Source organism: Sesamum indicum, linkage group LG5 (assembly GCF_026168435.1).
Source record: "Sesamum indicum cultivar Baizhima isolate 11 linkage group LG5, ASM2616843v1, whole genome shotgun sequence".
Classification (NCBI taxonomy): Eukaryota; Viridiplantae; Streptophyta; class Magnoliopsida; order Lamiales; family Pedaliaceae; genus Sesamum; species Sesamum indicum.
In genome coordinates this window covers 18395397-18916150 of record NC_142661.1, presented here as the reverse complement: position 1 = coordinate 18916150, position 520754 = coordinate 18395397, and the positions used below count along the sequence as shown (strand labels likewise).

At 34.2% G+C, this 520754-nt stretch overlaps 76 protein-coding genes, 1 long non-coding RNA gene, 2 other non-coding genes and 5 pseudogenes across 127 annotated transcripts; 39 read left to right on the top strand and 45 right to left on the bottom strand.

Annotated features, from left to right (window-relative positions):
* Window positions 1-4480: 4480 nt before the first annotated feature.
* Window positions 4481-6339, bottom strand: LOC105161816 (cytochrome P450 94C1). The gene has a single exon (XM_011079629.3). It carries the CDS (start codon window positions 6193-6195, stop codon window positions 4663-4665), a length of 1533 nt encoding a protein of 510 aa, XP_011077931.2. The 5' UTR covers window positions 6196-6339; the 3' UTR covers window positions 4481-4662.
* Window positions 6340-9119: 2780 nt separating this feature from the next.
* On the bottom strand, window positions 9120-13227 carry LOC148788210 (uncharacterized). 5 transcript variants are annotated; one of them, XM_088880427.1, is made up of 4 exons: window positions 12796-13227; window positions 10481-10622; window positions 10241-10368; window positions 9120-9637 (listed from the first exon to the last, which is right to left on the bottom strand). In XM_088880427.1, the coding sequence occupies exons 1-4, from the start codon at window positions 12870-12872 to the stop codon at window positions 9589-9591; spliced, it is 396 nt and encodes a 131-aa protein (XP_088736553.1). In that variant the 5' UTR covers window positions 12873-13227; the 3' UTR covers window positions 9120-9588. The 5 variants fall into 5 exon arrangements, 3 of the variants coding, with proteins under 3 accessions (XP_088736553.1, XP_088736555.1, XP_088736554.1); XM_088880429.1 differs by lacking the exon at window positions 12796-13227 and adding an exon at window positions 11617-12048 and having other exon boundaries at window positions 9125-9637; XM_088880428.1 differs by having other exon boundaries at window positions 9135-9637; window positions 10241-10365; window positions 12796-13200.
* A 3533-nt stretch (window positions 13228-16760) lies between these two features.
* Window positions 16761-19672, bottom strand: LOC105161768 (uridine nucleosidase 1). The gene is made up of 9 exons (XM_011079577.3): window positions 19407-19672; window positions 18739-18854; window positions 18567-18626; window positions 18247-18429; window positions 18053-18157; window positions 17707-17803; window positions 17434-17541; window positions 17214-17349; window positions 16761-17135 (listed from the first exon to the last, which is right to left on the bottom strand). The coding sequence occupies exons 1-9, from the start codon at window positions 19474-19476 to the stop codon at window positions 17027-17029; spliced, it is 984 nt and encodes a 327-aa protein (XP_011077879.1). The 5' UTR covers window positions 19477-19672; the 3' UTR covers window positions 16761-17026.
* Window positions 19673-20485: 813 nt separating this feature from the next.
* On the bottom strand, window positions 20486-23898 carry LOC105161767 (purple acid phosphatase 22). The gene is made up of 5 exons (XM_011079576.3): window positions 23727-23898; window positions 22727-23018; window positions 21904-22472; window positions 21608-21696; window positions 20486-20847 (listed from the first exon to the last, which is right to left on the bottom strand). Exons 1-5 carry the CDS (start codon window positions 23856-23858, stop codon window positions 20628-20630), a joined length of 1302 nt encoding a protein of 433 aa, XP_011077878.1. The 5' UTR covers window positions 23859-23898; the 3' UTR covers window positions 20486-20627.
* An 8855-nt stretch (window positions 23899-32753) lies between these two features.
* On the bottom strand, window positions 32754-34586 carry LOC105161766 (CEN-like protein 2). Its single transcript, XM_011079575.3, has 4 exons — window positions 34306-34586; window positions 34077-34138; window positions 33708-33748; window positions 32754-33419 (listed from the first exon to the last, which is right to left on the bottom strand). Exons 1-4 carry the CDS (start codon window positions 34495-34497, stop codon window positions 33196-33198), a joined length of 519 nt encoding a protein of 172 aa, XP_011077877.1. The 5' UTR covers window positions 34498-34586; the 3' UTR covers window positions 32754-33195.
* Window positions 34587-39379: 4793 nt separating this feature from the next.
* LOC105161765 (uncharacterized) lies at window positions 39380-42082 on the top strand. The gene is made up of 5 exons (XM_011079574.3): window positions 39380-39788; window positions 40155-40420; window positions 40514-40725; window positions 40895-41162; window positions 41534-42082. The coding sequence occupies exons 1-5, from the start codon at window positions 39698-39700 to the stop codon at window positions 41819-41821; spliced, it is 1125 nt and encodes a 374-aa protein (XP_011077876.1). The 5' UTR covers window positions 39380-39697; the 3' UTR covers window positions 41822-42082.
* A 1369-nt stretch (window positions 42083-43451) lies between these two features.
* On the top strand, window positions 43452-47469 carry LOC148788209 (protein ABSCISIC ACID-INSENSITIVE 5-like; annotated as a pseudogene). Its single transcript, XR_016065622.1, has 5 exons — window positions 43452-43695; window positions 45416-46477; window positions 46608-46679; window positions 46801-46830; window positions 46986-47469. The product of XR_016065622.1 is annotated as a protein ABSCISIC ACID-INSENSITIVE 5-like (transcript).
* Window positions 47470-47804: 335 nt separating this feature from the next.
* On the bottom strand, window positions 47805-51463 carry LOC105161764 (F-box/LRR-repeat protein At1g67190). 4 transcript variants are annotated; one of them, XR_002287123.2, is made up of 4 exons: window positions 51151-51463; window positions 49281-51029; window positions 48185-48280; window positions 47805-48100 (listed from the first exon to the last, which is right to left on the bottom strand). XR_002287123.2 is itself a non-coding variant. In XM_011079572.3 (3 exons), exon 2 carries the CDS (start codon window positions 50583-50585, stop codon window positions 49326-49328), a length of 1260 nt encoding a protein of 419 aa, XP_011077874.1. In that variant the 5' UTR covers window positions 50586-51029; window positions 51151-51463; the 3' UTR covers window positions 47805-48100; window positions 49281-49325. The 4 variants fall into 4 exon arrangements, 3 of the variants coding, with proteins under 3 accessions (XP_011077874.1, XP_088736982.1, XP_011077872.1); XM_011079572.3 differs by lacking the exon at window positions 48185-48280; XM_088880856.1 differs by lacking the exons at window positions 47805-48100; window positions 48185-48280 and adding an exon at window positions 48290-48739.
* A 968-nt stretch (window positions 51464-52431) lies between these two features.
* On the top strand, window positions 52432-58197 carry LOC105161814 (cell division protein FtsZ homolog 2-1, chloroplastic-like). Its single transcript, XM_088880855.1, has 8 exons — window positions 52432-52861; window positions 53164-53900; window positions 54187-54486; window positions 55088-55178; window positions 55455-55579; window positions 56275-56367; window positions 57644-57709; window positions 57788-58197. Exons 2-8 carry the CDS (start codon window positions 53271-53273, stop codon window positions 57917-57919), a joined length of 1437 nt encoding a protein of 478 aa, XP_088736981.1. The 5' UTR covers window positions 52432-52861; window positions 53164-53270; the 3' UTR covers window positions 57920-58197.
* Window positions 58198-60471: 2274 nt separating this feature from the next.
* EMB1345 (Transducin/WD40 repeat-like superfamily protein) lies at window positions 60472-64977 on the bottom strand. Of its 2 annotated transcripts, XM_011079568.3 has the most exons (10): window positions 64602-64975; window positions 64208-64354; window positions 63850-64068; window positions 63681-63745; window positions 62955-63020; window positions 62719-62790; window positions 61879-61941; window positions 61651-61720; window positions 60982-61065; window positions 60472-60695 (listed from the first exon to the last, which is right to left on the bottom strand). In XM_011079568.3, exons 1-10 carry the CDS (start codon window positions 64794-64796, stop codon window positions 60600-60602), a joined length of 1077 nt encoding a protein of 358 aa, XP_011077870.1. In that variant the 5' UTR covers window positions 64797-64975; the 3' UTR covers window positions 60472-60599. The 2 variants fall into 2 exon arrangements, with proteins under 2 accessions (XP_011077870.1, XP_020549749.1); XM_020694090.2 differs by lacking the exon at window positions 60472-60695 and having other exon boundaries at window positions 60981-61426; window positions 64602-64977.
* Window positions 64978-65615: 638 nt separating this feature from the next.
* On the bottom strand, window positions 65616-69403 carry LOC105161762 (iron-sulfur assembly protein IscA-like 2, mitochondrial). Of its 9 annotated transcripts, none has more exons than XR_016065624.1 (5): window positions 69155-69403; window positions 68604-68728; window positions 68368-68476; window positions 66053-66301; window positions 65616-65904 (listed from the first exon to the last, which is right to left on the bottom strand). XR_016065624.1 is itself a non-coding variant. In XM_088880858.1 (4 exons), the coding sequence occupies exons 1-4, from the start codon at window positions 69329-69331 to the stop codon at window positions 65773-65775; spliced, it is 543 nt and encodes a 180-aa protein (XP_088736984.1). In that variant the 5' UTR covers window positions 69332-69400; the 3' UTR covers window positions 65616-65772. The 9 variants fall into 9 exon arrangements, 5 of the variants coding, with proteins under 5 accessions (XP_088736984.1, XP_088736983.1, XP_088736985.1 ...); XR_016065623.1 differs by having other exon boundaries at window positions 66056-66301; XR_016065626.1 differs by having other exon boundaries at window positions 66053-66171; window positions 69155-69401.
* A 145-nt stretch (window positions 69404-69548) lies between these two features.
* Window positions 69549-72827, top strand: LOC105161761 (uncharacterized). Of its 2 annotated transcripts, XM_020693797.2 has the most exons (6): window positions 69549-70108; window positions 70222-70449; window positions 70611-70746; window positions 70821-71498; window positions 72067-72265; window positions 72444-72827. In XM_020693797.2, the coding sequence occupies exons 3-6, from the start codon at window positions 70612-70614 to the stop codon at window positions 72458-72460; spliced, it is 1029 nt and encodes a 342-aa protein (XP_020549456.1). In that variant the 5' UTR covers window positions 69549-70108; window positions 70222-70449; window position 70611; the 3' UTR covers window positions 72461-72827. The 2 variants fall into 2 exon arrangements, with proteins under 2 accessions (XP_020549456.1, XP_011077866.1); XM_011079564.3 differs by lacking the exon at window positions 70222-70449 and having other exon boundaries at window positions 69550-70108.
* Window positions 72828-72965: 138 nt separating this feature from the next.
* Window positions 72966-80786, bottom strand: LOC105161760 (uncharacterized protein At5g03900, chloroplastic). 2 transcript variants are annotated; one of them, XM_011079563.3, is made up of 13 exons: window positions 80228-80785; window positions 79964-80071; window positions 79797-79897; window positions 79608-79688; window positions 79209-79281; window positions 79056-79121; window positions 78014-78100; window positions 75532-75597; window positions 74752-74894; window positions 74587-74673; window positions 74441-74504; window positions 73735-73878; window positions 72966-73309 (listed from the first exon to the last, which is right to left on the bottom strand). In XM_011079563.3, the coding sequence occupies exons 1-13, from the start codon at window positions 80633-80635 to the stop codon at window positions 73166-73168; spliced, it is 1572 nt and encodes a 523-aa protein (XP_011077865.1). In that variant the 5' UTR covers window positions 80636-80785; the 3' UTR covers window positions 72966-73165. The 2 variants fall into 2 exon arrangements, with proteins under 2 accessions (XP_011077865.1, XP_020549454.1); XM_020693795.2 differs by lacking the exons at window positions 72966-73309; window positions 73735-73878 and adding an exon at window positions 73905-73969 and having other exon boundaries at window positions 80228-80786.
* Window positions 80787-82133: 1347 nt separating this feature from the next.
* LOC105161759 (SOUL heme-binding family protein) lies at window positions 82134-91851 on the top strand. The gene is made up of 8 exons (XM_011079561.3): window positions 82134-82407; window positions 82520-82609; window positions 82713-82783; window positions 83009-83110; window positions 83230-83334; window positions 85807-85942; window positions 91375-91484; window positions 91571-91851. Exons 1-8 carry the CDS (start codon window positions 82188-82190, stop codon window positions 91643-91645), a joined length of 909 nt encoding a protein of 302 aa, XP_011077863.1. The 5' UTR covers window positions 82134-82187; the 3' UTR covers window positions 91646-91851.
* LOC105161812 (uncharacterized) lies at window positions 91844-92679 on the bottom strand. The gene has a single exon (XM_011079626.2). The coding sequence runs from the start codon at window positions 92634-92636 to the stop codon at window positions 92289-92291; it is 348 nt and encodes a 115-aa protein (XP_011077928.1). The 5' UTR covers window positions 92637-92679; the 3' UTR covers window positions 91844-92288.
* A 2426-nt stretch (window positions 92680-95105) lies between these two features.
* On the bottom strand, window positions 95106-98152 carry LOC105161758 (myb-related protein 2). The gene is made up of 7 exons (XM_011079560.3): window positions 97752-98152; window positions 97456-97670; window positions 97299-97375; window positions 96806-96863; window positions 96643-96712; window positions 96483-96552; window positions 95106-96062 (listed from the first exon to the last, which is right to left on the bottom strand). The coding sequence occupies exons 2-7, from the start codon at window positions 97664-97666 to the stop codon at window positions 95307-95309; spliced, it is 1242 nt and encodes a 413-aa protein (XP_011077862.1). The 5' UTR covers window positions 97667-97670; window positions 97752-98152; the 3' UTR covers window positions 95106-95306.
* LOC148788208 (uncharacterized) lies at window positions 98125-101077 on the top strand. Its single transcript, XR_016065419.1, has 2 exons — window positions 98125-98917; window positions 100652-101077. It is a non-coding gene; the product is annotated as an uncharacterized LOC148788208 (long non-coding RNA).
* A 6892-nt stretch (window positions 101078-107969) lies between these two features.
* Window positions 107970-110773, top strand: LOC105161757 (alpha carbonic anhydrase 1, chloroplastic). Of its 2 annotated transcripts, none has more exons than XM_011079559.3 (6): window positions 107970-108245; window positions 108620-108837; window positions 109336-109442; window positions 109552-109654; window positions 109840-110019; window positions 110120-110773. In XM_011079559.3, exons 1-6 carry the CDS (start codon window positions 108164-108166, stop codon window positions 110276-110278), a joined length of 849 nt encoding a protein of 282 aa, XP_011077861.1. In that variant the 5' UTR covers window positions 107970-108163; the 3' UTR covers window positions 110279-110773. The 2 variants fall into 2 exon arrangements, with proteins under 2 accessions (XP_011077861.1, XP_020549369.1); XM_020693710.2 differs by having other exon boundaries at window positions 107970-108490.
* Window positions 110774-114858: 4085 nt separating this feature from the next.
* On the bottom strand, window positions 114859-116113 carry LOC105161756 (uncharacterized). Its single transcript, XM_011079558.3, has one exon. The coding sequence runs from the start codon at window positions 115971-115973 to the stop codon at window positions 115089-115091; it is 885 nt and encodes a 294-aa protein (XP_011077860.1). The 5' UTR covers window positions 115974-116113; the 3' UTR covers window positions 114859-115088.
* Window positions 116114-117559: 1446 nt separating this feature from the next.
* On the top strand, window positions 117560-121984 carry LOC105161811 (uncharacterized). 2 transcript variants are annotated; one of them, XM_011079625.3, is made up of 5 exons: window positions 117560-117863; window positions 119420-119508; window positions 120064-120171; window positions 120366-120564; window positions 121740-121984. In XM_011079625.3, the coding sequence occupies exons 1-5, from the start codon at window positions 117686-117688 to the stop codon at window positions 121853-121855; spliced, it is 690 nt and encodes a 229-aa protein (XP_011077927.1). In that variant the 5' UTR covers window positions 117560-117685; the 3' UTR covers window positions 121856-121984. The 2 variants fall into 2 exon arrangements, with proteins under 2 accessions (XP_011077927.1, XP_088736997.1); XM_088880871.1 differs by lacking the exon at window positions 121740-121984 and having other exon boundaries at window positions 117561-117863; window positions 120366-120808.
* Window positions 121985-127202: 5218 nt separating this feature from the next.
* On the top strand, window positions 127203-129860 carry LOC105161755 (F-box/kelch-repeat protein At1g57790). Its single transcript, XM_011079557.3, has 2 exons — window positions 127203-127358; window positions 128574-129860. The coding sequence occupies exons 1-2, from the start codon at window positions 127327-127329 to the stop codon at window positions 129661-129663; spliced, it is 1122 nt and encodes a 373-aa protein (XP_011077859.1). The 5' UTR covers window positions 127203-127326; the 3' UTR covers window positions 129664-129860.
* An 870-nt stretch (window positions 129861-130730) lies between these two features.
* LOC105161754 (heterogeneous nuclear ribonucleoprotein Q) lies at window positions 130731-138997 on the bottom strand. Of its 5 annotated transcripts, none has more exons than XM_020693879.2 (9): window positions 138822-138997; window positions 135138-136190; window positions 134940-135056; window positions 134658-134798; window positions 134361-134531; window positions 133356-133563; window positions 133072-133247; window positions 131589-131671; window positions 130731-131280 (listed from the first exon to the last, which is right to left on the bottom strand). In XM_020693879.2, the coding sequence occupies exons 2-9, from the start codon at window positions 135570-135572 to the stop codon at window positions 131148-131150; spliced, it is 1464 nt and encodes a 487-aa protein (XP_020549538.1). In that variant the 5' UTR covers window positions 135573-136190; window positions 138822-138997; the 3' UTR covers window positions 130731-131147. The 5 variants fall into 5 exon arrangements, with proteins under 5 accessions (XP_020549538.1, XP_020549539.1, XP_011077858.1 ...); XM_020693880.2 differs by having other exon boundaries at window positions 135138-135902; XM_011079556.3 differs by having other exon boundaries at window positions 135138-135597.
* Window positions 138998-140857: 1860 nt separating this feature from the next.
* CPSRP54 (chloroplast signal recognition particle 54 kDa subunit) lies at window positions 140858-146209 on the bottom strand. 2 transcript variants are annotated; one of them, XR_847796.3, is made up of 16 exons: window positions 146005-146209; window positions 145779-145914; window positions 145418-145485; window positions 145238-145339; window positions 144943-145095; window positions 144744-144821; window positions 143952-144077; window positions 143761-143863; window positions 143527-143627; window positions 142944-143081; window positions 142717-142860; window positions 142288-142363; window positions 141906-141991; window positions 141669-141794; window positions 141109-141379; window positions 140858-141008 (listed from the first exon to the last, which is right to left on the bottom strand). XR_847796.3 is itself a non-coding variant. In XM_011079553.3 (15 exons), exons 1-15 carry the CDS (start codon window positions 146149-146151, stop codon window positions 141275-141277), a joined length of 1689 nt encoding a protein of 562 aa, XP_011077855.1. In that variant the 5' UTR covers window positions 146152-146209; the 3' UTR covers window positions 140858-141274. The 2 variants fall into 2 exon arrangements, 1 of the variants encoding a protein (XP_011077855.1); XM_011079553.3 differs by having other exon boundaries at window positions 140858-141379.
* Window positions 146210-146813: 604 nt separating this feature from the next.
* LOC105161752 (rho GTPase-activating protein 4) lies at window positions 146814-149711 on the bottom strand. Its single transcript, XM_011079552.3, has 5 exons — window positions 148912-149711; window positions 148456-148576; window positions 148230-148349; window positions 147845-148075; window positions 146814-147770 (listed from the first exon to the last, which is right to left on the bottom strand). The coding sequence occupies exons 1-5, from the start codon at window positions 149328-149330 to the stop codon at window positions 147183-147185; spliced, it is 1479 nt and encodes a 492-aa protein (XP_011077854.1). The 5' UTR covers window positions 149331-149711; the 3' UTR covers window positions 146814-147182.
* A 2289-nt stretch (window positions 149712-152000) lies between these two features.
* On the bottom strand, window positions 152001-153892 carry LOC105161751 (putative small nuclear ribonucleoprotein G). The gene is made up of 4 exons (XM_011079551.3): window positions 153770-153892; window positions 153615-153637; window positions 152371-152492; window positions 152001-152272 (listed from the first exon to the last, which is right to left on the bottom strand). Exons 1-4 carry the CDS (start codon window positions 153802-153804, stop codon window positions 152210-152212), a joined length of 243 nt encoding a protein of 80 aa, XP_011077853.1. The 5' UTR covers window positions 153805-153892; the 3' UTR covers window positions 152001-152209.
* Window positions 153893-156375: 2483 nt separating this feature from the next.
* LOC105161750 (auxin-induced protein 15A) lies at window positions 156376-157136 on the top strand. Its single transcript, XM_011079550.3, has one exon. It carries the CDS (start codon window positions 156465-156467, stop codon window positions 156846-156848), a length of 384 nt encoding a protein of 127 aa, XP_011077852.1. The 5' UTR covers window positions 156376-156464; the 3' UTR covers window positions 156849-157136.
* A 282-nt stretch (window positions 157137-157418) lies between these two features.
* LOC105161749 (GATA zinc finger protein) lies at window positions 157419-161388 on the bottom strand. The gene is made up of 3 exons (XM_011079549.3): window positions 160453-161388; window positions 159411-159579; window positions 157419-158058 (listed from the first exon to the last, which is right to left on the bottom strand). Exons 1-3 carry the CDS (start codon window positions 161383-161385, stop codon window positions 157610-157612), a joined length of 1551 nt encoding a protein of 516 aa, XP_011077851.2. The 5' UTR covers window positions 161386-161388; the 3' UTR covers window positions 157419-157609.
* A 4613-nt stretch (window positions 161389-166001) lies between these two features.
* Window positions 166002-169739, top strand: LOC105161810 (caffeoylshikimate esterase). The gene is made up of 8 exons (XM_020694011.2): window positions 166002-166234; window positions 166327-166359; window positions 166464-166590; window positions 166693-166839; window positions 167395-167525; window positions 168506-168643; window positions 168761-168859; window positions 169325-169739. Exons 1-8 carry the CDS (start codon window positions 166232-166234, stop codon window positions 169622-169624), a joined length of 978 nt encoding a protein of 325 aa, XP_020549670.1. The 5' UTR covers window positions 166002-166231; the 3' UTR covers window positions 169625-169739.
* A 1104-nt stretch (window positions 169740-170843) lies between these two features.
* On the bottom strand, window positions 170844-174310 carry LOC105161748 (uncharacterized). Its single transcript, XM_011079548.3, has 3 exons — window positions 173424-174310; window positions 171977-172151; window positions 170844-171420 (listed from the first exon to the last, which is right to left on the bottom strand). The coding sequence occupies exons 1-3, from the start codon at window positions 174219-174221 to the stop codon at window positions 170969-170971; spliced, it is 1425 nt and encodes a 474-aa protein (XP_011077850.1). The 5' UTR covers window positions 174222-174310; the 3' UTR covers window positions 170844-170968.
* A 4813-nt stretch (window positions 174311-179123) lies between these two features.
* LOC105161746 (kinesin-like protein KIN-5C) lies at window positions 179124-186714 on the top strand. The gene is made up of 23 exons (XM_020693718.2): window positions 179124-179358; window positions 179438-179567; window positions 179985-180143; window positions 180233-180582; window positions 180674-180812; window positions 181003-181100; window positions 181193-181349; window positions 181925-181994; window positions 182106-182182; window positions 182437-182490; window positions 182579-182659; window positions 182736-182847; window positions 182920-183006; window positions 183093-183268; window positions 183459-183620; window positions 183710-183817; window positions 183934-184086; window positions 184170-184253; window positions 184334-184539; window positions 184756-184857; window positions 185055-185164; window positions 185801-185952; window positions 186208-186714. Exons 1-23 carry the CDS (start codon window positions 179300-179302, stop codon window positions 186403-186405), a joined length of 3024 nt encoding a protein of 1007 aa, XP_020549377.1. The 5' UTR covers window positions 179124-179299; the 3' UTR covers window positions 186406-186714.
* Window positions 186715-187045: 331 nt separating this feature from the next.
* LOC105161747 (pentatricopeptide repeat-containing protein At2g01510, mitochondrial pseudogene) lies at window positions 187046-189199 on the top strand (annotated as a pseudogene).
* Window positions 189200-189291: 92 nt separating this feature from the next.
* On the bottom strand, window positions 189292-192688 carry LOC105161745 (beta-fructofuranosidase, insoluble isoenzyme 1). Its single transcript, XM_011079544.3, has 6 exons — window positions 191732-192688; window positions 190717-191570; window positions 190460-190618; window positions 190118-190362; window positions 189937-190033; window positions 189292-189856 (listed from the first exon to the last, which is right to left on the bottom strand). Exons 2-6 carry the CDS (start codon window positions 191563-191565, stop codon window positions 189671-189673), a joined length of 1536 nt encoding a protein of 511 aa, XP_011077846.2. The 5' UTR covers window positions 191566-191570; window positions 191732-192688; the 3' UTR covers window positions 189292-189670.
* Window positions 192689-204816: 12128 nt separating this feature from the next.
* Window positions 204817-206735, top strand: LOC105161744 (1-aminocyclopropane-1-carboxylate oxidase homolog 4). The gene is made up of 3 exons (XM_020693928.2): window positions 204817-205377; window positions 205451-205865; window positions 206302-206735. Exons 1-3 carry the CDS (start codon window positions 204965-204967, stop codon window positions 206554-206556), a joined length of 1083 nt encoding a protein of 360 aa, XP_020549587.1. The 5' UTR covers window positions 204817-204964; the 3' UTR covers window positions 206557-206735.
* A 914-nt stretch (window positions 206736-207649) lies between these two features.
* On the bottom strand, window positions 207650-210024 carry LOC105161743 (small ribosomal subunit protein uS11x). Its single transcript, XM_011079542.3, has 6 exons — window positions 209865-210024; window positions 208844-208963; window positions 208681-208726; window positions 208301-208386; window positions 208095-208224; window positions 207650-207939 (listed from the first exon to the last, which is right to left on the bottom strand). Exons 1-6 carry the CDS (start codon window positions 209865-209867, stop codon window positions 207872-207874), a joined length of 453 nt encoding a protein of 150 aa, XP_011077844.1. The 5' UTR covers window positions 209868-210024; the 3' UTR covers window positions 207650-207871.
* Window positions 210025-210247: 223 nt separating this feature from the next.
* Window positions 210248-210327, bottom strand: TRNAL-UAG (transfer RNA leucine (anticodon UAG)). The gene has a single exon. It is a non-coding gene; the product is annotated as a tRNA-Leu (tRNA).
* A 994-nt stretch (window positions 210328-211321) lies between these two features.
* Window positions 211322-213797, bottom strand: LOC105161741 (chaperone protein dnaJ-like protein). Its single transcript, XM_011079540.3, has 8 exons — window positions 213372-213797; window positions 213070-213187; window positions 212871-212987; window positions 212618-212704; window positions 212450-212526; window positions 212218-212345; window positions 211936-212069; window positions 211322-211583 (listed from the first exon to the last, which is right to left on the bottom strand). The coding sequence occupies exons 1-8, from the start codon at window positions 213602-213604 to the stop codon at window positions 211506-211508; spliced, it is 972 nt and encodes a 323-aa protein (XP_011077842.1). The 5' UTR covers window positions 213605-213797; the 3' UTR covers window positions 211322-211505.
* A 578-nt stretch (window positions 213798-214375) lies between these two features.
* SNX1 (sorting nexin 1) lies at window positions 214376-219419 on the bottom strand. Of its 2 annotated transcripts, none has more exons than XM_011079541.3 (11): window positions 219238-219419; window positions 218971-219123; window positions 218154-218289; window positions 217501-217634; window positions 216872-216946; window positions 216268-216427; window positions 215953-216086; window positions 215790-215858; window positions 215455-215534; window positions 214936-214996; window positions 214376-214854 (listed from the first exon to the last, which is right to left on the bottom strand). In XM_011079541.3, the coding sequence occupies exons 1-11, from the start codon at window positions 219247-219249 to the stop codon at window positions 214648-214650; spliced, it is 1221 nt and encodes a 406-aa protein (XP_011077843.1). In that variant the 5' UTR covers window positions 219250-219419; the 3' UTR covers window positions 214376-214647. The 2 variants fall into 2 exon arrangements, with proteins under 2 accessions (XP_011077843.1, XP_088736750.1); XM_088880624.1 differs by having other exon boundaries at window positions 219280-219419.
* Window positions 219420-221227: 1808 nt separating this feature from the next.
* Window positions 221228-222665, top strand: LOC105161740 (protein S40-7). Its single transcript, XM_011079538.3, has one exon. It carries the CDS (start codon window positions 221678-221680, stop codon window positions 222341-222343), a length of 666 nt encoding a protein of 221 aa, XP_011077840.1. The 5' UTR covers window positions 221228-221677; the 3' UTR covers window positions 222344-222665.
* Window positions 222666-230723: 8058 nt separating this feature from the next.
* LOC105161809 (NAC domain-containing protein 90-like) lies at window positions 230724-233785 on the top strand. Its single transcript, XM_011079623.2, has 3 exons — window positions 230724-230925; window positions 231221-231522; window positions 233346-233785. Exons 1-3 carry the CDS (start codon window positions 230772-230774, stop codon window positions 233667-233669), a joined length of 780 nt encoding a protein of 259 aa, XP_011077925.1. The 5' UTR covers window positions 230724-230771; the 3' UTR covers window positions 233670-233785.
* A 1007-nt stretch (window positions 233786-234792) lies between these two features.
* On the top strand, window positions 234793-239354 carry LOC105161739 (fission ELM1-like protein (DUF1022)). 2 transcript variants are annotated; one of them, XM_020693658.2, is made up of 11 exons: window positions 234793-235065; window positions 235262-235409; window positions 235528-235570; window positions 236150-236246; window positions 236749-236898; window positions 237016-237142; window positions 237471-237583; window positions 237656-237719; window positions 238173-238266; window positions 238360-238468; window positions 238952-239354. In XM_020693658.2, the coding sequence occupies exons 1-11, from the start codon at window positions 234955-234957 to the stop codon at window positions 239054-239056; spliced, it is 1161 nt and encodes a 386-aa protein (XP_020549317.1). In that variant the 5' UTR covers window positions 234793-234954; the 3' UTR covers window positions 239057-239354. The 2 variants fall into 2 exon arrangements, with proteins under 2 accessions (XP_020549317.1, XP_011077839.1); XM_011079537.3 differs by having other exon boundaries at window positions 234794-235065; window positions 235513-235570.
* A 1524-nt stretch (window positions 239355-240878) lies between these two features.
* Window positions 240879-242120, top strand: LOC105161738 (casparian strip membrane protein 1). The gene is made up of 3 exons (XM_011079536.3): window positions 240879-241257; window positions 241346-241469; window positions 241686-242120. Exons 1-3 carry the CDS (start codon window positions 240980-240982, stop codon window positions 241899-241901), a joined length of 618 nt encoding a protein of 205 aa, XP_011077838.1. The 5' UTR covers window positions 240879-240979; the 3' UTR covers window positions 241902-242120.
* Window positions 242121-243458: 1338 nt separating this feature from the next.
* On the bottom strand, window positions 243459-244794 carry LOC105161737 (putative F-box protein At2g36090). The gene has a single exon (XM_011079535.3). The coding sequence runs from the start codon at window positions 244571-244573 to the stop codon at window positions 243596-243598; it is 978 nt and encodes a 325-aa protein (XP_011077837.1). The 5' UTR covers window positions 244574-244794; the 3' UTR covers window positions 243459-243595.
* A 1932-nt stretch (window positions 244795-246726) lies between these two features.
* LOC105161736 (Intron maturase, type II family protein) lies at window positions 246727-250355 on the bottom strand. Of its 4 annotated transcripts, none has more exons than XM_088880258.1 (3): window positions 250266-250355; window positions 249370-249555; window positions 246727-249170 (listed from the first exon to the last, which is right to left on the bottom strand). In XM_088880258.1, the coding sequence occupies exons 2-3, from the start codon at window positions 249446-249448 to the stop codon at window positions 246736-246738; spliced, it is 2514 nt and encodes an 837-aa protein (XP_088736384.1). In that variant the 5' UTR covers window positions 249449-249555; window positions 250266-250355; the 3' UTR covers window positions 246727-246735. The 4 variants fall into 4 exon arrangements, with proteins under 4 accessions (XP_088736384.1, XP_088736387.1, XP_088736385.1 ...); XM_088880261.1 differs by lacking the exon at window positions 250266-250355 and adding an exon at window positions 249962-250158; XM_088880259.1 differs by lacking the exon at window positions 250266-250355 and adding an exon at window positions 249667-249955.
* A 1318-nt stretch (window positions 250356-251673) lies between these two features.
* On the bottom strand, window positions 251674-254576 carry TBL9 (TRICHOME BIREFRINGENCE-LIKE 9). 2 transcript variants are annotated; one of them, XM_011079533.3, is made up of 4 exons: window positions 254162-254576; window positions 252711-253100; window positions 252450-252608; window positions 251674-252365 (listed from the first exon to the last, which is right to left on the bottom strand). In XM_011079533.3, exons 1-4 carry the CDS (start codon window positions 254512-254514, stop codon window positions 252026-252028), a joined length of 1242 nt encoding a protein of 413 aa, XP_011077835.1. In that variant the 5' UTR covers window positions 254515-254576; the 3' UTR covers window positions 251674-252025. The 2 variants fall into 2 exon arrangements, with proteins under 2 accessions (XP_011077835.1, XP_088736545.1); XM_088880419.1 differs by having other exon boundaries at window positions 252450-253100.
* Window positions 254577-255390: 814 nt separating this feature from the next.
* On the top strand, window positions 255391-257825 carry EMB2735 (embryo defective 2735). 5 transcript variants are annotated; one of them, XM_011079532.3, is made up of 5 exons: window positions 255391-255627; window positions 255997-256162; window positions 256415-256577; window positions 256708-256922; window positions 257504-257825. In XM_011079532.3, exons 2-4 carry the CDS (start codon window positions 256025-256027, stop codon window positions 256899-256901), a joined length of 495 nt encoding a protein of 164 aa, XP_011077834.1. In that variant the 5' UTR covers window positions 255391-255627; window positions 255997-256024; the 3' UTR covers window positions 256902-256922; window positions 257504-257825. The 5 variants fall into 5 exon arrangements, with proteins under 5 accessions (XP_011077834.1, XP_011077832.1, XP_011077830.1 ...); XM_011079530.3 differs by having other exon boundaries at window positions 257153-257825; XM_011079528.3 differs by having other exon boundaries at window positions 257144-257825.
* Window positions 257826-258067: 242 nt separating this feature from the next.
* Window positions 258068-261311, bottom strand: LOC105161732 (B3 domain-containing protein At2g36080). Of its 2 annotated transcripts, XM_011079525.3 has the most exons (3): window positions 260459-261310; window positions 259825-260012; window positions 258068-258339 (listed from the first exon to the last, which is right to left on the bottom strand). In XM_011079525.3, the coding sequence occupies exons 1-3, from the start codon at window positions 261198-261200 to the stop codon at window positions 258298-258300; spliced, it is 972 nt and encodes a 323-aa protein (XP_011077827.1). In that variant the 5' UTR covers window positions 261201-261310; the 3' UTR covers window positions 258068-258297. The 2 variants fall into 2 exon arrangements, with proteins under 2 accessions (XP_011077827.1, XP_011077828.1); XM_011079526.3 differs by lacking the exon at window positions 259825-260012 and having other exon boundaries at window positions 260459-261311.
* An 8741-nt stretch (window positions 261312-270052) lies between these two features.
* Window positions 270053-273580, bottom strand: LOC105161731 (uncharacterized). Its single transcript, XM_011079524.3, has 4 exons — window positions 273137-273580; window positions 272425-273013; window positions 271854-271973; window positions 270053-271649 (listed from the first exon to the last, which is right to left on the bottom strand). The coding sequence occupies exons 2-4, from the start codon at window positions 272935-272937 to the stop codon at window positions 270279-270281; spliced, it is 2004 nt and encodes a 667-aa protein (XP_011077826.1). The 5' UTR covers window positions 272938-273013; window positions 273137-273580; the 3' UTR covers window positions 270053-270278.
* Window positions 273581-276038: 2458 nt separating this feature from the next.
* Window positions 276039-279893, bottom strand: LOC105161730 (UPF0496 protein At3g19330). The gene is made up of 3 exons (XM_011079523.3): window positions 279304-279893; window positions 277558-277759; window positions 276039-277271 (listed from the first exon to the last, which is right to left on the bottom strand). Exons 2-3 carry the CDS (start codon window positions 277625-277627, stop codon window positions 276208-276210), a joined length of 1134 nt encoding a protein of 377 aa, XP_011077825.1. The 5' UTR covers window positions 277628-277759; window positions 279304-279893; the 3' UTR covers window positions 276039-276207.
* Window positions 279894-280682: 789 nt separating this feature from the next.
* On the top strand, window positions 280683-281367 carry LOC105161729 (small ribosomal subunit protein eS17). The gene has a single exon (XM_011079522.3). It carries the CDS (start codon window positions 280786-280788, stop codon window positions 281209-281211), a length of 426 nt encoding a protein of 141 aa, XP_011077824.1. The 5' UTR covers window positions 280683-280785; the 3' UTR covers window positions 281212-281367.
* An 829-nt stretch (window positions 281368-282196) lies between these two features.
* LOC105161728 (TLD-domain containing nucleolar protein) lies at window positions 282197-286880 on the bottom strand. The gene is made up of 8 exons (XM_011079521.3): window positions 286691-286880; window positions 286511-286613; window positions 286311-286415; window positions 285537-285622; window positions 285229-285449; window positions 283989-284169; window positions 283374-283554; window positions 282197-282843 (listed from the first exon to the last, which is right to left on the bottom strand). The coding sequence occupies exons 1-8, from the start codon at window positions 286741-286743 to the stop codon at window positions 282538-282540; spliced, it is 1236 nt and encodes a 411-aa protein (XP_011077823.1). The 5' UTR covers window positions 286744-286880; the 3' UTR covers window positions 282197-282537.
* Window positions 286881-288096: 1216 nt separating this feature from the next.
* On the bottom strand, window positions 288097-292252 carry MGT4 (magnesium transporter 4). 3 transcript variants are annotated; one of them, XM_088880267.1, is made up of 6 exons: window positions 291550-292248; window positions 290140-290376; window positions 289901-290029; window positions 289132-289289; window positions 288769-289012; window positions 288097-288576 (listed from the first exon to the last, which is right to left on the bottom strand). In XM_088880267.1, exons 1-6 carry the CDS (start codon window positions 291997-291999, stop codon window positions 288289-288291), a joined length of 1506 nt encoding a protein of 501 aa, XP_088736393.1. In that variant the 5' UTR covers window positions 292000-292248; the 3' UTR covers window positions 288097-288288. The 3 variants fall into 3 exon arrangements, with proteins under 3 accessions (XP_088736393.1, XP_088736394.1, XP_088736395.1); XM_088880268.1 differs by lacking the exon at window positions 289901-290029 and having other exon boundaries at window positions 291550-292252; XM_088880269.1 differs by lacking the exons at window positions 289901-290029; window positions 290140-290376 and having other exon boundaries at window positions 291550-292250.
* A 14043-nt stretch (window positions 292253-306295) lies between these two features.
* On the top strand, window positions 306296-306924 carry LOC148788207 (protein GL2-INTERACTING REPRESSOR 1 pseudogene; annotated as a pseudogene).
* Window positions 306925-309289: 2365 nt separating this feature from the next.
* LOC148788206 (uncharacterized) lies at window positions 309290-313908 on the bottom strand (annotated as a pseudogene).
* A 2874-nt stretch (window positions 313909-316782) lies between these two features.
* LOC105161726 (putative CCR4-associated factor 1 homolog 9) lies at window positions 316783-317976 on the bottom strand. Its single transcript, XM_011079517.3, has one exon. The coding sequence runs from the start codon at window positions 317855-317857 to the stop codon at window positions 316913-316915; it is 945 nt and encodes a 314-aa protein (XP_011077819.1). The 5' UTR covers window positions 317858-317976; the 3' UTR covers window positions 316783-316912.
* A 1371-nt stretch (window positions 317977-319347) lies between these two features.
* Window positions 319348-322154, bottom strand: LOC105161725 (ubiquitin-conjugating enzyme E2 variant 1D). The gene is made up of 4 exons (XM_011079516.3): window positions 321983-322154; window positions 320982-321121; window positions 320415-320540; window positions 319348-319703 (listed from the first exon to the last, which is right to left on the bottom strand). Exons 1-4 carry the CDS (start codon window positions 322014-322016, stop codon window positions 319563-319565), a joined length of 441 nt encoding a protein of 146 aa, XP_011077818.1. The 5' UTR covers window positions 322017-322154; the 3' UTR covers window positions 319348-319562.
* A 6020-nt stretch (window positions 322155-328174) lies between these two features.
* LOC105161724 (transcription repressor OFP13) lies at window positions 328175-329364 on the top strand. The gene has a single exon (XM_011079515.3). It carries the CDS (start codon window positions 328319-328321, stop codon window positions 329153-329155), a length of 837 nt encoding a protein of 278 aa, XP_011077817.1. The 5' UTR covers window positions 328175-328318; the 3' UTR covers window positions 329156-329364.
* Window positions 329365-340012: 10648 nt separating this feature from the next.
* On the bottom strand, window positions 340013-340794 carry LOC105161806 (transcription repressor OFP6 pseudogene; annotated as a pseudogene).
* Window positions 340795-342245: 1451 nt separating this feature from the next.
* Window positions 342246-346517, bottom strand: LOC105161722 (alpha/beta-Hydrolases superfamily protein). Of its 2 annotated transcripts, none has more exons than XM_088880206.1 (13): window positions 346288-346517; window positions 346104-346208; window positions 345942-346015; window positions 345774-345845; window positions 345624-345652; window positions 345384-345434; window positions 344734-344784; window positions 343989-344048; window positions 343814-343896; window positions 343271-343418; window positions 343095-343145; window positions 342713-342817; window positions 342246-342615 (listed from the first exon to the last, which is right to left on the bottom strand). In XM_088880206.1, exons 1-13 carry the CDS (start codon window positions 346446-346448, stop codon window positions 342454-342456), a joined length of 1152 nt encoding a protein of 383 aa, XP_088736332.1. In that variant the 5' UTR covers window positions 346449-346517; the 3' UTR covers window positions 342246-342453. The 2 variants fall into 2 exon arrangements, with proteins under 2 accessions (XP_088736332.1, XP_011077816.1); XM_011079514.3 differs by having other exon boundaries at window positions 346341-346507.
* A 3063-nt stretch (window positions 346518-349580) lies between these two features.
* Window positions 349581-353537, top strand: LOC105161805 (HVA22-like protein j). 2 transcript variants are annotated; one of them, XM_088880345.1, is made up of 7 exons: window positions 349581-349607; window positions 349749-349813; window positions 349912-350010; window positions 350531-350587; window positions 350698-350761; window positions 350881-351102; window positions 353037-353537. In XM_088880345.1, the coding sequence occupies exons 2-7, from the start codon at window positions 349782-349784 to the stop codon at window positions 353352-353354; spliced, it is 792 nt and encodes a 263-aa protein (XP_088736471.1). In that variant the 5' UTR covers window positions 349581-349607; window positions 349749-349781; the 3' UTR covers window positions 353355-353537. The 2 variants fall into 2 exon arrangements, with proteins under 2 accessions (XP_088736471.1, XP_088736472.1); XM_088880346.1 differs by lacking the exon at window positions 353037-353537 and adding an exon at window positions 352465-352724 and having other exon boundaries at window positions 349582-349607.
* On the bottom strand, window positions 352854-354155 carry LOC105161721 (uncharacterized). The gene has a single exon (XM_011079512.3). It carries the CDS (start codon window positions 354153-354155, stop codon window positions 353592-353594), a length of 564 nt encoding a protein of 187 aa, XP_011077814.1. The 3' UTR covers window positions 352854-353591.
* A 7230-nt stretch (window positions 354156-361385) lies between these two features.
* On the top strand, window positions 361386-366589 carry LOC105161720 (pentatricopeptide repeat-containing protein At5g14080-like). The gene is made up of 4 exons (XM_088880434.1): window positions 361386-361544; window positions 362331-362557; window positions 364565-366228; window positions 366318-366589. The coding sequence occupies exons 3-4, from the start codon at window positions 364572-364574 to the stop codon at window positions 366587-366589; spliced, it is 1929 nt and encodes a 642-aa protein (XP_088736560.1). The 5' UTR covers window positions 361386-361544; window positions 362331-362557; window positions 364565-364571.
* Window positions 366590-367143: 554 nt separating this feature from the next.
* LOC105161719 (polyubiquitin 3) lies at window positions 367144-370295 on the top strand. Its single transcript, XM_011079511.3, has 3 exons — window positions 367144-367285; window positions 367400-367508; window positions 369152-370295. Exons 2-3 carry the CDS (start codon window positions 367473-367475, stop codon window positions 370118-370120), a joined length of 1005 nt encoding a protein of 334 aa, XP_011077813.1. The 5' UTR covers window positions 367144-367285; window positions 367400-367472; the 3' UTR covers window positions 370121-370295.
* An 8717-nt stretch (window positions 370296-379012) lies between these two features.
* On the top strand, window positions 379013-383756 carry LOC105161718 (nuclear transcription factor Y subunit A-2-like). 2 transcript variants are annotated; one of them, XM_011079509.3, is made up of 6 exons: window positions 379013-379140; window positions 379453-379777; window positions 381946-382061; window positions 382432-382500; window positions 382601-382741; window positions 382822-383756. In XM_011079509.3, the coding sequence occupies exons 2-6, from the start codon at window positions 379492-379494 to the stop codon at window positions 383194-383196; spliced, it is 987 nt and encodes a 328-aa protein (XP_011077811.2). In that variant the 5' UTR covers window positions 379013-379140; window positions 379453-379491; the 3' UTR covers window positions 383197-383756. The 2 variants fall into 2 exon arrangements, with proteins under 2 accessions (XP_011077811.2, XP_011077810.2); XM_011079508.3 differs by having other exon boundaries at window positions 381934-382061.
* Window positions 383757-384094: 338 nt separating this feature from the next.
* LOC105161717 (RNA helicase family protein) lies at window positions 384095-392171 on the top strand. 2 transcript variants are annotated; one of them, XM_011079507.3, is made up of 16 exons: window positions 384095-384418; window positions 384916-385061; window positions 385733-385832; window positions 385936-386151; window positions 386230-386325; window positions 386941-387216; window positions 387448-387651; window positions 387746-387901; window positions 389004-389096; window positions 389180-389394; window positions 389863-390022; window positions 390155-390428; window positions 390517-390709; window positions 390836-391022; window positions 391183-391551; window positions 391776-392171. In XM_011079507.3, exons 1-16 carry the CDS (start codon window positions 384107-384109, stop codon window positions 391908-391910), a joined length of 3132 nt encoding a protein of 1043 aa, XP_011077809.1. In that variant the 5' UTR covers window positions 384095-384106; the 3' UTR covers window positions 391911-392171. The 2 variants fall into 2 exon arrangements, with proteins under 2 accessions (XP_011077809.1, XP_020549589.1); XM_020693930.2 differs by lacking the exon at window positions 384095-384418 and having other exon boundaries at window positions 384921-385061; window positions 385729-385832.
* Window positions 392172-395831: 3660 nt separating this feature from the next.
* On the bottom strand, window positions 395832-397440 carry LOC105161716 (E3 ubiquitin-protein ligase PUB23). The gene has a single exon (XM_011079505.3). It carries the CDS (start codon window positions 397273-397275, stop codon window positions 396043-396045), a length of 1233 nt encoding a protein of 410 aa, XP_011077807.1. The 5' UTR covers window positions 397276-397440; the 3' UTR covers window positions 395832-396042.
* Window positions 397441-404197: 6757 nt separating this feature from the next.
* Window positions 404198-405684, bottom strand: LOC105161803 (E3 ubiquitin-protein ligase PUB24). Its single transcript, XM_011079617.3, has one exon. The coding sequence runs from the start codon at window positions 405545-405547 to the stop codon at window positions 404330-404332; it is 1218 nt and encodes a 405-aa protein (XP_011077919.1). The 5' UTR covers window positions 405548-405684; the 3' UTR covers window positions 404198-404329.
* Window positions 405685-411552: 5868 nt separating this feature from the next.
* On the top strand, window positions 411553-414376 carry LOC105161715 (aluminum-activated malate transporter 8). The gene is made up of 6 exons (XM_011079504.3): window positions 411553-411973; window positions 412052-412192; window positions 412354-412626; window positions 412893-413026; window positions 413099-413242; window positions 413513-414376. The coding sequence occupies exons 1-6, from the start codon at window positions 411682-411684 to the stop codon at window positions 414029-414031; spliced, it is 1503 nt and encodes a 500-aa protein (XP_011077806.1). The 5' UTR covers window positions 411553-411681; the 3' UTR covers window positions 414032-414376.
* An 11477-nt stretch (window positions 414377-425853) lies between these two features.
* Window positions 425854-429152, top strand: LOC105161714 (receptor protein kinase TMK1). 2 transcript variants are annotated; one of them, XM_088880847.1, is made up of 3 exons: window positions 425855-426081; window positions 426152-428434; window positions 428546-429152. In XM_088880847.1, the coding sequence occupies exons 2-3, from the start codon at window positions 426355-426357 to the stop codon at window positions 429052-429054; spliced, it is 2589 nt and encodes an 862-aa protein (XP_088736973.1). In that variant the 5' UTR covers window positions 425855-426081; window positions 426152-426354; the 3' UTR covers window positions 429055-429152. The 2 variants fall into 2 exon arrangements, with proteins under 2 accessions (XP_011077805.1, XP_088736973.1); XM_011079503.3 differs by having other exon boundaries at window positions 425854-428434.
* Window positions 429153-431628: 2476 nt separating this feature from the next.
* LOC148788205 (uncharacterized) lies at window positions 431629-432982 on the top strand. Its single transcript, XM_088880403.1, has one exon. The coding sequence runs from the start codon at window positions 431800-431802 to the stop codon at window positions 432640-432642; it is 843 nt and encodes a 280-aa protein (XP_088736529.1). The 5' UTR covers window positions 431629-431799; the 3' UTR covers window positions 432643-432982.
* A 1958-nt stretch (window positions 432983-434940) lies between these two features.
* Window positions 434941-442789, top strand: LOC105161712 (exocyst complex component EXO70A1). The gene is made up of 12 exons (XM_011079501.3): window positions 434941-435437; window positions 435585-435680; window positions 436108-436313; window positions 437776-438015; window positions 438972-439110; window positions 439197-439409; window positions 440278-440483; window positions 440730-440927; window positions 441009-441108; window positions 441995-442221; window positions 442336-442485; window positions 442572-442789. The coding sequence occupies exons 1-11, from the start codon at window positions 435276-435278 to the stop codon at window positions 442451-442453; spliced, it is 1905 nt and encodes a 634-aa protein (XP_011077803.1). The 5' UTR covers window positions 434941-435275; the 3' UTR covers window positions 442454-442485; window positions 442572-442789.
* A 10006-nt stretch (window positions 442790-452795) lies between these two features.
* On the top strand, window positions 452796-453805 carry LOC105161711 (NDR1/HIN1-like protein 1). The gene has a single exon (XM_011079500.3). The coding sequence runs from the start codon at window positions 452871-452873 to the stop codon at window positions 453498-453500; it is 630 nt and encodes a 209-aa protein (XP_011077802.1). The 5' UTR covers window positions 452796-452870; the 3' UTR covers window positions 453501-453805.
* Window positions 453806-458264: 4459 nt separating this feature from the next.
* Window positions 458265-461369, bottom strand: SETH1 (phosphatidylinositolglycan synthase family protein). Of its 2 annotated transcripts, XM_011079499.3 has the most exons (3): window positions 461207-461369; window positions 459953-460168; window positions 458265-459433 (listed from the first exon to the last, which is right to left on the bottom strand). In XM_011079499.3, exon 3 carries the CDS (start codon window positions 459406-459408, stop codon window positions 458503-458505), a length of 906 nt encoding a protein of 301 aa, XP_011077801.1. In that variant the 5' UTR covers window positions 459409-459433; window positions 459953-460168; window positions 461207-461369; the 3' UTR covers window positions 458265-458502. The 2 variants fall into 2 exon arrangements, with proteins under 2 accessions (XP_011077801.1, XP_011077800.1); XM_011079498.3 differs by lacking the exon at window positions 461207-461369 and having other exon boundaries at window positions 459953-460789.
* A 1683-nt stretch (window positions 461370-463052) lies between these two features.
* On the bottom strand, window positions 463053-464071 carry LOC105161709 (uncharacterized). The gene has a single exon (XM_011079497.3). It carries the CDS (start codon window positions 463891-463893, stop codon window positions 463204-463206), a length of 690 nt encoding a protein of 229 aa, XP_011077799.1. The 5' UTR covers window positions 463894-464071; the 3' UTR covers window positions 463053-463203.
* Window positions 464072-470782: 6711 nt separating this feature from the next.
* LOC105161708 (protein SMAX1-LIKE 3) lies at window positions 470783-473975 on the bottom strand. The gene is made up of 3 exons (XM_011079496.3): window positions 472367-473975; window positions 472084-472261; window positions 470783-471916 (listed from the first exon to the last, which is right to left on the bottom strand). Exons 1-3 carry the CDS (start codon window positions 473560-473562, stop codon window positions 470852-470854), a joined length of 2439 nt encoding a protein of 812 aa, XP_011077798.1. The 5' UTR covers window positions 473563-473975; the 3' UTR covers window positions 470783-470851.
* Window positions 473976-478763: 4788 nt separating this feature from the next.
* LOC105161801 (putative aspartyl protease At4g16563) lies at window positions 478764-480402 on the bottom strand. Its single transcript, XM_011079615.3, has one exon. The coding sequence runs from the start codon at window positions 480196-480198 to the stop codon at window positions 478816-478818; it is 1383 nt and encodes a 460-aa protein (XP_011077917.2). The 5' UTR covers window positions 480199-480402; the 3' UTR covers window positions 478764-478815.
* A 1187-nt stretch (window positions 480403-481589) lies between these two features.
* Window positions 481590-485105, bottom strand: LOC105161707 (2-Cys peroxiredoxin BAS1, chloroplastic). The gene is made up of 7 exons (XM_011079494.3): window positions 484818-485105; window positions 483949-484023; window positions 483325-483406; window positions 483143-483222; window positions 482670-482795; window positions 482051-482164; window positions 481590-481915 (listed from the first exon to the last, which is right to left on the bottom strand). The coding sequence occupies exons 1-7, from the start codon at window positions 485016-485018 to the stop codon at window positions 481799-481801; spliced, it is 795 nt and encodes a 264-aa protein (XP_011077796.2). The 5' UTR covers window positions 485019-485105; the 3' UTR covers window positions 481590-481798.
* Window positions 485106-485962: 857 nt separating this feature from the next.
* On the top strand, window positions 485963-488832 carry EMB3114 (Mitochondrial transcription termination factor family protein). 2 transcript variants are annotated; one of them, XM_011079492.3, is made up of 2 exons: window positions 485963-487013; window positions 488457-488832. In XM_011079492.3, the coding sequence occupies exons 1-2, from the start codon at window positions 486081-486083 to the stop codon at window positions 488568-488570; spliced, it is 1047 nt and encodes a 348-aa protein (XP_011077794.1). In that variant the 5' UTR covers window positions 485963-486080; the 3' UTR covers window positions 488571-488832. The 2 variants fall into 2 exon arrangements, with proteins under 2 accessions (XP_011077794.1, XP_011077795.1); XM_011079493.3 differs by lacking the exon at window positions 488457-488832 and adding an exon at window positions 487520-488189 and having other exon boundaries at window positions 485966-487013.
* A 2607-nt stretch (window positions 488833-491439) lies between these two features.
* Window positions 491440-495987, top strand: LOC105161705 (transcription factor E2FA). 3 transcript variants are annotated; one of them, XM_020693677.2, is made up of 14 exons: window positions 491440-491900; window positions 492572-492755; window positions 492932-492982; window positions 493071-493156; window positions 493232-493320; window positions 493444-493498; window positions 493692-493744; window positions 493830-493880; window positions 493974-494022; window positions 494174-494239; window positions 494315-494391; window positions 494499-494721; window positions 495190-495256; window positions 495610-495987. In XM_020693677.2, coding segments are annotated over exons 1-14 (1293 nt in total). In that variant the 5' UTR covers window positions 491440-491660; the 3' UTR covers window positions 495612-495987. The 3 variants fall into 3 exon arrangements, with proteins under 3 accessions (XP_020549336.1, XP_011077793.1, XP_020549335.1); XM_011079491.3 differs by having other exon boundaries at window positions 491441-491891; window positions 495340-495987; XM_020693676.2 differs by having other exon boundaries at window positions 491441-491900; window positions 495340-495987.
* A 249-nt stretch (window positions 495988-496236) lies between these two features.
* TRNAN-GUU (transfer RNA asparagine (anticodon GUU)) lies at window positions 496237-496310 on the top strand. Its single transcript has one exon. It is a non-coding gene; the product is annotated as a tRNA-Asn (tRNA).
* A 185-nt stretch (window positions 496311-496495) lies between these two features.
* On the top strand, window positions 496496-498500 carry LOC105161704 (uncharacterized). Its single transcript, XM_011079490.3, has 3 exons — window positions 496496-496953; window positions 497814-497921; window positions 498007-498500. The coding sequence occupies exons 1-3, from the start codon at window positions 496642-496644 to the stop codon at window positions 498316-498318; spliced, it is 732 nt and encodes a 243-aa protein (XP_011077792.1). The 5' UTR covers window positions 496496-496641; the 3' UTR covers window positions 498319-498500.
* Window positions 498501-498584: 84 nt separating this feature from the next.
* PGSIP4 (plant glycogenin-like starch initiation protein 4) lies at window positions 498585-500438 on the bottom strand. The gene is made up of 2 exons (XM_011079614.3): window positions 499748-500438; window positions 498585-499606 (listed from the first exon to the last, which is right to left on the bottom strand). Exons 1-2 carry the CDS (start codon window positions 500436-500438, stop codon window positions 498687-498689), a joined length of 1611 nt encoding a protein of 536 aa, XP_011077916.2. The 3' UTR covers window positions 498585-498686.
* Window positions 500439-503982: 3544 nt separating this feature from the next.
* Window positions 503983-508507, top strand: LOC105161703 (myosin-binding protein (Protein of unknown function, DUF593)). The gene is made up of 4 exons (XM_011079489.3): window positions 503983-504343; window positions 504458-506130; window positions 507472-507518; window positions 508037-508507. The coding sequence occupies exons 2-4, from the start codon at window positions 504715-504717 to the stop codon at window positions 508143-508145; spliced, it is 1572 nt and encodes a 523-aa protein (XP_011077791.1). The 5' UTR covers window positions 503983-504343; window positions 504458-504714; the 3' UTR covers window positions 508146-508507.
* A 1390-nt stretch (window positions 508508-509897) lies between these two features.
* On the top strand, window positions 509898-512623 carry LOC105161702 (transferring glycosyl group transferase). The gene is made up of 2 exons (XM_011079487.3): window positions 509898-511372; window positions 512173-512623. Exons 1-2 carry the CDS (start codon window positions 510051-510053, stop codon window positions 512411-512413), a joined length of 1563 nt encoding a protein of 520 aa, XP_011077789.1. The 5' UTR covers window positions 509898-510050; the 3' UTR covers window positions 512414-512623.
* Window positions 512624-513928: 1305 nt separating this feature from the next.
* On the top strand, window positions 513929-519735 carry LOC105161701 (calcium-dependent protein kinase 20). Its single transcript, XM_088880444.1, has 7 exons — window positions 513929-515605; window positions 516978-517121; window positions 517205-517357; window positions 518081-518196; window positions 518756-518923; window positions 519084-519308; window positions 519421-519735. Exons 1-7 carry the CDS (start codon window positions 514699-514701, stop codon window positions 519499-519501), a joined length of 1794 nt encoding a protein of 597 aa, XP_088736570.1. The 5' UTR covers window positions 513929-514698; the 3' UTR covers window positions 519502-519735.
* Window positions 519736-520754: the final 1019 nt, after the last annotated feature.

Below are 520754 nucleotides of genomic sequence, written 5' to 3'. Positions count from 1 at the left end.
TTGTATGCCGAAAAATGTAATAGTATCTGCATGGAGGACACTACTGTAGGAAAATATTATGTATATAGAATTCTATACCCAACAATGTAATAATATCTGCGTTTTATTAATAATTATTATGGACGTATATAGAATATGTCAAAACAGAAAAAATTAGAAGTTTTTACTGACACTTTTGATATATATACTTAATGTTTACTATATGTTAAGATTGCGTATAATGTTAAACGATTATCTTATTTAAATGTTTAAAAATGACCTCTTATTTGATTTAATTCTGATACCATGTTCAACGATTTTATTATTTATAAAATTTAAACTGTTTGAGAGGACAAATATTTAATATTATATATTTTGATAGAGTCCAAACATTAATCATATGGTTATAAATTTAAGTAATAACCCATCATAAGTTTTTTAAAAAATAAAGTAAAAGAAAAATTGGAAATATTTTCATAATATAGCTCTAAAATAACAAAAAAAAAAAAAACAGATAAGTTTGTCAAAGAATAATTTATAATTCTAATTATCTTGAACAATAAAATATCTTAAGTAGGGGTGGCAAACAGGTTGGGTTAATTGGATGAGCAGATCGGATATGGATGAAATGTGTCGATTTTTTGGATTTTTATGGCGGATTTGGATAACTTGAAACCATCTATTTTTAATCGAGTTGGGTTCGAATTTTTAGAATCCAACCCGAAAAACCCAATAGGGTACTCGATCAGAAAAAGGGCAACATTCCGAAGGTTTATTTCATAAAACTAGATGTTTGAGTTTGTGCATTTTGCTACTATAAAAATTGAGTTTATTGTTGCTAACTTGCTATTTATGAAATTATATATTTAAAATGAGTTTATAAATTATAGGTGTTGGGGTATTGGTTATGTTTTTAGTTGGGTTCATGGACTTTTATGGTTTTTTGCAAGTGTACTTTATTTTGTAAATAAAGTTTCATTGCTTCATAATAAAAAAAATTTAATTTGCAGAAATTACCCGACCCCGACAGTCGTGTACCCTTCCTACTCGGGTTTGGGATCACACTACCCGGCCCGATTAACTCGAACCCGATTAGTCCGACCCGACACTCACCCCTGGATGCTTAAATTATTTGTTTTTCCTTTTTCCTTTCTTTGTTTTGCATTTATTTTCCTTTCTTCTCTCGAATTTCCTTCCATGCATGAGAAAGGGGAAGCGAATAGAGAAGAGGAAGTGAAAGTAGAAGCTGGGGAGAGAAAGACTAATGCTCTTTTATTTTCTTTTACTTTTCAAGGTACAGGAAATGGAAAAAAAATACTATTAATTAAATATTGTGAAGCATTGCTTTTTTTTTAAAAAAATAATAATTATGTACGAATAAGGATTTAATAACATGAGATTTGTGGATTATTGGATGAGTTAGTCAACAAAATATACACGACATGAGTACGTGTACTGCACCAATTAACACAGTAATTAAAATATGATGCATTAATTTAACACATGCACAAATCACTCTCTTTCTCCCTAATTATATTCTCTTATTTTTAAATTTTTTTTAGGAATATTCTCAAGAAATTAAAGAACTTGTCTTCTAGAATAAAATTTTTACTTTCTCAAACTGCGTATTCTCTCTATTAATATTATAATCATATTATATTATATTTTTTCTTCCACTACCTACTTTTGATACTAAAATTATAAAAAAAAACATATCATTTTTAGAATAAAACATTCTAATTGAGATAAGACAGATTAAAGTGTGTTTTTTTTTCTTAAAAAAAGAATAGAATAATTAAAAATATTATCCATTACATCCGAATAAATATAACAATTGTTTTGAATGAGAACATGCATCTGAAAAAAAAAAAGAATAAAAAAGAAAATTACCTAAATAAATCAAAATTATTCCGTCCATCACCATGGAAATGCAAAAAATATAAATAAAAAATAAAATAAAAATAAGTGGGTAAGAATAATATCACTGAATTGATCGATCAGCATTGTAAATGACTCAAATCGAGGTCGACGTATTTCAAGATTGTTTGAATTGTTATCAAGTTTGAAAAATTATATTTGAATTTATTTTGATATGAATATGATCACGAATGAATATTAAGTGGATCAAACGTGAATTGAGCTCGTGTAATTAATACTTTCAAATACATTTTTATTATGTTTGCACTACATTAATTGAGTTTAAAAGCTTGTCGAACGGAAAATTTTATTCATATTTAGTTTGTTAAATTTAATAAATCAAATTCAAATAATTTTTGTCAATTAATTTTAATCGAATATCAAATAATTTAATTTATTTCTTAAGGCACACTGAATATTTAGATCAAGATTGGGGACATACTACAGCCCGATTCCAAGTTCCAAGATGCATATATTGCTAAAATCGGAAAACATTCACATTGCAAAAGACTGGAAAGAAAAAAAAATAATTATACTCTTCTTTATTGAGATTTGATATAATTATACGTGTATTACATATGGTTTAAAAAATTACATGTAGCAATCTTAAACTTTGCTTTTGTCTAACAAATAAATCCATCTATTAATTAAAATTTACCGAATTTACTAATATTAACAAAAAACTCAGAATTTTTTTTTTGTATTATTTATTACTAATTTATTACAGGTCTAATAAATACTTTTATAATCAAATTACCCTCGCACGTCTTCACAATTTAACACATGTGAGGAGATATATCGTCAACTTTATAAGAGTAGTCTAGTTCAAAAAAAAAATTGTTTGACCTGCAATAAGTCAGTAATCAGTCCATTGATGGTAAAGATCGAGTTCATTCTATTTTTTTTGTTAATATCAGCAAATTCAATGAATTTTGATTAACAAAATGATTTATTTGTTAGTTAGAAGTAAACTTTAAGGGTGCTAAATGTGATTTTTTAAATCACAAAAAATCTATGTATAATTACAACAAACTTTAAAGAGAAAAGTGTATTATCCCAAGAAAAAGATAAAAAGATAAGAATTACCTCGTAAAACACGATTTTAGTTATATGCAGTTGAAGATGGTTACGTACAAACATTGTGAATCACATGTTCATAATTAAAGGTCGACACGCGTGCTTGCCCAAAAGACTTCGTGAGTTACAGTACACGTACACTTAGTATCATCGTGGACAGTGATGACATAATTTATTATATTTTTAAATAATTTGATAATTTATTATATTACATAATTAAATTATGAAAATATTTATGGAGAATTACACTCTCCTACGCCCGAAGTTTAATGTAATTATATATGAACGTTCTGTAGTTTAAATATATATAGTCCTCTGAAATTTATTTTCGTTTAACAAATAAATTCGTTCGTTAATTAATATATATCGAATTTGTTGATATTAAAACAAAAATCAACTAAAAAATCCCATTTACATATTAATGCATGTGAGAATATATATTTTCGTCATTATAAAGATAGTTTAATTAAAAAAAATTATTAACCCTGCAATAAATCAATCGAGTGTAAATATTAATTTTCATTCAATTTTTTTTTATTTATATCAAAAAATTCAATAAATTTCAACTAACGCAGGAACCCCATTTGGTAGGTGAATCTCAGAAAATTATATGTAATTTTTTAAACCTCATAGGGTCTAAATGTAATTACACTAAATTAAGGAAAGTGTAATTATCCCATTAATTTAAGGTTAATTAGCGTGGCTTAAAGTCGAGTCGTAGAATATCTAATTACAAAATTAATGTTTGTGCTGATTGTTTAAACGTTCAATTCCTTTTCCTTTTAATTATTAAAAAAGAATTCAATTACACACATTAGAAAAAGGAAAGATGCAAAAAGAAAATAAATAAATAAATAAAATCAAAAGGGCTAATTGCGGCCTTGCCTTTGCAGCTACATACGGCGCCCACTATAGATATTGTCCTGTTGTGTGTTTATGATAAGTTAGAATAACTTTATGTGCAGATTTTTTAATACAAATATAGCTTTTATTTTTGTACTGAAAATAAGTTGTATTTTTGTTTTAAAAAAAATTAAGCTGTAGTGAGAATGAAAAATATCAAATAGTGAAAAAGTAAAATATCAAAGCTGGGGTATTCAAAAAAATTAATGAGTTGTTAATTTATTTATAATATATTAACAAATATTGATCGTTAAATTAATTATAAATGTATGATTACTAACCATAATTTTTATTTATCTTTCATGAACTTATTTTAAAATAAAATCAGACATCTCATGAACTCTGAAAACATGTTACAATTAATATGTTTTAATAACGTTAGCCAAACACATTCTAAAATATGGTCAATACATAATCAATAACTTTAAATTAATCATTTAATGGATTCTAAAATTTAAAGTACAGTGGGTTTTCGATGCCAATTTGGTGGTACAGATTCGGACGCACGCCTGTGGCGACTATCTCTTAACCAAATCAAACCAAGTACAAACATACATAATATGAACTAAACTTTCAACCAATCACATAGTCTAGGAGCTGTCTATGTAATAACATTAATTTCCATTATAATTGTCAAAGTCATTCATAGTTCAACATCCATCATATTATGGTGTTCTATCTATATCTGCACATACAATATGCAGCCCAACAGGACCTCCACGTCCGTAAAAAGAACATACATATAGATATGCCAGGATTAGATAGCCCCGCCCGTATAATATATAATCATTTTTCCTGTTCTGCCAATTGATACGATGATGCAATTACTTGTCGAGGATGAATCCGGGCCCGTAAGCCGTCGCGATAGGTTGCGGTCAGCCCGGGTGAGAAGCGAGGAGTGGGCTGGGGATGGGCTAATTCGAGACGATATCGTCTCAACAGTGTGATTGCTACACTTTTCAGCTCCACTAGCGCCATCTCTTTCCCCAAACAGACCCTAATCCCAGCCTGGAATACCGGGTATTTGAAAGGCTTTTCGGGCCAGAAAACGCCATCTCTCAGCCATCTTTCGGGCCTGAACTCGGAGCAATCTGGTCCCCAAATCTCTTCCATTCTTCCCATTGCGTAGGGGTGATAAGTAACTCTAGTGCCCCTCTTCACAAAACTCCCGTCGGGCAAAACATCGTCCTCCGAGCAAAATTTTGAATCGAACTGGATCGGTGGATACAGTCTCATGCTCTCGTAGACTGATGCATGCAAGTAGTGGAGCTCCCGCATTTGTTCATGGCTGGTGAGCGTCTCGTCGGGCCCGATCACCATGTTGGCCTCGTGTAATATGGCGGCCTCCACTTCCGGGTGGCGCGACACCAGCCAGAAAAAAGTTGTCAGGGCGGAAGCCACCGTGTCACGGCCCGCCAGGAGGAAGCTTATGACTATGTCTCTGAGATACTTATCGTCACTGATACTGCTCATGAATCTCGACAGAAGGTCTTTCTGATCGGAAAACCCGAACTTTCGCCGTTGCCTGATGACCTCATGAGCTAACACGTTGATAATCTTGATGGCCCGCCGGATTTTTCTCTCGCTGCCGATGTTCAACAGTCTTTTGATCTTCCAAACGAGTGGGGAAGCCGTCATGGCTCTCTCAGCCGAAAGCTTCGACGCTAAATCGAATGAGACTGCAAATTCAGATAGGGGCAGCGACAGTTCCAAACACTTGGGGTCCAGCCCGAATGAAAATCTACAAATACAGTCGAAGGAAAATCGTCGAAAAACATCTTGTAAATCCAGAACTTCTTCCCCCCCGGAAACCGATTCCATCAGGGGTATTAACCTGCGATCGATTTCTTGATGGACGACTTCAAATGCAAAAGCCCCGATTGAGACCCGACCCAGTTCAAGACTAGCCATTTTCCGCTGAAATCTCCAGGAATCACCATCAACGTTGAATATTCCCCGGCCCAAGAAATCACCCAAGATTGCGGAAAAGGGCTTCCCTTTCGGGAAATTATCGAACCTGGTTTTCAGCATGTACTCAACGTTGTCGGGATTGGCTGTGATGGTGTTGTTAAGAACGTGGATATGGATGGTCCGAGTGGGGGAATTTCGAAGAAGGTGAGCGTACCAATCACAAAGATTAGGGAACTGGACAGCCCACCGGGATTCAATGTATGATTGGCAGATGTCGCAGGTACACCAAACCCTCAATCTCAACAAGTGGAGAACGTGCAAGACGCTGATGATGATTAGAGGCAAAAACAGGACGATAATCCAGGAGTCATGAAAAGACTGATGAAGCCAAGAAGATGCAGACTCCATGGACAAAAATTATGAAATAATTAAGATAAGAAAGAAATCAAAAAAATCAAAGGATATAAGAACAAGGAAACGAAGACCACTGGGACTATATATATATATATATGTAATAACAATACATATAATCAAAAGGAAAAGAAAAGGAATCTAGTCTTTATCAACTATTGTTTTTGTTTTTTCAGTTAATTGAAAAGAGTACATATGTTCACATGAGGATATAGACCTATGTACATTTATATATATCCATGTTGTAGGAGATTTTTTATCCAAAATAAGTTTGGTCAAATCAAATAAATTACAAATATAATATATTTGTTGTAAAGCAATTTGATGACAAGTATATTGTATTTACCATATAATAATTTATTCAAAATCGACTAATTTAATTTAAGTCAAATTTTCTCCTATGTTGTACGTATATAATTTATTAATTAATAAATAATAATCTAACTACTCACGAATTTAAATTTCACTGACAACATAGATCCCCGATTTCCAACAACGTATTAAATATAAAAGAAAATAGTGATAAGGGTGGATTTAGGGTGACAGCGTTAGACCAACATAAAAGTTAGTGAGAGAGAGTATATACATGTAAATATGAAGTAATTAAGTGATAGAAAATGAAAGAAGAAAAAAAGCATGAATAAGGCGTGGGATGAGAGAGAGGATTAATTAGAGACAACAGAGGAGAGAGACGTCATTCTTATTACCTTAATGAACTGAAGTTTTTTGTACAGATTCAGACACGTGCGATTATGCTTTCCCATTATATATACCAACCGCTGTGTAGAATATCGGACAAACTCGCCCACACACTGTACCTACAGGTGGTTGGACACGTTATCATGCTCCCACGACTTGCTAATTAATTACTATAGTCTGTGAATAATTGATTTTAATTATTTGAGGTACGGTCACTGATTAATGTTGTTACCTATGTTTAATTTGTCCCTTCCTAAGTACGTATGACCAGGAATTGTACACTCATCTATATATATGCATATATATATTTATATGAAAGTCGATACGAATCTGATTAAAGTATTCATTTGAATATAATAAGATCGTACGAATATTATGTATTTAGTATTCACTTTTACATACATATACACGTTAATCAATCGTGTAATTTTTGTGTTTTTTTATATATACTGAAAAAGGAAAAATAACAACTTTTTTATTTTTTCATTATACATATATTATCATGCGGCTTTTTTCGTTAAATATATAATAAAAAAAAGGGTCATGAAATCAAATGTTGTTATTTTTAAAATTAAAAAATGAGAATTCATAACCAATTAATCAAGAGTGTAAAGATCCTAAATTACGAGATAATAAATGCCAATTTTTCAAAAAATGAATACCAATCTCAAATTGAGGATACAATTAATTTCTTTACACACATAATATAACATGAGATAATGAATTTTGGAACAATTGATTTTAGAAAAAAATAATTATGGCGTTTAAATTTATAATTTCAATAAAATAATTATACAACTCTAAAGTACAGTTAAATTTTAAAATTAACCTCATATCAAGTGAATTAATTTAACGAATATAGTGATAATTAAATAAAAAATAATTTCAGGAGGGATTTTCTTGGAAAAATTTAATTCCAAAAGCAATTTTTGGTAAAGGGGATCAAACAATATAAAAATTGGGATTACACTTAAAATACATATTTAGTGTATACATACATATATAGATATGTATATATAGTTCTTCCTTAAGGTTGAAGAAAAATAATATTTGTAAATGATGAAGCCACGTATTGATGATGAATGAACACTTTAATTAATTATTCACTTTATTAAATAAAATTTATTTTTGGTAAATTTATTTAAACATCTATACTATCCTAAAAGAAAATCTATTGATCGTACCGATTTTTTATTTATCTATTTTTATCTTTTTATTTATTGTATTCTTAAAAAATTACCCATAATAGTAATTTTATTTTATAATTATATATTTTTTCTCCACCTTACTACTTTATTTTCTCAAATTTTTAAATATTAAAAAATTACGTACAACAATAATTAATATATATATATATAATGAATGACCTGCAAAAGGGATGTTGCAGGTAAGTCTATATTGATTGCATGGGTGGGGAGGTGGGTGAATAGTTGGACGTTGCTGATAAACTCGCCACGTTGCCTGCTTGTTGTTATCCACACACGTCGCTCTTCTTACACTATTAAATAATATTAATTTATATATATAGTAATTTTTATTTCTTTTATTTATTTGACTATTTTATTGTATTGAAAAATATAGATGCAGTAAATTATGCTTTTTAAGGGGAAAAAAATTAATTGTGCTAGTTTTAGTTTCTCCTTACATTAATTACAATTTTTTTTTGAAATCAATAAAAAAAACATAACGAAATTTCATATTTATCCATGATTGATTTATTGTAAGTTAAATAAATTTTTTCTAGTCAAACTACTCTTATTTCGACACATGCTAATGCATGTGAGAAGTAAATTTATTTGATTTGTAAAAGCCAGTAATAAGTTAATAGATGATAAATATAAATTTTTATTAATTTTTTTTTCATTGATATAAGAAAATTCTATAAAATTTGACTAATCTTTTTTTAGGTATATAGAGCTTGACTAATGAATCAAGTGGTCGGATTTCCTTATCCAAATCATTTCCATGTTTTTATTTCCTTTTTCCGGAAAATTTAAATGTTAGCCAAACAATTATTATATCAAATGGGATTCGGGTTCAGTCAGACTACAAAATAATTTATACCTTCTTACGTACATTATTTTGTAAAAATGTGTAACAGTAGTTTGATTAGAAAAGATTTATCTTATAAAATCAGTAATAGGTCAATTAATTTATCAAATGAATATAAATATTAACTAAATATAATTTTTAAAACTATATAAAATCTACGTATAATTTCATAAAATCTTAACGATGGGCAAACGTTGTCCTACATACGATGGGCACTCGTGAGACATGGTTGGCCGGCCACCCCCAAATCAATCAAAACATATATAAAGCAACCACCTCTTTTTCCATCATCCTTTGACTCTCAAACGTTTTTGACAACACGTTATGTTGTGCTCTTTGATTCTTCTCCTCCCGTTTTTTTCTTAGTTTCAAGTTACTATGATGTCTGCACTTCTCGATGCTACACTCGATGTTTTGTATAAATGCGTCTAACAATCATTCATATATTTGGTATTCGCATCATAATATGTCGTACCTGAATTGCATTTTGGTGTCAACGTGTAAAAACGTATCGTTTGGTAAAGTACATAAAACATATTCATAGACAAGAATCATCGTACTTTGATCTCTTTCACCTAGTGTTCAAGCAAGGCTGAGTTACTGTTAATCATAGTGAGAATCGAATGTAAGACTTCTTGATTAAGCAGTACTCGACCATTTGTGCTGTTTTCCTGTTTCGACTTGCGGGCTGGAATCACGATGGAGATAAAGCAGATAATTAAGCAACGCACCAAATGAAAAGTCGATCCACTAACCAATGTGGGATGATGGAAATAGTGATTAATAGCGGGTCGAGTGGACTAATTACAATCATTAACATAGGATTAGTTCCACTAATCATCCTTAATCACAGAAAAGTTGGTACAAGATTGACTCCAAGGATTGAAGGAGGGCCATACATCAACAGGTTCATGTGAAGTGTCTCTAAAAGTAATCTTTAATCCAATAAGCTGGATTAATCAACTCAATCGATCACACATTTCATAACTGACCATCAGATAACTTATATAAAGCAGATGATGTCACATCCAAATATTAAACAACGCTACGGTGAGCAGAGGGGTGAGGAGGAGGTGTAAAGGAAGTCACAGGAAGAAGCACAAAAATGACAAAATTAATAGTTGTTCATGAATCATATGTCAAACTTTCTTTGTCAGATTTTGATCATGCAAGCATGAAATAATATAACTTTATCCTTGTGTGAAGAGAATTCGAATAAAATATGCTGGTTCCATCAGTCTGATGATGGAACAATTTAAAAACATGAACAACTGGCTATGGGGACCGATACCTTTCACAACGAGAAGCTGCTGATGATGCAGGAAACGAAAGTGAATACAGAAGGTGGGACATGAGAATAGCTCGGCAAAGCACGTGGTGAATCTTTGTGGAGCCCGTCCCTACAGCGGCCATGTCCTGCTGAAACATATAACATGTTACATTTACATATTCTGGTCAAGTTCAATGATGCCAAATAATTATGGTCCAGAGCCAAGTTAAAAAAAGAAAGTTTTCTATTTCGGTATCGTGCCTGAAGGGTTGCTAGCAACACGGCCATATGCTTGAGGACAAAGAAGATAAGCTGCAAGCCTGTTGAGCTAATTTTTGCAGCTTTTGATGGAAAGAAGTAGCCAGCATCTTCTGCAGATATGATATCCACTCGTATCCAATTCCTGTAAACCAACAAATAACAGCTATTCTTCAAGCTACTATAATAAATATATCCACATCAACGGACACGAGGTCCTGAATGTGTAATTTTATAAGATATTCAAGAATGGACTACTATCATTGATGCTCATTGCATAGTAATATATATATATATATATATAAGTTCTTTTCTAATGGATTAGTGGAGGTTGTTGACGGCAGCTGCAACTTGACAGATTCTAGTAACTTGCCTGTGTAAGAAAGAAAAACTTCCACTTCATTTTAATGGTTTGAGTAAATTTCATGTTTTCTTCAATCTAAAGGAGAGGCCATTAATAGAAGCTTCTACTGATCATGTCCCAAGGAACGGGGCACGACGTATTCTCTAACACTCGCGTTAACATGCACGTGATGGAATTTTGTATTTCCAATCCGCAATCAGCTTCATTAGTTCGTATAGAACAAACTTTTGCCCTCCAAACAGACTGTCCCCCACTAAATGCTTGTTTTCTACTATTAATCATCAGCACAACACCACATAAAAGCATAGTGTTTGACTGGATGCCAAGTGATTTGATTCTCTCTGACTCTTAGAGGAACCTAATTCAGATAGTGCCTACCCCCTTTCGTGGTTGGTGTCTAATCAACTTGTTACAAGCATACCACCTTCATTCTAAAACGTCTAATTATAAGTCTCATTCCAACAAAAGGTGTTTTACATGTGAATCATTTCCCTAGTGCTTCCGTTCTTCCTTAGTATAATTCCATCCATCTTGAATAGAAGCATAAAATCAAAGTGCCCATAGTAGCAGGGAAAGTATTTCACCAAAAACGTACAGATAAAAGCACATCAACATTTATTGAGACCAGACTATCAACGGAAATGAATTAACTAAAAACTGCGGTAAACAGCATTGCAGAAGTAAAGGAAAAAGTTTAAAATGAATGAAACGAGTAAATATAGATAACTTGCAGCAGTTAAAGCCTCTTTGTTACATATGCTAAAAGTCTATAAACCTCATTTGGCAACCAGATCTTGCTCAGAACATATATTTTGCCATTGATTGGTGAACTCAAGGTTTGCTCTGAAGTTGGTCATGATGTACAAACTATAACCAATCAATGCTTTAAGGAAAAAAAATAAGCAACTTTTGCCCATGCAAGATTATCGACAATCAATCATTTTAACTGTTCTTTGCATGTGGAAGTTGTCTAGTTTTGTTCATATCCTATACTTCTTTTTTCCTTCATGCATATATGATCCTGAGCTATAAATGTTACATCAGGAAGACAACGACAGACACGTGGACGATGAGAAGTGAACATTATCACGGCAGGTTTGGATTTTCATCAATCTTGAGTTTTTAGTGGGCCTTCATTTAAATGTTTGGAGAATTATGGCTTCCTAATGTCTTAGTACATAGTAGCATCATGGAGTTGTACATAAGAATGAGAAGACAGAAAAGAATAAAATTCAGCAGCTCTTACTTGTCATCACATCCTCATTGCTTAAAGGTTATCTGAACAGCACTCAGTCCCAATTTTTCATGAACTATTTGATGTATCACCAAACACATTGAAAGCATAAGAAGACTTTTCCCTCTTTCTAACCTTTTTATATTTTGGCCAAAATAGATGTCCTGTTCTTGTGAATCCAGACAGATCCTTAATCTACTCAAAAGCATTCCTCAACATGAAAATCTTGAAGTAAAAAGAAACAAATTAGCTCCATATGAACTTCCTCAAACACAGGAACAGTGATCAGTGTGGATGAAATTCCCACCAAAAGAATCTGGAAAAACTTAAAACACTATCATTTGACCCCTATTTGAATTGAAAAGCTAATCAAATTGCTCTTACTATGGTCAGTGATAGTAAAACAAACACACAACAACCCACTCCAACAAAAGCTTCATCCACTTCAATTGTTAACCAACACTTTTCGAGTCAGATTAAGGGACCAGATCTGTGAGACTACCTGCACATGGACAAAAGTAGAATACAAACAGAAAATGTCTCATCTTTTTCTTGGAACTCTCACACCCACAAATCAAGATTTTGAACAGCACTTCATTATCCAAATTTATACAGGATTATTAACGTGCGGAAATGCTAAGAGTAAGAGATATGCATAGACTGAAGAGACAAAGGTTCATGTCAGCACTAAATTGTCCAAACGAAAAGGCAAAATCATACACAAACAAATGCCCATGGCTGGAGCTTTCGATTGCAAAAGTAGAACCTTCGTGCCAGCATACAACTAAAACTTCCATGCCTAGAGCTTTATCGATTGTAAATGGACAAGAATTAAGAAAAATACAAGAACTGGTAGTTATTCGGGCACCCAAAATTTGATCGGACAAGCCTGAGTTCTTGATTCATCTGACCAGTGTTCTGGGTCCAAGAATCTATACGAAAGATGAACCTGGTCTTGGCAAATCTTAGACACAGACAACCAGGCCCGAATAGATGTGAGTAAAGATCCAAGATTCTATTTAAAATGTAGAATTCAGGCCCGAACTGATGTTTGATCAGAGCCCAAATTAAAGCATTTGCAGCTATTACATGGAGCACGTGAGGGATAAGACGTGCAAAGAGACGATCTTACGTATTAGTTCTGGAACAGCAAATCTTGTTCCAAATTGATCTGCCACCTAAACAGAAATTTGAGCAGTGGGTGTATACACCCTCAAAATTTTTTAATCAATTTTAATTTAATTTAATTTAACTAATTATAAAATAAATATAATATAATTATCATATGATTATTATTTTTTGAACTGTACACCAATCACATCGTAAGTATATTGTATTGATCATATAATTTGTTCAAATTTATCAAACACATCTACCTTAGATTTTTTTTTTTCTATCTATGTTAGAATTTTTCATACAACTCTTTTGTGTTTCCCGAGTTTTTAATACTTTCAGCAATTTTTTCTTTTTTTTGATTGAATTTATTATATAAATCAGTAGATCAAGAATAACAAATCAATACACCAATAATTTTTAGCAATACCAACAATTTATAATTAATAAATAAATCCAAGATTTTACATTCTTGCTGCATTACAGCTTGCAAAGGACATCATCATGCTGGATTATGAATTATTGAATTAAGAGGGTGTTTGGCTAAATTTATAAGCTCTTCAAAATATTTTATAAAATATTTGATATTTGATAAGCTCTAATAAAATATTTGGCTATATTTTTTTTACAAGATCTTTTAAGTTATATAAAATTAACATGCAAGAAGACAAAAATATCCCCATACACTCTCTCTCTCTCTCTCTCTCAACAGACATGCTCTCGCTCTCTCTCTCACAGACACACACTCTCTCTTTCTCTTTGTAGGATTCTTTTTTTTTTATTATTTAATTTTTCTAACATTCGGAAAGAGCAAATTTTTCTAACATAGTTAAATAAAAATAAGATTGGTATTGATATTGTATTTGTTAAAAAATATAAATTCAAAACATTATAACTTACACGACTAGAAATAATCATTGTCTTAACAAAAAAAAGTATCAATTATATATTTATATTAATATTGTATTAGCACGAGATGTAGATATATATGTTATTCTTATTCAAAACTTTAGATAATAATTCATCAGTTTTTATTGTAAAAAAAAATTATTTATTCAATTTTTATTTGGAATTAAGTTAATATGTACAATTTATAAAAGTGTTTTAAATTTTTTTAAAGCAAAACATATTAAAAAGTAATAACTTATTTAATTCTAATAGTATCATGCCCATTTTAATTATTTTACCAATTAAAGACCTTATTATGCTAAATACCCTAACATCTTATAAGATATAGGAGCTAATCTCATCTAACTTATATATGAAAAACAATTCATCTAAAATAGTAATATCAATATTAAATTTAAATTTTTATCACATTTCAAGAAAAAATATAATTTTAGACGTGTAACTATATATAAGGTGGCAATTTTCATGTTCTTTGAATTTGACATTGTTTTTATTTAAAATAAATTATATAATACAAATAATATATTTAATTAATTTTTTATTTATTATATTTTTAAATAAAGTTGAATATATGTAAAAAATTTTAAATATCAAGATTTGATACAATAATTTTTATTAACTAATATAATATATATAAGCATATTATAAAAAAAAAAAAAAAAAAGATAATCGGGGAGGGTTCAAGATGGGCCTACGTTAAAACCCAAACCCCGCCCCGATATACATTGTTTTTGGGGTCCAGACCCGTCTATGAAGGACGTAAACCCGGGGCAAATGGGGCGGGGCCCCAACTTACCCAGGCCTGTTGCCGTTACCCTAATTGAATCCCCAATCACCATTGGCAAAAAGCTCTTAACACTGAGAACAAAAGGGGGGTTAACTTCAAGAGGATGATGAATATGTGGATTTTCCTCAACACGTAAGGATCCCGACACCTGCTTTCGATGATAGCTATCAATGCCCCCCCTTGTCGAACAACGTAAATCTCCTCGCACGGCCACTCCGAGACTACGCTGTCCCCGCCGCCGCTCAACAGGCAGCCGCAGTAGCAGCCTAAGATCAGCATCGACGCCAACAAAAACGCGGAAGCCCACCACGAAATCTTTTGTGCTCTCGACGATCTCTCTGGTCTATCCATCACTTGCATGTACGTTTCCGGTTTCTTTGAGATTGTACGTTTTCTAGCTGTCTGTATTTCTAGGGTTTGGGAGTACGTAGTGGTAGTAGAAGGCAAAGGAAGAGACGCATATATACATAGGGTTGCTGACAAAGGAGTATATATATAGTACGTAGTAGGATTTTGAGTATGACATGATGTCTTTTTGTACATAAGTACATACGTATTACGTACGTACTAAACTACTCGCTAGTAATTAAACGTTGATGCATGGTTGTTTGAACTAATTAGAATTCTATTGAATATTAATTGCATTGAGTTACATATAGTCTGATCAATTATATGTCAAGTATAATACACTTGTGATGTGATTGTTTTAATTTGGTTAAATTCAATTTAGGAAAATTTTGATCCATACTAAATTTGGTCGGACCTGAACCAATTATATGAAAACACTTGTCGTATGATTAGTGTACAGTTCATGAAAAGTGATCAATCACATGCCAAGTATATCTCACCTGCTCTATGATTAGATTAGTTGACCGAGCTTGATTTGGTTTGAGCTACATGTGTACTATAATACACTTAGCATATGATTAATTTGATTGGATCAAATCTGATTTCAGTTAAAAAAAATTCCTTGTGCTAGATAGTACTTTCCTCTTTTCAATTTATTCCTTAGTCAAAATTTAATCAGTAATTTCAAAATTATTAATCATTCCCATATCCAATCACTGCAAAAAATTAATTATTTCGTAGTATATGTTAAGAATATTAGTAAATTAACATTATTTGACATATATAATCAAAAAGAAAAAAGAAAAAAAATCAATTATAATCAAAATCGAATAGAGGCTTTTCGATTTGGTTTATGATTTTGAGAGAATCGAACTTTCGATTCGATTCAGTCAATTGAACTGAACGTCCCTACCGTCAACTGTTAAAACTTATTGGTGAAATTTATGAATGACAATAAGTTGGGATTGGATCCAGAACTTGACTCGGACCATCCTGTTTGGGGTGGATTTTGAAATCAAAATTAGGTTTGGGTTTTTAGTCTTTTGAACTCGCCTCTGCCCAAAATCGATTCTTTTAATTTTGTAATATATTTCTTATATATTTATATATAAGAAACATATGTCTATATGTATATATATTTGATTTATACTTACATATAATACATAAAATTAATTTTTTAAATACTTACATGAATACTTTATAAGTATTTTAAAGTATATATAAGTAACAATTTTTTATTTTTTTTAGATTCTAAAACAGGCCCATATATATTTATAAAAAAGATTAACATTTCCATAATATTATTATCTCATATTTATAAAATTAAGAGAGTATTATTTTAATACTTTAATATTAAATTATGTCTACCAAATGCGTCGGGTCCCGAAAAATTTGTTGACAGGTCGGGTTTTGAATTTTGACAAATCCACTACAAAGTCGGGTTTTGAATTTTGACAAATTCACTGCAAACCCGACACGCTGCCATTACTATAAATATTATAAATATTAAAAATTTCAACTTTTTTTTACTTCAAACGCTCAACTTTTACTGCAAGAACTACAATTTTCTCAATAATTTTTTGCCACGAGACAAGAAGTTCGTGCAAATACGTCCTGGACACTAATAGTTGTTTCAAGAGAAACTGCGTATGTGAAGAGAACAATATTGCTGTTCTATAGGCAAAAACATTAACTGAAACTTAATCCGCAACAATGTTAGCAGTACGAGGAAGACTTAAATGGCTGATACCAAGGCATCAAAGCATTTCATTTCACCTATGAACATCGAAACAATCAGGGCTTCATTAAATTTTCCTTAACAAAACAAAGGACTTGTTCCACGTTAACAGTCCATGCGACTGAGACAGGAGAATGGTCTGACCATGGGTTGCTTGAGTTCCATCTGCATCCATTCGTTACATCACAGTTAGATCACTGTTGTCATAGAAACATTCAAGAATTGAGAATATTAATGACGTACGTCTTCAATCCTTGGTCCATTAGCGTATGCCCTACACAAATGCCCTGCGTCTCCACCCTCACGACTCCCTTCTTGAACGTAAAGAGGTCCGGCCTAACTAACAACGCAAAACTCACAGGGTCGTGAAGGAAGATTCCTGAATTATGTAGCAATGGAGAATAAACTACGATGACCATGAAGCAAAATTTGGTAATTTTGTTTAACTAACTATGAAGATTACCGTAGACGCCATCAGATTTGACATGCCAGTCGCGGTAAAATTTGCACATTTCACATATAAGTTGTGCGTGCTTTCCTTCTGACCTCCTTAGCTCGTCTAGGTGTGTGTCTGAAAACAAGATATTTAAATAAATACTGTTTCGACATGTGACAGTGCTAATGAAAATTTTTGTCCAAGATGCATTATGTGATTGGTTCGATCCAGCTAGATCTAATCTAAATAACAATTTTTGCAGTTCCTGACAGAACATTATGAAATTTGGAAGTGACTAACCTGTCAGTTGTACTTGCGTTGTGATATTTATGCCGACAACATCAATGTTTGCCCCAGAAGTGAATACGATGTCTGCAGCTTCTGGGTCACCGTATATCTGCCAGTCACATGAATTTGAAGTAAACAACATTGTCTAAAGAAATTCTGAACTAGGAAATCGTCTTAATTAAGGTAGAGTTCTGAATTGAGCTCTATTGGCAAGAACACAGAGAGAATGAAAATAACCACATGTATGAATAAAGTGAACAGTGGAGATCAATCGCAACATTGTGTCAAACAAGAGTTGGCTCTATATGTGACTTTTGCAGTGAAATTTAATGAGCAATGTTCAGACAATGCTACCAACATTTGCTTCAGCTGCCGGAGTAACGTTTCCTAGTGCAAAAAAAGCTCCACCTAGTATCACCACTCTCTTCACCTTGCTCGCAAAGGATGAGTCTCTCTTTACAGCCTAAATCAAGAAACGAAGATCTCGAACAATTACAACCTAGACGACTAAAATTCAAAAGCTGCAATGTAAGAAATAGAGACATGACTTACTAGAGCCAGATTTGTTAGCGGACCCAATGCAAGAATAGAAACTTCACCAGGATACTCAGAAACCTCATCAACCAAAAATTCAGAAGCAGATTTATTGGATTTCTTGGATTTGGGAGGGGGGACAAAGATGTTCCCCAGTCCATCGGAACCATGAACAAAGTCGCAAACACGTGGTTTTCCTCCCTGTATCGAAGTTTAAAGTATGCTCATCAGGTAACAGGGAGCAGAAGCTAGCTAAACTCAGATATAAAGGCTGGTTAGCCATTCTCCTATACTAATCATCCACTCTGTTCCAGCATGGAAATTAACACTCTTGTTACCTTTAGTGGTTCAGAACTGCCCTCGGCCACAGGAACATCCGGACGTCCAGCAATCTCGCACTATCCTTTTTCATTAAAAATGAAATCGATCATGCATATGTCTAAAAACAAGAACCTGAAAAACACACACACTCTCATAACACAATGGGATTAATTTGAGGAAAATGCACACCAGAAACAATGCATTGCGTGTCGCGTCCTCTGTGATAACGTTACCAAAAATTGTTGTCAATCCTAATATCTCTACGTCCGGTGACCGGAACGCCATTAGTATTGCCATGCTATCATCTGCATATTTCAAACAGACCGTCGTATATTTCAGAAACATTGAAAATGGCAAGCTGTGGAGCTGGCGTGGTCATATCCAACAACTGGTAAGAAATTATGCAAGTCTCAATTCCAGTTGCATTCTAGTCCTGAATCTTTCCAAGTTCTTAAGTTTCTTTTCCATATAATTCCTTCATTCATCTGAATTTCTCACTTATCAACTCAGGACAAAGGAAGAAAAGGGTCAATAGATCCCATGAACGAAAAGGAAAATAGTCAAATATCATCAATGTTATCAGAATGTAATATTCTAGCAGTTCCTTCTACCATGTTTTGGTCTAATACCCAATAAAAACAGAATCCAAGAAAAGCCAAAACTTGAAAAAGAAGACACATTTACTCAACAATCTCAAATACAGACAATTTCTAGTGTTTTCAGGTGAAATTTGTAATTCATTTCAAATAAACACAGATCAATTGAGAAGTTATCAACCAAACAGGACAACGTCAACTAAAACAAACCACAATCACAAAGCGAAAAAACGGCACAGGCATGAGGGTATATGTTCTCACCAATGCCGGGATCGGTATCAATGATGATTTTTTCAGGTTTCTTGGCAAAAGAGTTGTCGGGAACCTCCATTTCTTCTTGATATTACAGAAGAAGAACAGACACGTTAAAGGGTCCCAAATAGGGAATGATCGTGTGGCTGTGTATGTATTTAAACACACACAACACACACGGAGGCGGAGGAAAAAGGTGTGTACTTTTTTGTCAGTGAAACAAAAAGGTGGCAGTTGTATTGTCAAACTCTGAGTCTTATGATGATGATGATGACATCCTCTTTACTTTGATAATAACCTAAAATATAGGATGTAAAAGATATGTATGTTGCAATAAAGTCGCCGCTCCTGACGCCCCAAAACCTTCCTACTCCCAAGCAACACCAATCATATTCATCTCAAAAAATTTAATGGATTAGGTGATATATACTCATCTTTTTTTTTTTATCTAGTTAACTAAAAATTCTTAGTTAAATCATATCTGGTCAAATTAAATTAATTATAGAGCAAATATGAATATTTGTGATTGATCATTTTTTCTAATTATGCATTAATTGCATTGAGAATGTATTATACTTATCATATAATTGATTCGTGTCCGCCCAAATTCAATTTAAATTAAAAAAATTTCTAATTAATTAGGATTTAATGTAATGAAAAATTCTTGCCTAGAGCAAATTTAGTCAAACCAAACCAATCACAAAGCAAGTGTATTAAACTTGCTATATAATTGATAACTTTTTTTGAATTATACAGCAATCACACGATAAGTGTATTGTACTTACATATGATTGGTTCGGGCTTTGATCAAACTGGATCTAAGCTATAATTTTCGATAATGTAATTTCTCCCCTATAAAATTGAGATAACTTTTAAAATTTTACAAGGGGGTAAAATGTATTTAACCCAATTAATTAACATGATTGAATACTTAACTGCGAAAATGATGATAATAAAACTTTTTATAATTTAATGATTAGTAATGGCGTGGCAGATAAATTCTTTGAACTATTTAACCGCACGCAAACTTACAATACCAGTAATAATATTTTTCGCCAAAAATTAAAAAAAAAAAGGTGTGAAAAATGTATTAAAACAACCTCCATTTTATTCCACAATCTCACATGCAAAGCAGCAACTTTTGTTTATCTTTTTTATGTATATCTATATATATATGATCATATGTTTATTCTAAAACATATATATATAATTATAAGTACATTTACTATACTACAGCTCGTCCTTGGGAAATTTTGATTGCGAAAGAGTTTGGTTGCAGGCGGCGGAGGAGCTCAAGCTTCGCAACCACGTGCCGTCAGCCACTGGTGAGTCCGTCTCGTTGTTCCGGTGCCATGACCAATACGCGTGGCTGCTGTTCACAACCCTGAGACGTGCATGTCCGAAGCTTGGTTCTTGATAGAGTGAGATTGAAGGACTAGGTTTCTTGAAGCTTAATCATTAACATCAATGAATCATGATTAGTAAGTTATACTCCCATCTACATACATGCACACAACAACTTGTACTACTTTTCTACGTACGTACTGTTGACAAAATTATGTAACATTAGTAATTTTGTTCATCAATTGCGTTTACGTACGCTTAGATGACTAATACATCTCGCCATATTTCTTTATAATTGGATTAAACATATTCTTTGTTTCATAACTTAAGTTATTTGGCATTTTCGTCGTTTAATTTTTTAGGGTAGAATTTTAATCATTCATCTTTTTAATTTTCGCATTCAATTATTTTGTTTGTCGGAATTCACCTCCACAGGATAGAAGGGTGAATTCCAGTGTAAAAATAATTGAAATTGCTGAAAATGAAAGACACAAGATCAAAATATTAGCCTAAAAAGTTAAAAAGAAAAAAATTATTGGCAGAAATAGATCAATGTATAGTAACAAAAATCCTAATTTTAAAATTTCACGTGAGAAACATATGCTTTTTTTCCAGTGAGAATGATGAACTCGAAAAAAAATGACTAAAATTATGAAAATTAATAAATAAATACGATGGTTTTTCTTTAGGGTTTAAAAATACAAGACCAAAATACTATCTGAAAAGTTAAAGGACAAAAACATCAAATGACTTAAATTACGGAATCAAAAATACATCTTAACCTATCTTTACCAGTTTGATCTATCTGAATATCACAAATATACATAAATAAACTCATAAGTTAGACGTACAAATACATTACTTACCTGGTAGCCAGCCCTTCTCTATTCCCTCCATCGCCAATGGTGACATGAATAGGACCACACTCATCTGCCTTCCCATCATAAATCCTAGTCTGCAATTATGCACAATATTCATTAATTACATTTCCTTGAAAATGCAATGAGATTATCGAAAATTTAAATAACGATTGAATTTTTAAAAAAATTGTTAAACTTAATTAGCAATATATGAAAATCGACATACACAACAGTAGCTAGCTGGGGTTATAAGAATATGCCTTGGAGATATTATAATTAAATTAAATATGAATTTTGCTCACAAATCGTTCGTATGCATGAACATGCCCTGCAAAGACCACATCGACACGAGCATCATACAACATCCGTTCCATGGACTTCCTCATTTTTTCACCTTCACCTCTATGAGCACGATTAGAATTGTACCAAGGTGTATGGACCAATGCAAATATCCAAGGTGTCTTGACCCTATCAACCTTAATCAAATCAGATTGGAGCCACTTGTACTGATCTGAGTCGACATCATAGTCAGTGTAAGATCCAAGCATGATTATGTGGGTCCCAACCACGTCAAACGAATAGTATAGATTTGTTGTGGACCCACTTTCTTGGTACGGCATTCGCCATCTGGCATTGTAGGCCCTGAAACCCTGAGGATAAATTATAGGGAAAGCTTCTTTATCGTGGTTCCCTTGGGTGACCATCCATGGCCGGGTGCTAGCGTAGGGCTCAACCAAGCGGCCGAAGGAGTCCCACAGTGGCTGTAGAAAATCAGCATAGGACAAATCACCTGGTAGTAGAAAAACATCATAGTCCCTAGCACCAATGTGTGCTAAGGTTGATTCTGTCCATTCTGTTTGCCCTAGGTCTCCTGCATTTATATAGAACTTTTAGACAATAGGATCCAAAGACGATGATTTGACATGTGTTAGAGTCAAATTAAATAAGAGGTATTCAATTTAAATTTCACTGTCGCGCATTTATAAAAAAAAAAAAAAAAAAAAAGTTTTGCTTGTTGGGCTTCACAAAAAAAGTACTACTTGACTGTGAAGGCGCATTAGATATAAATATAATTCTTTTTTTAATAGTTTAGACTTTTATATGAGATGATGATTCAATACTTACCAGCAACAGCAAATTCAAGGGGAAAAGCCGATGGCGGCGTCCGGAAGCTGAACTCCGGACCGTAGCCACCACATCTGTAGTAATATATCGTGCTAGGCTCCAATGGTCCAATTTTGACATGGTGAATTTCTCCTGATGTATAGAGGAAGTAACGGTAGGAAGTGCTTCCCCCAACAGCCGATTCATTGTATGCTCCGGCCGTCTTCCCATAATCGACTACCGACTCAACTTTTCTGTCCTTGGTAATCCATGAAATCCTCATATGTTCTTCTCCTGCCAATGAAATGTGCACCTACCAATTCCAAAAAAATAAATTGCCAAAATAAGTTTCATATTGTTAACTAAATACATTAAATATTATGATTATCCTATTCAATAGATAAAGTTTCTAGACAACAGGTCATGCATGACTTATATAAATAAAGAGGAAAGCAATTTTAAATTAATATTGTCCCTTTTTAATAGTTTCAACATTCAAATGATATGACCATTGTTTGTAGGGAAAAAACATCATTTCACTTCTGTAATTTAGGGGAGTGATATTTTTTATACGGCATGAATTGATTTCCATAATTTAATCTTATAATTTTAAAATTTTGAAAATTTTAGTCTTTTTTGCTAGAAAGTTACACGTGACTTGCATATGACCCAAAAAATTATAATTTTTAATCCTCATGTAATTTAAGGAGTGACATTTTGGTCCTATATGAATTAATTTATAGACTAAAATTGTGAATAGCTGGGGTGTGCAAGTCACATGTAAATTTTTAGCCAAAAAGGACTAAAATTGCCAAAATTTTAAAGTTAGAAGACTAAATTAAAAAAATAATTCGTGCAAGACCAAAAATACTGCTCTTAATAAGTACGTGCAAACTAAAATTTATTTTTTCCTTGTTTGTATGCGTGTTCTGAACTCGAATCCAAATCAAGTACATTAATTTCGAACATAGGATCCGATTGAACTACTAGAGATTAAAGTACATATGTAAAACGCCGGCACCTGTTGAGGATCAGAATCCGATCGGTGATGCTGCCACGAGACGGACGGCCGCAGACCCGGACGCGTATATTCCGTTGAACCCTTTGTAATGATGAAGAGGAAGAAGAGAAGATTTTGCAAAAACATTTTCATATTCAATAGATATTAATTAGAACTGTTTATGATTATAAGGGTTATGAGAGGCTACGTACAGGCTAGCTAGCTACTGTTCTATTTATACAGATTGGAAAGGAAACGTGAAAAATATTAGCAGGATTGCAATGGCGTGAAGAAACTAAGTTGGGACAATTTCTGGATATGCTTAATTACTACAACATGCGGTGATGACCAGATATAGATCATGCAGTGTTACTTACGTGCAGCATTACTGTCTTCATGCAACAGCTTCTCACTTTTCTGAGATTGGATACAACGTACCATAAAAAAATAATGTTTGTTTGTAAATTGTTAGGCCGAGGTATTGTTTTTGGATCAAGATTTTTGTTCTGACCCGATTCGATCAAATATGAATCAATTATATGATAAGTGCAATATACTTGTCATGTGATTGGTGTACTGTTTCGGCTAAACCAGGTGTACAATATAATAGAGCAGCTAGAGATAATTAAGTAGGTTATTTATTTTGGAGTATCCGAATAAATCTTCAATTAAAATTTAAAAATAAGAGGCGTCGACGTCTAGGCCAATTCTATTTGTATAGGTATTTAATATGGTACGATTTTCTGTTACCTGGAAATTTCATGACGGGAGGGGGGTGCCAGAAAACTGATGAGTACATGCCACTCTCTTTCCAAATTATGTACATTTGATATTGATAATAGTATATATTGATGGTTAATAATTAAAAAATTTATCATGTAATTATAAATAATTCTAAAAATAAAAAATTGAAATGGGAGACTAATGGTGTTTGTATGGGTTTATAAGTTCTAAAATAGGTGTAAAGAATTATTTGTTTTTTTTTTTAAAAAAAGAAAGAGTTGTAAGATTCAAAAAATAATATGTTACGACCTTATAAGCTCTTTTAGAAATAATAATAATAATAACAGTACAACAACAACAATAATAATATAATGTGCTTTTAATTTATTTTTAAAATCTTAACAAGTTTAATTATTTTAAATATTAAGTAAGAAAATGTTACAATTTTAGTCTTGTTAGCTAGGGGTGTGATAATTATGGTCCTATTCAAATCAAACTTCGTAATTTGATTCTAAAATTTTAAAATTATAATAATTTAGTCTTTTTCGACCCGATTTGGCTAAAAAGTTTCACATTATTAGTCATGTCAGCACCTAAATTGGGATTTTCGGTGAATTTGATAACGTGAAAGTCTAACTTGTAATTTTTAGGCAAAATTTCAATATGTAGTCCTATGCAATTTTTGAAAGGCAATTTTAGTCCTATCACTAATAAGGGTAAAATTGTCCGAAAATCTATTAGAGGACTAAAAGTAAGCAATTTCGTAAGTTAGTAGATCTAAACAAAAATGGACATAGTTATCAGACTAAAATTAAAATTAGGCATACTTAGCGGACTAAAATAATACTTCTCCCCATGCTTTTATTTTGTCCTTTTATGATGATCTCTTAAACTGACTTAAGTATCAGAGAGTTTTTAATGAGTACTACCCAACAAGTCTAATAATCTCTTTCTTTCTCAAGTATCCAAACACCCGACTTGGACAACTCTTGGGACACCTCAACACCTTACTCCCCCCAGAACCCAAAGACTTTGATTTCACATAGGTATCGAGGGAGTCCCAAAAGCAACATTGATCGATTCTTGGTCGACATTTTGCTTATGGTAGAGATAAGGAAGGGTATCTGATCATCTTCGAGCCCCTAACTTTCATTCTTGATTAATGAGAACATCCTTGGCAAATGTTATTGCAGTTGTTCATCTTTCATAAAATCAAAGAATTTAACCTGTGACTATGAAATACGAATGCCCCCGACTATACTTGTTAATCATTACTGCTATCCTAAATGCCAATGTAATAGGACTGAAATCTTATAATATTGTCCCATACTAATATATATCGAGGGTAAGTTTGCTTAGAGCACTCTAATTTCTTCACAGTTACAACGTCGGAGGCCCGACTCTAATAGTTAAGATTAGGAGTGAATTGCTAGTAGAAGGGACGAAACAACCAATAAACAACAGAGGCAGACAGGCCGACTTAACCCGAAATCCAACTACGAGCTTTCCAACTAAATATACATCATTGGAGTTGGATTACTGCAGCTGGTGGCACCAGACTTGCTAGCCTCCAGTGGACCCTCTTGCTTTTACCTGGGTTGGGTTCTGCCTCAATTGACCCGTCCCGACGACCTTGAATCAAGACCATGGATCATTTTGTACTTAAGAGCCCAATATCAAATTATGTGGATCTATACTTGTACTAACATCTTTCCCTATAAATACCCCACAACTATTTTAGATCATGGTATATCATTTATTACTTTTACAGTAGTTTATAAATTTTTCTTCTAATATCTCAAATGTACTTAAATATTAGAAAAATTTTAATACGTACTAGCCAACAAGCCTTATAATCCACTTCTATATCATATTTCCAGACACTGAACTTGGACAATTCTCGAAACACCTCAGCATCCGACCCGGGTCAACATTAAAGTTGATGTCGCGACAATTTGCCCTAGCAATTAGCTAGCTGTGACATCAACCTAATTGGACCAAACATTCTATTAAAGTTTGTCTGGACCGGACGGGTTCGGGTTTGAGGTGGAGCCGGATCGGATTCAGAGCACGCACTCCAGAATCCAAAAGGTATATAGATCTTAAAAGTGGGCCGACAAATTAGAAAAATGAACAACTTAATCAACTTTCCTGAGATTAAGATTGGGCTGTGCCCCACAAATACATACTGCAAATCTAATTAAGGCAATTATAATGTTGGACCAAAGTTCGACATTACAAACAAAAAGTTGATAATACCTTGAAAACAAAAACGTCGGAATCTTAGAAAAGATTACATTAATTCCTATTTAGTTTTCATAAACTAAAATAAATATTCATACCTCCCATAAAATTCAAACTCATGATCATAAATTTGTTTATAAAATCTCAACCTCCACTAAATTAGATTTTTAATATTTTGAAAATTATTTAATTAATTTGGTTCAAATCAACGCAATCAAATCAAAGTCGGATCAAATCCCAAATCCAATAAAACATTAATAAACACACCACATTTTTAATTTTGATAAATTCGCCTCAAATCCGACTGGTTATAACTTATAACCATTATTCATTAAAAAATCAAAATAGAAAAAGAGAGTACTGCAAATTAAACTACACAGTACATATTGAAAGGTCACGTGCAGGGTTGGATGCACATGACTACCAAATATAATTGTGAATTTCCGTAATTGACCCTAGCGGGGACCTATGTGTGATAATGTGAAATGATTAGGAATTACATGGGAAAGTAGGGGGGAGGGTTCGGCGTGGGACTGGTTAAAAAGGTAAATTGACATTAAATACTTCACATGTATTTGTACCCCAAAATATGAGAAGTCCTCACATGTAACAATAATGCCCAATGAGATTTCTGGTTTCAATTATGGGCAATCATAATTATTACTCAACTACCTTATATTAAAATCAAAATATATGAATTATTTATGTATATACATAAATCCTTGCAACTTGTAAGTGATAAATTAATAAATGTTGTTTTTTAAATAATTTGACAATATTGATTTTATATAAAATGTTCGGGCAAGACTAGTATATTGACATAAAAGAGCATGTGGTCGTAACTCTTCAGCCTTCTGGATGACAGGCACGTGCTTACCGTGTGATCTTTTTGTCAAAATATTGACAGAATTTGATGGAAGAACTAAAAGTTATACTTTTTTTTATAACTTATAAAACCATTAATAAGAATCCCATTAAAAAGTATTATTTTAGTCTGCTAAGTATGCCTAATTTTAATTTTAGTTCAAAAACTATGTTCATTTTTGTTTAGATCCAGTAACTTACGAAATTGCTTATTTTTAGTCCTCTGGCATATTTTTGGACAATTTTACCCCTATGCAACGTTTGAAAGGCAGTTTTAGTCTATATGCACTCATAGGGATAAAATTATCAGCAATTTCGTAAGTTACTGGATCTAAATAAAAATGGACATAGTTATCGGACTAAAATTAAAATTAGACATATTTAGCGGGCTAAAATAATACTTTTTCCTAAAAAGTATACTGGTAGAAAGATACAGGACGACAAATATAATTTCGTATTTATAACTAGACAACAACTACTGTTAAGTAGATGAATAATTATATATTATTAAAGTAAAACAATAATATAATCACGTATCGATGAAATTTGAATCAGTACCTTTATAGTAATGAAGCCTCAATTTCGCGGGCAGTGGTTAGCACATTAAACTTGAGAAGAGATAATAGTAGTGTAGAAGTAAAAAGCAAGGGCAAGCACATAGAATCATGAAAGAAGCAACTTTTGGTTAAGGGGTAGCTAAAAATGGCAGCGAGAAGCAAAGAAAGAGAGGTCATTATTATTATTATTAATTATGAAAAAAGAAGAATCTCATCAACTTACCCAATAATTACAACTACTTTGCTTTTTCATTTTTCCATAGATTTCATTGGCCCCACCTCACTTTTTCATGTCGTGAAAATTGTTCCAATAAATTAATTAATTAAATTTCAGATTTCATTCTTATTTTCTCAAAAATTAATTGATTCCATACATTATAAATATTAAAATCGCCCCTCTTAATATTTAGAATAATTACATATACTTTTTTGTTATTTGAAAAATTATAAATACTCTCCTGATGTAACGTCCCCCTAACGACGAGCCCCCTCCGTTAGCTTTTATTAGATTTCCACCTAATTTTTTTGGTTAATTGATTAAAATACCCTTTTGAATTGTGAATTATAATTTAATATCTGTTTTTAAATATTTTTATGGACTAGTATTCCCTATATATTATTCCATTTTATCCACCCTTAAATTTTTTTTTTAAATTATCTCAAATATATTTTTCTGAAAAAAAGTTCAGCACATAATGTCAATTTCATCGTCTGCGGCCTACATAATTATTTTTTATTTGAAGGAGATATTTTTAATTTTTTAAACAGTGAGAAGATATTTGTAATTATATCAAATATCAAGGAAGGTAGCTGTAATTTACCCTATATAAATTGTAATTAATTTAGGGCAATTCCTGTGTGAATATTCTTTCTTTTCCACATACCATTACTTTTAATTTATAAAATTAAAACTATTTGTTTATGTTTTATATGATAATCTTTTAAAAGATTATTTTGAGTTATTTGTTTGGATTTGTTCAGTCAAATAACATGATTAAAAAATAAAATTAAACTACGAGATTCGAGAGAAGAAATGAGATACAACTCTATAAGAAAAGAAATATAAAATAAATAAAAAAAATAGTTCGAGAAAGATCAACTCTGCATTTTTTATTAGATAGGCATTTATTTAATTAGGGTTCGAAATCACTATAACTCCGAAAATAGTCCAGTTTAGATACATGTTTGGAATTTGAGAAAATAAGGCAAATATTAGAGTAGTGATGAGTTCTCCAGTTAAGATTCTTCAATACTCAAATTAGTTCGAAAATTGAGAGGAAATCTAAGAATATTTTTTCAATAGAATGATGTACCTTGGCTCCCAAATGGCTATAAAGTATTTATAGAATCGAATATCGGTACTTATATAGATTCACGTACGTGTTAAAATTTCACTATTTGTGTGTTGAATGATCAGCGATAAAGAATACATGTCGTTAGATTAAATAAAAAAAAATCTGACTTAGATAAAACGCACATATCTTTGATCTCATTTGAGCATTTGAAGCACGTGGAAACGAGGTCCACAGGGGCACCCAAGCCCAACCGTAGTTGACGAATTCACAGCCGAATTATTGAAGAAAAAGAACAAGTAGCTAGCTGTGAAGTTATCATGTTTCACCTTAAAATCCACTCATAACACAACAGCAGCTTCGCCAACTCACCCCATTCCTTACCATTATTTCAAACTTACCTTTTAATAATATCCCAAAACAAATATTATTCTTACCTTATCGTACTAGCCAAAAATTATTATTATAACGTAAAATGTATCATAATATCATCATGGGGCACCTCGCCACATATTTTGAAGGCTCAATCGTTGTTTTGATGCAATTTATATTAATATAAAAAAAAATTATCTATATTTATAAACGATGGTCAGCGATTTCTTTTAAATTATACAGTGATCATACGGCATGCAAATATATTATAGTTATACATTACTTATTCTTAAGTAGTAAAATATATATTGAAATTAGTTAACTATTCAATATATTTAATTAATATCATTGTAGCATTCATACCAAAAAAAAATGCTGATGATGTCAAAAAAGAAAATATTTAGAAGGCAGAACTGAAGAGCCAAACAAAACCATCATTGGGAATCATCGGACAGCCCCAGCCCCTCTACCATAATTTTCTTGTCAAAAAGGCCAAAATACCCCTCTACCCAATTTCCGGGGGAAGGCGAAATACCGAGAATGCCCCTCCCCTGCCCTTCAAGAGCCATCCATCACTCACATGATGCTATCATGGTAGTCATCATCATCATAGTAAACTGGAAGACGAACATGAAAATCTTTCTTTGTCTGTAGAACCTCAAGCCGCCTTCTATTCATTCACGTGAATGATTACCACCAATTGAGTTTTATTATTACAGTTTAACTATATAGATATATGTATATATAGATTGATTAAGTTGTGTTTCGTTATGCAAGTTATTGTTTATTTTGACTTTATAAAAATATTTTATGTGTTTGTCTTGAAAAGGAATGCCGTTAAGAAAAAAAGACTTTGCTGGAACATTTAATTAGATACTCCAACTTTACGATTGCAATCAATATGAGATACTTGTTTACATCATATATATATATATATATATTATGTAATTATTATTATATAATAAAACATTCAATCTATGATTATTGTAGCTTATATAGAGAAGAGGATCAGAATTCTTGTCATACATTATGACATCAATGCGTGTCAATTACAATTTAATTTAATTATATATTCTTATCAAAATGTAATAAAATGCGGACGTTTCATTCTCTTGTTCTTGTGCATGCTAAGCGCACACACACACACTCTCTCTCTCTCTCTCTCTCTCTCATTCTTTTGCTTTATATATGTTCACCTGCTCTAGCAATTTGTCACTCGCTTCTCCAGACAAACTAGCCTCCACTTCTTTTACTCCAAACTTCTGCTCCATTACACTCTTGCTTATTTTTCTCCTGTAAAAAGGTATTTTGTTTTTTTTTTTTAATTTCTTTAGCTTTGCATACTATTCATATAAAATTGATCCGTATTATATTCTTACACCCTTTATTTTAATGTAATAAGTTTAATTAATGATCATGTCTTCTTCACATTAAAATTAGAGAGAAATTGGAAATTAATAATGGAAAAGGTGAACTCAAAGCTGGAGATGGAGAACATCCACATCATGCAAGAGAACGAGAGGCTGAGGAAGACGGCGGAGCTTCTTGACCAAGAGAATCGGGCCCTTCTCACTCAGCTCAAGCAGAGGCTCGCCGTCGCCGGAAATTCCACCTCCAAATCCAAACCCTCCAAGTCCACCACCAAGAAATGAGAACCGGCATTTTATGGAGCCCCGACCCATCTGCCCACCATTAGGAGTGTCTCCACATATATATATATATAGAGAGAGAGAGAGAGAGAGAATTCTGTGTGCGTGTGTGTGTGTTTTGTTCTTTTTGCCTTCCGTGGTGTGAGTTACGTAGAACAATAGGTGCATTTTCTTCAACTTGAAAATGTTAATCATTTTAATTTCATTTTGAAAGGATCATGAAAATTTACTTTGTTTGATCTATTTATTTGTCATTCTTTCTTTAGTAATCGTAAGTAGGAATGACAACCAGAACAGATATAGTCTAAATTATCGAGTTTGTGTATGAAAATTAAGTTTTAGTTTTATAGACTCGTTCATAGCCACTATGAATAATATTTAAATAAAATTGTATTGTTAATAATAACAACTTATTAGATATTTATAAATATTACTTTGAAAACAATTGAATTTTGCAAGTTAAAATAGTGGGTTTCAAAGTCAAGTGGGATAGGGAGCGGGTTTGGGGCCCAAATAATGGCAGGACAAGGCAGGTCGGATCTGGAACCGGGTTTTTTGATCCTACATTTTTCTTTTTTTATGAGAAGGTTTTGATCAAATTAATTAAATGGAACGAGTGTGGAGTTGGGCAAAATCTGGCCGGGCCGTCTTGTTACCATTTCTAAACTGTGAGGGAGTGGAAGAGGATATATGTGCCCAAAAACAAAGGAATGGGAGTCAAAAAGCCCAACCAAACATGACCGGTTAAACCGGGTTTTCAGAGTAGAGTAGTGAATGGGAAGCAGTAGTACAATCAGCTTCGTCCAACTCTTTACCCAGCCCAATCACATTTTTTACTTGGAGCGCGTAACATGTTATTCTTGTTAGCAATAATTATACTTATAAAAAGTTTAAATAATTTGTATAAATTGAATATAAATTAAGAATATGAATATTTTTTATCTCTATATATGCACTTACTTACGCAGACATTGAAAATATGAATCCAAAATCTTCAAGAAGAGATCTTGAAATTCAAATCGTTGGACTATCCCTCACGGGACCCCTTTTCAATTTTAATTTATAACTATTTTGTCCATTGTATATATATTTAAGAGTAAGACAATCATATAATAAATATATCACACTTATTCTGATAAGCCTCATTTGTAAGAAATTTCCCACACACATGTATTTATAAATGGAGAAATCAAGCAATGAGATGTGATGAAAGTCTTTAGAGTACATGATAGTTCATTTGACAGTAGGTGTGGAGGAAGGTTATATATATATATATATATATATATATATATCAAACAAGAAACTAAAGCATCAAAGGGCCACTCTCTAAATTTAGTGGAAACCAGCTGACACAAATTCATATGTATTACACTTTCTTCAAATTTCTTTCTTCATCATCATCATTATATATGATCTCATGAGAATTAAGGCTGCAGGACACCGGCTACGTACCCGGCCCTTAATCCATCAATTTATTACAATTTTCGTGGAGGGCTATGATATAATATAATATAATTAGGTAAAATGCAATTTAACCCCACGTAACATTGTAAATGAGTAATTACCTTCTATGAAAAAGTAATGGTAATTTATCTCCCTATGTTTTTTAAAATGAAGCAATTTACATTCTGTCTAGAGAGGTAAATTGCTTTATTTTAAAAAGCACAGAAGGGTATATTGCTACATTTTAAAAAAATATAGGGAGGTAAATTACTCATTTTTTTTATAAGAGGGTAATTTACACATTTGCAATATTAGAGAAGACTAAATTGCATTTTCCCTAATATAATTAGCGCCTCCTGGCCGCGGTCTCACGCTGTGCATTGAAGAAGACGGCCGCGACAGGGAGGCCCAACCCATTCTCCGCCGCGAAGCGCCGAGTGTTGAAGTAGTCCCTGGAAGCTGCAGGGAGGTTGACCACAGTTTGTCTGCCTCTCTGCTGGAAGAGAAGGAACACAAACCTGTGAATTCCTATGTTAGGCCGTGGTTTCTCGTAGCTCACCACCTCTTTTCCTGTAAGGAAGCAAGAAATTAACAGTGGTACACACTATATACATAGTAATTATAATATATTTTTTATATAATTGGTCACTTTTTTTAAATTGTATATATTAACTATACAGTATATGTATTGCACTCGCTTTATAATTGGTTTAATTTGTATGAAATCAAATTTAGATTAACATGTGAGATGTATATATATGTCCATATATATATATAAACCCTAATTAATTGGCTAGTGTTCATATGTAATCTCTTCCGACATTAATTTTATAAGTATGTGATGATCATAATTATTACCAAATGTGGTATCTGTTGTCCCTGGAATGTCTGTCACCAACCTGCAACATACCATTCGTACGTCAAGCACAATACATATACTATTATTAGCCAGATCTTATATATATCATACGTACGTACGTATATTGACATGTTTTACATGTTTATTGATATATATATATATATATATATGTAAAAGGAAATATGCATTACATGCATATATAAATCAGTAATACGTAGTGAGAAAAATAAAATAAAATACTAATACAATTTCTTTTTTTTTAAAGAAAAATCTTAAAACAAATTATTAAGACAATGGATTTTATCTATTACTAGTAATTAATTTCCATTAATAACTGTAATTATATATTAGAGCATAAATATATATACCAGTGGAGATGTTCCCTGAGATATGGATCACTCGGCCCAGGAACGTCAGGGTCAGTCATCACCTGCAGCAGTACAATTACTTACAATCGCATTAATTAATAATTAATTAGGAAGTCCATTTCAATTTCAATAATTAATTAATTAAGGAGAATTAATGATAGAAATATATATATATATATATGTATATGTGTGTGTGTATGTATGTATATGTATATGCATAGGTACGTACCAAGGTGTAAGAAGTTCTGAGATCACCTCCTTGAATGTGAACCCTGGGAGTGGAAGCAACAGCAGAAGGATAGAACTCATATCCATTAATGCAAACTTGCTTATTTCCATAAACAACACACATTTTCACAGTTGGAGTGAAGAAGTCGACAACATCGTCTATCACTCTCCCCACTATCAGCGCCTCTGACATCGATCCTGCCTCTATTCTTAATATATGTAATATTGTCCGAACACAAGCGCGATGATGATCCAGTAATAAGACACAAGCCCCCACCCATATATATATGTTTATATTCTTGGTATTTAATCAACTCACTATCAAAAAGTACCTCACACACATAATATATATATATATATATGCTTATAGAATTCAATAATACAAAGATTGGACATATCTATATATAGGGTGAATAGCAATTTATCCCCTTTTGATATTGAAAATGAACATATTATCCCTCTATAGAAAAAAATATAGCAATTTGTCCCCCTATACTTTTTAAAATAAAGCAATTTACCTCCTTATACAGGGAGGTAAATTGATTCATTTAAAAAAACGTAGAGAGGTAAATTGTTGTATTTTAAAAAATACAGGGAGGTAAATCGCTATTTATTTTTTCATAAGGGAGTAATTTACTCATTCGCGATATTACAAGGGGGTTGCTTGCATTTTTCAATATATATATCGATTGAGAGACCGTGTGTGTAAGGGGAAAACTAAACTTGCCCCCCACTCTGTAGTATTTATTAAGAAAAATATGATTTTTTGTTACGATTAAATATTATACTTAAAAGAAGAAAATCATAGCAAATATAAATTAATCATGATTTCACAACGGTCATTAGCCGTTGTTTCTGTAGGTGTAGGCAAAATCATGGTAAATAATATTTTGGCTTTAGCTAAAAACCATCATGAATATTGATTAATCGTGGTAAGAATTTAAATTTTTTTTTATATTATTTAACGTTGCTTAATAGTATTGATTTATCAATATTCTAATTAAGCCGTAGATTTTTATAATATAATGAAAACACAATTTTTTTGTAGTGACCCCTCTTCTCGAATTCAAGGTCATAATTGTGTCGTATGGGTAATTATCTCACACATACAAATTTATTATAATTTAATTGATGTAAGTGAAAAATTAAAACTGACTCCCATTATGAATTACCCCTCTCCTTGAATTCGAGATCAAAAGTTTGAGTCCCATTAAATATATGAGTATATTATAATTTAATTTATTATTTATATTTATATTTATATATTAATTGAATTAATATATTATTCAATTTATTGAAATATTGATACAATCTAGTGGTTATCATTTAAAAATAAAAAGATGGGAATTTCATTTTCAAAAGAACTATTGTAGTCTCCCCATTTTCTAAGTTATCCAAGTGAGTAGCCAATCACCATAAGGGCCCCAAGGAATTAGTTCTTGATTGACAAATTGCCACCTACAAAACTCAACAGTGTTGTACATGTCAAATTAAAAAAGACATATATATATATATATATATAATAGACAAAATCATAGTCAAATTGAAATTTATTACAAAACCATATATGTGGACCCAAACTCCACAATCTTGTCATAATGAGTGGAAGAGGAAAGCATTTCCATGCATGTTTTTCTGCTAAGACATATTTCCATTATTGGTGAGAAGAATCCATCTTTTTGCATTCAGGGTAATTAAGAATAATTAAGAAGAGAAATCAATTCAAAGACATGAATTTATAATGGTGCTGGGATTTGTTTGTTTTGGGTTGTCAATCAATTGAGGGTTGAGATTCTAGTACTTACCTATAAAGAACTAAACTCCACCACACACGTAGGACATGCACAGAAAATTGGCTGACAACTCATCTCAATCACAAATGCTCTTGCACATTAGTCATGGGATCAGACACTAATTAGCTTCTCCCACGTTTCACCCTTATGTTATTCTTTTGTTTCGATGATGATAATCACTTTTTTACATATTGGGTGCATTTTGCAAAGGGAGCTCTCTCTCTCTCTCTCTATATATATATATATATATATATATTCTTGATCACTTTATTTACATTATCTAGTACATGCATAATTATATTGTTTGATTTCGTGGGTTTTTTACGGGATTTTATTTTAGATACCACAAATTAATTTTTTTATGATTTTAATTCCGTTGTTTTTTAACTCATCTCATTACATTACGTAACTCAAAAATATTTGCAATTTTAGTTCAAGCATTAATTTTATTGAATTTCTAATAAAAACAGGACATGCATGGCATGATTGAGTTCCATTGAATCTTGAGGGGGATATTTAAAAGAATAACTGAATTAGGGTTTAGGAGTAACATTGCAAAACTTGTTAGAGTTACGAGATATAATATAGTGAGTAAAAAAATAATGAGAATGAAATTGTAAAAAAATTAATTTTATGGAACGTAAAATGCAATATTTTTGCTTTTGGGGACATGCGTGCAATTCCTTGTCTTCTATGATTTAATAGTAATAATGTGAAGTATTGAATTCCCTGGCTAGTTATTAATCGTGGGTTATGGTATCAATGGGAATTACTATAAAGCTGTAATAATAGTTAATTTGTAATACATAAATAAATATTATGGATGAACTATTTTAAGTGGGATTATATATTCCTTTTCTGTTTTTTTCCACACTTTATTCTCTTGACTTTGTCACTAGTTTGAGCATGGGAAGTTCAAAGTCTCTCTACTATTCCAACATTAACTCTCTTCGTGTTGTACGTAGGTCGTCCATTTTGTTACCAGATCCTAAGTTTATAAGATCGAATCAAATTTTCAACTTCTTGGCGAAGTTATTAGACATCTACATTATGTACAAGAATCAGTATTATATATATATATATATAGATATATATAGATATATATGTACTGTTCTTCTAAAAAACAACAGTGTATCTTTATAGGTATTAGTGATAGGTCTTGTAATTAATCTACTCTGAGACAAAGGGTGTTCTCCCTCTGAACAGTATGAAGGCTATAAAAAAGACTAATCTGATAGAGGATCTTCAAGGGTCGTTTTGGCGCTCGACTTTTGGGCTCGGGTTATGGAGGACGAGCTTGGGACCTACACAAAGACGAGGTGCCGAATTTAACTCGGTGTGAGCACTTTGATACTCAAGTTAGGTCGTGAAGATGAGAAGATCGTATATCAATGAGAATAGTAAATGTTGGTTAATTAACAGTTACTTTGACCTTCATAAATGCTCGAATATTTATACTTATAATCACTTGTACAGATGACATCCGTCCTTCCAGGAGATGTTGACGCGTGTCTTTCATCCAATGTCTCTTGCTGACTTACGTACTTGATGGGCCTTGATAGGCTTTTTCCCTTTGCTGGCCCATATTACCCCTTGGGTATTTTGGGCCCGTTTTATTTTATCCATACCAAAATTGTTAAGATCAAGTTGGGATATTTTCGACGATGGCCTCCGACGTTCAAATCAATTATTAGAGTGAATTATCAAAAGAGAATGGAATAGTATGAGTAGTAAAAGTTGTACATCTCGAGAGGGGGAAGAGGCCAATATTCACAGTTGTCGGTCTAATTGCATGATTTCACATGCGTCCTTGATCTATAAGATGATTTACGGGTTACAATAATCCATACATCCTAGTGATAATAGCGACATATAAGGTCTTTATTGTTGAAACAGTGATTTTGTACCAAAGCTTAAGTATTAATTTAGATTACACTAATATAAAGATCTCTAGAGACCTTTATAAAGAGCCTCCAAAAGATCTCTTACAGGAACCTTAATAAGATGTGCTCCTGTAAAAGTTCTCCGAAGGCCATGTAAAATCCCTACCCCTATCCACGATTGCATATTAATTGGGCCATCAGAAGCTAATAGTTGTTATTGGGCCTTGCGATTGGCCCATTTGTTATAAGATTCAGCTTATTGGGCTCCGTTAAACTTTGGACTCTCAATTTTGTGGAACTTATACATAAAGGCGAATAAATTTAGAAAAATACGCACCCTTTTATTTTAAATTGATATTTTAACATATATTTTACTTCTCGAATTTATAAAATATTTATTTTTACATACATTTAATGTATATTGAATTTCTCTATTGATGTTCCTTTTTCTTTTAAGTGATAATTTTTGTATATGATTGCATTATCATCTTGATAAATTGAGATATATATATATATATATCAATTCAATTAATATATCAATATAATTAAAAATATAAATAAATTATAATATGTGAGACAAATACCAATATGCAATTTGATTCAATTAGAACAGTAATTTTTATTCAAATGCAAAATTTACACAAATATCTCATAGAAAATATTACACCAACACTTTTTAGGAGGTGTAGTTGTAATTTTATAAATTCAGGAGGTGTTTGCGTAATTTACCCAAACTTTATGAAGCGTCAATATAATTTAATAAAATTATTGAATTAATTGAATTCAATGCATATTTAATTCAATTAGAACTCGTTGAGACTTGAATTATTGGTAAAATTAAGTGAAAATAAAATAATATTTTAAACTTAATAAACAATTGAAATAAACATAGGATAATTACACTCTCTCTCCTAAAATTTAGTATAATTTCACATAAATTTTCTATAGTTTAAAAAATTGCATTTGACCCCTCAAGTTTGCTTTCGTATTCTGTCCGTAAGTAAAAATTTATCGGAATCACTGATACTAACAAAACAATCGGGTAAAAATTTATATTTATATCAATTGATTTATTATAGATCAAATAAATTTTTATATTTATATCAATTAATTTATTATAGATCAAATAAATTTTTTTATAACTAAATTATCCCTATACATTTTTCATACATTAATACATGTAAGGAAGTATATTTTCGTTGTTATAAAGTTAGTTTAGTAAAAAAAAATTATTTGATCTGTTAATTGATGATAAATATCAATTTTTATCAGATCGGAGCAAATCTAAATTATCAAAAAGTATTATATATGATTTTTTAAATTATGAGAAATTTACTTATAATTAAGGAGTAAGTGTAATTATCCCATAAATATAAGTAATAACATATATTGTTGTCGAGCTATACGATGAATTAACGCACTCATTCCTACAGCTCGTGGCTCCGCTGTAGAGCAACATTGTCCTATGATTAATCCCTAAGCTCCGTGCAAGTTGAGTATGCTTTGATGGGACACGACCATCTCTTTTACCAGAAAAACCTGTTTTGTTCAACCTCCAATTGTTTGACTGACTGAGAAGCACTCTAATTCCAGATCTCTTTATCCCTCTAATTCAAACACGCCGCCAACCCGTTCATCTGAACTCCTCTTTGAATTTTGAGTTCAGAGACAGTAGTTGAATTCTGGGAACACTGAAGCAGTGTCGTCTGAACCAACAATGGCGGCTGGAACAAGCAGGAAAATATCAGCAGCCTCTGCGCGGGCTCATACCCGGAAACCGAAGTCGAAGGCTCCTTCAAAGTTTGTAGGTGGGTGTTTGATTACTGTTCCCGTTCTCATGCTACTATCTACTTCTTGATTGAATCCCGAGCCTGGTGTTGTAGTTGTTCCTAAGGTGTTTGTTGAATTGTCGACAGCAGAACATATGTGGGCTTTGATGATGTTAAGAATTAAGCTGCATAATGATCCAAAGTTGTGATCTTGACTTGTAAAATTGGGGATTGGAAATTTTGGAAAGTGTTTACGACTGGTTTTATTGGAAGGTAATTGGAATTTAGCTGGTTATTCTGGGCTTCGTATTGAAGAAAGCCTCCATCAAGAATGACTGAAACCTAGCCCCTTATTTTCGGTTCCAGTTTTTCTGATTTCACTCTATTTGAACTTAAATATTTCAGGGATTTTCAAGAAACTTCTGTTGATCTGCTTTGTGGGGTTTCTTGCTTGGGCGTATCAGGCAACACGGTCTCCTCCCCCGAAAAGATGTGGCTCCACAGATGGGCCTCCAATTACAGCACCCAGAGTACAGCTCAAGGATGGGAGATACTTGGCTTACAAAGAATATGGTGTCCCAAAGGATAAAGCAAAGCACAAAATCGTGTTTGTCCATGGGTTCGGTTGTTGCAGGCACGACATTACTTCTCTAACCGCATCTCTGTCCCCGGTAATAGTTACTTCATTATGTTGCTTGTTTGATTTCTATGGATCAACTAGTTAGCAGTGTGTGGACTGATGTTTTGTCCAAACTCATTCACAGGATATTGTTGAAAGTAAAGGAATCTACATTGTTTCATTTGACAGACCTGGTTATGGAGAGAGTGATCCTGACCCAACCCCATCATTTCAAAACATAGCTTTTGATATTGAGGAGCTCGCTGATCAGTTAGAATTAGGATCCAAATTTTATGTCATCGGCTTTTCCATGGGTGGGCAGATTGTTTGGAGCTGCCTCAAGTACATCCCTCACAGGTACATTTCTTCTGATTGCTCTGCATTTTTTGTCCTTGTGTAGATAGCTATACCAATTTGTATCTTGATATATCTTTGTACCACAACTGCTTGTAACTATCTTCGTTTGTTAGCATAAGCCACAGTTTTCATCCCTCAACGGTGTAATGTTCAATATTTTGATGAACAGGTTGGCAGGAGCAGCTTTGTTAGCACCAGTGGTGAACTATTGGTGGCCTGGTTTACCTTCAAACTTGTCAACAGAAGCGTTTAAGCAGCAACTTCCACAGGACCAATGGGCCCTTAGTGTTGCTCATCATGTGCCATGGCTTAACTACTGGTGGAACACCCAAAAGCTATTTCCTGGTTTAAGTCTTCTCTCCGGCAACCCCCGAGTTCTTTCTCAACGAGACGCAGAATTTAGATCGAAAGTTCTTTCTTTACGAGAGGGGCATCTGGTAATCATCATGCCATGCATCTTGAATACACAATATGTTAATAGGAAAACCCGCACACTAATTTATTCTTTTGCTTCAAAGTTTCAATATCACAAGCAAACTTACTAAATTCCTTACATCCGAAGCTGGTTTCATGCACACAATATCCCCATTTCTGTAGTAAATTAATTTTGGAAATTTTCAAGCATGCTTTTATAAATACCTGCATTCGTGTTGCATTGTGGTTTGATGGTAGCCATACGCATTATGCTTGTGTCCTCTGTATACATGAAGTTCTAAATGCTTGTGGGGGTTTATAGAGTTAGAGCTCTGCTCTATATATTCAGTACCCGGGACGTCTCATTAAAAATTTAAAATTCTTGCATGACCAGGCACAGGTAACACAACAAGGTTTTCATGCAATTTACCGCGATCTTGCAATTGGCTTTGGGACATGGGAATTCGACCCCACTGATCTGAAAAATCCATTTCCAGAAAGTGAACGTCCCAACATTCATTTATGGCAGGGGGATGACGACCGGCTTGTCCCTGTTGAACTTCAGCGTTACATTGTCCGTCAGTTTTCTTGGATTCATTATCACGAGTTACCCAGTGCCGGTCATTACTTTCCATATTATGATGAAGTACCAGACTCAATCATACAAGCACTTTTACCTTGAAAGAAAAGACCTTTTGTTCGTCATTTGTATCATCATACCAGGTTCGTGTATTTCTCTGTGTCGAGATAGAGTCTCACATAGTGTTTCTATCTTATTCTGGCAACAGTTTGGTGTTAGGACATGCTATATATTTTCATTTGATTGCAACAGTTATGTATTGTGATTTCTATTTGCCGGGAGGGCGACCTGTACACGCCATTTATACTGGTGAATATTTCGTTGTCTTTCCATATTTAATGATTGATGCCTGAACTTCAAGAATTCAAAGTAGATTTTAATCTAAATTTGGGTCTTGGCTGAATTCAAGTCGACGAATTCAGTACATTTGTCCTGCAATTAATAGTACAATTGAAAAAGAGTGACCAATTACATTACAAGTATAATAATACTAATTGATCTGGAATGATCAACTTTAGTTCGGATAATAAGAATTTTCGTTTTGAGTCTGTACAAATCTTGCACCAGAAAATATGATCCAAATCCATTGAATGGGTTTTGTTGCTTTGGGGAACATTTATTTGTTCTGCACAGAACATAAGTATGTATGTCTAAAGGAGATATATTAGAAAACTTAATTCTAGAAGAATTATGATGCGACAGAAATGAAATTATAAGTAGAAAAGTTGTAAGGAGTTCGTAAGCTTATTACCTAGTTTAGGTCTATAGTGAAATAGCATTGTCGGATTTAGCACTAATCAAGATTCTATCAAAAAATATTTAGTGGGTATTCGAGTGAGTTTATTAAAATTTTAAAATATTTAAAAGTTCATAGAATGTTATAGGGGTTAACTGTTCTTTTTTCAAAAATAAGTTTATAAAATTTAAAAGGAATAATTACACTTTTACCCCAGAGATTTGGTGTAATTGTACATAAATTCTTTATAATTTGACAAATTACATTTAGTACTTTTAATATTTGATTCTTTTTAATCAATAACCTATCTATTTTATCAAAATTCATTGAATTTGTTGACATTAATAAAAAATTTGATTTAAAAATTTATATTTACTCTCGATTAACTTATTCACTTATTCCGGGTTAGATAATTTTTTTCCTGATCAAATTATTCTAACACATTTTTATTCGTTAATGCATGTGAGGGGGTATATTTTCATCGCTATAAAGTAGTTTAGTCAGAAAAAATCATTTGACTTCAATAAATTAATTGAATATTAATATTAATTTTTTAATTAATATAAATATATTCAATAAATTTTAATTAATAAAAAAAAATATTTATTATAGGAAAAGAATCGAAGAATGGTTAGGGGATGGGGGGAAAATAGCATATTGATTTTATAGCCGTTTCTCACTGTCACTCTCACAATTCCAAATAAAAACGAAACATTTTTAACGCTTCTCTGATAAAGGAGAGAAATGACAAGCCAACAATTTCAGCCGTGTCTCCACCCTCACTCGGATCATCCAGCCGAAATCCGCACGTGAGTTTGGTCAGGGCAAGAAGACACGTGTAGAAGCAGGGATAGACGAGCAGTGGGGGAGGAATTGGAGTGAGGACACGTGTGGAGGACGTGTCCAGCAGCAGATCAGACTCAGAGTGCTTCGGCCTGGACCTGGATCCAGTATGGGCCGCAGTTCAAAGTGTTCCCCCTTCCCATTTTGGTGCGCTTCCTACTTTACGCACCTCCTCTTGCCCCCGCCCACAAAACATTATCTCTCCATTTCTTTAACCCACCCCACAAGAAAACCACCCTTTTCCAAATTGCAAGCACTCTCTCTCTCTCTCTCTCTCTCTCTACATTTACATACATACATATATATATATATGCAGGGTTGTGATGGAGGGTTCATGATGAGTTAGCTTTCACTACTCAGGACCCTGCTGGTAATTACCAAGCTTCAAGGACGTCGGGTAATCTTTATAGCATTCTGCTTTCAGTTTTTAATGAATATATACCTACCAAGCAGGGCTGCAGTCTCGGGTTGTACCTTGAGCTTCCATGTCAGCTTGCCTACAATTAGTCACATGAAGAAGTTAGATATGATCCCTGCAGATCAGCTGTTTTTCATTACTCAGTTATTTGTTGCATTGATTTTTTCTGCTTCTCGTCGGTAATGCGTACGTGTTAGACGATAGCTTATTGATTTAGCCATTCTTGATATATATATATATGTATATGCTTATTTAATTAGTAGTCTAGTGTTCTAATTACATTTGGAACAATTAACGTTATTCACAGAGTTATTAATGTCATAAGCTGATATAAAGAATTTTGCGAATAGTGACAGGATTAATCTACTCGATGGCTAGCTGTTCAAACGGAGGTTTTAATATGGATCGACTGTGAAAACACCAATTACAAGCTTCAATACAAGAAAAAATCAGGATTTTTACCTCACCTACTAGGGTTTGAATGAGCACTTGACCATGTATATGCTACACAATCTTCTTATATATATATATATATATATGTATATTAGCAATACACAACTCACCCAATGCGTCTGCCAAAATATTTAAAACTTATAAATAATTAATATTCTTATTGATAAAATGATTATCAATCATGGGATTGTGAGTTGAGGAGGTTTGGGAGGTATTTTAGTAAATTCATTAAAAAATATTGAAATTACTATTATGGTCAAATTTTGTTGGAGGGAGAAATGAGTTAAAGGGTTTGTTACGACAATAAAGTTTTTCTTTTTAACTAGACGTCGTGGCACGTCGTCCCTACGTGCATATAATAAATAATATTTAATGTTTTAAAATATATTATGAATAAGAATATATATATATAAGCACCAATTCTATCACATTTAGAAAAAATAAAAGAAAGAAAAAAAAGCGACAAAAAAAGAAAATAAACTTAGGAGTATTATCGGTATAATAATAAAATTGGTGCCGCGGTATCATAATCGCCATTTGTAAGAGAAAAAAGTCTTCTCTTATATATTAATATAGATAATAATAAAATTGGTGCCGCGATTTTATAAATGCCATTTGTGAGATAAAGAGACTTTCTCTTATATATTAGTATAGATAGTATTACAGATAGTATTACAGATAGATACACTGATGAAGGTATTGCTAATTACAATTACTATATACGGGATCTTTGGTAACCAACACCAAGAAGTATAACATTTAAAAATAAATAGTCATTGACTAGCTATGCTACGTTGTCGGTAGATGTGGTTTAAGTTGTGGGTGTGGCTAAAATGTTTATCATGGCTAACAGTCATGACAAATATTTTTGTCAAATTTTTTGCTTTGGTGTTATTTAGTCATAGTTAATAATAGTCATTTATCACAACCCTTAATCCATAGCCGTTAAAATGTAGTCAGTAGTGAATTTTCTTCTAATACAATTAATTGAAAAGTGTTAGTATATGCTTAATGCAGTTGAAGATGAGACGAGGAACTTCCCGGATGAGGGTTCTTCATAGGGTTTTTTTCCCCTAGGAATTTTGGTGGAGTTTGTTTCCTTTTTAGAAGTAGCCGGAAGGGGTCCTTTGGAAGGAAATTAGTAGATTGAATATGGTGTTTGTTTCCTTGATTCTGTAAGTTCCGGTAACATAGTAGTGTGATTTAGCATCCTAGATCAGTTTCTGTGATCCGAAACATTTTGTAGGTTTTCACTGGAAAAGCCAAGATGGTAGCTACAGATTCTGATATCGTATCTCAAGGAGACGCTGAGCCGCCGGTGCAGTCAAGCCAGCAACACACCAAGAACCTGATACTTCAATCACTAGGCAGACAGTCGTCAATATACTCACTCACCCTCGATGAATTCCAACACACACTATGTGAGAGTGGCAAGAATTTTGGCTCCATGAACATGGATGAATTCCTCAACAGCATATGGACCGCCGAAGAAAATCAAGCCCATGCTACGAGTGCTACAGCCACCAGCAACAACGCTAACGCTGTGCACTTTCCTGTGCAAGAAACTAATACTAAAACAGATAAGGGAATAGCCAAGCAGCCTAGCTTACCAAGGCAAGGTTCTCTCAGCATTCCAGAGCCTCTGTGTAGGAAAACTGTGGATGAAGTATGGTCTGAGATCCACAAGAAGCAGCAGCATAATAATGACACTCAGGGCCAAATTCAGAATCCTAACAATACTCAGAGACAACCGACATTTGGAGAAATGACACTGGAAGATTTCTTGATTCGGGCTGGGGTTGTAAGGGAGCAGAATTTTGCTCCAGCACCACCTCAGCAGCCACAGTTTGGGATGTTCCAAAACAGCAGCCATCCGGTGATGGGGCCTAGTTTTGTTGCAAGACCAGTAATGGCGATAGGTGGTGGTGTTAATAACGTTACAGCTCAGCCAATGCCTCAGAGTGCTGTAGGAGAGGCACTGGGTTACACAGGAGGAATGAAACGGGCCAGTGGGTACTCGCAGCCCACACCGACAGTCAATTATGGAGGGAGATTGGGGAATGGCAATGGAGGAGGATTTGGGCAGGTACAAGGTTTGGGAATGGGGTCACCGGTTAGCCCAGTGTCCTCAGATGGCCTTGGGACAAATCATGTTGACAGCGGAAATCAGTATGGATTAGATATGGGTGGAGCTAGGGGAGGACGAAAGCGGATCATAGATGGTCCGGTGTAGAAGGTGGTGGAGAGGCGGCAAAGAAGAATGATCAAGAACAGAGAGTCGGCTGCAAGATCTAGGGCGAGGAAGCAGGTAATCTACCCATGAATTCACTTTTTGTGCTGATAATCTATAGATAGCAAAAATTGATGGATGCCTGGAGAACATACGAACTTTGTGCTGCCATGTTTCTTCAGTTTGATGTTTTCTTATTGTTGGGCAGGCCTACACAGTTGAACTAGAAGCAGAATTGAACCAACTGAAAGAAGAGAACGCACACCTAAAACATGCTCTGGTAACCTAACAGACAGTGTACATGATTTCAGTCAGCAATTAGAGCCCACAACTTATTTTATCACGATTAAATGGTTAACTAGTATTACTAACACACTTGTGCCATCTTGACTCCATAACAGGCTGAGCTAGAGAGGAAAAGGAAACAGCAGGTAAATCATTGACTCGGCATTCGTTTACCGTTTTAGTGCATGCTTTCAGGAGAGAGATGTATCCTACTTATCATCTATGTTAATCCATATTTGCACCCAACCTATGTACAATCTTCCAATAACTAGTTATGTGCTTCGGCAAACTTTGGTCACAGTACTATGAGGAAGCAAGAGCAAAGGCACAGATGCAATCCAAGGCCCAGAAAGCCAATGAGACAGTACAAGCAATGAGGAGAACTTTGAGCTGTCTTTACTGAAGCAAACTGCAACCAGTGGACTAATGCCGATTTGACAAGACCTTGGGTAGAATGCCTTTTTAACTGTCATTTCTGGGAAGACAGGAAAGAGAAGCCAAAAGAATATTGGGTGGGTGAGGTGGATTGAAACTCTGCATTTCTTTTTTTCTGATAAGAGAGTTGGGGATAGGCTTGAGGCTTATAGATTTGCTTTTTGAGTTATATAGTCGTAGTAGTGGTTGCCCTTTGCATAATCTTTGCACTCTTTCCTGTACTGCTAGAGGTAAATGATAAGCCTGTGAATTTGATAACGACAACAAGGAACCTTGTTTCCTTCTTTTTTTTTCCTTTTTTCCCCTGGTGTGTAAATTCTTTAGGGAAATAAATTGCATTATTTTCTATACATCAGGCTCGATCAAGAAGTCAATAGCTTTTTAGCCTGTATTTGTGGATAGTGGCAGTATTGTTTGTGTCACTGGTTTTCTAGAGGACCATTGTTTGTGTCACTGGTTTTCTAGAGGACCAAAGTCTATCAACTGGACCAACACCACCAAACATGGTGAGATTTGCACCCAGGAATAATGGTGGGGTTTGAGGCTTATGCTGCAGGCGCGGCAGCCGCAGCTGCCACTGCAACAAGTCCAAGTGTGTCTATAGTTTCTTATCATGGCCCTCGACAAGCAACATATACAGTGGACGAGATGGAAGAACTTAGATGAGTTCTCTTAGTTCATGACATGTAAAAACTTTGCAGCTTTCTTGTCATAGTAATGAGGTAACCATTCAAAGTTCGCGACATGTGACAAACATTTGTTAGAAGCATAAGAAATGCGAGACGATTTCAAAGAAGAATTGCAGATTACAAATGTAGGAAGAGTACATGGACTGCAAAAGGCTAAGTAGATACTATATCAAAAAACCTTCATGGAACAGATTACTTGGCCAGTATAAGAGGCGTTTCTGTGGCCCACGGCAAGTTGTACCATCTCTGGAAAATACACCTCAACTCGCAGTAAAATAGGTGACTTCTCCTCCTGAAAGGTCAAATTACACTCTTGAGTCTCAAAAGGTACCTCTTATTCATTACAATTAAGTGAACAGAGTAGCAGAGGGCTCACCAAAAACGGCATGTGATCCTTTGTATCATGTACCCCTTTTCAAGATTTCATTCGGTAAGGCTAAAATATGCATGGTTGCTTGTCAGATAGATAAGTCTACAAGAAGAATATAATCAATGTGGGGAGGCACGTTAAGAACCAGTTCCTCAAGGAGAATTCTGAATTTTTAGATGGCTTCTAAGTTCTAATTGGCTGCAGAGCTAAGGAAAATCGTTCGACCTGGGTGATTGGGTAGCTCAGACTCATTAACCTACAACAGCGACTCCCTTGGATGTATATGGAGAAAAGAAAGAAACCATCACTTTCAAGATTATGTCCTTAAAATCGATGACAAGAACGTGGAAGTTAGTAAGTTGCTGACCCCAAATTCATACTGCTGGTAGACTTGGAGGTTCTCATCATGCTGAAACACTCTCACCTTATTAGAATAAAAGGGCGTACCATTTATCACGCATAAACTTTTAGATATTCAGCTGTAGAGACGGAATGTTGCCTCATTATCACTCTTTGAATTATGGCATGGAAAAGAGTCAATAGGACTGACATGCAGATCTTCTGCCAAGTTAACATGATGAGTCCACCAGTTAAAAATCTCATTCAATTTTAATTTAGGTGTTCTTTTCAAGGAAAACAGAAGATAAAGGCATATCTTTTGGATTTGTATAAGTGGTGAGAAGGGAAGTAATGATCTACAAGTTTCATTACTTATAACAGTAACATCATCAATCCCTTGACCCCTTAGCAATTATTCATTTTCCATACCTTCCTCTGACCATATACAAATATCAATGTTATCTAATAAATAGAATCCAGTCAAATTTTGGAGAAGCTGAGAAGGAAGCAAGAGAAAGATGGATAGGAAGAAAAGAAGGAAACACACTATATCGTAAGAAATAGTCTCCATGAGGGAACCAAAAACAATGTACTTCACATTTTAAGAATTATCAAGAAACAATAAATATATCATAGCATGGAACCAAACATAGGCAGCAATCTTGTAGAAATAAAAATATCATTCCACATGCCTTCAAGTCCAAAAATTATCTGGCAAAAGACCAAAAGAGGAGATGAAGAATCTCAATTGAAGCTCATGTACCTGCTTCTGCAGTTTAGGGATGACAAATTCCAATGTCTACAATATCTATTCATATTTAAATTGAACTTCTACGTCCAGGTACTTCCTCATAAGTCTTACGATAGATGATGTGAAGTTGGCCAACGTGTGGCATTCTTCATGGGTTTTGGTTTCTGAAACAACACCATGGATGACCAGATTCCTGAGATGAGGGCACCTTTCAAGAAGTGCTGAGACCCACGTCGAGAATAGGTCACTAATTACTGTCCACCCGAGCTCCAGAACAATGACATTCTCCAAAACAAAAGAACCTTGTAAGCCATCATGTAGTGCTGTCTCTCTTAGATCATAACTCAATGCTAGATGGCTTAATAAAGGAAAGCATGAAGAAATAGTCTCTACATCGATAACCTCATCCTCATCGTCAAAAACAACACCCCAAAGCCTAAGCTTTCTCAACTTCGATGATCGTGATATCATATGGTAGAACTTTATCCACATGATTGTAAAATTACTAACATCAACAATCTCAAGATTTTCAGCATTCTCGCCAATATCAAGATGGATGACACTAACATCATCAATCTTCAGGAATCTTAACATGCCCTTACCAATCAGCTCAAAAACCTCGAGTGTACAATCTTTCAAATGCAGTTTTTCTAGACTATCAGCTTCCAGTATGAACTTATCCAAGCTGATAGCTTCCACATAAATATGCTTTAATGAGTTAGTAGTCAACTCCATCACCGCCTGTGGATCTGACATGACAACATCTAGGCTGACTAGGGTCAATACCTCAATTTTTGGGCAGGCAGTAAGCAGAAGGCTCAGATCCAAGGCTGATATACTGACATAACTCAGGGACAGAGATCTTAGGCAGGGAAACCTCTGATAACTAGGTTCAACCCCCGTAATAGTATTGTGAGCCAATGTCAACGCTTCAAGCTTATGTCTACCACATTTTTCGAGAATGTTAATGTTAGGTGTCGTCCTCACATTATAGTGAAGCTGGCGCAAGGTTTCTCTAGTGTACATGAGCCAGGCAATGACTGGAGCGGCTGAGAATTCATCTACATCATCCATAATTATGGAAAGGCACTGCAGTCCTTTGGTTTGGAATATTGTTTGTGTAATAAGTATCTCCAGTCTACTTGTGGAAAACTCATGATACAAGGGCCAATCGTTAGAATTAAACGTAAGAGTGTGGAGATGATTCCTCCAAGCCTCTTGCCATTTCCTGCAAGTTGCAGATGCAATCACCACATTTCGGGCAGCCCCAAGCCGTGACAGAATGTTCCCGACAACCTCAACTGGAAGATACTCCATTCAAAGTCAACAAAACAACTATAGAGTATAAGAGCAACAGAAATGCTAAAGTCCACCAAAACTCAATCAGATCATGGCTCTTTTAAAGTTGTAGAGTCTAAGCCACATCCAATACTGATCGTTCAGATAATTTTTACCTTCTTATTTATTCTCACCATCCACTTCAACTCTCAACGGTAACGAATGCCAGAAAGCAAAAGGCTGATTGTTACAATTCCGACTAGTATCTTCAGAAAATTCAGTTTACTTAATCAACACTCAGAATACACCGAAAAAACAAGCCCAGTATCCGAATATTCAGCAAAACATTCACTTTATCCATCAACCAAATCAATACTATATCCAATCCAATGCTTCATCAGAATACCAATCCTCCCTCATCTATTGAGTATTTCCGGAAGCCATAAGCTATTATCAACTTCACCAGTTTCTGCAAATCTATTCCTGCAACCAAGTATTCGAGAAAATACGTAAAAAAGTCACATTCCACCGTCTACATACACTCAATGAATCCAAGACAGTTAAAAGATCAGAGAAAACAAGAATCGAAAACACGGGCATTTACCTTAACAATCAGAAGCTAATAAACGCAACGCGATCAATCAAGAAAGATCAAATAACAGGCGCAAATCGTACATATCTATAATTAGGGAGAGAGTACAAGAACATGAAAAAAGCAATGATTTCCGGTGAAAATAATAGGAGAGGAGAAAAGGGTCGAAAGGCTGGAATCTGATTTGCTGGAAAAAGAAAGGTTGGAGAAAGGTGGGAGCTGCGAAATGGTCAAGCTGCTGTGAGTACGTCTGTGAGGAATACACACACAGTGAAGGTGTTTGATGGTACGTGCGGAGACCCACGTAAATACGTGTATCCCGATGATTGTATCATTGGGACGTACTCCTCTAGCCAATAACTGGCGTCTCTCGTCCTCTTAATTGCTCAACCCCCCCTAATTTAATGAATTTGCAAAGTTTTCCTTTAATTTAAAAGAATAACTAAAACGACCCCTTATGTTATTAAAAATTTTAAACTCAGTCCTTTTCCCTTCAAATCTTTTACCTTTTGATTTCCCATATTACCCTCACTTGATCAACCTTTGGATATCTAAATTTAAAAATTATTTTTTGAGAAAGTAAAATATTATACAACTCACTTTATATAAAAAATTATGCTAAAGTATCTAAATCTACAAAATTATACTTATTGCAAAAAATTACTTGAATATATATTGAGAGTTTAATGTAATTTACTCTTATGTGATATTGCAAATGAGAAAATTATTTCATATAAAAAAAGATTAGCATAATATTTATATTAATTACTTCTTTTTCTTTATGCATTTTTTTTTTACATAATTTTTGTATAACTTTATTATTAATATTATTTTGTATATAATTTATTAATTAATAAATATTTTATTTTAAATAATATTATAAAATTTGTACACACATAGAGTGTGCAACATAATACTAATATATATAAAAAGCCTAGTTGAGTTGTATTTCTATAAATTAATTGAATTGGATGTGTATGTGTATGTAGCGAAGTCCAACAATTCTACAATAATCAAAACAGGAATTTACACTGCGATAATTAAATTAATATTTGATACTAATGACAATAAAGCGGGTGTAGTCCGATCCCAAGATCCGTCCCAAAAATAGATGTGAAGGTAATAAAAAAATTAATAAATTAAAATCAACATATCAAAATAACTGAGACACCAATTTAATTATATATAGTATAGATGGACAGATAGAAACAAAATTGAAAATAAAAGGAAACAATTTTCCCCATAAGAAAGAAAGCAGCAAATATGGAGAGAAAAATCAAAATCCAACCAATGAACCAAAACCGGGGATGATAACGTTCCATTACATCAAAGCCCAGAGGGCAGAGAGGCCCACTCCACTCCACTCCTTCTAAACAACAAAGGCTAATAAATTGGAGAGTGTGAGTGAAATGCTGGAGTCGACAGATACATACAATGCTGAAAAGATAGTTTGTTGAAGGAGACTCTTGTGAACCCTGCACATTTTATTTTCTCTCTTTTTCCAATTAATGTTCGACGCATCAGGCCATTCCGTGTACCCTGCATTTCCAACAATGATATTGACACACACTCTATGCTGTTAGTTTCTGCCTCATTCCGCTGATTTCTTGGTAATATATGAAGGCTTGTGTTCGTCTACTAGTGTAGCAGTTGAAGGACAAAAATCCCACGAACGCTTTTCGTGTTTTTGGATGGTAGAATCATTCTTCCTGCAGGGATTCAGGTGAATTGCAAGCACTTTGGGATTCGGTTTCATGTTTGTTGTTTGATACATTTGAGTGCTCTTACTGTTTCATGGTAGCTACTTGGTGGTAGTTGTTGCTCTTTTGCTTGTAGCTGTTACGTGCATTGATTTATGCTGTTGTGCTGAATTACACTTTTATCTGGCTTTCAATTTACTGCCTCTGAGGTTTTCTATTTTGCTAATTTTTTATACTTAGGATTAGTGTATCTTCACAAGCTTTGAAGTGGGTACATTCTTATTTCAGACGGTTCTCCTTAGTTTGCTGATTTATTTATTGACAGGTATTGAGAAAGAAAAAAGGGTAAATTGGGATATAGTCAGTAAGATTTCTGTCAAACCAGGGTGCTCTGGTCAGATAAAAGCAACTTGGGACTTGGATATTTCATAAATGGCTACATGCACATCACAATATTTCACGCCTCTGGATATTCGAAGCCCGTTAGGGGTATTGACTGTTCATGGGGCAAGAGTTTCTCCCTTGAAAATGGTTGAAGAAAGGAATGGGTTCCCAGCAGCTGGGAAAAAAGGTGGTTCAAGTTTCCCACAGTTCAAATGTTCAGCAAACTCACACAGTGTTAATCAATTTCAAAGCAAGGACCCTTTTCTGAACCTACACCCTGAGATCGCATTGCTTGGAGGTGAGACAAACTCTACAATGATCAATCCGAGACAGGATAGTTCCAGTGGAAGTGTTACTGAGAGCCCGCGAGACTCATCCACTCTGAACAATTATAATGAGGCCAAGATCAAGGTTATTGGAGTTGGAGGTGGTGGCTCAAATGCTGTCAACCGTATGATAGAGAGTGCAATGAAGGGGGTTGAGTTCTGGATTGTTAACACCGATATCCAAGCCATGAAGATGTCTCCGGTCTTCCCTAAGCATCGACTGCAGATTGGCCAAGAGCTGACTAGAGGACTTGGAGCTGGTGGGAACCCAGATGTTGGGATGAATGCTGCTAAAGAAAGCAAAGAGGCTATAGAGGGTGCAGTTTATGGAGCAGACATGGTCTTTGTGACAGTAAGTTTTCTGGTGACCTGTGGTCATAAATCAAGAAAACCAAGCATGGGAATAGAACTTCGTTTGAGCTGGATCTCAGACATTTTCTTGCCCAAAGGCTTATGCTGTTGACTTGTTTGGAAATGAACAATCATTTCTCAAGAGGGTCAAGTTTCTCGTCAGAATGTGTAAAAGGAAACAGTGATATCTACCTTTCTGGACATCTACCTAGCAAGTATTATAATCTCTGTGCATCATAAATTGCTCTTTCTGCTTGTCTCAGTCATTTATTTTGGAAAACTTGCAGGCTGGAATGGGCGGGGGAACAGGCACTGGAGGAGCTCCTATAATAGCTGCGGTTGCAAAGTCTATGGGTATCTTGACTGTTGGCATAGTTACTACTCCATTCTCTTTTGAGGGACAGCGAAGAACTGTTCAAGCCCTAGAAGGAATTGCTGCTCTAAGAGAAAATGTTGACACCCTAATTGTTATTCCTAATGAAAAACTCTTGAAGGCAGTATCCTCATCTACACCAGTAACAGAAGCATTTAATCTTGCTGATGATATTCTTAGACAAGGAGTTCGTGGTATCTCTGATATAATCACGGTATGGTGGATCTAGTGCACGCCTAACAAAGTTGATTTTGTATGTGTGTGCTTATATGTTTTGTTTGTTAAGTCTTTGTAGTTTGTTTTAGTTTGGCATTTATCTGCACTCACTAGCCCAAAGCAAGATCTTGGTATTGCTCCAAAAGGCGTTATCTTTTATTGTTAATGACCACTATGCTTTACCAAGGATTGAATTATGTGCGAGTTTTATCTTTGTATCTTCTGGTTTATATCTGAAAGTTATCCATTCAACCAAAATAGGAACACTATGCTGATAATAAATTCATCTTTGTGGGAAATGTGAACTTGCTTTATCTAAAATTAAGGAGTGATGAAGTGTAATTGATGTTATGTTTATCATTAACCTGCTTGAATGTGAAGACTCAGTAGCCACATACCTGAATGACAATATAAGTTTATAGACATAAATATGCTAAAGTGAGAACCTTTGTGGTTTATGTACCTGAATGACCATATGGACCCTTGCAGTGAACTTTCTAGTTAAATTTATTGTGTATTTTTCTGTATAACAGTTTATTGATTGCCTTTTCTATTTTAAGCAAGCGATAGAAGTGGTAATCCATTTGCCTTTCTTGCAGATCCCGGGACTAGTAAATGTAGATTTTGCTGATGTGAGAGCTATTATGGCTAATGCAGGTTCTTCATTAATGGGAATTGGAACTGCAACAGGTATCGTCAAGAAGCCATTAACTTCACTTGCTTGCTGGTATTGTTGCTTGTTTGATGTTTTTGCTGCTTGCTGGATGAACTCTGAATTTTTGTGTCTCGATGCAAGTTGCTTGTACTCTTCCCTTCTTCTGCTCCTCTTTCTTTCCCCCTCTTTTTGGTATTATTTCCTAAAAGCACATATGGTGTTGTTACTTGGGTCTCTTGAAGCTATCTCACCATTCATCCCTATTCTTTTTTAACACTTCAAACATTGATTTTTAGCTTGCTGAAATGCAGGAAAAACCAGGGCTACAGATGCCGCCTTAAATGCCATCCAGTCTCCCTTACTGGATATTGGTATAGAGAGAGCTACTGGAATAGTCTGGAACATAACTGGTGGCAGTGATCTAACATTGTTTGAGGTGGGTTAATGCTCTCTCTCCCTACCGTTTCTTCTTTGCACCTCGCACTTCTTTTCCTGATACTTATGTCTTGCATATATTTAGCTTCTTGCCTGTGTCCTCTTTCCATTCACATCATTCTGACGCAAAATATGATATTGAGTAATGACAAGAGAATCTCCTGCATGTAAAATGAGTAATAGGAAACTCACCATTTCAGCCATACCCTGTCTCTGTCTGTACAGTGAAATTGCTATTAGGAAACACCATGCTAGCATGAGTAAGTTCACGGTAATGCCTTATGCGGGTGAAGTAGAATTGATTGTCACATATTTTTCATGCTCATGTCTGGGTGCAGTTAAACCTCTGTATTTCCACATGCTTGGCTATAGGGCCTATGTAATCCTTTCCTTTGGCCTTAATGATATCATGGAGTTTGAGAGAAAAGCCTATTACTCCTATTTTTAGATGGTGCATTTCAGGGTATTAACTGGGTAGAGTCTAACCATTGAAACATAAAAAGAAAGCATAGTTTTTAGCCTACTCACTTGGCTAGGTTTGAGTTATAGGAAAGATGTCTTTACAGATGGTATAGGTATATACTCAATGATGCTTCACGATAGAAATTGGTACATATCTATTTCATATTCATCTGTACATGATTTATCCGTTCATGATTATGGACTTTATATGTGTTTTGAAATGTGAAATGGCAGGTAAATGCTGCAGCAGAAGTCATATATGATCTAGTGGATCCAAGTGCCAACCTAATTTTTGGTGCTGTGGTGGATCCATCAATAAGTGGTCAAGTAAGTTCATCTATTCAAGACTACTATAATCTAGAAACTTAGGACTATTTTTGTCAGCTGCCTTCACCATCCATCCATTTGTCTTGAGTAATGCTGCAAAAGCGTCCTAATCAGAGAAAGAATAACTGGACTTGGCTGCATTATGATTTCCCCAAAAGCTTGACATGATTTCACGGGCAAAGACTTGAGCTTGTCAAAAGCATTCACAGATCACTTAAGTCATTTTTCAGTTAGTAGCATCTTCTCCTGTGAATATTACATTATCGGGTTAATTACAAAAACCAGTCCTGAGGTTTGCTCTATCCACCATCCTTGACATTTGCCTCCACTTACATATTACCAGAGTCTAGTGCAAATTTGATAATTTAAATTACGTATCATAAATTGAAATAAATGTTTGGATGTTAATTTAGTTTCATACTAAAAACTAGGAAACATATGTGGAATCAATTGTATAAATAAAATCGAAAATAGTTTTATAATATAGTTAAATTATTTTTTAATTCAAAGTGTTCTCTCTGATTTAGAAAATTTAGAGAAAACCAAAGAAGGGGAAGAAAAAAAAATCTTCTCCTTCCGCACTGCATGCACAACCCACTTACCACCTTTGCCCAGGCCCCAGCCTGGTGCCGGCACCCCAACAAGCCCAATCCATCCTGCATGGCCAACCCCCATCAACTACAATCTAGGCTACTTGGCATCACCCGGCTCCATAGCCCACTCTCCCCCTACATTATTACCTCCTCCTTGGTCCCAACTCCTGAGACCCTAAACCCATAGACACCCAGTGTTACCAACTCCCACATCCCATTCCAATTGCCATGCACTCTACATTCCATTCGAGTCTCCCCCTACCCTGGAAAGTTGTATTTCCTTTTTCTTTCTTATTAAGGGGAAAAATCATCTCTTGTTTAATCTTCAGATCTTTTTCTTAATTTTTTGTTTCAACTTACTTAAAAGGTATAAATGACATTTCCTAGTTCCAGTTGTGTTTCTCCATCATACATTGGTTATAAGTCATCAATGTGCTTTGAAACTTGAAGGGGTAGTTTTATGTAATTAAGGCGAACCTCAAGGGCGTTTTTATTATTAACCTATATTTCTTTTGCTTGGCCTGTGGAGCTGGAGGGACGTGGGGTTATTAGTGAGCTATGAAGGCATAGAATGGAGAAACAGAGCAGAAGTTGTTTCTGATAGATCAGAACTATGCAAAAGTTGTTGGCTCTGACATTTACATGCAATAAAATTTGATCAATTCTGTCTGCTAATAATTCAGGTTAGCATAACTTTGATCGCCACTGGTTTTAAACGTCAAGGAGAGAGTGATGGGAGAACCCTCCAGGTATACATCCATCTCTCCACCACATATACCTTACTAAAATCTTTATTAAGCATTTGTTGGCCTGTGAAAACGATGCAGGCAAACCAGCTGCCACAGGGAGATTCAAACATTGGTCTCAATAGGCGACCCGCATCTTTTCTAGAAGGTGGTTCTGTGGAAATCCCCGAGTTCTTGAGGAAGAAAGGACGCTCTCGCTATCCAAGAGTTTAATTCCCTTGTTAGATTCTGCATCACATCTAGTAGTCTTCAACTTGATCTCACCTTCGGAGTGTGTCTGTACAGGATTTTGGGCTGTTACATCCAATATGAAAACTTAGCTTTGAGAAGGATGGAGCTTTACCACATTCTTTTGTTCTGAATAAAACATAATCTGGATGTATGAATGATGAGTTAGACACTTGAAAAAACATTGCATATAGAGCGCAACAGTTGATATAACTTGGAGATCCTGTGGTAATAAATCTGAGGAGCTTAGAGCTTATTTTGCACCACAGTTTCAATTTTCTCTGAATATTTTTCCGGGTATCTACAAAGTTAAACAAATTTTAATATAGGGTGAATTACAGCAGATCCTCTTGAACTTTGTTATAAATATAAATATTTTTTTGTTGTTTGAAAAATTATAAATATCTCCTAAAATTAACAATCGTTGAACGAATACATCATACAATGAGCTATCATAATAGAATTTTTGTTAATCGATTGTTAATATCATGAGGTATTTGTAATTTTTCAAAATAGAATTTTTATTAATTGATTATTAATACGAGAAGGTATTTGTAATTTTTTAAATATTAAAAATAGTTATAATTATGGCAACTTTCAAGATAACATGTCGTAATTTTACCTTTAAACTATTATTGGGCCAGTATGCAAAAAGAAGTGGAATAAGGGACCTTAGACTTAGAGGTGGTGTAATAGGGCAATGGTGGGTACAGACATTAAAGTTTGGGAGGCTTTAGCACAAACGAAATATCTGTGTCAACATCCTTTCAATTCCAAACAAGTTCCCATCTCCCATTAAATGATTTGATGCCTATATGAAATCAAAATCTCCATCCCCATAGGCCCAAACATCATCAGAATCACACAAACTTCTGAAATCAACATCAACCTCACACATCCACACCAAAAATCCTTTCTGTTTGAAACATATCATCATCATCATCATTTCTCTCTCTCATGAAACTTCTCTCTCTCTCTCTCTCATGAAACCACATAAATTTGAATCCTAAAATCTGAAAAAAGAAGACACGTACACTTGTCGCTTACCATACAAAGCAAGAACACTTTCTGTTGACGTGTAAACAAACACTCCCATTCATTTCATTTTCCTTCTTTTCTTCCCACACAATAAAATAAAGAACCTTTCTCTCTATTCCTTCTAATCTTCTTCCCCTCCTTCACTATACTCACCAGAATCATCTTAGCATCTCTCCGGATTCAACTACTGAACCACACTATATATATTTACTCATGCAAAAAGGTAAAGAACCGACCAGTACCATGCCACCTCCCAAAGACTCCGACCCATTGCTGCAGCTTCCATCCGAACCCACCAAAGCTGCAGACCATCAACCCGGATCCGAGAACCCATTATTAGTTCCACCGGAGAAGACAAAGGGATCATTGGAGGAGAGTAAGTCCGAGAAGGAGGGATCAGCTCTGCAGGAACCACAAGAGCTCATAAACCCCACGCCATCTGCTCATACAAGTAGTAGTACTACCACTGCACCAAGCGAGGTGGTGGCAACAGTAGAGGAGATTAACAGCAGCGGGAGGGAGAGGCTGAAGAGGCACCGGGTGGAGGTGGCGGGTCGGGTCTGGATACCGGAGATGTGGGGGCAGGAGGAGTTGCTGAAAGACTGGATCGATTGCACGGCGTTTGATGCCACGCTGATGAACAGCAGTATCATGTCGGCGAGAGCGTCGTTGGTGGAGGAAGGAAGGAGATCCAACTCCACCACTACACTCACACTAGAAAATAGTTGTTGATGATGATGATGAGTTAGAGTAATTTTCATTTTGAATATGAGACAGTAATTACTGCATCATGTCTTCTTCTTCCTTCCCTACATTTTTATTACAGCAAACAAATCATTACCAGATTTATTTAGTTGCATGAAAGTTAGACAGTTGAATGACATTTTCTTGGCTGCGCCGCCGTGTTAGAATATAGTTTTGGTCTTAAACTGTTATTATATAATCAAGACGATTATTTGGTAGGTATATATATGATATGAATCAAATGATGGAGCAAGAATTTGAAGCTAAAAACCGAGGAAAATTGAAAAGGTCAACTTTTATTTTCTTTTTCTTGTGGATATATAATTGGTTTGCCTTATCTTTAAGATTTCGAGTGGTTTTCATTAAGCGACAAGGTTTCTTCTTTCGAGTGGTTTTGGTGTTATGGGAACACCAATAAATTATAATCTGTCATCGTACTTATTTTAGCCTGTATTTTAGTTTGCGAGAGACGTGTTAAGGAATTCTTATATATTACATTAATTCCACTTCAAGCTGAGATCATAGAACCAAATGGAGTTTAATACAATTTATCCTCATATAATATTACAAATGAGTAAATTATTTCCCTATAAAAAAAATAACAATTTACCCCTATACTGCTTAATTTAAAAAATACATGAGAATAAATTACTAATTCTTTTTCATACGAGTAATTTGTATATTTGCAATATTAAGGGGCTTAATTCCCAACCAAAATGTAATGCGCAAATAGCTTAGAATATAGAAAAGTGGCATTGAGAAATTTCTGTCCCTCCGATTTTAACTAATAAATATCAAAGGTGAGTATAGATTACAAAAGATGAAACGTCTAATACAGGGGAAATAATTCACAACACGGGTGTTTGGATGATCAAACATGGAACTATAATTGGAGTTTCTTGTGTGCAGATGAGGCAGCAAATTCCCATATCTTGACTGTTCCATCATCACTTGCAGATGCAAGACGCCTGTTTACTTCCTGTCAGGTTACAGCCAAGGAAATAGAATGTGAGATTCTTTGTGGAAAGTCTGCGGAAACAAGTAATTTTGCACAAATTGTACAGTACATCGATTGCTTTGATGGTGATTTCTCTTGATTTAGCCAAGAAGAGGATTTGGAAAATGAGCATCGTGTTAATCGGATCAAGGAAGCATTTCTGTGAAAGAAATGGTTTATGCCATTCCATTATGAAGTTACTAATTCTATAACGCAGTAGAATTTTCTACTCTGTATATAGATATGTTCATATTATCAAAATATTTACCATTGAACTCCACTGGACAGCATTTACATCCATCTCGTGAGCCTTCTCTTTCTTCAGAAGCAATTTGTATGAAGGTCCATCAACCTGCGTGCAACATACAAGATAAAAAAATATAAGGAAAAAATCTAAAAGACAAATGAACTCAAGGACCATACATAACATAATCACACAGCACAAACACACTCTCAAATAGCATAAAAACTTTATCAAAAGAAATGCTGAACGCATGGTAAAACGACTAGATCAGAGTGCACTGAGGTTGGTTTATCTCAGATGCATGTCCTCATATACCCAAGATGGATGGCAAAACGACTCTTCAAACCAGTTTACCCCCACTAGGACTGCAAGCATTTGGAAACTGAATTACTTTCCTTTTTCTTGATTTGGACTCCGATTAATAGTAATTTTCTCGCTTGATGTACACCCTCTTCTGCACTTTATAGATCTGGAAGTTCATTTATCAGAAAGAAATGACTATTGCTCAGCAACGGCCTTTTTCAGCACTCAACTATATAGATCCATTGATCAGGACGAAGGAACAAGATTGTCATTATATATGGAGACAAGAATGATAAATAAAAAATTCATGCTTTCAGCATAAGTTTGGAGAATGCTAAAAGCAAGCACAGACAAGGAATGTGTGATATAAGTCCAATTGTTAATCTGTACCAAGTGATCTTCACTTTCAACAAATAAACGTATAGCATCATCAGCTGCACCACTGGCAATTATTCCATCCCTATAACATTCACAACATAAAAAGAAGAGCATGAGAAATCCAATAAATTAGACAAAATGGACAAGATAGTGCTGTTCAGATTAAAATCATCATGCTTGCTAATACATCAAAAAATGAAAACAAGGATGTGAAGAGATAGACAGAGAAATGTTTCCTACCTTGACCAATGGACGGAAAAAATAGTCCGGTCATGATAACCAGAGAGAGTAGACAGATGTTTCCTGGCAAAAGGCAAAAGGAAATGCAATCAACTCATAAAGCTTGTGATGTACATGCAAATATCACCATTGGTAAACCTTGTAGGTTCAAAAGTATAACTTACCATCCCATAATAATCTTAAACAATGTCAATTGTCAAAACAAGTATGTGACAGACTGAATGATGAGCATGAATGCCACATAATTAAGCAAGTGCATAAATGTTCTATGATATCAAAATATGTTTCACAAGTAAGCATTTTCCTAAAAATTAATATAGCTCGTTTGTTGAAAAATTTCAGACTTTTGCGTGGGTGGAATTTCTTATTTTATTTTTCTTTATTCTTTATTTAATGTTATTACTTTTTTGGGTGGCTTGTGTATGTTTGGAAAATGTTTAGGAGGAAGGGTGAGAATGAAGTGGGTGATGAGTATGCTCCCACATGTGCACGAACCCAACTTCTCACATCCTATGAGAGCGAATAATATCTTGTTTCTACTGAAACACCACAGAAAAAATTGGTTACTGAACATTGATTAATTAACATCCAATTCTAATTTTCTGTTGAAAGTTTCTAAACCCACGGTTCCTGGAAGTGCCCGTCACCGAAGCCATGTGTTCCTCAAATATGAGTAAATTAACCCATGCGACAATGGAAATCTAGTGTAAGTTAAGTTTAACCTTCTGGTTATTCATATCAAAGAATCAAAAAGGCAAAAGGAGAAAAGGAAAAGAAAAAGAAATTCTGGAGCTGTGTCGAGAAAAAAGGATCAAAGACACATAGAGACATGTCGCTCACCATGGTGCATTTCCATCTCCTGACTGCATCCTCATAATGTCAGAACCCCATATCTTAATAGTAAGGTCATCACTGCAAAATCAATTGACTGCATTAGTCATTGGCTCATTTAATCTTATTTGTTCTTATGACAACATAAATTCTTCTTGATGCTTCTTAAAGTATGCAAATTAAAATCTCGGCACTAACTTTAAAGTTAAATATGTAACATATAATAACGGGATATTCATGCATACCTGCAGGAAACCATCTTGTCTCCAGTGGCATTAAAAGATAAGGCCCAGACTGTAGATGTATGTCCACTTAAAAAGAAAATAAAAGAAAAGAAAGGTTATAGCAAGATCTTAGAAGCACCGTGAAAAATCTCATTTAATATAGTTGATACACAAGCATACAATTAAGTCAATCCAAAAACTTTAATCCTAGTAATGCACATACTCATGAAAATAACAAATGTAGGAGAGCTTGAAATGATATCTCTAATGGATTGTGACAAAATGACACGATGTAAACATTAATAACAAAGGTTCGCAAAATATTGAAGTTATTTACCTTTACAGGGTGATCATTGGACAACCTCCATCTTAAATGCTTCCTGAGAACTGGCTAACTTTAATGTGTTGATTTTAGGTCATGATTCCAGTTCTTAAATAAGAGGTGACAGAGTGCAATGCAACATATAGTTGGGATTCTAAAAGCAAATGTAGATACAAGTAATTTTTCAATTAACCAGGATGCACGACTAAACATTTCTGTATCAAATGATGCACCATGTAGTAATAGGATAACTTATTAGGGGTTAAGTTAAAGTAGACATGAGCGCTCCTTACAAATATGTCTGATCAAATTATGTAATAAGAAGTGCAGAAATGTGAGTATAAATAAATCAAAGTTTGGCAATCGTTGCTAGAATGAGTATTAAATGTATATATTCTAAATCAGAAAGCGGGAGTATAAGCTACCTGTTAGATTCATTTAAGGTTTGAACACAATGCCAATCATCATTGTCCCCATCCTCTGCCCAGATCTACAGCAGTTGATTTTTTGGATTAAAAATAATCTACACTAGAATTAGCAGATACTTTAATGTCGAACAAGTTGATTATATTATTTTCCTTACTTAATAAGTACCTTGATAGTATTGTCATAGCTACATGAGAACAGAATATCCATTGTTGGATGCCACTGCACCATTTTGACATCCTGCGTATGTCCTTGCAACACTGAAACACAGTCAAACTCATTATGCGGCAATACTTCCCATATCCAAACTGATTTATCTCGTCCGCAAGTTGCAAGCAATGAGCCAGATGCGTTCCAGGAGACACTTTTAACTTCATTCTCGTGACCCTAGACGTAATTTTAAATTGTCTTAGCACATTACTCATAAACACTAGAAGCTAAGGAATCAGTGTCAAATCTTTGGATCACCCAACAATACACAAACACAGAAAGTGACATCCTATTTGATAAAATCAAATCAAAATACCTCTAGGGTGGAAATACAAGCAAAATCACCCCCAATATCTTCCCAGATAGCAGTGGTGGCATCAAAACTTGCTGTTGCCAATAATTTCCCAGACGGTGACCAAGCGCAAGATCTAACAGTCCTATTATGCGTCTCCTCCAAGACTGCCTGCATAATAGCGTAATAGGCACAAGAATGTATTCAAATACACCCTCATTTTTTCTCGGCATGAAAAAGAACTCCTAAGTCTCAAGATCCTCTAAAACCTTCACGACCGCAATATTACGAACCAAAGTTTACAATTATGCCGATCACAGCTCTATATATGGTACATAATGAAACTTCTCAATCTCAAAAGAGCTTCCAATGAGAGAAGCAACAAAAGAAAATTTTATGACAACAAAAAAGGTGAAACCTTGCACTGGAAAGAGCCAGTAAGTGGACTCTGTTCCCACACGCGGACGGTTTTATCTCCGCTGCAGGAAGCGAGCACGGCAGGGACACCGTCGGCTCCGGTGGCCGGCTTCCAGGCGAGGCCCCAAACCCTATCGGCGTGGCCTTCAAGTCTCTGAAGTTCTCTCAGCTCGAATATCTCATCCGCAAAATTCATCGTCCCAATAATAAAAATCGAATTTTTATAAACAAGTTAGGGTTTTAAGCTGTGAGGTTTTACCGGTGGTCATACACGCTCTGCCCTGCCGCGATCCGATTGATGGGGAAGAAGAAAGAGTGTGGTGGACTCGTGCCAGAATATGACATACAGCTCCGCAGCCGGGATGAGTAGAATCTTTAGTGTGAGAAATTGCATGACCGAGTCCCTCTAATATGCATATTTATAAATCTCAACCCCATGACTTATCAATTATTATTATTTATATTGATTGCACAACTTTCATTTTAAGGCTATCATTCTAAGCAAATTTTCTTAAATAGAAACTTGCTTCGTTTCCTTGGCTCAATTCATATAAATATTTAGAGGCTGTTTGACAGAGTTTATTTGAAATATTTCATACATGTTGTAAAATATTTTTAGAATTTATAAGACTATAAATCTTATTTTAAAAATAATTTATCAAATATTTGTATAAAATAAAATTATTGAGTTTATAAGTATTAGTAATGACATAATTAAAAAATTTGAAATAATTTGTTAATATCTTAAAAATAAGTTAGCAATTCCATTTTTTTAAGAGCTGATATAAGCTCTTAAAATCTAATTGTAAAAGTTTATAAGCTCTTATTCTACTAGATACTTTGTAGCAATTTATAAATACTTAAATATCTTATAAAATGTTTTACAAAGCTTATAAGCTCACTCAAACACGGTTTTACCCTTAAGTCAAAGTAGGGAATTCTCGTTGTCGGGAAAGAATACAGGGTTACGGCTATAGGTTAACGTGACCAATTGCATAATTAACGTAACCAGATAGGCAGTAACTTGATCTTTTGATCCCTTAAGAAGTACTACATTCAAGTTTTGCACTTAATAGAAAAAATCACCTTCCTTAGTAGATGTACGGTATTTATACATGAGTAAATATGGGAAGGCGGGTGCGCACAGTGTTTATACATGAAAAGTACAGTGTTCAATACAGGACCAATTGATTCAATACAAAATGGTTGTCTGATATTTGACATTGCTCATATTCTTGTATTATGAGTACCAGCAAGGCATCAGCTCCACCACTCTTTAAGGTTGATGGGAGTTTTATCAGTTCCTGTTGTTCATACAAAATGCAAGAATCAATTTCTCTGTCCCACTAGGATTCAAGAATCTTCATATAAGAATGGATTTTGTGATTATATTCTAACTGAATATGCAACATAAATCAGCATCAGAATAAATCTCAATTAGGTAGAAGAAACCACTGTGTTAGTGCTGCATCTTGCTTCTGCCAATTTGTGTCAAAACGGGCTCATTACTATTTCACCATGAAGGAACTTTTACAGCTGCAGCCGCCCACTGCACTTGGATTTGTGGAGACCTTCATGGAGAAAACTTCCTTGAGGGTACACAGTATGCGAGGTCCTCGATGCAAAATTGACCAGTGCAAGCAGCAAAATAAATATTTCATGAAATTCAACTTCTTCCCCGGCAAAATTAGAAAATCGCGGCTGACAACCATAACGTCATTGAATAATACGAAGGAAATAGCTAAGAATAAAATAACGTGAGTTTTAAGGGTGCAAATGAACAGGAACTTGAGTGTATTAAGAAAGCTGCAAGGAGGACAGACTTGACACGATTGTAAGCTAGACATGCTGATTCACCAGATAGATAGGAACAACGACAGGTGCTTTGCGGCAAACTATTGAAATAGAATAACAAATAAAGAGGTAAAGGACAAAAATATCAAAATACAACCATCAGAACAGTAGAGAGCATTAAATGCGCGGCAAAGCCACAGGTCACATAACCGCCTTCATAGATAAATAATGCAAACAATGCACTGGATTTCTCATAAAATTATCAATAACAGAATTCTACTGGTTTGTCGCAAGAACTTTAAAATTTATTATATTCATATCAACATGTGAAGAACAAGTATTTGTAAGGCTAAATACAAGGGAATAAAGAAGGAACTTCTGATAGATATCTCAAATCAATCAAGATGCAGAAGATTGACTTAAGAGGTCCTATATGGCTTCAGAATATTCAACACAGTGTTGTACGTAACATTACCTATCTTGACACTAGAGCCATCGGGAAAGCGGCAGGCAAATAGTGTAACTTTGACAGTCAAAATCATGAGTTGGACAAGTGTGAGCTGAGGGAAGGACGTCAATGGGAGGGGGAGGTAACAGCTGGAATATATCAACAACAGAATGACTAACAACAGTAGTTCATTCACAACGAAATCACTAGTTGGTTAAGTTCGACTTAAGATGCGATAATTTTCTAGATCAGATTCATTTAAAGTAATATGAAAGCTAGAAATGGCATGCTTGCAGCCAATTACCTTTGCTGGTACAATCGTAAGCCAGCCGGAAACCGACTAATCTACTTTAGCATTTATTTGCGGTGGACTGAGATAAAGATTCTTCTCTGTCAACGGCTTAGAGTACTCGATGACTGCATACGTAAGAACGTTTTAGCTAACAACTTTCTATTTTTTTTCTCTGTTAATGGATTGTGCATTGAATTGCATACAGCATACGTATGAAATTAACACCTCCCCTGCGGTGCCATCAATAAGAATCGAACAACCACAGCCCCACTACTTTTTATTCCAAGGTTTGGCACTCTGTTGACATTTCTTTTTTGCTGAGTATTTCTAGAACTGGAAAGCATTGGAGAAAACTATATTAGTTGGTATATAACAATATTCCAACGTGCAAATATTTCTCCAAAGTGGTAGTTCAATTTTAACTTCATTTGAGCTTTCGTCACTTTAAAAGAAATAGAACCAGATTCATTGGTTGCATCAAGAACATTAAAACTGACTAATCCAGTCAGATTCTAGTTATAATGGCTGGAATGCTTACTAATCAAATGCAACAGAAAAGTAATGCCACTCCTACCACTTAGACAGTTATTTCCTGGCTGACACATTTTAAGTGCGAAATATGGGCAACACTTATCAAGATAGACCAAGTCAAAATGGAAGATTGATATCATAATCTCACAGTGACCCTATTTTTCGTTGCTTGTGGAATTGATTAAAGATAGATCAAGGAAACTTAAGGAGCCCAAAAATTTCCCCTATTGGCTATTGCAAAAACTTTCTTTTAGTCACATGGTTTCAATTTGAGACCTAAATACATAGGTTTATGTCCTGAATGTACCCTGAACTCTGAAGGATATCTTAACATAGTTAATTACTAGCAGAACTTTTGCTTGTACCTGTAGACTTAAACTTCTTCAGATATCTGAAGTAGCACTACAAGCAGGTTGGAGAGTCGGAACCTACTGCTAAACAAACTCAAAGGAATTAAACTAAGCAAGAAGACTGCACCAACAGCTGCAGGATCAAAATAACAAGTTGGCATAAAATATGTGATGTGAGCAAAAGCTAACAAAAAGAAATGTCAGTAGTGCTAGTTTAGGATCAGCATAGTAAATCAACAGAATTTGTTCAATCTGCAGACGAAATAACTGATTTCACAGGCCGTGCATAACTGTAGCAGACAATTCAAAACTATAACAGAAGTAGAACAAATAACCGTCATAGCAAAAAGACCTGAAAGGCAGAACGAATCAGCTCCTCTACATAATCAACAGTTGCACCTTTCACGAAGTCAAAGGAAATATTATCAACCACCAGTCTAACTCCATCTTGCTCAAAAATCCTGCAGAAAAGAAAACAGATGAATTTTCTTTGAGGACAACATCACAAATGAATTAATTTTACCGGCATGCATTTCTTGCAGAGCAACATCAAACCAGGAAAATCCCAAAATTTTGAAATTCAATAACCTGTCATCATCATTGGTTTTATCGTCAAGTAAAAAGTTATATTGGAATCCAGAGCAACCACCAGCTTCTATGCTCAAGCGCAGCAATTTCTCAGTACCCTCGTCAGCTTGCAACTCTTTCATTCTCTGTACAACATTAGTGAACCATTGAGTACTCGTTCGGCATAATCACATCCCTTTACTTGTCTGAGAATATATGTAAGAACTATTAATTATGCTGATAAATTATGTCATAATATTAAATATTATGATACTAAATATATTGAATATGTTCTATTTCTGTTCGAAATACAAGAAGTATTAGCATCAAAGCTTTTTCTAAATCTCTGAGTACTCAATTATCTTCTTGAGTCCCCAAGTAAACGACGTAAGAAACTGAATTTCTTATTACTACAATGCGACTGTGCCTATCTCCTCCACCATCTACCATCCAAACCCCAGAAAAGATGTATCCAATAAATAACCAAAAGAAGTAACATAACAAAATTATTGTTCAAAAAGCCCAAATAAAACTGACAAAAGAAAAAAAAAAGGAGGAACAGAGAGAATTACTCTAACGCAGTTTTCAGTCAGATGCACGGCGTCGGTCCGCGAAGACGGAGATTCCAGTGAAGACAGCTGAGACACAGGGAGAGCGGAGGACGAGCTAAGAAGCCTAGAATTCTGGCGAAGCCGAGCTGAAAAGTATGGAGCGAGCCGGCGAATCAGCGAACTGGACGACGTCGTCATGCCTCTCCCCTCCTCCAAAACATGCTATTCAGTATTCACCGATCGGAGTCAGACACAATCAAAATGTAAATAATCATCAGATATAATAAATTATTAATTAATATTAAAAACAATTATGAATGAATTAAATATTATTAATGGACATCTTTAAGTTTTATGATATAAATAAAGTTTAAATGTGTGACATCCATACCATTATGATGTTACATTTGAGCTCATAGACTAATTAATTTAGTATCTGAAACGTGAAAATTTTAATATATTTTAACTTTTTAGCATTATGTTTCAGCCGGGATCGTTAAATCTTCGATTCTACCTCTCACTGTGATTCATCCGCTAGTTTAAATAAAAAAATTGGCATTTTCCTAATTAAAATTGTTGGAAAGAGAAATTCCCTCTTTTGGGCTAAGTAAAAACCCTACAGGACCTATTTTCTGCAATTCTTTCTACAAATAGCAATTCATAAATACAGAAAACATTGATTGAATTCTGCAGATTCTAATCGGTGCTTAGCTTGTTTACACTCACGAATCAGTTTGGAATCAATTATTTTTTTTGCCTGCCTCTCCGTTTCTCGCTTCCCATTTCAGTACGAGCAAGTTTGATAATCCAATCCTCCATTTTCTTGCTGATTTCTGGTCAAGATATTTGCGCGTGTGAATTTATTGAAGATAATTTTTTTTCGGGTGGGAGAACGAAAACTGGGTTCAGCATGCGTGGATGGGAATCGGACCCACTGTTCGCCGCTGCCGAAGTCGTTCAAGACTCTGCCGACCGGTCTCTCTCTCTCTCTCTCTCTCTCTCTCTCTCTCTCTATATATATATATATATATATATATTTGCAAATGATTTAAGTTGTTGGATTATGTTTTTGATTTTGCATTGAATAGTGTACACTGTACCGGGGGACAAAATGAGGATTCAAGTTGAATTGGTGGATATCATGATACAAGAGAACAGAAGTAATGTTGGAAGGAGAATAAAAGTTGATGTTTAGAGAAGTGTGGGGAAGACTGGCTCTTCTCTTGTTTCGTTTTTGGGGATATGTAGCTCTTTGTTGCAGATGTGGCACTGCTAGTTTTAAATCTGTCATTATAAGTCTTACTTGGGCTATTAAGGCAAGTGCTTAAAGCTGCTGCATGGTTGGGTTTGGTCTTATGTTGCATAAGGATAGGAATCTGTGTGGCATTTACGGCTCAAGTTTCTCCCAAGGCTATATCTATTACTTTTATCCTCATAGTAATTAGAAAGTTCACTCAATTTTAATGGCTTTATTCAGGATGGAGTCAATATTTCGCCTTCTATTGCATGAACAAAGTCTTGTTCAAGGGCATCATACAGATGGAAAACTCCTGAGCTCCATTGAACATCATAGGCGTGCTCTTGCCACCACTCTAGAAACAGCAAAATGGCAGGTACTGCTAGTGATAAGTAAAAGTAACCATATTTGTTCCATTTTTCACTTATGTCTGTTACGATCTGCCTGCAGCTTGAAGACTTTGAGAGAGAGGTAACTGTGTCAGCCGTAACTGACAAGTCCTGGGTGAAGCAAAATATGGTTGAAAGGCACATGCAATTTATTGCTGCTATTAGACAACAAATAATCCTTGTGGAACAAAGCATGAATACATCAGTGAGAAGCTCAGTGCGGAATATGAACTTGAATGAACAAGATAGAGATGGATTGGCATTGTTTCTTTCAGGTGGAAAGCCTGTTAAACACATTGCCGACCAGGAATCAGAGGATAACAATACTTTGAGAAGGTTTCTTGATCCTGCGGTGTCATCAAGTTCTAAGGAAGATATTGATGAGAAGAAAGCTGGTGAAACTATGAGTTTAAATGCGAACGAGATTGTATATTCAGACCATAATATGGAGTTGAAGGAGAACTTTCCAACAAAACTGGATTTGGGACCTTCAACTTCTGGTCACGATGCTAACTATGGCAGATGCGAAGAAGAAGGGACTTGGGATTTGGAATCTAATGAGGCAAAAGGTAGAAGTTACTTGCAGAAGAATAAGCTGGGAGGTTACTGGCGGAGAATGAACATTTCTAGGTCCTTGGGAAATTTCTTTGCCATGCATAAGAGTAGGGCTAGCAGAAGCTTCACGAAGAGGTTAAAAGATGGGGAGGAACAGAGCATCAATGTTCACCCTGGCATGCAGGTAACTTTCACCAATTACTTTCTTGCGTCAATAGTTATAGGGCTTCCCCTCATATTTGTGTCTCTTCTGCTATTTTATGAATTAAACCAATCATATAGCTTGAGATTGTGTGCATTTATAACGCGAGACAAGGTATTCTCAACTTAGTTGCATTTTTTCATTTAATATGAAACTAACATCATTCTATCAGTGTGGTTGCATATGCATGATCGAAGCAGCTGTAGCCACTTCAAATTTTTTCTTCCTGTTTGAACTCTTTACCTTATCCTTAAAGATTCTGTCAGAAGGTTAGTTTATTTGTTGAACTGTGGAGATAATCATGCAAAGAGAAAGTTTGCTTTCTATGTTTCAGGCAATAGTCATATTTCCATTGAATGGACTTGAATTTTACACTATCTTTGTGTATGTCTCTTCATTTTCTTTTCGTTGTTGTTGGTGGTTTTGCTGCTACTTCTTGCTGTGGTTTATTCTCTTTCCCTCAATGGCTTTCCATCTCGATATACTCCTTAAATATTTTACTTTCACTTTTATGTTTTATGGTTTATTCTTCTTTCTTTTTTTGGGACAGAGATATCTCGCTCAACTTAGGTCAGCTTTTGGGAGCAGCAATTTTCATTTGTCATGTTCACAATCTGCTCAAACTGCACAATCAAGTTGCTGGATTCAGGATCATAGAGAAAAATGTCAAAGATCTTTGCATTGTATCCAAGCCAAATATCATCCTGCACTAATTATATTGGCGATGCTCTTGATACTATTAACTTTAAGTAAGTATCTTAGTATATTTATTTCAGTTTAGCGTTTTCTTCTTCTTGTAATTCATGCCAATATATCAGAACAAACCAATATGTTGGTGCGACGTTTTCAAACTGGTTCCTTTGGTTTTCCTTATCCTTTCTCTTACTAGTGGTCAGAATTTCACCGTAGCCAATTTTATTTTGGCAGGTATGGTGCTGTCATAAGTTGCTCGAGAAGTTATGAGTGGCACTGTGTGGCAGGATGGTGAAAATTCATTGTGGATGCATTCTCAGGGTGGTTTTACCATTTGGGGTGGTTTTATTGTTCATTGCACTGCTTGTCAACGATGTTCTCTTGTTGAAAATGGGTTCCTATTGATACATGTACTTGCTGATAAGTTCCTATTGATACATGTACTTGTTGAAAATAGCTTTACCATTTGGGGTGGTTTTATTGTTCATTGCACTGCTTGTCAACAATGTTCTCTTTTCTGTACTTTGTTCTCAGTCCTGCAAAGCAATTTATGCAGGAAAGAACATATATATGTTTCAAACTGAAATTGATTTAGCACAACAACAATCGGTGGACCAAGTTATGGGTGATTATGCGATCTTCAATGTTTAAAGGTGTGCCAACACTGATTATTTTCATGGCTATGCAACTTCAAAGCAATAAGAACATTGTAAAATAGTTTGCCTCTGTTTTATATTTCACTAGGCTATGTCGAAATTTAAAGATTAGTATGCCTTGGTGTGATATTCAATTTTCAATGATAAACTGTCAATTATACAAGTTAGTCATGCTCGTTGCTCTTTGAATCTATGAAACAATAGTATGTACAAAAATGAAAAAAGGGAGAAAGTCCTGCCTGGCCTTAAATAAAACATATATAACTGGATTTGACAATGCACTGAACCTATGTGTTTTATCTAGTCAGACTTTTCAATCTCTTTGAATCTTCGATCCCACTCTCGGCTCTCATAGTCTTGCTCATACAAGTCCCTGTCAGTACTATAGACAATTCTGTCCTGGCTGATGAATGTTTTCTGAGCCATGTCCCGAGCACTCAAAAGCTGAAAGTATAAGAAACAGACATAACAAATCCGTGCATCGCATGTTCACATGTCAGTACAGAAACATTCCGGAATCAATGTCCTTATTTGATAACTGGCTCATTTTACTTATTCTTACACATGAACAAAGTTAAATTGAACACCTTAGGCAATCAAAAATCTGAAAGGCAAGGATCAATACTTTTGAGTATTTGATGCTCTGTAATTCAATGGAAGAAAAATCTAATGCACAAAATTATCATTTGAATACTGAGCTTCAAGTGTTCTATGGCAAGTTCAGCTGAGTGTACAGAAAAAATGTACTGATCTACAGAATCTGACTATCTTCAGAGGTGAGTTAGGTTGTTTATCAGTTTGGTCAGTACTAAACCAAATCAATGAGTATCTTGAATTATGATAGTGTTATGTATCATCAATGTGCTTACCTTCCGCCTTAGAGATAGATTGGGTGATACAAGAGCCTTGGCGCGCTGTTCCCTAGCTCGATTCCGTTTAACAATTTGGGCATTTTTATTTTGAACGAAAAACCATCGAATCAATGGAATTGCAAAGAACGAGCCAGCATAGATCTGCAAGGTCAGTATAGGAACTTAGAGGAGTAATACAACATGAAGCTTAAACATCAAACCAATGAATGGCAAAGGGGAAGCCAGCATAGATCTGCAAGGTGAATATAGGAACTCAAGACAAGTGAAACAATATGGAAATAGCTCAGCCACAACAAGGCAGACTATCCAATAACAAGTCATGTACATCAAACAATTAAGGAATATTTTCAAAAACAAACAGAGAGAAGGCACAAATAACAGAGGAGAAACAGCTTCCACAAAACATGATGATTTTGAAAAGATAATTTCAAGCAACTAAATATTGGAAAACTCCTATTTTTAAGGCCCAAATAACATTCACATCACTGCTTCTAGTTACTAGACTAATGAAATGTTATTCCAACCATTCCATAAAGAAAGAGGTGATACTTACAATTAGTGGTGGAACATCTATATCCATACATTCTTAACCAGAATTTTCTTTAAGTATGCTGGATCAAGTGAGCTAAGATCGTATGCTAGGGAATTTGTATAAAGCGAAAATGGGGATGAAAACATGATATCAAGTCGGAGTATTAAATACCTGAAGTAAGGGGAAAATGCTGGATACAAATGAAACAAACCCGCTCGGGCTAACTGTCATATTCCTTCAAAATTAAATATACTTGTCAGTAAAATAATGAGAATTTTAAAAAGTAAAAATAAAGCACAAAGCAAGTGGTAACATACTTCAACATGGTACCAAGAATAATAACCCCAAATAGGTTAAGTCCACCGAGACCTATCGCCATTGCCCTCTCTGAAGTACTTGTTTTGCTGCAGAAACAAGATCTAGTAAATTAAGCTGAAATGCATGATGCTAATAAAATTAAAGTATTAACGACAAAGGATTACCTAAACTGCCATTTCTTTTCCTTGAAAAAATTTTCAACACCACCAACCCAATCAGCCCAACTCTTTCCAACGTACTCCTTCCGCCCACTCCTCTGTGGAGCAGCAGTGCGTTGTAATGATGGAAACCGATATAAAATATTTCCCTGCAAGTACATCCATTTCATCAAAGAAAAGCGGAATACTAATTTAAGACAGACTAAGTACTCTGTATAACATGCACCAATTACATATTAAATTGATAAGTAGTGCTAAATAGCATATGAATTGTTTAATAGGGTGGTTAGGCAGGCATATAGAAACCACCAGTTAAGGTAAAGATGACGGAAAAATGGGAGGTATTTCTAATACTAGGCTTCTCGGTTACTCGACAAATTTGTGTTCAACCACTAGGGAACCTTCTAAAGGAGCATGCATAACCAACATCGTCCACTATTTATGAATAAGAAATTCATGAATTTTGATAATACCCATATAAGTCAATAGATCAGTCTGTTACTAAAGAGAACATCATGATAATCTTTTTATATACTACAAAGATTACTTTGGCCTTTTTGGCAACTTCCTTAGTTACCATCCAACTCAAATATATCTAGAACTCCAAAATAAGAAACCAACAGTGGTTCCACATGATTAGAAGTGTTCATACTTGGTTAGTATTTATGGAGAGAGCCAATACTAGCTCTTTTGAGGAAAAATTCAGACCTTCTACAACTTTTGTGCAGATGAAGGCAAAGGCATTTCATAATATGCATTTCCAGAAAAGGTAATTAAAAAACAAACCTCTTCATCAACCTCAGGCTGCCCATCAAATCGTAGCAGCACTGGGAGTATGTAGGAATCATCATCCTGAAGCAATGCAAATAACAATAAATTACCAAAAGGTGAGGATCTCGACAAGAGTAAATATAAACATAAGTATTCATAAACACAAATAGAATAGTCAAAAGTTTCTAAACAAGTAACAGATCAAATATTATTAACAGACAGTTAATCTACCAGGAATGAATAGTAAATTTTCTGAATACGTGCAAAATCAAAACGGTATTACCATCTTTGTTACATCTCTTACAACCAGGAAAACTAGAAAGCAAGAAAGTTTATCATCTATACTATTATAAAGCAAAGGAGTCTTAGAGATACAAAACGGTGGTTCTCATACCACTTACACCAAAAATATTATTTCACCAAAAGACCCCTAAACTAATCCAAACTTACCCACTCTCTTTCAACCACTAAGTTCCAACTCTCAACCAAATACCCTCTCTTCCTCCTAACTCTTCAATCCACGTTGCTGCAGTCTCTGTCCTCGCCTCACTCTTTAATCCATGTTTCTTCAAACTCTCTCTTCAACAATCCACAGCTCTTGAAACTCTCAACCGACTCTCTTCCTCCTAACTCTCAATGTCACTCAAACTCACCTTCTTAAGTCAATTCTCCAGTCTCTACTGCGCACTATGAAGTGTTCGGGAAAATTCTCCACCGAAATTGTTACTCCTGGAATGCACATAAGACGTAGGAACTTATACTTAAACTTTCACATGATTGATGGCATGTGTATGTATTAATTTCTTCAAGCTGAAGTTGAGAAGTTTGTTGCACTAGCTTTTTATTTATAGTTAATCTGTTGGTGGTAAAGGATATTGGCTAAGGGAGCCTATTGCGAGGCAAAGCATTACAAGTTGCAGATTTTATTTTTATTTTTCAGTATTGTGCAAGAACACTTGATCCATTGGTTCATCCTTGACTCATTTTTGCCTTCTCTAAGTTTTTTTTATTTTTTATTTTTGGTAAAACGTGTTGATGTGTTCTTCCATCATATAGAGCTAATGAGTGATGCCGAATGCAGAATGACACAGAAAGTTGTGGTTTGGGTGTTTGACTTTACGGCTTCCTCAAGAACCATAAGGTGATAGTTAAGGGAAAAAGGGCTGATCCCATCAAAGTGTAGGAGAGGTTGAGGAAGAAAACTGGGAAGCAAGTGGAATTGATTTCTCCTAAGCGGCTAAGCCTATCAAAGAAGAGGTTAAGAAGGAAAAGAAACCTGAGGTACAATTATATATACCTTTTAACTGCTATAAATATGTACCTGTACTGAACTATACCTTAAACTAGAGATATTGATCCAATTCCTACAACATGTGTTTTATATATACCTTTTAACTGCTATGAATATGTACCTGTACTGAACTATACCTTAAACTAGAGATATTGATCCAATTCCTACAACATGTGTTTTACTTTATTATAGATATTTCACTAATTATTTTGATGGATTTCATGTTTGAATTGTCTTTCCATAAATATATCATCTCTTTCATATATACATACGACCCTCAGTGATTAATGTAATTTCATCTACATATATGTTGGATATATATGCACCTCTATTTGCATGATAATTGTCTCCCTGAAACAATTTGCAATAAGTGAGAAAATGCTCAGTTGCACAAATGATGAGGTATATTTGTGTGTGTGTGTGTGTATATATGTATTAATATGTGTTGTAGGCAAAGGGTAAAGGTGAAAAGGTGAGGTGATAAAAATATTCTGATGGGAATGATCCTATTAGAAACTAACATTAATGTTACATACATACATACATTGATTCAAAAAATGATCTACTTAGAAGAACTCTTTTTTCAGGATTTTGTTAATATTATAGCTAATATAGTTTTCTGGTTCAATCGTGGCATATTCTTAATGTTAGAACTAACCTAATGTATGGATTACAAACATATATAGTTGATTCAAATGATGAATTTTTATTATAAGAATATTATATAGTTGAACTTCAAATGTGATTGTTGTTTATAGAGAGAGTCAGGCAAAGCAAAGGGCACTGAGTGAATGTGATCCAATGTTTTTGTTGTTTTTGCTATCTGCCAGCATTTGGGTGTCATAAAGTCAAACTTTATCTTGCATATGAAATTGTTAGCCAATGATAAAGTTTGTATAAAGAAAACAATTGTATACTTTAACAATTCAATCATATATATATATATATTTTTTATTATTTGCTAATCACCAGCAACATGTCTTTTTATTTGGAAAGAATATTTGAAAAATATGGACAATGATATCGTCTTTCTATTTTTCTTATAAATTGAAAAACAGTGGATAGTTCTTCCGTTGCATTCAATTCAATTTTATGCACGAGGACCGCATGCAACCGTTGCTAGTGATTCTAAGATGAAAAGGCCCAAATGAGATAAATGAAGTCTCAGAAATGCCAAAATAAGAAATAAAGTTTGATAATACCTACCATGCTTTCAGTAGTCTCCAGATCCAGATATGGAGCAAGTTCTTCAGCAGTAACAACACCACCATTCGAAGCAATGTATTGTCCAATCTGCAGATATATTTGGTGAGAAAGATGTTATCACAAAAGACTGGTTGTTGATCAGTATAAGATTTGTAAAAATCAAGCCAACTTCATGCATATGATTGAAGAAGATAATCTGACTTAGAAGAAACAACCTCACAAAACCATCAAAAATGGTTGAAGATTAAGTATGAAGACCAGCCATATTTCCAATCTCAGAGTTGCACATTTTTCTTTCTTCTTTTTCTATTTTGGTATCAAACAAGAAGGAAAGATATTGAAGATAGTCAAATGCTAGCTTGAATCTGTTGGCCAAATCAGCAGCCTCAAATCTCCATAGAATTACATCAAGATGAGCTCAATAACCTAATAACATTTCTCACATCTACAGGTTCAATTACTCCTTACTCTGTCCTCCATACTATCTGGATGACTTAAGCATCACATATGTAACTAAGTACTTTATGACGTTTAACTTTCAAACTCCCAATTTGTTAGTTGATCTTTGCTAGATGCCCTAATGTTTTCTAAAACCTAATTGAGGTTTTGGCTATAGCTATCAAAAACCAACCAAATTAACCAACAGCCAAAAGGCACTCTGTATAGCTGGGTGTGGGTGCAAGTGGGTAAACCCATTATGCCTATTACATAATGTGGTCTGGATGGGTATAGCTCCCAACTCAAGATCTTCCCATAAATAAATTATTAACACTATGTCGATAACATGTTATCCCCTATTACCAACAATGCCCTCCCCAAATTACCACAGGAAACACATATGAGAAATCCCTTCCACAGCCACCACACAAAACTAGATTGCTCCCCAGTAAGGAAAAACTGGGACAGACATTTCAGAATCAGGAGCAAAGTTTAGAATAGTTGGGCAGAAACTGTTTCTAGGATGTAGAATGACAATAATATAATACAATAAAATGATAAAGCATTAAGAAACGGACCACTGGAATCAGTGATCAGTTATTACCAACTTCCACCTCTCTTCTTCAATACCTTGATTGGGATCACCATCTCCAAATACAAAGGAGAAAACCTGAAAAGTAGGAAATACCAAGGATTTATAAACCTAGGAAGCAACTGGAACTATATAAAATGCTTGTAGAAAAAAAATTTTCCTTACCGATTCAATGAAATTCATCCCACGATCACCTTCTCTTAATTGACGCCTCCTGTAATAATATGGATCCCAGTACCTGGATATATTGATTAGATAAGTCATCAAATACAGCTCCTCCCAGATTTCTCTACATCAAACAAAAGTAACAAGAATATGATAACATGTATAATTTATATCTACTTAACTTAAAAGTCGAGAAACTTCAATTTTGAAATTCTAACTAGGATATGTAAAGCTCTTTATTATTAGCCTTTGACAAGAAGACAAGAACATACATGTCAAGCTAGCACCTTACAAAAAGGTCCAACATTAAAACCCAGCTTCTTAGGAGTCCACAAGAATTTTCATGTTCACATTCTCTTTATTCTATATGTAGATAAAGATCGTGAGTTAGAATATTACCAGAATAAATCAGTTGGACTCAAGTAAAATGTGAAACCAGTATCATAAGATCTTCCTCTTCTTCCACGATTGTCCTCCTCCCTGTGCCAAAACATGAATAGGAAAACAATTATAATCAAGAAAAGCTACAAACACTACATTACTGATAATTAATTCCAGTGATGGATATGCAAAGATTAAGACTTGTACCGACTACTTGAGATTATAGCAATTATTGTGGTATATACAAGAACAATGGATGCGATCAGTGCGGTGCCAAAAGAAACCCTCACTAAATACTCCGCTGCCATCTGCCACAAAAATCATTCCAGTCAAAATGCAAGAAGCTTGAATCAATCCATAAAAAATCTCAATACCTTTCCCTTCTCCAACAAGGGTTCAACTTTTAGCCTAAAAGACTTGGCCGCCAGCTTTGAGCGATAATCCTTGGGAAGAACATACAAAACATCCCCTTCATCTGAAACCTATTTGGAATGAGCACAACAACCATCATTTGAAAACATGTAAATTACTTCGTTAACATTTTACCCATCCTTCATCAGGAATCAGAAACTACCCTACACTTAAACTTCATAACACTAAGACAAACGTAAGAAAACAAAGAACCATAAAAAAGCGACCTCTAGGAAGCCATTGGTGTCTGCAGCAAGAGCCTGAAGAGCCTTCTGAGCTTCATTCAACTTGAGCCCCGCCTTGCTCGCCACATCACCAATGGTGACTCTCCTTCCGCATGCATCAATGGCGTCCATAGCTCGATTCCGTACATCAGACGACAACTTATCGCTCTCCACGCTACCTCCGGGCCTTACTGCCGACGCTGCAGCAACATCAACTCCACCGCTGCTAGCCCTAATCAACGAAACAGAGGTTCTTCCGCACCGAAAATTCGAAGCTCGTGGAAGAATCAGGGATGGCAGCGGCGGCGCGAGACAGCGGAATTGGGAGGGTTTAAGTGGTCTACGCGAGAGGGTTAAGGAGCAGGACTTGGGGTTGACATTGAAGAAGCAGGCGGAGATTGAGGATGCCATTTACTGAATCAATTTCTATGTTTTCTGAGCGATTATTATTTGTTTCTGGGTAAGATTTTGGCCATGGATTCAAGATATTTCTTCAGACTGTTGTTCAAGACGACGCCATTTTTCATCTCGGTCAGTGAATGAACCAACGGATGAACGAAGAAGGAAGTAAAAACATAAAAGCGGGAGGGCGACGCGTGCGAATTCACCATTTTACCCTCCCATCCAATTTTACTATCTAAACTTTTTTTTTTTTTTTTTTTGGCAAAATTTGCATTTTTTCGTTTATAATCTTTTTAGTCAAAACATTGCATACAGTGTACATATAATATTTAATGATAATATAATAATATTTTTCAAGAAAAATTTTTATTTTTTCGTAGAAATATTTTATTTAATACATATGAGGGTACAAATTTGCGAATTTCACTAAAGTTTGGGCAACTAAATTTACATGGCAAAAATGATTTCTTTTTTTTTTCTTTAACTTTTAAAATAATTGTGGTTTTTTTGTATATGCAGTGGATTTTTTAAAATTATAATTCTTGTGACCATTATCACGAACTGTTATATATTTTTACATATTTAAAAATAAGATATCAGTTTTCAGGATTATTTTCATAAATGTTATTTCTAATTAAAAATGTTATTATAATTATCTTGTAAATACTATACTTGGTGCTAAGTACATCAAATAATTATATAGTTGTCATATATCCCATTTAAAAAAAAATTATATATACGTGGGCATCTTTCATACGTTCAAACCTCGTTCACAATACATACCTGTTTGATAAGTTAAACTATCAAGTCCAATCACATGTTTATTTCGCAATAGAATAGCCCGTTGTAATCATATTCATGTTCATGTTTTCAATTACGACTAGTAAAACAAGAAAATACCGATACTAAATTATCCCATCGCTAATTTGATTCAAAATTTTATTAGTCACTCGTTTATTTCATTTTTTACAATGATGATATGAATATATCCACACTATTATAAGAAAAAAGAGGTGTTACAGACGCAACATGGCGGTTTTGCGTCGTTGCACCAAGTTTATGTGATTCAAAAAATGCACTTCAACTAATATGATAATTAACTTATTCAACTTACCAATTTAAATATTAATTGATAAGTTCTTTTTATTTTTAAAAAAATATACTGTTGGTTTATATATTTTATTATTATTTATAATATATTTTAAAATATAAAATATTATTTATTTTATATAAAAAAGAACAATGTGCCACTACCACATGTATATATATATAAATTTCAAAATTTTCAATTAACGGTTAGAAACTCATTTTACAATTTAGATATTTTAGATGGCAGGGGGCCCAAGATTTTATTCAATCATTTATTCTTTTCCACTCATTTCCTCTGAAAACTGAAAGTTCAAATAAAGAAGAAGGACGTAAATACAATTTGAAAAAAGTTTTGGGTATGCAAAATAAATAGTATAAATTCATAATTACTCCAACGGCTATATGGGTGGACAGAAAGCCATAAAGCTCCTTCTCGCATTCTCTTATTTCTTCCCCGACAAAGATCAAGAAAATGCTTCTCACCAGCCCTTCAATGTCCAGTACTCAAATTCCGGCCCATCAACGCAAGAAGTCACTATCACACTCGCCAATCATCTTCCCTGTAAAATCCATGGCAACAACTGATAACATGAGAAGAAGTGGAAGAAGAACGGCGCCCATGTCAGCTGTTGAATCTCGGGTCTCTCTCGTTCTCGCTCTCGCTGCTCAAGCGTCATCTCTATCTCAGCGCTGTAAGGAATGATTACCTATTGCTTGCTTTCCGTTTGTTACTCTGTATTTCAAGGGCCCTTTTGAAGTTTCTTGATTTTCGGTTTGTTTTTCTTGGTTTCTTGACTTTTGTAGTTTTGATGGAACTGGCGAATGAGACCGCAAAATACGTGTTCCCGAGTAGGAGGTTCGAGAGCCGGAGTTTGGAGGAAGCGTTGATGTCGGGTAGTGTTGAATTACGTTTGGGCTTTTTGTTGGATTTATTTCTTATGGAGAGATTTATTGGTTATTTATGTATCTTGGTTTTGGTTTTCATTGTCAACTGAAGTTCCGGATCTTGAGACGGTGGAATTCAAGGTTCTAAGTCGGTATGACCAGTACGAGATAAGAGAAGTCGAGGTATTCTTTCCTCTGTAATTTAATGCATTAGAATTCATCAGTTAATGGCTTGTTTGCTACATCTTGTGTTTGGATATTGAGTTTTTGGGTCAAGCATATATAGATTCTTGAAAGTGAAGAAGATAAAAAGACCTAAATAGGATATTTAATATATTGTACACATGGTTTTGTTCTAATGAGTCCTTATCTAAGTGTTTGCATTTTGTTTCACATGGACAAAACCAGTCTTACTTTATTGCCGAGACAACGATGCCTGGGAAGTATGGATTTGATTTTGCTGGTGCATCTCAATCTTTCAATGTGTTGGCTGAGTACTTGTTCGGTAAGGTAGTTGGAAAAATTTAGAGATTAAAGAGAAAGTTTCACGTCAAAAGCTTTTTAGTAGCTTAATACTAATTGCATATTGTTGTAATTTTGTGCTCTGTTCTTCGTCTTATTGGATTCAGAATACAAGAGAGAAGCAAATGGAGATGACTACACCAGTTTTTACTCGTAGAATAAAGTCTGATGGGGAGAAAATGGATATGACAACCCCAGTGATCACTAGAAGGGTAACTTTTCATCGTCTTATTTTCGTTCACCTGTGGACGGTTTATCTGTTTACAAAATAGCTTTATAAGGTTTAAGGTATCACATAAAACAATTAATTGGATTTACAAAATAGCTTTATAAGGTTTAAGGTTTAAGGTTCCAAATAATTACTATAAGGTGATAGTCAGTTAGAAACCCAACTTCTTGAGATACCCATTTCAATTTGCTCGGTCTTTGTTCTTAAATTGACATTTCATTGGCGCTTGTTTAATTTGTTCCTGTTAGATTCCCATTGCCATCCTTCCAATGTGTTACCCTCTTCGAGATCCTTTTTAGCTTTAAACTTAAGGTGGACATGACTATTGCTTGAAAAGTGTATACTGCAAACTGGGGTAAAATTTATTTTAGCACCTAATATTTAATTTTAATTTCAAAATAGTCCCTATCTTTTCAACTCATTTCAAATTAATATCTTCAGTAGGTGATTTTTCATATAACCCTTATAAAATATTTTCTTTTTTACAAAGAAAATTTTAGTCCCCAATTTTCATTTTCAATTTGCAATTTGGTCCCTTGCACATAAGTTGATCAATAACATATCAATATAATTATTGTGATTTAATGAACTTGCTGGCACTTCTACTCCAAATCCTGCAAGTTAGGACTCCAAACATCATAACAACCTCTGCTCATTAGCTTGTTTATCTAAAAGGTACAATTGATGGATTGGGACATATCTGCTTATTAACCTATTTCACATCATAACCAAATCAAAAACTTATACTTTGTGGTGTTTTCAAGACATAGGCAAATGAATCCGGGAAGTCATTGAACATCTTAATGATTGAAGCCAACAGACATGAATAAGTTAAAGTGCACCCTTGGCGAAGTCATTTACCACAGTTCGAGGGGTAAAATTTATTTTGGTCCCCAACATTTGAGTTCAATTTCAAAATAGTCCTTGTCTTTCAGTTTATTTCAAATTAGTCCTTTTGATAGGTGATTATAAAACTTTTATTTTTACAAAAGAACAATATTTTCCCTCCACTTTTATTTTCAATTGCAATTTGGTTCCTTGCATATAAAATTTAAAAAATATAACCGTTTTTAATTGGAAAAATATACAATTTGGACGATTATTTAAATAATTGTATATTTTTCCAATTAAAAACGGTTATATTTTTTAAATTTTATATGCAAGGAACCAAATTGCAATTGAAAATAAAAGTGGAGGGAAAATATTGTGTTTTTGTGAAAATAAAAGTTTTATAATCACCTATCAAAAGGACTAATTTGAAATAAACTGAAAGACAAGGACTATTTTGAAATTGAACTTAAATGTTGGGGACCAAAATAAATTTTACCCCTCGAACTGTGGTAAATGACTTCGCCAAGGGTGCACTTTAACTTATTCATGTCTGTTGGCTTCAATCATTAAGATGTTCAATGACTTCCCGGATTCATTTGCCTATGTCTTGAAAACACCACAAAGTATAAGTTTTTGATTTGGTTATGATGTGAAATAGGTTAATAAGCACAGATATGTCCTAATCCATCAATTGCACCTTTTAGATAAACAAGCTAATGAGCAGAGGTTGTTATGATGTTTGGAGTCCTAAACTTGCAGGATTTGGAGTAGAAGTGCCAGCAATTTATAGGTGCCTATGTATTCCTAAAGTCATTACTGCTCAGAAATACAGGCTGGTTTGCGATTGTTTTCTATCAAACCCTAACCTGCCCCTCAAAGAGAGAGATGGGGCATATTTTTTTTCTTTTGAATTGCTCTCTGGAAGAAATTTAATGCTGACTGATTACTTGAGAAGCTGGAGGAAGGATGTCTGTAAACTTATGACCATACACAGTAAAGATTAAATTACTTGTTCTTAAAGTGGAAATCTGATACGAGTTATAGTTTTTGTTTCTTAATCTCATAAGGTTTTCTTTTGTGATGCCAAGAGGAGTTAGGAGAGTCTATGAACTTTTAGGCCCGGCTGGAGTATCACTTCTTGCTGCCTGTGTGAACTTTTTATGGGAGAGGGACGTAATAGCCGTTGAGGGGACTGGGTAATCAATTATGTTTCTCAAGATAAGATTTGAAACTTACATCTTTTTCAGAGTTTGTTAGAACTCCATTTTCTTTAGATCGTGATTTGTTAATTTTGGAGGTTTACACTAGATATTTATATTGCAAGAATGAACCGACTTTTCTCGAAATGGCAATTAGACATTTTACACAGAGTATCACCCTCAGGTAATTTGGAGAATCACTTAGTGAAGCTGGAGAAGTGTGGTGAGTATTGGAGACTTGAGGTGAAAGAAGTTGATTCAAGTTATCAATATCAAGTTAATGGTTCTTTTACCTTGTTTTCAATTACACCACGTTATTCTTATGAAATGAAAATTCCAATTGCATTAATTTGTTTAATAACGTCATGCTCCTGCATAAAGGCAAGTATGCCAATTTTTTGTGACTAGAACAAAAGTTCATTTAGGTGGAAGATCAAGATAAGTGGAAGATGTCCTTTGTCATGCCCTCGAAGTATGGTGCCAACTTGCCATTGCCAAAGGATTCATCTATAACTATCAAAGAGGTGCCAAAAAGGATCATTGCTGTAATTGCATTTTCAGGTTTGTCTAAACTTTATTCTCTCAGTTCCACACACAATGGAAGTATGGAAGACTTGTAATTGAGCATGTTGGGTATGATTGATCTCTCTTTCGAAAATATCAATTATGCACAAATCCTCCTAATCAATCTTCTAACACTCCCCTCGAGGTGGAGGATATATATCAACTATGCTCACCTTGCTACATAAAAACTGAAACTGCTTCACCCCCCCCCCCCCAAAGCTTTGGTGAACACATCTACTATTGGAAAGTAGTCAGGAATATAATGAGATATCCTGTATAAAGACTAGGGAGAGGTATGGAGGAGAGAGGACTGGGATATTTGTTCTGATGGAGTAAATGGAGTACAACCATAATAGTGTAATCAACTTTTGCACTAGACCGAGCAACAATGACTTCCTTTTTGCTTCGCCAAGTAACTAAATTTCCCCCCAACATCGGTGCAATATCCAAATGTAGATGTTTTATTATTTCTAGATCCAGCATAATCAGCATATGAGCAAGCTTTTATCTTTAGATGACCATGTTTCTTGAACATATGTGAGTATCGTGAGTGCATGATAGTTTATGGTCTATCCATAAATTGACTTACTTGGCCAACGAAAAATGAGATGTCATGTCTTATAACAACCCAACCAATCATCTGTATTTTGCCTTGTCTCTTAAATACATACCATTATCGTCCCAAAGTTCAGAGTTGAACTTCATAGGAGTATCAACAGGTTTGGTGCCAAGTAAGTTGGTTCTTGGAGTAAGTCAAGGGCATATTTTCTTTGGGATAGAGAGATATCATTTTTTATATGAGCGATCTCAATCTCGAACAAATATTTAGAGGACGTCCCATGTAGTTAGTAACAAAGTGTTGTTGCAGATATGCCTTCTTCTTCTCTATTCCCTCAATATCACTTCTAGAAGTCAGAAGCTCATCAACATAGACAACAACAACAACCATACTGGATGGACCCCATTTCACAACTACAGAGTGGTCTGCCTGAAATATGTGAAATCAAAATTCATTATATCACCTTACTGAACTTTTCAGACCAAGTTCGATGACTCTACTTGAGGCTATAAATTGCATTTTCAGTTTACACCACCATATGCTAACTCACTCCAAAGCAACGTAACTAGGAGGTTGCTTTGGTCTCACTTAAATCACCATAAAGGAAAGCGTTCTTGACATCCATACGATGCATAGGCCATCTTGATTGATGCCAAGGAGAATAGGAGTCAAATGGAATTGAGACGAGCAACACGAGAAAATGTCTCAAAATAGTCAACGTCGTAGGTCTGAGTCAAACCCTTGGTAAACAAACAGGTCTTTATATCAATAGCATTAGCATGATACTTAAGAGTGAATACTAATTGGCAAGACACTGCATCTGCTTCAGCAGGAGCAGACACAAGTTTCCAAATGTCGCTAGAAATAAGAGCAGAAATAAATGCAGACATTTCCTCATCCATTATGGAAAGGTATAGAATAAGTGCAGACATTTCCTCGTCTATTGCTGACTTCCACTCAAGGTATAGCACCGTTTCATTGTAAGACCTGGGGACAAAAGTATTGGATAGCGAAACTGCAAATGTACGAAAGGACTCAGATGTTCATAAGAGGTGGAGTTAGCCAAAGGAATTGCAGTACATGATCATATACTTTGCTAAGAGCAATGGAAAAGTCATTATCGGACTCTGTAGGCAAAGGTAAAGGACGAGTTGCATGAAGAAATGTTGGATGAACAGAATTATCAAGTGTGATGGATAATACTTGGTGATGACGATATATACTTGAGGAGGGCGGCATGAATGTTTGGAAGTAGGACCCAGATGAGTCACAGAGTCATATGGAGTAGAAACGAAAAAGTTAACATCAGCTGAAGTGATATGGAGTAGAATAAATAAAGGTAAAATCAGCACAAGTAAGCGACAGGAGTGCAATAACGATGCCCTTTGTACGTACACTTGAAGAGGCTGAGAGGAATGTTTGGAAACAGGGTCCAAATGAGACACATTGGACACAAGAGGCACGTGGAGGAGAAAAAAACTTAAAAAAGTTTGTCCTTGGAGTAATATGGAGTAGAATAGATAAAGGAAACATCAGTTGAACTGAACGACATGATTGCAACAATGATACGCATTCTACATACATGCATAACCTAGAATGATACACTTGACATACCTTGGGGATAATTTACCTATACTAGGAGTGACATCATGTGCAAAACACACATCCCAAAACCCAGGGAGCAGCATGAAAAAGAGGTAGACTAGAGTATAGACAAGAGTAATGGATATCTCCATGTGGAAAACTAGATGTGATATGATTTATTAGAAAACATGTAGTAAATGAGACACATTGGACACAAGAGGCACGTGGAGGAGAAAAAAACTTAAAAAAGTTTGTCCTTGGAGTAATATGGAGTAGAATAGATAAAGGAAACATCAGTTGAACTGAACGACATGATCGCAACAATGATACGCATTCTACATACATGCATAACCTAGAATGATACACTTGACATACCTCGGGGATAATTTACCTATACCAGGAGTGACATCATGTGCAAAACACACATCCCAAAACCCAGGGAGCAGCATGAAAAAGAGGTAGACTAGAGTATAGACAAGAGTAATGGATATCTCCATGTGGAAAACTAGATGTGATATGATTTATTAGAAAACATGTGGTAAAGGGCAACAACCCCCAGAAAACCCTAGAGACACTCATGTGAGACATGAGTGTGCGCATTCTACCGCACCACTATTAGTATGAAGAACACGAATATTGGAGGAAAGTTGAGTTTTTATTTCATTATAGAAAGAGGTGATTACATTAGGAACCTATTTGTAAATAAAGCCAAGTCATCCTAGAGTAATCATCAATAAGTAACATATCTAAATAAAACCACTAACATACTTGATGCGACTAGGACCTTAGAGTATGGACAAGGATCAAAAGGAGAAGAACTACGACTATCGACTCGACTCTAGACGGGTGTGAAATATGATGATGTTTTCCTAACGCGCAAGACTCACATTCTAACTCAAGACTCAAATGGTAAAATTTTCTTTAACTTAGCTAAGGAAGGGTCTCCAAGTGGGGATATAGACGCGGAGAGAACATGAGCACTGGTAGGTGTATTCGTAGCATCCAGAGACCACTCAGCTCATGTCAGCCACCAATCGTCATCTAAGGAAATAAAGTTATCAAACAATTACGAGACTTGGTAAGTTGACGATCGACATTAGACTGAAGGGAACGAGGATCAAAGAGAACATTAATTTTCTAGAACGGACACTTAATTTTCACTAGAAAGGGCATTCGACCACTTAGAAACATGGTTAGTTTTACTGTACTGTTAACAATAGCGAGAACCACAGGAGTTATCCAAAGCACGACCTCGTCCTCCCTTAGATGGGTGACCACGTGACGAACCATGACCTCGAATAAGCTAAAGCCGAGATCTCGGATGTAGGCGGGGATTTTGTGTAACCAATGGCAACATGAAGAACAAGAGATAAGGCATTAGATAAAGTAGGAACCGTATCACTTGCCAACAAAGAGTCTCTAGTGGAATGGAGAGAGATATCAAGGTTAGATAGAAATTTGGGCACCAGAAAATTCTTCACATTGAGAATGCCTAGTCTTAGCATCACAGCTTAGAAATAATAGTATCTCATGAGCTGCTTCTTTCACTGAAGCAAAATAATAGTGATAGTGCGTCCCTTCTGTTTCAAAGAAACAAGTTTCTCGTTTAACTCGAACATGCGAGAAACGTTTTTCCTCACGGGAGTACATATCACGTAGAGCATCCCAAATTTCCTTTGCAGAACTAAAAAACATTACATTAACACTAACAGTAATCATACTGTTACCTCATGATACAATTTCATCTAAAGTTGCCGGAGGGGATGGGAGGATATGTGTTAATTTATTATGAGATGCCAGGAAAAGTTTAAATGCTTGGAACCACGTATTACGACCATTTAATTTCTCAGTTGTACCAAGAGATCCAATTTTATTAGAGGACGCCATAGATAGACAATATAAGACAAAAGTAGCAGGATTGTGAGGGTTGGGCGCGGTAGTGGTGTAGCGGAGAGATGAAGAGGTCTGGACATGCGTAATCGGGCAACGGCGTGAAGGGGCAGAAGTTGGTGGACAGAGATGGGGATGGTGACGCGAGTTGGGGCTGCGTGGGTAAGGCATCGAGTTTGAGTTAGGGTTTCTCAGGCTCTTTGCTCTTTTTAGTAAATAAATAAATATGTGGTACATATTTATATTTTGTAAACCTGCTTGATACCCTGTTGAATAGGACGAAAAGAAAGGCTTGATTATCATTGAAGAAATAGTCCCGAATATAATGTTAGGACAAGAGTAGAATTACAAACATGGTATGGAAATATTGATCTATATACCAAAGTTATCAACTACAAATAAGCAAATATATATAATCTCCTACTCTATCTTCTGACAAAGCATTCTTTTACTTTGCAAGAATGATACCCAAACTTGCATTTATAGCAAATTTGTGTGAAGAATAAGAAATACGTGGTACATTTTCCACTCCTCGTGCCCCTTTCTTGTAAAACTCACAGCTTACTGAATCAAATGATAATACAATTTCAGGATAATGCCCAACACACCGATTAATTAGGTCGTTTTAATATGTTTTTTGGTAAACATTCTTATTCAATTTACATCAATAAAAGACAATTGTCCATAACATCCTTACATACGATGATGCATGGTCACGCATATGTGGTGATCATGAATTATGTGTCTATGGTTTTTTACTTTAAATATTTAAATTCAAGGACATTGAGATATGACATCAATGATACTGTAGAAACTTGTCCTTACGATGCATCCTCCTAGGGAGAATCCCTTGTTTATAGACAATGGTGTTGTGTCACTAATGTATGTACGGAGTGCTTGTTAAGAACAAGTACACCGAACAAATTCATAAGAATTCTCTATTGGAGTAACAATGTTGAATTGATAACGTTTGTTACCATAGTGCAAGACTAATCATTTTACCGCACTACTACTTGAGTTAGCCCCGTATTGACCTTACTAACTTAAGCATTCAGGGTTGCAACCGGGACTTTCCCGGTGTTCTTAGGTATTCAAGGACTATCTTGACGATTTGAGACAAAATTCGGGGGCATAATAAATGTGAAGTTTTTGGACATAACGTTGACATCAAATCATTATGAATGAGTGTTTCGATTAAAATATTTTGATATTTTGCTTCATTACCAAGCCCTATATGAGCCCAACAACAAGCCATCTAAAGGCATGATTTGCCTAATGAAATCTTCTTACTTTAGTGGCAAAAATAAGGATGGATCAGTATTCTAGGTCGTCTTGATTTAGAAAAAAATGGTACATACACGTTTTCTTTGACGATGTACTTTCCAATTTGAGCCAGGATTTGTGACTGATGAAGACGTTGAACGCCGTGAATCATCACTCATGGACTTGCTGAAGAACAACCCAGAGTTTCGCGTAAAAGAGGGTGCCTCTGTGGAAGTTGCACAGGTATATACATCTCTGAGTTACAAAGGATATTTGTGGTAAATCGTCCTTTATGATCTTCTAATTGTCTTTTACTTTTTATGGTGCAGTACAACCCACCCTTTGCACTTCCGTTTAATCGTCGTAACGAAATTGCTCTAGAAGTTGAAAGGAAGCAAACATAGCTTTTGGCCAAGGCTCGAATACACACACACACACACAACATATATATAATCCTATGCTCATTCTTGAGTAAATGCAAAGCTACAAAAACACTGTTGATAGGTTTCTTCTCTACTATATAAAGTGAGTTTCCCTTGTAAAACTATCATACAGTGTCAAGGAGTAAACAAATACTATATTCATATGGGAAATTGCTGCTCTTGTTCAATTTTGTTTTATGCTTCCAAGAAAAAGGAAAAACAATATGTTCTCTACATGACTAATACACTGAAGACTTGCCAAGTTATCAGGTATGATCTCTGCTCACACAATTACATATCTTTTCTTTCCTGTTCTTTTTGCATGAATCATCTCCAGTTTCTGTACCTACAGAAACAGATGAAGTTTAACCAGTGATTCATGTGCTTCTATTTATTGTATCTCAATGGCTTCCTGAATTTTTCTGTCCAAGTGCCAGCAGCCGTCGTGAGATGTAAACCATTAGATCAGATTATTATAAAGTGAAACGTTGATATTATCATGTACGATCTAATAGTTTACACCTAAATTGGATTGCTGGCAGCTAGTTTCCTGCAAGCTAGATATGTTGTATATAAAGATCGTCGTCTCCTTTGCTCTTTGTTTTTGCCGATAGCAAGCTGAAAACTAAGCTGCTTCAGGGATACTTTCCAGGACAGGTGACCATCCTTTTGAAATCATTACAGCATCTCTATCATAACTTTTGATGATTTCTTCTTTCTGCACCTTAGAGATCATATCATCAACTGAAACTCCTCCTATCCTCAGCATTTCTTGCAGCTCTTGCTTGCTGATCACGAGCTTAATCCTCACAACTCCAGCCAGTCGATGATGTTCATCTTCAGATACTTCATGGTGAGAGAATTTTGACAACACTTGATCAACTTCGATTGGGGATTTCTTGTATTGTATGATTTTCCCATCTGCTTTCATCACCCTAACAACATTTTCTTGAAGAACTAGACAGTTCCCCATGAGGAATGATAGTGAAAAAAATTTGGCAACTAACTTTAATGTGCTTTTTGTTGAGGTTGTTGGGAGTGCATTTGTGTCTAGTATTTATATGGGCAGAGGCATGAGGATGCCCTCATTCTTTGTGAATATTACAACTTAACCTTACTGCACTTTTGGGGTCAACTTATCTAATTTTGGTCAAATCTCTTCTAATTTTGGTCAAATGCACCGTAACATACTTTCACAATTATATCTCCTCTGGTCCCTAATCTAATTGTTTGGGACCATAACAAGACGTGTCACTTCGATTATAGAATTGTAGACTTAGAAACGTGATTCTTACTTGCAAATAATAGAGTATGTATGGAGCTCCTATTTATTTACTATTAGTGGTTGTCACATACTGTCTCTGCGTGCATATAATAAATAATATTTTATATTTTAAATTATATTACGAATGAGAATAAATATAAACCAGTACACTATATTTTTAAAAAGAAAAAAGAAAGAAAAAAAGAAAATCAATTTAGGGGTATAATTGATATAATAATAAAATTGATACTGCAGTGTCATAACCGTCATTCGTGAGAGAAAAAAATCTTTTTCTTTTTAATATAGTATAGATAAATGGTAGGTGTAGGTGGAACAAACGCCAACGTAATTTCTTACTGGGGGAATAAGAATAGGTTATGAGTTAATATGGAGTAGGACCACTTAAATCGCTACTTAGTGGTTGACGACTGTGCACCGTATTCTATTCTTGGAAAATGGCTTATTGACTTATTAACATACATAACAAGCTGGGTGGATCATGAATGGAAGGAAATTCACATAATAATGGGTTGATGGCAAATGAAAATGGTAGCTACGAGAAAACACGAGCTTAGCTTTTTGACCAAAAGCGTCAATAGGAGGAGGAAATAAGTGCATGAATGGTGCAGATGAAGTTGGAGATGGAGGAACGTTGGTGGACAAAATTATCATCTTGTGAAAGTCGCTACACAAAATGGCGCACTTATGCAAATGGAGGCTCATGTTATAGCATCACCACCAATTTTTACCACCTACTTCAATCTATACACATTTATTGAGATCAGAATTAAATGTAACACACGTTTTTAGAGATAATAATACGCAAAATGACTCTTTCAAGGAGGGACGGAATGGTTTGAAAAATTATATTTGAGTCGCATCCCATGAGGTTTACTTTTGTTTAAGAGATAAAGTCTCTCCACTAATCAAAATTCATTAAATTTATTGCTTTTAGCAAAAAAATAAAAAAAATTATGTTTATCCTTGGTTGACTTATTACTGACTTATTGCAGGTCAAATAAATCTTTTTATAATCAAATCACCCTCATACGTTTTCATAATGCATGTGAGGATGTATATCTTCACCATTATAAGGGTAGTTTAGTTCGAAAAAAATTGTTTGACCTGCAATAAGTCAATCAAGGGTAAATATAAATTTTTATTTAATATTTTTTTATTAACATCAGCATATTCAGTAAATTTTGATCAATTAGATATTTATTTATTAAACGAAAATAAAAATCAAATGTGTTAGATATAGTTTCTCAAATCATAGAGAATTTATGTGTAATTACACCAGGTTTAAGGAGAAGGGAGTGCAATTATCCCAAGTTATTAATATTTTAATGAATTTTAAGATTGTTTGAGTTGGATCTTATAATATTTGAGGGAAATGCATGTGGGCCCATATAAGGAAAATGAGTAAATCAAAACGGGCCTATCTCTTGGGCTTCCTTTTGTCCTTGTTAGTGATTTGGGTCATTCTATGGCAAGTTAGGCCAGATCCACTAAGAAAAAAATTAAATGACAAAATTAATGTACGCTTGTGATTCCAATACACCATATATAGTGATTTGTTTAATTTATAATTAATAGAATATGATTTTTTGAATTTGAATTGCATGCTGGTCCATCAGCTTGATCGATTGTGTGTTTAGAATTTCTACATGGTTCCTTACTCTTCGTTTCCCGTGATTGTACGTTTTCAAGTTTAAGCGAGGAATCAAATTTAATGAATCATCGGTCATTTATCCACATACCGTTGTTGCTCTGATGGATTTGGGAATCAAGACTGTCGGTTTGTTTGTCCAGCTGAGAGTGTTTTTCGTTTACAGTTTGAATTATGAAGATGCAAAAGACCTTCTGATGGATTCGAGTAGTTATTTGGATGCATTTAAACAAAATCATGATGCAGAGCCGTCGAAAAGATGTGTAATTAATTATGCGTGGTTTGATCTTGTGTATGTATACAGTGACAATTTTTTGTATAAGTTCGTGTTTATTAAAGAAATGGTCTTATGGAAGAAGGATTTCTCCCTACACTCCCATACTCAGTTATAGTAAATGATCATGTTCTACTGATTACATTGTGCGTGTTCTTTAGTTTTCATCGACAAGTTTGTAGACTGTCAAGAAACATGACATGCTTGTCTCTGGGGTCATTAGTTAAATGCTAGGTTGAAAAATTGTGTATGTATAAATGTCATAATGTTACAGTGCTCCAGAAGATATGGAGGTTGTGTTATTTGAATGATTATCCCCCAATTTACAAAATCGAGGCACCAGGTTTTTATGACAAAATCCAAACCTCTTCTTGATTTTTTTTTTTGGGTTTCATTAAAATCTGGAGCAGTAGCTCATACAGAACTTGGCTGACTCTCAGCTCCAGCAAAATCCATTTAAATCTAGTTGCTTGCAATGTGAAGCAACATTGTTCTGATCATCTGTGTTGAGGTCCAGTTTTGTTGATAGTAGAGGCAGTTTCAACTCTGGTGGTATCTTCTGCTTCTCTGGGTTGCTAATATTATTGCTGTCGGTGCTCTGGTTAAAAAAATTGACTGCTGCTTCTGCTCCTTTAAATCCTTTCTCTGGATAGTTGCGATTACCATTCCATTCACTGCTCTGAAGTCCAATGCTCATTGATAAGCTGTTGAAGTTGGATTCTGTCAAAAATGCATTTTCCACACTGTCATTTGCCGTTGAAAGAAAATTTTCCCCCTCTTTCAGGTCATCAGGCCATCTGAGTTCTGATTTCCCTAGACTGGTCTCATTATAGTTAACCCTTGGCTCTGTAGGTGCTTTAAAATTTATAGGTTTTACACCGATTGGATTATACTGATCTTGGTCCCTCATTGAACCATCACATGAGGTTAAGCAGCTGTCCGTCGATAAATCTGTTGGCTGAGATGTTTGTGTTTTCTGCAGGCACAAATCTGACAGTTCTTTGATTCCTGAAAATGCAGAATTCAGGCATTGGGTCGATACTTTGGAAACCAAATCTGATAACTGAACCTTGGCAGCCTCCAGACCCATTGTTCCCAAGTTCTGTCTTCCAAGGGTTTCCTGTGCCTTCTCTAGTACAGCTTGCAAATATTTACCTTGGGCCTCTATCTGCAACTGCAAATGACGCTGTACCTATGAAAATAGAGTAGTCCGTTATTGGAATAGCATCAGCATAAAACTCCAGGAGTATTTTGAGTGCTTTGTGACCATTTGCTTATACAAATTTTTATATCTTTGGAAACATGAAGATAAACTTATCATCATAAAATTAATAGAGAAGACATTTGACTCCAGAATTGGATGCGGTTTTGATGCATCTCTTATAAAATATGAGATTGTTGTGATAATTGTGGTATTACAAGTTCTAATAATGTTCAATGACTTTTTTTTTCCTTTTTCTTTTTTCTATTAACACATATTTTGTTCAGTGGGTGCCGAGTTAGGCTAGAAGTCATACTTGATTTTGTTTGATAAAGTAATAATGTAAATCCGCATGTATTGGAAATAGGAGCAGAATTTACTATGCACAAGGAAATTTTCTTTGTTGTTTACCTCCAGTTGTTCGTGTAATCTTCGTTGCACTTCAATTTGCATTTGTATTGCTTCGCCTAAATGCATATTTCTGATATAAGATACCACAATTAAAACAACATCAGCTGAAGAGACATAAGAAATAACAAATATATTTAAGCTAAGGTTCTGCAGTTCTTACTTTGTTTGGGATGCAATAGTTGGGTTGCTCATGTGAGTTCCATTCATCTCAGGTACTCTATCTGCTGTGGCTGCAAATTAATTCTCTAACCCGGTGAGCAAAATATATAATCCTACATCTAAGATATAATATGTAAAACTAGGCACCTGGATATCATACTTACATAGTTTATTGCTCCCACTATTAGCTTGTCCATGGAGGTTTTTACTGAGTCTATATTTCTGCAAGCAAAATCAAGAAAATCTGAGGCCACCGTTTTACATGTATGTTTACATACAAAACACATATTTAAATAAAATGAAGAATGTTAATATACATAAACACAAATTCGGGCATGCTGCGAGCAAAAAGAGGCCACCGTTTTTACTTCTATGTTTATGCACAAGGCACACATGTAACCAAGTGATGTATGTGAATATACATATACACAAATACATGCATGTGTTGAGGAAATGTAGGATTTTTCTAGTCCATTAGGACTACTATGTTCCTTTGATGATTATCCTACATATTTTCTGGGATTTGAAGCAGCAAAAAGGCATGCCATCGTTAAATAATATTAAGTTTTTAGTGGTGGTAGAAAAATATATGACCAAATTGATAGGCCTATTCATTCAGTAGAACTCTAAGATCACATTTTTGTAAATTAGATTTACCTGAAGGTGGCTCTTTAAGTGGTATAAGGTTAATCCTTGAATTCCCATAAGTTTCAAGACTGATTTCGGAGTAGCTTCTGAAACACAAGGAATAGATATTGTTAGTCGAGTGCTGCAATTTGGTATTTATGATTTCAAAAATATTATATATGCTTACTTTCTGCTCCACCCAATTGGTTTACTGCTTCGACAAACCGTTCATGTAGGTCCGGAGTCCATTTCAGTCTTGGCTTAGCATCAGTGGAGAGCACGAGTCCTGAATCTCCAGTGCCGTTTGCACCTTGAAGGAACAAGTGCCTTTCGGATGGAATGGACATCCTTGCGGAACTGTGAATGTTCTTTCCTTGGTGGCTTTGGTGATGATACATTTTGCTGTTTTCATTATAATAATTTGCAACTATTAGCTCTGTGTTAAGAGTAAAAGAAAGATCAGTAACCGAAAAATAATTATACCTGAAACGGATCTAATTTGCCTCTTCAAATCTGCTTCCTCCTTCAATGCAAGTTATGATTCTGTTATATTCTGTATAGTATAATTTTGCAATCTGGTAGAAGACAGCTACCGACTACTTCTCTTCTGTGTTGCTTCTTGTTTTCACCAGTTTCACATGCTAGAGTTTTGTTTGATGATGCCTTATAAGCATATGAGGGGTAAAAGAGAGAGAGAGAGAGAAACACAGGTGAGAGTAGGATACAAGTGAGGCATAGAATCTTGAACAGGGCCAAAAGAATATCAGATCCAATTCAATCTTCATAGTGACTTGAAAAGATATCATGTCCTTCCATTTTCATGCATCTGTGGGTCCTCTCTTGCAGCTTCACTTTTCACTCCCCAGCAGCAGCACTACCATTTTAAATTCCTCATTATGAATTATTATAAAACCTAATACCTTACGATGGATACAAGAATAGTTCCACCTCAGTCTTTATTTTCACTGCACTCATATTTGTAATCTGCAAAGTTTAGGAACCTTATTCCCAGAATGAATGGTGGATTTTTTCCCCTTCTTAAGTGAATTGGAGGAATCCACTATGTATGATGTCTTGAACATTTAAAGCCAATTTTTTCACAAGGAAGATTCTGTTGACTGAAGCATCTAGTTAGAATTGGATACATGAAAATGAAAAAATAAAAAGAAAGAAAAAAGCAAACTGGCAACTTGATGCTTCCTTTGATATTCTCTCAATGCCAGGCTTGGATAACATATGCAACTTTTCTCTTTTTTCCCTGTTTCTCTGATGGGTGTAATGATTAGGCAAAGCTTCGGATGTTGTTTAGACCGTGTTTCATGGTTTACTTGATATGAGAATGATTTTTAGCAACCTGGGATACATAGATTTCAAATTTTCAACACATTATTCTGTTTTTCCTAAGTTTGCCCCAAACAATGTTAATTCTGTGAACTGCTTCCTTTGTCTTTTTATCTTTAATCTCTCTCTCGCTCTCTGTGCAATTTGATCCTTTTCGGTACAGGTTGGAGATTCTTTCTGGTAATGATGGAATTTATTCATGAAATGAAGACACCTGCTATGGGACTGCTTGTTTCAAAGCATCGCACATTACTTGTAGTACGTGACGACACGCTCCTGTTTCCTTTTCTTGTGTACAGTCAATGCATGTAAGCATCTTTCTTGCTAAATGTCGTTAACTTTTATAAATGTCTTAATAAAATATGTGGCTTATTCTCATATCCAATCTCATACATGGAGTCATTGAGGGAAATGCTTCTCATTGGCATAGTTTGAAGGCCAGGAATGGTATAACGAATACATTCCTTTTTGTCTCCTTCGGTAAGTTTGGTACTTATTCAGCCCAGACAGAATTAATAAAGAGAGATGTGAGGTCCCAATTAGATCTTTTAAATTCTTGAAATGGCATAAAGAAGAATGGTCCCAATTTAATGGGACCCTTCAAAAAGAAAATAAAGGCATTGTACTTACTTCCATACTTGCACTGGACGGAAACCTGACAAGTCATATCCAGAAGATGATCACTTGCTTTGCCCTTGACCTGAGACTTAACTGCATTAACAGATACTTGGACATGAATCATCAAATGGCTATTGTTGTATGATTGTCATTATGATCATTTTGGCTTTAGTGTATTTCCTTTAAAATGGCTATAAGTTAGATATGTTAAAATAGGGAGGATTCGCATTCAAATCACATATGAATTATAGTGACATTCAAGACTAGCAATCACTAATCTTGATAAATTTAGAAAGAAATGATCAGATCTCCATGCAACTGATGATTGGATTCTGATATGGAGGAATTATTCTTTAGGAGTGAAAGAGGGGATTACCAACCGGTAAACTCAGCCTTTGTGGTACTGTGTTTATGACATAGAGCTGTAAACTCAGCCTTTGTGGTACTGTGTTTATGTCTTATAACATAGAGCTGTAAAATGTAGTTAGAAATTCTCAGACATACCAAGGTTGATTATCAATCGAATAATATGGTGCGAAGTAAGTGATATTCTTCTCCCTTGAACATTGTCTGTGCATCAGTTCCAATCAAGCTTTCCAGGAAAGGTCCTTAGATTCTCATATGTTAGGATATTTTATGAAGTTTGGAGGAATCTTGGAAACCTTTATGCAAAGTGGTAAAGCAGAATTCCTCAACAGTTTTCTGGCAGGTGGGTAGGAGTGAATTGAAGATGGGGAATTATCTGGTGCTCTTCAAGCTTCATGGCCCCAGATAAAACTCTCTAGGACTTAAATTACATTATCTACAAGTATAGCATCCAATACAAGTTTTTTATGTTAACTTTGGTGCAATATGATATTATAGTCTTATACATTAACTGTGTGGTGGGGAGTAGACAAAGATAGCGAAACTAAGCAAAGTGATGATATCAAAGTTCTGGGACAAAATTATTTTAAGTGAAGGTAGAAATAGTAGATGTTTTACGTGTTATTGGACAACCTTATATAGAAAGATTGGTTTCATTTCTTGCAGGACCACAAATTATCTTCCCAGTAATGGTACGTTTAAAAGTACTTAGTGTTGCCTTTCTTTGATGTTGCCATAAAGCCATTACTTCTATTCTCTGTTCAATTGTACGGTATGCGAGCCACTCCACTTTAACCATTGCATTCAAATGTATCATGCATGTATAATATTCCCCACTTGAGATTGTGCTGTTATTCTTTCCTGTACTTCAACTTTTCTTCTTTTGGACCCTTGTGCTTGATTGCGTAATTTCACTTAATCAGAACCTTACGACATTTTAATCATTAGCAGAAACTGATGTAGAGCTCTGATTGGCTGCTACCTGTTGACTATACGTGATTCCATTGGCTGAAGAAACGATAAAAATGACCACGGAATGCTATTCTATTCGATTGCAGGAAAAGAGTGAGATTCTGAGGAATGGAATTTGGGAATCTTAACTCAAGCTAAAGGCGATGGGCCGGATTCTCAAGTCAAGAACATTGCTGATTCTTTCCTACTCAACGCCACGAAAAATGGGTTCCCTCTTTGCCCTTCCATTCTTCATTTATCCTCTTGCTTAACAAAGTATTAAGATGCCTCTCACTTATGAGCATTTATCCTTCATTAGTACTGTCCTTTTTGCCAAAACATCTGTTATTCCTTGCTTATCTTCTTTTCTTTTTATTTATTTATATTATTTTTGTGCTAACATCCAGTTAGCTAGCCTAGTCAAATGCCAAGCTACTGTCCCAACAGTTTGAGTACGTAGGCGCAGGTGCAATGAATTCTAAAAGAGAGAATATGTTATTACAATCATTCATATAGGTGAATCCTTATCATGTTGTGCCTTGTTGTTCTCAGTTTCCTCCTATCCGTTGATGATATCAGTGGGATATTAGCACATAGACCATCAACTCTTGCATTGCATGCCTACATGCACGTCGATATTACCTGTAGATGATACAAGGATACTAGGTTACTAGGTCAGCAATGAATACCCACTATTCTGAGCACTTGATAGATTTCACAGAAAATTCTTGGTCCTTCTAGAATTCCCAAGACTGATTGGTTGTGGGTTATTTCTCACTATACATTATAATATTAATTTAACACAAAAATGTATATATTTCAATTTTCGACACTCCTGATCTGTTTACACATATCATACATCTACCAGAAACGTTAATATTATTAAACAAATTATTCATGTTTGTGGACTGTCAGGGGTGGTTGCTGAATTATGCAAGACATGAGTGCTTTATATAAATAAATAATAAATTACGGAGTGTGAATGTAATTATCTCTAAATATAATAATATATAACTAAAAAATGTACGAGAGTGACTAATATTTTAATTTAAGCCATATAATTATATAATTTGAATAGAATTGGTAATTATGTATGTGAAGTACTCATAAAAAATTAAAATATTTAATGAGTGTTATGAAAAGTTAAAAGGCAAGTAAGTTAAGTTATTATTTTCAATAAGTACTTAAAACAATATTTTGATTTTCAAAGCTACATAAAAAAGATAAAATTTTGAAATCTACTTTTATTAAAATAAACATTGCAGATTAATCCTTACTTTTTATATTACACTTTTCTAACAGAATACAATATCAAATATAAATTATTAAGTTGAAAACTATATAAAACACATATTATAGCTTATATAGAAAATAATGAAGTTCAAATAACCCACTTTTTTTAGTTTTCCAAAAAAAAAAATTAATACACTTTATATTATTAAGGATGACTATTTTTTATTTCAGTTTAATCTCTTACTTCAGTTTGAAATTTATGCATTTAAAAACAATTCTAATTATATACTTATTGATCTTTTTATAAGATAGAAATTAGCAAATACCTTTTGTAGATTTTATATATATGAGGTTAGGGTAATTCTAGTCTTTAACTAAAAATTTAATAAAATCTTTGGTAAAAAAATTGACAAAATTGCAATTTTGGTTCCATTATATATGGTCATTCTTACTTTTGATCCTTCGTTTTAAGGGAACGATACTTCTAGTCTCAAAATCCTAATATTTTGACACTATTGGTCCTATGCAGTTAAATGCTAACAAAAATCATTAGTAAATAGTCGTTGAATTGATCAATAAATGTTCAAATTTTATTTTATCCCTCTATATTTTTCAAAATAAGGCTAAAAATCTCAATGTGTTTTAAAAATAGATTAAAAACCCTTGAATTGAAAAGTCTCTTTTTCGTACTTAATTGACTAAAATAACCTTTCTTAATCTTATAAAATCAAACTCCTTTAATTTTTTTGGTCCTTTTTTAATTATTCTCCTTCCTAAAAAATAAATAATTTTTTTCTTCAATATATTTGTTTAAATAATAAAATATCAAAAAAGTAGATCAAATTTTTAATTTTTTATAATTTATATTTAAAAATTAATATAATAAAGTTTATATTTCAATTTAAATACCTATCTAAATGTACATATTAATCAATTATAATAATTATATTATTTAATTTAAATATATTATATAAATTATTATGAACAATATCTAAAATTAATTATCACTATAAATATAATGATAATTAAAAAAATAAATTATCTTAATTGCTATATTATTTATTTAGATGTATAATTATAAATTAAAAATAAATAAATCAACCTCCTCTGTGCTCACCCCATAGCCTACCCCTTGGAAATTCTTCATAGGGGATGGGGCGATTGTGGTGGAGAGTTTGCAAGGGTGGGTGTGGGGGTTCACGGTAAAAAAAGGACTCAATAGTAATGAAAAAAATTAAAATTAGTGGCAAGTTGATTAACAAGTAAAATTTTCATTGTTAGTCTACATTATTTAATATAAAAACTTTACTTGATAATAAATTTAGCAACGAATTGTTTAAAATACATATATTAAATAATATAATCAATAACGAAAGTTTTACTTGCTAATTAGCTCGACGTTGGTTTTCGCATCATTTTTTCATAGCTATTGAGCTATTTTCTTATAATGGTTGGGTTGGGGATAGGGGGTTAAAGGATTTTTGCCAAAATACGAAGGGTTTATATCCTATTTTTACAATACGGGGTTTTTAATCTTTTTTTTTTTTATGAAAAATATAGGGGTAAAATAAAATTTGGACACTAATTATTCCAATCAACGACTAATGACTAACAGTTTTCGTTAACATTTAATAGCATAGGATCAATAGTGTCAAAATTTTAGAGCTTTGATATTAGAAGTGTCAACCATAAAATGGGGACTAAAAATTAGAATGGCCCTATCTATAAGGACCAAAAGTGCAATTTTGCCTAAAAAATTATAAAAGAAGACGTCTTTGCCAAAACTTAAAACCTCAGGGAAGGTGCATAGCTTGTTTTTTTTTGGAAATTCTAACTCAAATCGGAATTGGTTGGATCTAAAATCAATTATATAGCAAATACAATAAACTTGCAGTGTATTTAATATATAGTTTAAAGAAAATAATCAATCACATAACAATTGTATCACACTTATTATGTGATTGATTTAATTCAATCATATCTGATTTAGATAAAAAGTTTCCGATAATCTTAATTTGAGAAAAAATGTTGACGATACGAGACTATGGCTAATATAAAGAGAAGCGAGTAGACTGCCTTTCTGCAAATCATTCAAAGGGAAATTGAAGCATTTGTTGTATGCTAATGGCAATGCAAATTGAGGTTATTATGTTGGACTTGAAAAGAGCATATACTCACTTCTAAGTAGGCTACTTGAATGCAAATCATTGTTCTTCATTTCTTCATCTGCCATAATAATCTTATTCTATCATACAACTCTCATTTTCTTATAGTTGAATAATCTTTTTTAGTTAAGAAAAAGATGAATATATAAACGGATTAATCTAATATTTGTCAACGAAAACGGCATTAGTGCCATATATGATAGTAAATTAGTAACCCTAAAGCACCTATTCCTAGTGTGGGCATTGGGATACGGGTACTCGATCTGACCTAAACCTAATTCGATTCCATTTAAATTGGTTGAATAATTCGGGTTAGTTTGATGGATTTGGTTAATCTCAAAATCAGATTATGCCATATTGGATTGGGTTCGGGTGTAGAGACCAAAACCCGATAGAGTAGCCGCTTAAGACAAGAAAATATGTATTTACGGCTTAGCCTTTTTTCTTTTATTTTTCTCCTCAAGTTATAAATAATTCATTTGTTATATTGTTCTTGTTAATACGAAGAAAATAACGTTATTATCGCGGATTTTATTTTTTCATACTATTGAAAGTAAAGGAATAATACTCCTTACTGTAAGATTATATATCAAATTAAAAAATTAAGATATAATACTAATTTTTTTAGATTAGATTGACTTCAAATCAAATTTAAAATAAATATACAACGAAATATAATTTACTTATTATACAATAAATATATAATTTTAAAAAATAACAAAAAGTTCCACTCATGCAAAGTTACTTGAATCCAATGGGTACCCGATTAATTGGGTAACCCGAACTTGAAGAACCCGATCTGACGCCTACCCATAGCCTGAACCCAAATGACATGCAGACTTGAACTTAGTGGAAATCTTTCAAAGAGTTGTGTGCTTGTTATTTTAATTCTGATCCAGGTTGGTGTTGGGCCATTAAGATTTTATTGGGCCTTACATATAAGTTTCATATAAGGCTCAATAATATCTCACCGTCATTATATTTATAATAATTTCTATCTTTATGATAAAAATAAATTATAGATAAAGTTATAAAATAAACAGTGAGTAAAATTTGAGCGTGTATAAAAAAATAAAAATTAAAAAAATGAAATTGGAGTATTTAAAAAAATAATTTAATATTTATAGTTTTAACAATAAACTGCAACAGATGATAAAAAATAACTTATAATTTTTATTTTAAATCAACTTATAATCTAAACAGTTGCAAATATTTCCTTTATATTTTACAAGGAATTTATTTGAGAAGAATAAAAAATTAGATATATCAATATCTATCCAATACTATCATAAAAGATAATTCATATTAATTTTTAAATATTCAAATTTATCCTTTATTTTGTTTATTCTCTTTAAATAAATTTGGTTGGAATAATAATTTTAATATAGTACTCCATATTTATCTCTCAACTTATTTATCTGTATTTACTGAATTCTATAGTTTTTTATATCTCACAAGAAATTTTTTTATATGCTTATGAGAACTGCCTGTGACGATAATTAGTTCAATATAAAGAAAATAAAATGTTTAAAAAAATAAAAAAAAAAAAAAAGCTGTATTTCCCTTTTTATTTTTGGCGGCAGTTTAACTCGTTTTACAAAATTATATCCATCAAACCGCCGTTCCGGCCCCTCACCACCCCCGCCGCGTCCAGTTTCTTCGCCGAGATCCCACTGCCCAATTTCAAGTATCCGCAGCTCAACCCCAGTTTGCCTTCGTGCCCGATAAGGTTCTGGATATGTTGGGGCCCTCTCTTGCCGTGTTCTTTCACCTCATCACCACCACTGTCATTGTCCATTCTCGGTATTTTTTGTTATTTGGTTAATTGTTGTCATTGATGAAAGTTTAATTTGTAAACCATTTCTTTTACTTTTATGTGGCTCATTGCTTATATACATAGATATGGGCACATTTTTTTAATTTATCTATGTGAATTGACCATGTATAAACACGGAGGAGTACATATATCTTGGGGATGGTTGAATCCATGTTTGATTTAAGCAGGAAGAAAAGATGAACTAATGCAAGAAATGGGTAATGGTTTGATAAACATTTATGTTGCTAAGAAGAGGAGATAAAGTCATATGAAGGTATAAGAAAAGATTGAGGAACAATAATTTCCAAATGGTATCTGAAGTACTTCTTAGCTGCATTAATCTTTATGAAGTGCTATTTTATATGCATGTTCAATATAACCTGAATTATAGAAATTGAGATGAAGAGGGAGTGTAACAAATCCACTTGTAGGGATTCAATGGAAGTTCTGATCCAAGTGTTTTGGGTATGATTGCTGACAATGATAGGTACTCCTATTCTCTCTGTCCATCACGAAAAGGGATATGATATTCTGCAAATTCTTGTATTTATTTGTATATCTAAGGGGTCGTTCTTACTATCACATAGACAAACCTGCTTTAACTAATGTATGAGTGAAAATTTGAGGCTTTGAAGTGTATCCTTTGTTAGGAGTTGGGGTTGCCACCTAGTCCAAAGTGTATCCATTATCAGGAGCTGGAGTTGTCACCTAGTCCAAAGTGTATCCATTATCAGGAGTGGAAACTCACCTAGTTCGAAGCAGCTCCATTGAACTTTGATGTCTCCCTTCGTTTTCTCCAATTCTTAACACGCAACTAAGTATGATAGCATATTAGTCATACCATTCTGTGCTTTCTATTAAGCCAACCTTAGCTTACTATATTATGACACCTGCAATCCAGGTGAAAGACCTGTTGGCGAGCAGAAACATGCAGATGATATCATGATGATACTTGCCGTGGCAAGGATTATACCATGATGAGACTCTCAATGGTAGTGATGTGAGGCATGCCAAATGCTGTATCGTTATCTTTTAGCAAGTGGCCTGGCCGGTTAGAAAATGAGATTACCTTGAGTCCCACTATCATTCTTGTGGTACTGGAACTCTGAAGTCGATTTTCATATTCTAGTTTCTGTGGTCACTGCCAGTTTCCCTGTCTTCTTATGATAAAGTGGCTCACCTTTGAACTCTAACCATTTTAGGTGGAAAGTGGGGTGAGATGAGATTGGTGGTGTTGTCAAGTTTCAAAGTCCCACTAACTCATATTTTACAAGAAAAATGATATCTCTTTTGAGCATGTTGATGGTGGAAGGAATCTGGTTCCAGCTAGTTTAGGCTCACTTCACATTTTATGGTAATCCCTGAGCTGTGGGGTACTATAGACACTGCCTGTAGCCATTGACCTAAGGTGTAAGAGGTGTTACCAGGGGAAGGTTATTCACACAATCATGCTTACTCTCTACAGTGGGACTTTGTGGCGTCCATATTTGCAGCATTATTTAACGCCCCCCCCCCCCCCCCCCCCTCAAAAGCAATGGCTTGGTATGAGATCATGACCATGACAGAGCAATAAGCAGTTCTGTACTCTTCCTCAAGTTCAGGCAACTCAATTGGGAATTGTTAACTGGAATTAATTTAATGTGCTTACAGCATGTGTTTATGGTGAAATCTCGACAACATCTTGATTTTGACTGGCAATAATTCAAAATCTTGGAACTACTCTTCAGGCGTCCTACCTGTTTGCAGGTGACGTTTTGTCCTGATCAGCATTTCTACGCATTAGATTATCTACGGAATAAGCTCACGGGCCTCTCTTTGTTAATCTCACTTGGCTGTATGTATCAAACAACTGCCATGCAAATCAAGAACAAATTAATAAACCAAAGGGCTCATTTATTCTTTTCTTGAGGTTATTATATTCATTCTTGGATACTCTCACCCGTGCTTTGTCCTCCAAAAGAACTATCCAGAAAAAAGAAAAATACTACTAATTAAATTAAGTCCTCACATCCCAAACAAAGAAGAGAGATTACGAAAAAAAAAAAAGAAGAAGAAGAAGAAGGGCCTATTTATAACTATTTAGTGATATATAGTATTTCTCTTAATTTAAACTGAAAATTTTTGTGAATTATTATAAAAAGAAAATTTGAGAAAAGGGGGAAAGAGAATAAGAAGGTGACCTTAAGTGTGTGTATAAAGACACACATATAAAGTTGGAAAACGTGTCCTAAAAGTTGTGAAAACATGGATTGTTGGGTGTAGCAGTCATGAGAACCCATCTCCAGTACTCATCAGCATCATCAACCTGCCATATATAGATCATCACTCTGCTTCCGAGCTCACCAAAACCACTCGTTTCAGCTCTCCAAATTCTCGCCAAAATCCTTCTCACTTTCTGTATTCAAATGCTATACCAGCCCGCCATGCCTGCTCCAAAAATAGCTCTCTTCATCGCTGCAACCACACTCCTGTTTCTCAACTCACACCGTACGTTGGCATGCATGCTTACTCTGCCTTCTCTGGAGTGGGTGTTTGGGGGGTGTCATGAGATGTGTCCTTGAGTTTTGAGTTTCTAGATTTGGAATTATGTGTAGCAGCTAAACATTTAGAGTTGTTTCATTATTTCTGTATCTTTATTTGTCATCATCCTCCAAGAACAGTGAACTTTGAAAAGAATTTAAACTGTCATTTTCAAGAAACACGCACACAAACACACACAATTGTGTGTTCAGGTAATGCATTGCTTGAATTGTTTGTATCCAAGTGATCTTATGGCAGTCCACGGAGGAACTAAGAAAGAATGTCATTAGATTATTTCTGATGTTTTTCTTTTGTTTTTTTTAAATGTTTGATTTCTACAGAGGTTGATGAACCAATTCAATTCACATACTCTGGAGCAACAGGGCCTGACAAATGGGGAAATCTGAGCCCAAACTTCTCCATGTGCGGAAAGGGAAAGTCGCAATCACCAATCAATATTTTGACAGGCAAAGTCGTTCTTAACAAGAAACTGAAGCCCTTGTTCAGATCATATGATCCTGCAAATGTTACTCTTGTCAACAACAAGTTCAACGTTGGGGTTAGTTTCTTTCACTACTCTGTAACTAAGATCTTTTAATTGCAGTTAGGACCCTTGCGTCAGTGCAAATTAATTATGTGATCCGAATTATTCTTGAGTATAATTGTTATTGCCACTTTCTACCTCTCTTGAAGGGACCTTAAACAATAGCTCTTAGATATCTGAATGCGTTGGGACGGTCAGAAATTAGTGATCCATTTGATTCAGTCACATCAAAATTGGATGTACGAGTGGGATTGATCTACCTGTTTTGGATGTTTTGTTGGGAAATGGGCCTTGTTGGAAATTCTGGTTGAGCAGATCCAAATACAAAACATGTCGTCCCTCGCCCGTTTTGGCATGTTTCCTACTTGGATGAGTACTTGTGTAGTTGTAATTATTGTGGTGCTGGACTACACATCATTTACATACCATTGTCTTGAGTATTTCAGTAAAGGAATTGCAGAAAGTTTAATTAGTCGCAAGTCCGCGAATGCTGAGAGATGAATGTCCATGCAGGTACGTTATCCTGATCATTCAGGCGGCCTGATCATAGATGACAAGATGTACACCTTGAAGCAAATGCACTGGCATGCTCCTTCCGAGCACAGAATCAATGGATTCCGGTATGCATAATTGTCTCTTTTGTACATGCAAATGTACTTATGTACTCTCTGGCCCTTCATATCAATACCAAGAACTAACCTTTGTGCTGAATGTATGCGGCCAACACAGATATGCTGCAGAGCTCCATCTGGTGCACATTGCTGATGATGGCAATGTTTCGGTAGTTGCCATTCTGTTCAAATATGGCCACCCCGATCCGCTTCTTGCCAAGGTGAACTTCATACTAAAAGGGGTGTTCTAATATCTTATTTTTGGATTTTATAAGTTATTTTTCTAACAAAATTACCGACGACTTTACAATATCTTATAAATCATCAATCATCTTAAATAACACAAAATGAGAAAGAAAAGACCTGGAGAAAAAGAGAAGTAACTCTTGAAACCTCCACGTTGCAGATACAGAAGAAGCTGAATGAACTTGCATATGAGGTGAAGCATCATGACAACAGCCCGATAAGCCTGGGGCCGTTCCACCCCACAGAAGTGAGGAAAAGAGTCCACAAGTATTACAGATATGTTGGCTCTTTTACTACACCTCCTTGCACACAAAATGTCATCTGGAACATTCTTGTCAAGGTACAATCATTCCAACATGTTTCGGAAGGAAATTATATGCAGCTGGTTGAATTTAAGACAACTTAGGATCCAAACATGTACTGTTTATGTTTGTGTCCAGGTGAGGTCAATATCCAGGGAACAAGTAGAGGCCCTCAGGGCTCCCCTGGACTTGAGATGCAAGATCAACGCCAGGCCTTGTCAGCCAATGAATGGACGGCATGTGGAGCTGTACGATGCGGACGCTGTTGTTCGTGGTGATCAGTACCCCAACAATTAGTACACATTCTCAAAATTGTTCAAAACTCTTCTATTGATTTTTGTTTCTAAAGAAGAAATAAAAGGCTTAAGGCAACTGGATGGTTCTTCCGATTGAATTTTCTGTTGCAAACCGTATTTCATCTCTTACTTCATGCTTTTTGGAAGGAGCCATCAAATAAAGTTGAATAAAAATGGCATCATATTGTTTCTTTAGGGAAAGATTTTATATTGAGTGGAGTAGGGAGATGAAATATAGTTTGCAATAGAAAATCCAATCTGGTGGCTCATTGTCAGTCCCATACCATGTTTTATAGGGGGTAGGGGTTGTTTGTATCCCAGAATCGGCCACTGCGGACAACCTTATATGGTATCATGCTCCAGAGTCAAACATGATGGCTAGGCTTCTGCGGTCCCTCCCATGCTACTTAGTTGGGACGACAATTGGGGCAGGTAAAGTGGCTTCGGGTCTGTCTAATAATTGGATTCAAATTCGATGATGGATTTTAATTCTCTACGAGCATGCATGGCATACTCACGTGTACAATTAATTTAAAATTTTAATAAAACTACTATTATTTTAAAAATAATTAATTAGATTAATAAAATATTAAAGTATAAAAAATGAAAAAATAATAAAAAAAAATGAGAGAAGAAAAAGAGATGTATAAGTTGAGAAAAGAGAAAATAGAAAGTAAAAAAGAGAGAAAAATGAAAAGTTGAAGGCGCTTTTCAATTATATATATTATAAATACTGAGGGTTCTTTTTTTTTTTGGGGGGGGGGGGGGGCGATTTTAAATTTCTCCAAAATCCATTTCAGATAATATTTATAAATATTTTTAATTTATTCAACCACTTCTAATTTTTTTATATATGTATTTTATAAAAGGGTAATTACATTGACACTTCTTGAAATTAGGTCAAAATACACAAACACTCTCTGTCTTTTATAAAATTACAGCTGTACCTCCTGAAACTATAGTTATAATAACAATTACATTTCTTATTCAAAAGCAAAGCTTACATAATTACTCCCGAAGAAATATTACACTAACCTCTTCCAGAATAAAAAATAAAAAAATATTACACTAATATCCCTTAGCAATGTAACTGTAATTACGCAAAATAGAGATAGTGTGTGTATAATTTGCCTAACCTCGAAAAGTGTTAATATAATTTCCCTTCTATAAATAAATGATGGTGTTGCCATAGTAATAATTTAATGGATATTTGTAAATAATAAAATAAATTTTATATCAATAGATTAGGGTATTGTGGGTTAGACCCATGGAATTAGAAAGCGAGATAGATTTCGAGATAGAAAGAGTCTTGAATTTTGTTAAAAAAAATAGCAGAATAGGTCACCGATCTGATAAAATCCATTTTAAACAACGCAATTGTCATTCCTATTCTTAGTACGTCTCCGTTGGAAGATATTATTGTCTTGAAACATTTTAAGGATGATCGTATTTTTCACATTAATAACTTTTTAATTAAGAAAGATAGCAAGTAGATGCAACTTTGCAGACACTCTTCGAGCAGCCATACAATTTGTGTCTTAAAGAGGACACTTTTCTATGTTCTGCCCTAAGTAGATGGTGTGCTGCGTCAACGTACTTGCTCAAACACTACATTAATTAAGGGTTGAAATTACACACACAATACCCTGAAAAGGTTAACCCTTTTTTTTTTTTTTTAGGTTTTTTTTTTTCCAGGTGTCCCCAAATCAAAACTAATCTTTAATCACAGTTTGTGATTGCCAATAAAAAATAAAATAAAATAGTGTTTAGACAATGGTCAAATTAATAGAATTTTGCAGTAAATGGTGACCTCTCACGATGATAGTGGTGAGTGGTTAGATTCTCCTAAAAAAGACGATTGTATGTATAGTTAGTTTGCTTCATGACTTCTTTTCAGTCAAAAGTTATGGTCATTTTTAAATTTTCATTGCTAAATCACACACATCAAGCACCCGTCCTTTGGATTTTTATTGAACGTCCAAACGCTTGCAAAATGCATTCGCCCTTATTTCACTTCATGACACTATTCCATTCTCATAATTATCTAGGTAAATTACATTGACGCTCCATGAAATTAGGTCTAACTACACAAAATATCCTATCAATTTGCAAAATTACACATACGCTCTTTAAAATTATAATTGTAATCACATATATACCCTATAAGGGGCAAACTTTGACAAATACACCCCTTTATAAAATGTATTTATAATTTTATTAAGAGTAAGGAGTAATTGTGTAATTAAAACCAACTAGATCCAGTGTCAATGTTGATTTTAGACCCTCAATAATATCTAAAATATAGCCCTTCTCCTCTTATTTAAATTCTCATTACATCTCTATCTCATGAAAAGACTTGTACAGATAGGTTTTGGCTTATTACCTACCCGGATTCCTTGGTAAAAATTGCAAAGTTAACCCAAAGTTTAGTGTAATTTCAAATTTGACCCCATATTTTATGATATTTTAAATTCAACCTCATATTTTATTAAAAAATAAAAAAAGAGGCTAAAACGTCGCAAAAACAACCCTAACTGTAACAGATATTAAAACTAACAACAGAGAACCAAAGTGAAAAAAGCCACGTGCACGTGGATCAAAAAAATTATCACTTGTTAGTTTAAATGTCCTTAGTGGGACGGTTTCTTTTTTTTATTATTATTTATAATTTTTAACATAATACGAAGTTAAATTTTAAATTTCATAAAATGTAAGATCAAATTTGAAATGATCATAAACTGTGGTACTAATTTTACAATTTCGTTGAATCCCAGGAGTCTAAATACCAAAAGAGGAGAGTTGGAATTATGAAAAAAGGGGTCAAAGTTTGTGAACATTTAGTAGTAAATTGAGGCATCATTTTCAGAAAAGAAGTAATGGTGAAGCCAACTCCTAAGTCAACAAAATGCCCCCAATTTCCATGAATGAATGATTAATCAAATATGTTCCACACTTAAAGTTCAAGACGTGGAAGCAACCCATTTCACTGCACAAATCACAACTCGCTGCCTTCTTCATCCTACTACTAATACCATTTTAATTACGGTAAAATTATATAGTTAGTCCTTAAAATTATATTTAATTACACATACCTTCTATCCTTTATAAAATTATCAGTACATCTCTTAAGAAGGTGTATTAGTACAATGTACCCAAAGAGTGTCTGTGGAAAGTTGTACTTATAACTACAACTCGAAGGATGTATTTGTAATTTCAAAAAAATTAGAAAGCGTTTATATAATTAGACCTTACATCGGAGGGTGCATATGTAATTTACCCTTTAAATTAATCACAACACTTCTCTTTATAGTTGAAAATTAATTTAGGATGAATAATTAAGAGTAGCTTTAATTTAAAATTATTCAGTAATTAATTACTATTGAAATGAATGAACAATTGTAGTTGTATGGAACATAGCTCTAATTAAATCGTATATAGAGTTTAGAAATATCTTAAAATTCGAGTATTAATTAAGAGGTGCACCAGAACTCATAGTCTATTAATTAATTTTTTTTATTTTTTTTATATTTTGCATTTTAAGTTTAATTAATTTTCTTTAATTGAAAAAAATACAGTTTAATTATAATAAAGTAAAATATAATTAGTAAGGTAAGTAGTTCACTACTACACGAAAAAAAGTAAAAAAAAAAAAAAACTTTCACGTAAAAGTTAATATTATTTCATATTAAAACTAAGTTAATAACTATTTAACTTTTTCGATAAAAATGAGTAATTGTATATCTTTTTTCAAATATATTTTTTTCGTCTTATAAAAGTATATATGAGTTGTTGGAAATATTATATTTGTTGTGTATATATTATATTAATTTATTACTTCACTTTGGATTTGGGTTCTTCATTTATTAAATACTTTTCTATTCTTGATTAAAAATCTTTTTTTAGTTTGAAAATAATTTGATAAAGATTTCATATACAAAAATACTGAAATATATTAAGAATTATATAATTATTCATGATATGAGGGGTAATTTTGTCCAATTAATTATTTAAAGAAAGTAAATGTTACATCTATTAGCTTAGCGGGGGCTAAATGCAACTGCAAGAATAATTGTAGACGACTAAGTATATTTATGATAAACTATATCCTAAATTACATGGCGTAGCTAATATTATACAGTCGTATTAGTATACGATACAACATCATTAGTAGAAAGTTTTTGCAACTTCGCTCGGATTTTCAAATTTATATAATTATTAGTTTTATAAACATATATAAATTAATTTATTTGATTTTTTATTGGAAAAATATATAAAATTCAATGTAGATTGACACCCTTAAGGTTAGACCAAATCTACACCCTTTGAAATTTTAATTGTAACTATACCCTATTAAAAAATAAGATTTACACAAAACCACTAAAAAATATTAGACTATCACGATCAAAGGACGTAGCTATAATTTTGCATAAAATATGAAGTATTCGTATAATTTAGCTTAACATTTGGGTGATAATGTAATTTATCCTAAAATTTAGGCATTTTGGTGATAAAATCAACGCGAAAAAGAAGAGTGTGTTTTCCACTTACGTACATGAGAACGTATAAGCAGCGAATTTGCAATTTCACCCCCCAAAAAAAGAGTATATTCACATTATCGCATACATAAATCCACAATTATATACTAGCACACACACAAGGGTAAAAATGGAAAATCGAAGAAGCAACTGCGAGAACAAGCCGTATTTTTTCTACTTTGGGGACCAATATTAAAAAGGGATATTCAATAAGCCACGTCACTCGGCAACCCCCGCCCGCCAACCACTATGTGAGACTTTCACGCGCCTCCACTATCAGCTCCAACTCACGGGGCCCACCGACCCCGAAATTGCCTGACTGAACTCGTCACCGGTCCTCCGCCCCGAAGCGAACCTCTTCACCCCTCCCAGACTAGGAGGATCAGCCACCGTGTCACCACCAGCTGGAATTCCTCTCGCTTTTGGGCTCACGCTTTCCCGTTGCGGTTCAACCACCACCGGCTCCTCCTCCAGCACCTCCACCGTCTTCCTACTCCCCGACCGGACCGGCTTCCTGTGACCTTTCTTTGACCTGAACATGTTTATTACCTTAGAATAGAAACCGCTCCTCTGCTTCTCACCACCACTTCTCAGTTTCTCAGTTGGTTTTTCTTTCCTTTTCACCGAATTCGACCTGCGCCGGCCACGCTTCGACCGGACTCTCCCCATGCACGAAACCTTCGGAGATCCCGGTTCCGCCACCGGAACGGTCGACTTCCCCGCTGATCCGGACCGCTTAGGAAACAGCCTTATATTGGCGGATTTACAGGTCCTCCGCTTGGAATCCACGAAGGTGGCTTTCTGGGTCTTGGGCAGTCCGATGATGGACGCCTTAGACTTCACTGAAAACCGCTGAGAATTGGAGTTAGAACTAGGGTTTATGCTCTGGCTCAAGTTTGTGGAGTTGGAGTTGCCTTTGGTGGAATCTTTCCGCTCATAAAACGCGTTGCGGTCAAACCAATCGTACTCCGCGTCCTTCGACAGCCAGAAAGACTCCGGGGGTAAGTCCGGCTCCACGACGGCATAATCTCCGGGTATGACATCATTTTGCGGAGCGTCGTCATCAGCGCCGCCGTCTGCAAGCGTTTCGCAGGCGATCTTGCGGTCGTTGCCTCCGCCCGCACAGGCTGATACTAGGGTCTCAAGATCGACTTGAGGCATTAAAGAAGAAAACAAAAGAGAATAAATCGCAAGTCTTCTAGAGAGAGAAATGCAAGTAAGAGAGAGAAGAAGAAGAAGACCACGAGGTTATGGTGGAAACTGGTTGAATATAAACATGTAAAGTCTGCGGGATGACAGGGAAAAAAATAAATACATATATATATACATAACTTGTTATTATTAGTTAAATTATATATAATAAAAAGTTGGGCAATTTGTATTGAATAATATTGGTAGATTTTGGCAGGAATTTCAAGTGTTGACCGATTATTATATATAAAATATCATAATTACACACAACTTTTTCTAGAAAGCTGAGAGGGAAAGAAGGTTCAAATTTTCATGTCAAAAGAATACAAAAGGCAAAAAGTTAATGAAACGATAAGAATGTCTTGATTTACTTTCTTGAATATGCAATTACAATATAATTATACAATTTTTGTTTGTTCCTTTGAGGTTGTATGATTGGTCATAAATAAGGTTGTTCCACAAAATTCTCAAATTAATCACATCTCTCCAATAAATATTAGTTATTATTTTTGCAAAAACTATCCTATCATTAAATTTTTTACAAAATCCAACTACTTAACTATTTGTCACACAGTTAAATTTCAATTTTAATTGGAGAGTTTTAAAATATTAGTCACATATCTTTCAAAATAAACAAACTAATATTCAAAATAGTCATGCACAAAAAGCATAACACTATTAAGCTTTGTGTAGAAAGCCATGACCAAGTGGTAGACTCCAACAAAATTGGAGTAAACCCAGGCTACTAAGCTTGCTTGTCTCTATAAAAAAGCTTTCATCACACAATAAATATAACACACATCAAATTCAGATAAAAAACAAATTCAAGAATCTTCTGCCACGACTAAACTCTGCAATCGTAAATTTTACATTTTCATTGGCATCAAATCTCAAGGCCGTGATAACTAATATTATTTTCAAGGTGGCTTGTAATTTTTTTTCCAAAAATTTGAAAGAAATTGCACATCCAATTAAAGAATAAGAGTCAGCCATTGTATCGATATTCAAAGCAAGAATTGAGTAATTATTACAATTCAGATATTGTAATACTTTTTTATTTAAATTTATAAATTTTATTTTGTTAATATTTTTTTAATCCCGTAACTTATTATTGTATACTCGAAAGTTGTGAGAATGACACTTATATTATCGGATATTTTATGTACTTGGACACGTTGTATCACTACACATGATATTTTAATTAATAAAAATATTAAATTTATTATTATATAATAATTAAAATATCTAATACATTATTATAAACATTCTTACATTAATAATTATCGATTTTAAAAAATATTCGGAAAAAGGAAAAATACTCCAAGTAACAACTTTACAATATTTTTTTTTTAAATTCAAAAAAAACATTGAAAGCTGTTAGGTTTGCCAAATTTCTCTTGTAGTTTTAATTCTGGGATTTGTTTTATATATTAATTAATAATTAAGCCGATCCCTTTGCCAAAAGCGTCTTTAGTATAGAGTCGCTGTTTCAACTGAAGACGTCTTCCCTAATGAAAAGCGTTTTCTTTTGTAAGAATAACGATGAATCTACGGAAACACAACCTTATATTTTCTAAGACAGGGGACAGCAGTAGGGTTTTGCAGACTCCAGCAGAGAGATTGTGTTTAATAATTCAGGAAAAGATCAAACCACGCGAGATTTACAGAGACGTGGCAGCGTGATGAACGGCGGTCTCACGGCGGAGGCGGCGGCCCAGCTGCAAGAGGGAATTAATTTGGTGCTTTCTCGGTGGGCTGCCCTCCGGATGGCCGTCGAGAACGAGTGGGGAGGCCGTGACTCGCTGCAGAAATCCCAGCAGCTCGGCAACCATCTGTTTCATCTTCTCACCCAATCCAAAGGTATCTTCCCTTCTTTTCAATAGTACTTCTTTATAAATGCATATTTCTGGCTGTGTTCTTATAGATGTAATTTTATCGGACACCTCCTTGGTACGAGGCTTGTGTGCCTTGTTGCACGGCATGTTTTTCTTTGTGGTTGATTTAACCCTAATTAATTAAATTTTTTTTGGGAAGAATATTAGAACAATTGCAGTGGAACGTAATAAAAGATAATTAAGGAGAAGGTTATGATTGTCATTCAAGACTGTAGAAGCTTTAATAAGAAAGTTAATCCATCAAATTCCCAAAGCGTTTCTGTTATAGGTGGCCACAATTGCCCATGCAAAGAGATCCATGGCCAGAAGTAATATAACTTCACTCGCCATATTAGAGGGTATGCATACCTCTTCATTATTTTGTGGAAGAGAAGAAGTGCATATGATACAGACTGTAGGATGATTACAGGTTATTGTGCTATAAGCCAACTCAAAAGTTCCTTGTAAATTAATTTTGGTACATCAACTTGGTGTCATTTCCAAGAAACTAGGCCTGAGCATTAAAGATGCAGACCCGACCTAGAGCCAGTAAATTTAACCATTGATTCCATGGTCGAGGATGGGAACTTTCGGGGAAGGACATACCACCAATCAGTATCAATACTCTGGATCTTCATCTAGTGACGCAAACTCCTCACAAGAAGGTAAAGCTTCCAGGGGCTGTACTCATAAGTATCTTGTATCTGCGATATTTAAGAGTAGCGGGGCTGTGATGTAGTTATAAGTAATTCCTATTATGTTAGGAATTAAACTAGAATCAATGCTGTTCAATGTAACAAAGACAATCAAGGAGAACATGATATACAACCGAGACAGAAGCAACTTAATTAATGGAGGCAATCCGTCAACTTTCCAAGCGCCTTTAGAACGTGTGCGGTAATTTCTCACTCAAGGATAACCATAGGCAAGAAGGCGCAGTATCTATTCCTGCCATATCACAGAAGCAGCTCTCTATATCCTCTTTCATTCTCCACTTGAGGGGACTTTGGCAGAAGAGAAGAAGGACATTGGAAGATGTCGTCAAGGGTGCTTGCGAGTTGTTGTGCTATAGGCTAACTCAAAAATTCCTTGTGGATTATATTATTACTTTAGTGGTATTAAGAGTTTTGCTTAAATTCTTTTTGCTTTGCTTGGATGAGGAAGTTTGCAAACTTACTTGTGTTTGTTCCTTGTAATTGCTGAAATGGTTATTTTCCTTTTTTTTATTTTCTTAACCTTGTTTTGGGTTATCTGTTTAGCTTCTTTATTACCAGTGAATTGTGATGTAGAAGAAGTTGATGTTTGTGTATTATGTCCTTGCTTTCAGTATCCATTTTCTTGTGGGGAAACACCCTTTTGTTTTCCAGTTAGGAATTTCGAAACTTTATCTCACTATTCAAAAAAGAGAGTATGTTATGAATGTGTGTGTGCCAACAAAAGGGGACGCCAATGAGGAAGGATGATTTTAGAATATACAAAGTAAAGCTGGGTCTACTCATGTAAGAAGTGAATGTGATGTAATTTATTGCTTTTGGTGCTCAGAGCAAGTATACATTGATGATTTAGAGGACATGCTTGATGAATTCATGCTTTCTCTCAATACTGAGATAGGAGATGGCAGCATTGAGGAGGTATGTCTTCTTGATATTTTTAACTTAAATTTTAGCTATCAGCATATGCTCATGTGTATCCTTACTACCAACATGAGATACCTTTATGAAATTGTTCAGATAACTTTTAGAATATAAGGGTCACGAATGTCTACTAGGTTCAACAATGTCCCACCTATAAGTCGATCCAATTGTCTCCATCGTTTTCTGGCAACCTATAGTACTGATTGTCGTTGGACATTTTTCAGAATTTTCTGCTGATAAGTATAACTTTCAGAAAATAATGTTTACCCCGTTTAATCTGGAAAGCTCTTGCTCTGGTGAATATCATGTCAGACTGGCTCTATATGATTTTCTTTAGTTTGCAATAGACATTGTTTTGTATCTTGTGGGACTACAGTCCAGTGCTTGCAATGTGGTCAGAGAAGATCATACACACTTTATTTGTTAGTCGGCTGAGAAACTAGTAAAATCTGAACCTAATTCGTTATCATAACTAGAAGTTTTCTATCTATTTTAATCTTTCTAACTTTTGAAGATACTTATTTGCTCTAGTCTTTTCCTAATGTTATTCAGATAGCAGAGAAAATGATGGTAATGCATGAAGAATGTTTAGAAGGTAATTTTGACACGATAAAGAGGTTGAAGGAAACAAATACTCCGAATGTCTCTTACATCAGACAGGTAATTATCACCATATTGTGCCTGAACTCAGTGTTATGTGCATAGCCAGTTCTGCATTACTTGTTTTGCCAGTGCCATTTATTTGGTTTTACTGAGTTTTAACAAAAGCTATTTACTTGGCGACAATCATATAATGTATGCTGGTATTTACTGGTACTGATACTTTTCTCTGTTACCATTTCTATTGCTTTCAGCCTGGCAGCAATGATGAGGAAGATAGTGAAGACGATGCTGGTGATGATGCATTAAAAGAAGAGTCAGAAATGGAAGTCGATGCTCTAGACAATGAACCAAGTCTCAATCAAAGGGAGCGGATGGCAGACGAACCAAGTGAGAAAGAAGCACCTGATGTTGTAGATGGATGGACTGTAGTATCCAACAGGCGTAATAGAGGTAGAAAGAATTAAGTATATTAACATAAGATATTCTGATTTTTCTTTATTTTCTTGTTGGGCTCCCCCCCACCTTTTCTCCTGGTGGTGTGGACTTCAGAATTATTGTGATTTAATTTATTATGGCAGTCTTTTACTAGTGTTGAAAAAGACATAATCAGATGGCTTGTAATCTGTCGGAGATTTCAGGAATTCTTGACTAGATTGAGTGGCTATAAAAAACTACTGAAGATTGCGGAAGGAAACAGATGTTCATTTTTAAGTTCTTAAAATTTTTGAGAGATTTTATATTGAATTAAACTAATTTGACATATTGTCATAATGATCCTGGAAAGTTTGACTTGTTTATAGTTTATATTCAATTTTTATTCAGTTTTGTTCTATTTTAGTCATTTGTCAATTTTTGAAACTTTTAAGGAAAAATTATCAAGATTACATAATATTTTCAGTTAGTTAGTCAACATCAGGAAATAAGGTTATTACTGTTAGGCCTCTTATAAAAATAGTTGCCATCTCTAACTGCTATGTTACATAATAGTATTTTGTGATAGGGTTAAAGCTGTCTCTGTTGAAATTTGGTATAATTACAATTATTTCATTGTTTTTTGGAAAATTATAAATACCATCCTAATTTTGAAAATAATTGTGAAGTCCCTGGATAACAAAGGTGGAATTACTACTTTACCCTTAATTATTAATCTTTCTTTTTTAATAAAAAATATGTTTAAAAACTAAGGGTGATAAAGTCACTTTTGCCCCTCTATGTTGTGTTAGATTATTTCCCTCCTCTCACGCCTGTTCTCCTCACCCATTTGCAAAAACCCTAATTACTAAACACACTTTCTCCATATGAAGCCGATGATGGATCTTGGAGACACTCCTTTTTCTTCACTAACATGCAAAAACCTTTGCAAATCCAATCTTCTTAATCTCGACACTCCAAAAAATGATTTAAACAGTCCAACTTAAAATTTTCCTATGTTCAAATCTCAATCGATGGAATAAGAAGAAACAAGGATCCATGTGGGCATAGTAAAGAGTAGCTTCTCATTCATGGAGGGCACAACTAAGAGTGTAAACAAGTTGAGTTCGACTTTTTTTTATGAGCTCGAGCTTGAGCTCGATTTGCAGTTGAGATCGACCAGTTGGTAATGTTTTTTTATGTAATGTTTGTAGGAGCAACATTGAAGGATATGAGTCTCCTCACAAAGAGAGATTGGAGCAAAAACAATAAAGAAGCTAAGGAGTCAACTCCTTTGAAGCCTGCAAAAAGAAATATGTGTGACTACTGATGAATTAGAGTTTTGAAACTGATTGTGTATGTACAAAAATCAATGTGCTTATGATTGTGTAATATTTTTTATGGAATGAATCAACATCATCATTTTGTCTATGGTATAAATTACTCTTATTTTGTGATATCTATTTTGTTATTTTACTTATGCACATTCAATAGGATTTTATATATTTTCAACAACCTTTAATTTCAAATTAAATTCTAAAAATATTCCAATTTCATCCCATAGTACATCAACATAACAATTACACACTATCTGACAATGAATATACTTACATTTAGGTCCAGAGGGCAAATTAGTTCATAAAAATATTGTGTTTTTTTTAAAATATGTAAAATTATAATTAATAATCTAAAAGGGCATTTCTGTCAGTTCACCATAAAAATTGGATAGAAACGGGGGTGGGCTTGTTGTTAGACCGTCGTTAAATTCAAGGGAGTAGTTATAATTTCTCAAACAATGAAGGGGTAATCGTAATTAAGTCAAACCTCAGGAGGAATAGATGTAATTTACCCTTTGTATTTACCTACTTTTAACCACTATTAAAATTATATTTATATCTCGACGAGTTTCAACATATTACCAAGAGAATTATTTGTTGTAACTTTTAATTACATGAAAGAAATCCATAGATGAGTTTGAGAAGAAGAGAAAAAGTTACTTGTCCCACATAGGTAGATGATGAGAAAAGTGAAGGAGTTGATAAGTATATAAGGAATTGTGGGGGATGAGGGTAATACATTCATAGTTCTCTATTCCACATAGGAAGTTTATTGTTATAATAAATTTTTTATATTAAGTTTAAGCCCAAATTTAAGTTTGAATTGTTATGGAGACTAGGGGGGTGCCTTACATGTGTGCCATTGGCCCTGGCTTTAAGCATTGAGCATTTGGATGAATGTTTTAGTCTCAAGATATAATTTTTTGCAATAAAAATGTTTGAATTTAATCGGACATTAAAGAAAAATTCAGCCTGAATCAGGAGGTTTACGGCAGTTACCACTGAAGACTTCATGGCTGTCTTCAATGGTTGTTTATTGCTGCTGTGAGTGAAGTGCCTATAAACTTAAAAATAGAAGATGGGCAACAAGGTCATTTAGCCTTTAATACAAGTGTATTTTATCAAGTAAATTTCTTACTAATAGTTAATCTTAAAATATACACCAAAGAAAACCATTTATAAATAATTCTGAATTTTTTAATTATTCATTTAATTTAGGTAGTTCTATAACTCATTTAATCAAAAACTAGAATTAAACAAAGCCTAAAAATTGCAAATTTCAGTATAGTTAATAAATATATTGAAAATTCATATTAAATTATGAGACATATCACTTAGTAATTTAGCTAAAAGTACTCAGAAAATCCATTTAATCTTTGAACCAAACGAACAACTCAAATTTTCTAATATTTTATACTAATCAACGAGCCCAAACTCAGTAAAGGACCCAAGTAAAAGACAACCCACGTGGATGTCTCATGGCAATCCACATGGGACCAACTACCTCCACCACCTCACTCAAAAGCCAAGGAGCGGATAAACATCAGTTGCCAAAAGCCCTAAACACCTGACAACAAAGGAGGCAAGACGAGATCTATCCTTAGTTATATTGTAATAGCCCAAGCGACCAATGCGGAGTCCTACCCGAGGAGGGATGCCTCCTTCCAATTGAATCCCCGAAAATTTGAGATCTTAACACTTGAAAGTCGAAGAGTGGCTAAATTACAACTATCAAAGTTTGAAACTCGTGGTAGTGGAAAAGATAAATTGAATCTCATTATTATCCCAACCACAATCACCTGTTCGAGGACTCCTGCAGGAGGGCACTCTCCCTCAACTGAATCCCAAAAAACAGGAGATTTTATCTTATTTGTATGGACCTACATCCACCTATAAATATCAAACTCTAGAGTTCGAATTATCAGCTTAAATTTTGCACTCAACCACACTCATTTGTACTCTATTAGTTTTTATTGCTTCATTTGAATAATTTCTTGGTGTCGATCTAGTCATTGGATTCAAGTATTTTTGCTCGCATCAAATTCTTTTTAATTGATTTTCATAATTTTTTCTAACTTTATTATATATATATATTTAATTTTCTACAAGTTCTTTGAAACATAATGTAAATTGCAACATTTATTTGGACAACATTTTAATACACAAACTCTTCAACTATTCAGAAGATGATTTTTTTTTTTCTAAGTTAAGAATTCCTTCTTTTCTACGCGTAATAACTACAGAATTTTTGAAGTCTGAAAAATAAAATTGATATTTATCATTTATTTTATAAAATTTCTGAATTACTGTGTCCAGTCAATATATTATTTGACAATTTTGTACAATACAGAGTATTATTTTTGGATAAAATAAATGTTGGGTAGATAAATAAGTAATAAAATTGTGGATGAGAGATTCGATTATATCATCCAATATTTTATTTATTGTGTTGGTTAATTTTTTAATAAAAAAAAAAGCATGTTTACTTATATGGATAAAAAAGTGGCAACATTTTATATGAATTAGTAAAAAATTGTATGAATATGCAAACTAATGAAAACACAAACCTTTCTTAACAATTAGAAGAAAAATCAGTAAATTATAGATTAGGGTAGTATGGTCATTATAGATTGATAAGTGAGGTTACTTTTGTAAATATGTATCTTTTACATATACAAATTTGCAATTTATCGAACTTCAATGGGCTTATAGTCCCACCAATTGGATGGGATTATAATCATAGATATATCGAATTTGAGTTGGGCTTCATATCAAAACCAATCTATAAAAATAAACGAGCCCAATATTCATTCAAAATTGAAATGTTAGAATGAAATATAATTTCAATATGAGGACTATAATAAGGTCATATGCTAAACATTTTTCCCTAAATTAATTGTATATAGTTTGGGTGAGTAAATCTTGATTCATCTTTCTCTTAAATAATTTCGTGATCGCTTGTAATATTATTAATATTTTTGCTATACTTGTAAGATATTGTATAAAGAAAATAAAGTAAATTGAAATAGTCGATATTCTATCCATCCACGTCATTTTTTCTCTTTATGAAGTGACTTCTAGGGTTTTTACCTCTCATTGTCGTTGGGCGCCGCTCCTATCCACGTGACTTTTCTCTTTATGAAGATGTGACTTCTAGGGTTTTTTCACCTCTCATTGTCGCTGGCGGCGCTCCCTCCTCTATAAAAAGGCGAAAACTTTCATTATATCTTCACCCCGAAAAAACACACAGTCGACCCACTAATTCTCATCTTGAAGTCACTGCTCTCACCACCTTCGTCCACCGCCAGGGTTCATTTTCTCCAATATCTGGGGTATGTATTCCGATATAGAAGAGATTTTCATCTTGTTTTCTATATCACTATCACTATTTTTCTCTTTAACTATCCCTAGATCTCGTGACTTGGTCACCAGATTTGTACACTCTACCACTGGAACTCACCCCTATCATCCCAGATCTTGCCTTAATATTTCTAACCAAGCCACCGAAAGACTTGTCTCCCTTATGCCGAGATCTAACTTCTCTCCATCCTTCAAATACAAAAGATTCTGTATCGTTTCCTCCCTTACTGCCATTAGTTTCTCTTTTACTATCCCTAGATCCCGTGACACGATCACTAGATCTGTACACCTTACTATTAGAACTCCCCCTACCATCCCCAATCTTGTCTTAATATTGCTAACCAAGCCACAAAAAGACTTATCTCCCTTGTGTCACAATCTAATTTCTCTCCGTCCTTCAAATACAATAGATCTCTATCATTTTATCCCTCATTGTCATTATTCCTAGATCTTGTGAAATTTTCAGCTAGATCTGTGTACTTCACCAGTAACTCAATCCGTTACCTGGATCTCGACTAGATGTTGCTAATCAAGTCACAGAAGCATTCATTTTCCTTAAGATGTATCTCCTCCACGTTCTTAAGTTACAAAAATTTTACTCATCGTGTATCACTTTTACTTGTTTTATCTTTATCATAATCAAATCTTCTTAGACTTTCGATATGTTTTATTACTCTCTTGCTAATTTTTCCTAGTGTTGCAGGGTCTAACGTAAACATTGCCAACGAAGCCACATAAAGACCTATCTCGCTTGGGCCATGATCTACTTTCTGCGTTCTCTCTATATAAGAGTGTGTTTGGCTAAGCTTATAAACTCTCGAGTATCATATAAAATCTAGCGTATCATTTTAAAAAAAATAAACTCAATCTATCTTTTGTATAAGATCTTTTAAACTCTTTAATTTTAACATTCAAGAGACGAAAACTCTTTAGTATTTCACTTTTATCCTTCACATAATTGACGTTTTTCCCCAAAACAGAAATATTTATTTATATGATTCTAAATTTTAACAGTTCAATGGTTTTTCTTTTTTGGTCATTACTATGATATTATAAGTTTTAATATTTTATTTTATCCAAACACTTTAAAAACTTATTTTCAAAATAAAACTCAATATTTTTAAATCTTTAAAACATCTCATAAGATATAAGAGCTTATAAAATAAAAATAAGCTTAGCCAAACATCCTCTAAGTCACCGTTATCACTTAGCACCCACTTCCTACTCTTTTATTGGACTTTCCATCAGGTCGAAGGATCAACTCAATAAAGAACCACAATTGGCTTCGTCGAAAAACTTGGTAACATTTAAATTTATTTTTGGACTTATGAAATTAATTTTTATCTTTAAATTTACATGATGCCTTATACTCTTAGTGAATTTCTATAGGTTTTGAAGTCTTATTTTTTTAGATGCTTATTTCAACTTTGAATCTTATATGATGTTTGTCCAAATTAGCATGAATTAGAGCATCATGGGAATGTTTGTGTTGCAAATTCAAAGTGTTATAATCTCTTGAATTTTCAAGGTGAAATAGCTTTTTAAAAAATATATATAAATAATCAATACTTATTTTACAATAAGATTCATATTAAGAAATTTCTGCAATCTGTAATTCTTTTGATTTTTTTAATTTATTTTTTTTGTAATCTGGTTTATTACATTTGATGTTAGATAGATTTGTATCGACAGGATAAGGATGAACGTAGCGGTGACATCTAGAATATTCTATTATATCTTTTGGATAAGCTCGAATTAAATATTTTTTGTATTACTGAAATAAGAAATTTAATTATAATAAATAGGGAATCAAGCAAAAAAGGGAAAAAATTAATTACTACGTGGCGGCCAGCTATTGGTGGGCTGTCCATTACGAAAGAGTGTAACCGATACAGAGAAAAGGACACACCCCAAAAAACCACACGTGTTACAAAAACAGGGTTTTTGGAACGCTCTGACGCCCCACCCCATTATTATAACTACGCTCGTATCTCTCTATTTTTTCACATACACACTCAGAGACATACACAAACACAAACACTAACACTAACACACACAAAATTGAAGAGAATTCTCTCAAAATCCCGTCTAGGTTCTTGTAGTTATGGCTGGAAGGAGAAGAACGAAACAGAGAAAGTAAGGTCTTTTTTTTGGGTTTTTTTTGAACCAATTGAATGCGGGAATTGATATCTGCATGTTGTTTTGATGATTGATTTGTTCTATGTGACTGAATTTAACCCTTTTGCAGGTTTTAAAGTTTGTGTGATTTTGAATGCAATCAGAATTGAGTGTTTGAAGAGAATGGGATTGGATGAATCTATGATTCTACTTGTTATGGAATTTGAGTGATTTGCCAATCTCTTCTTGATTTACACTAATTTGAAGTTGGCAAATAGGGTTCATAATTGTTTCTCTGCACATTAAAAAGTTGTTTAATTACTCTTTTCGGTGTTAAACGTAGATTCATGTTTCAATGCATTTAACTCTAGTCATAGGGGTTGTGTATAAAGCCCATAAGAGTTTTAAATCTTTTCAAGGTAAATTCGAAACCATGCATCATTTTTGCGAAAATTCTGGTTTCCAGATCTATTTTGGTGATTAGATGCATTGAACTCTAGCCATAGGGGTTGTGTATAAAGCCCATGGGAATTGCATTTTTTTCAAGAGTGACTTCAAAACCATGCATCATTTGTAACATTTTGGTTTCCAAATGTATTTCATTGATTTATCACCGGCATTGAATCAAGTCGGACTTTGATTTGAATATACAAGGAACACGAATTGGATAGGCCACGGATCTGCCTGATAGAGATGCGATGAAGTGTCTACTGCAAGCTATGACACTGTTTGTGTTATAGATAATAGAAGGCCTTCTCCTGTTTATCTTATTAGGCATGATTCTGTGCTTTCATGATTCTGTTTTTCTGCGGCCTCTTTAGTTCATAAAGGAAAAGGGTACCATGCTATGCATCAGAGTTTCTTGTTTAATATAAAACTCGAACGCATGGTGTTGGCTTGAAACTCCTAGCTTTCCAACTGACCAATGACACATAAATACCTGTCTGCTATTACATCAAATATGTGAAAGTTGGCTTTGTAAGAGTAAAGGTGACAGTTTTGAGGGAATCATTCATCTAGATTTTTTCATGACATATCCCTACTTTTGCATTCGTGCGTGATTAATGCAGGCTGTCATATACAGCACATTGCTTCTAGTTTTTCTTTGAGACAGTGATTTGATTAGTATCAATATGAATGGATTAGATCTTTCTTTTTTTCGGTTCTCAATAAGCATAGAACCAGAGATTGATTTTGGTCCATGAACCTGAATGTATATTTTCATGCTTGTAGGTTGGTTGATACAATCAAGGAAGATCAAAGAGTTTCAAGTGGGCCGGATAAGCAAAATTCAGCAGCGGCTGATCTCCCAAAGGAGCTTTTGGAGCTGATTCTTTCTCCATTAGACTTGAGAGATAACATCCGTGCTTCTGCTGTCTGCAAATCCTGGCAAGCTGTTGCAACCTCTGTCCGAAAGTCTGACAGGTGTCCCTGGCTTATGATTTGCCCAAAAGAGGGCAACTTGTATGATTTCTATGACCCTACTCAACGCAAAACATATTCCCTGGATTTGCCAGAGTTAAAGGGCTCTAGGATCTGTTATGCCAAGGATGGTTGGTTGCTGTTATCCAAGCCTAGAACTCGGCGCGTCTTCTTCTTTTCCCCTTATACTGTGGAGTTGATCAAACTTCCTAAGCTACAGTTGGCTCACCAAATAGTTGCCTGTTCAGCTGCGCCAACATCTGATAACTGTATCCTTTTTACAGTTAAGCATGTTAACCCCATGCTTGTTGCAGTTAGCACTTGTCGGCCTGGAGATGATGCATGGACCACCATCCATTTTGAAAACCAGCTTCCCTTTGTCAGCAGCATCTGGACTAAGATAGTCTTCTCCAGGGGTCGTTTCTACTGTTTGAGTCTTACTGGTTGGCTTGGGATTTATAACACAACTAACGGTATTTGGGCGGTTCTCTCTGTGCCTCCACCTAAATGCACAGAGTACATTTCTGCTGAGAACTGGTGGAAAGGCAAATTCATGGCAGAGTATAATGGGGATATTTTTGTTGTGTACACTTGTGCTGCTGTGAACCCCATCATATACAAGTTGGACGAGATGAAACAAGTTTGGGTGGAGATGGGATCTTTAGAAGGAATGACATTCTTTGCGAACTTTTTGTCTTCCCATGTTCGGGCTGATCTTCTTGGGAAGATGAGAAACAATGTTTATTTCTCTAAGGTTCTATATTATGGGAAGCGCTGTGTCACATATTCTGTCGACCATGACAGATATTATCCTCGAAAGCAGCCTTATGATTGGGGACAGCAAGATCCTTTCCAGAGCATTTGGATTGACCCACCTGAAGACGTTTCAACTATTCTCTAAAGATGGCAGCTAGAGTGGTGAAAATATATAGTTAATGCTATCTTATGAACTGACTTGTAGGCAAACGACAGACATAGGACAAATGGTATACTACATTGAGTATAGCAATAGCGAATTACGGTGTATTTCTTTTGTCTTGCTATTGTTTCTGGATTAACATATATTCGCATGATATCATGCAAAAATTTTATCCTCCAGTCTGTCTCTCTCTTTTAATTGCTTTTAGACAGGAAAGAAAAATTACGTATGTTATCAAGAAAAATGATTGTTATGTTGGAGACTGGAGACACTTGCTGATATATGTCATGTTAGAGGTTAAACTTGATGTAGTAGATATGCTGTAACTCTATAAGCACAACGCTCGATCGTGTTTCCGTGTTATTCGTTGTAGCATTGTGATGTGTAACTTTAAATAGCGGCTGCGGAAGCAGGTGTAAATCCTTCAGCTATATTATTGAAGTGTTGGTGTGATGGTCGATTGAATTTCGATTCATACGATAGGATAGGAGGTGAATTTGCTTTATTCTTCTAATCATAGAAGTTCCTTTTATTTTCGTTTCTCATTATTTTTATGGAAAAACAGTAGAGTACATGTCAAATACCAGTCATTTGGTTTGACTTGTGCATTTATCTGTATTGGAGAACTTAGAATTTTGCGAATTGCTGTCCTTTGCCAACATGGCTTTCACCCCCTCCGCCTACTTTTCGCGTGGAAAAATGTGGTATGCAGAATTCCACTCACTCTGATTGAAGATGATTTGCGACGAAAGGGTCCCTCCTAACTTCCACCGACTATCTTTCTTTCTTATTTTCATTCGCGTGCGTGCGTGTGTGTGTGTGAGAGAGAGCGAGAGAGCATTAAGTTAAGGGGTCCCGGATGCAAAAAAGCCGTCGTTCATTAGCCAAATGCAAATGAAGGCAACAGGAATACCGATTCTTAACGGATTAAATATTATTGGGACCGTACATCCAAGTATTATTGGGATGTGAGTTCTTTAATTTTTAATCCAAGACATAGTATTTCATCCAGAGTGTGTTTGTTGTTTATGGCAGTTATAAAACACTGATAACAGTAATAATTTGATTATGAATGGGAAAATACAACGGAATCGCAGACTTTAAGGACAATTGACATAGGAACACACGCAGATGTCCAGAAAAAAGCTTTCAACTGACTACAATCTTGAAAGTTACTACATCCCTAGATCCATTTTCTATATTTGCAACATATCAAAGTTTTCAGCCCCGTGCCAATACAAACAACTGTTTGGGGCAAGGTGCATGGAATAATCTTCCGGGCGCTAAAGTCACTAGAGCAGTAGATTCCTGGCCTCTCCACTTGGATACTGGAAGCTGATAGTCACCACCTTGGGGAGAAGTCGGGCGACCAGCAACATTCCTCTTTAAAAGAAGGAAAAAGAAACATGGAGAAGAAAGAAAAAGAACAGCAGACGTTGCTGAGGTTGCTTGCAATTAATATCTAACTAATAAGGATGATAGCGAGCACGTCCACGTCCACTATCACTACCACGTCTTCCCCCGCTTGAACTTCCTCCCCCACCGCTGCGGCCACCTCTTTGCTGTGGTGGGGTGTGGGGCTGCACTCCAGGCTGTTGCCTAGACAGGAGACAAACCAAATACAGTTGAACAACAAAATGAAAAAGAGTGATCGGTCGACAACCATATGAGAGAACTCATCCCCAGTCATACAGCAGTTCTAGAATTTTGGCAGGAATCTATTCTAAAAAAGGCCTAGCTTTGCCGTCAAGATCAATTCAACGAAGTACAACAGCTAAAATTCTGTATATTCTCCATTTGGCTTTACCTTCTGATTTGTACATTCTTACTTAGATTCTTGCTTAGTGTACAGATCTTAAAATTCATCATCTCCACCAAAAGGCAATTGCTAAAAGAATTTCACTTACAGTACGTATCCAATCCTCCCATCAGGCAGAAGCATTGGCACCATAGCCATGCCAGGGGCAGCTCCTCTTCCATAGATTAGGGGCTGCAAAAGCGAATGTGAAGTCAGCAGATAAATATGACAAAGAGCATAATTGAATGCAGACAACACACATGTTATTTTTTACTATTTGGAATCAAATTCTGGATCTAACATCCAAATGGAATAACACCAGTGGACAGAAGTAGTCATCAGGTCGTCTTTGATATGTAAAACGAAATAGACATAACAAAATTCAAAATCATAACCCAATTATTTGGTGTTCATATCTAATTCCACATAACCAATTCAATTTACCTCACCCAAACTTGAAAGACGGTAAATCTGGCATCTAGAACAAGACCGTCGAACAGGGGTATCTAATTCCGTGCAACCAAGCCAGTGAGTGCATTGATTATGTTGCAACAGAAACCATATTTACTTACAAAGTAATACCATACTTTCCAGTCTGCCATCCTCTTCCAGACTTAAACCTGTCTGCCTTCTCACAATGTGTATAAACCACTCCACCCCCTTCCCCTCCAAACCCTACCTCTTGCCAAAATCTACAAAATGGGAACAAGCTCACATATGGGCACAACATCAATATTTTAGCCTCAAGTTAAAGTTAGTGCTAAGATGCTGCATGTAACTTTTTCGATGTTCCATCAGTAACAGAAGACATGTCCCAGGTTCTTGTAGCAGTATAGCAATAGTACCTAGTTTTACCTAAGATGACTGTCATGAGGGCTATATGTATACATGGCTGCTGGAGTGGTTCGTGGATGGTGAAGGCAGTTGGAACGGACCTTTAAAAAGGAAAAGGTCATGTGGTTATGGATGCCATCCAATTATATGCAGTTGCTTATGGTTCCAGGAAAAAGAAAGATAAAACACGAAAAATAGCTGTTACTACTGTCATCTTGGCAAAATACAAAATATAACCAATTTTTGGACATTCTTTTAAAAGTGACATAATTTCCTGAAATATGCCTCTATCAACCAATTGCAAACAAAATATTCCCTGTGTTAACTTCGATGAGTCAAACTCGCTGGATTGATGTTTTTTTGTGTCACCATATTATCTTAAACATGGAGTAGGTTACAAAAGTAGCCTACAAAATTTGGCATTTAACTACCCTCTAAAATTTGTTCTGAAACTATTGTATCGTGAAGATAGCAATGGATGATCAATTCTGCAGATCGGAAAGGCTTTCCGAAACAGGAGTACCATAGACCCAAGTATAAAGGGGACAAGCAAGTTAATGTAATGATGTAGCTGTGGCCTCTGCAAATTCCAAAAGTAAAACATTGATAAAAGGCCAAAAGAGTCAAAGGGTTTAAGGATGTCAGGACATATGACACAGACCAAAGAAGCATGACGTGAATACAAATGATTGAGGAAGTTCCAGAGTCTCAGGACGTGAGAAAATAGAGAGCAGGAAAAGAAACATAAGACGTCTTACTTGAGCAAAGTTTGCACCCGAATATCCTGCACCTAGAGCACCATAAGGGGCTCCAACCAAGCCGTATCCCATGCGAGGGGGGTAAGTTGGAAATATTGCCGCCTTATGTGAATTTGACCCCCCTGTCGTTTTCTGATCTGTCTGTGGTTTTGCAAGTGAACATTCTACTACTTGTCCTGTGAAAAACAACCCAACACAAGAATAAGAATGAAGTTGAATTGTATCCATTGGAGTTCCTGATCAAGGATGACAATACTGGAAAATATTAGGGAATTCAGTGTCACCATCAATCTCATATTTCTCTGTGTTCTTAAGAGCTTTCATGGCACTTGATCTTTCAGCAAAGTGAACAAAACCATATCTGCTCTTTTCTTGTCCAGGTTTTGCTGGAGGAAGAACAACTTTTGTAATCTTCCCATGCCGTTCGAACAATTCCTTAAGCTGATCCTGAGTAATATCTTTTGGCAAGTTTTTCACATAGACTGCTTTGACCTATCCAACAGGAAGCCAATCAGTCTCTAGTAAACACAGGGCAATTTGCCACAAACACTAAAGCATCACGAAATCTTGAAAACTGAAGTAGAAGCAATGGAAAGTCTTTGTCAAACAAATTAGTGAAAAGAGACATGTTCACTCCAGAACCAATCACAAAGGACTCATACATAGCAGATATTGGATGATGAAGTAGCATAATTGCTAGTAGCCTAATTAGATTGCTTAGTACAGTAAATCCAATTAATAGATCTCATAAAGGATTCAAATAAAACTGAATATTTAGAACTAAGCCTCCTATTTCTCAATAACTTTATTTCAACCTCAAATTAAGGAATCACTCAACTTTATGATATCATGCCCTACATAGAAAAAGAAAGCAACACCGGATTAATAGGACCGCACAATTGCCAACTAAAGTTGAGTGACCACTAGAAGTCTAAGGAAAAAAGGGTAAAGAACAATCAACTTGCCCGAATTTGAATAGTGCCTTCCTCATGCTGCAGCAATCAAGTTAAGGTTTTCTTTGCCCACCTTTTTCAATAATCAATTGAAAAGTTTACATTGGAAAAAATTGACACTGGAATTTAACAATAACAATCAGAATTGGATTTTGGTATTGGAACACCTTTTCCAGAAAGATGGAGCGAGACTAACATTTCAGAGTATGATCTACATGTCAGGACTAACTGAAAATCATATTCACCACACACATAGCAATCAGATCACGGCGCCATTACTTGATTATTAACAGGGTGAAGCAAAATTACAATGAAGAAACAGCAAATAATAAAGACCTGAGAAGAAGAAGATTCAGCACTTTTTGGATCAGCCCAGCTCACAGTTGGAGCATTATCATCAAGCTTGAATTTTGGGTTAGACATCTTTTGTCTTGAATACTCAGCACAAGCATGATTATAATACTCAATGAATGCGAATCCACGATTCCGACTTGAGTTTTGTGGGTCCTATGTAGAAAAGATTCACATATTACCGAAACATTTTGGTGAACAAGAAAAGCAGGACCAACTGTGTCGCAAACTAGAAAGCTAGAAAGATAACAAAAGACCTTGTCAAAGTAGAGAAGTATGAACCTTTAAAAGTTCCACCGCGACAACCCCAGGCCCTACTTTATTCACAACTTTCTTCATATCCTCCTCTCCCCAGTTTCTGGGCACATTACCTATGAACAGCTTATGTTTTGCTTGAGACGTAGAACACTTCAGCCTTTTCCCCTGAGAGAGTTCCACAGATACAAATTATTAGATTTAATAAGATGTCACATAGGATAAATTCCTTAGGGAACAAACTGTGTACAAGTATTTCCTAATTTTGTTAAATGTGTCTTTGCGTGCAAAAAAGCCTGTACTCTGTACCTTCAGTTCAGTATTATTAAGCTCCTTAATAGCCTTAGATGCCAATTCCTTGGTCCTAAAGGTTACAAAAGCATATCCCTTGTTTTCATTTGAATCTTTTCCCTTCATTATCCTGACCTGTTGATAAAATGCATTTCCACGTAAGTTATAGAATCATAACAAACTCCCTCTGCTGTATGAAAATGGAACTTACTTTACCTCTGTAACTTCCCCTATTGATTCACAAAAGTGCTTCAGGTCATCTTCAGAAGTATCTTGAGAGATCCCACCAAGGTACACCTCTGAACCATGTGGAGGAAGTGCAAGAAGCTCAGAATGCTTTTTTTCCAAGTCTCCTTCACCTTCACCATTTTCCATGTCGTCATCACCATCAGTCTCCTTTTGAGCATCATGTCCATGACCATCTTCCTCCTCTTCCTCTTCTTCCACCTCCTCAACATCTTCCTCTTCTTCCACCTCCTCAACATCTTCCTCTTCTTCCACTTCTTCCTCTACTTCTTCATACTCAACTTCTTCCTCCAAGGTCTCGTCCATGTCGTTGTCGGCACCAAGTTCAACCTGCTCTTCAGTCTCAACAGGATTCTCAGGCTCAGTTGATTTAGTAGCTGCAGAACTGGTCGTTGTCCTTGGCATCTTATATCTCTAACAAGACAAGCTTCTATTGCACCTATGAGAAAAGCGCAGAAGCCGGAAGCATTTGCAAAAGAAAGAAGAAAAATGTGGATAGGCGGTAACAAAAAGGAAGGCCATAAGGAGCTCCAGAGTAAGAATCTTGATTGAATTGGTTCCATGAGGTATGGCTCCAAGGAGTTTTCAAAGTGAACAATTCTAAAACAGGGGGTGACAAAATGTAGTACAAACAGAAACAGGCAGAGAGAATGCTGAATTGCAATCAAGAGGAGCATGATGCTCAACAGGCGCTAAATCAATGAAGCAGTGAATATCTTGAAATATAGACAACGACTGATGCCAGAAAAAAGAAAAAGGCCAAACATTCAGTCTATATTACTTTCCAGAATAAAAGCACTCACACTAAAAAATGGAGTGGAAGGAGCAAATAATAAGAAATGAGAAACAGAAAGCAAGGATATGAAAATCACAATAGGTAATCTTTCTCGAATAGGACACAATAGAGTATTGTGTCACTAAGAGAGTGTCCCCAATAAATCAAATGCTACACGTTCCATAATTAGATGATTGCTTAAAAAGATTAGTTCCACTTCTTGAATACATGCCCAGTCTCTAAATTTCCTGCAGCAGTTAATGCACAGGAAATATGAATGAACTGATTGATGAGCAACCTTAAATGCATTTAACAAAACCATTGCTCATATCAGAACAATTCAGAACTTTTTTACAGTTTTATAAAGTTGAAATGCAAAACCATGCATAGCACAACCAGTGGCTCCAGACTTACAATTAGGAATTATAATATTAGTTAAGAATCATTCCAATGGGAAAAAAGAAAATACATGAAACTTATAGAATAAATAAAAATCAATGTTAGTCCACTTGCCATTGATCAAGTGCTTTCTGTCTCTTCTAATTTCTCTCTTCTAAGTGTTCAAACCATGCTGTCCTACTTCATCCTTTCCATGACTCTCTTACTGTTTCCAACTTTCCATTCAAATCTTCAGAAACTGTAGCACCAGTTTTTGCACCCAAAAACAGCTTGACATTCACCCATTATTTACGTTTTGACCTTTTATTTTGTTTCTTTTATGAGACAAAACATCTTAAATGGACGAACCAAAAGAAATCCAGGATGTGAATGAAAGAATCCAGGCAAAGATGTGAGGACGAGGACCAAGGGATGCATTAAGGGAAAAACAGTGCGTGCCATGGGACTTTCCATTCTCTATCTTTTGTAAATTCTAATTCAACAGTTTCTTGGTTGGAGATGGACTAACCCCAGGAGAGAGTCTCAGTAGCACTGTATTCCACCAATTTAAAAACCATATCCAGTGTGAAGGATTTCAATCTTACATGAAAATCAAATCTTGAATACAATTTTCAATACACTGTAGAAGCCCAAAATTTAGCAGCCTCCCTTTCTCCCAATAGGTTGAAGAGGAACTATCCTCCCAGAAATTGCCTTCTTGCATCAAGAATCACAATACATGAATAAGAAAATAAGCTTAAAAAGCCTAAAACATCTGTCAATTCAGACATTCAATTCAAATTAGGGCAAGGTGGGCCATACTTCATCTCAACTAGAACTTGACTTAGCAACCTTTGACAATAGGCATGAAGAGAATTTAGAAGAGTACCCTAGATAACCTATGCTGAATAAGTCCACATAAAAGAAGGCATCTCAATAATAAGCTTCTTTTACTATTATCCACTCCCAGTGCTTTGTTCTTACTCATCATATTTGAAGTTCTTTAACAGTGCCTATCATTCAATCCATTAGAAGCAATACTAAAGGAGGCGATGCCAATTGCAACAGAGATTGGATAGAAAGTTCAGAAAGCAAAACAAGTCGCTGAGGTTGATATAACTAGCACTGATGACTCGATCCTTTTATTCTACCAGAAGCTTCCACTTCACATATATGTTCTTTTCACTTCTATCTATGTCGATCACCAATAAGATATCTTGAAATATCCAAAACAAGGTGAAGACAAAATAGCATATGAGATATGACAATATATATACATATCATATGTAATATTATATTAGTTATTCTAAAGCGCACTATAAATTAGATGACAACAGAACAAAGGCACATTAAATTGGCTGGCGCGCATATTTTTATTTCAGATGTCAAGTTTGGGCTGGGGAAGCACAAGAGGTGAGATGGGGAAGAGGATGGTGGTATTGTAGGAGAAGTAATTGACAATTAAAAGAGGTTCTTAGTACAAAATTGTTGCATTGGGCTATGAAGGCACAGGATCACCATGTCACGTAGGCCAGAAGCAGCAATTGGCTCAATACCATAGATCATGTAAGATAACTGTGAGCATCCCATTAAAATTGTTGTATCCTGAATAGTATAGTCAACTTAACAAACTTCAAAATGACTATACCGTCTCTTAAACAAAACAAATAAAAACAGCAAAAGAAAAAAGTCAATCTGCCACATCTAGTACAGAACTCACCTCTAGTCTGTTTTAATAGGCTCAGTATATCAATAAGCAGAAAAATTGTACTAAATTATCATTCTACTTGTGTGCTGGATTTGGAAGCTCTTTTGTCAAACTCAAATAGTGGTTCTATTGTGATATCTTCAGCCCATCACTCAAGAAATCTAAGATTGCATTAGGTTAAATTTTCAGTGTCCCTGATTATGCACCAAACTTTCCTTTCACCATTACAACCTCAAGTCTTGATAAGTTGGAGTAAGATCATTCAGATGTAAGATAACTACTTAGATTCACCTACACTAGGCTTTCAAAGTGTAAATCAAAGGTTGCCTAACTAGTTTCATTCATGCAACCATGACATCAAGCCACGCAATCATCCAGCACTTAAATCCCAAACTAAGCTCACATTGCTACATGTTATCTTCTCAGAGAAACATATAAACTAATTTACGCTCAGGAAGCTTTCGCTAGGCTACCAAACCTACATTCTTCAACACCACAAAAGCACACGCATAAACTCCACATACAATTTGCCCACAGAAGAAACCTCTAAAGTAAGTTTATTCACACAAATTACGCGCCATAAGATTCAAAAAATGTGCATCTGATAAGAACTTAACTAAACCCTAATTTGCTAAAAACAGAACCCACACATATTCAAACAGAAGCGGGGTTTTGAACAAAATTAAATAGAAAAAATTTAATTCAAAGTTCCATCGAACATAAAAGACCAACTTTACCGGAAAAACGTAGAACAGGAAACGGGAAAGCTAAATACGTGCAATTATTCACATACCAACAAAATATATCTCCCTCTTTTTCAAGCTGTTGGTTTCCTGGAACGAACCAAGTCGTACACTCGCTTCTTGTTGTAATTTGGAAACCCTAGTCGACTGGCTCGATTGAAATTTGGAGTAATTTTCTCGGATGTGGCTATGACAGATTTGTCCCGACCCCGACGCCCTTGCCGAGGGTATCATTGGCAAATTAGTGATTCCTTATTGTTCTTTATTTTAATTTCATGTGACTTATTTATTAATTTGAATTATTGATATTGATGCTCATAAATTACACTTCATCCAAGTAAAGGTCCAATTTAATCAGAAGCCCATTAGGAGCCCCTACATGCACGAAGCACGATGAAGAATATCTTCCAGACCATTACTAATTTGTATAACTAGGAAAGATTATGTACTGACTGAAGTTTGCTGGCCCGCAAAGAAACAAACCCCTTAAGCCAATCCACTTGTCACGTATATTGTCCCCACACATGGTAGAAAGTGGTTCGTCCAAGTGGAAATGGTGATTATGTAGTCGCCACCTAAGTATGCAGATACAAATATATTATCCTCACATACTAACCATCCCAAGGAGTTCAAAAATTTATCCTCAAGAGATTTATCCCGTTAAGATGCCCCAACCAGCAAAACTCCTTGAAAATTACAACCAACTATATCCACATTTGAGAGGGCATATCTACTAATCATCAATCCGAGTTCTAAGGTGGCAAGTCTCGTCATTCTATGGAGAACTAAGGCTAAAGCTAGCCTTCTACCATTGCTATGGGCAACGCTTTTTTGCATGAGCATACATATGAGCTCAATTCAAACATTTTCTATTAGCAAAAATTATCTTTCATCTTTTAAACAATCATTATTATCATTTTTTTCTTTCTAGAATTATTTATTGATATGGTCGTCGAAATACTAATTTTATTTATAAGTCCCTTTTTAAGCTTCCAAGAAATTTGGCCCAAATACTTAGTTCATTATTTTGCTCAAATTAAATGTATTATATGTTTTAAATTTGAATATGTTAAATGATTTATTAACTCGAAAAAAAATTTGCCTAGTATGAGGCCATATGACGAAATATATTTTGAAAATATGACTTTAAATGTTTCAAATATTTTAAATTGATAATATATTATATTTTAATTTAAAAAATAAGTTTTTCGAAGTATATGAATATAATAAAATGATGGCGTTTCTAAACTAATAATGATGATCTCATAATTAATTCGAATGTTAAAATTTTAAGAATAAGTTATGAACCACTTATTTATTAAAAGAATTTATGAGACATAATATTTTATTTTTCTAATTTTATAAGTTATTTTTCTAAAAGGTTTATCAAACTAAAAAACAATGTTTAAATTATACTATATAATTTTCTGTAGTATTTCTAATAATATCGTCATTCATTTATCAATCTTATGATCATTAGTTTTACGTATCGCCAACAAACTCATATACGATTATAAATTATTTCAATATGTTACTATTATAAGTAGTGGAAGGACGTTTGACAAAATGGGATTGACATGAGAATTCTTGTTCACATCTAGATTCAACTCTTTCTGATGGGAAGAGCTTGCCATGTTTTCTTGATCAGTAGAGGATATTCCTGAGTTTGTGGGTTTTGGTTTCTAACTCTTGTGTTGTTCTTTTTTGGGTTTATGCTGTTTTGCAGGAGAGTAGAACAAATAAAGTAGCGAGTTATATATGGAATGGTTCAACTAACACATGTCAGTATATCCTAGAAATGCTTCTATTAGTAGGGTCTCCCAACTGCTTTCTCTTCTCCAGGATGTTAAGGTAACTATGGATGACTGCATGTCCACATCATCCCTAATTCTTGCCTTGTCTATAAGGTTGCCACAGACATCATCGGATTGTTGGATCACTAACAATTTAGTTAAACATAAATAAGATCCTATCATCAATCTTTATATTTTAGAAAACAGAATGAGGATAATTTACTCTTCGTTTACATAGATATATTCGTATTAAAACATTGTAGTTAGGAATGACAAGCAAAGGCAAGAATGAGTGACGACAACGGTGAACTATATAATATGCTCAATGCTGTCACTTAATTTTCTGGGGAAAGTACAGAAACCTTAGTCATAAACCTGTCTTGGAAATAATGTTCCTTCTCCTCAGAGACCCAAGTTGATATTTAACTCTGAGCCGAGCCAGGTCTGAATAAGTAACAGAAAATTAGCTTTACAGGGACTGAGAGACAGCACAATGGTTATTCCACCTACAAACATACACTGCATTCTTCTTAAAATGTATTACCTCCAACAGCGGCTATCAACAGCACTTTCTCTTAACGATGAAGGGAAGATATGCAAGAATTCTAGCTGTAAAATTTCTGACAATGTGCTGTGAAATTAGTGTTCGCCCGAGAAATGGTAATCAACTGTGTGGATGGATAGTTGAGATTTTGAAACAAACAGTTTGCTTAATTTTTTGCCCCAAAACCACGAGGATTGGGCCGTGCGGATGAGTCTGCAAACTGCCTCCTTGATTCTGATCTTCTCTTTCTCCTTGCTGTACCAGGGGGAGCCTGGATATTAAAAGGGAATATCCATTTGTTATTTGAGTTATTCCAAAACCCAACTATATTGGTCTAATTCCAAATATAAGCTTCTGAAATTCAGAAATTGTCTCTCTCATAAAATGCAAAGATAGAACAGATGAAAATAATAAATGGATCAGCACAGAAGAAAAAAATAGTTGAGCTGCATTTCACAGGGAAGATGGTGAACGACGAATTGACAATTGGAAGGGAGATGAAATGCATTCAGGATTTCACACAACACAATAATTTAAGAAAATAATACAAGCAAGAGCACCTTCTGTTCTGCCTTCAGGGCCTCCTCAAGATTGCTCATTGTAGGAAGTGATCCACCTTCCATTACACCCATCAAGTTCTTCATGCGTACGCGCATTTGGAAAAGTTGAGCTACAAGTTGACTCACCTGAAAAAGTACACCATTGTGTCACTGAGTTATTCAGTTAATAAAGAACGTAGGGGAAAAAGACATTATTTCTGGCTATCAACTGCATAGTCAGGCTCCCTCTATGTTTACCTGTTGCTCTGTTTTCCCGGAATCTTGAGCAATTCTTTTCCTCCTCGCAGGTGATTCTGCCAAAAGTTCTGGCTTTTCCCTTTCCTCTGCAGACAGATGAGTAGATTAGATGTGTCGTCCACCATAAAATGAGCTATATTCATGTGTGAAATAAGAGAAAATTGTAGGACATTTAGATCTCAAAATCATTTGTGAACCATACTGGCACTTTTCATGAGAAAAAACCTAGATGAATCAGCCACAAGTTTATAATATTTTCATGGACATTTTGCAAATTCCAGTAAGGCAATTGAACAAGCAAAAAGGTAAACAAGATCAGGTAAGAAAATAAAGTTCCAGGTAAAGTGTCTTGCAAAATTTACTAGTTCTCAAGTGAAATTACCTGGAGTCATTGCTTCAATCATAGACTCCATTACTTTCAAGTTCTTTTCTGCCTCTCGAATTTGTGCAGGAGTAACCTGTTTGCACACCATCAATTTGGAGATCCATTATGATTCTGAAATCCACCTACACACTTATATTACCTTTCAACATATTTAAACATGTTTTCCGTGTTGGGACTATCTCAATGAAGTTTGAAAGTAGCCTCTCCAGAATAGCCATTTCAAAAACAACCCACGTGTTGGGGTAAGATAGGAGGTCACAGAAGCTTGTCTAAGAGAGTTACAGCCAAATTACTCTAAAGTACTAAGAAACTATGCTTTTCCCCTTTTGTTAAATGCAGCATACAGTTAAAGCTGAAAAGACAATTTCCGGCCCAGAAAAATTCTATTGCTCAAGAAAAATAATCATAACCACATGTTTACTATACCTTCCCCATGCCTGGTATCATTCCAATTACACGAGACATCGAGCCCATCCGTGCCACTGCACGAGTTTGCTTCAAGAAGTCATTGAAATCAAATTTTGCACTCATGATTTTTTTCTGCAAGTCTTCAGCATCCTCTTGGCGCATCTACTCAATTCATCAAAAGTCACATCAAATAATTGCTCCCCAATTAATAAATTAAATTCAACAGCTTGCAATTTTACACTCACAACTTCTTGGGCTTTCTCAACAAACGACAAAACATCACCCATTCCTAAGATACGCCCTGCCATGCGATCGGGATAGAACGGTTCAAGGTCTTCCATGCGCTCCCCTCTTCCTACAAGCTTGATTGGCTTCCCCGACACCTGCGTCAAGTCCAATCGCTATTTTAAAATTTAATCCGATCAAATTTCTCCAATTTCTTCTTTTATTTACTCATCATACTGCAGTATTTCATTACCTTAGGTGCAAATTTATATAACAGTTGATGGAAGTCATGTACACATTAGCATGACTTCGGAAGTGATGAAATTTCACTTATAATATTCGCATTTACATTTTTCTGATTCCTTTGGTAGTATAATTCATGGGATGCAACTGTAAGATATCTTATTCTACTAAATCAGAATCAATCTTTTTCATTTCTTCTAAGTTCATCAAATATGCACTGGGTTTTCTTATATTCAATACAAAGAAAAAGATGCATCTCTCAGAAAATTTACTTGGTCTTGCTTTTCATATATCTTTTCCTTCCAGCAGAATGAGAATACAATATAATGAAAGAAATTCGAGGAGATACAGATGTCTGACCTCTTTTACACTCAAGGCTGCACCACCTCTAGAATCCCCATCTAGCTTTGTTAAAATGGCACCAGTAATACCAATCTCAACATTGAATGTTGTCACCAAGGCTAGAATATCAAAAAGATTATTATGAGTAAAGACGAAAAGATATGGAGGATAATAAATGCCAACATGGTCACAGAACATTCCTTGTTTTTTAACCACGCCTGAATCATGTTAAAGACTATTTGAAGTGTATACCAGCAGCTTCTTGGCCAGTCATTGCATCCACAACAAGCAAAACTTCAGTGGGATTTAATACTCTTTTGACCTCTTTCAGTTCATCCATCATTGCTTTATCTATCTGACAAGAAGAAAGATTTATTATAGCTTAGTTCAATAAAGACACTTTTGGTGACCATGTCTAAAGTCTCATGGTTATGTAATCTCACCTGAAGTCTTCCAGCAGTATCCATTATGACCACATCGACATTCTTTTGTCTCGCCTCCTGCAGACCTTGCCTTGCTATTTCTGCAGGTTTAATTGCAGTTCCTGCTGCATAAACAGGCACCCCCACCTGCTTAAAGCTTACAAGTGAGTAATGATGAAACCAAGAACATGGCGATATTAGGGGGACAAAACAATCAATGTAAAACCAAAATGTATTTGAAGATAGCTTGCAGTATGTGACAGTACATTTGCATATTAACACCAACATTAAGTACCAACTCTGTCCATTTAAGAGATTCACTTACAACAAAACAATCATAATTTTCTTCTCCAACCATCACAATAGCAAATAGACTTTTACAGATGTGCAGGCATTCCATGAAACATGCTTGTGTCATTAAGAGTAGACACACACACACGCAAAAAAAAAAAAAAAAAAAAGGATAAGCTTGTAGTCCTACGCTAATTGGCAAACATCTAGATTTCTCTGGTTTTAACATTTTTGGTATGAGAAAATCACAAGGTTGTAGAATACATACTCCTGCCTGTTACCTGTGAATTTATAGACATCATTTTAGTTATTTGAAGAATGTCCTTTAAGAAAAATAAAGAACACTCAAATGAGATGTTTGGTTCTGTTAAACTAGACAGTGAGTAAGAATCTGACTCTCAAGATCCATAAAGCATCCACACTATCCAACCAGCAAAATTTATGATAAAAATCTGCAACAGACTCTTAACATTTATGTCTTCAGCTGTCTCACTGAACAAGAAGCAATTGGTAGAGAACTACCTGGTTGCCTAAAATAACCAACTGGTCAATTGCAGCAGGTCTATAAACATCCCCAGCAATTAGCATGCAACTCTTCCCCTGTTAATTATGTCATTTTAGCTTGAGTAAGATCAGGTCAAAGATGATAAAGGTAAAATACCAAAGAATTTTCAAGGGGGGAGAGGTATGGGTACAGAGATACAGAATGAAGAATGAGCACCAGTTTTTTAAGATATAAAGCTAGTTTTGCGCTGACAGTTGTCTTTCCAACACCTTGCAACCCAGCCAACAAAATTACAGTTGGTTTAGATTTTGCGAAAACCAGCTCAGAAACTTCTCCTCCCATTAGTTTTACTAGCTCATCATGCACAATCTGCATAGGTAAAAAGTAAGGTAATAATGATTCCAGATAAAAGTTCTTATGCTAAGGCTTGCAAAGGCAGATATTAAAAAGATAAGTGTCATACTTGTGAAGCCTTATCATTGGGTAGGGCTCAGCCAAATTTTAAGCATACCTTAACTAATTGCTGATCTGGTTTCACTCCTCGGATCAAACCAGTACCAACCGCCTGATCACTTACGGCCTGAACAAATCTTCTAACAACAGGAAGGCTAACCTGCCAATAGAAAGTGAAACATGAGTGAGATACATTTTAGAAGCTGGAATAAGTTCTTTAGAGCAGAGTGGCACTTACATCAGCTTCTAAAAGAGCTCTCCTAATGTCTCTCATTGGTTCCACAATGTTTTCTTTGGTCAAAACCTCTGAATTGCAAATAACGCACAGAAAGAGTTAGAAACTATAACAAATAGAATGCACATCCATCGATTAACTTTCTCCATATGTAAGATGGATTCAGTTCCTCACACAACTTACATTGTACATCAACCCGATGATCATAAAATCATCACAAAGCTTACAGTCAAACGATGATCAAATGTCCAAGTTTAAAATTACAACTTAACAACTGATTAAGACTCAAACCCACAACTAGATTCAGGTGCAAATATAAGGAGCAAATTGAAAAAAAAAACTCGGGAAAAAAGAAAAAATCAACCTTCTCCCTTGAGCTTGCTCCAAGCGGCTTCGAGCCCACCAGTCAGCTGCCCAAACATTTCTGCTCTCACGACGCCTCGCATTTCCCTTCTGTGGTTCACACTGACCTTGGAATTTATTGCTCCCCATACCTCTCTCTGCATCAAAGCAAAAAAAAAAAAACGAAAATCAAACAAACTAATCATTAATTTCAAATAGCAAAATTAATATAGCGGCGGAGCACTCACGGTGAATGAGTTCCCGGAAGAAAAGGAGAGTGAGTGAGCGGAGTAGGCCCGGGAAGAGAATCTGGAAACGGCAAGTGGCAGTTTGGGAATTGGAAGCGACGAAGAAGGGAGGCAATGGCGGGAAGCAACGGTCGCAGAGGCCTCCATGAGAGAGAGGAAGAGAGAGTTGAGCGTTTGCCTTTTCGCAGATATTTTATCCGCTTTGTAATCTGTTGGGTCTATCTTACTTACATTAAATGTTCTGGTGCGTCGCGGCCTACTGTACTATCCTACTCCCGTTTCCATGTATAAAATAGAAATCTTGTATAATTATATATTAGTGTTTATTTATGTAATGTAAATATGTAATATAGTTAGGGAGATATTTTCAAATCCCAAAACATGAATTTTTAAAAAAATTATTTATCTTAAAATGTTTAAATTTTAGACAACATGAGTTTGTAAGCTCCGAAATAATATTCTATAATTTTTTTAAGAAATAATATTATACAATTATTTGTTTTTAATTAAATCATTTTTTAAAAAAAAACATTCTTAAAGTAAATTTAGCATCTTATACATTTTAATATGTGATGTATAAATTTAATTATAATACCTTTTGAATAATTTTCAAGGAACATACGGATAGGTTATAAATTATTTAAAACATCTTATAAGATGTTAAGTAATTATGAAATGTTGTATAGTTTAAAAAAAATTAAAAAGATCATAACTTATATTTAAAATTTCAAAAAGCTGCTTAATTTTGATTATGTTAGTTACAAATTGTCATCACTAATTTGTAAGCAACAAAACTTTTATTCGAATACTTCACGGAATAGTATAAAATCTTTACTTAAATAGAATAAATGACGTAATTGTTATACACACGAGTATATAGTAAATAGAATAAAATACAAGAAAAGATTTGAAGTAGAAGATTCAGCCCGTTAGATACGAGTTGTTCACACATATATCAGAATTTATGTAGCATGAAAGCTGTCAGCTGAAACTAGTGAAAGAGGCCCAGCGTGGGAGTGGGCTAACAACTTTGTGATCAAACTCCAATCCAAGAATTCAAAATCATGCGCAATATCGAAATAAAACTTACATGCAAATGGTCACACAGTTTAGTTAGAAAGGGTGAAAAAGAGAAAAAAGATCTCCTGTCCTAAGCCAAATGAATGGTTCCATGAATCTCATCTCCAGACCTCCACCCGCTCTGCATATGAATTTTCACGGCTAATAACGTTCGGTTCCTTTGTTTTCTCTGCACTCTTGCTAACACGAACAACAGGACTTGGAGCACGTTTTCTTGATCCATTCTTGGCATCGTTTGCATTACTAGTCTGGCTGGTTTTGGCCCTCAGGAGTCTTGGTTGAGTTCTCCCAACACTGTTAGCTGTGTTTCCACCATCAACTCTGTCCTTTGTTGTGCCAAGAGAATTTGGAACATCAGCAGGTAGGATGTTTTCGATTGAACTTAGAAAACGATGAGGTTCGTTTACAGTTCTTGATTCGGCCTGTGGAGTAGAAACGCCGGTCTGGTTCAACAGTGGCTCATTGGCTATGGTAGCTTCTTTGTCCTCATATGCTTCATCAGCCTCAAGGCTTATCGGTTTAGAAATGCTATGAGCACCGTCCTCATCTGAAGGCTCTGATTGCAGCAGTGTTGGACCGGCCTCTACTAAACAATCCTCTCTTTCTCTCAAGGTTTTGACTATGAGAGTCTTGAGGAAGTTCATTACTTGGACGGCATACATCAGCGCTGTCAGAGGATCCGACATCTGCAGTAAGCAATTGTTAACTCTCGGAAGAGGCCATTGTGACTAACCCTAATAAATGCTGTATGCATGCTCACCTGAGTCATATTTGGTGCAAAAACCATGGCGATGTTACGTGCATTCATTTTGTTCAAATGTTCCAACTGAGCAACATCTGCCATGAGATTAACCGCCCAATTCAACAGTGCAGCTTCCGTTGGCGGAAGGAGCCCCATGAGCTGAGCGCATTCGTCTTCTGATTGCGCCTCCATCACCTGCTCTGGCGGGAGAGAATCCAACACCCCGTTGGGCAGTTCTCTAAACCAAGCCTGCAAACAACCGGCGCTACTTTAGATTAATCCAGTACCGATACACATACAAATCAGAACAACAATGAAGTTGGAGAAAGATGATTCACTTCATTGTGAAAGATCGAAAACGACACTTTAGCTCTAAATAAAAGGTCAGGTTGCAGAGGAGTACCTTAATTAGGCCTGCTAAACAATGAACATCAATGTTGTCTGGAATCACTCCATTGTTTAGCTGTTCCCGGACATACTCCTCCTGCCCATTCTCTGGATTAATTCTGAAGATTCCTTCAGACTGCAAATTGGAAGAACAAAAATCAAAAGAACACTTTAAATATCTTCTTAATGTATGCCAATAAATGGACAAAAACTGAAGAAGAAAGAATGCAAACTCAAGTTACCTGCAGCCCACCTTGGGAATACAAGCGCTTTTGCATCATGAGTAGGATAGTTGGAACACAATTACCTCTGGGATCAAAGGAAAGCTGCATGGAATCTGTTGAAACTCCAAAAACTCTTGTACTACACAAATGAAATCTTGAAGTCAATAGGATGGAATGAAGTTAGGACATACATATAATTTGCCGGATACTGTAAGAACATGAACTAAGAAGTTAAGGTAAAAGATAGTAATCAGCATGCCAAAATACATAGAAAAAACAGAGCAATTTGTATGCAATAACATTAACTTCAAGAATGGCTATTAGTATTACCATATCAGTCCACTCCAAAACATACAAAACAAAGAGGCAAAAACATGGAATTTATCAAATCCCACAACAAGAAAGACATGAAATTTATTACAGAATATCCATTTACAGACAACCCTCATCCAAAATTTTTTCCAAGAAAAATACCTAGCACTAGGAGGCCTCCTGGGAACTTCAGGTTCAAACTCAACAGGGAGTCCAAGAAACCCATCAAACCTATCAAAGGTGACATGAGCAACATGCCTCACATCAGTAGGCAACCCAATCTCCATTAGCTTTTCTTCAAACCCACAATTCTCACCACTTGTACTCCGACAACCCACCAAAGATTTCCTCAAAACAGTCACCAAAACAGCCAAAACAGACACCTCCTCCCCTCCTTCTGCTCCCACATCTCCAAACCCTACTTCTTGTATACTTGTACAATTTCTGGTGTACAAAGCTACAGGAATATTACTGTCAATGAGGGGCTCATTATTGAGAAAAGTTTGTTGGGGCAACCCATCATTGCTTGTAGGTGTTCCATAGTTATTGCAGCTTGAAGATGAAGGCAGTATAACTGTCATTTTCTTTTTTTGCAATTCTTGTTTTTTGGGTATATGTATATGGAGGGGATTGTTTGTGATGATGGGTTGTTAGATTTGTGGGTTCTTGGAGAGAGTGAAGATAGGAATGTGAGTGGTTATTGTTTGAGTGGAGTTGGATTCAAGCAAAGGTTTTTGTGGGAGTTGAGAGATGGACATCATCGTTCATATCTTTTTGCTGCTTTCGTTTGCTTTATGCACACTTTGCTCATTGACTCGTTGTATTACTACAACGTTCACATTTTCTCTTAGAAAGTTGGAGTTTCTTTTGCCTAGCTGTAGGAGAGTACATGTTCTTGGGAGCTTTAAGAATGTAATACTGAGTTGTGTGTGTGTCTGTGAGAGAGAGAAAGAGAGAGTCTGAGTGAAAGAGTTTATGCTAGCAAATCCTAATTTACATCAACGTTTGAATAATTATCAAGAATATCTATAAGCTATCTATATCATTCACTACTTTCTTTCGAAAAATTACAAGTCCATTTCTCATAAATGTTATTATTATTTACATGAATCACTTTTTTTTCTTGAGAAATTACATATACACCCCAAAAAACGTCACCTACATTATACAATTATTCTTAGTTTTTTTACTTTCACGAGTGATTTTATAATTTATGCAAAAAACCATGAATATTTGTGTAAATATATAATAAATGATAGAGTGTAAATGTAATTAATTCAAATTAATATGTGGCAAATTGAGCCAAAACAGGGTTGGCAACTTTAAATGCAGTTGTTTAATAGTCTTCACTGAAATTGCTAAGAATTGATTAATTCAGACATTTATGGAGGCTTTGAGACATCTGATTAATGTTGTTCATGAGAAACTTCACACCCTGACATGAAATAATTACAGCCCACCTTTCACGGTGGAGACAAGAATCAGAGCGTGAAATTATGTCTTAAGAGAGAGAGAGTAGTGTACTAAGACAGTAGTGGCCAGCATAATTGCCCTTATTTGCGGGCAGGTGAAAAATATCATTATCATTACAAGTACACCTTCCTCTTTGTCAAAAGAAACAATCACAGAATTCACTATCAACAAGTCTTAGAAGAATATATGTAAGGAAGTGATGGTGCAAGAAAGCAACATCACATATAATAATTAATATTCTTTGAGAAGCGATCAAACATCTTAAAATGTTCAATTTCTTCGATTTTTCAACTCCCTCTCTCTAATGGAGGTAAAGGGGTATTTATGACACTAAACTCATAACCAAGTCATTTTTACATCAATCTCTCAAAATTAATCACTTTTTTTAACATATTTTTCTATAACAATCAAATTATAAATTATAATAAACTCATGTGGACAAATAGTATAACTTGAACTCGAACTCATGAGTTTATATTTATAAAGACCTCAACTTTAACACATAAGCCAAGACCTGATTGATTGAATTGAGCCATTCAATATCCTACCATATCTTTAACTCGCATTACTCCTAATCCCCATAGAAAACAAGACTCAAATTTTTTTTTGTAGAATGTCTCACATTCGAATCTTAAATGTATAGGTATGTTGGGTGCTTGAGTGTTATAAATAGATAAATTTAATAAATAAATTTTTTTAAAAAAAAAACCCTTGTGTTACTCCTTGGTCAGAGAAACAATTATTTGAGATCCATTTTCATTGAGGAAAAAAAAACCAATAATAATTCGAATTGTTTGGAAATATAATATTTCCAAGAATTCTTGTTAACACCACGACGATGAGCATGGAACACAGTCATGTTCCCAATACAACAGGCAATAAATCCTATTGCTAGATTTTCCACAAAATTTGATATGCCATTAATAGAATCTGAGGACCACCACACATAAATATATATATATATATATATGTGTGTGTGCAATGATGCTCCTTTTTCCAGATAATGAATTACATAAAAAGGTGGTGGTGGTGGTGGTGGTGGTGTTAGAACATAGAACGAAATGAAAGAACAAGAAAAGGGCACTACGGACAGCTCGAAGCAGAGCGGAAAAAGCAAAAGTGAGCTTCATTTTACAATAAGTGGCCGTTGAGAGTGAGCCACTGTTTCAAATTTGAACTCAAAATGCCGCCGCCCGCTACTTATCTCAATTTCAGGAATGCGGTCTCTTGTTTTCTTGTAACACTCAGAAATATAAAGAGATAACATACTCCCATAAGCAATATAAATACCTAAGAGGCTTAAGTTCAAAACCATCGTAACCGCGGATTTTTTAAACTTCAATTTTGACTGTAAGGTTCTGGAGCATCCCAGATGCTCCAATACCAACTCGTAAAAGATTGAAAAATCCAGATTTACTCTTAACTGAGTTAAATTAAATTGCAATGGCTCATTTCACTTTCAGGTTCAGACAATTGCATTATGCATTCATAAGTAAAATGACGAAAGTTAAGAACAGTTTAATAAGCAGAAATTAGTTGTCACAAATGTTGAACCTGCACATTGTCGCACAGTCAGATACTAATTTTATTTCAGTTTGATTGAGGCCCACAAATTGTAGATACCAATTTTGTTTGATTGATAGAGTTAACACACCATTAGTTCCGCATAGGCGTGCACATTTAGATCCTAAAAGGGGATTTTAGGAGGCTAAACCCGAAGTCACAACAGACGGTCTGCGGATGCCTCATGAAAAAAGTGACAATGATTTGAAATGATATCTCCAAGGCCTGAAAGCAGCTTAAGACCTTAATATCAATTTATCAAATGATTCTGTTGGATACAATTGATCTGAAAAACAAGCTTATCAGTCCAGAAAGATGAATGATAACAGGCAGGTTAAAAACGGTTAAGACTACTGTATGACTTTCAACATCAAGATAATCTACCACTACAAATTAGATCGGATCGATACAGAAACATATACAATCATTGTGCTCTACTAACTGGCTCAAGAGCTTCAACAGTAACCACACTGTTTCCCCTGATGACCTGCAATAGAAAAATAATGACAATCATAAGGTTGTGGCTCGATTGTTAATGCAAACCCCTAAATTTAATGCACAAAAATGGAAACTGAAAAGACTCACCACCATGCCTATATCGGTTTTCTCATTTCCATTCACTTCAACAGTGTTATCCACCACCAGGTTCATAAACTGATCAAAGCCACGAAGCGTTCCAACCACCGTACGGTTGGCATTAAGCTTTACTGAAAATACATCACCACAAATTTTAAAATATGTAGATGTAGATGTCTACATGTGGAGAAGAGAATACATTATGAACCAAAAAAGGCAACAATACTCAACACCATACACAGGCCACATGAGTTTCTGATGTACATATAGGAAAAACAAGGTTGCACTTTATACCAAGCAAACTACAAACGTCAATAATGATATAAACCAATTCCATTTAACAGTTTCTGGTGTGATGCTATTTTACTATACTTACAGGCCTGTGCAACATAACATGTGATGCCACCACTTATAGAGTACATCTCAAAAGTCCAATTTAAAATTCTCAATCATGTAGAAAACTGAATTCTTATTGAAGAACATGGATGGGGAGAACCCAGAGAACTTGTGGGTTCAATAGCTCCATAAATAAGATAAAAGTAAAACACCATGTTTCTATGACCCAAATAGCTCAACATAGTTAGACAGCCCCATCAACTATCAAGGAATATTAACAACCAGACCCATTCAAATATTGGCTGACATCTGAAAAATCCTCAAATACAAAGATTACATTCCTATAACTTAAGCCCTGATGAACTTAAGAATTAAATGTACTGACAGCTTTTTGAAAATGCTAGTTGGTCTAACCTCTGCTTGTGGAACTAAATCATATTGAAGATAAGAACCAAAACCTCTGCTCAAAGAATAAACAAAAGACATTCACTACTTTCAAAACAACATTGGCATTTTTATAAATGCATAAGCCAAAGTCCAAACAACTACCAGCTGACAATAGGCCATAATGATAATCCGAACTAACTTCTCCAAATCTTGATACGTAACCAACTCGATCATGACCTCTATATAAGCACATTACATATGTAAACCGATATGGGGAATAGCAAATCTGCAAAAGCCAGAGCGAGCTATTTTTCATTCACTTCAATTAGAGAACCCAAAGCTCCCCCATCAATAAAGTACAGAGGAAACACTAACTTATTCATATAATTAGACACGCGGTGCAATTTTACGAAATCGAAACGACTGAAACATATTTAGAACCAGAACAACTAGAAATCTCAGCTTCACTTCGTTTACTCATCACACTTTTTTCCAAAAAAGATATAAAAGGAATAACCAAAGAAACTCACTCTGTAGCTTTTTGTCCATGTACCTGCATTAGATAGAGAAGAAAACCAAAATGGAAAAAACTTATTCTCAAGCAATAATAATATATAAAAATATATATATAAATATATATATGAAGGTACACGCAAACGTAAGGATACGAAGAACAGACACTTACTTCTTGAGATCCGGAGGCTGTCCTGATCTGCTCATTGCGAAGACCTCGGCAAAGAGAAAATAGAGTTGTGTTCTGGGTTTATCGCTCTTCAAAACCCTAGGTGAAAACCCACCGAAAATTTGAAAAATTGGAGTTCGACATTTTAAAATTTAAATATAACGATAATGGGCCTTGGGCCTCCAGCCTTTTTCCCAGAAAGCCATTGTTTGGGCTCTCTGTTTGCCAGCGGAACCGAATGCTAAGCAATTCGATAGATGAAATTGGGCCCATTAAATGTGTCTGGGCCTCTATATTTTGGTCCATTAACAAGTCTAATAATTTTTTCAATTAATTACATTTAGACCCCTATAAAAATACGAATTTATACCTAATCTCCTTTTTTAAGACTAAAATTACACTTACACTCCTTTAAACAATTAATTATTTACACCTAATCTCCTTTTTTAAGAATTCGAAAGAAAAATGCTGACGATATATTTTATATTTTACTGATGCTAAACACATATAACACCTGTGTTAAAATATATCATAACGAATGTTTAGTTGAATTAATCTCTTATTAATATTTTAGACATGTTCTCAAGTATCAGAGCGTACACACACATCATAAACGTCATAAATTTTTGGAGTGGCATAATAATAAACCGTACAGTTTTGACTTCTTTTGTGCCCGGCCGGCCAGGAAGCGGCAAGCACGTATGATGCCACGTCTATCAATAGTTCAACACACTAATATAATTCTAATTAACAAAATAAATCCTAAAGTTACTCTAATTAAATAAATTTGTTACACCTTTTAATCAATTAATTAAAAAGGTCACCCAAACTTAGGTGCGAAAGAAAAATAAAATAATAGTTTGAATGTTTTTTTTTTTTTTTTTTTATAAGTCAGGCGGAATGTGCGGAAGCTTCCACTACCAAAATTAAGGTGGTCTTTTCCGTGAATCAAGTACATTAAATGACTGTGACGGGACCAGTACCATAAATCAATTCGTCGGTACCTTTCAATTAAGAAAACATTTGTAGCATTAATCAATTTCTATCCTTATTTAATAATAATAATAATAATCTATATTATATAAAGAAAAAAAAAAGTTCCTCACCCTCATAAATGGTTCAATGACACCGCCACATCAATTTTATGTAAAGTCGAAAATGCTCTTCAATTAATAATATAACTAACTTATTCAATTTTTAACATCTTATATTAACTGATAAATTAATTTCTTTTTTTATTTTTTTTAGATATAACATATTAATTTATATATTTTACTCTTATATAATATATTTTAAATATTAAAAATATTATTTATTATATGCACATAGAAACAACGTGTTACACGTGCTAGTAGAATAAAGAAAGAACATTAGAGAAATGGCAAGAAAATTTTCTAACACAGCATATGAAACTCTAGCATTGACCTAGACACAAAAGGTTTGGCTCCAACCCACTTATTACACGCCTATGTCTTGTCGTATTGTGAATGGAATTTTTGTTCATGTCAACCATTCCACTCCAATTTTCAAACCAATCATTTTTCTTGCCATTTGCAATTCCTCTACCAAAGAAGTTGCCGTCTTTGTTTACTTTTTTGTGAGAGGATAAATACATTTACAATCCACTCGATTCACATAAATTACTTATATAATTACAAACATCACTCCTGAAAATAAACAATATAAAAATAATTTATATAATAATATTGATTTTACTGACTATTTGATGAAAATATGTGTAATTATTCATCAGACAGAAAAATTTATATAAACAGATTATAGATTATAAAATATAAATATACTTATTCTTTTTTTTCTATATGCGACATTTGTGGTAGTTTATGCTCACATGGTCCTTTCATGGGTCACCACTCTTAAGGCAAGTTTGGATGCTATTTTAATCACCCAAAAAAAGTTTTTAATAATGGGATGATCTCATTGTTTCGTGCTCTCATTGTTTCGTGGTTAACACTATTTTCAGGCGTCCACCAAACACAACTTAGGTAGTCCATCCTAGGTGGGTGTTGGGGATTCCCTTGTTTTTTGGAAGTTAAAGAATCATAGCCTGTTTGGTTGATGAGGAGGTTGAATCATCTTAGATTATGGTTTTTGTTCAATTATGGAACAGTTGTAACTAACCATTAGTTTCTTTTTTATCTGAGATTCTCATCTATAGAAGGACAAGATAACAAAACTGAAAATTTTATGTCATTTTTCTAAAGGGTTAAAGTTGGGGCTGTTAGTTGTTACTAAATTTAACCGAATTAAATTAATTACAGAACAAATGTAAAATAATTTTCATATGATTTATTACGTCTTTAAAATTATATATCAATTATACGTCAAATGTATTGCACTTTTCATATAATTGATTAAAATTTAACGAAACCCGATTCGAGTTGGAAGATTTTCAAATTTTATTGGTCAGATCATGGCTTGTCTTAACTAATGACAAGTCAAAGTAAATGAAAACAATCGCTCGTGACAAAATGATCAACCACAAATATTCTGAATATCTAAATTAAGTCTACCTTAAAAGTCAAATGCAACATTTACACACACACGCCCCTACCCCCACCCCCATCCCACCCACCAAGCACACTACAAAAGCAAACATCAACCACCCTTTCCCTCTAGGCAACAGTCAAGAAACCACTCTCTAATCCTTCTTGATTTCAACCACTCTCCACTCCACAAAATGCTAGGCAAAAGACTTGGTTCAATGAAGAAACTAGCCAAGAAAGTTAAGGTCATCGGCAATGCCGACCGCGATCCATCACATTATGAGTGCTTGCTAAGGGATAACGACGGAGGAGCCAGCTCCCCCACCACCACCACGCCGACCGGAACTTTTGTCGTGTACGTGGGAGACGATAGGCAGAGGTTTGTCGTGCCGACCGGCTACTTGTCTCACCCTCTGTTCAAGATACTATTAGAGAAGGCTTATAATGAGTTTGGATTTAACCAAAGGAATGGTCTGGTGGTGCCATGCAGTGTGGCTGCGTTCCAAGAAGTGGTAAGTGCTGTAGAATGCTGCAATGGGAAATTTGATTTTGGGGACTTGGTAGAGGAGTTTATTTAGACAACTTCAGTATGGAAGAGAGTTGATTCTCTTACAAGAGGTGTTTAGGTTGTAACAGGGCGTTTGTAATATACTGTTTAGTACAGTCCAGAATCATATATGTAAGTCTAGAATCCTTCTTCAGATAGGCGTATGTAGAGGGACGAACCAAGTTTTGTAATAGTTTTTGTCACTTTGTCCATTTTCCAGTTATCTTTACCAGCAGCCGCCCACTCTTGGCCGGGCTGCAAACTGTGGTTGAGGGCGGAGCAAAATATTTCTTCAGCAGATTTCTGCTGAAGGACTAAATCTATGTCTTGAAGCATAAAATAGTTAGAACGTCACACCAAGCATAACCCCCATCAACCTCAATGGAACAGGGCAATCTGTTCTCTCTATTGCAAGTAAAACATCACTTGTAAGAAAAACAAATGTTGCAATGATCAATTCTCAGGCAAGCAAGAACCATGATTATCCTTGTTTTTCTCTTTCTTAGATGTGTTTAGGTGCAAAAATAATTGAAGATTTCATAATCGACATCAGTTAATCGTAGCCTTCGTATCTAGCCGGAACTGGACAAAGCGAGCAACATTAACCGAAGGGCCGTAGCCGTTATATTTACCAGACAAAGTTGGTAGAAATATGAGTCAGGAAAACAACAGTCTGGGGTGATGCATACATGGCCTAATGAAAGATCTAACTAACGATCAAATTTTCAAGCCATAAATAACATCCGATTGCAACTTAGCTACACTTGCTGCTCCATAGTAATATCAGCCCCGTCAAGTTGTTCCATCCAAAAGAATCCTTTTCAGTTCATCTATAAGTTCCTGCATCTGCTCCCTCGAATGCAAGGGGAAGGGAAACACACATGCTGAATCCATTTTCCCGTCTCTTATTGTGTCAAATATTGCTATGGATGGGCCTACACCATGAACTGAGGCACACCCAACGAAGTCCTCCAATCCAATAACCTGATGAAGTTTGTTGGAATCATCAATCACACAGTCCTCGAAGATGGATACAAGCGAAGTTCTGAGTGATCCTGACGGTGTCAAACCGGGGTTCTCTATTGCCTTGCACATCAAAAAGTTGATATCAGCCATGTCGGAGAAATGCTTCTTGTTGTTCTTGGCATTTGTAAAGGATGTATGCACTCGTTTAGCCAACTCCCACAAGTCTTCCCCTCCTTTAATGTCATGAGTGTTGAGAATGGCGGAGTGATAAAAGCCTGCAGTGTTTTGACTGTTATGGTGAAACACCTTCCAGAGCATATCTAGGGAAGAAAACCAAACAAGAAATAACAATGGCAAAAGCGGGGAGTGGGGGAGATTTAAAAGGAACTAGATCACCGACCTTTCTAGACTTATGATTTCTTTTTCCCTCAATAGAACCATAGTTTTATTATTAAGTAGCAATTTATTGCATGCATCAGCAAAACCAGTTGATGTCAACTAAATTCCATTCTTTTGAGCTTGATATTTCTGGTGGATCAGACATCTCACATGGCCAGACAATCTAGTTTTTACAGTGTGAATTTAACTGTAGACATTCTAGATGACAGCAAAATCACTAAAGCTGTCAGCATGCCAGCTTGGATTCACAAATTTTCAGCAAAAACCAACTAGGAGCTAACTGTTTGACTTTGCCTTATTGACTACTTTGCCAAGGGAAAACTAGCATGTAACAAAGTAGTTGCTCTAGCACCAAGTGTAAGTTTTCACGGCAGCTCATGCTATAAGTTTGCTAACAGGTCTAATTGTTTCTACCAACTGAGAACAGTGAGGTAACAATGAGGGAGGAGGGAATAGGAACAAGCTCGCAATAGCCATAATGAGATTTCGGTTTTCCCCACCTCTCTTTATTTATCGGCATGCTTTTTGTTTTAAGGATCATACTATTTTGCTACCTGATGCTCTGTTATTTATGTTTCTTCAATCATTTTTGTCTTTTAAGGTTCTTATTAAGACAAACTTGCACTGCACTTGTTATAGCATTTTCCCTTCTTAAGGAAAAACATTGTTGTCATGTAGACTTCCACTAGACGTAAATCTAACTGATCAAAAAAACATTTTAATCCTCATGTGACTAAACAACAATAGGTATGATAGATACCGTCATTAGTACTATATGCCCCTACTTTTAATTCTTAAAATTAATATTCTGTTCAAACAATTCTCAAGGAAAGCTTCATTCTTTTGTGCATGAGTAAGTAATATAACTTTATAATAATTGTTGACTTAAAAAATTTACGTACCAAAACTACTTATATCATTTTAATCTTTCAGCACCAAATACTGCATTCTTTGTTCTCCATTCTTAGAGCATATTTTATATAGATATATTACATAAGCCGAAACACACAGAATCCTGTTCAATACTACCGGCAAAACTAAAGGCTAAGCAACTAAACTTAAACCCAAATTCAAGAACTCAGCAGCTGTATGATTTTGTTTGATTTTAGGGTGGACTTGAACCCAATTCTTAGCTTCTCCCTCTCGTCATATGATGACAAATTGACAATATTTCCCCCCAACGCTCACCATTGTTCTCACTTTTGACAGGAAATCCAACAGAACTTACCAACATGGTTGCTGCTGAGCACTGGATCAAGAATAGGACGGCAATCCATGAGTGTCACAACCGCATACTTTTCCCAATAATCATCAGGAATCCCTTTTGAGGAATGAGAAGCAATTAAAGCAGCTGCTGCCAGAAGCGCACACAATTTAATCTCTTGACGCTCGCAACTCTGCCAATGTAACACCAAAACTAAGTCAACTATGTAGGAAAAGTCCTCATGCAAGTTAGCACAGCATCTAATATGAGTCGTGTTTATACGCTCAAAACGATTTCATTTCTTTATTACTTAAGATCATAATGACCAGATGACCCAAGTGAGATTTTTAACTTTTTTATTTTAGTTAATGCCTTTGAGTTTGGAGGGAAAAATACATTACAACTAGATAACAGGATGGTATTTTAGAATATATAGCAAGTCTAAAAAAGAAACAGCATCCTCAGCTGAATAGTTTATGCACAAAAAAGGACCACCTAATCTATAGGAAAAAGATTCGGACATCTGTTTAACACTGGTTCCCTGTCATGATCACTTCTATACATCTATTTATATGGACTTTAACTCTTTGATATGCAACATAAACATGATTCTGATCACATTGTTCGAGGACTTTCTGTTGAGCCTTTGGACTAAAGGTCAGAGAAAACTTCTTCTGCTCCATGTGAAAAATATCACACTGACTCTTGATTACATCAAGACCAAATACTAGAAAAGGAACATATGATCATCCTTAATGCTCGGTTTGGATTGACGAATTTAGAGCTAAGGATTTTGAATACAACCAAACAGAACTAATCAAGCAGAAAGAAACGTACAAGAAGATAGATCGTCTGCCCTTTTAACACCTTGCTCTGCTTACAGCTTCAGTGTCAAAAAAAAAAAAAGGCGCTCAAGCTAAGACATATCAAATCCACTCAACCTTTTCATCTACTTTAATAAAGACAATCAATTAGACTTGCCATTGACTAGGACGTTGCAATGGAAAAAATGAAACAGAATTAACATTCTTGTAACAGAAACCAAGAAAAGCTAACGTTAACTTACAGATAGAATCCGACAGGTGTCTTCTGTATTCATTTGCAACCTAATAAACCGTGACATTCTGGGCGACTCTGTGTCCTTGAAACTTAAATTTGCCAACCTCAAAGAATTCAAAGAGTAGCCTAGCATGTCCACCCCACGAGCCCAGAAGGGCTTATTCCCCTGCCCACTAGGAATGTATTCCTCAATTCCCAAACTGACCTCCATTTCTTTTCCTTGTTCCGTTTCTACCCCCTCCCCTTCCCCCTCCCCCACCAACCCCATCAATTCCCTCAGCAACGCCAAAGCGGCTGCCCTATCGCATGCGGACGTGTGCAGTCTAAGAGCCAGAACCCACTTACTCTTCTCCAAAGTGTACAAGCTTGCAAAGAAAACATCAGTATCTGATGAAGGGTCAGGATTCTGCCACGAGTTCGTGTTCAGTTCGTGTTCGAGAATGAGGTGAAAGGGGGAAACGGAGTTGCTCTCCTCGGGGAACTGGGCTTCCAAAATCTGGGACGTTGACGGGAGATCGAAGGGCTGCACTCGGATGTGGGGAGTCGGGGGCGTGACATAGGAGAAAGTGTTGGAAACGGAATCAAAACGAAGTTTGGAGTTGATGATGGGGTGGGAAATCTGGAGTTTGCGGAGGGCATTTTGGAGAAACGGGATGTCGAGGGGCTTGCAGAGGAGGAGAGCGAGAACAGTTATGCCGGTGCCGCCGGGAACAGCCTTGCACCAGCTGAGCTCGGTAGTGCCCGCCGGCCGGATTTTGGGCTCAGCGTCGTGAACTGAGCGTGGAGAAAGGGACATTGTTGCGTGAAGTGATGTGAGGGCGACGGTGCTTACTTGACTTGTCCGTGAACACTTTGATAGTTGGAAGCTACGATAAGATACGGAGTGATGATGTATGAAAAAGACAACAGCATATTTGAGCAGGACCCTATACCATACCATACCCTACCCATTGCTTTTCTTCTCACATACACGTACCTTCATTGTATTTAACGACACCGACAAAAATTCGAATTTTGCCCAAATGTTTAGACGGATTTCATTTTCAAGAAATCAAGATTAACAATATTTTAATTTAATCGACTTTTGCCCAATGTTTAGAGGGATTTCATTTTCAAGAAAATAAGATTAATATTTTAATTCGATTAAATTAAATAGTAAATGTTTTTAATCGTAGAAATAACAATTATAATTGTTGAAAATATATATATTTTTAAGTTGAGATGCTGATATCTCGCTCTCTTTTATGAGATTGAAAGTACACTGCAGTAAACTATTTTCATTGGTCCAGTAGTATTACTCTCGACTTGAGGAGAAAATCACCCGATAACATCGTATCTCTAATTCACTTTAAATAAATTGTAGAGTCCAAAACTCCATAAAAAAAGAATAATTTTCTACAACTAATATAACTCTATTTTATATGATAATTACAAGTAGTATACATCTCGTGTGTGTGTAAACAAAAAGAACGATCCTCCTTTTATAAATGTAAAAATTATCCACTATTTTAATATGAATTATAGGACAATAATAAAAGATAGTAGGGATAAATAGCAAGTATGGTATAATAGTGGGAGATGATATTTAAAATATATATATATATACATATTACAAATATTATGGTCATAAACATCCATCAACAATACTAACCTCAACATCACTGAAAAAAAATGAAGAGACATATGTTATAATTTAAATATTAAAATACAATTATTGTAATATTTTCTACAAAGTACAAGAATACTAACACATAATCAATTACACGCTATGAGTTATACGGATGGTATTTTTATTTCAAATCCTATCTCATCAATGATGTCATTTATTTTATATTTAAATAGAATAAAAAATATAATAGAATTCAAAAATAAAAAATTCAATATGGTGAAATGTGAATTATTATTATTATTATATGATGAATTATTATAATCTAAAGAGAAAAAAGAAAAGGCTGGTCCAAATAAAAACATTACAAGACTGAAAAATCAAGCCGGATTTACGTTTTTCCATTATGGGTTTAGCGCTTTTGATGTAAATTGCATTGGGCCCTCCAGCAAGATCCTTTGATTTGAAGAACAGGCTATTTTAAGCCCAGTAGTAATTTTATCAGGCCATTGATTTTTGGATTGGGCTTTGAACGCGAGCTAAGGTAGTGTTTACAATAATTTAAATTAAGGATAATTACACTTTCATTCCTTGAAATTTAGTGTAATTATACATAATTTTTTTGTGATTTAAAAAATTATATTTAGCATCCCTTGGTTTTTCTTCAATCTTACAAATAAGTCCATTCGTTAGTTAAAATTCATTGAATTTGTTGATGTTAACAAAAAAAATGAATGAAAATTGATATTTACCTCGATTGACTTATTACTAACTTATTGCAAGTTAAACATTTCTTTTTCGAACTAAACTACTCTTATAACGGTGAAAATACACCCTCTCGAATGCATTATCGCGTGAAGACATATGAGGGTAATTTGATCATAAAAATACTTGCTTACTATAAGTCAATTTGGATACATATAGATTTTTTTTTAATTTTTTTTTTGTTAATATCAATGAATTCAGTGGATTTCAACTAACAGAAAAAATTTATTTGTTAGAAAAAGTAAAACTCAAGGGTACTAGATGTAATTTCTCAAACCACATGGAGTTTACACAGAATTACACCAAACCTTAGATGATGGGAGTGTAATTAGAAAAAATTGCATAAAACCCCTAGTATTTTTAAAAATCAACAAAAAATCCTCCTCTAATTTGAAAAAATAGGAAAAACACCCCATGTGTTTTAATAAATTCAGGTCAATTGCCCATCTCCATTAAATATGACTAACGATGTTAGGTTTTTAATAAATTATTTGTATGACCTTATATATTATATATTATTTTTTTTTTTAATGAACATTGGATCCTTGTTGATTAGATAAAAGCCGTCAAACCTAATCAATAAAACTTTACTGTCTGATTTTAAATTTATAAAAAAAAAATAAGGGGTTTAAATTTATTAATTTTACATATAGATATTATAAAATAATAAAAATATTATTTTAAAAATAAATGAAATGAAATTAACACCCCCAACCCGCCTCTCCTCAAACCCCCTCCCCTGTTGCCCTCCCCAACACCCATCATCCTTCCCTCGCCCCCCACCTCCACCCCGACTAGTCGCGTTCCAAAGAAGGGGGCGTCGAAATGCCATCGAATCTGGGCTACTTGTGATCGCTCAGATTTGCGTTGGGCGACTGCGAGTTGCCCAGAAGCCATCAGCCACGCCCAAAACACTACAGGTGACAGTGGTGCCGTCGTAGCAATATTTTTTAGATTTTTTAATTTTGAATTTAAATAATGACTAAAATTTGATATTAATGAAGTTCAAAATAATTTATTTAAATATTTTTAAAAAATTTAAAATAATAAAAAAGTATCAAATTTTCATTTTCAATACTTATAACATTAATTTAAATATAATTATAATTTATTTATTCATATAATTTAAATTAATTAATAGTGTATAATTTTTTTAATTAACTAATATTCATATTTGTTAAGATATAGTAAAAAACGCCCAACACTATTATATAGCCATAATAAGGATATTTTAGTCATAAAAGCCTAAAAAAATCTTGCATGGATGCAAAAATACTTCTCGAACCGCACCACTCGCGCATGAAGTGCAACCTTCATCACTATCTAGTTTTTTGCAAATTCTTGCCTCCGCATAAAATTTAATCTCATCATAAAAACTAAAACTATCGTAGGTACACACTTCTAGTATGTGAAGAATCAACGTCACTTGTAAAAGTCAAACTTTTTGGTCATTTTCATGTGTTGAAAATGCTGGACATTTAATATTGATCAAATTATACATCTCCATTTCTTGCAATTTATATATAGTTAATTTATACATTAGAAAATAAAATGATAACAAATATGGATGATTTTGTACGACGAATTTGTTATGTTATTTTCGATGTGACTAATTAGTTCTAAGACAAATGCATGACAACATATTTTTCCTCGATGCTTCGCTGATGAAAATACAAGAAAAAAAGGGTAATAATAACAAAATTTTAATTCCCCAGTTCTTCAGAAATATCTCAACAAATCTGAGAAAATCGTGTTATCAATGATGGAATTAAGATTGTTTTATTAGGAAAGGGCAAGTTACAGTTACATGCATGAGATCAGCAAAGGCAGTTGGTCAAGTTGAGGCACTCGCCACTCCCATAATTAGACCTTCGATTACGTAAATTACAGCTAACACGATTTTGACATCCCAATTAATAATTGTATGAACATCACCGCACCATGGAAGGCATATGTCGCTATCATTTTAGTCAAAACTCAAGCTATTACATATCAAACATAATTGGAGATTGGTCAATCCACTTGAGCCTACACTAATTTTAGTTGATTTTTTTTTTATGGAATTTGATATTAATATCAAGTTGAAAATGAGATTGTTATTATAGATCGTTCTTTCGATTGCGTCGAACTCAGATCATGGACTTAATTCTACGTTCAAAACACACAATTAAGAGTATTATAATACATTAATAATAATTTTCTTATGCGTAAGTCAGTATGGATTGTTCTGTGATGACAAAAAGAGATTCGGAGGGTGTTTTTGGGGATTAGAGTTTATTATAAGATGCTAGTAATATTAATTTTATAATTAATATGATCAAAATTTAAAAAATAATTGTTAACATCTTAAAAAATAATTAAATTTGGAACTTTGCAAAACATATAAAATATCGTAAAAAGTTTATGAGCTCACCCCAACACCCTCTAAGTCCAAAGTTGGTACGTGACCAAGTGGTCTTTTTAATTATGGTAGTTCAATCGGACATGCCAAATTAAATAACGTGGAACATTGAGTTCTATCAATCTGAGGTAAATCATCAAGTTGGGAGAAGTAACGAGGTCAGGTCACTCAAAACAGTAAAAACACACAAATACCCAAAGTATTTTAGTAATTTATAAGATATTCTTGGACCTTTTGATCTTTCAATGAATATAAGAGTGGACCCAATATGATACATTACAAGATTTCCAAAATGATCCCAAAATTGAGAAAAGTCAACATATTCAGTCTCACATCCAAGTTTTCGTAAAAAAATAAGTAGCAAGCACACATGTAATATGCGTATCCATCAATTGTGTGAGAGCGGCCAAGCTAACAAGCACGTGTATTGCTCGTGTCTTTGCCGTCTATTTTTTGACGTAAACTTGGATATGAGACTAAATGTATTCAGCTTTTTTCAATTTTAGGACCCTTTTAAAAATTACGTAAAGTAGAAAACTAAACGTGTTGAGTTTTCTCAATTTCAAAACCATTTAAAAAACCCATTAACAAATGAATAAAAATATTAATTTTTTTTTCTATGAGACTAAACAATATAATTTTGTCATTGTAAAAGAATTATAGTTCCATATATTAACAAATGAGAGTGGCCAAGCAAATTGTCCGTGACAATCAAAATTTCATGGCTCTCAATTCCTATAAATAGGCATCCACACACGACACATTTGATAAAATACAACTCCAATTTCTCATCTTCACACACTCCACTCCCCACCTACATTTCTCCTCATATAACAATATACTCTCCACCCTAAAACCTCTCCTTTCTTAGCTCCAACATTCTTTGCACTTTTGCACACACAAACAGTCTTTAAACCTTCCCACATCTTATAAGCTCTGAAAAAACTGTCAATTCTTCCTCCTGTGTGTCTTTAACATTCTCGATTGTTTTCCAACAACATTCATCAAATTCTTATGGTAAATGTACATACGTTCTGTATAATGTAATTTTAATGAACGGGCCAGATGTCCCTTTTTTCGTGTGTAATGAACCCTTATTTCTCTTGCAGGAGCATCCTATCAACGATGTGAAATATGAAGAGGTAAATTAACCCGTGATTTTTTTTCTTGAAATATGTATGCTTTTCTTTTTAATTATTTTTATTTTATTTAATGTGAATCTGAATATTATTCATTAATTTGACAGGAATTTATAGTAAATTCCCGAGGAGTGGAGCTTTTCACATGCAGATGGTCACCTGCAAACAGTGAACCACAGGCTTTGATCTTTTTGTGCCATGGATATGCCATGGAGTGCAGCATCTCCATGAGAGGTCAGCCGTTGATTGCAAACACACATCTTAATTATGTATAAACCTTCAAAAAATTGGAGGGTGGCGATTTGATCTGTATAATTAATTACTTGATTTGATCAGACTGTGCGTCCCGACTAGTTAAGGCCGGGTACGAGGTTCATGGCATCGACTGCGAAGGCCATGGCAAGTCATCTGGGCTACTGGGACTCATCCCCAACTTTGATCATCTCGTCGACGACCTCTCCGAACACTTCACCAATATTTCTGGTAAATATATATATATATATATATATATATATATATTCTCAAATTTTTCATAATCATGATAGATGTTGCTTTTAGTTTCATAAAACTTATAATCACATATTTTTAGTTCAAAAAAATCATATGCGTTCTGATTTTGAGACTAAAAAGGTGTTTAATCCCAAAATCACATCTTGTGGGGTTAAAAATATGTGATTTTAAGTTTTATGGGATTAAAAGCATAACCTATTATAGTTATGGTACCAAAATAAATTTTACCATTGTTTTATGGGACTAAAAAAATATTTTGTTCAATATTCTGGCATCGCACCTTTTTTAATATAATATATATTAAAAAATAATTACACGATCGAATACCTGTTTTTTATACGAGAAGCTGGAAATAACATAGCAACTCAAATATTTAAATCATATGGTAATTATTATAAAATTTGAGTCTTGACTAATAAATATGTGGTCCGGACAAAAATCAAGGGGAAGTTGAACTAAATTACCTTAGGATTAGGACACATTGGATTTGACTTGGTGAGTTTAATTCTTGAATTTGAATGAATGCAGAGAGGAGAGAGAACAGGACGAAGACGAGATATGTTCTAGGAGAGTCGATGGGAGGGGCCCTGGTCCTACGTTTGCACCTCAAGAAGCCACATTACTGGGACGGCGCCGTCCTCATCGCTCCTATGTGTAAGGTGAGTGTGTCAAAATTATGTCATTTATTTTATTTAACAATTTTTTTTTATATATTTAGCGTATATATATTAAATTGAATAAAATATGTAATATGAATATATGATTTGGAGTAAAAAATTAAATCAGTGGTTTTTCAGGATAAATATATTTTACCAATTTTTACCAGTAAAATTAAAATGTAGGAGAAAATTCGAGTTTAATACCATCAAATTTGAAATAATTATTAGACAAATTGATTGTTATCTCATGCAACTATTCACATGCATTTTAATATAGTTATAATAGTACGAATATTTAATATAAATTTTGTAAGTCCAACATACTTGGAAAAAAATAAAAATACTGACAATTTTTTAATATATACAATCAATTTTGGAGTAGTTTATTAAAATTATAAAAATAAGTTAGAGAGTACTTACATTTCCGAAACTTTATCTTGTTTCATTTCAATCTTGCAAGTATTTTATTTTTTAAAATTAAATTTGTAAAATACTTTATAATATTTTGTAAGTTTACAAATATTTTAAAAAGTTTATAAAGTCAATCCACACCCTCAAAATCGAATTCGGCTAGTGAATTTTCCCAAAATCAATTATCTTATATATGAACAATAGTATACATTTTTTTACTAGACTGACAATAAAAACATATTCGATGTGTGTGCATACAGAATAAAAATTATAAATAAAATATATTTTTACAAATTAAATATATATCATCATAAAAAATTCGAGTTTTGTAGTACTTACCTATAAATTTTCGCTCAAAATATATTAAACATACAGATCTCTGGGAGTAATTAAAGATTTGGATGAAATGAAAGAGAGAAAAAATTGCATTTTATGTCCTACAAGTTATTTTTTTTGTGATTTTTGTGCAATTATTGTTGAATTGATCGTCATATTGGTACACATAATTTAAAAAAATTATAATTTTAAGTTCTAATTTCATTAAATTTTCTTGTTCAAAAAACATGAAGATTGCTGAGGAGTTGAAACCAAACCCGTTGCTTGTAAAAGCCTTGACTTCTTTGGCTAGCATCGTTCCGACATGGAAACTTACCCCAAGTCCAGACATAGTCGATCTTGCCTTTAGAGACCCTAAAGTGAGAGACGAGGTATAAATTATATTTCTCTTATATGTATATATATTTCTCTATTTTTATTTAAAAAATCAAGGATTCATGTGTATTTTTGGTTTAGTCTTATGTGGACAAAATGAAAAATGGTGACAGGTTAGGTCAAATCCATACACATACAAAGGCCGACCTCGTCTTCAAACTAGCTATCAACTGTATGAAGCCAGTGTGCATTTGGAGCAAAGACTCCAAGAGGTATACCTTTTTCCTCTTACCTAATTAGTTATTCGTAGTTTGTTGTTTTTATTACATTCGGATAAAATTATATTTTTTGTTTGATAATATAGTTTGTCAATATTTTTTTGTCCTATAACTTGTTCTATTTAAACATTTAGTGCTTTTTATGATGAATTTAATTTTGAATATTTTATATTTTGTCATTTTATGATAAACTTAATTCTGTATTGATAATTTTAACTACCTATGCTGGAGAATATATTATTTTTTATTCAGCCAACACTGAACTAAATTTGAGGTAAAATGATCAAATGTGTGATGTTCAAAACTAAATTTGTCACAAAAATACAAAAGGTGTACATAGAGTAAGTTACAGAATAAAAAATACTAACGAATTATAATTACATCACATCGACGTGTTAAGGATATTCAATAATACTTTGGAATGCTCAAATTAATTGTGCAAATCACAACGATTTGCAGGTCTCTTTGCCGTTCATAATTCTCCATGGGGAAGATGACAAGGTGACGGATCCATCCGTCAGCAAAGTCTTGTACGAATCGGCTTGTGCTGCGGACAAGACCTTCAAGTTGTACCCAGGAATGTGGCATTCTCTGTCATATGGCGAGTTGCCGGAAAACCTAGACACGGTATTCTCCGACCTCCTCGACTGGTTGAAAGAAAGAGTTCATGCCCGCAATGCTACATTGGAAGAGCAACGAAAGATTGCCAACGATCACAATGCATCCGATTCCAAGTCGGTTAATGTAAAAGAAACTTAAATGTTTATTTTTCTTTCGTTGATGATCATACATGTGTTATCAAAGTGATGATATTTGTTTTGATTAGGCCCATCATTATATATATACCTAGTTCGATTTAATATTCTAATTTTTATTAGTCGTCATAATTTTTCTTTAAATGAATGTAATTATATTTTTTATCCCATTAGATATGATCACTAATATGTCGGTGTTGGGCGGCAGGGGAGGGGTTCTGGTGGTGCGAGTGGATTTATATAATTTAATTTTTTAATCTAAATTGTAAAAACTAAAAAAAATTGATTGATCTACTTTTCTAGTTTTTCATATTTAAAATAAATACCTTTCAAGAAAATAATTACTTATTTTTTCAGAAGGTGATTTAAAAAAAAATCAATCAACACCCATTGATTGATCCTACCCATTAATTTTATTTTTTTTTCAAAATACCGGGGCTTTTAGTCTTTCTGAAAAAATATAGGGAAGAAAAATTAAATTTGAGCATTTATTGAGCAAGTCAACACCCATTGACTAACGGCAATGACCATTTCACATTACATTTAACCGTGTAGGATTAATAATATCAAAATTTCATAATTTTGTGACTATAATTACAGCTTATTTCGTAAAGTGGGGTACCAAAAGTGTGAATAATCCTATTTAGGCAAAAGTGCGTTTCTGCCTCTCAAATGTTTATTTAGGAAAAATTATACTTTTGATCCCATGAAATTGACGGTTCAATATTTTTAGTTATATGCTTTACGGAATTTTCAATATAAATAATAGACGGCAAGGACACATGCAATGCGTGTGTTCGTTAGTATGGCTGCTCGCACAGTTGATGGACACACACATTGCATGTGTTCTTACCATTTTTTTTATGAAAACTTGAACAAATGACTAAATATATTGATTTTTTTTTAATTTTAGGATCATTTTGAATATATTGTAAAGCACATAACTAAACGTATCGAGTTTTTTCAATTTTAGGTCAATTTAAAAGTTTCATAAAGCAAAAGACTAAAAGTGTTTACCCCCTATATTATGGAGCTAAAAATGTAAACTTGTCGATTATTATCTAAGTTAGTAATAAACAGCTTATGTCGATGTGAGGAACCCTGTAAAATATTTATGGTCTCGAAAATGTCCTGACTCATATTGGTGATCGAAATCCTATATGTAAAAACTTTATTTGTACAGGAAAGAAAAAAGACAAATAAATGATTAGATTCTATTGAAATGTAATCAACCTGCATATATATTATAAATAAAATATGAAGTAATTAAATGACATTCTCGGATTGGAATTAAACGCTAAAGTCTTGATAATACAAATCCGTAATAATAAATATTCATGAATATATATCAGACAACTACCGCATCAATCAGAATCCTCTTAACATTGTCGATCAGCTCATTCATCTGTTCCCTGGAGTGCAATGGCGACGGATAGACACACGCGCAGTCCAGCTTCCCGTCGCGAACCGTGTCGAAAATAGCGACGGAAGGGCCGACGCCGTGGACAGAAGCGCACCCCACGTAGTCCTCCACCCCTATCTTCTGCTGGATGCGATTGGAGTCGTCGAGCACCGGGTCCTCAAACACCGTCAGGAGCGACGTCCTGAGCGACGACGATGGCGTCAGGCTGGGATTCTCGATGGCTTTGGACATGAGGAAGTTTAGGTCAGCCATGTCCGAAAATTGTTTGTTCATCTTCTTGTAATGTGCGAAGTCCATGTAGCAATTCTTGGCTAAGTCCCACAAGGTTTCAGTTCCTTTTACGGTGTGGATGTTGAGGATTGCAGAGTGGTAGAATCCTGAAATGTTCACAAAAGCCCAGATTTTGATTCATCCAACGTATACAAATAGAGGGAGTAAAAGTAATTACACTGATTATATAATACAGAAATATTGTATTTTTTTACGTGGATAAAATAGGCTTTTTATTTGTATTTTTTTCTACTGCCATTAGATTTTAACAGCAATCCTATATGTACTACACATAGCCATTAAGTTGCGGGAAAAAAACGAGAAAATTGCATGTATCACAATTGCAAAGTATCCTCTATTGTGGTATCAATATTGCAAGGTACCCCAAATTGTAGTACCAAAATTTTGCCCGATTTTATTGCATGAGTTAACCGCCATGCATAGTGCCCATGGCCTTACTGTTTGAAATTTAACATAAGTATCAAACATGAAAAAATAACCTATTCTTTTGTACCATTTCAGATTATTTCAAAAAAATCGTACCAATATTGTAAATTATTCTAAATTATAGTGTCAAAAATATAATTTTCTCTTATATATAATTCCTGAATTTTCAGACAAGTTTCTTTTCTTTTTTCCTTAATTTGTTCCTTTTTGTCTTACCATAGTGATGATTGGAAAGAGGTGGTTGAAGCATAGAGCGGCAATCAGTGAGAGTGACGACTCCATATTTCTTCTTGAGCTTATTATCAGAAGGGGAGAATTTAGATGAATGTGCAGCAAGTAGTGCAGCAGCTGCCAGGGCTCCGCACAGTTTAATCCCTCTAGATTCACATCCCTGCAATTAATCAATCACTTAATTTGTATAATAAACCTCGTATACTAATCAATCATGACAAATATTTTAATCATATAGCAAAAATCATTATTAATACTACTATATATAGTTAGTAACTATTTACTATGACTTTTTTATTTTTAGTTATAATTAAATGTTATATTTCTTGCAGTGACACAAATACAGTCTGCATTTTCCTAAGTTTTTTTTTTCATTCCAAATTAAGCAACCCCAATATTTCATTACAAAACAGTGTTCTTTATTGTATTCTATTTAATATTTATTACACATATACCAAATGTATAAAAATACGTATATCATCTAAATATTTTGTAATATATCATGTAGATATATATATATATATATATATAGATATATGTATAGATATTAAATAAAACAGCCTGAAAATTGATCACTGTACCAACCCATTGACCCATGTGCCAACCATAGTACTAACATTTATTGCAATCAATCAGAACTTTATTATAAATAAGATGCTATATATAGTCAGAATTATCACTGACACCTATTTGCGGAATAAAGAACTTTTCGAAGCTACACTCGACATTATGTGTACTGTGTGCAACAATAAATCAATGATCTAGTACCCATTGATGGGCACGTATGCACCCAAGATTTACTGCGCGAAGTGGAACATCGATCAAACCGACAGCGAAAGATCATTAATTGCTTGTTTCTTTATGTTTTCATTTTCAGTTTTGAAATAACAATTAAAGTGAAAATGTTTTTCTATATGTATTTTCATTTCAAATTATATTGATTTTTCATTGAAAAAATCTAAATCCGACTTGATCCGGTCAAATTAAATCACTCATATAGCAGGTACAGTATATTTATCATATAATTGGTGTACAATTCGAGAAAAATGATCAATCATATAACAAATACCATATACATATTCTGTAATTACTTTGATTTGGCTAAATTTGATTCGAACAAGAATTTTTCGATGAGATTACAGTACAGTCTAAAATGAATTATTAAAATATGAAACATGTTTTATGCTAAAATTGAATGTGAAAACATAAGAAACGGGATATATTAATAAAGTTCATGATGCATGCATATGAATTGACATTTATTGACCTACATGTACTATGTACAGGATTATAATGCGACAAGAGAAGAATTCTTGATGCTCATTTATGAAAAATTCAGAGGTTTTAGCAGCAGTAGTTGTGAACAAGTAAATGCAAACAGTAGCAAGTTCAACAAACCATTACTTGAACGTAGAGGCAAATATACACTTACAGCAAGAATCTGGGACGTATGATGTTTGTTCATTTGTAGTCTAACAACCTCAGAAAACCTGGGCGATTTCGAATTCTTGAACTTCAAATTCGTCAGCCTGAATGAGTTCACCGAGTAGCCCAACATGTCCATCCCATGAGCCCAGATTGTCTTCTTGGCAATCCCACTCGGGACCATACTCTCAATCCCCATCTCTCCCTCCCCTTCATTTTTAATTCCCTTTGATGCCCTGCCGCCCTCCGTCTCCTCCACCAGCTCCATGAGTTCCCTGAGCAACGACACCGCCGTGGTCCGATCGCATATCGACGTGTGGAACCGTAAAACGACCACAGATTTTGTGTCAGACACGGCGTACAGGCTTGCAAACATGACATTGATCCCGTTGCATGGGAAGGTATTGGGATCCGACCAGCTCTGGCTGTTGAGCTCGTGTTCCAAGATCACGTGGGCCGGAGAAATGTCGGAGTTGTGGTTGGCGGAGAGGACGTGGAGGAGATGCAAAGTTGATTTGGCGTCGTGGAATTTGAGGTGGACTTGTGGGGTGGTGGATGTGTGAAACGACAGGGTTTTGTTGGTCGGGTTGTTGCAAAGTTTGGAGCGGAGGAGAGGGTGAGAATTTTGGAGCTTTTGGAGGATTTTGTGCAGGGTTGAGGCTTGTGATGGTGGTCTAGCCATTTGAAGCGCTAGCACGGTGATGCCGGTGCCGGAGGACACGGCCCGGCACCAGTTCTGCTCGGTGTTGCCTAGGGCTCGAGCTTTGGGCACTAGTGGTTCCGAGTTACGGTTAGCGCCGGTCATTTTTTCGTCGTGCTACCGGTGGTGATGTAATTGTGTAGTTTGTGTACGTATGTGATACCATGCGTGTGTTTGCCCCACTTGGGGTGATGCATATATATAGTAGGGAAATTCTAATTTGAAGGGTTTTGTCATATTTAAATCAATTATAACAATAAATATAATATATTTATGGTGTATAGTTTAAAAAATTATGTGATCAATCACAGGACCAGTGTTACACTTGCTCTATAATTGGTTTTGTTACACTAAATTTAATTGGATGGAATATATTTAATACACTTTTTCATTTCAATACTATACCCATTTGTGTTGTATGTGACTTAATATTTAAATTATTTTAACTTAATTACATGTACCAGAATTAGGTATGATTTCATTAATTGCAGAGTCACAAGCTCGGTAGGTTAAACTTTTTATTGCTTCTTTAATTAAGGGAATTTAATCCCCCCAAAAATATTTTTCCCCCTAAAAAATGTTGGAGACATTACTATGTTTAGATTCATATTTTCATATTTCCCGATACAAGATAAAATACACCCAATATTTGTTTCTGTATTTTTACATCTCTATGTGTGTATTTTTTAATTTTTATATAATATATATATTTATATTTATATATGTAATATAAACGAGATATGATTTTACAATAAACATTGATTTTTATCTTCAAAAAATACAATATTAAATATTTATATATATACATATTTATATATAAAAGAGATATGATTTGATAATGAACAATGATTTTTGTCCTCAAATCGCAACATCAAACCAACGTCACTTATTTTAAAATATTTTAGATTACCCCAAAATACAAATTCAAACATATCATTTATCTTCAACAGATACTTACTTATCTTTATTTTTTTTTCTCTATTTTTAAAACACAAAACAAAACACTTAAAATACAAATTCAAACATAAAATACGTATCTTCCTTGGGAATTGCATATCCTCCAACAGACCAACACTATAAATTATAAATTGAAATGTTATAAGTTGCCACCTCTGTCCCATTTTTGGATGTTTGAAATTGATTAAAATAAGCGATTAATATTAATATTTAGTATTAAAAATTATACTTTTTGTTTACATATTTTGTTTTTGTATTGGTTAAATAAGACGGTGTTTGGGTCAGCTTATAATCTCTTTAAAATAGTTTATAAAATATTTGTGAGTTTATAAGATATTATAAATTATTTTGATAATTTTTTTAGAAAAATAGTTTATAAGTTCTAAAAGTAAGATGTCCGACGTTACAAACTCTGTTTTTTTTTCAAAAAAAAAAAAAAATAGCAAGGAGTTGTTAATTTATAATTTCTAAGATCTTGACAAATTCTTTCAAAATAATTATAAATTTATCATTACTAACATCTTAATCATAAGTTTTATAATCTTATCTTATCCAAATACTTATAAACTTATATATTTTTAAAGTAAGATATAATATCTTATAAGTTCTAAACACATATTAATTATCTGAAGTTAGCCCTGATTACACAACCCCCCCCCCTCCCCTCCGCGTCCTTTATAAAATTACAAGTGCACTCCTTGAGCTACGTCTAAAAACCACGATAAATGACTACTATTAATTACGGTTAAATAAAATCGACGCAGAGCTTTTCGATCATGAAAAAAATATTTGCAATGGCTAAGAGCCATGATTAAAATATTTGTCATGACTTCTAACTATAAGAAACATTTTAGACACCTCGCTAAAACTACAATCAACAACATTTGTACGACCGTTGTTAATAACTATTTGATACTATTATTTGTTGTTAACTATAATAATAATCCGTAGTTAAATATTATAATTATTCTAGTGATTCGAAGAATTTTTCGATAAATTTCATCCTTGAAATTATAATTACAGTTACAATCTCAATGACCGTACTTATATTAATGTTACAAATAATATAAAATACTTATATAATTAGATCTAACATCCCACAATACCAATATAATCCAAACATCAGAATTCATGAATATAATTGTAGGTGAAAGTCCATACTCCATAGTAACATTGAATGACATTTATTGCTTGCCATTGCTGTCTGATAACACTGCATAGTTCCTTTTATTTCTCCCAAAAATCAACTTTATCTTATGTATATATATTAAATGTGGAATAGTAATATGAATATCTCTACATTACTCAGTCGGTGATTTCTTTTTTATATTTAACATTATCGCATCATTATTTTAATTACAGATAAAATAATGTTTAAAATTATTACTTCAAAAAATAAAAAACATTCTTAAAATATAAAAACCATATTTTATGTCCTTTCCCCTCCTTTTTTAAGGAATTATGACTTTATGGTATGATGCTTTAATTTTGTTATAGGAGATAGTCATGGGCATGTGCACATTGAAATTGAATGTCTTCTCACCCATCTCTTTGTCTCTTCATTTGCTTCTCTATTAGTTTGAAAAATTACATTTAAATCCTTGAAGTTTGTTACTATTTAACAAATAAATTTTAATTTTTTTTTACTGAATTTGTTTATATTAGCAAAAATTAAATGAAAATATATATTTAGCTCGATTGACTTATTGGTGACATATTGCAGGCCAAATAAATTTTTTTTTAACGAAATCAACCTTATACATATTTACACGATAATACATGTGAGAATGTGTATCTTATATGGATATTTTGGTAAAAAGAAAATTAAATTATAATGAGTTAATTAGGATTAAATATAAATTTTTATTAATTTTTTTGCTTGTATCAACGAGCTCGATGAATTTTGAATAATAAACAAATCTATTTGTGAGACAAAACTAAACATAAAAAAGTAGTGAATTTAATTTCCAAACAATAAAAGATGTAATTGCACCAAATATAATGAAAGGGCAATGCCTTATCCCTGATATTAAATAACAATCCAATGACATTTATGTTACTAAAGAACATCGGATTGTGGGCCCCGTGTCAAATTAAAATACACAGATGTCCATTCTTATAGTTAGGACCATTCCTTTATTTTCTTCACTTTTGGTAGGTTTATTTTTCAGGTTCTTTACGTACGTTGTAGTAAATACCAACGATGAATTCTAGTATTAAATTAAATGGGTATTTTACAGCTACTTTTTATGAAATTTATTATAATTATAAATATTTTATTATTATTTAAAAAATTATAAATATTTTTTTGAATGGAACGTCCATCTAACAATGAATCCTTCTCGTTAGCTTCCGTTATATTTTCATTTTTCCGAACTAATATTCCCTTTGGAATATTTATTTTAACCATTCTAAAAACTTTTAAATTTTGTTTTTAAAAAAATCAGTAAGAGTAAAATAATAATATCTATTTTTCTGTTTATGGACTATATTATTATTTGCCATTTGATGAAAATATTTATTATTTTTTAAATAATAAAAAAATATTTATAATTATGTCAAATCTTGTAACTGTAATGTATCCTAGAGTGAATACATAATAAATGCTAACAAGGGCGGTGGAATATAACGTAAATGTAGATATTATATAAAAATAGAAATGCATTTGTTGCACGCAATTCTGACGGTTCACATTCTATTCATCATGAAAAATAAGTAAAAAAATTTTAGTAAAAAATAAAATAGCAAATTATCGTATGTGTTCTAAAACATGAAGTAAATTACCTCCAATTTAAACCATTGATAGGAGGGTAATTTACTTAATTTTTTTGAAATACAGAGCGTAATTTGCTAAATCTATTTTTTTTTTAATAGAGGAATATTTGCCCATTTTACATAGGGTGAATTGCATTTAACCCAATGAATATGTGTATGTATGGAGAAACGAACGAGAACTGGTATATAGTGTCATAGCAGTTGAATAAAATGTAGCTTCGCCGTAAATTTCATAAATATCATCAATGATATACATAAGTAATTATAAAAGTGGCGAAAATAGGTGAAAATTCCCTCTTTGGTATAAAATCATACACGACCATGTAATTCAAATTGGCGTATTTTTCTCAAATTTTGGCGGTATGAATTAACTAAAATACCCCCCCCCCCATGTAGCTGTGATTTTGAGTTGGGGAGTAAACAAGAAAATTATTCTCGACAGTTGACACGATTAACGCTTTTCATATCTATTTTCGCTTAGAAAGGTAAGGCATATATATTAACACTTTAAGATATTTATAGTAGAGTCAGCAATATTAGGGTGTGGTAAGGCATATATAATTTATAGTGTATTTTAGGTATAAAAATACTTTTATACCCCCATAAATAAATCTGTCAATTATATAATGGGAAAGCTAGAACAAGCTCTGCTGAGATTTAATAAAACTACAATACTTAATCATTATTTAAAAAATTATCAACATCTCCCAAATTTTAACAACTGTACAACGATTAGCTTTAGTTAGTCTTCTATTCATTTTTATCAGGGAACTGAACAAAATATTTTTATGGACTATAAACTTATACTTTCTTATTTTAAAAATTTCATGATTTTTTTTTCATGGGCTATGGGGATATATATATTTATAATTTTTAAATTTTTTCATCCAACTCGTCCTATTATTTTTTATTTTCTTTAGAAAAAATAAATGAGGGAAAAATTATCAAATTCAATAATTCAATGATTATATAATTTTATTAAATATTAAAAATATTAGTAAATATTTAAATAATAAAAAATATTTAAAATTATGTCAAATTTTAGAAAAATTCATTTTAGTTTACCTTTACCTTTGTAGAATTGTATAGGAAATATAGATTGAGCATTGGGTTTGGGTTCCGTACAAAAAAAGTATATACCAAAGTAGCCCAAAATAATCAGGGCCCATGAAGCCCAAATCCACAATCTATTAAAAATGCAAGGCCCGTGAAATTCAAACACTCCGTAAGCGTGAGGGTATATTTGTGAATTCGGGAATTATAAATTCCGACACAGCAAGAGAGAGAGAGAGAGGGAGCGGCTCCTCAAAATTTCAAATTATCAGAAGATTCAGAGCACACTATCCCGCTCTCCTTTAACACTTCTCAATTCTCACACACTCCACACACTGAGAGGAGAGAGAACTTTTACACTCATTCAATTTCACTCGTACATACACGGCCAACCGGAGATGTCGAGTCGTCACGAGAAAGAGAAGGGCGTCAATGTCCAGGTTCTCCTTCGTTGCAGGTAAATTGGTGTCCGTTTGGAACTAGGGGTTTTTAAGTTTCTTTCCTGTTTTGATTGATTAATGATGGACATTTTGCAGACCGTTTAGCGAGGATGAGTTGCGGAACAATGCGCCGCAGGTTGTGTCGTGCAATGAATACCAGAGGGAGGTCTCGGTCTCCCAGAGTATTGCCGGAAAGTACATTGATAGGGTTTTTACTTTTGACAAGGTTAGTTGTCTTTGTTGTACGTTTTCTTTATCTTCGGTTCAGTTTTTGGGGATGTCCATCCGATCGGCGTGGTACACTGTTGCTTGTCTGTATGACTATCTCTTTATAATTTGAAGTTTTCAGATTGAATATTTTAGTAGGTGCATTTTCTGTAAGTTTTAGGAGTTTCGAAATGATGTTATATGGCAACAGAATCACCGATATGCTTTTCGCAGCCAGCCAGCTTAAGCAACTATTTGTTTATTGAGTTTTGGAGCTGTGATGCTGTGCGAGGTTATTACGAGTATTATTGAAGAAATTTGCCGCTTCAGGGTTCTGAATTATACTGTGGAATTGGCATTTATCTGGTTTATACTTTATGAGATGCACTTTTTCATATTTTGTAAAACAATTTGATAATCTTATTATCACATTTAGGTGTTTGGACCTAATGCTCAACAGAAGGATCTTTATGAACAAGCAGTAGTTCCAATAGTAAATGAGGTTTTGGAAGGTTTCAACTGTACAATCTTTGCCTATGGACAAACTGGCACAGGAAAAACTTACACAATGGAGGGTGAATGTAAGCGTTCAAAGGTACTGTACAATGACATGGTTTACGTGCATCATTGATTTTTATTGCATACCTAAGTTGATAAGGCGTGTAATTTTGCTTTATCATGAAGAGTGGCCCAACTGGAGAGTTGCCCCCAGAAGCTGGAGTGATACCCAGAGCAGTAAAGCAAATATTTGATACATTAGAGGGTCAAAATGCAGAATACAGTGTGAAAGTCACTTTCTTGGAGTTGTACAATGAAGAAATCACCGACTTGTTAGCCCCTGAAGAATTATCTAAAGTTGCTCTGGAGGACAAGCAGAAAAAACAATTACCACTCATGGAAGATGGGAAAGGTGGTGTTCTTGTCAGGGGACTAGAAGAGGAAATTGTAACAAGTGCCAGCGAGATTTTCACTTTACTTGAAAGGGGGTCTGCTAAACGCCGAACTGCCGAAACCTTATTAAACAAACAATCAAGGTGCCGATTATGATCTGCCTTAAAATGTGGGGTATATCACTTTTCTATTTTGTGGATGTAAACCTTAATGTTATTTTGTTTTTGAATGTAGTCGATCGCATTCTCTATTTTCCATAACAATACATATAAAGGAAGCAACTCCTGAAGGTGAAGAATTGATAAAATGCGGCAAGTTGAATTTGGTTGATTTGGCTGGTTCAGAGAACATCTCTCGTTCTGGTGCTAGGGAGGTAAAAAAAATCTTGCTTCATTGCTGAAGTACTTGACATGACAGGTTATGAAGTAATAGATTTTTTCTACGACTTTCCTGTTAAAAAGTCTGTTAAATTTGTTGACTCCTTCCGTATTCATGACATTGCAAGGGTACTTGGTCTTTATTTTTCTCTTTTTATTCCTGAATGTATTTTTCAATATTTGCAGGGGAGGGCCAGAGAAGCTGGAGAAATAAACAAAAGTTTGCTTACATTAGGCCGAGTAATAAATGCTCTAGTGGAGCATCTTGGACATATTCCTTATAGGTCTAATCTTCTGCAATCATATATTCTTTTTCTCCTTTTGAAGTGCTCTTAGATTGTAAACTTTTGACCCTATATATCATCTCTTTTAACAGGGACAGCAAGCTCACACGTTTGCTCCGTGATTCACTGGGGGGAAGAACAAAAACCTGTATTATTGCTACAGTATCACCAGCTGTTCACTGTCTTGAGGAGACCCTCAGCACATTGGATTATGCCCACAGGGCCAAGAATATAAAGAATAAACCTGAGGTTTGTTTACATTACCTTTAATCTAAATCATTTCCTCCCTTTTCCATGGGCATATTAGGTTCTTGTGTCTTTAAGTGAGTTCTTTCCTTGTAAACTTATTCTTAGTACCTCGTCTTGTGTCTGTTCTGATAAAACCCATCATTATTGTTTACACTGGTGACTGATATATGATGAATTATTTATATATCTATAGCTTGCCTTCAAACATGATCTTTCATTTAGGATGTGATATTTTGCTAAGCATAAGTTTTTAGTTATCACGAAAACATATATTGCAATGTTAGTCAGATGATTAGTGATATATATAATGAACTCATGCCTACTGATATCCTATAATTATTTTGCTTGAGTTTATGGGATATAATACCAGTGATCTAACTTGGAGCTGTTTCTACCGTTGAAAATCCCAATGCTTTTCTGAACATAATATCAAGCATGTGCATGCTGTTGATCCATCTGTTTCTCTGATGGCCAGAAGTTGTTCTGATGGTGCTATGTTAATCTAACTATGGAAGGACTGCCACATAAGTGTCTTCACATGGTGAAATCTTTATATATCTACTTTTAACTTGTAGGTCAATCAGAAGATGATGAAATCAACTCTTATTAAGGATCTCTACGGTGAAATAGAACGGCTTAAAGCAGGTAATTTTATCAACATTATAAGATGCCTATGTAGGCATATTTATGGTTCTTTTGAAATTTATGCTTTCAGAATTTCTGTTTAATCCATCTCTTCTCTGTGTCTCTCCATAGAGGTATATGCTGCACGCGAGAAGAATGGGGTCTATATCCCTAAGGAACGATATTATCAGGAGGAGAGTGAGAGAAAGGTCCAGAATCTTGGATGCTTTAATATTTTATTTCAATAAAACTCCTTTTTTATCATGTCTTTCTACTCTTTTGATTTTTTGAATCTACTTCTTGTTAAGACTTAGAGCTTTAGCCTATTACTAAGTTGTATAATGGTGTTTTTGTCTTTGTTCTTTGCATTGAAATATCTGATGGCACATTTTGAGGCGCTACAGAATTTGTATGAAATATAGTCCTAGTGTTTTATAATAGATTTTTTTTTTTGCTATTTTAGGCAATGGCCGATCAGATTGAACAAATGGGAATGACAATTGAAAACTATCAGAAGGTTTGTACTTATGATGCTTTTTTTGCTTAGTATCAGGCGTAGATATGAGATCAGAGAGTTTCTTAATTTATTTGATTATGGCACACAGCAAATAGAGGAACTTCAAGCAAAATACAATGATCAGGTTCAAATATGCTCTGATTTGAGCAACAAACTTGATGTGACCCAAGTAAGTTGTATTCACAGCTTGAAGCCAAGTACTTAATTTATCTCCCACTCCGAGTCTTATGTGCAGTTGTTTGCAGAAAAACTTAAACCTAACTAGAAAAATGTTGGCTAACACTGAGGATGACTTAAAACGATGCCAATATTCCCTCAAGGAGCGGGATTTTATCATATCTGAACAGAAAAGAGCAGGTATTTGATGAAAATTATTAGATGGAATTTCTTTATGCGGTGTCTAAACAAAGTTTCCAAATAATCAAACAGAAAATGCTCTGGCTCTTCAAGCATGTGTTTTGCGGGCTGATTTGGAGAAGTCACAAAAGGATAATGCTTCACTATTTCTTAAAATCGGTAATCATTTTCACTTGTCTGGGGGGTTTAAAAGCTTCATAAATATGGCCAGTCAAAACTCAGGGCTTGTAGTTATATTTTTGCAGACAGGGAGGACAAATTAAACGCTGGTAACAGGTCAATTGTGAACACTTTTCAAGCTGATCTTTCTCAGCAGCTTGGTACTCTTTGTGACTCGCTGGCCTCATCTGTGTCTCGACAAAGTGAACACCTCCAGTCTGTTGAGAATCTCTGTAATGCTTTTCTCCAAGTGCATGATAAGGTTTTCACCTGCCATTCATCTGGTTGCCACTTATTCATCTTCCATTATAATTTCTTATTGGACTAATTTTGTGCTTGAGTTGAAAGGATATTCTCCAAGTATCTTAGTCATGTGAATATATTGCCACCCATCTCCAATGCCTCTTGCCAATTGTCTTATTCTTTCTTGTTTCTCTAAATTCTGCTTGCAGGCTTCTGTAGAATTAAAGAAAAAAGTAAGTTCTTCAAGGGCTTTGTATATTTCTCATTTTGAGGCTGTACAAAATGTTGTCCGCTTGCATAAAGCTGGTGCTAATGCTGCATTGGAGGATCTGTCAGCTTTGGCTTACTCCCATTCTAAATCTATCGAGGATGTAAGAGGACTTTTCATTTCTTCCTGCATATCTTTCTAGTATTTGCTTTGCTTGGTAGAGAGTCTCACCCTATTCTAAAACCTGTGCAGTTCTTATCTGCAGAGACTATTGAGACGAAATCAGTTTTTGATGATCTTCAGGAAACTCTATCAAGTCATCAAGGGGAAATGGCTCACTTTGCAAGAGAACTTCGGCAGGTTTGCACATTACTCTGGTTCTTCCCTTTGGGACTCTTTATAAGATTGTTTTCTTCTAACCTAAGCAAGTCCTGCTTTATATCTCCTTTGAGATAATTAACTAGATTGTTTTGCAGAGATTTAGTGCTAGTAAAGAGAACCTGATGAGCACCTCAGAATCCATTCATGGATTTCTTGATAAGCTTTTTGAAGAATCAAAAAAACTTGAATGCCATGCAAATCAAGTTGATGAAATACACAGCATCGCTGAATTTCGGAAGGCTTATGAGGTTTCTGTACATATGAATTTAATTGTCTATAGCAAAGTGTGATTCTTTACCTTTAGCTTACATATCGAGTCTATTGTCTGCAGGAACAATCGAGATCAGAAGCAGAGAAGCTTATTGCTGACATGACTTCTCTTGTCTTTGATTGCATGCATCGTCAGAGAGAGATGGTTCTGATTTCTGCTGCTTAACAATTGTTGTTTGTTTCCTGTTTCTCGGTTTCTCCAATTATCTGACTTTCACCTGACAGGTGCATGCAAGGCTGGGTGATCTTAAGGATACAGCGGTTCGAAATAAGATGTTTCTGGATGGACATGTTTCAATGATGGATGGCATTACAATGGATTTGAAAAGAAAATGGCAGGATTGCTTTTTGCAGTCAGAGAGTAATTTTAAGGATAATGCCGACTTCTCTGCAGCTAAGCATTGTCGTATGGAGTTACTGTTGCAGAAGTGGTAAGAATGATCTATTTCTTATATTATTATTCTTGTCCATTTCTTTATCTCTGGTACTTGTACATTTCATTTTCTGTCATTCTTGTCTCTCTTTTCCCATCAACCCTTGTAACAATTATTTGTGCACACATTAATTGTGTTCTCATAGATTGGGCTTTGAGTTTTTATTCTCTCTTGCCTATATTTGTTCTTGACTCTTGATTATTTCTTCTTCAGTGGAAACAGTGCTGATACAGCTCTAAAGAGATGGGAAAGAATGCAAGAATCTATGAATGATATGGGAAATCAACATGCCTCGTCAATTGCTTCACATGTTAGGTTCGTTAATTTACGCTGTAGGCTTTGTCCAATTGTGTTGTGCATGTGGATACAGAAGAGGAGATGAGTAGAAGCATTTAATGTCATGTCATGTAATCTCTCTCCTTTTTATGCATAAACAAACCTCTGATGCCATTAGCTCAGATGGAAGTTTTTTGCAAGATATGATATTTACTTTTTCAATACTTCTTTTTCAGGAGTATGTATCATATTAATGAACAACACAATGCTGAAATTGAAGCGGCGAGAATTATGGTTGAGGATGATATCAAAAAGAGTACCGAAGATATCATTCGGCAGTTTGATGGTTAGTTTTCCTTGACATGCTTTTGATGACTTGAAGTTGTGATCAAGTATGCTCACAATCTTTCATATACTAAAGCTATCAAGTCAAATTAAAGTATAGAATAGCATGCAATTTGATGCAGACTATGCCATACTAGACTATTTTGAATATTTTGATCTGTTTATTTGTTTTCCTGGTATTGGACGGAAACTTGTCTGACATTAAGAATAAAGAACAGAAGAAACTTTTTATTAGTCATCATTTTCCTTGTTTTCATATTGTAACAAAACTTTCTTCATTGCCAGTCAAACATTTTGAAGTGTCATGTTGTAGTTCTTCTATTGTGGTCAGAGATTGATGCCCATAATTTTAGCAGAAATTCCTGTAAATTTGAAGCCTTGGGAAGTAAATTAGACAAATATATGCTCTATTGTGTGGGCTTAACTAAAAGACTGAGCTGAGGATCAAATATTCATTTTCTTACTTTCGAAGGAGTAAATAGTTTTATTGTTAATTGCCATTTCTTCCATTTGATTGTTAAATGTCATGGTTTATGATACGATACTTCCTAACTTACACTGCGTAGTGCATAGGTACTTGAGAATGGTTTGAACGGGAGGCCTATTCTGACTTAATGTTATATTTATTACACTCCAGGCTTGTCAGAACAAGAGAAAGTGTCAGTTTCTGGAATTTTGACAACCTCCAGAACCCATTCAGAAGCACTTGAGAATCTTCGCAGAGATCATTCCCAGCAGTCAGCTTGTATTGAGCAGCATGCTATCGATACTTTCAGGGAAAAATACGTGGTATGTTCTCTCTACTTTTTGGTGCTCATAATTTTGTTTTCCTCTTGCACTGTCCACTCTTCTAGTTTTGCTGCAAACAATGTTAATATTTGCCTTCAACGACTCAGCAAGAACATAAATGATTATGTAGGAAATTCTCATTCTATTCAGTATTTTTGAATCTAAACAGCTGCTGTTTGAGAGTGATATAAATATGATAAAAGCGAGATTTATCCCATTCTACCATGCATCTTAACCTTTTTTTCTTAATGTTAGGATTATGAGCCCACTGGTACAACACCAATCAGATGCGAGGCAGATATTCCCAGCAAGACCACCATCGAGTCACTTCGAGCAATGCCTATGGAGACCCTTCAAGAAGAATTTCGTGAAAACCATTCATATGAATCATTTCAAGTGAAGGAACCAAAGCAACCCCTTGCCCCTCGTGCTCCGTTCTCACAGATCAACTAGTAGCTGAGGTCTTGCAATTTTTCATGATCCCATTCTAAATTCTTTGTAATTTGTACTTCTCATGTATACATGGTATCATCATCAATCTCAAAAAAAAAAAAAAAAAAAGAAAAAGAAACGCAGAAATTTGAAAAGTTGGTGTAGAGAGCTGTAGTTTCAAGTATTAAATGCAGGATGGTTGTAGGGTCATCAACTCAACATAAATCCCTTCTCAGGATTTACTGGTGTTGTAAGCTTCTGATTCACGACCTGTTTCTATTTAAGATTGGAAAACAGGAAATATTGAATACTTTACCTTCTGTTTCGCAATTGTTACGTATAACGCTTTTCCTTGAGGGTAGGTAGGCGGATCAAGTTCAAGGCAATGCTAGGGTAAGAATGTTCACCGATTTTGAAAAATGTTAAACTTTTTCATTGAATTGGTTGTGATTATATCATAAATTTTAATTATTAACGATCAACAGATAAATATGTATAACATTAAGTATTAAATATAACTTTAGTTACATGAAAGAAAAGTTTTTGTTTGATAGTATCAAATTATTATGTGATTGATTATTATTTCTGAAAAAATAATGGTTACAACTGAACCGGATTTGATTGAAGTATTTCAATGTGAAATGTAAATACTAAATCCTATTTGTTTCTTGAACCTTGCAAGGGGTTATGACTTATGAGGTCTAAGTGAAGTGAGGGTATGTGTGTTATCTGGCAACTTATAATATAATGCTAAAATTCACACGACAAAATCTTGACCCCTCAAACCATGGACTTCGATTTCTCTCAAGGCTTCAATCCACAGACCACAACCAAATTCTTCAGCAGCCATTCTCGTCTCCGGATTCAGATTCCCACATCAAAGAAACAGAAATTTCTCAGTTTTCGGAAACCCTGGACCTGAAATTCTCTCGCAAGTGCAAAAATCTAGCTCAAGTGCATCAAGTGCATGCTCAGGTGATTGTCAATGGCCTGATTCGAGACCTCTCTTTTGCTAATAATATCCTCTACGGGTATACACTACATAGGGCTTTACAAAGTGCCTCTACATTGTTCTGTGGGATTTCCGAGAAGAATGCAGTTTCTTGGAGTGTTATGATTGGTGGGTATGCTAAAGCTGATGATTATGTCAATTGCTACAGTACTTTTAGAGAGTATATGAGATCGGGGGATCGGCTCGATAACTATACCTTGCCTGTTGTTATACGGGTTTGTAGGAATACCAGAGACTTGCAACTGGGTCGATTGTTGCACTGTGTAGTGCATAAGTTTGGTTTTGGTTCGTATCTTTTTGTGGCTGCAGTGCTTGTGGACATGTATGCGAAATGTAAGGCTATTGGGGATGCGGCACGGCTGTTTGATGAAATGCCGAAGAGGGACCTTGTTAGTTGGACTGTGATGATAGGGGCGTGTACTGAGTGCGGGAATCCGGAAAAGGCTCTGGATTTGTTTGATCGTATGAGACAGGAGGGAGTTATGCCGGATAAAGTTGCAATGGTGAACGTTGTGAATGCCTCTGCTAAGTTAGGGGTGATGCATAAGGCAAAGATCGTGGACAATTACATACAGAAGATGAGATTTTCCTTGGATGTGGTCCTGGGGACTGCTTTGGTTGATATGCATGCAAAATGTGGCAGCATTGAGTTGGCAAGGGAGATATTTGGTAGGATAAGAGAAAAGAACGTTATATCATGGAGTACGATGATTGCAGCCCATGGATACCATGGGGAAGGCCAGAAAGCTCTCGATTTGTTTCACCTAATGTTGAAGAATGGGATTTTACCTAATAATATCACGTTCATCTCACTCTTGTATGCTTGTAGTCACTCAGGGCTTGTTGAGGAGGGTCTTAACATTTTCTCATTAATGCAAGAGGAGTATGGAGTGAGGCCGGATGTGAAGCATTTTACTTGTGTTGTTGACCTATTTGGTCGTGCTGGGAAACTGGATCAGGCCGTGACATTAATTGAGGATATGGATATCGAGAAAGATGCAGGACTGTGGGGGGCACTTCTTGGGGCATGTAGGATTCATGGGCATGTAGAACTTGCAGAAAAGGTTGCAGAGTCCCTCCTTGAATTACAACCTCAAAATGCAGGTCATTATGTATTACTTTCCAATATATATGCAAAAGCTGGTAGATGGAAAGAAGTAGCAAAGATTAGGGAACTAATGACCCATCAAAGAATAAAGAAAATTCCAGGTTGGACGTGGACTGAAGTAGATAATAAGATTCATAAATTCAGTGTTGGAGATCATACGCATCCACTCTCAGAGGAGATATACGAGGAGCTAAAGTGTTTGAGTGAGAAACTGGAGCTGGCTGGTTATGTCCCAGATACAAATTTTGTGCTACATGACATTGACGAGGAACTGAAATTAGGTCTCTTGCATACCCACAGTGAGAAATTGGCTATTGTATTCGGACTAATCAGCACCCCAGAGGGTACCCCAATTAGAATTACGAAAAATCTTAGGGTTTGTGGTGACTGTCACACGTTTACCAAATTCGTGTCTTTAGTCACGAATAGGTTGGTAGTTGTTCGTGATGCAAACCGATTTCACCATTTCAAGGAAGGAGCATGTTCTTGCAGAGATTACTGGTAGATGCTTTATTATTGTTTGTAAGCAAAAACCATTCTTTTCAATCCTCATCTCTTCATACTTACTTTTTCTGTTATGCAACTCTTGTTTAGAATGCAAAGCATCAAATGTTGTTGAGATTAGTTCCCAGGATTCCCTTGAAATGCTCATATTGAACATTGTACTGTCTTTTCTGGAAATACTATTTATAGTATGACACGTCCCTTAAATCGCTTATGTTCTTCAAAACTGTGCAAGCATTGAATCAAGAGTAGAAAAGCAAACGATTAAAAACCAAGACCAAGATTCTCAATTGTTTTAATCCTTTATTTTAGATATTTGTGGTACACAAAGGAAAACCTAAGGACTAAGTATTGTCTTCAGTCTTCCAGCATAGCAACTTCTCTTGGTTCAATAGATGTTCTTCTCTTCCTAAGCATCTGCGCACTTCCAATGTGCAAGTCCATCGGATACGTAGTAACTCTCCGGGTCCTCAATGCATTATTCCAACGGGCATTTGCCGTTCCAATATCATGATGAATCGTAAGAATTTTGAAATGTAAATTTGGTCTCAACTTATTCTCAAATCTCTATAATAGTTTCACAGAAGAAAAACGAAGAAAAGCATAAAAAGAAGAAACTAAAACCAAACTAATTAATCCGATTTTCTGTCTGAATCATGTCATCAATTGTTCATCTGCAGAGGCCTATTCATGCTCCAGGCATTCAAACTGTCAATTTTGACAGTTTGAGTGCCATTGTTGAATGCATATAAATGTGCATTGTCATATATTGCAAGAGTGGGATAAACCCTTGATGAAATGCAAGTCTTCCCTCGTGCCCCAAAGCTCTCCACGACAGAGTTGTCAATCTGCGAAAAATAACTAAGAGTTATACCTATTTCTGAGTCCGAATAGGGTATGTAAATAAAAGACAGTCTCAATACTGTACCAGACTCCTGAGTGAAAGCTTCTTCTCAGTCAAGTCTACATCTACAAATCCTGCAAATGAGGGTCTGTATGCACCTGCCCCATCTCTTAAGGTTGACCTGTCAATTACAAAGGTTTTTAATCAGATACAAGCTGTTACAAATCTAATTGTTCTGATTAAAAGTCTGAAAACAGGAACATACCTTGATGCATCAGAGCACATAAGAACAAGATACTTGTCATGATCCTTGAAAACTCTAAAGAAGACGGGGGTGTATTCTTCCAGGTTTTTTGAAGCCAACGTCAAGAGCCCAAACGGTCCTAATCCACCTTGAACAGTTGAACCCTTGTGGCCACAAAGCTTCTGAGCATCATGTCTATCCCAGCTTGGATCAAATGGCTCAGCTTTGTCCAAGCTATCGAACAAGAAAGTTACATCTACATCAGCCTGCCATGCATAAGCAACCATGCCATATTAGTGCGCAGGTTCAGCTGCATAGGATCAAAGCCGATGAAACTGCATCATCTGTGGTGAAAAAGAGTACCTGAGCAGCTGTTATTCCTTTGATTTCAATCCTTTCTCCCTTCACAAGCTTCTTGTTTTTCAGTTCCACCTTCTTCCCTCTTAGAGTTTCTACTTCTTCAACAGGCCATTGCACCAACTGTTTGCCACTACTATCAAGCCAAATTGTACGTGGGATAAGCTGAAAAAACGAAAAACAGAAGGAAAAATCCAAGATTAGCATGATTATATACGCAGGAAAGAACTCAAGGTGAATTGCTTTCTGTGAACAGTTAATACCTGGATTCCGGCCCAACCCTTCTTAATATCATCGGCAGTAGAAGAAGACTCGTTCGCCCAACCCCACAAGATCCTCCTGTTCTTGCTCGGGTCGAAGAACGATTTTGAGGCGTAAAAGTTTCCGTAGTCGTATCTCAAGCCATTCCAGCCATCAATCATGTTCTTGTCAGGAATGTACTTATCATTCTTGTATGTACCTAAGGTGTAATACTCATATCTGGTGACATCAAGGCTGACCTTTAAGACATGCTTAACATTTGGATCCATAACAGAAGTTTCCAGTCCATTTTTACCAGAAACAGACACTGGGAAGAAATCAGGACACTCCCAATTCCCAGTCCTAGCAGTGGAATGCAGTGGATGTTTGGCCTTAACCCAGTGGATGAAATCCTTACTCCTATACAAATATGCAATCCCTCTGTGCCTCCTCCGACCACCCATTGATAACCTCCAATGCCTGTCCCGGCCCAACCAGGCTGTTGTTGGGTCACGGAATGCAGTCTTGTTGATGGACTTGTCCGCAACTATCAATGGATTGTTATCGGGCTTGATCCACTCACGGAGATATGGGTCCGATAAGTTGGCTGGGACGGCGTAGTTCTGGACTTGGGTATTTTTTTCATCGACTATCCCGGTGTAGAGAATAACGGGCTTGTTTCCAGGGAGGATTGTGGCTGAACCAGACCAACAACCATACTTGTCAAATGGCTTTGATGGGTAAATTGCATTGGGTAATGTTTTCCAGTTTATGAGGTCCTTGGACACTGAATGAGCCCAAACAATGTTGCCCCAAACAGCACCTTTGGGGTTGTACTGATAGAAGAGGTGGTAGATCCCATTATAGTACATTGGTCCTGTAATAAAGAAGACTAGTGTTAGAGAAACATAGGGGGAAATAGTGTATGTATTTGTTTTTTTAAAAAAAATTAAATTTCCTTATCATAATAGACTCAGATCATAGAGTGTCGGTATAATTATACCGAAAATAGAGAGAATAGGGAGACAGACTACTCACCATTTGGATCTGATGTTTGTGCATTAAATCATCCACCGAACCACATGACATAGAAACACATGAAGTCGTGAGTTGCATAATGTAATAAAATATAATCGGTAAATGGATAAGATTTTCAAAGTCAACAATATACGTAGCAAATTTGTAGCGTACGCATTCTGTAATAAATACAGTGGGAATGAGCTAGTCATAAACTGAGGATGCCGCGTTCATTAGATTAAGACGCCCGCAATCAGACGTAACAGTCATCCAGCTCACCACCTCAACCTATGAACTAGATATTTTTCTCAAGACTGAAAAGTCATTGGTGGAATATGAACTCTACTCCAATATTTATAAAAATTGAGGATTGGAATCCGACCCTCAATTTTTGTCTTCTGTTGTGACATTTAACTTTTCTGTTCGATGTTTTGTAATGTTCTATAGGTATTTTGATAAGAATATGCTTCGACAGTATATCTAGAAACATGCTGACAAAAGAAAATCATACATTTAGAAGAAATTCGAGAGTGGAGCTTTCAACCCAAATTTGCTTTGATTTTTCTTCATTTATATTGGAAAAAAGATGTCAAAGTTTGGTGCATACAAGAATTTTGAAACGACCGACGAACTCAATTGTCCTAATAAAATGGTGTTTGGATTGTCATCAAAACGTACCATTTGTTCTAGTGTTCTTTCCCTATGGGGTGAAGGACAGAAAAGCTGTGCACATTATGTTATAGGACGAATGCAGTCAGAACATGCATGCAAGAACTATACAGTTCCATTGTATGCTCCTAAAATTCAACATAATGTTTGGATTCGTTTTGTGAGTGTTTTGTTGTATTTTATGGAGATAGAGAGAGAAAAACAAAAGTAAATAAGTGTATGTTAGAAATAGTATATATGTTCGGATTTATTTTTGGAGATAATTTAAAATAAGTATTATATGTTTAATGTTGTATTTTGGAAGACAAAAATTACTATTCATTGTCAAATCATGTGTTTTTTATATATATTTATGTATATGTGTATATATATATATATATATATGTATTTATGCTAAAACAGTTAAAAACACCTAAATAAGGTATTTTTGAATGATGACAAACATTGAGTATGTTTTGACTTGTTTCGAAAATAATTTAAAAATGAAAACAAATATAATGCAAGTGTCGGTAATAGTCGAAAACTCTCGGTTGAATACATTTTCACTTTATTCACTCAATATATGAACAATTATATACATATATATATATATATATTCCTTAAGTTCAAATAGTAAATAATTATTCATATACACGTATAAACTGAGTATAACGTCTACAAGACCTTCAAAATACCAATATAATAACTACTTCTTAACAGTGTAATTAAGGGATTAATGCTTAAATGAGTTTGTTAAATTTAAAGAGATGAGATTATAAATGAAAACAATACTATCATACAGAATGGACTAATTCAATACTTTACATTAATACATCAAAATCTAAAACTTAGTACGCTGACCCTGAAAAATTATAGCCTCCATTTTATTGATTTTATTTGTTCGTTTTTCCATTATGTGACAATCAAAAACATCCTTATTAATGTTTACCTATATATTTCTTTAGGTGACATACAATTCAGTGTGCATCGATTTATTTTTATTTATTTTACGCTAATATATACAAAATTGAATATATTAAATTTCAAAAGTATATACACATGTATAATGTATAAAAAAATAAAAAAAATCCAAATAAAGCCATTGTGTCTGTTCACCAGCATAACACAAACCCCAGAGTTGATGATTTTCTAGGCTATAAACATATATATTAGTTTTTTCTGCCCAAGGCAAGATCTGATCCCTGGTCAAATACATACGTAAATACGTATACATATACACATGTATATGTGTGTGTGTGTGAGTGAGTTGAAGGCAGGCTACATCAAGTCAGTAGTGGTCAAACCCCGGAACAGCGCATATTGGCCCCATCCCCATTATTATACCAAGAACCTCCAAAAACCAAAATTGTCTTTACAAGAAAATTTGACTTCACCTCATATGAAAACCACACCAATTCCCAGAAAACATATATTACATCAAAAACAACTCATGTCTGAACAAAACTCATCATTATCATTCACACGCATATGTAATCTACAGATTATATCACATCATCACAATATAAATTTCACCGTCATCATCTAACATGATATATATATATATATATGACTTGTATCGTATCATTTGGTATTTTCAATCCAAATTATAAGAAAAAAGTTGAAAGGAACGAGGTTTAATTACCGTTGATCCAGTTCCTGGGAGGTTGGAAATGGTATCCAGTTCTGTGGAGTTGGTTGACATTAACAGGTGGGCGCGACGACTGTAAATGCATGTAAAGGTTGTGGGAGGCTTCGACGCCATTAATGATGAAGGTTGTTAGTGCTGAGGAAGAAAGGAAAACCCAAAGAATTAGAGTTGTAAGGGAATTCATCTTTGAGGTGAGAGTTGCTGCAATGAGGAAGAAAAGGTGGTTATTTTATAGGGGAGAAGAGTGATGGGGGGTTTTGGGGTTGTAGGAATTGGGGAGGATTTGACGACAAAGTCAATGGGATGACAAGTAGACTATTGGATAGTGATTGGATGAACTGGGCGTGTGCGCCACAAAATTCTAATTCAAATCGAGTTTGTCTAATTAATTATATAATAAGTATAATATACTTATTTTATGATTAGTGTATTAAAATGACTAATCACATTACGAGTATATCATATTTGTTCTATGATTAGTTTAATTCAATCAAATTTAATTTGGATTAGCATTTTTAACATGTGCGGTTATTTTCTGCGCGTTATTTAATAATTTTTTTTTTGTATTTGTCTGTTAGAAATATTAAGGGAAAGTCAGCTTTTTTTGTCTTATATGTTAGGATTGTTTTCAATTTACTCTCAATTGTTACGACTTTATCATACATTGCATCCTACAAGTTATTTTATTTTTTTCAATTTTAGTCTCACGTGCATTTTTCATTCAATAATTTACGATGCCATTATCATTTTTCATTAATTATTAAACGAAAAATGCACGTAAAAACTAACATGGAGAAAATTTTTAATTTATAGGATGTAATGTTAAAAATCACGACAAATTAGATTAAAATTGAAAAATACCTTAACATATGAGATAAAAAATACAGCATTTCAAATATTAATAATAAGAGTTGTTAATAAAGAAAAATAAATCATATGCATGTAACGTGGTGTGTTAAGATTTTTAAACCTTATTCTCCAACATAGATGAGAGAAAAAAAAATTATTTGCATGTGAGGGATCTCATTAAAAATATTTATTTATTTATAATAATTTAGATTTGTAGTTTTTTCAATCTTTTCAGGTTAAACTTTAGTATGGAGGGGGAAAAATGAAGAAGATGATGTTGTTCTCATGAGCCAATTTAATATTTCTACCCCATATAATTTTTATATACGTCATCTATATATATAGATATTAATTAAAGTAAAAAGTATAATAAAATTTGAAATATAAATTTTAATTTAAAATGAATGAAATCATAAATTGAAAAGGACTTGTACTCGACCTCGCACTTCTTCGCTAATACTTTTGAGTGGAAATTAGAAAGAAATAAGTTATTTATTTTTCTTGTTTTATTTAAATATTGTAGTAAAAAATAATTTTATTACATGTTATATATCAATCCACAATCGTAATATTTTATGTGCATAACATGTGTACGTAAAATGCAATATTAATTTACATTTTGTAATGAGCATTGTTATGGTTAAATCAAAACTTCTCAATTATTTTTGAAATATCTGCACATATCTACCTTTTTTTTATATTGTTCATTGTCAATGCTATATCAATACATTCAAATTGAAATATAAATTTAATACATCAATATATTCAAAATAAATAAATAATTAAGCCAGTACAATTAAACGTAGACTACTGCCCGACTTATGGGACTCGAACTCGCAACATCTCTGCATACTTGAGAAGCCAAAATTAAAGAGGGGGAGAAATCACTAATTGTTAACGCAAGAAATACACCAATTGGATCTAATTTAATTGGTGAAATTGAGGTTTCATGACTATAAGTTAATGAGTTCGAAGCCTATTTAAAAGAAAAGAAAAAGAAGGCAATAAATGCATGACTATTTTTTTCATCGGTGAAGGAAATAGACGATGCCTTTTTAATTGAATAGAAAATCACAGACACATCTCAGGAAGAAAAAAAAAAAAAGAAGAAGCAATTTTAATAGAAGTTGGTGGGAGAAGTTTATAGCTTTTGGTTTAACGGGGTGTTTGTAATAATTTTTATTTTTTCTGTGGGAATAAGTTATAGAGAAAGTCGTAAATTAAGCAACAGTTAAAATTGGAGCGTTTGAAAAGAAAAGTGGAATAAAGGGAGTTGTTTATAACTTTTTAGTTTAGATCAATTTAATTTAAACAATTCAAAATTAAAAATCTCTTAAAAATATTCTTTTCATGATAAACAATTATGTTAAATAGTTACAAATACCCCCTAAATTAATTTAATTTGAACAATTTAAAAGCATAAGTTATGAAAAAAAAACTATTTTCAACTTAATTTCAAGAAAATAAATTATTGAAAGAGATGAATAAAATAAATCATGTACTAAAGAATTGATCAAAATTAGAGTATAGAAGAGTAATTTATGTGACATTAATCAATCTTTGATCAGAGCAAAATTAACAATCAAAATTGGAGTCAATTAAGGAGTGTAAATATAGAATGTCCATAATGTCCTTCAAACATGTGGACACAATTGGAAAAGATCCAAGGTAGGGAGGGACTCGTATGCAATTAATGAGGGAAAATCTAAAAATATCCACCTCATGACATTTTTTGTTTTTGTTTTTGAAAAAAAGGGATAATTACATTGGCACTGAGGTTTGGTGTAATTACAAATAATTTTTTTATAATTTAAAAAATTACATAATATCTCGATGTTTGTTTCTACCCAACAAATAAATGTGTTTGTTAGTCAAAATTAACGGAATTTGTTCATATTAATAAAAAAATTGGACAAAAATTCAGATTTATCTTCAATTGACTTATTCCAAATCAAATAAATTTTATATATCCAAATTACCCTTATACGTACATTTTACATGCTAATGCATGTGTGGACATTTTCACCCATATAAGCATAGTTTGTTTAGAAAATATTTATTCGGCTTATAAAAAGCCTGCAAGTCAATCGGAGGTAAATATGAATTTTCATTAAACTTTTTTGTTGATGCCATCAAATTCTAGTAATTTTACTAGCAGATGGATTTATTTGATGGATAGAAACAAACTTCAAAGGTACTAAGTATAATTTTTCAAATTACAAAGAGTTTATGTGTAATTACATCAATCTTAAAATTGGACGAATTGAAAGAAAAATCTTTCTTTTTGGGTAGTGAAAAGTAGTAAAGATAAATGATGTCTCAACTAGTGGTTAAGACTGATATTTTGATGAATAAATTCGAGATCATGTGTTCGAGTTCCATAAAACGTATGTTAAGACAAAGTGTGATGGCATGATGAGATTCGGGAATAATTTCGACGGATTAATGAAGGAAACAGGGGAGTGAAAGACTTACTCCTAACTTGTACTAAAATTATGAGTAGTACAAGCCAATAATTTAGGTATATATATGCCATTACTTCTCCTATTTCTCATCACTTGCCCTAAAATATGTAAAACTCTTCCTACCTTAGATTCTTACATAAATACTGTCTACCTTCCACACATATATTCCTCCTCAGAGTTACTCCCAAACGCACCACAATTCCTTTTTCTCTTTCCTTTTAATTCTTTCTTGTCTTGTGAGAGAGCACCCCACCCGCTCCTCTTTCGACGTCATCATGAGATTTTTTTTGGGCGTAATATTCAGTTTCTGTCGTAATCACTACTTAATTTGTGAGCGTGAGTATGTAATATACTGTTGTTGTAAACAATGTTCCTTTTGAATCGTTACTGCTATTTGAGTATAATTTTTAACTGAAGTTTGTCAGATTAATATTTTAACTATGAGTACTTCCATTTATTTTCTTACAAGTTTAGGTGGTAATTGAAATGATTAGTGGCGTCCGGAAGAAATGACGTATTATTTTTGTTATGGTATTTTTTTCGCGCATTAGAATTTTGACTGGACTCGGAATTTATTGTACGTATCGTATGTGAAAATATTGAAAATGATGAGGATATATCGATTGTATAATATAGTTACAATGTCAAAATTGGGAATGGTGATAATAATTATTTATAACTTATATATTTTAATCTTTGTTTTAAATATATTGTAAATATTATTGTATTCATATACAGTAAAGTATGATTTCTTTTTGTTTAATCAGGTCGGATCCAAACCCAATAAATATAAAAAGTATTTTATTGGAATCAAATTTCAACAGTCAATATTTCAAGTGGACTATCTTCCGTAATTGTATGTTTGGTCAGAAAAAGGAAAAAAAGTATATATTGTCTATGTAATTAATAAAAGCATCAAAATTTGAAAAAAATAAAAAAATAAAAAAATTGAACCCCCCATCCCATGGGTGCAATTAAATAAGCTCCGTGTCCCAAAAATACTCATTCTTCACCCAATTAAATCTAATTCACTGCCCTTTACTGCTTTGATTAAAATATTATATTATCAAGTTGAATTAAAAAGTGAATTCCGACATTATTATTTGGTTTTTAATATTACCACGTGAACAGAATTTTGCAGTTTAGGTCTCCATATCCATCATGAGATAGACCCATAACTTATCACCTTCGTCTAATTTTCACATTATACATATTCATACCAACATGTGTAGTTTTTGCATGTTCTATATTATACCAATATATATATATATACAGAGAAAGAGAGGTAGTTTTTGCTCCATCTATATAAATTAGAGCATGCTAATAAGAAAAATTCTAATTTAAATCAAATTTAATTAGATCCAAATTAATTATATGATAAGTGTAACACATTTTGTGATTGGTGTATGATTCAGAAAGAGTGACCAATTATATGATAAGTGTATTACATTTGCTTTATGCTAATCTGATTTGAAAAAGAATTTTCCACTAATAAGATCATTGGTCGCTTATAATGTACATATAAATCATCGGTCATGACAACTTTCGTATTGAAAAAAATAATCTAATACTGGATACAAATAGACTCGTTGTTGTCAATTGAGTTAGTATGATATAAAATGATTATTACTTAGAAAATTCTGGATATCGCTAGTCTGGACTCTTGGAAAAACAAAGGTCAGGAATTTTCAGAAAATACTCAAAATATTTGACTTGGGGAGGGGGGAGATTTTCTCAAGATTTTCTTGCATCATCAGAAAAATCAACTTTGGTGTTCAAAAGGGACAGTGATGTATCTTCGTCTCCTACGTCTCTCTCTCTCTCGCGCGCGCGCACACACATAATATGTTGACTAAAGAATATGTGATATAAGATAAGACATCCGATGCAATATGCACTGAGTAACATCTCATGAAACGTGCGTTGAAAATGAATAAAAATTTTTGAAAGTTAGATACATAATTTAGGGTGAAATTACACTTTTTATCTAATAGAATAGAGAATTCAACACTTTTAGTCCTTTACTTTATCGGACTAAATGTGTTAAGTTTTTCATTTTTTGGATCATTTTAAGAATTCTGTAAAGCAGGCGATTAAATATGTCAAGTTTTTTTAATTTTGGGACAATTTGAAAATTTGGTAAAACAGGGGACTAAGTGTTGAACCCCCTACTTAGGTTTGCTTTTTTTTTTTTTTTTAACATGTAAACTAGGTTTTGTTTTGTATACATTACGAGTCGAAATTTGAAAATTTATCAGCACATAAGTAATTTAATTTAAAGAAATAAATGATACTAATGTGCATTGTATTCTACATTATTCGAGCTTTATTCTACATGTATATATGTAATAATAAAAATTTTATGTTGAATTTTTATAGATTCAAATAAATAAATAAACAATAATAATTATATATTAAATACGACATGAAAACTTTGTACATATGAATTATCCTCCCTGCATATACGACATTTCTTCAAGGTCCACTATACATGGATTAGATAAGATCTCAAATATTCATTGACTTGCTTGCAATTGGGTGTTTGCCTCATGACATTATTTTCAATAAAGATTTTAAAATTAATAATTTAATTTATTTGAAGTATCCATTTTTGGAATTTATAAAATATCAAACTTTTTTTAAAAATAAGCTCTTTGAAATTTGAAAATTTTATGTATATATAACAATGATAATTCTATAATTAAATTAAAGAAAATTTGTGAACAAAATTGAAAATAAGAACTCTTCACTTTCTTAAATGAGTTTATAAAATCATAACATTTAATTTGAAATTCACAAGTCAATTATGATAAATATTTTATAATATATTTTAAAAAGCTAAAAATACCATTACTCCTACTTGAAGGAGATACACACATATATATATGTACGTATGTGTATATATATTTTTTATTGTAATTACATTCGTCTTTTTTGAAATTTGATTTGTTAATACATAAACTTCTTGTGATGTGGAAAATTATATTAAATACTCTACGTTTATTTTTATCTAATAAATAAATTAATTTGTTAGTAAAATTCACGAAAATTATTGGTATTAGCTAAAATGTTTAACGAAAATCCATATTTTTCGCAAATTGATTTATTATAGATTTTTTACAAGTCAAACAAATCTTTTCAAACCAAACTACCTTTATACATCTTGATATCCTAATGCATGTGAGGAGGTACATTTTCGTCATTAGTTATAAAGGCAATTGGGTCATAAAAGATTTACTTCACCTGCAATAAATCTTTACTAAGTCAATTAAAAAACATGAATTTTTATTCAACTCTTTTGTAGGTATCAACAAATTTCATAAATTTTACTAACAGATGGATCTATTTGTTGGATGGACAAATGTTAGAAATATTACATGTAATTTTTTAAATCACAAAAAAAATTAATTATATACAGAATCTCAAAAGAGGACAATGTAAATATTTCTTCTTTTTAATAGTATACAAAAAATGTCAAAAAGTGCAATCAAGACTATGCAATTATTGGAGCCTCTAACTTGCACTAAAATTTTGTAAAAATGTTTATGGCACGAAAATTTAGGTATGCCATTAATTTTCTCATAAAAAAAATAACAGAATTTAGGTGTTACAAGTTGGAGGGAAGGGTGCAGTATCCGTGCCCAAAAATTATGAAAATGCCTACCTTATATTCCGGCATATATTCCTTTGCATAAAAACAGCATTAATTTCGGGTAGACATCATCATATATATCTTATATCCATACAAAACTCATCACTCTCATTGCAAACAAACATGACCCAAAATTTGATAGAGGATTGTAATAACTCTCGATTGACAATAAATATAAATAATTAATAATTATACTTATTGTTTGAATTTATTAAGTTCAGTGAATTTTGAAAAACGATTGTATATATATGACTTTATATTAATTGAATTTGAGATTCATCAAAATATTATTAAAAATAACTCAAAATGAGAATTGAAAATTTTCAAATTATTTGAAACATAAAATTATCTAATTAATAAGTATAATTGATTTATTAGCATAAATTTAAAATCTTTAAATTTAATTTTTTTAGCCTGACGTTTTAAGAGTACTTCTAGTTGATTTAATTTATGTTTGGTAATAATCGAAAATTATATGTGAAGAAGCAAAGAACTAAAACATTATTTTTTTAATGGAATTAAAAATTTCTATATACACTGAGTGTAAAAATATTAAATAAAAGAAATTAAATCACATTAATAGTGTACAACAATATTTTGTACCAAGAACCAAAACGACACTATGTTCCATTTGTGACGGATAATTCATCGCTAAAGCCGTCGCAAATCCGTTCCATCATGGAGAGTAATTGTGGTTTTGATGTTTTCATCACAAATATTTTTAGTGAATATTTTTACATTTAATGCACACAAAAGAAAAATATAAAATGAGAGGTACGAAGGGAAGTTCTAATTTAAATTGAATTTGGTTGGATTTAAATTAGTTATATGACAAGTGTAATTTACTTATAATATAATTAATGTATATTTCAAAATTAAAAAAAAAAACCCAATTATTTTTATCATGTAATTGATTTAACTCATATGTCAAGATCGCATAAGAATATTCCATGGTGTGAAATGATGTTGCATATGGCGTATTTTGGGGTCCAAAAATGGAAAGTGCTGTTTAGTTGACGAATATGGGAAAAGCGTTATGACAATTTTAAGAAATTCAATAGCATGTTATGTGTGCAATTAAAGTCATCGCCATGTCTCATCCAACTCCATAAAATAGGAGGGAGGGACATCTTTGTCCACTGCCTTTTACTAATTTTGTTTTTATATTAAATTGTCATAGAAAGTGAAATTTAACACACTATTTTATTTTTTCCTGACAACATGCAAATTTGCACCACTAATTTGTTTAGCTAAACTTAGCAAAGTTTTATTTACCTAATTTAGCAAAAAATTAAAAATGTTTGATTGGCAAATTTAATTTCAATGACCAATACCCTATACTTTTTTATCAGGGATAATTGCATTGCCGCCTCCTAAGATTTTGTATAATTATCCTAAGATTTAACAAATAATGACATGTCGACTAAAACAATAAAAGTCAAGTAAAATGTAAAAATTCTGAGTACGGAAAAAGCAGCAGACGTGCACAGGGAAACATGCTGAAAAGAAATATTACCAGAAAATCAGCTTTGTCGATCACAAGTGAAACTTTTAAGGTGGAATTTTGTGTAAGAACGTTTCCCACAGCCCACTTTCTTAGAACTACTTATGTTTTGTGGAAAATTTGATTTCTATGTCGACGTAAACTGATTTTCCTTTCTTAAAGTTACAACAACTGTAACTGGCAACTGTTTGTGGGAATTTTTCAACATCACATGTTTTTGTATCACATTAATGTCTGTACGATGAGTCGTGTTTCGTACTATATTTATAGATATATGAACAAAGTCTCATTTTGATACAAGGTTGGAGATTCTAAGGTTTTCTTTTATTTTACAATTGATTTTAGGTTTTTTTTTTTTAATGGGCAAATTATATAGATACCCATTGAACTTAGATCAAATCATCTAAAAAAATTATCAATATGAATTTGTCATGTATTTCGCAAGAAAAATGAAAAATAATCCATATATTCGGCGAGAACCATCACCACCATTTCCGTGTAGGACCACGGCCGAAAAAATGGGGCAATCTGTATGGGTTTGGAGCATGAGTTGACAATTCTTCAATTCCGGGGGGGGGGGGGGGGGGGGTTGGGCTTTTTTGCTATTAATACTCCATTTACATATTTTATAAAAATACACTAAATTATCGGGTGAGAACTAGAAAATTTTCAGTCTTTGTAAGGATTTGTACATTAAATATTGAGTATGATGTATATAAAAATAAATTGGTCGAAAAAAAGAAAGAAACCATAATATTCTAGGAGGCTCAGGAGAACCTGTTAGGCCGCCCTGGTGGGTGTCTCCCAAAACAGATTGGTAAAGAGAGGAGGCTCACGACATCCCCCTACTCGGATTATGATCAAAGCCCAACAAAACATTCAACCTAAAAAGACCCACGTGGCAGCCCACACTCCACCGTGACATTCAGTTGGCGTAAGTGTTTGCAACCACATTAGCCCTAGAAAGAAAGGACTTTCTGACGGCTAGGACTCCTTGTAGATGAGGGAGGTCCCACCAAAGCCCTGAACTCCTTAGCTGCTAGAATTTCCTAGCACTTAGAAGTTCTCGCTTATGAAAGGTTCCCCAACTCGAAGATAAACATTCACTAACAAATATTAATAGAAGATAAGAATAAATTATCTTTTAGTCCTCCACTACGTGGGACTAAATGTATTAAATCCATAATTTAAACATCAGATCTTGAAGTTTAATCGAGTTTGTCCAAAAGTCCTGCAGTAGCGAGTGAATTCCATGTGATGTTTTATATGAAATAATAGTACACACATTTTAGACATGAATTTTTTCTTTTTATGGTCATTGAATTAACCAAAAGGTAAGTAATTTTTATCAAAACCTTAAAAATACATGTAATAAGGTTTGAATGGATTATTAACCGTAGCATTCAATACCATTGAATTTAAAGAAAATCTATAATTTGTAGTAAATAAAGAAAGTGCAACATGCCAAATCCACCTACCAATACCTCTAAATTCATTTAATTTAATTCTCTGAATCCAAGAAAACGCTTTGTTTGCTTTCATATTCATCCAAAATTCCAAGGAAATTAAATTCAAAAGTCCCAAAATGAGTCTGAGTGTCTGCTTGGTTTTATAATTGAATAAGTCAAATCTATGCTTTGTATGATCCAAGATATTTTTTTTCTTACCATCTAACCTTTTTCTAACTTCTAATCTTGTCCCATATAATTACTCGTTGTACCCACTGAATAATTCTTTAGTTCCATTACTAACATTGAGAATGATATTAGTTTTAAAATTTAGCTACAATCTATATTTGCATAATCAATTATGAAATCGTAAATTCAAAAATTTCAATCATTCTTTTTAAAATCAATTATATAACTCACTCTTACCTCCTCACTAAAGCAAATGAAGCCCAACTAAAGCCTATTTTCATTCATGGGTCAGCCCATCACTGACATGGCCCAATATTACTGGGTTGGGTCAACATGAGCAACAAAGAATGGCTACAACGTGAGATTTTGTCTCATATATAATTATTAGTGTAAGGAAATTTTATTTTGGTTTCCAGGTAAGCAATTTTTGTCTGATATGGAATAAGTTTGTGAATAATAACATAATACTAATCTCCAACTACGTAAAGGAGATAAAATATAATAAATGTTGACTGAAAATTTTTGATAGAAATCAAATTAATTATAGAGCAATTTTAGTGTTTATTATGTGATTGATTACTTTTCGTAAATTATATCCCAATCACATTATAAATTTATTGTTAAACTTGATTAGGTTTTAGAATTTTTCTAAATACTTATGTTGTTTTTATCCATTAATGCCTTCCAAAATAGGACAAAAAATAAGAGATACTTTGATTGTTTTCATCTAACGTTGCCGGCCATAAACTGCGACAGCCATCGATCGAACTAACCTCGACAACAAGAAAACCAAACAGGAAACTGAAAACAAGAACTCAACATTTTTGTCCCAAAAGTTCAAAAACCAAAAAATGGCTGCTGTTTACGATCGGATGAAAGAAGTCAAAGAATTCGATGAATCTAAGATTGGCGTCAAAGGTTTATCCGACTCCGGCATCTCAACCATACCTCGTATTTTCATCCACCCGCCGGACAAAATATCCGACGTCGCGTCATCCCCGGACTGCGTCGGAATCCCTGTGATTGACCTCTCCCACGTGCAGTCGCCGGATAAACGGGCCGCGACAGTCGAACAAATCCGGGAGGCGGCGAGCAGTTGGGGCTTCTTCCAAGTGATAAACCACGGCATTCCCTTGACCGTTCTCGACGAAATAACTGCAGCGATAAAGGGGTTCCATGAACAGCCGCAGGAGCTCAAGGCGGCGCACTACGTCCGGGACGAGCACGGCGGCGTTACTTTCTCCAGCAACCACGACTTGTTGAGGTTACAGCAATCTAGTTATTCCATTTATGCTGAATTCTGAATTAGATTTAATTTTTGGAGCTCCGTAATTTAGGTCCCAGGCAGCAACCTGGCACGATTACGTCTCCGTGTGGCTGGCGCCGGCGGCTGTGGCGCCACCAGCGGATAGGATTCCAGCCATGTACCGCCGCGAAATTGCAGCATGGGACAAGCATGCAGTGGAGCTTGGGGAGATAGTGGCGGGGCTGCTGTCGGAAGGGTTGGGATTGGATCCGAAGAGGCTGAAGGAATTGTCTTTGTTCGAAACCCGGATATTTGGAGGGATGTTCTACCCATATTGTCCGCAACCCGACTTGACGGTGGGCCTTTCGGATCATACAGACCCGGGTGTGCTGACCATTTTGTTGCCAAATCAAGTATGGGGTTTGCAAGTGATGCATGGGGGAAAATGGGTGGACGTGAAGCCTCTCCCTGGTGGATTGATCTTCAACATTGGAGACTTTCTTGAGGTACCCCATTCCTCATATTACAAAAATGTCCATTAAATTTGAAACGCCATGATGTCGTTGCCTTTATATTTTACATTACACATATATATATATATATATATTTCCTTGTAATACCATATTGATAGAGGTCATACTCTCAATGGTTGTTCTCGAGTTATAGGTGATAAATCAATATTACACATGAGTAGAAGTCTTGGAGTCGCTCCCAACCAGAATACCCAGACAGTCAAGTTAGAAGTATAAGTCAATAGATCATAAATATATAATAGGAGAATTAAGATGTAATCTTAGATCATATATTTTCTTACTCATAAGGCGATATTTGTAGGTTTTGGCCATGTGTAGCCCAACGGGTGTTCTCAGATTGTGTCGTGTGTTTGTTCTGTGCACGACTACTTTTCCATTGTATGTGACAATTTGTGTTTGAACTTTACAGATTGTGTCCAATGGGGAGTACAGAAGTGTGCAGCACCGGGTGCTGGCAAACTCGCATAAAGAACCACGGGTCTCAATAGTGCATTGGTTTGATGTCGGCAATTGGGGTGATTCTGATGAACACGGGCCGTTGCCTGAATTGATCTCACAAGAGAAACCTGCTAGGTACCGGAGATTCACAAAGAAAGAGTATGTTGAGAACTTTTACAGTAAAGGACTTGACAGCAAATCTCTGGTGGAAAAGCTCAAATTGTGAATACCAGACGAAGTAGCTGTCAAGAAGCATTTTTATCTTTGCCCTTTGATTTTTCTGGTAAAAATATTCCGCAGGCCCCAGACTTCACTTGGACCGGAAAATTTCTCTGTACTGTTGGGTTTCTAGAGTTACCTTTGAAACAATAAAATCTTTCTTACTGTTTGAGAAAGAAACAACAATCTAAACTCGTTTAATTTTAAGAAGTGATGAGATTCAAGCGACAACAACTTCAATCCAATGTGAAATTCACCCAGGCGACGTCTTTTCTTTGGTAATAAAATGATAACAAATTCACCAACATAAAGAGGGTTGAACAGATAAGCCAGGAAGGTAGCAGTTCAAGAAATCAAACATGCATTCTATTCAATCTTTCCTTCCCCAATTTGAATGGAGTGTGGCGTTTGATGACCTTGAAATGAAGATAATTTTCCAATGCAGCCAACAATGAAATTTATCCTTAGTCCGGTCAATGCGAGACCCAGATACCCAATCCCTGAATCCAGATGGTCCAAGAATCATCTTCACCATCAGAAGTGAATCAGTTTAGGAAATGACTTTCTGAAAGTTCAAAGTTTACGAAGTTGACAGTCATTTGGTTGCCTCAGTTTCGGCTTGAGTGCCTGGTGTCCATCCTGTTGATCCTCCTGCAGGCACCACCACACCTTCTTTCCTCAGAAAATTTACCTTCACAGAAGCCAGCGTTAGTGTTGATTTTAGTCCATTAGGGATGCGGTTTTTTCCCTCACAAAGCATGAGTTTAACCTCGTAAAACATTGTGAATTTGTGCTCATGACCATGGGCACCGCCCATGAAAATTAAGTGCAACAAAATGAATCCAGCTGAAAATGTTAGAAGTATGGCGTATAATAGTTATCTCCCTCTGCATTCCACGGAAGTATTGGCACAATCAGGATGGCAACAATGGATTACATGTAAGAACATCAGTTAAATAAAATAATTGGATATTTCAGAGTTTGAAGTAAAAGTTTTGGCTTTATGGAGAACCACTTGTAATTAGAACGTCCGGATTTAAGGCATCCCACTCCCAATGAACGAGTCAAGTCTTGCATGGGGCTGTTTATACACAACAATGTAACAAAAAGCAAACATTTCAGATTCATATAAAAGACTCGGCACTATTACTTGATCTTGTTTCAGCAAAATCACTATCTCATAATTGGTCGATGTCCCACATAATCAAACACCAACATAATTCTTGTTTAAACTAGTTCGATGCTAAATAGGAAGAGTAAAATATGTTAACTTGGAAAAATGTCCCAACAGCAACTCCAAATATGCAGACCACGACAATGAATTACAGCCTCCTTCCCCTTCTACCACCCTTTCTCCTGGTGCTGTCAGTTGGAATCGGGGTCACATCCTCTGAAAGGGAACAAAATATCAGCAGAATACAAATAATTTACAAAAGAGTTCGTCTTACATAAACAAACCCTGAACTCAAATAAACATTGTAACATATTATTAGGTCTGAAACTCTTGCATTAGAAGATTCAAAGAAATCAAAAAAATGCTCATACCAATACGACCAATCTTCATGCCAGAACGGGCGAGGGCTCTAAGTGCAGACTGCGCACCAGGTCCAGGAGTCTTGGTCTTGTTGCCCCCAGTAGCACGGAGCTTAATGTGAAGAGCATTGATGCCAAGTTCCTGCAATTTCCGTGTGTCAGTTAATCACAAGGACTGCTACAAACCAACATTGTGTTTAGATGGAAGATTACAAAACCTTGCATCTTTGAGAAACATCTTGTGCTGCAAGCATGGCTGCATATGGAGAGGATTCATCCCTGTCAGCCTTCACCTTCATACCACCTACATCCCAAAGCAAAATGCATTCAGATTCACAATTCAGAAACAAAAACACGCCAGAAGTGATAAATATCACAGGAATCAACTAACTCATCATTACATAGGAATCTTTGAAAATATAGCATACATCCAGTAGAAGCAAAGGCCCCCATATAGAATCTAAAACAAAAGAAATTTGCATGCCGGCATTACCATCGACTTTGACTAAAACTAAAATACATGCATTTTCCCGAGCATGATGAATACAACAATCAAAAAGCTTTCATATAAAATGAAATTCGAACCAGCTAACAATACCTGTAATACGAACCATGGTTTCCCTTCCAGATAAATCAGTCACATGCTGCAGAAAAAAAAGTCAATGCAATTAACAAATTGCAAAAATCATATCCTAATATTACGCTTTCTCCTTACTATATTTACAAAGATAATAGAGAGTTTTAACACTTTCTATACTCACAATGAAGGTATCATTGAAAGAGGCAAAGATGTGGGCAACACCGAAAACTAATTCTCCATCCCTAGTGGCAGGCCCAAGAGTGACATTCTCTTCCTTGGGCTCCCTGGTCCTTCTCTTAGACTATTAAAGTCAAGAAGAAGATTATTAGTACAAAAAACCCAATGAAATGGCAAAAATAATCAATATGATAGAACTAGTATCATTGAGATTATGATCCATTTGTACTCAGTAAAGAAGAATGCTAGTGCAGATTTGATTACAATTTTTTCTTCTTTAAAGGAAAAGAAGCTAACCTCTTTTGCCCGGGTGAGCTAGTAAGAGTTAAATACAGTGCAAGCTAAAGAATCCGGGTGAGCTAGTAAGACTTAAATACAGTGCAGCTAAAGAAAGGACGGGTAAAAGAAGATGGAACAATATCAAACGTTTTGTTGGAATTAAGCATAAAGAACAGCTAATCTCCAAACTGAACAATTCAGATAAAACCACACAATGCCAACCAAGAACAAATTGCCAAAAATTCATCTAATGAAATAAGATTATAAATTTCCCATCATGCTTTTTCCCAAAATATAGCCGTCACAGCAAGTTACCCAACAGAAACAACCATAGCCTACACTTCAATCCAACGAAGGAGCATTTAGAATTTATATGAATCTACATAAGAAAATTCATTTGACACCGACGTGAGCACATAGAAATTCAATTAGCATTACCAGCATCACATAAAAAAACAGAAAGATCAAAAGAAAGCTTAAACTCTCAACAGAGTCTAAACAAGCAAAATTAGCAAGACGAATCTCGAAATAAATACATAGAGCAAGGAAATTCAATTAAGCCGTATTAGCAGCATCACATTAAGGGGAAAAAAAGGATCAAAACAAAACTTAAACGCTGTACAATGTCCAAACAAGCAAGATTAGCAGAATGAATCCCGAACTAAATAAACAAGAATCACCCTTTCACATATATCTATGTACGGGAAATACAATCGAACACATGTGTCTTATGTTCAGAGAAATACCATGGCTCCGACGACTGAGAGAAAGTGGCTTTAGCTGCTTCTCAACTCTTGAAAACCCTAATGGCGCAGGGTGTGGTGATATGTAAGGCTCGGCCTTTATAGTTAGGGTTTTTGAACCGGTGGATATTGTATATTACCGTAAATGCCCATGCCTTTTGTGTTTGTTTCTGATAACTCCTACAATTGATAGATAAAACGCTGCGGAAATAAACTTTCGATATTCTCACTTTTCCCCCATGTACTTTTTTGATTTTACGAATTAGGTCCTCCAGAAGGTTTCAGGATTTACGTATTTGGCAACGGAAGTAAAAAGAAGTAAAAATGAAAAAGAGAGAGAGAAGAAATATTCAAAAATAAAAAAGATAAAAAATTTATAATAAATTTGACAGCTGTGGGATTTGAACCCACGCCCTTTCGGACCAGAGCCTAAATCTGGCGCCTTAGACCACTCGGCCAAGCTGTCGTCGTTTGCTGTTCTACTCGCAAAGTAAATTCTCATTCCGGTTTTTTTCTTTTACTTTTTTAAAAGATAGATTTGGTCCTCTAAATTTCATACTTTTGATATATTAACCTTGTAACTATACAGTCATCAATTTTAGTCATGTATGTATTTCGATAAAACACATTAAATCCAATATATTTTTCGAATGTGACACTTTTAATTTTATTTTTGGTTGGAGACAAAAAGAAGTCAAAAAAAAAATTAAGTAAACCTCAAGCTCATGTTGATGAGAAAACTGAAAACTTCGATTTGTTTTATCTTGTATTGAAAAATGCCCAAACATGAAACACAAGTAGTGATATATCCTCAAAATCCAAACCAAAGTTTTCAGTTTTCTCTCCCACTTTCAAACCCTAATTTGTCACAAAAATCTCCCATAATTCTCCTCTTGATAATTGGCAATTTTTCAACGTGTTTTGAGAATTCTTCAAATTGTTTATTTGAAGAAATTATGGAATTTTTAGTAGGATTAAATATTTTTTATGCAATTTCATTTGGAGAATTAGCGGCTTTGTTTGATTTTGTTGGGAAACATCAAGTAAATAACACATGCAAACACATGTCTCCCCCAAAAAACTCACTCACAACGTTAAAGAATTAAAAGTGTCACATTTGAAAATCATATAGGACTAAATATTTTTTATTGAAATATATAGAACCAAATTTGATTATTATATAATTACAGAAATAAATATATCAAAGGTATAAAATTTATAAGACCAAATGTGTTTTTAAAAAAGATAAAAGAACCAAAAGTGTAACAGTCCTATACTTGCACGATGAAGAATGAAAGTTTGCCTAAAAGTCCTAACATCAAAGCATAGGCACGACAAAAATTCATTTGTGATCCATACACAACATCAAGATGCTCTCCGACCATCAAAAGCTCTCTTTCTACTCATACAGACTGATGGGTCACAGCTCTATTACCACCATATCAGAAACTCAAAAATCATTCAAGAAACCGCATCAGCGTTGCTTTTATTGCACAATGTAAATCACTGTTCCACTTCATATTATTACATCTCCATGTTTCTGTATGCTCTTCTTGGGATACACTTCTTTGGTTGGTAAACATAGTTAAGAGTAAGGTATCAGCAGACAGCTTTCAAGACCAGCACTAGGAGGCGCTTTGCTTTCTAGTCAAATGGTTCTATTCGAGGGTCGTGCTCACTTGCCATCATCATCCCGGTGCAGAGGCATGTCGGGCACATTACCTGACATACATACAAAGAAAATGGAGTTATCATCAATGTGTTGAACGCCCATTTCTCACAAAGTTTAAACTATTGAGGAAAATTATTTATTATTTAATATTTAATATCTCACAAGCAGGCCATAAGAATTATGTGAAGCCTTAGTAGGTGAAATCTTTTTTCATAAATGGGTGGATGTGTTAGGACTTAGGAGAATCATTTGATATTTAATATTTCTGGCGTATTCTGATTTGAGAATTTAGTGTATTTTCTACTCTGACGGTTGAATCACACCAAAAGATAAGGGAACGGCTACTAATTAAACTAGCAATTTTAGCACTGTGATATATTGCCTGACTACTAAACTACATACCTTTCCCGCCCCTGAGCAATTTAGACACCTTTTGGTAGTGGGGGCACGCAATGGGCGGTCAGTTGCACTTGTTATTATAGGTTCAGTGGACAAACACAAACCACTTGCAGAACACCGGGCACATGCCAAGTATCCTGTCCACATACCATAACAAAAGATTAATCATATGCCGTTGGTCAAGAACAGGCCTTAGTCATTAAACTAAAATGAAAAGATGATGCCAAGTTTGTCTAAGTTCAAAATGCAGAACATAATCATATATAATCTAAGCTAAACACCTACCAGTTCCGTGGCAGTACTTGCATCTTTTCTTCTCTTGTTGCTCAACATTGTTAATCTCTAGCAGCATCAGTGCTGAAATAACCCCCACCGCCCCGCCTGCAAACGAGGCCACAATAGGATCCACCTGACTGAAATAAATTTTAAGCAGATGCTTCATAATCCCATTGCATATCCAGCATAAGTTTTGACCCACAAACGAATCTTAAACCTATAATCTGAGGTTTCTACATACCTTAACTGCATAGGCAAATGCATGTTGCGTATGAAATCTGCATATGAGGTACCACCTAAACCCAATTTGAGCTCAAGCTGCCAAGTGAAACAATTCAACGGTAAGTTCACCCATCTGAATCTTACATGAAAATCAAGGTCCCACAACTTCTAAAGATCATAAGCTTACAATTGGCGCAACCAGGCCTCCAAAGACAATAATGCCGGATATAAATGAAAAGCTTGTTAAATAGAGCTGCTTCAGTGTCTTCGGTGTCTGTTTCAATAGCATGTATAATTACTTTAGCAAGACTATCAAGAACACGGACAACTCACCTAAAATTTCATGACAAAAAACTAATTAAAGCATAGAATTACTCACATATGCAAATGTTGTAATTATACTATCATGTAGATGAGTAGGAGAGGGATTCAGAAGTTACCACATGAGGAAGAAAGGGAATTGAGGAGGGGATATCCGGCATCTCATCTTCAACTTCACAACTCTCATCCGCAACTTTCATGCTCTTGATACGTTGTTGCACTCTTAGCCTCCTCACCTACAGTGAAGGTAAAAGGATAAAATTATAATGAGAACAGCTTTAGGAAAAAGGAAAGGAAAGAAAAAGTGAAGAATCCCACTTCTTCCATGAGCAGAAAGATCTTATTGCGTCTGCTTCTGATGTTGTCTTGGATTTCCTGGAGCTGCATCTGAACAAAATCCTGAACAGTCTCTGGCCCTTCTATAATACAGAAATTGCTGCAAACAAGTAAATTGAATAGAACCCATAAGCCAGCAAGAGCTAATAAAGATTTCCAACCTTAATTCTTTCCCAATTAACACATTGAATTCGCCTTCCACGGGAATTAGGGGCGGGAGTCAAGAATCAAACAGAGAAACTGGAATTGACAAATTAAGATTAAGAAGAGATTCAAGGAAAAACCTGGAGGTGCTGTCCCCCGAAGGAGTAGCGGAATTAGCGGAGGCATCATTTGGAGAAGAGGAATGGGGGATGAGCTTGGTTTTGGAGTATGAAGTGTTTGTGAAGAAGCAGAGGCGGTTTGGGTTTGGGTTAGGGCGAGTGGTGGTGGGGAAGAAGATGATGGGGTTATGGGGCTTCCAAGAGTTGAGTGATGATGGCAGAGGAGAAAAAAGAGTCAGAGAGAAACAACCCATCTCTCTCTCTCTATCTTCAACTCTGCTCCCTTCCGATCTCTTTCTTGTTCTCTCTGAGAGTCTGACTCTCTCTCGGGGGGTGTGTAGGGGTGGGGGGTGGGGGTGTTTACTTGATGCTTTGTCTGTAAACGGTGAAATGAAGAAGATCCTCTCTGCTAATTCTAAACCATTCTGTCTCCGTCTTTTTCTGCTTCCTGAAAAGGAAAACTTAAGAAGTTTATTGAAAATTATTGCAAGTATTTCAAGAAAAAAGCGAGTAGTCATGTACAAGAAAATAATCACCCACTCAATTTTCCCCCTCTCTCTCTCTCTATATATATATATATTTTGGTCCGGTGCAAGGACAAAAAATTTAAGAAAATTTACCCTTTTAATCATACACGATAAAAAATATTACATTTTTTACCCCACAGTTTATTCATAAGATAAAAAATTATTGCATTTTTTTATCCTATAGTATATAAAAAATGATGATACATTTGATTTTATAAGATAAACATTTACCCCAAAATGCTACAATTTATTAACTTATAAGACCAAATGTACTAAATCCATAACTTATGAGAGCAAAAATGCAAATTCCCCAAGTTTTTACCGTGTAATTCAGATCATTTGTTTTTTTTTTTTAATACAAGGGGGATGGGATGGGGGAATTTGGATTTGAACCCAAAACCTTCTTACTTTAAGAAAAAATGGTGCCAACTCATCCAAATGTTGACGACAATTTAGACAATCTTACTTCTACCAGTTTCACGAATCAAGAGATCTATGTTGAGCCAGTGAAGCGTGCGACAAATTCTAACACCTACAAAATCAGAATTATTACAGAGCAAGGAAAACAAGCTTTTAACAGTTAAGAGGAAAAGTGATCTGCCAATTACATATAGAAGTTACAAGGAAAAAGTGAAATAAGCTTCACTTTGCTTTGGCTCTGTACAGAGTATACAACCTCAGAAATCGGACAATCAAAGGGAAGAACTAGGCCTCAGCACTCTATCACCTTTCTGTACTAGAAAGTATCTCACTTGTGGTCCTGGATTCTGTTAGGAAGAGCAACTTTCGAGCTTGGGAAGAAGGCTTTGCCAGGCTTCACTTATACCTTTTGCCAGCTCTGCCTGACCCTTTGCGAATTCATGAAAAGCGACACCCAGGTCTAATGTTTTTTGCTCTTGAAATCGAATGATCTCTTCATTCATTAGCTTAACAATTCTTTCGAATTTTCTTGTTGCCTCTGCACCATCAGCTTTCAGCTGCAAGACGAAACTAAGTGTCAACATAAACGATGAGGATTCAAGAAAGTAACAAGAAAAATGCATGGGAATGCCAGCTACCTCCTCATATTCACGCTCAGCTTCTGCCAACTTTTCTGACCGCATCAATCGTAGCTTGTTCCTGCAAATAAATATGCACAGATGTCAAAAACAATCAATTATTATGACTAGAAGATCGTTAGCACCAGAAGAAGGGAAGAACAAGAGTCATTTCTTGGGTACTTTACCCAAAAATGCTTCTGACCTAGTGAAGTTTGGGAGTATCAATTTGTTTCATGTTATATCAGATGACATAAAATAAAGTTTATGGCGAACATTTGATTAGTAATTGTCATGTATCAGCAGAAGCTACGAAAACATATACGTGTTGGAAATGCTGCAGACTCAGAGCAAAACAAGAACATGTGTGCTTCAGGACACATACTCGGACCAAATAAAGTAATATTAGACCAAGGGTGTTTTATAAATGTCACAGCAAGCACTGTCCTATTTATTAAGCAAAAGTCTTGTTAGCTTGTTATTGTAATCAATGGGTCATAAATAAAAGTAAGGAGTAAGCCACAAATTCCGAGAGCATACATATCTATTTCCTTGAACTTGATTGTTTCGGCCAGTTCACAATGGTGCCTGAAAGCATTTGCTCTCTCTGCTATTGTAGCCTGTCACAAAAATAAGACAAACTGCCATCAATTTCCTTGCCAAAGTAATAATAACAGTAATACCTGAAGCACAAATGCACATGAAATCATTAAGTAATTGTTGTTAACTCTTTTTTCTTTATTCCACCAAATATTCTTTTTTGTAAGGGAATTTGGTTATTAGTACTTAAGAACATCATGCGTTGCAGCTTCTCTCATATGTTAAAGCCATCCAAATACAGATAAAATTTTGCAAACCAAGAGGCATGAAGTCACCTTAATAGATTGCACCGCTCGAACATAATCTTTTAATGGTTCTTCAAAATTCATCAAGAGGTGCTGAGCCTGATACAAGTACAGCAAAGTTCACAATCATGGAGATTACCAATTCTGAAAATAGTCAAGACAGAAAGAAGAAACTAGCATAGTTAAATCATACTTCTCTCTGCAGCTTAATGGACAAAATCTCTGATTTTGCTCCAAGCTCAGAAAATGCCTTTCCAAGAGCATTTCCTTCGCAGTCACCCAGAAGCTTGACTGCCTTGCCAAATTCTGATAAGGATAGTCCCAACTCTGAAAAAGACAAGCTTACCATCATATGGACTTAAACTTAAAAAAAAAAACAATTTATATATATATATATATATATAGAGAGAGAGAGAGAGAGGCAAGAAGGAAGGATGAGGTGGAATAGATATGAAATACTAGCAATTAAGAAATCATGCGTGGTAGCACGAATTCTTCCTGGATATACCTCTGTGTCTCTTTACAAGACGGTAAGCATGCTTCTGGGCTTCAGCTAGGTGATCTTCAAGCTGAAAAATGTAATTCTTCAGTTTCTCATATTCCGGATTTGATTCGTCAACTGGTTTTTCCTTTCCAAGAACAACATCACTCACTTTGGACTGTACATCCTGTCAAATTAACAATTAATGATGCCAACAGAAGCAGAAAATAAAATCTATATCTTCAACCGATTAACTGAGCCAACAAAACCAATATAGCAAGCCACAAGGATTATCTATTTTACAATCAAATAAATGGTCTCCAGATGGTTGTATATCACTTGAGAAAAGCAGATTTTACTCAGCATCTTTCAATGTATCGCTTTATGCTTATAGGGAAAGCAATTGTAGTATTATGAATAAAAAGATATTCTCCGTGGGGTTTTAATTAGCATATAACCAAAACACCTAAGGAGTTGCAGTTCAAAGAAGCTAAGTTCCTCCTTCAATCAGCAAGAACAAGTAGAAACTCCATGTATTGGCGGAAATTAGCAACCAAACAATCACGAAAGCAGCTTTCCTACTATTGCTCAAACTATGATGTTGCTTACTTCTTATGGATTAATGAGATACCTTGAAAATTTGCATCAAATCAGCTGGCTTCTTCTTGAAAATACCAATTTCCATGGACCTTGCTCTTTCCATAGTCTGCAGATCAAGCAACAATATTATATATCAGTTTTAAGTATGCAATTTTGAAGCAAAACATTCATTTGTCAAAAATGTGATGCATCATCAACAACAGGATCTTGCCAGCCAGTAAAGGAAAGTAATCCAACTGAATTTGCCTAGAGTTTTTCAGCAAAAGACGCTATTCCCCTTCTTATTGTTTCAGACTTTTAAAGACTATAGCAACTAAGTATGAGAGATAACCATAAATGGGATGGTTAATGAATTAAAAAATGGCCAACAGCAGGGATCTACTTAACCAGACCTGAAGTACTCTTGCATGATCAGATCAGATCAGATGTAAATTGGAAATTCCAACTGTGTCCTAGTTGCTATCCTGACACAGGCATTGCTGTACCAAGAATGTGGCATGAAACCATAAAGTCCTGTGATCCAAATCCCGACCCACCATAAAAAATGCATATGTGCACTCTCCACATGATTACATCTTTGAAAGAGTATGGTACTGTTCTCCTCCAGGAAATAACTACAGAAATTCCATATCCAAATTTGATATATTGCTATTCAATTACCTGTTCATCAACCTGCAAAAAGGTTCTTAAGTCATCACTCTGTCGAAGTTCATGATGTGAAGCAATCCGGTTGACAAAAACATCCAATGCTTGACGCCTCATCTCAATGAATTCAGCACTAAACCTGAACTTCTCTGTATTGCATACATGAATATCAGACAAATAAAGTGTTAAAAATGCCTGGAGAACGTATAACTATACACACAACATTATCTTCCCTGCACCAGTTCATGTTATGATGAGCTGGTGTAATTGCACAAGTTGACAAACAGATAAATTAGCGAGCATAGTCATTAACAGCAATATATCTCCAAGTCCAATTTGTGAAGGTTATTGTTCATCTCAATGTTTTATATATGTTATGATGGAGGTACCTAAATTAAAATGACATACAGACTATCCTGGTGCAAAGGAGAAGTCATAAATACATACTGCATCAAGTGTCAACAAATAAAATTTCAATATCATTTGTTTTACCAGGAAAGAGTAAAAAGAAACAATATTCAAAGGTAATGTACATGAAAAACAAAGTTCATGAGTAGGTCTAATCATACATCATTAATTTTACAATGGAGAAAGATGATATCTCAGTGGAAACAGCAAAGCTCTAAAACTTATGATGATAAATGAAAGAAAAGTGGTCAGCTAATTACCTACAGTGCTCTTCTCCGGAAGAGGTGGTATGAAGACACCCTTGTACTTTTCGAAAAGGCGATCTCTTAACCAAACAAAATCACTATACCGTCGGATAACAATTTTCTCAGGGCCGTCATACTCAGGCAAATTTGACTGCAAATCAAACTCCAATTTGGTTATCTAGGACAAGGATCAAACTTGGAACTGGGTATATCAAAGAAGTTGGTGTGATGTAGAAATTAGAAAACAAATACAGATATGAATTTAGGAGCAAAGATGCATAGTTTCATCATAACAATTAGCACTGATGGAACTTGAATGAAACTCTGATGGAACTTGAATGAAACTCTGATGGAACTTGAATGAACTTATGTTCATAGAGATCGTCACTGAGAAGGATGTTAAAACATAAACACTTAACAAAATGTATTCTCTGAAAGGTAAACTGGTTTAACTGTTACATTAACTGCCTACGATCATATGAAACTAGAAAATCCAAACGAAGGCTATAGTAACCTCTTCAACCTAGCTTTGCATGGTCACGGAAGCTGAAATTGTTATTGCTATCCAAAGACAGTTAAAACAAAAGAAACCCCTACTTCAGGCATTATATCTTGAATAATTGTTTGGAAGCACCCATGGATCATAATTACCCCAATACCTTTTTAACATAACCAAAAACAAATCTCAATTAAATTGATATCTCAGCTAAATGAGTCATGCGCAATTAAAGTCACGCCCTAATCCATTATCTACAGGAAATTATCGATTAGCCATGTAAACATGCACTCGCCTGCACACAGATTTGCACATGCACAAAGCAATAAATGCCACCTTGGTTATAACTTTGTAGGAGATATAAGCCTGAACTCCATTGCCCATCTTAGCCGGATCGGATACCGATACTGTCAAATACGGAGCCTGCGACGACGGAGATCTAGGGCTTTGCGCCATCGGACTTGATCCACTTCTCTGCTGGGCGTTCACCTTAATTCCAATTATAAATAAAAACAAATAAAATATTCAGTTAATTCCAATCCAAAACCACAATCCCCACGATTGAAATTGGAGAATTGAGAGGCAATGCAAGTATGAGAGTACCGTAGTGATCATGGTCGTTTTGCAGAGAAAGGCGAGACTCACTCTAAAATACGCCCGTGATATGCAGCTTACTGTTCCGGCGACGAGAAAGAGAGCTGGTTGCTGGGTCTGTCTGCTAACGTACGTCGGGGTGCACGTTAAGGGGGGTAGACTTGATATTTGCCCGATGGGCCATGGGCCACGGATTGTATATTCTAGTGGTTTAACCACCCTTTATCAAATCGGGTTTGTTTTGACCCATGCCTCAATCGGATTGGGTCGGGTCGTAGTGACGTTTGTTTGCTCCAGTTGGGCCCTACCTTGTTTTATTACTACAAATTTAAAATTTTAGTTTATACTTTTAATAAAACCAACTTTGTACAGTAAAACCTCTATAAATTAATAACCTCGAAACCATAAAATTTCATTAATTTAGAGAAATATTAATTTATCAATAAATTAATATTTTATTAATAAAAAATGAACTTTTTAAATTCAGAATTCATATATGTTTCATTGATTATATTCATACATCAATCAATTTTTTGTAACTAATTAAATATATTCATGTATAATATCAATTCATTGTATACAATTAACTATTATATTCATGGAGGCATGTATCAATTCATTGGAATTACTTAAATATACATGTTTATATTAATTCGTTGCACTTTAATAACTATTATAGTCAATTAAATGTATTCATGCATGATGAATGAAACATATACTATATAAATCTCAATATGATACTAAAATAATTCAGAACACTCAGCCTCATGTCTTCTCATCTAAAAGGCATCGCAAAATCAAACATGAATGATCAAATGCGTAAAGTATTACAAACTTCATATTTTAACAAATTACCATAATATTTATAATTGTAATATTTATGAATTATTATTTTAGAGTTTTAATGGGACCCAATATTTATAAAGGACTTTTTCGAAAAATTATTATCTTATTATCTTATCGAATTTGATTATTTTTTACGAAGGCCAAGTCGGGACCGAAAGATTTTATTATTTTAGAGAGTTTATTAATTTGTAAAGTATTAATTTATAGAGGTTTTACTGTAGTTTTAATATTTCAGTAACTAAATTATATGCCTATAAAATTTTATTTAAAAAGCATTCTTTAACTAAAAAAATACTAAATTTTCATATTCAGAAATCCATGGTAACATTATTTTTAAAAACATGTTTAAATTTTTAAAAGAATTACAAAATGGTCTAACGGATCTTATAGATGAAATCCCTCAAGAGTAGAGTATATTAAGATTTTGAGATAGATTTGAGTGCATAAAAATCATAAGACGCCAAATCCCCAATTCCGAGAAATCCAATCTAAATCATGCATTTGATATTATATCCTCAAACTTCTTTATATTCAATTGCAAATATATACTAAACTTGACACCAATACCCAATTCTAAGAGCATATGATTAAAAAATATTAGCGGACAAATGCATAAAAAGAATTGGAATCTATGTATGAAATTTACATAATTGCTCAGTAATAAATTACAAAGCATTTAAGTATTAGTCTAGACAGTTTGTACCAATAAATTTAGAGACTAGTTATAAATAAATTATAACACGTAAAAGTTGATTTAACTTTAAATGATTTAGAAGTAATTTTGGAATAAGGAGATACCATTTTTAGCGACTTACACTAATTAATTAATTACAACTATATAGATTTCAATTATACAGATTTAAAATTCCAGAAACTAATATATATTACATAATTTTGAGGCACAATTACTTATAAGAAGAAATTCAAATTATAAAAAATAATTTAATGAAAGAATGTGGGAAACCAATGAGGATAAGGATGCCAGTATTTTTATGCCTCGTGGACCCTCCACAAATAAAGCAACGAAAAAAATAAAGCAGAAAGGAAAAGAAAAGATGATGACAACAGTGTGGAGCCCACTTCCGGACTTTTTTCTGACTTCCTCAATTTTCTCCCCCTCCCACATCACACACACCCACACTCTCTCTCTCTCTCTCCCCACTTCCCCTTCAGGCTTCAACTCCCCTACTCGCCGCAACCCCCTCCCAATTTATCTTCTGCTTCGCGCTCACTGAACCACCATCAATCTCTCGTGATTTTTGTTCCTATGATTGTGGGCTCCCCATGGTTTATGATTTCATATGTACGCTTTTGCTGAAGCGCAGAGAATCATGTCTCTCTTTCTCTTTCTCTTTCTCCTTCTCTCTCCACTTCCCCTTCAACTCCCCCTGCTGGCCACAACCCCCCGTTTATCTTCTGCTTCGCGCTCACTGAACTTCCATCAATCTTCGTGATTTTCAGGTTCCTATTATTGTGGGGCCCCATGGGGTTTATGATTTCATATGTACCCTTTTTCTGAAGTGCAGACAATCATCTCTCTCTCTCTCATCTGTCTGTGCCTCCCAGATTATCATTCGACACTCTTGCCTCTCTTGTGCGGAGAATGGACCAAAATGGTGTCATCAGCTATCGCCACCGGCGTTCGCCTTCCTCCGACAGATTTATTGGCGTCTTCTCTCCTCCTTCCTCCACCACGACCATCTCTTCATCTCCGTCCGTCGTCGCTGGGGACGAGCTCAACGAGGACGACGTCTTCTACACCAACGACTTCTCCGAGCCGCGGCGCGAGCCACCCTCAACCATCAACCACCGATCCCGTCACTCCTTCCGCCAACCGGAGAAGTTCGGCATCCTTGCCGCCTTACCAGAGGACAAGCGGAATACCGACGTCATCATCCAGAAACCTGCTCTCCATTACTCACCGACAAGTTCCTTCTCCCGCGATATCCCCTCGATTCCCAAGCCTCATCCCCCGGTGGAGATTACGTACTCGCAGTCGATGCCGATCCGGCGGTTCCAACAATCGGCGCCGGTGAACGTCCCGATGATGCCGAGGAAACCAAGAAACGTGGAGATCGCTGACTTGGACGTAGGCGACGACATGGACGAGGAGGAAGTGCTGCCGCCGCATGAGATTGTGGCCCGTGGGTCATTGAGAAATGAGAAGAGTTCATTTTCGGTGCTGGAAGGCGTGGGGAGAACACTCAAGGGGAGAGATCTACGGCAGGTGCGCAATGCTGTGTGGCGCCAGACAGGTTTTCTCGACTAGTATTATTAGCAAAATTGACATAATTTGTTATTTATCGTATTCTGCTTTCAGATTTGCGATGTCCGAAATCGATAATTGTTGAAGCCCTCCGTCTTGAAATCTATCCATTCTCAGTAGAATAGAAAAACAAGAACAACATATTATGAAGTAGAGTAAGTTAATTTATTCAATTGTAGTCAACAGAGGCTTCGGCTTTTGTTCTAGAGAGAAAAGATGACCATGGAAGAAGTCTCGGCCCAACCTTCCATGTCTTCGTATTTTGGTGTGTTAGCTATACAACTATGGAATTATCTTAATTGGTGATGTTACCAAGTTCCATTCATTTACAATGGCATGTTAGGTGAGATGTTTTTTGCTAATATTAAACATGAATAGTTGGAAATTGAAAATCACAATTTCACTATAGAGGTGATGATGAGATCAATTTATCCAAAAATTGATTTGTGTTGAAATATCAAATAAATGTTAGTTCCTTTGCAACATATCATCCACTAAGACGTTGGGCAATATGTAACATCAAGTAAAGATGACAGTATGATGCAATTCTTCCATTATCCTTTTTAAGAATAGTAATTGAAAACTAACAATGTCAAAATGACAAAAATGTTTTCTTATCAAAATACAAAAGAAACAAGACTTTTGAATTTTGCAAGATGTAGAATAATTTCAAGGATAACTGTGTGGTTTTCGATCAAATATGCTTCTGATACCAAAGAGCTTCCCTCCATGTTTCTTCAACAGTTAATTTTTACACTATCACATCACCTTCGTAGGATCACATTTCACATGATGTTTAATTTTCATAACATGATGTGTGCAACTTGTTTTAAGAATTACTCCGTGATTATCGAAATGCTTGAATAATAAAAGATGTATGTAAGTATAAAGATTGGTGTAGAGAATGAGCGCCGAGTGACAACTGACAAGTCAGAATATCAATAAGCAATAATTGTGTAGTTCACACGGGAATAATACCCCTCGCACGATATTATGATTCCATCATTCATGCAATTGGACTTTGTGGAGTAGAAAAGGAAATGATCGCTAAGCTAGGAAACACAACGACTCAAAATAATCATAGCCCCCAAAAAAAATCCCAATCAAAATAAGAAGTAGAGAAAAGAGAAAGGGCAAGTCAGAATATCAATAAGCATTTTTAATAAGCCTCACGGAGATTATTCACCTCTCGCTAATCCACTTTTTTCATCATTCTTGCCAACTGGGAGACAAATAATTTTTCCAAAAAGTTGTTTTAAAAAACTAAAGGAATTGTCCCCCATCTACAAGCAAAGAGACATTCAGAATCCACTTTCTGGATCAATAATAAAGATCCGAATTCCGAATCAACCAACAGTAGAAAAATTTACTGCAGCAACCGGAAATTGCAGGAAAAATTAGAGATCCAAAACATAAGAATGAATTGCCTCTTGGTAGACCGAAGACGGGGGTAAGATGGAATTCTCAGAAGGAAAACCCTAAAAAGAACACCATAACAACACACACAATCACACCAATATACATACAAAACATACGTACATAAGTGACCGTGCGCGTATACATTTACTATAGCGCGGCTATGACTCAAAACGCTTCCATTGACGACGGCGGAAGGCGATCTTAAGGGCCGCGCCGACAGGGGGGGGGGGAAACTGAAACATCCGAACACTTACAAATTGTATAACGATTCCCCAAAGAACAACAATCGAAAATCGAGTGTTTGCGAAGATAATGATATAGAAATGAGATGCTCAGCTGCAGGAGAAAAACCCTAGAAAATGAAGTAGCAGAGAAGAAGACCCCTAGGATGGGATGGGAAGAGGAGTGAGTTTTATATAGGGAATGTTTTAGGTCACTCATCTTGGGCCAGAAGTGTTGGTATTTGGGTTGTTCATAATAATGGGTTAGGCCCAAACATGAAGGTTTCTACCCAAAAATGGCCGAGTTGTTGGACTTGGACACTCAAACCAACTCCTCCTTTTAATTCCATACTAAAAAAAAATCTCATTCAATCAAACTCCTCTTTTCTCATTGAGATGAGATGATATAAAATCACAAGCAATTATAATTATTTGAAATACGTGTGAGTACTGTAATTAAGTAAAGTTTTAGGGATGTATATGCAACTTTTTTAAATTAATTAACTTAAACCCTATTTGAGAATGCAGAATTACACTTTACCCCCAAAGTTTCTGAATCACTTATACCCTTCTCAAAATTCTCCGTTTATATATGATCCCTCCTTGTTAGTGTTTGAACGAAAAATGCTGATATCAGCAAAAAAAATATAAAATTTCAGTTTTGTTCCTCGTTTAATACTCAATTATATATTTTTGTACACTTAAAGGGATAAATATTTAACATTATTATATTTTCTTTACTAATAAATACAAAATTATTGTATAAAAATATTAAATGAAGGAAAAAAAAGAATTAAAAACTTGTGTAATTTTTTCATTAACGTTAATACTTTTCGCCCAATCTAACGACAGAGGATTATGTGTAAACGGTAAATTCATAGGGGTCGAAGTATAATTATTTTTTTTCTTTTTTCCTTATTTAGGATAAGGAGATACAAACACAATTTACACACATATATATAGAAACATGGCCCATGGCCTACTCTGCTCCGGATTTATGTCTTTTTGTCTCGAGAGCCCATCAATCGACTTCTTGACCTCGCCACTCGGTACTTGACTTCATCAGTTCCACCCCCTTTCCACCACATTTCGTCTTCCCAATCAAACTACCACAACCAAAAATTAAAATTAGTCCAAATTTAATTGGTAAAGTTGAGATCTCATGATTTTAAAATTATATGTTCGAACTCTATAAACGTGAGAGATGTAACTCTACTTTAATAGAGATCTTACCCATTCTATAATCAAAATAATTGAATTCGATATGGGTCTTACCTAAAAGATAATGCTCAAATGGAGGGTTCACATCTACAATCCCACAAACACACTAATCCTGATACTGAATTTGTGGATTTGAATATGATTTTTTTTTAAAAAAAAGGTAAAAACGATGAACTATTATTTTTTTATTAATTAATTGCAATTATCAAATAACATGTCCAATGATCAATAACTACTGTTGAATAAAAAAACACGTACTATTAAAGTAGAACAACATCACACATGTTAGTGGAGTTCGAACCCATGATCCTAAAATTATGGGGACTCAACTTCCCAATTGAACTTGATCTCATCACAAATTTGAAGATGAATTAGGCACCCGAGTATCCATTAACAATATTCTAAAGATTATACCTAAATTTTACTAATCTTGTATTTGTAATAATGATGGGAATTTCACGACCAACTGAGATCCATTTTCTGGACCTGAGAGGTCTTTGCAATTCTCTAATTATGAACAGTATTTTCTTCTATGGTTGACTACTTGACTTCCTCCTAATTTCGTTTGACAAATTCAAGTTTGACGTCAATGTTTTTGGTCAATTTTATTTATTCATATAAAATTCACGAGCAATTGATGTATTTAATTATCTAGAAAGTGGTGACAGTATAATAAAATTTTATTTTTTAAATTACAGATATTTTATTTTAAAAGATAAATGAATAAAATAACTACCATGAAAAAAAACTTATACTTACATCCATTAAATTCAAAACTCACAATTTTTAAATTATGAATCTATATTAACATTTTGAGGCAAGAAATTACCACCATATGTATCTATATATAACATTCATCATAATCAAAATATGCTAAATTCTTTTCATTCGGGTAAATTACATTAATACCCCTAAGATTTTTCAAAATTAATACATCAACATTAAATGTCTTTTCCAAATTACAATTATAGTTTTTTAAGTTGTAGTTGTAATTATAAGTATATATTTTATTCAGTAGAAAAGTTTACACAAAGACCTCTTAATGCACATTACAGTAAGACCCCCTAAAGGGATGATGCGTAATTTTACAAAAGGTAGGAGATGGTTGTGTATTTGGATCTAACTTGTAGAGGTGTCAATATAATTTACTTGTTTTAGTATGATACGGCATAATTATAAGGGAAAATCATATTTTTGCTCTGTTAGTACACATGCACTTTATAGATTGTAGCGTATCCCTTGGCCTGTCGAGGAAAACACTACTTGATTCATGATTGTTGTACTATATCTTTTTTTATTTATGAAAATTACATTTACCGAGAAAATCATATTTTTGGTCCCATATGCTAGGGTCTTTTTGAAGATAGTCCGTTTATTATAATTTTCTCACATTACATTCTACAAGTTGAAATTTTTTTTAGTGTTAGTCATTACATCCATTTTTTGTCTAACAACTAACTAAAAAATGAAGGAAAAATGTTAATCTCTTGATTAATTATAGGACGAAAATACACATGAGGAATGAAATAAATTTTTTTAACTTATGGGATGATATGAAAAGATGATGATAAATTAGATTAAATTAAAAAAAAGGCCTAATATATCGGACCAAGATTGCGATTTTCCCTAATCATAATTATGACATTATATTATGTCAATTCAAAGTAGTGGGTAGTAGGGAAAAATGAATAAGGTTTAATCATGTGTTCCAAAATTAAATCGTAGATAACACAATTTACTTTAGTTAAAGAATATCGATGTGGGAGTAATCTTCTGAAAGTCATATCCGCACCCCAAACTCTATTTTAGCCATCAATTTGGCCCCGATCCGATCCAAAATCGACTTGTATAGACTAACGATGACTAATCAATCATCTCTTGATTTGTAGTTCACGTGAAATTCTACAATTAAAAAAAATTATAAAATATTTGCCCCTCCATGTTCTAGGTACTACTTTTGCTAGTCTAATATTTCTTACAACTTTAAGCATTTGTTCTTTATGAACTATCTGACTTAGATATAAGATGGCTATATACAGGGCTTTTTCGATATGATTTTCCACCTTGTAGAACTCATAGGAATTTAGATGTACTCTATCCATTTGAAAAATTATAAATACTCTTGAAAGTAATAGGCGTCTAACAAATACTTCCGAATAATAAGCTGTCATGAGGGAATATTTCGCGTGAAAATAAAATTAAATTATGTTTGAATTAGTTAATAATATTATATTTTATATTGGATTGTGGTGTCAAATTAATATATTTCTAATAAGAATACATATAAACAAATATATTTTCATTTTCATCACTATTTCAGAAACTAAAAACTGAAAAATAAAAAATAAAAAAAATTAAAGAAACTCGATGCATGTATTTTCATAGTGCAATTTCATTATTTTCTGAGAAAATTACGTAACTATGATATACCAAATTTGTGGGAGTATGTGCTACATGAAATAAATACATTTTTGGAGCCAAAAATATATGAAGGAAGAATATAATTAAGATTTTATAACTAAGAGGGGGGGCATTGCAATATGATCAAACTAAAGAGGTCTATGTGTAATTTATTCAAAGTTTTTGGATTTGATCTAACTATTGTGTCCTACTATAAACAGTAGCAATCACAGTAACTACCCTCCACCATGAATTGATAAAGGAAATTGCTGCCTACTTACTATGTGAAGCTTCCTCTCTTCTTACTCACTCACCTTCCATGATTTTAGCCTTTATTCTTGTAAGTTCCTGGAAACATTTCATTCAGAACCTAACATTATTGGAATCACCACATTGTCTATACAAAATTAAAAACAAATATTTAACACTAAAAACTGAAAATTAGAAATGAAAACATAAATAATTACCTTGTTAATCAAATCTTTTAGTAAATTTCGTAGCAACAAATGAGGGAACCCAGTTTAGTATATACCCTTATCCGATTTTTGTAAAACAACCCTCTTTTAGAAAACCAAAAAGATGAACCACAACCTAAAACGCTAATTTTTCAACTATATATATATATGGGTAAATTATAATTATCTCTTCTGAAATTTGATATAATTATAAATATTTTATCGTTATTTGAGAATTATAAACTGCTCAAAATGCATTTTTGGATTATGCATTACAATTTTATATACTTTTTTAGAATTTTACAAAATAAATTTATGAACTAATATTCTCAATGGAACATTTTATTTATTTATTTTTCTTAATTAAGGAGGATTAGTGCTGGTTCCCCAACTACTCTTCACGCGAGTTGAACCCATGATCAAAGTCATAGGTGCAAGGTACTCTTGCCAACAAATCACCTTGTCTTGTCTATTCTCAATGGATTATTACTTCACCAATTTTCAATTTTTCGTTTTCTTAAAAATAAATTAACAAGAGTAAAGTAGTAATTTTTACTTCATCTGTTTAAGAACTACATAATTATTTTCATTTGAAGGAGTACTTGAAATTTTCTAAACAACGAAAGAATATGTATAATTACGTTAAATATAGGGAGAGTGAAGCATTTCTGATTTACCTTATATATGTATATATATTATATATCACGATGTGGCATTATAGGCACAAAAGGTTACCAAGTAGTTATTATTTTTTCGCAGAATAGAAAACAAACAACCATGTTGAACTAGTTATTATTATCAACATTATTGTATGTACCCTTATTTGTAACGAATTTTGATTTTCGCATGTACATAGATAGATTTGTTTGCTCTGAACAAAGATGATCAGAACAAACAAATAGAAAGAAAAGGACCGCAGGGAATTGCATGTCCCAAAATTTGGTCTGCAACCAAAAAGATATAAGATTAATTAATTTGTATATGTAATTTTCGTTTATTCTTCATGGTCCTGAAAACATGACTACCACGATTCGTGCTATTATATTTTCATATAATATTTAATTGTCACGGTATGCAGTCTATGCAAGCATATAAAAAAGAATTTTGGTATGAAATGAAGAGAAAAAATAAATTTATGAAAAAAAGTCATCGTGAGTGTGCGGTGATGAGAAAAAAAGAACCTCCCGAGAAGAAATAAACGTAGGGTGAGATTGGAGATAAAAAAAAGTGAGAGAGAAACGTTTGATTAGTAGATTGATCGAGAGGAGAAAAAATTTGTAATTGTGAGATTATGAAAAATATTGACATTACTACTATCATCAATCTTTATTTTCTTTTTTATTTTTAATGAAGGGAATAAATGAATTAAAAGGTAAATTTGAGTATTGTTTTTGAAATTAAGCTTAATTCAAAAGATGGGAGAAGAGAGGAAAAAAGGGAACAATTAATCTTGAAATTTGAAGGGAAAAATGCAATTTCAGTCATATAACCTATGAGGGATGGTATATTTGATCAAACACTAATTGATTTAGTTCTATAACTTTAAATTTTGGTAATTTTAATTAATTGGTCATAAAGTTGCATGTGATTTGCACACGACACAACTAAATTATAAAATAATCCTGTAAATCAATTTTTAAAAGACCAGAAAAGCCTATCTCCTAAGTTACAGGACTAAAATTGTCTAGTCTCATTAAGTTATAGGACTAAAATTATATTTTAATTGGGCCATATGCAGGTCAGATGCTATTTTCAGGCCAAATTGACTAGAAAATAACTACAATTAATTACCAAAATTACAAGGTTACAAGACTATGCGCAAATCAATTTATACAGAATAGAAAATGCAACCCAAATTACATGATTAAAATTACAATTTTTTCAAATTTGGTATTGAGGAGCATATTTATCCATCTATATATCTACACTATACATTAAGTTTTTCTTTTTTAAATTTTCATACATTTTTGTTGTCATAATTTTTTTATAAATTTAATATTAACTTAATACTTTGTATATTTTATATTAAATAATAAATATTTTATTTTAAATAATAATATGAAATTTGCACAAACATAGCACGTACCTTTTTTAAGGTAATTATTTGTAAATTTCGTCTGTTTTTGTCATTGGCAAATGCTGATGGAAAGTATGCATGTAATTTCTTAAAGTCGAGAAAGCACATTTGTAATATAATCAAACTTCACTGCCCTCGTATGTAAATAATTAGCTTTAAAAATTAAACCAAATAAAGAAACAAGGGTGGAAAGAATACGAGAGGATTCCCTAGAGTGGTAGGCAAATTGGTAGTCCAAAGGTCATTCAACTTTTAACTTTTAACCTATTTTTTGTGGCAGTCATTTTTAAATAAATCACTTTCATCTTTACGATTCTCAATTTCATTTGATCTCGATAGGAACATGATGACAAAGTTGTCCCTTGAACACATATGGAGTTCAATAAAAACACAGGACAACTGTATTATTTGAATAAGACTTGAGAGAATACGCACCCAACGCACATCTATTATTTTCTTGATAAGTGCGTGGAAATTTCCATATATCTCACACAGTCACACACGTCGCACTCATTCCCCTCCAATCTCTTTCCCCATAAATACATGTAAAAATATGGGCTGCAAGAACATGTGCTTGTACCTCCAAAGATATTCACTTGTGTTAAATTAGTTCATCACAGTTCTTGTCTAGTTATAACATGGATGCTCCGTTACCAGGTTTCAGGTTCTACCCTACGGAGCAAGAATTGCTGTCTTTCTATCTGCATCATAAGATCAAAGGCACGAGCGCGGACATAGATAGTGTTATACCCGTCGTCCACATTTACGATTACAATCCATGGGATCTTCCACGTACGTAATGAGTTCAATATCAACCCTTTTTCTTGATTTTCAAGATCTGTACATATATACAACAACCAGATTAGATTTTCTGTTGCAAATTCCTATTGTTTCTCGTAATATGGCACTTTACAACGTCATGTGTATAAAATTTACGTTAGAATTAGGGTCTTTGATTATCTCCTATGATTATGGTCTCTATGTTGCGCCCTATATATATATATATATGTAATAACGTATGATCACATGATGTCAAGAATGTGTGTATACTAGTACCATGTTTTTACAATAAGACGGAAACCTGCAGAATTTGCAGGAGAGCTTTGTCCGGAGGACAGCGAGCAGTGGTTCTTCTTCATTCCGAGGCAAGAAAGGGAAGCCCGGGGAGGACGGCCGAACCGCCTCACGCCGGAAGGGTACTGGAAAGCAACTGGCTCTCCTGGTGAAGTCTACTCGTCGCAAAACCACAGAATTGGGCAGAAGAAAACCATGGTTTTCTACGAAGGACGAGCTAATCACCGGGGGAGAAAGACCGACTGGAAAATGAACGAGTACAAGATCTTTGTCACTGATCATGGAGCTTCCTCCTCGTCTGGTGAAAAATTGCAGGTCTGAATCTGATTCCAGTTTGTTCTTACATGAGTGTGTGTGTATATATATATATATATGTATATAATGTAGTTTATGAGTTGCATGTAATTTCTTGGGGCTGGCTATGCTTCTAAGCTTATCAAACTATGTTATAAGACGTTTGAGAGCTAACGAGCTTTTAAAATTATTTGTAAATTTTTTTTAAAAAGCTTATAAGATCTTCAAATAAGATATTTTGAATTTTACAAATTTTCTTTATAAAAAAGTTAACTTAGCACTGAATTTTTTCTTTAAAACATCTTATAATATTCTCTTTAATCTTAATATTTAATAAACAAAAACACACTCATATTTTTGTTAGTGTTTCACTTTTACCCACATATAATTGATTTTTTTCTCTCAAAGCAAAATTATATATATAATTTCAAATTCTAATAATTTGATGGCCTTCGGCATAATTACAGTATAAAAAATTTATTATCTTATAAGCTCTAGCATCTTTATATAAACAGTTTAAGAGTTTAATTTTAAAATAAAATTAAACATCCTTAAGTTATTAAAATATCTTATAAAATGTTTCAAAGAAATTACTTAAACACCCTCTAAATCTGTGAATGAAGCAATATTTGGCTTAGTTTATCCGATTTGGATGTTCTAGTGTTGAAAAGTAAATCAAATTAATTGTTATAAGATTCACTATTTTAAGGGTTTATTTGAGCTCAAATTGTTAAATATATCATCCTTTTGATACTGAAAACTAAATCAAACTGCTCAATACTCTTCAGATATGTGGTTAGAATTTATTTGAGGCTGGGTTGAAACTAACCTTATTTACTTGATACCATCACAAGTTTGAGGGTTTAGAGATTATAATTGCTCAATTTGTTAGATATAATAATATATTATGTTGGAGGTGAAAAAAATTCAAGTTAGACAAAACTCGTCATAAGATGGAGTAGAAGAGTTAAAGGGTTAAAAGTACTTTTGGTTCTGTAATTTAAATTATTTAATATTTTTTACTTTTAACTTTCTAGGGTAGCATGTTGGTCATGCATATTTTTAATTTTTGTAATTTCAGTCCTTTTTTCTCTCAAGAGTCCACCCTTTTTGCTGGTGGAGTTGAACTTCAGCAAAAAGAAAGAAAAAATGACTAAAAAATTACGAAAATAAAAAAGATATAGGACTATAAAATGCTAATTTAGAAAATTAAAGAGTGAAAATGCCAAATGACCTAAATTATGAGACACAAAATATTAAAATTAAAAAATAAATCAATATTAGTCATACACATCATAAGATCGAAAATTAATAGTTTATTTGAGCTTAGTTTATCAAATAAAATTACACACTATGATTGAACTTATATTCGATTTTGTAAGATTTGATGTTTGGTTTGACTCGACTTGATTATTGGAAAAAGACAAATCAGAAATGTGAAAGAATATCAAGTTGCTCTTAGTCTTTAGGTCAATAAAATCTTTTTCTGAGATACGTATAAATCAGATAAAACTCAGACGTCACTACTCAACGTCAGTTGTGTGTTCAACTTGACTTGATTTATCTATTCTATATGCATGCATGTCAAAAAATGTCCTAAAACCCTAAACCCTAATCAATGATTGCATAAAAGAAACTTAATAAGCCAAGATTTACATGAAGATTAGCTATGCCTATATATCTATATCTATACTATATACAAAGTAAGAGCACCTTTTTGTCAATTTTTTTTACAAATAAGGATATTTATTGTAATTTATTATCTTAATAAATATTTTAGGTACTTTTAAAAATTATGTACATAGAGTATACACACTTACTAGTATATATTGTGTTTGGTGCAGGTGAATGAAGAATACCGTTTGTGCCGAATTTACAAGAGATCAAGGTCTTTGAGGGCATTTGACCGGCGGCCGCTACGCGAGGAGGCCGCAACAGGCCACCAACAGGCGCCAGTGCACCGACAGGAGCCGGTGTCCGAGTTGGTGGCAGGTGATCATCAGGCAGCGGTGGACCACCAGCAGCATCATCACACTGCTCAGGCTGCCGTTATCAATGATTCATCCTCAGGGGACCATAACACCAATCATGAAAACAATTGGGATATGGCAACTGAGAACGAACCCTTGTGGGCTTGGGAAGAATTAAACTGGTTTTATCTACAATGATTTAGCATAATATATCCTATGTATATATATATATATATATGTATTAATGATTGGAATTTAATTAATTAGAAATAAGTAATATTTAGTTAATTAATAAGACTGCTCCTAATTACGTGCTGATCATTGGCTAGTTGTTTTGAGTAGAATTCAACTGGTTTAATTTGTACCCATATATTATCAAGTTTTAATTTCAAGATATAATTGTTAGATTTATTAGTTTTCAACTTTTGTTGGATTTAGAGTATGTGGAATTATATTACAACGGGGTGTTGGCAGAAAATTCTAATTCGGGACGAATTCAGTCGAATTTGAATTAATTATATGACAAGTGCAATATACTTATCATGTAATTTGAGCGTACAATTTAAAAAAAAGTGAGCAAATTTATTATGCGAAAGGAATTTAATCACATCAAAATCTTCCCATTGCAACTGGTATAGAACTTTTTCTGGAAAAAAAAAAAAGGGGTATAGAACTTGTTATATGATTGTAATTTCTTGTAAGTTATACATTAATTAGTCATTTATATTATACATTCTTATAAGGAAATTTGGTTTTGGTTAATTAAGGAATTATAGATTTATAAATTTAAATTCATTTTTACGACCATTCCAAATGTTAAAGATTATTAGTCCAAGTACAACTAAATTACTAATTAGACTTTTATTGAAAGTTGAGCTCTATGATTTATGGTGTTTGGATTAATTTATAATTTTTTTTAAACTCTTAAATATATTTAAGAATTTATAAGATATTACGGAATACTTGACAATTTTTTGTAATAAATGAAATATTAAATGCTTATAAACTAGATTAAAAAAAAGAAATTTCTAATTTATTTTTAATTGTATAAAATTTTAATAAGTTAATTCAAATACGAGGATATAGCTATTTTATCTAATATTTCGAATAAAAAAAATTCTAATATTATAAGATCGAATTGATTTTATTTAATGTAATATCTCAAAAGATAATTGAAGACGAAATTTTATAAAATTTAGAGAATTTTAATATCAAATGCATCGAAGAGACCAAGTTAATGGGCTAGGTCCGGAAATTGAAATGGAGTCACTGCTCCTTGCCCGGACCCGGACTCGGTCCGCACCCGGTACCCTAAACAGTCCAATCACGGGTCAAACTTCAATCCCCAGAGACCGAAGGAAAGCTCTGCGGTTGCATTTCAATTTCTCGGTGTAAACCAGCAGAACCCTAAACCCTAGTCCAGTAACGTAGAAATGTTACCTCTTTTCTTAAGTTTAATCAGCGGTATTCATGGGTGAGCTCAATGCAAACGGTCAGGAGAGCAATTGTGATCGGCAACGGCTTCGCCGGTGCAGAAAATCAGTGTATTGGCTTGGTTCGGGCTCTGGGGCTCTGCCACAAATTCACTTTATATGTAAGCAGATTTCTTTCGGATATAATTAAGTCTGAATTAAAATGGCGGAAGATATTATGTATTTGATTGAATGCTGGTCAGTGGTCAGTCGTCACGACTATATTTCTTGGCGGTGAAATCAGAGTGAATACACACTTTATTACTGTTTCTGCTTATAGTTCACTGTGATATCTGCTAATTTTTATTATGTTTGCAGCGTGTTAGTCGGCCGAGAGGGGGAATCAATGACAGACTTCATTGGTTGCCGGTTTCTGTTCATAAAAAATTAGATCATGCTGTTAAGTGGATTCGCGAAAGGCGATGCCTAGGGAAGAAGTTGGTGCCTCTTCCAGCTGAAGGAAAAGGTGTTATAGGCAGTTGATGTGTTATCTTCAGTTTGCATTTATGTCCTGAAAATGGGATCATTGAATTTTTTCCGGATGAATATTTATCTTTTCCTCATCTTAGATGTTTTGGAGGCAGATGCAAGGCATATTGCGAAAGTCGCACGGGACACATTTGAAAGGTACCTGTTACTTTTTCTCTTTTCTTGGCTGAGCATTCGTTTAAAGAACATTTTTGTTCTTTTTAACCTAATACTGAGGACAATCGGTTAAAAAGACTTAAATCACTGCAAAATCCTTGCAGGTGCGATATGGGCAACTTTGCAGTGCATTTAGGATTGCCTGTTTTTTAATTGTTCTGTGAACATGTTACTTCAAATGAGCACATCCCAAGCATTCTCTTCTTGGCAGAAACTTTTCTATTGAGATATTTGATTTAGTACATAACATTGTGGTTGAAAATTGACATCATATGACTATCATGTCTAGTATGGTCAGATGGTCCTAATGTTAGATTTGGATGCTGGAAGTAGAAAATATCTAGATGAGCACCAGATGCAAAATTTCTTTGGATCCAACATGACCATTCCTTTTTTACTCTTGGACATTATGAACTGAAATTGATTTAAATTGGTAGATTGAGGGAGGTACAGTTCTATGTGATTATCAGCTTATGATTACTGTGAGTATGGGAATACATATGTGGGTGGATCTAGATGACTTTCTATCCTTTCTGAGCTTTACTTTTGAAACTGTTCTAGGGATGGCCCGATCTTGGTGGTTGCCTCAGGTCGTGATACTATTGCTGTTGCAAGTTCCATTAAGCAGTTAGTTCCAGAAAATGTTTTTCTTGTTCAGGTAGATGAGGTGCTAAGTATTAAATCCATCAAATAAATCTAAGTGCCCATTTGCTTTAATTTGCCTTGTTATATAGTTATGTACAGGATGAGAAAAGAATAAGTGGTCGGATGTATGGAATTCTAATTATTTGCATAGAATATTCAAACATATGTTCGTGGCTATTATTGACTTCCTTTTATTTTGGATTTTTGGGTATGAAATCACTCCTTTTGCTTTTTCAACAATGTGTAAATCTTTTAGATTCTGCTGATGGTTTGATCTCCGTTCATATAACCATTTAGCTAACTCTCTAGCAGAATGATGGTTCTTCTAGTTATGAAGTTTAATGCAAACTAAACATGATTCTTAACCTACGATGATAAAGTGTAACATTTTCATGCAATGTGCAGTTTGAGTAATACTTGTGGGTTTTAATATACATAGATTTGATACAAAATCATTTAAATAGGCATGCAGGTTTGCCCTTCAGGCTTTGATATCTTATTCTATTTTCTTTCAGATACAACATCCGCGCTCGCGTCTACACAGATTTGATCTGGTGATAACACCTCGCCATGATTATTACCCCTTAACGCCCGAGGCACAAAAACAAATCCCTTTGTTCCTGAGAAGGTGGGTAACACCTCGAAAGCCTCCTGATAAACATGTGGTATGTTCTTCCTTAGTTGATAGCTGCAGAAACTATTTGTTTGAAATAATTCTAGTTGTCTGCCATTTTGAATTTTATGTAGATTATTGGCTTTGCTGAGCTAGATGTTGCTTTTAGGTCCTTACAGTCGGCGCCCTTCACCAGGCTAATTCTGTTGCTTTAAGAAATGCCGCTTCTGCTTGGCGTGATCAGATGGCAATTTTGCCTAAACCGTTACTTGTCGTTTCCGTTGGTGGGCCTACAAGTAGGTTATGGACTGGACTAATTCTTATATCTTTTTATGCTAAAAACTATTGTTGGCGGCTGATCTAAAATAGTTTCGCTTGGTTCTATCTGGTTATTGATAGTAAACCTGTGCTTCATCATCGCTCTGTTTTTTATTTCAGTGTTTGGATGTTACATACGATCTTCCTAAAACTTTCTTTTATTCTGTCTAATCTAATAATTCACAATGTTTCTTTTTCAAATTGTGAAGGTTCATGCTCCGCATGTAGCCTCTTATTAGGTTCATGAATATGAGCTACCTTTTGAAAGTTCTTTGTTTTCCTTTTCCCCACTTCCTCTCTTTTTAGGGCATTGCAGATATGGTAGAGATCTAGCAACAGAGCTGACAGCCTTATTGAGGAGTGTTCTCCCAACTTGTGGCAGCCTCAGAATATCATTTTCTCGTCGAACCCCCAAGATTGTCCGTACACTTTTCAGAGTTTTATATAATTATCAATCTAAGGCTTAATGCTCATTCGTGCTGGGTGAACAGGTGTCTGAAGTCCTTGTGACTGAACTCTCAAATCATCCCAAAGTCTACATTTGGAATGGTGAAGGTACTGAGTTGGTTCAGTTTATCTCTCTTTAATCATCACTTACAAAAGTAATGTTAAGGTTCTGTTAGATTCCAATTATGTTGTCATCTCTCATTCATATTTCCCCAAAGTTGGCTAAAGGAGACAAGAGGATACACAGTAATTTATTCCCTTGTCCCTCTCATTTCGGCAATTTTCTTTCTAGTTTGTTCTTTATTTCGCTTTCCTTTTTTTCCTTTCTGATTTTATTGTTCCAAATTTATTTCACTGGACAAGCGTGGACTTATGTTTGAAAGAGCTAATGCTTGAATGGTGACTGGAAAACTTTTCTCCATTGCCTTTTCCTCGAAGATTATCCTGGGGGTCAAGTTAAATTTTAAGATATGCTTATCCTTACAACTCATTGTAACATTATTCCTTTCTGTTTTTCCATTGGAGAAGTCAACTGACATGCACCTTTATCACACTGTTCAGGTCCAAATCCACACATGGGACATCTAGCTTTTGCAGATGCTTTTGTTATCACAGCTGATTCAGTAAGTATGTTGAGTGAGGCTTGCAGCACAGGGTATGTGACAGTATATCTATTAATAATAAAACTGTGGCTTTATTTTCTTGAAAAATTTGGTTTTCTTTCTGTGTCTGAATCTTTGAAGTGCAGGAAGCCTGTGTATGTGATTGGCGCTGAGCGGTGTACATGGAAGTTTGCATATTTTCTCAAATCCCTCCAGACTAGAGGTGCAATTCGACCATTCACTGGTGAAGAAAATGTGAGCAATTGCCACCTCATTGTACTTTTGTCAGTTGTTATCGATGTACAAATTTTAGGGTAAATTTACATTGACACCTAATGAAGTTAGGTCCAATTATGCAAACACTCTTGCTCTTTGCAAAATTACAAGTTTACCCCAAAATTAGATCTAATTACAACAGACACGCTACCTTGGGGGGTGTTGATGCAAGTTTTTGCCCATGAGGGGAAGTCTATTTAAATTACAATTACAACCTCACAGGGTGCTGGCAATTTTGCAAAGGTCAAGAGGTATTTATAAAATCAGACCTAACCTCCTCAGGGGTGTTTGTGTAATTTACCCAAATTTAGAAGAGAAGGTTTTTCTTCTCGGGACTAGCGGCTTGCTTGTTCAAGATGTCTGATGTATAAAGAGTAATGTAACAATAAATATATATCATCATCTTTAGTTGCATATTATGTCAAGGATAAACGATGCTCATCTTGTATCTTTATTCCCCAGATTTCTGAAAATTGGCACTATTCCCCACTATGTGATACTGAGAAGGCTGCCGATGAAGTAATCAAGGCACTTGATGACCGCGGGTGGAGATTGCAGCCACAATGAGCTTTCCAGATAATGGCATGGTAACGTTTGCTGTCATTATACCAGCATCATACTGAGTTGGTGAAAGCAAATATCTAATCAAGAAACTCAAGAGGTGTAAACTGGTATTAAGGGCTAATAACCACAGCTAGGTGTAATCACCAGATCAAATGAGATGAAGCTGACAAGTTACTTTTCGCTGCACATGGATTTCTTGAGAAACTTCAGTTCATTTTTGCATGTTCTTGATTGTTTAGGTTCTTTTGTATCGGATTGTCTCATTTATATGAGGTTCAATGAGTTTCGGGTGCAGTTAACATTTTTCCTTCTTATACCCTTAATATTATATTACAGTTTTTAAATTCACTCTGCAAATTAAAGACTGCACTAGCAGACATTCCTTACAAAATGTTAGGTTGTTGACATAAGTTTATTGGTTGGCAAGCAAACTCCACGTCTCATGCTCTCGCCCAATGGGCACACATCATTCAAATTGGAATGGTTTATTGAGTCTGATTGTATTTTGAATGCTCTGAATTTGTACAAATTGAGCCTCTGTAATTTGTATAATTTCTTCTTGTATGCAAGTATCAAATTATAAACAAACCAAAAAAAAAAAAAAGAGAGAAAAGAAAAAAATTATGTACGCTATATGTGCGATGAATCACATACAAAATGTACATGCTGCGATGTATATAATATAAAAGCTGAAAGCAGATATTATCATAATCTGCTGTAGTGGATTAGAGAAGGTGTTTGTTATTAGTTGAGTCATGATGCCAATAATCAGTTAGTTTATGGTCTCCACCATTTATTCCTTACATTTGCTATATAATTTTAAAATAAGCCTCTTTGACTTGTGATCAAATTTTCCCATGCCAACTTAGAAAAGGCCTTTCCGCAGATGGTTTGACAATTAATTCCCAAATAATTCAAAATTGTTTATATAAATTATTAATTTTTAAAATGTTAAATAAATATATTAATTATTCTAAACCAACGAATACATGCAGAAAAATCAAGCAAATAAAATAGACATGCGTTCACATAAGACTTTGATTAAATTAAGTTTACAGTCGAGCAAAACCCCATTGGCTAAAAATATTGCAAATCTTAATTTATCAATAGTTGTACAAGTAATTTTAAGGTTAAAGTACAACGATCCTCCCTAAAATTTGTCATAATTACAAATACTTTCTCGTTATTTGAAAAATTACAAATAATCCTTATGATGTTTGATGAAATTATGTAATTCTTGGATGGAGGTATGAAATTGTCAACTTTTCCTTTATTGTTTGTGTGTTTTTTTTTTTTTTAAAATTAAAACTTACAAAGAAATCGAACAGGATGGATGAAAAAACTTTAAAAATTATAAAAAATTATCTATTTAGTTCATAAAGAAAATAATTTCTTAAAAAATAAATAAAATTAGAAATTTTAATTTATAAGGACATTTTGGTTAGTTCATCATAAAAAATAGATAAAAACAAAATGGAATAAACTAATTATTAGACAGTCGTTAAAATTAGAGGTACTGGTAAATTTTTAAATAACGAGAAAGTACTTATAATTATGACAAATGTGGGAAGAGACGATTGTAATCTACCCTAATTGTAATGAGCATCATTTTAGTCCATCATTAATCTAATGTCCACCCATCTGCCCCAACAAAGCATTCCAACTTAAAATGCAAAAAGTGATCAAATTATAGTCCAACCCTAACAAAAAAGGTACCAACAACTCTTCTTGCTCCATTATCTTTACACTACATCATCCCAATTTTAATTTCATCAATCCTTGTTAGCAAGCGCAAAGCATCAGTATATATAGGAGCTAATTCCCTCCCTTCCCAAACACACCACAACCTTAATTCAACCTCTCTTAATTAGCTATCAAGAAAAAGCACCTAAAGCACAAAGCGCGAGCTATTTCTCACCAACTCCAATGGAGAAAAGCGAAGCAACCACCATTGAAGTTGCTGAAACCAGCAGAGAAAGGAAAGGGAAAGCACCCCTTCTGGCAGCTCCGGTGCCCGCTGATCACCATGCAAAGGCGGCTGGTAACAAAAGGGGTGTCGCGATTTTCGACCTCATCCTCCGTATAAGTGCTGCTGCGGCGGCTTTAGGCGCCACCATCGCCATGGGAACTGCCGAGCAAACACTTCCCTTTTTTACTCAGTTCTTCCAGTTCCAAGCTAGTTATGATGATCTCCCCACTTTCTCGTGAGTCCTCTCATGCACTTGTAAATCTTTGTACATTATTTCCAGAATCAATGGCCACGTGCGTTTTCCTTACATTCTTGTTGCTCAGGTTCTTTGTCATAGCCATGGCAATAGTTACTGCGTACCTTGTTCTCTCCGTGCCCTTCTCCATTGTCTGTATTGTTCGACCTGTCGCTGCTGCGCCAAGGCTTCTTCTCATTCTCTGCGACACGGTAAGCTTTCATATGACCGACATATTCATAAGCACAGACCGTTACTAACTTAACCGTCAGGGTGGGTTCGTTTTGAAACCTCGTGACTACCCCAACGATGTTAGTCATGTCGTTGAATTCTGACAACCTCATCAGTACATTAAGTGGTTCTCTTTTGTTTCTTGTTACAATCTTATATTAATGATGCTCTATTGATATTGTTTAATCTGAGTGCAGCTGGCAGTTACATTGGCGACTTCGGCGGGGGGAGCTGCAGCGGCGATAGTGTACCTAGCCCACAACGGGAACTCGGACGCGAACTGGCTGGCGATATGCCAACAGTTCACTGATTTCTGCCAGAGGGTGAGCGGAGCGGTGGTGGGGTCGTTCATCACGGTGGCGCTGCTCATTTTCCTGGTGGTGCTCTCCGCTATAGCTCTGAAGAAACATTGATGATCAAACAAGATTGGATTTGTACATGGAGTTAATTATATATGTTGGTGTTTGGGATGTATTTGATTTGCATTTTTCTTTTTCTAGTTTTCTAAGGTTGTTAATTTGGTTGATGTTGTTTGTGGCTGGTGAAGTGATTCTTGAATGGAAAGACAAAATCAAATGTATACTCACATTTGTATCTAAACATTTGCAATTCAAACCACACCGTTCTCTTTCCTTAGTATTCTTACCACATTTGCATTAACAATTCTGTTTTGTTTTGTTCCATTTGTTTTTATTTTATGTTAACTTACATTTATAATTCTTGATATTTACATTCAAATACACAATCATCCCTTATTTTGTAAAATTACAAGTTCACCTCCTAGAAATGTTAGTATATTTCGGAATATTTATATAAATTTTTGCCGTTGCATATGAATATATTTATAATTATAACTAAATTTTTAAAATGTGTAACTTTAATTATATAAAAAATAACAAGAATTATATTTTAGACCCAAAAACATATGCATTGTGCAGACTAGGCTAGTTATCCAATCCTATTTCATTGGAGATTTTGGTCCAACATACCTCAAGCCCAGTTCCAAGTGAATTTGAAATCTAGTTCAAATATCTCATCATTAAATTTATGTCTCCTATTATTCTATTTATACCATTTCTTCAAAAATTTCAACACGAATTAAGTTTGCTATAGACGTATGTAAACAACAAAATACCCAATTTGCTCACCTCCAACCTACTCCTATTTGCACTCGTCACTGTATAATAGTAGTTATTAATCCCCTAAAATGCACACAACTCGAGAAGGATTCCAATTCGATGAAATTAAGATAGAAGCCTAAGAGTATGCATAACTCAAGATAAAAAGATTTTGAGTTTATGTCCCCAGAGAAGTCTCGTGGGCAAGAAGGACTATAGAAAGGGGTTGAAGGCCTACCCTTAAGACTAAAGAAGGGGTTGACATGGTAGTCACTTAGACCCTTACACATCCTCGTACACAAGTAGCAATATGCTACTCAACCAACATGGAGAAATGATGGCCACATAATTGTCGAGGAGGCCATAGGATCTAGGCTAGTCATCAAGCTCATCTAATAACCCCCTAGGAGTCTGAGAGCATGCCATAGGAGAATGCTTATTCGTTCAAGGGTCTCCAATGATCAACACCCCCAAGATTTTTTTTAAATTTGTTGGAAGTTGGCAACCACCTTTGAGAGTACCAAAGGGACTGCACTTTATCAAACAACAAGGAATGCAGGCTATAAAAATAAGTCTCCTCCCCCTAGAAAAGATTTACACATTTTCAATACTTGCATGCATACAAGCACTCTTATTCAAAATATTCTAGCACTGAACCATTATTTTACATTACATTTTTTCTCAACTTAATTCATAAAAACTTGTAAATAATTACGTCCAAATATCTCAAATTAGATGCACTCGAACCAACATTTTTGCTTACATCACTTATAGTATAATTCATTGGGTTCAGTTAATTCAAATTTAGGTTAATACTTTCAACCGTTTGTCAATGCCATATTTTATTTGTAATTGAAGATTCAAATTGTTTTTCTCTATGTATTTGTCTTAAGTAGGTCTCACAAATCTCAATACATAGGTAGAAATTTACTATTAACAAGAAAAAAAATATAATTCCTAAATTTTCTTCTTCGATTTTGCATTTTTATCTACAAAAAAACATAACACCAAAAAGCAGCATTGATGAATATCCCAAAAGCCATAAACGCCAAATCCAGCGCTCTCTCTCTCATCAACTTTCTCTCTCCTCTCTCTCTCTTCATCTCCGCATACTCTCTGTACCTTCGCAGCCCCTCTTCCACCCTCTTCTTCCCTGTTCCCTTTTTGCCCTCCATTGCCCCTTGCAAAATCACCAGACTATCCTTCCCGTTCAAATGCTTTCCATCCATGTCCTCCATTTCCAGGCTCACTTCCCTCACCCCGCCCTCGGACCTTCCCCACGTGACCACTATCCCACACTGCACGTGACCTTGATCGGCCGCCAGGATCGTAGCAAACCGCGCTTGTACTTCTCCGGTGAGCCAGCGGCGTTGCACCGTGACGGGCTCGTGGGATGAGAGGTTCGCTGCCCGCCGTCCGATTGGGTCGATTAAGATCCAACTCAGGGTCATGCCTTCGAGAATCTCCGCGCACGCTCCGTCTCCCACTGGGTACTTGATCGGGGTGGGGACCACGTCCTTGGGTTCCAGCAAGTCAATCCGGAAGGGCAAGCGGCGGAACCACTCCTTATCGGTCTCGGTTTTTTGCAATTTTGTGAAGATTAGCTGGCCCCGATGGTGTATATCGACGGCTGAGAGCAGTTCTGTCGGTGGAGCTGAGGATGAGGGGACGAGAGTGCTTGCTTCTTCCACGAGAGGGAAAGCGTGTGAGAAAAAGGCCCGAGGGCCGCCGTCAGGGAACGTGGAAACGACTTGGCTGACGGAAGGAGAGGCGGTGGACGGCCAAGTTGAGTGGCATATGCTGGACCACAGGTGGTCCTGGGAGGAGCCACGGTGGAAAGTGGTGGAACAGCAGGCAGCGGATGCCAGAGCTGGCCCATCCAAACGGGTGAGGATGTGGGACTCGATGACGTCGGGATGCAAGGTGGAAAACCCGGCCTCGGCGGCAGACGGTGGTGGGGAATTCATTCCTGGTGGCGGCACCTTCTCTTCGACTCTGACGAACGGTGGTTTTTGGGAACGTTTGAATATTTTGGGGCGGGGCCAGGGGATGATTATATAGTAATAGAAAATTAGAGGTGGGAATTACCCCTAAGTCATCCTACTAATTAAAATAGAATTTGGAATAATTATATGATGTATAGTTGGAATAAAATACTAACCATCCTTATCGATTATAAGAATTAGTAAAAATAAAGGTTGTGTCATGCAAACACCATATTGACAGCAACGGAATATTTAATCAACCCTAATTTTGGACAGTTTCTGCTAATATAAAATTGTTATCTGTCAGCATCCACGATTTGATTAATACTTATTTGCATAATGTGGAGTTGAGTAGCATCATCCTGAAGGTTACGTTTGAATTGCTTTTTGTTCAAACTTTATTACTTAGTTTCACTCAAAAATTAGTTTAGTAGTTGAGGTTAAAATTGAAGTTTTATGAATAAATTTAAAGTCATATGTTCAAATTTTATTAGATGTATAGATATTTTTTCCATTTTATTTGAGTTATTGTAATTTATTTATAATTATATTGATGTATTGGTTGAACTGAAAGGTTATTGTAATTTATTTTTTACTATGTTTAATATATTAATATATTGATTGAATAAATGTAATGTTTAAAAAAAAAACGGGATCAGTCCTTTTAGTCCAAGTTCTGATTGCGATTCATAATAAAATGTTCTACTTTCAATTGAAAATTCTAACTAAAAATCGAATTTTGAAAAGTAAAGATGATAATCGAGTTACTTACAATTGAACCACACCTCATGCAGTTTTTAAAAGGGATAGTTATATTTACATTCTAAACCTATGGTCTGTTTATACAAATCATTCATATTTTTTAGATAATTATACATATATACACGTAAAAATATGAATATTATTTACTTAAATTATCCTTGTTTTTAAAAAAACTACACATACATCTTTCAAAAGTATGAACATTATCATGCAAATTACCAATTTTTTTTTTTTTGCTGTTAGAAGTGGTTTTATAATTATGTAAAAAGTATGAATAATTAATATAAACAAACTATACAGTAGAAAGTGTAACTATAGTTATCTTTTTAAATTTATCGAATTATTACATATGCACTTGACACAATTTTTTTGTGGATAACTTTGATTTCCATCATTACCACATCTTAGAACATACCATAGGTTTGTTAGATATTGATATCCGACTACAATAATTTATTTCGATTAATAATAATTCATTTTTACTTCAAAAAAGAGAATGACTGGTAATTAGAACAATAAACAATTTTCCTTTTCCCATGTACTGACGACAATGACTAACTAACTATAATGTATGGGTACGGCAACTTGAGCACGATATGTAATGAATATGGCGATCCGAAAAGTTAAAAAAAAGTAGAACATTGGTACGATTATATATAATATACTTATTTATTATATATATATTCTTAATTTCTCATAAAATTAAAATAAAAAATATAAAAAATATCAAGATGAAACATAAAAGAAGCATGTCTTACATCTAAATCTTAATCAAACATGGCATTAAAAATATACAGAAGCAGTTTAATCTTGAAAATTACGCAATGAAAAAATTCTAATCCATTCAAATTAGTTAAATCATCATTACCATCTCTTGAACTTTAAGTAATTTCATCACAAAATTTTTAGTTGGAAATGAGTGACTTAATTATCTTTTTTATTAAACCCAATTCTTTTTTTTTAAAGACAACCAAAAATGTGACGAAAGCTCCAACAGACGTGTCCGATATTATGTCCATTTTTCTTGTTTTATATTTCTGAACACGTGAATGTTGATCAAACATATGTCTGCGACGTGTCCAAACCACATCGAATAATTTTTTAGAATATCCTTGTATTATAGGTAACGAGGGTCACACCGTACCTCAATTAAATTCTAGAGAATTTTTAATTTAACCAGACCGAGACGGGTATATATGGAATTTGGATGGCTCTTATGTTGTCTATTTCTAGTGCATGAAGTTCCTGAAATGAAAGGGACATGATGACACAAGATTGAGGATGACTTGTTGGCATGAACATAGGAAGGACAAAAAAGTGGTCATCAAACAATCTGATGAGCATGCAGGTAATGAAAACCAAACTCCTGAGAAGATCATAAATCATCTCCAAGCACCAAAATCTATTGATTGCAGAGATATGTTACCAAGAAACAAGTCCTTTAGATGCTGTTTACACAATCCTATTCTCCTCCTATGTAAGCTGGGATGTATAGAGCTCGAAAATCCTGTCTTCCAAGCTGGAAACCTTTGTCTTTCCATTACATGAAGTGTATAAACACATGAGACCGAAGCTGAGCACCCGATGACAAAACAATTGCAGGGTCGCGACTGACTCACCATTCTAGCCAACGATAGTAAACATAAACCACTGTAATTTATTCCGTACATTAAGGCGCCATCAAATGCAGATTCTTGGGGAATCAGTTCTGTGTTTGCTTCCTCAAGCTCAATCTCTTGAGTTGAGAGGATTCTGCTCAGCTCGGGATCAAATTTCTTCTCTATCTCAGCCTCGTGAATCCTGTACTTTGCCGCCAGTGTTCTGATGCATGACATCCTTACTTGATTGGAAATTATGTGCTTCACTTGACTAAAGTTGTCGCACTCACTGTACCATTTCAGCCATCGGTGAACTATCCCGGTAAACCAATCAATGATTTGATTGTCATCCAGTAAGATCAGCACATAACACGTGCGAGCATATCCATCCATATTTGTCAATCCATATCGATGAAGACGCTTCATTATGATGTTTGCTGGGGCAATCATTTCTGTAATATAACCAGAATCAGTTGAAGGACTAGTGCCTGGTAAAAGAGCAAGTGTCGAAGCTGTCTCTGAAGATATGTATTCTTTGGCTCGTTTTTGAAATTCATAGTAAGAATCTCTTAGTTCTTGCGGAAGAGCTGGTTCTATAATATGTTTAGCTAATATGATTTCTTCACTCTCTGCACTTTTAGCATTCACATCTTGCATCCATATTTTGAGCAATACTTTGTACCAATGGTCAGTTTCCATCCCAGATTTACGGTAGCAGGAAACTTGATGCAAAACAGAGCTGCTGTCAGCTAAATGCTTGATCTCTGACTCTTTAACTTTCTTCAGCCCATGAGCCAGCCATTTCTTCCCAATTCTGGCCGCCCCTGCATCCCAGGACTCTTGTTTCTGTTCAGCAAATGCCTTGACTTTGTCCTTCAACTTGTGAACAGCTCGTACAGCGGCATTTTCTTTCAGACGCCTTTTAATCAAAATACCAAGAAATTGAACACCACGAGCATCACTGCATGCCAAAATATCACCTTGACTATCAACATCCAAGTAGAGAGAATTCTTTAAATACCTCTCAATGTCAGACTTAAAAGCTAGAGCGACTTCTTTGGGACCTGAAATGGCAAAAAAGATCTCATCCATGAAACGACAACAATGTATTCTCAGACCTGAGTTCTTCCCAACATTGAACTGCTGCACATCATTGCTATTTATCTGTCTCCTAAACCAGCTACGCAGCTTTGAGTTTGAAGTATGCTCTTCAGCATTACAAGACTTGGAGGTTTCATATTGCATCGACATCCTGTATATCTCGTGGTCAAAGAGATCAAGATATATATTCATCAGTATAGGCGACAACACCCCTTCTTGTGGAAGACCGTGTCCTTTGGGAAATTCCCCAAACTCCATATTCAGTACGCTGGCCTCAAACATATTTCTGATGATGCGAAATAAACCAGGGTCTTCTATCTTGTCCTCCATTGATGACAGGAGTTTGCCAAGGATGCAATCATCAAGGTTTTTGTTAATAAGAAGTGTGAACCACCAGTCAGGATCAGCTATCTCTTTGCGGATATATTTTAAAGCAGACCAATGACCCCTACCACTTCTAGAACCATGAGAAATCTTGGAGAAGTGAGGCCGGTAAACAACTTCCAAGACTATTCGAATGGCTTCTTGAACAACCCTTAGTTTCAGTTTCGGGAAAACCAGTTCCTCTTTCTTTACCTTTGTTCCTCTAGTCGATATAGAGTACGTATTAGACCCAACATCAAAGTTTCCATTAGCCAACTCTTCTGCCATGGACTCAAAAGACAAGTTATCAGCATCCGATGCCAAATCAACGTTGGAGTTTGCCCTTATACAATCATATGCATCCCTTAGAGTGTTTCGATCGGCAATCACTTTCATCATGAGGTCCTGGAATTTCCCATCCCTGAATTGTTCTTTCACCTTCTTCTTTATACGCACCTCGAGCAACCGCTTGACCTCCATCTGGGTTCTTGGTGTGGATTTTTGTTCATGAACATTACAGGATTCTTGAACCAAAGATGCCAAATTCTTAGCCAGGGACTTTTTTCCAGTCTCTTCACCGACATAACCATCCTCCACTGCTTCATGAGGCGAATAACTTGTGGACTCCTCCAACAAGTTCGCCAAATTCTTTGCCAATGCTGCCTTGCCAATTACCTTAACACCATCACTGCATTCATTAAGCGCTTTCTCAGTTGAATAGAATGTTACAGGCAATCTTTCAGTGAACCTCCTCCCTGATACAAGTTTGATTTTATTTAATCATAAGCATCTAAAGTAAAACAGAAAAACAAAAGAGAGACTTTCAAGAAAATGCAAAACCAGCAACACTTGGAGGAAGATTCATTACAGGCAATCAAAAGCAACTAACATGGTGCATTCTAGAGAATAACATCACGAAATACAGACTGGTAAACAAAGAGATGATAGCTTTACCTGTTGCATTCATTGGCACCCACAACTTGGGTTCAAACCGGGAAAGCATTCCAAGTACAAAGTAAGCTTTCATCCACATCGCTGCTCGTTACAGTTTAACTAGCCGTGTGCAAATTTTTCTTCTCATGTTCTTCAAGAAATTTCGGATGTGACGAAATTCCCGCACGCTGAATGAGCTCCATCAACCTAAATGTGTATGAACACTGACACATCAATAAGATCATTGGCGTACCGCTTGTCAGAGACATTTTAACAAACAGGTAAAGTGCAGAAGATAAAGACTATATAGAAAGGAACCGGGCATGAGAACATGGAGTGCTTCCACATAAAGTAAAATGATTTCATAGTCAAAAATCTATTGCGGCAAGTATCCAAATTTATGATGAGGGCTACGCGGAGGGGCTGATCTCAGGGTTCGGCTAAAAAATTATTTAAATTGACCCAACCCACACTGTATATACTGTTGCATTTAATCGAGATTTTAAAACTTGATCGCAAAAAATTTAGACTTCGGTTCAAGAGCTTGAATTTTACATTATAGTTTTTTAAAAATAAAAATCAAAACTGAGTTTTTTTCCGGAGGTTGCAATACCTCTTGGACTTGAATAGAAATGATTACAAAATAATGAGTTTTCTTGTATATATGTATAAATAAATTAGTGATAAATACCAAAAAAAATATATTATTTTCAAGTACAATGGTCAAATAAAATTTAGAAGTCAAATGGTTCAAATAAAGAGAAAATATATTTATTGAAAATTATTCAAACTTTAACGTACATCGATATTCTCCTAAAATTAGGCTTAATTACAAAAAATTACTTATCGTCTTTGTAAAATTATAAGTACACTATTTAAAGAGTGTAAAGGAGTCGAGTTCAGCCAAAAATCTGAACTTGAGCTTATTGTTTGGTTGCAGGGGCCATGGCGAGGTTGCCCAGAAGCAAAGAGTGAGCGGGGATGCCGATCACCTCCCAGAGAGGAGACGGTGCTTATAATTTATATATATGTATATAATGTCTAACTATATATATATATACATATATATATAAATGTATACATATACATAACTATATGTTATAAAATATAAAAGTATATATTTAAAATAATTTAAATTTTGGACCATTCATTTTTATCTAGTAAGATCAATATCTATCATCACAAGGGCATAATGATCAATTTTTTAAAAAATTTAACATTGTTAACCCTAATTAACAGAGGGGAGAGTAACCACTATCTTAAAAAATACAGGAATTTTTTTGCTCATAAAATTAACACAAAGGTTTTTTAGCCAAAAAATTGAAACATAGGGGTTTATGCAATTTATCCTAAATTAAAATTTGAGATATGGACTAATAATTCAATATACTATTTGTTGTAATGGATTGGAATTATAATGCTAGAATTCATATGCATTATATTAAATATTTATTTACAAAAAAAATTATCAAAATGTACTAGTTTTTAGATAATATAAACCAAAATACCATATTTTAATAATATATAAACTAAAATATTTTATATTGACTAACAATTCAAATAAATGGTTAATTTTGAAATAAATGCTTTGTTGTAGTGGATCTTGAAATTATACTGATAAAATTTCATATGTATTATATTAAATATTTATTTATAAAAAATTATCAAAATGTACTAAATTGTTGATTAAACTTTATTTTTAGATAATATAAACTAAAATACATATTTAATGTCATCTAAAACTAAAATATGATATATTAATTAATAATTCTTATATATGGTGAATTTTAAATACTTATTTACAAAAATAGTATCAAAAGTTACTCAATGTTGTTTAAGCTTGTTTTTAAACAATATAAATAAAAATACCGTATTTTATTATTATACAAAATTAAAATAAGAGATATATTGACTAATAATTCTAATATATGGTGATCAATTTTAAATATAAAATTAATATAATATTGGATATATACTTAATAATATTTATATTTAAAAAAAAAAAGGTGTGAGCTCACGAGCTGGCTCACGTCGTAATTGCACCCCTAGCTCCATCTAAGAGGGTGTTGCTTAATGTACCTCGAAGAGTGGTTGTGCAAGATTTTACCAATAGAAGGTATACTTGTAATTACAATCATGACTTCAAAGGGTATAATTATAATTTTTCAAAATACAATTTGTATGTAATTTGAACTAATCTCAAGAGACGTCCGTGCAATTTATCCTATTCTCTGGTATATTAATTATTTCATTTTAGTATTTAAAGATAAGATATAGTTAATAGTGAAATTCGGGAACACTTAAGTAATTTATAATTACTTAAAGTATCAGAATGAAATTTACTCTTTTCAAATATAATAAATATCTCCTCACAATTGTAGTCCTAAGTACATGACTCCCCAGTGCCCAAACTGATACTAAAAGTGTTGTGTCTTTCAGCTAATTTCGACCATTTCTATGCTGACATATGTAGGCTTCAAGTGCTATATCACTTCACCTGCAATTCGCTTAGCATCACTGGTATTCATGTCCATATTGCTGTCTCTGTATTATGCATTATAGTCTGTTGCAGATTCCTTCCACATATGGACCTGAGAGATTGAATCTGTTGAGATAATAAATGGGAGACGAGGCTCCCTACAAATCTTCAATTCCTCGGATGGATGCTGCATAATGATCACTTTGTTGCCGTCTTGGTTCTAAATTCCATTCTCAACAACTCGGCATAGAGGAGTTCGTTCCAAGTGTCTGGCACCCCTGGTAAGCACCAGTGGCTGCAATCCTCTGGGGCGCCAGCCGGAGTACCTGCTTCGCGGTTGCTTGACGGGTGACCATCTTTTCTGAATTCCGTCAAATATGTGATGTTCAAAAAGTTGACTGTTCTCATTGCACTTCTCATTTCTTCGACTACCTCATGAATCATTATATTGTTTGGTGGCTCAGACCCCAGCTTTGAGTAGTCTGTTTCTGGCTCTCTACTCATATTGCAACTGCCGCCTTTGTTCCATTCTCCACCACTGAGAGTTTCACACATAAAAAGTATTATACTAAAAAGTTATGGAACCAAAAATATATTTAAGCCGATTCAACATTTTACTTGCCTGTAGTGTATAGGTGAGTAGCTGCGGAAGAATACATGACTTTTCCCAGACTCTAAATTCGTCATCACCCACAGTTTCAACGTGTTCAAGGATCTCCAGAAAGCTTCCAACACATTCATCGTCATGTTGACATATTCCTTTTCCTGAAAATAGTGCCCCCTGATTGACAAATTGGGCACTAGTAAGTCATATGTCAAAGAAAGTATGAGATAGGAGCAAAAAGAGAGAGTGAGATGATGTAAATGTGTGAAAAGTTGATACGATTTTAGTGTTTTGTCTTGATTCCACCAATGACCGGCGCTGAACATAAGAACATCCGCACCAATCCATTTATCAGAAAACCAGTGCAATTTATCGACCCTAATCACTCCTCGAACTTGCTTGGGTGCATTGGGTGGTGGTCGATCGATGACTACAATGTAGGGTACTCTGTAATACTCCAGCGTGAGGTTGTATTCTTGAAATTTGATTGAGAGGAAACCTTTATGCTTCGTTATTGGGTTCCCATGTTCTTCATATACCGTGGAGAGATTAGAAACTCCTTGCGCCAACATGCATATTAGAGACTCCCATTGGTTTCTACCGATGGAGTCACCAGCGAAAACTATACGCCCATTTCGACTACGTTCAAGAAAGTCACTTGCATCAAATCTGCACATATTAATTGATATACTATAATATACAGATCCAATACTCCAATCATATTTCAAGCTGCATGGATATCAGTATGATAATATTTAGATGACCCAAAATTCTTGGCGTCAAGTGTATGCACTTGTTCACAAGTTAAAAGCATTCCTAATTAGTATATCGAAAAATTCTAATTTAAATTAAATTTAATCGAAATAAATTAATTGTAAAATAAGTATAATATATTTATTATGTGATTAATCACTTTTTTTTAAGTTATACATAATCACGTTGCAAATTTATTATACTTATCGTATAATTGATTCCGACTTGATTAAAGGTAATTTAAGTTAGAATTTTCCTTCACTTCAATCACTTGTAACCCAATTAGAGAATAGTTGACATGCTTAATTGAATCGCATTTAATGTACGTAATTAACTAATTAAAGCGTAAAATTCAAGCCAATGAATTGACAGATTCTGTGAGATTGGACTCAATACCAAGAAATGCTGACTGCTGATCATCATTAATCCCAGTTGCATCGTGATGAGTAAAAATAAAGAAACCTAACTCAAAACCCTAACTAGCACATGCAAAGCCTCTTGAAAAGAGAGAAAAACAATTAAGAAAAATACACCAAATTACAGCTAATTATACAATAACATGCAACATGTAAAAATAATATGTGGGTGATCTAAGTGGACCAAGTTCAACAGTACCATTTGGTTGGGAATCAGATGTTCTGTCCTCGTCGTATTTTATTTTTTATTTCATTCAATACATACAATAATCTAAAGTCGCAATATCTGTGATAATATCCACATTACCAAATAGTCTCGAATAGTATATGCGATCAGGGGAATTACAATTCCTCTTGTCAGCAAGTTTTATTGCGCTAATGATATTTACATTCATGGTAATAATTAAAAAAAAGAGCTGACGACCCGTAACCAGCCCTCGAGCTAAACGGATCATATATACCAACCCATGTTCATGTCTCTTGTTCTTTTTAATTTTAATGAATCTGAACATGTATACATGGAATGCGGATTCATATATATATATATATACATAAAAATACCTCGGAAGATTACAAGCTTGTGGCTGCCACCTCCATTTTTGGTAGCCCAGATCCTGTCTGCCACTCTCACGGCACCGGAAGCCCGGATCCAAAAACGGGCACTTCTCAGTGTATCTTCTGTCGGGTAGGGTTTCATCCCAAATCCACTTCCCATAAGAGTAATCACAAGGTCTAAGACGGGGTTTTTCGGGTAGGATTTGGTACAAGAACCCGATATTGAAAAGAGAAGCGGGTTGGAAGGGGCTGAAAACGACGTAGCAGAGAATGGAGGTGAGGATTAAGGAGAAGATGATGATGAGAAAGTGGGAGAGTTTCTTGTTGGGGATTGATAGAGAGAGAAAGTGGAGGTGCATGGAGGGCAGACGTATGTACTTACGTAAAAAGCTGAGGAAGAAGAGGGTTTCTTGTGCAGGGGAGAGGGATTAGGAGAATTATGGCTGTGATTTTGTTTAATAAGGTAATTAAATATTTTTTTTGAAAAATGTTAATTAAAAAGGAAAGTTATTTTTTTTCTTGATTATGCTATTAATTGCATGTGTTGATAACGTTTTCTTTACGAAAGTTAATTAATTATCAATTTATTTTTAAATAAATATAACTATAAAAACAAATTGATTATTACCTATACTATCACCATGACATACAAATTGTAGTAAGTTAGTGAAAATTTAAATTTTTTAATTACGATTAATTAACAATTGTTTTGGTTTTACGATCAAAATATCTGCCGTAATTTTTAACTGTCACAAAAGTTTTGATAATTGTGCAGTCGTGATTAATTAGTATCCACGATCATATTGAAAAATTATATTTGTTCTGGTATATATATTTAATCAGTTTTAAGTTCGTATTTTGATACTTTTTTTGTATAATTGATTAATTCTATCAGTATATGTGTATGTTTATTTATTTGTATAGACACAAGTTGAAATAAAGAGTTTAATTAATTATTATTTTATATTGCTTCTCAATAATATTTCAATCTAAATATGTATGAAAAAATGATATTAAGGAAGTTTCTTTTTTTTTTTTTTTTTGTGGCTAATGAATAAGGACAAAATAATGAATTTTTTGCAGCGGTTTGTTGAACGATGACATTGACCACACAATAAAAAGTGAAAATGGGCGGTTTCCGTTTGTGGGGGGTGCCAATTGACAATAGAATGAGAACTAATGGACCAATCAGAACATTATGAAAACTACATGTACCAAAGTGATATTTCTGGGTTTTATCACACGCTATTCTTCCTTGCAGCACTGTCAGTTTCCTTTGCCAAAGCCCAAATTCGAAGACCCAATCCAGAAACTCGGAAACGAAAGGGGACAGTGTTAATGGGCAGTAGGGAAGATTCTGATTTTTGAGGCGAAGTGCTTCAACCATACAGGGTGCTAGTTGAAGCGGCGAGAGAGTAAGCAGAGGTCTTCCTTCACCTGCAGCAGCAGCCATCAGCTGACCTCAATCGAAGGTTTTGTAACATAAACAATGGTTTACTTGCATTTGAAGTTGTCTTAGTCTTGAGTTTTTTTCCATAGGTAGGAGCTAAGAGGCTTCTTGTTGTCACTTTCTTCCGCGTGATATTCGTGTTTGGGCATGTTGTTTTTGGACATATATTTGTTCCCCAACTGCTTGATGAAGTGCCTCAGTGAATTGGTTCGTTTGATTGGAGAAAAGATAAAAGAAGAACACTAGTTAGATCCTCTTACTGGGTAGAAGACATCAGTATTCCATCTCCAATTAAAATTTGTACTAGTGCAAAATGTATAGTAGAATGCCGTGTGAAAATGTGATTCTTAATTCACCTTTTCACTTGCCTTCTATTTGTTTGATGTAGCAGGGTATTCGGGACTAAGTGAAAAGTCAGAATGAAGTTCAGAGTGGTGTGCAGGAAAGTTTACGATTACGTTCGGTATGATCTCAAGGAAATAGCATTTCCTTCCTCTTTACCTGATCCCCCTCATATCAAAAAGCGTCGCAAGCTTTCGTGGAAAGAACGCTTTCTTGTTAGTTCTTCGTACCAATTTTCCTTGCGATTATCTTTTAGTGGTGTTTGAATTCTATTCTATAATGTTTTCCAGTAATAAAATAGTGGTTTTGCTTGTCGTGTTGAATTTCAGCATGGCAATACATATATGAATGTGATTTACCAGAATTCCTAATTGCGACTCCATAAAAAATAGCAATTCATCAATACGGTTGTTCCTGTTTTCGTGTTTGGGATATGCCAATCATTGTCTTTTACAATTGTAAATTAGGTGTTGAAGGAAGCGTCTAGACTGTATGCAGCAAGCTGGGTCAGGGATATTGGTCCAGAACTCAGGCCATATGATTACAAGAAGAAAGAACAGAGTGAAGATAAATCGAACGAGGAAAAGGCTGCAAGTAAAGAGAGGGAGCCGTCTACTCTAGAGGATCTTGGTAAGGAGCATCACCAGTTGTGAAAGCACAGATGCATTTTAGCTCTTAACAATGTCATTTCTATGCTGGTTATAAGACATGCTTTCCCTGTGTATGGTTATTGATTTTCGTATATGAATGCAATATATAGCTGTGGCTGCAAGGGGGGGAATGGAAACATTAAGGCCAGCATTGCAGCGTGTGTACATGACTAGAGCTTCCGCATATAGAGATGCTCTCAAAAGTTTTATTGAAGGTTATCAAGAAGGTATACAACAAGTTATGGAGAAGAAGGAAGATTCTAAGTCTCAACTTGGAGACGACACTCCCAAAAAATCAACCTGAATTATCTGAAAGAGCAACTTGGTGAGTCATTCCCTACATCATCGGATTTGCTGTTGAACAATAATTGAATGGGTTTATGTGATCAATCATTTTGTAGTCTGTATTTCGTGAGAAAATCAGGAAGCCACATCAAAATCACACCCCCAATCAACTCTTTTCACTTGGCACTTCAGGGGTCTTTCATATAGTGCATTTGGTTTTAGGAAACTGGTAGTAAGATATATCTGTAAACCATCATATAGTCGATGCAGGTGTATGTCTACTGCCTATATAATATCAACCAGCATCCATTTATGATAAAGACTCTTCAGGTTTAGCCATTGGATCTTGACCTGATTATTGCATAGCCAAACTGCTATACTTGGCATCCTCTCTCGGTACGATCACAGCGCTCTTCTGGTCACGATCAAGGAACCAAGAATTACAGATTGTACTGTGGAGGCTGGTCGAACATCAACATCTAGGTTTATCATCGTTGATTTGAGAATTATCAGAAGTCGATCTTGACACGCAGGATCTTTTTTTGTACCACATAAATCTTTGCACCTTGCAATTTCATTTTCTTCTTTGTCAGTTATGTAATTATATTAGAGGGGCGGCAGGACCAGGTGATATTGGTTGAAGTGCACTGCCATTAGTAGCATCAAATCTCGACTCTATCTTCCACTCTTGATTTCCCACCATTGCTAATTATTGCGACGTGGTGATGATGATGACGACGAGGAGGAGGGTCCCCCCTTGAAAACTCTTGAGGCAGAATCACTACAGTAGCAGGGTCTGGGTGTATTATAACAATGTTGGTATTCTTGATTGATAGAATCCATATTTCTGCCCCACCCCCATCAATCATCTGGCGATGTCTTTGTCGGGCCTTTTTCTCCACTCTCTTGCCGACTTAATTTTCACACTTCCACTTCATTTCCTCATGCACTTCCACCCCTCCTGATTCCTTTTTTCTTTTTAATTGGATACTCTCATTTTTTTTTTTAATAAAATTCAATTCCAATGTTCCAATAAAGACATGCGAGTAACTGTCTGGATTCCGTTTTTAAAAGTTTATTTTGTCGTACTCACATGTGATGTTATAATTTTTAGATCATTTAAGAAAATATTTCATGCCTGCACGCAAAAAAAATGAAACATTAATCTAAAATAAAGAATTCGGATTCTCTGAGAATTTAAATTGGTTATACGACAAGAACTCAATGAATCCATACAAAATATCAATGTAGTATAAGACTTGAAGAGCTTTAACCTTTTTCTTGTTGCCTTTTCCTTTTTCCTTTTTCTTTACAAAAAATTCTCTCTCTCTCTCTCTCTCTCTCGCTCACACACACACATACTGTATGAGTATGTGGAAGGTGGTGAGATTGTGGACGTCACATCACTTCTGATCTCATCCATGCCGATGCACATCTCCTGCTGAGAAATTCATATCCTGTTGCAACCATAACCATGTTTTAATTAGTACCTGTTTGAGGACGAACCATCCACACCAAAACCATCATTTCCATCCCCATCCCTACGCTGGTCCATAATATACATGCATCATGCATCAGATGTGGTATTCTTATTACCGCGTGTTCCAATTATTTGTACTGAGTTCATCACCAACAGTAACCAATTTAATTGACTACCGTCCCCAAACAGTAAATACATTTATGTATACAAGGGCTATCGCCAACCAATTTAATTGAAAACCGTCCCTAAACAGTCAAACCTAAACCTCATTGGTTTGACCAAAAGTGTTAGAATTGTGGCAGAGTATTTATAACTTTTAATACCAATAAAATAATGCATACCTAGGTACTGTATTTTTATAAAAAGAAAATGGTTGGTTTATTGTTTTTCAAAATATAATTGTTTTAATACAAATTAAATTTAGCTAAATTTAAATAAATTATATAAAAAATATAATATACATATGATGTGAGCAGAGATCCAATTAGTTACGTCAGTTGTAAAGGTTGATGTGATGGGAAAATAGGAAAAATAAGACTAGACATTAGGCAAGACGTCCTACAATTAGCAACCAAATATAAATGCATTCCCACAGGATGTTCTACCCTCACACGCTTCCTCACATATACTCCAACATTTTTCTTTAAGACATGTGGGGTGGGGGTGTGATGGGATGGGATATTCATAATTGTTGCTAGGATAGCCCCACTGTGTAAATCATAATACATGAGTATGATATATAAGAATTTTTCAAGAATAGGGTGGTCCAATAGGATAGGGGACTCTTAACGCATCCTTCAATGCTTACATTAAAATTTTAGCCTCTAAAGATTTACACATCCATCGTATAAGATGAAAACAAATATTAAATAAATTTTAGCTTAAACATAGATTTTAAAATATATAAATAAGACATTGGTAACATAGCTTTCATAATTTATTATGGTTAAACAGTATTAAATTCATAAAAAAGTTATAAGTTCCTACAATATTTCATAACTAGCTACTTCTCAAACCACTTATTAGATACTCTACACAACTTATAACCTCATCCACACACCCAACTAATCAACTTTGAAAATGAATTTTGAATAAGAAATAATAATTAATCAAGTGATGAGGTAGGTAGCTAGCTAGCCTGAAGTAGCAACAGCTGTAATTAATTAATTAATATCTATGAAAAGTCAAGTCCATCTGCTAATTTAATTAATTGCTTCCTTAGAAGAACATGGATCATCACTTGACCATTAATTAATAATTGATCTTATTCATTTCCCCTTTAATCAAACATGTTGGGTACTAATATATAGCAACTTATAATCTAGCTACTTAATATCACTGTTTCATTAGGGGAAACACCAATATATTAATTAATTCATTATCATCAAATTCAAACCCCACCCTACTAATTAAGTTAATTATTAAAAGAAAAAAAATGTGATTAATAAAATATTTGGCGTACCATGTGGGTTCGATGGTGGGAGTAATGTTGATGATACGGGTGCGGATGGGCTCGACCCTGGCTCGACATGGGCGAACCCTCTGCCTCGGACTCATCTCCTGCCTCCCAGCACTCCAAGTTCACCCCAAATAATCTCAGCCTCTTCCAATTATTCCCACTTCCTACTACTGTTACTTGGTCCTGTGTAACTGAGTCATGAATTGCTATTAGTTCAAATCCTAAAAGTTCTAATTCAAATCTTGTTTGTTTGAACTTGAATTGGATTTATTATTATGATAAGTGTAATACACTTTGTTATGTGATTGATGCAGAGTTCAGAAAAAGTGATTAATTACATATCGAGTATATTGCACTTACTTTGTGATTGATTTGATTCAATCAGATTTAATTTGAGTAAGAATTTTACATTGGTCTGCTCACATTAATTTCATGTTCTACATGCACACACTTACACCTAATAGTGTGTGATGGTCTGGTTTTGTATGTGTATACATATATGTACTGTATTATGTACACGTGAAGTAATAGAATGGAAAATGCAATAGAATTTACAATAAAAAATTGATGTTAAAAATGGAAAGGTGACAAAATGAGGATAGAGTTTTAGGGTAATGTAATGCAGAGAAAATGAAACCTGGATGAGGACAGACAGATTGGTATGGGAGAGAAGAAGACCCCTGATGATGCTGCCTAGGATAAGGATATTGGTTAGGGTAAAGTACTCTGCTCCATCCACCACCGCCGCCGCCGCCGGGAGGCGGTTGAGCGGCGCCACTCTTTTGTCCTCCACCGGTGTTTCTCCGCCTCCACCCTATAAACAGGCGGCCGCAGTCCTCGGGTTGCCGCGCGAAGATGACAATATCCCCGGCGTCCAACCTTTTCTCCTTCACGAAACGGCTCCACCCTTTAGTTAAAACGTAGCTCTGGCTGCTGTTCCAATACGAGTACCGGAATCTCCACGATTTTCCCAACTCATCCTCGAAGCTCAACAGTAAACCCTTTTCTCCGGACTCCCTTCCGCCGCCGCCGACGTTCAAAGGAAAGTGCTTCTCCGCGTGTTGCTTGGGTATGACGAGGCGGTTGAGCTTGCCGACGTCGCTGGGTGTCAAGGGTTTCTCGAACAAGGGTTCTTTGGGAATTCGCTGCGTATGATCTTCTCCTTCGGATTGTCTATTAGTTGTTAATTCTCCGTCGTCCGCCGCCTGCTCTTGAAGTAATTCCTCATCGTCTTCATCGTTAAGGTTGAAGCTGTAAGCCGGACTTTGGCGGCAGAACATGGCTCCAGCGGCGGCGTCGGCCTGGTGGTGCAGCTGACGAGGGCCGTCCCAATAAGCGGTGGCGGAGTTGGGGTCCGGTGAACAGCGGTCAATGGACATTTTGTAGTATTGATAGAAATGGAAAGAGTGGGACGGTGAGGAAGAGTGAGGGGATATTATTATTACAGTATCGTTGATGTTGACAACTACTGTTGGAACTGCAATCAAACTCTAATAAATATCATATATTTATATAATTTATATATAATAAAGCATAGTATTGAGCTATCCATCTAAGCGCTACGTAACAATAGATATAGCCAACCTCAATAAAGTTTATTATGTCAAATGGAATACAATATATTTTTTAGATAAACCTAAGAAAAAAAAAACTATTAGATTTCATCTAAAAGTGATCTCAAAAATATTATTTACCAATTTTTTGAATAAAAAATTAAAAATATTGAATTTATCAAAAATAAATTGATCAGTATTATCTATCAAGTCTTTTTAAATAAAGAATAAAAAATATTAATATTTGTACAAAAGATTCTAATCAATAGCATTTTCTTCATTGTTTCTTTAAGTATATAAAAATATGTATATTAAATATTTATTTTGATAACATTATGTAGCATCTAATCAATATAATCTAATAAAAAAAATTAAATAAAGAATAAAAAAATGTTAATATTTATACAAAAGAATATATCAATATTAATTTTTTATCTTCTATTTTTGAAGTATATAAAAGCATGTATATACCATATCTATTTACTGCCAACAGGGTTATTAATATTGATTTTAAATAAAAAAAAGACATTACCTTTGTGAAAAGGTTGGACATCAAAATTATAATTATACTTTATTATGTATATAGATTATAATTATAATTAGCTCATGTAGTGATTTCATTTTATGTATATAGAAATACATTAAAACTGCCAACAACATGAAGTAAGATCTACAATAGAGAATTAAAGGGGTATATGTTATTATTGATAGACTAGCTTTAATTTTGGTTTCATTGGCACATTTTTTTTTTATATGCTATATTGGACATATTGAAGGTAATTTGTACGATATTTAAAATAAGAATGAATTGATGAATGAAATAAAACACAAAATAGAAAATATGGTTTTGAAAATTTTGGGATATTTTTATCTGCAGTTAGAGAGATCTCATGTAAGTAGCACATTTCAAGATATCAACACTCATAAAAGAAAAAATATAACTACGACTATGTTCCACCAACAATATTGTAACATAAGCAAATCATGATTTAAATTAAGAAAAATATAAAAATCTATATTTTCTAGACATTTTTCTAAATAATTAATGATAACTCATTCAATTCCAAAAAATTGATATTTTAGAACCACTATATGGAGGTAGTTTTATTACTAGACGTTATAGCATGTCGTTCCTACATACATATATTAAATAATTTTTTACGCTTTAAAATATATTACAAATAAGAGTAAAATATATATACCAATACATTATATTAATAAAAGGAAATAAATAAATAAATAATATTTTATCAATTAATATAAACTTTAAAAAGTTCAATAAGTTAGTTATTTTATTATAAATGATATGTTTTACTTTAAAAAATAGTGTTGTGGTGTTCTTAACAGCTATTAATTTGTGTGTGGAAAGATTTTTCTTTTTATATTAGTATAGATATAGATAATTTTTATCCAACCTTATAAGTATGCATTCTTGAGTATTTATTATTATAGTCCAGATCAAAATTGAAAATATGTCTCCTATCTTGGCACGGGTTTTGTACTGGTTAATATATAATTTTTAAAAAAATGATCAATTATATGATAAATATATAATACTTACAGTGTAATTCGATTTAATAATACTTAATTTGAATACGAATTTCTTAAATCTTAATAGGATGATTTGGTCAAATTAAAATTAACATGGAAATTTATAGAACTAGGAATTATCCTCTATGATTTGATGCTACCTCACGTCGACCAACCCTATCATTTCTAAGGTCAAATTTTGAATTTATTGATGATAATAATTTGCTAAATTAGTTATTTAATTATACACAGAAAAATTAATATTTCAATGAAATTCTAATAACCCCACATTTCCAACACTTTTTTTTTTTTTTTTTTTGCTTTTCGCCTTACTCTAATTTTCTTTATTTTCATAGACTACGTCTCTGTTTTTCTCTATTTATTTTTTAAAAATATATTCGTGGAAACTACGTACAATAAAAATTAATACAATAAAATGTATTTATGTGTTTTTGTTTTTTAGGCGAAACCAATGATTGTATTTCGTACAAATCACTGTGTAAGTTATGAAGGGTACAAGGAAAATTAGGTTGATAGGGTGTGCAGTTTGCAATTGCAGCTGCACCACGGCATCAATTATTTCAATTTATTTATGTTTAATTTCAAAATCATATGTTAATTATGCACAAATAAGTTGCAAGAAGCTTCACAAATTAATTGTTTCTCATTTATATCTATGTTCAGATATTACTATTTCTTATTGACATTAATGTTAAGTCAAACACGTTTTTCATACTAATTAAATTATTTAAGTGATAATTTTAATATTTTCATTAATTTTATATATTAAAAAATGACAAATAATTTTATTTTACAAGAATAAGTTTCGTAGTCTTATTGAAAACTACTTGTGGCGTGTATACATATATATATAATAAGGACATAGTGATAATACCATATTTGTCTTGTTAATTATTGATGTATCATAAATTGACCATAGTACAGTGAAATTAAAAATTTAACACTTTCTTACCCAAAAGTTTTACAAATTAAGAAAAAAATAAAATAAAAAATTGTATAGTGTACATAGTAAGTATATTATATTTATCGTGTAATTAATTTGATTTGAACAGACTAAATTTGAGCTAAAACTTTTCAAAGAAAATGGTAGATTGCATCAATAAATGATATACTAATACATAAACTTAAAATGTGATAGAAGATTTTTGTCGTTGATCACTAGCCGCCTCGAGACTTGTGAAAAATGCAATAAAATATTAAATTAGAATACCGGATCTAAAAAGAATAATAAATGCTCTCCAATTTGGAGGCAGAGGAGATAAGATTTGCGACCAGAAATTGAATTAATTGTTACAACCTTTAATTATTTATTTAATTTTTCTAGTATAATATTGGTAGGTGTCTCGTGTTTGATTTCTCTCCTCAAACTCTCATATATTTTTTACGAGTCCCTTTTCTTCCCTGTCCACATGATTACTAACATTACATCACACACTTTGGATCCATTCTTTGCCAAGTAATATAGTATATGTCCCGGGCAATTTCAACTCGTATCCAATTTAGTTTGATTAGAATTAATTATATGATCAGTATAATATATTTTATCGTATAATTAATATATAACTGTATTTTATCTGTGTTTGTTGATTAAAGGGTTTTGCCTCAAATTTCGAAAGTAGGTAGATTCAGACACCACTCAATCAACTTCGAATATACAAAGTTTTTGAAAAAAATTCTTACATAAATTAGGTGGGACAAAATTAAATAATTAATCACAGAATATATATATATATTTATTCTTAACTCAATCACAAAAATTTCGATCAACCACGATATGTTGATCATATTAGATAAGCATCGTCATTCTTAACTCATGATCCTCAAAAACAAAACCACCTCATATTGACAGCCGCCTTATTAAAATGTAGGGTGTTGCAGCGTCAAAAAATAGTCTGCTATTATTGCAGTAATTAATAAGAAAATGCAATATTTATGGTGTGATCATCCCTCTCTGTGCAAGATTTTATTGGTGTGTAAATAATGGTGATCACATGCAACATGGTATTCATCAATCAACAACGGTGGTTTAATTGAATTGCGCAGAAAGTCAGAAAAACATGCTTAAACATTGAGGCTCCAAATTACGAGCACATATCCACACACCATTAAATAACCTACTCCTTTTTATATATTAATATACCAACTATTTATAGTAATAATCATGTATCTCACTTCATTTACTATTGCATTTCAAGGGGAGCCATAAAAAAAAATGAAGAAAAATTGAAATCAATGTTGGATGAGGTCTTTCGAATAAATCGAAGATCATTAATGTGAGTTTATTGATCGAATTGATATATTTGTCAATTTATTGATATTAAGTAATACGTAATCTTTTGTAAATAAATTTAATATAAATTAATACTTTGTAAACTAAAGAAAGACAAAATAAATGAAGCACAGACAGGTAAGAGAGAGCTGTGTACGTAGTTAATCAGGAAATGCGATATATATATATATATATATATATATATATAAAGTTATAAATTAATATTTGTATATAAGTTCCCCAAGTCCCAAAAGTGACCCACCTGGCTTCTCAGGCCAATTTTGTGACAGCAATCATGAAACCCCCTTTTTATATATATATATATATATAATTATTTGCAACACATGCATCCTATTCAACATTAAAATGTATCTACATATAATTAATTTAAATATATCTGTCACAATTATATAAGATTATTTAAGTTACGTTGCAACAAGCTTTTGCTACCAAAAATTTCATGATTGGTTGTCGCAATAATTAATGTTGGTAACTGACTTTAGGAAAAAAAAAATAATTTTATCTGTAAATTAGGAAATGATTTTTGTTGTCCAATAAAAATTAATTTTCGTAATTTAATTTTATAACTTTAAAAATTTTGAGAATTTTATTATTATTATTATTTTTTGGTTCATCTTTTTCTCATTACTACGTACAAATACTACATAATATTTTTATTTTTCCCTCTTTTGTGATCATTCTATATGTAGTTATTAATAAGAGGTAAATAAGGTGGGGGACCTTATAATGGATACTCATATATTTGGTGGACCATTTGCAATTTCCCCTTATTATATACAACCATTTGTTTTCACATAGAGATAAGATTAAGTAACACTGAATATTGATTGTCATTAAGTTCAGGAAATTTCTGATATGATATTTAATATCGTATGTGAACGCAGTACATATCAGAAAAAAATTAATTTATCCCTCATCTATAAACGTGCAATATTTGAGACCACGATACTTCAACAATTTGAATATAAAAATAATAATAATAATAACAAGACTGTCTATTTATGAAATCCAGACACCCTTATATTTTACATAAGGGATATGTAAGTAATAAATTATTTAATATCAATATCTTACAACATTAACCTCTTTTTCTTTTTTTTTTTTTTTTGTAAGTGTAGTCCCAAATATAAGTAAAAGTCGATGAGTAAAATAGTCTCTGTCTTTTTAATTTATACTAAATTAGTCCCTCCAATAAGTGGTTTTCTGATATTACTCTTATGAAACTCTTTTTTTTATAAAATATAAAATCACGCATTAACTTTTTATTTTTTAATTACAATTGGGTCCTTCTATTTTTAAACTTAGAAAAATATATACCCGTTTTAATTGAAATATTTTATTGTTGGCCCTCAAATAATAACTTGTTTAATGATATATTAATATAATTATTGTGAATTTAATGTACTTATTGAATTTTTCAAATAAAAAATTTAAATAAATAAGTTAGAGAAAATAGTTTGAATAAAAAAATAGAGCAAAAAATATTTAAATAATAAACTTCTAAAATTAGGGCATCAATCAAGAAAATAAATATGTCAGCTAAAATATTGAAGAATGGAATATATAAAACTCCTTAATTCATTCAGGCGTTCTTTCATTTGAAAATTTTCAGAAATTCAATAAATGCATAACAATTATACTGATATGTCATTAACCAAATTATTATATGTACTTTTGTATAATTGAATATCACCATTTTTTTGTCTTTAATTTTTTTTGTTTGTTATTTTTTAATTTTTAAATTATTTTATTAATTTGTGTTTTTCTATTTCTCTTTTTCTTCTCCAACTCTTTTTTTCAATAATTTCTCATAAGTTTCTTCTACTTTTTAATATTTTTATTTATACAATTAACATATATATTTCTAAAATAATTATTATTTCTTAAGCTAATGTATGAGGGACCAAATTGCAAAAAAAAATGGAAAGTGAAGCAATAAAATAATTCTTTTCTTAAAAAAAAGTTAGTAGGGGTAATATGGGAATATTAACAATTGGAGGGACTAATTTAAAATTAGTTAAAAGGATCGGAACTATTTTGAAATTAAAATGAAAAGTGGGGACTAAAATGAATTTTAACCAAAAGTCGGCACGTCTCCAATTTCCCTAGTGTTATGGTCCTTAGAATTGACATCCAATCGAGTGGTGTATCAGAAGCGTGCATGGGACTCTCCTCAAGCGTGGCCCACTGGATCCCCGCCCACTTCCAGTTACGTTCCATACCTGAGCACCTGAGCCTCCTTTTGACCTTTTCACTTTCTTTTTTGGATAAATTAATGTATTTAGTTCCTTTCTTCAGTAAAAATAATAATAATAATTACACTACTCAAAAAAAATATCTTATTTTTATAGCACTTAAAAATCATTAATAAGATTTTTTACATTGACAACCATAGTTTTATCGCATAATTTTCTAAAATTTTAGTATGTGTATCTTTTCACCCGTAAACTAAATATATAATTTGGGTGGACAAGTAAGACACGGATCTTTAAAGAAAAATTATTAAAAAAGTCACGAGGCTTAAATTTCGAAACAGTTATAAACATCGTATAGGATGAATAACTCCTAAAGAATGACCAAATTTAACAAGAAAAAAAAAAGACATTCTTGATAGATGAGATTATTATATTTCGCAATCATTGAGGGAAAAAAATCGAGAAAATTAACAATATATTGACAAATTAAATATTTTACGTCCAATGCATGTGTACTTTACTAGAAAAGCATAAAGTTAATTATTTTTGCGCCCAATGAGTGATCGATCTTTTGAATATGAATATGAATAAATGTTTTAGACGACAATTAAAAATTAATTATGAAGTAAGTAATTTGGTTTTGAGAGGGTAAAGTAGATGATAGGAAAAGAAAACAATGATGGGTTCAAAGCTTTAAGCTTTGAAATTAATGTCAAAAATTGCAGAATGTGGTTCTGTTCTGATTTTCTTTCGGTGATTTGGGGGACCAGTCAATAGCTATGTTCTTGGCCTAACTTTGATGGATACGTCAACATGCTCATCCTCCAACTTCTTTCTTTCTTTCTCTCTTTCTTTACAATCACATGTTGATATATGTAGTGTGTGTGTCCATGTGATGCGGAATTGGATGCCAATGCATTTTGGGAGCGTTTGGATCGATGGGAGTGTTGCGAGGCTGAAAATATATAGGATGACGATGATTTGACTGTAGAGCCTTGAACATCAATAACTTTTAAGAAGTTATAAAGTGATTTATCTATACGTATAAATAATTTCTTTTGTGGAGAATCTAACCTTTTACGACTGATGATGTGAGAGACTACTGATTGGTGCGAAATTCTTGTTTCGACCACTATGTGGTTGTTAAGTCAATTTTCTTAATTTTTTATAGTTATTGTTTGCGCCTCATATTTTACGTAAAATTATTGATAGGAAGTTGGAGACGTCTTTCTCAGTTATTCTCTCATATTTTATTGCTTCCGCTCCATTAGCACATAACTATGCTGCATGTATATGTCTTTATGTTCAAGAGGAGCCGGAACTTTTTCTTATAATCATGATATTGCATTTGATATATTAATTGATATGTACACTTATGTGTATAAGTTAAGATTCATGTCGTTGGATATTTAAAGAAATATTGTATAATATATAGTGTGCATATATATTAACTGAAATACGAGATGTAACGATCAAGGGTTTTTCATAATTTATGTATTTCTTCTATTTTTTATTACAAAAAATGAAAAAAACAAAGTGGCACCCTACATTCCCGTCAAGGTTGCATCTGAATCTGTGTTGTGGTCATGATCCCTATAGCAATATGTATGTATTTCTTCTGTGCAGGTTATGGGAGCCCAAATCTTGAAGTTGGCTTCTGGGAAACAGATAATTATCAATTTCAATTGTCCTAGAATCCAAACAACATCTTACAGACTTGGTCAGATCCAGATGGACCTGGGATCACCATTGAACTTGTATACGTTGCAAAATGTAGTATAACCGATCGTCGTAGGCATAACCAGCTGGTTGAAAATACACTCTCTATGCTACATCTGATGCACACTTAGTGAAGATTCTGAGTGCAATTGAGGAGCTCATAACTATATGGTCTTGATGGCCTTGTCGAATGCATCTTCTAACCCAAATTTAGTATGAACTAGGTAGCAGCATGCCAAATGGTTTGAGTTATGTTGGGATTCCACTGTCGTTTGACGTGATACATCTCGTCTGTAAAAAGAATATGTTTCCTTTTCTAGAGTTGCAAATGTGAAGCTTGAAGGATGTTTAACTTGGTCACATCTCAAAATGTACAGTGGGCTGGCTGAGCTAAGTCAACCCAAGATATGATTGAACCAATAGAAAAATGGACTAGTTCGGCCCATGCCCGCTTGGGACTGGATTGGTCCTGCGCCACGCCTGTTGGGCTTTTTTTTTAAATTCATTATATATACATTCTTAACTATTATTTTTCTATATATAAATTTTCGTGTGATTTAATTTATTATTTACTTATTTTTAAAGATAATTATAAATTTAAGTAATTATTTATAAAAAATCTCAATATTATTAAAAAAATTAATTAAGCACATTTGAGCCTGATGTGAACCTGGTCCAAGCCTCAATCGGGCCGATCCATGGGTTGGACCTCAATTTAAAAATGAACCCAATTAGGACCCACTTAAAAACTCAGGACCACCCCAAAATCGGCCATAAAGTAGGCGTAACTTTTTCAAGCTGGTCTGTGTTAATCCTGGACCGACCCGGCCCATGGTGCACCTTGAGTCACATGGCATGCTTTTGTTAAGAAAAAGAAAAAAAAGGAAAGAACAGAAAAGGCATTTCATCGAGATTAGGAGAGCTTCACATGAAACTGCTTTTTACCTTAACTTCCACTGAGAAAGAAGAATTACATATAGATTGCACCTATTTGGTGCATAAAGTACTGAATCGGGATGTTCCCAATGTAAGAGCATGAACCAACAAGATGTTAATTTCTTGATGTTTCTAAGCTTTAGCAGTACCTGATTGAACTACCTCCAAGATTCATATTGTCTTCAGAAATAGCTAGTTTATGCACTGATGAACTCACCATTTAGATCTCCGGGTACTCTGGCCTTCCCCTTTGACGTCTGTCGTTCTTGACTTGGAACCCATAGCTAGAATTGCACTATGCCTTTCATGTACTGTACCAAGGGGATCTCTCAAGGGCCGCGATTGCTCCCTTTGTTGGGTAGGACTATGATAGTCTCTGGCTGACGATAACCGGGAACTCAGTGATATATGATCCTTAAGACCCTTGACGGGTTTGTTGTATCTCTGCTGCATCTCTTCAAGATAGCTTCTTCTTTGAGCTTCCTTCTCGATTTCATGAACCCTTTCCCTGTCTAAACCATCTGCCGAGTTGCGATGACATGCACCTTGAATATCCCATTCGACTCCATCTGATACACTCCTCTGAAGGGAGGTGCTCCTCCGCGAAACCTGTCCAGAGATGGAGTTCCTAGCTTTGATTTCATCAATGGGTAATTTCCTCGACTCATGACCAACGGCAGAGGTATAAGCCAACTTGTAACCTCTGTTGTTATGGTTCATGTTCAGTTCAATCGAATGAACATTGCTTTCTACTGAATCTTCTTTGGTGTCATCTATAGCATCGCCATCTTCTTGTTCTTTCTGATCAGAGCTAATGTTAAACTTACTCAAATATGTTGCTCTTCCTTCATCCTCATCTCGTCTTGTTCCCAGGAAAACTTCCAATTGTTTTCTCAGTTTGCTAATAGCAGAATGTTTCTCCTCAACTTGATGTTTAGCCTCGGATTTCACCTGGGCTCTCTCTTCGAGCAACTTGTCAGCTAATGCCAGCATCTCCCTTTCTTTTTCTGCCTCATGAACTTTAACGGGCTCGCTCTTTAGCTTTTCCACTTCAACCCTATCTTCATCGATGTTCCTTGCTAATTCATCACATACCTGCTCTGTTATCTCTCTTGCTCTCTTCTCACTTTCCAGTTCTTTAACTGCTTTCATGAATGACGACTTCATTTCTGCTAGTTCTTTTCCCAGTTTTTTGTTCAAGCTCTCAAGTCGACGTCTTAACTTCCTCTCGACCTCTAGTTCACCAGCAATGGACCCGATTGCTGCTTCAGTCGCTTGGCGTTCTTTATTTTTCCATGATGCCTTTTCTTCAGCCAAACATTTCATCAGATAGTTAATCTCGTTTCTATCCGAGTGTTGTTCTTGGATAAGTTGATTAACCTGCAGGCGAGCTCGCTCAAGCTCTGCATGCAGTGCCGAGATAACAGATGCACTTGATGAAGGTTGATCAGCATGAGCCCAAATGCGATTGATAATTTTCAGCAGCTCTTTAGAAGTAGTCAAAGCATTACTTATATCCTTCAGACGGTTCCTACCGCCGCTAACGGATCCACTTGATGTTGGGGCACAGGATCTAGCCTCAATCTGCGTTACAGATTTATATAGATCTTTATGATAAGCAATGGATAGAAATAATTTTGAATTTGACCACAGATTAGTACCAAAACAGCATATGCAGAAAAGGTTACGCAAGAATGGAAACGTATAGCACCATATAAACAAAAATTCTGAACTAATAATACAAACATAACAGCGTGAAATGCAAACAAATATTAAATTTCCCTTTACCTCCATAAAACTAGCATTGCTGATAGAATCAAAAACTGCAGCATTTTGTTGTGCAGACCTAAGCCTCTGAGAAATTGATGGCGTCCTCAGACGACCACCTGTTCTGGATCGATCCATTTTCTACAAAATCCAAAGAGAAGAATTAGTTTATCAATGCTAAACTTACAGAACAAGCCCTTCAAAGAAACAAGGGACAAGCTCTGCAAAGAAACGAGGGGGAATAAGTCCGCATGCAATGCACGAGCATTACTTCTTTTTTCTTGCTCCTCAAAAAGAAGGTGCGATGCTACTCAAAGCCAATGAAGCTCTTTGACTCGTGACATTCAATCTAATTGAGACCCTACCTTGCTATCCATCAACACGATGATAAAGAGTTAATTGATAGAACAAGCACTATTCCACCTCTCAGTTTCTAGACCAATTTAAAGCTATCAAAACCTGCATTTGGAGGGATAACAATACTAGTATGCTATAGAATTCATATGCGCATACGCAGAAAAATTAAATAATATGTTAAGCAAACCAATACACTTAGGTCAAACAAGAAACAACATCAGAATCATCAGCCCACCTCTGACACGGTCGGACTGTTTGACGGATCGGACAAATGAGGTGGCAAAGAACCTGAACCTGAACCCGAGTGCAACCCCCACTCGAACTGCATTTTCTCCCTCTTAAAGACCATCTTACTCCCATTCTTCTTCTGTTGCTGCTTCATCAGCTCCAAATGACTCTCACTCATTTTCGGCGAGGGCATTTCATTCATTTCCCACAGGGTGGCCGCCAGCCTTCGGGCTGATACAGGTTGAGTGGACTTCCCACTCTGAGAATACTTGGGAGAGTCAATGGCGCTCTTCAGAGGGGTGGTTCTCCATGTTGGCACCGGGGTGCTGGATCTGGACCCTCCCAGTCCGATTCCCAGCCCGGCCCGGCTCTTGCCCACCAGAATTGCCCGCTTATTCAACCTGTAATTATGAATTCTTGACGATGAAGATGAGGAGGATGAGCATCCCCTTTTCCGGATCTTGGTGGGCATTATGAGACTCTCCATCGTCACCATTCTATGCCTTTGCCTCGACGTCATATTTCATGACAATATCAACTTATTTCTCCTTCTTCTCAACCAATATCTACACTTAATCTCTTACAACATCACTGATCTGTACGCAAGAAACAACAGAAGATTTTGGGAAAATATAAGTAAAAGAATTCAAGGAAAAACGATAAGCTTTGCTTTTTGAGAGCAAAAAGTGAGAATGCGAAGCGGGGTTTCAAGATCTTACAAATTTGTCCAAGGGAATGTACTTCCTTGGCATTATAAATTTCCGCCTCTCCTCAGCATCGCATTCTCGTTTGATCGCTTCCCCACTTCATATCTGCAAGAAAGGACATACAACGATTGACATAGACTCATTTCAGTGGGCGCAGAGTTGTGTTTTTGAGAATCTTTACAGCTAGAAATGCGGATTACTTCACGGGTATGTTAAAATCGAACTACGAAATTACTGAAGCAATTGAAAAAGCGGAGAAGCAAAGAGGGAGAGAAATGTGGGGATGAGATGATGGGTTTTTTGATAATTTGAATTGATGCGGAAAAGGAAAAGAGGAAAGCTTGACTTGGATTTGATTGGGAGCTCCATTTCTCTGTACACACTTAAGGTACTACAGATACAGCGTGTGGAACATGTGGACATAGCGGCCGGAAGAAGCCAGGGAAAAGGGCGAGATCTTAGGGCATGTGAGCGGAGAACGTGGCCAATAAAGACTGGTTATTATCGCAATGTTCTTTTCGTATTTTACTTTGATTCGCGGCCTACATCTCTCTCCCAAACCAATTCCTTTTATCTAATTTTATAATAAAATTACCCTAAATTAAATTTTGTCATTTAAATTATACTCATTTTTATATTTTATTATTTAAAATTTTTGTATGTAAATTTTTCATTTCAAGTTTGTAAATCTTATATTTGCCATATCTGATTATTTTTTAGTAGATTCTTCTATTAAAAAAACATCATTTATAGTCCACATGTAATATTTAAGAATAATGTGAAGTGCATATTGATAGTTAAGAATTATGTGATGTAATATTTTTCATATGTAAACAGCTTGTGATATTTTTCTTACCAAAAAATTGACAAGAAAATGATAATGTATGGCAAAATTAAGATTGTAAGTTAACACACATAAAAAAAATTAAATGATAAAGTGTAAAAACAAACATAGTCCATATGACAAAACGTAATTTGTCCATAAAATTATGACACGTTGTTTCTACATAGATATAATATATTATCGTTCACACTTTAAAAATATATTATAAATAAAAATAAAATATATTAATTAGATAATTAAGTTAACATCAAATTTAAAAAATTGAATAAATTAGTTATCATATAAATTAATATTTTTTAGATCATAAAAAATTATGGTAGCAATCTCAAAACCTCCGTATTGTGTCTATAACACATCTTTTGCGTATAATAGTTAGATGACATTTGGAAGTTTATCGTGTTCAAAGTAGCCACACTCGATGTACAATACATTGGATAATTATGGGGTAGTTTGATGGTTGATACATAAATTCATCTTTTAAAGATAAGAGCTTTATGCCAATCATTCAAATACTCGAGACATAGACGGTATTTGTAAATGTTTATTTTAAGTATTTATCAGTTTATTGCTAAAATAATATAAAATTAATGTTTGTGTATTATACATGTTATTTCTGAACGGTTTAAATTAAATTGATTTACATTAAGAATTATATACAACTCTTTAACAACTTCTGATATTTATTAATAAAATAAAATTATTTTTTCAAATGCTCTAACTTCAATTTTTTTTTTTACTTTTAATTTTTATTTGAAATACTTCAAACTTTTATCACTGTTTAATTTATAATTTTCTTTACAATTTATTATCACCGGATAACACCTTGAATTTTATCTTGTTTTCAATGAGATCACTTTCCAACCCAACCAATTAAGATATAAGTTAATCTCTCTTTTTGTATAAAAAATCAAATAAAGTACGGATGGCAATAGGTCTGTTCTAACCCGAATAATGGACCATTCAGAGCGGGTCTAGGGTCTTTGTGTCCCTACCTAACTCGAACCCACTCCCTTTTCATGTTTTTATATATTTATATATACTTATCTAAAATATATTTAACATAGTACAAATATTCATATTTTTATTTATACTTACGTATGCACATAAATTTAATATTTTTATAAATTGAAATAATGATATAAATAATTTTAGATGTTTAATGTGTATATAATGAGTAATACATATTTTAAAGCCTAAAACATATGCATATAAATTTATTAAAAAATTCTTTCAATAATATTATAATTTCATATTCATAAATTTATAACAGAATTATTTTTTTTTTTAAAAAAAGAATATTTTTTAATATTTAAAAGTATCAAAATTGGGTCCAACAAGTCCGACCCTCGGATACCAGGTTAGGTCTTGGATTTTTAGAAACTCGAATCATTGCCATGCCTAGGATAAATCCTCTTTGCCACAAAATAAGATATTTATTATTTAAAAGGTATAATACAATAATCTCTCTTCAAATTTGACATTATTACGAATATTTCTTAATTGTTTAAAAAATTACAAATACCCCTTGATGTTTGATGAAATTATATAATTCTTGGATAAGGTATAAAATTGTCAACTTTGCCCTTATTATATCTTTTTGTTTATTTTTAGAGAAAACTAAAAAATTATAAAAAAATCAAAGGGAATGGTGGAAAATTTTAAAAATTATAAAAAAATATCTACTTAGTTCATAAAAAAATTTAAAAAATAATTAAAATTACAATTCTTAATCCACAAAGGCATTTTGATCAGTTCACCACAAAAAGTGGATGAAAACCTAACAGATTGGAGCTAATTGTTAGACGACAGTTAAAATCAAGAGAATATTAATGATATTTCAAACAATGAGGAAGTATTTTTAATTATGTCAAACCTGAGGAGAAGTGGGTGTTATTTACATTTATTTAAATATATATAAATGTAGAATTATTTATCTTTGTCCAAAAGAATCACCAATTTTTTCTGGATGAATTAGCTAATAATATAACTTACATTTTATTTTTGATATCTAATAATACTTAAAAAGAAATTCTTTATTTTTAATTTAAATTTAGATAAGTGCAGGGTTGATTATCTTTAACCAAAAGATTCACTCATTTTTTTTTCAAAGAAATTTAACAATATGTCTGGGAATTTAGAGTACCAAACATTATGAATGGAAAATAACACTACTTTGGCCTATGAATGTTGAACAGTCGAATGCTGTAGAAGGTAAAGTTGCCAACTATCCTGCAGAAAATCAACCTGGATTTTGATGCAGGTGGATCTCTTGAACAAGCTGCGATCTTGTCCGATTTATTGCAGCAAAACAGATGATCAGATGCTCCTCAAGATTGACAAGCCGTTGCACAAAACCTGAACGGTTTCTCCGAAGCTGCTTCAATATCTCCTGTATGAGATACTCATCCATGCCCCTTTCTAATCCCAGCCGAACAAGAAGTTTGTCGTTTTCGACATCAGTGTGGAGATGGCGAACCAGTCGATCAGTGGTGTCCAGCTCCTTGTGAAGGACATAAGCATTGATGGCTGCTGCATCAAGTTGAGGTAGACGGGCCGTTTCTTTCCTTGTTGCGATGGAAGGAAACATTGCTATGCATATGGGGCTTCCAACTAGGGCAACTAAAGCATGACTAGCTATTGCCACAGCTGACATGGCCACACCAACTGCAGCTGCAATCAAACACAAGGCACATCCTGTTGAACAGTAGCGTACAGGATGGGTTCTCGACCGTGGCTTTCTGACATGATGGCCGAGCCGGTCTGTGAGGTCGGAGAAGCATTGGCGCACATTATTGAAGTTCTCTGAGTCAGGGGGGAGGAAGGGGTTTTCAAGGCTGCCAAAATGGAGAAAAATGTTGTGTGCCGAGTTGCATAGGGAGTGGGAGAGGGAATAAGAGTCAGAGTCGAACTCCACGGGGAGGTCATCAAGAAGGTTATGAATAGGGGAGTAGATGAGCTGAGCCCGGCGGACACTCTGGAAGAGGAGGAAGCATAAACGGGAAGTTTGCTCACTATGTTCAAAGTAGGTAGCTACAAGATAAGTAAGCGGGTTGTGCCTAATAAGCGAAAGTGTTTCTTGAACATACTCACGGCTTGGTCGAAGAACCTGTTCTAACAGCTGAGGTTCCTCAGAGAAGTCTACATTTTCAAAGTCTATGGTTTGGTCGAAGGAGTTGTCCTGGTCAAAGGTTCTCTGAATCTCACCATAAGAGTGAGTTTGAACTGCAAGAGCGTATTCTTCACTAAGGTTAATTGTGGCAGAGAGTTGAGCACCTCTTCTTGGAGTATTCTCGACAGAAGAACCTAAATTATGATTTACATTGTCAAAGGTTAGAATGTCTCTAGGCACTAAATGAGCGCTACATACGAAAGAAACAGTCTAGAAACAAAATAGAAGTGCCTTTTGTAGTCCTGACAATCCTACTTTGGGGGTGTTCACATTCATTTTGTTTTGATCACAAAAATCCTGTTTCTTTTATATAGATTCCTCTTGGTGCCTTCATTGACAACCATGGTAGAACCAGACTGTCTTTCTACAGACTGTTCTTTTCTTTCTTACAAGGAACTCCACAAGAGTTCAGAAGTTTACCTTGGGAAACAGAGGATGAATAATCATTGTTTGTTGAAGGCGTTGGCAGTTGCTTCACACAAAACAGCATTGGGCCCTGTCCTCTGATGTGGGGCGACCAAAACTCATTTCTGTATAAAAGACTCACGTTCGTAGACTATAAGAAGTCTATGACATGCACAATCTCAGAAGAAATGGATCGCCCAAATCTTGCCGCCAAACACTGAACAGAAGTAAATGGAAGATGGCAAAGCGTTAAAATACAAAATACGAAAGTGAAATCAATCAAGCAAGGAGTATCCTTGCTGACGAGATTCTACAATAAAAGGAGCTCCCATTGGAACAATTTAACACAAGCAAGTACTTGTCATTTATTTCTAAGCATTCTCTCAAGAGCAACATTTAGAATCCTAGACCTCGCACATTCGAGTTAACATGAAACACCAATCGCTGACAGAGCCTATCTTTGGCAATGTAGTATCACCTAGAATGCTACTGGTGAAATCACTCATGAGGTTGAAGCTCAGAGAGAATCTTCGCCACTAATCTTTGCTTTTCCCTTCCTCTTCAAGTTGAGCAAAGAAAATGCATTTGAGGCAAACGCTTAACAAGCACTAGTTTCTCGCATCAAAATCAAAAACTCATCATCATGTATACCTTACATACAAAATGTTGGAAAAGTTTCAGTTTCGTGTAATGAAACATTTTGAAATATAACAATCGGATTTAGAAATTAAAAGCAATAAAAGCCACGATGGAACAAATAACATAACCGTCAGAAATGCAATTTACGACAAGTAAATTGAATAGTAAACTTACAATAACAATTTTCAATCCAATGGAAATCGTAAATTTAACTAAATCACACAGTTCACTGCTTGTCTTGAAGAAAGTATACATCCAGTATCAATAGTGCATAGGGCACAACGTAATCTCTCCCAGGATAAGACGGTTACAGTTCTTTCAGTGTAGCACTGTACCAAAGAACACGGCAATAAAACACTCAGAAGCCTATCTATTGAAACTTAAGCTCAAAATCTTAGAATTGAGAGGGAAAACCTGAGTGTAGGAATTGAGAGAAGAAAGTCTTTATTTTGGTTTTTGTGTGTATCAAATGGGAGAGCTCACCAGCCTTTTTACAGGCATGGTTTGAAGCACACCATTTCCCACCCCCACCAAATGCAGCAAATGAAACAGCCAAATAATGACAAAACATGAGAAGGAAAAGCTGTTACAAAAACCTTAATTTCTTGCTGCAACTCAAGATTAAAAATAATCTAATCTATGGGTTTGTCATGTAAATTTTCAAAATTACAACACAAAAGACTCCTACTTCACATATTAGATCCCTTCTCCAGCTTCATAGGTAGACGACGGCAACTGAACCAGCACACTCAACTCACCAACAGTCTCCAGTTTCAATGATTAAACCTCCAGTTCTTTCAAAACAAACAACCATCTTTTTCCTTGGTGCAACATGACATTACTTGAGAATCATTGAGGCATAAGTGTATAGCACTCTCCATAATAATGACTTCTACATAACCCTTTGCAAAATTCCAAGAAATCCCCCTTCACCAGCCAAAAGAAAAAAACCAGACAAGTAAATCACCAGAAAAGGAAAGCTAAATTGCGGGATTTTATGAGAATCGTGATCGATTAACATCCAAGAATCGGAAAGGGGTCTCAAGCTTTTATCCCATAAGACAGCATAAGCGTAAAAGTTGAAAGGTACAGTAAGTAGGGAAGGTGAGTGCTGGGAAATACCAAAAACAGGAATGTCGAGATTAATCTTCAAGGAGCTTTCTGAGACGGGCTTTGAGGAAATCTTTACGGGCCTGGGCTCGGGCCTGTTGAGGGGCGATGTTGGAGAAGGAGAGATGGGTTCCTACGGCGATGAAGACAGCAGCAGTGAGGAAGCCGCAGATGTGTAGGGTTAGCTGCTTAGGCGAGGGAGAGTACGGCCACAGTACCATCTCCGTCTTTGAGTCTTCTTTCAGTGAGGAAACAACAGAAAGATCATACTACTGTATACCAATACCATACCATACATAATCAGAGAGGCAAATGATTGATTATGTTCGTCTTGACTGTCTCCGTCTATGACTATGAGCGGATTCTCGGAATGAATGAAAAGGAGAAAACAGAAAGAGATAAATGAAGTTTAATTTAAGAGAAAATTGCATTTTTGTAGCATAATTTAGGGCAATTTTCCTTTTCACGGTGCCATCACCTGAGACATCTCAAGTAGTTGGTAAATGAACTCTTCAATGTCCTCATTAGTTCCTTTCTCATAAGTCCCCTAAAATATGAAGAAGCACAAATAAATTGACATTCACATCTTAGTTACTTTAATATGTCTTGAGCACTTATATCAACCACGAACCAAAGGCATTTGGTTGTTGTGGGACAACCTGAACCAAATTGGGAACAAATGCAACTTGCACCTAGACCCTCTCTAAAAAAAATGGATCTAACCTCATCCTCAAGATTTCAGTTTTTTATGTTATTTGGAACTGCAACAAGGGGAATTGTGCATGTAATGGAGTAGTTGATTGTAGTAAGTAGCATTATGACATGTACAATGGACAACAAAATTGTACTAGCTCTCTTTCACAGCTTCATATTTTCTTGTGTGGCAGCAAGGGAACCGTCCTCTTGAGATTGGGCCACATGTGAGCTAAGATTCCCATATGTTGATGCGACTGGCATTCTAGGCCTTCACAAGCCGTCTTGGGCCATCTCGATTGTTTTCGCTTACTAGACCCTTCAATGCTGGGGTCTTTTCCGTCTTGCTTCTTGGATCCTTCTTGGGCTTTTCCTCTTTGCATATTTTGGGACATCTTACATAAATAACTTTCTTTTTCTAGTTGTGTTCATATGAAAAATATAATTTATTTGAAATGAAATTCAAATTAATTTTTTTATGATTTACAAGTTTTATGTTAGTTAGAATATAGCAGGAACGGGATTTATTTACTATCTGTACTCTTTAATTTATTCGTTTTTCTAAAGAAAAGGAAAATATCTCTTTGTCATATCAGTTGTGGTTATAGTATAATTATTGGAGAAGTTGGGGGTTGGTTTGATACAACCAAAGAGTAGTGGTACCAACGGGAAATTTCTGCCTCCATTTATAATCTCAAAACCTCGTCTTCCTGCTTGCATCCCAAACCCTAAAGCAAACGCTGCTCTCCGTCTTCTCCCCTACCCCTACGCCGCCGCCGAACCAGAACCACCACCAAGAAGATGGGTCGCGTCCGAACAAAGACCGTGAAGAAGTCCTCCCGGCAAGTGATCGAGCATTACTACTCGAAGATGACGCTGGATTTCCACACCAACAAGAAGGTTCTCGAAGAAGTCGCCATCATCCCCTCGAAGCGCCTCCGGAACAAGATTGCTGGGTTCTCTACTCATCTGATGAAGCGTATCCAGAAGGGGCCGGTCCGTGGAATTTCACTCAAGCTGCAGGAGGAGGAGCGCGAGCGCCGCATGGATTTCGCCCCCGATGAGTCGGCCATTAAGGTGGACCGCATCGAGGTTGACCAGGAGACAATTGATTTATTGGATTCGCTTGGGATGAAGGAGCTTCCAGGTGTCGTCCTTAGAGAGGACCAGGGACCGATCAATGTTGCGCCGCTGAACTACGGCCGCGGAGGCGCTAGACGGTACTGAGAGAGACGCGGTCTTTTCTCGGGTTATGTATTCCTTTTAATGCTTTTGATAGTGGGTTAATTTGAGTTTTGTTGGAAACTACGACTTCTGTTACTTTTGGATATGCATTTTCGAGGATTTGAGATAATGATTAATGTGTTAAAGTTTCTGAGACAATCACATCTCTCTTCCTGTCAAGTTTTTGCCGAAAGTATGAGATTTTCGCTAATTATGAATAGCATTATTTCTTTTCTATTCTCTTGCTTGTTGGGATCTTTCATTGCCCATTGATGGAAATGCTAGCAACTCTTTTTCTCTCATAAGATACACTCTGATGAGATGATCAGTGGTGGTGGGATTTTTTTTGTTATAGTTCTCTACCGCTATAGCGGAGGTAGTGTGAATGATCATGAACATGAAATTTTTTTCATTGGGCGAGCTTTCTTTGGCTGGTCCTCATTGCTGATATTATTCAGTTGGCACTTCCCCTTTAGTCCTTATGGAATTGCAGTTTAAATCAACATTGAACATTCTTGTGTTTCTCGGCAAGTTGGAAGAAACATGGTTCAATGTTGGTGTCGGAACTGACTATGGTGTAAAACATGGCTGGAATTATGCTGGCATTGCACTTTTTCTCTAATTGTTTGTGGGATGGTGTTGCCTTGTTCTCTGCTCGTATCCATCGGAGAGAATTTGCTTGTTATTTGTGGCTAACAATATAAACAATTATGAGTAAAATGTTGTTCAATTTGGTTTCGGTTCTTAGTTAACTTGGATTAATGGTTGAATTTAATTTGATAATTTGGCTGTTTGAGTTAATTTGGATTTTAATCAAGTTGAGCCCAGATTTTACACAGTTGATTTTTTACCCTCTGTTTTATTATCCTTTCACCAGTTGAATTGAACTTCAATTTCTATTGAAACAAAAAGAGATGTACAAGATTGATTTGTCATACTTAGCAAAACAGAATTGAGATCAACTTTCAGAATTAGTAGCACTTGCATATTTGTAATTGTAAACCTCGGCAAATTGAGCAAAATTTGGGTATTTGTACACAACCACACAAGTATGAATGGGCTAAACCTTCAGCCGGAGTAACAGTCTAGGGGGAGAAAGTGGAAGAGATGTCAACAATTTGAGCAAAATTTGGGTATTTGTACACAACCACACAAGTATGAATGGGCTAAACCTTCAGCCGGAGTAACAGTCTAGGGGGAGAAAGTGGAAGAGATGTCAACAATTTGAGCAAACTTTGGGTATTTGTACACAACCACACAAGTATGAATGGGCTAAACCTTCAGCCGGAGTAACAGTCTAGGGGGAGAAAGTGGAAGAGATGTCAACAATCACTCGCTCGAATTTGCAAGCCCAACCATATTAAGCATATGCCGATCTTCCTTAAATCTTTCCAGCACTGTACCTTTGATAACTTCTGGTCTATCCTGATCAGCTCTTCTTGGAACCACTCCCCAGCATTCTATTACATCTGGGTATATTTGGGAGGTCTTCGATAGGCATGGGCTGCCAAAAGTTGTGCAACTGAAGGTGTGCCCCTGATCAAAGTTTGCTGAAAGGAATAGCCCAAAATGATTTACTCGCCCTCCAAATCCGATGCCATTAGGAATGCTCTCCGAGCTGAAATTTACAGCACACTGCAAGTGGAAGGATTTCACAGTCTCAACATCATAGAAGCATATAAAACAGAAAGGTCGCAGTGTATTTGATTTCAAATGGCATTATAAGAGCAGGAAGAGAATTGTCAAAAGGCAAAATCAGTAGTTTCCGATCATCCTGATAATTCACTCTTAGAGTTGGTCTTCTGAACGCCTGCATTAATATTTCTTTCGAGTGAAGGGGAAAAATATAATGCAGACGGAGAAAACCCTGGTACCAATTGATGGCGCTACTTCAGTCAATTCGTAAGCAATCAAGAAAAAAGCAGTTGACATATGAATAATCAATCTGATGACGGTCTTCAGGAGGACAACTGTTTGCTGATTCACCTATTTATACCATCGACTGCTCAAGATCAAGAACCTGTGTCTACTAAGTAAACGGAAGAAGACCTCTCATTCTTAGAATGTTCTTGAGGCATTCTGGCTCCTTGCATTATTAAATAAAGATAATCTATCATAGTCTTTCAGTTTTTGGAGTAATTTGTCAAGGAAATTCAAGTACTTACCCATTGTAAATTATGGTTTGCCCCAGTAGGCCGAAAAATTGATGCTACTGGATATAGCTGAAAGAGAAAAGATCTCATATCCCCATAAAAATCAGAGTGCCTCTCCCATGGCTGAGAAGCATAGCCTCCATAGATATAACCTTCTTTATCTTTGATGATCAATATAGTTGGTCCATCAATTCTGCAGTTCAATTCAACAGTTACCCATCCCATGGCTACTAAAAGATAGAAGCAGCAACCTAGGAACTGACATGGAAATACAGAGCTTTTAGCATTCGCACCTCCTAAAAGCTAAGTTTACAAACAAAAAACATTGGTGCATTTTAATATATCAAAGCACCTTCATGGTGTAAGTATATGTGCATGCCAAAGAACTTTTTGGTGTTAGCTCTAATTGGATGAGTTACAAAGAGATATATCTCTTAACAGAATTTGGCAAACCATATTTCAGGTGAAACAGCCATATGCCGAAATAGATATGCAAAGCATATCTTCGAGGACCATTAACAATTCATGAATGATTTCACATATACATCTCTGCATGTAGAAGAGTCTTGAAATGAAAGCATGAGAAAATAAGCAAAATAAGTAGGATATCATAAACAAGCTACTCACTGTATATTGCCCAAAAATGTGTTGAAACTCAGCCCATGAACAGAACTATGATACAAAAGTTTCCACTCATCCAGTTCAGTTGGGGACAGTGCTCCTCCAATATGCCAAGCATATTCCTTCCTCAACAAAATTTGACTAGGATGAATCTTGTCCTCATGCTGTAACTGAGGTACTTGCGAACCTACAAAATGAAAAGCATGTCAGAGACCTCAAAACTCATCTCCTTTAACCACGTTGAAAGAGTTTGTGAAAACAAAGGAGCTAACATCATTATTTACTCAGTGTCATGGCTCTTACTACTGACATTAAAGATCTCTTCCAGGAATATCTCAACGATTCCTTTACACAAAAACTAGAAATAATGTAACTACTATGATTAAGAAGTAAAATCATTATGTTATATTTACCGACTTATTTTTGCTAGTATTTCCTTTGTTACTGCATTTGCTCATGATAAAAACCGAGTCAGCAGTAAACAAATTATCAGATGATCAAGATTCCTGAATTGAATTATTGTACTTAGAGAAAAACTTGTTCTCATACATTCAATTAGAATGACTAGCAGTGGCTCCTTCGTTGTCCTATTGCGCTCTACTCTTGCTTCGCTACAGTTAGCTCGAAAACGAATTCAGTCACCCCAGGGTCTCAATCCTAATAAAGGGACTTGCCGTCTTCCCAAGCAGGCCATGCGGGGTACTTAACGCGTTAGCTACAGCGCGCAACGGCTTTCGCACTAGTGCGCTCATCCCTTGCTTGTTCCCTTCGCACGCTTAGAAGTGGATTCGAACCACTTAACCGTCAGTCTGAGCTCTCTGGATAGTAGAATCCAACGGCTCTATCAAGGTTATTCCGATAGATTTTGTTCGATTGACCTAGGAAAGGCTAGTGGCTGGTGCCATCCCCGTCTCACTTCCTCCTATAGAACTGGGTGATTAAGAAGCTAAGGGACTTTCTGGAACTAGGACAGAGCCCCGTTGATTCAAACATAGGAACAAAGACTTTGACTTGCTAGCTGGGACTTTAGGTTAGACCTAACATTGGTTTTCGACATAACCGAAAACCCCTGCTTTTGCTTGTCGGAGGTAACCTCGGTTAAATCGCTTTTGCAATGAAAAACCTCACAGAAAAACAATTTACAATTAGCTTAGCTCAAAGAGGATGCTAACGCTCCAGACACGACAGGCATAGGCACAGACACACGCACACGCACAAGCTGTGAGAGAGAGCATCAACCAGAAACCTGAATCAGAGGGCATTAACAAACTGCCCAGATATTTCCTGACTGCTGGAAGAAGAGTGCACCATTTCTGGAAATCCTGAAGAGACATGCTATCACTAGTAAAATTTGCAGCGTTGATGAAAACAATAACAATTTCCTGGTCCGATCCTGCTTTAGTCTCAGAGCTTTGTCGATGAAATAGGTTATCAAGCATGGAAGTTAAAACAACTTCAAGATCATTCCTACCACAATGCACATAATATATATATTAGAAGAAAAGGAATACATGGATGGAAAGAACTCTACAATAAGAAATTTCCTTATTTTACCTTCTCACAGTGCCATCACCTGAGACATCAAGCAGTTGGTAAATGAACTCTTCAATGTCCTCATTAGTTCCTTTCTCATAAGTCCCCTAAAATATGAAGAAGCACAAATAAATTGACATTCACATCTTAGTTACTTTAACATGTCTTGAGCACTTATATCAAGCACAAACCAAAGGCATTTGTTTGTTGTGGGACAACCTGAACCAAATTGAGAACAAATGCAACCTGCACCTAGACTTGAGAAAGAATTGCATCTCTGTAAAAAAATGGATCTAACCTCATCCTCAAGATTTCAGTTTTTTATGTTATTTGGAACTGCAACAAGGGGAATTGTGCTAGTAATGACAGATTGTCGTTAAGAGTAGTTGATTGTAGTAAGTAGCATTATGACATGTACAACGGACAACAAAATTGTACTAGCTCTCTCTCACAATTTCATATTTTCTAAATTATGCAACTTATTAATTCAACTATACTTCAAATATGCATTGGAGGCACTTTATAACATGACAGTGAGATCACCTCTCTTAGACTTCTATTTTGAATTGTGTACTCTTTCTTTTTTTTTATCCTTTCTAACTTTCTTCATCCCTCCAAAAACTTCTTGTTAGATAATTCATGTAGTCAAGTGTCTACTATACCAGCGATTGTCCAGACAAAAGTTATTAGGCAATTTCAGTGCATACAATAACACAGCAAAACGCAACGATTTCAGAAAAGAATAACTTGTCATACTCTTTCCATGGTCAAGAAACCAAAAAGCGTTAGGCTTACCTTAGCAATAACGAGGTCTTCAAAAGTGAGCTTTTGATCCTTGCGTTTCTGCGTAACCAAATCGAAAACCCTATCCCCAAGAGGCCCATCAATTCCAATATACGCCTGTTATGCAAGCTCATTCACATAAGCGAAGAAACAGAGAAAAATTACTCAAACTACGCAAACAAAATCGAAAAACAGTTCAAAGAAGAAACCACCTTGAAAACATCAGGAGATACGTATTTCCCATTGCTTTGGGACTGGGAGGCAAGCGAGGTATGGAGTGATCTTAAATCTTCCAATTCCTTCTGAGTAAATGCTCTGCAATTACAAAATTCCGCCTATTTATCAACTGAAATATACTGAATCAGTAAATGCAGTAAGCAGAAAATGCAAACCTAGCGGCGGAGGCAAAGCGAGGATCGGTGGATGATGATCCGGAGTTGCCCATTGGCCCGCCTCTTCTACGGGGCGCTTCTGATTTGAAAGTCGTGTTATACACAAACTCGAATGAAGTCCTTTGGGGGTGTGAAGAGTTGGCAATGGGGAAGACCGCGTTTGGATGGCTTTCACAGAATATTTTGGGGATACGATAAACATAAAGAAAAATAATTTTGGGTTTTGATGCTTAAGAGTCATATATCAATCTTTAAACCCCGCATTTAAATTTAAGGGGAAATTATATTTACACTTCATCATATATATGATGTTTGGTCTTTATTTTTTACGTTATTACCAAATAATTAATAATAATTAAGAAGTACAAATAATTTATGCAATAATATTGATGTTTTTGAGGTGTATGTTTAATTTTAAAAAATTAAAAATGATTTGCGTATATAATCTTGATATTTTTTAGGTATATTTAATTATTCAAAAATTAAGGATCATTTGTGTAATGTATTGCTTTCAATTATTTTCCGAGTTTATATGGGTTTAATCTAGACTTATAAGGAGTTTTAGAAAAGTCGGATGAAGTTGATGTCTTTTTTTTTTTTAAATAAAAAAATATAGAATTCAAAATATTTTATTTTGAAGGGTAAAATACATTAATTCTTTTTTAAATTAGATCAATATATACAAATACTCTTGTTTCTTGCAAAATTATAAATATATTATTTGAAGTTATAGTTGTAATTATAATTATAACCTTTTTTTGAAACAAAACTTACGTAATTATTTTTTAAAAAATATTACGCTAACACCCTTAAGGGGTATATCTGTAATTTCTAAAAAATAGAAACATTGTGTTTGAATTTGTGTTTTAGTTGTTTTGTTTTGTGTTTTGAGAATAGAGAGAGAAAAATAGAGATAAGTGAGTATGTGTTAAAAATAGATGACATGTTTGGATTTGTGTTTTGGGGTAATTTAAAATATTTTAAAATAAGTGTTATCGGTTTGTTGGGATTTGAAAGACAAAAATCATTGTTCATTGTCAAATCACATATTTTTATATATAAATATTTTATATTTAATGTTGTATTTTTGGGAGACAAAAATTACTGTTTATTGTCAAATCATATCCGTTTTATATTATGTATATATATATTATATATAGAAAGTTGGAAAATAGAAAAACACACAGATAAGGTGTAAAAACACAGAAACAAACATTGAGTGTGTTTTATCTTGTTTCGAAAAATGCGAAGTAACAAATCCAAACACAGCCAAAGTGTCTATGTAAGAAAATGTCAAAATAGTTTACAAAATCTTAAAATATTATAAGCTCTGTACATCTTATTAAAATGTTGTTTTGAAGAGCATAAAAACTCAACCAAAGACCCAAAGCTAGATATTGATGTGCTTTTAGTTTAGGTAAACATGTTCTGTCTTTTCATTTTCAGGAAATATCATCAACTTAAGCAAGTAAAAATTTTTACATCTGTGTTCGAAAACAAAGAATCAAGAAAACACACTTTCAGCTGAATATAACACACTTGCTCACTCACACTGGGAAAGAATTTAGTACAAACAGGTGGAACATACGGTTCGTCACTCATTCCAGCAACCGTCTATGTTTGCACCAGGCAATTGCAATCACATACAGGAAAAGAGTGCCTGCTGAGCCTCCCCCGACGGTCCACATAAACCTCGTCATCCCATGTACTTGATCTTGGAAAAGTTCGATTCTGATGTTCATACCAAAGATCCCTGCCACAACCACGAAAGCACTCACGACGAGGGTTGCTGTTGTTAACATTACACCCATTTGCAGCAGATGATTTTGCTTGTCATCCAACATGATGTTGATGTAATCTTCGGTATCGTCTACGTACTCCCTCAGCTTCACAAAGCATTGAAAGGATAGAACGTCAGCACCTTAATGTGCGACTTTGAAGAAGCAAAAGAGATCAGGTTCATAGATTTATGATGTTGGGTGGAGACATGTAACACGTTGGAGACTTGTTGCAACAAAGTGAGTTTGTAAGTTCAGCCGAAAAATAAGACATAGTAAGGAGAAAGACAAGTTACGTACGGTGGATAACTTGTTGAGTGTACCATCTATCTGAACAAAATAGGCTTCCAAGAGCATCTCAAGCTCCTCGACGTCAAGGTGCTTGCTAATAGCACTATGTGTACTAGTATGGGTGCCATGACTGCCTCTGCTGAGAGCATTAGCGCCACCAAACAATTGCTCGCGGCGACTATCAATCCGCTGAAGTTCAGCATCAGAAACGACCGAACTACCGTTACCTTCCATCAGTATTTCAGCAGGAGTCCTGAAATGTCATGCAAATACAGTGCAAAGTATACGTTTAAGCGCAATTGGATGATTTTTTGTTTAAATATCTACTTAAAGCATGCACCACGTATTGTAACAAGCCATAGTTTCACATGCCTATCGTCCGTGTTCGCCTGAACATCATCTTGATCCAACACATCCTCATTCATGGAAGACAGAGAGGAATTCTCAAGCTGTGCTTGCAATTTGTCAGTTAAATACATCTCTGCCATATCATCGTCATCATCAAGCAAATGTTCCAACTCATCTCTAACCTGATAAATCATGTTACAGTGAGTAGATGGAGGAAAAATATAGCACTACAACTGTTAAAACGATTATGTAAAATTAGGTATTAGACAGAGAGAGATAAGTCAAAATTGCAGTTATGACAAAGGACATCTCCTAATGCAAGATCAAACCATATTCCTAACCAGAGTAAACTCATGTCATGGTTTGATTGGCATAAACCGGCATATATGTTGATGGAGTTGCGATGTAAAAATCTTACAAGAGGAAAATATCATCTTCTATGTGAGATTTTATTCCACAGAGTAAAAAAGGAAAAAATAAAGCTAGCAAAAGACAGATTGTATCATTTTGATCATGCACCACCGCAGTATCTGATGCTTCCTCACATTTTCCCGTCCGAAATATGGACATCATTAAAGCTTCTACAGTCTAAGACGCTAAGGTCACCAACCAAAGAGTAACAAGAATTCATACTGATTACCAAAAGATTATACACATAACACTCAAACAAGAAAATTAACCACTTTCAAGACTTTCACAAATTTAAGTTAATGAAATCTTCATTTTCAAAGTCAAATAGTTATACGAGTAAAGGCATTGCAGAAAAGTATAATGGAAAATTACTGCATTCAACCTTCTGAACACGTCCAGTTATAGCAACGAGACGGCTTTTAATTTGTCTAACGCGTTCCAAATTGAGAGTACTAATTTTTGAAGTTAATTTATCCAATGCTGGATGAGCCTCTTGTTCCAGTGTCCTTGCCTAGCTTGGGATCAGAGAGAGAGGAAAAGGAAAATGTCGAGATGAACTATAGGAGCAAAATTGAATATAAGTTTGATTTGAAAACAAAGCAGAAGCATAAGAGTTTATACTTCATTTTCCAAGCAACTGCAAGCAGCCTCGAGGCATGCTTCTAATGCAACAAACTCAAACGGAAGCAGCTTTGGACCATCTCGATTCTCCGCAGATTGTTCTTTTCCTTCTACTTTCCCGACCTCTTCCTTACTCGGGAATTTCTCAGAATAATTTGGAGGGCTTACTGGTGTTGATCGAGGCTCTTCCAAATCATACAAGTTTGTCCAGTCCGCACTCTCACCATCTCCAGCTTCCTTAACCACCATCATCCCACCTCATTAAATATGTGAGGCTTATAGTAAATACATCATACAAAGTGTTCCACAATATAGAAGAATAATTGAAATACTTCACATCACCATAGATTTATCTTTCCTTGACAATTACAGAATTCTCATTAATTTCAGCATACATGCAACTCATTTTATAAACCAATGCCCAAGAATGAGTACAGGTTGTTAAGATGAAACCAGAAGCAAAAACAAAGATCATTCACCTTCTCACCGGTACAGAAATCAAAGATTAAGCACAAAAACAATAAAATCTTAAGATTATAAAGTTTTACCTCCCCACAAATTTCCACATCAAAGTAAACCACCACAAACTATTTTAGACATTAATCAAAGAAAGAATGAAAGACCTCGGACAAAATCAACTTGCTCTGCAGATTTCCTAAGCCACATCTAACTCACCAGAGTTTCAGTTTCGACACTATTTCCCTCACTCATGAATTTGCACCAGGGTTTTTTACAAGCCACTTTGAACAATCCATGAGGATATGGTATGCTAGACATTTATTACAACTATTCAATATACATGTGCAGCTGCAGCCCTCATGCTTCATCCTGAACTAACCTGAAATCTTGCGACAAGCAATTCCATATCCCGCTATTATCTCAGACCATTACTCTATCTACCTCTTTCTACCCTTCGGTAATAGATCCTTCCCAGCCAATCTGTTTAACCAATAACCTAAACAACCATGTAAGATCAAACAAGTGCTGTTACATACCAAATCTCCATATCTGGCGAATTCATATTTCGAATATAAGGTTAATGAATAGCATTAACAATCTCAATCTTCTTGATATTCAAGGTTCAAACTTACAATTGCGCTTATATTCTTTCTCTTAATTTCAGAGACTAGAAACTTGACTCTTTGTTGTTTTGGAGAGATTGACTTCAAGAAAGCTGCGTCAAAAACTTTACTGCCCTAAGACAGATGAAAACTGAGTTGAAAAGGCAAACGACCAATAAATTCTAGAAGACTCACCAACTCGTTAGAAGGATCACAGAGTAGAAATCCATGATAAAGCAAATCAATATTCAAATAAAAGAAATCGTATTTCAAATTATACTAACAGAAACTCTTCAAAACCAATAACAAAATTAAAACTTGATATACAGAGAGGAAGAGCAGGAGAAACCTGAGACTTGATAGCCTGATTATGTCGCAAGATTCTCCTCTGAAGCTCATCAACAAAAGGAATGACTGAGGGATCTCTAGAATTGAGCAAGAGAACTTCTTGGGCCGTGATTATGGCCTTTATATGCTCCAGATTGATGACTATGGCCCGCTCACGCCCAAGCACAGTTGACGGGTACGACAACAGCGGATCGAGTATCCGGAGATCGCGGGCCGGGAGCCCGGTTCGCCTCATGATGGCGTGTTTTCCAGCCTCCACCACCTGGGCCTGGCCAGTCGAATCCAGCAGCAGCCATGGCCTAACTCCCGCCGCCTTCTTCCGGAGCCCACCACCGATGCTGACGCCTCCGGCGGCGGTGGCGGGCCGGAGTAGGGGCTCTGCGGTGCCGTCGTCCTCCGCCTGAGGTGGACCTGCTGCCTGTTTCGGTGGCTGAGGAGGGGCGCCCCTCATTGTGCGTTGATTCGGTGGTCGTAGCCTTGGCCCGTGGGATTGATTATCTGATATTCTTTCCGGGTTTACCAGTGATTTACGGGGTTGGTCGGATTTACACTAGAGCCTGAAAAATACGAATATGCTATTCCGACCAGGTTTTGTTATATCCAATTTCAAATCCTGTCAAGTATTTTCCGATTCTTATGTGAGTGAATGACTTTAGTTCCACGAAAATCAAATTTCATTCGAACTACATATTTTGAAGTAATTTTAACAAAATTTTCCCTTTTTTCAAAGTGGAAAAATAGATTAACTTTGAATTATTTAGGATTATTGCAAACATATATTGGTTAAATGAGAAAAGACGAGATGATTTTTTTTTATTATTATTATTGAAAACTGTGGTGGTAGATAAATTATAATTTTTTTTTTTTATAAATCCTTTATGATCTATGGCATATGTTATGATATATGCTCTGTTTTGGAGTAATAATTAAAGTCGAAATTACTTTAATTTTTTATAATTTTTGAAAAAGACTATAAATATAATGTAATAAAATCCCGGTCATCGAAACATTCCACGAAATCAGCCCTCCGAAAGGAAATTGATGTCCAACAGAGGCAGGACATAATCCATATGAGCCGAACAAAGTGACAACGCAGAAGAATATGGAGTAGATCCTCACCCTCGTCGCCACACCACGGGCAGATGCCGTCAATGATCAATCGACCACTTGCAAGATTGGAAGTAGTAGGGAGAGCATTGCGGCACACTCGCCAAGCGAATAACCGAACCTTCGGAGGAGTAATGACATACCAAATAAAATCCCAACCCTCACTTTTATAAGTTTTCAAACCAGTACGGCTAATCTGCAAGTTAGGAACAACCTCGTCCCAGATAAGACGATACGCCCTCCGAACCGAATATATCTCGTTCTTTTCGAAATGCAACCAGAGCTGATTCGGGCTACCTTCGGATCTGGCAATCCCCAAGATAACACCCGCATCCTCCGATCCGAATACCTCACAAATTAATATCTCGTTCCATTCCCCTGTGGCATCCAGCAACCTATCTACTGTAGCATCCTCATGAAGAGATTCGAAGCAGTGATTTCCTGGAACATCCATGGACGAGGGATCCACCTATCCTTCCAAATGCGCATAATCCGTCCAAATCTAATGTGCTACTGTAACCCAACTTTGAGCAGATCACGCGCCTCGAGAATGCTGGGTTATATAAAAGAACATCCTAGCCTGATAGTCGCTTGAAGCACATCCGTGTGTGGGAAGTACTTGTCCTTGAGTATTCGGCAAAGCAGGGCATTCGGGTTTGATATAATTCTCCACAATTGCTTAGCTAACATAGCTTGGTTAAAAGCCCCCAGCTTCCACAAACCAAGTCCACCCTCTTCTTTCCTCACACGTAACTTATCCCATGAAATCCAATGCACCCTCCTAGCTTCTTTATTATGCCACAAAAAATCAGCCATCATACCTTCAAACTCACAGCAAATGATAGTTGGAACGAGGAAACAATTCATCACAAAACGAGGTAAGGTCTGCACAACAGATTTGAGCAAAACCAACTTACTAGCTTGTGATAGATTCTTGTATCTCCACCTTTGTAACCTTGCCCATACTTTATCCTTAATGGATTGAAAGACCTCCCTCTTGGAACGTCCCACGAGGGTGGGGAGTCCTAAATATTTCTCGTGTTTGGCCACCACTCGAACCCCAAGGATCCTTGCCAGTTCAGCCTGAGTTTCATTGAAGGTGTTCCAAGTAAACGCCATTGAGGACTTTTCCAAATTTACCACCAACCCAGACGCCTTCTCAAATGTCTTCAGAATCCATCCCACACAGAGCATGGCTTCCCGTGTAGCTTGACAAAAAAATGAGTCTATCATCAGCAAAGAGAAGATGCAACACAAGAGGCCTATGCTGGCTAAGGGATACACCTCGCAATTCCCCCTTTGCCTCTGCAGTTGCCAGAAGATAACTGAGTGCCTCTGCACAAAAAAGAAACAAGTAAGGAGAGAGAGGATCCCCTTGTCGGAACCCCATTAGGGGTGAAGATAACCAAATTTCTGACTGTCTAGCAAGAAGGAATAGGACACAGTGGACACACACAAAAGAATAAAAAAAAAATAAAACAAGGTTGTAAGGTGTAACTTAACAAGCACATTGTCAAGGAAACTCCATTCCACGCGATCGTAGGCTTTGCTGAGATCTAACTTAAGTGTTGTTTGTCCCACTGAACCCCGGGTCTTGTGTGCAAGTAGTGATTCAGCTCATAAGAAACTAAGACATTGTCAGTAATAAGCCGACTAGGAATAAAAGCAGATTGGGACTCCGAGACAATAAAATGGAGAATAGATTTCAAACAATTAGCTAGCATTTTAAAAACTATTTTATAGGAAGTGTTGCAGAGATTAATAGGACACTAATAGGACGCAAGCGACTCATAGATTCAAGGGAATCACAATTAGGAATAAGGACAATGAAAGTATAGTTAAATTTACCATCAAAGCGCTTATAGTTCAAGAAGTCTAAAATAAAAGAAGTAATCTCAGGGCCAACAATATGCCAATACTTCTGATAGAAATCGGAGACATACCATCGAGTCCTGGGGACTTATAAGGATACATCTAAAAAGCACACGCTTTACCTCTTCAGGCAAGAAAGGTTGGATTAAAGCTACATTCATCTCCTCGCTAACCCTCTTCGCATTCCCTTAAGATCTCATCAATAGCTTTTGCTGACGGATTAGACATAAGAAACAAATCATGGAAATAAGTAGATACAATCTGTTGAATGTCTTCTAGGGAGTGGCACCAAACACCCTCTTTATTACGGAGCTTAGAAATATAATTCTTCCTCCTCCTGACACTCGCCCGCGCATGAAAGTAAGGAGTGTTTCTGTCCACTAAGCCTTGCCACGCTGTTTATCTCCTCACGTGAAAAAATCTCTTCTAACTCCCCCCTTAACGCCCTCCTCTTCGGCCACTACTTGAACATTCGGAAACTTAGCTTGCCAACCTAGCGTCTCATGCCCTATCCAGGGGCACTCACACTGTGTCAGGTGCCACGCGGCGGTTGCACCAAGTATATTTAAAATACGAGAATCCCAGGTCTATTAGCTGACAGTCAGATAGACAGGATCTAAAAGTTTCAATTTGACGCCGAGACCGAGGAGCTCTAGTTTTATCAGATTAACAGAAAATTTCATTAAAGTCGCCAGCACAAAGCTAGAACATTACCTCTCTTTTGTATAAGAGATGTCTTGGATTCTAATTTGTGTTCTCACCCTATCGTTCTATATAAAATAAAGAGTTAATTATACTAATCTTCCTAAAATATAAAATTATGTTTTTCTTTTGAAAAGTTTGAAATTATACTTATACCCTCCTTTGAAAATTCTCTATTTACAATTGTTTCTCTTCCATTAGGATTTGGACGAAAAATATTGATGTCAATAAAAAGTTACATAAATTTTTAATTTTACCATTCAGTCAACATATCAATATTATTATACTTGTAAGGAGTAATGTAATATATATAAAGCCAAAAGGGGTAATAAAATATTGATCCGAGTTTTAGCTATTGCATAGAGAGTAGACATTGATGAATTGAAAAAACTAGTTATCTTTCGGTGTATTTTTACCTCCTATAAACGAGGAGTGATGTTAACTTCATTATAACATCTATTTTCTAAAAATATATTGTTCAAGTACTTTATTTAGTATTGCAAGAAATATTTGCAACAATAATGTTCACCTCATCCTCATCTATAGAAAATAAAAAAAGTACAAACAATTAACTAGTTTTTTAAATACTAAATGACTAATTTTATCTAATGGCTATAACTCAGAAATAATATTTTAGTACAAGTACATTCTTTTGACTTTATATATATCATATTTATCTCCTTATAAATATAAAAATATTATTAGGGGGTGCTAAATGAGGGGTAAAATTGAGAGTTTATGCCATTTTTTTGTTGACGTCAGCATTTTTCATTCAAATTTCAATAAAAAAATCAGTTGTAAATGAAGAATTCTCATAAGGAGTGTAACTATAATTTTAAAATTTTTTGAGAAAAAATATAATTTCGCATTTAAAGAGGACATGTAAGTGTATTTAATCTTGAAATTAAAAAAAGAGTTACTTACACTTAGACCACTCTAAGAATGCAAAATATACCTTTCCCCAATGAAGTTTTAAAATTACAATTATACCATCTTAACAAATTCTCCATTTACACATGATGTAAAAAAAAAAATAATTCTTAAATTTTTAATTTTACTCCTCATTTAACATTCCTTATATATCTTTTTGTACTTATAAAGAAATAAATATAATATATATGTAAGGAATGAGGCTAACATCAATATTTTTTTTTTCTTACAAGTACAAAATTATTATATGAGAACATTAAATGGATAATAAAATTAAAATTTTATGTAATTTTATTAGCAAAGATCAGCATTTTTCATCTAAATCCTAATAAAAGAGGGTTAGATATAAACAAATATAAATATAATTTCAAAATCTTTCGAGAAAAAATATAATTTCACATTTTGAAAGGAAATCTAAATATATTTAAAAAAATATGCTATAAGTTCAAGCGTCAAGCGTATCTTGAGGGCCTAAGAATAGTACGATCCAATCCTATAGTATTTGGGCTGAGATAAATGGGCTTTTATGTTGATGTGATATGATTTATATCCATACAATAATAATAATAATTATTGATGAATTTGATGTACAAGTAGTATAAATCTTGTGGTATTTATAATTTTAAATTAAATGGGGGCATTAAAGGCCCTCATAAGAAATGCAACAAGAAAATTAATTACAGATGGGGGGGGGGGGGGGGGGGTTCTTTTAAAAAACAATATTTAATATATCACCCTCAATTTGCACTACATTTTAATGGATTCGGTACTAAAAGAATTAAATATGTGACCACCACACAAGAACCCCTGATTGTTCTTCCTTTCAATTTTCTACTATGTTTGGTTGCTGCAACAAATGCATATCTCACACCCCTCATTACCTCCATTTTTCTTCGTTTTTATTGCTTTTACCAAACGCATCCTTTTATATATATCGAGCGTGAAAAATACTATATTACGATTTCGAGGATCACCAATCAAATTTCCAAGTGAAAAAAAAAATAATAGTGGGAACTAAGTTACTTTGGGCTTTTCTTTAACTATGAACCAATGATAACAAATTTATAAGATGCTGTGAAGTATTTGGTATTTTTTTAGAAAATGAAGTTACAAGATAAAAAGAAAATAAGATGTTATTAGCTCGCAAGCTACTTTAAGAAAGAAAGAAAGAAGAAGTTCCCAAGTCATTTTAAAAATCTTATCAATTTAGTTTAATTATAGTAAAATTCATAATGTTTAGCATATATTTGAGTTTTTTTTTTTTTAAAAAAAAAAATCAAATATGTGTTCTCAATTCACATTGGAGATGAAATTAATCATATTTGAGAATGGAGCGGAAGTGTTAACCTCTCCTAATAAATGTGATTTTGTAGTTTCAAATCCTGCTATTTCACAAGAATCTGCCCTAAAACCCAACTTGCTTACCATTAAACCAACAACTTGTCCGTTGATGGATATACCTATATCATTAAATTATCTGTGAGGATATAAAAGAAATTGTTTATACGTAAAAATACATCATAAATATATACACCTTAGTACACACTAAAACTCTCAACTCCACACTCTTTCTAGACAAAATACTTGGGAAACATCATGTGTGTCGAGGGTCATATTCTCTTTCACTCATCTGCTTAAATCGCAACCACATCATTAGTGTTGTCTGTGGGAATGAAGCCATATGCCTGTCCGAAACCCCTCCTCTAATAGGTTGATGATGTAAGCAGGTGTCTCAAATTGATTGCAGCCAATGAGCTTGAGCGACTTATAAGCCTCAAGGCCCCTTCTCCCTAACGAGACGCTTTTTATTGACAAAATGCTAGTCTTTATATGAAATCAGATTAGTCAATATATCGCGTAATGGAACGCAGATTGAGTCGTAAGTTACATTATTGGTATTATAGTGGAAATAATAGTAAATTGAGGAGGCTTATTGTAATACTATTTGATCTTTTTCATTCCTTCAATATTCTAAATTGTGTTCTTCTTTGTTCAGTCCAGCTATACAAATGTTTTTACATAGTTAAATTCTACCCAAAAAGAGAATCTCTCAGATAATATATATCAACTCATTCAAAATCAATATTTATATGTATTTGAAACTGTTGTTTGAATTGTTGAATATTTATATCCCCATTCTTTGACTAAATCTACGTACCCAAATTGTGCTGAAATTAAATTACATTAATAGTTTGCACCACAACTTTTGTACATCATTTATGCTCATGCTTTTATTGGGGTTCCAAAATTGTGCCTGTAATGAGTTAATGACCAATAAATTCTTAAAAGAAAATTGCAAATTGTCCAATCATATCAATTCTGTGGGCCCTCTCACTTCAAGACATCATTTTAATAATTTTAATAATTATAATAATAATAATTTTATTCTTCTATATTTGGATTGAAGTCTTTAAATTTGAAAAAAAAAAATCAAGTAACTCAATATTAAGATATTTGAAACTCACACGTTACTATACAATATAGTTCAAAATAAAAATTTATGAATTTTGAAGTCATTCGTAACGTGTTATTAGCTAGTTAAGATTGAAGAATTTATTCTACTGAATTTAAAATCTTTTCAATCCAAATACAACCTTAACATTTTTTAATGTTTAGTCATGTTAAATACAATTATTTGAATTTAAAAAATTATTCCGCACATTTTACAGCACAACAGAAAATTTAGTTATTCGCTACATTATAAATTACTATGGCTTAAAAACTGTATTAAATTAATACTATTTATCCAACAGAAAATTTGCTATGATTTTTACTTATAGCTAATTTTTAATTATACCAAATATTTTGGTCTCGCTTGTACATACAACGTCTAGCAGTCATAGTGCAGTCATGATTAATTAGTACCCGTCATGATTTTTTATTTTTAACCATAAAAATAACCATATAAAAAAGTCATATTACTTCTAGTGTAGCCATATATTGGATGTTAGGTAGGACTCAACAATGTAAAATACTATATTGGAGAGATTAATTTAATTTTTTGAAAATTGTAGAATCTTTATAAAATGTTCAAAATTTTAATTTTATAATATGCATAGATATATATTATAATTTTGAGCGCTATATTTATGCTAGGCGACCTTATTATTATTTCTAAACACTTCATGATTAATTTCAAAAGCAAATTGTTCAATTATTATTTTTAAGGGAAAAATGTAATTTAGCCCCTTCATGTAAATGTACAAATTATCCCCCTATAAAAAAATAGCAATTTACCACTCTTTATTTTTTAAAATACAGCAATTTATCCCCCTTATTTTTTTTAAAATTAAGCAATTCATCCCTCTAGACAGAAAGGTAAATTGCTTCATTTTAAAAAATATAAAGGGATAAATTGCTATTTTTTTTTATAGAAAAATAATATGCTCATTTACAATATCAGAGGGGGATAAATTGCATTAAACCCTTATTTTTAATCGTACAAGTATTCACCTGTTTATAAATCGATGTAAAATTATGCATCGGTTTAATTTAAGAAAAATTAATTTAAAAAAAAGAAGTGGAATAATACGGCAATACGACGGCGTTTAAAAGCTTGATTCCTCCTTTGCTTCATCGAATACAAGAATGATGAATAATTAAGTGAATATTAACGTACTACAACAAACAGCAGTAATTACAAATATCGTTGCGCATTTATAAATGAGTATTGAATTTCAATGTACAATCAACTACAGCATGGAGTCATATATACATTCTGGACCACTCCAACCTAATTCTTTTTTGTTTTTATTTTTAAGAGAAGCAATTAATTTCATATTATTTATTTAAATATAAATAACGCATCAGTTCTATAATTAATATTCAATTCAATACAATTAACAATAGAATATAAAAATATTATTATTAGCACTACAATAAAGAATTAATGTCTTTGTATTTTATGGGTTTTGGCGCAAATAAAATCTTGTTTGACTGGTGAGGTGGAAGGTTTGAATCACACGAATCTGAGTTATAATTTACTTCTTATAATATTATTTTTTCTTGTTTATTTTGAATATATTTATTGATTTAAAAATATAAATATAATTTGAATATAATAAATGATATAATATTAATCCGAATCTTATGCAAAACATTAATTTAAAAATTACTATTACCCCTGATACTTGACGTAATTATTTTATCTTAGAATCGAAGCTTGAAATTATCAATTTTCCATTTATTATATTTTTTTTAAATAAAAAATATAAAAAAGGGACGAGGTGGATAAAAGTTTGTGAAAATTATAAAAAGAATTATCCACTTAGTAAAATTTTAGAAAATCATTTGAAAAATAAGTATAAGATCATAGACTACAATGACATTTTAGTTAATTTACCACATAAAATGAATAGAGACATAACGAAGACCAATGAATCGAATTAGTTGCCGGACTACAATTAAAATAAAAAATATTGCTAATTTTCAATAATATATATGTATTTATGATTAAATTTCAGGAGGCGTCGCTGTAATATGTTCTTGCATAAAATGATGGGTTAACGTAGGAAATGTGGCATAAAATGGGATGTGATGTAGATGGCACTCTACTCTAATTATTATGGGTGCGAAGAGTGCAGTTTTGATCAGACAAACAATTTATTGGCCATAAACACTAATGTTAATGGTCTGATGCCATTGATTGACATTACACATTCAATTCATTACACATATACGCATCTATACATATACCTGTGTGTGTGTATGTATGTATATGTAATTATATTGAATTCTCATCAGTATTCAGTTGTTAGGAGAAAGTGGTTGTACAGAGAGCACAAAGGGTCTGCTTCAAGCATTGAGGACATGGATTATGATCTGGGTTCAGATCCATGATGACTTGCAATTTTGTTGGAGTTCGTATTTTTATTAATTAGATAATTTTGATCTACTCGTGCATTTTAAACTGAATGAGTGATTTAGTTGGTTTTGAAGTGGCTCCCAATTAAAATTCTTTGAAATTTAAGTCAGATTTTGGTTATGAGATCACCGGAGTCACAGAGCTAGAACTCAGAGTAATAAATAAATATCATGCGAATGGAAACAATTTTTATTTATAGGGATGTAAAGTTACGTATCGTACTGAGTCATGGGTCAGCTCTGGAACCCTTAGATGAAGGTGGCATTACAACTACCTTTCGAGTTGACGGGGCCGATGAAAAAAAGCACACTTGATCTTTGAATGTCTCAGTTGCTCCCCATTACCCATAGGGTAAATAATATGTCAGTAGGGAGTTGGAATTTCTCATGTGCCAGTTTCAACTTAGGTGTAGTCTTCTTCAGTCCCTCGTGTCTAACCCCAAGCCATATATAGTTTGCTTGTTTGCGTCAACTTGATCAACACTGACTCAGATAAAAAGTACGCGAACATTCATCATGTTTGGTGATTCTGTCCTTCTTTCAGGAGTGAAAAGTGTCCTTTAAAAACTTTCTACCAAATAATCAGATTAGTATCTCTTTAAAACCCGCTTCAAACAAAACGGATCCAGATTCAGCAGGACCAATTGCCATCTGACTCAATTAATTATACGTTACATGAATAAATTCTAACTGTTAACAGTTTAGATTTATAATATAAAATGATTTTATATAACAAATTTAAATGGTAAATTAATGTTACTCAACTTATATTTAAGTTTTCTTTTGGTACATATTCTTTAAACAATGAAGACGGTTATTATTTAATTTATACTAATCGTATGTTAATGCATATGGGCGAAGTATAAATAATTTAATATTGTTTAAATTTCAAAAATTAGTTATCATTTTTAAAATATATATTGATTGGATAATATAAACTAATACAAAATACAACAAAGTTATAAGATATTACTGAGAAAAGATTGAGAGAGAAGAAAAAAAGACGTGGAAGTTTAGAAGAGAAAAAAATGTGAAGTTGAAAAGAGAGAAATGAGACGTTGAAGAGAGAGAAAAAAATAATTAAAAAATGACATATCATAAAAATTGAAAACACCAAAATGGTGTTTTTTCAATTATATAAAAAGGTATAGATAATATGGCAAATTGCAACCTACCCTCCCGTGTTATGAAGAAATAGCAAACCACCACCCCCCATGTAAAAAAAATTAGCAATTTCTCCCCCTTCTATTTTTTAAAAAGCAGCAAGATACCCCCTTAGGTCATGCGGAGAACAAGACGAGCTGCATTTCCAATTTTGCTTAATTTTTCTTATAAGATGACTTTTATGTTCTAAATGTGAACTGTTAGATAAAAATAAACTATAAAGTATATATACACATACATATACATACATATAATATTGGGATAATCACAAAATCCTGCTGTGAGATTTGGTATAATTATACGTGGACCCTCTATGGTTTGAAACATTGCATCTGACATCCTGAGATTTGCTTGTACAAATAAATTCCTCCATTGATAAAAATTTATTGAATTTACTGATATTAACCAAAAAAAAAAAAAAATTGAATGAAAATTGATATTTACACTTGATTGACTTCTTACTGATTTATTACAGGTCAAATATTTTTTTCCGACTAAACTATCTTTATAACCATGAAGATACCTCCTCACATGCATTTCTGCGTGAAGATGTATGAGGGCAGTCATAAAAGATTTATTTTGTCTGTAATAAATCAATAATAAGTCAATTGGATGTAAATATTAATTTTTTATATCAACAAATTCGTGGATTTTAACTAACAGAGGGACTTATTTATAAGACGAAAGCAAACCTCAAGGCTGCTAAATGTAATTTTTTAAATCATAAGGAGTTTATGTATATTTATACCAAACATCAGAAAAAGACAATATAATTATCCCTATAATATCAGTAAAAAAAATAAAAAATATCCACATATCGATACTAAGAACAGGAATTAATTAATACCAGGTGGTATCATCTGCACATATCGTTGTGTGGTTAAATTTTTTAAATAAAAAATTATAAATATTTATTAAGTTAGTTTGATTATGAGATGAATTTTTTTTAACCCTCTATTATGTTTATTGAGTTTATGATAAGTGAAAAAGTAGAGTTAGTTAAAATAAATGTAAGTAAATAAAAGAAATTTTTTAATGGAAAATACTGAGATAAGAGAAGAAAAGAGAAAAATACTTCCCGAAAAAATGATTTTTTATACACACGCACCCATCCCCACTCATTACTTAAAAAAAAAAAGATGAATTATTCTCTAAACTGTAAAATTATCACAGTCTTAAAATCATGACCAAATAAATATTATCTACCACGATAAAATAAAATTCAATGTCCACTATGATTTTTCCACAGCCAAAACATTTGTTATTGTTTTTTATTGTAGTGAATGTCTGCGCCTCAATTTCAGAAACAACGACTAATAGTGTTAGACAATTGTAATTAGTCAGTGTTCTCCATAATTTTTTATGCTTAATTATGATAATTAACCGTAACAAAAGTCATATTTCTTCTAATGCATGCACACATTAGAGATTTGATTGAAATTTTGAAACTCAACATCCCCTAGGACACACCATAATTTAGTGATAATGACATTTACACCAGCTGATATATAAGCTATTCACACAAACCACCATTGTATTTTCAAAAATTACATATAAACCACACATCAACATCATTGACACAAGTCGATCCTATTTTCTTTTTACGAGTTACACATACACCCCCAAAAATATTAATATTATTACACAAACTAATCTCTATTTTTTTTTACAGTCAAATATACTTTCTGTAATTGTACGAAAACACGAATAGCTTGTATAACCAGACCATAAATCAAAACATTAGAAATGTAATTAGCCCTATAATCTATAGAGGGGAAAAAATCGTTTTATTTATTGAGAGGGGAGAAAAATCGTTTTTATTGTCCCATCAAAACTCATATACATAGTCCCAAGTAATTATTACCTTTTACCCTTGATGGATAGTTTGTTGTAAAAGAATAATTTTGGTAGATTGCCTCATAAATAAAGAATAAAAGAAATATATAACTCGGCCCCACTTTGATTTTTTATTCTTCCATAAATAAATTGATAACTGTTGATTTGTTCAAAATGTCCAGTAATAATAATTTGGGAGCTGTTGCACGTACCACTTTAACACATATCCAGCTTTAGTATTCCTGGATTTCGTGGTTGTATGCTCAAATTTGGTCCTAGTTGGCAAATGAAAGTGCAATAATATTTTATACCCTTAATTCATTTTTATAATATGGTATAAAATGCAATAGTTAATTCTTTTATTCAGTATGAAATATATCCAAGTATGAACACCACGATGAAATTATTAATTTCCAGTAAATCTAGAAACTATTATCTTGGCCATATTAGAGTATTAATCATTTCTTACAAGTGGCGGCTAACCGATAAAAAGAAATGAATAGGGTTGACATGGGCCCGGATTTTCTGGACCCCACCAAAAACAAAACGGGGCGGCTACCTTGCTCTAACAAATGGGTTTCAAATCCACCTCAACCCATCCCATATATAATCATACACATTACATGGATATTTTTAGTAATAGAATTATATTCATAATTTTATAGATAATTATGAACTAACGGGACAATTTATTCTTTTTTTAAATTACTTTCATCCACTTTGTCCCATACATAATTTCATCAAATATCAATAATATTAATAATTTTTCCCATATTTCCCAAAAAAAGAGACGAAAAATGGAGCAAATAAGTCAAACCCACCCCAAAGGGTATTGTACTGAGGCGAAAAAAAAAAAGGCAGGGCAAAGTCCCACTCCATCCCAACCCGTCTCACAGAAATTAAATATTGTTGGTGTCCGGAGAGAGATAATAATCAAAGGACAGTTGACAGTCACCATACCAACTAAACTCAAACACCAATAGATGCTAAACGGAAATAAATTGAAACAAAGTTATACTCATAATTTCAATAGCATCAAAATCTCACCTAATGCTTCTTCGTACTTTCAGTACACCTACAATTTTGAACATTTAAGTCATGCTCAGGAATTAAATATTTAAGATGCTCCACCTATGTATTAAAACACAGTAAATTAGATACCGAAAATAATTAATTAATCGAGTAACTTATAAGCTGCTAACATCATGACTTTGGGGGCCACAAGTACACCGTCAGGTCTGTAAAACTTTAACGTTTTTATTAGTCAGAATCATTAATAATAATTATTATTATTATTAGAAAAACACTTTGGGTTATGGGAAATTCAGACGACAGAAACAATATACTCAAGAACATTAATTTAAGAACATGGGCTTGGGCCGTCTTACATATGCAAGAATTTAAGACATCTCTTAGAGAATTAATAGTGGTGTGGTTGGATTTGTTAGAAATTTAGGTCTGCTTTAATGGCTGCTGAGCTTTCCTTCTTGTATGCATGTTGTGTACATGTATATCCATCATCATCTCCATACTATACTATGCTGTGCTACGCTTCTCAAAACACACACACACACACACAGAGTATGTGTGTGTATTTTTAGAACATCTACACGCTATGCTGTGCTTCTCAACACACACAGTGTGTGGGTGTGTGTGTCGTACATCTACATGCTATGCTGTGCTTCTCAACACACAGACACACACATATGGAGAGTGTAGGCAATGAATGACGGCCTTCCTGCAGTTTAGTTTAATTGCAATATTTACTACAAACTTCCCTTTTTCTGCTACCATCTTGGGATTTTTCCTGCAATTAATACACTTCCTGCCCCGCAATTTACACTACTCTCCGGTCTTCTACCATTCCTCCTTCAATTCAGTCCATTTGTATTCACTCTCTCTCTCTCTCTCTCTCTACACCCTCCACCTCTCACCACAATTTAATTAAGCTTTAAAGCAGTACCACCTCTCTCCTCCTCACTCCTCTTATATATATTATGGCAGTAGAGCTCCAATACCAACAACCTCACCAAGTCCATGTTACTGCTGTTTCGACTGATAAAACCGGTGGTCATCGGAACCACCGCATAGCCACCACCAACCCTCCCCCACCTTCTCAGTGATTATAGGTATGATCACAAGCTTATATAGATTTGCTCAATCTTTAAGGCTTTTCATGCTATCTACTTATCAAATTCTTGCTTAATTTAGACAGGTGAGAGAATACTATTCAAAAGACACAGGAAAAGGTATTACCCAGAGGAGAATAGACCATGAGCCGAAGGAACGGGCCAAAGCTTGATCTCAAGTTGAACCTCTCTCCACAGAGGGTGAACCGTCCGCAGGAGTCGTCGCCAAGCCGTTCGCCAACTGTATCGCCACAGAGCTCTTGTGTGTCGTCGGAGCTGGATGAGTCCCTCTACTCGTCAAGCCCAGAGACTACATCAATGATGCTGGTGGGGTGCCCCAGGTGCCTCATGTATGTGATGCTAGCAGAAGAGGATCCCAGGTGCCCCAAATGCAAAAGCACTGTTTTGCTTGAAGTTATCCATGACAACAAAAACACCACCTCCACCAGAAAGACAAAGAAGAGTTAGAATTAGCCAGCCATGATAAAGAAAATCTTGAAAATTCTGCTGCTCAACCAGAAAACAACTACTACTACTTTCAGTATCAAAGTAGCACTATTGGTGCTCCATTTTCCATTCAGTATGTGCAAAAAAGGGAGTGGAGCCTTAATAGTGCTATCTGATTGATTTTCTTTCTTTCTCTAGTTTGTTTCTACCGTTTTTAAGGAAGCATAGGAAGTGGATCTAGCATACCAGTGTTGTGGGTGGCTGCAGACATATGTTGTTTTTTTGCAGAGAAAAAGGTTCATGTGCCCAAATTCTCTTATCAGAAAGTTATGTAATTTCCTACCTGCATTTTGACTGCCTTCTTCCATCAGGCAGACGTTCTTCTACCAACCAAAGCATGCCGCACCGCAAATTTGCCAACTTGTGGCCAGTCAAGGAGTTAAGAAGAGAAAAAGAGAGACATCAAAGAGAGAAAAGGAAACAAGAAACTCGCTGATACATAAGATATCATAAAATTGCAGTATAATGGATGAGACGAAATATTGGTTAAGCTATATGGATAATAACAAGCCTTAACATTTGTACTCCAAAGAACAGATTTTGGTTCCCGGACCCACAAAGTATAGGTAAGAATTTCTCCCTCCTAAACACTAACAGTCAAGTTTACTTTCACCTACAAATTAATCAGACAACAGCTATTAGGTTATGATCACTACGCTTAGCTGTTCCAGTAAAACTGTAAATCTGTTCTTTATTTTCATTTTTCATGGATGGTACAAACTTTCTAACTTAACATGCAAATTAAACAGTCTACCTAGTTATGCATCAGATCTGAAGGGAAAAAAGTACATACACACACACACAGACATATGCATATATAAACAAACACACAAATGGCAAGATCTTAATCTTGAAGTGTCCGCTCATCATGCCCAATCATCAATAACGGGTGAAGCATCAAATTAGCTAGCTAACTTAACGGCATCATTAAGAAATACGTCTTTCCAAGTAGTTCAATGTCAATACTACAACTAAGCAAAATAATCAATGAATGATACCAACACAAGGTACTCTGCCGGTGAGGCTATTATGGGGTATTGAGGTCAAAAGGTGTTATTCAGTTATAAACAAGGGAGGGGCAATCGGGTAAATGCACAAGGACGTGTTAGATTGGAATGAGGTTGGGGGTAGTTCGTGCATTGAAAAAATAGGGGTTGATATTAGATTGAGAGTCCATTAATACCAAATAAATGCAAGAGTAATTGAGACAGTTGAGAATAATGAGGCTATTACGTCATACTATAAATACAAATTGAATTCACAGGTCCTCTTACTTATTCTTCAATGTTCATCTTCATTTCCTCCTCCTTCTACCATCTTATATTCAATTATGCAATATGCCTTAACATTTTCCATTGATGGCCTAACACCAACATGATTAGACCAATCTAATAAACTGAAACTGGTAACATTTACTAGGTATGCCAACTGGACAGCATAATTCAACGTTTGACAAACTATTCATGTGATAGACGCTTCACGTAAAGTAACCTAGAAATGAAAATTACAGTTAAAAAGTCGCAGAGAAATTCAAGTTGAGACTCAACATGAAATGCAAAGAGCAGATATACAGAAAATATGAGACTGACACAGATCACAAATTTATATCACTTCAACATACAGCCAATCTCCAACCAAATGCCCTCAACCTTATAGATTTCTATTTTAATTGAAAGAAAACAAAAGAAAAATAAACCAGGTATCAATTGCGCCATTATAATACACGGGTCGTTTATTAATCAATGTGGAAATAAAACTGAAATGCTATACCATGAGGTCTTATATTATATCAGCAGATCCACCTAAACTAGACAGGCCAAAATAATAGACTGATAACAGCTGGATGTGATTAAGTGCAGTAGAAGCCCACGGTAGCACCTACTGTGACAGTAAAGAAACTCATGCCTGCAGATTGAAGCTAATCACCAAAGAAAGTAAACTTCTTTCCAAGCTCATGGGAATATAAAGTACAAAAATATGTGACATGCATGCAGTAAACAATAAGACTGTTAAGGAACTGCATACATATATTCCGTTATCGATGTTGGAAATATCATTATATGCCTATAATAGCTAGCAGAAAAATAATGATAGAATTCATTTACATCACAAAACTAGCATAAAAGTGCCACTTAATTATCTTTATCATCATGTTTTCAGCATTTCTAGAGAAGCACTCTATTTTTGTCATGCAACAATACTCATTTCGTAATAGATGGTTTATCATCTGAAATATATTCTGATATTCTGAACATATGCATAAAAATTTGGATAATCATTCGAGCACTCTTCTTTCAAAAGTTGTCGCAGTAACAAAGCACAAACACAAATAAATTCATTAAAGATCGACACTGCAGTACAATCTTCCACTATATTCATGTGTTACAAATTTCATATGCCAACAAACAAATCCTACTATGTCAATATCACCACATGTGAACACATTAGCACTAAACACCAGAAATAGCTAAGAAGACTTGTGTCATATCCTGACAGCATCATCAACATCCTTAAATAGAAAGGATAGATGAACCAAAATTCTGATTGGTCTCAATAGCAACGTTAACAACATGATTTTTGCTACAAGAATTAATCAAGCATATTGATAAAGATCACTGCAACAGCTCGAAAGCAATGGAAGCACTCACCAATGAAAAAGTTGCTCAAGGATTGTCCATATTCAGTTCTCCCCATCTACTACATCTATGTATTTATCAAAAATATCAAATTCTTCATTTTGAGCAATTCTACTCAAATAGATCCCAGCTGGTATAGGGCCCTTTTTCAATTTCCTACAGAATATTACATCACAAAGCCACAAGAACGAGTAACAAAAATAAATTTCCACAGTAAGTCCTTTTTCGTTTTCTTCAGGGTACTGCAGCCCATAGTGTATGAGCCTGTATTTCCCCTGAAGACATTCTTGCTATATTGGAAGCAATAGCAGAGATATCGACCTCCGGAGTCAGCATATGTTCTGCCACAAGACCCTCATTTTGAGAATCTCTCATCCCTTCCAGTGTCCGGCAACAAACTGTCAATATGACCAGCATCATGTGATTCCACCACATCTCATTTTGAGAATCTCTCATCTCCGAGTGTCTGGCAACAAACTGTCAACAATATGATCATCATGTGATTCCACTATACAGGATGCTAACAATTCACATGAACCTCTGTAGCCAGAGTTATAATTCTCATCATCCTTTCGTGAGTACATCCTTCTTCATTTCTTCCTGTTCCAATTTGGCAGATCTCATTTCACATCTGTTTTCACCCAAAGATACGATATTTTCAGATTTAGAAACAGCTGTGCCATTTCTTACCTTTGTTTCGTCTTCTAGTAAATCCCTATTGGGGGCAAGAACAACAGCATTTCCCACAGAATCCTTGGTATCTGCTTCTATTAAGGGTATGTGCATTGAATACTACAGGTAATAATGAGGAGGTAGGATACTCAAGGATATAGATCCAGAATGGTGTGAAGCTGAAGAACTTAAATACTTTCCACAGGCACTGACTTTTTCTTGGAAAGTGATGAGGATCGAGACAAATACCTTAATGATCTAGAAGGAGACTCTGGATGAAGTATAATCACAGTGAACTGAGATGATGATGGCCCCTTTGCTCCCCCCCCCCCCCCCGTATCTTGAGTTTCAAATTCCTCGTATTTTTTTTCTTACCTCCAAACTCTTTCCTTTTACCCATAAAAGGAATTTGCAGAGTCGAAGAATATTGACATCCCTGCAATCGCCAATGGCTTCTCTACATAGATGGTTTCTTATTGGTTTTCTGACACCTCAAGGGTGCAGTGACACCACATGCGTGCATCCTTCCTCAGGACCTGGTTACATGTAAATGCAGCTCCTTTTTGCCATTACTGTTGTAAGGTTCATATTGGTCAAACTCCATGCCCTTTCCAAAATAATTTTCATTTGATGGGTCCACATTCCAACAACCTGCTTCCCCCACATATCATCTTCCAGATGGTTCTTTTCAGCACCTCCTATCAAATGATCCTAATCTGAGGGAGTATGACCCTTTCCTCACATAAACTTTCGGATCATCTGGAGGTAGCTTGTAGATTCACCAATCAAGCCAGAAGAACCAAGTTGTTTACCTTCACCTTCTGCTTTCCTGAAACCCATCACATGTTCTCGTCGATCATTTGAATCAAACTTTGATCAGCACTTTCTTTGACAGAGTACTTTCTGCATGGTAGCTTGTATGGCTTGCCACCTTTCGCAAATCTTTGCAGAGAGCGAGGCTGCCTATTAGACCAAGATAGATTTATAGCCATTCCACAGATCCTCGTGCCTCGCAGTGTTTTCATAGCCTTTTCAGCACTTGCAGGGTAATCATAAACTACAAACTCCATATTGTCCTGCACGTGGACCGTACACCTCCAGAAAGGAGTGTTCACCATCAACTCTATGAATGCAAGGTGATAGATTTGCAATATGCAAAGACATCTGTCAAAAAATAAAACATAAATCACCTGTGCAACAGAAAACCCCCAGAGGTGCATGACATGAATCGGTACATTTTATTATGTCTACATGTACATATCTAAATAGCACCCAAAATCAAGTACGTCTTTTAAGGGGTAGAGATGATTCTATTGCATTCAACTCCACACTTTAATTGGATCAATCCAGGAATGCTCCTCCCATTCAATATTACACAATGCACCCCTCAGACAAAGGAATAAGCATAGGCAGGCACTAGTTCCACCTTTTGAGCAATAAATTTGCTTTCCGAGCCAAAGAGAATAACCGAAAAGAATAAACTATCACATACCATCCTACTAGCAGGAGTTTTTTACATAATAAAAAAAACACATTAGATTTCATTAGATAATGCTGTGATCATACATGCATCGTCTGGAACTGAAGTAACTGAAAAGGAATTTGACATATCAGCCACGAATGAGTGTCATATAAGTTGCAGTATGTTTTTTTACCATCAGGTCTTGTTTACTAAGTGTGATCCGATAGATCAATGAATGATAGTGCAAGGCCTCGTTTACTATGCCGGATTTCCAGCATTATGGCTCGTTTACTTTGTAAAAGTCTAGCCCGGGATAACTAATGCAAGTCCTGTACTCCTTGTAATTGTTGCCTAATAATTATCCCACCTCGTGTAGCAGTTTTACTATCGTGCCAAGCCCAAGCAATGTGAATTGCATTTTATGGGTCAAAATTGTCCTCAAGTTCGCAAATTACCAAATTCACCCCGAATTTCACCTTGACCGATAGGCATGAAGTGACAGTCTACCGATGCATTGACCAATTGGAAAACCATATGGTCTTTGCCTCGTATTTTACTTGACATGTGACAAAGACTTTTGTCTATTCTTGGGCAGTTTTTGACATTGTCATAATGTAACAAATTGAGCAATTACTAGTAAACACTACATAAAACAATCCTACAATAACACAACAATTGGTCCAATCAAGTAAACAAAATAGTACATAAATCTATCACAACTTATCATTTACATTATCCTTCATTAATCTATCACACCATAATCCCATCACATATAGTAAACAAGCCTAAAGGGTAAGCAGTGATAGGTTTATGTAATACTTTATTTACTTAATCTGACCAATTATTGTGTTGTTGGAGGATTGTTTTATATATTATACTAGAAATCTTTTGAACGTATGATAAATAGAATAAGATAAAAATGTCTTTGTTACATGTCAAGTCAAATAAGTGCTGAAGACCAGCAAATTTGCTTTTGGCTTGTATCTCACGTTCCAATGTGTGGTGAAATTCGGGGAAAACTAGATAATTCGCCAACGGAAAATTGAGAACATTGCTTGGGCTTGGCGTGAAAAATAAACACCTCAGGGGGTGAGATAATTATTAGGCCACCACAGTCGCAAGTAATTTTGGACTTACATTAGTTGTCCCGAGCTGGCTTCTACAAGCCACTAAGGGTGTTCACAGTAGGTTTAGAAGCCACTAAGGGTGTTCACAGTTTGGTAAACCTACCAAACTCAAACGAAACGAAATTCTGGCGACGTACCAAAACCGAACTCAAAAATTCAGTTCGTGATTCAATTTTTCTTTTCTTGATGGTTCTATATTCAGTTTGGTTTCGATTTTTAGTGTTGGCTACCAAACTATATCAAATACCATAATATTGTTTTTGTTAATTTCTATATCTAATTTAATATATTAATTATTTTTATTATTTTACTTATTAGAAATTTAAAAGCATAAATAAGAAATTTAGTTATTATTTTTAATATTTAATTTTTAACTAGATTTTATATTAATAACAAAAATTTCGGTTGACTGAATACTGAACCGAAATACTAAAAGAAATTTGGTAACTCCGGAACCTATCTCACTAATCTGGTTCAGTATTCGGTACATCATTTTGGCACACCAAATTTTTGATTTACCAAATTCTGGTTCTATTCGGCTTGGTTTTACCGAATGCACAGCCCTACAAGACACAATGTTGGATTGGGCGAGACATAGTAAATGAGGCCTTAGGAGATTCTAATCTACAGGATTATAGATATGGAAGCCTAGATAGAGCCCAAAAAATGGTCTTTTCCTAAGGACATACTTGATCTGTAAACATTCTCACTAGTAAAAGCATGATTAGTAGAGTCACACATATGAAAGTTGAAAATATGTCATAATACATGTTAATAATCACATGTAACACATAAAAACTTGTTGACCACAAATAAGCTAAAACTCGACCTGGAAGCTCAATTAAAAAACTTAAATAAGAGTACATGAAACTTTGGAATCATTGCTAAAGAGGCCTAGCTAGTTGGCAAAAGTGAAGCCTCATGCCCATAAGTCATAGGTTCAAGCCCATCAATGTGCGAGTATTGGTTTATTGTTATAATAGTTGTTACAAATAGTTATTAATTGGTTGTAAATACTTATGATTGATAATTGGTATATTGATTACTAATTATTTAGATTCATAAACTTCACCATCATTCTAATGTACATTTGACCTCACATTAATAAGCTTCTGACATCAAGGTTAACATGAATCTAAAAAACAAAAAATCTAACAATATGGCCCAATAAGATAAAAAATCAAGAACCATTGTTCTATAAGATTAAAGAACTGAAGCAAATTCAAGAAACGCACAAGTCTAAGCAACACAACACAACGATAAGTCACATAATACAAATAAAATCACGTAAAAACGAAGACTAAACAGTAGTAATAATAATTCAAGATTAAACTGGTGTAATGAACAAAATGTAATTACCTCTAGGATGAACAGTACAAAATGTACTTATTCCACTGGTGTGTGAAATCTGTTAGTACATTGCAGCTGGCGTATCACATTCACGCCCTGGAGAAGAGTTGCTAGATGATCATGATTCATCGTTTTTTGTAAATTTTTTTTGCCTTCATTGGTTGGTTTTTCTCCATAATCTGATTGCACAAGGTAATATAATCCTCTAGCCACATTCCAATATCCAATATAATATATCATACAAATCCGAACTGTTAGAGCTACTGATGTATTATACAAATCCGAACTGTTAGAGCTACTGATATATTATACAAATCCGAACTGTTAGAGCTACTGATGCCACCACCTAATATACATACAAACATTTCGTGAAAGTAACTATACCTTTTTGAACATGCAACCACAGAGCTAATATGAGGACAAAAATTGTAATACAAATTGCGCCCCAATTATGCTGGTATTTTATCAGTTTTGAATAAACAAATATACAGGCCTGATATCATGCGTGATTAAAAGTTGGATGATAACTAATGATCAATATCCCATCATGTTGAGGGATTGAAGGAAATAATAATTAGTTGTTTTATCAACTTTTCCATACAGCAGATCATATTGTCGGATTAGAACCAAGTAACCAACTGATCAAAATGCCATTGGTAAATAATTTGAATTAACCAATTTTGTGTCACAAATGAAAATGTAAAGTACAAGGGTTCTAGACCTAATGCCGGCTCCAATTGAGGACTCTTTAACTCTTTCTAAAGAGAAATGACCAGAATGTTAAAAACACCACTGGAGTCGGAAAAAGAAGAGAACATGCGTGCCAACTCTTCAAATAAGCATAAGGGGAGAAAACGAAAAAAAATTATCAGATTTAGATGTGATTGACCAACTGGTTCAATTTTTAGCAAGAAAATAATCCACATTACACCACAGACTATGAAAAACTTAATGGACATAGAATGATCCAAACACCGAAAATTCCAAAATGCAAAAGTCAACAGATTGCACACTCATCCACTCTTCCTAGCACACTTGCATTTTTAATGTATGGGCCGCTTTACAACAAAACTCAAGTAATCAAACCCAATTAATCCATCAGCTCCTCGCCTTTAAGTTTTTCATAGAACAGGCAAAACTATTAAAATTTAAAAAAGAGAGTTCACCTTTCTGTAACTAAATTGTCAACGCCCCCTCCATTTCCAGCATGAAAATTAGAGAACTTCTCACATCAGAAAAGTCCACTCCCACTATCCTTCATTCTTCACGAATAAATTGCCACTATCTTTCATTCTCCACAAATAAATTTCCATAGTCTGGTCCAAAGATTTTCTAGGTAAAGAATTACAACCAACCATTTCCAAGAAATGTAGTGAGAGTAGATAAAATTGGTCCCCTTCATTCTAAAACCACAAGAAAACTGAAAGAATAAAATCATGGCAAAAACTTCTACTGAATTGCATCCTTATTTCCATGTTTTCACATTCTTCCTTTTCAATCAAGTAAAACTCCACCTCGTACACTTCTATATGTCGATTATTTAGACTTACATACTACAAATGCAAAACCTTTATGAGCTTGCACCCAATCAAACTAGACATACTTGCAACAGCTTTGCTCATAAAAAACAAAGGAAAATATGCACAAGACTCCTACATTTTCCAGACAAAGAAGATGTGATAGATAGCTCACTTTTATAAACTCGCTCAAGATATGAACTAACAGAAGCCATTCAAGGTAAATGCACATGTGATGTTCCTAACATGTTCCAAGCTTTTATTTGCGCCACGACTACTTACTTCCAGCATTTCCTATATCAAGCATAAACCTTTTATTCCTGTTTAAGCATAAGTTAAAAGGCATTAGGTGTTAATAATCCTTAACAAGATTCACCTCATGAGAAAAATTTACTAAAAGAAAGTACAATAACACTAACACAGAACTCCAAAATACGTCAGGCAGTCCCATTTTATTTCAACCTCACCTAAACTCTCTCTCACTATATTGACATTATTAGACACTCAAATAACTAGTGTTTACCAATAATCTCTAAAGACATTTAAATGAACAAATGGGTAATAACCATGGCACAGTCAAAGCCTGAAACTTCTACAAGCCTCTTAGAACTAAAAAATGTTAAGGTAATAGTATGCATCCCAATCTCAATCATCTTGTTGTGCCGGGGCTATGTGGTCGTGAAGTTTCAGTTACCTATTTGAGAAAATGCCCAAGGCACCATCTTGTAAGTATGTGACATTAAACCTTGCATGTCTTGTTCCTCAGCACCTACATACACCCTTTGCCCAATAATAGGCGAGGGTGCCACTAGAGTTCCATACCATTAAGCAGCATTGGCTACCATCATGTGGCAATATTCAAACAATATTCTGACATGGAATTGCATATAGCATTTTCTATCAAGTTTCTTTAGTATCCCTACCCTTCACCTAAGAAACAATATACTTAATGCATGACACAAGGCGATAAGGCACTAACTTACTTGTCATCGGTACCAACCTGAAATCAGAAGATCTAAGTAGTAGCATCACTATTCTGCACCTAATAATGAACAGTCACCAACATCTTTTCATGTATAACCAAAAACCACATTGGAACTCCAGAAACCAACTCAACGCTTTTCTAAAACCATCTCAGCACTAACCACATCTCCTAAATCATCTGATTCGCTCTTCGAATCATCTGAGCACTCAACTCGCATTTCAAACTCATATTACTTTCTACTGTACGAAATAGTTCCATCCAACCTCACCATTTGGTCACAACCCACGCAAACTAGTGTGTTTATATGGATTAAATCACAAAAACATAGATACCTATTGAAAGCTTTGGTAATAAATAAATAGAAAAACAGAAGAATAAATCTTAACTGGGACTTGGCTTTTGATATTAAGCGAAAGGATTGTACAGATGAACCAGGAAATAAAGCCAATAGAGATCAACTTTTTTTTTACGGACAGCTTCAGCACATATAGAGTAGAGAAGCTAATTAAGGACCAGGCATCTCTAACCCATGGAGGACGCCAGCATACTGGTCTGGCAAACCCTCCCCCTTCTCGTCATTGCTGAAGTAGATAGACTTAATCTTCTCAAACGCATGCCAGGTCAGCAGGCTATCAGACCCAGCCTGGTGGCACTTCCCAACAACTCGCTTCACATCGAGGGACTGCGCCACCCTATCCAGCCCCCCATGCAGTCCCCGACAGAATTTCATCAAGTGCTTCACATCATAAACACGATCCCCGAAAATGACCCTCACCAAATTCAGAAACTCCGGGAGGGTCCCGGGAAGGGCTTTCCCAGTAAGAGCCTTGACGAGGTATCCAAAGTCATACGCGCTGTGAAATGTTATGTAAGTAACATTCTCGTTACAGACGAGACCGGATGACATCATAAGCTCAGCAAAGCGGGAGATTGAGACGCCAAACTTGCGAGTAGACACGAAGTCAATGCCCTGGTGGCGAAGGAGGTCAATTGAGTTGGGTGCATGGTCATCACGAGAGATGTCGAAATCACGGAAGTTAAACTCCCAGATGAAGCGGCGGTCGGGGCATCCAAGGTCGGGAAGGTTCCCAGACGAGTCAGAGAGCGTGATCCCTACCTGAATTAACTTGAGGGCGTCCACATTGGATTTGAGAGTTTGGTACTGCTCGAGGGGGTCGGAATAGTGATGGTGGGGGCGGAAAACGACACCTGGGAACTCGGTGTCCATCGCAACAAAAGGGTACTGATCGATGATGTCGCGGATGAGGGAGAACTCATACTCCAGGTTCTTAGACCAGACCGAACGGATCAAGACTGGCTTTTTAGAGTAGTCGAACTCCACTCCCGCCAGAGACGGCAGAAGAGAAGGGGTTCCAGAGGTCCGCGACAAGGGTAAAGGTGGTGGAGGCGGTTGGGGTGGCGGGTCATCGGTGGAAATGGAAGTGGCCATGGTGGGGGCGGGGCATCCAGATTGAAATTGATAGCGATGGTTGGATTTGGAGGACAGCTAGGGCTAGGGGGGCATCATTTATAGAAGGGGGATGGGTTGGAAGGGGGTTACTGGGAATGTGGGTTATGACGTGTGTGTGTGTATATATAGCGACGTGGGGAAGAGGTGAACCGGATTAATTGGGTTTGGGCTTTGGAATAGAAACTGATCGGGTTGGAGATTTTATGGACGAGATTACCCTTGGCTTTTCTTCTTGTGGCAATTCTTTGTGACGATATTATTTTTGACAGCTCTTTAAAAAAAAAAAAAAAGGATGTTATTGTTTTAGAAAATGAATGAATGAACAAACGAAAAAAAATTAAATTGTTATTAAAAAAATAGGAAAAGTGTATAAAAATTAATACAAGTATGTGGAAAAAAAGTAATGAGAAAGAAACATGGGAATACGAAAGAATTTAAATAAAAATTACAAAAAAAAAAAAATTACTCAATATGAGTCAATAGGTATTTGGAAACTTGATTTTATAGATCGAATGAGTCAATACGAGTCATCACCAAGACTTTTATTTCCATCATATACTTGTCGATTATACTTTTTCGTACACTCAATCAGATTTTGCTCAAAATGTAAATTAAGCCCTCACAATTAAGAAAAATATTCGCATCATAAGGGCATATATTTGCTTCATAATAGTTTTATTATTTATTTATTGTATTTGAATGTATTTATTAATTTGACATTTGAGAATTTAAATAAAAAAAATTCATGTATTAAATCAATTTTTAAGTTTAAATATATTTAATAATATAAAAATCGCACCCTATCATCAAAAGACAAATGTAAATATTAAGCAAAAATAATATCTTTTACACATGAAGACAAATCAATCTTTAATTAATTTAACTTGTTTCAGAAATATTTATTCTCCAAACACTATTTGATTTAACTTTTATCTCAAATACTACTTTACAACATTTTCTAGTAAAATCACTTCTATAAAAGCAAAAATTTTGGCAAACACCCGCTTAGTTGTGAACTGTGAACGGCACCATAGACATTTATTGTTAAAAATTGTCAGCAAGTCACTGCTCAAAAGTCTACTCAAGGTCTGTGAGAATGTAGTTGATTAGTAGAACTGAAAGCAACGTGACCCATGTTTTAATAATGAAATGGTTCGATCAGGCGGCTCAGATTCACACATCAAACTCTGATGCTTTCTCCAAAAAGCATGAGTATATGCCCTCCGTTTACCTGGCAACAAGTGTTTTATACAAAGGGAACAAATAATTTTCTGCAACTACAAATTTGAAGAGATCAGAATCATAGCTGAAACGAAAAACGTACAAGAAGTCCTAAAATTTAGTGAGATCATTCATTGATTAGAAGTTCACAAGCTCAAGAACCTTGGTACAATTTTCTTCAGTTTCATGGAATCAGAGAGCTTAAGAACATAAATACTATAATATTGACATGACAAGAAGGCCCCAGAGAAGAGAAGAAATCCCATTACCGAACATCCCAACAACATAGTCGCAAGGGATTCAGCAGAATAAAGATAACAGGAATCGAGGAGAATTGATGGGAGAATGCTTTTCGGGGCATTCCCGCTTACAACTTACATCTTAAGGCCGAATTACTAAATCGATATAAACCATAACATCCGCATATGGTCAATAGGACCTATATTTTATATATAACTTTACACTAGAAATAGGTTCCTTCAGGGGGCTGGACCAGCTTACGGTTGTGTGGAGAGGCCATTTCTTTCTTCAGCTGTGTCAGAATGTCTTCCATCGTGTACTCCCGCTGCCAATTCGCTAGGACACTAAACTTCTTTGGTTCAACCTAGATCATGAACATCATGCATTAATTATTTAGAAAATACATGCTTTGATGGCTTTAGAAGTATCCAATATTCTGGTCCAGTTATTTAAATAACTGTAATACCACATAAAAACAGGTTATGTTGTCAATTATAGGATAATACATGCCATTGTATTTGCATTATTTCTTAATCAGCATCATGCATGACATTTGGAAATATACCTTGTTCCTTCCACAGAGATCTACAGGGCGTGAATTTTAAAATAACAGCAAAAATTCTTAAAAATTGTAAGAGTTGTACATATGGTTCACTTATGATTATGATAAAAAAGACTTTCATATGGTTTAAATTAAAAATTTCATATGAAGGATCAGAAGATCATAATCCAGCAAAAAAGTTAAAAATAAAATGATAAAATGTTCTCAGCCACTTCTTGGAACTTAAAGACTTTCATATGGTTCAAGTTACGATCTGAAAGTTGGATAGGCTATTTTCTAGCCCCCCCCACCCGCCAGGAGGAAAGTGAAATGAAAGGGAGAATACAGAGAAAGAGAGATATAGAAATCTTAAATTTAAGAAGGCTTTTAATATCACTGTGTAGATTGTCAAGCTACGGCATGGAAAGAGAACATAATATGTAATTTTATCATACAGTATCTGAACTTATACATTAGCTCTCTCCTAATGGAAACAAGAATGTTAACTTAGCCATTAGATAATTGTATTCTTACCACTCCAGTCTCATGGTTTACGCAAGTCATGTTAATCCGGGAATGGAAGCGAACACTGGGAGGCTTCTCTGGATAATCTTTATCACAAAATAGCTTCAACTGATATATGCGTCCTTCATGTACGGACTGAAATGAAGCAAGAATAGGTGAACTTGAGTTATTTGCACTAATAAAGGGTAAAAGCAGAAGGTCATTAGAACGGTGGAAAGTACATAGTAACTAGCATCTAGCAATAATAATGAATAAAACAATGAATTTACAAACTTGTTAAAGTACTCCATAAAATTACAGATGTTACACTTGCTGCAAGATAAGGCCATGCTTGAACTATGGATTTCATTATCACATAACAACTGTCAAAAGGCATGCAAATACAAGAGCTAGTGCACGTGGCTCAAGCATATATCTAATTTGCGCCTTTAAACCAGTGGATATGAGAACGATGAACCATTCCAAAACCCTAGCATTGACGTACGAACATATGATGCAACACAGATCAATGGAAGGCAGTTCAAACTTTATTATTTGACATCAAAATGAGATAATATAGGCAGAGAAGATGCTCACATTGTGAGGACCTATAATGGTTCCAGTCCATGATCGCATATAAATATCATCTCCATCATCCATTCCATAGCTCACAGTACCATCTCCAATTCCTTTTTCCCCACGTTCAAGTTCCTCCAGCAATCTGAAATTTCGAGGGACTGCAAAAACATAGAAGACTTGAAAAGCCAGCATTCAAGCTCCTATAACTGGGTAAAAAGCACCAGGCGCGTCGATAATAGGAGTCACGCTGCTCACTATTCACACATGACTAAGAAAATGTGCGTGCAGCATCAGAAGTATAATATGTTTGTAAGATTGCCTTTGAACATTACATTGGCCAAACCATTCACCACCAAAATATCGTAAAACAAATTGGATATTACTAAAACGAAATAGAATTGGCTTATTTCTTTTTCTCTTGAAAGACAAGAACAAACAGAATGTTATGTAAAGCAGTTAGGTAAGCCAGTACATAGCAGATAAGTATTATAATTACTGTAAAACCCCATGCAAAGAAAAGATTCACATTCACTGCATCTAATCAGCCCAGAAATATCACGGCACTCAATTAAATCAGAGAGCAACTACAACCATGAAACATAAACCGGTGACACAACATGAAAAAGTAGCCTCATCAGTCACACAAACATAAGCAAACAATTAAATATGCAACAAAAGTTTTATGTCAGCTTTTCAATCAGTGTACACCACAAGCAGCCAAATTTCATTCAATCAATAATTTCCCTCATAAACACATTAAATAAATCGTAATTCTCGAGAAAGAAGAGCACGAAATAACAATCGAACTTGACAGAACGAGTCTTATTACGATCCGACATTTAACTCTTAAACAATCACTCTTTCAGACAACAAAAACACTAAAAACACACGGATTCCTGCGACCCACTTGCAGATTGACCACAAAATACATGGAATCGAGAAAAATCCACATAAAGGAAAACAAAACCTTTACAAGAAAAAGAAAAACAAAACTCTGCGCAGAAGGGAGAAGGCGTTACCCACGACACTGGATCCTCCTGAGCCAAGGGTCATGGTGTAGATAATCGAATAGGGTTTCTGCGCGGAGATCGATTTGATAGAAGAGACAGATATTTTGGGGAAGGCGGAGTCAAGAGAATCTTGAGAAGAGAAACGCGGGGTTGGGGTTGGGGTTGGGGTTGGGGTTGGCTTAAAAAGGGTGGGGAGAAAGAGACATATAGTAGGACTAAACTAAGAACCAAAAAAAAAAAAAAAAAAGGTGATAATTGAACTCCCCATCTAGAAAAATTATATTTAATACGTTTAAAATTTACTTTCCTCTAATAATAAATTTATTCATTAGTTGAAATTCATTAAATTTACTAATATTAATAAAAATATTAGATAAAATTCATATTTATCCCTAATTGATTTATTACTAATTCATTGCAAGTCAAATAAATCTTTTTATAACCAAATTACCCTTATACATCTTCATACATTAATACATGCGATGAGGTATAATTTTACCATTATAAAGGTAGTTTAGCCAGAACAAAATTTATTTGACCTGCAATAATGGTTTATTAATATCAATAAATTTAGTGAATTTTGCATAGTGAATAGACTTATTTATTAGACGAAAATAAATCTTAAAAAGTACTAAATGTAATTTTTTAAATCATAGAGGACCCTATATAATTAAACTAAACTTAGGAGATGAGAGTAAAATTATCCCTAAAAATAATTGAAGACAAGTACTCATCATTACACACCTTATTATTACTAGTAATTTATTGCACATTAATTTTATAATACAATTTAAAATAAAATATTTATTACTTTAATAAAATATATACAAAATAATGAGTTGATATTAAATTTATAAAAAGATGGGTGACCAAAAAGATGCATAAAAAAAACAACTATAAAAATATAGTGACGGAGTAGAAAGTTAAATTAATAAATTAAAATTAGCGACCAAAATTTGAGAGATATCATGAAGTTACTCTTTTTTAATAATAAGTTATAGATTTCCTCGTAATTTATTATATATATATATATATATATATATTAAATAAATATTGTTAAAAATTCTTATTTTTGTGTATGGTGGTTTTAATAATAATTATACGTATTTAAATAGTATTTGTTGGATAGCTATTGATATTTATTTATATTAATTGTTGAAATTATGCTATAATGGTAATGAATTTAGTTTTTGTTTAAAAAATAATAATAATAAGTGGGGGAGTGCACAAAAGTTCACAATGGTTTATGTAAACATGTGGGAGAAGCCCATTTTGTTCCTTGGGAAATCCCAAAAAGGCCCAACCCTTATTGGATCCACATATTTCGGAAATGGGTTGGGTCGGGTCAGCCCGTCCTCACCATGAATTATGACCCTTGGACTCGGGACACATTGCACCATCCCTAGGAGAACCAATGTACATCTATACAATTGGGTGCAACTTATAAATAATTTAATATTTTAAAAATGCTTTTATTGTAGTTTTTATCTCCAAAATTCAACCTCATCGACCGCCTTTTGATTTATTCTACAATCGAATTTGAAACTTGTAAATAACAAAAATATATCTCCATCAAATTTGAATGTTATGCAAGATGTTGGTACAAAATTGCTATATATATATATATACACTGAGGGGGTACAAAATTAATATTAGTTTTTCAAATAATTAGAACTTATTGAGTTCGAGTGGAAAATGAATATATAAAAAAAATTACGATAAGGGTGTATAAAAAAAATTATGTTTGGTAACGAAGAATAAATAAAGAGATAGTAAGATTATATATATATATATATATATATATATGAAACTCTATCCTATTTTGTTCTCGTTTGAAATTGTACGGGAAAAAAATAGAAGTATAAGACTAAAAATTCAAATAAGTATATGTTTTGCTTTATTTTTATTATATTACTTATATACATAATTTACTCGTAAAAAACACTCCTTTTTTTTATTTTAAGGTATTGACATTTAAATTTACTTCATTTTGTCTTTGTTTAATGTGCATTCTTATTAATAAATGTTAAGGTTTATTTTTTTAATAATTTAAAATTATTTTAATATTAATTTATTCATTTTAGGATATATTACAATGAACGCTTTTGATATTTTACGTAATTATAAGTACCTATTTTTATGTACTAGAAGGAAAAGAAGAAAATCTCACATCATCAACTCTTTTTTCTAATAATTTCTAAATTATTTAAAAAAAAAAACAAGAGCAGCTGAGTGGACATTCCGAAACCTCTGTCTAAGAAATTTTATAATTCTATCAAATATCATGAAAATTTGTTTCTGCCAAACCACATGGGAGCTCATTTATTCTTTATTTTATGATACAAAATGAAGAGCAAAGGATTAGTTGGTAAAATTGTAAAAATTAATTTTTCATCCTCAACGTACTGGTACCAGATAAGAGAAAAGATTTAAAATGTAGTTTAATTTTCAAGTACACCAGACAGCTTATTATTATGTTTGGAATGATGGAATTCAACATAAAGATTTCAAACCCGTAATAACAAATTCATCCAACTTATTTGAATAACTTCATACAACAAATTTGAAACCCTTAAACGTTCTTTTGAATTATATTTTTTTGGCATTACAATAGATTTCAAATTGAAGTTATTTTTTTATTTTGTAACTTAACGGCAAGTCGTAATCAAAAGTTGATTCATTAAGAATCTAATTTCATCCTCTCCCAGCTTTATCCTTATAATTTTGCACGTGTGGATTTTCTCATTTACACATTATCTTGAATGAGATTATTGTAATGACTATCTCGTCAGTTTGACATTACCTTTATTTCTTCACAAACTTGATGTTAAGTCATGTCATTTCATACATAGCATCCTACGTTTTTCCTAGCAAACTCGAAGTTGATACCTAATGAGGTTTCAAGAACGATGTCTTTGGTAGTTGCTTGAATCTTATTACAATGACAAACTCAACATGCATGACTAGGCTAGAAAAAGAGGAATTTATCAAAAGTTTTATGTAGCATTAAAGGTCACTTTGTTTTCAAGGTACAATAAAAACACCAATGTAGTATTTGTGTGCCCCATCTCACATATTTATACTCATGGTGTGTCTGGTCCCCCAACACAACTTCCATGATAATGATCCATAGAAATAAGTTGAGCAGTACTTAGAAATATTCATACACAAAATATTATTGCTAGATTGCCGGTTTCAATTTTAATGCTTCCTAGTTCCCGCGGAGTAAAATTTGGCAGCTTTGCTGCTTTGTTTGGAGTTGTTTTTGGATAGTTTCTAGTCAATTTGAAAACGTGAGTTTGAATTTTGATGTCGAGATATTTTGAAAATACATTATAGAGATAATTTTATAATAATTGATGCACAATACATAATATAGATGAATGATCGATACACACATTATTTTATAAAATTAAAAGGATATGCATCGATCATCCATACACTTACTGTATACAACATCGAATGTAATATGTATCGGATATTGAAAGATTTTTCCTAAATATTTCTGAAAATATTTGACAACATAATATGAATATGTATATGTCCGAAAACAAACAGGGGTAGTGTTCAAGAATTACTTTTAGTTTTATGTCTCAATCTACAGAGTACACGTGATAGGTATAGAGGCACACAATTATTAAACTTCACATGATAAGACACCAAAATTTGATGTCTTATTAAACACCACTTTCAACAATTTTGAACTTCACATTAATTTCTCTTCGCCTCCACACTCATAGTCACAAATTATGAACCACTATTAAATGCAACGTACTTTCATTCCATTATGCACCTTCAAATTATATCTGGTAAGCTTTGAAGAACAAGAACAAAGAGTTTGAGTACATAACTGTTTAGGCTGTATTTGGATTGATAAATCTGAATTTGAGAAAAAGATTTGAAAAAATAATTTCAAATGACTCCATATTTAAAAAATTTACAATTCATCAATTTTCGACAAACATAGTTCAAATTTAAAGGATTTGGAATCATGTGAATTGAAAATATCCAAACAAATGTAACCTTACTTTTTTTTTTTTTTTCTTTCTTTTGTTAATTCGATGATAATTTTTTAGGCTCAAACTGGATGTGCTCTATTTGGTACATCTATTCTAAAATTCTGCACAGACGAATCACAATTAAAAATGTACTAAGTTATCCCAATAACTATTATCTGAAAGTTTAAGACAACGACGATCGTTTTGTAGAGGAGAATGTGGAGCACTGAGTTCTTTTGTATCTAATATGAGGGTAGTTACAATGTTGATGTACATTAGCCTAATTATATCAATATGTCTTGTATCATTTAGTTCCGTCTATATAATTGGTATCCACAATTCGAATTAGTTATGATGCCCTTTGAGTTGATTTGAGTAAAATCCATAACTTTTTTAGGACATTATAATATTATATTAAGGATGAACAAAAAATATTAAAAAAAGACTACTAGAAAAATCAGCAATGTTCATATTTGTAGGGAGCATGAATTTTTTTAACAATGCGTCCGGAAGATGTTCCAGATTTTCCCCATAGCAATAGGGCTATAGTACCTAACGTTCAAAAAGGTGTACTTTTCGACATGTATTCAACTCCAATTATATGCATAGGTAGGGTTATCTACTTCCAATTATAAGGCTATGAATCAAGACACGAAAATGATTGATCTTCAATAGTACTACTTAGTTACTTTGGCGGGGCCATATAATACATGATTCCAATATTTCAATTCATCCGATAATTTTCATTGACGCTCTTTAAAATTAAATTTAATTATAAAAATAATTTGCAGTAATATAATTTATCTGTAGGGTATATTTCTAAAACTTTGCTCGTGAATAAGGGTGTACTTGTAATTATAACGACAATCTTAGAGAATGTACTTATACTTTTGTAGAAGATAAAATATATTTGTATAATTAAACCTAACATCAAAAGATGTTAATGCCGATTCTCAATAATTAAAGGATAATTAGAAGGTTACGAATTCTATTGCGCATTAAAAGAAATGCAATTTCAGTTCTGTAATCTAGGAGGGTGGTACTTTTGGTCTGCATAAATTGATTTTCGCAATTTAGTCATGTAACTTTAAAATTTTGGTAATTTTAGTTAATTTCCGCTGCCAATTTAGCTTAGAAATTGTATATGACTTGTACATGATCCAATTAAATTATAATTTTAGTCCTATTAATCAATTTATACAGGACCAGAAATGTCAACCCCATAAGTTACAGGACTAAAATTATAATTTAATTGGATTATGTGTAAGTCACGTGCAATTTTCTTGCCAAATTGGCTGAAAAATGACTAAAATGATGAAAATTTTAATATTACAGGACTAAATTACAAAAATCATGTCGTGCTTGATAAAAGACGCCGCCTTCCCTAAATTAGAGGACTAAAATTGTATTTTTTTAAATCCGAAATTATTTTTAGGATGTTGAGATATTAGTTAAGTTAATTTATATTATGAAAAATTTGTTACTATTAATGTCTTATAAATTTGAAAATTAAAAGGAGGTAAAGTAATAAAAGCTCCAACAATTAGCAAGAAATTATTATCCTCATTTAATCCGAAAGCGGGGAGAGGGAGAGGGAGAGGGTACGTACATACACATATGTAATAAAAGATCTCAACGACCTCCTTAATCTGCATTTACTCATGGGAGGCTGCTTTTTGCTTTCAGAAATAACTTGTCTTAATGTATACTTCTTTTTCTTTAAATTAATAATTCAGCCTTTATGAGATCTTACCTTTGATTTTTTCTTGTTTTTCCTCAACCAATTTTTTAATTTGTAAAATAAACACAGAAACAAATAGAGAAAAATATAAATTATTTGAAGCTAAAAATTGAAAAAATTACAAAGAAATTATTTTTTTTTCCAAGTTTTCTTCAAAACTTTTGTATTAAATCCAAAAGCGAATCAATCATACAATAATTTTAATATTTTATCATATAGTTGATAATTTTTATTAAATTATACATCAATGACATAAAAATTATAATATATTTTGAATTTGTTATAATTGATATAAATTTGGCTCGACTCGATGTGGATTAAAAATTTTTATTTAGTGTATAAGTAGATTTAGTAAATTTTTAATGATCTATTGATGAGTATTTGAATTGGTAGACCCCACCCTAACACCCCGCCGGGTGTTGATCCAAGTTTTATCGCCAGTGAGTCAGTCATAACTTCTTTAAAATAATGCTCCGGACCAAAACCTCTCTGTCTAAGCTTTTATTGCTCCAAACCAAGAAAATCAGATAGCACTGAAATATTATTACAACACAGTTTCAAACCACATTTCTCCTCATTTTCCCACCCTCTCAATCGGTCCACCAAATGGGCAAGAAAATGAAGTTCCCATTTCTGTTCAAACCCACCGAAACCACCACCTCCGCCGCCTTGTCGTGGCCGTGGCCGACCTGCGTCAGCAACCCCAGAACAGTCTCTTTCCGGGCCGGCAGCACTGCTGACGACATCTACGAAACCATGAACTCAGCTTACCTCGACGACGACAAAAACACAGATTTCGCAGCAGGCAGTACCGCAGATTCATTCTTCAGCATCTGCAGCTCTTTCGGCCGTGAAGAAAGCTTCTCATTTCTATCAGAAAACGATGAAACTGCGGTGATTACAAGAGGGTTGAGATCAGACAGGCTCTTCTTCGAGCCTGGCGCGACGAGCTCCATACTGGAAGACGCAAAACCACTCGACCACTACCAGCCCTCTCCCTACAAAGAAAACGTAGCAATCCTGGCAATAGAATCCAGGGACCCCTTTCTTGATTTCCGAGTTTCGATGGAGGAAATGGTGGAGGCCCACGGGCTTAAAGACTGGGAATGCTTGGAGGAGCTGCTGCAATGGTACCTCAGAGTTAACGGAAAACGCAACCATGGGTACATAGTCGGAGCTTTCGTGGATTTGCTGATCCATATTTCTTTGGCTCGGCCGGATTCCGATGAATCTTCGAGCTCCGCCATTCATGAGAACTGCTCTTCTTCTTCAACAACTACGCAGTATTCGTTCACTTCTCCGCTTTCGTTTTCTTCTTCCACTCGTTCCTCCACCAGCCCGTGTCTATCTTCGCTGGAAAACGAAGACGAGATCGTTACTGATGAGAGAAATGGAGAATACAGTTGTTCGTCTTTGTCAGCTTCATCTTCACCAGGTGTTTGATTTTGTTCCTAGAGAAGGAAAGTGGTAGTTGATCATTAGGTTAAGAGATAACACAGTTGATCTTCGTACGTTGACCCCCCAATGACAAACCCTCCATCTCTTTTGTTGTGTTTTCCGTTAGTCTTAACCCGTCTGCAGACAGATTACGAGAATGTAATATTGAGTTTATTTTTGGAAATGAGAATTCAAGTCTGATTGTTGTGTGTTTATTTCCAATTTTCAGTTTTTAAAACTGTAATTAAAGTGAAAATATATTTATTTCTACTAATTCTCATTGAAAATATATTTATTTGACAACACAAATTAAGATAAAACACAATTTTCTTAACTAATTCAAACAAATTTTCATTTCACACGAAAATTTATATAAAATTAAAAATACATATTGTCCACTAAAAATAAAAACACAAACAAAGAGGCCCACATTCCATATATTGGTAAGTTTTAAATTTTTTGTTATGTTGTAAGGTAAAATGTATGCAATGTATTACGTCTAATTTCTTTCTGGATGATCGAATTTAATTTTTTATTTCAAATCTACTACATCTTTTATTTTATTTAATATATTTTTTAAATAAAATAAATGACATAATCTTATTATATGTTGCATATATATATTTAAATAGAATAAAAGATGCAACATGATTTAGAATAAAACATTCAATCCCATGCACAGTAGCATTAGAAAGAAAATGATCATTAGTTCATAAGTACAGAGTATTTAATTGTATACTTAATTTTGCAAATAGGTCCATAGATGGCTTTTGGCTCTGTTTGAATATTTACTACAAATTAGTGCGTATTGCAGTAGGTTGTATGTAATTACACCAAAATTCGTAAAAGGGTACCAAGTATAATATTCCTAAAATAAAATATCATACCATGGTGTAGATATATATATATATATATATGTGTGGTGTAACAGTTGATATATAACATCTAACTTTCCTAAAGAAACATAGGCAAAAGCTTGTAATAAGCCCGTTACATAAATTTCTGGAACAAGTTGATCTCCACCTCGGTATTCAAATTTGGGAGTAACAATCAGTTGACAGCAACAACACTAGGGATACAAAATTTTGGAGCCCAGTGGTCCTTTCTGCACCAATTTGTAAGTTCTGCTGCACCTGCACCATTATATATATATATATATATATGAACAATAAATTCAGAAATTTTTTTTTAAAAAAGTACTTAACATTTACATATGCATGTCACTATATTAATATTTGGAGCCAAAAATAAATATCTGTAATCAAATAAACCTGCATCTTATACCTTTCCAGGTCCAATTATATTCCAAATGTTCAATTGCAAATTCATATTGCAAGTGCGTTTCTAAATATATATAAGTGATGTGGATCTTATATATACGTATTGATGTAATAAAGTGTAGTATGAAATAAAATAAGAAAATTTATAATTTTAGTCCTGTAATTTATAGAGGTGACATTTTTTATCATGGACGAATTGACTTATAAAATTACAGGACTCAGTTGCCAAAATTAATTCGTACGAAATAAAAAATGTCACTCTCCCTAATTTACAGGACTAAAATTATAATTTTCTCAAATGAAATAATATATACCATTTTGTAATAGAATTTAACGTATTGGCACCACGAATTGGTAGTGTATCTCGTGTTGTATTGAATACATATGCATATTAGGTGTAAAAACATAGTGAATTTTATATACGCGATGGAAATATAATATGAGATGAAATATTATTTTGCAGCAGACAATTAAATGTGAAATTGATCCCAATTATAAAAGTGGGTTGAGATGTTTTGTTTTGTCCGAGATAAAAACAGAAAAAAAGTTTTGTAGGACATGTTTTGGGTAGGACATCTTATCGTTTCAGGCCTCACTGGCTATAACGATGGGAGTCCTTTTCTGTCTGCTTAGCAGCTCAGAATTGGAGAAAACAACAAAAAGGGGGAAATTATTCTCAAGGCTTTGAGATGGGGGCGAATGTTGCTGGAGTTTTTGCATTAAAATTTGTGGTCCTTCTGTCCTATTCATATGTTGTAGTTACATTTTAGTTTGAATTTTAGATGTTTGATTGGTACTATCAAAATTGGGTTCTGCTGACCCTCCTTGGTTGAACATGTAAGAAATTGTCACTTCCAGTTTAACTGCGAATATGGTTGGATTTTGTCAGCGCTCGTTGGTTTAATGGGTAAAAAGTTGTCACTTTAATCAGTTTATCTGAAAATAAGGGTTTTGTCGATGCTCGTTGGTTCAATTGATAACAAGTTGTCAATTTCAGTTAAATGGTTGTGAGTTCGATCTTTTTTATCTATACGAAGACCATGTCAATAAGTAATTTGTAAGTATAAACGATTGAGTCGTGCCTAGTAAATCAGAGACCAATTAGTTACTTGAATTTCATGTTTTGCGAATTTGATTATTAACAGATCGAGTTCAAATGGTCGAACACGTACTCAATTCGTAATACTAAATGAGCCAAGCTTTTGCGAAATTTTAATTATCAATCTAAAACTAAATTATTTATTTTTCAGTCCTAAACACAATTTTTTATATCACGAAAAATCATTAATAACTTATATATGAATAATAAAATGAGAAAACACAAGCTTAGGATGACCAATATTTGGGAAGCCCATAGCCTCTTAAAAGAGGACCAAAGCCCAAGAATTGTAATAGAGCAGCAATTTCATGGTGACATCCTGCCATAAAATGCTCCGTTCCTTGTGCTGTTTTCCCTACAACCAAAGCACACACAAACTTGAACTAATCCAACAAATTTTTATTACATTGCATGTTCAAACAAACTATATTACAAACTTTTCTTCTTCTTTGTTTTTTTGGGTTGATATCCATATACTTTGATTAGACAGTAGGCATTAATCTCAGAGCTTAAAGATTCTTGTCTGAGCAGCGAACCTTCTAACGCTTCTGTACTTTGCAAATCCTTTTCTCTTTTTAATATAAAATAACACTTGAGATAGTGAAAAGATTAAACCATTAAACAATGTAGTAGTGTAATATTCAAGAACTTGGGTTTTTGACAATATATAATGAGAGAGAGAGAGAGAGAGAGAGAGAGAGAGAGAGAGAGAGAGAGAGAGAATTTAGTATGAAGAATTGTTTTGATTGTGTGGATTTAAATGCACTACGAAAAAATGTCTTAATAAAAAAAAAATCAACATTGAGTTAATTAGTAAGAAATTTTTTTTGTTGAATTTGTTGCTAATATACATTATTTAATATAAGAAATTTACCAGCTCATGAATTTAGCAACAAAATATTTAAACATTTCGTTGCTAAATTCATTAGCAAGTAAATTTTTCGTATTAAATAATATATATTAGCAACAAATACTACAATAAATATAATATTTAATTGTGGCTAATTGTCATGATCAATAATAAATAATCATAGTAAATAGTCATTGACTACAACCACGCAATGAATATCGATTGTGTTTTTTGCAAGGGTGGTTAAAATAGTTATCATGACTTTTACATTTTCACAATGGCTCTTAGGTAGCTGTAGCAAATAATTTTTTCATGGTAGAAAGTTAGTTTTTTGCATTGATTTTATTTAACGTGATTAATAATAGTTATTTACCAAGGCTTTTAGCCATACTCATTAATATTGTAGTCAATAGTAATTTTTTTTCTGGTGAAATTTAGTAGAATTTTTTTTTACTATTTAGTTCAATGCTGATTTTAACATTAATTTTTCTGTAGCTATTCATCCAAGTTCTTACAGTGATAAAATGACTGTCGTACAAAGCATTTTAATTAATTTTTTTTTTTGACAAAAATGTTTCATTGAAAAATAGCATGTAATTTTTTTAAATTAAAGTGAAAAACGTACCTAAAATTGTAGTGAATTTTGAGTTTTCCCATATTTTTTTATACGAGCCTAAATACATACATATACATAGATTTAATTAAAAAAAACAATAAAATACATTAAGATTTAAATCTTGATCTCAAACAAAACCAATCCCCATGGGACTTCAATCTGCAGGCTCTAACTTGTCAATGCATTGAGGAAAGCACTACTTTTTCTTGTGTATATAACCTATGCACTCGGGTCTTTTGCGGTAATGAATTATTCATTAATGAGATTGTCATTTCCAATAAAATTATCATATTTTTCCTCAAAATCTTGACATAGTTAAATATTGTAAAAGTTTTTTTTTTTTTTTTCTTAAGGTAAGAGGCATGAATATTTATTAATTGAAATAAATCGATTACAAGTACAATCATTCATGTCGACATCAATATATAAAAAACACTATTATAATAATCATATTCTACTCAATAACACCTAGTCTTACAGTAAACAATAACTCCTACTATATAGTAGAGTTACTCCTGCTATACAGCAGACAACATCTTATGCACCTAATGGGGTTGGAACCAAGACCTCTAAGATCATGTTAACCTTATTCCTGACTAATTGGTTTTTTAATGAATGTCTGATTCGGGCAATTAATGTCAATTCAATTAAGGGCCGAGACACCAGTCATGGTCAGCGACCTCCTCAATAAAATTATAATGTCTGAAATTTGAAAATAATCCCATATTATATATAGTAACCACGTACCACGAGTGCGTCGGGTTGGAGTCGTTACAACGAGTTTAATTCGAGCTAACTTTAATTATAAAATTTGGGTTAAATTATAAAGAATTTTTTAAAATTTTATTTTAATTATAAATACTCATTCATTATTAAAAAAATTACAAATATTCATTTGAAATTATAAATACTCTAATAAATACTATCCTACAATGAGTTATGACAAGGGGATATTTGTTAAGGTATTTAAAATTTTAAGGGGTATCTATAATTTTTCAAATAATAAAGAGATATTTATAATTATGACAAACTTTACATGAAAGGGTTTTGTAATTTACCCCAAAACTTGACATGTGTATCAAATTGTTAGATTTGCTTAAATTAATTCCACGAAAAATTCTAGTCAGCCAGAAAGCAAGTGTATAATGTAATTGATCACTTTGCCTGAATTGTACACCAATCAAACGACATTGTATTCCACTTGCCATATAGTTGTTTCAGGTCCGATCAAATTCGATTTGAGTTAAAATTTCTCTAGTTCCATAAGAAATGGTCTAATATAACTTAGGTAAGTTTCAATTCCTCCAGATATGTGACTAGTAAGATAAGAAACGATACGAAATTATATTGCACTAGAATTAACAATTATCTAATTACAAATATCGTCTCGTGATAGCCCATTGTAGAAAGTATTTGTTATGCGATCTTTAATTTTAAAAAGTATTTATAATTTTTTAAATAATTAAAAAAAATTATAATTATAACACATTTTAAAAGAGTACCTTGTAATATACTTTTATTAATTGATTGATATATTAAGAAAAAGGCGTATAGAAACCCACAAAGTGCAACGTCAGGTAACTATGAAGGACAGGCTTTTAGGTCGATTTGGACACCTCTATCTGTCATGATTCTGAACAGAATGATACAACTTTATTTCAGTCTATATAAATGTTGAGGAGGAAAATGACCCAAAAATGCCAAAATTTCCACACATTTACTTATATTTTTGTGATGTGCCCAACTAATAATAGTGTCTGAAAAAGTTAGTGCACGTCTTTGTCTCTATGATTCCACTGTAATACTTTCACTAACTTTAATTCTGCATCACATGTACTTAGATTTCTGTCTCCAGATTTTCTTTTTGGCAGCCACAACAGAGATAATCGCTTGCATTCTATATCCTTAATTAGCATATGAAAATTATGCTTTATTAATTAGAATTGAGGTCAAATACTTTGGTTATTTAGGATTAAATTGATGTAATTTTTATTTAATTTTCAATCGAAAGTGGTCCTTGTGGCTTAACGTGTGGAGAAAATCCAATAATAGGACAAAAGATGTCGATCCCTTATTACATGGGATAAAAAATGCAATTTTTTATCTTTCATCCCAAAGATATATGGGCCTACACATTTGGTACCGATATTTTAATTTTTTTTTCATATTTAATACTAAAAATAACAGCCACGTGATTTTATCGTTTATGTTTCTTACCAAAACTAGTCATGGGACTAAATCTGTCGAAAAAATTTAATGTTATGACTATTTTAAAATTTATATAAAGTAAAGGACAAAAAATGTAGACCTTCTATTTTGTAGGATGACAAAATGCAATTTTCCCTGCAAAATTACACGTTTAGTTTTATGAGATAGGGGTTCAAACTTCTGGTTTGATGCTTTATTGTATTTTCAAAAAAATTTCAAAATTAAGAAAATTTGACACATTTAGTCCTTTGCTTTACAAAATTTAAAAATGATACCCAAATTGAGAAAACTCGACACATTTAGTCCTTTACTTTATGAAACTAAATGTGCCGATTTTTCTCAATTCCGGGATCATTTTAAAAATTTCGTAAAGCATAGGACTAAATGTGTTGATTTTTCTCAATTTTAAAATTATTTTAAAAATTACGTAAAGTAGAGGACTAAAAGTGTTGTGAACCTCCTTTCCAATAAAACTAAAAACATAATTTTCACCAATTTTGCTGGGTAGTTCAATATTAAATATTTCATTAAGAATATGTACTAGTGAAGCGATAATTATTTACCCAACACATATAAGGAATACAAATAATTCACACATATATTAAAATCTAAATTTTATTAATATTAACTAGTAGATGAAAAGACATGGTATCGTAGAAATATACGATCCCAATCTGAACACCTGATCACATCTGGTTGAAAACCAATGATGAACAAGATTGAAGCAATGGGGTTTGTGTGTCCCCCTTACAGGTTGATAAACTGGATGACTTTTTATAGTTGGATTGCTCTTTGACAAGAGGTGCAACAACAAAAGGGCTGCAACTTACTCTAAGCCTCGCATTTTGATGCCCTAAATCAAAACACTTGATTTGAATTGGGGGGAGAAGAAAGTGATGGTGGTCCCTATGCAAATTAGGGCTCTCTTTTTCAGTTTTGTGATTTTATTGTTTTTGGATTATCAAGAATCTCTTGTTATGTCTAATTTTTAGCCAACATGATAAGATCCCAAAGTCTAATTTCCCAAAAATGTAAGGTGATTTAAAACTATCATTTCAATAAAGTAGCATTATCGATTTCTCTTTTGTCTTTTCACCCACAATATAGTTTTGTGAATCTTTCTTTTCCTTTCTTCCTCTATTTTATAATTTCGTTTTGTTATATTGAGATATTAAATACTGATTCAGTAGATTAATAGTTTCAAATGAATTTATAGATATATACATCTCAAAAGTTTTTCAACATGCCCTTTATTGACTAAGAAATCTCCTTATAAGATAGGGTACGTGTTATTTTTATCTGAAGCACTTCATATAACCTAACTTGTTTGACTCGATAAATGTCCGAGCAAGCTTAACGAATATCTTAACATTGTTTAAAACTGTACATAATTAATTTCGGTATAGACTATTTACTAACTTGTGCATTACTTACGATCACTTGATCACTTTTCCAACTCGATCATTGGAGTACTTTTACTTGGGTCAATCGATCCCAATATCTTGATTTCGAAAATTCTTGGCTCAAATCAGGTTTGATGGAATCAAATCAATCAAAGAACAAGTGTATTGCACTTGCTATGTGATTCGTCACTTTTCCCGAACTGTATAACAATCACACAACTAGTGTACTGCACCTGCCATGTGACTTTTATAAGTTCGATTGAATCGGGTTCAGACTAAAATTTTCCATTAATTTCATATCATTTCCTGGTATGGGATCGAGGATAGGAGATTGGTCGAACTCCTCGACCTCTATTAATTAATAAGACAATCATTTTAAAACAATAGAATTACTAATTATAATTAATAATCGAGAGTTCATTAAGTGAAGTTATTTATAATGGATAAAAATATTAGAAAATATATTCGTAAGAAATTGGACCCATGGGAGGTTTGTATGTCTTCAACTTTTTTCCATGATGAAAAGGACAGTGAGACTTTACTTTCCTGTTAAGGGCACTAAAGAGGAAGTTAGGGTTTCTTTGGTGGCAACAAAAGATGTCTCCCACTAAGAGGGTGCTCTAACACAAGCTCACATGGACATACTCTTTTCCTGTCTTCTTACCAAAACCTCTCTTGCATTTCAACCATATTGTTTCACATGTCCCCATCCATGACCATCTTCACTAAGGAATAAAAACGGAAAATTCCCACTTTTATGTATTATATTTTGTTCCAAATTGTGGTTTTGAGTGAAAATTTTAAGGGTTTTTTCTCTCTCTCTCTCTCCCCCGTCTTTGTATTTTAAAATATGCAATTATATGTCATCACATTAGTTATACATATATGTACGTCAGATAGAAATTGAACTCAAGATTCATACTTAGAGTTATATTCATTATTCAAAGGAAAAAGTGCATTTTACGTTCCATAAGTTAATTTTTCTGCGATATTGATTCCATTGTTTCAAATTCACAATAACATCAAAAAGTCTGCAATTTTGGTCTGAAGGCGAAATTCCATTAAATTCCTAAAGGAAGCAAAATTTATTCCTCTCAAGACTTAACGAAGCTCGTGCCATACAAGTGTTGTTTTTGTAAAAAAAATTAACAGAATAAAGACTTATGACTAAAATTATATTTCTTTTTCAAAATTATGGATGCAATGTGACGACTTCAAAACGTATGAAATCAAAATTATAAAGAAGCTAACTTATAAAACGTAAAATATAATTTTTCTTAGAATCCAAACATCAATATAATTGTTATGGTTAAGACTTCGTGGACTGATCCTAAGTGAACTACATGAAAAATTATCGTGTAACTGTTTCGTACTTTAATTTATTAATCAGAATCACTTTTCATTAGGGTTAAATGTAATTTACCCCCTGTGATATGTAAAATGAGTAAATACTCATATGTGAAAAAAGAATTAGCAAATTACCCATGTGTTCAAAAAATGAAGCAAATTATCTCCTATTAATGGTTCAGATAGGGGGATAATTAATTTGCTTCTTTTCTCAAAATATAGGGGGCAATTTGCTATTTTATTTTTTACAGGGAATTTTTTGCTCTTTTTTCGTATAACATGAGGTAAGTTGCATTTTTTCCCTTTTCATAATTATGAGCAATTATATATATACGCCAAAAGTAACTTAACTTAAAGCCAAATCTTTCCTTCTAAAGCCAAAGTGAATGAAATCGTTAGGAACATGACCTAACTAAAACAAGAAACCCATTCCTAGACAAAACAAATAACTGAAGTTACTACTTTACATGCACACAAATTAGAATGCAATCATTGTCTGAATTGCAACAAAGAAACAGCAGCAATTACTTATAAAAAGCCAAAAACCCCAAGATTCATTTTGCACTAAGCTGTACAAGAATAAAGAAGACTGAGCTTGTACTGTAACTTTAACTACATTAATGTTTACTTAGCCCATGGTACTGGATGTTTTTGTGATTTTTATTATATTTTTTATTTTATTTAATATATATAAATCATGTATATAAAAATTACGTTGATTTTATTTAACACGAGATTTGATACTGCAGGTAACGTATGTCTATTAAATAAAATAAAAGTTACAATAAGAATTAAAATAAAAAATCCAATTGGCCTAAGAATTGCATGAAGCTTCCTAATTTTATTACTACCTTAAACATACTTTTATGGGTCTCATCATAGTCTGGCCTTGCAAGATGAACTGGCTTAATTATATTTTTGATCTTATAATTATGATTTTTTGAAATTTTAATTCGGCAACTTACGACAATAACAATTTAATCTTTACATTTTTATTTTGCAATTTTAGGACATATTCTGGCCGGATTTTTCCTTTGTTTCTGAAATTCTTCATAGATTGCAAAAAAGTGGCAAATGCTACGTACTCACATGACTCATAAAAATCGGGGCAAAGTATTTGCCCCCATTTTAGTGACTCACGTGAGTGGCACTTGCAATTTTCTGACGATCTAGGGAGAATTCCAGCAACAAGGAAAAAATTTGGTCTAAAACATCGCGAAAATCTATCTTTTTATAAATCATGGGACCAAAATATGAGATAAAAAAAATGCAAGTAAACCTATTGAATTTCGACATGCAAACAATTAATGGATAGGAGTACTACAATCGTCTATTGACTGCCGGAAATTAAACCCTAATTTGCATGCATGTAATGAACAAGGAATATTAATCAGATCACTGGCTGAAACCAATGACATTGTGACAAAGCACGAACAGTGTTGGATTAAAGATGCCAAATCTGGGGTCAATAACGACGTGGTCAAATTTTGAAATTAGTTTTACGTAAACACACACAAAAACACAGTCACATCGAATTGTAATGATACTGTTGGAAGAGAAGCAGAAAACAAGTGGAGTAGCAGCACAAACATTAATTGCATTATTGAAGTGCATTAAGAACTGCTGCTACAGTTTTATTCATTAAATATTTCAAATCGCGACGTACGGGTCTTCATGGATCTGGTACTAATTAATCTAAGACTTTGCTCTTGTCCAGTCACAACAGTTTGTACGATGATAATATATAAGATTCTTTGAAATTTGAATAGTAGAAACTAACAACATTATAGTTAGCAACTAAAGTTTAACTACCAAATAATGGGAACATCATAGTTTTAATTACATTATTAACAAAGTGGGAACACATCAAAACTAACCAATTGCATGTTAAGAAATTATATTAGTTGTGTGATTGGTGTATAATTTTCAATCGCATAACAACTGTGGCACGCTTGCTCAGTTATTAGTTCTATTCGATCGAATCTGATTTGGGTAAAAAAATTTAAAAATTTATATCAGATTGTGCATAGAAATAAAATAAAAAGATACAAAAGAACAAGTACTTCGAAATTATAACCTTAACAGAATTTCTGACAGCGCAACATCAATATATTACATTTCTGTAATTTCTTTCATTAGATAAGAAAGGCCAACAAGAAATTAAGGGTGTTAAAATCAAATTAATGATCGATTGCTTCTTCTAGATCTTTCCCTTCACATTATTATACCTTACCACATGATCATCAGACCTGTAAACTTTCCAGGTTCTACATTTCTAAGTCCCCGGACATCTACATCCCATGCATGTCCGAAGAGGCCGAAGGAGGCCTGATTGAGTAAACCCCGTTCCATATCTCTGTAAAAGCTCTAACAATAACTCCATGGTAGTATGGCGAGTTCAGCTGCAAGAAACAGTTCAGCAGCTCTTTCAGATCATTTTTCGAGTATATCTCTTTCTCCACAATCATCTGCAGCATGGAGCGGCGGAAATCCATGTAAGGGTCGTCGGAGTCTTTCTCCACCGCCACGGTCTCACTCCCGATTCTCCCGAACCCTTGAACTGCTCTTAGGCTTTTGATTTCCGAGTCTGCGTCGGAGGAATAGCGGGCAGGCGGCGTGTCGACGACGGAGGAGAAAGTAGTGGTGGTGCTGGCGTCGCAGGAGCTGGAGGAGGAGGAGGAGTGGGGTTTGCGGTGGCTCAGTCTTGGGTTGAAGAGGGCGGAGATTCTTGGCCTTGTACAACTGCTGCTGCATCCTAAGTTGACGCTGGCTGTGTTGAGAATGTACTTCTTTTTGTTGCTGGACATTGTAGGAGGGGCAATGTTCTTATTTTTGTCCGAGTTTGGTTGTGGAAGTGCTATAATGATGTCTCTTATATAAAATTCTGCCTAGCGAGGGTTCGGTGGACCCTTTGTGCGTATTAATCCGAATTGCAATTCACAAATATTTGAGAAATTTTTACTCAATTTCGATTTGAATCAATTATATGATAAATATAATATACTTGTCATATAATTAATGTATATCTCTGGAAAAAATGACCAATCATATGACAAGTGTATCATACTTACTTTGTAATTGGTTTGGTTCGACCGAATCTGGTTTTTTTTTCTAAGAATTTTTCCTCAAATCAAATTTAATTTAATCAAATTAATTAAAAAATAAATATAATATACATGTAATGTGATTGATCATTTTTTTAATAATATGCTAATCACATAATAATATATTATATTTTAATAAATAATTAATTTGAATTTGACAATAGCCGTTCTAGTTGGATTTTTCATATATGAAAGAGAGAATTGGATTGGAGAGGGATTTTTCATAATTTGAATTTGACTAAAGCCGAATCACACTTTTTCTTTAAAGATAGATGAGAGATGACTATCACATCAAAACTTATTAAACATAATCATAGAATTTTCTATTACCGCAAAATTATTGATTTGAACTATAACTTTTTAGATAAGTTACGGTTATTTCTGTACGATTTGATATAATTATAAATATTTTTTATTATTTAAAAATTTTTAATTATTTTTTTTAATGAAAAATAATTCTCTTAAATGGTGAGATAAACTTACTATCATTATTAATATTTTTTAAATAAAAATAATTAATTAAAAAAATTAAGGTGGGTAAACTAAATGACCCATATCATATTCAGAAACATAATTTAAAGTTTTTAAAAAAATTATTATTTATAATTTAAAAAGGGATTTTGATCGATTCACTACAAAGTTAATTGGACAAAAGTAAAACCTAACAAAAGCAAATGAAACAGAATAATCTATACTATCATAAAGCAAAGAGGTCTTGTAGGTATAAAGGGGTAGTTCTCATACCGCTTACACCAAATTTTCTAAATTCCAAAAAATGCCCTTCCATCGATAGAACTTATTTAATTTCCCAACTCATATATATTGTACAAAGTTTTAAATATTGATTTAGTGACAATTAATGCATTAAAAAAGTTATCAATAGCTTTTGCACATGAAGTTGTAAGACAATGATAAACTTTAATGTACTAGAACAAATCAATTATGAATTTTAATAAAAATAAAAATATTAATAAGGTTATCCGCGCAAGTACTGCGTGCCACAATGTCTAGTGATTAATAAAATTAAGGGAATATTTATTATTTTTCAGATTATAAAAAGTTATTTATAATTATACAAAATATATATCATGTAGTTGTAATTTATCACTATAACCTCATCGATATATATAAAATAGATGGAACTCATTCCTTATAATTGAATGAAGAGGTCGTGATCTATTCTATGAGAAGGCACAAGACAACCACCTTTTTTGTGGCGGCCAAGATATTAATTTAAATGCATTGGAATATTTGGTTCTAATAAAAATGAAGAGATAATATTTAGGTATAAAAGAGAGAAATAGACAAAATCTAGTAGTAAGTACGATGATCTGATTCATAATATATGGAATGGCTCATGAGCATCAGAAATCTTGAGTTTTTCACATCTTTCGGAATCACATTCTGCTTTGGTAAATTTTCGCGGTTTGTATGTAACTCTTGATCAAGCTCGAGACATGCTGAGCAACCCATACCGACCCAGCCTCAGTGCAGGAGAAAGAATGAGTATGACCCTCGCGTTCAACCTCTAGACGTGCATCGGGTGCCTGCTTGCGGATCTGTGATTTTGCAAACAGAACTAGCACGAGTAAGAAAACGACAAGCACCAAGCTTAATAACATCCAAACTAAAAGCTTGGATAGGAAAAGTGAGTACCTCTTCGTGTATATGCAAAGGACCCCAGTGATCATCAAGGCCAAACAGAAAAGCAATTTGGTTTTTCTTTCCTCTGATGAAATCCGAATCTGTTTTTTCTGGCAGCTAAAGAGAAACGAGCACAAGTTAAAAACACCAGTAGGTCTCGGAGAAAACCTTGTTGTACTATACCTGTGTGTGTATCTTTTGAAGTTTACTGAAAACATTCTTCGTGTACTCAAACTGTGTATGCGGTCTTTTGAAGTCTAACAAATTTTTAGTAAATTAGTCTGCTAAGGGTCAGAGCAAATGCAGTCAATCGAGCATATAAGTTGGTTGAAGCTACGGCAGTAAATACTGGTTCTTTCAGTTAGTTTAAATGTGGAGCAAAAAAGAAGTTTACCTTCTGAAATTCGGTCATTGCCATGAAGAGCATATTCCGAATAGTATGATACTGAAAAAAGGGTTAAATTTGAATAGAATTTATGAGAACAAGGCAACTGAAATGAATCGATATAAGAAGTATACAAATACATCATACACCGTAAAAACCATTGATTAGAAAGAGCAGAATTTGACCTGGAGAACGTGGGTGCGGAGAACCTCAACGGCAGAAGACGACCATGATTTCCCGATTGTTTTCTTCACCAGTCTTCTAGAAATCGGAGCTGGCAGCATACCCAACACGCCTCCCATGAAACTGATTGCAGCACATAGAGCTGGAGACCTGTCATAATGATTCAATTCTTCTGAGAACTTTAGGAAATTTCATAATTTGTTTATTCATGAGATAAGCAACTATTGGTGAGCAATTACGATCAACATGAAAAGTTCTACAGCAAATTCCCATGGTATATCACTCTAAAGAAATGTAATGTGCAAATTTTGATGGAGAATGTTAAATAATTATGGTAAAAATGCACCGTTAATGATGGTGGTGGTGGAGTTGGTGAATACAACTTTATATCAATGACGAACCGAAGTAAATCATATGCAAGTTACTGATAGCTCGCAAGCAAGAAAACCAAGTACTCTCTGAGCAAGAAAAATAAAGGGAAGCATGTATGATAAAGACCAGAAAGAAAAAATGAAAGAGCTCTACACTGCAAGGAAGAGTTATACGCTGCAAGTCTTCTGATCAAAGCCTGTGTTTTTGATGCAGTGTTCAGAGCCAAAAATGGATATAGACCAATACAAAATACAACCTGTAGCAGAGAAAACAAGTGACGGAGGAACTACGTTCAAACAAAAACTATAGCATAGGAAAATGTTACTTGATAAAAAGATGAATGTATACCTTCTCCTGAGATCTTTTAAAAGTTTCAAGAGATATATATGACCCAATGGAGTGGCCGACCTTCAGATGAAATTCATTATCAAATCACTTGAAAGATAGAATGATGCCATAATAGCGAAAAAAAATCTAACGTTTCGACATCACACATGCCTAAAAGTTGGATGAAATATGAATTAGACAAGTTTTAAAAGATCAAACGTCAAGGGTAAAAAGGGCAGACAGCATAACTTAAAGATAACAACAAACATGGTTAAACGTACTGACCACATTCACTTTCTTTTGTTTAGTTGTGATCCAAGCATTTAACTTTTTATGCTGTGTCATTAAAATATGCCTCTAAAGCTATATTCGGAACTTCTATATTCAGTTCATACAATTTTTCATGTTCTCTTTCCTTTTACCTTATGATTTATGGACTAAAGATCCTTAACCTCATTGCATGTCCCTATGCTCCTACTTAGTACTAAGTATCTTTTAATTCATCAAGGACAACTAGAGAGTCACATGTGCCACCTCCCTCCTCTCCACAGAAAAACGAATAATACAGCACAAACACCACGCACCAAATCCTGCTCTGACCAACACATCTATGATGGCCCAAAAGAAAATATGAACAGAACATAGATCGGAATATGAACTAATAAATGCTTTAGAAGATATATGATTGTCAAAAGTTGGAGAAGTAGTCTGTAAAATGCAAATGAAATTTCTCTTGCTGAAGGCAAAATCGTAAAACATGGTTTACCAGTACTATAGGAACTTCAGCATCTTGAAGTTCCTGCTCTATGAAGCTTATCTGGAAAAGGTAAAAAAGAAGATAAGATAGGCTACACGGAAGAAATGACTAGCAGAAGGAGAAATATAATCTTATTCTAGGAAATCAAAAACCATATTTCATAACATCTATTATCATGATCATCCCATCCCGTCCTGCCCCCACCCACCCTTAAAAAAAAGGAAAAAGAGGGAAAAGAAAAAGATGGATATGCACATAAAGATGTTAGGCAATAGGTTACATAGATAATGGTTTAGCATTTGCATTTGTTCATGAGTTCTTTGTTTAGCTATGTATCTTTTTTCACAGGTAAGGTAACCTCTCTTTTCTTCTATTTCGTAATTATAACACCTTAGTATGTTACTATTGGTACAAAATATAAAACCAACCAAGACGCCCTCCATCCCAAATAGTTTCATACACAAACAAGATGAAAAGAACTTCAAATTCAATCATTTAGCAATCAGGTATTCATAACCTTTTAGAAAGTCATCAACTCAAAATACAAAGTGCTGGTACACTTTTAAACATATGGGTTCTTATCATAATAAACTAATTCACAAGCTAAACCTCCTCTACCGTGCCCTGTCCACTGAACTTATAATGCAAGAGAATTTTACCTTATGATCAATTTGCTCTTGTAGTGAAAACAACCTCCCAGACTCCCAGTTCTGGTGAGAAAAACAATACATCCATGTCAGTAACCAGTTATTATTCAAGGTCAAGAGTTTATTACTCATGGTTCATGGCTCAGAGCAGTACTGTTGAACTACCTATTGAAAACACAAATATTAAACAATTGATTTTGAATACTAAATCACAATTGCCACTTAGTTTCTGAAATGGTATAAGATCGGTACCTTTTCCGAGTGGGATATATGGCCAATAGCTTCATCAAGAACAAGAAGGAAGCAATCAGCATCATGTGCAAAATCATGACTTCCAATTTTATAGACCAAAAATCCCAACAGAAACTGCAAGAACATAAAAAGTTTCCAACTTTTACTTGCCTGTGACCGATGCTGTCCCTCCCAGTGACTCGTACAGTAACTCCAAGAAATCAGTGTAAAATGAGATAACACCTGTCAGACAACCAGTCTCACTGGCCTTCAAGAACCTTTTGGTATCTAAACACACTCTCAGACAACACAACATAAACATAAACTGATGAAAAATACCAGGATTTCCAGGAATGAACAAGACATGTAATGCAGGGTCGTGGCTGGGAATCTCCATCAAATCCGTCTTAAATCTGACGCAAATGCATAAAGGATCAAGAACACAAGATTTCGTGATAATAGCTAACAAGAATTACAAGCAACCAAGGTTCTTGGAAATACCCAGAAACATTGATAACCCGAAAATTGGCATGCTTCCTTTTCTTAATCAAACTTAAGCTTTCACTACCCATCTGCGGGTTTACACGCCTCGCCAAGAAAAATCTCCTGCAATGGATCACGAACAGAGATGAAATACGAATTATTGAGAAAAAAACGAACTGGGTTCTGCATAAATGGAATTTACAGAACGGTAAAAACTTCAAGCTGGGGCCTTTCAGTCTTCTGTGAAAAGGGTACCTGGAGCTGGTAGACACAGTTCTTGTAATGGGAGTGAGAAGGCTCAGGAGCATTGGAATCGTCGAATATTTGGGCAGCCACTCGTGTTCGTGGCAATCGAAGTACCATTTGGCATTGAATTTCAGTTGACTGAGATGCAATTTGATAGGCAGTACGCGCTTTTAGTAGCTGAGTTCAGTCAAACTGGCTATCTGAATTAAAAAACGTTTCTTGATGAACTATGGAACTTGATAGAAATTAGTAGGTGATATGTATAAAGTAGTTTAAATTACTCAAAAATTAACTAATACATAAACTATTAGGCTTAATTGTATTTATTGCTCCATATATTAGGATTGACAAAATAAGAAATCTAAATATAGGGTGGCAAAAGTAATCCAAAATTTTTTTTTTTTTTACAATTGCAGGACTCCGACCTCTGAATTTTAGAAGTGGCAGGAATTTACTTACGTGGATAAAAATTATGATTTTCTTTTTGGAATTTTTGCTGATTAAGCATTTTTTTAATTTCTTATGTGCCAACTACGCACTTACATGAAAAAAAAGTAAAATTATATAAAATTAATTTGAGATTTTATATTATGTGTATAATAATAAAATAAAATTATTATTTTATATTATAAATTAAAATAAAAGATCAAACACCAACCCCTCTCACCCGAGCCACCCACTTACCCAATCCCTTCCCATCCTCGTGATGCAATTGTTCCCAAGAGAGGGGAGGCGATGTGGCGCGCCTCGCCGCCCTCTGGGACGACGGCATGGAGGCAGGATGGGGGCAAGAGGCAGAGGAGTGGGAGAGGGGGGTATGGGTAAGTTTTTTTTAATTAAATTTGTATTGTTTTTATTTTTATAATTTAATTTTTTTATAATATTATAATCTAATGTTTTATAATTTTAGGTATATATATTTTTAAATTTATGATATATTTTAAAAGTTATGTATACACACTCAAAGATATCGTGCCACGATAATTAGTATGTAATATAAATAACATTTTATTTTTATGCAATTTGACACTTTTTTTCATGTAATATGCGGCAAAAGAAATATTAAAAACTATTCAATTAATAAAATATCCAAATAAAAAGTATTTTATTTTTTTTCATATCATTGCTTATATGACAGGATTTTTTTCCACTTAAATGTTTGGGTTCCAGTTGATTTTTTAAAAAATTCAGTCATCAAAAGTTCCAAAATAAAAATCCTATTTTTTATCCACACAAGCAAGTTTCGACAACTTTTAAAAATTCTAGGGCTGGAGTCCTACAATTGCAAATAAATATATATATATATATATATATATTTTAGGATACTTTTTGTCACCCCTATATTTAGAGTCATTGTTTTGCTACCTTCAATATACGTGCAATAAATACAATTAAATCTATACTATTACAATATTTAGTATGCAATACAACAATATTTTTAAATCAATCAATAACTTCAAAACATACAAATGCTACTATTAAAAATGGATTAAATATCTACATTCATAGACATTAAACTCACGACTTTTTTATTATAATTCTTCACTTCACCGCTCATGTGAGAGATTATTTGGTGCACTCATTACCCCTTGATAAGTTAGGAAATACCCATTCAAAATATAGGATCCACATTACTTTTCATTAGACTGGGCCAATTTGATCGACTGACCCAGCGCTTCGAATTTTGACACCTCAAATCCCGTGTTGATTTCAAGTTATTTCCAAAGAAGTATTGTTGGGTATAAATTCTTCAGCGGAAGCTCGTAAATCCCTAACTCAACTATTACAAATTTAGAGGTTTTGAACCCATAAATTATACAACCCAAGATTTACAACAATATAATGATAAATGTACAGAAAATATAAACAACAGTTATAAGAAAGTCATAAATCACACGACCACGAGAGAAAGGCCGGCAACCTCAAACCACCACGGTTGCTCCTTCTTCTCACCAAGAGAAAACACCTCAAGTTCACTAAGAACCGAACACAATGATCGACCACTAAAGTTTCAAGAACACCAAGTTTGTTCAAAGATAGCTTTTTCTTTCTACACGGGTTATTGAGACGAGAAGGGGAGGGAGCATTTATAGAGATAAGAGAGAGTAAAGGAGGCAGATTTGGGTGTTCCCAAAAAATATTGGGAAGCCATTGTCGAAGATTGAGAGAAGGGAGAAGCCTAGGATGACATTGAAGAGAGGGAAGAACAGTCGCGGCTTTTTGAGAGAAAGGGAGAAAACAATCGATTTTTAAGAGTGAGAGAGGAAAGAGATGAGAAATGATTTTAGGCTTAGTGGTTGAGGGATAAATACACTAACCGGGTCGGGTATAAATAGATAGATTGGGCCGGTTCATGGACCTTGGTGATATAAGGGCCTTTCAGTGGAGTTTGGGTTCGGGCCTTCCAAAAAATAATTGGTCATGGGCCATATATTTACAAGTACCACAAACATCTATTAGACCACCCAATTTGATGGGGAATTTATTAAAAAAATGCAAAAAAAAAAAATTAGTAAAGTAGGGTGAAATTGAAATTGTTAGAAAAGTAAATGGCACCACGGTCAGTCCACAATTTTTTATTTAAAAAAAAAAAAGCTTCTTTTATCAAATTAATTATGTATAGTCATTTTGGTCCATTTCACATGAAATTACATCAATGAATTTGACCTACAAATTCAAAATATGGAACGCCCTACGATCAGTCCCATTAAGGGTTTTGATGCTAATAATTTTTTCCTCTATTTATACTCACCACAAACACAAACACACACACTCAAAAACAAAAAAAAAAAGAGTCCGAATTGATATGTGGGAATTGGGTTGACGAGGCTTATACAAATGGGTTCATTCAGACAGCCGAATGTTCACTAATTTTAAGGTAAAATCATAGACAAGAATGCCCCTGCCCACGACAGTAAGAAGACAAAAACGGGCCTTACCAGAACAAATAACTGCCAAACGGCAAACCCGTTAAATGGAAGAATCCCAAGAAACCCACTTCAGTTCTGGAACTACGTGTAAGAATCATGTCAAGAAATCCCTCCATTTTCTCTCTCGTCCAAGTTTCGATCTTGACACTTGATTCAACCTTACTTTCTCTCTCTATACATACACATTATTACACAATGCCCACCAACACATATAAGAACATCCCCGCACGTTCTTAATTGGGCAACTCATCACATCCCCCCTCTTTTTCCCTGCCGTCCTCTGGTTTCTGAGATTTTCATCTAATTTCTCAGGAGCCCCCCCACCCCCACCCACCCAAAAAAAAAGGTAATGATCAAAAACAGCAATCTTCATTTCTTGATTTATAATTCATCATGTCTTCGATCATATTCTCATTAGATTAACAGTTTCTGATGATGATCATTTTAATTTCACGTCGATGAAATGATATTCTGTGATTTTGTTCAGACAGCCGGCGGGGAAATTAATAAAGACTGAAAGATGATTCAAGATCTCGTCTCCAGGAGTTTAATGTATGTAATGAATTCATCATCAGTTCATATATATTCATTTGCTCACATTATTTGAATGTTTAAATTTTTCTTGAAATTAAATGATTGGATTTTGGCAGATTGGCTTTTGGATATGCATATCCAGCATATAAATGTTACAAAACAATAGAGAAAAACAAGGTTGACATTAAAGAGCTCAGGTTTTGGTGTCAATATTGGTAAGCTGACAATAATCTTTCACAAACATGCCTGTTTTCCATATATATATTGGGAGCAATTTGCATTTAACCCTATATATATGTGTATGTGTGTGTGATTTTTTTGGTTCAAGAAGATGATTGGCTTGCATATGACTGATCGATCAAATTTATTTAAAAGATCTTTTTAGAATTATACATTTTTTTGTCTGGATGTAAATATCATAAGTTTTATATATAGCAAATAGGAACAGTCAAAGGAAAAGATGGGATATAACTTGACCATCCCAATTGGCCCTGAATGCCCATTTTGCAAACCTATGGTCGATTCCATTACAAGATGGGGCAATTTTCTTAATTTTACAACCAGTTTAATGAAAACTACACTTCTTAATCAGACTAGTAAAATTCAAAAAGACACCCTCTTAGTATCATTTATCTATAGACGTCATCGTAACAAGAGTACATGCATATATATATATATATATATATGTAATATTCATGATTGAGATTAATTCCGTATTATATTCTGTATTTGCAGGATAATTATAGCAGTAGTAACAGTTATTGAGAGCTTCATTGATTTATTAATTTCATGGTACGTACGTATATATGTCGTTGTACTGAACCAGTAATCAACATTTAATTCTCCAATACATATACGTTTTTAAATAATTTGAATTAATATTCCACGTATGTATTCTGCAGGTTTCCCATGTACCGAGAGATAAAATTGGCCCTCTTTATCTGCTTATGGCATCCAAGCTTACAGGTTAAATATTAACACACATCACACAGAGCTTTCATTTTCTCACAAGATCAGAAGTTAAATAAATAATTTTATAGATATATATATGGATTTTGATATAAATAGTGCGTGCATGCATGCAGGGAACTGGGTTTGTTTATAACACGTTGTTGCAGCCGTACGTGTCAAGATATGAGACAGACATAGATAGGGGTCTGCTGGAAGTTAAGCAAAGAGCCTGGGATTTGGTCTCTGATTATTGGCGTTACAGCGCAGAAGTGGGTTCCAAGAAGGCTGCTCAGCTCTTCCATCTTTTGCTTTCCCAATCTGCAAGGGTTGCAGCGCCAATCCCACCTGCTGATCAGGTTTCTCACCTTTCTTCTCCTTTTTTCACACAAATCTTTCTTTTTTAATTATCGCATTGGATGTACGAGCGTCTTAATGACGTACTTATGCATGCTAATAAGACTCGTCGATAGGTGGATATGATACTTAAAGTCAAACCCATTATGATAGTTATTACCTAAATTTGAATCTAATGTTTTTGCGTTAGGTCTTACAGACTTGAAAATATGTTCGTTGAAATAAATATTTTGAGTATGGATGAAAATGAACCTTTAAGATGTCCATGTATACCCCGAAATGCATGTTTGTACGTTAACTTAAAATTGTTGACTTTGTAAACTTTGATGCTTTATAACTAAAAAAGTTGTGTTCATTTTGATGCTTAAAAAAAAATTGTTGTTATTTTTTATTTTTTTTAGTGACAACTTTAAATTAAATTTCTGATAAATTGATGTAGGCATAACTTGATAATTTCAAGAATTACAAAAAAAAGTAAGAATTTGAAATTAGTTAAGCACAACTGATATATGGAGTGTAGATGACATTTGTTTGAATTCGATATTTTTAAAAAAAGATCGTCAAATGAATGTTGGAAGTATGTTCAATCGGGATAAAAGATTATCCTAAAGTTAAAATATGTGTTTTTTTATTTTAATAATTGATTAATACTAGGTTACCATTTAAACAGAGTTAAGATCACTATTTAAATTTCAATTGAACTTAATTTGCACCTGTTTGAACGTTTTTTATTTTATTGATTGGGAGCTTATGAAATAATTTAAATAAATTAATTTGATAATATATATGTTCTCGTGATGTCATTATGAAAAACATCTAATTAAATGTTTTTAAGAAACTTTGTTATTAAAATTTTATAAGATATTGAAAAGTGTTCAGAAAAATTTTCAAATAATAAACTTATAAGATTTAAAAATAAGATATTAAGAACTCTTAATTACTTTTTTTTTTTAAAAAAAAAGTAAGGAAGTCCTATCTTATTTTCATAATTGTAACAAAAGCCCATTCAATATCAATCTTATTAGTTAAAAGAAAATGTTGTTACTAAAATCTTAAAACTTTGAGGACTTTATTTCATCTATTAAGAATTTATTTTTTGAAATAAAATCTTACATTTTATAAGCTTCAGAAAATCTTATAAGATGCAGCAGTTTGTAAAATATTTTAATGAATTTAGCTTAACGCCTTTTAAGAGAGCAAGACACCGTTTTAAACAATTCCTGAAAATTATTGATATTTTTAAATGCTTTATATCTATATATGTACCTTAGAGATCGCTTTTTGGTCCGACTGGTAAATACAAATCACTTTTAATTAGATAATTACGATACAATTTTGTACTGATAACGAAAGTTTATCTGTAGGTACATTAAACTAGCTGTTTCGAAGACATGTGTTGAATGAAGCTGAAACCACTGGATCGTTTTGTAAATAAGGAAAAAAACCTTTAGGGACCACAGAAATTCTTTGTTAGATTGCATCCACATTTTCCAAGTGGTAGAAGTTTATACTCAACTCTATTGCTACCCAATTGCCTAATTTTAGACATTTTCCAGAATTCCAGTTCCACAGAGAATTGATGCTGTAGGATTGTTCTACCTTATTAATATATATAATATTTTATTTAATAATATTAAAATTTTTTATTTATTTTTGTAATAGTTTATTATTTGATTGATATTAATGTATTGATTGAAGGCTCGATTTATTTAAAAAATAAAAAGTTATGTTAGGGCCAAATTTGGCCCATTGGTTTATCAATTGAACATCACTTCATTATCCCACAAATCTTTTGACACTAAGCAAAAGTCTGCAAAATTACTTGTCACTTTTCTCTACTAATTCTGATAGGCCTAAAGTCGCTTTCTCGACTTTTCACTTTTATCATTCCAAAACTATAACCACGATTTTAATTTAATTAACTAAATGATTGCAGAACGCTGAAAATGAATCAAATGTGGCTCCGCCGCCGCCGCCACCAACTCCGCCCAGCACCCCTTCCGGACCATTGAAGAGGACCCATTCCGATAAGCGGCCGCCCATTCCGACGCCCGGACCGTCCACTCCCCGCCGTGATGGAACACCCAAGCACTCGTCAATTAAAGTTCAGCTTCACAAACAAACACAATTTATCCATTCCACTCCTGATACGGATGTGGGAAATGGATCGGAAGAAACGTCAGACGGTGAACACGATTCACACACTCCTAGTCCTGGCCAGGGCCGAAGAAGCACGCATTTCAAAAGCAATTAGCAAAATCATGCGATCACAAATACAAAAAATAAGAATTATCTTTTTTTTCTTGTTGAATTTTCATTTTCTTCCTATTTTTTCCCCCAATTTGGACCTTGTAGTTTGCGTACACATTTCAATTTCGCCATTACATCAAGAAAAAAAGCAGAGGAAATGAAATTGCAGATTCCTGTTTGTATGAATCCAATCACCTATTACTAGTATTTGTAGTCACACAAACCACGTTTTAGGCCGTTGCTATCTGGAGCTCCGGATGAAGCGGAGCGCCCATTTGAGGGCCCGGATAACCTTGTGGCGGACGAGGTCAAAGAAGGCGGCGGCGCGCGGCCAGAGACAGTGGAAGAAGTTGCTGCTCGAAGAACCAGGAGAGGCGGACATGGGTTGGAGATAAGCCCAAGCGGCCTGCTTCACGAGGCGGTTACGGATGCAGATGTCGGACCCCGGCTGCACCTGGTGAGCCGAATTGGGCTTGGGCGAGTTGACCGCGACCAAAGGCAGGAGGTCCTTCAGCGAAGTATAGCTGAGGGAGGTGGGCTTGATCGACAGCAACTCCAGATCATCGGATGAAGACGAGGTGGTGGTGGTGGCGGCGGAGGAAGAGGAGTTGTGGTGGGCGAGGAGGCTGAGCTTGGTCGGCGCAACCGATATGGCAGCGGAGATGGAGTTCCGGCGACGGAGAAGGGGATGATCTTGAGACGGTGATGGGGCGGGCATGACATCGTCCATCTGAGCCTGGGCTGCAAGACAGAGAATTGTTGAGGGGGGAGGGGGATAGGTAGGAGGTTTCCTAAATGAGTACATATGTGAATGTGGGGGTGGCGAAGTACATATGGTATTGGTAATTTGGAATATTTAATTTTTGTTATTGGGTAATGGAGTAACGCAATTATTGGCGTATGTTGTCACTATCTTTTAATTTGGTCTACTATTTTAGCCTCTTTTTATTCTTTACTTAATTAAATTAAATTATTATTTATTGCTTGAAGCTTCTACTTTGCTGTTTTTCTCTATTCTCGGAGAATCATTTATTTGTATTCCACTTTTTTCAATTTTACCTATTCTGCAGTGGAACGGCTCATCAAATTTTCAAAAATATAATAATATTTTTATAATTTGATCCTATTTCGGGGATTACCAATAGAATTCACCCTTTGTATAATTATACGAGGTACTGTGACGACTAATAATATCTTGCAATGTGATTCATATAATAACATTTTGAATTTTGAGATTTTTTGTTGATTTCTTAGGGTAATAAATTTTGAAGTTTTTGTATTGGATTATATGATCGATGTATGCATGTAATAAATAGTTTTATTGATATATTTATGTGTCGGAGATCTGTTAAGATTTTTTTAAGTGTATTTGAATTGAGACATAAATCAAAAACTTGCATTTATTATATTAGACCGTTAGGGTTTCTCGAGCAAGCGGCTTTCGAAACTCAAATGACTGGGATTGATTTAAATAAATAAGTTATTGTAGAAAATGGTAAGATTTCATATATAAAAAACCTAATTTATGTCTATTGTGAATGACTTTTCAGTTGGAACTAACGTTTGTGAACAATCTCTGTTAATCCGTTCAAAATCAACAGTTGAATGGTATTTAGAACAAGGATATATAATTATCTCGTTCTTCCATAAGGTTTGATATAATTTTACATAAATCCTATGTAGTTTGAAAACTAAATTTAGTACCATGAAATTTGAAAAATTAAATCTAATACAAACATCAACGATCTAAATCCGTTCTCAAGTCGTTTACACGAGCATTAGGTCTTGCAAGCACAACTAAGGTCTATTTAAAACTCATTTGAACCCAACTTAGTAAGGTTAATTTGTTCGATGATAAAACCATTGCATAAATGCGTGAATAGCATTACATTCTTAACAATTTGCAGCTTGGTTATTTATAGTTTTGGTCCACTTGAACCAGTCATATCAAAGTGACATTAATAACTGTAAGTTGTAGATCGTTGATCCAAATGCATTGTACAATCAAAAACACAAAATGACATATTTAGATCGGTCAACCTGATCCGACTATGTAAAAAAGCAATAAATTAATAAAGTTTGAGGATATTAACACGATTTTTGAAGGGCTCTCTCGTCTTTCTGGCAAATTTGTAGGTGGGTCCCACCTCACTACATTACCTTTTTTTCCTTAAATTTTTAGTTTTAATCATCATATATAAAAAATAATAATTAATTTTTTTATCAATAAATTATAATAAATCATCTTGCATACATTGAGTAATAATTCTATTCAATCAATATATCAATACGACTAATAATAATAAATAAATTACATCAATTCACATAAAATAAAATAATTATTCACATAAACTGACATAAATACACATAAATTAACTGCAAGGGTGAAACTGAGCAAGAAACGTGATCCTCGTTGGTCAGTTGAGAAAGCAGATAAAGAAGGCGCGAAGGAGGGTTTCTTTCTAGCGCTTTGTCCGTTGGGGGGCTAGAGGCTTATCTAGTCTATTCGATTTCATTAATTAATTATATATTTTATTTTCACGTTGGTCTGGAGATGGGAATTCAAGTAGACCCCTCAATGCATTCATTCATATTTCATTTTCATTGGGTCTTTGATAATAATTAATCAACATCTTGGGAGATTGGCTCACATTTTACCTAATAATATTTATTTTATTTTATGAACATATCAAAACAAAATAGTATATTCACGATAAATATTACATAATAGGAACGTCTAGATCTAATGCATTTTACATTTTTACCCAAAAAAATCTAAAAGTTTCCCTTTTTTTTTTAATATAAATTATATCTGCGCACACTGAAATTAAATTAAACTATACATACATTGATTATCCTTTTTAAAATTATAAGTACAGCACCTAGGGGTGTCAATATAATATATTTAGAGATATTTATAAGGTTTTACTTCTGAAAGAATATGAATTTTCAATTTCAATTATAATTTTAGGGGATGTATTTATAATTTTATGAAAAGTATGAAGTATCTATATAATTAAATTAACCGTTGTGGCACGTCGTTCCTACATGCATATAATTAGTAATCTTTCATGCTTTAAAATATATTATAAATAACATAAATATATAAATTAGTATATTACATTAATAAAAAGAGAGAAAGAAAAAAATAATAATTTATCAATTAGTGTAAATTTTGAAAGTTGAATGAGTTAGTAATTATTTTATCATAAAGGCATTTTTTACTTCACGAAAAAATGGTGTTGCGGTACCATTAACCGCCGTTTTTTAGTGTGCAAGGGCTTTTCTTTTTATATTAAGTAGTCGTTGTGGCACGCCGTTCCTACATTCGTATAATAAATAATTTTTTATGTTTTAAAATATATTACAAATAAGAACAAAATATACAAATACATACATTACATTAAAAAAGAAAAAAAAAAGAAAATTAATTTATTAGTCAATGTATAATTTAGAAAGTTGAATAAGTTAGTTATCTTATCAGTTGAAGGGCATTTTTGTCTTTATAAAAAGTTTAATGCGGTGGTTTCATTAACCGGCCTTTGTGAGTATGGAACTCTTTTCTTTTTATATTAGTATAGATATAGAGTATAGATAATTTATCAATTAATGTAAATTTTGAAAAGTTGAATAAAGTAGTTATTTTAGCATGAATGATATTTTTGACTTCACAAAAAATTAGTACAACAATGTCATTAACATTTATTTATGAGTGAGAAAAACTTCTTTTTTATATTAATATAAATGTAAATGAGGGGAATGTTGTCATAATTTATCCTACTTCTTAGTGACGAGCATCAAATTTTCTTTTGGTCTTCTTACTTTTCATATTTATTATATTAATTGAATCTCAGGCTTTAGTTAAAAAACTAAAAAGAAGATGTCTAGCATTTCTTTTTAATTAAATAAAATGTTCTAACATATAGATTTTGCTTTTATTTTGAATTAGTGGAGTAACAGAATTATTGCAACATAAGTAGTGGTTGATAAACAAAAAAAAAAAAAAACAAAAGTAGTGGCTGAAAAAGGAGTAATGTGGTCTTGTCCTAAATATATATATATATATATATAAAATAATCTTCATAGTCATGCCATGTTATGTCGCAAAGAATGCCAAATAAGATGATGAGGTAATAAATTACGAAATAAAATATAACATTGTAATAAATTATGATATAAATAAGATTGAAATAGATTGTAAGATAATATATGAGATAGCAACAAATTGTGAGTGTACATTACCCATCTGATATGCCTAATCGAAAAATGCACAAACTTCTCAACTTGGACGGCTCAGTCCATTCTACCTTCTGGCTCATTCTTTAGCTCACCCCACTTCAACCACTCGGCCCACTCACCTAATCTGATTTCTCTTATATTTATATCATCTTCTTCTACAGATGAAAAACCCTAACCCTATTTCTCCATCACCTTGGCTTTTTCACGTCTCTCTCTCCCTCTTCTCGGTTTCCTTCTCCGTCCTTCTCTCTCTTCATCTTCAATGTTTTTCTCCTATAAATATTCCGGTGGCTTTATGATAATGGTAACCCAAATAAGAAAATTTCTCACCCCCTTCTCTTCTCTTGCTCCTGATTAAAAAAGTTTTTCGTGAACTAATTTCTAAAGTGGAAAGTCTGAGTGGTCCTTAGTGGACTGTGCCTTGGTGGTGTGTTGGGATTTTAGCAACCATGAGAAGTTGCTGGCCTTGCAGGTTGTGGGTTTTTCTCTACCAAATTTGGCTCTCTGAGCTAAACACGTTTCCGTTCCATTTTTATTTTTTACTGCTTCTACATATATGTAAAGATCTATATTATTATTTGTCCGTATAACGGTTTTGCAACCCATACTCCCTTCTGTAATAGTTAAATAAAGACTTTAATTTTTTAGGGCTCACTACTGTTGGATTCTTCCAACAATGAGATAATGTGTGGTCGTAAAAAATTGTGAGATTATTATAATGATAAAGAAATATTACAGTTTATCATTTGAACTATACCTATTTTTATGCTTTGCCATCTTTTTTTTCTTTTTTATTTTTTGTATTAACTATATCTCAAATTTGTGAAATTTGCAAGGCACCAGTTGATAAAAATAATAATAAATAAATAGATGACAAAGTATAAAAATAAATATAATTGGGATGACAAAAGATAATATTGACCCTCATTAATTGTGAAAAAAATAAGTTATTTTTTCTCATCAATAATTAATGCTTCAGTCAAGTGGTTAAAGTTGAAGTTCCGTGAACCAATTCAATGTAATGAGTTCTAGTTTCACCAAATATGTTGGTTTGTATCTCGTTTTATATGAGCATATAATTTGTCATTTTTCTTTATTATTTCTTAATTGTAATGATTTATTTGTTGAACATAGATATATGCCTCAGTTAACTTAATTTACCATGTAATTATATAATTAGAAAAATATATAACGAAGTTTTTTTTTTCAGTAAAAGTTAGTAGCGAAAATAATTTGGTTTAGTTCAAAGTACAATAATTTTCAATTTGAATATTATATGAGTGCAATTAATTAAACGCGCGCGTATTGGATCAAGTAAGGGAAGAAGTCGACTTTATCCATATTAATTAATTAATTAATAACGTCGTTGACACATTTAATGCATGTATTTAAAATTTAAAAATAAATTATAAATAATATTTATGGGGCTTTTATGTGAAATTAAGTATTTTTTTTACTATTTAAATATAGTTATTGAAGTTACAATGATCGAATAAATAATATTTTGAAATAAGATCAAAGTAATATAATTTAAAAGGAAGAAAAACAATAAGAGGGAAAAAAACTGTCCGAATACCTCATCCATCAATATCGAATATTTGATTCTTTACTATACAAATGAATCATTGTAATAAATTATTAGTGATGGTACAACAAAAAATTAGGCATAAGAAATAAGATTTTAAAATGAGTTAGTTTAATCGTTTATATATAACTCGATCAATTACAAAATAATAGTTAATATAAAAATAATTATGCTATTTTCTTCTTGTTTTCCCCTCGTATTTTTTTTCCGACAAAGCTTATATACAGATTAGAAAAGTCGGTCGTTTATTGCTTCGGAGGGCTTGAATTCGCTATGTAATATTTGCATTGTAATTTTGAATCTGGACTGATTTCTAAACTCTATTAATTATTGCCAATTGTGTCAGTAACACTATATTATTTCCTTGAACCTGGACTGATATTTTAGCTCTATTCATTAGCGGCCATTATACAACTTAATAACTATGGAAAAATATAATATAACATAAGTTTCCATATCAGTTAGAATTCAACAAAATAATTAATTGCTTATGTCTTTCAACTATTATTATTATTATTGTGAATTCTTTATTTGATGAAGGAACAACTAATACATAATTGAACACCATTATTTAGGGGTGGCAGATGAGTCGAGCCGGCTCGCGAGCTCGGCGAGCCGGCTCGACTTTGAGCTCGACTCGAGCTCGAGCTCGAGCTCAAAGATTGTTGTTCACCAGCTCGCGAGCTGGCTCGCGAGCTGGTGAATATTTTTTATTTTTTTTTATATATGTTTTAATTTTTGAATTTTTTATATATTTAATTTTATATTTAATATTTGATCAGTTTTATAATTAAAATTGACCATATATTATAATTATTAATCAATATCATATATTTTATTTTAGATAATAATAAATTATGGTACTTTTATTTATACATTAAATCTTTATACTAAAATAAATTTAATCAACAACTTAGTAAATTTTAATATTTTTTATAATTAAAATTATTGTTTAATATTATATATAGAACTTTATGTTATATTTTAATATATATTTGTATTACGTTAATATTTTTTAAATTGACAAGTAATTGACTTATAATTTTTTATTATTTATAAATTTTTGTCAAAATTTAGTAATTCCTATGAATTAATCTAAAATCATAATAATAATAATAATAATAATAACAACATAATAATGATGGTTGAACAATTCTAATTATTATTTTATTATATATATAATGAGATTAAAAAGTTTAATCAATAATTACGATATCTTAAAATTCGAGCACCTGATTCATACGAAATTTTAATATATACAAGACTGTGTCCATTAGATCATATCAGACGGTATGATTTAAAATCACATGGCCTAATTCAACGATATACCGTCTTGAATGATTATATTTATGTTCTAAGTACGATATCTCGACATCCGTATATCCAATAAGTCTAAAATTTTACCAAATGTATTTTTTTGTAAGTTTTATCATATCTAACGGTTTGATCTGAATTTTGATGGTCCGATTAACCCATGTTGTTCAACAATGTAAGATGATAGTTACATCAATGTTATACTAACATTTATAAATATATAAATTTTGCAGATTGTGAATATATACTAATTTCAACTATATCTATGTAAATTTTTATAATTTGATCTCATGATTTAAAATAATAATAATAATGATAATGATGATGATGATGGTGGTTCAACAATTATAATTATTATTTTATTATATATAATGAGATTAAAAAGTTTAATCAATAATTAAGATATTTTAAAATTCGGACATTTGATTCATACGAAATTTAAATATATATAAGACTGTGTCCATTGGATCATATCAAACGGTATGATTTAAAATCACATGATACACCGTATTGAATGATTACTCGTATATGCGAGTACGATATCTCAACATCCGTATATCCAATAAGTCTAAAACTTTACCAAATATATTCTTTTGTAAGTTTTATCATATCTAACGGTTTGATCTGAATTTTGATGTCCCGATTAACCTATATTATTCAATAATATAAGATGATAGTTATATCAATGTTATACTAACATTTATAAATATATAAATTTTACAGATTGTGAACATATATTAATTTCAACTATATCTATGTAAAAATTTTATGATTTGATCTCATAATTTTAAATAATAATAATAATAATAATATAATAATAATAATAATAATAATAATAATAATAATAATTATAACAATAACACCAAAAGTCAAATGACTCAAATCAAAAACCCCTCTTTCTCTTTCTTTTCATCGTCTTCTTCCTTTTTCTTTCTTTCTCTCTCTCTTTCTCTTTCTACCTCCATTCTTTCCCCTCTCTTATTTCTTCCCCAAACATCTTCGAACCCTAGCCCCCCAAATTCACGGCAACAAGAAAAGCTCGTCGACAGCGACGAGGTAATCCTTCTCTCTGTTACAAGGTTGCTTCTGCAATTGATTGGTGCAAAATATCCTAAAAATCTTATCTTACAAACTAAAATTTTAGAAGTTTTACAAACTAAAAATATTTGGAATTGCTTTTGCCAATATCACCAACGAAAAGTCCATTTTTGCTGTTTTGTTGTTGCTTGTTGTTGTTGGTTGTCGCTGCTGTTTTGTCGCTCGCGTTCGAGCTCGCAGCTCGAGCTCGAGCTCGTGAAATTGAACTCGAGTTCGAGCTCGAGCTCGAGCTCGAGAATAGAGTGTCGAGCTCGAGCTCGAGCTCAACCTCGGCGAGCTCGAGCTCGAGCTCGAGCTTGAAGTTACAGAGTCGAGCTCGAGCTCGAGCTCGACAAAAATGGTCGAGCTCGACTCGTTTCCAGGGCTACCATTATTATGGGATGTACCCCACTTAAATGGATAACCATGAATCTTATATTATTATTAATAATACATTATTATCTGTCCGATTGAAACCATTACTAAGATCTCTATATTAGATTGAATTCACATTTAAATACATTATTAATTTTTAAAAAATTGTAAATAATTTACCTAATCTTATTTACATTCTATGTATTGCTATATAAAACTTTTATTCACTTCATATTTGGCTTTGTAAAATAATTGAATTTCTCGTCATAATTATAGAAGATATATCTGACATAAAACTTTTGTTGCATATTTAATTGTTTGCTTATGTTTGTGTGACTGATGAGGCTACTTTTTCATGTTGTGTCACCGGTTTATGTTTCATGGTTGTAGTTGCTCTCTGATTTAATTGAGTGCCGTGATATTTCTGAGATTACGGGCTGAGGTTTCGTCATTGCTTACGAGAGGAAGAGCTGATCTTTCGGCCGACCTCACCCCACCTGTATATATAAGGACAACTTCACAACCCGAATCCCCAATTCTATTCTCTCATCGATCTCTCCTCTTCTTCCTCATCAAATTTCTCCAAGTTCTCATCTCAACAGACGCGCTCCCCCAAGGTAAAACATATTTTCTCTTATTTCAATTGAAATTTATTCATTGGGCTGCTAGATGTTGTTTTCTCTTCGTGTCATTATACCGATTAAATCATAGTGGTTCATTGGTGGATGTTTTTGTCTATGTTTACACTGAGGGATCAGGGTGAGCGAATTTGCGATTTTTATTCTGATCTTGATTATTGTGTATAGCAATCTGGATCTTGATTCTTGATCGAATATTAGGGTTTCGTGGTTTGTTGATACGTTTGCGTGGTTTCATGATAAGGAGGCGAGTATTGCAGGCAGTGAAATTATCAAAATTACTTTTGGACTTATATTGTGATGATCGATTATGATTGCCAAGTATAACAATCCGAGTTATAATCAGTTTTGGATTCTTGTAATTGTGTTTGTAGAATTAGATTTGAATATTTGGTCAACTACTTTTGTAAAATTAATGATTACGTTAAGGTAATTTTTATAAAACCAATTACCATGAGAAGTCAAACATGTGAAACTCGGATGTTGTATAAATCTTTATCCCAAGATTGCGCTGAATTGCAAAGAGTTAAGAAATATAATTGATGTATGAGTGTTGAATCTGCATGATATTATGCAACTGATTGTTGAAGTTAGTTAGAGAGAATTTGCGCTATCCACCAGGATAAGGATCTGATTGTATACTATCTCTACTAGTATTTGGATGATGGGCATTGTTCTTTGATTTTGAGAAAGGATAATATTCCTTTTTTTACTCAGCAATATTATTATTTAGTTTTCAGCCCTCATTTTGTGAGGGAACCATTCTTGGTCTGACAAGTTGATGTAATATTGAAGTTGATGGGGAACCTTGGAAGTTTTTATCTCATCCCCTTTGATACAAAATGAAACCAGATAGTTTAATGTGGAAACAGTATCTGTTGGAATGTGGTCTATGCTTCACTTATTCTTGTTGTTTGTTCCTTTTATAGTTTATTTAACTCTGTGTGTGTGTTTTTCCGGGTGGGGGAGAGCATATCGGAGGTTTTTAATGTTTTGAAGATTTTGGGTTCACGAAGAAGCCATAAAATGTTGAAGCAAAATACTGGGAAACTCAAAAGGCCATGGGCGTTTTTAAGGCACATCAAAGTTGCAGTGGATATCCTACTACTGCTGGGAAAATACGCACACAATCATGCTGAAATAATTCTCCAGCAAAGTGTACAGCACATGGCAATGACTGGATGCTTTGCTGGGAAATATTGAAACATGATCGGTTGTTTATTTTCCCAATAGTTGGGGGATGTCCACTGCAATTTCGATGTGCCTTAAAAATGTCCATGGCCCTTGAGTTGCATAATTGTGTGCAAATCTTTGGCAAATTTTCTTGTATTTGTACTTAGTCATTAATGCAAGGTTGTAGTTTCTATAGTTTCCTTAAATGTATTTTTTATGAGCCTCAAGAGTGATAAAATCATAGGAAGTAGTTGCTTTTCTATATCTTTAATCAAGCTTTTTTTGACCATGTGGAAATGAAGCTCTAAAAAACAGTGTATGCGCCGTCCCATTCAGAGTCAAAGAGAGGAATAGGGTAAAGTGCTACTGATCTTATTTTCTATGAACTCCGAGCTATGAATTAGGAGCTAGATGTTAGAGTTAGCAGCTCTTAGTTCTGAGCTAGTAGTTTCTTTTGAGTTATTGAGCTTTGCAAATTTTGTGTTGTTTATATTCATGCCGTAATATGTGCATGTAACCCTAAAACTATATGGAACACGAGGACTTGAGTAGAGTAGCGTGAGAGTTAACTGATTGTGTGTAAACCAGAACGCATGGTGGACGAAAAAATTTGATGCAGCGAAAAACCATGTGAAAGTTGTACTTCCCTTGAAATTTCCAGTAGCTTGAGGATGCAATCTGCCAATGATATGCTATTTGGAGGGTTGGAAAATGCTATTTGTAAAATTTAAGAGCGGACTGTGCAAATTCGATGTAATTTAAGGGTGCGAAATGCTATTACCTAAAATTTGTCGATCTCATGCTCACGCACAGGGGTGTAATGAGACGGTCGGTGACTGAGTTTGCCGGAGTGATTAGCAGAGCACTGCTCGCCGTGTCCAATCAAACGCTACCAACGCGGCCATGGACACCGTCGCTAGAGCAAACCCTCCACCAACTCGGCTGCCGGGACTCACTGAGTCCGGTCCTTGTTGCCCGAGTTATCGACCCGTTCCTCCTCAATCATCACTCCCTCGCTTTTGGGTTCTTCAACTGGGCGTCTCAACAACCGGGGTTCTCCCATACTTCCGCCACTTATCAATCCGTTATCAAGTCCCTCTCCGTTTCCCGCCAATTCAACTCCATTGATAAGCTGTTAAAACAAGTAAGGGTGCAAAAGATTATCCTTAGTCCCTCCGTTTATCGCTCGGTCATTGGTTCCCTTGTCGCCGGTAGGAGAACCCATGTGGCATTTTCGGTATTTTGTGATGTTGTATCTGTTGTTCCGGAGATTGGACCTGAAGTTTGTAATTTGCTTCTTGCGGTGTTGTCATCTGAAGGGATGATTAAGAGTGCCCGGAAGGTGTTTGATGAAATGATTAAGAAAGGTGTTCGGTTGAGTACTCTTGGTTTTGGGGTTTTTATATGGTGGGCTTGCAGAAATATGGGATTAGGTGAGATTTTGATTTTGTTGGATGACGCTAGGAAAGTTGATTGTTTGGGATTTGATGGGTCGATTATTGCGCTTTTGGTTGTTCATGGGTTGTGTGTGGAGTCCCGGGTGAAGGATGCAATATGTGCTTTGGAAGAGTTGAGAAAAAGAGAGTGTAAGCCTGATTTTATGGCGTACAGAATTGTTGCAGAGAAATTGCGTGAGATGGGAAACATAGTTGATGTAGAGATGATCTTGAAGAAGAAAAGGAAGTTAGGGGTGGCGCCAAGGGCTAATGATTATAGGGAATTTATTCTTCAGTTAGTTTCAGAGAGACTGATATGTGAAGCAAAAGATTTGGGTGAAGTGATTGTAAGCGGGAATTTTCCAATTGAGGATGATGTTCTCAATGTGTTGATAGGATCTGTGTCTTCTGTCGACTGTCTGCAAGCAGTTTCATTTTTGAGGTTCATGCTCAAGAAAGAAAGAATGCCGACTCTGCTAACGTTAACCAACTTGAGTGAAAATCTCTGCAAGCATGAAAAAGGAGAAGAACTAGTTGAAGTTTTCCAACTCTTGTCGACGAAAGAGTACTTCAGCAACTTGGAGAGTTACAATATAATGGTCTCCTTCCTCTGCAAGGCTGGAAGAGTTAAAGAAGGGTATCAGGTGCTTCAAGAGATGAAGAAGAAAGGTTTGAGCCCAGATGTTTCGTCTTACAATTCTCTTCTCGAAGCTTGCTGCAGGGAGGATCTAGTGCGACCTGCAAAACGGCTATGGGATGAGATGTTTGCAAGTGGTTGCTCTGGGAACTTGGAGAGTTACAAAATCCTGATTCGAAAATTTTCAGAAGTAGGCCAGGTTGAAGATGCTTGTCGCCTGTTCCACCACATGTTTGGGAAAGGGTTGGAACCTGATGAATCGATATACAAATTCCTCCTTCAAGGCCTTTGCCAGGAGAAAAACCTTGAAATGGCTCTGCATATCTTTCAGAAGTCAGTTGAACAGGATGCAACACTTGCAAACACGTTACTGAGTTCATTTCTTCTCTGCCTATGCAAAGAAGGTGACTTATCAACCCATACCTCTTACATATTGTGCTTACTAAAAGATTTCTTGCTTTAAAGTTGAACTGATATATATATGTTCCCGCAGGTTTTCTTACCGCAGCTTCTAAACTACTGTGTGAGCTCACATGTGGTATAGGATGTCCAAAGTCCCATTTAACTTTGCTGAATTACTTGGCTGACATTGGAGAGCTTCCATTAGCCACTGAACACATACAATGCATTGCAGATAAGTCGCCCACACTGCTACATACTATTCAAACTGAATTAGCAGCGTCACTTTCATCATCATTAGAACCAGATTCAGCCGTTCGGTTGTCGAGGGAAATGGCCAAATTATCTATGCCTACTATAGTGTAGAGTCCTGGGGCTATCTTAATATCCAAATCCAATGAGTTGATGTCTTTAGATGGATACGCATAGTTCTTTGCTTCTGTTTCTTGAATTTGAGGCAGGAAAAAAACAGCTCAGTTGCACATACAACAGAGGTGACTCCAGCAGATGCAGGGTCTGCTGTCAATACTCTTGTCGCTGTCCCTTAAATTTTCATCTGTACCTTATGGTTCGTGGGATTGAATGCTGGTGCAGGATGGTTATGGCAATGATGCAGATGGAAGTGTGGCAGCAGAGAAGGAACTGGAGCTCTGGTGGGTCCGCTGGGTCCCAGTGAGGGCGAGAACAGAATCATCATTTCTTGATTTTCCAATGCTGAAGCTCTTGAGTTCGAGCAAAAATCTGAACTTTTGATCTTGAGTTCTAGGATTACCTCCACCTTTACAATGTGGTATCCTGGTACATTGAGTGAGGGTTTTCTGTTGAAAATGTGGGCAAAATTGAGAGAAATAATGAAAAAATGATGACGGAGATCATGTGGAGAAGATGACAGCCATGACCCATGTTCTTGGATCCAAAATCAGAGAAAAACTTTTCACTACCTTTTTTGGGGTGTAAAGTATCTCATATTACCTTTCTGCTTAAAACAAGTCAGGAACTAGAGAAGTTTGTTTCTGGATGGTATAACTGTTGCAGTAGAGAAGAAGGGCCTGTTTTATTCAAGTATGGTATTTTTTTCCTTTTAACTGTCAAAATAATGAATACTATTTGACCCTTCATTTGTTTCCTAATTAACACATTCTATGCATCGTGAATCTAAATCATTTTCCATCTCAGATTTACTGAAACTGGGTAGAGAAGACTTCTTTGAGGCCTGACATGGAAAGCAGGAATCGTTCGCTCTGGACAAATGGAGAGGAGAAAATCAGTAGACAAATGCATGCAGGTATGCTGTTTCCGGAATTTGTGTGTTCACTGCAAATTCTATCAGAGTAATTTTGTCTGAAATCTGTCTCTTATCAGTTGCTTGAATTGATGGATTGTATTGTTTGCAATATTCCAATGATATCAATATGATCATTTCTTATAGAGCATATTAAGCATTCATGTTTCTTTTACATTTAATAATCAAATTATAAAAGGTACAAATTTAAAAACTTAATATGCTACAAAATTAGGTTATTACAATCCACATGCAATCTGAAGTATTACTATGCTCATCACTAGCTCCCTTGTATTATGCTTCTGTGGATCAAACTGAAACATGAACTCATATGGATTAGCCATTTCCGTTTTCTTTTGAGAAAATTGGTTTGAGTGCATCATTATATAAAAAATGTTAACATCAAGAGTTAATTTAAAGTCAGCCACCAACCATTCAACCATCAACCATAAACATCTATTACAAAGTAGAAAAATAACTACTGTAGTACTGTGTAAAAAGTCATTGTTGATAGTAAAAATGATACACTACCATATTTTAATGGTACAACAGCCCCTATATTTCAAATTATAGTTTACTAATAAGAGCGCAGAGGTTGGCAATTTTTCGCCAATATGAATAATTATGGTTCTTGATTCTAATACAAATTATACGATTGTCAGACAAAATATTACGTCTCCACCATAAGAGGAAAATTGAATTGACATTCATATTAAGATAGAGATTTTGCTTAAATTTACATTTCTTTTTAATTGAAGATAATTAGGTATACTGTGTAGAAAATTTAATTGTGAATGCTTTTCTTCTTTTATTAAGGTTCTTTATGGAGACTGTTCGAGCTTAAAATTATATGTCGTACAGATAGCTATGAGCCCTACTGTGATACCAAGTGCAATATAAGTTCCATAGGACAATTTAAAGTCAGCACCAAATCATTCAGAAACAAAAAAATTCAGCACCAAGTTTTGCAATTATTTCAATTTCTGGCCCACTAATTTAAACAAGGAATATATTGGTCCTACAAAGTTTTGACTATTTCACGCGGAAAATTGATGATACATCATTCTGGAGAATATATTATTATATATTATAGTTTCGTGTTAAAGTACACGGATATCAGCAATCATAATTTAATACTTGCAAAAGCATAATTTCGGCTATAATAAATTCTCTATGTAAGAGAAGTCTTTTCTCAAGGAGGATTAAAGTTGATTTTCTAACGCCATAGGGACGTGAACTCGTACATCTCTTTCACCGAAACAATGTACCGCTGTTAGGCCACTTAATCGTCACCTGAAGGAAAGGTTAGGTTCATTAGAGCAAATATTGAGGTTATTAGAGATGCAACCACTAGAGTATTAGTTATTATGTAAGTTGAATTCTAGACTTTTAAATTCCTTCTTGTGATATTAGTAATATAATCCTATTATGATTCGTGTCTGAAACTTGTCAGAATTTTTTGTTCTTTAAGTAAATTGGTTATATTACATTTTACACATTAATTATTGATGGGATTTGAACTCATGATCTAATAGTTATGAGACTTTAATTTTGCCAACTAAACTAGATTTTATTGGCAAATTCATCTGAATGTAAGTCGTTGAGTTTTAGACTTCTGACTTTTAATTGTTCATGATCTGATTAAGAACCAAAAAGAGTCTACGCTCCACCTTGTCCTCCGTCTTCGTGGTGGGATGCAGATTTTTGTGAAAACCCTTACTGGGAAAACCATCACTCTTGAGGTTGAGAGCTCAGATACCATTGACAATGTCAAAGCAAAGATCCAGGACAAAGAGGGGATTCCGCCTGATCAGCAACGGCTAATATTTGCTGGGAAGCAACTTGAGGATGGGCGAACTCTTGCAGATTACAATATCCAGAAGGAATCTACACTCCACCTTGTCCTCAGGCTTCGTGGTGGGATGCAAATATTTGTGAAGACTCTTACTGGTAAAACTATTACCCTGGAAGTTGAAAGCTCAGACACAATTGACAATGTCAAAGCAAAAATTCAGGACAAGGAGGGGATTCCTCCAGACCAGCAGAGATTGATCTTTGCTGGCAAACAACTTGAGGATGGAAGGACCTTGGCAGATTACAATATTCAGAAGGAATCGACCCTCCATCTTGTGCTGCGATTGAGGGGTGGCATGCAGATTTTTGTCAAAACCTTGACTGGGAAGACCATTACATTAGAGGTTGAGAGTTCAGACACAATCGACAATGTCAAGGCCAAGATTCAGGATAAGGAAGGCATTCCTCCAGACCAACAGCGATTGATCTTTGCTGGTAAGCAGCTTGAAGATGGCAGGACTCTTGCTGATTATAATATTCAAAAAGAGTCTACTCTTCATCTAGTTTTGCGATTGAGAGGTGGGATGCAAATCTTTGTAAAGACTTTGACAGGGAAGACAATCACTTTGGAGGTGGAAAGCTCTGATACAATTGATAATGTGAAGGCAAAAATTCAGGACAAGGAAGGGATACCACCGGATCAGCAGCGGCTGATCTTTGCAGGGAAGCAGCTCGAAGATGGCCGTACCCTTGCAGATTATAACATCCAGAAAGAATCAACCCTTCACCTTGTTCTTCGCCTCCGGGGTGGTCATTTCTGAGGATAGAATGCTGTTTGATATGCAAACAATATACCTATGTTAATTTTCTGTTTGGTTTTCTATATTTCTGTTTCTAAACTACCTCTTTTCTGAAGACTAGCTTGTTTGGATTTTCTATGTAGTACTACAATAATAAAAGTTGTATTAAAGCTTTATTATTATGTTTTTTTTTGCATTTATTGTCTTTTTGGGAATATAAATTCAGGATTTGCGTGGCATCCCTTATGTTAGTTTTATGTATCTAATTTTCTTGGCACTTGTGCAGAATTCTTGAGAAATGCTGAATTAGTCTTAGTTGAAGCATGTTAACTAGCATATTGTATATACAGGCTGATGAGATTTGGTTGAGTAAATGTGTGTGTATTCTGTGATTGTTTTGTTGAATCTCCTTCTCTGGTGTTCTCAGTTTCCATGCGAAGCATTTGCTAGTTGCACATTGTACAGACAGTCATGTATGCATATTGTTAATAAGTGTACTTCACATGCTTGTTTGTCGCACCTCTTCTCTGTGACAGAAACATTAGAAATCGCAACTGAATTTGTTTCTTCTCCTACTGAAGAATATTCAAATATCACGAGGGAGAAGATGGAGAGGTTAACTTCCGGGAATGCACATGATCTGTTTGTCATCTGACGTTTCCTATCTCCTGGCTTATTGTGAAGCAACTATTTTGTGTCTTGTTTCTGGGTTTTGCTGAAATTATGATTATGGGTTTACTCCAATGAACATGAACTAAAGTGAGCAGGTGATGACAAAATGAATTTTCTTATTAATGATGTTGATGTCTAACATGTGATGTGGGCAAGTATGAAGAGCAGTGTGGTTGATATTGAATCTGTAGCTTTAATTTTGTTGTGCTCAGGTGAAACTGCTGGACATGTTCGCCTTAAATTGATGCTTCCTTTCTGTCACAGCCAGTTTGCCAGAGACAAACACTGATTTCCAGGTGTACTTTTCTTTTCCTCTACATGGAGTTTCTTATATTGATTGTGGTGGGCATGTTGTAAGCAAATAAACAAGAAATTATTGGATTTGGGAGAACGAACTTCTTTGAGGCTTCAAGATCAAGATAAATATTGAAGCCACCATAATAGAATATAATTGTCTTGAGCTATGAAAATACCTAAGGAGATAATTATTAGCTAAAATGGGAAAAGTTCAACTCCTTTAGCATGAATGCTTATCTACTTCTTTTCCTCCATGAGGAGGAACCTTGGCCCTTAAAGCTAAGAAAGGACAAGTTCCGAGTTTTGATTTAGCCATATTATTTATAAAATTTTGTTATACTTGTTATGTGTTTGTTAATCTTCTTGAATTGTATGTCAATCATATGATAAGTGTAAATTTATATCTTATGTGATTAATTTTAACTTTAGAAAATTATTTTGAGATGGAGTTGCAAAAGTTGATCTGAACATGGTTTATTACATACTACAAAATCCATTATGGACTTCTCGTAATTAACTTTTGGCAAATTGATTTATATGTGAGAAAATGACAAGACGTAAAAGTATTAGGATACTCAAATTCATTATAATTTAACAAAAGGTTTTAGTTCCGTGGCAAGCAATTGGACATTGAAGATGGGATTTTTGTTAAGGAGTAAGGGTTTGAAATCCCAAAGTTACATTTGTTGGATGATCTTTAACTATTTTGTTTACATTCTAATTAAAATTAGTTTCATCTCCATTTGTGGGATAAGGATATCTGTGATGCTAACAGGAAAAATAAAACTTACCTCTACTCCGACCAATTACACTCGAAGCTCTAATGATATTTGACTACCTAGTAGGTTGAAGATGAATTTAAAGTATCGTTGACGTGTAATTCCATCTAATAAATAAATATGTTGATTAGTCAATTTATGAAATTTTACGAACATCAGCAGAAAAAGTCGAATGATATTCATATTTATTTTAATTGATTTATTACAAATTTATTGCAGGTCATGCATTTTATTGGGATAGTTACCTATTCTTCCCGTGAGGTTTGGTGTAATTACACGTAAACTTTCTGTGGTTTGGGAAATAGCATTTGGAGGTTTGTTTTTTTTCTAGCAAATAAGTCTCTCCATTAATCAAAATTTATTGAATTTGTTAATATAATAAAAAAAATTGAATGAAAACTGATATTTAACCTTGATTAATATATTGCAGGCCAAACAATTTTTTTTCGACTAAACTACTCTTATAATGGTGAAAATATATTCCTCACATGTATTAATGCGTGAAGATATATGAATGTAATTTGATCATAAAAAGATTTGTTTGACCTGCAACAAATCAGTAATAAGTTAGCCGGCAATATAATTTGTTTTTAATTTTTTTGTTAATATCAACAAATTTGGTGAATTTTGACTAATGGAGAGACTATTTGTTATATGGAAGCAAACATCAGAGGTGTTAAATGTAGTTTTCAAACTACAAGAGGTTTACGTGTAATTATATTAAATTTTAAAGAAGGGAAGTTTAATTATCCTTTTTTTTTTTATTGGACTACTCTCGTATATTTCACACACTAATACTTGTGAGGAGATATGTACTTGTAATTAAATTAATTTATAAGGTAAATAGTATAATATATTCAATAGATTGCATTGTTTGGAATAGCACATCACACACTAATTGTTGGACGGAATTTATTAATAATGGATCTATTTATTGGACAGAAATGAACACCAAGAGTGGATTTGCTAATTGGACAAAATGAATACCAATAATAGCAAATGTAACTTTTTAGATCATTAATAATGTTCATGTAATTACATTGCAATATAGAGAAGAATCACACTTTAGTGAAGAATCATATAATTATCCCGTATTTGAATTTGTGTTATATTATCAATATTTATATGAGTAGAAAAGGGAGCACCACTTGCTCAATTGCTGGTCCCCCCACTCTGATATTGTGGTACGTAGTGTTGGCTGAGATCTTAATAGTGCATTACAAATTAACAGCCACCATATGTATTGCTATTTTAATATCAAGATTTTATCACAATTGAGGAATATAAAGATAAAAGCCAATGTACACTTCTCCTACTCGCCGTGGCCATCGCTGTCGATCATTGTACATGCATCAACTCAATCCAATCACATCACTATTTGTTAACGATGTGTGATCATTTTTAGGTTAGCGGATCTGAATTGATTGTAAAGTTGGTGCAAAGCTATAAATGCATGGGAATGTGTTTTGCATATTATGAATAGTTCTATGACTATATCGATATCTCAATAAATGAAATAATACATCATTATGGCAAAGAATAGAGTGATAATTAAAATAAATTTACAGAAAGTGGGATAAATTAATACCGACACGTCTAGTGAGGTTCGGGTAAATAATTTCAAATTTGTTCATGAAACTTTAATTTTAGTTTTGAAATTGTATAAGACACCATTGGTATAAACACATTAATATCTAACGGGACCAAATTCCATATTTTGGGAGTGAAAACTAACCATTGTACACAAGCGGTATCTTGCAAAATTTACGGGGTGTTGGCTAAATTTATCTAAAAAGTCTTATTTAAAATTTCAAAGCTTATTTATTCGAGTGTTTGTTATAATAAGCTCTTCATATAATAATAATGGATGAAAAAGTCGTCAAATTGTAAGAATCTAAAATCATATAAATAGATAATTTTATTTCAGGGACAAAATGCCAATTATGTGAAGGGTATAAGTGAAAATACTGACAAAATTATGAGTGATATTTTTTTACCGAATGTCAAAATTGAAGAGCTTATAAGATGTTTCGAAAAAAGTTGGTGAAAGTTAACTTTTTCTTAAAAATCCTATAAAATTCAAAATATATTATTTTAATTAAAATTTTATAAACTTCCAAAGAAAAATGTCAAATAATGTTTAAAAATTTTATAAGTTTTCAAACTTCTTATAAGATATTAAGTTTGGACAAACATCTTGAACAAAAAACAATTTGTATCTATCTCTTTGACCCTTAGGGTGAGAATTGTTGAAAAGTGAGGCCGGAAATCCAGGAAATTGGTGCAACTAGCTCGCAAGGTTCACTTCTCCATAATCACATATTAAAATAGAGACAATAATGGATTGATGACATGTTGGGTGATGTTAATTACCATGCAGGTTGTAATTAATTAAATATTAGTTTTTCACAAGCAGTTTGCATAAGCATATAAAAATTTTTTTAGTGTGAGATGATAAGCAAAAAAATTGTTAAAAGAATACATATAATTATAAATTATAATAAATATGGAAAAGTAATGTGAAAGAAAAATATAAAGTAATAGGTGATTAAGAGAAAAAAATATATAATATGAATTATTAAAAAATATTGAAATTACTAATTTGATCAAATTTTTTCAAAGGATAAAAAATAAAATAAAGGATGAATTTGAATTTTCAAAAATTGGTACGATAATTTTTTTTTTATAATATTATAAATGTTGAAATTGATGTTTTTTCTTTTCCTTAAAAAGGTCCAGATGAGTCCAATGAAGTGTTGGGTGCCTACCATTTCCAAAGCTTAATCAAGACAACAAATTGTCTTGCTTGCTCATCTCTTCTCTGATCTGGATTGCAAATTCATCTCCTTCAGTTTTAGTACAAAATGAAAACATGGGGAAGACCCTAATTGTTATGCTTTCCACCATCTACTCCACTTGGGCTTTTGACACGTGTCATGCCCCATTACCTTTTTTTTAAATAAATAAAACAGTAATTACATAATTACATCAATTTTTGAATAAATTGAGCATTAATTGAACAATACATCGATTCAATCAGTATATTAATATAACTAATTACGAATTATAAAATAACAAATTACAATAGATTCATATAAAAATGAGGCAATCATCCACACATGCAATGGGACTTGAACTTATTACTTGGGCAAAATATTTTTTTAGTCCCATAAAATAAGGGTAGAATTTTTTTAGTACTGTACCTGTGGCAGGTGACGCTTTTGGTTCCATAAAACACAAAATCATGTTATGTTATTCTCAAAAAATGTGATTTTGGGCCTTTTTAGTCCCAAAACTACGTCTTTTTAGTTTCAAATGCATTTTTAGTTCCAAAACCACAACACACAAGACTTTTGGGAACTAAAAATACGTGATTATGAGTTTTATTGGATAAAAGCGACACCTACCAAAGTTGTGGTACTAAAATGAATTATACCCTTATTTTATGGGACTAAAAAAATATTTTACCTCTATAACCTCGAACTAAATCACGAGAATCTCAACCTTAATCACAGTAATAATTAGGGATCATTGGTGTCACGCCCCATTACCTAATTAGTGGTCAATTACTTTGTAATTTTGCAATAAAGTGAGCAACTAAAGTACCCCTAAATGGTTCAATAAAGGCTTTAAAAGAGAAATAAAGAGTAGAGTGAAAAAGGAGTTTGGACCACCAAAACCGAGCAATAACAAGGAAAGATACAAATAATAATTACTGTGCTTTTCTTTGTTATTATCTCCATTTTTTATTTTTTATTTTTAAGAAACGATAATCAGATAATTATATCAATATTTTAATAAAATTGAGCATTTGAGCAATACTTCAGTTCAATTAGTACATGAAATACCCACATATCATGCAGGACTCGAAACTATGATCACTTATTTGATCGTGAAATCTCAATCTCAACCTCAACCATTAGGATAAAATATTATTAATAATAATCACTTAATTTTTTTCAATGATTATCATGTCGTAATTTTTATAAGCTTCTAGAATGCTCACTCGTATTTTAGTAATACATTAAAAAATATTACTTTAATTTTCACAGTTCGATTCGAGGACGGTATTTGTACTTATAAAACTAAAAAAGAATGTGTATTTATATTGGATAAATATGGAGAAATGAATTGAGTAATGAATGTTTAGGGCAGCTAAGATGGAACATTGGCATTCAAAAGTTTTTGGAGAAGTTGATGGCTTGGCTGCTACGTACAATTGTCTGGCAATAATCATCTTTGTTTTTTTGGTTAAAAGGTATGCAAATGCAATAACAATTATTTATTAGAAAACTTTTTACACTGACATCTTAGGCACTTTTTGGGCCATGTAGCATCAATACACCCGCGCCTACCTACGACCTAATAATCAACCACTATGGATTATTGTTGTTGTGAAAATAAGTCTTAAAAAAAAATATATATATATATTATATTTTTTTTTCATTCGAATTATATTTTTTTTAAATGTTGTTATTAATTTATCATCTTAATTTTACAAAATTTGTAAGTTATCTATCATATATGGCCATGTTTCTGTTAGAAAAAAAACATCTCATCAAATATCGTACTACCCTTAAACAATACGTGTGCATTGCATATGTTGTTTTTCCGATAGAAAATCTGACTGAAAAGTAGTTATATATGATAACTTGTAAATTTCGCAAAGTTGGGATAATAAGTTAACACGATCTATAATGTTAAGTACTTATGTTAAAATTTACTAAGTTGCCCTAGAATTATATAATTGTGCTAAAGGAAAAGACAGGGAGAAACCTGAGTCAAGAGTTGAGCGGTAATCAAACAATCGAAACAACTTTTTTGAAGCCAAACGTTCAATAACACTTATTTTAAATTTTTCTAAGGAATAATTACATATTTCTTTTCCGAGCTTTGGTTGAATTGTATGTAGATATTTTATAGTTAGAAAAATTACATCTCGTACTTCTGATGGTTATTTTTGTTTAATAAATAGATCCCTCTATTTTAATCAAAATTTACCAAATTTACTGATGCATATTAGCAATGGATGATAGAATTTTATTGAAATGAATGCTCGTCTGTGATGATAGGACTCGTTATTGTCACGAGTCTGAATAATCATATCTCTTCTATTTATACTTTTTATTTTGATTTGTATTGCAAATTGAATCAACATAGAGTTTCTAAAGATTATTAAAAAAGTTACATATATTTCTTACTATTGATTATTAAATACATTAAAATATGTAATTTTCATTTAATTGATTATTATGGTTACAGGTAATATAGTTTAGCTTGTCATTAACTAATTAATTAATTAATTAATTAATTGCAGTAGATTAGTTCGTGTCGTGTCTGCCCACTAACTATAAATAGACGTACGGAATTTCAAATTCAAAGTCAACGTTTTTATGTAAATTAAATTACTAAGTCTAATTTTATGACTTATAATTAAGTATTGTAAAGAATACAATTAAAAGTATAATATTAATTATATTTTTTATATAATTGATTTGTTTTAATTTTTATTAATTACGAATATCTCCCTATAGTTTAAAAAATTAGAAATACACTATTATATTTGATAAAACATGTAATCTTTGGTTGCAGATCTGGAATTGACAATTTTGTCTTATTATATGTGAGTGTGTCTGTGCATTTAAATTGAACTAGGCAAATAAATTTTTTTAGAAAATACTATCCACTTAGTTCATAAAAATATTTTTAGATTTTTAGTAAAAAATAAATAAAAAATTACAATTTATAGTCAACACTAGCTCAACAAGAACATTTTTGTTAGTTCACCATAAAAATGAATGGAACCAAACTGAGATAAATGAATTGGGCTAATTGTTTGATGGGTGTTAAAACCAGAAAGTACTGATAATTTTTCAGACGAGAGGGCATTTATAATTATATCAAACCTCGTAACAACTCATTACAACTTATACACTTAATTTAAAAATAGGAATATGGTTGTATCATATAAATTCGCATGGTAATATGATAATTTATCTTTTCTGCTAATTATTTTATTATAATTTTTATTTTAATTATAATAATTAATCATAATAAAAAATTAATTTTTTTTAATTTTGGTGACAAATGATCATAATTGAAAATAGATTAATTTTATAAAAAAATTAAAAAAAAAAGACCACCATCTTTTTTCACGTAAAAAAAACTATTGTGACTTTTGACACTAATGATAATTTATTTTTTCTTACTATAGTTTTTATTTCTTTAATTTTCATGTGAAGGCTGATTTTTTAATCTTTCTATTAAGGAGTAATTGAGAATGAGTTGGAAAAGCAACAAATGCTAATTTGGGAAAATATTAAATTAACTCCACGGTAAGTTATATTATATATATTTCTATTTTAATTATTATTAATCTATTTAATTTTGTGGCCGTGGATTGCACTATCCTCCAAAACCTTTTTAACTAATCAATAATTGTCATCTTGCGACGCGTGTCCACTGAAATATACTTTTCTTTACTATTTTTTTTTTGTGAAAATTACCTTTTTTCTAATTTTATTATTAGGGTACTAATTGAGAATGAGTCGAGAAAGCAACAATTGCACCAAAGTTGCACTAAAACAAACAATTGGCATAAAGTGTTATTATTATTATTTTATATAAAATATTGATTAATTAAACAAATTAAAAAATAAATTCACAAGAAACATACAAATAATAAATTACCATCAAAACGGATTGTACATGCACTTATGAAATATTTTTAATTAATAAATAATTACTATTAGGGTGGAACGATAATGTCAACTAAAGTACATCAATACCCATATATTGATGAGACTCAAATCCATGACTTCTTGATCAAATTTATGGAACTCAAATATACAATCTGTTAATTATAATGTATTAATTTGGATTACATGTATTTTTTGGGTGAGAATGATGATTTTCAACGAAAATAAATAAAAATAAAAATTAAAAAGACACAATCAAAATATTACCCTAAAAAGTTAAAAGATGAAAATGTTAATCCACTTAAATTAGAGAACCAAAAATGCATTTAATCCTAATTTTACTATTTCAGTAATTTTTTTTTTCATTGGCAATTAAAAAACAATCAATTAATTATGCACACGAGTGAAAAGGAAAAACACTAACATAAAACAAATATTTTATTGGGCACTAAAAATTTGGGATCTCTATTATACATACGCCTTCTTGGGCTCTCCCTCTCTCCCCCCTCTCCCTCTCTCTCTCTCTCTCCTCTCTCTCTCTCTCTCTCTCGCTCGCTCTCGGCGGCTGCTGTTTGAAATCGTACCGACACTTTTGGTATTTGTTCTCCTTCTTGTTACGGCTGTGGTCTCTTTAATTTCCTTCTAAGCTTGGTACCATTTCTTAATTTTCCACACACTTTCAAAATACATGTTTTTTCATAATATATACATATATGTATATATATATATATATTCACTCTTCTCTTTATCTTCTTCTTTTCCTTTCTTGTGTTGATTCACCCCATTTGTGAGTATATATATATATATATATGTGTGTGTGTGTGTGTGTGTATTTTTATATTCAGACACTGTTAGGGCTTGTAGCTAGGTAGATCAAAATCGTTAAAGCGAGAATTATGGCACGCAGGTCCAGAAGAAAAAACGTTCTTTTTCTTGAACCTGAAAAATGTCGACCATGCATAGTGTATTCTTCAAAGAACAAGAAGGGATTGCCCTGAATGACAGTAACGCGCCACCGTCGGAAGTCGCGTGTTGGAATCTTGGGCTGGGATCTCAGCCAGCAGCGGCGGCGGCGGTAGCTTATAGTTACGGCGATGCTTTTATCCAGTCAAAGCTTGCAGCAGCTGTGCTGGAACTTTCTGCTGGTGGGAATCAGTTCAATGTGGGAAAGGTTTCTGAAGATCTGCAAGCCCTGGGAAAGGGAGATTCTACTCACTTCACTCTTTTCTCTGGTAATACTTTCTCAAACTATATACACAACTCTTAATTTATTTATTTATTTATATTCCTTTTTTTGGTTGGAAAAAAAAGCCTTTTATGTCTTTTTTCTATTTTATTTTGGAGAATAATGGTCACTAACAATTAGGTATATGAATAAATAAACAAATAGTGTTTTCAGAAATTTTTTTATTCAAATTAGGTTTTGTAAAATTCAACCATCACACAATAAATATAATACACTTGTCAAATAATTAATCGTCACTTTTCTTAAACTATACATTAATCACATAACAAATATATTAGAAACTTGTCATGTTTGGTCACATGAAATTTGAATTTGAATTTGAATTTTCCTTTTTTTCCCACTAAGTTTTGTTATGGAGAGAGCTAGAGTTTGGCCACAAGGGTTCCCCCTCCCCCCCTTCCTTTAAGATAAATTGTTTATCTTGTTAAGAATTATGCAATTAAAGGTGGATTTATGCATCGACCAACCCTAGATATATATTAAGTTCTTTTATTTTGAAATGAGATATAGTCATTTTGTGTCACTTTTTACTTGGAAAATATTTATGTAAAGTAGGTTTGATCAGATCAAATTAATTTCATATCAAGTTTACGTATACTTATCATATATTTGTCATTTTTTTGAAATTCTTTCTTTTTTTACATTAATTGTTTCACTTACCATATGATTACTTCAAATTTGATCAAATTAGATGCAGACTAAAATGATTCAACTGTTAAATGCTTATGTGATTGGGTGGTGTCCAATCTGATCGATTGGCACAAAAATTTCATACATTACAAATCATTATATATATAAAAGTACTCTTTGCATCCCATTCCATTTCTTTTGGCTACGTTTTGTGGTTGGCTTGGAATTTCTTGTAGTTGCTGAAATTTGAATCACCAAATTCACAGCTTGACAATCACTTGAATTTTTTATTACTATGTAGGAAAAGTTTTGTTGAAATTAAATTCGATGAAACTGAACTAATCACGTAAAAGTGTAATAAATTATTCTCCGTGAGCCGTACGTACATGTTGAATAACAAAAATACCTGCAACATATTAAATTTAAATAGCAAAAGAGAACGTGATGCGAATAGTAGGTCAAGTCCCTGTCTTATGCATTAAGTTTTAATTTTTCGATTGCAAAATAAGATGCAAAAAACACACATAAATATATTTTTGATTGAACTATATATTTGCTCTTTTTGTACATTTTATGTGGTATAAACTGAAAGGTTTTCACTCTAATTCTACGCACAATATTTTGTACTTCATATTGCTTGGAATCGATAATTTCGTATGATACGTTCTATATATAAGACATCATATGGATGATAAAAAGTGAATGGTAGAAAAATCTCAATGGAAATTTTGTGATACTTAAATATATATTTGATACTTTAATTCAGAACATTTCATTTTCAAAGAAAAATTTTATTACACTGAGAGTTAATAAATTAAATGATAAGATATACTTGATATAAGGTTTAGGATGCATATTTACACCTTAAAATTTTTTATCCAGATCAGATTTGGTCGAATCAAACCAATCACAAAGCGAGTATGATATGCTTATTATGTGATTGGTCACTTTCTTAAACTGTACACCAATTAAACTACGGTGTTGGTCCGATCCAACATATAATTACCTTATTCGTGGTGATGTGTTCCAAGAATTTGTTATTTCTTGGGAAATGAATCCCACCAAAAAAAAAAAAGCATGTTATAAACACTACTTTGAGTATAATTTCAAAATTTAATCCTTTTGAGTGAAAAGTTCTTAAAACCATGCAGTAATGAAAAAAGAATTCTTGATTATTAACCAATATTATTTTACTTTCATGCATACTTTTTATCCTATTTGTGATCGAATGTGTATGTTAATCCTATTATGTCGAATTTATAGCTAGCTATTAATTTATTCTTTACGGACAGTGAGAGAGCCTGTACTTCGTACCATAATTTAGAAAAGTGACTAGTAGTAGTGTCAGATATGATTGGTTTGATTAATCAAAGCTGATTACATTAAAAATATTTCACTTTGAATTTACGATGAATCACATCTTGCCAAACTACGTACGACATGAATTTTTTGCATGTATGTTTATGCTCAAAACTAAGATTTAGGACGCCGGTTAACACACATATTAAACAGATTATGATTTAGGTGATTCCAGAATTGCTGAAAACGGGGCCAAAAATCTGCAGACTCTCTCCTCATTCCAACCCTATCCCACCATGGACTATCAAGTCCCTTTCAAGCTTGGATTCGGCCAACCAATGGTAAAACACTCTTCACATATTCCGTAAGAAAAATGCAATTTTAGTCCTACAATTTAGGGGGTGTGATATTTTTTAATTGATTTGCACAATTTAACCTTATAATTTTAAAATTTTGATAATTTTAATCATTTTTTTGGCGAAAATTGCATGTGATATACACATGATGCAATAAAATTGGGATTACGATGGAAAAGGACTAAACTCTCCAAATATTTAAAGTTACATGCATGGCTAAATTGAAAAAAGTCGTGCAGGATAAAAATATTACTACTAAATTACAGGACTAAAATTGCATGTTTTTCGTGTATTCCAATGATGAACATGATCCTTCACCTATACTAGATGCAATCTGTTTCTTGAAATTGCACAGATTTGTGGACAATATCCTTATGCAGAGCATTGCTATGGCCTCTATTCAACTTACGGAACTCAAATTGCGGTTTGTGCTTATCTTCCTCTTCTTCTGCTTAAAATGTGTGATTCATTATAACTAGTGAATCAAAAACAGGGAGTTTCCTCTCTCAATAATGTCTTTCCAGGGCCGGATGATGCTACCGTTGAACATGGCTAGCGATGGTGCCCCGATTTTCGTTAATGCCAAGCAGTACAATGCTATCATGAGGCGCAGAAAGGCGCGTGCAAAGGCAGAATTACAGAACAAACTGCTCAAACGTCGCAAGGTAGAGCGAATACGGCTGAACATGATGCATCTGATTGATTTACATGCAATTTTGATTATATTTCTTCTTATGCTCCTCAGCCGTATCTGCACCTGTCGCGCCATCTCCATGCAATGAGGCGTCCTAGAGGCAGTGGCGGCCGGTTCCTCAACACGAAGACGATCATGAAACGAACTGATAAGGAAGAGAAGCAGCAGCCACAACGAACTGAGTCACAGATATTTGAAGTGCTGCAATCTGATGGAGCTGGGATTAATTCAAAGGGGCTGGCGAATGTGATCAGTGGATGCATTAGTCCAGCCGGCTCTGAGGTGACCAGTCAGCTGTTCTCCACTGCAACCATGATCCGCCGGTTTCAGATTAATCATCTGAACGCGTCGTTTCAGCCCGTCCGGGATTTGGCGAATACCGGGCTTGGGATCACTCTGGATGCTGGCAATTACCTGAAAGTCTGATGACGGCAACTGGTGGGGTTGGTATCCTGTGTTGTTGGCACCACCCCATCAGGCGATCTCTTCGGGGCAATTCATTCTTGGCTAATGATCTCCAACGACCTACAACTCGTTGAAGGTCGAAAAACGATACGTATGTAGACGTATAGATATACGTATACATATGTATCCATTGGCATGTTTGCGATTAGGTACTTTGTGTATGGCCTAATGCAGTCGACGCCAACTGTGAAGAATTCTCTAGTGAGTATCATGATGTGGTGTGTTTTTGTTCTGCATAATAATGTCTGAAGAAGTTGGATTCCTGATTCCAGTTTGTGATGTTGCGCTTGTTGAAATATGGAAAGGTGGTGATGTCTTCAGCTGTGAGCATTCTTCAGCTCGTGTTATATATGGAGTGACATGTCTTAGAGTCGTGTATTCAATGTGAGTAACATGTCCTGAAGTCGTGTAGAAAACGTGTGCGTTTTAGGGATTCAGTAATGGAGATTGGATAATCTTGAGGTTCTTGTATAAGAATGTCTCTAGTAATTATTGAATAATATTCTCTACTTTGTTTCGTAGTTATAAGTGAAACAATGCGCTCTCATTTTTCATCTTAAAAACTTTTCGTTACAATATTTCATTTTCTTAAATTATGAACAAAACGAAGGCGGAAATACATACACTGGGGTCTTCTCAGGAAGGCCCGAGATGAGTTAGGCATCTTATGGGCAGTGCGCTATTGAGGCCCAATAATATGCCCTTACGTATTTGTAATGGGCCTTATAGGTGGAAACGGTAAACTAAGCCCAATAATTTTACTGAGGCCCGCCTTCGACTCAGTAACATGCGACAAAAATAAACGTGGCTAGTTTAATAGCAACTATTGTGCCCAACGACGTCTCATTGATTGGCAAAACTCGCACTTTAAATGTCGCACCTTCTACTTCATAACCCCTTGCGCCATTACTGTTTCTCCCCACTCGCTCAGTTTCGCCTTCCGCTCACATCCTTCGTGCACCTTCAGTTTATCGGCAATCGGAGCTTGTTTAAAAGAAATTTTTGTCGGATCTCGACCTCAACATCCATGTCTAACCGCCCCAATTATCAAGGAGGCCGTCGCGGCGGCGGAGGCCGCGGAGGGGGACGCGGCGGCGGCAGAGGTGGAGGTCGTGGAGGCGGAGAGCAGCGCTGGTGGGATCCTGTTTGGAGAGCCGAACGTCTGCGGCAGAAAGCGGCTGAGGTACTCTTTGAATTTCTTGTTTGTGAAAAGCTGCAACCTTGGTAGTTTGTTGATTTTGGAAGAGAGAGAGACAGAAGTTTCTCCAAGCTTTATTTTAAAAATAGGGTGTAGATTGTGAGTAGGAGCGATTTTTGATACAAGAGAAGCAAGATATTTTATTTGAAGGATGGAGTTGTTTACTTACGGAGAAAGGTAAAGATTTATGCATGAAATGCTTCTGGAGAACCTGGTAGGGAGAGAAAGAAGTAAAGAACATTTGATTCGTCTCGTTAAAACAATTTACTATTTTTGAAGCTGGAATTGCATTCTGTTGGTGTCTATTGAAACGAAGTATCAAGAGCAATGTCAAGGCTGGCTGCTTGAAACCAACGAAGTAGAATTCCTCTACAAGTCCTATAGCTCAGAAGAAGTTATAATGTTCAACTATCTAATATACATCTGAAAAAAATTATGCTTGTCCAATTCGGCATATCATGAAACTTTTTGCTTGTCTGTAGATTGAGGTGATGGACCAGAATGAATGGTGGGGAAAAATGGAACAAATGAAGAGAGGAGGGGAGCAGGAGCTGATCATAAAGCGAAACTTCAGTAGAGATGATCAGCAAATCTTGGCTGATATGGCTTATCAGCTGGGTTTATACTTGTAAGTTTCTTTATCTCCTAGATACTGTTCTAATTTCAGTGAAGAATTGTGGTAACTACATGTCTCTTACAATCATTTTGTGCTCTGACCATCATCTTCTAAATTTTGTGGTTACACAAAACTTTGACAACATTAATTGTCTTGCTGCCTCAGCAGGATGTTTCGGACAATGGAATTGATTCAGTTTGAACTTTTGGTTAAACTAATTTGAAAGCAGATATTGGATATAGGAATGTTTTCAAGTGTTTGCGTTTAGATCTGATTAATTAAATTTAGTTCAATGGTTTATGCTGTTTCGGCACATGCATAAGCATAATAAAATAACAAGGAATTAAAAAGTTGCCTTTTTAGAATAACATGCTTTGGCACTTGGCAGTTAATTATATAGATAGAAGTTGCACAGCATAATTTGCAAATTCAAATCAAGCATTTACAGACATGTGCTTTATCAATTAGTTTGATGTGGTAAGATATAAAGTTTAAATCAACCACTCATATCAATGTGCTTGGCCAGTTGATTTGTACGGATATATATAGAACAATGCTTCTTGTTGAAGAATTTGTTCATTCAATCTTGTACTTGGAGAATGTCTTTGTTTCTTATGAAAGCAGCTATTATGTATTCTTTCCTGACAATATGATCATATGGTTGTTTATTTGTGGAAAGAAAGCCATGCATATAATAAGGGGAAGGCGCTGGTTGTGAGCAAAGTTCCATTGCCTAATTATCGTGCAGATCTTGATGAAAGGCATGGGTCCATGCAGAAAGAGGTACTTTGCGCTACTATTAGATTAGAGGGAAAAAATTAAGTATGTCAGTTTGGTTATGTTGCTTATGGCATTATGTGAGTTCTCCTTTTGGACAATATTTCAGATCAAAATGTCCACGGAGATTGAGAAAAGAGTTGGAAATTTATTGAACAGTTCCAATGGGACATCATCTGTCGAGACTGGCTCTTCTAGGTCCTCTGAGACTGAAGCATTACAATCCAAACCAGTTGAAATCGGCAGAGGGGCATCGCTATTGGAGATAGATACTGCATCCGAAGGACTTAATATGGAACTGAAACAAAAACAGGAAAAGATGAGGGTATATGACCGGATCTCAGGAAATTCTCTGGTTGTTTTCTGGAAATACTCATGAAATACTTGGCTTCTTGACTTGTAGGAAACTGATAATGTAAAGGCAATGCTAGAATTTAGAGAAAAGCTGCCAGCATTTAAACTGAAATCAGAATTCTTGAAAGCTGTAGCAGCAAATCAGGTATGAACTGTGATATTTTATTCTTTATTATTCATTATTTTATCCCTGCTGAACATGGCATCGTATAGTATTCAATGCTGCTAAATGGCAGCCTTTTCTCCCTTTTTACTACAGTTTCTTCTTTTCCTCAATTTCTTTCCATTTCCTTCTTAATTTTCTTCTTCTGCACCATATTTTCCTTCCCTGCTTCCTTTTCCTTATTTCTTCTTCATGTTTTCTGAAAAGATGATTTAAATTTTCTGAAATTCAAGATTATACTGAGTTGATTGCTGAAAATTTTTAAAACTGTAAATATGCTTAGTATTTTCTACAATTAGGTGCTAAAGATTATGTGTTTTTGTGCAACATTTTTCGTAGAAATTTTATCTAAAATTACACTTATGCACCTTATCTGATGAGGTGCATACCTTGCGCCCTGAGGTGCTTTGTCATTTAACAACTATAAATCATTTCAATGCTTTCTTTAGCCCTTCTAGAAAACATTGTGTCAAGGGAGTATATTTTTAATTTAATCTTCTTATGTAATGTTCTGAACAATGAAAATTAGTTCAAGTTTCTATGTAACGATTTTGCAAGGATTACTGATTTCTCTTTTTGTTTCTATTGATAATACAGGTTCTTGTAGTTTCAGGAGAGACTGGTTGTGGTAAAACTACCCAGCTTCCTCAGTTTATACTGGAAAACGAGATATCATCTCTACGAGGTGCTAGTTGTAGTATAATATGCACACAACCTCGTAGAATATCAGCTATATCAGTAGCAGCTCGAATATCCTCTGAAAGAGGAGAGAAGCTGGGTGAAACTGTAGGTTATCAGATTCGTTTAGAATCAAAGCGCTCTGCTCAAACAAGATTGCTGTTTTGCACAACTGGGGTGTTACTCCGGCAGCTGGTATTATGTTTTTACCTTGCATTTCATTTTTGTTGTTGATATTTGTACTTTGTTCATAAGAAATGCTGAAAAACTCTAGAAAGCTTGAGGTGCCTTTTCTGGTAGATGAAGTTCACAAAAGAGGCATAAATGAAGACTTCTCAAAAGTTCTGTAGAACAGAAAAGTTCTGTGGTTGTTTTCTTTTCCTTTTGAAATTTAGGGTTTTACTTCTTTTTCCTTCCTGCTTACAGGTGCAGGACCCAGATTTAACAGGAATCACTCACTTGCTGGTAGATGAAATTCATGAAAGAGGCATGAATGAGGACTTCCTGCTAATAATATTGCATGACCTCCTTCCTCGCCGTCCTGACCTGCGTCTTATCCTTATGAGTGCCACTATCAATGCTGACTTATTCTCCAAATACTTTGGAAATGCTCCAACAATTCATATACCTGTATGGAATCTTATGCATAATCTCATCGGTGTCCAGTGTTTTCATCAAGATGTATTCTTTCTCACACAGTATCTGGGCATGATTTTGCTCGCAGGGATTCACATTTCCAGTGAAAGAATTTTATTTAGAAAATGTCTTGGAGAAAACACGCTACAATATCCAATCAGAGTTTGAGAATTTTCGAGGAAATTCAAGAAGAGGACGGCGACAGCAGGAGTCTAGAAAAGATCCTTTGACAGAATTATTTGAGGTATGGTTGTCATTATTAGTTCTTTCAATCTTCATTTTTCTTGTGATTGAATTGATTAATCTTACTGGATATCAGATTGCTTTTTATGGTTTCATCTGATTATATTTTTTAATTTGTTAGCATCTTGTTCTACTTTTGTTCTTGAGCCTAAGAAGCCATCTTCAAGCATATTTTATGTTATAATTAACATAGAACGGTTAAGGGTTCTTCAAGCTCAAGAAGCTCATGTTGATGCTATTGAATTGACATGTCAGGTCATAATCTTCCGAGCTTCCTATTCTATTTATGCATAAAAGTAAACTTAATGGTTATGATCAAAAGTCAATTTCTTTAATTTTCAGATGGTGTATGCATGTGACGGTTACTTGAAGTTGTAGGATGAAGAGGCTGATGCTTGTTGACATGAAAGAGATGAATGGATTGATAGTTATCTATACATGTTGGATATGAAAAAAGAATGTCCCACAGATGATGTGGTTAACAGAAGGAGGATATCAATGTAACTAAATAACTATTAATCAAAGTCTATTATAATAGCGGCAAGTAAAAGTATCTTTTGGTTTAAGGGATCAAGGAATGCAAAGTATTGATGGAGGGAAGGGGAAATATGGCAGTAGTTCGATCATGCTCTAAAATCTAAATTTTTGGGACACTAGAGCTCACCTGGAAACCGAGCCAGTTAGCAAATTAAAAAATAATAACAAAAAGTTATCAGTCTTGCATTTGTGGAGTGTGGACCATTAAATATATATTTGTTTATATTCATAAGATGTCTCGCATTTCATTCATTTTTCTCTGGCATATTCCTATACTATACGTGAAATTATCAGTCAGTTTGACTCTGACATGCAAGAGGAACTTTATAATTTTTCTATAGAAAGTTTCCGGTTAGTGTCTACGAGCACCCTTTTTGACACTTTTCATTTTATATAATCTAAAAGTTGTGTTTAGCCTATGCTGGTTCCTGCTAGTATGGCAGTCCCTCTCCCATGTTCATGTAAACATTGCATATAACTGAAGATCCATGAGTTGTCATGCTCGCTCCATGTTTATTCTAGATTTTCTACATTTCACCAGATTCTTGATCTTTTCTTCTGTTCAGGATGCTGACATTGATGCCCTCTTCAAGGGATACAGCACAAGCACCAGGCGATCTCTTGAGGCTTGGTCTGGTTCTCAGCTGGATTTGGGCCTTGTACGTATCTGCAGAGTTTTATAATTATTATAAGAAAAGCTTTCAGAGGCTTATTTTCCTATCTAATTGCTTTTTCCTTGAAGGTGGAATCAACAGTTGAGTATATATGTCGACATGAAGGTAGTGGAGCAATTCTTGTTTTCCTTACTGGTTGGGATGATATTTCAAAGCTTCATGATAAACTCAAAGTAAACAATTTCCTCGGAGACACAAATAAGTTTTTAGTTCTTCCTCTCCACGGTTCAATGCCCACAATCAACCAGCGGGAAATTTTTGATCGTCCACCGCCCAATGTTAGGTAAGCATCTATATTTTTTATTTTTTCTAATATATGTTATACAGAAAGAAGCATTAGGGTAAATGTAGGTCTTCAATGCTGCAGCATGGTTGACCTTGGGTTCCCCAGTATGCCCTAGAAACTCACTTGAGAATCTTCTATGCTGGTGGAGATAATTTCCTTCCTGCATGATACAAACAGAATGGTTAACTGTTAGTTGTTTCTACTTTCCACCTGCTGTCTCATGTGATGCATGGGTGATTATCGCCATCGGTTTGAATTTGTTATCTATTGTAGTATTACAGGTTGGCTGTTGTCAAACATCTCACCACATAATTTGGTGAGAAATATAGTTTCAAACTGATTTGGGTGGTGTTGCCAGTACTTGGTTTGTTTCATAAAAAAGAAACTTTTAGGGATTAATTGGTTTCTTATTCATTTTCTTCAGTTTCTATCCTGATAACTGACAGCTTTGATGCTATTCTGCAGAAAGATTGTGCTAGCAACCAACATTGCTGAGAGCAGTATTACCATAGATGACGTTGTGTATGTTGTAGACTGTGGAAAGGCAAAGGAGACTAGTTATGATGCTCTTAATAAGCTGGCTTGCCTTTTACCTTCATGGATTTCTAAGGCATCAGCACACCAGGTATTTGTATTTATTTGATTATCTTGTGTATATCACAGTTCCACTCTGAAATTTTTCTTTGCAAGTAACATGAACCTTGCTTTCATCGACTTGCCACATTTTTCCTTCATGCTATCTTCTGGGTAATTGTAGAGGCGTGGTCGGGCTGGTCGCGTGCAACCAGGAGTGTGCTATAGACTATATCCCAAAATGATCCATGATGCTATGCCCCAGTATCAACTGCCTGAAATGCTTCGAACACCTCTGCAAGAGCTATGTCTGCATATCAAGAGTTTGCAGCTTGGAGCAATTAGTATGTTTTTGGCCAAGGCACTTCAACCACCTGATCCTCTCTCTGTTGAAAATGCCATTGAGCTTCTCAAAACAATTGGTGCTCTAGATGATAGAGAAGAGCTCACTCCTCTTGGTGTGTGGTATTTCATGTCTGTTGTCTCCTTTCAGTTTCTGGATCAAACTTTTTTTCTGAAAAAATAATAACTACTATCACTTACTAGGACGACATCTTTGCACTTTGCCTTTGGACCCAAATATTGGAAAGATGCTTCTCATGGGTTCCATCTTCCAGTGCCTTAACCCTGCACTAACAATAGCTGCTGCTCTTGCTCATCGGGACCCATTTGTCCTTCCACTAAATAGGAAAGAGGAAGCAGATGCTGCAAAGAGATCCTTTGCTGGTGATTCGTGCAGGTTAGGCTACAGAAAAATCCACATTTACTTTGATCTAATAACATGACCACTTGCTTCAGATAAATACATTGGCATTATTGGTTATGATTCTCTGCTAATGCGAGAATTTTCTTGTCTTGGAAACAGCGATCACATTGCACTTCTTAAAGCATTTGAAGGATGGAAAGATGCTAAACGAAATAGAAAGGATAGAACTTTCTGTTGGGAGAATTTTCTGTCACCAGTAACCATGCAAATGATGGAAGATATGAGAAATCAGTTTCTAGATTTACTGTCAGGCATTGGTTTTGTAGATAAATCACAAGGTCCCAAGGTAAGCATCTGACTTTGCTAATCTCCTATTTGCATTTGGATATTCACTTTATAAACCAAATTTCAAATAATAAGAAGAAATAGTTCTTATAATGATCCTTTAAAAATTACTATCACCTGCTCATTCACATGATTCATTGAGTTCATATCTTATTCTGCAGGCATATAACCAATACAGTGATGATTTGGAGATGGTATGTGCCATACTTTGTGCTGGACTTTACCCAAATGTTGTGCAGTGCAAAAGACGAGGAAAGCGAACAGCATTCTACACTAAAGAAGTTGGGAAAGTTGACATTCATCCAGCTTCAGTCAATGCTGGCGTTCATCTTTTCCCTCTTCCATACATGGTCTACAGTGAAAAGGTCAAAACCAGTAGCATATACATAAGAGATTCCACCAATATATCAGATTATGCTCTATTGATGTTTGGTGGTAATCTTATTCCTAGCAAAAGTGGAGATGGCATTGAAATGCTTGGTGGATACCTTCACTTTTCTGCATCAAAGACTGTATTGGACTTGATACGGGTAAATTTTGGACACCCCCCCGCCCCCTGTGATGTACCATGACAGTGTTTATTTCTGAATTTTCTTCTATTTATTTCCATGTATGAGCTTAAATTTTCCTAAAAACAATATATATTGAGACTGAGAGAATTGTTTCAACAAGTAAAAAGGAGATGAAGAGAAGAGCATATAGCATGTGTATAGCTGGAAGCTTATAATTTGTTTTTTTTATTATTACTTTGCAGAAATTGCGTGGAGAGCTTGACAAGCTTCTATCAAGGAAGATTGAGGAGCCAGGCCTGGATATTACAGTGGAGGGAAAGGGTGTTGTTGCTGCTGTAGTCGAGTTGCTGCACAGTCAAGATGTGCATTATAGGTGACTTCACATCCTTACATCACTGCCGGTTAATGTGTATGACCATTAGAATATTCATACCATTAGATCGGACACTGTGATGCAAATTTTGAGTTATATGTGGTTCTTCAAACAATTACTCAGTGCACAACAGGAAACTAGAGGCGTTTAGCTACTAGGCATATTTCTGTAACGGGAAAAAGTCAGTTGCAAGTATATTGATGTATTCATTAACATTGTGATATTGAGTGATTCCATCCAATGAAGGAAGGATGCAAAAATTGAAGATGCTGTTTTCTGGTACTATTTTCGATTTTTGTCCCATAATCCCTCTAGACATTATAACATCTTTTACTAAGTTACATTGACAATTATGCGATGAGGAATTCCTGGGTTTTCCCAGTCTCTTTGGTCTCTAGTTGAGTTTTTCCTCAGAAGAACTTTTCCTGCCGCCCCCCACCCCCGCCGATTGGCCTACTTCGTCAGAATTCATATAGTATTTGTATTTCCAGAAATTGTCCAAATCATCGATGATCCAGTGGGTGTTGATGAAGCTGGATCCTTTCTTTCCGTTGAATTCGATCTCGACGCCATTTGTATTTCCTATGTAAGTTGGGATAGTCTCCAAGAACTTTGACAAAATGCAACATTTGGGATGCCTCACCTAAATGATGTCGTTAATCAAGGTTTTTATGGGATTACATGTCTAATTTTCATAAGCTGAAGTCGCTGTCTACTGTCGTCATCGTCTTTCGTGTTAAGCGATCCAAAGCTTCCGTATCAAATGATACAATGCAGAATAACAAATATTTAAGTATTTATATGTCAAGTATTGCATTTCGAAAATATTGGTTGAAAGTTAATGGTCGTGTAAAAAACATTTCATTTTAGAAAATAGTGTGTTATTATGGGATACTTGGAACTTAAATTATATTTAAAATGTTTTTTCCTTTCTTCTTTTTTATGTTTGGAAAATAGGTAATCTTAAGATTTTAAGAGTTTTAAATAGGTTTTGATTTTATATTTTATAGGAAAAATACAATTTTGATCCAATTTTATAAGGGCAGTAGTAATTTTGGTCCAAGATTATTCCAAAATAGCATTTAAGGCCTGTAATTTTCAAAAGGTCGCAATTTAGGCCAATTTGGTAGTTTTGGGATGGTCCTAGACTGAAAGTGTCACCACTCGTAACAAATTGGACCAAAATTACATTTTTTCCCATTTTATATTAATGCAAGATAAAATAGTGGTAAGTTATTTTTGTTTTGTTTTGAGAAAATACCATTAAGTTAAATGCACTAAATGCTATGTTTTGTGAAGATGGTGATAAACATTTCAAATGTTTTTTTACTGTCTTTTAGATAGGGAAGAAATGAAAACAAACTTAACCTAAGACGGGAAATTCTGACCTCATTAGGTTTGATCGAATTTAAAATAATTATATGATAAATATAATATATTTGAGGTGTGATTGGTATATAGTTCAGAAAAATTAATCAATCACATGATAAATACATCACATTTGCTTTGTGATTGATTTTTATTCGGCTAAATCTGATTTGCGTAAAAATTTCCACCTATAACTCTGCACAGGGCAACAATTTCCTTACCCAAAACAAGAAACTTAAAGGACAAAAAGAGCAAATAAACCAGGTGGAAAATATATTTCCATTCTAATGTTCGATTTATATCTTAGAGTACATTTGGATTTGATGGAAGGATTTAGAGAAAGAATTTAAAATGACGGGAATTGAGAAGAATATAAAATTCATCCAGAACAAAACATAGTTCCGAATTAAAATGAAAGGACTAAAAATCCTTTAAATTTAGACTTGTTCAAACAAATTTAAAAAATTTGTTATTAAGGATTTGAAATCTATAATTTTTAAGTCCGTCAATTCAAATGCAATCTAAGGAAAATTCTTGCTCGAATCAAACCAATTACAGAGTAAGTATATCCCATTTACTATTTGATTGATTATTTTTTCTAAATTATACACTAATTACACAACAAGTGTATTGCAATTATTATATAATTAATTCAAATTCGTCTAAATCGAACCCGAGCTAGAATTTTCCTGGAACGTTAATGCTTCTAATGCACGTAGTCGTCGAACAATTAATACAGCATGCAAGTTGATGTAGAGGACTTGATCGCAATTGGGAGCAGAATCCGAAAAGGTCAATCAAGTTGATGGCTTTGGCTCCAATTTTATCTTTATTAGTAGAAGTTGAGTCATAGGAGAAGGAGACCGGTAACATTATATTTTATATCAAAATATAAAGTGACCAAATCCCTATTCTGACAGTTGAATTATCAAATTTTCCCAACATTTCCTCTTAAAAAATAGCTCAAGTGATTGAAAAATTACTGAGTCTCTATTCTAGAGAGACAATTTAGGGTAGCTGAAACAGGTTCCAAATTATCCGACGGATTTCTTCGTTACGCCCTCACATATATAAACGAGCTAGTCATCATGACACGTAGGACTTCTATGATAACATGAGTAAAATTGGACGATAAATATGATAGTACAGCAGTTAAAATATGACACGGACCAATTGAAATAAATAAGTAATTGTACTTTGTCAAGCTTTAGCCACTTTTTTTTAGTAATAACGGTAAATAAATTATAGTAACTCAACTCGATACTAAATAATACTTTAATTCAACTAATACATTAATATGAATAAAAATGATAAATAAATTACAATAACTCACTTAATATCCACACGTCTAGTGGGATTTGCGCGAATTCATGATATCGATCTTGTCATAAATATTTTAACTACTAAACTAAAACATCATGCATCAAGCCTTAGCCATTTCGTAATTTCTAATTTGATTCTCCCAATAGAAGAATTCAGGTTCTTCATAAAATTCAATTTCAATATTCATTAAATAAAGAAAATTCGGTGGATATAAAAACCCTTCTTCCGGCCGACCATAAGCAAATTATAAACGGTCAACCGGACTACAATGCATGGGACGTTTCGTGTTTTAACGTTGGAACAGTCATAATATTATAATAATGTAATATTAATGCCCACCTGGATCTGGACATCTTCCAAGAGGATAGATGGCTGTCCTAAGATGATCGAGAAAAAAGGAAGACATCTTCAGAAAACTAATCAATGCAGTAGAGTGTAGACAGCTGACTTTCCAATTAATAATGTATTGTTCTATTCAAACTGCTAAAATTACATATGTATATTATTAGACGAAGTCGGGAAGTTCATATATATATATATATAAGAATACTCTTTATGTGTAATCCAGTGTAGAAAGATTAATATGTATTTATGATAAGTGATGAACATGCATTTTTGGTTGTGTAACTTGATTTCTTTTGACTTATGATTGATTTGTTTGGTGGGGTGAAAATTATGCCCCCTATCATTTTACTATTCTAAAACTATGTGTAGAATTAGCAGAAAATTTTAGAATTATCTGAATAATTAATTATATAGATTATACTACATACTGAAATCACTAGACGAAATTTAATATTTAATCATGTTTGATTGTTATGATTAAAAATAAATAATTGTAGTAAATAGTTATTGACCAACCATGACCAAAGGTTATTGGCCGTGATTTTTGTGAGTTTGGCTAAAACATCATTTGCTATAGCTATCGGGCATGGTAAAAATATTTTCATAATGAATAATCTAAATTTTTGTATAAATTTTTCTTTAACTATGATTAATAATAATTATTTACCATCATAACTCATAAAATTATAGTTAATACTAAATTTTCTTTTAGTGAATATCTAAAAACTAAATAGACATTGATGACGTGAATGTGACATGACAGTTAATTGAACAACAAATATACAAAATCATCAAATGATTTTTCCTACTCAAACCAGTCAAAAACCAACCTAAACCAACCCCAGGATCATGATTACGGATAACCAAATTGCAAGCCGAAGAATTAGGGTAAGAAAACTGACAACAAGATGTCATGAGGACTTATTGAACTTTCAATTTCCTACAATTTTAAATTAGTACGAACAAAATCGATTTGTCGACAACAACAATATTCTGTCATCTTCTAACTGAACCGAAGGTCTATTCACAGGTATGAAATTAACAAGCATGTATACAATTAATCGATTAGTCTCTATTGTAATATCCATCACTTGAATGTCTTATGAAGATGGATATGAAGAAATGAGATTCTTGGGAATGCAAGGGGAGTCCCTCCAGGCCCTGGCATGTACTTTGAGCATTTCCCTGGCTCTTTCCTTTGTCTTGGATCCACATTCAACTTGAACCACCAACCACAATTTCGCAACAATCCCAATCTGCAACATCTCCTGCAAGACTCTAGGAGTTGCCGAAAACCTGGAAACTGAATGTAAGATCCTGACAGCCCTTTCGCTTGCTGCCTGAGAAACCCTTAGAATCTTCTTTGAAACAATGGCCAATCCAGCGCCGTGCTTCAGCAGCTCGGCTCTCCCCTCAGCGCACTGGCACAGCAAATCCAACACTGTCAGCATCATTTCGCAGGCCCTTTTGTCGTAAGAATCGAGCAGGAGATCTATTAGTACAGGCACTGATTCTACTGCTTTGATTCTATTCCTCCCCCATGGACAGGCAATGATTAGTACTTTGAGCGTTGCCTTTGAGGCCTTTTGTGAGATTTGATCGTTCAAAATTTGAGCTAATTCTGCAAAGAATTGGGGTCGTAAATTGATCAGCAAACAGGGATCAGCTACCTCCAGCATTGATTTCAGTAGCATGACGGAATAAGCTCGTGAGTCGTAGCTCCCGGATTGCATGACAAGAGTTAAGGACTCGATGAATTCGCTGTTGTTGAGGGCTTTCAGGCCAGATTCTGATAACTGGAGACTGTAAAGAACGCTCAAGGCCTCATCACAGGCTTTTCTCGAATCAGATAGATCAAATTCTGAATCTTCACCACGAGAGGCTTCCAGGGCTTTCTTGACAACCAACGAAGCCAAGAACTCAACTGCGCCAGCTGCTTCCATACACCTCTTGTTGGTTTGATTCTGAGAAGCCATGGATTTAAGTGTTTCTAAGCATTTGATTTGCTTCTGGGGGGAGTTTGCATCTTTGAGAAGCTTCATAAGCTGGGGTTTGCTGACGGGAGCTTTCGGGGTCGGCAGCCTCTCGACGCCGTGCGAGGCGTGGAGGGTGCACCAGGACTGGATGAGCCGTCGGAGAGTGATGTTGGGAGTCAATTCCGGGTCGACAAGAAGCTGTTTCGTTACGGGGCAAGTGTTGTTTCTCTGAGAAAAGATCCATTCTTCGATGCTGTCCCTGTCGTAGGTTATGCCTGTTGATACCGTCACCGGATCTTTCATGATGTCGAGAGAAATGGGGCAGAGGAAATAGGGGGGAACCTCGATTTCAGCCATTAATGGAGAAGAAGATCAAGATTCGGATGCTTATATATGCCTTTAGGCAAGAAATTAAAACAAGTGATGAACAATAAGAGAATGAGAGGTAATTGTTAGGTTTAATCTGATGAGAAATTGAAGAAAGTTTTGAAGGTGCTGAATTTGTTTATGAAAGGAGTTGAAAGGATTTAGATCTATATATATGTGTGTGTGAGGGTGGGCAGAAAGAGAGAGATTCAAAATTGAGAAGGTCAAAACACGGAAAACTGTGTGTGAAATGTGTGTGTGTGAGAGAGAGAGAAAGAGAGATTTGCAATTAGTATATTTTTTTCGTTTAATGTATGGGGGATTGGAATTGGACTGAGACTTTTCTAAGAAACCTCAAACCTGGTCTAATGTAATGTGTGTGGTCTGAGTGTAAGCCAAATTATAGTTTTGACTTTCAATTTCGCTCTTTAAAGAACACCTCGTGCTTAATTTACTTCAAGATGGTCAACGCCATTCATACGCGAGAGGACACTTTTTTTTTTTTTTTTCCTTTTATCTAAATTAAATCTTGATTGAACCAAATTAATTTATAAAACTTGTATAATATATTTTTCATGTAATCCATCACTTTTTTTAAGCTATACACTATTCACACGACAATTATATTATATTTGTTATATAATTAATTTAAGAACCATATCTAAATTAGAGTTTTTTTTTTAAGAGAACTCTCTTGCTTCAATATAAATATGATAATTAATTAATTTATTCTTTTAAATTATTTGAAAGGCGGGAGGGCGTAGGATGCCACTCAGATATGTGTTCTTTATATATTTAAAAAAATAGCAACATTAGTTTCAATTAATAAAAAAGAGCAAGTAAGCTACATTTACGAAAACAGAGGAGGTTCTTAGCCTATTTTTTAAAAGCAAAGGGGTTTGTAGCTAAAAGTTTTCAAAATACATGAGGTTTATGTATTTGGCCAAGAAAATATGTTTTATTAGTTAGAAATTAGAGGGAAAAAGAGAGCTTTCTTCCTTGTAAAATATGTTCAACATGCCTTCCTAATCATGTATAAGGTCACATAGGATTAACCCCTTCCCCCTCTCCTCCCCCCCCCCCCCCCCCTAAAAAAAATTATAAATAAATAAAAAAAAAAGTGTCCTGGGTACTAGGCTGTCTAAAAGGCATAATTATAGAACTAATATTAATATTAGATTGAATTAAAGGACGAAAACATAATCTTCCTCTTATTATATGGTATGTTCATTTCTTTATTTTTTAAATTATTTCAACAATGTTTCTTTTTCCTTTTCTAAACCTTCAATTTCCTCTTTCTCAATTTTCTGCTTTTGTTTTTCTTTGGCCACTCTTCTCTCAATAACTTCCCACAACGGCTCTAGTACTCAGAAATGAAATGTTTTAAATGTTCTTGGGAATTCGTCAAAATAGATATTCCAAATTCCAGAAAATTATAGTTTCATCGAATATGATTTTTAATCATTTATATATGTTTCTAATTTTATATCAGTTAATTAAGTGTATATGTAATATACACATTATGTATTTTATATATTTCTGCAGACACATAATATATATATATATATAATGGAATAATATATAAAAATTTGAAAGAAAGGAAATTTAAGTGCTTGAATTATGTACATGATACACACGTATTTGGGTGCCGACAACTAGTGTTGGTAAAAGGATAGAACAGACATATAAATGGCATAATACATATACATAAATATATATGTATATGGCTGTATAGCTGGACCTTCACTGTCTGGGCCGTGCGGGACCAACCCGGCCGAATTGACCCAGCACCACCGCCGTCGGCTCCCATCTCAGGCCACTTCCATGCTTAGTGTATATGAACGTGAATTTATACCAAGACCTTGTATCTTTTAAATAAAGTATTACTCTTAGGCCAAAGTCAACCCGTATTGAGCTAGAAATTAATAATAATAATGATAATGATAATTCTTACGCTAAAGTCATACCGTATTGGTTTACAAATACAACTCATTGAATGTACATAATGTACACATGTATATATATTTTTTATAACAGGAAAATCCTAATTTAGTTATGTAAATATGACACAGTGACAATGCAGATTCATTTTAATAATTTTGTCCTGTAATTTTAAAAATTTCGTACGTTGAAAATAAGAATGGTCGAAATTTACTAAAATAGCCAAAAAAAAATACACTTATTAAACTGGTGACTTGCACTTTTCTGGTCATACCAAATTCTCATTATTTTTATTCTCAATGTGCGAAATTTTTAAAATTACAGATTGCAATTATTAAAATAAATTCATACAAGACAAAAAGCAATTGATAGGTGTATTTAACATTAATAACTGGTGATTTCTACCCAAAATTTTGTAAACTTAATGTTGTCCATATATTGATTGTGTTCTTGGACGTGCTTAGTACGTAGGCAGCTTAATTAATCACAAAGGAGAAATGGGTACGATTAAGGTTGCAAACTTGGAATTGGCATTCAGCGCTAAAGTAAACGCAAGCTGCGGGTCGGTGGCCGTACATTAATTTTCATTTATTGAAATTCTTGTTTTCTCTTTATCACTCCTTTTCTTTCCACTTGTGTCCGTTCTTTGAGTTGAACTAATAATTTGTGGGCACGTAGTTTTTTGTATTTTTTAAAACAAGAGATTCCAGGTCATTTTGGACATGGATTGCAGTTATGGCAGGATATACATGTGCAAAGTCGACCAGCTAGGTTGTTTTTTTTTTTTTTAAATTATAATATCAATTATAAAATTTCTGTGTTTGCGAAGGTGCGGTTCAATTATTATCAGGAAGTTATAGGTTTGAGTCCCATCAAAATAGATTTAGTTCACTTTAATAGTACTTGTTGTTCTACTATAATAATGATTATTATTATCATTATTTACGTATATTGATCGTTGAAATTTATAATATAATTCTGATTTTTTTTGTAAAGAAAATATAATTTTTGCATGGATATCATTTTAACTCGTTCTTATTATATAATCAAATCATTCTTGACACCGTTTTTAGGAATAGATTCCTCATTTGGGGCTTTATGGTTCGAATATAAATGTATACTACTGTCATTCCACATCGAACGAAAATCAAACACTTGAACAACTTATACAATTTCATAATTTCTCTCTTTCTGATGAGACAAGCTTTTAAGTACATATTTTTGGGAGACTCCAATCAAGATATGCAGTATTTATACTAATATATATATAAAAGAAAATACACTCACAAACAATGTTATTGCTACCGTCCTACTAATTTTCTATGAAGTCAAAAATGTCCTTCATGATAAAATTACTAATTTATTAAACTTTTCAAAATTTGCATTAATTGATAAATTATTTTTTTCTTTTTTTATTAATGTAATATACTTATTTATATAATTCTCTTATTTATAATATGTTTTAAAATATGAAAGATTACTTATTATATACATGTAAGAACGACGTGCCACAATGACTAGTTTTACTTAAAGACATCCGATCAAAATGAAAAGGTGCAATCAAGATATACGTGGGCAAAATCCTTTTCCTTTTTTATCCCATTAAATAAGGTCATTTTTATTTTTGGTACCACTATTGTTGCGAGTGTCGTTTTTAGTACCATACAACAAAAAAATATGCCTTTTTGGTCTTAAGTTAACGGCGGAGGCCTTGTGCCTAAACTTTAGACAACTTTAGCCACAAACTTGGCCTTTGCCGTTAATTTGTGATAAAAAAAGGTTTGTTTTTGTATTTTATGATACCAAAAGCGATACCTTATAATTATGATACTAAAAATGAAAATACTTTTTTTTAATGGGATAAAAATAAGGATTTTACCCAGATATACGGTATCTTTGTAGCTTTTTGCTGAGTTTCGACACTAAAACTAGTGATGGTTGCATAAGTGCTGACGATAGTTGTGATTTAATGGCTTGGGTTATTATTAAGTTCCCACCAAATAATTACCAGTTTCTTTTTGGAAAACCGCCGGTTTTTTCACATACCTGGTTTTGCTAGAGAGACTAAAGGGATTTCAGACAAAGTAAACCCTACTTCTGGTCTATAAAATTGTGCAAGAAAAGAATTGGTAGGAATACAGGGAGTTCAATGCACCTGGCCCTATAATGGGCAAAAAACCCTTTTAAATTAAAACAAAAAGGGTAACCCATCTTCAGGAAATTTTAAGAAAGAGGTCAAATTTACCTCCTATTGATGCAGTTGTATCCCCACTTACTAATATATAAGTACTATAATTAAATTTGAAAGTGAAATTCTGAGTTTATTGCAGTTAAAACGTAAAATGATCGAATGGTATATATATAAGGGCAATTTGGTCCTTGCAAAACACATAATAGACTAATATTGAAGAGGGATACAATAAATATCCATCTTTTTTGCGCTTTTTTTTTCTTTTATACTCTATGCACCCAACACATATTTAAGGTTTGAACACGAGATCTTTTATAAAAAAGTTTTGTATCTTTTCATTTATAAGCTCAAAAGGGTTCTTTGTCTATTAAAATTTTCAGGGAGATAAAAATGTTTCTTTTTTTTTTTATCAGAGGGAGATAAAAATGTTATTAACCCAATATATATAACTTATTTAAGCTTCTGTGGTATATTTATAGCAACCATAGGAGCAGTAGTCTTTTTTGGTTTAAATAACTATACCCCCCACGACAATCAATATTTGTATGTATATAATTCGATACATACTAGATAAATTTTTAAAATAAAAAATAATATATGAATAAAAGCAGAGAAAGTGATGACACCAGTAAAGTGTATGATGAACATGATATTATATTGAAGGTTAAAATAAGACATGAACTACTTAAAAATAAATAAGTAATTATATTGGTAGAAATGTTATAATTAGTATTTTAAAAATCTTATGTTGTGGTGTCAGAAACTGCCAATACGTGTAAAATGTGACTTTTCTTTTTATATTGGTATAATTTAATACTAAGAGTAATCATAAGCAGTAACCCAGTAACATCAATAATTCTAACATGAGCTATACTTGGCGTTATTGATAGCTTTTATCAAGTGCAACAATGAATAATTTGATCACTTTATTGAAAAAGCACTTGAAATATATTAAATAACGTAAATATATAATTAGAATATTGTAGCAAATGAAATATTTGCTTTGAAGTTGAGAAGTAACAGTAGTAGTAATAATAATAATAGTATTTTGGGCAGGAAGTGCGCCGCCACGACTGTGTTGAAGTTGTATTGGTAAGGACATAAAGTAATTAAAAGCTTAACTGTGGAAATGGGTGCTGCTGATTTAGAACACGTGAAAGCTTATTTTAAGCTAAAAGCAGTGTTAGAGATAAGCACTAAGTGAGGAGGGATAAATATAGTGCAACAATCACCTCTCAAATTACATAGCAGTTACGTGGGATATTGATAATTGAATGATGGAACAATGGATTTCACGTTGCACCACTTCCTTTTTTGGTCTTTCTCCCATTGTGTTGTGTGTGTGCTACACTTCTTCATTTATTCAAGTCTGCAATTAATATATATAGCCTTTTTTTTATTCTTTCTTAAAATAGCATTACATAAAATGCTGCAATTATGCCATACCCTCTTATATATGTAGCGCTAAAAATACCATCTACGAGAAAAATAAAATGAATTAATTGAAACACGTATTGAAAAACGACTTGAAAAATTACAAGTTCCACTTGGAAAATATATACCATCATAATAACTATTTTAAAAAAATATGGATCGGAGACAACTCCCGAGGACAACCCTTGTGATCGACACATGCATATTCTTATTTCTTACTAATCCATAATGTCTATGTGAAGACCCATCATCAATTAACACATTGTTCTAAAACACTGTTTGGCCCATTTGAATTGCTCCACTTTTTTGGCTGGGCTTCACATATCATTTATGGGCTGAAAAGAGAATCCATATTCTATCTCTCTAACGCCTATTTGTTCATAGAAAATATCAAACTTGTTTGGAAAATACATTCTGAATGAATTTTCAGAGGTGAAAATTTATTTTGAAAGATATTGAATGTTCGGGGGTAATATTAAATAGAGTTTTAGAATAAATCACACACACATATATATATATATATCTTAAAATATACATTTCCAAAAAGTAAGAATGAGTGGTTTTTGTGGGATGTAATTAAAGGGTTTTCGCAATAGTTTTTTGAGTTTGTAGTGGGAATAAGTTGAAAAAAAAAAGTATAAGTTAATCAGTAGCAAAAATTACGAGTATTTGACAACAAAATCAAAAAATGATTGGGCGGAAATTTTAATATGAATAATTGAATAAAAAACTATCTAAAGATCACAGGTTTGTTAAGTAGGGTCTTAATACGACCTTGATAAGAAAGTTGTACACATATTGATCTATACATGTTACCAAATGGAATTTCTCATAAGAAGATCTTTTTTTTATTTATTTATTTATTGAGAGAAATACAATTATTACTACTACATCAACCATTAGATTAGATAAAAGGCTAATAATTAAATATACAACATTTGTAAAATTTGATATCTATATGAACAAGAAATTAATAGGAATAACGTATCAACACAAATGCTACAGAATCACATTTATCTATTTCTGTATATATACAACAAAAAGATTACAAAGAAAAAGGACCAACATCTCCAAGCAAACAGCACATCAAATACCAATTCTTTTTACATATATATCCAGAACCACAATTAATTCAATATATATAACACGTAGTTCAAATCTTCTATTTCCAGTTGATGTTTTTTCTTATATTTCACTTTATTACATGTCAGTACCCATATAAACAATAAAATTTAGAAAAAAGAAATCAATTCATAATTTGAAAAAAAAAATCAATATAAATACTATGAATCACAAAAACTACTTATTCAAGTCAGGTTTGGTCGATCAAATTAATCACACAACAAATAAATATATTTGTCTTATAATTGCTCACTTTTTTTAAATTATACTTCAATCACACGATAAATATAATAGACATGTCGTATAGTTATTAAAAAATCTGACAAAATCCAATATGATTTTAGAGTTTCTCATGAATCACCTAGTACACCTTGTTAAGGTAGCAACTTCGATACAAGGAGAATCTTTCCACACATCAGAGTGTGCTCTAAGAATTTCTCTAGCTTTCTCCTTCAGATGCGAGGCACAATTCGCTTGCATCACCGTACACAGCTTTGCCACAGTTCCAACTCTCAACATTTCCTGAAGCACCCCACTTGTCCCTGAGTACTTCGATACCAACCCAATGATCAGCACCGCTCTATCATCCGCAGTAGGAGAAACCTTCAGGATCCGCCTCGTCACCACCGCAACCCCGGCGGCGTGGCTGAGAAGCTGAGCCCTTCCATCTGCGCTTGAACATAAGTGGTATAATATTCCCAACACCAGTTCTGTGGTTTTCTTCTCCGGGCCTCTAAGCTCCACCTCGATCAGATCAAAAACGGTCCCTGATTCCACCATCGCCGCCCGATTCCTCCCCGACGGACAGCCTTCCAGCAGAACGTGCAGCAGGGAGTTTGTTTCTAGTTTAGAGCTGTTGCCTGCAGCTTCGCGTAGATAATGCGAAATCCTCCTGAAAAATTCAGGTTTCAGTCTCTCCAGCATGCCTGGATTCGCCTTGTGGACTACGACTTTCAGTGCAAATGCTGCGTGGGATCTCACTACTTTGTTATCACACCCGAAGACCCACATCAAAGAATCGACGATTTCGCCGGTTTCAGTTACGGGCCCCGTGGATTGACTCAACGGGGCAAGAACGGTGTAGAGGAGACGGAGAGCTTCTTCCAGGCCATTCGTTTCGCCTGTTTTATAACGTGATATGATAAACGATACCAGCGCATTAGCTAGGCCAGCCTCGACTAAATAAACCCTACTTCTCTCGCTCTCCAGCGCAAGAGCTTCCAATTCTCTCAGCGTCTCGATCCGCAGGTTGGGCAGATAGAGATCCCTTATCAATTTGGCGATAGGAATCTTTATGCGAGGGGGGTCGGAGCTGGGGATCAGCTCGACCCCTTGAGCTGCATTGAGACTGCACCAGGCCTGGATTAATCGACGCAAGGTGTGGTTCGGTGTCAAGTCTGCCTGTCTCGACAGGCCCTGCTTGGTGACGGGGCAAATCGTGTTGTGGCTCTTGAATAGCCAGTTTTCGATGCTCTCCCTGTCGTATGTGATCCCGGACACGGCTGTCACTGGATCTTTCATGATTTGAAGAGAAATTGGACAGATGAAGTACTCAGGAACTTCGATATTCTCCATGGATGATTAAGCAGCCAATTATTACAGGATGTAAAAAACGTAGTGATCCAATAAAAATACGCATATAATACAACCTGGAATTAATACAAGAATGTGTGGATAGGCTGGTAAGAGAATGCGGCTGTTGATATATAATGTGTCTGAGAAAATTTATAAGGAAAGAAGGAAATTTGATCCTGAATTAAGTCATGTATTCTCACGGGGTAGACGTTAATTCGGTGGTCAAAATTCGAGAATAATGTGTAAATTCCAGGGACCATGTTTGAATAAGACTCCTGACTGCCCATGGAATAAGTTGCCCTTAATGCTTGGAAAACAAATAGTAATACATGGGCCAGGAGGGTTAACGTGTTGGGAAGTTTTGGCTTGGATTAGGTTTGGTCACGTATAAATTAATTTTAAACTTATATAATATATAATTTAAAAAGAATAATTAACTATTTCAGTAGTAAACAAAAAAAAAATAAAGAGAAAGAAGATTAACGACCCAAAAAGAATCAGATCACGAAAATTATATATTTGGTGACAAGAATTTTTTATTCTTGTCACAACAATAAATTTTTATGATTTTAATAGTTATTATTATTTTGTAAAAATTGTTATTAGAAAAGATTAGTACGTAGTGAAAACAAAATACATACATAAATACGTAGTTATCATTGAATACAATTAGTGATAGAGTTGTTACTATACATGTGTCGTTAATTATCTACAATGACAACTTTATACACAATTTTTGTCACTAATAATTATATAATGACAAAATAAAGTTTATTGTCACTTATTTTCTTGTAGTGTATGACATAATTAGTTCGATCTTGCTAGACATATCCTAAAGGGTGTTATTAAATTTTGATTTCTCAAACGTTGTGCAAGAGATGTGATTATGAACAGGTGTAAAAGTATTTTGTAAAATTGTATTGATTAGGTTAATGCACGTGAATAATGATGTGCATTCTTTGAAACGAGAGAAGCATCCAAAATGTTTGTCGGGGCGGGCGACTGATGTCACGAGAGCAAATAGACTGACTATACTTGGATTTGAATTTTAGAACATATATATATATATATATATATAAGTTTTGAATAATAAATAAATATGCGACTTGTTTGTTTGTTAATTATTACTTTTTATCTTTTCTACTTCTTTGTTAATATATACTTCTTTTTACTCTCTTAAAAGATGAGCTTTAAATATTTTCAAAATACGCAAAAAAAATATCTTAATTTAATGATTAAAATTAAGGTTGAGGTCCCATGACGTATAGGTATTTGTCTCATGTTATGTTAGTTAATATAATTTATTTATTGTTGTTATTCATATTGATATATTAGTTGAATTGAAATAAAGATAAGTTATTATAATTTATTTATTATTACTTAGTAAAAAATAAATAAATCAAAGTGCATGCCTTTAGGAAAATTAATTATATCAGGTGTAGTTAATTATGCTAATTCAAAATTTCTTTCAACATCGCAAATGAGTCATTTGCCTTGGTGGCAGTACAAAAAATTCATACCCAAATTAAGTTTGGCAAGACAAAATTAATCACAGAGCATATGTAATATACTTATTATGTGATTGGTCAATCTTTTTTAACTATATACTAATACACAAAAAATATATTGTATTTGTCATATAATTAGTTCAAGCTCGACAAAATCCAATATAAATTAAAATTTTCCATGATAGAACAGAAACTCCAAATTAAACTTTTCAATCACAGCTAAGAAATGTTTTGCATTCAAGTTCTGTCTATATGGATATAGAATTAAGTAGTATAATGTATTGTAATTAATTATTTCTATTAATATATATATATATATATATATATATCAAAATCAATTAATCGTGTCCAGCGGCAAGTCAAAAAGCAGGTCGACGGTCTACTGACTTGACTCACAACTTGCATTCACCTCAGTGCTGACTTTGTGGCTGCGTCCCGCCTCAATTTTCCATTTTGTGGATTTAATATTTTAACCTGTGATATGTATATATTTCAATTATTTAAGAAAAAAAAAAACATAGGTTTACGCCCTTTTGTGTTATTGAAGAATCTCATTGTGGGGTTTGTTGGTTTCCTTAATCATGCTAATTAAGAATGTTCCACAGTTACATGCAGTGATTCTGTATTTGTGTATTCAACAAATTAAGTTGGGAACGCCTTACTTCTTGATTGACGAGGTAAATACCAATCACTGGTAGTATTAATGGAGGCTGGCTTTGCTGGATGGAAACAATCAAACTAGTAATAACCAACTATGATTTGTAAATACCTCATGTCCGCCTTTCACAACCATGCACTTGTCTTGTAGTTTTTGTAATTTTTTTCTTGTCATTGCTTTCCGGATTTTAAAAATTTATACGTAATTGTACCAAATTTTATAACAGAATAATTAAATAATTTTGAATGAAATTTTTCAACAACATTATTCCTAGTGGATAACAGTAGTCCCTTGGCCCAATTTATATGTTGGGCCCATTCACCCAAAAGATTTTCCAAATAATGCAACATAAGTTAATGAGTAGATTTATAAGCCAGTGAATGAGGTAAGACTCCATTCAAATTCAATCCCAGATCAAATACAGTATTTGGGTTCTGGCAGACCCAGACCCTTTTTTTTTTTTTTTTTGTAAATCATAATAATTAAATTAAATTTTTTTCTTATATTTTTCATTTTTACCTAGAATTCATCAATAAATTCAGAATTATTGATATCGATTCACAAATAACTCTTTTTTTATGGAATTTTTTAAATAATATAATTTATTATACCATTAATAAAATAATTTTATAAAAGTATTAAATCTATATATTTAATAGAAATCGAATTCAATATTATAAAACTTTAAAATTCAATTTTATCATTTCAAATTTTCAAGCAAATATTATTACCTATCAAGATATTAAGAAGTATACCCAACATGATAATATATTTATTTAACTAATTATATAATTATTTATTATTAATGTATATGGTTAAAGAATTACACGATAAATAATATTATGATATCTTAAGTTTATTAGGTTTGTTCAATTGGAGGTAGATCAATTGGTAAATAATAATTCAATTGAATTAAGAAAAAAAATAAACATGTATTTTGGGTCCAAATTGAATACATAGATCCATGTGTATTGGTGGGTAGAGGGCCAACTCAGACTCACTCTATATTTTTTAATGAGTTTGGGTCTAATAATATTTATTGAGTTTGAGTCTAGGTCTCAGAATTAAATTATGGGTCTAAGTAGGATCTTACCCTATCTATTGATACCCCTAATCTGGTGTACATTTCTTGCATAGAGATATATAGTGTGGACAGGAGTGTTTCTAGTCAAGATGAAAATGAGATAACATTAAGTAATACTAGTCATATTCACATGTTGTTCTTGCGTGCATATAATGAATAATCTCTTATATTTTAAAATATGTTATAAATAAAAATAAAATACACAAATATATTTATTAGACAGTTAAATTAGTGTAAAACTTCAAAACTGAATAAGGTAATGGAACTTTGAAATCACAAAAATTGGGTGCACATCTGTTTTTTATTAGTAAAGAAAGGTAAATACTCATTTTAAATTCTCTACACTTTGTGTGCGTAATAATATTTGTAGGATAAAAAATAGGTTCATTATCCATACTTTGTTATTAATGGAAAATTTTGTGATCTGTCAAATTATTTTTTATAATTTGTTATTAATTTTTGTGGGACATGAAATTAATATGTGTTATCAATTTTGATCAATTATTTTATTATTATTATTTTTCATTCGATTAAAGCATCATATAAATTTAAATTACGCATATGTCACTCCCTAGTAATTAAATGATTATTAGTTGGATTTCCTGCTATGATGAGTGGGCTATAATTTCAAAATATTTGCAATTTATGATTTCTAAGACGTGTTATAGCCCAACAACCATCATCATTTAAACTTCAATCTCCAAAAACAAATAAGTATTACATAAATGCAATCGGGAACCAAAAATGTGCTGCTAATTTCAACGGGAAGACGTCAGCTGAAATGTCGTCTCTAATTAAATCATTCCTCAATAATCATGAATAAAGTAATAATTATTTAATTACAAGAAATTTCTAGGAAACTCTCATCAACCCAACTTCAATTTTTTATTAATTATATTTAGATTTTCCTAAAAGAGTAAAATTATATTTTTTCTTAAAAAAAATTTAAAATTAAACTCACCCCCTTCGAAAATTCTCTATATATACTTATTTTTTTTTGTTAGAGTTGAGATGGAAAACTATGATGTCAATAAAAAATAATTAAATAAATTTCTAATTTACTCCTCGTTTAATATTTTTATATATATTTTTATACTTATAATGGGATAAATTTAGTATATATATATAGAGTGAGGTTAATATTATGATTCTTTTTTCTGTATAAGTACAAAATAATTACATGAGCATGTTAAATGAGGGATAACATTAAAAGTTTATATAATTTTTGCCAACTTCAGTATAAAAGTTTACAATAAATTGATAAATAAATAATAAAAATTCATATAAAATGAGACAATATCTTATTATAATAAATTCATATTAAGTGAGATAAATATATACTCGTATTCAAACCCATAATTTTAAATTTATTTATACACCTCAACCTTGAACAAATATTCAAAAAAAAAAAAAAACCTTGAATGAATAAGTCATCAATAATCTGGTGAAATTTGATGGCAGATTTCAAGAATTACAGACATTTAAGAGAGGAGGAGAAAAAAGGAAATGTATGTATATAAATAATAAGGGGGAGATACGTTATTCCCGGGTTTCCGTACGCAGAGTTGAATGGGGACCGTACTTTTTTGAGACTGAAGTCCACTTATCATAAATTGGAGTTTGACAATCATCGCAATAACCTCACTAAAATATATGTCTCTCCTCATTCCTCAACAATCCTTATTACGCAATCTCTCTCCCTTTAATTTCCCACATTTCGTATCAGCTACGACTCCACTTTCTATAACTTATACCTTTATATAAATATTTACACTCCCTTAAAATTCTATCATATTATAAAAAAATAATATTAATAATTTTGAATAATAGTTCTAATATTCTTTAAAATTATATTTGGAGCGATGAATTTGTATTTTAAGAAAAATTTTGAAAATTTAATTTTAAAGAGATCCATATTAGAAGAAATTGAAATCTATTAATATATTTAACAAAACATAGTTGAAATTTAAAATTAAAAAAAAATTGAAATCTCTTAATTATAAATTATTCAAACAAATTTAAAGAACTTAATTATTATTATGGATTTAAAATTCATAATTTCAAAATCATCAATCGAAATGTAATCTAAAGTCTCAGTATATTACAAGTACTTTAACATCGGATAATTATACTGATGATATTGAAGAGAATTTGTAATGTAAAATACGACGATAATTAATACACTTGTAATTTGTTAAAATTCAAGAAAATAGTATAATATGAAATATATATATATATATATTTATATAAAAGTGTAATAAAGATGGCATTAGAGTTATATAGTGTGTGTGAAAGTGTGAAATTGAAAAACCATTTTAAAGTCATGGTGGAAACCAGAGCACTTTCGCAGACTTTTCACACCGTCCACTCTCACCACCAGTACGTGTGTGTGTGTGTGTTGAGTGGGGGTTTTGTGGGGTATATATGGGAATGAATGAAAACCCCAGTTGATTTATTTATCTGCTTTATAAAAATTAAATTAATTAAATTCGTAGGGGAAGGGGGGGGGGGTGGGGGGGATGGCAAGCTGTACCCCATGTAAAATTTAAAAGAATTGGCAAGATCCAAGTGAAAAGTCGACTCACGCAGACCAACTTTTTTCCCAGTTTGATGATTGTGAAGGGACAACTTTTGTCATCAGACCAAAGATCAAACAAAAAAGACATCTGCGCATGTAAATATCAATAAAGTATTTATCCTATCTATCAATTTTGCCCCCCCGCACCACTTTTCAGACCTGTATAAATTCCGTGTCGACGCTCACAACCCTCTCCAAATTGCATTAACCCTTAGCTGCCTCTCCAATTTTCTGTCTAGATACATAACTCGCACACTCCAACGTGAGTACTTGTGTACTTTCCTAGGTTGTTCTTGGTTGCATACCATGGAGATGATCAACTCAGGAAACCAGGAGAAGACGTCGACAGGCCCTGCCGGATCATGGGGTTTTGTCAAGTCCCTGCCTGGAAAGTTGAAGAGTTGTGCGGTTGAGACTGTCAAGAAAACTAAGAAAATTGGAGAGGATGATCCGAGGAGAATCGTGCACTCCATGAAAGTCGGATTGGCTCTTACGTTAGTGTCTTTGTTCTACTACTTCAGGCCTTTGTACGATGGATTCGGACAGGCAGGAATGTGGGCTGTTTTAACAGTTGTCGTCGTCTTTGAATTCACAGTTGGTCAGTAATTCATTTATATATATTAACTTTCTCAGTAAATTTTCATTAAAATAAACTAATCTTTTTTGTTTAATTTAGGTGGAACCCTATCGAAAAGCATAAACAGAGGTTGTGCGACGTTACTGGCTGGTGCTTTAGGTGTCGGAGCCGAGTACTTGGCAAGTCTCTGTGGAGAGAAAGGAGAGCCTGTTGTTCTTGGTCTCATGGTCTTTTTTCTAGGTAATGTTTCTTTCTAAAAATAATAAAAAATTTGAGAAATCTGAGTGAAAATTACATTTAAAGAAAATCTTATAATTATAGAATAAGATTACAGATTTTCTCAACATTCATTAATTTGGGATTATGAATATAATTAAAAGTGTTTTTCTCCTGAAATGCAGCGGCGGCGTCAACGTTTACACGATTTTTCCCTAACGTGAAGAGGAAGTACGACTATGGAGTGCTGATATTCATACTCACTTTCAGCCTGGTGGCCGTATCGGGTTTTCGGGTCACTCAAATCCTGCAACTGGCTCATCAAAGGCTTTCCACTATTCTTATAGGCGGGGCGACCTGTATGTTGATATCCATATTCGTTTGCCCGGTTTGGGCGGGCCAAGATTTGCATAATTTAGTTGCTGCAAATATAGAGAAGCTTGCTTCCTTCTTGGAAGGTACACATGCATGTCATAATCGGAAATTCTAATTCAAATTGGCTTGGTCTCACTTAAATCAATCATTGACAAGTATATCATATTCGCTCTGTAATTAGTTTGATTCTATCAAATTTGATTTAAGTTTGAAAATTTTGCATGTCATAATATTGGCCAAAATTTGTCCACTACAATTAACAAAATAAAAATAAAAAAGCCATCTCTATAATTTTTAAATCACAAAAATATTATTTTTAAATACATATTATTTTTGAATTTCATTACAGGTTTTGGCCATGAATTCTATGGTCCTTCAGCTGTGGATGGAAGTGGTGCAATTTCCTCCAAGAATGAGTGCAAGCCGTCATTTCTGGAAGCCTATAAAAGTGTGCTCAATTCGAAAGCGACTGAGGAATCTTTGGTAAGTTTCGATATTGAGTTTTTTGTACTTGGAACGTAGATTTCGCTGTCTAACGTTGTCTCAACATTCCAGGCAAATTTTGCATGGTGGGAACCTGGTCATGGTCGTTTTAGGTTCCATCACCCCTGGAAACAGTACTTGAAGGTCGGGGCTATGGCAAGGGAATGCGCATGTCTCATTGAAACACTTAACCGATACGTAAACTCAAAACATCAGGTAAACGTACGTACAATACATCTCGTTTATAAATATATATTATTTATCATAAATACATTGATAATTCATGATTCTGCAATTCTAAATTTTAAAATAATAGTTACACCATTGAATATCTATATTAATATAATAACTCATTCATTTCAAATGGACAATATCATCTTTTAATCACGAACATATACACATAAATGTTACGTGTCAACACAATTAAGTAAGATAAGAAAAAATGCCCATATATATATATATTAATGAAGTCAATTTCATTTGCAGGTAGCATCCGAGTTCCAAATAAAAATCCAAGAAGCGTGCATCAAAATGAGCACGGAATCAAGCAAGGCTTTGAAAGAAGTGGCGTCCGCAATAAAGAGCATGACGTTTCCGTCATCAGGAGTTGAAACACATACGCAAAACTACAAAGCCGCAGCCGACGACCTAAAGACCATACTCGAAACCTGCTCACTGCCCACGGAAGCAGATCTCCAAGAAATCATGCCCGCCCTCGTAGTCGCATCGGTACTTCTCGACATCATTAAGTGCATCGACAAGATCTCGCTGTCGGTTCATGAACTTTCACGAATGGCCGGTTTCAAGAAACCCAAGTCAACAGCTACGGCACTGCCCGAGAAACAACAGCAGACGACTTTGCTTCATCGAGGAATAGTGAAGCCCGTCAACGATATCACCGATGATGACGATCATGTAGTGATCGAGGTTCATGGCACGACGTCGCAGGACTCGCCGGAGATGAAGAATGTTCATCCGCCGCAAGGACTCGGAGAGAAGAAGTAATCAGATTGTCGTCGATGTATATTATTAATGTCTTCATATAAATTAGGAATAATGTCACCGTACTTATATCTAAGACTACGTACGTACGTATATGTTATGATAATATGGGTCGATGACGAATTCGTAACGGTGATATGTAACAGACATAATTATGTGTAGTGTAGAAGAGATGTAATAGTGCTAAAATAATAATATACATATATATGTATGTATGTATACATGATATATAGTCTAGAAGAGTGGAGGCGGCATGCGGATGGGAAGTGGTGAGATTATGTAAGCTTAAGCTTTCGGCGATCTTTCTGGAAAATGTTATATATATAATGGTGTTTGTTCTTTGCGACAGATAGTGCATTCGTCTCAATAGTTGCCGGTTTAATTTACATTATCTTATAAACTGATGAGATATAAATTTGATGGACATACAACATATCCTCTAAATATACAGATAACGTGGATTTATATAAATGCTTTATATTAAGGGAAGACACATTTTTTATGTCTATCTCTTTTTTGGTTTAAATTTTATTTATTTATTTTCTTTAATTTTTCATCTAACTCTTCACTCTTCTATTATCTTTTTATTTTTTAATTTTCATTCATTTTTGTCACTAATTTTTATATAAATTTGATATTCATTTATTATTTATATATATACTTTATTAAATAATAAATATTTCATAAATTCTTTTTTTAAATGGTATTCATAAATGTTGCACACATAAATGAGGTGTGCCATAAATTATTAATAACTACAAGATGGGGATAAATTAGAGGTAAACAATCTAAGCACACTTCATACACATGGTAAATATTGAACTACGGGAAAAATTATAATTTACGTTCCATAATTTAGCTTATTTGTGATTCTGATCGTACTGTTTTACAACTCAATAAATTTAGTCCTACAAGACAAAAAGAATTGCAATTTACATCCTATTATTAATTTTCATTAAATTTTTTTTTATATCTTTTACTCCATCAATATGCACATACGTACCACATGAACATATGACGTACATTATATATTTTATTTCGAAAAAATTTTAGACACATAATATATTTATTAAATGAAATAGATATACGACTAAATTCATGATAAAAGAGTTCTTTATTTTTTATTAAAGCCGCCAGTGTCGTGGCAGAAATTAGACAAGACCCCTACCTGTTTATTGAAATCCAAATGGATCGCCTGTACAAACTAAGAGATAGTATACTAATCTATGCATAGATATAAGTCCAAATCGAGAAGCATTTAGGTTTCGGCCTTTTCTTTCAGATCATTTTATCCGAATTTACCCAAAAATTGATTCAAGTGCTTTTATCATTAAATGAAATGTTTGGTAAGTAAAAGAAACAATAATGATTCATTTCATTCAAAGACAAAATATTTAACTAAATATATATATATATAGATCATCTGGTCACCACTAATTAATTCTACAGTAATTATATATATATATATGCCTTTGGAGAAAGTCTGAAATTGATGGGAAGGTTAACAAATTAAAGTATTTGTTCACTACCACTAATATATATATATATATATATATATATTCTACCTGTTGAGGACATAGTCAGAAATTATATAATGTGGCAAGATGCATATATATACAATTATAATAGATTATTTGAATCCACTTTGTCTGAGATTTTTGTACCTTAATTAGCAAGTAAGGTATTAATTAATCAAAATATCATCAAGTAATTGTAAATATAAATATTAATTTTGTATTAATTCATCACCTTTTTCTGCATTTATATTACATGATTATTAACTTTTAATTTGATTAGATGGATTAATTCCTATGTCCTTCAAGAATCATTTCCCATTTTATTTATTTTTATTTTTTATACAGAGCCAAAAAAAAAAGTAAAGAAAATAGTATAAGTATTGTATTTTTAAAAATTAAAAAAATAATCTCAAGCCACCTCGTCTAAAGCACTTATTTAAAACATTGAAAACAACTATATATCTCCACTAACTCGCACAATGAAATCTCTAAATTAATTAACTTACTAAAGTCATAGAGAGCTCATCTCCGAACCTATAGAACTATGAGATTGTTTGTAAAACTTATACTTTTCAAGAGTGATAATTTAAATTAAAAAACAAGTTGAATTTCAAAATAAAAAGCATAGGGAAAGTGTTACATTTATTTAAATAGTACGAAGTAGAAAAACTAATTACGAGTGCGTGATAAAAGTGTTGGATAAGATGGTGACCGGATATAATAAGGTTTTAATAAATACATTTTACGTCACTCAAGTTAGTTTTATTTTTTTTTTTTTTTTGACGATTTTAGTCCTATTGTTGTTTAACTTTGCTTTTTAGACCTCATAATTTCAAAAAAAATTATAATTTTAATCACAAAAATCTTGATTTCATTAAATTTGTAACAAAAACATCTTTAAATTAAGGAGTTAAGGCCATGTACATGTTCCTTTCATCATAAGTTTAATGGAATTAAGTTTTGAGACTGCTAATTTACTTAAATTGTAAGATATAATTAAAAAGTAATAAGATCAAAATCGCAAAAAAATTAATTTGTGAGGACGTAATATACAATTTTGTTTACTTCCTTACATGCTCCGAACTTTTGCTCCTTTTGTTTTTCTTTCTCAAATCTCACTTAATTTAAGGAAAAAATGCAATTTACCCCCTGTGATATGAAAAGTGAGCAAAAAAAAAAAAATCACATATGAAAAATAAAATAGCAAATTGCCCCCTGTGTTTTGGAAATGAAGCAAAATACCCTCCTATCTGAGCCATTGATTGGGGGGGGGGGGTAATTTGCTTTATTTTTGAAAACACGGGGGATAATCCGCTAATTCTTTTTTCATATGAGGATATTTGCTTATTTCACATATCACAGGAGGGTAAATTGCATTTAACCCCTTAATTCTATGTGAATTTATTGTAATTTATCTCATTGCTCTCAATTATATTGATATATTAAAGTTTAAATTATTAAAATATTGATGTAATCATATAGATATTACTTTTTAAAAAAAAAAACTTGCTGGTGAAGAAATAAAAAATAAAAACAAGAAGAATATATATGTACATAAATGGAGTGAAATTAAAGGCGGTTTGAGATAGCACACAGAAAGTAAAGTATGGTGGAGAGGGCAAAAACAGCAGATTCATGTTGGAGTTAAGTATACTATATATGTGAATGGATGGTATTAGTTGCAAAAATTAAAGTTGAATTAATGATTATTTATAGTACTTAAGTTCTGGTAAACCTAATTAAGTAATTATGTTTTATGCAGTTGAAGTGGCCACTGTACATCGCACAACTCTATTACAAGTGCTTGTAAGAATCTGGTTTGTTTGTTTGTTTGATTTAGATGGAGTCGTAGTACTGCTATTTGTGCAGGCACATGTACACGATTTTACTTAGGAACTAGTAATAGGTTAGATGGTCTCAGCATAGGCAGCCACTCATGAGCCGGACCCTAAAATGTATAGTTTTTGTAGTTTAAAAGAATACCTAAAAACATATATTAAGATAATAAATTAATATAAATATTTTAATTTATAAAGAAAATTAACAAATAAAGATAATAAATAATGTAGAAACACTAAAAGAATTGCATGAAAGAAAATAACCACCAAAGGGTAGTTACGAAAAATCATGATAAATGGAGAATTTAAAAAATAATTAACTAATTAATTTAAAATTTTAAAAGTAAATGACATACCAAAATTAAGTGCGACACCAAAAGGGTGTTCTCGCTTGATGTATAGTATAAATATAGTAATTTGTGGCATGCGCTGTGTGTGTGCAAATTTTATAATATTATTTAAGAAAGTATATACACAATAATAAGCTAATATGTAATTTACTAGAAAGTTAGGACAAAGCATGAAAATTATAATAATATTAATAATAAATAACTACCAAAAGATAGTGGGGGAATGAAAAATTAGATGAATAAAAAAAATAAATATTAAAAAAACAAACAAGAAAAAAACACAAAAAATGTGCTCTCCCTTGATATACACCAGTAAGTTTGGAACATTTTGTGTATGTATATAAATTTTTATAAAATATTTATTTATATTATATTTTTCCTATTTATAAAATTAAAATTACCTAAATGAGAAAAGAAAAACCTACCGAAAGGTAGTTTTGAAAAATCATGCTGAGTTGATAAGTTAAAATAATTATTAAATATAAAAAAATAAAAATTAATATACCAATAAATTGAAGACATTAATAGAATACTTTATAATTATGTATAACATAGATATTGTAAAATCAAATAAAATTTGAACTTTGTTCAACTCTTATATCTAAGTCCTAACATCTTATTAATTAATCCTCCAGGTTCCTAATATTGAGAAAGCCCGTGCCAGGCCAATTTTAGTAATATATGTTTGTACATACATGATTAAAAATTTGTGGCGTGGGATCCCGTGCTTAAAAAGTTACAACTTCTTATACCCTTTTCTGGATATGCTTGTGGAATATTTCTCTGACTCATACCAAAATTCCATTTCATTGAAATATATCCACACACACTCTTGCCAAAACTCCCACTAGACATATATACATATACATATGTAACATGCATCACATGAACATTTATATATAATATTCTTAATTAATGTTTTATTTTTTAATTAATATTTAGGATAAAAACAAACTTCCCATAGTATTTAATTTAGTCCCTTCCGGCCTGGTGCTAAACTGTCGTTTGTATAAATAAATCATTTTCCTAGTGTCTAGCTTGTTATCAATATTTATAAATTAAAGAAAATATGATATATAAGAAATTATTTGAATTGAGAAAAAAAAATCAGCACCGTTGAAAATGTGCACTATCATTCTTTTGGGCACGTAATTATGTGTATGGACTTATTTGTTTCCATAAGTCAAAAAAGATTGATTACAGAAAGAAAACGAGAGAGTCAAAAAAAGTGAACCATATCCTGAGAAAATATTTGATTGGAAAACATATATAGACTACTATATATATTAATTATATAGTTTTTATTAGTGAAATAAAAATGAGATTATTGTATTGAAAAATAAAAAATGTTGACCCAATTCATTGCTTTCCGAAAAGAGAGATTCCATTGTGATTTGTTTATTCAGAGGTGAAGTGATCAGTCAGCTTTCTGATCAACTTGACATTTCTTTTTTGGTTTGAAAAGCAGATTCACTTATTCTGTCACTCTTACCTATTTTTATATTACCCTACACTGTCCTCTATTTTCTTCCACGCAAACCTCAGGTTTAGAATCAACTAGAATATGCTTAACTATTAATTAAGGTTTAGATAGTTATGGAAAGTAAGTATGATTAGGGCATGTGATTAAGGAAATTGCGGCTGACGTGGATCTTAGTTTAAGTGGAACACATGAAGTAATTATGGATTTTAACTGGTGTAGTTAGGTAAAAAGGCAGGTGGGTTGGGCATGAACTATACAAGAATATATATATATATTATGATGAACTTAATTCGGAAATTAATTAATTAATTAACCCTCACATTTTTATATGTAATGACCCATAAAAAAGGGCTGTAATGACATCATTAGATCATCAGTGGTTGTGATCCCACAGCACTACTACTGACAAAGCTGCCTGAAAATAAACAAAGAGAAACTATCTCTGCAGCTCAGATCCCATGAATTAACCATCCTTAATTACGATGATAATTACCACATATATATAAATTGATTTTAATCTTATCAGATAATCTGAAATACAATTTAATAATTGTTTTCATTTTCAAATGTATACGATTTCAATTTTGTATAGGATTCTATGTAAATATTAGAATATATTTGGATTAATTGATTATTTTGTATTCACTAGAAGAAAATGATTAAAATAAAAAAAAAATCATAGTGGATATTAATTAGCTATGGTTGTGCAACGGTTAGTAGTGGTCGTTTTTACAAGTAAGGCCAAAATATTTGTTTCCAGCTGAAAATTGTTTCAAATATTTTGGTGTATGTAAAATCATAATGGATATTGATTAATTGTGATCAAAATTTAAATTTTCATATTTGACCAAGTTAGTATTAATGTACTATAAGTTTTAAGGTGAGAATGATAGTGTAAAACATAGGCCAACGTTCTATATTAGTTATAAATGAGGAGTTTGAGCAGCTTATAAGCCCCAATACCTTCTCTCCCTAGCGCGACACATTTCAAGATAATATCGTGAAACTCATATGAAGTTAGAGCAAACAACACCTTGCACATGGGCAGTGGTGAGGCCAGAAATTTGGTCTAGCTCTATCAAATAAATACAATAATATAAGTACAATTGATTCTTATAAATTATTATTCTGATACTGATAGGTAGAAATTTACAAGCAAGAGATATTTTTTGGTAGGATATGTAACCTGATGTTGAGAAAATAATAAGATAACAAACTTTTCTTCTTGACTAAATGGAAACCATGTAGTTCTTACTACTTGAGAGAGACTAAATATGAAAATATCGAAAAAAATTATTTTTAAACAAGATAATGTAAATTTTGGTTATTATTTTTATTAATAGACAAGACAAGTTCAGACCTGAAACTTGATAGGCTAATAGACCCTAATCGAAGCCAAATCACGTCGACTGCTAGGACTTGATAGGGCTTGGTTTCATTCCTATATATTGGACACCGATCAAATTACAAACCACATCAATTATAAAATCAAGATATGATTTTCTTTAACAATAAGCACCAGTACAAAATAACTTCATTTTATGGAGAAAAAATTTAATTCTAGTTTCCACCACACTGTTATCTAAATTATACTTTGCTATTTTCTGGTGGATATATCATATATTAGCAGACGTGGGTTTTCTTTTTTTTTTTCTTTATTTAAATTTTGTAATATGGAAAATCTTTATTTAGAGAAAGGAGAATTTTAATTCGAATTGAAATTGATTGAATATAAATCAATTATAACAAGTATAGTATATTTATAGTATAATTTGATAAAATTTAATTTAAATATATTGTTTTTTGTAAGAAAAGGAAGCGTAGAGTTGAAATTAATAGAGGAAAATGGGGCACACGTGCTGAAAATTACATGAACAAATGTTGTTTTGTTTTGTTGTACAGTGGTGGAATTCACCTTACAAGTACGAACAATGTGTTGGGTCACATATGAAGTTCCAAGTGCAACCTCGGCAGACAGCTCTGTTTGAGTGCGATTCATTGCCATCACCATCAGCTTTCGCTTAATTCGCTCCCATATATCCTTGTCTTTCCTACAAATATCACTAACCTTGTGATGCTTTATTTTTAACTAAATCATCCTAAATAAATTATAATAATTTATCGCATAATAACAGTAAAAAGATTATAATAATTTAAGATAAACATTCAAACACTCATATATTTCGAACTTATTCATGGGACCTCAGTCTTATCCTTAATCATTGCGCAAAGACGTAATTGGTGTGCTGATTTATTTTAATAGTATTTATTTTTGCTTACTTTAATGGTAGTTGTTAGTTGGTTATAAATATTTTATATTGAATTATTTGAGTCGAGTCAAACACATTAATTTTAAGTTTGTTTGAATTATTATCGAGTTTGAAAAATTAATCTAATATTAGATGATATAGTATATTTTATCATTTTTATACAAATTAGAACGAGCTCACAAGCATATCAAACAAAAAAAAGAGTTCAAATTTGGGTTCTTAAGTTTAATAAATCGGATTCAAACAGACTTTTCTCGATTGATATCAATTGATTATCGAATAATTTCATTTATTTTTTACCTCTATCCGAGAGTCAAGATGAATTCCTTATTTTTCAACTTTTATATAAAATTGTAGTGTAAATCACGACGGGCTCTTCTAAAGTTTTCCATAATTATAAATACCCCATCATTTTTCTAAAATTACAAATACCCTATTGAAATTATAATTACCTTAACAAATACCCTTTTACAATGTGTTATTATAAGGGGGTATTTAAAAATATAAGAGGATATTTATAATTATAAAAAAACTCGTTATAATTTATCCATCGTAAAATTTTATATGTGAAAACAAAATGGGTCTAGGAAGTCTATATTAAACGGGCCAGTCGCAGATCCATGTCGGCTTAACTAAAACCTTATGTTCATTTGTTGTTTAATGGACTTAATTTCTTGGCCCACAACTAAAGTCGCATCTCAATAGAAGAAGTGCAAAAGCAAAATGACAAACGCTTTCTTTGGAATTGTTACTAGCTACATCTTATAAGGTTTGGAAAAATAAGTATGTTTCGAAAAGTTTCGACGTTTGTAGTGAGAAATGTGACGAGTGTTTTTTTTTTCTTTTTAACTAAGAATTTATTTAGTTGGAAAAAAAATAAATGTATAAGAAAGTGAAAGTAAAATTAAATATATAACAAAAATTGGTGTTTGATTATGGAGAATAGTTAGAGGAGAAGTAAAATTGAATGTATTCAAAATTTAAAATTGAGTAGAAAAGTAAAAATATAATGTCACAAAAATTAAAAAAAAAATACATATTTTATTTAAATCTGAATTCTTTGTTTGAGGTCATTTTGGTCGTAATTTTTACTTTATTTAAATTGAATAGTTTCAACACTCATTTTGATAAATATTTTTATTAATAAAAAAATATTTTTGTTCTTGTTTAAAAAATATTCTTATTAATAGAATTTTTAAGTTTTAATTTACTAAAATTAATTAATTAATGTTTTTTAAAATATCAAATAATTTAAAGGAAAATTATATTTTTCTTTTTTTACCTTTTCACTTCCCCTTCGTCTTTCGTTCTCATTTTTTTCTCACTCCAACTTAACGAATCATAAACAGTTAGACTGCATTAATCAACACTGCACTACAGCAGAAAAACAAGTGATAAAAACCCTCAAAACTTCTTCGCACCATTAATACACTCTCGCACAGACTTCCTGGAATGCGCACAGTGTTGATGGGCAAATTGGGATGTACCAATCGGATCCCTAGTCTCCTTCCCATGAACATGTTGATTCCTTTGCAACCATAGAGCAAAGTCCTCCGGAGGAAGAGAGCGATTTAAAACTTGAAAATTCTCATTCAAATCGAATTTCGCTGGACCTAGGTTAATTATATGACAAGTGCAATATAATTAACGTTCGAACGGGATATAGTTCAAAAAAAGTGACCAATCATACACTTACTCTTTGATTGATTTGATACGACCAAACTTAACGTGGGTAAATTTTTTTCCATAAAAATCAAATCCAACCACGTCTCTTGACCAAAAATATATACAATCGAGAAGCACATACAAACTGGTTTCTAAGTTTTTCGCAGCACTTTGGAGTCATTTTAAAATTCTTTCCTTAAATCCGAATTGATCAATCCAAGTATAGTCTTATATTATTTTTAGGGAGGAAAATCTGTCTTAATGAAATTGAAATAATAGTTGTAAAAAATGAATATCTTCATTTTTTTCAATAAATTTGATATGATTTTTCAATAAATTTTAGGAGTAATACAGAGCATTTGGGGGTTTTAACCCTTTAATATTATGTGTCATGACGTGTGAATAATTGACGCATATCTTTTATTTTTAAAAGAGTGAAGTGGTGACAATCATTTAATTACTTTATAAATAAAATTCAAATGTAATATCTACATGATAGCATTTAGGAGGTTAATTAATTATTTTAAAGCCCATAGGTTTCGGCGACGATATTGGAAATACATATTCCATAATGTATGATGACTCTAATTCCTCTTATATTCTTAATTATTATTTAAAGAATTTAGATCATAACGACATCTTCATTCTTATATTAAACAGAAATATTTTGATGTTGTCTTTTCTATCAATCTTTTTTTTTTAAATAAAAAACATATAGCAAATAAATGAACATAACAATTCTATTTGGGTATCACCATATTGGTACGTTACTGTTGTTGAATATTTAATTTGTGTCATAATTATTGCTCAAATAACTATAATTTCACCGATATGTAAAACAAATCAAAATCACTGCTCATAATCCAGTTACATACCTACAATCATAAGTTTGTTCGCGTTGAAAATTTTAATTTTTTCAAAAAAAAAAAAAAAACAACGAACATGAATTTTTTTTTTTTGGGGGGGGGGGGGGGGGCAATAATGTCAGGCCAATATAAGTGCCTCAAAAAAGTAAAATAAAAATAATGGATCTGAATTTTTTTTACTCTTAGGTCTTGATTATTGGTGCATAGTCCAAACAAAAAGCATAAGGTAATAATTATTGGGGGCCAAGTTTGTCCCAATCTCAGTGGCTGCACCACTCCAAACCTAATTAAGGGTATTATATATCCACTCCCAAATGCTTTATTTGGCACATTTCTTTGCGAATTAAGAAATAAAAGATAGTGCGTGGATTAGATTTTGAAGATCTTAAATTGGCCCCTCTAGAAACTTAAATTTTGGAGTTAAAAGGTGAATTATTGATCAAATTGCACATACACCCCACACACACACACATATTTATATTTTTATTATTTATTGTGATCGAGTTATAAAACTGTAAAAAGTTGTTTATATTATAAGGAGGGAATTTTGTATTTTTCGTTCTATATTTTTTGGTCAGTACACTTTTTTATCTTATTAGTTATGGAATTCTTGTTAATGGTCTCATAAAATCACAAAAAATATTATTTTTACCCATTTCGTCATATTTCGTTAATATCTTGATGGAAAAGACATATGTTAAGCACGTGGCTGAATACTATTTGACAAAAAAACTAAATTTTAATAATACTTTATGGGGCCAATAATCAAATTTTACAATTAATGGGACGAAAAGTATTCTCGTCCTAAAAAATGAGAGGAAAAATGCTATTTCTCCTTATAAGCATGTTATGAGATAATAATTAATAATTGAATAGATATTCATGGAGAAAAAAAATATTTGGTTGGATTTGCATAATTTCTTTCTATTAACGAAGAGATCTTGTATTCTTGGGCTCAAATTTAATTCTTTTTTGAAAAAGCAAATAATTAGTCATAAGTATTAAGGGTAGATTAGTTTAGCAGGCACGAATACTAGCTATAATGCATTGATGATCATTGAAGTTAAGGGTACGTAGGAGAATTGTAATTGGGCAGCATCCTCTAATAAAAATATTAATTTCTCAATATGGTGAGAGTAGCCTTGTAATAAGTGATTTTACCTAGTTATAGGAGTAGAATTGGGAAGGAGATAGTCCTTATCATGCACCTTACTATTCGGATTAATTACATGTAGTCTTCTGATATAGTGGTCTATTTATAATACCATTTTTATATTTTATAAAATTATATATACATCTATTAGAAATGTCAGTTTTATTTGTACAAATCACTCTTATTTTTAGAAAAAATAAATATATATTTTCTGACAACGCCAATGTTATTATACAAACTGTATCTGATGTTTGACTATAAGATATGGTTTTTATAATTACACAAATAAGAATAGTTTGTATAAATAGATCATAAATGAAAGAGGTGAACGTACTTATCCCTTTCCGTTATTTGTAAATACAGGCTTTGGAGATGACAAGCTGAGAAAATTGGGGTATGTAGAGATAGTTAATGAGCTGAGAGTTCTTGAGCTTTAATTAGTTGAATGTGATCATGAATGCATCTTGTTGGGGTTGGACAACTCAGATCAGTAAAATAGTAACTAGTTGTTATGTAAATTCAAAATATTTCAAGATTTCATTACAGTTTTCATGGATTTTGAGAAGAAAAGAAGTACTGCCCACTTCACCTTCAATGAAGGCATAAATAAATGTTTAATTTAAAAGCAACTTTTGATTATTTTATGAGCCAAATTATAACACTACCACACTTTTCTACCATAATAAGCAGAGTAGCAGACATCAGATTAACATTTTGTCTGCATTGTTCTTGCTTAGGCCACAACATTGCGAGGAGTATTTCTTCTCACTCCAATCATCACTGCCTCTTCTCTTGGCTCTTCTGATCCTAATAAACAGAGAGCCCATCAGCCATATTTCTCAACCAGCGCTTCTTCAACTCTCAATACTTGTAAAAACTGCTTCTTGGCTTCAAAATTTTTTGATATGGAGGTAAGTGCCCTAATGACAATTCTTGTCACAAGTTTCCTGTTTTGTGTTTCATCTGTTCATTGTGTTACAGACCCGAGTGATTTAGCTATACTCAAGGAGTTTAAAGAAGGTCTGGAAAACGGAGAGCTCTTGAACTGGCCTGACAATGGAGATGACCCATGCGGTCCTCCGAATTGGCCTCACATCTTCTGTTCTGGAAGCAGAGTTTCACAGATTCAGGTTAGAGGGCTGGGCTTGAAGGGCCCTTTGCCTCAGAATTTCAATCAGTTGTCTATGTTGCAGAATCTTGGCCTTCAGCATAACCAGTTTAGTGGGAAGTTGCCATCTTTTAGTGGGTTGTCTGAGTTGAGGTATGCTTTCTTGGATTACAACAACTTTGAGGCAATTCCGTCAGATTTCTTTAAGGGGCTTGTGAACTTGGAGGTGTTGGCATTAGATGATAACCCTTTGAACTCCACAACTGGCTGGTCATTGCCTTCTGACTTGCAGGGTTCAGCCCACTTGAAAAATCTTAGTCTTGTGAGGTCTAATTTGGCTGGTCCTCTGCCTGAGTTCTTGGGGTTTATGTCATCTTTGGAGGTTTTGAAGTTGTCGCTGAACCGGCTGACAGGGGGCATTCCTGAGAGCTTCAAGGGCTCCTTGCTGAGGATACTTTGGTTGAATGGACAGTCTGGTGGTATGACTGGTCCCATTGACGTAGTTGCAAGAATGGAGTCACTCACTAGTCTCTGGCTGCAACGGAACCGATTTTCGGGTAAAATCCCCGACGACATAAGTCATTTAGTTTCTTTGAAGGATCTCAATCTCAATGGCAATGATCTTGTTGGTTTAATTCCTGCTAGTTTGGCAAATATGGCATTAGCTTATTTGGATTTGAATAACAATCATTTCATGGGTCCTATACCAAGATTCAAGGCTGTTAGTGCTACTTATGGATCAAACCTGTTTTGTCTTCCCAATCCAAGAGCTGTGTGTGCTCCGGATGTTATGGCCCTGTTAGAGTTTCTTGATGGGGTGAATTATCCGTCCAGGCTAGTTGGATCATGGTCGGGCAATAACCCGTGTAGAGAATCTTGGCTTGGAGTTGGGTGTGATCAAAATGGAAAAGTGATCATCATAAACTTGCCCAACTCTATGCTTTCTGGTACATTAAGCCCTTCAATTGCAGCCCTTGATTCCCTAACTCGTGTATATCTGCAGTCTAACAATCTATCTGGTCCAATTCCTTCAAGTTGGACTAATTTGAAATCTTTGGTCCTGTTGAATTTGAGCCAAAACAACATTTCTCCTCCTATTCCGAGATTTGGTAGCAAAGTAAAGCTTATCCTAGATGAAAACCCTCTATTACATTCCAATTCCTCCAAAGAATTTCCTTCTCAAAGTAATAACACATCATCTAAGGACTTGCCATCGTCTCCTGTCCCATCTTCATCAAGCACCGGTCTGAATCCCGACTCTACCAGTCCCACATATGAAGCCATTGGAGAGAAACATTCCGACAGTTTTAAGTTGCTTGTAGTTGTGACCCCTGTTGCCATCTTTGCCATTCTGGTTTGTTTGGTTTTGCCACTTTCAATTTATTTCTGGAAAAATAGGAAGGATAGACCCCCTGCTCCAAGCTCCCTCGTGATTCATCCACGAGACTTATCAGATTCAGATAACACAGTCAAGATTGTGGTTGCGGATAATACAAACAGAAGCACTTCTTCCTTGACAACTTGTGGTTCTGCAAGCGTAAACAGCACTGATTCTCACGTGATTGAGGCTGGAAACCTGGTCATATCGATTCAAGTTCTTCGGAATGTGACCAAGAACTTTGCTGCTGAGAACGAACTTGGTCGTGGTGGTTTTGGCGTAGTTTACAGAGGAGAATTGGACGATGGAACCAAAATAGCAGTGAAAAGAATGGAAGCTGGTGTTATTAGCAACAAGGCTTTGGATGAATTTCGTTCAGAAATTGATGTACTTTCTAAAGTTCGTCACAGGCATTTAGTTTCTCTTTTGGGATACTCGATTGCAGGGAACGAAAGAATCCTGGCTTACGAGTATATGCCTCAGGGGCCTCTGAGCAACCATCTTTTCCACTGGAAGAAACTGCAGCTAGAACCTCTCTCTTGGAAGAGAAGGCTAAATATTGCCCTCGATGTTGCTAGAGGAATGGAGTACCTTCACACTCTAGCTCATCAGAGTTTCATTCACAGAGACCTCAAATCTTCAAACATCTTACTTGGTGATGATTTTCGAGCAAAAGTATCAGATTTTGGTTTAGTTAAGCTCGCTCCTGATGGATCACAGAAATCCGTGGCAACCCGACTGGCTGGAACTTTTGGATATCTAGCACCCGAATATGCTGGTAAAGAATTCTGACAGACAATACATGTGTTTTACATGATTCATTCTCTGTTTAAACTGACATAACGATGATCTTGAAACTTTCATTTCACATGGCTGCATGATCATCCAGTTACAGGCAAAATCACAACGAAAGCAGATGTATTCAGTTTCGGGGTGGTGCTGATAGAGCTACTAACCGGAATGATGGCACTAGATGAGGGCAGACCAGAGGAAAGCCGGTACCTGGTTGCATGGTTCTGGCAAATCAAATCAAGCAAAGAGGCACTAACGGCTGCAATAGACTCAGCTCTAGACATGAAAGACGAAACATTTGAGAGCATCTCCATTATCTCCGAACTTGCTGGCCACTGCACGGCAAGGGAGCCCGGGCAACGACCCGACATGGGCCATGCAGTGAACGTGCTGGCCTCTCTCGTCGAGAAGTGGAAGCCACACCGTGATGATACGGAAGAGTATTGCGGTATTGATTATAGCCTTCCACTGAAGCAGATGGTGAAGGATTGGAAAGAAGCTGAAGGGAAAGAAGTGAGCTGTGTGGAGCTTGAGGATAGTAAGGGTAGCATCCCTGCTAGGCCTGCTGGATTCGCAGAGTCCTTCAGTTCAGCTGATGGCCGTTAGATTTGGTCTCCTGTTCTGCTGTCTTTGTATGTTTTGATCGATGTAGATAATGCTATTTTTTCAACTGCTGGTAATCATAATGCAAACATACTTAGCTATATGATATCCCATCAAAATCCATAATGATTTTTAAATCCTACACACACACACACACACACTCATATTTATCTGTACGATTTATTAAGTCTCAACTCTCGAGGTGAGTCCATTAAAATGTTCTTACCTATACTTATATTTTGTTTACAAATAACAACCTCACTTTCCTATCTTATTTGATTGAATAAATCTAATAAAATTTTGTGCACATTCATACCGGGTATATTTCGATTGTTAGTATATATGATCTATGCTAATATTAAAAAGAATGCCCTCTACATTTATAAACAGAGGTTATTGACACCACCGTACTAATTTCTAAGGTAAAATATATACGATTTAAAAACTGCGACTTGAGAGGTAAAGGAATAGGGAATAAGAGAAAGACGAGCTGGAAAACGTATAACTTCCCTAAAAACATACGAAATTCAGTTTATAGGACTGAATGTGTAATTTCGTCTAATTACATAATAAGTATAATTACACTTATCATATGATTAGTCGGTGTAACGTGATTGATCACTCTTACTATAAGAAGTGTAATATGCATCCATCATATATTTGTATTGAGTAAGATTGAAACCCTTTCCGGCTAAAATGTTTTGATCGGTGTTTCCTTACAGTGAATTGGATTAATGTTAACCCCATTGATGATCAATCCGTAGTTACATGGTTTTGAAAATTGAATTCAATAGTCTTGTGCACTTTCAAATGGTTGGAATGGTCAGTCAGGAAAGTCTTGTTGTTTGACTGTTTGAGAAGTACCTAAAAATTGAAAATATGGAAATTATGGTATCCGTCAAGCAAACTTTTATATATAGGAAAAAGATAGATAATTCGACATGCCGAAATAAGATCTCATTTTGTGGAATCCACGTTGATGATGATATGATATGATATCCTTAATCTGAACGCAATTTCCTTGTGATTCTTGAGGATGAAATAAGCTACCCATTTACACGTCCATGAACCCCAAATATTTAAGCTATGGTAAAATGAAAATCTTGATCTTGATAGCGATATATACCCAAAACATAAAGAAGGAGCAGTGTCATATTTCCTTTCCAGATGCATTGATCACTTGCATGAAATGTTCAGTCTGCATCAAATAGAGTTATAAAAAGAAAGATTTCATTGAAACATCATTCTACAAGCTTCTCTCCTTGGTTGTGTTGACAACTTTTAACATCATTGTTGGAATAGCTCTTTCTGTTTTGGTGGAATGATAAGGTTTTATAGCAACAAATACCATAATGCTTTCTTCTAAATTTCAAACTAGACCCTCCAACCCTAACTATGAAAACACATGATTATATTAAGAGAATGGAATAATTGTGTTTACGCGTTATATAAATATTTCTAATAAGGATCTTTCACTTGTCTCTATATGTTTTTAAATAACATATATATATTTTTTTATCACATTTTTGTGTTACATATCAATTACATGCTAACTTTGATTTATCATTCTATGATCGGCATTTTTTTTAAATTAGAAATATAATTAAGTTAAATTATAATTTAAAATTGAGATGCATACTACTAATGTGGGGCCAATGTGTAATTGAATATCGTTTTTCGTTTTGAAGTTGTTATCTCATTTTACATTATAATTTATTAGTTATATGCAAGTTTATTGAATTTAAAAAAAAGTAATTTTGTTTTGTTTTTAGTGCCCATTCTCATTCTACCAATACATTTCACCTAATAAAAAATTTACAAAAAAGAAAAAGAAAGAAAGAAAGATCAGTTTTCGTGGAAATGAGAATGAAAAGGAAGGAGAAAAGTTAGAGTTGTAAATGATTCGAGTCGAGTCGAGTCGAGTACCTCATTTTTTAAGTTTGTTTGAATTATTATCAACTTTTAAAATTATGTTTGAATTTAATTTGGTTATTAATCTAATTGATTTCGTCGAGCTTTAATTGAATTAAACGCGAGTCGAGTTCAAAAGAATAGCAAAAATTTATAAAAAAATATTTTTCAAAGTTTAGTTTGTTAATTCAAATTCATTGAATTTAAATGAATTTTTAACCATCAATTTTAATGAAAATTGAATTTTCAATTAATATTTCAATCCTAAGAAGAGTAACGACTTATGGCTTTCCACAGTCGCCTGAACCGCGTGGTCATCCCCTTGCCAAAGGAGAAATCTTGCGGTGATACGCTTTCAAAATTCAAGTCCTTTCGGAAAGACTTGGACCTTTTAGTCAAATCTCTGAAAGCGGAGGGCAAGATCGTCCAAGAATGATACTAACAGAAGTGCAGTTACAGTTTAAGGAAAATTCCTTATCAACAGAAAGGAAAACTTCAGAATAGCGCAAACACGCTGGACCTGACTGACAGTCTGACACTATGGCCACGCTTTTGCTTGGAGTCCAAGAAATTACCAAAAAGTGTCCCCCCGAAGCTATTCGCTGCCCCACGTAATCCCGCTCCAAGATTATTAAATACCCCGGCTGGCCTTACAGTTATACTTTAATTCCTTCCGTATCCCCAATAAACCCCACTTCGACCTCTCTATATAAAAACCTCCATCACTTCCTACTACTGGACCCTTTTTTCTCATCCTCCTCTCCCTTTGTGTTTTCTGGTCTCGTCAATTAGTATAATTTACTTGAATTTGTCGCGGTTTCCTTAAAAGCTGATTTCATGGTGGACAGTGGTGGTGGTGGGCGGGCTTTTCCCGTGGTGTTCTTCGACGGCGAGAGGGAGATGGACATTGGTGATGTCAAAATTAACCCGTCGTTGGAGTACAAGCGCTTTCAGCTGTTGTTAAGCGAAAAGATAGGCATCTCTCCCAATCAGATTTCAATTTACCTCATTAACCGGAAAAAGAACCCCAAGGCGCCGTTCTCGGAGGATCGCCGGAGAATCCCGGTTACCGGAAAGGTCAATTTCGGTTCGATATGTCGCCAGAAGGAGTGTTGCTTCTTTGTCGTGTTGAAAAGATCGCGGAAGTCGAGGAACCGCAGGGAGAGGATGATCAACAGCGTTGATTTCGCTAATTTCTTGCCCCAGGTCGAGTTATCTCGGTCTTCGGTTCATCCGGTGCCGGAAAATCTGATTCTGCTACGAAGGAACCAACCGACGCCATTTTACGATCATATTATCCAGTCGGAGCTAGATGACCTGAACGGTCGGTTACAACTAGATGATTTGAACGGCCGGCTGGAGAGCTTGAGGATCCAAAGGGAGTATTATCAGATGGCAATGGCGAAAGGAACTCCGAATTCACCAAATTTCTCTTCGGAGCATGGTTCGGACCCGAATCTGAGCGTTGATTCGTTTCCGACGATTGAGGATATCTATCGTGTTAATTCAGCTTGGTTGACGACGAAAAATGAAACCAAGAAGGCTTTCTGCGAGGAGTGCTGGTACGCGAAGGAGAACGGAGGTACGCCGCCGTTCCATCCCTGCGTTAACGACACAGTCATTACTCGGTTCACGACGCGGTTAGGACCGATTAATCGGCCTATCAAATCGCTTCCCTGAGAGCTTTGGCGATTTCTTTTCTTTAAATAAAAATAGAAATAGTTAAACCTATTAATCTGGAAAAAGCCGCGTTGAATGTGAAGCGGTTAAATCAGGTGATCGTGGGCACACGGTAAGCCGCATACGGATAATAGGTACAGTTTACAGGCAAAACCTCTTTTGTTGCAAGGCCTCTACTCTGAAGTTTGATTAGTTAGCTGATTGATGAATGGTAAAATTTGTAAATTGGTCCTTGGGGTTTGCATTAATTGTGAAATGTGTTTCTCATTTAGAATCCAGAGGTTGATTCCTAGTAATTATCTTTCATACTCAAATTCCAATGCAACTCTTTGTTCTACAATTCTAATTCTTATCTTTGCTCTTCTCCTCACTCATTGTTAGGGACGGACAATTATCCATAAGCAAGATCAAGATGTGATCTCAAACGCAATTACTGTTATAGGTACTAAGAATAGTTTTGTTTAAATTAAGGATAATTACATTCTTTTTTGAGATTTAATGTAATTACATGTTTTTAAAAAAATTATATCTACCACCTTTGATATTTACTTCTATTTAATAAATAAGTTTCTCTCTTAGTCAAAATTAATTAAATTTGATAATATTAACAAAAATTTTGGATAAAAACTCCTTATCTGTTTCTGATTGATTTATTACTTATTTATTGCATGTCAAACAATTTTTTTTTATAATCAAATTATCTGTATACAACTTCAGACGTTAATGCATGTGAGAAATGATATTTTCAATGTTTGTTTGACCAAGTCAATCGAGGATAAATATTAATTTGTATTCATTTTTTTTTGTTAATAATTCAATAACTAACAAATTCAGTGAATTATAGTTATTTCTTAGGATTTGTTTAGTTGAAGTGAGAAAGAGAGAGAGGAAAGTGAAAGGGGGAAGAGGAGGAATCATAATAGTTTTACTTGAAATTAATTGGTATAATTGGAAGGAGAGTAAACATTAAATATTTTCACTTATTTAGTACAAGAAAAACAGATTGAAATAAAATACTAGTTTTTGTAATTGTATTGAATAACCATTCTCTTCATTTGTATTAGAATATAAATAAATTGATATTATAAATATAATTTTAGTATATAAAAAATTTAAATATTTATCAATCAAGAAAAATAATATTTTTAATTAATAAAAATGTTCATCATTGACTTTGATCCAGTGGTTTTTCAACGATTTTGTTATCTTTTCTTTTGTGATTATGTACGATATTAATGGTGGTATGGAGAAAAAAATTATATTTATATATATATATAGAGAGAGAGACAATAGAGTAAATCAAAATAAACTATATATATATATATATATATACTTTTTTGCTTTTTTGACTTTATACTTTCGCTTTTCCACCCTATGTTGAATGAAAACAAAATTGAATTCTAGAGGGATTTCATATACATCGAGTTTTACTTTTCCTCTATCTATATGTTTTTCATGTCATTAATATAGTTATTATTAAACTTTTATTTTTATAGAATTTGTAAATCACATCAAGAAAATTAAAAATATATTAGTTCAATCAATACAATAATATTATAAAAATTCATTAAATGAATAATTAATCAATATAGTGATATAATTACAAATCATATAATACATCATGATAAAATCACATAAAATGATACATATATCCACATGTCTAATAATAATTCAAATTCATAACTTCAAATTTATTATGAAACCTCAATTTTAAGAGATTTGAAACACACGACCCTGTGTTTGATAGTTGGTGGCATCACCACTGCACCGAATACATCCCAACTATTAAGTCTCAATTTTAACCAATAAGTTCTGAGTTGATCAATTATTTGTGTACTGGTACTAAATATATGTATGTATGGAGTTGAGCGTGAAGAGTTTAGGGTATGGTAGTTGGTGCAGAATCATATTTCTTATTCTGTTTTTCTGTAAGTTTGAGTGGTTTTGTGATGTTAATTTGGAAGGAAACATTTTGGCTAAAACAAGTAAAATGGTTGAAACACATTTTCTAACACTTTGATTGATCAGTGGTCCTTCTACTTCTCCAGTACCAATATCAGAATTATAACTATATATGTGTTGTTTCAAAAAAACAAAACATTGATTTCCATCACTAATAAAAAGAAAAGCTACACTATTTTCCATAGTAAATTATCAAAAACATTAATTTTGCTATATCATTTCTCAAATATATTCAAAAAGAATTTCGTATTTATTCTTGTACGTAAATGTCATTGTTTCCTAATTTCCCCAAGAAATTATTATTTTATTTTTCTTTTTCCTCTCCCATATTTTAATTTATTTTTTAAAAATTCATTATAGTTTCTGTAGGGCACTTATAAGAATTAACAGATAGAAAAGAAAGGTTATTCGTTCTTCTCTTTTTAGAGAAATTAGGGGCACAATTATTTTTGTGGAGATCACGTGACAAGGACGCTGCGCCACGCCCAACGGACATAGAGATGGAAAACTATATAAGGCAGGCTATAAGCTGTCATTTCATTCATACCCATAGCTCCCCAGCTTGTTTTGTTTCCCGTTCCTCGTGATTCCGTGGAAGAAAACCCTAAGCCCGCTTCAGATAATGATACATAATCACATACTCTAATTTACCACCTCAAAATACTACCAAGATGGCGGCATACGCCGGTACAATTCAAACCCTAACCGACCGTGCGGCATTGATGAAAGAATCAATGCAGAAAACGCAGTCTATTACGGATAACATGGCGGCGATTCTCGGCTCCTTTGACCACCGCCTCTCCGCCCTCGAGACCGCCATGCGCCCAACGCAGGCATTCCTCTTCTTTCAACTTTTCTGTGATTTGTTGTAAATATTGGTGTCGGAGTTAAGTGCATGGAAATATTAGGTTAATTTTGTGGAATGTTTTTTTTTTTTTTTTTTTAAGTCTATTTGATTTTGCGCTCTGGATTTCGTTTAGTTGAAAACGCATTCGATAAGGAGGGCGCATGAGAACATCGACAAGACGCTCAAGTCTGCCGAGGGTATTCTTAGTCAATTTGATCTCTCACGCAAGGTCCCGTCCTCTCCTCTTTTTTTTTTTTTTCCCCTCTTATCTCTCCATTTTCTTTTTCTCTTTAAATAAATAAATGAAAACAAGTGATTGACTGGCTAGTTGATGAGAAGAATTTGAGACCCCAGCTTGCCTCGAGTAGATTTTTGAGCCAGCTCGAGCTCAGAATATGTGCTTGATAAATTTGATTTGAATTTTGATATTACTCTGATAATCACTAGAAAGTCGTGAGCTATGCATCTCTAGTTCTATTTTTTAGATGTACTGTTTGATCATCTTGATTACTATTATTCTCGCGATCATAAACAAATAAACGCCAATTAATTGAGGGAGACTTTGCATAAGATTTTCTTAAACATCTGTGGTGGAAACGAATTTTGAATCCTGTATTACAAATTTAAATCGTGTGTAAATGCACCATCAATTTCAGGCAGAGGCTAAACTCTTGAGGGGCCCTCATGAGGATTTGGAAAGTTACCTAGAAGCTGTAGATCAACTAAGGAGTATTGTCCGTTTCTTTAGCGGAAAGAAAGGCATCAAGAGTAGCATTGGGGTGGTCAACCATGCCAATAACTTAATTGGAAAGGCAGTAATAAAACTAGAAGAAGAATTACGACAGCTTCTTGCCTTATACAGGTTTGCCCATCACATAGTGACCATCCACTTAGCTCTTGTTGTTTCTTTAATTTATATGATCAGTTGTGGTAAACTTTATGGTCGTATCTAGTGAAATATGAATTTAGTTGTGGCCTTTGTGGCTCTATCTTTGTATATACGTGTCTACCTCCCTACCTTTCGTACCCATGTTCTTCTCTTGCAAATATGTATCATATCCAGGCTTGTGGTTTAGCAACCTCTTGCTCACTTCTCCTTTTTGCATTAGAAGTCTCTTTGAGCTTGGTTTATTACAAATTATCTCTCCTTGCATTTAATAAGGTTAGTATTAGTTGATCGATCATAATTGAAGACTATTCATTGACTTTTTTTGACATCTACTCATGATTTTCTTCTATGAAATGTGTGGTTAACTTATTAGGCTACTAAATAGAATATCGTTTGGTTATGTTCTCAGTTGATAACATGCATCAGTATCACAACTTCAATCCTTTAGAGTTTCTTCTCATAGTGTTAGGGTCCCCTAATAACAAATATTCTATCGTGGCATCACGTCATAATTTTTTACGTGTCCAGAGTTGTGCCAGTATGACGCAAATTTTGAACCATTATGCCCCATAATTCAATTCTTCCTGCCTCTATTTTATCCTTTGTGGCTATCAATCTCTGTCCAATGGTTTCAGTATTTTGGCATCTATATATAGTCTCTGGAGCCGATATGTTTTGCCTCTATTTAGATCTAAAAAACCTTATGTTTGTTCCTTGGCAACTAATTCATGATATTTCATAAAAAGTTCTATTCAGCCTTATGTTTGCCATAAAGCTGCCAGTGGTGGTTGCCTGAAGTGGTATATTTGGCATTGATGTGACTTATTTAGAAGATATCATTGTCTTTTTGCATCCACATTTTGGAGTTTGAGAAGTGTAATTTTTCCTAGACGATAAGGAAATGCCACACTTTGTTTGGTCCTCATTTAACCTCAGGAGTCACTGGGATTTAGGGCAAAACTTGGACTTTCATTCATACTTGGACCATAGTATTGATAGCTGCACAGCCTCAACTTTGTTCTTTTTTGGGAGTTGGTACTCCGTTCAAACTAGGCTTTAAATTTCTGTTCGTTGGCTGTGAACTTCTTCTTGAATGTCCCAATAGGCTCCAACTTATCTTTGAGCTGGTTGGTGTGTTTCTGTGGGACTGGCATTAGTTTTGTATTTGTTAAGAAACCAATAAGCGCTTATCACCAATTAAATTTGTTATTTGCCAAATAATAATGTGCTTAGCTTAAGCAAACTTGTTAAATCAATGAATTTATGCTAGAGTTTGTTTTTAGTCGGAACTTGCTATCTTGTCAACGTTATTTCCAGTTTGTCTGATATTTTTCGGTATCGGAATTGTGATTCTAACATGATTATCAAGGTTGATTGTAGGTATAATTAAACTAAGATAACTTATTTGGCAAGTTATGTTTCTATGTATTTTCAGCAAACCTGTTGAACCTGATCGTCTTTTTGACTGCCTGCCAAACTCTATGAGGCCATCAACAGGTGGATCACCTCGTGATGGTGAATCAAATGGAAAGAAAGCATCTGAGCAACAAAATAAGGAAACTGTTGTTTATCAACTTCCAACTCTTATTCCGGCCAAACTTCTGCCTTTACTACATGAGATAGCTGAGCAAATGATTCAAGCCGGCCACCAACAGACAGTTATGAATATATACAGGTGGTCTTATAGATTTTCATTTAATTTTGATGTAGTTTTCTAGGATTGTTTTATTACTGTTATGATCTGGAAAAGCTGTCTATATTTTTTGTGGTCAAGTTTTCAAGCATGATAAGAAGATGACATTTTTATGAATTTGGCATGTAGCTACATAAGATAGAAATATATATTGTGATTACTTGTCATCTCATCTCTTTTCAATGACAAAAATGATATGAGATGAATTTGGGTGAGGTGGCAATATTTTTGAATGTATGTTCAGATATGAAATAAATCGTAATGATTTAGTTGATGTGATGGTTAAGAGATATTTTTATAAGAATAGTGAAATATATTTCTAATATTTTTTATAAAATTATCACAAGCAATTGCATATCCAGACGGATAATATTTCATGAGATGATGTAAGATGAGATGGGAAAAATCCAAAAGCAAGCTCAACTTTAGTTTTCACTTCTCCACAGCTCAACCCAATTTACTTTAAAATTTTAAAGTAGTCTATCATATAAACCAATTTGTTTATTGATAGAGTGGAACTTCTAGATGCTGGTTTTACATGGTTAGCAGGTAAATATGTATATGATAGAAAATAAAGTACATTTCATTGAAATGTAACATCAACTTGATCAGTCAACCACAATAGATTAACATTCTAATAGATATTTGTGCCATATAGCTTAAGTGCTGCTGACTTTTTAAATGAACAGTTGGAATGCGATGAACATACTACTGCATCTGCAAGAATAAAAAGAGGAAGCAAATGAGGAATACGAAAACTGTTTTTGTTAAGTCACCTTGTTAGCAAGAACTTCAATCCATTTATGACTTTAGATCATTTGTAGCTAATCGTGTTTTTCACTTGAATGTCCTTGGGAGGCAAACCGAACATACATACTACTTTTTCGCTATTGTTAGATGTATCCTGATGTTATTGTTATCGCATTCATTCCTTTTAGGGAAGCTCGGTCTTCAGCACTAGAACAAACTCTTAGGAAACTAGGTGTTGAAAGGCTTGGTAAAGAGGATGTGCAAAAGATGCAATGGGAAGTTCTAGAGGCAAAGATAGGAAACTGGATTCATTATATGCGAATTGCTGTAAGGGTTTATACACATTCTGGACTTTGCTTTTCATTTGCTTTCTAATTTCTTCTTTCACCATACATTATATTTGTATGGAACAGGTCAAACTTCTGTTTGCTGGTGAAAAGAAAGTATGTGATGCGATTTTTGTGGGTCATGATACTCTTAGGGATCAGTGTTTTGCTGATGTTACAGCAAACAGTGTATCTGTGCTCCTCAGTTTTGGAGAAGCAATTGCTAAGAGCAAAAGATCACCTGAAAAGCTGTTTGTCCTCCTGGACATGTACGAGATAATGCGAGAACTTCAGACAGAGGTATGAGGAAATTAGCAGTTCATAGGTGTCATCAAACCCTGGTTCTCTTGGTTTAAGACATTCATTGGCTTATGAACTTGTCTTTTCCTTCTTTATCTTAATTGGACCATATGCAAAAAGTTCTTATTGCATGTGCATCTGTCCAGCATACCAAAATGAAATTTATAATAATTTCAAAATAATACTTTCCAGTGCATTACTTTGAGTAAACTCAGAAATCAGAATATGGAGACTTTTGGAGTCTTGAAAATCTAGTGTTTTATCAGGCCTGCCAATCCGTTCCTTTTCAGCAAACTTGTTATGGGACATACATGTTATTTTAGGTTTCCTATCAAGTGTATCATCAATCTTTGTAACTGACTGCTTGCTACATTTTCCAAGAGATGGGGAAACCGTGTTAATGCTATTTGTGCCTTCTTTCAGTCAGTATGGCAGCTGAACAACTGAATGCATTAACATAACTCTATGCTATATTATCTGGGATCAGCTACATGAATCCTTTGCTTTCACTCCCTTTCTGTATTTCCATATCTGCATTTAGACATCTAATTTAATCTTTACTGGTTGCCTATCTGTAACTACTCATCCTTGTACTAAAACTGCATTTTATGTAATCATTTCTCATCTAACTGATTCCTTATATTCTTGTGTGGGGATGATCTTTCCACAACACTAGATTAACATTGATCCCTTCTTTTTATTTTATCTACACACGTAATGCTATCTGTAAAAGTATGACCATGGATCTTGCCTGTATATCCTTGTCCACGTGGGGCTCATAATTGAATTTTAATAATCTTACATAGCGACTTTGTGTTTTCTTTTTCCTCTTTTCTTTGGCATTTTAATTTATTGCTGACATTGACAGATAGATATCATATTTGGAAGTAAATTTTGTGTTGAAATGCGAGAATCTTCTGTCAACCTCACAAAACGTCTAGCTCAGACTGCTCAGGAAACTTTTGGTGATTTTGAGGAAGCAGTTGAAAAAGATGCCACGAAAACTGCTGTTCTTGATGGAACAGTCCATCCTTTAACCAGCTATGTGATTAACTACGTGAAATTTCTTTTTGAGTAAGTGTACCTTGGCCAGCTTCATGTCTTTATCTCCATTATGTATATGTATGGTCAATGGTGGCTTTTCTTCATCTAATTCGTGGACCTGTATTTACAAGATATCTTATTCTCCACATACATTTTAACAGTTTTGTCTTCTTCTGCTGACTGAATGCCTTTTCACGAGTACTTAACACAAGTTTGCTATGTCAAGCTTTTCTGATCGCAATTTACATATTCTTATTCTCGTCTTTATACTTTCAGCTATCACTCAACTCTACAGCAACTCTTTAGAGAATTTGATGATGGTGATGCAGAAAAACATTTGGCGTCTATAACAACAAGGATAATGCAGGCTCTTCAGAGTAACCTTGATGGAAAATCCAAGCAATATAAAGATCCTGCTTTAACTCAACTATTTCTAATGAACAATGTGCACTATATTGTCAGATCTGTGCGCAGGTACGTGATGCTTATATTATGCATGATCTACCCTACAAACTTCAGAATAACAATTGAATTTCTTGAAATTTTGTTATCAAGGTCAGAGGCAAAGGATCTACTTGGTGATGACTGGGTGCAAATACATAGACGAGTTGTCCAGCAGCATGCAAACCAGTACAAGAGGATTGCTTGGTCTAAGGTGTAATATCATTATCACAAAATATTTAGTTCATGCATATGCAGGGTTTAATAATTATTGCAATATCATTATCACAAAAAATTATCATGCATACTCACCGAAGTTCAGTACTAAGTGCAACCAATATCATAAGTATTGAATCTATGTGACATGTCCTTGTTCTATTCTTTCTTGTTACAATAACTCATGCTATATTTAGTTAATAAGCAAGCTGCAATGTAATTCACATTGAAGTGCCTGTTACTCAAAGATAAGTACATGTTATCCATTGCTTGCACCATTTATTTCCAAATAACGTGTAACATTGAAGTTTCTGTTACTGAAACTATATTTAAGGCTGACTATCCCCAATGTTATTAAATATTTGCTTTGCCTAGACAATTATTATTATTATTATTATTATTTTTTGTGGTAATTTTTATCAGGCTTAATTGTTGAGCAATTTATGGTGCCTCACATTTTTGTTCTTATTTATCCATTTTTCTCTCCGGATGGAAAGATTCAGCAGACAGTGGGGGAAGAAAAAGGAGGATCAGTTTTAGTTTATTTCATTATTAAATTTCTCCACTTAAATTTTCTGCTTTTTTTTCCAATTTCATTTTCAAGTGGAAAGGGGCAGCAGTATTGGACGCCTTGCTGTTCCCTGCTGCGTTCAGACTCACGTTTTGATTCGCCAATGTATTTGATAACTGAACGACCAGCATGAGCATTGGTGCTTCAAGATAGCACCAAAGCCTGAGTTTTATTGCTAGATGCATGTTCTAGTTTCTCTATCTGCTTCATTTTAATTTGGTAAAAACATCTAGCAGATTTCAACTAGGTAGTAGCTTCCTCGGACCACATATGCTTACAGTGTTTTCTTTTGCTGGAAAATTGCTATATGCAGATTCTTCAGTGTCTCTCAATTCAGGGAGCCTCCCAGCCATCTGATGTGGCTGGTGTTTCCAGGCAAATGGTGAAAGACAGGTTCAAAAACTTCAACTTGCTATTTGAGGAGATTCATCAGAGGCAATCTCAATGGACCGTTCCAGACAGTGAGTTACGAGAGTCTCTGAGACTCGCAGTTGCTGAGGTTCTTCTGCCTGCATATAGGTCTTTCATTAGACGCTTTGGGTGTGTATTCTCTTCCAATAGGCTCCTATTTTCTGCATATTGATCTTTTTCTAAGATTGTACCTTTCACTTTATCTGTGAGCTGATCAGAGTGCTTAAATTTTATTTGTCTTAGGCCTATGATTGAGGGTGGAAAAAATCCACAGAAGTATATCAGATATACTCCAGAAGATCTTGAAAGAATGCTGGCAGAGTTCTTTGAAGGAAAGACGTGGAATGAACCAAGGCGATAAATTCTTATGAACTACGCATTCGTGTATTATAAGTAAGATTTTACTTTAAATGTCATCGTGACCAATAATTACTGCAGACAAAATAAAATCCTCCTCACTGCACCTGTTTCCCGTACAGATGAAAGTTAAGTCGGCACTCTGCCTATCCGCGTCTGCAAACTAGTTAGCCTGGTGCAATGTGCTTTCTCATATGGTTTGGAGTACCGTTCCTATTTTTCATTATTTCTAGTTTAAGCCTAGCCTGCAGCAAACTTGTGAATGTGTACCATGATTCACTCATCTCTTTTCCTTGTTTGTGGAAGTACTTCAGGGAATAAAGTTATTATGTCACAAGAAGGCAGGTTTTGCACTTCATTTATCTTAGAAGTTCAGTTAGAATGCAAGAAGATAAAAATCAAGGGGGGTCTTTGTCTTTTTGTAGGGAAGTTGAGAAACTATAAATGGGCAGGTGAAGATTTATTATCAAATGGCAGAAGGTAGTAAAGAACAAAAGTATTATGTGGGTGAGGCAGAGGCTGCCAAACTTGTACAACAAAAGCAGCATGATGCACACACCATCAGAACTGAAAGAAAGAACCTTTTTTTCTTCATTTCTTGAGCTGCCCATCTTTTCATTTTTCTCTCTCATCAGATCAAGCCAAAAGAGGATGAACTGCCCTCAACTTGATCCAAACTTGAAATGAGGTCTAATAAGATTGAGATCTGATTTTCAAAGAATGCTCCTAGTGATGCAACAGATTGTTCTTCTTTTCAATATAAATACAATTCTTTATTGCAAAACAAAATCCTCATTTGGTCAGATGCAGATCTTTTATCGCCCTTTGTATTAGTGTTACATTAATGTATAATTGTTATGTATTTCTTTTTTTTAAAAAAATATTTAAATTAAAAGTAGATTGCATAAATTAGAAAGTATGATTAAATAATATTAGAATTTAAAAATGCATGAATGTGGTACTAATATATAACACGATATACATCGGTGCCTTAGCTATTTCATTTTATTCTTCTGGTACTTTGTTTGGCATTAGTTCCCGCCCTTCATTTGAGGCCATCAAGCCCAAGGGCAAGGCACCTTACATAGTACAAAGGGCATACTACCAACAAGATACAACTAGTGTAATTTTTTCTTTATTATTATTATTCAATATTTATTTAAACTAATTTTTAAAATTAATATTGTCAGGATTAAAAATAATAAAATTAACTGATTAATGGACCAATTATCTATTAAAGAATTAAGCATAATTAATTTTTATTATATGATTAAATAATTAAGTTAACTGATTAGGCCCTGTTTTTTTCATTACTAGGTTGTACAAACAACGTAATACGCCTACGGTCAAATAAAGTGTTCACTTTGCATTATGGATGTCCGTTTCTAATTGAAATGCCCAATCTAATTATTGTTTGGATCAAATAACTCAAACTGCCTAAATAAATATATTATAATTAATACAATTTTCTTTTAATCCTGTCACTTAAATAACTTGTATTGCAAAGTAAAACAGGCCTTAGAGATATAGAACCAATATAGCTTAATGGAGGGAGTATTGGGAAAAAAAATGCAAATTTAGTCATAACTTAGAAGTTGTGACATTTTTAGTCCTTTACAAATTAATTTTTGTAATTTAATCCTATAATTTTAAAAAATTAACAAATTTTAGTTCCTTTTCGGTCAATTTGATTGGAAATTAAAATGCAATTTTTCGGCTAAATTAGCTAGAAAAAATTGAAAATTATCAAAATTATGAAGTTATATGTCCAGATCACAAAATTAATTTATACAGGATTAAAAATATCATTTCATAAATTACAAGATTAAAATTATAATTTTTTCGAGAGAATTATTACAAAAGTGGGTTTACCGTATATTAAAAAAAAAAAAGAGAAAGAAAGAAAAATATAGGTTGGGCGGACGGTTATAAATGGGGTTGCCAAACAATGCCTGCTCTTATTCTCCTATGAAGACGACGTCTGTGTGTCATCATCTTCTTCATCATCACTGCTAATTCACAGAATCAAAACGATTTCAGGTATCAGATTTTGATTTTGGGGGATTTCAGGAATGGAATGCCTCAGACTGAGAGTGAGACTGAGACTGAGAGTGGACTCCAACCAGAAAACAAGAGCCCTCAAAAACCTGGGAAAACGACAAGAAAAATCCTTCCGCCTTCTCGCGGACTTTTTCCCCACGTGTGCTCTCCCACCGTCGCTCCACCCCATTTATAACGCCTCCCTCCGCCCCAATTTCTCCCACAACCCACCAAAATGGCTTCGTCTTCCTCCTCTGCAAGTAATGAGGTGCTTGATGCTAATCCAGTGCCGCCGCAGCCCCAACGATGGCCCATTCCGCCGCCTGGCCCTGTAGCGCATGCAGTTTACGTTGAGGAACTGTATCATGACCCACCTCCCCGCCGGCCCTTTCTTCGCCGCGAGATGTCTTTCATCTGCCGTACCATAACCTGGGGCCTGGTTGTCTGTCTTATGGCCTCCAGTTTTGCCGTCCTCATGTGGTTGATTTTCCACCCCGTTTTCCCCCAACTCCACGTGGCTTCCGCCACCATGTCGAGCGTCGCCACCACCAGCACCGATGTGGGGGCGGAGTGCAACATCACCTTCATCCTCACCAACCCAAACCGCCATCTCACCGCCATTTATGATCGGATGGAAATCTCCTTGCTCTATCCGTCCCAAGGAGTGCTGCTTTCACAAGATTACCCGCCGCCATTTTCGCAGCCCAAGAAATCCCGAACCACCATCGAGTCCGATCTCAGTTTCAATGGTGTCTATCTGGGAAGCGAAGTGTTAAAGGCCATGAAGGAAGATCTGGACCGCGGGAGTTTGAGCCTTGGAATTAGGATTCTTGCAATTGTGAGGTATAAGAGTGGGAAGTGGAAAACCAGGTCCCAGTTCATGAGGGCTTATTGTGGAGGTGTGAGTTTTGGGTTTACTTCAGTTAACAACCCTGGAATTTTCTTGAATCCATACCAAGAGTGCGAGGTTTATCTTTATTCAAAATGAATGTGACGTGCTCTATAAATCTTTGTATGATAATGTTATCAAGAACAAGAAGTTATTGGAAGTAAGCTTTATGTACAAGTTATGACTTGTGTAAAATGATAATTATTGTTTGTATTTCCTCCTTATTCTTGATCATGTGCATCTACAATTCAAAGCAGTAATTTTAGTACTGCATGATAGCTTCTGACTACATAGGTACAATTTGATGAGTTATTTGACTCTAGTGCTTAATCTTGATCATGTGATCTACAATTCAAAGCGCTGATTTTAATACTGCACGATAGCTTCTGATTGCATAGGTTCAATTTGATTAGTTATGTGACTCTAGTGCTCGTCTATCTGTAATTGAGATCCTTTTCTACTGCTCTCACCAGTTGAGATTCTTGGCTGTGTTGTTCTTCTGAAAATATAAACTGATAGCACAGGCGTGAGGTAAGAATACCTAAAGATTGAGCACACTTAAGTCTAGTTTCATCATCAACTGCACAATGTGTTTTGTTCTCGTTAGCTATTTAAGATTTTCCAAAAATCTTGAATTTTCAGTTTTTCCACCGACTCGTTTCAGTCTCATTTTAGCTTTTATCATTGTTTTTGGATCAATTATATGCACACATTTTATGGACCAATCCGGTATGTTAATGATTTGATAAATTTCTTTTACTAACCAACTTCACTTTTGTTTCTAATCCATGATCATGAACTTGATACATTTTTATCCTTGTGTGCAACATTACTTAATTTGCCATGACTAGAGTATGTGCTTCTGATCTTTTAGGTCCATTCAGAAAACATAGCTACATGTTGGTTTGGGATGCTCTAATTTGTCTATTCATGGTTCCCTATTCATTCTGGTTGAAATGATTACTATTGTTTCTCTAAAGAGAGAAAATTCATGAAACATTGATACAACTATGTATTCTTTCATTATTGGTTGCAGATTTTCTTGTCGTTCTTTTCAGGACCATATTAATAGAAGAGTTTCCATGAACTGTGGACAACAACGTTCCATGTAACTGTTAGGTTCGGTTTCTGGTGTTGGAGTTCCACAGTTGACACCTGCAATGGCTTTTTTAAGATTTTGTCCCTAACTGTGAAACTGTCAGCCCTATGGCTGGCGGCAAAAGTCATTTTTATTGTTACGTTGAATATTGAATTATGCCCTTGTCGTGACGTTGTGAATTATGCCCTTGTCAAGACGTTGTCAGGATTTCCTTGATCTGAAACTCCCTATCTAAGTGGTTAACAAATCAATTCCTTTTTGTCAAGTTAAAGATTGAGCTTTCCACGTGGCAAGTTGTGCTATCTGTGGTCGATCAGCTGCTACAGATTCATGCTACGTAGTTTCTTTTACACGAGGTATGTAAATAACCCTAGTCATTTAATACGAAAATGACTCCACGAAACTTTCCAGCATTAGGCGTCGATACATAATAAATTATTTCTTTAAGTTGGTTTGACTTTCAGAATTAGCTTCAAAAGAAGCACATACGAGATAGTTTAGAACAGGACGATCTTGGATTTATAAAGATCTCTGCTGACGCTAGTTTGGTTTATTCACAAAAGAAAAACCTCCTGTTTTCCCTGGAATTCATCTCTTTTTTTTTGTGCAACTGCAGAGCATCTTGGGATTCCTTTCACGGCAGAATGTAGGCTTTTACTCGCATCATGTTCAACGTTATATAGAAGGATTGCAGCTCTTTTATCATTTCTTTCCATATTTTGCCCCTTTCCATATTGAAGTAAAGCATAATCTTCACATCTTCATCTGTCATCTCTTCCTCTCTGTATCATTGTGTTCGCTTTAGCATGTCCTATGGCATTTACTGGCAATTCAATTTCAGGATGATTTATTTCATGTTCACACTATTTGGTCTGCAATATGTGCTTTGGCTTGTACTAAGTTGCCTACAACTGATGCTCGGTCCCTTTGAGGGATGTACTAATATAACTGTCCTTTGCGGTCTTTTCTACAAAAAACTAAACAAATAAATGAAGAGGCATAAGTTTCGATTGTTTGGACAGAATTGTGGTTCCTATGTTGGTGTTTTTGCTTATGTCGAAGTGACCTTCTCCCTGAGACAAGGAGTAGAAAACTAGGAATACCTCTGATCATATATGATCTTGTATTATGAGTATTTGCTGAGAATTTGCATTCTTGGATTCAACAAAAATGTTTCTGAGCATCAGTACTGTACAAAGGTGTTACAAAAATGTCTACGTATAAAAATGCTTTTAAAATAGGAGTTGTATATGGAATAATATGCATGATCAGAAAATGTTAATTTCCATTTGAGTATTCCTTTTTCCTGTCTGCAGGATCATATATAAACTTTTCTCAAGTTATTGAGTTGCCTGCAGATTACATCAAACTTTTCCTGAAAATAGCCAAGGACAGCTTGATTCCGGTGGATAATGCAGCTGCTGGTAAGTTTTATATAGGGTTTGCTTGCCGACTTCTTGATGCATAGAGATCCCTTTTTCATCTTTTTTCTAAATTTTGGTTCTTGAATTAGGTTCACAATTCTTTTTCTAGTGAGGTAAATATCCACTTGATTGGAGGGTTGTTTTAGTTTCTATTTTCCAAGCAAGTACAGTATCTTGATGTTTATGGGGTATCTATCATCTTTGTTTGATCACCAACAGTAACTCTACTTCAGTAAATTGTGTTGCTCGGTCGACGTTCCTGGAGATTGAAGATTGAAAATGTGTTTCTTGAAAATCTTTAAGTTTGTTTCCGCCCTCGCACCCGACTTATATGACTTAGGTTCAAGTACTTTATACAGTGATTTAAGAAATATATGCAATAATGGTGTTCATCTCACCTCATGTATAAAAAATAAAAGAAGTACAAAAATATGAATAATTTTTTCATTCATAAATGATTTTTTTTAATCTAAAATTATATTTGAGAAAAATATTTAATTATAACTACATCCTTTTGACTTTATACATATTACATTTACCCTTTATAAATATAAAAATATTACACGAGAATGTTAAATGAAGGGTAAAATTAAAAATTTATGTAATATTTTTTTATTTACGTCAATATTTTTTTGTTCAAATTCTAATGGAAGAAGAGCGGGTGTAATAAAAAAATTTTAGGAAGAAGTATAATTTTTTTTAAAAAATATATACATGATTTCACATTTCTAATGAGGTCCAGCTATAATTAACCCTAAAGTAAATTCCCAATTTTGATTGACCCATTGTGATATTTCTTCAATATAGTGAAAGGCCCATCGCGTTGGCCCAACCTTTAAGTTACCGAGCCTAGTACTTTCCAGACTTGGGCCTGTTGCGATGTGTCAAACAGTTTTTGCCAGGGCTTGAACTGAAAAATTCAAAAGCCAAAAAAAAAAAAAAAAAGGAAAAACACTTTAAATAACTCTTTTGTCTAACTATAACCCCTTGTTAAAATTAGTTATTTGTTGATCTCACTTTGTATCTTTATATATACATTCTGGTTGTCCATATTTTCATGTCAAAAGCTGTTGCAGTCCAAATTTTTTATTATAAATTGATGTTGCACTTCACATATACACGCTAATCTACACAATTTTTATACCTAAAAAACTCTTACACACATCACGTGTGCACGTAAACGAGATGCAACACTAATTTACAATAAAATAAAATGAAATTGCAAAATTTTTGAGATAAAACCACTAAGAAAATATCTGTGGTATATAAATAATCTTTTTTTTTATATATATCTTCACCAAAAAAAAAAAATAGAGAGAGAGAGAGAAAATTAAAATGTGCTAATCAAGTGATGATGATAACAAAATTTGTAAACTAAGCAATCAGGAGGCAACAAATTATGTTCTTCCCACTTGGAAAAGATTGAGTCCATTGAGTTTGTCCTTTTGGATCCCTATAAACCCCCTTTTCCCCACTTATCTATCTTTTTTTCGGTTGCAAGAATTCTCTATCTATCATCACATGATTCTTTATTCCTTTTCCCCCTTTTCACATTTTGTTCCTTTCAATTTTCATTCATTACCTCTCAGACTTCATCGCCTCATTACACATAATTGTTTCTTCTCAAAATGTTCAACCCAATTCCTGTAGAAAATTAGAACTCTAGCTAATTTTTCATTAGTTTGGATTGGATCGAGCAAGTTCGTAAATATGATATTCTTTCACGAGCTTACATTGAGTTTTTCTATCCCGTACTGATCATGACAGTTCAAATAGGGCTCATACTATATAAGATCGTGTGTGGATTAGATAAAAAGGTTGAAAAGTGATCATTCCACATTGGCTAAGAAATGTTTCTAAAATTCTTATAGATGGATCTACCTCAATTTTACGAAATTTTATATATAAATATGAGTATGTGATGTTTTAATTTATATAAAACAAAGAAAACAAAAGAAAAGGTATATATGTATATAAAGAATCCAAACAAATTTGGACAAAAGGAAAATACATTTCCAGCCTTAAATATAAATTATTATGTTAAAACTAAAAACCCCTTTAACATTATGAATTCATTTCATAACAAATACTAAATACTTTTTGGAACATAAAGAAGTACCAAAATATGAAAGTACATTAGTTAAATTTGTGGCAAAGAAAGAGGGTTCTCAAACTCCAAGGATGATAGTGTAGGGTCTCTTGCAGGTACAGAAACTGCAGACACAAGATTAGAATCAAGGGTTGATTTGTCAGAGCAAAAAGTTGGGGTAAGGGGGGTTTTGGGATCTTCAACATCCCCTATGTCCCTTGTGAGGTAGTGGGCAGTGGGGGGATATGGATATCCTTGGCTTCATTTTGCTGTCCCAAGATGCCTCTTATCCTCTTACTTCCATCTACTTTTACTATTTACTTGCTTTCCTTTTTGCATCACATCATTCCTATGCTACATCTTTTATACCACTCTATATTTATAATCTAAAATTCTACATTTACAATACATTATTATCGATTATTGAGTTTAGTCCCTTTAAGAGCCGCTCTGTAACTAGAATAGATAAGTTGTATAAAAAAAAAGTAAAAATTTGATATTTAATGAATGTTTATTAGGTTGTTCACATAAGTTTTTTAGTAAAACTAGTCAACATCAAAGTGACGTGTAATAATAACTCATGTCTTTTTATAATAATAAGGTTTTATAAAGTATTGGGTCCCAAATCAAATTAATATAATATTTTCTTGTTACGTTTGCACTTATAATGTAAGAATAAGAATGTTAGATTTTGACATGCTTTATGATATTTTGACTCTTTCATTGAAAGTAAATGGACTACAAGTTGTAAAATTTTTGTAGTAATTAATTAAATGGGTGCTGCTGTAATAGCATCATAGAAATGTTAATCTAAAGCAAAATTTGCATTAGTATATAGTAAAGAATCCGAAAGGTGAAGTGGGGTAGTGTCTTCTTTTCACTTCTATTTGTCATATGTGTGGGCCCCAAACGTAGCCCACAACATCTTGGCCCTCTACTTGCCCACTCCAATCCCCATCATTCACTATTCATGAACTCACTATTTCGTGTTTGTTTATTTATTCTGGGGATTCTTTTTTTTTTTTTTAATTTTTCTAAATTACACTTTGCACCCTGAAAATATGACGACGGGCTATAATACTTGATTCAATAAAAGTCGAACTTGACTTACCAATATATTAATTGGACTACAGTGACCAAATTGAATAATACCTTTATAAATTTTGATGAAAAAGAATATTTTATAACAATTTTTTAATTGAGTAGTCATTATAAATTTATTGTAGCCTAACTCTCTAACCATAAAAGAATTGCTTATTTTATTTAGCATGCCTACTCACTAGTTCAAAATTATAGTACTAGTATTTAATGCGCAACCCCCCCCCCCCCCCGCCCCCAATTAGTGTTAATCAGCCGAAAAAGAGAAGCTAAATTTGGAAAATGGGATCTAAGTAAGTATTTTTACCCTCTAAAACGTAACTTTTATTGCATATAGGGCCTTTCTTTCACTTTATCGTACCAATAGGCATACATATGGCCACGTCTTGTGTCCCCAACTGCCCAATTATATGTTTGTACCATGTTTTATTTGGTTTTAATTGAAGTCTCATAAATTCATTTTTAATGGCCGATTATGAGGTTAGCTTTGTAATTGAGTGGGTTAAACTTGTGTTTTGAGTGTATACACAATTTTTTATATCGTTTGATTTTTTGGATTAAAGTTTATAAAAATCACGTTTTGATAAAAGCTACAATTTGTAGGTTTAAATACCAGAATAACAATTCTTCATCAAATTACCTGACTCATTAAATTACTTTACCAAAATCACTTGTCACAAAACTAGTTTTGAAATTCAACTACAATCTACAGAGGTTTAATTAATTATTGAAATTGTAAATCCAAACGCCATAATCATCCTTTCCTAAAATCAACTAAAGAAAGAACGATTCAGAGACTTATTACTAATCAATTTCTTGATTTATTGAGACAATTATGTGTCCTCCTCAAAAATTAAAAAAAAAATAAAAATTATATATTTATAAGGAGGGAGTGGAGATATTTCACAAAATGTAAAAAAATATTCTTTGCCTTTATCTTTATTTCATGAATGAATATACGGAATTTTGGTGGTAAAGTGAGAGATGCTACACTTTTACGTCTTTTTCTGGCTTTTTACCCTCAAAAATTGAATAAAGTTGTGCGTGCACTATACTCTTAATATACACACAACATAATGACCGCTTGCTTATAATTCCCTTAAAGTCAATATAACTGTATATTCTGTTTTTATAATCATGACTTACTTTCTTTTATATCAATCCACCTCTTTCCACAATGTTATATATATTGGTAGAAATTATATCTGTCATCATATAATTATGGGACTTCAATTACCCCGTTTCTTCAACGTATGCTCATATTTTAGGTGAAATTTGTAATGTGAAATAGAATTGTCGCAAAAACAATATAATTTTTTAAAATCAAGAATGTTTATTTTTATTTTTTTAGAAAATGCCTAGTTTTTTAATTAGTCCTCGTTTACACGAATGTATATACTATACATGATGGGGAAAATCCAACACAGATCAACTTCGATTGAAATTGAACTAATTATATAACAAGTATAATATATTTATGATGTGGTTGTTGTAGTTAAAAAAGAATAATTAATCACGTGATTGATAAATGTATTATACTTATTCTATAATTAATTTAATTTGAATTTTAATAAAAAAATTCCATACACACAATTGGACATTCTAGTCACGGCATATACGAAAATGGCACAAACAAAAAGGCCACCCGCGCGGCCCACCAGGCACCCACCCTTCTCACTTCTAGAGCCTATATTAGTAGACAGCCGAACCCCATCCCTCCTCCTCACTCCCACACCTCAGAAACCAACTCCAAGAGCTAAACTCGTTCCCGCCGCCGTCAACATGTCGGAGAAAGCCTGCGACCACCACGAAAGCGACCGGCGAAAGATCGCGCGGCGGTGCTGCGCCGGTCTGCTCATCTTCAGCTTCATCTTCCTGGTGATCATCCTCCTAATTTGGTCCATCCTCCAGCCCAGAAAGCCCCGCTTCACCCTCCAAGACGCCACTATCTTCAACCTCAACGTCTCCGCCCCCAACGTCATCTCCACCACCGTCCAAGTCACCGTCAACTCCCGCAACCCCAACTCCAAAATCGGCATTTACTACGACAGGATGAACGTCTACGCCACCTACCACAACCAGCAAATCACCTACTACACCGTCATCCCGCCGGTCTACCAGGGCCACAAGGACGTCAACGTCTGGTCCCCCTTTATCTACGGCAACAACGTCCCAGTCGCCCCCTATAACGGCGTCGCCCTCGGCCAGGACAAGTCCAATGGCGCCATCTCCCTGACCATCAAAATTAACGGCCGCGTAAGGTGGAAGGTCGGCTCCTTCATCTCCGGCCGCTACCATCTCCACATCACCTGCCCCGCCTATATTCCCCTCGGAAACAGCAAGAACACCGGAATTGTCATCGGCAACGCAGTTAAGTATCAGCTTTCACAGAGTTGTAGTGTCAATGTTTGATCAAAATTCTCAAAAAAAAAAAACATTTAAAAATAGGATTATTACATGCTAATCAAATCAGGACCAATAATCAATCGTCCGAAGAATTTAATTTCCGTTGTTTTCCATCTTTTTGGTATCATATATATATATGTATCTCTGGAGCGTATTGTATACGTTGGAGAATTGTACATTTTGCTCGATAATAATTCATTCAGGCGAGGAAGAGGTGAAAGCAGACAGAGCTGCAATGTATGATCTTGTACAAGAATTGTACCATGTTTAAGTTATTGAAATGAGAACTTATGCAATAATTGTTTCTATAATTAGAAGTGCTTAATGGGTTAATTATCCTCTAATTCTTGTAGTTTGATAATGATTTGCTTCTTCTTCACTCCCATTCTTTCCCGGAATTAATTTAATGTATACTTTTGAAGTGGTGGGTTTAACTTTCCATAATCCCTTTACTGGTACTCCTATATATATATATATTTATATTTGTTGATAATTGTTTGGTGTTTGGAGGTAGTGAGCTGTTTGGTGACTTTTTGTTATAGGAATATTACAAAATACACAACGGCAACGGCCATGTGGTTCATTGCAACTGGTGCCTTGATCATGTGTTCTTTTCCTCAAATTAGAATTAAGCTTACTGCTCTTAATTGAAATATTAATATTAAATAATTTTCTGTTCTACTTTGAAAATATTGTGTGTGTGAGTTAATTATACTCATATATATATATATATATATATAAGTTGTCATTTATCAAATCATACATATTATGATTATTATTGTGATTATTATTATTATTATTATTATGTGTTAATTTAATAATTGATGGGTGGTATGAGTATAAATTCATATATAGGTGAAACTCTTACTTGGAAAATTGAGACAGTGGATTCAAAGGTTTGGTCGGAATGTAGAAAAGATGTGTGGCAATGATAATAGTTTGCTGGCTGTTGTGGTTGACAGGATGGATATGGAGAGATAAGGTCGGCGTTGTGCTTTTGTTTCCATTGCAAGAGAATCAACCACAATCGCATTTCCACTCTTATTATTTATGTATTTATTGGAAAAAAAATTATTTGCTAAATTTAATTTATCCACATGATATAAAAAATGAACAAAATCTTTTTTATAGAAAAAAAATTAGTAAATTATTTTCTTATATTTTAAAAAATAAAGTAAATTACTTCTTTTATAACAATTTATATAGAAAATAATTTGCTAGATTTTTTATAATACAGGAAGTAATTAATTTGCTTTTTTTTTATATAGATATATTTTTCACTCATTTATTATATTACTGGGGTAAAATTGTATTTTTCCCAAAAAATTATAGCAGTAATAGTTAAATCATTACATTAATAAAAAAAAACAATTGATCAATAAATTGCAATAATTATCGAATTATAGTCAAATTAAAAGAATAATAAATTAATAAATAAAAAATGTGCATACATCTAATTATGGGTTATAACCATCAATCTGGTATTTATTTATATAACTCAAGTTTAACCACAAAATTAAGACCTCTTTGGCTCTTCAACTTAATTGGTTGTCATGTTAGCAAGAAACGGGCCTCATAATTATCCTCAATTAAGAATGCCGTCAACATGACATTTATTTTTCATGTCAAATTCTCTTTTATTATTTTTCGATAATTAATATATATGACCAATTAAATAACAAGTGAATCAGATTTGTTCTATATATATTAATTTGATTAGTGTATAATTAAGAAATATGATCAATAACATAACAAGTGAATGAAAATCTGGTCTCTATTAATTTGGTTGGATCAAAGGTTTCCTACATATAAAAATTCCAAGAGTGGGGGTTGGTTTAGGGGAGGTGGATTCATATTTCACATGGCATTGCGATGAAGGTCATTTTCAGTTTGCAAATTGCAACAGCAACTTCTAAACACAGAAAGAGTCTCAAAACAACCAGTGTACGCCTCTCTTGATGCTTTAATGTAGTGAAGATTAGGTGACGTTCTTGCACATGCAAACTCCCCACTTGTACCATTTCTTCATTTTTCGTTGCAATTTACTGATTTGAATTCGAAATTCACGTCCTCCAGATGATGGGTCGGCTCCATCTGTTTTTAACCTCCTGCTTGCTTTAACGCCTTCTAATTTCAATTCTCCTACGTAAATAAGCAATGTGGATTTTCATAGACCTTAGTCTTCAAATTTGATTGCATTGTCATCCAACTTGAAAATTTGTGTGTGAATTTAGTTCGGTCATTAATCTAAACGAACTCAAACGAGTTTTAATTTAATCAAAATATTTATCGATTTCAAGTAATCTGATATTTATAACTATATTTTATTATTTTTGCATTGATCAAATCAAATTTAAAAGTTTATCAAACTGTTTTTTTTTTCTTTTTAAGTTTGATTTGTAAAGTTTAATAAATTAAATTAAATACAAAAGAACTTTTATTGATTAATTTTAATTCAGTATCAAGCATTTTGATTTATTTTTCAATCCTAGACTCGTCTAAGTAGAAAGTACGTGTACCTTTGTCATAATTCCAGCCTTTTAATGTTCATGAATCTCTAAATCCAACACGATTCGCTCCATTAATTATACGTCACAAAATTTAACTCTTATATAGAAAATAATCACATTATTTGAGTAAAAAGACCGGATTTGATGACAATAATCACATTTTTCGACATAATTAATACATTTTTTGAAAAAAAAAATACCAATTATAAATATAATAAATACAATAATATTAATAATACAATTAATTTTATAAAATACTCCATATTATTTCTTACTTAAGTCTTATGCTACATAACAATTGAACATACTCCATATCCATATCGTTTCTTTTTTCTTCCTATTAAAAATTTAAACTCAATTTTTTTGGAAAAATATCTTAAAACCCAAACTGTGAGGCTGTTGCTAAGAGGTTTTAGACATAACAGTTAGTCCGTGTCCTATTTCTCCGGGGCTTTTACCACTTTCTCCGGCTCCGCCTCTCACGCTATGTATTTATACATATCAACTCACAATCTCCGTTCCAAGTTGTAAAACAAAAACATCTCTAGTCCATATAGTCCATACCCCCAAACCGGTCCTAATTAAACCACCCAACCATCCTACTTTTTCGCTCCTTACCACGCATGGGAGCGAAAGGCAAGCTGGACGGAGCTTACTACGGCGTTGGCCCGCCGCCCCAATCCCACCTCAATGGATCCCACTATAGCCCCTACGCTCCCCCCATGCAGCCACCGCATCCCCCATATATGGGAGCCGGTTCCATGTCGAACGGAGCATACCACGGCACCTACCCTCAGCAGCCACCGCCACCGCCACGACGGCAACACAGGAGCACCGACGACGGGTGCTGCTGCTGCTGCTGCGGCATCTGTAGCTGCCTCTTCAAGTGCCTCTGCGGCTGCCTCTTCAAGAGCCTCTGCACATGCATATGTCAAATTATCTGCACCCTTGTCGTTCTCGCTGGAATTATACTCCTAATCGTGTGGCTAATACTACGCCCCAACAACATCGAATCCTACACCAACGACGCCTCCCTCACCGAATTCAACCTCGACGGCAACACGCTTCGCTTCAACTTGGCTCTTAATATCTCTGTCCACAACCCCAACTCCCGCGTCCAGATTGAATACCAAAGCATCGAGGCCGAAGCACTTTACTGGGGCCAGAGATTCGCCACCAAGGAACTCGAGACGTTTTCTCAGCCGGTGAATAGCACGAGTTCGATCAAAACCGAGTTCAAGGGGCAGAACATCGTCATGCTCGACGATGAAGGGTTGTCTGAATACAACGAAGAGAAGAGTTCGGGCATGTTCAGCATTGATGTGAGACTTCATCTGCATATTCAACCGAAATTCTTGTTCATCAAAGGGGGTTCGATGAGGCCCTCGATCCATTGCAACACCAAAATTCCATTGAGCACGAGTGGGAAAACGTACCAAAGCCAGAATTGCGATGTCGTGTGGCTCAAGGCATTGTGGTGGTGATTTTCGCATTTTACCACGACTTTTGAATGTCCCAATGGAGGGTCTCTCTCTTTCTCTTCTTCTTCTAGTAATTACTTCTTTATTTTTTATTCTTTTGTAGGAATCAGCTGGTACATGTTACTATGGGATACGGGTTCTGTTTTAGGGGTTGATTCTTTGATTTTTGATGTGAAACTAGGATCATATGGCTATATGGTAAAAGCCGATCATTGTGTGCAGGACTGTGCATGAGTTTATGCGGATAAGTCTTTTGTTCTTCCATCATGAATTCATGATGTTCCTAGATTCTTGATAAAATTCTAACTCAAATTAAATTTGACAAAATTTGGACCAATTATATCACAAACATAATATATTTATTTTATAATTGGTGTATAGTTACGAAAAAGTAATCAGGATAACAACATAAACTGTTTCAGAAAATTGAATCTTGTAGGGACTAGAGCCTGGAAGGAAATGCAAAAACTGGCGAAGTGAAATCGCATGCATCAAAATATTCACGGCTCAAGTATCTTTACACATTGAGCAAAGATGGAGAAGGTGAACCACTCCAAGTCCATGAAACCTGTATCAACTTTAAATTTTTGAAATTTAAGAATTCAACAACAGTGGTAAATGTGACGCAGTCCAACTCTATCCAACACTGGGATTACCATTATTTGTGTTATGTAAAGGTTGCATTACGACATTGACAAAGTTAAATTTCAGGCAGATGAGTAGGAAGATTCACATCACAAAATTATATTTCGAAGAGAATCAACATATAACGCACAAAATTCCTAGCCATCCAAATACTCTCATAAACTAGCAAATCAACTGTATGTCTATAACATATGCTTTGTTGCAAATCAAGAACATAATCTCGAGGAGCAATGTACACCACAATTCCATGAAATACACAATAGCTCAAGAGGTAGTTCATAATTTTAAAGTGTAAGAAACTTCCGGAACTTGAAGAGAGGAGGATAAAACTATTGTTGCTCCAAACTTCCAAAATGTACAAAAACAACAGTTTCATTCCATTATCTTAAAGCAGAGCTTAGCCTCATCCCAGGGACCATTGATCTCAAATTTGTATTCTTGAATCCTAATCAGCCAGTAGGGGCACACCAAATTGACAAAAACCAATATACTCAACAGCAAAATAAAGAGCAAGCGGTGCAATTGATAAACGAAAAACAGAGTTGCGGCCATTAACCCCAAGGAGAAACATATATGCAAGCGGAAAGAGTATTTCTTTATACAATAACTAACAAATGGAGCAAACAAGAAAACTTGAAGGGAGAATAGCACAATAGCAAAGACATGAAGCCTTGATGGAAGTCGAGAAGCAATTAGGAGTGAAGCAACTATAGAAGCATTAAGAGATATGTTGCTTGTGAAGGTTGAATATTCAAGGGCCCCAGGAGCTGCGGAACCAGAATAGTTATGCAAAAAGAGATGGAGTATGACAAGAGAAGCTGTTAAAGCCCAAATAGAGTCTGAGCTTATGGATCTGGTCAGTGTGTGGTAAATAGGAGATAAAACGTATAAACCAGTTATAAAAAACGAGATTTTGACGACATAATTGAGCAGTAGGTCGAACGAGAGCATTTCTGCCGTTAAAAGAACGACAAAGAAGCCTGCCCCAAGGAGGACAATGTCAAGCAACACGAGAGACCTTTCACTAAAGATAGATCTGAGGGTATAAGTCCAGACCAAAACCACAAGAGCAACAATGCACAAATACTGAGAGATGGAGACCGCGTCCACCATCACCTTAACAAGGTCTCTTTTCACAACGTTGCAATTCATAATCATGTCTTCTAGGAAAGACTCATCAGTGTGATTATCGTCAAAACCAGGTTGCATCCCTCCATAGACAACTTTTCTCCATTTAGGAAAGGTTGGAGAGGCGCTCCTTTGCTTGCGGGATTCCATTTGTATTAACAATACCTATATGATACTGGTAGATATATGGAAAGACAATCAGCACGAACGACTTCAATTAACACAATAGCTTGAAGGGACTGTCTATAGAGCATATATCTGCATTATATAACCAAACGACTTCAAGCATATAACTAACAAAGAGACCAACTTTTCTCCTTTGCAAAATCAGAACTGTCTATATGACCAATATTCCTCCTTCAGCACGATACTAAAACCAAAGCCCTAACGGAACGCAATTCCTTTGTTAACAAATTCACGTTTTCGTTTCTGCTGTAGCGAATGGCATCAAACATACACAAATATGTTCGCAGCTTGTGTCTCATTTCAAAGGAATAAACAGAAACCAAAGACACAGACACAACACATTTCTTCACCAGCTTTTTTTTTTTTTTTTAAATTAACAAAGAGTATTGTATTGGTGTAGAAATAAATTGTTTGAAAACCAAAGGGGAAAAAAAAAGGCGAAATTATGTATATATTTTCAGCACTCCAGACAAGCCACCGCTGCCGAATGAATATTATTGTGACTCACCTCTTCAAAGCGAAGGCCAAATCGGAAGACAAAACAACGAGATTAGAGCGGCACCGGGAAAGACACAGGGAGTGGCGAGACGGAATAATGCGTAGCACTCTTTGGCACCAGGTCATAACAGCCGGTAATTGGGCGGCACACGCTTAAGTACGGACCACGGTAGCTTCAATGTGTCTACTGGACGAGGCAGATGAAGATTGCAGGACGATATTTCCACTGTAAAATTTTCACCCAATATGTAATTTCTTTGGAGCCGAAAAAAGTGTCAGTGAGGTTCTAAATAAGATATTGGATCCCCAATAAAGATTCAGATTTAATGGGCTCAATCAATGGATCCTCATCCACCACTAATTTTTAGTACTGTTTTTTGTTTCCAGCTCATTGGATTCAGAGTCCATCATACTTGAAAAATAATAACATTCTCTCACTTAAGCACTTAATAAATTAGTTAAAAATGATGTGTGTCACTACACTTCACAACTTAAATTACATATTTGACATTCTTGTAAACAGTGGTGCAAATGAGCCGAGATCGGCCAAAAATCTGAACTACGCAAGCTCGAGCACATTGTTTGGAGTTCGAGTGCGAGCTCTAGTAAAAGCTCGATAGAGGAAAACTCCCCTCATAAAATAAGTAGTTTTACAAACCACTAAGATTAGGAACAAAAGATCATCTCTAAATCAAAAGGATTATGTACATATGCTATGTTTGGTTTTGTGTTTTACACACCTCTATTAGGTGTGCAATTGTAATTTATTTTTTTTATTATTTTTTATTCTTCTCTTAACATAAATATATATATTATATTTCACTAACAAACAAAATACTTTATACATACATATATATATATTACTAAATATATATATATATTCAAAGACATGATTTGACAATCAACAGTAACCCATGTCTCCCAAATCCCAACATCAAACCTAAGCTACTTATTTCACACTATTTTATATTATATCAAAATACAAATCCAAACATACCATCTATCTCAAAACACATACTTACTTATCTCTATTTTTCTCACTCTGTCTCCAAAATGCCAAAACAAAAACATTCAAAACATTCATCCAAATATAAGCATAGATACTCACAAGAACGATAACAAAAATCCAGTCAAAGCACAACCAAACAAAGTCAACAAACAAAAAATTCAATGAGGTATTTTATCAAACACCTTGAAAGCAAAATTTACTCAAAAAATTTCTTGTACAAATTGTAAAAGAAATTTACAATTTCAAAAAAATCACCTGGCAATGGTGGAGTCAGATAGAAAGTGTGCCGTGTGCCGATGGATTCGTGGAGGTAAAGCTAGAGTTCTGCAATTTTTTCTTCACTTGGCGAGAGAGAGAGAGTTAGAGAGAGGAAGAGTTCTCAATAGTGAATAGTCAATACTCACATTACGTACTTACATCTCCTATCTCCTGACTCCATCATACTTTTTCAGCTTTTCTTTTTTAATTTTAATTTTAATAATACTTGATTAATTGATTTATTTGTTTAATAAATATAGAGATAATTAATATATTTATTTATATACATTAAATAATTATAAGATTAAGATAAGTAATAAAAAAATATTTTTTTGGTAGTGGATGAGATATATAATTGTAAAATTCATATATATTATATTAAATATTTACTTATAAAAAGATTATCAAAACGTCCTGAATTATTGATTAAGCTTATTTTTAGATAATATAAACTAAAATATTATATTTTAATACCATCTAAAATATAATATATTGACTAACAATTCTAACCTATGGTGAATTTTAAAGACATGCATTTTGTAGTGGAAATGAAATTATAATGATAAAATTCATATACATTATAATAAATATTCATTTACAAAAAAATATCAAAATATACTAAATTATTGGTTAAGCTTGTTTTTATATATAAGCTAAAATATCATATTTTAATACCATCTAAAATTGAAATATAAGATTTATGGACTAATAATTCTAATATATAGTGAATAAATGCTTTATGTTTTGATGGTCTGAAATTGTAATGATAAAATTCATATGCATTAAATTAAACATTTATTTATAAAAAAATTATCAAAATATAGTAAATTATTGATTAAGCTTATTTTTAGATAATATAAACCTTAATACCATATTTTAGTATATTCTAAAACTAAAATGATACATTGACTAACAATTCTAATATATTGAATTTTGAAATAAATGCATTTTGTTGTAAATTATAACGATAAAATTCATATACATTATATTAAATATTTATTTATAAAAAAAATTATTAAAATGTATAAATTATTGAGTTAGCTTGACTTTTAGATAATATAAACTAAACTACCATATTCAATACATCTAAAATTAATATGAGATATTAACCAATAATTCTAATTTATTGTGAATTTTAAATATTTATTTACAAAAAAAAGTATCAAAACTTACTAAATTGTTGCTTACATTTGTTTTTAAACAACATAAATAAAAATACCGTATTTTATTCTTATATAAAATTAAATTAGGAGATGTATTGACTAAATATTTTAATATATGGTGAATATTGAATATAAATTTAATATAATATCAAATATCTACTTAAATAATATTTATAAATAAAAAATATAAAGAAAAGGTGTGAGCTCGCAAGCTCATGAACGTAAAAAAATAGAGCTTGAGCTAGCGCTCGAGAGCCGAGCTCCAACCCGAGCAGGCTCGCAAGCACCCTTAGTTCTAATATTAATTCACTCATTTCTAAATCGTAATAAAAGAGAAAATAATTAATTAATAAAACTATATATATATATAAAAAAGAAAATATTTCATACTTACTTTATATTTATCATACAGAATAAGAAGAAGGTTTTGAGCTTACTAATTCTATTCTAACTATACAAAATAATTCAAAAGAAAAACATTAATTGTTTTGTGGAAATCACTTCATATTATGTTTGACTGATATGTTTCGTATTCATCAAGAGCAGTACCCCAGAGTCTTATTAGTCCCTTAAACAATTTCTCATATATATTCTAACTTCTAATCTAATATGTATGGCCGCATTCGGCACAACAGTTGAGATTAGTTGAGAACGCTCCATCCAAAATAATATATAAATACTAATCAGAAACTGAAATGCTGTAATTATACTAATCAAATCCTTAATATTACACATAAAGAAAAAAGACGAGAAAATTAAACGCAACGGTGGTTGCTACTGCCAGTATGTACACACGTCTGACCTCGCCAACGGTGCCGTTTTTATGTTGAACTAATCATGCCTGCCTCCGGTGACCGACCAATGACCAACCACCTCGTGAACTGGAGAAGCCGAGGGAGTGAAATACACCGGCGAATCGCAAGGTGTCGAATACGGCGTCGCATCGTCTACGCCGCAATCATCAATCTCCACCGACACCGTCGACGTCTCCTCTGCCGCTTTCAAACACTCCTCCAAGCTCACCCTGCTTCTATTATAATCACCAGTATCCTTATTCACGTCTTTTTCAGCAGCAGGACGCAGAGATTTCTCAGCAGGCGATTCCATGTCTTCTCTCTCCTCTTCTGCGATGGTGAACAAAAACCGAGGAGGTCCGAACATTCCCTGAATCTTCAACAGGTCAATATCAACCACTTCCATATCGGACTGCTGATTGGAACTGAGATCATTAGCCGTAGCATTAACAGTCTCTGACTTGCGATCGAAGCAAAACTGCGGTCTTATGCAGAAAAAATACAGAAGCTCCTTGGACGATGCGATGGAGGAGAAAGAGGAATCCGATGAAGAATACTGCGAGACTTCATCTCCACCGCCACCACCGACTGCATTCGTTTGACGGCGGAATACACGGCGGCGCCATAGGACATAAAAGAGTTCTGCGAAAAGCACCACCAGTGAGATTGCAAAAATTGTAGCGAGTGCAGTGCCTAGCTTGCTTAGTCCGCCGCCGCCGCCGCCCATTTTGGTTGCTCTAAGGAGAATAGGTAACTAACAGCCCTATATTATTCTGCTATATACCTTACTATGGAGTAAACATATAGCATTAAGGCTCGTTTACTTAATTGGTCTTCAGAATCTATCAAAAGAAATTGCAACTGGAAGTGAAGGTGGTGACCGGGTACCGGAGGGAGAGGAAGGCTGAGGAGGGGAAGAGGGTGTGATTTGGAGGGGTGGTGACTGGATTTAGCCGGTTGTGGGGTACAGGGGTTACTAACGGATAAATTTTCTGGGAAATGGGGAGTTTCAGGAGTGACGTGGACTTCTCGAATACAAACACATTTGAACTTAATGCGCGGAAGTGAACGACAGCCCTGGACTCTTGTAATGATGATATCGGTCCGCAGTTAAAAAAAAACAACAAAGTAATAACAATAGTAATTGATGAGATTTTAATTTAAATGTTAAGAGATTTTTATAATACAAGTCGCTACAATAATCCAAAGATTTTTAATAAAATTTTAAAATTAAATGAGTATTAATTTGTAGAATAAAAGCTAATATTTTGATATTTAAATCAATAATGAGTCTACTAAAAGAATAATCGAAAAACTTGAAGGTAAAAAATATGGTACAATAAGTGAAATAACTTGAATACTTGATGAAATATCAAGATAGAGTGATGATAATTGTGTGGAGTGCAAAACATATGCAAGAAGCTTGCTGAAAAATCGAGAGAAAATGAAAGTAAGAGCTACACGATACCCTATATTTATAAGTCGATGGAGAGTGACTTTTAGAAGTACAGTAAAACCTCTATAAATTAATAAACTCTTTAAAATAATAAAATCTTCCGGTCCCGACTTGAGCCTTTGTAAAAAATCATCAAATTCGATAAGATAATAAAATAATAATTTTTTAAAAAATTCCTTTATAAATATTAGGTCCCATTAAAACTCTAAATTAATAATTCATAAATATACAATTATAAATATTATGGTAATTTACTAAAATATGAAGTCTATAATGCTTTACGCATTTGATCATTCATGGATGATTTTGCGATGTCTTTTAAATGAGAAGACATGGTTGGGTGTTATGAATTATTTTATTATCATATTGAGATTTATGTAGTATATGTTTCATTCATCATGCATGAATATATTTAATTGGTTATAATAGTTATTTAAGTGCAATGAATTAATGTAAACATGTATATTTAAGAAATTTCAATGAATTGATACATGTGTCTATGAATATAATAGTTAATTGTATACAATGAATTGATATTATACATGAATATATTTAATTAGTTATAAAAAATTGATTGATGCATGAATATAATCAATGAAACATATATGAATTTATTTATTTTCAATACATATGTACTAAATTTGCTGAATTTAAAAAATCTCTCTTTTAATTAATAAAATATTAATTTATCGATAAATTAATATCTCTCTAAATTAATAAAATTTCATGGTCCCAAGATTATTAATTTATAGAGGTTTTACTGTAGTTGCAACTTATGATATATAGTTCAAAGTTGTGTGGGTTAGCTAAATAACAAAAAAACAAAACGTATTGCTTATCTTGAAGAATTTTTTACTGCTTGAATGAATCTTGTTAGTCGATTAAATTCTTCGAATTTAATTTTATATGTTGCTTTGAGGTCACATATTATCAATCTAGGAGTAAGATATTGAAGAATTTGTAATATAATGTGTCTTATAATGTCAAAAATGCAGGTGAATTTGTCTTTGCTATCAACTGAGTCATCTGTTGGATTAGGCTCGTTTATGAGCCTACCAAATTAGTAAAAAATATATGGACAATAGATTTGATATGGGTCAGTAGAGTCCGGCATAGTGGACTATTCAATGGACGCCCACCCCCCTTTAACTTTGGGTTTGAGAAAAAAAATTTTGGCTCATTAATAAGTATTTATTAGTAATTTAATTTTTATCAATATTAGCCGGATCCTGGGTCTAGAAGTGGGCTTTGATGAAAGGTACATGTGAATTTTGGGGACTTTATTGGTATCCACTATTTTCAATACATAGAGGGGAAAATGACATTTTTAACCCGCTCACCTCACCTAACAATATTATATATACATCACAGCTGCAAACATTTTTCACTCCTTTTCAGCACGGAACAATATTTTAGACCATCAAGTGGGCCTGCTCCACCAGGCCCATACTCGATGTGAAAGCCAGAAAAGAATAATATCACTACATAGTAGACCTGGTAGACCAGGGCCAAGCCCATTAATGATGAAACTGGGCCTTCCCTTGTGCCCCGTTGCTAAATGAGCATTCAACCACGAAAAATGTTCGCCCAATCCTGAAATATCTAATAACGCATTTGGATATGAAGAAATAATTTTAAATAAATCAATTTGAAAAGACCTTTTTGAATATTAATTCTCGAAAATATTTTGATCACCTCCCATGATTATGTTCCTATTTCGTACATGCCAGTATATACACAGATATTTATACATATAAGATGTGTATGATAAATACATACGGTGCTGAATATTATAAAATAACAAGAATCAATTTCATGTACGCATGCGGAATTCATAGAATTTACTATTAAAAGAAAAAGGAAAATGAAATTTTGGGTTTTGAAAATTGATTTATTCCCAACTTAGGATGCCAATTTTGGAATTGGGTAGGACAAACCATAAAAGCAAGATCATCAAAGTCAACTGGTGTGACGTTGATGTTTCTCATTTTTCTTCTATAAATTACCTCAACCATGAATCAGTTTCTCTCTAAGTTCTCTAATTACTATTTTTACCTTTACAGATCCTATTCCTATTCTAATCTTTTCTTCTTTGTGCTCGGCATTAACTTGAATGTTTTAAAGGATTTTACTGAAAATACCCTTCTTCAACTATATATTTTTTCAATCATTTTTGTTCTCGATATATAAATTTTTTAAAATTTATCGAACAAAATTATTAAAATGAATTCGTACCACGTCTCATATATATATATATATATTTGAAATACAGACACTTAAAAGACACATACAGACAGAATCAAATACAAAATCTCCCTTAAAAAATCTTGAGCCCAAACTGTTGGACTATCTCTCAAGGGACACTACCCTCCAAATGCTTACAGGACTAATTAAAATTGTACGTTTCTCTATATATTCTCATGTTGCTGCAAGGTATCTCATTTGATCATCAAATTACGTATTAATAAAAGAACAATTGACCATTTTAACCCCGAAACAAAGTTATTAATGGATAATCATAAAGTAATACTACAATCAACGAATCTTGATTATTTCAAAAATTAATGGTGGGCATGTGTCCGTATTTGTTTAAGGACTAAGCAAATTAGGTCGGAATGTGATATGTTTGTCTCACCTTTTCCATCCATGCAAAATAAAATTGTTGATGAGAAGATGAGGACGGCAGCTTTTTGATATTTTGATTTACTCCAAATTATAAGATATAGTTAGGAAAAGGCAAAGCCATTTTAAAGGTAAGGAAAAAGGTGCATGGATTAAAGTTTAGGCTTTTTAAAAAAATTATAGTGCACGAGCTGAGCAAAAAAGGGAACAACTTTGTGTTAAAAGGGCTGTCCACTTTCTACACCCCGTAGTACTTAAAGTTTTTTTTGAAGCAGTCATCATGCAATGCAGGAGTATCTTCCTTCCTACTTTTGAGGGAAAAATTAGATTCCATGTGCCTTCACACTTCATATTAAACTATGGAAACGTATATATTCTTTCTATGTTTCCTGCATATTTGAATGTGCCCTCTACACCTATACATATATTCCTTATAGGTTCTGTTATTAGCATGTTTTGTTTTTTATGTATATAAGTTTTTGTATTTGGCCGACGCGTGTTATTTGGTTGGAAGGTCGAGTCATTTTTCATGAAAAGTTTGTGTATATATAGCGTGTTTTTCTGTCAATGTGAGAATTTATAAGTATGAGGCCATGTTTCATCCCTAGTGCTGATTCAAGTCGAAACAATATAAGTATTTTATAATGATGTGGAGCGAGGATGATTGATGCATTTTGGGACCGTTTGGATAGGATGAGGTTGAAATTTCATTAGTTTTACTATTGTCCAGACGATTCTTTATATTTTCCCACTTTTAGTTGAATATGTCAATTTTCATATTTTTAGTTGTTGTTTGGCCTCATATATTGTCAAGATGTTTAGGTATTTTTTGGCTGAATTTTTTAATTTTTGAGATAGTTTATTTTACCTATATTAGAACTTTTTCTTTTTAATAACTGCAAACTCGATTATGGGAATTCATTTAGAAATAAACAACTCTTTTGGTTTTTCAATTTCGATTTCTCAAAACATTGGAGACGAATTCTTTCTTTATTATCTCGATTTCTATTACTTCAGCTCCATAATTAATGACACAAACATTTCAAAGTTTTGAAAAAATAAATTTCCAAGCTTCGGCTCCATGCAAGAAAATGAACAAGTCAAAATTGACCAAATATGTTGTTTTTTTGTGCATATTGCCAAATATATTATTGTGTCATGACATTATATATACATACACACATATATGAAATTACATAGATATATAAAAATTTCTAGTCTATGTCGTTTCTATTGATACAATCTTTTTTTAAAAAAAAAAAATAAGTAAGAATACCAATTTCGATATGCAAAATAATACCCTCAATATGACTAACAACTATAAATATATCATAGTAATTCACATAAAGTAAAACAAACATTCACACATTCAATGAAACTCAAACTCGTGACCTCGAATTTGTTTGGGACCTTAGACACTTCCATTGATACTTATTTATAGAAATTAATGTTAACTGTAAAGGGAATAAGTACTCCTTGTTTACGGCTTTTTTATATTGTATATGACTTTATTCAGATTACCTAATAAATAGATAGGGGATTGTCAAACCCCTGTCTAGGCACACACGGCGTTGTCCGGGGATAAAAAAAAAGAAGAAGAAAAAGAAAGAAAATGTTGAATGGAGAAAGGGTGAAGTGAAGTGATTGTACTAGGATAGGATGTTCATTCCTACAATTAGGGAAGAACATTTAGTAATGTTGTCCAAATAAAAACATTTATAACCTCTTTACAGCCCTTAATCCAGAAGTAGTGTTTGGAAAAAGGAAAAAGCATATGTTGGACAAGAATATGAATTATCAAACCCTCTTTTCCTCCTTTACAATCTGCACTAATTCCCGGAACCAACTCATCTTTTCCAAAGGCAATTAATTCCCTTGTTATTAATTACGCTTCGAGTTGGAGGTTTCAATTTTAATCTAAAGTCGCTAATCTGATTAACTTTATGCGATTCTAAAGTAACATCTCACCTTTCTCATGAAAGATAAGAGATTCTTTAATTAATTATCTAAATTCATTCCTCCCCAAATATTTCACTATTACTTTTCTTTAATCTCGAAACGAATTAAATTTTGAACCCTTATTCTGCAAATGTTTATAATACTTTGTAGGGATAAGAATGTCGGGTTTCGGAAAATTAAAGAAGAAAAAAGCGATTCTTTTGCAAAAACACACAGCACAAAGCATGAAAAGTAGCGCTTTCTCTTTTGATTTTTCTTAGGGAAGATTTTGCTTTTTTTTTCCCCCTCAATTTTATCTTTAACCTTCTAAAGCAGAAAAGTTGCTCCTCCTTTGCGCAACCGTTACGTTATGGATCATCCACACCTCTATAATTAAATTTTCATACTTTCTGGGAAATAATGCAGTAATTATTAATCATCATCATCAATTTTCATTCCTTACCAACACAAAATTAATACATGACATGTTGGTAATTATTACATTCACTTTCCACTTGTAATGATTATAATATATGTTCAAAGATACTCAGGGTTTTTTTTTCTCCTTATATCACTAAAAAATATAAAGATAATTACTCTCTCATTTTAGTGTAATTACACATACACTCTCTGTAAATTGAAAAATTACAGTTAGTACACTTGACGTTTGCTTTCATTTAACAAATAAATCCATCCGTTAGTCAAAATCGAATTTGCTGATATTAGCAAAAAAAATTGAACGAGAAATGATATTTACCCTTGATTAATTGATTACTGATTTATAAGATGGGGAAATTAAAAAATTCCCTAAATGAAGTAATTATGGAGAATAACTTTTATTTAAGTTGCATGAAACTTAAAATTGATATATGGAGATGGAGAAATATACAATGACTTTAACTTTGGTTCCTGACCTCGTAAAAACTAAAAGGAAAAGCAACTTACTTATTTTCACCTTTATTTTGCTGGCTACCTAATTTTCTTTCACTACTTTTATTTTCTTGCTCTTAAAGCGTTCCAAAACAGAAAACCTACTTACTGCTTTTCACACTTTAAGACATCCAAAATCCAACATCCATATATATAGGATGTTGCAAATCTACAATCCCATGCTTTTGAAATTTCCAACCCCAAAATACGGATTCAATTATTTGTTTCCAAAATGGGAATTTAACTAACATAATATTTAAATATTATTAATTATAATACTCATGTTCACAATAATAATAGATTTAATTTAGTTTCTAGAACTTTGAGGTTTTTTTTTTTTCGTTTTCGAACCCCTTTCTTATTACCTTTGATTAATTTTTTTTTCTATATATATATAGAGTGAGGTCTGCGCGTGCCCATGCATGCATGGGGAAGAGTTGGGAGTCCGGACATTAATTTGGTTACTTGCTTAATTTAATTCTCAATATAATATGATCTTCTTCTGTTATTTATATCTATATATTTTTATAATTTCTATATATGGATGAGATGACATATTCAATTAATCCAATAATTGAATAGATTTATATAAATTTATGTTGTAATTATATATTTTAAGTATGAAGCCGATGGATTTGAGATTTAAATTCTTCTTGGGGAGGTGTATGAATTAACCAAAACAGTCACCCATCAAAGGTTCTTCCATTTTCTACAAGGCAAAAAAGGGGTAAACAAAAAGTTACAAGTCTTGAATCTTGAAGACTACGCGCCTATCAACATTTTCAAGAATTCCTAAATCATCAACCGGCCGATCTTCAACAGTGGTATCATCAAACGAAACATTCAAATCCAACGAACCACAGTGGCCCGTCTCCTCTTCTCCGGCGCCGGCGGCCGCGTTCTCCGTCTTGTTGTGCTTTGAGGAATTAGGCGAACTGGCCCTCGACCTGCTGCTGAAGCTCTCGCAACTCAATATAACAATGGCATCATAAAAACCAACTTCTTCACCACATGCATTCCTTATTCTTCCCCTTTCAATTGCCCTTTTTACGCCCATCTGCGAGCAGTAGTCCGCCTGATCCAAATCTTCCACCAAGAAAACCCGGTGAGGATTGAAAGACACCGCTTGAGCAAACCTCTCGATGTAGCTCATACAGCTTTCTTCATCTCTTCCTCTTTTGTTTCGATAGTCGACGTCCGACGAAACGAAGCTGCTCAAACCGATGGACAGGAAGCTTGAGTAAGAGCCGAACACGATTTTAGCCAATTCTCTTGAAATTTGCTCTTTTGCTTGCGGGTCAGGGCCGAGAAAGAACAGCCATGTTTCTTCTTTGACATGATCACGATAATCGCTTTGGTCTTTTCTTCTTAACATTCTCGACCTGGATTGCAGTATGGTTCCAGCGATTTCAGGAATGACTTGTCTCTGCCAGGGCACCTTCTTTTCCAATGCATTACATAGAATATTCAGGTTTTCAGCGTTGAATTCTTTGAACTTCTGGGTGTACTCAATCTCCATAACGTCGCTTGATGAATTAGCAGAATTACTGGGATTAGAAGAAAATGTGTTTCTTGAGTCTCCATTCTCCTGTAAGTGTGCTATCAGATTAGAACCCGAGTGCCGGCTGTCTTTCCACATGGGTCCAGACAACGAGGAATTATTAGGGTTTTGTTGGTCGAATGAAAAGCAAGAAGTGCATGGAGAGGAGAGCGTTAGGATTCCGTCTAATGATCTGGGCTGTTTGTGGGCTAAACTACAGAATGAGTTCCATTTCTTGCGTAGTTCCATGACTGAGTCACAGTTCTGAAATCAAAAGCATCACATGCAAACACAAAGGGAACACTTAGTTTTTCAACTTATGCAACTGAGTGAAGCAAAAGGGGAAAAGGATACTTAATAAAGAGAAAAAGTAATTACGGACAGTTGTTAGTTAAAATTAATTATATGTATTAGTAATTTAAGATACCGACCTGATTATTGTTACTAAGTCTTCTACGTTCATCCTTAAGCCAAGAAGGTAGGCCCGACAGAACGCTGGTCTGTATGTCTTGAGCTTCGGCTTCGAATTTCGCTGAACAATCAGCGCAGAGTTTTACCTCTCCATTTGTAAGCAGCAGCGAAGAAGATTGATTTTCCTCTCTTCTATCACTGGATGAACACAAAGAAAACGCCAAACATGTAACTCCTCTTTACAAGAAAAACAGAAAATATATGAGTTAAGTACTTATATACATAGTTGAACAGAAAACATACTTGTCAGAAACAAGGCTCAAGCCCAAACTATTAGCAGGAATTGTGATAGGATGCAGCCCCCAAGCAGTCTCCAGCGAATGGTAGCCGGTTCTGCATCTCATGTAAGTCTGGAAAGTAGCAATTCCCATGAGCCAAAACCTTCCAATCTCTCCAATTCCCCAAACCAGTCTGCCAATCTCCATTATCATGTGCTCCACGGAACAGTAGTAGCTCTTTTCTTGCTCTAAGCTAACCCTGTAATCACTTATCCACTTGAGATCTCCCAAGTACAAAATAACCCCTTTTTCGACAAGACTCTTCACAAGGCAACTTAGTTCTCCAATCTTCTGTTCAACTTCTTCCCTCTGAAGATTGCAGAAAGAATAAAGTGGTGGGATACTTATGAACTTTACTTCCCTTAAAGAATCAGGAACCTCTCCTTTGTCAACCCTATCCATCAAACCTGAAACTGTAGTTTCTAAGTTCGAAATGCATTCACCTACTATCACAAGACTCTTTCTCTTTCTGCTCGTTGATAAAGTTTCAATTATAATGTTCACATCCTCATTTCTAATTGGAATTTCTGACGGGTTTCTGGTTTTTCTTTCATTTTGGGTGGTGGGAGGAGATGAAGAGGGCTGTAAAGTTAGAAGGCTGTTTTCTTTGGAGTTGTTTTTGTGAGGAGGAGAACTCTGAGAGCACAGCTCCAATGAAACTGCTTTCTCCACATTGCTTTTAACTTGAGTACTCGAAAAACCAGCTTCTCTCATCACTCTGCTAACGCTAGGATCGTCCAATATAGAAATTATGAGCTGCTCGAGCTCAATTTTCACCGCAAGGAGCGGCTGCTGCTGATTTTCGACTGAGCCACGGCGCTGGTGGGCTTGGGCGCGCTTGAAGGCTGCCACAAGTGCGTTTGAGATGGAGGGATGTTGAGAATGAGAAGGAGCTAACATGGGGTTAGATGAGGAAGCCGGGAGCCGGTTAAGAGCCACGTTGAAGCAAAGCTCAAGAGCCTTGCACTGGAGAGGGTGGGAGTGGGACTCCAGGCAGGCAATTCTGAACAAGCCGCTGGAAGTCGCCAGCATGGTGTTGGCTACGTGAAGCGGGGTCACCTGTGCATGGCCGCGTCGCTTAGCCAGCACCACCGCCTGTTTTACAACGCCGGCGGCCTCGGCGGTGAGTACTTGCTGCACCGCACAACCACCTGATCTCATTCTATAGTTTTCGTTACTGTACAAGCTAGCGCTGATTAGGAGAAACCAAAAGGAAACTGAAAAGGAAAAAAAGCTAAGGAAAATCTTGGGAAGATGTTGGTTTCATGACAAGGGAAAGAAGACTACAAAAACGAAAGTGTTGGGTTCGACAAAACACATGTAACCAGAATCCGATATAGGAAACTTTAGTTGTTATTAACCTAGGATGATATCCAAGATTATAGACTAGGAATTGCCTGAAAATGGTGAAATATAGGGAGGGGATGGGGTGCGGGGTGCTTTCCTTGTGGATGAGGTAAAATTTAGGGGTCCAAAGAGTGGAAACTGGAAAGTGGAATGCATGTGCTGACAAGGGGGAGGAATTAATGCACCTGCAGTGCAGTACCAAAGGCAAATCAGCTTTACTGCTACTACTCTCAATTTCATTCTTTATCTCTATATATTATATTTATATTCATTGGAAGATATGGAATGTGGTGGCCGTAGTGCGACTCTGCCTTTCATGCTAATCACTTGTAATTTTTTTGTGAGGGTATCACATCCACCTCTGACTATTCCAAATCTATATATCGAATCTATCCTCTAATTACTTGTCATTTTTTATCTTTCTCCACTTACATGTCATACTATTTTATTCTACATCATTCAAAACTAGATGAAATAAAATCGTGTTAAATAATTACTATTAATTATAATTAATAAAAATAGAGTAAAAACTTGAATTATTCATCACGCAAGTTATTTTTGTCATGATTGTGGGTCATGGCCTTAGTCACACTATACAAATTATGACGAATATATGAATGTGATCGTTAATATTTTACAATGATTATTAAATTTTTAATAATAGTAATAATTAATTATAATTAAATTTTATATTTCATGTAGTGATTTAAACGTAGTAAAAAATGTGGTAGAATGGGGGCGGGAGTAGTAATTCTCTTTTGTTGATATTGGGTTAAAAGTTGGACCGTCACATTAAGTAATAATGTTAGAAACTAGAAATGATTCTATTGGAATAATACTTATTACATTTTATACTAAATGTAGTAGGGTTAGTGTAACATTAATTCTTGAATGTATGGGAGAAACAATGACTATTACTATGTACGCTTTTGGACAAGAATTGTAATGGGAAAAGCAAAAAGAAAAGTATGTGTGTGTGTGTGTACATATGAATGAATGAAGAAAGAAGCGCACCGAGGGAGGGAGGGAGATGACATAAAACGAGGAGGTGAAAAGTGGAGCAAAGGAAGTGGGGGCTGTCTCTGTCTGTGTTTGAAGGAATCGGGAACTGTGTACGATTTCCTTCCGAACTCAGACACACGGAATAAAGACACCCCCCCCCCTCTCTCTCTCTCTCTATTTACTTAAAGTTTAAAGCTTTGCATGTCGTCCCCTTTTTGCATTGCATGGGGATTATGAACTGCTTACCAAAACATTCCCTCTCTCTCTCTCTCTCTCTCACACACACACACACACTCAGCACTTTCAGTCAATGTGGTTTCTTTCCTTTGTTATTTTATTACTTTTTTTTAAGAATAATTATACTCTCTTTCTCTAAAAATTGATGTAGTTGCATATATAATTCATGTGATTGTACCTATATTGATTTCTTGAAGGTTGTTCGTTCATATGGTTGATATTGTGGTCAATATTTGTCTGAATACCTTTTGATTTTGTTACTTTTGTTGTTTTCATGTATTTGATTGTTTGTCGTTGTATCTAATTTTGCAGGTCTTATGAACCCCTTTCACAGGTTCAACGACTGCCAGCCATACAGACATGATCTCCACGCTAATACTAATATTCATTTATTTATCCTTTTGGAACATTACACACATTCTGACTTGATTCTTTTATACAGATTTATTTGCAGGTGTAGTACGATCCATGATGTGGTAGGATAACAAAAACTTTTTTGACTCGCCATAATTTTTCTAGTACACCTATTCGTGTCTTTTGTTGTAAGGGAGTAGTACTCCTTATTTAATGTTGTTCGATTTGTAAAAGAGTAGTACTTCTTATTTATGGTTTGCTAGAAATTTTAGGGAGACAGTTATCCCCTATAACTATTTTTATACATTTTAATATAAAAGGATCGGGGACTTTGAAAAACTTCCCCAACTCTAGATGATTTTTGTTAAAAAAAAAAAAAAAGTATATCAACTCCCACACCACAGCTACCAGATGGATTGAGAATGTATGCTTACACACAACTCTCGCTACATATGTCTCATCAAAATTAGACAAAATAGTATTTTCTCAACTCAACCCAAACAAACCCTAACACCATCTCTACATGCAAGAATATTAATTGTCTCCAATTTCAATCATAGACGCTTTTACTCAAACGTACTTCATCGTACAGCAGCAATATTGCATCATAGAATTTGTTAGGTTGAGAATTATAGTGACTAAATAGGTTTAAATTTGTCAAAAATAATAAGACAAACACTTTTGTAATTATTTTAGTTTTAATTTACTTCCTAATCTCATACGCAATATATATATATATATATATATTAAAGGGAATTATTTAATTTTAATTAAAATATCCTGCAGAATTACAAGAATTATCTTGATTCACAGGAAAGTACAGCGAGTCTCAGTCAAAAAGCTTCTATACATATATATATATGTATATATCTTTGATGGCCTAAAAAGACATACAAAGACCACCAAATAATATAAAAAGTTTTCTACCAGACCTGAAAAAGCAGTGTTTGAACTAAATCTCCAAACCAATAAATACGTACATGCATATTTAATTATTTTCATCTAATTACTAACTTATATGAATTTTAATTAACCCATACTTTCTCGCCCCACAACTATATATTATTAATTAACCTTGCAGATGCAGTGATGAGGAGATAAAACAGGATTAGAGCAGCACGTACCCCTAATTATAATTAATTTAATTTATCTATGGGCTTAATTATAATTAAGTAAAGTAATTAAAGCAGCGCATGATTAAAGTAATGGCGTAGCATTATCTACTCAAAAGGGCTGCCTAATTTTATGCTTTATCAGCTTCAAATACACATCTTTGCTCCCATGTGCCTAAAACCAATTATCTATACATATATACACTTAATTTGCATATTAATTAATTAATTAATATATACCTCTATCCCATCCCACTATATTTATCTATGAAACCCAAATCTTTTAATTAATTTTGACCAAATACTGAATTTATATTCATTGTAAAAATACTTAATTAGCAGGTAAATATTAAGATTAGTAACCTTTCTTATTTTTCAAACTTGCATTATTTACATGATTTATGCATTCTTAAAATAATTGTGGTAAATTAGAATGCTTAATAAATAAGGATTTTGTATTTTCTTAAAAAATGGTTACTTTTCTTTCTCCTTCCTTAAATTTCAATTTCTTTTCGTTGCTTTTTAATATTTTTCATTATTAATTATTTATTCATGATTAAATTAAATTCATACATAGCACGGATCATTCCTAATATATATATATATATATATCAGATAAATTAAAGAGAGGATTAGCATATGGGATGAGGCACTTTAGGCATATATATGTAAATTATTAAATTGAGGATAATAAGAGGGACAAAAGTTGGCATAATTTTGAGATGACAGCCTTCTTAATGAAAAGGCAACGGAATTACGTACCTCTCCACACTCCTTTTCTCATTACTTTATTTCATTCTTTTGGTTAATGCGCTTTTTTATTCTTCATTCTTTACTCACCAAACTAATCACTTATGCATTTTTATTTCGGATCATTATATATATTGCCCTCCATTCAGCTATAGACATGTAACTATACCTACAATTTTTGTAATTTTTCTTGATGTTTTCTTCCGTCTAATAAATAATTTTTTTATTAATCAAAATTCATTGAACTTATTGATATTAGCAAAAATAAAAAAAATTAAATAAAAATTCATATATACCTTCAATTCACTTGATACCGACTTATTTAGATCGACTTGCTAATGCATTTGAAGAGGTATGTCGCCACTCTTGTAATTGAAGTTTGATTAGAAAATATTTGTTTGACCTGCAATAAATCAAACATAAGTCAGTTAGAGGTAAATATGAATTTTCATTCCATACTTTCTTAATATCAACAATATCTTTGAATTTTGATTAATAGATATACTTATTTGTTATATGAAAATAAATAGCAGGATACTAAATACGATTTTTTAAATTATAAAAAATTTATGTATAATTATATAAAATCTCAGGAACGAACATTGTAATTATCTCTATATATTAATTACTACTATCAAATTATATAAAACTCTAAATGTATTCTTAAAATCAAATTAGTCTCCACCTGAATACCTGTTTAAAAATATAAAATCCCTCACTTTATATAAATGTAACACGGGACTGGTGACTGATTGAGATTGACAGTCAGGTAGTCTTGCAAATATGTCGTTAAGGAATCCAGCTGGCATCTTTAGAATTTGGTGACTAGATTGAGAGGGAGATGACCTCAAAACGGTGTTGTTATTGGGCCTACTTGTATCACGGACCAACCACCTCCTACTTGCCTAACTGCCTATTGTTATTTTCTAGGTTTTTGTTTTCATTATTAAACACAACAATTTAATCTTGCGTACGAGATACGGTCCAGCAAACTTGGAAAAGTTAGCCCAAAATTTTGATCTTGCGTTGGCGGGTAAGTAGAATTTTGAGTTGTAATGATGACCCCGAAATATTAATTTTAGGATGTATGTTTTTAGGAAAAATTGTAATTTTAATTTTATAATTTAGTGTTTGGTATTTTTTGTTGTATTCGAGTTGATTTTTATAATTTAGTTCTACTTTTTTAAATTTTGGTAATTTTAATTCTTTTATGAATAATTTAATCAACAAATTATATGCGATTTACAAAATAATCAAATTAAATAGTAATTTTAATCATGTAATTTAAAAAGGGTTTACACTTTTATGATCTTATATGAATTGTTATACTCGTACTTTTTATCTTGCATGAATTGATTTGCAATAACAAATTGCTATTTAATTAGGACATGTACATGCCACATTCAATTTTTTAGCCAAATTTGTCGGAAAATGACTAAATTAGAGGAATAAAATTTTATGTTTCCCATAATACAATAATCTGCATCCTTTATTTTAAATTGTATTTTCATTTTATATCTTAAAACATAATTTAAAAATATGAGATGAATAATAATAGACTTGAACAATCACATCAATGATTTCATATAATCCAATAATTAAATTGTGAGTTTTACTTATTATTACAGACTTGTTTCCGAAATCCAAGCCTCTCATTCTCCAAATCATACTCCATGTAAATATTCTGCTGCTGATAATTACCAAATATTATGGCCGGACCCGGCCTAACTCCGCCGCCGCCCCTGTCAGTCGTTATAGTCATGCAAACCGCCGAATCCACCAACGGCGAAAAGTAATTTTCCACCGGCAACGCCATCTTTGCACCGCCTTTAAAGTGAAAGGCCAACTCTGGTACAGTAAATGAATTTTCATCGGAGACCTTAAAACATGGTCCCAGCCCCGACAGGTTTTCGACCTCAGCCACTCTGCTGTAATTTTTACCCACCTGCTTCTCCAACTCCCCTGCCACTAATTCATACACCTGATTCTCCATGAAGGTGAAGGTGGTGCCGGAATCCACGATGATCCCGCCGCGGCCCTCGGCGTCAGCCACCAGAAATTTGTAAGGAACCCTGACGTCGACCCCGCCGACTGTGATTTTTTGTAGCGTCACGTAGTAATATTCTTTATAAGCTGGATGCTTTGGAGTCGTCGGGTTTTTACTGAAGGGTGTGTAGTTCATTCGGGCACCTTCAGTGCTGGCGTCGGCGCCGCTGGCTGTTTCTAATACAAGATTACTATGTACCGGTTCGTCGTCGAACTCATGAGAGACCAGACAGTACGAGAATATCTTGAGGCCCATCTGCGCCGGCAACGAGTCCGGTCCACGGCCAAACCCGGCAATTCCTGACGGCTCTGTGGACGCGAAAATAGAGCAACCAACGATGAAATTTTCCACTGATTTTTTGGGGAAGATTAGGGTTTCTGAGATTAGTAGCCCACTAGTTGATCCAGAGCCATAAGTAGCTTTGAACGGTGGACAAGATTCATTGCAGCCGGTTGAATTTTTCCGGCAGCCGTCGCACTGGACATTGGGGGAAAGCCATCTGCATTTGGAATCCTTGCATCCCACAATCTTAGTCGAAGAAGACAATCTTGGTAAGAAAGTGGTTATATTTGCGGGGTCCACCCCTATAAAATTGCAGGAACTGCAGGAAAAGCTGTCTGTGCATGGGAACCAGACCAGGCTGCTGCCGGTGTCCATGAGAAAGGATAACGTCTGCGGCGGAGTCCCGAAGCTGAGAGAGATGGAATAGCCGCCATAACCGTGTGGAAAGATTGGTGCTTTGACGGCGGAAGTGTTGGCCTGGGGGTGTTTGAGGTGGTGGGCTCTGGTGGCTGACGCGGTGGCGAGGTGGTTGAGCTTCTGCCATGGATTGGAAAGCGGTGGCGCTGCGGGGGATGGTGAGGTGGAGAGGGTGATGACAGTGTGGGCTGAAGAAAGGGAGAGAAGAAATAAGAGAGAAAATGGAGAGATAAGAGAAGAAGAAGGCATTTGAAGTTTTTAACTAATCGAATTATAGTACCTTATGGTCATGGCTCATACTTAAATATCATATCTTAGGAGTATAATTTATCCTTAATTAATATTAGTAGTTATAAACTATAACAACTAGTTTGAAAGTCGTAAATATATTTATACTCTATATTTTGGGCTATTTAAATACACTAATTCCACGGGAATTTTAATTGGAAAAATTGTAATTTGAGTCGGGACCTGTATTTTTTATCTTGATTGAATTGATTTTTGCAATTTATTCTTATAATTTTAACATTTTGAAAATTTCAATCAATGTGTTGGAAAATTATGTATGACTTGTACATGATCCAATTAAATTGTAATTTTTTAGTTATGTAAATCAATTCGTGCAGGATAAAAAATAACAATTCTTATGTAACATAACTAAAATTATAATTTAATTGAGTCATGTATAAGTCACACCCAATTTTTTTTTGCCTATGACCAAAAAATGACTAAAATTATTTATAAAAAAATTATAGAATTAAATTATAAAAATTAATTCATATGTAATAATTCATATATAATTAAATTATAAAAATTAACTCATATAGAATAAAAAAAACCAATTCCTAAATTTCAGGACTAAAACTATATTTTTCACAATTTAATTTATAAAATTTGATAACATCATCAAGAGACAAATTCAATTTTTTTTTTCTTCCAGTGACTCCAAAGCAAATTATTCACATGTAATAATTATATAAACCTCCTCTAAAATTCCCTCTATACAAATAAAAGTATTCTAATATTTTTAAAATTACATCCACCCTAGCTAAGTATAATATATTGGTGGCCTCATGGCACAATCAATAAGTACGTAAAATAGGATAAGAATTCTTCGTTTAATGCTTATATGAATATACACCATTTTATTTGTCAGATACATTAAATGCAACTTTGATTAAGCATACATATTATATTGAGATTTTCTTTTTCAAAATCAAATAAATAAATGTGGTGTAATCAATGAATTCGATGCAATATATTGTGAAATTTAGAGGAAAAAGAAGTAGAATACAAAAGGTGGGAGATAGAACCAAAAAAACAAAAAAGAGAATTAATTTAGTGAATACATAACGCATAGTATGTCATAAGATAGTTATTATACACCTCTTATTCTTAATAAATATGGTATAAATAATACAAAGTTTGCGATACGTTATTTTCTATTAAGTTTGATTATAGATAGCACATACATAGATATATTAATTAATGGAAAATGGATGAAATTAGAGGCTACCCTGTCTAGTATCGTTGGGGGTTAATTTACAATTGAAGTGCTTGGCAGAACCCCAAACCCATTACAACACCCGGATCTGATTTGGAATTTGGCTTACAAGTCATAACATATTGCTCGCCAAATATAAAGACAGTAAGAAAACGAGGGAAAGTTTATTGCAGCATCGAAATACAGGAGGAGGAGAAGTCCCATTCAATTTTGACATTAGGTTATTCCCAACCAACAGGCAAAACTCAATGTTAAGAGGTATGCTACATTGCAACAAAACTTTGTGAAAAACCTCTATAACTAGCAAAAGGCAATACCATCACACTTCTGTTGGATCTATCCAGCTTAGATTGCGGCAAAGTATTCCTTGCTAAGTTTGGGGTCCGGTTTCATGGATTTCTCACCAGGTTTCCATCCAGCCGGGCATACTTCATCAGGGTTCTCTTGCACGTATTGTAAAGCCTGTGGAATGCGGAGTGAAAATTTCATCAGTTTACTAAAGTTCGTTATGAAATAAGCTGCTTTTCTGTCAAGTTTACACAGCCATTAAGGCCCCATTTTGACAGCAGAATGGATTAGAAGCCAGGGATAATGTACCTGGAGTGTTCTCAGTGTTTCATCAACACTACGGCCAATTGCCAGATTGTTGATGGTGGAGTGTTGAATAACTCCCTCTTTGTCAATGATGAAAAGTCCTCTTAGTGCAATACCCTGACACGGCACCACAGATGATAAGATGGTTTAAATTATTGTCCATCCTTAGTCTTTAGCTCTCAGGAAAAAGTAACTATCGTAGTCCAATATTCATATGTTTAGTACAAGCTCACTCAGATTCATATATTGATGAGCTGTAGAATCTTTAAATAAAGCTGGATATCTGATCACATTATCCTTGTCATATCACATAAATGGGTCTAAGAGAAGGATCAGAACTGTCAAATTGGCTATTATTGCAAGGAGTGCCATATTTCACCAACTACCAACCATCCATCTTAAATTTCTTTATTGTGCTTGGAAACTTATACATGTTCAACTCCAGATTTAATCACATTTATGCTCTTTTTCTTTGAGGTGCTCCTAGATCAGCAACTTCAACAACACAAGTGGCTACCACATATAAGATGTTCAAATTCACCGCAGGTAATATCATGATTAGATTACTATGTGCAACTCCAATTGATTATCTCAATTCATTTGCATAAAGCAATTTACATACCTGATCAGGAATCAGCACATCGTATGATTTCGAGATTGATTTGGTCACATCAGAAACTAATGGATATTTTAGATCACCCAATCCCCCGGACTTTCTGTCTGTCTGGACCCATGCAAGGTGGGAAAACTACAGGACAGTAAAAATATCAGCAGTTTAATCAGTACTAAAGAAAGACTCAGCTCCAGGATGCAAGAGCACAAGGCCAAATTATCAAGACTACAGTGGTGTCTCTATCTATGTCGTCATTTAGAAACAGTAGCCCTTATAACTGCATATCAGTAGAAAATTAAGATAAAAAATCATCACAAGGCATTAGATAACCAAATGAAAAACAATACAACTAAGAGATAAAGTTGGACATGATACAAATGACATCTAGATAGTAGCTGCTTGAATAAATGAAGTCAGAATGAAAGAGTAAGTTAGTGAACAAGAAAATTCCAACCAGTTTAAAAGTAAAAGATAAGACTTACCACACTGTCGATGGATACACCTAAAACTTCTGTGTTCAGCTTCTGAAATTCTTCATATCGGTCACTGAAAGCAGTGATTTCTGCAAATAAATGATGGAAGAAATGTAAACATCAGCCATCAGCAAACAGAAATCCAAAGAGAAGGTGATGAATATGGTCACAGGATCTGGTTTAGGACTCACCAGTGGGGCAAACAAAGGTGAAATCCAGTGGGTAGAAGAAGAGTATAACATATTTCTTTCCTATATACTCAGAGAGTTTAACCTGCAAAACAATATTGAGATCAATGGGAAAACTATCATAAGAAAGGTAAAGCATGTATTGCACAATATAGGACCAGGGACACAGACAAGAAAATATAGGGGTACAGAAGACAATAGAGCTTGCTGATGGAACCATTTAAAGCCCTTTATTTAACAGTTGCATGGTTATTTTTGTTTCATGACCTTTACTCCAATACAAATAAGTGAAACAAGATGTGTACCCACACAATCATGATCCAAATAAAACCAGAAGCTGACTAGAGAAAACTCTGGTTTCAATTTGAAAGCTGTCCATCTTAGATATAAGTATCTTTAAGAGCATTAAGTTAAATGCTAATCCTTATAATAACAGTTGCAATAAAAGTCCAACAACCATGGAGCTACTGAACGAGAACCATGCATGCAAATAATAACAATTTAACTCCATTGATTTACAAAAAAGGATAAAGATGGCACAACCAGAAAGCACGAATTGAAAACAAGGACTTCCAGGAAAGGGAAAAACATAGGTTGTATATTCATCCAACATCCATCATTAGTTACCTTAATAAATTCCTGATCAAAAACAGCCTCTGCCTCGAAGTCTGGAGCTGTATTTCCAACCAGAGGAAGTTCACTCTGTCAGAAAATATAACAGTCACACAAGAAAAGAAGTTAGAGATAATCTATTGACATATGAAGACAGTCACAAAGCAGAATCCAACCACTCTGAAGATGCTAACTGATAATTTTGACTAATATCTAATCAACAGAAATTTCTTTAGATGTATACTCAAGAACAGAGAAAGGAACTTGACAACCTAAACCAAAGACCACCTTTTCTGTCTTAATTCATTAAGAGCAGCGGTAATGTCCAGTCAAAAAATTCTCCATTGCCAAAGGTTTTCTAGACAAAGAATAATGCAGTTGCATAATATCTAAATTCAAATTAAGTATTCAGAGACAAACTCTATACATTAGCTTTAGTACATTATGGAATTCGCAACCCATTTTATCCACAGTCAACATGCACACAACAAAATTCGATGAGAATTGACTTCCGGAGAAGCTAAAGTCAGCAAAAGAGCAGTTATGTGAAAATGGACACTGAAAATCGCTTCTCAACCAATAGAAGCTCGTTGAGCAATAAAGAAGAGAGAAAAAGCAAACCCAGATAGGAAACACCACCCAAAACCACTCAAGGTTAAGAATGGCAAATAAAATCAAATTAAACCATCGGGTTTTGCAACATGAATCACAACAATACACATATTCTAAAAACACACTTGGAGAATTAACAGAAACTGAAAAATAAACAAGCCCAAAAGAACATTCTTAGTTAAAAATTAGTACTGACATAAGAATGCATTCAAACATTTTAGCAGCCGTAATAAAAGAGGAAGTCAAACAGGAGACGTAATAGCAAAACTTACAGCACGGACGAGAAAACTTGGGCGTTTGGAGGTAGAAGAGCGGGAGGATAAGGAGCGGGGAAGACGGGATGCGACGGGTTTGCCGGAGAAGGAGGAAGCAAGGGGAATGGTCTGAGAAGAGAGGGATTTCTTGGAAGAAAGGAAGGCTTTGGGATTGGAAGAGAGAAGAGCAGCCATGGAAGTAGCAGCTGAGCAAGCCATTGCGGTTGAATCCAAATGGAAGGATCTGGAAAGTGTAGGAAGGTAGGTGGCTCTGGCTGTTGTTGATGTGTATATCCCTATGGTTTGGGGTCTTAAGGTGGAGGGTGGAGAGTGGTTGGTCAGAAGATAAGCCAGAAACGGCGTCGTTGTATGGACTAGGTTGGGCCTTTTACGGGTTAGTTTTTTCTGTTGTTATTTTGCCTTTACTTTTTAACATTTTCCTTTTTTTTTTTATATATATATTTACTAGAGAAAAAGGCCCAGATTACTCAATATGGTGGACTTGAACACATTCATGGATGACCAAAAAAAACATATAAAATGGCTTATCTATTCTAATTTTAATTTTTCAAAAAAGTTTACTACTTTTAACATTTCTTTTTTCACCCCAATATTAAAATTAATAATCCCATTTAGTTTATGTTCATACATTTGAATTTTACACATTGAAATTCTATTATGTATCTTGTAATTTAATATTGGGACTAATTAATTTTGAAAAATCCTCCGCCATCATTATATTTATTTAAATCAGCCACGTCCTAATATATATATGATTTGAATAGTTCTCGAATTATAAGTTTCACTTCATAATAAATTACAATTTTTCAAAGTTAATTAATTTTAAAATAGAAATTAGCATAGATCTCTTAAATGTTTTCTTGATATTTCATTCGCTTATGACAATAATGCCGCCCAAAAAAACAATGCTCGATTCAAAAGAAATTGGATCGTACGATTACAATAATCAAATTGGACGATAGCTTAACAAATTATGGCGAGAAAAATATTTTGCAAAAATTGAAATAATTAACTGAAATTTAATTACAACTAAATTTATATTATTAAAAAAAAGGGGGGGAATGTGAAAAGACAAAAAGCCCTAGGAAAGAGGAAGAAGAAAACAAAAAATGGGCTCCAAGGTGAAGGAAGCAGCACTACCATTATCCTCCCAAGTCCAAACTGGAGATTTCCAGATAACACACGCGGCCCTCTCCACCTTATCTCCTTCCTCAATTCCTCCTTTTCCCCACTCCTCTCCTCTCCAAACATGTAGCAACCATGCAAGAAACTCTCCACCTTTCCTCCTCCTCCACCATTCCCATCTCCCGCCCCAAACACCTCCATTTCCCGCCCCATTCCTCCCCCAAATCCCCCACCATTTCCCTCCCCCCCGCACCCAAACCTCCGCCCCTCAAGTCCCCCGAAACTCAATCCCCTCCCATCATTTCCCCTCCGCCTTCCGGAAACACCCAGCTCCAAGAATTGCTCCTCTACTTGGATTCTCTGGGCGTAGACTCCTTTTACTGCCTCCACTCCCACCCACCCTTGATTTCCACTCCCCTTTCCCAAATCAAGTCCACCGTCGACTTCCTCTTTTCTCTAGGCCTCACCGCTCAGGATCTCCGCCGGATTTTCCCCATGTGTCCGGAGCTCTTGACCTCTTCCACTTCCTCTACTGTAATTCCGGCCACCACTTTCCTCCTCCGAGAGGCGCTAGTGGAAACCGCGGGCCTCCGCCATGTCATCCACCGCCGTCCCCGCCTCCTTGTATGCAGCGTCGAGCGCCAGCTTCGGCCTACTCTGTACTTCCTCCAAGGCACCATTGGTATCGATGATGTCAGCAAGTGGGCTCCGCTTTTATCGTGCTCCGTTGAATCCAAGTTCATTCCTCGGATTGAGTACTTGCAGAAACTTGGGTTTTCGTACAAGGATACTATTATTATGTTTAGGAGGTTCCCGTCGTTGTTCTGTTACAGCATTAAGGAAAATTTTGAGCCGAAATTTGATTATTTTGTGGTGGAAATGGGGAGAGAATTGAAGGAACTGGTTGCGTTCCCGCAGTACTTTTCTTTTAGCTTAGAGAATAGAATAAAGCCGAGGCACAGGATGTGTGTGGACAAGGGCGTCTGCTTGGCATTGCCTACTATGTTGAAGTTGTCGGAGGGACGGTTTCGGGAGAGGTTGGAGGTGTGTTGTAGTTCGTCCGCTCCGGTGAGAACTTCTCCCTTGTGGTGCACAAATACAAATACTGATGGTGATAATGTAACATAGATAGAATGAAATTTCTTGATAAATTTAGCATCATTTGTTTATATTGATAAATGTACATGAATTCTACTTGTGAATGATTATCAAGTTAGTTCAGGTCCTTATCCTGTTAACATTATTACCAAGTGTTTGTGAATGGGCCTGTGCCAGCTGCCAGTAATATTATTCTGTCTTCGAGTATGTTTTCGTCTGAGCAAAGATTGAATGAAAACAAGGTTTATTATTGAATGTGATCTGAGGAATGTAAAAAGAACAAGCTTGACAACAAAACGAGAATTGAAAGTATTTAAAGTGAAGTAATGCTTTTCAGCTTCTAGAATTTGCTAATTATATTCTCTAGTTGACACGGATTGTGTACAATTTTATTTTCATGTGCTGTTGAACTTTGCAACTAAGTGCAGTGAGATTCTGCTGTGGTTGCCTCTTATATCTTCCTTAACTGATTTCAGGAATAGGTGGAGGTTTGTATCTATACACAGTTGTGCACTGGCGAAAATGCTATGTGTATTGTGCTTCCATATTTGATGTGAGAACATCTGTTTTGTGTTTATTGCACTTTCAGCAGCCTTATTCTGAGCAATCGTTCACCTATTGGAACATTCTCTGTGCGGGATGAGGTCTCATGTGGTTCAGAATTTTGTTGCTTAGATGAGCCTTTTTCGCTTTTCTAAGCTAGATGACAATAAGTTGCTGTGTGGCCTCTCTATTGGTACCTTCACTAGTGAGTTATCTTTTTGTGAGTGCAAGCATCTGTTTGCACCACGCCTGGTAGATGAATCCAGTTTAAGTGGCAACTTAGGATGGTTTTTTACTTCTCAAACACTTTGCGTCTTTGTTCAATTAGGATGAACCCTGAAGTCTTGAATCACATGTTAGCATATTCTAAAATTAGTTTAATCAGGTGCACGACACGATTGTAGTATGTAGATTTTTTTAGATACTTTATGCCTACCGACTGCAGTGTGGTGTAGAGGATGATTGTTATTTGAACTTCAGATGGAACCAACTTGTACAGTGTGTGATACATTGATTTTGTAGCCTTGGATGGTTGATTGACGACGTCCTCTAATGTGGAGAACAATAAGGGACATCATGATCAAAGTGCTCGTCTCTTTTACATTTCTAGAGAATGTTTGCTATTGTTCTTGTATCTAAATGATCTACTACCAGATGGATCCTTGATCTAAAGGTTTATTGTGCAAGTGTATACATCAAGTATTGTCGACCGCGAAGGTGGAATAGATTTTTCTTTGTCATTGGATCAAGCTGCTGGAGATGCATGCGTTTTCGCTAGATACTTAATTACCCGTGTGCATTAACTTTTTGGGGATCCTATGCGACATTAGAATCAGGAAAATGAACTGCAAAAATCTGTCTTCTTGTTAGGGAATTGAAGGGGATTTCTTCACACAACACATGCAAAAGACATTTTCTTTCCGAATCATGAGAAAGAAATTATTTGAGACGAGAACAATCATGCATCAGAGTGCTGGTGGTTGAGGTCCTGACGATTGCTGGTGGTTGAGGTCCTGAGGATTGCTGGATTCGTTCTTTGTGGCTGTCTGTGATTTCGCATTAATGTTGCATAGATGATGATGATGATGAGATCACTTCTACTTAACTCTAACGAATCTGCTTCGTTGATAGACAGTTTCCAAAAGTGCGATTAAGCATTTAGCTATTCATATAAAAATCTTGTAATGAATCTCTTGTTATCAGTTGAGATCAAAGGAAATAACTTGGGTAAATTGAGCTGCCACAAGGTTGCCAACATCCCACCACCTTTTTCTTTCTGGCTATCCACATTTGAAAATCCCAGATCCAGTTCTTCTGGACTGCGGAAACTCAGTTGTAAGAGTTGGTGAATGTGATTGGGGTAAAAGTAGTGTTCCACCAAAATGACTCTAATTTGGGCAGGGGCCATACCGAGGCGACAGGTTTCTTTAGAGTTAAATCAAGTTGTTGGCCAATCTTGTCATAACATTATTCCTGGCGTTTACCAATAACACATTTGTTACCGTCAAACTTCTATTATGCAGACGGGACATTCTACACTAACGTTGCCGGTCCATTTATGACTTTCATATCATAAATAAGGATACAAACAATTTATTCAAGAAAAAGCACACATAATTTATTTAAAAAACAATTAACAGTGTCCTAATTCTCCCAATTCCATTCTCATTAATTTTTTAAAAAATGACATTTTTTTCAAATAAAAATAACTATTACTAAAATAGAATCACGACTTTATAATTTTTGCCAACTAAATTTGCTTTAATTGACAAAAAAATCAATACTATAGTCATGCATTATATAAGTTGTAATTTACTCATTTATAATATTACAGAAAAATATCTTTTTTTTTAAACAATTGTGATAGCCGGACTCATTACCATTTTGGTAGTACAGTAGTAACTATATATTTATTGTTCATTTTCGTAGTGTTGGATGATTAATCCATTATTCATGATAAAATTTAATTTGGTTTAATTTATTGATTCGAGTAACTACATATTCTTTTAAAGTGAATATATCATATGATAATATAGTCATAAAATCACCTTAAATTTTTTTTTTTAAATAATAATTATATAATTAAATTACATACTTGATGTAATTCGAACTAATAATTTCAAATTTATTTACGAAATCTCAATATCAGCCGCCGGTCTAAGCATCAGGTGGCTCAAAAGACCTTTTTCTTGGTCCGTGGACTTACCAAAGAGAGAGAGAGAGAAAAAGAGAACTGAGGGTAAATAATTCTTCTATGCCACACGAAAGGGAGGCAGTTGTAGTGGACTCGCAGGGGCGGCAATGGAGTTTTGACCTTTATATCTTAGGGTGAAGAGGGGCACACGCTAGGAGCGCGTGGCGGAAATAGCTGGGTTAGCTATTTGTATGAAGGACACTAAAGGCGCGCATTTTCCCGATTCCACTTCTTTCTTTCCGTCCTTGTTCTTTAATCTAATTTTGCACCTCAGCTCCCCAGGTTTTACCTAAATATGAATATATCTCCTCCTTTGGATGTTCAGCTCTCGAACAACAAAACGTTTCATGTAAAAACGAACTGAGTTAAAATTTCAAAATACTAATAATGACCTGCTGAATATCGAATTCAATAAAAATCGGTTGGGTTCATTTTTTTTTACCAAATTAACTGTTTTTTAAACTATAAATTAATATATGTAATTTTTTATTTATTACATTTAAATGTATAATTATGATGTATATACATATTTTTTTTGAAAAATTTGATATTTGGTACAGTATTCCGGTACCGTACTGAACCCCAAAATTGTTTATTGAATACCACATCAAACTTTTCGGTTCAATTCACTACGATTTGATTTATCGAACTGTACACACTCTTAGCTATATGTTTGGGTTCTAGACACTTGTTCAATAACAATGATCTATTTTACAATCTAATTTTTTTACCACTATCAATACTTTGTTGGGAGGGGCGTAATGTTTTCGTTTCTATTCCAAATAAGACTAATTCCATATCCAATATGAGATGAGAATACCAGTGATCTAAAAAAAAAGGTACTAAAAATTTGAGTGGGGTTATTATAATGCATTTTTTGAAAATAAAATCGATACATGTCAGTTATAAATTTAAGTTCATATAATTTTTAAAATATATTGTCTTACTACAGTTATATATTTGATCAGTGTATCATTTTTAAAATTATTAATTTTCAAAAGATTCTTTTTTTGATTCTTGATCATTAAGAGCTGGTATGTTTTTTGCTTGATTACAAAATATATACTGTGTTAGTCAATCAATGAAAAGCTTGTTGTAAGCTAACATTTCTTTTTTATTTTTTGGTATTACAAGTAAAAGCTATTATTTTTAAAAGAAAATTACAAAAAATAGCATGACTTCTAGTTTGATGTCACTGATCATCGTTATACATAGTTTCGCGAGCATATAAAAAAAATTATGATGTGAAATGAAAAAAAATACAATCATGGCGTAAGATGATGACAAAAATTGATGAGAAGTAAAAATATGGTGTGACCTCAGATCGAAAAACATAAATTGTAATTGTGAATTTTTAAAAAATATGAAAATTTGTGAAAAAAAATTATAGAAAACTAAAGTGAGATTACTAAAAAATACTAAAATTACTATTTGTTATTTTTTATATGGGTATAAATAAATTAAGGGATAAATTTGAGTATTTAAAAATTAATACAACAAAAGATTTTATCTGATAATTGTATCAATTCTAAATTACATATTTAAGTTAAAAAATGAGGAAGCTAGAGAGGGCATATATAGTGAATAAATGAAAAGATTGAGGAGCATATTGCAAAAAGCAGGGAATAAGTAATTTTCATTCTCATTTTCTCATTTTCTCTCCACTTCCCTCCACATCTATCCGAACCAAAATTCCCTCCCTTCCCTCGTTTTCTACTTCCCAGCCCAACTCGCACACACAACACGCACTCACGTACACTACTTTTCTCCATAAAAGTATCAAAACCCTCATTTTCGCTCGCGCTGGAAATCTAGAACCCTTAGATAAGCTCTTGTAGCTTTGTTTATTTGATTTAATTGATCTGATTAGGCAACAATTAATGGCTGGGCTTGGAGCTCGGACCGGTGACTCAGGGGCAACGCCTCCGGCGGCGGCTGTGAGTGGCCAGATTCTCAGCAAGCAGCAGACTCCGCCGAAGATGATCGGGCGCCACCTCGCCTTCGCTTCTATGAAGCCTCCGTTTGTTCTCCCAGATGACTACCACCGGTTCTCCACTCCGCCACGCGCCGCCGCCGATCATCCGCCGGAAGCTATCATCGTCAAGTCTACCGTACGTCCAGTTCTGTCACTAGTACTTTTTCCTATTTCGACTGGTGTTTGTTTGCTTTCTTCTGTTTCTATTTTTGGACTCTTTCTCAGCTATTAATTTTTTTGAAATGAGTTTAACTGTTTTTGTTGTTAGTGGACGGGTTTTATTGAATTATCGCTTGTTAGCGCGATACGTTTGAACCACTGAGAGCTAAGACTGCTAGATTTGTCACCTTATATGTTTAAGATAGATCTATATATGTATGATAGAAGAAAAAGAGAATTCTAATTCTCATTCATACTCATATAGAGAGTGAAGTGCCTGTATTGTGTAAATTTGATACCTAAATATCTTCATAGCATTTAATTCTCTATGTTATATTTGATTTTATGACACGATATAAGAACCACCCTTGAATTTGTCATGTCATTTTGACCCCGCTATATATAATTCTCACATTGATGATTATTGGTATAAGATGATAATATCTGCTCACAAAATGTCACTTCATTAACATGCGCAACCCATGACATGTAATGAAGCCACTTTGCTTTTACTTCAGATGTTTAACCATTGCACAACCATAAATCATCATAAACCAGAAGCAGTTTGTCTACATTTTGAAGTTCCTTATTGCCAGTATATGACGAGTGCATTGTCAATCATGTCTGCTGACTTCAGTGTTCAATGGTGTATCTCAGCCTTTAAAGCGGAGGAACGGGTATGAAAACAATGAAGTTGAGTCGAGTGAGTGGTCAGCAAATCTGGGATACAGTGATATGGTTAATAGTCCCTTCCATAGCTCTAAAAGGAGAAAGGATAAAGGGCCGCTCAAAGTCATGAAGAATAATAGATCTGTACCTTCAATCCTGGTCTCGAATGTTGGTAAGACTTGTTCTCCTAGATTTGTCATTTTCTGTTTACCAACTTCTGAGAAAAAAATAATGGGAGCATTATTGGATTTGGATTTGATAAAAATGGCTTCAATTGCAAATTTATTTGACTATTGATAGTTTCATTTATATATAAATGAAATAACATTATAATTGCCAAACTTGCAGATGCTCCATCTCCTCTCACTCCTGGAACCTGTCGCTACGATAGCTCCTTAAGTAATCACTTTACCCTGCTTATGACATTAAACTTTTAAGCTGTAATTGCACAAGTATATTTCTGACTAGCATGGGCAATACTTCTCAGGTCTTTTGACCAAAAAATTTATCACTTTAATAAAGCATGCAGAAGATGGTGAACTTGATCTAAACAAAGCAGCTGATACTTTGCAGGTGATGCTTCTGTAGGATGAATATGTATCATTTTGGCTACATATTAGAAAATTTAGTTGAAGTTTTGCTATGCAGGTGCAGAAGAGAAGGATATATGACATAACCAATGTGCTTGAAGGGATTGGCCTTATTGAAAAGAAGCTTAAGAACAGAATCCGCTGGAAGTAAGCTCGTGTTGCATCTCAAAAATACTAGGGCGTTTGCTTTTATATTGCATATCGTAGTCGACTTAGGGAGTGACATTAAATGTTGCGATTTAATGTGAACATATTATGATTACATGCTAGGGGGCTTGATCCTTCAAGACCTGGAAAAGTAGACAATGATGCCACTCTTTTACAGGTAAGAAGGGACATGATTATTTTTGATGATTTTTAGTTTGACCTACTTTACTTTATTTTATCTATGAAGTTTACTGATGCACTTGACTCAACATACATGGTGCTACTTTGAATCTTTTTAGGGTAAAATCATGTAGGAATTTGTTCATATTTGAATCATCTGCAATGTTCTTTCCCTTGTTGCCTTCTTGCAGGCAGATATTGAAAACCTGTCCGTGGAAGAGAGAAGTTTGGATGAACGAATAAGGTTAATAGTTTATCCCTGTCAAGCAAAAGACGGCTGCAATCTTTATATTATTGTTTTATGTGCTGATTCTTCAGGACAATTACAGGCAAATGCAGGAAAAATTGAGAGAACTGAGTGAAGATGAAAACAATCACAAGTAATTCTTAATTATACTTGTAATTATGTTAACTTTATTAAACTTGAATATTTTCTGTTTGCTAATGCTCATATTAATTTTTGGCTGTTGTAGATGGGTGTTTGTAATAGAAGATGACATTAAAAATTTGCCCTGCTTCCAGGTTCATTTCTTGTCCTTATATGGTGTTTACGCGTGAACAATTTTCATGTACTAATAAGATGGAAGGTAGAAATAAGGTGGAAAGAGTTTCTTTGATTAATGTGGTGCTCAGGATTGAGTTCAGTCTTTTGAGTGTTTTACTTTTCTAACAGAATGAAACCCTCATAGCAGTGAAAGCACCCCATGGCACCACCCTTGAAGTCCCGGATCCTGACGAGGTATAGCTACAGTAACTGAACTTCCATGACTGTACTATGGAGGCTTTTGATTACATAATTTCTTTCTATACATAGGCTGTTGACTATCCTCAAAGGAGATACAGGATTATACTTAGAAGTACAATGGGTCCTATTGATCTTTACCTTGTCAGGTATCATTTAGATTCTTTTTGACACCTATCCTGGCTAACCTCATTATGTCCCGCAAACTGTCATTTATCCTTTCTCCATTTTCTGTATCTCTTTCATTTTGACTCAGCCAATTTGAGGAGAAGTTTGAGGAGGTGAATGGAGTTGAACAGTCAATGAACTTCTCTCTTGCCCCAAGCTCCGGTTCTAATGAGAATCCAGAAATGGACAGAGCCTCCATAGAGCACAGTCCCGAACAAATTGAAGCTCAGTCACAAGAGACCCATGGACTTAACTCTATTGTTGGTGAATCTACTGGAGGAATGACAAAGATCATCCCTTCAAACATTGATGTAAGTCTGCTCTTGCTAACTAAATGTTTTTGACTTATTGAACAGAACAAATAAACAGTTATTTCTGTTTTTATTGTTCTCTCGAGAATGTTATCTATCACATACTTGTATTAAAGCTGAAAGGTTTAGCTATCTGGTGCAATTTACATTTTGCAAGGCCAAAAATACCTGATATTCTGGTACTTAATTTAAGAGTTTATTTAGGATAAAGTGCTCAAAAGTGCAGTGTTGAAGATGAGATAAAGTGGTAAACCACTATGGTCTAGTGTGTTTCTGATAAGGATTTCAATATTCTTGAATGGTGGCATTGTTATGGTTCAAATGCCTATTTGACAAAAACCTTCATGGATATTTGCAGATCTCTTTGATAAGAGGCTTCTGCATTTTCTCTGCTATTCAGAGACATTAATTAGAAATTTATTACTGCAAGGTTTTTGTTCAACCTTTTTGTGTTTTTGATTTTTGCAGAATGATGCAGACTATTGGCTTTTATCAGATGGGGATGTCAGCATTACAGACATGTGGAAGACAGATTGTATCCTTATTACTTTTCTTTTTCTTTTCCTTTTGGATCTCAGGCATCTTATTGAAGAATTCATTCTTTAACTTCCATTACAGCTGGTTTGGTGTGGGATGGGATAAATATGCTTGATGAGGAGTTGGAAATTGCTGCACTTGGTACAGCAAGACCACAGACACCACCATCTGGTATTGCCAATTTAACTCCTGTTGTCAACTTCCCACCTAGGTGATCGGTTTTGTGTAATCTATCAGACCAGCTGACCAGTGAACTTCAGATGGTAACATGTCGTTGCCGTCTCCCTGCATTCTCATCTATTCACTTCTGAAAACATTGAATACATCAGCTACAAACTTAACTCATAGCAGAAGAGGGCACGTGAGGAGAAACCAAACCGATATAGCGGGCCACGGGAGCTGAAGCTCTTAAAGCATTTCTCAAATGGTACAGATCCCAGAGGTGAATCTCCAATTCTCCATGTGATTTGGTGGGATTGCCTGAAATGAGATGGGTGTGACATCTGACATGGGCTAGAACCAGAACACATGAATTGAGACTGAAATTACTTGCATTCCTTGCTCCACAAACTTGGTGTGAAGAGAACTGAAATAAAAGGAAAAAGATGTATCATTGTTCTGCAAAGACATTTTTGATAAGATGTTGAAAAGTTATTTATTAGAAAAACTTGATGAACAATGTAAATAATCTTGGACTAATTTGTGTTACAAGATCAAGTTTTCTTTTTATTTATTTGAAAAATTTGATATTTCGGATGTCAGTCAACTTAACAAGCAAATAATAAAACGAGTTCAGGTAGAATTAACCCGAGGTCGCATCAATCTTCACCTATATACCACGCAAAATTTGTTAAACTTGGTTCTGTAAGAAGATTGACGAAATTGAATGAACACAAAGCTAAATAACTTGCTAGGCTGGCAACCCAAATACCATTTTGTTAATACAACTTTTAATTAATTTGTTAAAAATTAACAATTGCTGGAGTAGCTCAGTTGGTTAGAGCGTGTGGCTGTTAACCACAAGGTCGAAGGTTCAAGCCCTTCCTCTAGCGATTCATTTTCAGCCTCTTTTTTTCCCTAAACCAAATTATTATCACTGTTTTTATCCAGTACGATGAAAGACTATATTTTTACTTTTTATCACCTCAACTAAATTACTCAGCCGTCCAACCCCACAAAGTCAACACAAACTACAGTAAATTATATATATATATTTTTATTGTCGCAGATTTAGCTTATATTTTCTGCAGGAAAGTGAGACAGACGGGACAGCCCAACCATCATTTACCATCCCCAGTCCCACGCTCCAAAAACAAAACCCCCAAATCATCCGACGGGAAACGGAATCACAGCGAAGCTCTCCTGCTGAACCATTACCTAACAATGGCGATTCCAAGATCACCAATTGCTCTGTTGATTGCAGTATTATTAAGCACAATATGTTTGGGAGCATGGGGTAGCGACTCGAACGACGTCTACTCGCCCTGCGCTGACGCGTCCATACAGAGGTCCGACGGGTTTACTTTCGGGATCGCGTTTGCAGCCAGAACGGCGTTCTTCTTCAATAATTCTGTTCAGCTTTCACCGTGTGACCACCGCCTCTCGCTTTCCTCCGCCAACTCTCAGGTCGCGGTTTTCCGCCCTAAAGTCGACGAGATCTCTCTCCTTACCATCAATACTTCCAACTTCTTTCCGGTACTGATCCTTTTAAGGAAGTCTATTTATACTTGGATGCTTATTAGTTGCTTGAAGATTGTTTATGTTTTCAGATTATTGCTTGAAGAATTTTTTAATTTTACTTTTCTGGTCAGGTTCTTTGGATTTACTTTATAATACTGTATTTAATTGATGTAAACATGTTTGGGTATATTTTTTCAGAGTAATTTTATTCTTATTACTTGCTGCTAAATGGAGATTGTTAGATGAGTGAAGGTGGAAGTTCATGTAAATGCAAAACATCGAAACTAAAAAGGGACTCGTCATCTATTGGAGCAAGTTGCCATATTTATCTAAGTAGGAGTCCGACTAGCATATGAACCAACTACATGTAAGTGTAATACTCTTGGCATGTGATCACATGGCAAGTGAATTGAATTTCCTATCTGATTGGTTCAGTTCGACTAGACCTCATTTGGATAAGAATTTTTCTGCATGCCATTTGTGATTCCTAACATCCAAAATTTTCCCTTCCCATACCCTACTATACAGAGAGAAATTTGAGGTATTGCTTCTGGGAGCATCCACAATCTTTCCTTAGCATAAGGGTTGCATTTTTGTGCTGATACCATTTTGATCCCTGTACACGATTCTATTAACAGAATCACTAAGTGCAACAAAACTTACAGTATAAGAAGATTTCTTCTCACCATCCCAGTTATTAAGACAATGTTTCTGTCCTCTTTGCTCATATTTATCAACAGATTAACCCAAATGATAGTTTGTGGTGTGCACCTAATTCTACCTTGAAGCTATTGGTCCATAGTATCTTTTTGTATGCACATTAGCGCTATGCTCTATGTATTCATCTCCTGCAATTCCTTTTCTCTTCCTTCCAGGATTCAGTTGGAGGTTATATGGTGGCATTTGCTGGTCGAAGATATGCTGCGAGATCAATTCCTGCCTTTGTTGCAAACAATACATACACTATCACCAGTTTTACTCTGGTAATGTAGTTTTCACCTTACTGTTTCATTTCCTTCATGAAATCAACTCATCACATCTATTTGGATAATTTTTGCTTTGATGCAGGTTCATGAATTTAAAAAGGGGAGACTGCAGAACTTGTACTGGAAAAGAGATGGCTGTGCTTCTTGCTCGGGCAAATCTAATTTTGTCTGCCTTAACAATCAAGACTGTGCCATCAGAACGAATAACTGTAAAAATCGAGGGGGATCTGTAGATTGTAGCATTGGGATACAACTGGCATTTTCTGGCACTGACAAGCATGAGGCGGTTTTCAACTCATGGTATGAGGTTAAAAACCTTCGTCAGTATTCCCTCTTCGGCCTTTACTCAAATCTGAGGGATTCTCTCACCAGTCAATACAACAGATTTTTCTAATTGCATTGGATATTACTATACATTTATTAATCTTGTAATTCTCTGTTTAAGTGTGTCGTGTCGTCTGTCGAGCTTCTGTTCTTGCTTGTTTTCGACATGCTTCAAGGTCTTTATGGTTGTGTAAATGTATTTACGCACATGATGTATAATGATGTTCTGAAGTTGAACCGGTAATTTATTCACTTCAACGTCTGGAGAAATCTTTGTCAGGATTGTTTGAGAATATCCAATCATGATTCTAGATGAATACTATCATTGAAGTTTAGGGATTCGAAAACATCAAATAACTTTTAACAGCTACAGTAGTTCTACAGGATTTGCTTGTAGAACTATCCTCTCCCTATATGACTTCCAAATTTTGTTTGCTATTAATAGAAAGAATCACATTGATTTCTTCTAGGGTCTTTAACCTTGATCTTCCAGTGTCCATCAGGAAAACTAGCATTCTTCGCTCTATTTCTGTACTTCTGGATCCTGACATCCATTGCAGGAGTCAAGGAGCAAAAATGTCTCAGCTTCTTAGGCATGGTGTCGTAAACACGCCACCACCTCTCATTAGCCGAATCACTGGCGAATTTTTGAGTTTCCAACTTATCCCAGTTACAATCATAGTCTTTATAACACATCCAGGGCTTCAAACCAAGGTAATGTATAGTGTACATATCATGAGGTATCTCATGTGTATAATCATGATTAGAGCCAAAGAACTTGAGCTGATTCAGCTTGGCCGGAAGGCGGTGCCACCAGGGGAAAACTTCATTGAGAAACCCCTGATCACCCCCATTATACGACCCCACCACGAATCTTTTCTTCATCAGGGTCTTGAACGTGCACATAGACGGCTCTACTAACATCAACCCTGAGTTGAAAATGTGCTTATCGTTACCAACAGCTGACAGTTGTGGGTAAATGAAGAAGTCATCTAAGTTTCTTGTCACAATGAGATCAGAGTCTATGAACATGACTTTGTCATATTCTCTTAGTTGCCATATCCGGAGCTTGCTGTAATTCCACTCATTATAGGCATCTTTCTTCGAATGAGGGCTCCTTATTCGTTTGATCCGCTTGATTTTCCATCCAGCTGACCGGAGGCCCTGAATGGATTTTTCAGAAATGTGGTCGTCGGCCAGCAAGACGAGGTCTTTGGTTGAGTTTGATTGAATGATGCTTTGGGCTAGAGCTATTGCACCACATACATAGGCTTCTGAAGAATGTAGTACAGTAACATAAGCCTCTCTTGGCATGTGGTTGTTGCTTGTCACGCTGTGCCTTCTCCATAATTCTTCCCCTGAAATTCATTCATAGCAAACAACTGAGTAATTCATTCTAAATTGGTTTAACTATAGGGCCCTTCCAAGTACAGGTAGTAATACTTAGAAATTTGATGGATGTTGAATTCATTCTTAGAAAAAGTTCACACATTACTAACCAGATTGGGCAAATGGAGGGGCAAGTTGGCAGCTACCCACAGGCATGAACACCTTTTGTTTGATCCTCCTCAATTCAGGTTTGTATACCCAAGAGTTGCCATCATGCCACAAGAGATCATCACATCTAAAAATCTCCCACATTGGTCCACATGAGCCTATAAACACAGCAAATACTGGTCTACTAACCCCATTTTCCACCCTCCCACTTCTTACCAACAAGTTAGCTACCACTAGATTCACTTGCAACCTAAAAACATTCCTCATACCACTATCTCCTGTACAAGGAACCCTAGCAACTACAACATCCAACTTCCCATAATCCTCGAATTTAGGCATAGGGAACTCCGGGCAGTTCGAAGGTGAGTTCTCATTGATCCACTCTGGAAACAAGTCCGACCACTCAATGCCCTCGTCCACTGGGTTGAGCCGTACCTTTACCGTCTTCCCCCTCGTGTGAACTTCATCCTTTATCATTGTTTCATCCATGTTCACAAACCCTATGTTGATGTTCTCGTCTCCCATCTCTCGTGCAACAACCTCAAACCATTTAGGGTTTCTTGCTGATTTAGGGTGTGTGTGGAACTCATTATGGAGTTGTTTTAGGTAGTGGATGGTGAAAATTAGGAGGGCAATCAAGAAAAGGATGAAGGGAAATGTTAAGGGCTTTGGTTTGGATGGTTTGGAAGCCATTGATGTTGGGGTTTACACGTCTTATTTTCTTCTTATATATGTGAGACTTACGAGTTTGAGTTCTGTTAGGTGGAGCAACAAAAGCTAAGTGCATGGATGCACGTTGCAGTTTTATATTCCGTGTCTAATCCGTTTGTATTAATGTTTTATAATACCGATTCGCACATCAGCCTGCTAGAATGCGGGTGGCATGTAAGAGATTTGAATACTCTCTTGCAACAAACCAACTTTTCTAACACTTACAAGCCCGCATATCAGGTTTTGGTATATTACGAAATCGGATGAAGTTACATATGTGCGTGTATATATAGATTTATATATTAAGGTTAGATTAATTGGTTTATTAATCCATACCGAATCAGGTCTAAAATATTTAGCTTTATCATTGGAATTACGCTACATAATCTACAAAGCCAAGTATGTGAAAATAATATTGGAAAGACCCCATTATAGTTATCCAATGTTTAAATCGGTAAGATCATAAGGAACAAGAGAAAGCTCATAAGAAACAACAAGCATATATATATATATAGCTACCTGGGGCATGGGTGCGTGTATCTATATGTAGGTATGATTGAATTAAACTATTAATTGCCTACTGACCATCGATATAAAAGAATTGTTCGTATGGTTGTGGTTAGTCCATTCATACTCAAATTCAAGTTGTTTCTAACTGAGTTGGTATGACTCGAATGCATAAGACGAGGGGTCTTAGGCTATTTTAGGCATTAATAAACAATAGAGTTGGAGGCATCATGTCATTTCAAGATATTTAAGTGTGGTCCACACATCACGTAGTAATGGGGATTTTGTTTTGTCCCTCTCAAATTTTAAGATTACGACCACATGCTGCCTTTTACATGACTTAGTTATTTAATTTCTGATGGCAAGATTAATTTAATTTGGGAAATAATGTGTGCATTCTTTATATTTTGAATGTTCAACTATTTTTTAAAATTATAAATCACGGGGAACTAAAACTTCGATTTTGCGAATGATTTTTTAAATTACGGTATTGCATCAGCTGCGTTACTTTTTCTTTTTCAAATATTATTATCTTCAAGTGCAAAAATGAAATCGACCAAAAGCACCATTCTACCGCAATTACGGAGTGAAAAATGCATTTTTTAGTTTAGAAGAATTGATTCTAATAATAAAGAACGTTGCAGTGACTAGCTTAACGAGAAAATTCATTTTTTTATATAAATCGAAAATTTTTGGAGGGGTACAATAGTATAATTTTAATTTTTTTTTGAAAAATATAATTTTATATTTTCAAAAATGTAATTAACCATAAGAAATATGATAATTCTTATGATTGTAAAAGAACCACAGTAAATAATAATTAATCACAACTAAAAAATAATTATTATTGACTATTAATTGTTATAATAAATAAAATTAAAATATTAACTATAGTTAATAATCATTACAAATGCAGCTGCGAGTTGAAGAGTCCCTTATGATCATCAGCTACCATAATCAGGAGTAGGGTAGAAATTAAATAAAGTTAATTCTATTATAATACAATCTTCATTCTCATCATCAATACTTAACATCATCACCCACTTTTATAAGATTAGTTTATTAGTCTATTAATTAACCTATAATCTCATACTTATTTGGCCTAATCATGCTTACTCATTACTTCAAATCTTTTTGCTTAGAGTATGTTCATTTATTAAAAGAATATGAAACCCTATCATGATCATAATTAAGAAGCACTTATACCAACTTATGTTTTTACGATGGAAATAAATTATAAAAAAATATTATAAGTTAAACAATAATATAAGTCCGGAGTATTATTTGACGATAATTTTAGTATTTGTAATTTTACCAAGAAATTATAGAAATTTATTTGGAGTTATTTATAACTTTTTTTTAAATTAACTTAATTTAAATAATTTAAAAATAAAAAATAAAAATCAACTATTCTCGGCAATAAGATGATAAAGTTTATTTTAATTGATTGTAATTTATAAACACCTCCTTAATGGATAAGATTCAAACCTCCCTCCTATTTTCAGGGGTACAATTCAATGGTTCAAGTATAAAATTTTTGTATGAGAGATCTCGTATTTGAACGTTGAGTTGAGTGTGTGTTGGGTGCATGAGTTGATCATTTAAAAAAAAAACAAAAAAAAGAACTCACTGCCTAGAGAAAAGAGGAGGAATCTAAAAAAGACGTGGTCCACATAGCACGCTTTTATCTGTATACAAAATTCCAATGTGGGCAGGCTGAGGCACACGGATGTTGAATTGTTCATTGGTTCCTTTGGCATTTTAATAATGAAGTTGTCAATTTGTTGATGGTAATCACGATTTTTGCGTATCATTAAAGGTTTTGATATTTAATCCATTCAATTCCTTCTTTATGGCTTTGAAATACTTAAATATGCATTTAAATGAAAAAAAAATACATTTGAGTGATAAAATGAACGTCTTTTTTAAATTTTGAACTTGTCTTGCAATTAAGTATAAAATAGAATGTAAGAAGATTACTAACATAGAAATTATGAAGATTAAATCAAATTAAATGGAGGGATCATGATATGATTATAAAGGGCATATGAGGTAAGAAGTCACTTTTTCTACGGATTAATATACGACACTGTCTGTCTCTTATATTGTATTTGGATTGATGAATTTAAATAAAAAAATTTAAATTCATAATAATAGATTCATCAAATTGGTTTGGAGAATTTCATACAACAAAAGATTTTAAAATCGTAAATTTTTATTTTGAATTATATTTTTATGACATTGTGATGGATTTCGAATTCATTTAATATAGAATCTTATGAAATCCTTACTTCAAACCTCCCTTCAAATTCTAATCATTTCATTCAAATACAACCTTAGTTCTTTTCGTACGATTTTTTGAGATAATGTCTTTAAATTTAATACAAGAGTATGTTGCTTTTATGGAGGTAAAGTATGTTTCAAATCTCTCAAGTACAAGACTTACAAAATAAATCACCATCAGATCCACGCTAAAAGGCCCTGGTAATAATCCTTCTGATGCGAAGTCAGATAGGTCGTAGAGAGAAAAGTATGTAAGGTCCTAATAATTTTAGGACAACAAAAATTTTAGTTGGAGTATGAAAGCGGCTATTTATAAGTTCTCATAATTGTATAATTACATGAACCACATACATCAAGATGATTTAACAACCACAATAGGTCCATACATGTTAGTTTTTTATAGAATTACGACACGTCACCTTTGTTTTAATTATTATTATCCATCATATTAGTAATTTAATTTTATATATTGGCAAACTTTACACTTAAATTCAATAATAATAATAACAATAATGAAGAGAATCCGTATATTTTTGAAGGGAGAGTGGGAGCGTGCATCCGGTAATGAGACTCGGCCGGTTTTTTTGCTATTACGAGGAGCGAAAAAGACAGACGAGACGATCGCCCACGCGCTTTGTGTTGGACTCTCCGATAAGGTCAACAGGAACATCTCTGAATTCCAAAAATACCCCCCACCCTCCTCTCCTCTGCTTTTTAGCTTTCTCTCTCTACAACTAACGAACAATGAACAATCATTTCTCTCTCTAAAAAACAGCAGTCAGATTTTCACGAAACACGAAGCACATCAAAACCAGAGGCAAATTCCAAAAACAAATAGAGAGACAAAATAAACAGAACAAACACCACCCGGATAAACTAGGGTTTCGAGTCCCCTCCCCCTCCCCCCTCCCCCCTCCACCTCTCCAATTATATTTTCCTTTACACCCTCAATCTCCAGCTACAGGGAAATTTATTTTCCGCTTCGGATCAGAAAATATAGACAGAAGGCACCTCGATTTTTCCCGGAGAGGTACCGGCTGAAGAACAATTTCCCGGGAAAAATTCAGGTCCACCCTTTTTGCCTACCCAGCGTCAAGGTAATGAATATAAAATTTCTCACAGGTAATATTGGAATAATGTCTATCTGCGCAGTAAATGCGTCAAAAAATTGTAAGTTTTCATTTGTGCCTTGTCTTGATCTTTTCTTGTAGGGAATATGTGGCGATAAAATTTTGATCTGAAACCATTAATTTTTTCTTTTTTTCTTTTTCTGGGTGAGATTGAGGAAAGAGAGGAAAATCATACATTACCGGAAGGAAAGTTTATTAGTATAAGGCGGAGGTGCTGGAGCTTTTTATTTCTGATACATATTTTTTTAAAGATTTCTGTCGTTCTTCGTGTGAAATTGGATAATTGGGTTTGAACTGTAATTGGTGGGTTTGAGGTTGTATTGAATGTGTATTGGTCCATGGAGTCTGACAATTCTCCCCCATCAACGAGCCGGGTTAAATGCTGTGACTGCGGCTGCAGCTGTTCAATGATGGACAGCTCTCTTTTAGGGACAAATCGGTCTGTCAAGCGAAAATATGATGAAGTTGAGGAAGAAAACCGGTTCACCATTCCGGGGTTCATCATACCGCAAAATGCCCGTATCGAGATAGAAAATGAATGTATGGCACTGCGTGAAACAGTCAGCAGTCAGCAGCAGACTATTCAGGATCTCATTTCTGAGTTGGAGGAGGAGAGGAATGCTTCGTCTTCGGCTGCCAATGAGGCCATGTCTATGATTCTGAGGCTGCAGAGTGAGAAGGCAGAGATTCAGATGGAGGCAAGGCAGTTTAAGATGTTTACAGAGGAGAAAATGGCACATGATCAACAGGAGACATTGGCACTGGAGGATTTATTGTATAAGAGGGAGCAGACCATTGAGTCACTTACTTGTGAGGTGCAGGCTTATAAACACAGGATGATGAGTTATGGACTCACGGAGGCCGAGGCTGAAGGAGTTGGTGGAGATGGAGTAAAGGTTATGAGCAGGAATACTAGCATGACTGAGAATCTGGAAGGGCAAATTTACTTTCCTCCTTATGAGATATACCCTCCACTCAAGTGCAATATAAATGAATCCCAGGTCTATCAAGATGATGAAGATGAAGCTGCTGATATTGAGAAATATGCATTCGGGGAAACTCCACGCTCTCGGGATCAATTAAAGGATTTGGAGTATCGAATCAATATACTGGAGAAAAGTCCGAGGACCATTCAGCCTGATAGGGAATATGTTGGGACCAAAAATGTGCTTGAAAAAGTAATAGTTGGTCAATCTCCTAGGTGGCCTAGGCACCTGAAGAAAATTTCTACTGACAGCTCCAATTCACCATTTGCAATTGTTAAAGAAATGGGTGCAGATTTTACCTCAGATTCTCCAAAGCTTGGTAGCAGCTTTAGGAAGACAGAATATTCCCATTTGGATGTGAATTCTACTTTGAGGAAGGTGGATAATGCATCAGAAGTTGGAGATGACATGAGTGACAGAATTTACACAATTGATTCCATTCATCAGGGAGCTTCAGTTCATGGTGCCATGGATCACAAGGCTTCTGTTGGCATTGGTGGTGATTACTATATGACAACTCCCAGGGAGTCGGTAAATCAATCCGATGGAAGAGACCTAGAGATCCAGAAGCTATATGCAAGGCTTCATGCTCTTGAAGCTGATAGAGAATCAATGAGACAGTCAATTATTTCTATTGGGACTGATAAAGCACAACTGGTATTGTTGAAGGAGATAGCTCAGAACTTGTGCAAAGAAATGTCACCATCAAGAGAGATGCCAGTGCAGAAGTCGGGGGTTAGGAGTTTTTCCTTCATTTCAATATTCAAGGTGATGATGATGATGAATTCTCCAATTATTTTTAATTGCAATAGAACACTTGATCTTGGTGTTTACGTTGTTATGAACCTTAATTTACCCTTTTCTGATTTCACAGTTCTGCATTTTTAGCGAGTCTGCCTTTTTGGAACTATGCTGCATTATTTGCACTTACATCATTGATCAGATAAACATTCCTATGACATAATGTGACTGATTTATTGATATGTAAGTCCAACCCTCTGTAGATTCAAATGACGCGAACTTCATGCACTTCTATGGCCTTCCCATCTGCAACTGTTGCTCTTCCAAGAGTCTAATATGTAGATTAGTGAAAATGGCATAGTTCCATTTCATTCATCATATAAAAGAGCAAAAACTGCGTAGTCATTATTTGCTTCATTTGGTGTCTGTCAGTTTGTTGGACAATGCTCTTTAAAATGCTTTTGAAAAAGATTCCACTGTATTTATATGAAGAGATGGTTAATATTCTGAGCTTCTGTAAGGTAACATGCTATTTAGTATTGAAGCATGAAAGGCTATCTCAAAGTATAGCTGCTGGTTGCATACAGTCAAGGTCTAGACTCCCAAGCAACATATCACCTCTCTAATAGGCCCTTGCCTCTGCTGTTTGGTTGCTTACTCATTTTGGAATGGTTGGAATCATAACAGTATGAAGGCAGCTAGTTATCCAGTTGCCAACTATGTCTTTTCTCCTATTTATTTGTGCTGCTTGCATTTGAGATCCTGTTTTCTATCCCTACAAAGATAAGTTTTTCCGTTTTTATATTAACTCTCTCATATCTTTTGCTTTCTGATAAACAGAAACTTTTAATTTAAGTCTCTTCCTTTGTCTTGTTATATTGTTTCTAATTGAATGCTTATGAAAAAATCAGAAAATGATAAGGACTTGATCTTTTTGGTTGTGACAAATCCCTCTTTCAACCTATTTGGGCCAGCTTGCGTACTCTTGCCTTCATTACAGTTTTAAGATTCTGTGGTGTAACTGTAACTTACTCTGAGATATATACTTATGTCTTCGAGTGGAGGTATTTGAGTTTTGCACCTTCCTTATTCGAGAAAACGTGATCTGGCTAATATATTAATCCAATTACCTCCTCACTACTCTTACTAAGTTTAAAGAGCTGAAAGCAAACTATTGCAAAATAAAGTGATATTATTGCTTCTATCTTCAGTGTATCTTGGGCCTTTTTCAACCTCCCATGTGTTATGTAATTTGCTGGTTGCTATTAGTTAGTTTGACTGGAAGTGCCTATATATATTTAGCTACTTCTAGTCATCCCTAAATCATGATTCTTGGTAACTGCTAATAAAATATTTCTCCTTGTTCAGTGGATCGTTTCTTTTGTTTTCTGGAGAAGAAGAGCACGCAGATGCAAGTAAGTACATGTCTATCAAACTTTCCAAGTAGTTGCTTGTTACTGTATTTTTAAACTATTTCTTGATTTACTTCTTCATGCTGTTTTGCTTGGTACATTATCCTTATGCCCATTGATTTTTGTTCCACTTAATTCAGCTGCTGTTGGCTGCATTTACATGTTGCTGGTGATCCTGTAAATGATAAGAGGATAATCATGTTAATATTGTTGGGGTACTTCAGAACTTGCCTTTTCCCAAACAAAACTCGTAATAGTCTTGTCCTTAATGACATAAAAGCTAATAATTTGCAACTTGTTGATGAAATCAGAGCCAATGTTTAGTAGTGGTACAGAACTTTGAGAAACTGCTTACTGATTTCTAAAGTTATGTAAATCTGGAGCCACATCTTTCGTGGGAATCAGGAAGAAAGAAGAATGGAGAATATTCAGTTGAATTATTGCTTCCGAAATTTGTTTACAGCACCTCTTCTGCAGTAGCGACTGATTTTACCCACATTTACATATCCTTCTTGTTTTAGGTACATGTTTGGCTTATCAACGAACAATGCTGGCCTGCTACTGCTTTTGGACCGAGGTCCTCGTGTGGGACAGTGGAGATCTGTAACATCTGCAAATATGCGAGTATGATACTGAATGCTCAATACCCAAACTGTGAAGTGTGGTCGTGCATTTGGACTTTGAGTGGGTTGCAAGTTATTTGGTGCTTAGGATTATGGATTGAGGTTTTTATCTGGATATTTCGTTGCCAATTGGATTGGGAATTCATTATCTTGTGCAGTGTTGTTTTACATCGATTTGTGGGAATAGGATACATTTAGAACACACATCCATTTGTTGATATAGGATATATTTTTTGGTTGCTCAGCAAATTTATGGATACTGTATAATGTGGCATTTGGGTTTGTGGAGATTTAGTCGAGCTATGTACCTTAGTTCCCATCTGTATATTACATGTTCAATCAAAAAAGGTATGCTTTTTTCCCTACTAAGCACTGAGTTTATCTTGACGCTTCATTTGCTCACTTTCTTGTATCTTAAATGTCTGATGGAGCTTGTGTTACATTTTAGCATACATATTTTACCAAATTAAATCTATACAACAATTTTTTGGGACAATTACACCCTCTCCCCTAAGGTTTGGTCTAATTACACATAAATCATATGTGGTTTGAGAAATTGCATCTAGCACCCTTGAGGTTGCTTCCATTTAATAAATAAGTATCTTTGTTAATCAAAATTTTGTGAATTTATTGATATTAACAAAAAACTAGAAAAAAAAATTTATATTTACCTTCAATTGGTTCATTATTAAATTATTATAGATCAAATAAATATTTTTATGATTAAATTATCTTCATACGTTTTCACGTGTTAATGCATGAGAGAATGTATATTTTTACTGTTATAAGGATTGTTTACTCGAAAAAGAAAATATTTGATTTGCAATAAGTAGTAAATATAAATTTTCATTCATCTTTTTAGTTAATATCAGCAAATTTGTGAATATTAACTAATGGAAGGATTTATTTGTTAGACGGAAGCAAACTTTAAAGGTATTAGATATAATTTTTAAATTACGAGGAGTTTACATGTAATTGCACCAAATATTATGGAGGGAGTATAATTATCCCATTCTAAATTTTTTAAGCTGATTTCAGACATCTCTTTTTTGTCTCTTATCCAGTGATTTTATAGTGTTCTTTTCTTAGTTCTTCCTCTAATGATATTATTCATGAGGATAGAAGCATTTTGAAATTAAATTATTTGATTTTTCACTACAAAAAGGGTTGTGCTTAATTATTCAGACATGACGGATACATTAGTTGAATTTATTGAAAATGATTTTAAGATAGTAGCACAAGTAGGAATTTCAGTAGTATTATTATTTATTTTTCGTCAGTTAAATTAAAAAGTATAAAAAGAATATAAACTAATTGGACGTTTGAACTATTTTATCACTTTATTCATAGGTAAAACTGAAGTCGAAAAATTGGTGCGTCCATGTTTTGGTGCTGCATTGATTAACAGCAGTACATTCCTTACTATATTTTTTATTTTTATTAAATATTTGTTGTTTGAAAATTATAAATAATTATGTAATTTATAGATGATGGGATGAAACATATAAAAGAATTAAAATGTGGTAAAGTGAATAATTCAGAATAAGACATATTAATTTATAAAAATATTTTAAAAAAATTCTAATTACAATTCATAATTTAAAAATATTTTTTTTTATAAATTTATCATAAGAATTGAATAAAACATAATAAAAGTTGATAAAAATAGGTTAATTATTCGACCAATATTAAAATAAAGGGTATTTATAATTTGAGAATAGATTTGTGCCAAATTACGTGCTTAATCAAAATTCATAATCCGGGTGTTGAATTCTAGAGGTGGGAGCAGGCCTTGCAAAAACCCTTGGGCCATTGCCTCTCTTTTCTTCCTGTAGGTCTCAACACCCTCCCTCCAAATTATCCTACGGCGCCTCGGACTGCCGTCTGACACCATTCTTGATTCTTCTCAACAATGCTTAGTCCAAGAAATTTGTTGTTCAAGTCCAAAATTTCAAAGAGAAAACACACCAGAAAGCCAAAAATAACTAATAAGAAACAGAAATTTGAATCCAAGAATCAGGAAGCAGTCCTAGCAAAGCCACCACCCCAGTTATCGGGCGAAGATGAAGAACACGATGGAGTTGCAGGAGAAGGAGATGATGGTAATTTCAACTTGAAGGGCTCAGCTCCTTCTCACTCACATGGCGTCCAACCATTGGGAAATCTTTACGTCAGCAGCTCATCTATTAACTCGAGAGACACGGGCCTCGGTAATTTGCAATCCCTTACAGACGAGCTTATTCTTGAGGTTCTTGGACTTTTGAGTGGGACGGACTTGGGCGTTTTATCAACTGTAAGCAAATCATTCTATGTTTTCTGCAACCATGAGCCGCTCTGGAGGAACATTGTCTTGGAGACGTGTAAAGATGGGTTCTTGTACAAGGGTTCTTGGAGAAATACTTTTGTTAGTGCTTATAGATATTCGTTTGACATTGCTGGTTCTGGAATTAAAGTTAGGGACTTCTATTCTGATTACTTGTTTCAGAGTTGGCTCTGTGCTAATCTTGAAATGAAGCCTGAGTGGCTCGAGAGGGATAACATAGTGAGGAAAAAGGGAATATCTATTGAGGAGTTTGTTTTGGATTTTGAGGAGCCGAATAAGCCAGTGCTGTTGGAAGGTTGTTTGGATAGTTGGCCTGCTATGGAGAAGTGGGATAGGGAATATTTGATTGAAGTTTGCAGGGATGCTCTATTCTCAGTCGGCCCAGTGGAAATGAAGCTTGAGGACTACTTTATGTACTCAGATCAGGTGAAGGAGGAAAGGCCATTGTATCTTTTTGACCCAAAATTTGCTGATAAAGTTCCACAATTGGGGTTGGATTATGAAGTTCCTGAATACTTCAATGAGGATCTTTTTGGCGTTTTAGGCAATGAGAGGCCAGATTACCGATGGATTATAATTGGACCGGCAGGGTCTGGATCGTCGTTCCACATCGATCCTAATTCAACGTCTGCTTGGAATGCGGTGATTAGAGGTTCCAAGAAATGGGTTTTGTTCCCTCCCGATGTGGTGCCACCAGGGGTGCTCCCAAGCCCAGATGGTGCAGAGGTTGCATGCCCTGTTTCTATAATTGAGTGGTTTATGAACTTCTATAATTCTACCAAAAGTTGGAAAAAGAGGCCCATTGAGTGTGTTTGCAAGGCAGGAGAAGTGATCTTTGTGCCTAATGGATGGTGGCATTTGGTTTTTAACCTAGAAGATTCTGTGGCCATTACACAAAATTTTGTTAGCAGGTATAATTTTTTTCCTCTTATGCAAGCAAGTGATGTTGATGATAAATGCTTTTTTATTTTCCTCTCTTTTTCCTTGCATTTTAAACTACTTGAGGTGCTGTTGGTTTCTACTTTCTGTATAATGTTCAATCCACGACATCAAGTCCAATGGTGTAGGATCTTCCCCGCAGTTAAGTGGTATAGCTGGCAGTAAAAGTCATTTAAGTTGTGAGGGCTTAAATCATAAAACTCAACATTATCTACAACGCATGGTTTTGGCTTTTTGTTTGGATGAAATCTATCCCTTTTACCAATTGTTCTGTTTAAGTGTATCTTTTGAACCTAAATTTTGCCAATCATCCTATGCTTTCAAGGGCACCTAAGATTTTTTCGTGGAAGTAGATATTTCCAAATAACCACAAAACACCATAGAGCAATCAATCTAGCATTCATTATAGCACCACTACACAGAGACGGAAAGCAAACTTGCTATCCCACTGCCGGCATCCTTGTATTTCATCCATGAAGGTGTGCAATACATATTTAGAGGAAGGGAATAGGGCTAAGGAATTTAAGGATGTTCCGCAGTAGCTAGTGATGCTGTAGTTGTCAGCAAGAATGGATCATATGATACATGGCAGGGGTCACATTGGGTTGTGGTGCAGACAGATGATAATAGGTTGTTGAGGGAGAGGATATAATGATGACGGAACACTCGAAATATTATATTAAAGCCACAGTTTTCTAGTTTTGCAATGTCAACTTGGTTTAGCTGCTTTTGCAGCAGAAATGAAGTTCTAAGGTGTTATTTTCCATTGCAGGAGGAATTTATTGAACGTTTTGGATTTTCTAAAGCGGCCTAATGCAAGGACTCTTGTGTCCGGAACAAGAGATAGAGTGAATTTGCACGACAAATTCAAGAATGCCATTGAGGCATCTCTACCCGGAACCTTAGATGAATTGAGACGGAAAGCAGAGGAGAAAAGGCAGCAGCAGAAGAAACTTTCTTTCTGGGAGTCTGTAACCGATTCCAAGGTGGGCGCTTTCAAGTTTTCCTTTTAGGACTGCATCAAGCACCGAAAGGACACCGGATTAGAAAAATGCCGGAATGTTAACATTAGACCTTCACATATTTTTCAATCTGTCACATTTCTTGCAACCATAGCAGAAAATGTGAGTAACAGTTGAGATTGGAGTCGCATCCCATTTAACTTCCATCATAGATTAATCATTGATTTACTTTAAGTTATATTACATTTGCACTTCTGTTCATTCCTAGCATGAGGTTGCACATTATATTAAAATTTTGAAGTACAAAATTTGTGACTGCTATATTTGTGCCAGTCATTTGTATACGATGCAAATTGCTTGTTTTATTTCCAACGAACGTGTCGTGTTAGAATAAACGAATCATAAAATCGAGCTTGTGATTTGGATCTTCACCTAGAATGGTATGTATTACAGATATATAGTCCGAACTCATTCACCATCCTGTCTCTGTGTGATTGTGAACAGTTGCTGTAAAGCTGCCAATTGCTTGAGGTTAAGGTTTCACAATTTCGTGATTGTGAGTTGGAGCGTATGGATGTGGGTTGGTAGTGTCTTGTTTTTTCATGTATGATCTGTTGAATTAGTATTTTAGTTCAGATGTACTAACAATGAACAATACAAAAGTTACAAGGCAAATTAAAATAGGATTAGACAGAAACACTGAAATTAGCATATATTTGTACAGGTGGATATCCGATTCGACGGTTTTCATAATCATACATAGTTAAATAGATGAAATCATCTAAAAATTACCACCAGTTGATAAAATAACAGTGGTAAAAGAATTCAAGAATCAATTAAATCATTTGTGAAATTGCCAATATGATGTTTTATCTAATCAGAACATCTAATTATTCATTTCAAATTCGATGTATTTTATTTGGGTCATGGAATCTTCTCTTCCGAACAAATCCATTAAATCTTCTATTTTTCAATTATATATTTCACATAACTACATTGAATTATTCAAAACACATTCGGATTAAATTCTAACCCTAATCTTTTGAATTTGTATTAATATTAAAAAAAAAAGGCTATTTTTCTTATAATTGACAATTTATGATACCATAATATCAAATTTTAAAATACAAAATATATTCTTAAATATTTGTATTAATATAATTACTTATTTATCTCGAATAATTCGAGGTATTTTTTAACCATCATTATACTATCATACTTACTATCCACTTTTAATCATGTTAGTCCATTGATCAACTTTTACTTATTTATTGATTTTTGTTTTTAAAATCTGTATCGTATCTATATAATTATTGAGCAAATACTGTGTGACACAAAGCGCGATGACCAGCGAATTAAAAAAATAATAGAAAGACAATCATGCTAAGAAATTTAATTTTCATAATACCATAGAAAACTAGATAAAAAATGGTTTGCTAACTTTTGCCGTAAATAGACAAAAAAAGAAAAAAAAAACTGAAAGATTATCATAAAAAATAACGAAGTTGGAAGAATTATAGTACCAATGTTGGGTGCTCCAACAAATACAATGTATAGCTTGTGACGCAAAATTAGGGCAAGATGTATTTTTGTAACCAAATATAGTTGTCTAGTAGGCAGCGGCTCCATGCACGCATTGCATGAAAGTTTACGTGATGGCATAAAGGCGTATCAAGGCGCTTAATTGCGTTCAATTTAGAGTATTAATTGGGTGAAATTCTGAAAACCCATTTGAAATCCGAACCAGTTTAATGAATTGAATGATCCGTCCGTCCATGTCATTCACCGAGTTAACTCGCCTACTCACTTGATGCTTTAATTCCACAAATTTCTCACTGCTTTTCGTTTTTCCCCTTGCCCTTGATCATCTTTCTGTACATCTTTCTTCATTCACTTTTCTAGCCCAATGAACGTGCATTTCTTTCAATTTGACTTTCAAATTTGATTGTTAAATCGCAGATGCCAGAGGATTTGTGACCAGAGATTTGTCCTTGTGTTGTTTGTTTTTGTTTCGGCTTCGAAGTTGGATTGTGTTTCTTGTGCTGTGTATTGGGCTCCGAACAATTCATGCTTGTTCTTACTCCCAGGATTTATAGAGTATTTGATCGTTTTCTGCTTCAATTAATGTTGGAGGTTGCATCTTATTGGGGTTATCAGTTTGATATATTCGTGGACGGGATCATACATGCTTTTCAAGGCAAATTCGAGGGTTTCCTGGAGGTGGGCGGGTTGTTGATCCGATCTTAAAGTTTGAACATTTTGATGGATCAATGAATGCAGGTTTAAATGGTGAAATTCAAGAAGGGTAGGGATTTGTAGAGATTAGATAGCGTTTGATGGGGAATACATGCGTCGGTCCTAATTTGGGGAACAAGGGATTCTTAAACTCTGTGACCAACGCGGTCTGGAAAAACCGGCAGCAAGATACCCTTCCAGCCCCAAATCAGGACCAAGAATCCAACAGTGGTAAGGATAAGAAGGATGGCAGCACAAAAACTGATACTTCAGGGAATTCAGAGGGTAAAGGCTCTGATTCTACTCCGGCTGCTGTACAAAGCACCGCACCTCCAGAGGTCAAGATTGCGGGTAATGAGGCTAAAGCCGTGGAGAAGCCGGGGCAGCCAGAGATAAAGGCAGGCAGTCATACTGATAACAATGACAAGAAGCCGGCAGAAGAGGCGAAACCGAACAAACCTAGTCATATGAAGAGAGTATCAAGTGCCGGACTACAAGTTGAATCAGTGTTACAACGAAAAACAGGAAACTTGAAGGATATATATACTTTAGGGAAGAAGTTGGGACAAGGACAATTTGGGACGACATTTTTATGCGTGGAGAAGGCAACTCACCAAGAGTTTGCTTGCAAAACAATTGCTAAGAGGAAGTTAACTACTGAGGAAGATGTCGAGGATGTTAGGAGAGAAATTCAGATAATGCACCATTTGGCAGGCCACCCCAATGTTATATCAATTGTGGGAGCTTATGAGGATGCTGTTGCAGTTCATGTTATCATGGAGCTTTGTGCAGGTGGAGAGCTCTTTGATAGAATCATACAGAGGGGGCATTACACGGAAAGAAAGGCTGCTGAGCTTGCTAGGTTAATAGTTGGTGTCGTGGAAGCCTGTCATTCCTTGGGAGTTATGCACAGGGATTTAAAACCAGAGAATTTTCTTTTTGTGAATGAGGAGGAGGAGTCACCACTTAAGACCATCGACTTTGGGCTCTCAGTTTTCTTCAGACCAGGTACTCATTTAATAACATTTTTACTTTATTTAAGTGCAAAGTCACAGAAACAGAACTGAAAATCATGTCATTTTTCCTGTTTCACCGAGGTCATGGGGAATTTGTCTGGCAAACGAATTCAACCTTTTTTCTTTGTGTTATCATTTTTTTCCGATCAATGGTTGCTCTGTTTTATTTCTGTGTGTTGATTCAAAAATGTCATTTGTTTTTTCTTTAAGGTTATGAGTTCTGAACTACGGACCAACCTGGCCACTTCATTAGGTCGATATCTTTGTACTGTCATTCAATTTTGCGAATTATATTTGATGTTCCACTGATCTGAGTTGCTACAATGAAGCAGGCAGTTGGCCATTGCCTACCTGGCCAGCTTCAGAAATCAAAAGACCGAGTGCTTACTTCACAATTCTCTTGAACTTTTAATTCTGGCCTCAAGGTTTATCTGAGGACATATCCTTTGAATTCATTACTTGAGCCTTGATATCTTAATGAATCTCCTGTCATAACCTGGCTTGCTAAGTTCAAATAACATTCTTCTCATTCAATTTGATCTTTCTACCATATTTCTCAGTCTTCTGATCCTAATTTTAAAATCAATCTGATTTCCACTTAATAACTAATTTGATTTAGCTCTTGGAGGAGTTAGGCAGCAGAAAAAGCGAATCCATTGCTTCCTTGTTATGCCTACAAGTAGTTCCACGCAACTATAACACCCTTTGATTGTAAGAAATGCTGTGGGGGTAATAACGATTATCCTTTTTTTGCAAACTAAACATCACATTAATGGCTGCTACTGTAGTTTTCTTGGAATTGTGTATCTGGAATTTGCATTATGTATTTATGCAATATGTGTTACCCTCTTGCATTATTAGAGAGATATGTCACCAGATGTCATTATCGAGTTCCTTTTCTTGAACTTCACCTATGTAAGAAGTGTGACATGTTTGTGATGATCCAAATTCATTCATTTTCTGATACATCAAATAGGCATCTCCGGAGAATACTGGATCGGTCATGGAACTTGTGTGCTTGGGCTATTGCCACTGCCTTGTTGGTTTGACCATCTTGGAATTACATTCAGGATACCTTCAGTTGAATTGTAGCTTTAGCTCAATTCTTTGAAGATTTTAAAAAAAGAACTGAAAGCTTCTGATCATCTATTTTTTCTTTTTTTGTTTACGTAGGATACATATGAACAAATATATAACTGGTTCCATATGTCCCTTGTTTTAGTCGATGTGTTTCCTAATAAGGTTTTTTGTTGATAACTATGTTTCCTAATTAGTTGCGATATCTCACTGTTTTTCTGTCTAGTTAATTCCTTCTATCTTAGTCGCCTTTTCTTTTCTGATCAAACGGCTGATACTATGTTAAGGTGAGACATTTACTGATGTGGTTGGAAGCCCTTATTATGTGGCGCCGGAGGTATTAAGGAAGCATTATGGCCAAGAATGTGATGTATGGAGTGCTGGAGTTATCATTTACATTTTGCTCAGTGGAGTCCCACCATTTTGGGATGGTAAGCATATATTCTTGATCATTTTGTTGGCTTGCTTCATTTAACTACTCTTAAAATATATGCAAATATATGTTTTGGATCAGAAACGGAACAGGGAATATTTGAGCAGGTTCTGAAAGGGGAACTTGATTTTGTTTCTGAACCTTGGCCCAGTATATCAGACAGTGCAAAAGATCTCGTAAGAAGAATGCTTGTACGAGATCCCAAGAAGCGGCTCACAGCTCATCAAGTTCTTTGTGAGTATACCGTGTGTAAATACCCTGACATTTGGGTTTTGAGGAGTCAATTATATCTGCCAGTTTCATAATATATTCACCATGCATATTAGCTGAGAAAGGATGCTACACGCTGGTGGTCCGTTGGTGAATTTTATACTGTTGGTTTATGCTTTTGAATTACTTGGTCAAACATAGTAAATTTAATTTACCCCATCCCTTCGGAAGGATGTGGCAGCTTAGGATGTATCAGGAAACTGGTCATTGAGAGGGAGTAGTCCTATAGAATTGATGAAGAGGTGACTGCATATAAGAAGGTTATAATGAGGCTTAAAATTCTTAAGGATAAAGAATTGCCATAAAATTAAACTCACATAATATTTTACTGGAAAGGTGGGAGTAAGTATCAACTTTTCTTGACATGTATAAGCATGTTCAAAGATGAGTATGTCCTGATTTGTTTGAACGTGTGATGGTAACACAATACTATAGCTACTTGCAACTAGAAAAATAACAAGGGTGGACAGTGGCAGTTAGGGACAAAATTGTTTGAACAAAAGTTACTAGGTTCAGTAGAGCATATGTGGATAAGCAAATCTTGGTGTTATATGGAGGAATCAAATTCAAGGACTTGATAACAGAAATGTGTCTATGTATACATGCTTAAGGAGTATCCCTGTATTGTTTCATTTAGCATTTTCAATGGATAGCAATGAAATTTCTTCTTTTTATACGTTTGTACAGGCCATCCTTGGGTACAAGTCAATGGTGTAGCTCCCGATAAGCCTCTTGATTCTGCTGTTCTAACTCGTCTGAAGCAATTTTCTGCCATGAACAAACTCAAGAAGATAGCCATTCGAGTAAGTTCCTCCATCATTCATAAATGCCAGCTAAAACTGCAGGAAACAGGGTCCATTGATTAGCAGATGTACATTTAGCAAGACTTAATCATACATGATCTACAGTTAATTTAAGTTCTATGTGCTATATATGCAGCTCTGCAAGCAGGCAAGTGCCAATACAAGGGCGCATCAATCCATCAATATAACATGTTATAATCTATGTTCAAAGACTTGATAAGGAAAAAAGAAAACTTATTTGACATGTTCAAGTGCAAAGAAGGCTTCAGATGTACTGAATTTTTTTGTATAAAATGTGATTTGACTCATAAAAGAATTTGAACTATGAAAGAGTAGTTGAACCTATTTGCAAATACACTTTACTGACAAAACAAAAGGAAACCAAGCATAGTCTTGGTTGGCATTTCAGACAAAAAAGGTATTTGAGCATGCAGAGAGCGATCATGCGCCTTTTGCTTTATAAAGTTGCAATTCACAGCTGATATGGCTAATTCCATCAGATCAGCTGGACTAGTGCTCTAGTCAGACATTCACTGACAAAACTATTATCTTATCATAGGTTATCGCTGAAAATCTTTCTGAGGAAGAAATTGCTGGACTGAAGGAAATGTTTAAAATGATTGATGTGGACAACAGTGGACAAATCACTCTAGAGGAACTAAAGAACGGTTTGGAAAGAGTTGGTGCTGACCTCAAAGATTCGGAAATCGTTGGTTTGATGCAAGCTGTAAGTGCAGAATAGCTTTCTGTGCCTACATGTTGAGAATAATAGTCTGACATGTTCTCATTTGATTTTTAAAAGTTACAGAAGTTTTGTTAAATATCTTATAAGTTATGTTAGCCTGAGTTATATTCTCCCTCTTTTTTGCTTTTACCGGACAATGCAGGCTGATGTTGATAATAGTGGAACCATAGACTATGGCGAGTTTGTGGCAGCAATGCTTCACCTAAATAAAATCCAAAAGGAGGATCATATGTATGCAGCTTTTTCATATTTTGACAAAGACGGTAGTGGGTACATCACACAGGACGAGCTTCAGCTGGCTTGCGAACAGTTTGGCCTAGAAAATGTTCGCATAGATGATATAATCCGCGAAGTTGATCAGGATAATGTATGCTCTTCTTTGCCCTGTGAAACAATCTCTGTTCCATTATCAAAGATCAATTTGTTTCTATATTAAGACAACAATATCTGCAAATCTTACTCTTTTTTGTCTGCTTCAGGATGGCCGGATTGATTACAATGAATTTGTGGCTATGATGCAAGACACAGGTTTTGGCAAGAAGGGCTCAAAAATTGTATAGCCCGGTAATCCTTGCAAAACGATACGTTTCTAGTTTTGTAAATGTCATTGTATCAAAGGGGAACAGCAAAAGTTGAGTTCATCATGTGTAAAGATTAGTCAGGATCTACAGCAGGACAGTGAGGTTTGTATGGCTTTTAGTTTTTGTCGATTTTGTATCTTTTGTTCATTGATAGGTTGTTTTTGTTCAGGATATTATAATCTATAGTTCAATTTTATTCTTTTACTTTTCTTATGTGAGTTAGCCTTTTCACTGATCATTTATAGTTTCATGATTATCATTTATTAAGGTAAATAGCTAAATTCTTCAATTCCCTTCTCACTAAACCAGAGGACTCGAGATAGCTTGAATGCTGGAACTCTGCCCCCAGAACGCTTGGGGTGTCTGTACACAATTATTCCCGTTAGATCTCTCTAAAAGTTTGGTACACCTTTTCAGACCAATTTTCCTTCACATGGTGGGCTAATTTAGCTCATCACATTACTATGCCTATTTTCCTTCACATGATGCCCTAATGCTCATGACATTCAACCTACCACACCTTTACATTTCATCTTATTCACTTTCTTCTTTTCTGGAGCGTGATAAAAATAATAGAATTAAATTTAAATTTTATTGCAAAAAATTTTGAGAAAGCAAGTTTGGTACCCGGTATTATATTTTTATATTATTTGATTGTATTAGCTCAAATTAAAATATTATTTCTCTTGCTTCTCCAAAATTGTTTGATTATATTTTTGCCCTTAACAAATGTTAAGTTACGGAATAGGAGTTATTGACAAGTGTCAAATTTTTTCTGTATCTTAGAATTTTGCATATGTTTTACGATAATACATTGACGCCCCTGATATTAGGTCAAATTACACAAGTACTTTCTATTTTTTGTTAAATTATAAATACACTATTATGGGTACAGTTAGGGAGCGCACCTGTAACACAGACACACCTTTTATGTGGCGATGAAATTTTACACGCATACCAACAAAAATACATTATACTAACACCTCATTAAAAAATACGCTTATAATTTTATCAATATATATATATATATATATATATATATATAGAATTAGACCTATGCCTTAGACTCTCCATCTTCTGTTTAATACATTTGTTCACCTTCCCGCGTAACCAAAAACAGAAGTTTCCAAACATTTTATCCATAAAAACGGCACTCACTAGTGAAGAATTCATCTTTCTGCTGAAAAGTAATTTATGAATTCTTTCTTTTTTTGGCAAGATTAGATATGTAA

Bases quoted from the DNA above. Each gene is read 5' to 3' on its own strand.
- LOC105161816 (XM_011079629.3), bottom strand. From the start codon at position 6,195: ATGGAGTCTGCATCTTCTTGGCTTCATCAGTCTTTTCATGACTCCTGG.
- LOC148788210 (XM_088880427.1), bottom strand. From the start codon at position 12,872: ATGGAAGTTTTAGTTGTATGCTGGCACGAAGGTTCTACTTTTGCAATC. The intron at 10,369-10,480 runs GCACGATACCGA...TATATGTTTCAG, and splicing joins TGTTGCTAGCAACCCTTCAG to CAGGACATGGCCGCTGTAGG. The intron at 9,638-10,240 runs GTATCGGTCCCC...TCGTGATTCCAG, and splicing joins GCAGCTTCTCGTTGTGAAAG to CCCGCAAGTCGAAACAGGAA.
- LOC105161768 (XM_011079577.3), bottom strand. From the start codon at position 19,476: ATGGAGGTTCCCGACAACTCTTTTGCCAAGAAACCTGAAAAAATCATC. The intron at 18,430-18,566 runs GTAACAAGAGTG...ACTTCGATACAG, and splicing joins GCAGTTCTGAACCACTAAAG to GGAGGAAAACCACGTGTTTG. The intron at 18,158-18,246 runs GTAAGTCATGTC...TTCTTGATTTAG, and splicing joins CGCTAACAAATCTGGCTCTA to GCTGTAAAGAGAGACTCATC.
- LOC105161767 (XM_011079576.3), bottom strand. From the start codon at position 23,858: ATGAAAATGTTTTTGCAAAATCTTCTCTTCTTCCTCTTCATCATTACA. The intron at 21,697-21,903 runs GTGAGCAAAATT...GCATAATTGCAG, and splicing joins TTCATGCATACGAACGATTT to ACTAGGATTTATGATGGGAA. The intron at 20,848-21,607 runs GTAAGTAATGTA...TTAATGATTAAG, and splicing joins AGAGAAGGGCTGGCTACCAG to CTTCAAGAAACCTAGTCCTT.
- LOC105161766 (XM_011079575.3), bottom strand. From the start codon at position 34,497: ATGTCAGAGGCGCTGATAGTGGGGAGAGTGATAGACGATGTTGTCGAC. The intron at 33,749-34,076 runs GTATATATATTT...GGTATGTTGCAG, and splicing joins CTCAGGGAACATCTCCACTG to GTTGGTGACAGACATTCCAG. The intron at 33,420-33,707 runs GTAATAATTATG...GCTTCCTTACAG, and splicing joins GACAACAGATACCACATTTG to GAAAAGAGGTGGTGAGCTAC.
- LOC105161765 (XM_011079574.3), top strand. From the start codon at position 39,698: ATGGCGGCTGGAACAAGCAGGAAAATATCAGCAGCCTCTGCGCGGGCT. The intron at 39,789-40,154 runs GTGGGTGTTTGA...TAAATATTTCAG, and splicing joins GGCTCCTTCAAAGTTTGTAG to GGATTTTCAAGAAACTTCTG. The intron at 41,163-41,533 runs GTAATCATCATG...TTGCATGACCAG, and splicing joins CTTTACGAGAGGGGCATCTG to GCACAGGTAACACAACAAGG.
- LOC105161764 (XM_011079572.3), bottom strand. From the start codon at position 50,585: ATGGAGTATCTTCCAGTTGAGGTTGTCGGGAACATTCTGTCACGGCTT.
- LOC105161814 (XM_088880855.1), top strand. From the start codon at position 53,271: ATGGCTACATGCACATCACAATATTTCACGCCTCTGGATATTCGAAGC. The intron at 54,487-55,087 runs GTATGGTGGATC...CCTTTCTTGCAG, and splicing joins GTATCTCTGATATAATCACG to ATCCCGGGACTAGTAAATGT. The intron at 56,368-57,643 runs GTAAGTTCATCT...CTAATAATTCAG, and splicing joins ATCCATCAATAAGTGGTCAA to GTTAGCATAACTTTGATCGC.
- EMB1345 (XM_011079568.3), bottom strand. From the start codon at position 64,796: ATGAATTTTGCGGATGAGATATTCGAGCTGAGAGAACTTCAGAGACTT. The intron at 64,355-64,601 runs GTTTCACCTTTT...GCTATTATGCAG, and splicing joins CTGGCTCTTTCCAGTGCAAG to GCAGTCTTGGAGGAGACGCA. The intron at 62,791-62,954 runs GTATGCATGAAT...TTGATTTTGCAG, and splicing joins GACAAGATGGTTTCCTGCAG to TGATGACCTTACTATTAAGA.
- LOC105161762 (XM_088880857.1), bottom strand. From the start codon at position 69,331: ATGACGACGTCGTCCAGTTCGCTGATTCGCCGGCTCGCTCCATACTTT. The intron at 68,729-69,154 runs GTAATTCTCTCT...AATGTTGTACAG, and splicing joins TGACTGAAAACTGCGTTAGA to AGAATGAAAGAGTTGCAAGC. The intron at 68,477-68,603 runs GTTATTGAATTT...TCTTTTCTGCAG, and splicing joins AAAACCAATGATGATGACAG to GATTTTTGAGCAAGATGGAG.
- LOC105161761 (XM_011079564.3), top strand. From the start codon at position 70,044: ATGCGTGGATGGGAATCGGACCCACTGTTCGCCGCTGCCGAAGTCGTT. The intron at 70,747-70,820 runs GTACTGCTAGTG...ATCTGCCTGCAG, and splicing joins TAGAAACAGCAAAATGGCAG to CTTGAAGACTTTGAGAGAGA. The intron at 71,499-72,066 runs GTAACTTTCACC...TTTTTGGGACAG, and splicing joins ATGTTCACCCTGGCATGCAG to AGATATCTCGCTCAACTTAG.
- LOC105161760 (XM_011079563.3), bottom strand. From the start codon at position 80,635: ATGGCATCCTCAATCTCCGCCTGCTTCTTCAATGTCAACCCCAAGTCC. The intron at 80,072-80,227 runs GTCGCTTTTTTA...CATTCCAAATAG, and splicing joins ACACCAATGGCTTCCTAGAG to GTTTCAGATGAAGGGGATGT. The intron at 79,282-79,607 runs GTAATATTCTAA...CAATATATCCAG, and splicing joins AGTCCAACTGATTTATTCTG to GTACTGGGATCCATATTATT.
- LOC105161759 (XM_011079561.3), top strand. From the start codon at position 82,188: ATGCTTCTCACCAGCCCTTCAATGTCCAGTACTCAAATTCCGGCCCAT. The intron at 82,610-82,712 runs GTAGTGTTGAAT...TGTCAACTGAAG, and splicing joins GGAGGAAGCGTTGATGTCGG to TTCCGGATCTTGAGACGGTG. The intron at 83,335-85,806 runs GTAACTTTTCAT...AAGTTCATTTAG, and splicing joins CCCCAGTGATCACTAGAAGG to GTGGAAGATCAAGATAAGTG.
- LOC105161812 (XM_011079626.2), bottom strand. From the start codon at position 92,636: ATGGGGAACTGTCTAGTTCTTCAAGAAAATGTTGTTAGGGTGATGAAA.
- LOC105161758 (XM_011079560.3), bottom strand. From the start codon at position 97,666: ATGTATCATCACCAAAGCCACCAAGGAAAGAACATTCACAGTTCCGCA. The intron at 96,713-96,805 runs GTAAGTATGATA...ATTAATTTGCAG, and splicing joins TAGTGGGAGCAATAAACTAT to CCACAGCAGATAGAGTACCT. The intron at 96,553-96,642 runs GTAAGAACTGCA...ATCTTATATCAG, and splicing joins ACTATTGCATCCCAAACAAA to AAATATGCATTTAGGCGAAG.
- LOC105161757 (XM_011079559.3), top strand. From the start codon at position 108,164: ATGCTATACCAGCCCGCCATGCCTGCTCCAAAAATAGCTCTCTTCATC. The intron at 108,246-108,619 runs GTACGTTGGCAT...TGATTTCTACAG, and splicing joins CCTGTTTCTCAACTCACACC to AGGTTGATGAACCAATTCAA. The intron at 110,020-110,119 runs GTACAATCATTC...GTTTGTGTCCAG, and splicing joins TCTGGAACATTCTTGTCAAG to GTGAGGTCAATATCCAGGGA.
- LOC105161756 (XM_011079558.3), bottom strand. From the start codon at position 115,973: ATGCCTCAAGTCGATCTTGAGACCCTAGTATCAGCCTGTGCGGGCGGA.
- LOC105161811 (XM_011079625.3), top strand. From the start codon at position 117,686: ATGAACGGCGGTCTCACGGCGGAGGCGGCGGCCCAGCTGCAAGAGGGA. The intron at 120,172-120,365 runs GTAATTATCACC...TATTGCTTTCAG, and splicing joins ATGTCTCTTACATCAGACAG to CCTGGCAGCAATGATGAGGA. The intron at 120,565-121,739 runs GTAGAAAGAATT...TAATGTTTGTAG, and splicing joins ATCCAACAGGCGTAATAGAG to GAGCAACATTGAAGGATATG.
- LOC105161755 (XM_011079557.3), top strand. From the start codon at position 127,327: ATGGCTGGAAGGAGAAGAACGAAACAGAGAAA. The intron at 127,359-128,573 runs GTAAGGTCTTTT...TCATGCTTGTAG, and splicing joins AGAAGAACGAAACAGAGAAA to GTTGGTTGATACAATCAAGG.
- LOC105161754 (XM_020693879.2), bottom strand. From the start codon at position 135,572: ATGCCAAGGACAACGACCAGTTCTGCAGCTACTAAATCAACTGAGCCT. The intron at 135,057-135,137 runs GTAAAGTAAGTT...TTTTATCAACAG, and splicing joins CAATAGGGGAAGTTACAGAG to GTCAGGATAATGAAGGGAAA. The intron at 133,564-134,360 runs GTCTTTATTATT...CCTGTTGGATAG, and splicing joins CTGAATCTTCTTCTTCTCAG to GTCAAAGCAGTCTATGTGAA.
- CPSRP54 (XM_011079553.3), bottom strand. From the start codon at position 146,151: ATGGAGGCCTCTGCGACCGTTGCTTCCCGCCATTGCCTCCCTTCTTCG. The intron at 143,628-143,760 runs GTATACACTTCA...TTGATATTCTAG, and splicing joins GACTGGCCAAGAAGCTGCTG to CCTTGGTGACAACATTCAAT. The intron at 141,992-142,287 runs GTAATTTCACTT...ATCTGTCTGCAG, and splicing joins GATTGAAGCAATGACTCCAG to AGGAAAGGGAAAAGCCAGAA.
- LOC105161752 (XM_011079552.3), bottom strand. From the start codon at position 149,330: ATGACAGTTATACTGCCTTCATCTTCAAGCTGCAATAACTATGGAACA. The intron at 148,350-148,455 runs GTAACTTGAGTT...TCCAATTTGCAG, and splicing joins ATTCCCAAGGTGGGCTGCAG to TCTGAAGGAATCTTCAGAAT. The intron at 148,076-148,229 runs GTACTCCTCTGC...GGTTGTTTGCAG, and splicing joins GTTTAGCAGGCCTAATTAAG to GCTTGGTTTAGAGAACTGCC.
- LOC105161751 (XM_011079551.3), bottom strand. From the start codon at position 153,804: ATGAGCAGATCAGGACAGCCTCCGGATCTCAAGAA. The intron at 152,493-153,614 runs GTGAGTTTCTTT...ATGTATTTTCAG, and splicing joins CATGGACAAAAAGCTACAGA to TAAAGCTTAATGCCAACCGT. The intron at 152,273-152,370 runs GTGAGTCTTTTC...TTTCTATTGCAG, and splicing joins AAACCGATATAGGCATGGTG to GTCATCAGGGGAAACAGTGT.
- LOC105161750 (XM_011079550.3), top strand. From the start codon at position 156,465: ATGCTAGGCAAAAGACTTGGTTCAATGAAGAAACTAGCCAAGAAAGTT.
- LOC105161749 (XM_011079549.3), bottom strand. From the start codon at position 161,385: ATGGTATGGTATAGGGTCCTGCTCAAATATGCTGTTGTCTTTTTCATA. The intron at 159,580-160,452 runs GTAAGTTAACGT...TTACATTGGCAG, and splicing joins ACACCTGTCGGATTCTATCT to AGTTGCGAGCGTCAAGAGAT. The intron at 158,059-159,410 runs GTAAGTTCTGTT...AAAACACTGCAG, and splicing joins GCTCAGCAGCAACCATGTTG to GCTTTTATCACTCCGCCATT.
- LOC105161810 (XM_020694011.2), top strand. The intron at 166,840-167,394 runs GTAAATATATAT...GAATGAATGCAG, and splicing joins ACACTTCACCAATATTTCTG to AGAGGAGAGAGAACAGGACG. The intron at 168,644-168,760 runs GTATAAATTATA...AAATGGTGACAG, and splicing joins ACCCTAAAGTGAGAGACGAG to GTTAGGTCAAATCCATACAC.
- LOC105161748 (XM_011079548.3), bottom strand. From the start codon at position 174,221: ATGACCGGCGCTAACCGTAACTCGGAACCACTAGTGCCCAAAGCTCGA. The intron at 172,152-173,423 runs GTAAGTGTATAT...GATTAATTGCAG, and splicing joins ATACGTCCCAGATTCTTGCT to GGATGTGAATCTAGAGGGAT. The intron at 171,421-171,976 runs GTAAGACAAAAA...TGAACATTTCAG, and splicing joins TCTTTCCAATCATCACTATG to GATTCTACCACTCTGCAATC.
- LOC105161746 (XM_020693718.2), top strand. From the start codon at position 179,300: ATGTCGAGTCGTCACGAGAAAGAGAAGGGCGTCAATGTCCAGGTTCTC. The intron at 180,583-180,673 runs GTGCCGATTATG...TTTTGAATGTAG, and splicing joins TTATTAAACAAACAATCAAG to TCGATCGCATTCTCTATTTT. The intron at 182,660-182,735 runs GTAAGTTGTATT...AGTTGTTTGCAG, and splicing joins ACAAACTTGATGTGACCCAA to AAAAACTTAAACCTAACTAG.
- LOC105161745 (XM_011079544.3), bottom strand. From the start codon at position 191,565: ATGTACTATAATGGGATCTACCACCTCTTCTATCAGTACAACCCCAAA. The intron at 190,619-190,716 runs GTATTAACTGTT...TCGTTTTTTCAG, and splicing joins AGGGTTGGGCCGGAATCCAG to CTTATCCCACGTACAATTTG. The intron at 190,034-190,117 runs GTATGTTCCTGT...TGTAATTGACAG, and splicing joins ATGTGCTCTGATGCATCAAG to GTCAACCTTAAGAGATGGGG.
- LOC105161744 (XM_020693928.2), top strand. From the start codon at position 204,965: ATGGCTGCTGTTTACGATCGGATGAAAGAAGTCAAAGAATTCGATGAA. The intron at 205,378-205,450 runs GTTACAGCAATC...TCCGTAATTTAG, and splicing joins AGCAACCACGACTTGTTGAG to GTCCCAGGCAGCAACCTGGC. The intron at 205,866-206,301 runs GTACCCCATTCC...TGAACTTTACAG, and splicing joins ACATTGGAGACTTTCTTGAG to ATTGTGTCCAATGGGGAGTA.
- LOC105161743 (XM_011079542.3), bottom strand. The intron at 208,727-208,843 runs GTGAGTATAGAA...TTTTTTCTGCAG, and splicing joins CTTTCAATGATACCTTCATT to CATGTGACTGATTTATCTGG. The intron at 207,940-208,094 runs GTATGAGCATTT...GTTCCCTTTCAG, and splicing joins CATGAAGATTGGTCGTATTG to AGGATGTGACCCCGATTCCA.
- LOC105161741 (XM_011079540.3), bottom strand. From the start codon at position 213,604: ATGGGTTGTTTCTCTCTGACTCTTTTTTCTCCTCTGCCATCATCACTC. The intron at 212,705-212,870 runs GTAACTTCTGAA...CTATTGAAACAG, and splicing joins TTCCCTTTCTTCCTCATGTG to ACACCGAAGACACTGAAGCA. The intron at 212,070-212,217 runs GTAGGTGTTTAG...GTATGTGGACAG, and splicing joins CAAGTACTGCCACGGAACTG to GATACTTGGCATGTGCCCGG.
- SNX1 (XM_011079541.3), bottom strand. The intron at 217,635-218,153 runs GTAATTAGCTGA...TATGCAATACAG, and splicing joins TCCGGAGAAGAGCACTGTAG to AGAAGTTCAGGTTTAGTGCT. The intron at 215,859-215,952 runs GTATGATTTAAC...TACTTGTATCAG, and splicing joins CCATTAAGCTGCAGAGAGAA to GCTCAGCACCTCTTGATGAA.
- LOC105161740 (XM_011079538.3), top strand. From the start codon at position 221,678: ATGGACCAAAATGGTGTCATCAGCTATCGCCACCGGCGTTCGCCTTCC.
- LOC105161809 (XM_011079623.2), top strand. From the start codon at position 230,772: ATGGATGCTCCGTTACCAGGTTTCAGGTTCTACCCTACGGAGCAAGAA. The intron at 230,926-231,220 runs GTACGTAATGAG...GGAAACCTGCAG, and splicing joins CAATCCATGGGATCTTCCAC to AATTTGCAGGAGAGCTTTGT. The intron at 231,523-233,345 runs GTCTGAATCTGA...TGTTTGGTGCAG, and splicing joins CGTCTGGTGAAAAATTGCAG to GTGAATGAAGAATACCGTTT.
- LOC105161739 (XM_011079537.3), top strand. From the start codon at position 234,955: ATGCAAACGGTCAGGAGAGCAATTGTGATCGGCAACGGCTTCGCCGGT. The intron at 235,571-236,149 runs GTACCTGTTACT...AAACTGTTCTAG, and splicing joins GCACGGGACACATTTGAAAG to GGATGGCCCGATCTTGGTGG. The intron at 236,247-236,748 runs GTAGATGAGGTG...ATTTTCTTTCAG, and splicing joins AAAATGTTTTTCTTGTTCAG to ATACAACATCCGCGCTCGCG.
- LOC105161738 (XM_011079536.3), top strand. From the start codon at position 240,980: ATGGAGAAAAGCGAAGCAACCACCATTGAAGTTGCTGAAACCAGCAGA. The intron at 241,258-241,345 runs GTGAGTCCTCTC...CTTGTTGCTCAG, and splicing joins GATGATCTCCCCACTTTCTC to GTTCTTTGTCATAGCCATGG. The intron at 241,470-241,685 runs GTAAGCTTTCAT...ATCTGAGTGCAG, and splicing joins TTCTCATTCTCTGCGACACG to CTGGCAGTTACATTGGCGAC.
- LOC105161737 (XM_011079535.3), bottom strand. From the start codon at position 244,573: ATGAATTCCCCACCACCGTCTGCCGCCGAGGCCGGGTTTTCCACCTTG.
- LOC105161736 (XM_088880258.1), bottom strand. From the start codon at position 249,448: ATGTGGATGAAAGCTTACTTTGTACTTGGAATGCTTTCCCGGTTTGAA. The intron at 249,171-249,369 runs GTAAAGCTATCA...AACTTGTATCAG, and splicing joins GGTGCCAATGAATGCAACAG to GGAGGAGGTTCACTGAAAGA.
- TBL9 (XM_088880419.1), bottom strand. From the start codon at position 254,514: ATGCACCTCCACTTTCTCTCTCTATCAATCCCCAACAAGAAACTCTCC. The intron at 253,101-254,161 runs GTATTTTTATGT...TAATATGTGCAG, and splicing joins CAAGCTTGTAATCTTCCGAG to ATTTGATGCAAGTGACTTTC. The intron at 252,366-252,449 runs GCAAGTAAAATG...TGAAACTCTCAG, and splicing joins TACTCACCTATACACTACAG to TGGTGGAGAATGGAACAAAG.
- EMB2735 (XM_011079532.3), top strand. From the start codon at position 256,025: ATGAAGTTCAGAGTGGTGTGCAGGAAAGTTTACGATTACGTTCGGTAT. The intron at 256,163-256,414 runs GTTAGTTCTTCG...ATTGTAAATTAG, and splicing joins CGTGGAAAGAACGCTTTCTT to GTGTTGAAGGAAGCGTCTAG. The intron at 256,578-256,707 runs GTAAGGAGCATC...TGCAATATATAG, and splicing joins GTCTACTCTAGAGGATCTTG to CTGTGGCTGCAAGGGGGGGA.
- LOC105161732 (XM_011079525.3), bottom strand. From the start codon at position 261,200: ATGTCCATTGACCGCTGTTCACCGGACCCCAACTCCGCCACCGCTTAT. The intron at 260,013-260,458 runs GTTTCATTTTCT...TTCATGACTCAG, and splicing joins ATCTGTCTGTCCTCATCCAG to TTACACAGGACCAAGTAACA. The intron at 258,340-259,824 runs GTACGCCAAATA...TGGTTGCAACAG, and splicing joins CCCACCATCGAACCCACATG to GATATGAATTTCTCAGCAGG.
- LOC105161731 (XM_011079524.3), bottom strand. From the start codon at position 272,937: ATGACGTCGAGGCAAAGGCATAGAATGGTGACGATGGAGAGTCTCATA. The intron at 271,974-272,424 runs GTGGGCTGATGA...TGGATTTTGTAG, and splicing joins ACAGTCCGACCGTGTCAGAG to AAAATGGATCGATCCAGAAC. The intron at 271,650-271,853 runs GTAAAGGGAAAT...TCTGTAACGCAG, and splicing joins GCAATGCTAGTTTTATGGAG to ATTGAGGCTAGATCCTGTGC.
- LOC105161730 (XM_011079523.3), bottom strand. From the start codon at position 277,627: ATGCTGTTTTGTGTGAAGCAACTGCCAACGCCTTCAACAAACAATGAT. The intron at 277,272-277,557 runs GTAAACTTCTGA...ATCATAATTTAG, and splicing joins TTCATCCTCTGTTTCCCAAG to GTTCTTCTGTCGAGAATACT.
- LOC105161729 (XM_011079522.3), top strand. From the start codon at position 280,786: ATGGGTCGCGTCCGAACAAAGACCGTGAAGAAGTCCTCCCGGCAAGTG.
- LOC105161728 (XM_011079521.3), bottom strand. From the start codon at position 286,743: ATGGGCAACTCCGGATCATCATCCACCGATCCTCGCTTTGCCTCCGCC. The intron at 286,416-286,510 runs GTGGTTTCTTCT...CTTGCATAACAG, and splicing joins TATCTCCTGATGTTTTCAAG to GCGTATATTGGAATTGATGG. The intron at 283,555-283,988 runs GTGAGTAGCTTG...ATTGAACTGCAG, and splicing joins ACATTTTTGGGCAATATACA to AATTGATGGACCAACTATAT.
- MGT4 (XM_088880267.1), bottom strand. From the start codon at position 291,999: ATGAGGGGCGCCCCTCCTCAGCCACCGAAACAGGCAGCAGGTCCACCT. The intron at 290,377-291,549 runs GTTTCTCCTGCT...ATGGTGGTTAAG, and splicing joins ATCAGGCTATCAAGTCTCAG to GAAGCTGGAGATGGTGAGAG. The intron at 289,290-289,900 runs GTTGAATGCAGT...ATGATTTATCAG, and splicing joins TAACTGGACGTGTTCAGAAG to GTTAGAGATGAGTTGGAACA.
- LOC105161726 (XM_011079517.3), bottom strand. From the start codon at position 317,857: ATGGCCACTTCCATTTCCACCGATGACCCGCCACCCCAACCGCCTCCA.
- LOC105161725 (XM_011079516.3), bottom strand. From the start codon at position 322,016: ATGACCCTTGGCTCAGGAGGATCCAGTGTCGTGG. The intron at 320,541-320,981 runs GTGAGCATCTTC...GCTTCATTTCAG, and splicing joins CCATTATAGGTCCTCACAAT to TCCGTACATGAAGGACGCAT. The intron at 319,704-320,414 runs GTAAGAATACAA...TTCATGATCTAG, and splicing joins TAAACCATGAGACTGGAGTG to GTTGAACCAAAGAAGTTTAG.
- LOC105161724 (XM_011079515.3), top strand. From the start codon at position 328,319: ATGGGCAAGAAAATGAAGTTCCCATTTCTGTTCAAACCCACCGAAACC.
- LOC105161722 (XM_088880206.1), bottom strand. From the start codon at position 346,448: ATGGTACTTCGATTGCCACGAACACGAGTGGCTGCCCAAATATTCGAC. The intron at 344,785-345,383 runs GTAAAATTCTCT...TACCTTTTCCAG, and splicing joins AAGAGCAAATTGATCATAAG to ATAAGCTTCATAGAGCAGGA. The intron at 344,049-344,733 runs GTAAACCATGTT...TTTCATCTGAAG, and splicing joins CTGAAGTTCCTATAGTACTG to GTCGGCCACTCCATTGGGTC.
- LOC105161805 (XM_088880345.1), top strand. From the start codon at position 349,782: ATGATTCAAGATCTCGTCTCCAGGAGTTTAAT. The intron at 350,588-350,697 runs GTACGTACGTAT...TGTATTCTGCAG, and splicing joins ATTGATTTATTAATTTCATG to GTTTCCCATGTACCGAGAGA. The intron at 350,762-350,880 runs GTTAAATATTAA...GCATGCATGCAG, and splicing joins TATGGCATCCAAGCTTACAG to GGAACTGGGTTTGTTTATAA.
- LOC105161721 (XM_011079512.3), bottom strand. From the start codon at position 354,155: ATGTACTCATTTAGGAAACCTCCTACCTATCCCCCTCCCCCCTCAACA.
- LOC105161720 (XM_088880434.1), top strand. From the start codon at position 364,572: ATGAGACGGTCGGTGACTGAGTTTGCCGGAGTGATTAGCAGAGCACTG. The intron at 366,229-366,317 runs GTGACTTATCAA...ATGTTCCCGCAG, and splicing joins TCTCTGCCTATGCAAAGAAG to GTTTTCTTACCGCAGCTTCT.
- LOC105161719 (XM_011079511.3), top strand. From the start codon at position 367,473: ATGGAGAGGAGAAAATCAGTAGACAAATGCATGCAG. The intron at 367,509-369,151 runs GTATGCTGTTTC...GATCTGATTAAG, and splicing joins CAGTAGACAAATGCATGCAG to AACCAAAAAGAGTCTACGCT.
- LOC105161718 (XM_011079508.3), top strand. From the start codon at position 379,492: ATGTCGACCATGCATAGTGTATTCTTCAAAGAACAAGAAGGGATTGCC. The intron at 382,062-382,431 runs GTAAAACACTCT...GAAATTGCACAG, and splicing joins TTGGATTCGGCCAACCAATG to ATTTGTGGACAATATCCTTA. The intron at 382,501-382,600 runs GTTTGTGCTTAT...ATGTCTTTCCAG, and splicing joins CTTACGGAACTCAAATTGCG to GGCCGGATGATGCTACCGTT.
- LOC105161717 (XM_011079507.3), top strand. From the start codon at position 384,107: ATGTCGCACCTTCTACTTCATAACCCCTTGCGCCATTACTGTTTCTCC. The intron at 387,902-389,003 runs GTATGGTTGTCA...TCTTCTGTTCAG, and splicing joins CTTTGACAGAATTATTTGAG to GATGCTGACATTGATGCCCT. The intron at 389,395-389,862 runs GTAAGCATCTAT...GCTATTCTGCAG, and splicing joins CGTCCACCGCCCAATGTTAG to AAAGATTGTGCTAGCAACCA.
- LOC105161716 (XM_011079505.3), bottom strand. From the start codon at position 397,275: ATGGCTGAAATCGAGGTTCCCCCCTATTTCCTCTGCCCCATTTCTCTC.
- LOC105161803 (XM_011079617.3), bottom strand. From the start codon at position 405,547: ATGGAGAATATCGAAGTTCCTGAGTACTTCATCTGTCCAATTTCTCTT.
- LOC105161715 (XM_011079504.3), top strand. From the start codon at position 411,682: ATGGAGATGATCAACTCAGGAAACCAGGAGAAGACGTCGACAGGCCCT. The intron at 412,193-412,353 runs GTAATGTTTCTT...CCTGAAATGCAG, and splicing joins TCTCATGGTCTTTTTTCTAG to CGGCGGCGTCAACGTTTACA. The intron at 412,627-412,892 runs GTACACATGCAT...ATTTCATTACAG, and splicing joins GCTTGCTTCCTTCTTGGAAG to GTTTTGGCCATGAATTCTAT.
- LOC105161714 (XM_011079503.3), top strand. From the start codon at position 426,076: ATGGAGGTAAGTGCCCTAATGACAATTCTTGTCACAAGTTTCCTGTTT. The intron at 428,435-428,545 runs GTAAAGAATTCT...ATGATCATCCAG, and splicing joins TCTAGCACCCGAATATGCTG to TTACAGGCAAAATCACAACG.
- LOC148788205 (XM_088880403.1), top strand. From the start codon at position 431,800: ATGGTGGACAGTGGTGGTGGTGGGCGGGCTTTTCCCGTGGTGTTCTTC.
- LOC105161712 (XM_011079501.3), top strand. From the start codon at position 435,276: ATGGCGGCATACGCCGGTACAATTCAAACCCTAACCGACCGTGCGGCA. The intron at 435,438-435,584 runs GCATTCCTCTTC...GATTTCGTTTAG, and splicing joins CCGCCATGCGCCCAACGCAG to TTGAAAACGCATTCGATAAG. The intron at 439,111-439,196 runs GTAAGGGTTTAT...TGTATGGAACAG, and splicing joins TTCATTATATGCGAATTGCT to GTCAAACTTCTGTTTGCTGG.
- LOC105161711 (XM_011079500.3), top strand. From the start codon at position 452,871: ATGTCGGAGAAAGCCTGCGACCACCACGAAAGCGACCGGCGAAAGATC.
- SETH1 (XM_011079499.3), bottom strand. From the start codon at position 459,408: ATGGAATCCCGCAAGCAAAGGAGCGCCTCTCCAACCTTTCCTAAATGG.
- LOC105161709 (XM_011079497.3), bottom strand. From the start codon at position 463,893: ATGGGCGGCGGCGGCGGCGGACTAAGCAAGCTAGGCACTGCACTCGCT.
- LOC105161708 (XM_011079496.3), bottom strand. From the start codon at position 473,562: ATGAGATCAGGTGGTTGTGCGGTGCAGCAAGTACTCACCGCCGAGGCC. The intron at 472,262-472,366 runs GTATGTTTTCTG...GTGTTCATCCAG, and splicing joins TTGAGCCTTGTTTCTGACAA to TGATAGAAGAGAGGAAAATC. The intron at 471,917-472,083 runs GTCGGTATCTTA...TTTTGATTTCAG, and splicing joins GACTTAGTAACAATAATCAG to AACTGTGACTCAGTCATGGA.
- LOC105161801 (XM_011079615.3), bottom strand. From the start codon at position 480,198: ATGCCTTCTTCTTCTCTTATCTCTCCATTTTCTCTCTTATTTCTTCTC.
- LOC105161707 (XM_011079494.3), bottom strand. From the start codon at position 485,018: ATGGCTTGCTCAGCTGCTACTTCCATGGCTGCTCTTCTCTCTTCCAAT. The intron at 483,407-483,948 runs GTAACTAATGAT...ATTGTTTTGCAG, and splicing joins TTGATCAGGAATTTATTAAG to GTTAAACTCTCTGAGTATAT. The intron at 483,223-483,324 runs GTGAGTCCTAAA...ATTTATTTGCAG, and splicing joins CACCTTTGTTTGCCCCACTG to AAATCACTGCTTTCAGTGAC.
- EMB3114 (XM_011079492.3), top strand. From the start codon at position 486,081: ATGCAAGAAACTCTCCACCTTTCCTCCTCCTCCACCATTCCCATCTCC. The intron at 487,014-488,456 runs GTGAGAACTTCT...TCTTCTTGTTAG, and splicing joins GTTGTAGTTCGTCCGCTCCG to GGAATTGAAGGGGATTTCTT.
- LOC105161705 (XM_020693676.2), top strand. From the start codon at position 491,661: ATGGCTGGGCTTGGAGCTCGGACCGGTGACTCAGGGGCAACGCCTCCG. The intron at 493,745-493,829 runs GTTAATAGTTTA...GGACAATTACAG, and splicing joins AGTTTGGATGAACGAATAAG to GCAAATGCAGGAAAAATTGA. The intron at 494,023-494,173 runs GTTCATTTCTTG...CTTTTCTAACAG, and splicing joins AAAATTTGCCCTGCTTCCAG to AATGAAACCCTCATAGCAGT.
- LOC105161704 (XM_011079490.3), top strand. From the start codon at position 496,642: ATGGCGATTCCAAGATCACCAATTGCTCTGTTGATTGCAGTATTATTA. The intron at 496,954-497,813 runs GTACTGATCCTT...TCTTCCTTCCAG, and splicing joins ATACTTCCAACTTCTTTCCG to GATTCAGTTGGAGGTTATAT. The intron at 497,922-498,006 runs GTAATGTAGTTT...GCTTTGATGCAG, and splicing joins CTATCACCAGTTTTACTCTG to GTTCATGAATTTAAAAAGGG.
- PGSIP4 (XM_011079614.3), bottom strand. From the start codon at position 500,438: ATGGCTTCCAAACCATCCAAACCAAAGCCCTTAACATTTCCCTTCATC. The intron at 499,607-499,747 runs GTTAGTAATGTG...AATGAATTTCAG, and splicing joins CCCTCCATTTGCCCAATCTG to GGGAAGAATTATGGAGAAGG.
- LOC105161703 (XM_011079489.3), top strand. From the start codon at position 504,715: ATGGAGTCTGACAATTCTCCCCCATCAACGAGCCGGGTTAAATGCTGT. The intron at 506,131-507,471 runs GTGATGATGATG...CTCCTTGTTCAG, and splicing joins CCTTCATTTCAATATTCAAG to TGGATCGTTTCTTTTGTTTT. The intron at 507,519-508,036 runs GTAAGTACATGT...TTCTTGTTTTAG, and splicing joins AGAAGAGCACGCAGATGCAA to GTACATGTTTGGCTTATCAA.
- LOC105161702 (XM_011079487.3), top strand. From the start codon at position 510,051: ATGCTTAGTCCAAGAAATTTGTTGTTCAAGTCCAAAATTTCAAAGAGA. The intron at 511,373-512,172 runs GTATAATTTTTT...TTTCCATTGCAG, and splicing joins ACACAAAATTTTGTTAGCAG to GAGGAATTTATTGAACGTTT.
- LOC105161701 (XM_088880444.1), top strand. From the start codon at position 514,699: ATGGGGAATACATGCGTCGGTCCTAATTTGGGGAACAAGGGATTCTTA. The intron at 517,358-518,080 runs GTGAGTATACCG...ACGTTTGTACAG, and splicing joins CACAGCTCATCAAGTTCTTT to GCCATCCTTGGGTACAAGTC. The intron at 519,309-519,420 runs GTATGCTCTTCT...TGTCTGCTTCAG, and splicing joins GCGAAGTTGATCAGGATAAT to GATGGCCGGATTGATTACAA.